This window comes from Lonchura striata, chromosome 13 (genome assembly GCF_050655825.1).
Source record: "Lonchura striata isolate lonStrDom1 chromosome 13, ASM5065582v1, whole genome shotgun sequence".
In the NCBI taxonomy this organism is placed as follows: Eukaryota; Metazoa; Chordata; class Aves; order Passeriformes; family Estrildidae; genus Lonchura; species Lonchura striata.
In genome coordinates, this window is record NC_140715.1 from 15,653,591 (window position 1) to 16,162,555 (window position 508,965).

At 43.4% G+C, this 508,965-nt stretch overlaps 7 protein-coding genes across 24 annotated transcripts; 3 read left to right on the top strand and 4 right to left on the bottom strand.

Annotated features, from left to right (window-relative positions):
• The first annotated feature begins 36,183 nt into the window (after nt 1-36,183).
• On the top strand, nt 36,184-352,554 carry SGCD (sarcoglycan delta). Of its 12 annotated transcripts, XM_077786661.2 has the most exons (11): nt 48,484-48,553; nt 49,542-49,677; nt 77,296-77,417; nt 154,046-154,231; nt 223,996-224,181; nt 275,060-275,161; nt 294,997-295,084; nt 297,311-297,430; nt 311,777-311,849; nt 342,003-342,126; nt 343,811-352,554. In XM_077786661.2, the coding sequence occupies exons 5-11, from the start codon at nt 223,996-223,998 to the stop codon at nt 343,982-343,984; spliced, it is 867 nt and encodes a 288-aa protein (XP_077642787.1). In that variant the 5' UTR covers nt 48,484-48,553; nt 49,542-49,677; nt 77,296-77,417; nt 154,046-154,231; the 3' UTR covers nt 343,985-352,554. The 12 variants fall into 12 exon arrangements, with proteins under 12 accessions (XP_021407923.1, XP_021407921.1, XP_077642793.1 ...); XM_021552248.3 differs by lacking the exons at nt 48,484-48,553; nt 49,542-49,677 and adding an exon at nt 36,184-36,332; XM_021552246.3 differs by lacking the exons at nt 48,484-48,553; nt 49,542-49,677 and adding an exon at nt 41,642-41,775.
• Nucleotides 352,555-390,643: 38,089 nt separating this feature from the next.
• LOC110482731 (uncharacterized) lies at nt 390,644-401,182 on the bottom strand. Of its 3 annotated transcripts, none has more exons than XM_085591437.1 (8): nt 401,006-401,182; nt 397,657-398,001; nt 396,139-396,426; nt 395,409-395,489; nt 393,214-393,269; nt 392,527-392,605; nt 392,037-392,067; nt 390,644-391,280 (listed from the first exon to the last, which is right to left on the bottom strand). In XM_085591437.1, exons 1-8 carry the CDS (start codon nt 401,142-401,144, stop codon nt 391,208-391,210), a joined length of 1,092 nt encoding a protein of 363 aa, XP_085447563.1. In that variant the 5' UTR covers nt 401,145-401,182; the 3' UTR covers nt 390,644-391,207. The 3 variants fall into 3 exon arrangements, with proteins under 3 accessions (XP_085447563.1, XP_077642862.2, XP_085447562.1); XM_077786736.2 differs by having other exon boundaries at nt 396,139-396,498; nt 401,006-401,177; XM_085591436.1 differs by having other exon boundaries at nt 391,109-391,302; nt 396,139-396,498; nt 401,006-401,179.
• Nucleotides 401,183-403,441: 2,259 nt separating this feature from the next.
• HAVCR2 (hepatitis A virus cellular receptor 2) lies at nt 403,442-412,986 on the bottom strand. Of its 2 annotated transcripts, XM_085591449.1 has the most exons (8): nt 411,571-412,986; nt 409,847-410,191; nt 409,260-409,310; nt 407,256-407,335; nt 406,940-406,996; nt 406,398-406,512; nt 406,073-406,112; nt 403,442-405,708 (listed from the first exon to the last, which is right to left on the bottom strand). In XM_085591449.1, the coding sequence occupies exons 1-8, from the start codon at nt 411,617-411,619 to the stop codon at nt 405,615-405,617; spliced, it is 831 nt and encodes a 276-aa protein (XP_085447575.1). In that variant the 5' UTR covers nt 411,620-412,986; the 3' UTR covers nt 403,442-405,614. The 2 variants fall into 2 exon arrangements, with proteins under 2 accessions (XP_085447575.1, XP_085447576.1); XM_085591450.1 differs by lacking the exon at nt 406,940-406,996.
• A 143-nt stretch (nt 412,987-413,129) lies between these two features.
• MED7 (mediator complex subunit 7) lies at nt 413,130-415,114 on the bottom strand. The gene is made up of 2 exons (XM_021552169.3): nt 415,066-415,114; nt 413,130-414,094 (listed from the first exon to the last, which is right to left on the bottom strand). The coding sequence occupies exon 2, from the start codon at nt 414,074-414,076 to the stop codon at nt 413,384-413,386; it is 693 nt and encodes a 230-aa protein (XP_021407844.1). The 5' UTR covers nt 414,077-414,094; nt 415,066-415,114; the 3' UTR covers nt 413,130-413,383.
• Nucleotides 415,115-424,553: 9,439 nt separating this feature from the next.
• On the top strand, nt 424,554-450,910 carry ITK (IL2 inducible T cell kinase). The gene is made up of 17 exons (XM_085591458.1): nt 424,554-424,881; nt 435,685-435,789; nt 436,799-436,880; nt 438,082-438,210; nt 438,877-438,917; nt 439,278-439,429; nt 439,871-439,936; nt 440,112-440,166; nt 442,278-442,357; nt 443,003-443,139; nt 443,827-443,901; nt 444,602-444,773; nt 445,415-445,631; nt 446,354-446,418; nt 446,504-446,622; nt 448,097-448,254; nt 448,771-450,910. The coding sequence occupies exons 1-17, from the start codon at nt 424,711-424,713 to the stop codon at nt 448,840-448,842; spliced, it is 1,896 nt and encodes a 631-aa protein (XP_085447584.1). The 5' UTR covers nt 424,554-424,710; the 3' UTR covers nt 448,843-450,910.
• Nucleotides 450,911-453,719: 2,809 nt separating this feature from the next.
• Nucleotides 453,720-504,100, top strand: CYFIP2 (cytoplasmic FMR1 interacting protein 2). Of its 4 annotated transcripts, none has more exons than XM_085591452.1 (31): nt 453,720-453,910; nt 460,056-460,196; nt 462,201-462,290; nt 462,370-462,447; nt 463,963-464,064; nt 464,757-464,938; nt 465,252-465,348; nt 465,991-466,119; nt 467,426-467,530; nt 470,247-470,338; nt 473,140-473,257; nt 474,689-474,808; nt 475,107-475,232; nt 476,106-476,272; nt 476,525-476,672; nt 477,007-477,160; nt 477,714-477,870; nt 478,609-478,705; nt 479,258-479,334; nt 480,195-480,303; nt 480,608-480,727; nt 481,370-481,569; nt 482,044-482,131; nt 488,983-489,126; nt 489,961-490,051; nt 490,715-490,845; nt 493,919-493,991; nt 494,521-494,615; nt 498,558-498,796; nt 499,267-499,414; nt 499,977-504,100. In XM_085591452.1, exons 2-31 carry the CDS (start codon nt 460,080-460,082, stop codon nt 500,142-500,144), a joined length of 3,762 nt encoding a protein of 1,253 aa, XP_085447578.1. In that variant the 5' UTR covers nt 453,720-453,910; nt 460,056-460,079; the 3' UTR covers nt 500,145-504,100. The 4 variants fall into 4 exon arrangements, with proteins under 4 accessions (XP_085447578.1, XP_085447580.1, XP_085447579.1 ...); XM_085591454.1 differs by having other exon boundaries at nt 470,250-470,338; XM_085591453.1 differs by having other exon boundaries at nt 460,059-460,196.
• Nucleotides 482,163-484,818, bottom strand: FNDC9 (fibronectin type III domain containing 9). Its single transcript, XM_021530746.4, has 2 exons — nt 484,674-484,818; nt 482,163-483,631 (listed from the first exon to the last, which is right to left on the bottom strand). Exon 2 carries the CDS (start codon nt 483,622-483,624, stop codon nt 482,962-482,964), a length of 663 nt encoding a protein of 220 aa, XP_021386421.1. The 5' UTR covers nt 483,625-483,631; nt 484,674-484,818; the 3' UTR covers nt 482,163-482,961.
• Nucleotides 504,101-508,965: the final 4,865 nt, after the last annotated feature.

Here is a 508,965-nt window from a genome sequence, read left to right on the forward strand (position 1 = left end):
GCTCTCCACCAGCCTGCCCTACCTTCCTTCCTTTCTTACCTCACAGGTAAGCTTAAAAATAAAGTGGAATTTTGTTACTCTGCATTGTGAGGGGTCTGTTCTCTCCCTCCTGGCGGGGAGGAGGGGAATATGAGATGCCCAATCCTGCCCCATGTCCTCTTCCAAATTTTACTTGCACTGTGATAATCTATGAAAGAGAGGGAAGGAGGAATTATATATTTTTATTTTTCTGCACAAGATCCTTTGCCAAACACTTAGATGGTGCTGCTAATATCTGGTTTAAGGCTGCTTTCCCATTTGGATGCTTCCAGACAGCAACTCTGGGAATGAACTGGGCAAACCTGCTCAAGGTCACTCACACGGTGGGACTGGGCTGGTCATGCAGACAGTGCCAACTTCTATCTTTTTTTTTTTATTATTATTTTATTTTGAGTAGGAGAGCAGCAAGTGTGTCTGTGGAATTACCCCATCTCCTCCAAAGAGAAGGGTCACATCTTGTCCCTGTGACTTCCAGGCAAGGGGAATGCTAAACAGGAATTATATCAGAAGGGATGTCTGTGCTCTGTGACTGGGGTGGAAAAGCCCTGCTCCTTCCTCTGCCTGAGGAGTCTCTCCCACCACCCAGACCAAGATGTTTCTTGTTCCTGGCTCTGGTGCAGTTCAAGCATGGCAGAGAGGACAGCAAGAACTCAGAATAAGGGCTTCCCTCCTTAATCTAAAGCACAGTGGGAATTCTTCTTTTTACATACGAGTCATTTGAATTCCGAATGCTTAACCTGTGGCAGAAATAATTCAGATTTGAACACATTAATTGTTTCAGGTCAAAGGAACAGTTGTTTTTTGCATGGATCATTTCAGAATGTTTTTTTTGCGGGTGTTTGTGGCAAGCAAATCACAGGATGCAGTTGTTGCTATAGCAATGAGCCTCCCTAAGTGAAGGAGGTAGGGCAGCCCCCCTCAGACAGACTCCCACCAGTTATCACTGCAATGGAGGTACCTGAAATGCTTTACTTGCCAGGGATGTGATAGGTATCAATAAATCCTGATTTCTATGAGTAAATGGATCCCATGGGATTTACATAGTTCTAAAAATACTCCTTTGTTTGAGGTTTGAGTCATCAGTGAATCTGAAATTTGCTGACTATAATTGCATTAATTATGCTAACAAGTGATTTTTTTCAGTTGTGTATGAGCTGAGTATGGGATGTGTAATTTAGGTGTGTGTGATGTGTTGTAATTTAATTTGGAAGCTCAGCAAAACACAGTAGCTTGGAGAGCCTCTGTGATAGCTCTGCAAACAGTCTGGACCAAGCAGGGCAGTTTAAAAAGCACAGCTATGCACAGCCTAATTCTCATGGAAAATATCCAGTAAAAATATCCTTGAACTATTTCATCTAGAAGTCAAAAATTAAAGCATAAGGAACACTTACATAATAAGGCTTATAATAATACCTGTTTCCTGGTGCCAGCTTTGTTTAGTGGTTCAAACAGTGATCATGGCAGAGTCTTCAGGGAATGGATGCTTTGTTTTTCAATAGTCTGTGGGCTGATCTCAGCAGATCAGGCAGGCAGGGCTGCCTGCATCCATACCATGGGAGGTGTCTAAGCCTTGTTCCTCCTGCTTAGTGAGAAAATTGCTCCAGTCCAAATCCTTTGGAATCCTTTCCAGTGATGGCCTGGAATTCTTTGAAGGGATCTCTTGGATTGTGTCCTGGAAATGGGATTTAAGGCTTGACCATTCAGCTCAGCATCCTGACTTGCTTTCTGAGTCATTGGAGTGATTCTGAATTTAGGCTGATGTAAAGAGAGGGAGAATCAACCCCTTCTTCCCAACATCAGCACATGAGGAACTCCCAGCTCAGTTCACTGTGCTTCTGTTTCCTCCCATCTCTTCTCTCCCTCATATTCTTCAAACACTTATGTTATACATGAAAAACAGATCCTTCCAGATGGCTCCTGTAGGTGCCATCTAATTTGTGGGGATGATGGGCCAGTGGCTGTTGGAGAAACAGAATGAAAGAGAAAAGCAGTTGCAAAATTGCTTCTGTTTGTGGGCTGCTTGCACTTGCCTGTAAGTGTTTATTATCCTAGATGGTAATCTCACTGATTCTTCTTGATGTACTCCGGCGCTAATAAAGGAATTTTGCAATATTATTACAGCAATTTTAAATCAATTCACTCTGTGAATGCTGTTGTGCTCCAGAAGTCAATTATAGATATCACGTAAAAAAACCAAATAATGCAAACCCAGCCCCGCGTTTTCATCATTATGCAGAAAGCAAAATAAAACCACAATGAGGCAAATGCACATTAGAAAACCAGAGGTGCTGTGAAGGGAGGGGAGCACAAAGGGTGATGTTTCTGCTGCAAGGTTTTCTTCAGGCTTCAGAGCATTACTGACACCACCACCACCTGCTTTGCCTTCCCCTGCAGCTCCCCAGGGCCCTTCAGGCACAAACAACACATCTTTTTATGGCTTTTCTTCTAGAACAGCTCCTGCTAAACATCATCATGGAAGAATCCAGGAGCCATGTCAGGAGCTCAGGTGAATTAAAAGACACTGCTTGAGGTTAATGGTGGGTTCATCCTTCGAGGCCAACAACAAGCCAGAAGTTGATAAATATAAAGCACATGCCACCATATTGAGGTAGATGCCTACTTTTTTAATATTATGTTTCGTTCCCTAGGCACTGAAGGTCCACATAATTTTCAGTTTCTTCTGTCACCATGTCCTTCAGAAAAGTGATTTTTTCCTTGCTGTTAAGCATCCCAGGAGCATCAAGAGGATATTTATTATTGTGGCTAGAAACAGTGGCTAGTTTTTACTTCTTAAATTGCCTTTTTCTCTCTCTACAGAGAAAAGCTTGGAAGGATTTTTGGGTTGTCAACTTGGGCTTACTGCAGAGGTAACTCTAGAAATAAGAAATAGAGTTAATTTGTAATTGTTCGTGACTTGAGAAATTGAGTCCTGATCATTCAATAAAAACATTGCCTAAATTAGGGTATATATCAAGCAACTACTGACAAAAGATCTCTGCAAAATAAGCATAATAATGGCCCTTTTCTATTTTTTCTGTGTTACAAAGACTCTTCAGCAAAATCTTACTTTATCTATAAAAACGTGATTCTGATTCCTATTATCACACCTCTGGGCAGGGGGAGTCTGAAGTTTCAGGGTAGATAATACCATGCCAACACTATGATAAACAGCCAAGCAACTGTGCTTTATCTCTGGTGAAAGATAAGCTGGAATAAGGAGTGTGATTAACAGTTGTGTTGAAGATTTATGTAATCAATTTGGAGAGCAGGCCCATGTGTTGTCTTGACAGGATAGTTAAGGTAAAGTTGCAAGTTCAAGCAGCTTTGACCTCTGTAAACTTGCAGTGCAGTCAGGGAGCCTCTCTTGATTATTCCCTGTTAAGGTTTATAGGATAATGAAAAGAAAGCAGAGGGGAAGATAGAACATAAAATGTAATTGCTTTTTCCTCCAGCCACCCCCCTGCAGAAGCTGTGCTGTCACACAGGGTATATCCTAGTCCCTGCCAGTCTCTGAACCAGGATAGATGAGCTCTAGCAGCAACAATTTTGTAGAAGGGGAGGATAAAAGGGTGTTCCTGGGCTTTTTGGTGCCCATCAAATATGATCTCCTGGCTTCTCCACCCAGAATATGTGCTCATGGCACCTCACTTGTAAACAACAGTTTGATTTTATTTTATATATTTTTTTTCATTTTAAAAATGTGTCTGTAGACATGGAAGGGAGAGGAAGTGAATCTGGAGCATTAAGTCCTCCCTGGCTTCCATTCAGGATGGATCCACCTGGCTTAGCCCACAACCCACAGTCACCTGCATGGCAGTGCCAGCTCTCAGGGAGGGGAGAGAGAAAGCCCCAGGAAAAGAAGGAACATAAGCATGACAAGCCTTAACATCACTCCTAATTGCAACAGTGCAACATTTTAGACCACTTCCAGGGAATTCTGTTCTGTTCTCCTTCCACTTATAAGCTCCTGTATGTCCTGGGCTGATAAGAACTCTCAGCAGCCTCCTGTTGCATAAGAAGAAGTAAAATTGTTCAGCCAGCCTTGGGGCAAAGCTGCTGCCACGTTGTGCTCCCAGCAAATTGGCTCCATTATTTGTCCCTGATGGAGACGTGTACAAGGGAGAGGAGGGGAGAATTATTGTATATGAATGTTGCAATATACACAATTCCCACTTAGAATTGATTTTTCCCTTGTGAGATGTGCTGTTTCATTGAAAGAGGGAGAAAACTATTGTTTTAAACCTTACTCCTGCAGGAGGAATTAAACAAGGGGGTGCGGGGGGAAGAGCTGAAAAAGAGGAGACATTATCTCAGGGGTGCCATTAATCATTTTCTTAGGAAAATGTAGCCCTGCTGTGCACCTTTCTAAACTGGTGAAGCAAACCTTCCTGTATCTGCCCACTGTAATATTTTCTACTGAGTCTCTCCAGCTCTTTTTCTCTGCATTCAACACCAGTTTGGCTTGTTTGTTGCAAGTGGCAGATTGGAAAGAAGTGGAGGTTACCTCTGACAGAATTGTCAAATTAAATTTATCCTGTTCCCTGTACCTTCTCCAGGAGTCCCCCTATTTATAGTAAAGTACACACAGCACATAAGCATTGTTTTTCAAAATCACTTTGACAGCAAATAATAAATATAAAATAATCTGCAATACAATATGCAATTGACTTGTGTGCCTCCCAGTCAATGCAAGTGTTATCCAGCATAAAAAATTACATTGCAGGCAGCACATCCTTTGCCTGGGAATGACATACTCTGATAAAAAATAAATAATAACAATAGACCCCCCCAAGTATGCACCACTGGGTGTCTTGTCTAAATGAGGCTGTGAAGAATGAATGTGAAATTAGCACTCGATTATAACTGAAGAAAATGCAGGATGTGAATGTAAAGCAAAGGACTATATCAGTCTAAATATGAATGTGACATTTTGGATGGCTGAATAAATAATCTCCTTGTGCAGCATCGCTCAGAGAGGAGATCTGCCACAGGAACAAGAGAGGGTAGGAGAAGTCTGGATTTAAGATGGTTTTCTCAAGTGGAAGACCTGTCCTTCACTCCTCTTCCCATTCTCTGCTTCCCCTGGGATCAGCAGGGACCTGGGAGTACTGCAGTTTTTTCTTCCTGTCCTATTTATCTACTGTCACTGTACAAGATTCATAGCAAGTGGTTTTCTCAGAATATTTCCCTCAGGTTTTTCCATAGAGTTCAGACTGTGGCTCACTAAATCTTCGGAATGAGTTGGTGATATTTGTATTTATATCTTGCTCTTCCTGCCCGGAACACAAAGTGATGAAGGGGGAGTGTTGGTCATCCCTTCATCCCTTTCCAAAGAGCCTTTGGCCAGGCCAAGCACTCCCCTCATGCCCTGGAGGAGCTGAAGGCAGTTTTCCACCCATCAGCATCAGATGTTCTGCAGCTCTGCCCCTGTCACCAGAGTTTCCCACCTCTCCAGGGGCTGCTGCTGTGCTCAGGGTCACCCTGCACCCATCCAGCCCCTTCCCCAAGCACCAGCCTGCGAGGGTCCTTGGTAACTTCTTTTATTTTCAAGCCTGAGCATTCCTCTGAAAACAACAGAATATTTTTGCTTTCCTATTAGTTTTGACTGTGAGAATTAAGATGGGAACAACATCTTTCTTTCTGTGACCTGTCTCCAGCCAGGACTCTGTGTATTATATTATTTTGAGGTGTTGTGTTTATTGCCAACTCCACTTAAACAAGGCAAGCTAAATTCACAGGGTTTGCTTCTGGTTTGTGTGGTGCCACCCTCAAATCAGAACAATTCAGGATCTAAGAAAAACATTCATTTTATACATTACTTTTTGACATCTTCCAAAGCTATCAGGAAAAACTTTTCCTTGCATTTGTTACAGCCAACTTCGCCATCTACTTGACCTTAAAGCCAAGAATTTATGTGCTGCTTCCCAAAATAGGTATCAGTAGGTCTGGGAGAATGCCTCAAGGGTGTGCAAGCCAAATTGTACCAGTCAGAAAGATGCTGTTTTTAAAATCAGCTCTACGGGTGAATCTTCCCATCACTGTTAATGTTTAACATATCCCCCTAAGCCTGGATGCTCTTTGAAGCAAGTTACCAGCTTAATTGGGACTCTTTAATAAAATTTAATGCTATTTTTTTAATGAAGAAAGATGAAAAGTTGCCTAGAGGGGAATCTCGAGCACAAGGTATTTAAAGAAATTATTCTTTGAGACTGTTGATCTCTTATCTCATTCTTCACAAATCATTTAATGAAATAACATTAACATTTCACTTCTAGTTAAATTAGCTTCTTCCCTTGCACACTTTTCCTTATTTTGAGGTTTCTTTTTCTCCTTTTCAAGGAAAAAGTAAAGTCCAACAGGGCTCTTGAACAACAACCTTGTGTGATTAAGACACAATTAATATTGTCTCATTCTTGCAAATGGAGGGGCATAGTTTTTTTCCAGGCAATTAGGTAGATAACTTTCTCCTGCATTTTTAAATGCTGATCTAAAGTTTAACAGGCTTGGCTTTGCAAGTTACATAATTACTGCAAACTTGGGCATCTGCAGCCTGACTCAGACACAAACAGCCCTATCACTGCTCATGTAGGCAAAAACCTAACACAGGAGATGGTTTTCTGCTCCAAATGGAGATATTGAGAGCTCTCCCTTTAGATTAAAGAATTATTTGAGTCCTGCTCTCAGTACCTGTCATTGAAATCAGGGCTTGATTCCATGAATGGGAAAAAGAGGCATTAGTTTTTCCCTGTAACTTCCTTAAAAGCCCCAGCTCTCCATGACCTCCTGTTAAAGAGTGACTGCTGTATTTTGAGCTAGAGAAGGGGAACATTTGTGGTGTCCTTTCCTTGATGAATCATTTTACCTCTTTGCCACTTCACAGAATCACAGAACGCTTTGGATCAGAAGGGATCTTAAAGATTTTCTTGTTCAAACCCCCTGCCATGGGCAGGGACACCTTCCACTGTCCCAGGGTGCTCCAAGCCCTGTCCAGCCTGGCCTTGGACACTTCCAGGGATGGAGCAGCCACAGCTGCTCTGAGCAACCTGTGCCAGGGCCTCCCCACCTGACAGGAAAGATAAACACTTGTTATTTTGGGTACAAGTGTCCCCTTCTTAAATGAATTAGTTGTCTAGTTTTGGTGCCACAGGTGTTGGATGGATCAGTACTGTCAGCAAATCCATGTGTGTTACTCAGGTCTGACCAGGAAGAAGAGGGATGGGTTATAGGAGCAATGAGAAAGATAAATCCAGCCCATTAGCTTTACCATCCAAGGCAAGAATTTATCTCTTCCAGGCCTGTCTATAAATAATTGTTTCATTATTTTGACCAATTCATAGTGGTTATTCAACTTTCAATACACTAGACATTTCTTCCCATATTTGTTAGGGCTTTATTTTCTTCTGTTTTCAGCATAAAAGAGACAACGGTAAATAATTTCCATAGAACCTGGCTCAGACACATTTCTCTCTATGACTTTTTCACCTAATTTCAAGGCTCTGTTATTTTCTGTAACACTGCAATATGATCTTCATGGTTCCTGCAAGCTTTAGGAGAGAGTGATTTATATGAGAATTTCCTGAGCAATCTCCAGTTTTGTCTCACATTCAAATCACCACACACATCCATAGGAAACAGAAAGAAACAGGTCATGGTGTTCCTTCCCCCAGCATACTAATTTAACTCCTCCAAAATGAGAGGGGATATCTCTCCTTCAGCACAGAGGGAAATTAATACACATCCTGGTATCTGACTGTGATGCTGAGTCTCCTCATCTGTCTACAGTCCCATTGACTTTGAGGTCAGGTTGAAGGAGTGGGATGTAGCTTTGCACTAATATAAAGCTTGTTGACCTTTCAAAAAAAAAAAAAAAAAAGAAAATAAACCTGTTTTTAAATGATGGAATGCTGGAGGTTTATATAGACACACATATAATGTAAAGATATTTTAAAAACTATTTCTATTTTTATGCCCAAGAGAAAACAGGCATCACTGCACCCCAGCTTGCAGAGCAACAGGGTCAAAAGAGGGAAACTTCTCTCTTCATTCATATCTAAAGTCATTCAAGATCCTTCTGTCTTTGTGAGCTCTCTGTCATGCATTCAACAGGTCACTCAACAAACACCAGGTCAAGCCCTTTTCCAGACTGCCAAATCTTTTCTCCCCAGGCTGATCCCCAAAGGCTCCCCTCACACCCAGCCCAGCCTTGCTGGATTCCTGCTTCAGGAAAGACTCTGCAGATAAGTCACAAGCCAGACAATTAACTAAATGGCAAAACATGAAAGCCACTCTTTTGCTTCCTAATGAGGACTATAATAGCTTTGCTGGATTTCTTCCTTTTATATTTATCAAGGTATGATTTAATTGTCATCAACATCTGAAAGACAAAAGAAGGCCCCTAAACTCAAACTGACAGACAATTCTGGGGGTTTTAGGTACTCTGTAGTAATGATTCATGCATTTACAGCTGGGATAATAATAGTCTAATACCTTGATCATATTGCATTTTACATAATTTTACATAATTGTTCATAAGGGCTACAATTATTGCAACTGTGAAGTGTAAAACTACAGGAAGAGAATGAAAAAGCCAACTCCAATTAATACGTTTAGCCTGATTTTCTTCTACTAATTACCACTGGGAAAACACATATTTTAACCTAGCAATGTTTGAGTGTTTTTGTACCGCAGTGCTGCCACAAATGAAACAGTATAAAAAAATACAGTTGTGGTTTAACCCCAGCTGGCAGCTCAGCCCCACACAGTGCTGGGGAGAGAATCAGAAGTGTGGATGGGAGGAAATGAGGCAAAGACAGTTTAACAGGCAAAGCAAAAGCTGTGCACACATGCAAAGTGAAACAGGGAATCCTTTCTCCACTTCCCCATGGGCAGGCAGGCTCAGACATCTCCAGGAAAGCTGGGCTGTATCAGACATAAAGGGGACTGGGAACACAACTGCTGTCACTCTGAGAGTCCCCCCATTCCTTTGTGTCCCCCTGTGCTAAGCATGACACCACATGTCCTGGGATATCCCTGGGGTCACTTGGGGTCAGCTGTCCTGGCTGTGTCCCCCCCAGCTTCCCGTGCACCCCCACTCCTGAACTGTGGGGTGAGGAGTAGAACAGGTCTGGGCTCTGTGTTAGCCCTGCCTGACAGTCATGGAAACATCCCTGAATTGTCAGCACTGTCCCAGTTATCCAGCACAAATCCAAAACAGAGCCCCACACCAGCTACTGTGAAGTAAATTCTTCTCCAGGCAAAACCAGCACAACAGTGATTGTCATCCCAAGGGACAAATTACCAAGGACTATTCAATGTGCTCACAGGGCCATGGAGGTGCTCTGTTAAATGTGCTCCATCCAGGGCCATGGAGGTGTTCTGGCTTTCTGAAATATTTCTAGCAAAGCAAGAGTGGTTATGAGTGATTTAAAGCACAGATAGTGCTCACCTGTGTGATTTTTAAACGTGTGGTGTTTCTGCTCTCTGCCATACCACACAGCACTCTGGCTGCCAGAGTGAGGAATGTGATGGGTTTGTGTTATTTTTACCATTTTCTCATTGCTCTAATTGTTCCCCAGTGTTTCTGAGGAAAAGCAATGTACACTTGCAGGAAAGGAGGCAAAACCCACTCATTTGGAGCACCAAGGCAGGTCTGAGGAAGGAGAAGCTGGGAAAGCTGCTTGCTTTGGTAGATGCAAATTTCTGTGCAAAAAATCATCCTCGTGGCCAGGCTTGCCTGTGTGGTGTTTTGCAGGCACACACACACAGACTGCCACTGAGCCTTCAGCCACAACTGCCTACTGTGTGCACCAGCACCAAATCTCTCTCCAAACAGCCTGGCCAAGAATTCCTGCAAGAAGCAGCAAACACCATGGATGGCAGGAGGCTGAGAGTGAAGAAACGGGCTCAGGGGATGGGGCTAGCAGAGATCTGTCCCTGGCTACTGCCAGGAGCCAGAGCCACACACTCTGCCCCTTCAGGGTGAGCTCAGGGCTTTATCTGAAGGTGGGCTCACATTGATATGCCAACCTCCACGCTGAAGGCATTGAAATGCAGGCACATGTTTGCCTCTAATTGTCTGGGGGAGAGTGGACTGCTGGGAGCACTGACTTTTTAAATTGCCTGTGTTAGATCCCTCAGAGCTCGGCTACCAGAGCTGTCATCCCTGTTTAGAGTTGTGGGAAGCCCACCAGAAAGGTGGGAAAAGGTCTTGGGCATGGTCTTCACCCTGTGCAAGGGATGGATTTTGCCCAGAAAGCTGCAATACTGTGCAAAGCATTAAGGGCACACAAACTCTGCTTCAGAATGGTTTCCATTTAAAAGGAACAATACAAGGCAGGAGCAGACACAGGCTTCTGGTTCACAGAAAACCACTTGTGTGGTTTGCTGTGGCTTGTTGGAGCAGCCTTTAGGTGTGATCAGTCTCTTCTGGTTCAAAAACACCCTCTGGCTTGTTGTTGGGTGGAACAGGACACAGATTTATGTACCCCACCTAAATTGTTCCCGAGGTGTGAGAAAACATTGCCTTCCCTGCATTTCCTCTGTGAGCTCAGGAGCAGGGTGAGATCACATATTGTGGGCACTGACTTATGTTCTTCATAGGGAAAGATTTTCACACAGATACACTCAGACCTGCTGGTACATTTCTATTCTCTGTTGGCTCCTGCAACAATGGGAGGGAGGAAGATAAATAAAGTGTGGCTGTGGAACAGAAAGGCCACCATGGCAATTGAGTCTGCACTGGGGTTTGAGCAAAAGGTTTGTTTTCTCACCAATATCTCGAGTTTAAAATCCTTCAGGATGGATTATAACAACATTTGCTCAGTCCAGTCTCTTCAGGAGCCCTAATGACCATCAAAGCAATGACTTAATGGTGACACTTCTCCAAATCAGCTGTGTCATCTTGGAGTTATCTGACCTCCTCTTTTCTGATTCCCCATCCCTCAAAGGCAAACCACGCTGCCAGCACAGCACTTGGACTTCTCAGGACCTGCTGTTCTGGCAGATCAGAAAGAGATTTTTGTGCCCCTCTTATGTCAGTCTTCAATCTCTGGAGACTGACCTGCACAACTTTAAATTAGCTCGTTCAGACAGTGTGCAAAAATTAAAGCAGTCAGCTCGTGTGTGATGGTCGCCGTGCTCGTGGTCCCTTGGCCAGGCTGGAGCTGAGGCTGCTCTGCCTGGGGAGGGCTCAGCTCTCTGGGTCTCCTTGTGGAAGGCTGGGATGGCTGTAAGATCCTGGGTGAGGCTCAGAGGAGATCTGGGGCATCCTGCAGGACACATCAGGGGTGGGATCTGCATTCAGGCTCCCCCTGTGTTTCCCTCCTCCCCTCCCCACTCCCAGGATGATTGCTGACACCGTGGGTGTTTCCATTTGCCTGGCAGTGACATTCCTGTGCACTGAAGCCCTTCATGCTCTGTCAGAGGGTGCTTAAGGCAGGAGAGAAGCTCCATCATCCCTGTCTAATGTGGGACACTCCGTGTGTGTCCCCTGTGCATATGCTGACTGTGAGAGGGTCACAAAGCACAGGAGACACTCCAGAGCACGCTGGCACTTCTCTGTGGCACAAGGGGCTGGCAAGCAGCAATACTAGGTCAGGTCTGGAAGACAACAGAACTGCATTCTCTGCATGTCACCAAAGCATTCAATCCATCCCTCTGCGGGATCAGCACTTGTTCTATTCAGTGAGACTGTTCCTCTGAGCTACTGGAATGACAGGAAGCAACCAGAGTGAGGAAAGCATCTGGTGCCCAATTTAAAAAGTGCTACACTTAATTTAATTTATTAATTTGGTCTTGTGGTCTGCAGTGTTTGTTGGCTGTCCCTGTGTCCTGAGATTTCCTCCTGCATGTGAGAAGACCCTGCCTAGGAGTGAGCACCCACCTTTCCCCACTTCAGGAGCTCAGCCTGCCCTGCAGGGCTCTGTATGGGGCAGATTAACACAAACTGCTTGATGGGGCTGCAAATTTCCCCTATTAGCAGCGTGTGTGGCTGGCAGTGCTGTGTTGTACTCCTTAGTTACACGTAAAGTTCTTCTGAAATTAAGAAGACAAAAGCAATATTCTCTGTCGTCATTCTCAGTTATTTCAAAATTGCTACCCACAGCAGAGCATCATCAGTCATTAGAGTCACATAGAGAAGCATTATATTCACTTTGTGGTCTCCCAGCTCCATCGCCAAGGACATCACAGCCACAATGAGACATAATCAGCGTGCTGTTGCCAATTTCAAGACATTGTAATTTAGCAACAAAATTTCCTGTGTTCAGAGCCCTCTGAAGCTGGAGGGAGCTGTTCTGAATTCCTCTGCTTCTTCTCACCAAGCTGGGGGTGAGTGGCGTGGAGGGAGCAGGGAGGTGTGAGGCTCCTCATTAAGGTGCCACAGTGATGTCCAGGAATTGCAGGGCCCATGTGCTGCCAGTACCAGGCACCACCATGGCACAGGGGACAGCAGGAGGGGGCTGAGGAAAAGCCTCAGCCTTGAATGACCTTGCTGTTGTGAATTTTTAACTTGTTCTTCTCCCTGTTGCTGCTATGAAGAAAAAAAATAAAAGTTGCTGCACACAAAAATACTCTTTTGCACGGAAGTTTTGGGGGGAAACTTCAAATGACACAAATGTGAGACAGTTGATCTGGTCCCCCAGGTTTCTCCAGATGGCATTTACTGTTCTGATCTTTGTTCCTTTGGTGATGGCTTGATGGGCGACATCAAGCAGATCCCACTCTGCTGTGCTTCACTTTTACCATGCAGAATTTTATTTACTCAGGGTTTGGTGAGCTAAGGAGGTTTTTAAAAGTCCTTATAAGAGCTGTGGAGCATTTGACCCCTAACTGCACACTGGAATTTCATTTGTAATGTATTTTACAGCAACATTTTGTAAGTTGCAACCATTTAAAAGCTGGTTTTTAGTGCTAAAAATCTGCTAACAGTGAGGCTCAAGAAATTCTCTATCCTGTCTAAAAGAAAATAAAAAGTGTGAATTTTCACAATCTGGAAGTGGGGCTGTTCCCAGAAACTTCCCTCTCTGCTCAGGAGAGAGATATTGCCCACTGCTACAAAAACATTGCTTCCCCTGGTCCCCTTCCAGCCTGGCCAGGTTGGGTCGTTATCATTTTTGATTACCAGTACTTCGACTTTATTTACCCTCCGTGAAATGCTTATGAGCATTTGGCCATGCACTTAATGTAGGGAACTTACTTTGGGGTCCTCTGCATGAAGAGACATAAACATAAATGCAGACAGATTTATAACAGTCTAATTTAATAAAAATGTCAGCAAATAAATGCACATTTGACAGGGGAATAAATATCAAATAGGAGCGGAGCAGACAGTGGAGTAGGTTGTAAGAAATTAACATGAAACGTTTTGGTTTGACAGCGACTATAAAACAAAATTGTACTTTGGAGACTCTGGGAGTCATTTAGCAGAGGTGGAATCACTTTGCAGCAGCCGGGCACAGGGAGATGGGTTCAGGATGAGACCACATGGCTGCAGAGGGGAATGGTTTGTGATGTGTCACTTCCATTTGTAAACTGACATTTAATGCGCGGGGAGCGCGGGGCCGCCTGGGTTGGTTTTCTGAGCCTGCACGTTGCTTAGCAGCAGCATGGTGGCCTGGGCCAGGGCCAGCAGGCTGCTCCTCCTGCCTGCCTCCCAGACCTGCTTGGCCCCTTGGCTCCATGCATTTCTGCTTCAAGGAGAGGCAAGGAAAAGATCTCATCTGTGGTTTGCACCTCGCTGCATGTCAGCTCGTGGAGTGATGCACCCAGGGTGAAACGGGAAGGAGAAGCTGCAGCCATCCTCCTGGTACCCCACATGCTCACATCTCTTGTGTTTTAAATATTTCATGGCCACAGCCTGTTACACTGTGCTCATGGGCATTCTGTCCCCCATTCCCAGGACCCTGTGACTCTGATCAGATAACCTGGACCCCTCCTTCCTGCCCTGACAGGGTTAGCAGAGAGCCAAGAAGCCCTCCCTGTCCAAAGCTTAGAAAACCCCTGACATTTCCTGTTCATCCTCTTTGCCCCGCTCTCCCCATGGACATCACGGAATAAAGAGAGCTGCACCAACATATATCGGGGTAAGAGCCTCTTTTGGAAATCTTTGCCATCTCCTGGTATTCCTCCCCTCAAAGCCTCAGATCTCTGGGCTAGCCTGATAATTAAGGGGGCTGAGATGGGGGGAAATATCAACAGCCTTTTCCCTGTGTCCAGTGCCACTTTTCTCCCAGGGCTTTCACCAACACAGCAGCAGAGTGAGAGTCTCGCTCTGCTCCTCCCAGCCCCTCAGCCAAGCGAGCTCAGCAGCTCCTGAGCTCCAGGTAAGCCTCACCTGGAGGGAGCCCGCAGTGTTCCAGCTGTGGGCCCCAATTTTCTGTCAGACACACTTAAGGAGGGGTGTACAAGGAGAATTTGAGGGCTCCTATGGATATGAGAGGGCAGATCCACAGAACAGCAGCTGGCTGTGATGCTAATGGACTCCTCTGGTGTTCTCCATTGATTTCATCAAAAAGAAGAGTGTTAGGATGCTGTTCCTAAAGCAAGCACATGGCAATTTCTTTTCTGTAGCAGTGAAATAGCTGTGCGGGTGTCTTGCAATATTTGTTTTCACCTTTTTCTTACTTTTTTTTTTTTTTATCATTCCCTCTTTCCTTTGTCTTTTGGGCTCCAGTTTCTCATGAGGTTCCCAGGCAATTACTGAGGTTGTGGTTGCCACAAGCATTGTTCATTTCATTTTATTGCAGAAATACACTGAAATCCTGGGAGTGGTTTTGTTTTAATGGCCCAGTCGATACGTGGTGCTTATTCCACCTCCAGCATTAAAAAGAGATTTTAAAAGCACACTTGTTCATCTTAACACTCCCGTTAAGTTTCTGAAATATATCCTATGTGTTTCTTAACATTTCAGCACAAATCCAATACCCTACTTTCACTGTAGGCATGGAACCATCACTCACTGTGCTGGGGATCACATCTCAATGTGTGTGTGCAGAAATTTAAGTTCAACCAGTTTGCACAGGGTAGAAGTGCAGTTACTAATGGGAAGGAGCACATGGGAACAGAGTTTGCCTCACCATAAGTGGAATAACAGCTAAAAGTCTTCCATAGCACATGCTGGGGGGAGTGGAGAGTTGTGGAGTGGAAACTTTTGCTCCTAAAGTTCTGGAAGAACTGATGTGTGAAATTGCAAATCTGGTAGTAAGAGTTTTTAATAAATCTATCAACTCAAGGGTGGCACTGTGTGACTGAAGAATAGCAAACACAGTGTCTGTATTTAAGAAAGGGAGAGTAACAGAGAGACAAGTGTGTACAGGCCTTTTAGTCTGGTATCAGCTCTACAGAATCAAAATTTCTGGACAGAATTATGTCCTCTTTGTGATGAGTTGTGAAAAGGACACAGCTTACATGAGCAAAAGTACCATCTGCATAGGTAAGAAGTTTTTAGCATCCTCGTTTTTTACAGCCATTTTTTAATATCTATGCTTAAAAAATGTGAATTTAAACAGAGACACACACAGATGTGGGTATTAAAGAGATCAGGAGAATGAAGAGCCTGATTTACAAGAGGAGCCTAAAGGAGCATGGCTTGTTGATCATAGGAAAAATAAAGGCTTAGGAGGGTTATGATTACTGCCTGTAAAAATCTTGGGGAGAAAAAAGGACTATTTGTACTGGAGACCAATAAAATCACACTGGAAATCAAAGTAAGTTTGCTGGCCATTAAGACAAGGAGGCTGGAACAGCCTCCTGGAAGGAATGACAATGAACAGGATCCCAACTACCATCAAGCCACAGCTCAGGAAGTTTCTGGAGAGTCAATACAATGGAGTTCACATGATAGAAGGGACTGCACTTGGTGACCCCAGAGATTATTTCCAATCTATATACACGTGCAGGAACTCCATTTCAAAGTCTTCATTAAACCTTCTGTGTATTTCTTTTTCCTTATCTTCTTTTAAAAAAGGATTATTCTGTAATAAACAGGGTGGTGCCATCTGCCACGGTCTCTGGCACAGAAGGGAGGAGTTGCTGTTTTCATGTTAGTTAGCTGTATTGAGAGGGCTGGGGGGAGGATTTGGGGCTGCTTCCATCTGGCACTGGGGCTGATTGAAGGTGAGAGATGATCTCTTGAAACTCAGTGAGAAATGATGGGTAAGGCAGATAAAAGTTGTGAAGTGCCCTAAAAATGCAGACCAAGCAGCTTTGGTTTGATGTGGCCACTAAAGAGTGCTGAGAGAAGGGCTTGTTGGAAGGGAAGCAAATAGTCTGAAGGGAAGGTAAGAAAATTCCCTTCACAATGTTGTTCTCAGAGGATACAAGCAGGGCAAAATGGCAGTTTTCTGTGTTAGAGAGAAGAAAATTACAGTTGATCTGTGGTCTCAGATGATGAGACACTCTGCTGTGCTGGGAGAGGGATGGCCCTATTTCTGCAGAGGGAACTGCTGTGATGATACATTGATCTAGTGAGAGCACACAAGGCAGATCAAAAATGATGCCCAGGTTCCAAAGCTGGGAGAAACGGAAGTATTTCTCCAAGGCATTGCTCTGCTTCCAGCACTGACTGTTCAAGTGGAGCAGATTAGCAGGAAAACCAGTCTTTTAAAGTATTTGAAGTATGGTTGCTGCAGGCTCAGCTCTCTCCTCCTGGGAGGGGAAGGTCCCCAGGAGGCTGGGCTCACTCCTGGGAATGTCCTGTTGGACCCCATCCTCTGGCACTGGGAAGGAAGAACTGGGTCCTGACCATGCTGAGGTTGGTCTGGAATTCATGAGGAATTGGGAAAACATCAAAAGGAAAGGGTGAAATCCGAGTTTCTCTCTCTTGAATTTGGTCCTTAGGGAGTTACATTTTCAAATGCTTCTCTCCAGGCATAAGAATCAGAGATGGCTGCATTGAATCACTCCATCCTTGGTTCTTTCTCAGAATTAAGGACTCAGAGGAGATTCTGAACTGCCAAACTCCTGGTTTCATTTTTCACAAGTCTCTGATGCAAACTCTTCTTGTCTTCCCTGGTCAGGACTGTAAGATATGGCTTTTGTAGCATAGTTATTAGAAAAATTCTTATTGATAGTCACCCACATCCTGTAGTCCTTTCTTATGTTTCTCCTTTATTTTGGGAGGGTTTGTCTGTAATGCTGTTGTCCCAGAATTAATGGTGTGATAAGGGGATGGTTAAAATGGCACCAAAAGCTTTGTGCAGAGAAGCTCAGTCAGGCCTTCATTAGCCTAGCTTAAATCACTGCAGGCTACTTTGATTCTGAGCAAGTTCACAGAGGATTTTTGGATTAGTTTTCCCACATAAATTCAGGCAAGCCCTAAAAAAGCCAGTAGTATACACAGCATGACTTTAGGAAATGAGCTTCTTCTAGGGCTCCTTCCAGGAGCTCTTCTAGAGAAAAGTACATCTAGAGGGATGAAATTCTGACAGCATGAACTAGCAAAGGGGAATGACATGACAGTGGCAATGGGCAACCACAGCCTGTCCTCCTGCTTCAGAGAATCTTTCCCCTGAGCTGGCAGAGGCTCAGACTTAGAGAGAAGGTGACAGTAAATTAAAATTAAAACTCCAAAGTATGGCCTGTGAGAAATATCCATTTCAGTTTCTGAGTGCAAGCATCTGCTTGTGTTTCTCTCTGACAGTCCAGATATTGCTCCTTTTCTCAGTTTCTCCAGATATAAAATGGGGTAAAAAATATTGGTCTCCTTGGGAAAATGTTTTGATACCGAGCACTAAAGAAGTTCCAAGAGTTCATTATCACCATCCTGTTAATGCTGCTGCTGTTATCATTCAGTGGTTTGCTTTACTGGAGTAATGACCCATTAGTATTATTTTGTTGACTGTACAGATGATCTTTCAAAGCAGCAGTGAAATGTGCTATTAAAAGCTCCAGACAACTTACTGGCCTAATTTATAAGCAGATGCAACCAGTAATAAATAAGAGATTAAAATGAAGCAATGGCTGAGAAAGTTTTTACATGAAGAGCTCTAATCTCCTCTCGCCCAGCTATCAGAACCTCTCATGCTCCAAGGCACAGCTCTGAGGACAAGGAAGTGGCTTCTGTGTCCATTACTCTGGACCCATTGCTTTTGTAAACATTAAATTTATGTATAAAAAAACAATCCCTCGAGCAAGGCTTCTGTTCATACATCCTGGAGACCTTGCTGGGGAAGTGGCCCAGGGAGATGTGCAGGTTTCCCTTGTGGTGCAGCTTTGTTGGAGCTGCTGCAGCTCCCCAGGGACCCCGAAGAACCTGCACAGCTCCCATCTTCTAGGCTGCTACAGGCAAGACCAAGAGTGTTCTAAAAGTGATGTCAAAATAGCTAATAGCTAATAGAAGCACTGAGGGAGAGTTTGATAGTAACCCTCCCTGCCCAGACGCTGATGAATGTTTCATTAGATGAGAAATGCAAAGTTGGCTTTTTCAGCAGACTGCAGAGGTGATGAGGGGTCTGTGAATGTGGGGCAACATCTATTCTGTCTTAGCACAATCAAAAAATTGTCTCAGCTCAGTCAAAAATGTTCACCCAAATAAGCCAAATTAAAAAAAAACCTAACCCAAAGGATGTGGCAGTTACTGAGATCTGAAAGAAAGAAGACAATACACTATTAGTTCATGGAATACATTCTTATATCCAGCAGACTAACTAGAAATTTATACCAATAAAAAAGTAGCATAGTTCAATCATAATTCCTTGGCTTTTATTTACTTTCTTAAGAGATTAGGTAGAGGCAGAGCAATTAAGTGTATCTCTTGCCACATCTGAAACAGAAACAGATACAAAACATAGATCATCCTGTTATGAGCTCCTCTGAAAAAGGTGGGATTTTGAAAGATAGACTCTCAATGGAAATTTCTCCTTGTTTTTCATTAAGCTAACTATAATGGCTGCCTAATTCCCAGTCCCAGGAACCTGAGGCCCCATTATCCTGCCTGGTGTATCTGGTGCTCCACACTAAGGATGGGTTAAGTTTCCAATTACATATCATTATTTTCTTTATCTCTCTCTCTCTCTCTCTTTTTTTTTTTTTATTTATTTTTTTTTATTTATTTTTTTTTATTTGTAAACTTCAGAAGTCCAGGAGAGAATGTGCTGCTTTGCCTTCCCTGTTCCCTGCTGACTTCATTCCCCTGATCAAAGTGGAAATAAGTAGGGCTGGTTTGTTTAATAGAGAGGGTCTTAGCCAGTCACGCCTCCTTGTTTGCCGACATAATTGAGGAGAAGACAGCTTGGGGAATAGTGCTGCTTAATTGCTCTCACAGTCGCTGCAAGGCACTCGGTGGAGGGTTGGGCTAAATTTGGCCTGCTGTGGATTTTTGAAAAGCCTTGGTAACAGAGAAGTCCAAAAAAATCCCCACCTCAAGCCCTTATGTAAGCAGCAAAGTAACCTTCACTGCAGCGTGGGATTTTCCCTGCATAAAGCTCCCTTGGATGATGCAGGGAAATGGTGCAGCTGCCCCATCCCCACACATCTCTGGTGGGCACAGAAAGAGAAGGGGTAGAATGGAGCATCTGGGTGGAACATCTCATCTATTAAAATGTTCAGCCTTTTAATAAAGTATCTGTATGGTGGTAGAAGCTTCCTCCCTAATGAGTCCCGGAGTGCAGAAATCACTGTTTCTCAAAGGAAGACCAGGCTGTAACTCTCTTGATTTTAAATCAAAGTTGGCTGTGACTCCTCAATCCTTTGCAGTCCAGAAAAAGTCAGCAGAGCTGCTAATTAGAGCCCTGGTTGTGGGTTTTTTTTTGGCTTGAAACCTTGAAATGAAGGGCAGGTCTGCTCTGTGTTTGACAATGATGAGACCTCAGATTCCTGGTGAATCTGAGGTTTTTTGGTGAAAGAAATGGAGAAGGGCTTCCCAGGGACAGATTTCCCTGGCCGTGGAGTGGACAAGCCTTCAACAACTCAGGGATGACACTGAGGGCAGTGTTGTCCCTCCCCTGGGGGATCACAGGCTGGAGACTGAGAACTGGACTCTAATTTTAATGATGCTCAGACCAAACCTCTCCGGCTTTTAGAAACTGGTCTTAGTTCTGCAAAATTATTCTATTTTCTGCTATTATTAGGTGGGTTTCAAACACAGTATTGATAGGTATACCTGCACTAAAGGGGAGAGGGAAATACTTTATGTGACAATGGGTACAAAAGCCTCATTCTCTCCCTGTTACATTCATTAGAGTTTCTTTCGTTTACAATACTGTCTTACTCCATCAGAGGTATGGCAAATTGTCTCCTAAAGGAAGCAATGAATTCACTAGACATACACCTAAACCTTGACAATTATTGTCTCTTCCTACATATTTTTAAAACCTTGGATACTATTAATGACAGAGCTCAGGAAAAAGCATATGACCTTCTCTGTATCAGTCTTAGAAAGATCTTGTGTACTAAGAAGCTGTCTGCCAGCAAGAGAACTGCAAATGGCTGAGCAACTCCCTCTGGTAAAGAGAGTTAGAGAAGCCACCAGGAACCCTGATTTATCTGGGTACAAGTGCACACCTAAAGTTAGATATGTGGTTTCCCTGAGACTCTTCACAGCTTGGTTCTCTGTGCCTTCTTTTGGGCCCTGCAAAGATCAAACACCAGCAAAGGTGTGAACACATCCTTCCCTCAGCCTTGTCTTCTGAAGCCGTTTCAAATCTTGTCTTTCCTGGAAGTACATCACAAATATCCCAGTGGCAGAAGGCATTCATAGTGCAAGGGGTGTTAAGAATTGCAGGTCACTTGATATTTTTGCCAATAACTTGGTGCCCTAAAGCCACTTTCAGGTTGCTGCTTTGTCACAGCTCTCTGGGCTGGGGACTATTCTGTACGGATCTATTTTGGAAAAAAAAAATGTGCTAACAATACTACAATAAATAATTCTAACATTTAACATTTGGCATATCCTTGAATGCCTTCCTGCAGTAGATTGAAAAGCCTGACCAGTATTCAAATTATAATAGGAAACTATTCTAGTTCAAACTTAAAGGAAATGGATTTTTGAAGCTTCATATTGCTAGAACTTATCAAGCATATAGCTTCAAACAGAGAAAAAGATGGAAGGTTGGGAGGAGATTTTTTTTTTGCCAGACTTTCTCCTTTATTTTGCTAGAAATGACAGCTGAGAGTAAACAGTGGCTATCCTCAAACTTGAAAGGATGAGAGGCATTTTAAAAAGGAAAATTTTCTCCCTGACATGCTGCATATATGGCAGCGTAGGAAAGAGTTAACAGGACAATAATGGGATGTCTTTCCTGTTACTTATCCTTCAAAACTTAAAAACCTGTCATAGTTTAAAAGTATTTTCTCATAAAAAAGAGGCTGTTAAGAGCAAAAAAAAAAATCAAAACCCAAAAAACAACAACACAAAAAAAACCACCCCAAAAAACCAACAAAAAATCCCAAAACAACAAATCACAACAGATTTAAGCTTTGTTTCTTTTGGCAGTGCTGTACAAGTCTATCTTTCTCTATTTTGGAGGATCTCCAAAAGTTTTTAAAATGTATTCTCAAGATGGCCTTCACTTTTACAGGTATTTTAATAACTGGGAGCAGGGAACCCAAATTCAGTGTGGCTGCTTCTCTTCAGTTGCCCAGCAATCTATTTTTGGTTCAGTGTCATAGAGCATCAATACTGATGATCTAGAAGAAAATATCAAAATTCTAAGACAGAAATCACAGATGACAGAAAAACCAGCAAATTAGTAAATAATAAATCAGTTCTTCAGAGTGATCTGGGTCCAGTGAACAACCAGAGTCCTTGGAACAAGACAAAAAATATGAGGTTCAGGAACCAGGAAAATAGGTCATGCTGACTGGCTGAGGTGACTGTGTTTTTGAAATGATAAACACCTCAATGTGAGATGCCTGCAGCAGCTGAAAAATTAAATAGGAACCTTGAATGTGTGAACTGGAGAAGAATGAGCTCATGCAGATATTGCCATGATACAGAGAAGAAAAGGCAGACTGCTTTTGTGGCACTAATGTCACAAATTTACAAGTGGTTCTGAAGAAGAAAAATTACCAGAATGGTGTGTCCTAGAAGTCCTGGCTTATAGGATAAGAGTTCAGTTCATTAGTTTCTTTGAGAGGAGTTGGGAGGTGTTTTACAAGCACTAACACTGGGAAGACTCTGGCAGCAGAGGACCCTTGGATGTCAGAGAACACCACTGCAAGGTCTGAGCCCAGCAAATGGAGAGAGAAACACTCAAAACAGAAAAAAAGGCAAATGATTTAAAAAATTAACAGCTTGCTGCAGGCCATGATGGATTTCCCAACATTAAATAAATTTTCAAATGGGTTTTGGGCATCTTTCTAAAACTCGTAGCAGCGTTCAGCCCAAAGTGGTCGGTTCCTTGGTGCAGTCACTGCCTGGAGGTTTTTCTGTCCCTCTAGACCTCACCTCATGCTCTAGGGACCCATCCACAGTCGCTGTAGGCTACTCCTACTCACGAGGCAAAAGAAGGAAGCACATTTGTGTGTTTGCTCACCCTGGAGAAGAGGAGGCAGGGCAGGGGAAGCAGCAGGAGCCTCCAGGGCCAGGCTGTGCCCGCAGCCTGCCCAGCCCTGCAGTGGGGGCACTGCCAGCCTTGCCCATCCTGCCTGCTGCCTCCCACCACCTGGAAGCACTCCACTGTGTTCTTTGAGGCTAATGCAAAGCACTTTACACCAGGCAATCAGTGATGGCAAGTAGGTAAGTCCTCCCCTTCTGCAGTGGAGAGAGACTATTAGAAATACTTCTCCTGAAAAAAAAAAAAAAGGTGCCCTTTCAGAAATGCTCTTTGGATTTAGGAACTCTGCACAGTCCTTCATCTGTCAGCTTCCTCACATTTGATGGTTCACTGCTTTTAGATTTGCTTCTGCCTGGCTACCTGCTCCTGTTCTCCTGTGACTAATCCGTGGTTGTACGGTACCGCTGAGAGCCTCTGCGGGGTGGTAGCACGGTGGATATGGGACCCAGAGGAATTCTGAAACAGCCTTTTAAAAAAACAACAGCATAAAATAAATTAGAAAAGGGAAGCAGCTTTGATGAAGGCTTGATGTTTAGAGCAGCAGCCTCAGTGAAATGAACTGTTCTAGAAGGAGCTCTTCCTCACCTGAGGTCGATGGGGAAACTCTTCTTGAGTCTCAATATTTGCTCAGGTACCAATCTCTCATCCCTCCTCCTGCTCTCCAGTCCTTGTTTCACCTTCAAAACCAGAGCATTATGGTTGCATATTTAAAAATACTTAATATTTTAGCATTACTGTTGCCCTGTTTCTGCTGCCCAATGTTTGTGGCTGCTCAGGAGCTGATGGAGTGAACAGCAGAAGAGCATCACGTGCAGGAGTGAGTGTCCAAACCCTACATCCTTCTGGGGCCAGCTAAGGGATGAGTGTCATGAATGATCCACCATTAAGCAGAGTTAAAGCTCCACTGCTGTAATTTTAATATAGGGCCACAAACTAAATGACAGACCAAGCCAAGGGTTGCCAGTCCTTCTTTCTCCTCTCTCTTCCCCTAATGTGCCCTCCAAAAGCACAGATCCTTCAGAGTACTGTGGTTACTACAAGTGCAGTCCCACGATGAATGTTGCTTTTAACAGAAAGCCTCATGTCTAATTGTAGCATGGATGAGGTGGATGAGGGGGACAGAAGGCTCTGACACTTAGCATAAATTATTTGGGACAGAAATTCAGTGCCTAATATGTTTGTAAATCATCTAGCAAGGGTCTGGGTAGTTCCTGGGCAGAGTAATAACTGATATTTTCTGTTTCGTATTTATAATCCAGAAGAGTTAGCCCTTCAGTAAGTGTAAGCTGCACTTCCATCATATTTCCATTTGGGTTATGAATATTTCACACACCTGCAGTCTCAAAAGCACATAATTACAAAACCACACTCAGACAGGGACTGAATAAACACTGTTGCTGATTCTTAATGAGCCATTAATCAGATGTTTAACTACAGGTAATTCCCTTGAGTCCTGATGTCCCAAGAAAAATCTGTATTCCCTGTAAGTCACAGAGAAGCAGATGACTTAAGAACAGGACATGGTGAGGTGCAGGCTGAATCAACAACATTGGCTTCCCATGGCAACTCTTAATGGTGAAAAGTAAAATTTTTAAAATTTAAAATTTAAAAATTTTTAAAATTTTAAAATTTTGTTTGGATATCTAAGTCTCACTGCCATGAGCCAAGGGCTCTAACACCAGACAAAGACTTTGTAGGAGCTGAAGACTTTCCAGTTGTTGAAGGGTAAATTTGGGCCAGAGCTGTGAAGATGCTCTCTTTGCCTCCTGTCAGTCAGTGCTACCAGCTTTTCATGAAGAGCTTTTGACTCTTACTTACACACAGTAATAGTGTGATTCTTCACACAGTGTGAAGTCCCCCTCTGGAATCCACTGTCAGAGGAGGATGTGTATTCCAGCTGCATTTTAACAAGGGATAGATAATTTTATGACCACTCTTATTTGTAGCTTTGCATGGTAAATTAAGGGTAATAAAAGTATAATAAAAGCAGGTATTTCAAAGTATAGAGAAAACTCTGCAGGAGTTAGGGAGGAAATTTCTTCCAGCAGCAGTATTGTATTGTTGTTTAGCTAGACTGAAATGGACATCTCTTTCATGGGGAAAATAATAATTTCAGAATTTTATTTAAGTCCAAATAAGCCCAGTGCTATATTTTGATCATGAGTCAATATGCTGAAAAATCATTGTTCAAAAGCACTGCAGTCTTCCATTAGCACAGCTCAACATGTTTGAGGGGTTTTTAGGGGAAAAAAAAAAAAAAAGGTTTTCCTAATTTCTAAACTTGTGTCAAAACATGTCTGGTTTCAGTCCCGGTTTTGCAGGCACTAAAATGTCATATTGTGCTACAATGGCTTGGTGAGTTACTGATGTTCATGACAGATCTGCTGTAAACAGCATTTTGTAAAGGACATGAGGGTTTTAGGAGCTTATCCATTTCTCTTCGTAAAACAGTCACACATTCCCGTGTCAGCCAACCGAGGAGTGCAGCTGGTTTTCCTCTGAGGAGCAGGCACAGGGAGGTGAAGCCAACCTACACATATCAGATATCAGAGGAGCTCCAGGTTATTAGCTATGGAGAACAAAAGGGTTTAGATGCTCTCTCCATCTGTTTCTCCCTCCTGTGCCAGACACACGGTGTAGCAGACCGTGTCTTCACAGACATATTCCAGGTGGAAAATGTGCACACAAGAAGCGTCTGCATCAACTCCCAGATCTCTTTCCCAAAGCACAAGCTCCTTCCATCACAGCTGAAGGAGCCATATCCCAACAGCAGACATCCATAAAGTCTCATTCATGCATTTAATCCCTGCCTTTTCTTGCTGTGGGGCTGTGTGCAAGACCCTGCTTGAGAGAACAGTGCATGTGTTTGTACCCACCTGCTTGCAGAGGGATCCCACCTGTGGCTGCACTCCTGCCTGGGTTGCCCTCTTCCCCAGAGACCAGCATGGAGACGGAACTGGAGGTGGCTCTGGGAAGATTTTGGGCAGCAAAGCACTGCTCTGTTGAACAGCTATGTCCCAAAATGCTCCCAGGCCCAGGAAGGAATAGATGGAGACCATGCACAGGTCTTCCTAAAGGGATCAGCCACCAGCAGAGCTGCCCAAACAAGCATGTCCCACCAATGTGGGTGCTAAAGAAAGTCCAGATGATGCAGGCATGCAGCATTCACTAATGGGAGGTGCTTTCTTCATTCCCTCCCGTGGGAAGAGTGCCTTGCTGTCAGCAGACTGATGAGCAGTCAGTGGCTGCAGCACATGGCAGTGCTGTCCCACCCTCACAGCTGCACTCACCATCTCTATTTTCCCTCTCACCTGCTGCTGGCACAGCTCCCAGCAGCTTCCAGACCAGGCAGCATCTCCTCCTCCTCCTCCTCCTCCTGCTGCTGCTGAGGTGTCCTGGTGTTTGGCAAGGGGAAGGGGAATGTAAAGGTGGGTTGAGGTAAAGGGTAACAGACAACACCAACAAATGAAAGAGGCACTTTTGCCTTCAGACTTGCTTTTGTAGACAGAAGCATGTGCAAAACTCCCTCTGTGATTCAGTAGCATCTGTGTGGCCATTTCACATCCAAACAGGGGCAAGGTGCTCTGAAAAACTAATAAGAGCAATGTAAAAGTCTTGCTAGGCTGCCCTCAATAAAACAACACTTGTCATACAGACAAGAGGGTATATCATTCATCACTGCTGGGTTCCCCTGCCAAAAGAGAGCTATAAGTTTGCTTTCTCCCATCCACAAATCTTGAAGTTCACTGTGATCTGTCTAGCCAGTTTCTCTTTGGGGGAAAAAAAAAAAATTGTTTGGAATTTAGTAAATAATCCTCAGGAATATTTACAGAAGATACATAAATGCCAACACCTCCTCTAAAGATATAGTTCAGTGTCTTAAAATCAACATGTGTACAGGGGTTGTCTGGTTGTGAATATTCTCCCTAAACAAAATCCCAGCCAGGCAGGCCAACAGGGAGCTATGCAAGTGGTGAAGAGCAATGATCTGCCTTCATTGCAAGCTTAATTCATTAACTAGATTTATTAGATCTTTTTTATTAAGTTACTGCATATCCTACTTCTTCCTGTGTCAATAGCTGTGTCCAGGGAGAAGGCAAAAAGAAAAAAAAAAAGAAGAAAGGCAAAGGACCCAAAGCTTGGCACCACTCTGCACATGCAAATTCAATATTTGCAAATACCAGTGTGAAACTGGTTTCACCTTCTGTGTTGTACCCAGAAGAAAAGAGGCCAAAGTGGGCACTGCAGTTGAGAGGGAAGCCCTCTCCCAGGGCATCCTCAGCACAGCTTGGCATTTTTCTCTCCCACATGGCAGCTCAGCCATGGAAGATGCTCAGCCTCCTGCCCAATACCCCTTGTTCTATACTGCCTCCCAGGAAGCTGGGATACAGCATCAGAAACTGGAATGGTGTGCTCAAAACTGGCCTGAAATGGTAGCAGAAATAAAAAATAGCAAGAAAAAAATTATATTGTGCACATCTGGAGCTTCAGATTATTGTCCCCTGCTGTATGCTGGGTGCTGCTGGTAGCCTTTTCAGAACATAACTGAGTGTCCTTTGCCTGTAGCTCTGCAGTCCCATAAAAAGATCCACTTCTTGGAGACTCTGATTGCACCTAATTACTCTTTTCCTTTCCAAATTGCAGTTTAGAGATTCCCCCAGCTTCTGCGCCTGACAGTTCAGGAGAATGATCTAAAGTCTAAAATCAAATTACAGACAGGTAATACAGCTAAAACCACCTTAATGTATAATAAGTATAATGTTTCACACACACCTAAGAAATATTCCTAGCACTGTTAGATCAAACATAATAAAATTAAGTTATGGACTACTAAAATCACAGCCATTCAGCATCTTGTCCTTAGAACACAAAGCAAGAGACACTGAGATATTAGCCCTGATCTTCAAATCATCTCCAAAGCTTTAGCTATTGTTGTTGAGGTTTTTGCCTGCATGCTGTGCTTTTTTTAATATCTATTTATTTTTTCTGCTAAAACACAGATGTTTGTGCTGTATTGTATTCATATGAACCAGCCAGATAAGCATTCAGCTGCTCTGTGCATGTAAGTACAATCATTTTGCATGTAAGGCAAGGAAAAAACAGCCCCTGTCAGCTGAAATAGCAAAAAGAAAAAAAAAAAAAGAAAAAGAAAAAATAGGAGTGTGTGTGAACAAGCATTCAGCGATAGACGCCTTATCTCTGAGATTGATCTCAGAGATTTTGGTCCTTTAGCATGAGATTGATGTGGAACAGTTTTCAGTTTTGACATTGTGTTGGACTCATCAGAGATGTTGCCATCTTTACAAGGAGGGAAAGCTGGTGTCTGCCTCAGCAGGCAGCAGAGCAAAGCAGCAGAGGCTTGGGGAGGTCTGATGTGTCTTCCTTATGGGATTTCTCTGCAATACTTTATATTGATCAAATGTTGTCTTTTCCCTCAAACGCCCCTGTGCCACACTTGCTGTTCTTGTTCATTTTTGGGTCCAGCTCCAAACCATATTTATTTGCCTTTAATTTCAAGGATGTTCTGAGAGGTGCAGGGATCCCCCAAACTTGAGGAATACTCAGGGGATTGGCTGGATGATAGTGTAGGCTCTGCACACACACAACAGGGGGAAGCAGAGCTAAAGTCTGGGCTAACCTAACATGGGTATCTAAGTAGTTTAATTTTGAACTAATTTTAAAATAATGGAATTAGATTTTCTATGCTCCTAATTCTGCCTGAGTGAACAATAGAATCAAATTCCTTCAGACCATGCACGCTGCAATCCCAAATATTTAAATAGAATTGAAGTGTCACTGAGGGCTGAGCCTGCCCATGTAAAGCTCTGGTGATCCTCAAGTGCCCAGGAAGGGGAACTCAAGGCATCACTTACATGGGCACAGAATAGAACAGAATCAAGGCCTTTATGTTCAGTAATTTTGACATACTAATGCATTCAGCTCTCAATCACCTAAGCATCAAAGCAATTAAGCTTTGGTTTTCAGCAGTGCATCCTAATTGTGCAGTCTTCTCTGCAGAGATAGATGATCAAGCTCACATGGCAGTGCAGAGCTCAGGACAGGGACATCCATCTCCCACTCAGCTCCTGCCTCTTGGTTCTCACTGCAGAGCCAGTGGTTGGTGCTCAGAGACATGTACCCCTGACCTGTTTCCCCTTCAGTGTCATTGATCCCATTATTGGTACTGTCTGACCTTGGAACACCCTTTAATTTTTATTTGTAAGCAGATTAGGAAGAAAGCTTCTTGGAGGGCTTAAAGGCCTGTATGCTAAAGATGATTTCTACAACCTGATATGGATTACCATAGTTACTCTGTCTGAGCATGGCAGCTTTCCAACTGCTCTGCCAGGAATGATCTAAAAGCTTTTCTTTTATTGTGTCTTGAGGTGAGAGTCTGGCCTTAAAAAGCTTTCAGAATTCTAATTCTTTCCTCCAGTTTGTTGGCAGAGGGAGTCCGGGGCTGCTCCATCTGATGTCTGATATCACTGATAAGCTACGAACGACGCGCTCGGGATCTCTGATTGTGCATGTCCAATCACTTAGTTAATTGAGAGAGATGCAGCTCATGGCATCCCCATTATCTCTGCAATTTCTTATTCCTCCAGCCTCTTTCCAGGCATTCTGTTTAGGGTTTGTGGCACTCCTTCATGGAACATGTGCATTTGCTAGGCCAGATCTGCAGTTAGCAAGAGCAGCAGAATGTAAAGGGCAGTCTCTTGAGTCTTGTTATCTTCTTATGCACAGTAATAGCACAGTCTGCATGCCATTCATGATTTTTATTTAATAGAGTTTCCTGGTGTGTATTTTAGGATTCATTTAAAAATACATCAGTGATGAGCAGGGTAGGAAGAAGAAACTGAGCCAAAAATTCTCTCTAAACCCAGACCAATAACTGTCTTCTCCTGCCTGCAGCTGACATTTAGGAGTATTCTTAAATCATTTTAAGTGATTTTTAAAAATCACTTCCAAAAAAAGGAGTCTGAGGGAGAGACTATGGATGGATTGCCTGATGCCAGCATGAGTAGGGTGAAGAAACTGGGTCCTAAGTTAATGTTGAATTAATGTTGATAAGTGATTAGAAGGAAACTGGAAATGGCAGACTGTGTGTGGAATATCTCAGCATTGCTTATGGCACTGTTTTAATGATGAAAAATCCAGGTTTCTATATATAGCACTGATTTATTCCTTGGGATTTTAACTGGGGCTGTTTCAGGATTCCATGGACTGTGGCATGGACCACCCTGCTGATCACATCTGGGCAGGGAACACTTTAGCACTTTTTCTATTTATATCTCTATTTGGCAGGTCCAACACTGGGACAGACCCGTTTCTCTTAGTCTCAAATTAATTCTTTATCCATGACACTATTCTTTATCTGGCTGTACTGTCTGGAAATTATAAATTATTGCTGTAGATAACAAATACTTTTTCTTCCTCCCCACTGCTTAGTCCTTTTTCGTAGTGCTGTCCTTCCTGACCTCAATAGTTGGGTTAAAGCCTGTGCAAAAACCCAAGTCATAGTGAAATGTCAGCATGCAAAACCAGTCCAAAATTCCTGGATTGCTGATGCAGACGTGCTGCACATTCACCCATCTCCCTCCTGAAATCAAGGAGGGTCTCAGCAGAGCCTTCACTGTGAGTTTCTGCTCTGATCCGTGCTTTTGGTGGAACATCCTGAGGTGCTGCCTGTGCTTTTGGTGGAACATCCTGAGGTGCTGCCTGTGCTGCAGCTGAGGCTGCTCAGGGCAGGGGCTGCCAGGGCTGGTTCAGCCCTTCAGGACCACCAAGCCCAGCTCAGAAGATATTTTAAATACCATGAATATTTAAAATGAGCAAAAATCAAGCCCTCGAGCACTCTGCTTTTCCAAATTGTGAGAGCTGTGACCAAATACAGACACAGGTAGTTTATACAATTAAAATTAAGCCTTCTTTTCTGTTTTCCTCCTCTTTCTTTTCCAGCAGCACCCCATTTAATGCCTATGGCAAGATTCATCACCTGGAGGCTGTTTTTTATGAGATTTGACAAAGATCATTCAGGAGTCAATATTTTGCCAAAAGCTAAGTGATAAGTCTAGTGACTTGCATATAATTACTTCTTTTCTTTTATGTCTTTCTTTTTTCCCCCCTCCTCTTTTCATTGGGGCTTTGAGTTACTGACAGCAGAGCAAATGAGCTATGCTCAGGAGGTATAAAGGCTTCAGGTTTGTACTTTGCTCACTGCCTCAGCTTCATTTTGCATGATTTCTGAATAACAGCAGGAGCAGGGAGACATTGTCATGTCTTTATGTACAAACTCACAGCTCTCCACTGAATTCCTTGAGGTTTCCTTGTCATTTGATGAGGTAGGCAACAGTGGTTCAAGCAGGACAAAATGAACTGGTTTAAAGGAGCAAGGGGAATTCAGCTCTCAGATATCTTTAGGCTCCTTCAAATAACCTGGGCTGGATTTTGGTGCAAAGGTGAATTTTGATACAAAGAAATTTTTGTCTTTGTGAATGGACCTTAGGTAGAAACCAGCATAAAAATCCTCTTGGCAGCTGGCTCCCTTCCTACATATGATCACCCTTCAGCCCATGAAATTACAGCTCTAGCTTTGTACCAATGTAGTTAAAAGAGCAGATTTATCTGGGGCCCTAAATCAGAAGCTGATGTGCAGCAGTGGCTGTGTGCTGCCAGAGCCTTGCAGAAATGCTCCAAGTCACAGTTGTTCCATTCTGGTAAAGATGGTTCTGAGATCTTGCAAAGAAATTTATATTGGAGATTTTTGGGTTGATTTGTCTGATTTCCTGACAAGTACTAGTGAAGCTTTTTAAGCAGGTCACATGTGAAGGAGTAGTAAAAGGGACTGGATACTGTGGCCCTGGGTCAGGCATCTGGTCCTGTCAAAGCCCAATTTACCTGTGAAACCTTCCAAAAGGAGAGAGAATTCAGTCCTGTCTCCCTGGAAGTAAAGAGTTTCCTTCTGACTGAGTTAATGCTCACAGGGTGGTATGAAATGTGTCTATATTGATTTCCAAGAGAATGTTTTTATGAGGAAGCATTTCCAAAGACTCAAGGCTGGTTAGCTCGCAATCATTTTGTGTTAAATAATTCAGAAGCTGATGCAAAAGTAAATTAGCAAGTAGTCTAAACAACACGGTTTTGTGGCAAACTTTATCAAAGACACCTAATTTTTACTCTTTGATTATATTATGAGTCTGGTAGACAAAAATGATCGTACAAATTTAGTGCATTTAGACTTTGTGAGGTGTTTGACTTGGCAGTGAATGGCGTGCTGATTAAACATTAGCACCATTCAGTAACATTAGAATATGCATTAAATGGATAACAAAGTGGCTGGCAGAGCTCAAGGAGTAGCTGTTGTTGGGGAATCAGGACTCAATGGACCTTTGGTTTCTGGGACACATTAGGGTTAAGTAACAAAACTCTCTGTTGTTTGTATCAATGGTCTATAGCAAAACACAAAGTGAAAAGTTTTGCAAAATGAAAAAATGAAAAAATGAAAAATGAAAGAATGAAAAGTTTTTGCAAAGTGCTAAGAACTAGCGAATGGTAGGCAGTGAAGAGGAAAGGAGGCTGGGGAAGGTGAAGTTTTTGGTAAAGGGGATGAGGAACCCCTCAGGCCCATGTTGGTCTGTGTAAGGCACAGCCCTGCAGGCTGGAGCACGGGGAGTGCTCATGGGATGAAGGGAGCAGTGATCCAAGAAGCCTCTGCACATCCCTTCTGCTGCAATGGCCTGACAAAGGGGATTTATGTGGCCTTTAAATATATAAACAAGGGAGTACTGAATAACAGGAAAAGAGGTGATTTTAACTTTTATTGCAGCGCCACTAAAACCAGGTCTCAAGTAGCAAAATATTGAGTCAAAACTTTGTAAGGATGTGAAAAAAGTTGGAAAGTGGGTAGGAAAGAAAGGTTAAAATTATTTGAGGGTATGATGAAATGCTTTACAGTAGGAGAACTGAAAGGTTCAGTGTGTTTCATAGACCAAAAAAATGGTCTAAGGTGATTTTTTTTTTGGGTGCATGAGTCTATTCTGGGAAGAAAATAACTCTGTCCTAAAAGGAGCGAAAAATAAAAGAAAAGCCCATCTCTGAAAGCTGAAACAGATATAGTTAAATGAGGTGTGGGGTTGGTGAGAGTTTTTTGGGGTTTGTTTTATTTTAACTGGGAGGTGATTTTAGTCATTAGAGTGTATAATCAAGAGAACAAAATAAGAAAATTCTTTGCTTTTTGATGGCTCTAGAGTAAGACCTGCTGCTATTCTCCGCTATTGACTTTTTTGGGACTTACAGCTCTGTTCGATTAGAAATAGTTGAGTACAATACACTGGTCTGTTATAAGGTCAAAGGAAGATCTAATGAGTTCCTGGTGTACAACTTGGTGACACTGTAGCTGGAGATGAACACAGTGATATTGAAAACAGCCTGTCCCAGTCTCAGAAGAAAAAGCCCTCCCACTGATATTAGCTTCCTGTGTGCGACAGTTGTTGTTCATACATTTTTAATGTTTTAATCTGGAAAGCTCATTGACATTTTGTTCCGAAACACACGGCGCTGTTCCACAAAGGAGGACATTTGTTCCTGCAGCTGCAGCATCTGGGCAGGAGAGCAGCAGGGCTGCCCCAGAGTGCAGAGCCTTGCCAGGGTTCTTCAGGTGCTGGAATTGCTCCACTGCCATCCACCCACATGGTTTGTGCTGGACTAATCTCAAGGTTCTAGCCTTAAAGATTTGGAGGCAAAAGAACAACTACAGTTATGAAATGTGTCAAGAAGTGTTTCCCATCAGGCAGTAGTGAATGAACTGACCCCAGCTTGGCCCAGCTGTATCTTACCCATGGTGCAAGCCGCTGTGTCAGATATTAAAGCTGACCTTGTGCTGTGCCTGTTCTCAGGAGTGCATGTCTCCCTGCTCCTCAGCTGTTATCCACCCTGAACATAACCCCTTTTTATCCCAAAAAAACCCAAAACCAAAACCAAAACAAAACCAAAAACCAAACCAAAAAACCCAAACAAACCAACAAACTTTTGGATACAAATTCTGTAGTGCTCTCACTCCCAAATCCCTGCCAGGTAGGAATTGCTGCCTTTTCTCTTCCCCAGGCAGAGATGAAGAAAAGTTTTGTCTTAGATTGACCCAGCTCCAGCCTCAACATAGGGGATTTGTTACAGATTTTTCCTTGTTCCATTCCTGCAGTGACTTACTCATTTCTAGCAACTAAACCCCAAATGCATCCACATGTCACGTCGCATGCAGTGTCACAAGGTGCTCCAAGGCCAGTGCCTCTAAGCAGGGAGGAGGGAGTGGTGCACAGAAGCCTCTAAATTCCAAAGCAGAACTATAAAGAGCTGTAATTGTACCCAGAGTAACTTCCCTGCTATAATTCTCAGCAGGAAAACAATTACATTGCAGCAGTATAACCAGGCAGACACGCTGTAAATACAAAACATCCTTTGGAAATATATGCTCCACATTCTAAATACATTTAGAATTAAGGCAAACAACTCTTTTCCAATTGGGATTCAAGGCAGACATGCCAAGGGGTTTGGGATTTTTTTTTTCCTTCCCCCTTATGCTTCTACTTTTCTGTTTAGCAGACAGATAAAGGTGCTGTGTTAGTTGATATGTGGATGGCACTCTCAGGCTGTTGTAGGAGAAATGGCAGGGGAGAGCTCAGCCCCTCACTCTCCCCACTACAGCTGGCTACTTCTGTCCTTCTGAGATGAAGGCAGGTGAGAAGGGGGGATTGGGTTGGTTTTTGGCACCAGAGAGGACAAAGCCAGAAGCACAAAGCCAGATCAGCTGCTGGCGCTGGGATGCAGCAGCTCAGCTGGTTCAGTACCCTCAGCGTGCTCTGGTCACTAGGGGAGGATAGAGGATCACAGAGCCCGTGGGTCATGGGCACAGCCCTGAGGAAAACAGGGATGCTGCAGGGTCTGTCTGCCTGAGATCTGCTGCTTCTGCTGCAGCAGAACCCAGAGAAGCAGCTGGTGCAGAAAGGAAAGGACCTGTGCTTTGCTTCCTTTATACGTTTATTTGGTGGCAGGACTCAGGGTTGGTATTTGGGGCACGTTGTCTTTCCCCAAACATTCAGGATTTGATTGATGGTCGTTTTTAAGTGTTGATCTGCCAGAGGTTATTTGAAATTACTGAGTTTGAAAGATATATCTGAACTCTATCTAGAGAGCCTAAAACGTATATAAATGCAATGTTTTAGTATCTTCATTAATCTCTTGAGGGATTTTATGCAGCATATGTTCCTACACTGCTCAAAGAAGTAAAATTTGACCATTTGTTGCTGCCTAGTCCAGCCTCTCTTGGAGAAGGGTAACTTGGCAGGCTGGGAGAGTATTTTTGTTTCTACCATCACTCACCCAGTTCAACAGGAGAAGGAGATGGGGCAGGGGAAGCAAGGTCCTAAAGAAATGTGTTTCAAAATCTATACAGTTCTCTGGGAACAGAAATATCTTCTCTATATGTATTTAAAAGCCATTCTCCTGCAGTATGCTGAATATGATGGTTTTATAAACCTACAGGAATTTTTCCATTTAATACTTTGGGAGAGAAGATAAAAGTTTAGGTGGTTGTGTCAGTCAGGGTGTAGCTTGCAATGCTTCATGCTGATTCTGGATGTGACTTTTTCAAGTTGTTATGAGGTATTGCAACACCCTATTTCTACTGATCAGTGAACATTTTAGCATTGTCTTTAATAAGACAATGATGTAAAATTTGAGGATAGGAATTGAGGTTAGGAATGGTGTGTATCCACCACAAATGGAATATTGCCCAAGGCAGGAGATTATGCCAGTGCTTTCTCCAAAGACAGGAGCAACAAAAAGTTCACATTTAGAAAATAATAATACAGGACAGAGAGAGGGGAGGAAGGAATAAAAGAGAGATCACAAAGCCAAACCTAGCAGCACTTTACTGCAGCTCTCAAAAGTTTAGAAGTGAAGCCCATAACAGTGAAATGCATGGCTTGAGGGCCAGAGCTAAATCAGGCTCCCAGCACAGAGCAGGGGCTGTCCTGCAGATCTGTTTGTCACTGCAAATAAAGGCTGTGAAGCCAACACAGGGGAACAGAGCTGATGTTTAACAGCCACTCTACAACCACAAAGCTACTTCTGCCTCCTATCTGAAAGCTTATATCAGGAATAAGTGGAAGGTTTCTCCATGCTGGCAGGTCAGAAACCTGAGTTTTTCCTACATATGCCCCTTTTCCATGCTCATTCTCTTTTGCTGTGAATAAGTAAGGGAAGACAGGTTGGAGATGGAGCTTTAGAATTTGAGCAATTGAATTTTTCCATTTCTGATTTCAGGGAAAACAGTGGTTTGCCTGTACCAGAGCAGGAGCTTCTAAAAGCACAATCACTTCGTGCACATGCAAAAGTGCACAGATGTGTACACACACGTATACACACCACAAATACAAACAAGCATCATTCTGCTGTGCACTTGTAGAGCTTCTGGTCTGAAACTGAACATGAATTTTCCTGTGTATTTGTCTTCTTTACAGTGTCTTCATTGCAATGATTTGATTTGCTTAGAGCAACAAACAACACATGGGGTAGGTAGGGAAATAAGCAATTGTCTTTATGTTTTGCCTATATATATACCATTAGCTCCACACAGAACATGACTCACCAGCAGCAGGTGTCCTGCTGTTATGTTCGGCAGATTAGTAATGATAGGAGGGGGCTGCTCTCCCTATATGGCATCCCAGAGGGAACCTAAAAATAGCTCAGACTTACAGCAAAGTAAAAGTATTTGTGGGCTTTGAACAAAGTCTGCTTCTGAAGGTAAGAATCAGAGCTGATCTGTTTAATCTGCCATTCCTTCTTTTATTTTTTTTTTTTCTCCTGTGAGAAGCTTGCCTTGGCAGGGAGTTTGGTTTAGTTATGAACAGTCGTCTTCTGTGTTTATAGAAACAGGGTGGGGATTGACCAGTTAGAAATCAGTGTACCAGCATTTGCAGTCGAGGCAGAGGCAACAGGGGAATGTGTCTCTGTTAGGAATAGTTGTGATTTTTCCCCTCCCTTTTTCTCTCTCTCTCTGTTAGGGAATCTGAATGGCATATGAGCAATCCCAGCATGTGACTCTGCTCCGAGGAGCAGGCGAGCTATTGCTGGTAGTTACTCCCACCATGAAACAAGTCCAGTAAGCAAAGTTGTCTGCAAAGTTATTGTAGCAGCAGAATTTGAGAAGAGAGGAACTGCTTGTATTTCCAAGGTGTGTGCAAATCAGGGTGCTGCGTGTGCTCCATGGAAGTGTGGCCGAGGAGGTTTTTCATTTTTTCAGCCTTGCTGATAAATGTCTGTCTCTGTCCTCAGGCATATTGTGGGTAGATAACTGGCCAAAAGGAAAATACTGCTTTTCAGAGGAAAACTATGGAGGAAAACTGTATGTGTATTATATCTACATGTGCATATCCACATTTGCACCTATGCATAGACATCCTGAGCTGCTGGGCTGCAGAAAACCCCCCCAGACTTTGCTTTGAGCCACTGCCTCTGTGCAGCACAGAAATGGAGTTGTAAGGGCTGAGTTGCACTGCTGAAAAATGAGGTACAAGGGCTGCTTGCTACAACAGAATAACCTCTCGGGCTGTGATGGATTTCCCCTGACTTTTTCAAGTGGCATTGCCAATACTGAAAACGAGCAACTTTGGCGTTGTGGAGAGGGGATGAAAATCCAACAGCCCCGCACAGGGAGGGTCTGAGGACAGCGCCGTGTGTCACACACGAGTGTCAGCGTGTGTGGGCATCCTCACCAGCAGCTGCCATCCCCTGACTGGGGAAAAGGAAAAGGGGAAAAGGATTTTCTCAGCGTGTCTCCTTCTCAGCCCTCACTTAGTGCTGGTTTTGGCAAATGCAGAGTATTGAGCACGGCAGCCCTGGCTGTGAGCCCACCCTGCTGTGGGGTGGAGGTGGCACTTGGACTGTGGTGGGTGTCCCTGCCTGAGCTCCTGCAGAAGGTGTTGGAGCCCAGCAGAGCCATTCCCAGGATATCTGGCTGTTCCTTGAGTTAGTGCTGATTCCTGGCCAGGCCAGTAGCTCCCCTTGGCTGTTATGGGGAGGATGGCAGAAACGGTCTAATTTTAGTTCCTGTTGTTGCACCAGCTTTTCCTAAAATCAGCATCAATGGCAAAACCTACAATAATTTGAGTGGGAAAAGGACTGAACCCAAATGAATATATGCTGGCCTTTGTAATTATCTTTATTAGCTGATAGGGAAGGAAGACCTTATTCACTCAGTGCATTTCTATGGTTGCCTGGCTGTGCTCCAGTGATGCACCAGCCTGTGAGCAGACGGGCTGGGAGAGCGGGATGGGAGTGCAGTGTTCCTGCACGAGGGGCTGGAATTCACTGTCATCCCCAAATGATTAAATCCTGCTCATTTCAAACTGCCCAGTAATGGGGCAACACCCACAAATATGGTGGGTAGGATTTATCTCCAGGTGCTTGTTCAAAAACTTTTCCTATTGAGTCCAAAGTTCAAAATCCTGATCCCTGTGAGGAAAGCATGTAGAGTTTAGTCAATGTTAAACACTGCATTTTTAGACTGGTAAGAAGTGTGAAAAATTGAAGAAAACAGCTGAGAAACACAAGAGAACAGGTCAGCTTGGCTAAGTGCTGGGGATGGACACAGACTGAAAACAAATCCTACTTGGCAGCACAGAGAATCTGCTGGGATTGGCAGTCTGAAATCTGTCCCACAATAACAGTTTTCTTTTCCAGTAAACCCATGTATTGATGAGGATAAGCAGAAAGGATTGGTCTTGATGGAGCTCTGCAGGGTGTTTTATGACATTTCTTGGTTCAAATGGCCACAGTTGATGTTCATGTGGTTTTATCTGATAAGCAAACTGGATATGACAAAAGACAATATAATTTATGGATTTTTCTTCTCTTTCTGAAAATGAAATGCTACATGAAGTTTTATATGCTCACACTTGCATACTTATGGGGCATCCCCCAAAAAATTTCCATTGTGCCAGGCCCTGCTTAGCACAGACACAATTTTGCAACTTCTTTTAAGGAAATTCTCTTGAAAAAATAATATTATGGTGTACTAAAATGGAGCAGAGATTTCAATAGGAGCATGCTGAAAGCACACAGCTGATATCTTAGTGATAGCTCAATAAACAATTCAACCAAGGTAGACCCAAAATGCCACAGAAATGTAGTGTTGGTTCTGACCCTTCCATGAGTTCTCCAATGCCCTTGGATGTCCCTATTTGCTATGAGAGTGTGCACAAATGTTTTGCACTTGAGAGGTCTTTTTAGCTTGTTCATTCCTCTTAATTCTTCACAAGGACATCAAGATGCCATCTATGCCAGGAGAGCTCATAGGAAGGAGGCCACCATGGTGGATGCTGTCAGTAATCCTCCTGCAAAGACTGGAGCAATTCCTTGGGCTGGTCTTTTGCTGGCCATCTGCTTAGCATTCCCTGGTGGTACTTGGGTTTGGATCTCTGGTTTGTTTGTCATTTCAGTCTCCCACTTTATTATTTCCAGAGCCAAGTGAATCGCTGCCAAAGCCAATGCAATGAGATTGCATTGTGAGCTTTGTGACATGGTATACTTTTCTTTTTATCTTGAAGCCTCAGCTCCTGGAATTAGTTGATTATGTTAGAATCCCAGCATTCATTTAAAAAAGGGGTAGGGGGAGAAAAAGAGTGGATCTCTGCTCCTCAAGGACCAAGGAAAAAGCTTGAAAAAAAGGATCTCTGCAGACTTAGCAATCACAGGCTAAATGAAAAGAGGCTTTTTTTTTTCCCCCTTCGACATCAGACTGTTCTACAGACAATCATCCTATTTCTGAGTCTCACAGTTTTTGAGTTCTGGGTGCTGGCAAACCTGAGTAGCAGCTGTTCCTTTCTAAAGGCAGGGAAAATAAGTAGAGTAATCTGTAAGAGGAGCAGTTATTTTATCTTTGCCTGTGCTGCATGTCCCTCTGGCCCTGCAGCCCACTCCTGCCAGTGGTCAGCTCATCACTGGGAACCCTTTGCAGCAGCTCCAAGAACCACCCATATCCCAGTAAGGCCCAGTGAGAAATGGAGGGACAAGAGTTTGTGTCAGCCCAGGACTGTGATTCCCTTGAGGTCAGGAGAAGCAGCTGCTGCTGTCACTGACCCCATAACTTTAAATAATCTTAGCTATGGCTGTATGTGGCACATCTGAAATGTGATTAGGGCTTGCCCACTTCTGGAGTACACACTGTCACTCTCTCCCCAGCTTGGGGATATATTTGGGATAAAACTACTGGAGCTGGGAAGGGTCCATCATTTATCTTTCAATTTGCCTAGTGGATGGTTTTCCTATTTTTATTTTTCTGTGGGAAAAGACAGGACACATAAAACTGATTTTAACAAAAATATGTTTGTTGGTCTGCATTTTTCATCACTATGGGCTGAGGCCTTAGGGAAACATATTTTTTTTATTGCTTTTTTCCGGTAACTAAATGGAATTAGCATTCCCTGCCATTGCTGGCCAACTGAATCTACTTGCAAATCAGTGCAAGCAGAAGACAACACCAGTTATGAAGTACTAAAAAGGGAAGTATTAAAATTAAAAGAATAACAGGAAAGAAAATGAAGATCCATAGGCCAAATTTGTTGCTTGATAAAATAACTTGATAAAATTTACAGTGGTTGATACTTGCCAGTTTTGTTGATATGTTTTTGTTTTCTTTTGGTCTTTTTGTCTTCTTTTGGTATTTTTTTTTAATGTGGAGATAAGATGAACTTTTTTTTGCATATAATGTACAACAGGTGGAAGGGGTGCATGCATAGAGGCTTTGGTGTAGGATTATAGGTGGAGCCCCTGTTCTTTAGTTTGGAAATGATTTTACAGACCTTTGATGAACCAAACCAGGCACTTCATTGGAATTTTAAGGGAAGGCCCAGGGCCATAAAGGGTAAGGAACAGCAGCAAGTGGACATTTGATGTAAAGCTCTCCTTGAACACAAGTTTAACCTGTCCTAGCAACTACTAATCAGTAGATACTGAACTTATTGCAAATTCTACCTTGATACTGAGCTCCAGAGTAAAACATGGAAGGAACGTGCTCATTGCCATCTGTTAGACCCAAAGCGTGCATATGGTTGTAAAACAACCAACTTTTTGGAGTACAAAAAAACCCATTTCCACTAATTCCTTGCTGCTAGAGCCTTTGTACCACTCTGGGTGGTTGAGCCCCTGCTGCCACTTGGCTGCTGGGCACAGTCTGCTTTGCTAAAAGGCTTTGGCAGGGAGAGGGATGGGGGAAAAAAAAAGGAGAAGGAGGAAAAAGTCAATTAAAAAAAGGAGGAATGGAGAAAGCAGTGTCTATAGTAGGACGGTGAAGGTGCTGAATGGTGTAGAGCACAAGTCTTATGAGGAGCTGGGGATGTTAAACCTGGAGAAAAGGAGGCTCACGAGAGATTATGGATTTCTACAACTACCTGAAAGGAGGCTGGAGCCAGGTGGGGCTTTGGCCTCATCTCCCAGGGAACAAGCAGTAAGAGGAGACAGCCTGAACCTCCGACAGGGCAGGTTTGATAGGATATAAAAAAGAAATTCTTCACAGAAAGGCCTGTCAAGCACTGGAACAGATTGCCCTGTGGAGTGGTGGGGCCAGCATCCCTGGAGGTATTTAAGTGATGTGCCGATGTGGTACTTCGGGACGCGGCTTCGCGGTGGGCTTGGCAGCGCTGGGGCAGCGGCGGGATTTGATGGTCTTGACCGCAAAGGTCTTTTCACACATGAACGACGCTGTGATTCTGCGGCGCGCAGGGGGAAGGTGGCTGAAAAAGGGAAAGGGGGCAGGAAAAAGGGAAAGGGGGCAGGAAAAAGGGAAAGGGGGCAGGAAAAAGAGCGATGGGAAAATGGGAGGGAATGGCGAGAAGGGGAGAAACGAGGAAAGAGAAGAGTAGGAGAAAAAAGGAGCGGGGTGAAAGAAAAGAAGGGATAAAAGGGGAGGCGGGAGGGAAAGGAGGCAGCGCAAGCGGAGCCACCCGAGGAGGCGCGGCGCGGCGGGCGGGGCGGCACTCGCCGGGCCGGGCCGGGCCGGGCCGGGCCGGGGCGGGCTCCCGGGGCCGGGCCCGCCCCCCGCGGGCCGGGGCGCCGCGGCCGCGTGTGGGGGGCGGCGCGGCTGCTGCGCCGCGGCTCGAGCAGCGCCGCGCCCCCGCTGCCGGAGCCGCCGCTCCGCCGCCGGCCCCGCCGGCATGATCTCCTGAGGGGCCCAGCCCGCCCCGGCCCGGTGAGTGCCGCTCCGCCGGCCGGCCCCGCGCTCCGACTTGGCGGAGTTTCGGGCTCCGGCCGGCGCTGCCCTTCGCGGGGGGACGCGGCCCCTTCGGGGGCTCCCCGCGCGCCGCGAGTCGCGGCTCCTCCCGCGCGTCCCTCCTTTGCATCGCTCCCTCCATCCCTCCTTCCATCCCTCCTTCCATCCCTCCTTCCATCGCTCCCTCGCATCGCTGCCTCGCATCCCTCTTCCGTATCCCTCGCAGCGCGGTGGCTCCGCGTTGGCATTCCCGCAGGGAAAAGTGTCTCCTGGCAGCGGCGGACGCTGCCCGGCCCTCCGGAAGGCTCGGCTGAGCTTTGCGGGGGATGCTCGGTGCCGGAGCGGGGCGAGGCTCCCGTGGGGATGGGACTCTGGAAGTGACCCTCGGGCTGGGGCTGCCGGGCTGGATGTTAACCGCGGGCATGGAGGAGGGGCTGCGGAGAGCGCCTTCGGCACCTGCGAGCAGCGGGTGAAAAGGGGCACAGGCCGGGCGGAGTCGGCGAAAAGCGCCGGGAGCCGCGGGGGATGCGGCGGGACCAACAGGTGCGGGCGGTGGTCGGGGCTGCCGTGGTGCCGGGAGGGTTTTCCCCAGCCCGGGCGGGTCCCGGAGCCGCGGGGCTGAGCGCGGTCGCGGAGCGGTGGGAGCCCTGCGGGATGCCCACTCGGGGATGCCGCTTACAGGTGAGACCGAAGCTCCAGTGCTTCCTGCGTGGATCGGTGATTTGCCCTCGTTGGGAAAAATGTATCCGGTAATGCAAACTTTCAAAGAAAAGTAAGGGATTTTCAGTGAGAGGCTCCTCTTCCCCGGGTTTTGCAGAATTTCTCAGGGTTGTTGATGTGCTTTGTTTTCTGGTGGTCTTAGGGAGTAGCTAATGTAGAAGATGCCTTTTGGTCTGCAGTATTAAGAATGTTTGTTGAAGTGTCTTTGCTTTATCATCTGTGAATTTCATGTATAATATGTAATAGGAAAAAAAACAGGTCTGGTATATTTCAAACTAGGAAAGGGTATAAAGCCAATGGAGCTAAGTGCTTCCTGTTAAGTCAACTTTTAAAACAGCTTCTCCCTGGGCAGTAATTCACATTTTTCAAGGGGAGAAAGGATGGGTGCAATTGAATTGTTAAAATTAAATCAAAATTAATTGCTTAATATTCAGAGGAGTTGATGAATGAACCATTAAATCAACACTTGCATGGCGTTTCATTGAAAAGAAAAATGAACAACTCTCCATTGTGTGCTGGGCAGAATAGGTCAGCCAGTGACGCTGCTCCATCAGCGTGCTGACCCGAGTCCTCCTCCTGCTAACAGATGTGCTTGCTGGGTGCCATTCCATAGGCATGGGAACGAGCTCGTGTGCCCTGTGTGATGAGGATTAGCTTCTGCTGTGAATGACTGTAATCATCCCAGCCTCGTCTCAAAGGAGAGAAATCCTGGTTAGGTTTCATTCGGCATAAATTAACATAATTTAATTGACTCCTCGTGTTGATGTATCTCTGTTGAGAATCCACTCCTATATTTCAAGCTGTTTTTTTGTGTTGTTCCTCCCTCAAGGAAGGGCTATATTTTTGAATGCCAGTTTGAGCAAGAAATTATACTGATAAATAGAGAAATAAGGGTCATTATTTTGAAACAAGATTTGTTGTAGTAAAAGCTGCTTTCAGAGCATCACCTCTCAGAAATACAGAGAGTGAGCCTTGCTTCCAAACCCTTTGATTAGCCTAGGCACAACTGTTGCAATAATCTTCCTGCCACATAAAAATTACCTTTGTCTTTGCTCCTTGAAGTCCTTGAAATCCTTCTAGTGTTGGAATGCACTGTGGATGTTGACTGTATCCTTATTGTGCCTTCTGGAAACTTCCAACACTTGGAAGAGTCATGGATAGTACTCCCCCGATGTTTTTCAGTTGCACCTCTTTGCTTTGCAGGCATCTTAGAATAGCTATTTTTGCTGAAAGCTTTTAAAAGTGAAGAAGTGACAGCTCTTCTGGTTTGTGCATGCCGAGTATTACAAAGGGGAAATTACGGAGGTGGGTTCTTTTGTTTGTGGTAGGGTGTTTTTTTTTTTTTTTCTCCTTTAATGCTCAGAGAAACAGATTATCCAAGCTCCAGCTGAAGGTGGGATTGTAAATTGATGTAGGACTTGAGAAAGCTCCCTGCCTACAGGTCATTTGACCAAGAGAGAGAGCTGATGTGCAGCCCTTGAGACAGGCAGGGCATTTATTCAAGTGTTTATAATTACATAGGAGTTTGCTGTGTAATGTGGTCTGCTGCTGTTTATTTTGGGTGATGTGTATGGACCAGCGCTCCTGCGCAGATCCTTGGGGTTGTTAGGAGGGTGCAATAGGAGTTGCTTGGGTGTACGGGGAGGTTTTGTGAGGAAGCAGATGGACAAGTAGATGTGTTTTCCTCACAGGAGAGGAGGTTCTGGATCTGGAAATGCCTTTAGATATTGCCTGATGGTGGTGTGTATTTTTCAGATGTTTTGCTGTTCTTAAAGGCCAGGGTAGCTGCAGGTATTTTTGTGCACCAGCAGTGTCTGGTTTAAAGTAGTTTTCTTTTGCTTCTAATTGTCCTTAGGAATAAAAGAAGTAAAAAAGTTTGTCTGAAAACCTATTGTGCTTTGTGAAGTTATCCTGCTGTTTCTGTTCTTTGCTTACTATTTTTCTCTGAAATCATAATGCATTTCTGTAGTTCTTTTGAGAAAGACTTTAACTCAAGCTTACTGGAAAATGGTTGCTCTATACTGTGAGAGTGCTGGCATCTTATTGACTTATTTTGGGAATACTGGAGAAAAATATACAAGATTCACTTTCATTGATTAAATCCTCCAGGGCAATCTTGTAACTCGGCGGTTCTCTGGGTGAAAAATTAACTTTCTTCATTGTCTGCTCCTACTTTTATTTTATTTGTGTGAATCCCAGGCTCTCCTATCAGTTTACATCAAGTCCCTTAGGTGTGCTTGGAGTGGAAAGTATCTCAGTGTGAAAGCTCACACACACACTGAGATACTTTACAGATGCCTCGATCCTGTTGGCCCTACAACAGTCACAGAGGATTTGCACCAGCCCATGGTTCTTCTCACCTGTGAAATGTTTCCTGGGTGACTGTAAAAAAAAAAAAAAAAAAAATCAACAGCTACTTCGATGCTTTTCCAGAGGTTTGGGCAAGATAGCACTTTAGGTGCAGCCTAATGACAAACTTTGATTTATGAGGTAACTGAAAATGTTTGTATTGTTGGATGTGGAGTTGAAAGCATTGGAGCTTTCTACGTTTCATCTGCAGCTTTTCCAGCAAAATGTACAGCTAACAGCTTGTCTTTTATTGATTTTAATAGCAGATGTCTGCTGAATATGCCTGGAGTAATTTGAAAACATACTGACTTTTTGGGGGGCAGTTGGTTACTAAAAACCATAAAGAAAATTATAATGTCTACTTAGATAACCTTGAAAAAGCTTAGGTTTTAGCTATTCTTTACATTCTCCCCTTGCCTGGGTTTAAGATGGATCCTATGGGAAGGCTGCTATGTTTCTCCTTTTGGGGGAAATGTTTAAAAGAAACAAAAGTATGTTTTCCCCCACCTACTGATCAAGGGCTGCTGTGACTCCTGTATCTGTTTTCCCTGGGAATTCTTTGCCTTCTTCCTCTCTACCTCCATCAGCTGCTCTCAGTATCAAGTCACGTCAGGTGAGCTGTATCTGACTTGTTTGGAAATGGTTCAAAAGGATCCCATTGACATTACCAGGCAATGGGTCACGCTTGAAATCTTGCCATTCTGGTGTTAAGACTTTTCTTTTTTTTTTTTCTTCACTTGCACCTTGATTTCTGACATATTTTTAGATGCTGTGAATTTGGATAGAGCTAGTGAAAAGGGATTTGGTACTGGGTTGTTTTTCTTCTTTTGTCTTTGAGAAATAGGGGATTTTATTTTTCACTAAAGATGGAGCCCTAGGGTGATTATCTGTTCTGCTTAGCAAGGAAGGATAGTGGTTCCTCACGGAGGTGAAAACTGTGTAAAATCTCAGGATTGCAACTCAGTTTAACCCTAGAATCTGATATGGATATTGGAGCTCTGATATTTTTATTTTTTGAATTAATGATGCTTTTAAGATTGTGCTGCTGCACAGAAAGCTCCATGAATCTAATGCATTGCAGAGTGGTAAGCATGGTAATATTGGGTTATGGTAATATATGGTAATATACCTAGTATTTCCCCTCTTGGTCCCACAGGGTTTGTCAGGTTGGGTGCTGGAGAATTACCATGAATGCAGAAGAGCAGTGCTGGGATCACATCCAGGGATGTGTTGCCCACTGTTGGGATGAAGCAAGATTTGCTGTGACCTCCCAGCAGGTGAAATGCTGCTGTAGTGGCCTCACCTCTTCCTTACATGGAAGCCATGTGAGCAGATAGACAATCTCATTTCTTCTTTGGCAGCGTGGTAGCAAGGGGAAGCTATTTAATTAAAAGCTTTTTCCCTTCTGCAGGGGTTTCCCTGGTCAGTCACCAGCTGAGGTTCTGGATTCTCCAGCCTGGAGTTGAGCCGTGCTGTCGGCAGCCCCAGCCCGGCTCAGTTCACATCTCCGTGGGCAAGGAGGGAGCAGGAGGCTGAGCACATCTTTCTGCCTGTTCCTTGCTTTTTTCTGCTGTTAGCCTGAGAAATAAAGTTTGTTCCTATGTAATCCTGACACGACTGAAGAACCTCTTGCTGCAGGCAGCTCTGTCACTCTCTGTAGTGCTTGGATTGCTCAGCAGAGGGAGAAGAGACCATAATGCTGAAGGCACTCAGAAACAGCCAGTGCCACGTTTCTCTGACAGGCAGCAGGGAGAAGAGTCCCAAAGCCTCCCTCCCTGCTGGATTTTTCTTGTTTTTCTTCTCTTCTTGTTGTGAGGCTTGGAGCTAAGCTGTGATTTTTCACCTCTTAATCAAAAGTAGCTGCCTCAATGTGTAGGTTACTGGACTATTTCAGATGGCAGAGTGGGTGAATGTGATAGAAAAGATAAGTCCATATCCAAGAAGCAGCATGCTTGAAAAAATCTCATACATCCAAACACTTCCTAAATATTCAGAAGCTTTCCTAAATACTTCTGAAGAAGTGTTGGAATTGACCTTTAGGGACTGAAGCTTTACAACACATCCAGAGATAAACAAAACAAAACCAAACGCTTTGAATTAGTTGCAATTCAAACAGCAGGTAAAGCCCATGACTCATCTCCAGGTCACATTTTTAACTGTTGTAAATCAGTGCAGCTCCATTATTTCTTAGGCACTGTGCCAGTGCTGCCACTGGCTGGAGGGCCGGCCTGCTATTTTTGGGGGAGATGAAGTTTGAACAGAAGATTTGTGAGATTGTGACAAAGTTGTGGAGTTTTGTTTGTTTGGGGTTTTTTGTTTGGGTTTTGTTTGTTTGGATTTTTGTTTGGGGTTTTTGTTTGTTTTGGGTTTTTGAGGTTTTTTGTTTGTTTGGGCTTTTTTGATGATGGGAAAGACACTTGTTTAAAGAACAAAACCTGTGCTCAGGCTAATAGATCGCATTGCTCAGTAGGGATTTGCTCCCCTGCAGCATATTGTGAGGAGATCCAGGAGAATTAGACATTTGTTTTTTTGTCAGAGATGTCAGTTTAATGTGATAAGAAAACAGTTGTTAGAACACTGCCAGATAAAAGCAGGATGCTAAGCATGAAAGGGAAAAATACCAATGAGACGTTCTTGCAATTTGATGGAACAAATGAGTTTTGTGGAGACCTGGCTCATTCCCTGTTGGGGGTGATGTGGTCAGCTTTGGGGCTGTGCTCTTCAGTGCTCCTTCAGTGCTGAAATGAATGAAGGGCCATTTCCTGAGGGGCTGAGGAGGTGGAGCAGATGAAGCTGTTGGCCCTGGTAGAGACAGCTGTGGTGGAGCAGGCTCCAAACTAAATCTGTTAGATATTTTTCTCTTTCCCCCCCTCCCTCTTTTCTTTGTTCCTTTTCTTTCTGTCTGTCTGACCTGACTGCACTGGGCACTTCCTAAATAAATGTGTTCTCTTAAAGCATGAGTCAAGAGCCCACAGACGGTGAGGGTCTTAACTCTCTTTTAGACAGGGAAATGTGCCTAACAGGCAAATGTGGAATGTGCTGTTTGGAAAGCAGAAGGGGCATTGTTGAGAGGTGCTGGTCACCCACAGAGGACCAGGTGATGAAGGCTTTCCCATCCTCTGTGCTGGAAATCCAACCAAGGCCAGTTCTGGGTTTACTTTGCATTTTCTTCCAAACCAGTAATGAAGAAGGGTCCATGTTCCATCCCTGCCAGAGACCAGCCTCCATCCCTGATTCCAGCCCTACCTGCATGGGCTTCTCGTGCTCTGCTCAGGGCAGGCAGAGGGTGACCAGATGGAGCTGGTGCTGTTTAACAGCCCAAAAAACACCTCTCTCCTCAGGAGAGTTTGTCTCTGCTGGATAATGAGCTCTGCTTCACTCAGGACTGAGTTGCTGCAGTAGGGATCAGAGAGAAGCACAAATGAGGATGCAGCACTGGGCACTTCTACAGCCTCTTTTCTCCATAGCAAACAGCTAATTAACTGGGAGCTGTTGGGCTGCTGCTGGCCTGGCTTCCTGTGGGAGACTCTTGAGCAGTTTGTCTTGCTCCAGTAAGTTTTTGAAGTCTTTCAAAACTGTGCATTGCAGCAACGCCCCAGCTTTTATTCTGACTTTTAGGCTTTTGCAAGTGTGACATCTGATAGTGGAGCTGGGCAGCGGAGCTTCAGCTGAAGGAAAAGTTGTTCAGGTACAAAATGCATAGCCATGGGTTGGGGTTTGAGAGCCTTTCCATGATTTACAAAATAACCTGCCAATGTCTCTGTTTATATTTGAAGTACTAAATCGTTTATGCAGAAACCATAAACGTTTTTCTTGGGTGGCAGCATGGGCAGCCTCGCTCTCCTTGCAACTTATTTTATGGCTATAAATGGGATGTAAGTGGATTTTCTGCCTTGTACTATCTGTCTGAAGGAGGATAAAATTCACTGTTACTGTCGTGCTCAGGTAAAACAGTAACCCTGAATTTTAGCAGTTTTACCTTATGAACTTCACAGATACTGCAACATCAACATTTTATTTTTTAGTATACATGACTTCTTGAAAAAGTGAGGCCAAAATAGGCCTCAAGAATCAAGAATTTACTTTACTTAACCTGACTACACTACAGAGAAATCATAATCCTCACAGGGTTCAGCTCAGTTTTCTGCTTACATGTTGCTCCTGAGAGCTGAATTATTTTGCATGTTTTTTTTTACAGAGTTTGCACTAGTGGTTTGCAGAAAATCATTAGCTGTATTACTGTTTCAATATGGGCACTGGAAAATCCACTTTTATCTGTTCCTGCTTACCAGTGTGCTGCAAAAGGCTTGCCTTGCATGTACTGAAACATGATTAATTTGGGGGAGTAATGATGAAACTGCAGTTCTTTGATAGGTTGATTATTTTATGCTCTGCCAGAAATGGATACTTAAAAGAAGATATTAGACCTAAACAAGATATTCAAAAGTCAGTTACTGGTTTGTGTTAGCTAATAGGGAATAGGCCAATCCTCCTGCCACTCATGTCAGTAAAAATACTGAGAGTGAAGTCAGGCATGCAAGAATTAATTACCTTCAGATGATGGTTTTTGAAGGTGTGACTAAAAGATTTGAAGTGTTGGTTGAATTGTCTGAAAACTAAATCAATTAGATATTTTTCTCTTTCTTCCCCTCTCTTTTCTTTCTGTCTGGCTTCAGCAGTGGATTTCTGCCTTCTGAGCAACAGGTACTTCTGAATTCCTCTGCCCAGGCTGGTAGCAGATGTGGCCCTTATACAGGCTGATGTTATACACCATTACACGCTTAATTTCTCTATTTGAAAGTAATCTTGAAGGTGGGTATTTTATTGGTTTAGGGAAAAAGCACCTACACACTGATTCCTGAGTGTTACAGTAATGAAGTTTTCTGGAAACAGGTATTTCCTGAAAGAGTCAGAGGTGAATGATTTTAAGTATCATGTTTAACAGTTGTCTTATTACTGACATGGAGGATATTATAGTTATTATCGTTGAGTCAGGTATTGAAAAATGGTGCACTTAAATGTCTCCATTGTTCTTATTTTCAACAGCACTATTATGAACTGCCTTCACTGAAAGGTTGAAGGCGGGTAGTGCCTGTGAGGCTGAACTGGTGTTGTGGGAATATAGTTAAATCTTTTGAAAAATACGAAGCGTGGAAATTTTGTAAACAGCAGAAATGTTTCTTACATGATTTTGTGAATTTGTAGTTTCTATGTAGGAATTTTCTTATCATCAGAATGTCCAGCAAGCCAGGATTTTTGTCATTCAATTGTATTTTTGGCTCACAGAGAGGAAGAGGCATTAACAGCTGTGGGGAGATTAAAGAACTAAGTCAAAAATGATTTCTGCAAATTTTACATCCTGGGCAGTTGGTAGTTATTCATGAACATGGTGTGAAAAGTTATGGTGGGGGTGGAAATTATGCTTTTAGGGATAGGGTCTAGATATCAATGTGTTGCTGGTGTAACAGAGCAGCTGCTTCATGTGACTGGCTCCATCCTTGCCTGTTGTTTGTCCAGGAAAATAAGATTTGATTTCCAGGTGGGAAAAGGCTGTTCTATCATTAATGACACAAACCCCTTGGTCTTCTTGTGCTAAGCAAGAATGTTCTTACAGGGATCAAAATACTTCTTTTTTGGCACTTCTATTTTCCTTCACTTATGGGAAGCTTCTGATCTTGAATTTGGCTTTTCATATAGTTAGGACCTGAATATTTGGGTTACAACAGCATATATTGGCTAATAGACCTGGGGTGCTCCAACCCCACCTGAGCCTATTATCTGGTATTTTAGGTGTTCAGTGCTGTGATTATGTATACTCTTTATACAAAAACGTTGGGTTTTTTTGTGAAGGCAAAAAACAGAATGTGCAGGTTTTCATAGAAAAGAAAATGTTCAGCTAGCTTGAATCTGTCCTTTTTGGGATAGGAGATTGCTCTGGAGGGTGTTTTTTCTTCTCTAACTTATGAAGCAATTTGAGTCTAATCTACTCCATAATTTCAAGCCTTGTATGATATTTCCCATTTGTTACCCTAATAAGACCAAAGGTAAAATTTTATAGCACATTGTGAGCTGAATGGTCAACATCTTATTAAATATCTTTGCTTCCAGGGCAGGTGGAAATGAGAGAAGTCTCTTGCAGATCACAGCCCAATTAATACAGTTTATTTAAACATGCTCTGGCTCACCCTGCCAACACTTCACAGGGAAGCAGAAATTGTCCTTTCTGTGTGTTCTATTTTGTAGGAAAATAAGAACAATGCAGGTGGTCAGACAGAAGGTCATGTAGCCCAGCGTCCTGTGTGTGGTATGGATCACACCTGATTGTGTGTTGGCTCTTCTTCAAGCTGTAGAGTCCCAATGTACTCCTACTTCTGATGCATTCTCAGCAAAGTGAAGCAGAAATAATTTTGGTCTTCTGATCCATCACATCGTATGATGTCTTCATATGTTTTCTTTTAAAGATGACATAAGCAGAAATAGATGCATTTCTAAAATGCAGATAAATCATGAGTTTATGACATAGTATTTTGTATTTCAGCCTTGATATATTTCCTTAGACGTTCCAAAATTATTTGCTTATTATTTTTGGGTTGCTGATGAGGTGATGTTTCCAGAAAGCTGTCTGTAGTGACTACATCTCTTTTCTCCATTAGAACAGCTAATTCAGAGCCTGTCAGTCTATGTGGACAGTAATACTCCTTTATTTCAATGCAATATTTTGCATTTATTAGCATTTAATTTATGCTGTCATTTTGCTGTCCAATCACAGTGTCTTGAGACTCTTCTGCAGCTTTCACATCAGTTGTAATTTTGCATACTCCTAATTGTTCTGTCTTTTCAGTTTGGCATTTCATTGCCTCTCTGCCCCCTTCTCAGACCAGTAACAGGTATTTGGACCAGTACAGGTCTTAGCAGAGATACTGAGATGATGTGTTAACAGCCTCTCATCGGTGTGACAAATGATTTATTATTTGCTTTATCTCCTTTTTTTTTTTTTCAGTTGATGATCCATAAGATACCTTTGTTTTCTCTCCCACCATAGCCTACCTTTTTAAAGGCTCTTTAAAGATTCCTTGAGTCTGTTTGCTGAAGGGTTTGGGAAAAGCCCCATGTACTGCATCAGCCACCTGCATGTCCCTGCTGACCATGTCCCCTCATTCACATGCTTGTTAACTCCTTCAGGGAATTCTGACAGATTGTTGTGCATGACTGCTCTCTGTAAAATATCTGACTCTTTCCAGGTCTATCATGCACCCACTTGTTCAATTCTTTATTATATCTTCTATCAACTCTTCTTGTATTGAAGTTAAACTCAGTGGTCTGTATCTTTGAACATTTGGCTTTTTAATGAAATGTTCAGCTGTGAGAAGACAAAAAAGTGAAGTATGTTTTTTGTGTCATATTTTGTGGGTATTATGTTTTCTGGGAGGTTTTGTCCCTCTCTGAACTGTAAGGTTACAGCTTTGTTCATAGTTGTGGGGTCAGAATCAGAAATTGTGGAAATGAGGCATGGGCATCACTGCCACATCACCACAGTGTTACCACATTACATTCCATAACTGCCAAATTTCACCATGGAAATTTTCAAAGCAGCACCCTGGGGTTTACAAGATCGACTTTATCAATGGTAATAAGCTTTAATCTGTTTATTGCAAGGAATAAATCAAGCACTAGAACTAATGTGGACTGAAACCAAATGTTGTATTACAGTCTTAAGCCTTTCTTGTATATACAATTATCAAGACATAGGGCTTCTGCATACTCACAGAAGGAACTTTAATTTCATATTTTAAGGGTTCCAGAAATAAATTTACAAGTTAGGAAGATACTTTTGTTTTACTCTGTGTTCATTGCTCTACAAAACCCTGACAGAATGCCATTACTGCAGGCTTCTGACGCCAGCATTTGTCACTAGCTTTGTATTGGGACTGTTTTATAGAAAATGTAATGTTAGAAGCTTATCTATATTCTCAACAGGAGAATCTGAAATATATAAATGAAGTATTGTAATGAAAAGCCATAAGAGAAAGCTGCAGGCCTTGTAAATACCCTCTCAAGAAGGGCTGGCTGGCATTCCAGATCTTTTTTGTTTTGCACTGTGGGTCTCTCCTGAAGCACCAGGTTGTGGTGGGTGCCTCTCATGTGCCAGGGCTAAGGGAGCTGCCAGTGCTTTCCACTGTGGCAGGAGAAAGCATTTACTCACTAAATTACCATCTTCCTCACCAAAGCTTAGGGAAATCTTATTCATGGGTTACAGGACTGTCAGGTGTAGATCAGCAAAGTCTCCAAAATTTGTCCCATCAAGAATTTTGTCTCTGGTCCACTATGGTGACCTTGCAATTAAAGGGGTCATTTGTTGTAGATGAATGTACCATCCTCTTAAAGATGAAACCTGGGCTGCCTGTCTTGTGAGTGAGCAGATTTTGGTGCTCTTGTAACAGCCTCAAAATCTTATGATAAAATTGAAACAGCCAGTCAGTGGAGGACCTGGACATGAAATTAAATGATATTTCCACTTAATTTTGTTTTTGTCCTTTCCATTCTATCTGGGATTTGCTGTGCTTCACTTGCAGTTAAAAGTAAAAAAGCTTTTGTCATTCGTGGAGCAGCTGGGCTCTCAGTCCTGAGCCATTTTAGGGTTGTGGCACACAAAAGGAATAAAATTTCCACAATTCCAGTCATTTGGTCCCAAGAAGGCAGAGCCCTGAGTGTGACAGTAGCTTGACGTGTTCTTTGCCATTGTTCTTGGTGGCAGGAGTCCTTTTCCAGTGCAAGCTGCATTCTGCCCTTGTGCTGTGTCCCCAAAATTGGGAGGGGTGGCTCTGGCCACTCCTTGCTGTGCCAGGTCACTGTTGGTGCAGCTCAGGCAGCCCAGTGACATTGCTCCTTGTCTTGCAGTACCTGAAATGAAAGCCTAGGTTTATTCCAAAGGGGTGGCTGCTCCATGGGGCATCTTTCCAATACAGAGGCTTTAATCTGGTGCCACCAAAATATCTTTTTTTTTCCTCCACACAGTGCTCCTATGACATTGCTTGAGCAAAATCCTGTTTTCTGTTCTGTTTTCTCTCACCTTAGAGGGAGTCATGGGTTTGTTTTAAGAGGACTCCTGAAGACAGAGAGACAGAAAGTCAACAGAGGCAATTGTGGATCACAAGAAGCTCAGCTGAGCTCAAGTTACAGATGAACCTGCAATTGTTACTGTCCTATTTATGCCTCCAGCCAGCCAGTGTTGGTCTGCTCCATCTAATTTCAGAGCTAACTTCTTGTCCCAGTGCTGTACTTCATAATAATCCCTCATACAGGTGACCACTGATTTAATTGTCCCTTTGTACAGAGAGTGCCAATAGGTAGAAATAAAGCCTGAAGTGTGACTCATTCTTGAGTGAGGCAAGTTATGAACGAGAGAAGGCAGCTCACCTGCTTCTGGGAAGGTCTAGAGCTGTGTGGGAGCTGAGAGGAAATCCCTGCTGCTCCTCTCATGGAGCTGGAGAGAGCCCAGTTTGGGTTAGCAGGGTTACATGTGCAGACAGCTCGTGGTGCTTGAGCCTTGCTGGTGCTGCAGTGGCATGGAAGGGTGGCAGGTCCCAGAAAAAACCCTCCAGCTTTCCTTCCTCAGACTTGTGATGTCTTACAGAAAAATTTAAATGCTTCACTGGGGAGAAACCACTGAACTAATTTTGATCATTTCAATTTGAATTCCCACCTTGAAGTGTGCAGGGCTGATGGCCACATGGGTGTGAGCAGTTCTTGTTCCAGGCTGCCCAGCTGTTGGCAGGGCTGTGCAGTGCCTTGCCATGAGGTGTGTGGGATGTAAGCTGCTTTTTAAAGGTGCTGCATGAATATTCACTCTGTGCCAGGTGCTGGAAGATGCCTTCGATCACATCTGATCTCGCTGGGTTTCGTTGCTCTTGTATAAATAAAAAATCGTTGCCTCGGGTTTTTTACACAGCAGGGCTGATATTGGCAGTGGTACCTTGTTAGAATGAAGGAGTGTCTGTCTCATTACAGATAATGTGAGCACAACCTGCATTTTCTGCTTTGTGACAATATATTGCACCAGATGAAAGTTCAGTGAGAGTTATGTGTGAGTTCAGAACTTTATTACTGTTTCTCAAGAACTGAGAGTGTTTGTTAGTTGGGGAGAGGTGAGAATTTGATATTTGCTTTCTTTTTAATTGTACAGTAATATAAGAGTTATTGCAAAGAATAGACATGCCAAGGAATTACAGAATCTGATCGATGACTGTTTCTTACAATGCAATTTGCATCGATGTTCTCCTTAAAACAAGTTCTCTGGTTTTGCTTGTATGCATCCTGTCAGCATGAAGTTTGCTTTGTTCATGTTTATAGCAAATATGTAACTTAGTCTGTATTATTTTTAGAGGCTGAAAGATGAAATATGTGAGTATAGTGTGCTACAAGTAGTAAATGTATAATTTATGTTTGTGGATGGTTCATGGTATTGTGTACTTTGGTAACAGCATTGCCCTTGCCAAAAATGAGACAAAACTCTTGAAATGTTGTCACTACAGTTAAGCAAGAATTAAAAACAGTATTAGGTGTTCAAATCCCACTAGCATTTACTGAAAGCAGCATGGCCAATAGCTGTAGACACATGCAAGTTCATGTCTAATTTGGGAGCCTCAAGGCCACATACAGTCACCAGAGCTGCCACAGGGTGATTCAAAGCTCTGAATTTAGAGCCTGATTCTCTCTTCTTGACTATGTGAGGAATTGAGTTTCTTGACTTAATGTTTAAATTAACTGCCTAGATTGAGTTGATTCACCCACCTCTCCTCTTCACTTGTCTTTTACTGCTTCCTGATTAGTTTATCTTGTTTTTATTTTTTTTTTTTTTTGGAAATTATCTAGTAAGTGGTGATGGGGATAGTGGAGTCAAGTAATGGAAAATATACCTAAGGAAACTGAGAATGGAAGCACTTTCCTCTTTCTTGAAAAATTGCATCTTGTCTCCATTTTGAGCCTTGGTAGGTCTGGATTTGATTTTTCAGACACTGGAACTCTGCTAGATGAGGGAGCCCTGTCACAGGAGATGTACTTTCCATGTGCAGGAATTACCTAGCTGTAATTAGGTTCCTTCACCTTTTCACTCATAAATTAAATATCCTTACTTCCTTTATTCTCAAGCATTTCATTCTGCTTAATAACCAAGTGTGGTGACACTGTTAAGCTGCTCCAGCCTCAGTGTATTTTTATAAGCATTGTGCCAGCCCTCTGTGGTGTATGTAGATAATGTGGGAGAGATGGGGAAACTTCTGCTGTGGGGACACTGCAGAACTCCCTGTAGTGTTATGGTTTGGGAGGGACTGGGAGTCAATGGACTGACTTGATTGTGCATTGAAGAGAAATCTCAGTGCAGTGGGGGTTTCAAGAAGCCCCAAAGGGTAAAACAGAGCACTTGCCACAGGGAAAGCAGCTGAAGGGAGGAAGGATGGGTATCTATTACAGGAGCTCCTTTTTACTTTTTGTCTTTTTTGTCTTGCTGGTGGCATTGAGACACTTCCCAGAGAGAAGAAAGAAATGGAGAAAAGATGTGGGTTGATTTTTTTTTTTTTGCAGGCTTTTTTTTGTCCTTCCACAGAAGCCAGAATAGTTTTTGCTGTTTATAACTGAGATGTAGTAATGCTGTTGTTTCTGGCTTGCCAGCTGGAGAGACCCAGAAGGGAGCAGCTCCTCTGCCCCAGCCTACCTCTGCAGCCTGGGCTCTTCTCCCAAGGCAGGAACACATTCCTGGTTATCCCATTCTCAGCAGGGGCTGAGCTCTTCTGTTTGCAAAGACGAGAGTTCCTTTTCTGTCACAATCATTTATTTTGAGTTGAGATAGTGAAATCCCAATCTTCTGTGTTTCCATCGGCCTGGGTGCCAGAGCAGTCATGTTCAGGGGAAGGAGGCTCAGATAAAGCAGCTCTGGGTTCCTGTGCCCGAATTTCCCTGCACAGGGCTCTGTCCTCTGCAGTGGAGACATAAGTGTAAGGAGGCAAAATCAAGATTCCTGAGCAGGCTGCAAACTGAGCGAGCCATTTCTGTTTCCTGCCTTTTTTTTTCCCCTTCCCAAGGGGTACAAAGGTATGAAACAAGCCATGTGAAAGCTTATGTGCATTTCAGTTGAAACCAGACAAAAACGGAAGTGAAAGTTAACACGCAGATTTGTAGCAAAGCTGAAAGAGTAACAGCAGTGTCATTAGTATCATAGAAAAGTCAGCACACCAAAAATATTAGAACATCAAATCAATGAAAGTTATGCAGAAGATGACCAGTCCATCCTCTGGTTCACTTTTGTTTGCATCCTGGCTCATGCAATTTTCAGGAGTTTATTTTAGCCATTTGCATGGATTTTAATTTTTTGGTTGCTTTAAAAACTGATTTAGGCTAGACATAACTGTGCATTCTCTTCAAGAAGTTTTTGCTAAGCATGCTTGGTGTTTAGTGAATAATTGTGATCAATAACAGAAAATTAAATCCAAGAGTTGTCAGTTCCTTTGTCTAATTAACCCTGAGAATTATCTCCCTGTGTTACAGCCCTCTCAAGCAGGATGAGTGAGGGGCACAAGTAGCTTTAATAATAACAATAACAAGCATCTTAGGACATGTTTTGGTGGCTCTTTAGTATTTTGCATCAGTAATATTTTTTTGGCAGCATGGAATGTGGGGAATGCATAATCTCTCGGAACATCCAATTAAAATGACTTGGATGGCAAGTTCCTCTCCTTTTTCCTCTTGTGTGTGGCTGTACCCTTCCCATCAAAGAAGTTGTGTCTTAATTGGCAATCCCCCTGCATCTGCTCACTCTGTCACCCCCCACAGAGAGGCACGGTGCTTAATTAAAAGGGAGTTTGTGTTTGTTTCTCTCTGGAATTTCACTTGTGCTTTTGTAGAGGTTTCAAAGGCAGATACATTTACAGAGACCTTGCTAAGTAATTAGTCCTGTAATGTTATTACTTCAAAAAAAGTAAAACAAGAAAAAAAGCTGAGTTCACAGGAGATGGGAAGAAGCCCCAAAGTTGCCAAACTTGGTATGAGTGTTGGAAAGGGACCCTCCAGAGGAGACAGTCCTGTGAGGGTGGTATAACCACCATGAAATCTGGTGGTTTTGCTGCACAATTTCTCCAATGTGCTTCTGCTTGGGAAGTTTCTGGAAGTAGCAAGGTGAATCTACCATCAGAGAAAGTTTAATTTATGGCTACTCAAATGAGCTTTCCATGGGGGAGTGTGTTGTAATAATGAAAAATACTGAAATCAGCAACTCACTTCTGCTAAACCTATGGTTTTATAACTCTGTCTCAGGCCCTTTGGAGTTATGTCTGATCTTTAACTCTCTGAATTACTTGCAGAGTGCTGCACACTTTTGTCATCAAGGTTTTTGTTGAAATCACTGCTGAAGTGCAGTGGGATCCCTGGAGAGAAATGTGAAGTTCTTCACTTGGCTTCAGATACCAGTGGTCTGGAAAATACTGCTTTTCATTTTAAGAGAAAATGACCTGGATGAGGTTCTTGGGAGCAGCATTTTCCCAATGCCACGGCTTTTTTGCTGTCTCATATCCTTCCTCTTGTTGTGCCCCAAGGAAGGCACATTGCCAGGGATCCACTGGCTGGCCTTTGGGAAGTGCTTGGGGAGCACAGTCATCCTGCCAGGCTCCTGCTGGGACTGGACTGACCTTGAGCTAGCAGAACTGCTCTGCACCCACCTCTTGCCCATCTCTTTTCATGGCTTCTGCCATGCCTGGCATTCTGTGGCTTTTCAGCCCTCTGTGAAGCTGAGGGGTCTTAGGATTTCACACCACTTGGGTTTAGAAAAGATGTTTAAAATCAGAGGATAAAATACAGAATCATTCTGAATTGGATTTCTTTCCTCCTGTAGATATTCTCAGTTCAGTCAGAGAGAAAAATAGAAAAATTTCTGCCAGGCTAAGCCTGGGGAAAAGTCCGAGAAGAACGTAAAGAATCTATTATATTGTTTTCTGTTCATATAATTTATAAATATCTTCTACCATGGTGACCTAAGTCCAGTGTACCAATCAGGTGAAATTTTTTTACTTTAAGACTAATAGAGAACATCGTGAACATTAATTCTATAAAAGAGAGAGGTACTTTTAAATAAACATTCATTTACCTTCTAAAATCGTACAAGCCATTTTGCCTATCCCTGGCTCAACAGCATCATCCTTCCCCTGCCAGTTGCTTGTTTGCCAAGGCTGAAATAAAGGCAGTGGTGGCACAGTTGTGACTGGTAGCAGTGGCACATACATATTTCATAGACTCATAAGGGACAGTGCTGGAGTTTATCTTGCATGAAACAATGTTGGCATCTCGTGATTGGAACCATGCTACATAGATGGGCAAGGAGTAGTCGTGCATAGCTGTGACTGCTCTGGCATGGTTGGAAATGTGTGCAGAGCTGGAAATGTCATTTGAATAGAAAGCTGCTGAGTATTTGGGATTGACTCAGATGTCCTTTCACAGTGACTTACAGGGTGCTTGGCACAAAGCTGTGGTTTAGTCCCTTCTAGACTTTGGCAGTGCTGGACCACGAGCACGGTACACTCAAGGGGACAGCAACAAAAATAAATAGTGAAATTGAATTTATGCCGATGGTATGGGCCAGAAATAAAGCTGCTGGGTAGATCAGTGAGAGTTGTACTACTTACTCTACCTCCACTGATTCATTAAATGCAATGAATCTAAGCAAAAAAAAGTCACTCTCCTGCTTTCCCTTAACTTCAGAGTGATCTTGCTGAAGTGGGCCTGTGCTGAGCTCCCTGGTGTGTGGTAGGAGCAGGGATTGGAGCATGAAGTAGAAAGTATTTAGATATGATGTACTGTAAGCTGTGTTTCTGCTCCCCTGAGCCAGAGAATTTAACTGCATGTCTAATGTAGTTAGTGCAGAGGCAAATCAGTCCCTTGCTGTGCTCACTTGGGTGGGGGAGGAGGAAGTCAAAAATCAAAACATGAGTGGCCTGAAATTTTGGTGATATTTTCAGGTTTGTTTGTTTGATTCCTAGGAACTGGTGGGAGAGGGTGGAAAGAGAAACTCTTCTGGAGTGGAAGTGCTATAAAAGGAATAGGAAACCATTGAACAAATGGATTTTCTGTTTGCTTTATGCACTCTGCTTTTCAGGTCCATTAGGACACATTAGCCTCATGAAGGTGACCAGCAAAATTGTCTTGACAAAGATTTCTGCAAGGAGATAAAAATAAATAAGTTAGCAAAGAGTGACTGGAGAGACCTTACCAATTACCAGTTCTTCAACCTCCTTACTTAATTTTCTTGTGAGCTAATGTGATAGGAGGAGGAGGAACACACCTTCATCAGAATGCTGCACAGGAGAACAGGGTTGCTATTAAAAGCCCAATAATGACTTGTATCGGTTTATGCAGATTTGCTCTGCTGGGTTACTCTGTGCCTGGCACTTGGCAAAGCACAGATAACATTTAAATCAGGCTGTAAGTGTAATTAAGTACTACCCTTCAGCGCATCTCTCCTTTTAAGACATTTTTATACACCGTGATTTAGAATATGACAATTGGGTGAGATTAAAGCAGCAAATTGTGCCTATAAAACAAGCCCTGAGAATAGCAAGGGGCCGTAAAATTTTATAAAGGGGAATACAGCACATGCCTCCAATCCGATAAAACTTTTGTGAGCTGGGAGATTAACTGTGAAATACAAATAAGATGATACAGTATGCATAGCATTCAGATAGTAAATTACTTGTTATTGTAACAACTTATTCCTTCTACCCAGAAGAATTTCTTACTTAACTTTTCCAGAAAATCTCACCGTGTGAATGATTCATTAAGTGCTGGAGGTGTGGAGGGAAGGTGGGAATTCAGGCAGCAGTGATGTCCCTGTAGGGAGAGCAGTGGTGCAGATGCAGTGTGGAAGATCGTCTGTGCTGGAACACATGCAGCCAGGCTTGTGATTGGTTTCTTCTTCAGCTTCAGTGGAGTTGTATTTGCAAAGTGAAAAAAAAATCCTTCCCTTATTTCAAGTTCTTAATAAGACCCATTGGAAGGTTTTCCTGGGGAACAAAACGCTGATTTATGTGAGAAGGCTGAAATGTTGTTTTCTGTGGGTCTGGGCGGTGTTTGGCTGATTTGGTTCTGCTGCACTTTGAGTGCATCTGAGCATCTTCATCAGCTTCACTTGGCACACCTGAAAAAAAAAAAAGGCTGTGAGCCTTTTAGAAACTTCTTATTTAATTTGTAACTCTCAAACCTAGTGTGCCACAAGTCACCTCGACACATGACACCGAGGTTGTCACTGATAGCAGTGAGAGGCAGTGGCTCCTGTGATATCATTAGTCCCAGAGGCTTCTGCTATTCATCAGCTGTTGTGTTATGGCATTGTCCTTCACAGTCTTATTGATCTCACACATTCTCCCTTTCTTTTCTGTTCACACTAATCCTCCCTCATTCAGTCTTGCAATGCTTTTTTTAGATTTTTAGAACTGATTTCTTAATTACTCTCAATTGATAACTTCATTGTCCTTTATTAAGAGCCACAGAGCCTGATGATACTCGGCTTAAATGTCTGGTGAAGGCATGCAGAACCCAAAAGCCTGCTCATTTCTTCCCAGCTGTATTAGCAGTACACAGAAATTGTTGCATTGAGCCCATTGCATGTCAGTCATGTTAAAAAGGAAGATTGTGCATGTGGAACAGGGAGGAAGATGCCTGGATTTCTTACTGTCTATTATTCTCTGACCACCTTTGTTCTGCATAAAAGAACCCAAACAACTTTATGACACTTAGTTTTAATGATGTATTATGTAAGGAAATAGTAAAACTGGAAGGAGAGGTTTGAATTATTCTGGAGGAGAGTATTACATTTCAGTAATAGGACAGTTGGGTTTTAAAGGCTAAGCATCACTGCATTATGAACAAAATATAAGGCCAAGACACGGACAAATAGCAGTGTGAGGAAGGAAATGGAGAAGAAATAAGTAGGAGCCTCTGGAAGTGCAGCTGCATGGGCAATCAAGCATTTTTGGGGGCACATGTCATGCTCAGCCCTTGTTTTGATTTGGGGGATGTTTATATGTGTGTTGCTTTTATGCTTGACTTCCTTTTGACTTTCTGATTTATTATTCAGTACCATATTTATGTTTCAGATTGTTTTGATATTGTTAGGGAGATGTCAATACTTCTGAATCAACGCTAAAAACATTCTGGTTTATAGAAATGTTGACCTTTTATTCTTGCTTGGTTTGAAAAGTCAGTTCAAAATGGCAAGGTTTTGTACAGAGTGGAAATTCCCTGATCTGGGTGAAGCAGGTGCAGCCAAAATAGGTGTTCTTGTCCCACCACTGGTCCCATCTTTCATCCTGTCCTGTTTTCCTGCAGAAGACAGGAGCTTCCTTCTCTGTATCCTGTTGCTGCTGGATGTCCAGAAAGGTCCTGGGTGCATTCCCTGCTGCAGCTCCTGCTGCAGTTCCCTCAAATCACACCATCAGTGTCTTGCTCAATCAAACCAGAACAGTTAAAACATTTCAAAACATCTGTAGGAAGTCATTAGCATAGAAAAGACTTTTGCAAATGGAAGTCCCAAATGTTCTCAGCAGTGTTCTGACAGGCTGTCAGGAGCAGCGCGTCTCTGCTGGTCCCGGTGGGAAGGAGCTGCCTCTGGCACCCTGCACCAGCTGCTGCAGGCAGAGCCCCAGGGAGCCCAGCCTGGCTCTCAGCTCACACTGAGCCACCTTGGCCTCCTAACTTGCCCAGCAGCCGAGTTCCAGCTAATTGAATTGCTGCTCAGGGGAGGTTTTTCCCCATGTGATGATGTTGATACCAATTTTTGCCCATGCCAGTGTCTGCGCTGCTTTGCTTTTTGTTTGAGTGATATGAACCTACAGTCTTTCATTATGTGCTCTAATGGAAACTGTGGGAACTCAAAATGTCCCTCAGACATTTTTGGAGGTTCCAGGTCCAGGTCAGAAGCATTTGAGACCCCGGCAGGCAGCTGGAAACAGCTGTGATTTTGGGTTTGAACCATGGAATGATTTACCAACCTCGCAGGAAGAACAAGAAGTCACAAAAGTTTAGATATTATAGTAGAAGTAGTTACAGAGTAGAGGGAAGAATTTTTAGTGCTGTACAGGGGGGTTTTAATGCTTGTACAGGGGGGTTTTAGTTTTGTACATGGGGGTCAGAGGTTTTAAGATGGAGGGATCTGGGCCTGTCCTGCCCTCCCTCTTTCTTCTTCCTCACCTCCATGTTCTTGGTGATGTTGGCACTCCCAGGTTGGTTCAGAGTAGAAAAACACCATTTAATATAGGTAATAGGCATTGGGGAAAAACTGTAAACATGTAACACGTAATATATCATATAAGAGATAGCAGCAGCCCTGGGCAGGGAGAGAAGAAGCAGTGGGGAGTCAGAGAGGATGTCAGGGTGTGTGTGTGCCTCTGCCTGAGCTGTGAGCAAACCACAGCAGCCCCAGAAGAAAATCTTTTAGATAACTTGCAATAAGCAACCATGAGACTGGACAACAAGAGACTGCTGAGTTTTCTTTGGCAGCACGGGTTGGAGAAGTTTTTCCACCACACAGAGCCACTCCACAACCTAGGGTGGTCTTCAACAGGAAGCTTTTGATGATAGTGAACTGGTCTCTGGGGTTTTGCCTCTACTGTTCATATGTTTGTTGGTGCCTGTAGTCTGTACCAGAGAATTACCTGGCCCAAAGTGAATTTGAGGGTGACCTGGAGCACAACTGAAACTGCAAGCTTCAAGTTGCCTGCCCTGACTTGTTTGACTGGGATCAGAATACTTTAGTATTCAATTTATATCTTTATTTTTACTCAGGTGTTGCTGATACCTCTTGTTGCTTTCAGAAGCATCAGCTTAATTTTTTATGTTGTAGCTGGTAGGGAATAAGCACAGGAACTAGTGGAACAGTTGTTCTATTTGGAATGTGAAGGGCTTCATCTCAAAATTTGATGTATAAGCTGTATTTGACTTATCTATATACTTTAGTATTAAAATTTGTTTTCTTATTTGAATAGGTTTATGATTGGTCTATTGGGAAGGCTGTGCTTGTTGATTAAAAACCAAAAAAAGCAAAATTATGTATTTTCTTCTCAAAGTAATGCTTATCATTTTTAAAGTTAACATTTAAAGCTCCTGAAAGTTAACAAAATGGGCAGAGGTTAAATAAAGTGAATTGCTCTGCTTTAACTTCAGGGAAAATGTGCTGCAGTGGGAATTCCAGTATTCCACCACAGGTAGGGATTTGTAGGTCCAACCCTGTTGACATTAATGGGAGCTAAGGAAGCAAATCCTCTGCTCATAGATGGAGAAAATGGAGCTCTTAATTGAAACTGCTGCTCAGCAATGCAAATGGTTATTTTCAGCTCTCCTGAGCAAGAATGTGAGCACTTCTGTGTTTGGGAATACTTTTTAATACTACTCAGCTGTGTTGGTGCTCTGATTGTGACTCCTGCTTGGGCTGAAGAGTTAAATTAAATGCATTTGGGATTCTCTGTGTCATCTGATCCATATGAGGAGATACCACATTAATTATCCTGTGCTGCATCAAAGGAACTTCTGACTTGTGAGTGATGGACTGACTGAAACTCCACAGTGCTGCTGTGTGGGACTGTATCCCAGATAACCTCCTGCTGCCCTGAAGCCATCCCCTCTGAAAGTATTTCATGGCTTCTTGAAGCAGTTGTGTTGCTGGAGTAAAGACTTGGGAAGTGATGGTTGTGAAAAATGTCAAATTGTCTCGCATGGACATTCCTTTACATGTAACAGTGATTTGTCAGGGATTCTTGCTTAATTAAAGCTTTAATTAACTTAGATCAAGCATAACTATTATATTATTTTAAAAATTTAAGAGGATTAAGACTAAAAATACTGATGGCTCAGGTGTTCTTTGGCTGAAAAGCCAACAGTTAATGTGATTTGTCGTTGTGAGCTGCACTTGTCTCATACGAATTATTTTTGGTCTTTCATTCTCTGTAACATTGTAGGTTTTGGCAGGATTTTGTCCTTTGAGATATTTCTGCATTAAATAATGTATTCCATTATAACCAATAGTTTTGTAGCTTGGTTAATAGTTGATTTGTGGATTAGGCAAGAGGTAAATTCAGGAAATATATATGAGGCATGGTATAAAGTCAGAACTTGTGGAAAATGTTACTCTGTTTTTGAGATCTATGCTTCAAAGCTTTTGCATTAAACCTTTATGCCTCTCCCCAGTCCAGAAAAAATACTTCATGTCTGGGGAGGTTTTTTTGTTCTGTTTTGTTTTTTTCTGAGTAATTCTCTTTACTGTCTGCATTTCAGTGATAAAAGCTATATTCAGTGCTAGGTTGTCAGTCCCTTGAAGTCACTAATAAATCATTTCTCTTAAATATCTGCTTGATTACTTCATGGTCATGCTAAGACTGAATTCTGTAATCATAAAAACATTATATGTTTCTGAGAAGAGCAGTGGCAACAAAATGTGCTGCTGGATCTTCTCTTCAGGGCTTGATGATGCTGTGAGGAGCTGGTTCAGAGGAAGGAAAGGGAAAACAAATGAATATGATATTTGCATCCTTAACAGTCTGTTTTTCTTTCTTATTAAACAAGAAAAGTCAAATGTTAGTTGAGGTATTATGATATTATCGTGTATTTTCTACCTAACTTGCAAATTAAAGTGATGCTGTTGTTCTCTTAACCTCTTTTGAAGAAGCTGTGTTTGGAAATGTGGGTTATTAAAAGCTCAGAAAGTAATCAAACAACCCAGACAAGTGTTTTGGCACACTTGGGTTCCCTGGATTTTATTAACAGTAGTTGTTACCTAGCATTTCAAGTCAAAATTATATTTATCTTGGAATTTCTGATTATGGACTAACTTGGCAGGTAATGGTTCGACTAGATCATCTTAAGGATCTTTTGCCACATAAAGGATTTTGTACCTGTTTCAAATGAGACCCTCTTAAAACATTTTTCCTGTGAGATGGAAGGCAAACAGCAGTAGGTCTGGAGAAGCATTTGGCCCACTATAGCCTGTGCTGTTTTTCTTAAAAAAAAAAAAAAAAAAAATCCTTGTAACATGCAAGGAAAGCATCAGCATAGTCATCTTGTACCTTTTTTCATTTGAACACATTTATGCAGCCATGTCTGGGCAATGAGGCTTGGGTGGATAGGAGAAATTATAAATGTATATCTCAGGGAAGCCTTGAAATGTGAGAGGATGGAAGAGGCACCAGGTGTGTTGGGAGAAAGAAAATGCAGTTGAAACTCATTTTGGAATTTACACCAGTGCCATCACACCTGAAAAAAGAAATTCCTTGTGCTGTGTGCTTGCTCCTCGGGCTGTGCCTCTCTGAAGAGGCATCTGGCAGAGTGGGCATGGTCTGTGTGTCTGTGCAGGTCCTGCTGAACCACTGGCATAGCAACAATATTGAGAGCCTCAGCAATGTGGATGGCTCAGATGGATTTCCTGCCTGGAGAAGTCTGAGAGAAGAGTGCAGCAGGTTATCTGTTTTATCTCCAAGCCATACTTATTTCCTGTATGGAAGTGTATTTCATAATCTTCAGCTGAAGTGTGAAGTAAAACTGCTCCTACAGTTGGTTAAAAATAAATGGTTGTTTATTATCATCATCACTGCACTAGGGCTGAGTGGTCAACATTTCTGGGAAATAATGTTTGGTTAAAAAAACCCTCTCCTTGAATGTGTTGAAGAGCAAAAGCCTTAGTATGTCTGTACTCAATACCAAATCAAGCAGATCAAACTATTCCTTCTTCTGTTTATCATTGAACTTGTATCTGTGTTTCTATAAATTAAACAAGTTGTTCTTGTCTAATCATTGGTGCACACAGGGACCAGCTGTTCTTCCTCATCTTAATCACTTTACACATTTGATGGTGGTTCTTTCATGCTTTCCTGGGTTTCTCTTTTTTATACTGCTCGTTTAGTTGTTTTATTTAACATGAGCATTCCATTTAGCATGTTGGTGTGTTTGGAATGCCTTCTACTGTGCTTTCTGTGGTTTGACTCTGTTTAATGAGCAGTACATAAAATTGAACACTCTGTGCTGCCCAAAGTTGCCTGAGTGCTTAGGAGATGAAACATGAAACATGGCTTAGATGACTCCTATGTAGTGTTTGTGGTAGTAGCACTTAAAAAAGGAGTGTGATCCTAAGCACTGCTAAGGATTTGAGACACTGCAAAGACACAATATTGCACATCTCCAGGCAGGAGAGGGTCTCCAGAAATTTAAATCTCAGGTGGGAGGTTGGATATGTCTTTTAAATCCAAGCACCCGTATATTTTATACAATACAGACCAGAAAAGTCACTGGGCAGTTCACTTGGTAGGTTTTTACAGAACACAGTATTCTAAAACACATCCACCCTCTGCTTAAACCAATCCCATGAAGAAACACTTCCAAAAGGAGCATTTGAAAAAAAGGGAAGGGGAAGACATCCCATCCTTGCAATTATTCAGTGCCTGTCTGTACCCTGTGGGGTGGCTCAGGACAGCTGGCAGTGTGTTAGCAACTACACTGATCATAAACGGAAGAGAAATGGACATTCTTGAGCCAAGAAGCATAACTGCAAGTATGTTTATTTTTGGAGGGATCATAATGCCAATTGGCAGAACAGACTTGGCTGGGTGAAGGGTCTGGTGCAGCTGTAATAAAGCACAAGGATACTGAATTTAGCAAAGGAGCAACAGGAGTTATCACTAGTGTTGTTGCTGGGGAGTACAGATGCAGTCTGGCATTTTATCAGTATAATCTTTGTTTCAACTTAATGAATAAAATTTAATATAGGGAGTCTCAAATAGCTGGTGCTGGATTTATACCCAGAGTGCAGGTACATTTAATTTCAGTAAGTACATTGTGCTCCTCCTCATTGTTTGTGTAATTTGAATGTTAACTGTTTATCCATCAGGTTTTGATCTTTCAGAGAATTTCTATGGCACAAATTATATGTTATGATATTTTCTTCCTGTGTAAGACTCTCCTTCAATAAAAACATGGGTTTTTGAGCTGCTGGTGAAATACCTGGATTTGTCAGATGGGCAGAATTTGTGCAGTAGCTCATATCAAAGACTGGAGTCATACTGTAAATTTTTATTCTTATGTTTTGTCAATAATTTGGACTTAACTGTGGCTAATGCAGCTCTGCACAGTGACAAGTGAAGACAGGATGGTGACATGCTGGCAGTGCTCTGTGCCATCCAGATGAACGGGCATGGCACGACTCACTGCCTGTGGGAGTTGCCATCTCTGGTGCTGGAAGGTGTTCCTGTGCAGGCTGGTTTAGGGGTGTATCTCTGGGATTAACTGGAAGGCAGCTCCAGTCGTGATGCACCTATCACAAGCTGAAAACTTGGCTCTGAACTGTTCCTTAAATCTATTTCCAAATTCGCAGTGGTTCTGCAAAGCTCTAAATCTCACTGATTTCCCTGGGTGCGCTTCTCTGCAAAATTTTGGGTGAGCTTGCTCCCTAAGTCAGTGGAGCTGAGCAGATTGCATGAGGATGAGACACCTGGCTGGATCCCTTCCAGAGCACGAGGGCTGAATCCTGGCAGAGTTTCCCTCGTCTTCACTGGGAAAGTGTTCAGGGAGTTTGCTGCAGTTCTGACCCATCCTTAAAAAGGACAGTCAGAAACAGAGGGAGTCTGCTCACACACTGGAATCCCAAGCAGAACAGCTGCTCTCTCCTAAAGAAAGGAGAATTGCAGACCCTGAAGGCAGAGTGGCAGTCTTTAGGAAGGATAACCAGCTTTTGTGTTCGCCATCATCAGCCCAGAGGGGAGCAGTTTTTGCAGTTCACCTCCACTTCAGCCACTAGGTATCAATGTATGGATTTAATTGTAGTTCAGTTGATGAGAACATTAACTGAAGAGCCTGTAGGTACAGCTCACACATTTCAGGTTGAAAGAGCACATTTTGTAAAATTTCCACCTAGCTGTTCCTACCTGGCAAGTTCTATAAAAATATTTTTAGACTCTTAAAGACTTCACAGTCCTCTTCATATGTGAGAACACTTCTTTAAACAGACCATTTTCCTAATGATGGCTACTTTATGGCACTCTGCTTTCAGTTCCAAATGGCTCAAAAAATGCATTTTAACTGCATTTCATATGTTTTAAATTCATTATTGATATATTTAAGCATTCTGGAAAAAGACAGAAGTACAGATAGGGAAGAGAAAAAAAGCACCTAGTAATGAAGCATCCCTGTGAACCCAGTGACAGTACGTGGTGTCTGGTTTTGACCTCTTTTAACCCACATCCCTTTGCTTTTATCTTTCTTTTAGATTCTCCTCTTTTCTTCAGTAAAGCTCATCACAGGAAAAGCTTTGGAAGAAATCTCTTTTGTAATGCATATCTTTGAGTGGAGGGCTGGGAGGGAAGTGGTGTGGGATGTGTGCCGTAGTGGACAATCAGCACTGGGTTTATACCAAGTTTACAATCCTTTTTAACCCTGTGACTGCTGGGTTTCAGAACTTGGTGTGTGTGGATGTCGTCTTTGTATTTAATAGCTCAGCGTGTGAGAGACTGGAAATCATGTGTATTGCTGATTATATTTATTTATGATTGTATGGTGGAGTACTTTTCCCAATGCAGTTACTGCTCTTTCTGTCATGCCTGTATCCATGACAAAGATTTTTGTTACCTTGTGCCCGTCCTTGTCCTGGTGCATGCTGAGAGATGCTCACTCCCTTTACAATGTCCATGGGAGAATTTTTGGAGAAGGGGCTTTGCCCAAAGCTGGCTACTGGTAAAGTCAAACCCCTTCCATTAGGGAATTCACTTGTGCTGGTGACTGTGGGGACAGAGGAAACCATGGCCAGAGAGCAAAGCTCCTCTAGTGAGCGAGTCCCTGCTTGCCCAGCAGATGTGCTGGATGCAGAGCTGTCCTTCAGCCTTTTGGCTCCACTGACAGTGTCCTGTGTTTGCAGCTTGGTCCAGGTGCAGCTGCTGCTTCTCCCAGAATCCAGTGACTGCTCAGGGATCAGTCCAGGAGGGAAGGAGGGAGGTCTGGTGCAGATTTAGGTCCCTGTGTAGATCCCAGCCCGAGGGGATCCCTCCTGCACCCCGTGTTCCACCAAGGTATTTTTGTTAGTGCTGTACTTTCATTCCCTCCCTTTTGGCGTGCTTAAATCAAATTAAAGGCAAGAGCAGAGTTCCAGCAGACTTCTGGTTTAGGTCTGGTCCTTTATCATTTGCAGTCTAAAATGCCCTGTAGGAAACTAATGCTTTATGGAGACCAACTGCAGTCCCATTTGCTACACAGATAATAATAAACCCTGAGATTAGTGAAGGCTCTTTTCTGAATTAAAATATCACTTTGGGGAAAAGCTGTCTTCACTTGCTATTGTGCACAGTCAGTGTCTTTTCCAGCTTGGATTGCTGCCAGAGCTCTGGCTTAGGACCTTCTCCTGACCCTTTACAGGTTCTTTTTAGTGTTGCTTGGTTGTGCATGAAGAAACTGCAGAGTGCTGTTTGGGGTGGGGGGTGGGATTAATAAATCCTTGAGCAAAAGTTTGGTTTAATGGGACAGTATTGAGAAATGGAATAATTCTTGAACTGTGGATTGCTTTCTTTTAAATGTGGCTGTGATAACTTGTTATGCTAAGAATTCCTTCCTCCCCCTCCTTTTTTGTTTAACATATTATAGATACTAAGCACAGTTTTCAAACCTAGACCCAGTTCAGTGTAACAATCCCATGGAGAAGTATTTGGCCTCTAAAAAAACCTTAAACCCCTCTTGTGCTGTTGTTAACTGGCTTCACCCCTCAGCTGCTTCCCTGGATCTTTACCCTGGGGCAATGCTGCAGTTCTGAAGCTAAGAGAACATTCAATATGTTTTTCCTTTCTAGAAGAGGTGTACCCATCCCTGACTGCACAGTCCCCGAATAATGCATGAAAGCTTATTTATTTGTGTTTAGGAAAGATCTCCCCTTCCCATTTGACATTGGTCTTATCCTTCCTCTTGCATGTGGCCCTTTTTCCTCTCCTCTGTCCTTTTTGTGCTCCTGGGCAGGACATACATTCACTTGCTTTTGGTAACTGAGGACTTTCCAAGCTTGGCTTGATACACATTTCAGTTTGGCTTGATACACATTTTTTCCATCTTAACCTGGTGTTGAGGGCACTGAACCACTGTGGTGGCACTGAGCAGCACAAGGGGGGCAGATATTCCCCTGCAGGGGAATGAGGGTGATTGAAGAGCATCCAACCAGTGAAAGTGGGAAAGGGTTGTGCCTGCAGGCACTGCCTCCACAGGAGATCTGTAATTTTCATTTTGGCCTCGAGACTAATGCACTGGTACATCCTGAGCATTAGATTGATAGGCTTCTTGGAGACCCACCTGCATTCCAGGATATGGAACCAGCACCTTTTCATTTAAGTGGCAGTCTTAGCTTCAGTGTGGATGAGGGGAGGCTGAGACTTTAGAGCCAAATAAGTTGGAGAAACTCTTTTTTAGTAGGCACAGAATTAGTTTGATTGATCATATTTGACACCAGTCAGGGAAGAGAGAGCTATTCAGGCTGAGAGAGCAAGACATTCCAAGTTGGTTTTCTCTTCTGTATTCTCTGAATATGATGAATATTTTTTCCCCTCAGCTGTCACAGTCTTCTAATAAATGCTTTCCCTCCATTAAATTTTTAAAAATGAGATTCTCTCTGTAACAAAATCCACAGTTTAAAAATAACTTCTGTGATGTACTTTTATGGTGGCAATTTCAAAGCCTGTGGAGATGGTGCTAGAAGATGCTTCTAATCTAATAATGAAATGTGTATAGCACACATGGAGAAGAGTAGCTGGAATCAGCTTATTTTTCTTTTCTTGTTTTCTTGCTTCTTCAGCTATTTCTGGTATCTTCCCCTTTTAATTGCAGGACAAGGCTGAGGAATGTAGAATTATAGCTGTCAGAAGAACTAGAAGAAAAGGTCTGTTTCTATAATCTTGCGGCTTCTTCTGTTTCAGAAGCCTGCTGGAATCACTGCACCCTCATTTCAGAAAAGAACAGCATAGTCTGCTTCATCTCTAACTGCTGTCAACTGTTTAAGCTTTCCTTTCCCAGCCCTCACTCAGAATATGCTTTCAGCTCAGCCAGGGGTGTTGCTACTAACTGATGAACAAACCTGAATACTGAACGTGGCGAACGATTGACGTTTTTAGAGGTAATCATAGAAACTCTTTATCCAGCAGCTGCTGAGGCTGCTCTGGATGCTGATACCCCATCTGATGCCAGCAGTGAAGAGCCTGTACTGTGTCAGTTTGAGACAAGTGGCTGTAAAATGGCAAAAAAGAAGTTTGATTTTCACGACACTGTCATCATTTGTGTCGAGCACGCTTTCTTGTCTGGGAGACTAACTGAAGACACATTCCTGCTAATACTTGCACATTCAAAGTGATGTAGTTTAAAAAATTCCTCTTGCACAAAGCTTAAAATACCACATTTGTAAAAAACTGTCCAACCAGTTGAACAAATTGCATCAACTATTTTTTTTTTATTTTTATTTTTTTTTATTTTCCCATTTTGATGTATTTCTGGAGAAAGAAATATGGCAGGTAACTGCTTTGGCACAGAGGGTAGGGCTTTGTGGGCAACTTCTAATATTTGGGATGAGCAAAAAGGCCATTGCTGCATTTAGAAAGGCAATTCATTTAAGGGGAATTAAGCTCCTAACCCAGTTTGTTTCTCTGGAAACACACTCTTATTTCAGAAGCTTTTCTCAATGCCTGCAGTGCAGGCTCTGCTGTGGCTGTCACCATTCTGTGCTCTGCTGACCACAGCACTGACACCTGGCCTCTGGTCCTGTTTTCTTGACCCAGATCTAGCCCTTTACTTTTTGAATAATTCAATGTATCTACTAGATGTAGATGTTGAATTTTCTCATGCTCCCATCTGCAGGAATGGCAGAATCGAGTGGAGGAGTCCAGACTCTTAAATCCCAGTACTTTCTAGGGTGGCTATTTCCCCCTTATTGTCATTCTGATGAAAACTACCCTGTTTTGAGAAACAGATTGATTAGCCACCCTCTTCCAGTATTGTGTAATCCCTTCATCTGTATTAACTTTCATCTGCTGAGAAGTTTGAAAAGTATTTTGCTGTAGTGACTGGAGTTGGTGGTAGGACACAGGAGTGTTTTAAGTGAAGTTCCAAGTGGTTTTTCACCTTTCTTAGAGCTTTGCTGGATGGGAGGGCTGAGGGTCTTTAAGGAAGCAGATGCATTTTAAAGTGCCCCATTTTTACTTTTGAAAGTGTTTCAGTAAAGCAGTGGGCTGTACATCTATTAATAACATTCTTACATGGAAACGAGTGCTCAGTTACACCTCAGACAGGACAGATCACCTTTTTTTGAGGTTTGCTGCCTCTTGTGAACTCTGACACAATCTGATTTAATTTGTATCAGCAAAGACTTTCAGTGTTAATTACATTAACTCTAGGGACCAGAAACTTTGAGGTTGTTACTATTTTCAGTAGTATTTATGAGCTTAAATGCCCAGAAGGAGCTCAAGTACAAATCCCATGAACCCCCCCAATGAAAAAAACCAATATCAAAACTGTAAAGCCTTGTTATTTGCATTCTAGAAAATGTTCCTTTTGCTGTACTTCTACACATGTCCTAAGCTATTTTTACATGTAAAATTGAGTGCTTTAGTAAAGTCTCCATGTGACAAAAAAATCCCCAAACCAAAACAAAAACCAAAGAGTTAATCCTAGACATCAGTGTAACAAATCTGAAGGATTAATACATATTTCTGAATTTCAAGCATTATAATTCAACATTTGTAGTTTATTTCATACTTTTTTTCCTGGCCAGACTGAGCATTTTTATTCAACAGCTACTCTCAGAGTAGGATTTGCTGAGCACTTTCAATAATAGTTGACACTATTTTATTTCTGCCCTGGTGTTCTGGGACCAATCTTGGTGTTGGAGGCCACATCTTCCCGGAATTTTATACAAGAAGCAACAGAAAAGACCATTTATCTAACAGAGCCACGGCTTCACTGCCAACTTAAAAAGAAGAGCCAACAGATTCTAACTTGGATTAAAAGTCAGCTGCGAACAGAGGCAAATATTCCCGTAGGCACAGGGCATCTCTCTGAAGAGAAATTGTTGAAAATGCAAATGGCTTCAGGAGTTCAGTGTGATTGCTTCGTGTTTCACAGGCACTGTGGTTTCGTGTGCCCCAGGTCAGCTCTCAGGAGAGGAACAGCCAAGACTTCTGATTTCTGGAAGACCCACGGCAGCTTTTCACATGCCATCTTCAAACTCCTCCTGCTTGCTTTGCAGGCAGAGTCACTCTTGTGAAGGATTCCTTCAGGGCCCTGGATAACAGATGCGAGCACGACCCCCTCGTGCAGCCTGACAGCACAGGGCAAATATTAGAGAAGAAGAAAGGCAACTTTTTTTTTTATTATTATTATTATTTTTTTCTCCAAGCTCAGAGCTGTCACATTAGCTCTTCCAGTTGTGAAGGCATCCTTGACAGGACATCACATCTTAATAATGCCAAACATCATCTTCACCATCGCTCTTAAAAGTAGGCAGGGGCTCATAATCAGTTCAGACTCCATTGGGAGGCCATCAGCTGGATTAGGAACAATTGACCTTTCAGGAAGAGCTGTACAATTAGAGGAAAGCTAGATAAAAGTACAGACAAGATAGAGTGGAATTGGAAAGCAGCATATTTGTATCAGATAAGAACAGGAGGGTGGCTGGGATATAGGTTCTCCTTCAGGTAGAGAAAATGCATCTGAAATCTATTTTTCAGGAGGTGGGTTCACCACAACTGTATGCCTAGAAGAGTGTGATAAAATTAATGACTGCACTCCTTCAGTTTGATGATAAATCCATGTGCCAGTGGAGAAACCAGTCACATACATGCCATACCATTAAACTCCTTCTCCCCCTTCTTCCCTCTGGCTTGACTTGGCAAAACAGTCTCCTGTGTCCCTGCTGCACATCCAAGGCAGTCCAGAAGTTCACAGAAGCTCACTTAAAATTGTTACTGCATTTTGTGCCTCCTGTTTGCCTCTCATTTCTTGCTCAGGGCATAGCAAATGAGGATAGATTTAAGGAGCATGAGGAGATCAGAGTGAAAGCACAGGAAGCTGAAATTTGTAGTCTCCAGCTGTGAGAGACTCTCGGGTTTGGCACAATGTAAAGGCCAAAAATGCTGTGACCTGAGCAGGGGCCATTGATTTCTTTCAGAGGCTGTTGTGGTCCTGGGCTAGAAAGGGGAAAGGCAGGAGAAGCAAACGGCAGCAGAGTCTTCCTGATAGGAAAGAGTGATTCCACCAGCAGTACTTAATGAGCAGAAAAATCATTGATTAGCTTAGTGTAGTGGGCAGACTAGAGAAGAAAAGCTCTTGAAGTGAGACCTAGAGCAAACTGTTTGCAAGATACCATTAAAGTCTGTCTGTTTTTTGATCCTAAACTTGAAGAAAGTAAAAGAAAGGGATAGTTTGAACCAGTGGTCTGATGCTTTGAACGATTTCAAGTTGAAGTGGAGGGGTGGAGGGGCACAGATGGAGAGAGGTACACAAATACTATTCATGACATTTTATCTCAAAATGTCAAATGCTAAAGCTCTGGAAATATGCTTACATGGTAGATGCAGCACTGCATAATTGAAGCCATGTGAGAGTTAAGGAAATCTGTACTTTCTGGCCTTTATTTGTTTAAAAATAAAAGCTTTGTCAACACTGTATGTACTGCTGAGTACATATGGCACTAAATCTCAATGCAAAGTGCTGAGGTTTCAGGGATTGAGCAGGGATGTTCCCTATGGCACCTTTCCTTTTGATCTCAGAGACTGACCTTTGGCAGCCTTTGCCCTTTCTGTCCTGTCCTTTCCTGAATTTCTGGGTACAAGCACTGATGCCATTTTACTCTGAAACAAGGGAATATATGTGTTGAGTTGGTATGTGTAAAAAATGGTGAAAACACTCGTGTTGAGTTGGCACATGTAAAAAATGGTGAAAACACTCATGTCTTGAGTTGGTATATGTAAAAAATGGTGAAAATGCTTGTGTTCTTAGTTGGTATATGTTAAAAATGGTGAAAATGCTCATCTTTATCACTGAGGAAACGTGCATCACTGAGTGTTGAAATGTTGAACCAAGAATTCTGGAAGGGTCCTAGCTCAACAATCTCTCCCAGAGACAAATGAGTCTTTTGCTTCTTCAGCTCTTTGGTACCCCACAAAAATGTGCCCACATTTCTACAGGAGTGCCCTTGAGAGGGTCTGGCCTGGAAACTGGTTCTGGATATTCCCCACCCACTCATGTTTCCCCAGGACTTACTGACCCCTGCTCCACTCTTGGTCAGAAACTCCCCTCCAGAAATGTTGCTGGGCTGTCGGCAGAAATCCCACACAGGAGGAGCAAACGTGGGACACGCTTCCCTGGTGTTGGAGGAGAGCCTGTGTGTGTCAGCTGCATTAGAAAGATTCTTCCAGAACAGTTCATCCATCCGTAAAGTTGCCCCTATAATTCTGCCAGGGCTGAGGAGCTCAGGGAGATCTGCTGGCAGCAGCACCAGCAGCTCTTTCCTCCACCCAATTTTTGCAAGGTGCTGGAGGTCAGAGAGGAGCAGATAGGTAATTTGCTTGTCTGAACCAGTTCTTCTGCCTTGTTTAGTGCAGCTGGAAAGTTTTTGTGCTGTGAACTGAACTTCCTGGGACAAAATATTGATACTGCAGAGTGTAAATGGGAGAACTCATCTCCGCATCATGCAATTTGCCTTATGTAGATAAAGGTGGGGAGAAAACTTGTTACAGGCGCTCCCCTTCGGAAGCTTTTCAGCATTATAAGTCACAGGTACACTTTGCAGTGGGCTTTTCTGGTTGTTTACCTTTAGATAATTGCACACCACGGGCTATTTTTTCCCTCTCTTTTGAGGAAAGTACAGTGGGAGTTAGTTTGGTTTCTTTGAATTCAACCTTTGTCAGCTTTGGAGGAAAAAAATACATTTTCTCTTAGTCAAAGTAAATTAGGTGTATTCATTATAGCAACTCAGAGGATTAAGCACAATTACTGTGGGTTTTTTTCCTCAAGATAATGATTTAATTGCTTTGATTTTGTTCATATCCTGAGGAAAAAAAAATGATAGTAGAAGAAAATGCCTTTAACTATTCTTTTCCACGCAGTTTGTATTTCTGTATGCCTGGCAGAACTTGCCTTATGCTGACCTTGTCTTTCTAGTACTCTACTTAGAAATTTCACTTCCTAAAGTTTTACGGCTTTGTGTGTGTTTGCAGGTGTAGGGGTGTATGTGTACATGCCAACATACAAAAATAAAACACATTATGCAAATGTACATAAATATATGTTTACATAAAAATATTTGTATGTATGTGTGTTTGTCTATATATGTACACGCACATATAAAAAAATAAATGCTAGCTTTCCCTTTAACTTTGAAAGTGTTTTGTTTTCTTTCAGCTCCAGCAAACTGGATTGAATTACAACTGAATTGAATGCACTTCTACAGCACCTTCCCTCAGGGATCTGAACCAATTTTCTCACCATTGCTAAATGCTGAACTTCCCCTGTACCCTCACAGAGTAAGTAGGATGCTGCTGTCTGTGCTCTAGGGTAGGAAAATTAGGAAAAGTGTTGAATGCAACGTACTGGAAAAGAAAGTGATAAGATATTTAGCTCTTGGTTTTGAATATTATGTGTGTTCACACAGTTGTACTTTCCTGGGGAAGTGAAGCCTTGCAACATCTAACTTTAATATGGGAAAAGGAAGGGCAGTGTTCACCCCTGTAGCAGTGTAGCTTTGTGTTTGGTCAGTGCTGGGCACAGCTTTGGGATGGAGTAGGAAGGAACAGTAAAAGATGTTTTTGAGAAGTGTGGAGTGGATTTCTGACTTGACCTCTGATCTGTTTTAGCTTGACCAGTCACACTGTGGGCTTCAGCTTCTGCAAGAAGCCATTTATAAATCAGTTTAGAGAGGAAAGGAGAAGAAAACAGCTGCAGTTCTCAGGTGCTTGTCCATTGTAATCCCTGGCCAAGGCCAAGGGCGCTGCTGCCCTGCTGAAAGTGAGGAAACTCTGCTCCTATGTCGGATCTGATGCAAAGGGTTCAATGTTTGGTGACAGGGACAGAAGATTTGCCTCCTAGAATTTTTTTTGCTCAGTTTCTTGTGCGGCCATTCTGTGTGTTTAACAAACAAAAGGAAGAGTATGACAATATTCACTATCCTTTGGTGATTCCTCAGTGGCTGTGTTCCTAATAAACTGTAAAAAGAAAGCTGACTGCAGGAAGGTTGGTGGCTAGGTTAATATACACTGTAGTGGAGTCATTTAAAATAATCCAAGCAAAGAAAGGAGATTTATATAAAAGTACATTTCCATTACTTGTGCCTCTGGCACAGTAATGTCTCATCTAGCATAGCAAAAAGCTAACAACATTATTCTTGTTTCTCTTTGTAGGCTCCATAGCCTTTAGTACTGCTATCCTTTGTTAATTTTCGAAAGACTAGTTGTTAATTAAGAGACACATTTGACTCAAAGGCAAGTCTTGACTGAAAAGAGCTCAGACAACGTGGCAGGAGTCTTGTGTTTTGGGGTTTTAAAATTATTTTTAAAACAACATCTAATTTTGAGCATGTCAAGATCCTGTTAAAATTTTGATGAGTGGGATCCAAGTTCCCATCAATGTCTTCATGGCAATGGCATTTGATCTCTTTTTCTTAGCTGGAACAGTGGGACAGGTCTAATATTTGGAGGGGTGAAAGAAGTCCACTTTAAAGCAAGGAAAGTAGACTACAAGTACAGTTAGGTTTTTGTTTCCTTCCTCCCCTTTTTGTCCCCAGAAGACTCAAGATCAGTCATTGAACACCACAGGTATGGCATCACATTTAAACCCACTTTCTTTCACATTTTTTGTCAGGGCTTAGCACCTGGTGAGCACAAAAGTAGAGTTACCACTTAGCAAAGTCTGGCTATTTGATTTGGTACTGAAATAGAAGCAGCTTTATTCTAAAGATCAATCCCAAAGAGCCAAGACTAAAGTGTTTTGTATTCCCATTACTTTGGATGGAAATTTTTCCTTACTAAGGAGTTTGGCATTGGGATTGCTTAGAGAGCCAGCCACTCCTTTTATGTAGGTCCATTAATTTCCATTCTGCTAAATGTGTATTCCTAATTGCAATAAGTCAATGTACCTAAAGAGATCAGAGAAAGGAACTGATCCAGAAGGGGGGAAAACATGTTACTGTGTGCTTTGAAGCTGTGAGATTGAGTGACCACATCATCTTGGCTGTGACTTTGAGGTGGGTAAAGTGAATGTATGGCTTTTAAGAGATACATGGTATAATTAGTGATTGATCAGGGCCCTTTGTTTTGCATAACTTTCAATTCTGCAGTCAAGGCTTGTGTGTATAATGAATGGTTTTTATTTTCTTTCTTCTGCAACTTACCTTTGCTGACTGCACCTCTTTGCTCCCTGATGTGTGTAAGCTCTAATAAATTGAGGAGTTTAGGCAGACAGTTCCTTAGGCAAGAGCTCTCCCTTGGCTGGTGATGCTGGTGAGACCTGCCTAGACTATAAAAGGCTCAGAAAAGGGGACAAGCTTTTGGCTGGAAGGCATAAGGGAAGTGGAACAACTTTTACATCCCTCCTTCATCTCTTTTCTTGGATATTTAATTGGCATTAGGAAACAGAGCAGGTCATTGGATTAATAAACAAAAAAAGTGCTGTTTGAGTCAGAGATACCCTCAGGAATTCTCCTGTTGGAGAACATCATACTGATGTTATGAATTCCAAGATATTTAGTGTTTTTTAGAAATACCTTAGCTGTCAGAGTGGTGTGATAAAGCAAAGATCTGAGCTGTCATCCTAGAAAAAATGCTTGCCCACATATTTGGGGAGAACAGCCTGAAGATGTGAAGCTTTGGATTTGAGTGCACAAAGAAAGCTTACCAAGTAAATATAAAGACCCCCACAGCTTTCATTCCTGTGGTTTTACTGCCTTGTATAAATATCCAGAAAGTACTGGCTTATAATTTTGTGTTTATTAAGAAAATATATCTTTTACCAGCTCCTGCTTTCTTGCTCTCAAAAGCCTGCTTGACTCATACTTAATGCCCTAATATTGCAGGTCAGATGAGAGATCCTGTGTAACACAGTCTACTGTCATTTCCCAGGCAGTATCTGCATCAAGCCCACAGCTTTCAGTTGACTGGAGAACTTGGCTTTTTTTTCCTGGAGTTACCTAGAGACTTGTGCCTTGAAAACATGGTCAACATGCTTCTCTCTTTTGTTTGTTTCTCCCCCTTCCCATTTTTTAGTGTTGTCTACTGGCAAGAGCCTGTGACTTGAAGAGGAAAGGGTCAGAGAGCTGAGAATTGCTGCACTCCATATCCTCACAGAATTACCAGCTCTGTGCTCATGGGAGGAAGAATTATGATGCTCCCTTCATCTTTACAGAGAAGAGAGTATCCACATAGAACCAGAAAATGGTTTGGGCTGAATTGGATCTTAAAGGTCATCTTATTCCAACTCCCATGCCATGGGCAGGGCACCTCCCACTATCCCAGGTTGCTCCAAGCCCTCTCCAACCTGGCCTTGGACCCTTCCAGAGCTGGGGCAGCCACAGCTTCCCTGGGCACGCTGTGCCAGTGCCTGTGAACCCTCACATGGAAGGATTACTTCCTTTTCAGCTAAAGCTGTCCTCCTTTACAAGCCATTACACCTTGTTCCATACTATTTGCCCTTTTCTAAGGTCTCCCTCCAGCTCTCTGAATCCCTTTAGGCACTGGAAGGGGCTTAAAGGTCTCCCCAGAGCTTTCTCTTCTCCAGGCTGAAAACCTCAACTCTCTCAGGCTGTTTTCACAGCAGAGGTGCTCCAGCCCTGTGAGCATCTTCGTGGCCTCCTCTGGACTGACCCCAGCAGGTCCATGTCCTCCTGTGTGCACGAGTGACTGTTTGGAACAGGACAGATGAGTTAAAGTTTCTATTCTGTTCCACATGTTATTTTTAATATGCCATCAAAAAAATCAGATTAACAACCAAATAGAGTAGAGGGAAGGCAGTAGCAAAAATTAGAACCTGGCGGTTGAGTCTGTCACAACATTCCTGCCTTTTTCTCCTGCTGTACAGGGAAGGGAAAACACTCTTTGTCCATAGGAGATGAGGTGAGAAAGGATGGGCTTCAATTGTAGCAAGTGAGATTTACTTTCGTGACAAAAACTTTCTAGGATTAAATATACCATTAGGTTGCTTATGGGGGTTGTAGCAACTCCATCCTTGCAGGTCTTTAAGATGTTAGAAAAACATCTGTCAGGAATGATATCTGTAGAGCTGCTCCTGCTGTGGGGCATGGAGATGGACCAGATAACCTCTGGAGATTCCTCTCAGCCCTGTTTTCTATGAGCTCTAATCCAGGACTTTTCATTACTCATCCCTTGAAGCCCCAAAGGTGACAGGACTATCACACTTCATTTTTACCCTTACACAATCTTTTTTGCTGGGTGATTTCTACTCATTCAGTGGTCTGGCTTTAGTTACATTTGTCATATGATTCCCTTACAGCCTCTATGTATTAATTTTTTTTTTTTCAGTCCATGCCCTTTAGGCCTTATGTCTCTGTTTTTTAAATGGATCTCACTAAATTGGAAACTTTCTGAAAGAAAAAGTTACTGAAAACTTATATTTTTTTTTTAACCTGAGATTTCAAATTAGACAAAATGAGTTAAAGCTGTTGTTAACTATAATGTCATGTTCAGTGTTGCAGCAGACACAGGAATAGGAACTGCTGGTTTTGCCTTGTTGAAGTGAGATAAATGAGAACAGGAGCAGATGAATGAGGTGCCCAGGACAGAGGCTATTCTGCTTGTTTGTCCAGGGCTTGGTGCAGTGTGGCCCTGAGCTGTGAGTGAAGAGCTGCTCTAATAACTTTATTTATGGTGGGAAGCGCTCAAGGGACCAGGTACATGTGTACAGTGTGCACGAGGTGCTGCTGTAGGGTGTTAAATAACTAAGGTTTGTGCTTTGAAGTGATAATGTTGTGACTTAGAGGTGATTTAAAAACACAGTGAATTAAAAGATAACCAAACCAGTGTGATCCTGTAAGTGCTGGGTTTTAATTCAGGAAATCATAGTGGCAGTAGATACCCTGCACAGTCCCCGCTCTCTAACACAGCTGGGCATTTCACAAGCTGGTGTGAAACAGGAGATTCCCATTCTATTTGCCCTTTTTCATCTCTTCCTGACATGGAATTCAACTCATTCTGTTATTGGTGTGTGATGATTTTTAAGTGGTTTCCTTGCAGGTTTGTTTTAGGGTTTTCTCAGCTCTCAAATTTGTATTGGTAAAGTGGAAGATCTCACAGTAAAAACGAAGGTGTTGGGCTCGAGGTAAACAAAGGTCCTGTTTTATTTTATTGTAGTTTTCCAATTGAGCTCCAGGGTGCCTTGATCTGTGAAAGAGCTGTGCTAATTCTGCCTGTGGCTGGGTGCAATTGCTCCATCCAAAGCTGGGCAGATGAAGGTGTTTGGAGCAGTCCCTGCTGCAGGGACTGTCCCACTCCCTGCTCTGTGTTTGGAGAGAAGGTCCAAGCAACTCCAAACCTGCTCAGGACACCGTGCTCCTTTCCACAACTGCCCACATCTTCCTTGGCCCTTTTGTTGGCCGCCTTCATCTTCCTCCGTGGCTTAAACTGTCAGTCAGAAGATGAGAAATCCCTGGGGGCGTTCTGCATAGGGTAGTGATTCACTTGGATGTTTTACATTCCCCTGAATATTTGATGTCCTTAAATGACTGTGAATTTGTAGCAGGGGAGCAGAGGGGCAGTGCCATGTGGGGTGTGACAGGCACAGAGCTGCCTTGGGACACCCGTGCTGGTCTCTGCTACATGCTGCAGGGTTTTCAAGTTTAACTTGCGTAATAATATTTAAATCATCACATCAACCCTTCCCCCTCTTGACTTTTAATAAAGTTTCCTAATCCAGTTATGTTATTTTTCTGAGGACCTGACTTTTTATAACTAATTATTTTGTGCTCAGCTGTATGTTCTGAATTCTGTTTGCTTCATGGCTGGATTTGATTCATTCTATTTAATTATGCACTTTTAATGTAAAAAAGGAGGAGAAAGCTCAGTTTGGTCTCTCTGAGCTGCAGGAGTTGATGGGTTTGCTTCAATCTGCCCGCTCCCTCTAAAGGCTCTGGAACCCATGGACCCCTTTAGCAAAGTTATGAATGCAGAATTGGAAAAGCTTGTCTTTATGGAAACTTTGAATTTTTTTCAAGGGGTGACCAGAGCTGCTGTGTTACAGAACTGTCGAATACCCTGTGTACAGAAGCCCTGTCATCTGAATTTCAAAGTCAGTCATATTTTGAGAGCCTTGCCCTTTTCATCCTATCTGGTCTGTGGGGGTGTTGCTGTGGCCAAGCCCTGTTTGGTCATGTAAAAGCAGCCTGCCAGGCCTCCTTTGCCAGGGACTTTGAGTTTAAATATATTTCAGGCCTTTAAAAAGGTCACTCAAGGCTGCCAGCCAGAACCTGTGTCTTAATTCGGCGCTGTTAGAATCAGAGAAAAATTAAATCCGCAATCTCAGGCTGGAGGGCAGGGAGCTGTGGAATTATCAGAGGCTTTATAAACTGCAGAATATGCTCGTGTTGCAGATTTCTGCTGTGGTCTGAGGCAGGCAGGAGGGTCCCTGGGCAGGGAAGGCTGCTCAGCACTGCTGTAAGCTTTGGGCTCCAGCAGTGAGGGTCTGATTGCTGCTCTGGGGCCCGAAGCAGCTGCTTGCTTTCGCTTGCTGGGAAGGCAGGATCACATTTTTACCCATTTTTACCCTAGCTGTTAGGTGGTGTATCTTTCCTGGTGATTTATACCTGGCTGTTCAGGCTACCCACTGCTGTATATTTGGGTTTTTGCTCTGCAGCAAGGCAAAGGGGAAGCAGGAGTTGTGTGGAGCTTTGGGGTCTGGATTAGGGATTATTGCACTGCTGGCTGTGCCTGGTGGGAGGGGGAAAAGCTGAATTTGAGGTCTCAGTGGCCCATTCCCACCCTCTGCTGATGATCCCAAAGAAGGGTCCCCAGTTTCTCTTACTCTGTATCGCCTGATATACTTAACTGCCCTACTGAAAAATTTGTGTGGACTCCTACTAGACTAATAGTTTTGTTTCTCTTTAATTCCTCCCTGTAATCCTTCCGTTTGTTCTCTTATTTGTAGTCTAACACGGGTTCTTTTAAGAGTGGAAGGAGCTGACATCAGCAGTTTGAAGAGCCAAATAAAAGATTTCTTATAACAGTAATCAGCCTGGCTGATTTCCCAGCAGCATCCTGGCCTGCCAGGGTGTGGAACAGCAGCACTAGGGACCTAGTCTCTTTTTCCACAGTTGGGCCTAATTTAATAATACTTTGTTGAATTGCATTGCAAGTTTGATTCTGAGTTTTGACTGGTATCTTGGAACATGGGTTTTTTTTTTTTTTTTTTTTGTGATCTGGGTAATTTTATATTTGTTTCATATTATTGTAACAGGAGGGAGTGAATTTTGTTAGCATCTTTACCAAATAATTGGATGAATGTGAAAGGCAGCTTTAATGTGATTTCTCATTGATTATTGTCATATAAAAGTTCTGTGATTTGAAGAGTAATAACTTTGTGCTCACTTGCCATCTTATAAGTAGGTCTTAGCTTTAATCTTGTAGGTTTTCAAAATTGAATCAGCAGAAATTGCAGAAAGTATGTTTACATTCACTTGCTATCTTACTAATGGATCTCAGCATTAATCTCTCTGATTTTCCAAATTGTTTCAGCAAAAATGATGTCACCAGGATTTGATTAAAGCATTCTGTTTCATCTTAGTTCTTTTCTAATGTGTTAAAATTTCATATGCCAATGCAAAAAAATTTAACAATCTTAACCTCTTACTAGATGCTTATTTCCTAAAGTACTTTGAAAGCTTTGTGTTAAGGTTACTGGGTTTTTTTAAAATTAAAATCTTGGCTGCTAGTAAGACACACTTGTCAATTTGTAGCTAATTGCTGCATTAGTTCTGAAGTTATAAATCAAGTTAGAAAGTAAATTTGGTGTCTTGTACTATGCAGCAAAGAATAGTTGTTAGAGTTGGAATGCTATCTACTAATTCACTTGCCTCCTTTTAGCTAATCACTACATTTATTCATGTCTTGCATTTTGACTGGATGATCTCCATCTTGATACAATAATGGCTGGAATGCCTTTTCCCCCTCCTGAAGGCTGTTTTCTGTGGAACAGGTATTTGTCCCATACAAGAGGCACGTGAGTAAATAAACGTTTAGGGCAAGCAGCTAGGACTATTAATTTATTTTTATTATTCTTTTTTTGTTTAGATTTCTGCAAGGGTTTCTTTTTGTTTGATTTTTGTAATCTCTTTTCTTCTTGAATAATGCAAGGAGCATTAGTAAGAGAAAAGCTAACTGGAATGTGATTTTTTTTTTTTTATAAAGTTATATACAGCCCTAAAATTACAGTCTCAGGTGAGGTAGTGCATCAGTATATTTTGACTGAAAAACAAGGAAAAAACCATATTTACATCTCAATTTAGAGTGAAGCACCACAAGTCCCTTCTACTGCTGTACATGTACAGGGCTCCCCAAATCACCTCTTTAAATCCTTCCTCCTGAAATCGCAGCTCTGTGGGTGCCTCCTGTGCTGTCAGTGGGCTGCAAGCACCAGTGCCAGGGTCCCCTCTCTTGGAGGGGATTACAGGATCCAAGTTGGATAGCACTGCAGTATAACATGGTACTATTTTAGGAACATCTCAGTTTTTCGCAGAGGGAAAATCGGTGGTAGGTGAGCTGCTTAGAAGGGCTTTTTGCACAGCAGAGGCTGAAAAATGTCTGAGAATTTTTGTAAGAAACACAAGCTGTGTTTTGCATGCAGGCAGCAGCACCACCCCTGATGCTGTAAATTTTTGAAGTCCAATGCTCCCCAGAGCCCAGGTGTGCCTTCAGCTGGCTCTGCTGTTGCCAGAGCAGAAACCAATGAAACTGCCAAATCGCAAGGGAGACTTGAGGAGATTTCCAGGAGCACCTGCCACATTTCATGTCTCCCAGGCAGTCACGCTGTGGGAATGGTGCAGGCTGAGTGCCTGTGCCTCGCTGCTGCTGGCTTTGCACAGAGCTGGAGCTGCCTGCCCTGCATCCCCTCCTGGGAGACATCCCCCTCCAGTTCCCTTCAGAGCCTCTCTGCTGCCCTGGAACTCTGCTTTGGCTTTCCTCATCACCCTGAGTTTTGCTCCTCCGTTAGCAAGCTGAACAAGGAGAACAACAATATAATTGGGTGAAATGTTCCTAAATTAGCATTTCAATTCTTGCAATAGGCGTGTAAGAGAGGGGTGGGCACTGACACCTCTTATAAATGAGAATTTATTCAGCCAGATTAAAAATAAAAAAAATAATTTTATTAGCGGTCAAATTCTATCTAGCCAGCTACGGAAAAAGACAGAGCCGAGCCCAGGAATCGGCCCTGGGTGTGCAACAAGGAGTCAGCCTCAGGAGAGGTTTTCCTCTATGCTCACACCTCCATCCTGGCCCAGGTGGTTTTTATAGGGAAAATTCCGCCTGAGGCCAAGATTTCAGCAATCAGTCTTTTCTTCTATTCAGAGTCTATAGGTTAATAAGATTTTCTTTTTTTGGTGATGAGGAGGAATAATTCAGTGTCCGGAGTAAGTCACATGGATCTGTCTGAGGATTTCCATGAGATCCATCTCGGGCCATTCATGCAATGATCAGCACCGATGGATCAACACCTGGATTCTTGATGGTCAGCACCTGGAGTCCAGCCATGGCCCATCTGGCAAGCCACATCCTTTTACTTGTAAATTAGTTTCCAATATACACCCAGTCTTGCCTGTAGAGGGGGGAGGAACTAATACAAACAGGTATAATCTAACAAGTATCCAATATTACATATTTCATATAAGGAATGGCACAAATTATATTTACTACACATAACACACCTGAGGGGGTGTGTGACAGAGAGGAGCACGGAATGGGAGCAAGGTCAGGTGAAGCTACAATGATTTAAGCGCATGCTTTCAAAAGCAAATGATCATTTTGGAGGTAAAATTTACCACTTAGGCTAAAAGTTAATGTGAGCTCTTGCAAGCTGTAACAATATCCTGCCCTTTATGAGGGCTGCCACCACTTAGAGAGGCGAGATGCTGAAAGCTTCCCTTAAGTGGCTGCTGGGGAAGCCAGTGCTGTAAACATCAGTGAGGTCAGGCTGCTGACCTTCAAAAAGAGTTTTCCTTTCTGGAGGAGTAACTCCTGAAAAGGCAGTCTGCTAACGAGATTTTGTGTGTTTTATAGTGTGCACTGTCCATAATGTTATAAATGGCCAGCACACCGTTTCTCATCCAGTGTGCATGGGAGTGGTTGATCAGCACCTTTTAAAATATTTGTTTGGAAATGACGCAGCACAGGTGTAAAAGTCTGTGAAAAGATTAAAGAGGAATTATTTGAGGGAAGGAAAAGATGACAACTTTGTGGCCAGAAAGAGAATGTGACTTGGTAACATTTTGAACAATGTGAAGCTCTGCAGGTAATCAGTTTTGTGAAGGTTTCATTATATGACACAACTCACTACACAGCTGAGCTTAATGTAGTAATAGATCAGTCAGGTAGCGTTGCTATTTAAGGAGAACATTCATTATATCATGATAACAGAGATCCTCAAAGAGCTAAATAATTGAAGCCAGGTGCTGGAAAAACAGTGAATACACATTGCACTTTTAAAGACTGCTATTGTGGAAAGCCACCTAATTGCATTCTGCTGCAATTAATAATCATCTTAATGGCTTTGAATATTTATGAATATATAAAAATAAATAAGAAAATATACAGGCTAGGATAAAGATTTGGTTAATAAAATTTTATTGCTGGAAAGTAATTAAGCATGCCTCTAATCACAACATCATTTTTCATTGTGGGTAGGTTTGAGTGGAATGAGAAAGTTTGGAAAAAGAAAATGTAACTGTTCCATAAATTAGCTTATATGAAAGGATTAATGTTTCATATCACAGATATTAAAAATCAGGCAGCTACTTGCTTCTCATTTCCCTGCCATTGCCTGTTTTGACCTGGGATGCCCTGAGTATGGAATGGGATCACTTTTCATCCCCATTCCACTCTGAGATGGGTGACAAAGGTTTTGACTTCCATCTTCTGGTCTGTATTGAACAGGAGGTCACAATGAAAGATGAGAGCATCCTTTCCTGGCCTTTAAACAAATACTAATAACATCTGAGGTTTTGAGATTAAAATTTGTCTCCTGAGTATGCAAATACAAACACAGGATAAGACCACAGAGTATTGCTTGAAGTTTTGGCCAAAGGAATTCCTCTCTGTTTATATCCATGTAACTAGACATAAATTTGTCTGGCTGAAGTTTCTCTTCAATCTGCACAGGAACCACTTACTCTCAGGAGTTTTTTCTTCTTTACAGGCCTGTGCATTGCAAAATGTTCCTGCTTTGTTTTGACTTGACCTTTCATAGTCACTGAAAATCGATAGACTTTAATGCATCAGAAATCAAATCAAATAAGGAGGATTCTTGGAATTAACATGCAAGGTTCAGTGCTGGAGCAAGAGGAGAAGGTAAAGAGTGGAATATTCCTGCAGAGCCAAGCCAGGCTGCTGTGGCTCCAGGAGTGCTCTGCTGCTTTCCTGGCAGGAGCTGGTGCCTGCCTGCTGACCAGGCAGCCCAGGACCCCATTGCTGCCTTCTCTTTACTTGTGACCTTCCTTCAAAGGAGGAAGCTTGCTCAGCTCTCTTTTGCTTTTTCTTCTTTCTTTTCTCCTCTGAAGAGAAATGACTTTTTCTCCTGCTCTGGTTGAGCTGTACTTGACTTTATAGGGATAGGGAGTAATGAGACTTCAAGCACAGCTGGATATCATTTGAGCTGCAAAAAATATTGAAGTATTTACTATGAATTGTGCCTTGTTTCTGAGAATACACTGGGTTCTCTGACCTGATTGTTTTAAGTAATAAGATTTGTGCAAATTTTGTGCTCGGTTTAGTGTTCCATAGCCTGTGTGTACTTACACATCCTTTCTGTTCTAGCTGCCCATTTTTGTGCAAATCTCTGGTTTGCATGTTACCACAGGATGGCTGTTCTTTAGCCTGCTGCCATACAAGTGCCTGCATATGATGTATAGTTTTGGGTCCTTTGAAGAGGGCATGAGAAGTTTGGCTTACTATTTTTAAGTCTTTATTTCCAAATATGAATGTATTAGTTCATCGCTGCTGAGTGGCAGGTGTAAATGATACTGATTTCAGCAGGTTGGCTGAGATGTACCTGATAACACCAATTTATGTACAAATACATTACTTTTAAATTCAACTAATGATTTTGAACAGAAATTTAAAGTAGGCTTTTTCTTCAGCATTTTATCAACCTATCTGTGATGAACTAAAACTAAAGAACATGGATGTCCTGGCACATCTTTTCTCTCAATGTCTGTCACTGGGCTTTTTATGCCTCTTATTTATGGGTGCTAATTAGGAAAGCATTATTCTTGTGTGTTTAAAGCCAGTAATTTTCTCAGAAATACTTTGTAATGCCTCTTTGAAAGGACTGCAGATTGATCCTGCACCTCAGATGAAATAAAAAGTAACACTCAAGCACAAAATCTGGGCATGACAAGCTGCTTATGGCATAATCTGCTACAGCATATTAAAACCAGAGTTACATATATGAAGAGTTTTCTTTCAATGCATGACAACTCTCACACAATTGTATCTTCATGTGTCAACATGCATTCAGATCTCAGCATATTAAGAATGATTTAGAAGGAAGCAGTGTCAAGACACATTGATCAAGTTGTGGTGTTGCAAGATTTAATTTTTTTTTGCCCCCTTAGCTGCTACACAGAGAACAATGCTTTGTGTAGGTTTAAAAAAAATAAAAATCTACCCCCCTAAGTAACAATGTAAATAAAATCTTATACTGAACAAATCAGAAGTGGAGTTTTATAGCATTTTTGCTTTCTTGGGACATAATAATGTCTAATTTGCAATAACAGAAGAGCAATGGATATGCACACAGAGGCAGTTAGATGATCAGTAATTGATTGTTTTCTTCTTAAAGAGCAAACTTCTTGTATACCAAAATGTGAGAGTGCTTTCCCTTTATGGGTCAGCATTGATTGTACATAAAACATGTGATAGAGGGTTTCTGAAAATGGTAATTAAAATTGTAGGGTTTCAAAAGTGAGCATTGATTATATTTCAGGGCTTCTCAGTTAAAAGTTAAAGAGTAAACAACAGAGTTTTCAGCTGGAGTGCTCTGAGGCATAAGGACAAGGAGGGCCTTGAATGAGTTCTACCTGTGCAGTTCAAGAGTGGAACATCACACCTTAATTACATTTAAGAGAGGAACTTATGTGCTTTTCCCCTTTGCTACTTCTAGCAGTTTTTAAGTGATTAAAGCCCTTAATGAAGCAGTTAGTGCTTCTTGTGAAATGGGGCTGAGGTGCCCAAAGGGACCTCTCTGGTGCTGGGCATGACTGGCAGCAGGGAGAGGGGACTGGGAGGGGATAGATTGCAATGGCAGTAGGTGTCTCTGATATTATTCAGGTGGGGCATATCGAATATATTTTTTTATGCCTCGTTTTGAAAGCTTGGAACTATGTGGACCAGCCACCCTTTGGTGTAAATCAACAGGACTCAGCAGAATTATGCCAATTTATACCATATCAGAAAACAGCAAGGGGGGAATGCAGTAATTTGTGTAACTCCAACTGCACACTGCTAGAAGCAACACAGAATGTTTTAAAGATGTCTTATATTCTGTTACCAGGAGATTATGTTTAATTAAATAAAAGTACATGTTGGAGTTACCTTATTAGGGATTTGTACAGAAGGTAAAAAATAAATTGTCCCCATGTGATAAACCAGAACCTTGATTGTGAGACTTACAGCTTTGTTGCTTCCCTTTAAGTAGGTGAAAATTGAGAGTGCAAGTGTTTCTAGGAAACTGTACTTATGTGATGTAACTCCTACTGTTGTTAGTTTCAGGGCACAGTGCTTTGGCTGCCTAAACCACACATGCTGTCAAAAAGTCCCAAAGTGTGTTTTGGCTTTTGGTAGCACACAGGCAAAAATAATGTCAGATTGTTGATATTGAATCACTGGATATCTGCCCTGAAAAAATTTGCATCAGTAATTTAGAGCTCAAATGGGGTCATATGTAGTTGCTAGCCTACTTCAGACAAGTTCTGTTTTTGCAGGAAAGTTTACCAAGCAACTGAAGTTTTGCCACAAATGAAAGTACTAACTGTCTTTGGAGATTAAGTTATTAATAGTCCTTAAATTAGTGTTTTGGCTGCTGGTAGTCTTTGCCTTGCCTAGGAAGAATTGTGACATCCCTAATAAATGATCAGATTAGCATTGTGAGCAGCATTAGAGGATCAGAGGAGAGTTACAGGCTCTGAAGTGCTCACTTCTCCATGCACTTCTGCTTGTCCAGCAGTAGTGCACCTGCATTGCTGGGAGTGACCTTGACTGGGAGGTGCTTTTAAGCAGTGAGAGTTTGCTGCAGAAAAGCTAAATCAGCCCAGTTAATACTCCTGTTTTCCATCAACAAAGATGAACACGGGGAACCTGTGACCCTTGAGGTATTTTGACCTGATTGTTCATAAACTGTGTGGTTGATCACTGGCCTAGAAGACAGTGACAGCCCTGGAAAGGGACTGGGATGGCTTTAATGCAGTTATATTCCCCTCCTTGCAGGTGAGGAAAAAGAGTTTATCACCCCCACATTTGCACTGAGAGGGTAAATTCCTGTCCTATAAAACTTGGCAACTGTGGGGAAGCTGCTCAAAACCTGTCTTGCTGCAGTCAGGGTTTTATTTATCACTAGAAGAGCTCTAGAAGCTGCAATGCAACTGCTGTGTTTCATTATTAAACAGCAGAGGTTTTAGCTTGGGTTTTAAACCTGGTGTTCTTAAGTCTTCTACCTCTCATGTGAAGGACATGCTCAGAAGGGCTTCCTGCTTTCTGAATTAGTGTTTAATGTGTGGGAAGTGTACATCCCAATTGAAGTTTGTCTTCAGAAGTTTCTAATTAGGACAGAATGATTTGCTTTTTCAGGAGGTGACTTTTGGGTTTCTAGAAATAACAAGACAGCCACAAGGGTGATGCAGAGAAGGTATCACAGGTTACTGTCATCTTTGCAGCTGTCAGAAGTGTTTTGGTGGAAAGAAAACCCATGTGTTTGAATAAATAAATATTTTTACCTAATTTATGGTTTTCAATCCAAAAGAAACTGTCAAGTTTGAGCTATAATGACTGACTTTTTTTTTTTTGTTTGCAGTGGCATGAAAATTTTCAGAAAGACTGAGTGATGTTTTAAGCTACTTCCCTGCAGGATGTGGAGCCACTTAGGTGTTATTTTCCATGTAACTTTATACAACAAAGTAGGAGAAAGGAGGCAGGAGGGCCAAGTGTAAAGTGGCCTCTCAGGGGGTAATGATATGGTATGCATTGCAGAGGAAAAAAGGCAAGTGTTTGAAGTCACTGCAGTGAGTCTATGATGTGTGAATAAAGACAAGAATTGCCCTGTGTCTGGTTTCCTGTCACAGCTGAAAGGCTGCTCATGCTTGCTCACAGCATTTCATTTGGTAACTAAGTTTTCCTGGTCCTGAAACCTGGGTGCAGAGGGGACACCTTACAGCTGCTGGCTCCATTTCACAGGGAGCTGCCAGGAACTGCTGGGCAGGCTTACACAGGAGATAGTTTTGTAGTTAGTCTCCTTTCCAGTAAAAAAACAGCATGTTTTCCCAACCCAGGTAGTGTTCAAGGCCAGGCTGGATGGGGCTTTGAGCAGCCTGGTCCAGCAGAAATTTTCCCTGCCATGCCAGGTGTGATGATGTTGATGGTACCTTCCAACCCAGACTGTTCTGTGGTTCATATGATTCTGTGTTTGTGGATTGTGGAGTGACCTGTCTTCCTATTTTCCTGATTAACATTTGGAGGCACCTTGACCCTTCTAATCCCAGCAGGTGTGCACCTACAAGAGACTTCTGGAGACTCAGGTCTTGCACTGGCAACATGTGTGGGAAGCAGTGCTTCAGAACCTGAAGCTGTTGAGCAGTGAAGGTCTCCAGGCTGGTCTTTGTGATCAGTGGGGTCCTCCAAGGGGCACTGGGCTCTGGCATCCTTTGCAATTTAAGTCTGTAAAATCAAGGAAGGATTTCAAAGCCAAGCAGCAGCTGTGAGCCTTTGGCCTGTGAATTCATTGTTGTTCCCTGGCACCGAGCTCCTCTGTGTCAGAGAGGGGGATTTAGTGAAGCTCTAGTAGGTAGAAACACAGAGCCTTTCTGTTTCTGTATGAAGTCACCTCGTCGAGCTTTTGGGCTGGTATGTTGGCAGCGGAGCAAAAGGCTGTTTATTCTACATGACTCTTAACAGTTTTGGAATAGCTTCCAAATACAAATCCATGGCTTGTTCACCAAAAAGCCAGTCAGAAATTTTTAGTTCATGTGTCAGTAACTTGCTCTGGCTTTTATGGGTCAGCTCTGAGGAGCCAGTGTGATTAGAGCACCGTGTATAGTCTCCAGGCAAGTTTTATAGCTTTGCCAGTGGAATGCAGATATTGCTTATAGTTTTAAAATATTATCAGTATACTTTCAAAGACCTTGTTTATTTAGCTAAGCCACTTGCCTGGTCTCAAAGCTGGCAGAAGAGAATCTTCCTCCCTCCCCTTCTTGCTTTCCCCGTGTCCTCCAAATAGACATAAATAATGCCCTTTTTCCTCAGCCTCCTAAAAATGTAGGTTGCATTTCAATGAGAACTATGAAATTGCAGGTAACTTGTGTTCCTCTCATATTTCCTTTTGCAGAGCAATTTCATGCAATTGCAGTCTGTCTGTGGGATTTGTTGATCCTTGTAGGATGAAACGCCTGCAATTCCTTCTGCTTTCCCTCCCTTGGAGATCCTTGCACGCTGCCTCTGTGTGCTGCATATCAGCTGCAGCAGATCCTCTCTCCCTGTCGGCACTGGTAGCTCTCTCCTCAGCAGTCTGTTACTGTTCAAAGCTTTGAAATGATCAAAGAGGAGGATGAGGAGTAACAAACTGCTTGAACATTTGTTCTGGCAGGGATGCAGTCGCTCACATGAGGTGTGTTGTGGGGTATGTGCTCTGGAAGGTGTATAAGTGTTGCTGCTGCTGCTTTGACAGAGCCACGGGGAGTCTGATACAGAAATAAAGAAATTCCTTCTTCCTATTGGCCCTTTTTGATATAGTGCTCCTCAAGATCTGCATTTCCCAAAGTATTGAGCTTTCACTGGCTTTAAATTATACCCCAGCTTTGAGGGGAGGAAGGACATGACCAGGATTGCAAGACAGAAGTGCCTGAATTTTGAAACTTACCCAAAACCTTTTTTCTGTTTGGCTTTTAAGACCCTTGTTTATGGAAATAGTTTTTCCTTGTAGGCTCCTTTTTCCTCTGGAAGATGAAACTGCACATTAAGTAATGTCACCCATGGGAGCTCTCATGATGGTTATTGGCTTCCTCTGAAATACTGAATTGTTCTCTGTTCCACAAACTGTGACGCTGGCAATAGGGATGTGGGGATATAGATTTTTGCAATAGTATCTATCCAACCACTGTTTCAGATATTATTTTCTTATTTTATTTTTTAATTCCTTAACACGTTGGCCTTAGGAAAAATGGTAATATCTTCTCAGTCTGAAAGGGACCCTGAACAAATAGATGGTTTTGAAGAGCAGCAAAATGTGATACCATAGTTCCTCCAAGCAGCTTTGAAGGTCAGGTCTGCTATTTCTTTTCAGCTCCATCTGGGAGCAAAAGCAACATGTAAGCTTCATATATGTAGCTTGAATTCAGAATTATAATTTTAAATTTAAAATCACTTTTTATGTTTAATTGATGAGTGTCTTTATTAGCTCAGTAAATAGAACCTAAAAGAGCAAAACAAATTGCTGCTGTGGCATTGTAAAAGAACTTGCTTCTACCTTGCTTAAAAGGAATTTCTGTGAAAATAATCTGCAGGAAAAAAAAAGCTACATGGATGCTTCAGTAATTCACAGTGAATATGAACTTGTCTACTAGCACAGGTTTCATCTTGTGGGAAAAGAAAATTGCAGCAGATTTATGATAGAAATATGAATGTCAAGAAGAAGGAATTAATAGAACAGAAAAGAAGGAATTATTCATTCCAGGAATGTACATTGCTCTTTTCAAAGAAAAGTTTTTGGTTCAGTTATGTTCTGCTGCTTGAGCCTTCTCAAAATTCATGTATATGAGCATTTGGGCTCCTGGAAAAGATTAACAACTCTTCTGAGAAAAAAAATGGCGTCTGACTTATGGGGGGGGTTCCTCATGTTCATTGTTCCATCAAACTAACAAGTTCTTCTCCAATAGGATAAATAATTAATAATTATTAAATATGACAGTTTGGACAGTTGGTGTTGGCCTAACTCAACATCTGAAAGTTGAAAATTCTTTTGCTTGTGTGGTCTATTTACTTTTGTCTCAGTCATGGACTTTCTCTTGTGCAGTTGTAAATGAGCACCATTGCATCATGTTTGCAGATAAAAGTTTAATAGAAATTCTTATGTCAGTGTGGTTGCCCAGCAGAAAAACATTGGGTTGCTCTGGGATACCTCAAGGGAGAAGAGAATACTTTATGGAATCTGATGTCACAAGTTACTTTTAAATGTCTTGACTCAAGTACTTTAAAAAAACAGTTAGGAGAAAAAACCCTGAATTATCTGTTTCATGGAAATCTGTCTTTTGAATTAGGTCACCTGTACTAAGCTTCCATAGTCTAAATCTGTATATCACACATGCAGTATTTTATCTCACCCAAACATTACGGGTGATGGGGAAAAAATCAAAGAAGTTCTGTTTTACTCAGCCCTGGCTAAGAGAATGTGTGTATAATCCCCAGCCTGCCTCTGGAAGGCTTTGTATTAATGGGGGGTGGAGGAAGAGAGAAATCAGTTACTTAACCTTGAAAAAAACCCACTTTCCCTGAAAGAAAACGCAGTAGTGGCTATCAGCTGTATTCCACTTTGTCTCTCCAGATGTTTGTGGAAATGGAAGTGGTTTCAAGTGTCCTTAGGAATTGTGTGATTGATGAAATCAGCCAGATTCAGGGATGTGCAGGCATCTTTCTGCAGCTTGTTTTAGAACTTGATTAATACACAGATTTCTTGCCTCCTGTTCTCTCTGTCATTAAAACTTCTGAAATTAGTGGGAAGAAAGTTGCAACTTTAGTTTGAACTCTGTTCCTTTGATGCTGTGTATGAAAAGTTCTAAATGTACTGTACTTCAACAATACCGTGTACAGGTTGGTCAGCAGGGACTCTGAACTTGTGAAACAAATGTGAATTTTTTTTTTCCTTGAATGTTGCAATTTTCTTTCAGCTGATGTGGGCTCTGTCATACCGATTGCTGTGGAGTAAATTATTACTAAATGTTAGGTGCTAGTGGTGATTATTTCAAAGATAGGGTAATCTAGAAGAGACAGCTTGCACAGGAAAAGCAGTCAGTCATATTAACTAAACTGGCAATAACTGCCAGAAAACATCATCATCATTTTATACCGCTTTTGGTCATGCTGTTGAACTAGATGAACTATGTCCTTGTTTGTGTTTCAGAGAAGAAATCTGGAATACAGTCACTTCAGGGAAAATGCAAGAGCCTTGATTTATTGATGTTATTTTATCAATTTTGCACAGGTTTTATGGGGAGGAGGGAAGGAAGGAAGATTAGGAATTTGAGATGAAGACAGAAAGAAATAGCCACAAATGCCTGTTACACCCAAGAGAAGTAATCAAATTACTGCCACGAAGGAAAATTATATCATTGATTATGAAATTTGAAATTGGTGCCTAGAGCACTGGGAATGCTGACAGTGTGAGCCAGTGTGTTTAAAAAGGAGACTGGGTGCAAACATATTAATACCCTTTTAAGGAGAAGGAATCTTCTGCAGGAGGACATGGTGTCAGTAATTTATGGGCATGAACAAAACTCTGCATCAGTGATTTATAGTGTCAGGTGGGGCTATTAATGTGATTAGGGTTCAGAGTTTAATTTACTTCCCTCCTTAAAAGAGAAGAATTATCTACTGTAAAGACACACATGAGTTGTTTTAAATGGGGTGCGAGGACCCTTCTGGGTTGAATTGGAAGAACTGTTTTAAAGCAGTCAAGAGATTCAATGGGCATTGCATGTTCATTTTTCTTAGATGTGTGGTATCCATGAGGAGTCCCTGTAGGTCCCACCTCTCAGAGCAAGCAGTGGCAGGTCTTGGTTCTGTCTAGGCTGATACCAGTGAAATTTGTTAGTTATTTACGTATTTTTTTCCTAACCTATGAGAACTGTTCTCTTGGCACAGATTTGAAGTTATGTGACTTTCTTAGTTTGAAGAAGAAAAAGAAAGAGATGTTTCATTCTTAGTGCCAAATGACTTAATTCCTGGTGAAGATGCTAAGACCAGAACCACCTCTTGTGACTGTCTTGGTATCCTTTGTGGTAACATGAGTGGTATTTCCATAGTTTTCACAATATTTGAAGTATTACTTGCAGGAAGACCCAAGGATCCAGACATGACATCATTACTGTGATTTATAAATGAGAAATGAAGCTCAGAGAACATTCTAGTTTTCAGGGTTGTGGAAGCCAGAGGCTCTGGGGAAGAGGACTCATCACCCCAGAAGCAAGGCTTGTGTGGATAAAAACCAAGTGTCTCATTGCTTCTGTCATTAGGAAATCTGTTTGCAGTCCCAAGCCCCAGTGACTCTAGACATTCACCACCCAGTTCTCTAAATCTGCTTTTTGAGCACAGTTTCTCTTCCCTGTTTGCCCTGCAGAGCTGATGCTTGCTATCTTGAGCATCCTCCTCTTTCTCAGTTTGCAGTTAATCTCTCCCCACTCATCCCAGCCTGTTCCTCTGGCTGGCACAGAGCTCTCATCTGTGGGAGGGCAGTGTGATTTAACAGGGAGGAGAGAGAAGCTGAGTGCTTATGCCTGTGAGTGATTTTTGAGCTGTGGGTTTATTGCCATATACACCTCACCTTGCTTAAAGTCTCCTCTGGAATTCTCTTCCATCCCTTGCAGCTTTCTTTAAACTTTTCTGGACAAACTTCATGGCTGCTTTTTCCTCTGCTGCTCTGAGTAAAACTTGAGGCAGATGCAGTGCTTTTGCTGTGACCTTCAGTATCACTCCCACAGCTGATATGAAATACCATACAAACCTTGATGCAATTTTCCATGGCTGCTGTAGGCAAAGTCTCATATTAATGGAGGAGCCACGGGGGATTCTGATTGTGCTGTTTCTTCTGATTGTCACACTGGCTTAAAGATAAGTTATGCTTGGGGTCATCTGGCTGTATCACCCTGTGCATTTCACTTAGGTATAAAATAATCCACACCTAGATGCTTTTCTATTATCAAAATGCTTTAGGTGAGTTTGGACTTAAAGGCTTTCTATGTAAGATTGGTCCAGGGGAGTAATTTGTGAGGCAGGAACCTTACTGGGAGCAGGAGGAGGGATTGAGTCTGTAGAGTGAGAGGATTTCAGAAGCTGGTGTGACCTGGACACTGGATGGTGGATGAGGAAATTCCTGCTGGGAGTCTGGGAAGGTATTTCAAGAAGGGGTTTGGATGGAAGTTGAGGTACTGGTTGGGTGTGTGAGAACTGAGGGTACTGGGTGGGGTGGACATCCTCCAGCAAATGGAGAGGTGGAACCATCATATTATAGCAAGGAAATAATTGGGCATTGTGTGAAGGGGAAAATAAAAAGAAGCTAAAATGATTCTTTTGGTCTAAAATGCTTGGTTTGAAGGCAGCCAGAGTGATTGCAACTTTCAAAGAGCCTTTTTCCCAAGACGAAGTTTCAGCTGGCATAAAAGCTAGCATTTGACATCTTTTTCATATAATGATTATATTAACAAAAGCAGAGCTCGCTGTTGGCTGCTTTTGTAAAACAACTCCAGCGTGGCTCTTCATTCTCTTAACTCCTGCGTGCGACTTGAAGTCAGCTCCAAACTCCTGCTGGAATGCAAGCAGGTCAGCTCCTCTGACGCAGGTAGAGTATTAGAAAGTGCTCCACATGGCTTGACAAAGGCTCTTTGCAATTGCTCATTTCTGTTGCAGCAGGCAGTTTTAATACACTGATGTTTGCAGCAGTCTCGTGTTTAATGTTCTCATCCCACAGTCAGCGAGAGGAGGATTGCTCAGGCATCTGCCCTGAGATGCTGCTGTACAGCCTAAAAAGCCTACATTTACTAGGAGTTCCTTTGTAATTGGTGATGTTTTAATTGTTACTGCACATACTGACTGCTGCTGTTTGCTGAGGGTTAAATATTCTTATAGCAGTGAAAATAAATCTCACTCAGCAGAATGGACTTGAGGAGAGCCTGTGTTGAATTTTCCTGATATTTCTGGTGTCCTGATATGAGGCTGCTTTCCTCAGACTGCTGTTTGATTTCCAGGTTGTGCTATGGTTGTAATTTTCTTTATAAAGTGCCCAAGCAGAGATTTATCTGTGCTTTCCCTTTTCCTTGTGGGATGCATCCACAGTTAAACCTCACACCTTTACGGGAAATCTGTAACACCTCTTAAAGGCTAAAATTCCTAGGTTTTTTCCAGTCTGTTGCATGCTGTGTGATTTAAGTAACAATCCTGATTTCTTTTGTCTCTTAAGAAGAGTGCAAGGGTTAGGGCAGGACTGTGTAAAGGAGGAGGCAATCTGTATTTTAAGCCCTTCCACTGACACAGCCTGGTGGGCTGTGTATGTGGGTGGAGATTTCTAAATAGGAAACTTGTGATGTGAGGAATCCTAGGAGCCATGAGAATTGTGTAAATGTTTGCTCTTTAAAGCAGAAATAGTCTGCTTTCTCTACTGAGAGAAATCACTTTGCTTATGAGAGAGCACAGTTTATTAGCTGTGGTGACTGGAGATGAAGCAAAGGGAAGGGACTCATTTTGTAGACTTAAAAAAACAAACCCAAAGGAACATTTCTGCACTGTTCTGATTTATTTTTATCATGTTGTCTTCATCTGGTTGCCATCATTCAGATACAGCTGAGTAGAGGTGTAGGGAAGCACAGAAATTCTGAGCAGAGCATAAATATGAGAATGAACATTCATTTCATTACTGTGAACATAGCCTGGATAGGTGAGAAAAAGGAATGTGAGGTAAGTGCTAGACATCAGCTTTGTTATAATTTGCATTTTATTAATAAGTACTCTTGGAAATCATTATCCTTTAGCCCCTTATTGAAAACTACTGCTGAGACTGTGTGGGTCCTGTTTCTTACTGGTATAAATTGGTGTAGCTGTATTATAAGTGAGATTTTCCACTGGTCTTGGAAGCTGCTCGAGGTGGACAGGGAAAAGTCATCTTTGTCAGACTGAACTGCAAAATTGGGCTTTACTCCATTTTGCATATTACTGGGACAGTTAGCAGGCCTTTAATTTGGTGGAAGAAGGCATGTGAATAACCAACGGCTCCAAATTAAAGACAGGAAAATTAAAAGTTGGACACTACTGGAGTAGAGAAACTGTGTGTTGATTGTACATTTTCTTACTCAGATCATGACAGAATGACTTTCTGGGAGACTTTAGGTTGGACTGAAGTATGAGCTTTAATACATGGGGACTGTGGGAGACTGCCTTGGGTGGCTGATCAAATTAAATGAGCTAAAGGTGTGTTGTGGTCTTCAAAATCTCTGATATCCAGTGCAAATTGCCTTGCTGCTTATGGTGCATGATTCCAAACCCTTTGACAAGCAGGGGAATGTCTTTCTGAGATGGTTTGTGAAGGCCTTTCAAAATGTAATTCCACACTGTAAGAGAAATCTTGGTTTTGTGAAAAAATCTTGGTTTGTATTAAACTTAAACAGAGGTTTATTAATTAAAGCTTTCTATTTTTTTTTTTTTGGTGTATGATGAATGGAAAATACAAAAAGTCTATACAAAAGCATCCCTGACTGCAAAAGTGGGATGTTTCTGAGTGATTACTGAGCAAATTTGAAGAGGTGAGGTTTTATAAACTCATCACAAGACAATTTATGGAGAAAGTATGACCGAGAAGCAAAGTTAAAAATCGAGAGAAGGGATGTGATGGCAGTCTGTGTCTCAGTGTCGAGTTCCACCTCTGAATGAAGACTGCTGAAGTCCTGAGGAACTCAGGTGGACATCTGCCATCCCTGGCATGGGTGATGTCCCTGCCCATAGCTGATGTTTGTTTAGGATGGCCAGAAGCTCCCATGGCTGGAGACTGGAGGCACTGCTGGGTGTCTGCTCCACACACTGTTGGCCTGGAGAGTTATTTTCAATAACTGGTCTGGGTTTGTTTCTGAAGAATTCTAAATTTTCCTCTGGAGCAACTCAGTAACTAAGTGTCCTGATGGGCTGCTGAGCACCTGGAGCCAGGAGGGTTAGAAAAGCTTAAAGGGGCAAAATTGTATTTATTGAAGATTAGTGCTGAGGACTGCTGTCACGTTCTTCCATTTCATTAGGAAACCAAATTTTGTAGGACTTTTTTGTTGTCTCTGAAATTATCAGCTTTATTTTTAAATGTTATTTTATTTTATTTATTTGAGGATTTGTGTGTTTTTAGCTGCGCTGAAGTGACCATTTTCACAAAAGGTATCTTGGTAGCGTTTTATATAAAACTGTGGTAGCCCCACTTGTGTAACCTGACTGAAAATGCACCTTTCCTGCAGTTCTAGGCAAAACTCAGGAAATTCACCAGAATTTCACACAAAATCTACTATTACCTTGTTCTTTCTACTCACGGAGGCTGACCCCTCACCAGGACAATATAATACTGGGAAGGGACCTCCTGGGTCATTGGGTCCATTTTCCTGCCATCGTGAGCAATCACATCACACGAGCCTTTCATTAACTGACCAAACTCCATTTTAGATGTAGGAACACTTTTTGCCCTTACTACTTCCCTTGGAAAACTGGAATAGAACCTCATTGTGTGGTGTCCAGCAGGTATTTATTCACAGCTGGTTTGCACTCCCTTGTTTCTATGCCAGCACTATCATTCAGTGTAAATGGGCTTTTTCCCCCTGAGTGTTTGCTTCTGTGGTGTACCAAGGAGTAGAAGTTCAACTCTTCCTAGATTTCCTTTGGTCAGGTCAACAATCATCCTCTAAGTCCTTTCCACCCACTCCAGGGATAAAAGTCAAATTACCCACATGATAAATTCCTCTCAGTTATTGCTAATACTCTAAAGAGAAAAAGGCAGATGAAACTTTAAAGGACAGCTGAACTGAGAATCTTTTAAACTTCTGTCTTGTGGTCTTTGTGAAGAATGTCATCAGTTTTTTTGTTTCATTGAAGCTGTGGCTGTTGAAAACTTCCAAGCTCAGCAGTATGAGGATCATACGGGTTTTCATCCTAGAGGTTCCTTAAGGAAAAGGTCAAAGAGGAGAGAATTGGGAAAGTATTTCTCATGTAGCACAAGTAATTCTGGGGTAGAATTGTGGAAAGTAATGCTGGATATGGTGGTGTGAGGTGTCATTGTAGACCTTGTGGCAGAGATACTCCTCATGAAAAGGGTTTTTGATATTTTGGTGTGATCCAAAAGAATCTGGGCTCTCCCTTTGCCACCTGTGCTCAAGATTTTATTTCTTTTTAGATATGCTGTAGCTGCATATTTCTTTCTTCTGGTCAATAAGAAGTCAAATTTCAAACCATTCTTTGCCAGGCAGGTGATGATAGCTTTAAATAAGAAAATGATGAAATGACTGAACAAATAGCTTTAAATTTAAAGAAAAGGATGGAATGACCGAACAATTTAGTACACAGGAAAAGAGCTGGAAAAGAGGTGACAGTGTGGGATGATGGTGAAGGTTTGCTAATCATGATATGGAAAAATTAATAGGGGTACTGTTCATTCTCTTTCATAATTGAAGAATCAGAAAGCATTGTATAAAAAATTTTGAATTACTTCAGAAATGCAGAGTTTATTCCTCACACAGAATCTGCTTCTGGAAATATCTGTGGAGAATAATCTGTTAGCAGAAGGTTTCTGCAGGTGAAAGATGTGGCTGTGAGAAATACACTGGTGGTTCTCATGTGAAGAGAGACAACCTCTGCTGGCTCAGGAAGCCCTGGGGCCACTAGTTGGGATTATTTTGGAAGAGCATGGTGTTTGTATTCTGTTGGTTTTCCCAGGTTAAACAGTAGATTTTTTTAGTTTGATGATTTAGGTCAGTTGGTTTAAATTCAATGAACTTCTGAACTTGTCAGCTCCAGCTGTTCATGAAGTGGTTTTGTGTGTTCTTGTGTGTCTTGTGAACTTTTCATCTTTACACCAACTGGTAAATACGAGGATGATTATGTTGGTTAATAGGTCCATTTAAATGCTGCTGTGTGATTTTTTTTTTTTTGTCTAACATACAAGTTGGCCCTTGTCTTTCCAACCGAAGTTACCCAAAAAAATCCAAACCTTTCTTGCTGAGACATCGTAATAGATTTCATAGGAAAAACTGCTGGAAGAATTAGATGAAGAGCCCTGAAAACATGGAGAGGGAAGAGGCATTACAGTTTGTATTCAGGCTCAAGCCTCTGTGTTCCATTGTGGGGAGATGTTTGAAAACAGCTGCACCAGAGCTCTGAAGGGTTCTTCATCCTGAGCTCTGGGAACTGGGCTGCAAACTCCTTGAAACCTGAACAGATGTTTCGGTACAGAGCTTCAAAGCTTTGAAAGGCTGTTTTCCCCACATGCCTTCTTATGTGAGGAGACTTTTAAGAGCTGCTGAATACATTTTATTATCTCTTTTACAAAAGCACTATCCACAAGGAAGAGGAAGGCTTGGAACAATCGTGAGCTCAGACATGAGACAATAACCACGTAATGCAGCTCCAGTTGGAGAAAAATGGAATGGAAACGAGGGAGAGACGTGTCAGCCTGTTCAGGACCCAGAGCGGGCAGAGTTTGGAGATGCTTCAGTAGCTCTTTCATGAAGATAAGTAAACACAAGGGAGCTGTATTGGCTTTGGCTCTGCCACATTAGATAGAAGAATTCCTAATGTTGGGGAAGAACACAGAATAACAACCCAGATGTTCCTCCTATTGCTTTATGTGCATTTAGAAATGAATCTGACAGTGATGAGTTCGACTTGAGAACCCACAGAGATTTGAATGGGTAAAAATGTCAGGAAACGGCAATAAATGGGCTTATCTTGCATCTTTACACCCCCTTCCCACACACTTAACTGGGTGTGTGCTGGAGGCTGTGCTGGGCTGTTGCTGCATGAATGCCCAGGAAAATAAAAGCCCTGTTGTAAGCATTTATCAAACTTTAAAAAGTTAAGACAAAGGAAAACATCTAGAAATAAGGGACTGAGACATGAGAAATGAGATCCAATTCAGCTGAATTACAATGTTTCCAACCTGGAAGATTGGGGTGCTTTTCAATACCTACCATCTGTTACTAGAACAAGAAAAAATAGTGTCGTATATTATCATAGAATCATTAACAGTTCTGATTTTTTTTATTTTTTTTTTGGGGAAAAATATAAAAATTCAGGTGCTTCTCTTATTAGGACTGTGTTTTTTTCTGTAGCCAGGAGCAGACCAAATCATTTTAGGAGGGCATCATGCAAGAATTCCCTTACTGTTCCTTGTTGCAATTTGCAGTATTTGTTCTCCTCTGTTTAGACTTTTGTTTTCCTTAAGGCATTATAGTGAGTTGGGAGGTTGAGAGTGGGGAAAAAAATGCAATATTTTTATCATGATGATTTTTCAGCTTGAAGATTTGAACCAATAATAATTTAATTTTTTTTCCCCCAAAAGAGAATGCAACCGTTAATCACACAACTGCCAGAAACTATGGCCCAATTTTTAAACTATCTAAGGCAGGATGGAGTTCATTTGTAAGGTCAAGATCTATTTAAAAGTAATGGCACTTCCCGTGGGGAAAAACACTAACCCAATTTGTGAAAGTTATTTTATTTGATGGTCAAACAAACTCAATAGCACATCAGGAATAGGGTTCCTGGCTGTGATCTGACACACACAGAGCAGCATTTAGGCAGAAGGCTTTGTTTTTCCTATGAATGTATTGATGGATTTTCATGTGGATGTTTGACTTTTGAAATCATAGCTTTGGTATTCTGAAAGACAAATGAAAACTGTAGGATGAAGGAATAAAGCTAAACCAGCTCCAAAAATATAGGAAACATGGCAGCAGGAGGGTCCACTCAGGGAAGAGTATAAAGCTTCACATTGCCAGAGCCTCTTTAGCAGCTCCTTCGTGTTGTGGGTTTGGCAGGAGGAGGATGACAAGGCTGCCAGGCTGCCTAATGATCTTCATCTAACATTTACCTTATTGAGAGGGGAATAATTCTGTTAAATTAACATCCTAGCATATTTGCTGTCCAGCTAGTTGATGAATTAAATAGCCTGAACAAAACGTTTCATGACTCGTTTATCCATAAAAAACGCTGCATTTTCCGCATGAAAGGGAGTGGCTCTTCAGCAGCTGTGTGCAGTGATATCCTGTACCCCTTATCTGCAAAAATATATGTGTTGATGTGTAAAAAGATGTTTAATGAGGCTTTGGGAGGTGGGATGGCAGACAGACCCTGCTCTTGGGCTCTGGTGCTTGGCCGCTGGCGCGGGCGCCCTGCTCGGAGGAAGCGCAGACTGTTAATGGCAGCCCACGAGCCTGTGACACTCGGATCCCTCCATCCATCAAGGCTGGCAGCCCGTGCCAGCCCAGCCAGCTGTCCTCCTCCATCAGCGTCCGAAAGCGCCGCGCTGAGGGCCGCAGGTGCCAGCTGCCAGCCTGGAGTCACCACTGGGCCTGCCCCAGGAGCCAGTGCTTTTAGGCAGCCTGTTCAGATTGAATTGTCTGTCCTGACAGTCCCTTTTGAGTTTGTTTGGAAGAAGGAGAATAAACAAATTGCAGGCTAATAAGCAAAGCCGTACATTTCTAACAAGAAATCCAAGCTTAGGGCTTTCCACTCCCCAGTTGTGTGACTCCATAAAGTTGTATGGCGACACTCCCACTTGTATGGCACCCTAAGTGCAGCAGGAGATGTTGCTGAGGGTGCAGTTGACTTTTTCTGCTTGGTTTCACCAAAATTTGTTACCTCACAGTGAAGTCTATGGTTCATGGATCCACCAACCCATTGAGAATTTATGTCACTTCTGTTGATGTCTGGTGGGTGTGCCAAAGAGGAAGACATGAAGACTCAGTTTTGTGAGAATATGTATTACGAAGAGGCTCATTAGAGTTGAATTAGAATTTGGATTAGTCGCTTAATTATTTATATGTTTTAATTATATTAATTCTAATAGCAATTATTGTTTCAATGTGCAGCTGTGGAGGGTGTGACTGTGAGGCCTTAGCCGAGGTTTGGTGGCTGCTGCACACCTGAAAATTCTCCATGTATGACAAGCCAACCAAAACAGGGTGAGCAAGTATTTCAAGTGATTTTGGATTAATGGGCAGGGATACTTCTGCATCCTTAAGCCTTGAGGACTCCAGATCTTGAGCATGTCAGGCTGGGGAGCCTGTAGCATAAGAGGCCCACATGGGCAGTCAGGCTTTTACAATGGAAATGGGTAATTCAAGGCAAAAAACCCAACTTCTATTGCTGCTGTAGCCCCCAGACTGATACACTGTCAGCAATTTAAACTGTTTTCACAAAGTCAGTCTGCTGCTGTTCTGGATTCCAGTGGTTCCAAGTGCAGCAGTTTGCCCTTGTACATCTGTATTAAGGTTTTTTCCCTCCTATTATCATCACCAGATCCTTGTCCTCGCTTGATGTTTTCTAGGCTCCTCATTCCTATTCTCCAGCATGTATGAATTTTCTATTATTTGCTTGCTGAATGCAATCACTTGTAATTTCCCAGGTTAAAAAAAAGAAGTTCCTTTAAAAAAAATGTAATGGAACATCCTCAGGTTGAAATGGGCCCTGAGCACAGCTGATGGCTTGGGGACTTTAATTTACTAAACGTCAGTGGTTTGATGGCAATTCAGCATGACTGGTGATTGCCTGCATCGTGTTACTGCTGTGGCTGAAAAGGCTGTTTACTTTTGGAAGACAGAAAGCTCAGCTGAGCAACACAAAGAGCAATCTCCTGTGACCTGCAAATAATTTTTTTTCCCCCTCAAAGATTCCCCAATTGCTGAGGAGCACAAACCCCTGGAGAAAAAACTTCTCTTTGCACATATGCTTGTTTATATATCTATTACAAGAGGTCAATCCAGAAAAATGGTGTTTGCAAAAGAATACTTTGTATCAGGAGATTTCTTTGCTGCAAAGTCATCCTTAATTTGGCCAGTGCAAGGCTTTTCCTTTTCAAGGGATTTCACTTACATTTATCATCCCAGCTTGACACAGCACTGAAATATTTCTCTGTATTTCTAATATTTGTTGTGGTACTACTCAGAGCCATGAGTGGCCCAGTACGTGTTGGAGAGCAATGGTTCAAAAAGAGAAAAAACCCATCTGGTTCTCATTAATTTGCTGAAATGATCAGAACATTTAATAAGAGAGACTGTGCTGCATGTAGGGAAGATAGTGGCAGGGGCTCTTCATTTGTGCAAGTGGATGCAAACTCACCTGCCTAAGAATGATCTCGTTTCTAAAAATGAATTTGGGGTCCAAGGTCCTTAGATAACATCAGACTTGATGGACTTTTATCCATAAACTCCATTTCAGGCAGTGGCATGTTCTCTTCCTCCCACTGCCAGGCTGGTGATTATGGAGGGAATTTTTTTTTTTTTTTTTTTTTTTTTTTAAAGACAGCTAGGATCTTGCTTATTATTTAAAGAAAAAAGTGAATAATTCAGCAAAAGATTATTAGACATGTATATGTGCAAGTAGAGCAGCTGAAACTGAGACACACATCCACTGTGTTTGGATCAGCAGCCCTTGAATGGCAGGTTTGGGAGCTTTGCACAAATTTCTGTATTTCTGGTGTGCTGCTTTCCTTTTAGCATTTGGCCTTTAGGCCTTTTCTTTTGGTCTTTTGTGTGTGCAGAGCAGAATTTGTTGAAATACTGGTGTGTGCACTCTGGGCTTCTCCAGCCTTCCATGGCCCATCAGTGCTGGACAGGACTCACCTCCTCTCCCTGCTGCTGGGGAATCTATCAATGACCAGCTTGCTAAGGATGGTTTTATAGCTTCTGCAGCTGGTTTGTTTAAAACCAGATTACTGTCACATTTAGAAACATTTAGCACCACTGGACTAATGAGGAATAATAATTTAAAGAGGCTGACGAGATTTAATCAGTTTGTGGGAGATGAGACTTAATCAAATACAGGAGGTTGGGGAGGCTGATAGAGCTGATGAATTTGAATAGATAATATAGATCTGCCTGAACATTTTCTGTCCATGGTTGGTTTTAATAGTAAAGTGTATGCAAAAGTTATCAAACAATCAATAGGTATAAAGTCCTTTGTGTGAGGAAGCTTGCAGTGGGGAGAGAAAATTACCTGAATTGAAACTCAAAAGTAGGCATTGAAGGAGATTACTTTCAATGGGGGAATTCTAAGAGTTAATCTTTGGTATTTTTTGTAATATGTAAGAAAAGGGAAATGGAAAATACCTTGAAGAAAAATGCCCCTGTGAGTCGTATCCTGCTCAGGTCCTGGTGGCTGCTCTTGCTGCAGCATGTACTTACTGGAGAGCCCTGGCACGTGCTTTAACTTCCCTGACCTTTGGTTCTTCATCTGTAAAATTCATGTGCTCAACCTTTCCTACTCTGTTTTGTCTATTTTATGTGTTGTAGCTAGAGAAGTGTTGACTTTATAAAGAAAGACTGGCTGAAGTAGATGCTGTGAAATGTGTGCTACAGCAATCTCTGCCTTTCTATTACCAATCTTCCACCTTTATCTTACACTCAAACTCAGAAAACATGGATGCCTCCTCCCCAGTCCCCCCTTTTAATCAAAGTTAAGGACAGGTGCAGCATTAAGATCAGAGTTTGTGTGACAAGTAATCTCTTTGGTACTTTATATATTTGGGTTGCTTTAAGTGAACAAAAAGTAACTGTATAAGCTCATAATTTGAAATCCATAAGTGTGTAGTAGGAGCCTGACCCATCCCTTCATATTTTCAGTGGAGACAAATTCTGCCTGTGCTTTCTTCAGCAAAGGCAGCAATTGTAAATATTTTTCAGCTTCTACTGAATTAGTTGTGAGAAGTCCTGCTCTCTGCCCACCTCCTTCTGGCAGTGCTGGCAGAGCTTTGCTGGGCTTTGGAGGAAGTTTTGTCTCATAACTCTCCTTAAAGAGAATCACATAATCATAGAATGGTTTGGGTTGGATTCCAACCTCCTGCTGTGAGCAGGGACACCTTCCACCGGGCCAGGTCACTCAGAGCTCCATCCTGGCCTTGAACACCTCCAGGGGTGGGGCAGCCACAGCTTCTCTGGGCAAAGAGAAGACATGGGACAACAGAAGGACCAAATCCTGAGAGGTACTTTTAAAATATTCAGAATTGATGGTGCCTGAGATTTTTTTTCCTCCCAGTAAAAACCCTCTTTCAGCTGAAGAGGCTGGTGGAGAAATAGAAGGTAACTCCATTCTCCTGCCTTAGTTCAAGTCATTCATGCTGCTGGAAGAAGGATAAACTCTGTTAACATCAAGGTCCCCTGTAAAAGACAAATATGCCATAGGAGTGTGGTGAGAGGAATTGGATTGGGATAGAGATTTTTAATCAGCATCAGGCCTGACAATGAACTAACACCACAACCAGCTGAATGATGGAGAGTCCTGAAATGGTGGAATATTCAGTAAATGCTGTATTTTGTGTAATGCTGTAGCAGTTGCTGAAGCTGTGGCTTTGCTCTTTTATTCTCAACCACGATCAGAAATGCCTTATTCTGATTTGGGTTTTTGATATGCTTTTGTCACAGTGCTCAGAAATGATGGGGCTGCCTGGTGACTTTCTTTAAATCATTGTGCCTATGTGAGACAGTTGGTTGCTAAAAACATCAGAAGTTAGAGGATATTTTTTTTTGTTGTTACTGCATCAGTAATATGAAGCTCTATTTGAAATTAAATCTTTATTGTGTCATACACTGATGAAGGCTGTCCTTTTTCCATATTTCAATCCAAGGTGACCATGGGCATTGTGAATCATGAGGGAAGATGTGGAATCCCTGCCTTCTACCTGCAAATTTGAGGTGCAGAGGGGTCTGTGGCCAGCTTATAGCATTTGCAGTAAAATCAGACTTAGCTTAGCTTTAGCCAGCAAAAGTCTTTATTTTTTTTTTTTTCTAATATTCCCATTTTTTTATAGTACCATAAACATTGAAAATAAAGGTACCTCTATGCAGTGGAATTCTTTATCTTTGACTTCTGTCTTAGGATATAATGAAATGTACACTAGACAGGGTGGTTTTTCTCCACCAACTCCTCAATAATCACTTTGGATGGAGCTCTGAGAAACCTGGTCTGGAGGAAGGTGTCCCTGTGCATGGCAGGGGGGGGTCAGACCTAAATATCTTTAAGGCCCCTTCCAACCAAGCCCATTCTATGGTTCTCCTGCAGGTGGGTAAATGTGTGATGAGCCCCATCTTAAGTAGAACAGAGAATGGACTCCAGTTTCCTCCTGAGTTCCCAGTCAACATCACACTCCATTTTTCCTCTCTGACACGCTTAAAAACATGTATTTTATTACCGAAATCATTTAAACATCAGGTGTGCTGTTGTAACTTGCAGTTTTACCTCATTTTCCTCCCCCCAAAACACCCAGTTTTAGTCCTGCTTTGTATTTTGCATCCATAGTGCAGAAAGGTGCCGCTTGTGTCAGTCTCATTTTGTTAGGAGCAGTGCACATGTTCATTTGGAGTTTTCTTCATGTTTCTAATGGCAGGCAGCATGCAGAGCTAATTAATGGTGTATGGGAAGAAGTCACTGATGAGTACAGATTGAATATTTTCAGACAATAAGAGCTACGGGTCTCCTGTTGAGTTTAAAGAACAGCCCTGCTGAACCTTTGATAGACAACCAGATGCAGCATGTAGAAGCAACCAAATCAAGGGTTAGAGGGGATGAAATTAGTTCAGTTGACTCTTATTTTCTATGCGTAGACTTCCAGAAATTATTACCTTGTGGGTAGCTAATCTAAATACAGAGGTGCTTAATTTTTTGCTTCCTAATTATAGAGGTCAGTACAACACCTTTCGTTATCTCATTCAATGTTTTCTTGGAGTGGATGGAGAGATTGGGATCTTGTATTTTCAGCCTATCAACCTATTTTGATGCCTTGCAATGTAGAAATTAAGCAGGGAGAACCAAAGAGCCATTCTTACATGAGATTCCTAATAGTAATACTCTTTGAGTTCAGGTGGTTTTAGCTGTTTTCCTTTTATGGTGGGAGTATCAGTGTAGGTAGAATGGTTGTTGATGAAGAATTGCAGAATTGAATGGTTCATGCTCGAAGCAGCAGCTTTTCTGTTTAAAATGAAAGAAAATAAAAGTAGGAACAGACAGGAAATGCAGCAGGAGCTACTAAACCATTTTGATTATGCTAGTTTTCTGCTTTGAGGGTAGAGAGGATAGCATAGAATGGGACTTGAGGTGGATTTCTTGTTCTGCTGATCTGAGGTTCAAGCAGAACTGATTGACAAGGAGTGGTTTATGACCAGATACACATTTCACCAGTAGGAATATTTCTTCTTATCTTGAACAGAGGAATTTTTTTTCCAACCTACAGTCACTGAGACGCAGCTGTGTCCTTGTTGCACATCCATTTCATGAAGGTTAGAGGTGGGTGCCCTTGATCTTTTCCACCAGAACTACTCCATGGCAAGTGTCTTGCCTTTTTTTGGTGGGGAATCCCATTGTGTTCTGCACTGACAGCTTTCAGTGCTGCAGGCATTTCAGCCTGGCACAGCATGTCCATCCACATCTCTGCCCAAATCCTTGTCCCTGTGCAGGGGGAGGAGGCTTATGAAGAACAGAAATATGGGGAGGAAGGATGGAAAGGTTTTAATCTTCAGGGCTGTTCTATGCCATTGCACAGACTTCCTAAAACAGTTGGTCTAGTATTTGTTCCAGCCATCAAGCCCAGAAGGAAATCCCTAATTTGGTGTATGATTTCTTTCTAATTTCAGTCTATAAAGTGAACATGGGGCATGATTCAATACTGAATGAAGGAGAACATCAATGTTACTCCTTGAAAACTTTGATTTTGATATCTGCATAAATTTGTACTCTGAAGAATTTTCTGCCAGGATAGCAAGTGGCCTCATCATTTGCTGTGACGGATGAGAAAGATTTGCTGTTGGATGCAGTTCAGCTGTAGGGTTTTGAGTTAATACAAGATTTCTCCTTTTGGGACAATGTGCTTGCTGTACTTCCTGCACTGACTAGTCATTATTGATATCCCCATCTTCCCCCTGCTCCCTCCTTGGCTCCTTGGGAAGGTCATATGCCTGGGATTTACAGCCCTTTTTGGTATATGGTGACTGTTACAGCAAAGATGGATGGGAAGGGAAGCTCTTGTATGTTCCTCTGCCTGAAAACTTTCTCAAGGTTAGAGATCATGGGTGACTTTTATTGTTACCTTTTCTGACAACAGCCTCTCAGTATGAAATAGAAACCAAAATAGAAGAGTGGCAACTAACTGAAGATAGACCTGAAAGGATTGGCATAGGATACAAATTGCTTATTGTTTATAGTATTTGTCTACTTAAAGCCCACTTCTCTCTTGAGAGCCTGGCTTACTTAAAAAGGAATTGCTGCACTGAGAGAAGTTTCCTATATCCTAACTGTGTTATAGAAACATGTTGTGAAAGCAGTTGCCATGAAATTGAATTACAGGTGTTGTATTCTTCATTGCTTAAATTGCTCTATTATATCACAGGCCTCATCGTTTTGTTTTGAGCAAATAACTGCAATTTAGTAGGAGCCTACGAGATGATGGTATTAGCAGTCAGGGGTTGTTTAAGGCTTCCTTAATGATGGAAAATTGTTCTTATCCATTTACCATGTGTTGTCTTTGTAAAAATGCATGTGCAGTGAATGGAAAACAAAAACGGTTCCCTCATGGCATCTTTTTCCTACGTTTGCTTTTATATTTTTCAGTGTGTGCAACAAACCCCAGTAGGTTTTTAGATTAGTCAGGGCAATATGGTCATCCATATGTAACTTTGACACAGCTCTGATACATCAAATGTGGCACTGGATGTAGTCAGATGTTTCACTTCATTCACTTTCAGTTTGCTGGAATTAAGTACATGGTTGCTCAACCTAGAACTTCCCAGGATTTCATGGATTAGGGTTTTTAAAGATCCTTCAGGAAATTTAAAAAAATAACTCTCAGTGGTGAAAGCAGTTATTGGTTTAGGCTAGAATTTAAAATAATTTTGTCTAGGTTTGTCTAGGTTTAGATTCCTAATTGCTGCTTTGTGTGCTGCTTTCTCCCCAGCCCACTCAGGCCCAGTTGCCTTTTCTTGGATGTGCTTTGCAGTTTACCCTTGAGCTTAATATGAATTGCTGCATTTGGCTTGGAAACAGGGTAACTCCAACAGAAAAGGGTGCTTGCAGAGATCTTGGGCTTGAAAATGCACCTTGCTTCCCCTACTTCCTATCCAGGTCTTTATTAATCTACAAAAGACACTCTGTACTGAAATTCAGAAGCAAAACCTGCTGTATCATGTGGCTCAGAACAAGCTTTATCAGTTTCCTGTGTTCCAGTCTAGAGATTTGGTAAAGTGTTACATATTCCAATTTCACAGAGAAAATGAGGTTAGGAAGGAGAGGTCAGTTTGTCCATCCCTTGCCCGAAGGCAGGACCTGTTTTCCCAGGTCCTGCTTTACCCGTGACAGATGGCTGGCTGACATGCCCTTAAATTCCTCAGCCATCGAGGTTTGCTTACTTGCTTCAAGGTGTCACTTGTGGAAAGCCAATTAAATCTGCTTCAATGGTCTTATTTTGCTCATGTTCGATTAGCAATTAGGATTTTTCCTGCTTGTTTCAGGTTTTTTATATACATTTTTTTTAGGTGTTTTTGTTTTATTTTCCCCTTTCCTGCACCTCTCCTGATTTGAAATGTGATTTTTCAACACCTGCTTTTAGCCAGTTTATGTGTTGGGCCTCTGATGCTCTGCCCACTTGGCTGAAGGTAGTATGCAAGTTCACTAATATTTCAAAAATTTCAATTTCATGGCAATCTTTAAGAATAAAAACGGGAGTTGGGCAATTTTTGGAGTGAGTTCTTTTGAATGCATATTTTTGCTGACAAACCTTTATAATGGTGCTTTTAGTAAATCTTTTTCTCTTGCCTCTTGAAATGTGATATGAGAAAATAAAACTGCTTGACAAAGTTCTGTAAAAAATTAATGTGTACTGTAATTTAGAAGATAGATCACTGGAGGGCATTTAAATGTTATGTTTTTGTTTCCTGCAAATTTTATTTTAAGGGAAACCAAATACTTAGTAAGGACTGTTTCAGAAATCCAACTAAGTGCTGCTGGTACTAAAAGAATTAAGAGAGGAGAAATGAGGGGCACAGACTGCACAGCCTAATGAGGGGCCATAAGCCTAATGATGCAAAATTGCAAATTGCCCAAATTACAAAGCGCTGTCCCCCGCATGCAGCTCTGCTTTTAGGGCTCTCCAGAGCTGCAGCGTGGGCTCAGGATTCAGCTGTGCTGGCAGTGTGGTGTGCCTGGTGCCAGTCCCAGCAGCCACAAAGCCTCTGTGTGGCTCCAGACAATGCTGCCATAGGTGAGGTGGTGCCCTGTGCTGACAGAAACCTTTCCAGGCTGTCTTGGTTTGAAAAGACAGGAGTCTGTAAAGGAAGGTAAAAGCCTCCTGTGAAACGGAAAAGGTAAATCCCCTCCCTCTGGATTATCACAATTTTAAAAAAGGCTCTCAGGCAAAGATATGGGAATGGGAATAACAGTTCTTTACTAGGATAAAAACTAAATAAAAATATTAATAATAAAAATATTTAATTAGTACAAACAAAACTAGTGATGGAGTCAGAAACCTGACACCCTGAGGAGTCAGGGTGTTGGTAGTAGTCCAGTTAAAATGGTGGCTGGTCCTTCCCGGAGTGGCAGATTAAATGCTGCTGAAGTGATGATCTCTAGAAGGGTGGAGTTTTCTCTGAAGGTCTGGTGGTAGTTTGGCCTGGTCTTCCTCTGGGAATTCAGCAGAGAAGAGATCTGCTTCTCTGGGAATCCAGCGAAGTGGCTGACCAGTGTCTCAAAAAGTGCTGATTTTATGCAGGTAGGAATGCTTGGCTCCTTCTGGGTGGAGCATCTCACCATGGGATGATGGAACTTTACCAGCCATGCAGTGAGACATTCAATGGCCCATTAACAGCACCTCCTCTCCTCCTTCTCCACTGACCTTGGTGTCTCCAGGTTGTTTCCCTCACATGTTCTCACCTCCTCCTCCTCTGCCTAGGAAAAAACTGCACCCCACTTGGTTTTGATTTCCTTCTTAAATAGGTTATCACAGAGTCATTACCATCATCTCTAATTGGCCCAGCTTTGGCCAGCAGCATGTCCATCCTCAGAGCCATTCGGGGTTGGCTCTGCCAGGCATGCTGCAAGCTTCCAGAAGCCACTTCTGCAGCTACCAAAAAAACCAGACTGTGCAGAACCAGCACATTGGTGATAAATGATGGTTCAGCTACAACTTCCCCAGCACATGGAAGCTCCTGCTTGCAGCCAGGGAAGCGTTTGGGCACCTGCTGCACTGCAGGGTGAGTGCCCTAAAAGGGCAGAGATGTTTTGATGGGACAGCAAAGCTAGAACCCAGGGCTGCAGATAAAAGAAAGGTGGAAATGCAGTTTTTTTACAGAGGAGTGTTTACCTTCTTGCTGCCTGCTCTTCCTGACCCATTAAAGCTGCCAGCTGTGGTGTCAAGCTGATAAAATGTTCACACAGCTCTAGCCAGAGCAATGAACCATAACCAAAAAACTGAGGGATTTTTGGGTTTTTTCCCTTGGCTTTTGCCAAGAATTCAAGCAAAAGTGTAAAAATGTATTTTTCTCACCGGTTTCACTTTCTACCCCTAAAATCCATCTGTATAAGCATGTCTGTTCTACCTTTGGGGTGCTGGTTATTCCTTTAGTTTGTACAGGTCAAGGATGAAACAGACTTAGCTTCAGCTCTATAATTTTGATAATAATGAGATATCTGATTGTCTTGTTCAGCCTGTGTGCCTTAGAGATGTCATAACCAGATATTTCTTCTGCTGATGGCTGATTGCTCATCTGAGTAAACTGGAATAATTCAGGGGAAGTCTTAGGTTTCCTTTAGAAATAGAACAAAGCATTTTGCATCGAATGCAAAATCATTTGAGGTAAGTGATGAGACTACTCAGTCAAAGCAGAAGAAAAACTGGGAGGGATGTAATTCATTGTTTTATTTTTTTGAAGCTGCTGACATGACTTGAGAGTTGCTAATGCAGTCTGAAGTACAAATGATCTGCAAAATTCCCTGATAACTACCTGAGAATTCTCATTCTATCAGCAACTTCTATGTTATCATAAATGAGACAGCTTGAAAGGCACTTGTTGCGTTTTGTATTGCATGCAGAAGTCATTTACACTTCAAATGATCTAACCTAGATTATTTTTGATGGTTTTTGTCTGCACAGCTTTCATAAGCAATGGAACTATGCTGAATTACTGCTCTATAACATTTAACATTTCAAGAATCATGAGCTGAGGAGATGTGGCAAATAAACACCCTGGTGAAGCTGCTTAGCAGCTGGGATTGTAAAAACGGGGCTTCAGCGAGTCAGATTGGGATGTCTGATCACCTCCTAAACCTGACAAATGTTTAGATTCTAATTGTAATCTGTTTTCCTGCTCTGATGGCAGAGCTCAGAGGCTGATGTGTGTTTGTCTCTTGGGACCCCCAGGCTCAGCCCCAGTGGCTGGTTTCCATCCCGGTGCACGGTCAGAGGCATCAATTCAGGAGTGAAGGAGGATGAGCATGGGTTAGGTCTTCATCCTGGAGGTGAATTAAACCTAAGGGAGTCTCCAAAGCTCCAGGGCTCAGTTCTCAGCTGCTGAAAACCAGCACAGTTCTGTGTGACTGAGGCTGAGGATCTGTCTGTGTGGCTTTATCTGTGCCTTGTACAGCAGATGATGAAATACAAATGCATGTTTAGGTGATATGGGTCGTGTGTAAGAATGAAGCAGGAATGTGCCTAAAAGCCTCCTAATCTGCAGTTTGTTCAATTCCTGCTATTTATGTCCCCATCACCATTCCAGTATCTCTGTATTAATCTGGAAGACTCTCCATGCTGAATATAATGAATGTACAGAGGTCCAAAAAGGCCTGGAATGCTCATGGTTGCAGTGTTAAAGATAATTATCTTGTGTTTCTAGTCCAGATGCAATCCTGGAAAGCATGAAAACAGCTTTGGGATGTACACTGATGGTGCTAGGAGAGGTCAGCAGGAGGTAGATGCTCACAAACTAATTGGACTTGTGGGATTCTGTTTTAAGGAGTGCCTTCATATAAAACAGTGTACATACGTGCCCAGGATGTGCTGCTCAGTTGTTTCCTAAACTGACAGTTGTTTTAAGATAAGAGATGTTTTTATTTCACTGAGGCCCTTTTTCTTCAAGTCCAAAAGACCTGGAAATGATTATCTCATGATAAAATACCTTGGGGTATGTGTGTGAAAAAGGTGATGTGTTCTGCAGTGCTGGCAGGGTCACCCTGCCTGCCTCAGTCTCCTTTCTGAATGCTGCTTGCAAAGGAGAAAAACTTGAAATGCAAAGGATGTGAGTGGCTGTGGGTTTTATCTAACATGGTACAAAGTGGCCCATGGTGAACTGAGGGAGGTGTTGCTGCCTGGGGGAGGCTCTTCATCCTCCCTGTGTGGCTGGAGAGATACAAATGCTGTGTGTTGATTTTTAATGAATATTCATCAGCTGTGTGTGTGTGTGTGGGGAGGGTTTTATAGCCTGTCACTCCAGCCTTATCTTAGGGATTAGGGAGAGGAGGCAGATCCTGGGTTTGGTGTCTGATGTTGGGCAGGGTAAAATGCAGCACCCTGTGAGCCTGGAGGGCCAAAGCTTGTGGGGATTGAAAGGGAGCCCTGCAGTGCTCCGAGAATACCAAACAGGGAGTGCCCAAGGACGAGCAAACATAGGAAAATAAAAAGGAATCCTGAGTAGGCAGTAAATATTGTGCTTAGGAGGCTTCTCTTCTCATCCCCTGAATTTATGGCCTCAGTACCTGCGTTTTCCATCTTGCGTCACTGTTCCGGGCCTGCCTAGGTGATTGTGTGCTGATCTTTTTCATTATTTATTGTTCTTGCATGCCAGGATAGTACTAATAGGGTTGTGGGACACATTTTAAAGCACCCCAAAGTTGCTTTTTCTCTTTTTATTTTTCCCCCTGTGATGGGGTTACCCATTCCCAGTACTCTGCTGGTCTCCCAGTGCCCTTCTAGAAATTCCTGCATCCTCTGTCCCTGAGATGCCTGGAGATATTTGGGTTCTGACATCTTGGGCAAAGCTCTGAGTTTTGGGAGCTAAGTGGGGATATAGTGTAGATCCTGCTTTTATTGGGATTCATGTTCTCTGGACTTAAGTGTATAACATTTAATAGTCCAGTCTAAACTGCTTGTCTGGGTGTCCCTTTCAGTGAGTGGGCAGGGGTGGCTGCAGCTGCTGTGTTTGTTGAACATCATCTCTGTGCTCACTGTTGGGCATAACCAGTGTGCTGGTTAGGGGAAAACAGCTCCAACACCAAAGGGTCCCTGCTCTTCCCTTCTGGGCTTCACCTTCCCTAGCACAAAATACAGGGAAAAGTAAATTAAAACCAGAAAGTTCATCTTGAAACAAGATTGCTCTGCTGAGTATTCCCAGAGCCTTGAAATGCAGACATAACACTGTCCTTGTTGTGGAAAGGGAGGTGCTGGGGTGAAGAAGGGGAGAATGAAAAGCAAATTGTTTTCATAAAGTTACTGAGGTGGATGAACCAGGTTTGACGTGCCATACTTGGCCTGTTCATGGAAATAGTTTTTGCTGTGATGTTGTTTGCAGGATAACTTTGCATCTCAGCTGATTATGCCCTTTCTTTTTGTTGTAACTTGTATTTGGATAAAAATTTGCTTTTGCTTTTTCTTTTTTTTTTTTTTATCCTTTGGATTAACAGCAAATTGTTGTTTCTTTGTTAGGTGATTGAGAAGGTTTTAATTTTCCATGCTGAAAATCATCCAGCAGTTATTTAAATGAAAAATGTTCTGTTTTGTGAGAAAAACAGAACAACCCAAAAATTACCAGTAGCTAAAAAGTAAACACAGCATCTGTTGTTTAACTGTATCTGTGTTGCAATTAACAACAAACTGTAATAACATATCAGCATTTAGCTCCATTAATTTCATTTTTTAATATTACTTTATTATTCTTTCAAGTAGGTTCTGCAAAAATACAAAAGATGCTAACAATACATAGTGAATGAATAGGCAAATATATAAGCTTATTATAACTTTGTGCAAAGTCTGTGGGAGATGTATTTTCCGTAAAATAAACAAATTGAAAGAAAATTATAACACTTCTAGGAAAAAAGTATATGAGCAATGATTAGACTCACACCTGTTCAGCCACTAAAGCTTAATTGGTTGTGATTTTGTGTTTGAGAGCTCCATGTCTCACTTCTGTCATACAGTTCAATTTGGGATCTCTGTATTACTATTTTCTTATTTCTGTCTTGTACATAGCTACAGAAGGGTGTTGTTTGAGTAATTACAATTCAATATCATATCAGCCCCTGAGTTTAGGTTTAAAGCTGTTTCAAATCAGTGTAAACTGGTCTAAGGTTGGCTTAAATATAAATGATGGAGGCAGCTCCTCGGGCACATTCCCAACCCCTTGCCCTGCCATGGAAGGTCATGGCTGCAGGCTCACAGGTCTGACTCATCTCTTGCCTCTGGCACTAATTTAGCTAATTAGTTCAAATATACCACCTGAACTTAGATGAACTCCTGTGTGCAGGTAAAATCTGGGGCTCCCAGTTTTATTATGCACTGCTGACATTCGTGTGTGCACGGTCTGATTGACTGTAATTTTTATAATTTGTGAAGCAGAACAGGAGACCCTTTCCATGTATTCTACTTGCAGACAGTTGATTGAATAGTTCAATCAGCTATTGCTTATATATATCTGCAGAAATATCCTCTCATATGGAGGACACTTGTATCAAATGGAGACACTTCAGCTGATACTCTGGCTTTTACTTATTCATTTTTTTTCCTTTTTTTGTGTGTGTGTGGTGGGAAGATGATACATCATGTCTACATGTCTCTGTGTTCCACAGTATTAAGTGTAAGATCTGTTTATAAATGCAGCTAATGAAATTGGGGACCGTGTTGCCTCCAACCATTTAAAATAATGGCATGAGCAATCTCAGTCCATTACATTTGAGTGGAGGCAGTTCATGCTAAAGTGCTGGTTCCCTCAGGAGCCAGGGAGCCCTGATTGAATCTTGCAGAATGGCCAGTGAAGACAAGTTTGTTGCAGGGCAGATGACAGCTCTGACTCAACAGAAACTGCAGTGCTCAGGGGAAGGGCTGCCTCGAGCCTGGTAATGCATTTTTCTTTCTCTTTCAGTGCTGTCTTTGCAGCTTTGCAGCAAAGGCAAGTGAACTGTGTTGGGGTTTGAGGTGCAGTGGTGCCAGCAGGGTTGTGCTGGGTGATGCTCTGCTCTTGGCTGCTGTGGCTTTGGGCTTTCTCCTGCCAGCTCTGTGGTCCAGAGCAAATAGTTCCTTTAAGAGAGTGGTTATCCAGCATTAAAAACTCTGTCCTGTCTTCTGGCATACTTTTAGCAGAAAACAAATTTAAATTGGTGGGAATCTTCTTGACTACCAGAGGTTCTTCTAACAAGGGGGATGATCAGGCCATTAAGCAGGCAACCCTCCTTTTTTATCCTGTGTTTCAAAACACAGAAGTTGTTGGGAGATGCTTAACAAATGAGTTTTGACACAGGTTGATGAGCTGATGTGGGCTCTGCTTCAGTCTGTCTGTCTGGAGCAGTGCCCATTGCTGGCGGGGTATTGCTTCTGTGAGGAGACAGCCACACCATCCCCTCATGGCCACTTGGAAGGAGGACTTATTTTCTCACCACTGGTAAATAATGTGGGGATGAGAAGCTTGAAAATATGTGATGCTGCTGCCTTTGGCTCAAGATATCCTGTGGATCCTGAGCCTGCTTTCTGTTCCTGCAGGAAGAGCTCTTGGGGACTGTTTTTGTACTCTAGAGGAGTTGCTGTGCACCAGCCACCAGCAGGAAACATCCCTGGTTTTGAAGAGGGAAAGTAAAATTGCTCCAGACAAAGGCTTGTAATATTTGAATATAAATACAGCTGACAGAAGTTGCAGCTGCATGCATATCAGGACAGGGCAGTACTTGACTGTAACCATGAAGAGTGAAGTGAACTCACAATTCCGTAGAACGCTGCAGAAATGGGCTTGCAGGGTACCAGCCTGTATCGAGAGGAAACAGGAATTCTGCAAGACAAATAGCAATTCCCAAATGCTTATCTAGCACGAGCACATTGAGCAAAATAAAGTTGACTCTTTCAAGTGAACATTTCATGCTGATGAGAAAACCTGGTGATGTCTTCAGTGGTGGAAAATAACCAGAAAAGGGGAAATTTGAGAGGGAGAGAGGAGTGGAGTTGGAGATGCAAATCTGTAAGAGAGAGAAATTAGCTGCAACTTCTTCCAGATTCTCTTCACCCCTCTTCCATCCCTGTGGGATTGTGGGCAAGGTCTCATGTGATGGGGGCAGCAGCTGAATGGAGAGCAAGGTGCATCTGCTGGGCCTCCATCCCCCTGGGCACAGCAAATCACTCTGCTCTGTCTTGTCACCGTGGTTGCTAACTTTATATTTTCTGTAGTGATATTGTGCAAGGCAACCTCAGCCTTTGGAGAAACTCTGGCTGTTATTTTGCATCTCCAGAAATAACCATCTGCACATCCAGGATCAATCTGAGACTGCCTTTATGTGTGTTTTTTCCCAGCCTTCCTACAGTTTTACAGGCATATAATAATTTTACCAAAAGCAACATTGCAAATCCAAGGAATTCAGAGTTAAGCTTAAGTACATCATAAACCTCAATGAGAGGGTTATTTTGCTATACTACTCTATCATATTGGGGAATTAATTTATCAGGACTGCAAGTGCTTCTCTCTCCCACGTAGCTTAGAAATGTATGGGTGAATGTAATGTTACTTCTCAATTTCCTGGAATTGGAGTGTGATGGGATTTTTTGAGAATACTAAAGGACTTCTGTGTGTTTTATTCAAAGTGGCACATGGACAATGTCCCACAAACGTGGTTTTCAGCCTTGTGTTTCACTGCCAAGCTTGAAGCTTTCAGCCTTGAGATTCCCTTTGCAAGTTTGTGAAGGGAGAAGGAACACCTGGAAAAACTTGTGATGTTCTGAATGCAGGGCATGTAGTTTATTGGTTCAGTTAGCCTGGCACACTCAGTGGGGTAAATCCAGAAAATCATGATGGCACATGTCACACGTGGTCAATATTACGTTTGAATGCCATTTGAAAAATGCGATGGTTCTAGTGCATAATTGCAAATCATCTCATGCTTTTATAATTAGCTTTGCCTGGATAAAATGTAATAAAATACAATATTTGTCCTCATGTGAGACAGTTGATTAATTTAATCACAGCTGTGATGAAGAGCTCATTTTGCTTCTCAGTTTCTTTCCAGTTTAGTTTCTTTTGCCTTTGAAGATGCTGTTGCTGCTGATTTGGGAGATCGCTTGGAATTCCTGTCTTGTGAGAGGCAGGGCAGAACACTGAGTAATACAAAGTCTCTTGAAGCTGATTCACCCTCTCAGATCATTTTAGAATTTGGATTTCAGTTGTGTTAATGACAAGACTTACGCATAAAATACATTTCTGAACTGGTTCTAAGTTTGGTGTGGCTTGAATCTGAGCTTTGGGTTCAAACCTGCTCAAACTATTAGGTTTTGAGTTATTAATAACTTTTTTACTAATAAATTTTAAAGAGATGGGAATAGAATCCAGTGTCCATATAATCTGCTACTGTCAGTTTGGATATTTGTAATATTTAGCACACCATGCAAATGAACTTGGGAGTTGGGACTGAAAAATTCAGTGTTTTTGTGTTTCTTCTCTCAGCTCAATAGCTAATCCCCCACTAACCCATGAATTTAAATATTAAGCCTAGACCAGATGCCAAGGCTTTAATTTTTTCTGTTGGTGTAAAGGCTGTTGGTGGAAAGGTCATAACTTGGGGCAGCAGTTTCCCATCAGTGTCTTTCAGGTGCAGTCACCTTTCACTCTGTCGTGTTTTGTGGTTTCCTCCCATTTCACACTGCTTGGTTTCCGATCTTCCCTCTGTCCTTCCTTTGCAACCATCTACTTTATTTTAATCTTCTTGACAGGACTCTCTTATCTGTTCTTGCCAAGCTCCATTTCACCAGGGCTGCCTTGAGCAGATTTGTCTTTCTGCCTTCCAAATCCTCCGCAGGGCGAAATCGGGGCTGTGAGCGGGCCCCGACCTCCCATCAAAATGTGTTTTTTTGATAATTTTAGTCTCTTGCATCCAGAGTTTGTGTTCTCCTGGGAATGTGAAACCTAGACATGGCCATAGGTGGAAGGATCTGTTATTTTTGTTCTCCACTCTTCCTCCAAACCCAGTCCTGGCCTCTGTCAGTCTGAGACCTCGTCTCTGTTGTAGGAAAAAACCCCAAAACCCACAAACTCACAAAAATCAAACACCCACAAAAAACCATGCCTTGTGCCTCCTGCTGAATTCGCCCCATTTGTTTCACAGACCAGGCTGGCCACTGGCTCTGTGTGAGTAGTGGAAAATGATTTTGTAGCAGTGACTTATTGCAGGGCTGGTGGCCAGCAGCCTCTGTCTGAAGCCTCTTTTCTGGAGCATGTGAAGATTTATGGGCAGCTCGGCGAGTGCTGAGTGTGCTCTTGTGTGTTGGGCCAGCTCGCTGCTCTGCACGTGGAAGCATCTGAGCTTAAGGTCTTTTTTAGTAACTGAAATACATTCCTTGGGGAGCCTGAAGTGCTTAAAGTGTTGAGTTGTTTTGTCTTTTGTTTGGTTTTTTTTTTTTTTAAGCACCTAAAAATACCATATACTGAAAAGGATATATGAAATTAAGGGCATTTATGTTTTCTTTTTCTCATTTTTTAAAATTCAAAATTAAAGACTGTTTTAGTTTCTTTTCTCCCATGTGGCTGAATCTTTCACAGCAAAGAATTGTACTTTCTCTCCTAATTCTCCTAATTTCACATATACCTTTGAGTGATAATTTCCATCCTTTCTTGGTAAACAAAGAATTTTCATTTCAGGACACATTTGAATGCTATTTTAAAGTAAAATTGATTTTCCATCTTTACATAATTAAATTGTGTGGTCAGAAGGAGATTGTATTGGATTAACAAACCTGGTGTTTTTTCCTCTTTTTATGTATGTACTTAAAAAACAAAACAAAGCAAAACCACTAGCAAAATATTGCTTGAAGGGAAGCTGTAGTGTCTGATGCAGCAAAGGAAAGATTATTTTTTATTCTATTGAAAGAGAGAGGTTACTCTGAGACTCTGGCACTGAAGTTGCCTTGGTGTGATACAGATTTTGAAATTGCAGTGTGATTCCTCACTTTTTAATAATCAGAGAAGTGCATGAGAACTTTCACAAATTAGCATCGCTATCCAGTGGTCTCTGTGGGGGTGAAAAGGGAAGAAAAACCTCATGAGAGTAGGTAATTAATTGGGTAAAGCATTGTATCCTTTAAAAAATCTCTGAGGTGGAGTTCTGTTCAAAGCATGTCTCAACTGGTGCCATCCACACTTGTTTTATTTATTATGTTTAATACAAATTTAAAGCATTAAAAGGTATATAATGCGCTGCTCCTCAGTTCTAGTTGTGTTCTAGTAGCTGTTTTCTTTGTTAGTATAAATATTAGCTATGAGAGAGCAAGTGTGCTTTAAATTTCTCTGTGTTCCAAAGTCTGTAATTAGCTGAAGTTTATCCTTTGCTAAGGGGAAAATATTGCATTTAGGCTTTTGTTTCCCTTCCTCATTGCCCAGCATTTGGCCAGAGTGACCTGTTGTGGTCCAGCAGCTGTGGGGTGTTTTGGATGTGTCATATTTTGCATATTCAGAGCTGTCTAGCAATAATGTAAAACTTTTGCCTCAGAGTGACCAGATAATGGGCGGATGCACTGCAGTAAAACCTCTACTTCCACCTATTATGAATGTGAGCGTTCTATTTCTCCAGTTTTTCCTCACCCCTCCCCCCCAGAAAAAACCCAAAACCACTAAGCAACCCAATGAACAACAAAAAGAAAAAAAGATATTTTTATGTATGTTTTAACACAGCAAACTTGCTGATGTGCGTTGGATCAGTCCACAGGTTTGTTTAGCTCCCATGCAGTGCAGTGAATGCCCTGATTTTGGGTGGCTAAAGATACCTGCCTGCTCTGAGTGTCATTGCATCTTCTTTTCCTGCACCCTGAAAAATGGAGACTTCAAAATCATTTTACCTGCACAACTTGTAAATTACATTAGGATTGGTCTCTGAGCTAACATTGGATCTTGTTAGGTGCTTGGTTTGAACACATTTTTTGTGTGAAAACATGCCAGAAATCTTGAATTTGAAGAAAAAGAGGTGCTTCCTTGCAATAGTCAGTTACTACTTGAACTTTGTGGGTCATACTGGTTCAGTGTAAGGCAGCAGCAGCCTGGCCCTGAGCCTGCAGACTGAGGTTGAATATTGGCTGTTCTGAACCTGTCACAGTCAGAAGCTCACTGCAATTAAAGTCCCAAATGCTTAATGAGATACGGGCAGATAATACTGTCTGGCATTTTAGATAATACTCAAGATGTTGAAAAGCTTCAAGAGGAATTAAGGGGGAAGGATGGGCTGCTCCTGTTGAGGACAGAGTGATTGGTGAGGGGATGCAGCTGCATCCCAGGGGGGTGGGTACCAACCCTTCCCTTGCCCTGTCTGGCATGGCTGGCTTGGACCAGATGCCTGGGGAAGTGGCACATCACAGCCATCTGCAAAAATGACATGATTGTGATTCTCTGCCCCCTGGGGATTTGTGAGAATAAATCTGATGATGATGAGGTACTTATGGGTACAGCAGTAACAGAGCCCTTCAGACAGGGAGGTGGGAAGGGGCTGGGAGCAGAGCCTGGAAAGTGACTTTTTTTTTTTTTAAAGCAGCCAAAATTTGCATTTGGGAAGTTTGTATCCACGTAACAAGATTAAACTTGGTGCCTATTTCATCTGACAAAATTGTTCCTGTTCCTTCAGCAGTGTCCTGTGTCTGTCTCAGGGGAAAGTCAAGCACTGAATTTTGCCTCGTGCTGCTTGTTCCTCCAGCCCCACCTTGGCCCTGCAGAGGAGCCAGGATTTCTCCGTGAGAAATCCGAGTGTTAATAATTTCTGGCAAGTGTTGTGCTGAAGCAGACAATTCCCTCACGCCAGCCAGGCATGTTGAGGAGTTACACTGGACAGGGCAAGGAAAACACTTAATTCGTGTTTGAATTCCTCACCTCTCCACAGCCTGCCAGGGCAGCCTGAGAGCCAGGGCAGATCCATTTCACACGGATGCTTTCCTTTGGAAATGCCTCTGGTGATGGTCTGCTATGCAGTGGTGGCTGCTATTTCCTGTGAGAATACCCCCTGGCTTGAGTTTCAATATTAAAAAAAAAAAAAAAAAAAATTCCTGCCTTTTTTAAGGTGAATGATGTGGTAGAGATACCCAGATTTAATCTTGCCTCACAATGGGGTATCTGCTCCCTAATGTCATTTGGTCAATGGGAATTGTGGGCAGGTATCATTTGGGGATATTCAACATGTTTATTTGGTAAATGCAAGCCTGGTTAGTTATTTTATTGTTAGCTTTATTTTAAATTAGACCTTCCCTTTCCCTCTGCCCTCAGTATTTCTTCCTATTTTTTTTTTCTCCAATGTTTTTAAGTTGTTTTACAAATCATGTTGGAAATTGGATTGACTGGGAAAAAAAAATGATTTATGATAAAGGAAAAGTTTTGGCTGTTTCCAGTACTGTTTTATTTAAAAATCATTGGGGAAAAGAAAAGCAAGGTGGGCTAAATATTCCAGCATTTCCTTGTGATATTTTTCAATTTAGGAAGAAAGGGTGGTTTATAACCAAGTCTCACTTGGAACTGCTGGTGCTTGCCTGAGCTCCATGGGGATTTCTGGAGTGTGACTGTCCATGCTGCATAAGGATCTCCCTTCGCTGACAGAGAGGAGATGTGTGAGAAATTAGTATTTGTGCCATGAGAATATCATTAACTACTCTGCTTGCACCTGGGAAGGCTTTTTTCTATTCTTTAGGGATGAAGTGCTGGAGCTCTGCCCTATTGATTCACCTCTCAAGCTGGAGCTGCTGTGGGGTCAGCAGGGCTGTGTGGGCTCAGGGATAACGAGCTGCTGGATCCCACTTAATCCACAGGAGCTGACCGTTGGTAAATATGAGGCAGCTCAAGGCTGCTTGACTTAGGTTTAGGAAAACATTTGTAATCACAAATATCTTTTTAATATCAAAATTTTCTAGGCCAAGGAGCTTCAAGGGTTTGTGGAACTGTTTCAGATCTCCATTTCATTGCATTAAGTAGGATATAAACACATAATCGAGTGTCTTTTAGTCTTTATGTTCTCTGTGCAAAGGATATTTTTGTGAAATATACACTTAAAGATTGTTGAAAGCACTAGAATAGTTCTATTTTTAAAAATAACATATTCCATGCAAGAAGAGATCAACACAATGCTGTTTAATGCTCTGTAAATATTTGTATATAAATAGAATAATCCTTTTTTAAACAAATAACTCCGAGGAGAGGAGATTTCCTTTGTGCAAAGATTGTGCATGTAATAGTTCTCACCTACCAGTTTAGCAGTGCATTCAGCCTGTAATTTTATTTGCCTGTATTGTACCAGGAACAATGGCAGAAGAAACTGCCAACGCTGCTCACTACATGAAAACAGCAGTTCAAACACTCACAGGTATTTTGCCAGTGACACTTTCCCTGTCTCCCCTTTCTCTTTCTATGGAAATGATTGTCCAATTTTCAGAAGGACAGTTTGTGGCAGTTCATGCTTCACTAAGAGGTTTCTAATGAAGTTAGAAAAGCTGTAAAGTGAGATCAAATTTGACTAAGCAAAAGAATATTATTTCACAGCTAAACTAATTTTTTAAATAATGAGATGTCTAGATGCACTGCATTCTAAAATGGATGCCCTTTAGATATCTATAATGAAATAGCATCCGTGTTTAGTGATACTTAATTTTTACTTCCCTCTTTTTATTTAGAATGAGTGAAAGTGACACCTTGCTGTAATATTTCCAGATTGCTGCATAATTCTTACAAGGTGGAAGGGAGCTTTGTGTTTCCTCTGTCAGTCCTGAAAAACCACTGTTAATGACTTAAATTAGAAATAATTTTCCTAAGCACCTGTAGGAGTAAATCTGTGTGACAGAGGCACTTTTAGAGATCAGGATCCAGCTTTCTGCACAAAGTTCCCCTATACCCAAGCAGGATAATAGAAGTGATTGATGTCTGAGTTGTTTGGGGTTTTTTTAATTCTTCTCCTCCCTATAATTTCCTCTTGCTCTCACCTTATGCCATTTGAGGGGGTAGTGAAGCAGCTGTCCTAGGATCTAATATGAGATATTTTCTCAGCATATGGTGGGAGTTTGAACTCGGGTGTGCCTTGAATATCAGCAGCTTTAGCTGCTGCTGTGGCATAGAGGTGTTGGGATGATTGGAGGGAGACACAGTGGGGCATACCCCAAAGGCAAAATCCACTTGCTGGGATGCTTCTCCTCTTCCAAACCAAGATGATTCCTTAAATCTGTTCATTTATTTTTACTTGTATTAAAGAATAATTATTAGCACTGAAAATCAGGTCTGTAACATGAGCTTTGAAACAATCCACATCCTGGAAATGAAGTGTGAGCTGGAGCTGATAGATCAAAGCCCAGCAGTGTGCTGGTGAGGGACAGAGCTGGCAGGACACACACAGGGACACAGCTCCAGCAGCTTTAAATGAGGTGAATTATTGTTCAGTTAGATTAGGTGAATTACTGTTCAGTTAGAAACACCCAGGGCACTGCCTGTGCTGTTTCTTCTCAAATCCTGGTGCCCAGCATAACAACATATCTGCTTGATGTATGGAAAGAGTTTACGTGAATATCCAAAGAAAGCAACGTTTTGGAGAGCACTAAAATGAGCAAAATAAAGAGCCTCAAGTGGAACATCACTCAAAATTCCAAAGGAAGGGACCAAAGATGGGTGAGGAGCTAAGACATGACTCCCAAATATTTCAGTAATATTCAAAGACCTCATTTTTTTGGCTCAATGTAGTTATTTGGAGCCCACACTCTGTGATCTCTGTCTCTGAGGGGCAGGAGCTTGTGCTTGGCTGATTCTCCTCACGCAGCTTGAAGGAAGCAAACAGCTCCAGTGCTGCTCTTCTGGGCTTTGGTGTGAAAGTTGCTTCTTTTCCTTACAAGATTTATGTGCTGCCTTCAGACACACACTGGTGGCTCCTGCTGAAGTTCCTGCTTCTACACACCCCAGGTGGTAGAAATCCACCTAGATTTGTTACCTTCAGTGAGGTGATGTAATTAACATGAGCTGAGATCTGGCCCTTAGGGAAATTCTCAACATTTTAAGCTAATTTGAGTACAACTTGAAAGGCAGTTGTAGATAAAATTTAAACAACTTCTTTAGGAGTGGTTATTTTTATTAATGCTATTCCCATTTTCTTGTAATCCACTTGGATATGAGTAAGCACAGCAGAATAAATCCTACAATGTTGATTGTTTCTGGAAAGGGATGCTCTATGTTGACTAAGAAAATACTGAATTATTAAGTAGTTTTCTAAATATGTTGCCTGTCAGAATAAAATTAATGGGAAGGTAGATACAATTATTACACTGAGGCTAAGACCTGAGGTCTGTGGATAGAATGGGAATTATTTTTATGTAGAACAACAGAAAGAGTGTATGAAATGCTTTTGATCAGTAAAACCCTTGCTGAAGTCACCAGATTTGGTGTTCATTTGTAGGGAAATGGTTTGTTATCTTGCACTGAGATTTTTCACCAGAAAGAACCTAAATTTTGTCTCAAGCTTTCTTATTTGTAAAGGCATGAAATACTTCTATTTATCCTCATCTTTAAAATAGTCCCATCTTTAAAATAATATACAAAAATAATCTATGAAAGGCAAGTTAGAGGCCACAGAGGATACTGGGATTGGAGGCTTATGTCATTAGATACCTGCCTCTAAATAGCAAAATCAAACTCATCAGTGGCCATTAAACTCTGGATGCCTTTCAGTGCCTCCTGGAATTGCCATTTTGTTGGCCAGATATTCTGTGGTGCCTTGGGACCATTGTTCATTTGCTCCCATTAGTGCCCAGTTTCCAGTGTTCCTGTCCTTTAACCTTACATCCAGTTGTTAACGAGGTTGCCTAGCAAGGGGCTGTGTTGCCCTGATTTTTAAAAGTGTTAAGTTTTCTTTTATGGTCCTTTTGAAAGTTTTAAAGTTCTCATAAAACTTCTTCAGCCTTCTGATCTGTTTTACATATTACTGGATTTCTCACACACTGTTCATGTAAATAATGATTGTTTTGCATTCTTCTTTGTGGGAGGAGAGAATTGATGAACTGTTGGTTTGACCAGTGTGGTTGGAGAGATGGTCATTCCATCCTCCAATCCACAGTCACCTGTGGAATTCTATAAATACCAGATGCTCGAATAAAACTTACTCATTTTTCACTTGGAACTTACCAAGCATCTGTGTACTCATTTCGTGTCCAATAACAACATCAGTAAAAATATATAAACAAATGAGAATACTGAAGAAGTTTTATGAGAACTTTAAAACTTTCAAAAGAACTGTAAAAGAAAACTTAACACTTGTAAAAATCAAAGCAACAGGGTGTTTGGAGCTGCTGCTGGTTCTCCTGGGATCCTCCTTGGCTGCCTGGCAGAGGTGCTGCTGTCACAACAGCCAGAGATTAACCAGAATTCATTTCCTTGCAAGGCTTAAGGTGAAAAGGGAATTTTTCTTTAGATCAGAGGCGAGAACTGCTTTCAGATTTGTTTTGTACATAGTGGCTATGTGATAAGTGTCATCGGAACATTAAAATCATATTATTAAATATGGATCTGTGCAAGCTGCTAACTGCTTTTGATCAGTTCATATAAACATGATGCATCCCTTAATTGTATTACATTTAAGTAAATTTAACAATTAATCTTCATGTAATTAACACTGCAATTTTGACAGCCTATCATTTAGTGATAGTTGTAGACTCTTTTAAGCAGTCAAACCAAATTTATTTATCTGTATATATTTATTCATTTATTTTCACTGCTTTTTGAGAGGACATGTTTCAGGGAAGGAGCTTATAAGGTAAATGCTGGATATATAATTTGAACTGTGTGTGTAGCTAAAATACTGCCCTGATCAGCTGGGCTGGCTTTGAAAGCATCGTGCTGCATTGCAAGTACACAAGAATCTTTCGATTTTTCTTTGAAACTTGTTGTTCACAGAGACTGGCTGGCAAACAAGCCCATTCCTACTGCTTAGGGAGTAAGTGCAGAGCTACAGAGTTGAAGAAAGCTTTATTAATCCAACCTCTGGTCCTTCAGTCTCATTGATTTTTGACATGGCTACTGGAAAACCACTGGGTTTTTCTTAATTCACTGTTCCTTCAGCTTCTTCTTTTTTCTTTTTCTTTCCATTTTTTTTTTTTTTCCTGATGAACTGAGGCTGAAACTCTCTGGGAAGAATTCAGTGAATATTAAAGAAACAGTAATTTAAATTACAGGGCAAAGGTAATAAATCACTGTGCTTGGTACTCATTCCAAACTTCATCTCATTTAGAGACTTTTTTCCATGGTGACAGAATTAAAATATTAATTTGGTTTTCAATGATTCTCTTTCAGCTGCACTTTATGTTTCTGCCTTAGGTTTGTATAGATTTTGTCACTTTAAAAAATGTACCACTAAGGGCAGGGGTTTAATTATCTGATTTGCTTTTCCATTTAAACTTCCAGAATGATTTTCATCTAAAGATCTTATCTTCTCTGTATTTGATTATTGGATGTAAATCAATCACATGGAGATATTTGTATCATCTGTCACATACGCTGGTAAATGACATTCAGAAATCAGAGTCGACTGCTCATTTGGAGTTATCCCATTTGGATAACTCAGGAAAGTAAATCCACTCTGGATGCACCACTGCTCTGTGGAACTGGGCTGGAAAAGGAGAGCAAAGTGAGGCAGAATTAGCTCCATTAAATTTAAAAACAGTTACATAGGAGAAAGTATTTTTATATCTTAACTCTCCAGAAATAAAAGCATATTCCAAAGTCATACTTCATTGTGATGAGACATGGATGATCTTAGGAAAGGAAGCAGGATTATCCTATTCAAAGATCCATGGAGTCCCTCAGGAAATACACTGTACATATTTCCTTGTAAACTCTTCAATCCCTTCATTTTCAATCATTCAAAAAAGCAAAATATGAACTCTTTAGTAGGGTTTTGCTGTGATCCCTTTGGGTTTGTGCAGTCACGAGTAACCTCTTGCTGCGTAGAAACTGGACATTTCTCCAGCTGGTGCCACATCTTCTATCTAGTCTTCCCCAAAATCAAATTATTGCTTGAATACTAAGTGTGATGTGAATCTCCAGAGAAGTCTGTTTCTTCTCTGTGGCAGACAAATGGGATGTCCCCACAAAGGAGATGCTCCTGCAGCATCTGCTGCAGCGATTGCAAAGTGATGGTCGATTAATTCTCTTCATATTTCCAGTTGGTTTATGCTGTGTCAATGTCCTGCAAGGCTTTTTGCCCCAGCATAGATGGAAAGTGGAGCATTGCCAGTTGCATGGGATGTCACGGTTGTTGTTGATCTGCATCTGATGTCAGAGGCCAGCAGAGTCTGTGGAGATGGGAAATGGGGAGGGAATAGGTGAGATACAGGACAGTGACATCATTTTTAGCTTAATAAAACTCACTGGCTGTAAAGATTGCACCTAAGGCTGCTCTGCCCTGGAGATTCTGTCTGCCCAGGGTGCATGCCCGGGGTCTGAAATACAGACTTGGCTCCTACTAATTCCACACATAATGAGAACTTCTTAATTAGGCTTGTTCCACAGGAGCACTTACTCTCCACTTATGCAATGAATTTTCTGTAAATAAAAGTGTAGTACAATAATTGTGATGCATGATGGGCGTGTTTAGATAACCCTCCTATTATTTTAGGAAGTGCAGTACTTCAAAGAAAACTTATCCCAAGGTGTCCCTTAAACTTTTCTTTTGTATTACCCTCTGGATTACTCTCCTATCTTCTTCCTTTGATATGTTAATTCAGTCATTTTTTTTCTATCAGGGCTCATTGCTTCTGCTTTTTTTCTTCTTTTTTAAACTGTAATTTAATTTTGTGGAGAGTTAATGCTTATCAGTCTTGTTTTACTAGTTGACAATTTCTGGGACCATTTTTCTTCTTTGAAATGAAAGTCTGTGTACTGTTCTGCCTGACTTTTGTGTTTACTAATCCGTGTTACTATTTTTTAACAGATTTTTCTTGTTACTGTTTGTTCTTTTTGAAACAGCAGCACTAATTTTTATCTTGGTTTTAGTTTGAGCTGTTTGGATCTCATAATGCTTTAGCATAATTAAGAAATGTATATCAAAGCTGCTGACTGAAAGGTTTTGTCAGTCTCTCTTCCACACACATAACTTGTCAACTTTGAAACTTCAACCAAGATTAGTCAAATTTACCCACAGTTCATGAAAACTTGACTCTGGTGGGAAACAAATGATTAGACTTGAAGCAAACTAAGCCTCAAGCATTGGGAGCTTCAGTTTCTCGGCCAAAAGCTTCACCTGTCAGTTTTCAGGAAGGCTTGTACAGCAGATGAGATCTGACTTCTTTTCCATCAGCAATACAACAAATGGTAATGAATTAATTTACAAGTCATTATTTAAACCCTTTGAGCAATAGCTTTAAAGATCTGTCTGCTGTTGTCTCAAAAATTAAGCACCCAGCTCTGCCAGCCGTGTACAGTCCAGATGATGCAGATTCTGCAGGGCTGCAGTTTGCTCACATTGAATTGTAAAAATCTAATTCTTTGTCCCTTTCTTACTAAGCATAAGGCTGATAAAACAGTTTTGTTGTTTGTGCTTCAAATTTAGCAGAAGTCATATGGTTTAGCAGGAGCTTAATTATATTTACTGATGAGTTCAGCCAGCTCTTCCAGTGGGTTTTTTCCCCTGATGGCACTGCAGAAACATGCTGGCAGTGCAGCTGAAAATATCCCTGCTCAGTTCCTTCCCAGCAGACAGCGGTGCCTTTGTATTTCTGATGCACTAAAATAGGAGGAGAGCTTCAGCCACCAAAAGAAGAGGGAGAAGGGAAAGGCCAGGATTAGAAGTTCCTTGCCATGTGGCCCTTCTTGTCACTGCAGTGAGGTGCTGCTGTCTGGGGGCTTGCAGGGTTTCTGTGGTCACAGTGGGGGCTGAAGTGTAGGATGTTAAATCAGCTTTAGTGGATGCCAGTCCCAATCCGTCCATCGGTGTGGAGTTACCTCCCTTGGCTGTCTGTGGGTTTGCTTCCATGGAATTGGTGGCATTTACCTCGTTCTTAATTATTTTACTCATTTTGGTCTTTGCTGTGAGGGTGGGGAGGCCCTGGCACAGGTTGCCACAGAAGCTGTGGCTGCCCCATGCCTGGAAGTGTTCAAGGCCAGGCTGGACAGAGCTTGGAGCACCCTGGGATAGGTGAAGGTGTCCCTGCTGGGGCAGGAAGGTTGGAATCATGGTTGGAAGATGATCTTAAGATCCTTTCCACCCCAAACCATTCTGGAGTTCTGATTCTGTGATGCTGATGTATTTAACAATACTTTTCAGCTCGTTAGAACTGTACTGTGTCTTTGCCTCCAGGCTCTTGAATAGCAATTAACAGGATCAGTACATAATGAGATACTCTCTGTATGTTGAAAGTCCTTCTTTTCTATTTATGTGTCTAGAGTACATCAAATGAAATTCAAACCTCTTGGGTGACTGTTTTTTCTCCCCACTCTTGTGCTTTTTCTTGGTGTTTGTGAATCTTGGTCTCCAGGGATTATCATTCATGCTGATGGAATCAGGTGTCTGTGGTCTGTCAGCCCCGAAATTTTCCACTGAGTATCTCTTTATAAGACTGGCTCACCATCAGAAGCAAAGTTGGACAAGCCCTGAGCTTTGGGAATATCTTCACCTATCCGAACTGCACCTTGTTTGGCTGGAGCTAGATCCAAGAGCCAGCTGTATTCAAAGGCAGGGAAAGTTTGCATCTGGAGATGGATTTCAAGTCTTGTCTATGCTCGATTTTCCCCTGCTCCTCTGTGAGCTCCCCTGTACCACTGTGCAGTCGCTCTGACAGGCAAGACAGAGATTTTGTAATTAGGAACCTTCCATCATATGGCGTCCCTGCTGCGTTTCCTCGCCAGCTGTCTTCCCGGGGCTGAGGAAGCTTTGCTTTTACCATGCTTCACACAGCATTAAACTGTGTAGAAAAGGCTAAATACTGTAGGCCAGATGCTGCTTTCCCTTTGCCTTTATCAGCCTAGGGAATAATCTCATTCCTGGGATGGCACTTTGCTCCTGCTAACCGGTGCCTGACTGCAGGAGGCTCCTGTTCCTCCTCCATCCTCCTTGTCCCCTGCCCTGTGGCACAGGATTATTTCCACTGTGGGCTGATAGTTCGGGACCACCTTTTCTTTTTCATTTTGGGATATTTTGGTGGGCTTCATTACAGTTGCATCATGAAGGCAAGCAGAATATGTAGTGGGTTTTTTTTATTTTTCTCTCATATATATATATTTAAGAAATCCTTAAAATGGGAATGGCAGTGACATCTTTTAATATGACTGGAGCTAACATCTCTAATTATTTGTCTAATGAAACTGAAGTTTTCTGCAGAAACCTGCAGTTTTATGTGTTCTCTCTCACAACACCAATAGGCATTCTTTGAGCTCCTCCCCATTTCCTTCTCCATTTCTATTTGGAAGTGCTCCTTATCTGCTTTTATCCTTCGAGGGAGGAATTTTTTGAGCCTGAAATGAAGAAGCAGGCCCTAAGGGGACTTTAATACAGAGAGGTTACAACTCAGACAATAATTTGGGTCAATTTAAATGGCATGTGGGTGTGGGTTTAAATAAATAGCTTTAACCTTTAGCTTACTGATGGAACTGAAAATAGATACAGGGTTGGGCACATAGGAAGAAATGTGCCATTGCTGCCAGCATTACTTTGAATAAGTAGATCTCTCTTCAGGGCTGTCAAACCAGCACCTTTGCCAGTAAGAAGCAATAAGATATTTTTTTCTTTTTCCTTTTCTATTTTTTAACCAGCAGCCAAGTCTAAAAGAAGCTCTTACTCTTTTTTTCCTTTGGTGGTTTTGTATTCCCAGGCTTTCACTTAGCAATTTTCTTATATCACCTAGACTTTTAATAACATTCATAGATCCTTGTGGCTATTAATTTGCCCAGTTAAACCTATGTGGAGACTTTCCCAAACCAGTTATGTCCTAAAGGGAGGAATTAGAGCATGTCTTGATCTTGCTCCATGTTTGCTGTGTTGCAGCCAGGAACTCTGTGAACTGCTTTTCCCCCACCTATTATTTGTGGCTTAAGAAATAGAGAACAGCTCATGGAATTATTTGCTTGGTTTAGAGGCCAAAAAGTGGTGGACCTGCTCTAGTTTAATAGTAGTCCTCTCTAGGCTGAGCTCTGTCCCTGCTCCCAGGCAGTAGTTGTGGAATAGGTATGAACTCCTGTACCTTGCCTTCAGGAGGACAGCAGAATTATGAGCAGAACTTATCTACAAACATGTATCTGGTGAAGAAATATGAACTTTATTTTTATTTTAAGCTCATACCAATATAAAAATCTGATCCAGAGTATTATAATGTGGCAGCTACTCAGTCATTCACAAAGAGTTGATTTAAAGTCAGAATTTGCAGGCAGTTGGTGGGAGGGAAGGAGCAAGTTGTTGCTTTATCTGAGAGGACTGAAAAACGTTTTTGAAACTCAAATGAAATAAAGAAACCCACAAAACAAATGTAACAGAATAACTTTCTTATCCAAGCTGATGGGTGGTATTTTGGCACTAAATAGCAGCATTGTAAATGTTTGCTGCTGAATCCTACAGCCCTAACCCAGTCAAGCAGCTGAGTGCCCTTGCTCTTCCAAGCTGCAGCTGCATTTTCTTTTCAAAGGTCAGTGGCATTAACAGCAGTGCAGGTCTCCCAGCCTCTGTTGAAGCTCAGCAGTGTGGGAATTGCCTCAGTAAATAAGGTGCTGATAAAGAACTACCAACTTTAGATCTTGTAAAGGCAGCGAGGTTTCTTGGAGGAGTGCAAAGCTATTTTCAGCTGCTGATTTGCTCGCGGAGCATAAATGTAGGCATGATGAAATACGCAGATAATGTTTCATAGTAACCATCTGATAGCTAATAATGGTGAAGAAAAATAGAGTCGTAAGTTTGGCGTGGGCTGCAGTTTTAGTACCATTTCCTTCTGCAGGTTGTTACTACTGCCTGTACCTGCTGAGCAGCAGATACGTAGCTGCAAAGCGTGCCAAGGGCAAATAAATTAATTTTCACTTTTTATGCTTGAGCAGGTTGCTACCCCACTACAAACAGGTTGCAGCCTTGTGTTCTGTAAAATGTACTGCAGTGTCACAGCACGGAGTTGCCACACTCTGTGGGGTGATGTGGGGTATACATTTCCATAATAAAACACCTTAAATTTGCCTGTGCAAAACAGATTTGGAGTGATTGGCTAATTTTGCAAGGAGCCTCTTTCAGAAGAGCACAACAGTTGGTCATGGGGTTGGAATTTCATGTTTTTTGGCTTTGGGATGAGTTGCCAAGGCTGGGGGAAAAACTGTGGCAAGGTGTCACCAAGGACAAAAGCTCAAGAGCTGAAGTGCAGAGAGTTGGGCTGGATTTCACAGCAGTGAAACCATTCAACATCAATGGTAAGGAGTGAAAGGGAGATTCTTGAGAGAGGTAGAGAAATTCTTCCTTTTCAGGTTATCTGCCTATTCTCTGGTGAATCAAGATGAGGATGAAACCAGCCCAGGTGGTTTAGTTGTTGTGTGTTTGCAAAGGTTTCACAAACCCTTCCCTGAAGCATTTGCATTTGCAGCTGTCTGATTCGGCTTTATGGTCTAAACAGAGCACTTGTCTGGTCTGCTATGGCAAATTTCAAATTCTGAATATCATACAGAATAATCCATAAGTAAACAGTGATATTCTCTGTAAGGCGTTCAGCTTCCAGGCCTGGACATTTTCATGGTTTTACGTGCATCCCTTTGAAACTTCTGTTCTGCTAATCAGTGGGGTATTCAAGGATCTGTGCAGCTGAGGAATGCTGGTCACTGTGAGCACTGAAAGCCAGTTGTTGTATTACCTTCATCTGCAGTTCTTGCATGAAGAATGGTCAGTGTTCTCTTCCCCCATGACAGCAGTATTGCCCATGCCCCTAGAGCTGTGTGCTGTGAGGAGCTGCAGGGAGTGTCCATGGCTGTGTGCACAGAGGGAGCAGGGCAGCCTGGCTGATGCCAAACATTTCGGGTTAGCTGCGCAGAATGTAAAGGCAGGTGTCCTGAGTGCAGCTGGAATGAGTTAGCACAAGCAGCAGAAAAAGTGAAAGCTGCAGAATGCCCTTGGGGGAGTGGAGCACCCTGCAGTGACAAAACCTGTCCTGGCTACAGCACCTGATGTGCAGGAATCAGCAGCAGCTTGCCCTCTGACACTGGGTTGGGATGGCAGGGGTGAGTCTGCTTATTCATGTAACAATTTCTGTCAAGTAGGCACTTCCTTGTTCGTTCCTTTTGATCCTTTTTTACATACCCTAATTATGGATACAGTCTTGACAAAGATGATAAAGGGCCTCAGGGGTTATAAAACAGGAGGCAAGGTTAAGAAAATTATGTTTATATTCATTAGAATAGAAGAGATTAAGAGGGGTCGTGACCAAGGTGTACAAAATCCAAAAAGTATTGAAGAAAAAATGATGCCACCAGAATATTTAAAAGGGAAGCTGTGAAGACAGGGGTAAGTGGAGAGCAGCTAGCATTTTGATTGGAATTGGTTGTGGGACATTTTTTCAAGGGTGTTGCTCTTGGTGAGGAAAATTAACTTGTGCTGATCAGTGGGCTGTAGGCAGACAACTTAGAACACAGATATGTTTTTGGCCAGAATTATAGGACACATCATGTAACTTCTTTTTGAAGTCTGAATGGATTGGGTTTGGGCAGAGAGAAATGGATTAACAAAGAGATTCACCTTTTGAGCTTGTTTGGAATAATGAGCTGGGGTGCCAGGTGTTGGAAGAGTGGAAGTCCCATGTTTTCACATTGAAAATGCTTGGTGCAAACTTGTTAACTAAAGCAGTGCTGTGGAATAGAGGCTTTTGTGGGCTCCATGCACAAAGATAATTTTGGGGGAGTAGCACAGCAAAGAAAGCTTTTTTCAGTATTGTGTACTGGTACAAATGGGACAAACCAAAGATGTGTGGCCAAGAACACCACCAGCCACATAGGCTAAAATGAGAAGGACATAGAGGCAAAATCAGTTATGCTATAAATGACTTTAAATTATTTAAATAATAATAAAATGACTTAAGACATACTGGAAGTAAGAGGAAGGCAGAAGTCCATCAGGAAGAAAGGGAAGCAAATAAATGGACTAGAGGAGAAGACAGAAATACAAAATGCCATTATTTTGCACTGCTCTTCACAGAAAGGTTAATAACTGTGTCAGATCTGTAACAGTGTTTCCTGTAAAAGGGCTTACGAGCAAAGGCAAGAACAAGATAAGGAGTATTTAGGTAACTGTGATATATTTGGGTCAATGTGGCCTTATGAAATGTACCCACTAAATTATTTACAACTCTCAGAAGCTTATGGAGAATAGGGGGATTGTCAGAATTCTGGAGGAAGGCAAACATAGTACCTGTCATTGCAGAGGACACTACAAGGGAAACAGAGATTTGTAAATACCAAAGAAGATACAGAGCAAATTACCTGTGAGCACATACCTGTGAGCAGCACATTGTAACTGATATGCTTCAAGCCCAAACTAATCTGATTTCTTTTTCTGATTCTGTGACTAATACCCAAGAGAGGAGGAAAGCAAAAGCACTTTGTAGCCAGGACTGTGATGCTCACCTCAGCATCACATTCTCATACCTGAGAGAAAGCTTAGACTTGTGACTGTCGAAGTTCTTGATCGGTGGATCACTAAATTTCTTTTAGCAGAGCTCCATATGCCCAGGTAGCAAGGATTTCACTGTGCAACAGCTACCACTGGCTTAACAAAGTCTTAAAAGAACTATATTAATGTTTAACTCAGATGTTATTGGACATTTTAGCCATGGGGTGTGAGCAGTGTCTGCCTTAATACTGATCAGTGTTTGAATGCTGGACCAAAAAGTACAATTCTCAAGTGGGGGCGAGCCCCAGTCATTAAAGATGAAGCCCAGTTGCACAAATGGAATTGTTGTATAGGGACCACTGCTTCAGGTGGCTCAGGGGATGTCACAGTGGACCCTGAGCTGAGGGGTGGCTGCTGTCACACGGTGTTCCCTACGGGTGTGACAGCTTTAGAGGGAAGCAGCAAAGCCAGATCTAGTACTTCTGTTATTAATCTGGGTTCTACTGTACTGAGAAAATGCTGCAACTTTACGTGGAGAAGTGCTGGCACATTCAGGACTATTGCAGAGCAGCTTCTTAAAACTTGAGTCATGGCCTCTTGTTACCAGACTCCAAACAGGTAGACAGTTGCCTTCATAACAGAAGCAAAATTTCACAGTCTGTGTGACATGGAGCAATTAATGCACTGGTAAATCCAGTTACAGTCCTGATTTAGAAAAACACTGAAGCATCTGCTTAAGTTTTTTTCTGACAGGTTTTAACAGGTGCTAAAAGCTCTGCCCTGAATGAATTACTTTGCTGAATTGAGACCCAATCAAGCATATGCTTGTGTTAGGAAAAGGATATATACAGTGCTTAAGTTCTCTGAAGAGGGGAGGAATATACATTAGGATATTTTTAAATGTCTATTTTTATATATGCTTTCTCTCTGTGGAAATTGCATAGACTGCAGTATCATCCTCTTTGCTCTCTCTCCAGCATCCCTTTCCCCAGTGCATTTACTATGAAAGAGCTTTGCCGTGGGCCATAGCCTGTATTGCAGGGGAGTATCACATACTGAAAACTTACCTAACATCCTGCAGAAATGTGATGAGTGGGTGGAGGATGGGGAGCTAGAGGTAAGCCTTGAAAAAGTTTTCCTAAAGATTATTCTTTTTAAACACTCTGGCTTTTGCATAAAGATGCAGAGTAGGCATTCCAGCAGCTTAGATGAGCCCTGGATTTATGCTCTGTAATAAATGTATCCATAGGGTGCTGTGTTGTTGTAATGATAGCAAATGACAGTAAAATTAGCAGAATTAATAATGACCCAGCTGGAATAATTTAGCACTGTGATAAGTAAACTCTAACCTAATACTCAGCATACTGGCAGAACTATTTACAAAGCACATTCAATGGAGGAGTCTGGGGGGAATCCTCTACAGAAAACAAAGTGAAACCCTAATCACAAACAAATGCCATAGCATGTCATTAAGAGGATTAAGTGACTTGAAATTGATGTCTAAGGCATTTTGGTTGATTGTTGCTAAAAATGCCACATGCTTGACAATTATCTTCTGTTTGCCATCCTCTCTGCTGCTAGTAGTCTGTCATGCAGTATTATCCTTGTTTACCACCCCTGCCTCGTACCAGGTCTTTATCTGTGAGGTTTGCAGCTTCGTGCCAGGACTGATCTGGAATTCACAGTCTGATGTGTTGGCACTGCTTGGTGCCAGGCCATTAATACCTTGATAGCAAGGGAAAGGCCAGGTTCAGCAAACACTGGGCTGAAACCAAAGTGGAACAGCACAAAACTTCTGGAGTTAGCTTTTTTAAATAAAAATGCTTGGGTTTTAGTTTGAAATGCTGTATTTTCCCTAAGAAATATTTGTTACATTAGAGTTAACAAAGTTCTTTAAAAAAATTTAAATTTCTGTGAAGGAAGCATTTTATAAATAAACCAGTTTTATATAGACTTGATCTCATAATAACTTTCTGAATAATTAGTATTTCTGAAACTTTGACCTTTGGTCTAACTAACAAATCTTTAAAGTTAGAAAAATTTCTTACTCTGCCTTCCTTAGTTATTCTGAGCTATTTTGCCTCACTGGTCTGTGCTTTGCTGAGAGGAAGAAGCTGCAGATGTATTCAGGCGAGTCAGATATTTCTGAGGGGAAGCCTGGAAAGTAGCATCGTTGTGTGTGAGTGAGTGTCACCATATGGATCATTTCCAGTCTGCTCAGGCTGTCAGGGAAGGAAGTGTTGCACCAAACTCCCAGATACAGACAGGAGCTGTGGTTGCTTCCATGGCTGTCGGGTGTGTGTGAGCTGATTGCAGCCCTGAGCAGAGCAGGGAAAGCTCCAGCTCGGATGGAAATCCCAGAATTAGTGGGGAGCCTTGCACCCTGTGCTGGTGGCCATGGGAATTGTGCACGTGGAGCCTTCACCTGCAGCCCCTGGGATGTCCTGGATGTGGGCATGGAGCAGCTCCAGCTCCAGCCTGATTTAACATTCTCACTTGAAATATCACCCCATGTCATTCTGGGGGCACTGAATTATCCTGTCAAAAAACGTGTATTTAGCATCACTGGTTGCATGTGGGTGTGAGCAAATTCTTCTGGCTTTTCCACTTTCATGTCTTGTAGCCATGCAGTGATGGGTTATACTGAGCTGTGCTGCTTTTGTAGGCAGGGAAAATTGGTACTGAGAGATGCTGGAATGTCTGCCCTGTTACCAAGAGGATCAATGTCCTGCATAATTTGAGAAAAAACAGAAGTCTCTTGTAGTGTGAGAGTGACACATGGACAAAGAATCCTCAGGTTTTCAATTAGAAGTTTTGGGGCTTGATTTTTCTTTCCCCTGTATCAGTTTTATAATAATAATAATACCAACAACAACTATATTAATAAAAATAATTGTCCTGAATCCAGCCATGTGAGATGCAGATATTTAAAGCCTCAATCCCCCAAGACTGAGGTTCAGACATTCCATGTTTCTGGGCTGCAGGCAGCTGCAGAGGAGTTGCAGGAAAAAGAAAAAAATAAGAACAGTAGAGTTTTAAATTGTGGTTCAACCCATTCCTTCTCACTTAAGAAGAGATGTCAAATCCACTGACCTACTGCCTCTCTTTCATGGATGCTTCTGCCCTTCCTTGGCAATATAATTACAGCATGGTTGGGAGTTCAGACTGTGATCTGGATGTAATCATCCTCTATTGAGGGCGCCTGAATAAATAAATATTGATTGAAATCCTAGTTACTGTCTCCATGAGAGCTGCCTCAGGGCTGGCTCTTCAGGTTAACCTGTGCCCTCTGCAGACCTCACTCAAAGAGGGTTTTTACCCACAGGGAAGATGAAAGTGGCAGAAGTCCATCCTGGCTCCTGCTGGTGGCCACGGTGCTGCAGCTCTTTACTGATCCTGCCCCTGCTGGGAAAGTCACATATTTAAGGAGCATAAGCAGGAAGGGAAGGTGTCTGCTTGGTGAAACATTGCCAAATGGAATTAGGATTTGTGTCGAGACAGCAATCAAAATTAGCCTTTCATCCTCCATCAAGGTAATATACAAATTGTTCTGTAAGCATTAGTAAGTTAATTGTATTACTTTGGGGATGCATACATAAATAAGCATTGAATATATTTGCTATCTTGCAAATGTAAATGAAGCTAAAATACCAGCAAAGGTGGAGATACCTCACTACTGGTTTTTCTTAACTCTCCTGTTCTGGCTGCGAGCTGGATTATTTTGGGTCACTGTTTCCTTTTTCTGTTGATTTAAGCCACTGTAATTCTACATTCAGTGAGAATTTAGATGACCAGGTGAGATGCAATCTTAATAAATTATTAAGACCAGTGGAAGTCCCTCACACTGCACAAAGGCTTTTGGCTGCAGAGCAGTAAAAGAGCTTGCTCCGAGTCACAGCTGGCATCTTTATAAAGGAAAAAAATATTTTGAAAAAACTAAATGTGACAGAGTATAAATGAAAGAAATGTAGCTGTATATCAGAGCAATCCATTAAACACACACAACCTGCTGAGAGATGCTACAGTATCACTCACTCCTCTGTAAGTCAGTACATAAACTTGTTTTTAATTTTTTTGGCAGACTTACGAAGCCAATTATCCTGGTCATAAATATTCAGCTTTAATGGGCAAGTAAATAATTAATGTTATTGCCTTTGCAAATTTAGCTTTTCACTTATAAATTAGCATAATTAAAATAGTAATGTTTCGGTGCGCATTTTTCCAGCCAAAATCTAAATCAAGCAATTAAACTGTAGGTTTTTCACATCAAATGAGTTGAGCTTATAATGATACAAACTGTGGGCATAAATCTGCTTTTCATGGTCCGATTCATTATAGAAACATGAAGAAAAATTATTCTGCAGTAGATGTAATCAAGTATATTATTTGAAAAACCATTAATATATACTTTAACTACTTTTTGTTGTCCTTGCACAGTGAAATAGGAAGGGGAAAGCACATTTCCCATGAGTCTCTGGCCCAGCAATAATTGCCTGTGTATAATTGTAATGGCCACTGTACAATGGCTGTCAGTGCATAGTGGCTGTCACATCTCTTTGGATTGACTGGAAAACCACAATGCACAGTATGGATCTGAAAGAAAAAAAAATTACTCTGTAGTCCCTAACTTTAAAAACTCCAGTCTGAGTTACACTGACTGAAATTTTGATCATACACTTTTCCTCCTATACTTTTTGTTTTATATTTTTGAGGAGTGTTTGCTGTCCTCCTGTGTCACTGTTCCAGCTTAGTGAGCAATCAGAGCAGAAAAGCTTTTCTTGATAAGAGGAGATGAGTTAGTAGGAATGTGCAGATATTTCTACTCAGAATGCAGCTCAGAGCTGGTGAAATTCAGCCCTTGGGGCAGTTGATCCCCAGGAGGAGAGTGTAAGGCTGTAACTTCAAGCTGGCTCAAGGGTTCAGGAGGTTGCATCAAAATTTCTGAATTTTCTTGTGAGACGCAGTGAAACTCTGTGGCTTCTGAAAATTAGAAGCTTCAGGGACATCAGACTGTAGAACTTGAGCCTTTCTCATTTTGTTTTTAAACTGGGAATGTCACAAGAGCATTTGTGTTTGTATGACTAGTGCCAGTTTTTGACTCTTAAAAACATTTTGATAGAAATGAGAAAAGCTCTGACATTCATCTATAGATAAGGACACACACAGATGAAAACTTGAAGTCTGAAAATTTGCTCAGAGAAGTCCTGAAAGCTTGTACTGAGAACCCAGAGCTGAAGACATTTCTTGTCTTGGAGTCTTCACAGATTATAATTTAACATGGGCTGCGCAGTCCATTTATAGCTCCTCAAAATGTTTCTAAGAGCAGCATTTTGCAAACTGCTAAAGGTTTGCAGATTTATAGTTAGAAGAATTCCTCAATGCACAGACTTGCCCACATCCAGACCTGCTCATTGACACTTCTACAAGCTCTGATTTCATAGTCCTTTCGTGTCCCAGAACCCTGTGGGCAAATTTATCCCTGCAAAGGCCCACTGAAATCACTGAAGTCACACCAAGGATAAATTCAAGTCAATGAATTTCATTTTAGTGGTGTTCAAACTGTTTGCAGTGCTTTGCAATAGGTAAGCTATAGACTTTTTTTCAATATCCAATTGTTTAGTGGACTCAAAAATAAAAAACACTTTGAATTTGTGCTGCTTGGTTTAAATACACGCAGAGCTGCAGGTGTGGTTTGGACAACAATATTATCTGGAGTTTTAGAAGCACTTTAAAAAGCAGAAAAGCATGCTAGCCTCTCAGGCATGATATCTGTGGGTCCATATTTCCAGTGCTATTTTAACTGGACACAATTATGTGCTGGTGTGATGAGCTGTGGGTGGGAGAGCAGCGATGCCTGCACCTGATGGCACAGGCAGTTCTCTTTTAGGCACTACTAACTCTGTGTGTCAGTGTGAACCTGTAGGAAATACAAATTTTTATGAGTGAAAAGGCCAATTTCTATCTCAAATGCTGCCCTGTTCGAAGTAGTTTTAATCTGTATTTAATTATTGTACTTGAGCCATGTCTAGATTTAGATGGGGTTGAGGTGTCCTGTATGGTTTCTTGGCCAGTGGTGGCTAAATGAGTCTTTTCATGTCAAGCCAAGCTCTGCCTGGGTTTAATAACATATTTCTGGCTGGGTCTGGCCCTGGAGTCAGCAGCCTTGAGCTGTGTCTGACAAGAATCCAGCCTATTCTGTAACAAGGGTATTCTAAACTCCCTGATGTTTGATGGTCCCCTTTTAGCTGTTTTGGTTTTCAGAACAAATCAAAGATTGCTCTGAGGCACCTGAGGTACTTCAGGCACTGCTGTTCAGGCTGGCGCTGCTGGGAACTGTATTTTTGCTCCTTTCTTTAGGATTTACAGCACTTTAAGGCAGCGTTTCCCCACGGAAGCACTATGACACTGCTTTATTTTATGGATGAATTAGAGTATTGCAGGTACTTGCTGACTTTGTCGAAATCCAGCGAACCTTCTCTCTCTGAGAGCAGGAGCAGGAGGAGTTTGCGTGGGTGAACTGGAGATCTCTCCCATGGGGAGGCTGAAGAGGGGTGTCTGTGTGTGTGTGTGTGTTTGGAGAGGAGGGAGAACATCGAGGCAGTTGTGGTTTGTAATTGCAGGTGCGTTGTGGCTGTGTAGTGGAAGGGCAGCTTCAGGGGCTTGCTTTCCTTTCTTTGTTGTCCTTTTTAACTTGTATCACCTTTTCCACACCTGGCACTTTTTGTAGAAAGCTTCAGCATCCTCCCACAGCCCCAGGTGTGCTCTGGCCTGTTCTGGCTCCCCAGTCACCTGCTCACCCTTTTCTCATCCCTGATGCTGTGCCAGGTCACATCCCCCCCTCTCCTGTGTCCTCCTGCTCTGTCCTTTCTGCTGAATTTAAGGCACCTAAAGGCTTTAGGGCTTTACCAGGCTTCTGTGCTAGTTACCAGTTCAAATTTACTTTCTTTCTCTTCAATTGTACGACCCACACAGGAAAAAGGACATTTTGGAAGTCAGGTGGTGTTTTTCAAGTGTTGTTGAATTTGATGCAGTCTCCAGTCTAACAGATACCTGCACTGAGTGAGGGGGCCTTTCTTGTCATTTGTGGACTTGGTTGACTCCTGCCTTCCCTGGGTTGTAAAAGCTGCAGCAGTGGGTGGGACTTTGGAAATAACAAATTTATCCAAACTTTTCAAGGTTTGCAGAATGACCAAAACACAATTGTTTTTCCTAATACAACTAAAGCTGGCTTAAAGCATCAAAGGAAAAGCACATTCTCAGGAAATGCAACAGACTGTGATGCTATTAAAATGTGTGGCTTTTAAAATCAAAAGTTTGAAAATAATAGCCTGAATTTATAATGGAAAACCCTGTTCAGATTCTGGCTTGACACTTGGCTGACAACTGTGTGTCTTCCAGGTTGCACAGAATCCAATATACTTGTATTTTCTCAAACATTTGGGGTACCAGCTTATCCCACTATGTTCCACAGAGATAATAACATTCCAGGGTTAAGTGACTTTGAAGCTAAGTATCGTAAGCAAAGGACAAAAGGTTTTCTTAGCAGTGTCATTGAATAGTAGATGGAGGTATATGCATTTCCTTATTAATTTTCCAACAGAATATGTGTTAGAAGTGGCAGTAAGATAAAACAAAAATCTCAGAGCAGTGACAGATCAGTACAGCAAAGTCAGTTGTTACTTCTGACCATTGTTAATGCAGGCCCATCATAAAGTTGACTGGTTCTAGTGAGAGTAGACTGCAGCCAGTGCCAAAAAAGGTTGGGAAGTTTTATCTGAAGAGAGTTGTTTAAATTAAAAAAAAAAAGAAAAATCAAATTAATTTTTTTAAAAAAAGAAAAGAGAGAAAAACAAGAAAAAAGCAAAAGCACATCTGAAGAAGATGTAGATAAATCAGTTTTGGGTTGCATAATAGAAATGCACTGAGTTCAAATGAGATTAAAGTCAATAATGGTCAAGTTAATACCTTAGATAGAGAAGTATAGCATATGTATGAAAAGCTTATGCTCTAATGTCCTGATCCTGCTTGGGCAGAAGTTCCTGTTGGGATGGATCAAAAAATGTTTTTTTCTCTGGTTAATGTAATCCTGTGTGGTTGCACAAGATGATAAATTTAGTTTCCCTTGGGTCAGCTGAGGTTCTCACAGCAGATCCCAGCTCTGCAGTGCTGTGGTTGCAGAGTGGAGCCCTTGCCCTGGGAACACCCTGGCAGAGGTGTGTGGGTACATGAGCCACAGGAGGAGAGGGGAAAGCTGGAAAAGTGATAATGTGTCCCACCTGTTGGAAATAATCGGTCCCTGGCTCAGTGTGAATGGAACAAAGAGGGTAAAGGATAAGAAATGCACTGACTTTGCTTTACCAATGAGTTAAAGACTCTGCCATCCTGAATTTGGAAATGAAGCTTCTTAGCGAGCTGCAAAACAAGGTGATGTCGATGCCGTGCACTTGGGGCTGGAGAAGCTTGTTTCAAGTTTGTGATGAAGGGACCTGCATGAACCAGTAGCTGTGAAAGCGAGACCTGTAGCTTAACTTGACATTGAGATGAGTGACGGGGTTGTTTCCTTGTCAGATTCCCATTTGAGGTTCGAGTAAGAGGAAATCCACTTAGATCTTGTTCCATCAGAGAAGGCTGTATCACACAGCTGCTTCTGGTACAAACCTGTCAGCTCTTGTTGGGAGAACTGGCTTCATTTCATTACTCAATTATTTTGATGATCTGTCTGGTTAAATGGAAGCTGGTTGCTACTCACCACTGAAGAGAGTTCAGAATTGCTTTTTCCACCCCACAAATGTGCTTTCAACCCTTTGAAAACATTATTTGACAAGGACATATGCATTTCAGTAACTTCATCATTGCTTTCAATTGAACTGGCAGAAGAAACAATCTGCTGAAAGAGCTTCAGTACAAGGGCAGATGTAAACATCTAAGAAGCCCAAGAGATCTTATTTTATAGTCTAAGCAGACTGTAGGAGTAATAATAATAAAAACACTTAATAGTGTAATGCAGCGTTGGCAGCTGGAGAGTTAGACAGTAACCTGCAACTTAATGCTTTTGAACTTGGGGAGCAGCTTTGGTGAAAACCAAATGCCTGCTGAAGAAAGGAGTTTATATTTCAAACTGAAAGTATTTCCATGGCATTTCTTGGTTCATTTTCAGAAAATATTTACTTATGTGCAACAGCAGCAAAACCTGTTCAGTGTCATAGCATTTCCTAACACAGCAAGGTATTAATTACACTCTTGAACCTGGTAATGTAACATTGATGCTACATTGTAATGGGATAGTTCCTTCAACAAGGGTGATTAACCACTTATTTCCTTTTACCTGGATACCATTAGTTTGTACTTGGATAACAAAAATCAATGCTGATGTTCAGCAGCATCACAGTATTCTGTTGTATTAATCTCAGACAACATATTCTTCATTTTATTATTGCCTGCATTCTTTAATTGAATTCATATCCTATCACACCACCAGCCCCCACCAAATTTCTAATGGTGGGTGTTATCACTTGAATTGCAGCTCTCCTATTTCACTGTTTTTTGTGTTGGCAGAGAAGGGAGAAAAAAAAAAAATAAGGCCTCCAAACAGCTGAGTGCCAGTAGTGCTGATGACTTCTGTTTTATTTATGTTTTGCACTGAGCCATGGTGAATGATAAAGTGTGGCTGGGACACTGCTGTGGGCAACACTCTGAGTGTTATAGTTGGAAATCTGCCAGAGTTACATTGCTCCCAATTTTTTACCATTAGCCTTCTGGAAGGAAGGATTCAGTTTCATTTTATCCCCTTCTTCACCCGTGTCACCTTTGCAGTAAATTAATGTGAAGTCTTTAGCAGAGGTGGAGCTGACGTGGAGAGCTGCTGCTCCCACAGCTTCCCCTGGGACTGGGGCTGGGAGGAGTCAGGAGCATCCTTTGGGATAACAGAGCTCGGCTTGGCTGGAGCCTGTGCTGGCTGTGCTGGGGCTCAGCAGCAAACTCCGAGTTTGATCCCAAGGAAAAAGCAGAAAGCAGCAGTTGTTCCCTGCTCAGCTGTGTGGGGACTGGTGTCCAGGCTGTAATTAGGAGATAGACCTGCTAATGAATTGGTGTAATCCCCTGCTATGCTCAGAGTCTGCTGGGGGATCTCTTTTCCTGCCTTTTGCAGAGGCAGGTGACCTTGCTAAATACTTAGCAGTAAAAATGTGTTTTCCCTTGCTTGTTTCACAGCCTTTCTTCTGGTTCTGCCAATGGAGCTCTTCTTTATTAATTGAAAATACTTACTCAATTTTAGTTTCAGGGAAGGAGGGAAGTTAGAAGAATACACATGAACATGTTCCATATTTGTCATATACATCTACATGAATGCACACACCTATGAAATTCTGATTTCTTAATGACCACACTAGCAATAAAAGCAAAAGAAATTTAATATTTAAGCAAGGAGTTATATTTTCAATTATTTTTCAATTATTTTTATTCGTCACCAGCCACTTAAAATATTTAATATTTTCACCGCCCAACTAATTTATTTAATTGCAGTTAGGTAGATTGTAATTAATATTTGATAAGACAAACTAACACTAATTAGAATATCTACTACACTGTAATATTTGCTCGCAGATGTGTTGTTTAGCTTCTCGATACCTCTTTTTTGCCCTTGGTGAATTTGCAAATGCTCATCAATGTTGCCACAAGGCCCAGGCTGCACCTTAAGCTGTTTGACATACAAATATAAGGGTGAGTGTGCTGGGTCAGAGGAGGGTCCAGCCAGCTCCTGTCCTCACCCCAGCAGGGATCAACAGTTGATGCCTAAAGACAAGAATTAAGAAGAGGGCAAAGGTACTGCAAGGCTTCCTGAGAGACAGAAAGTCTCCCAGACTTCATTGATTTGTGGCCTGGAAACATCCCAAGATAGAAATGGTGTCCTCAGATTTAATATTTAAGCTTATTTGTTACGTCTAAAGTATACAGTTATTTTGCATAATTCATGCTTTCCATCAGCAAAGGACTGAGATTCCTCCAAGGGAAATAGTCTCTTTTTACTGGAAAAATGTCTTGTCTGCCCTTTCTGATTAATGAGAACATCCATATGCTGGCTTTTGTGAGTGGAAGATGGATCTGATACTACTTAACTATGTTAACTGAATGTAAAAATCTGAAGTGGTGGGATAATGAAAGTAATTTGCAGTTTGTCGACGTGTTCCCTCTGATCAAAGAGAGTGGGGGAGCACAGCAACTTGGAAACAACACAACCAGACTGTGGCATTCCTAGGACGTGGGGCATTTTTTGCAAGTTCAGACTTGGTTTTGTTTCAGGTAGGAACAGTGCCAGCTCCTACAGCAGGTACAGGCTTAAATGGATGATTTCTGTGTCAGGGATCATATGGATTTGGGTTGGAAAGAACCTTAAAGACCATCCAGTCCCACCTCCTGCTATGGGCAGGGACACTTTCCACTATCCCAGGCTGCTCCAAGCCCTGTCCAGCCTGGCTTTGGACACTTCCAGGGATGGTAATCCACAGCTTTTTTTGGGCAGCCTGATCTCACTCTGCAGCTGTGGGGTGCTCCCGAGGCTCTGGGCTTGGCAAGAGCTGCCCAAAGCCAAGGAGGTGCAAGAAACATCTTGGCAGCTCTGTGATGGGCTCTGCTGTGAGAGGGAAACCAGGTGGACACTGACCATCAGGTCAGGAGTGACCTCCTGAATGTGAAGGGGTTTTTCTGCAAAGCTTTGGGCAACACAAATGGCATTTTTTAAAAAATTTTATTTTTCTTTTTTTTTTTTTTTCCTTGCGTGGTTCTGAGCCAACACAAATTATAGCTCATGAGGGTTTCCATGCATTTATCTTTTACTTTATTGCTGACTAGGATGGTCCCTGGCCTGGCTCCCTGCATTATTGTGTGGTACACATCAGCAGAGCATGGAGGAAGCACACTGCCTTCACACTGGAGCATCTACACTTTGCTGCTCCCTGGAAACCTGGCCATTGATTTAATTTCATTAAGTTGCCCCATCTCAGTTATATCATGAGAGATGGGAATTGTGCACACTCACTGCATTTTGTCATGAATAAAGTTGTTTTCACCTCCACATCCACACCTCCCATTACTTCTTCTTCACAATGCTACTTACTCTCTGGCAAACTGTACTGAACAGGAACATTCACACCCCCCCTTCCCCAGCCTGAGCCCAGACCCTGTGCTCAGGTTGCTGTGATGATCTGGTCCTATTGCTGTTACTTCCTCTACCCAGCTGATGCTCTGGTTAATGCACAAAAATGTAGCACTGATATTCTTTAGTGACTATTCTATGTTACAATTTACAAGTAGAAATGAAAAAGTAATTGTAGCTGTGGTCTCCAGAGATAAAATCCCTTAAAAGCAGTAGAATTAGGTCTTACTGCTGCATCAGCCATTCCTGTGGGCACTCAGCAGCCATTTCAGTTGGCAGTCTGATTTTTCATGGTTGGCCTGGAAGAGGACAGGAACTGCAGGTCCACTTTTGTCCTTCTTGTCGGAGTTCAAGAGAGGCAGGAAGTCTGCAAGCGTGTACAACAATCACAGGGCTGAGCTCTGCCACCCTGGCTCCTGTTGTGGGTGTCCCCCAAGGTGTTGTGGAGCCTTCAGGGGTGTGTGGAACATAAGAGGTCCAGTAAAGTAATTAGTGCTAAACAAAGCAAATTTATTTGATTGTTCTGATCTGTGTGTCTATGCATGCCGTGTGGACTTAACAAAACAGGAAAAAAACCCATTATGTACATTTGTGTGTGTGTATATATATATCTGTATAAAAGGCACTGTGATGCTAACTTCCAATATGTACAGTTTCATGTGCTGGTTGCTGAAATCTTCCTTCTTGCAAGCCCAAAATGTGTTTTCCAGATAGGTGTAACCTGTTTGTGGGTTCAGGGTTTCTTATGAAGGTCTAATGGGATTTTGTGGTACTTTGAACTGCTACGGGCTTTCTCCTTTGAGGGAAACCTGTTGTATATCTGGTGTTTTTTCCCTTTGCTTTTTATAAAATTCCTAGGCAAAGTCAGAGTATCTTCATGGCTTCGGAGTTAATCTTAGAAGAGCATCTCTGGGTGTGGTTTAAGGATGGATATATCTGACATAGGGAGCTCAGATCCTACTCTCTCCTCAGTCCTCACCTGTTTTGTGCTGCTGTGCCTATTTTCCTTCACAGGCTGTATTATGTGGATGGGGACAGGATGATCCTTTGAGTGTTTCCCATCTGCCAGGGCTTGGGGATGAGCATTTGCACTTCCCAGTGCTGCTGTGAGGTTTCTGCTGGTGGGCGCCTCCATCGCTGTCTCTCACCTGGTGTCTGCAGCGAGGCCCCACATCCCTGCTCAGTGCCAGGGTCTGACCTCCTGGAAACTCTGAGCATCTCTAGCAGTGGCAGCGGGCTAGAAAATGTGGTGATGCTGAGCCCCCTGCACCCAGAAAACCCCAGGACATTTCCTAGTCTCTGACAATTGCGTTGGAGGCAGAACTTTGGGAACTGCAGCGTGTTGGGCTGGCAGTCACGACTTCCCATCTGCTGTGAGCTCCAAAGCTTTGAATTTCTTGAGTAAGAGCCATTTTATCGTGCAGAGTATTAAGACTGAGGTGATGTCTCTGCTTTTAATATGAAAGTCCTGTTATTCTTCAGAAATGCCATAATGAATTAAAATATTCCCTATGGAGAAGTGCATTACTTACTTTTGTGTTACAGTATTGGACTGGAATAAAAAGCAGCCGGGCTGTCATTCATTTCCTGGTCTAGGGACACTATGAAAGTACTGTAAAGCAAGAATAGCTGTGCACCACATTTCTTGAATTCAGTGATTGCCCTCTGAAAGTGCCACACATGATGGATTGTCACAGACTCTCTGTCCTGCCTTGACATTTCATTCCTATCCAATGTTGTCTTGTGTTCTGCTCTGAATCTGCCAGACAACTGACCCTAGAATTTAATGCCACACCTTCTTCTCTTTTCTTTTTCTGAGCAGCATCCTCTGCAGCTGAGGCTCTGAAATACTGGAGGACACTGCATCTTCCTCAGGGACACGGGCAAGGGAGAGCTGGAGCCTCTGCGGGGCTCGGAAGGGAATTGTGGTTGGTGGTCGCCTGAGGAACTTGCCTTCACCCCAATGTTGCTCTGAAACGAGTCGTGTCCAACAGTCAGGTTTGGTAAGGTATGTATTTTTTCCCCTGCTCTTGTATTTTTGCTCTTTTCTGAGTATCTACATGTGGGGAAAACAGAGCGTTAGCAGCCTTTGAGTTTATTGCTGTATTCATGCCATGCTCATACTGTGTCTGTAAATAAGCTTTGCTCTCCCTGAATTTAGAAAGCGTTCACCAGGAGTGAAGTGTTTTTATTGTCTTGGGCTTGAGGGGGTGTCTGTTCATGTGAAGTTCTTTATTAAACGAAATGCTTGCTGATGGTTGTGTGTTGCTGCTGGTGATGGATCCTTGGTGATAGGAATCCATGTTTTGAAAATCCCACTTGTTGTGTTTCACTAATGACTATAATTCTGAGGGTCAGAGTTGGGGAATATAAAAGGAAATTAAGTAGCCCATTTATAATTAGCCCTGTGCTTTTCTTTGTGCTCTGTATATTCTCACTGTGTGCAAAGGATGGAAATACCACTACCAATTTCCTGTATAATTGTATTCCCCCTTTGTTGTGTAGCACTTAAAATTTTTGCCTGTGTGAGTGTTCCCATACCCACACAGATGTTGCCCTGGCTATGCTGGAACTATAGCAAAGCAATATGCAACCATTTTCTAACAAGAAACTGAAGGCCAGGACATATTGTTGATGAAGATCATGCTAGATGAGATTTTAAGGTAATAGAGTCTCTGATTCTATGGCTTCTTTTGCCTAGATCAAGTTATTTCTGTGAAGGCAAAGTTTTCTGAGTAAAAAAAAAAAAAAAAAAAAAAGGGCAAGGAAACAGATTTAAAGCAATAGTTCCCAGATCTCAGTACAGTGGTATCAGATGATATTATCCTTTTTCATTTAGCACATGGGTATTGACTTCCTTCATATGACTGAACCAGCACTATAATCTTGTTGAGAAAAGTACAGTAGCAATATAACACCTGTGCTTGGTGTTAGTGGAGGAGCAGGGAAAAGAAGTCAAGACTTCTTAAAAGCCTCTAAAATAAATAGCAATGCAGGTGAGTGTGCATACTTCTCCTGCTTTTGATCTGGTTGCACTTGTCATGTTAGCACTGGAAATTGTGGGCTCTAACTCTGGTGCTCCAGCAGAGCTCTGCCAGTGTCTGGCAATTGCAAGGAAAAGTTGGTTGGAATAGCTTAAATTGGGTGCTTAACTTTTAAATGTTGAGGGTCAAGAAAGGTCTGTTCCAACCACAGCATATGCTGTTAATTTGTGCAGGAATTTCAAGCAAACAACACGGTTGCCAGGGCAAGGTTCCCATCATTACAGCACAGCACAGCTCTGCTTGTCTGCCTGCTCTGGATTCTGGAAGAAGAGCTTGTTAGACATTGCTCCTGCCTTTATTATCCTCTTCACTCCTGTTTATTTCCAAGCTACTGCTCTTGTGATTATAACACTTAAAGGGAAGGTTGTAGGAGAGGTATTTCGTAATCAAGAGAGCTTCTGCACTCTTGCAGAGAAAAATTTGGCACTGTTAGAATATAGAAATCACAGCAGTTTTGTTTATTCCTTGTTTGGGTTTGAGATTTTTGAGTTGAAATATGTAAATCTTCCTTGCAGTGAGTTTTGCTGGGTACCCAGGGTGTCCCAGGGCATGTGAGGATCTGCTCCAGAGATGTTGGTTGGTGGTGGTGCTGCTCCTTCCTTGGGTGGGGGCAGTAAATGAGCTCTCCTGTCATTCCTGAGCCAATCCAAGTCTCACTGTAAGGTCCATGATTTGTGTGAAACTATTATTAAGGCATAAATAATAGTCTAGATTGGACTTCATACTTCTGCATTTTACTTTGTGACCATCAGATTTAAAACTTGGTTCTTGTTTAAATCTCACACTTCTGGAAACTTCTTTAAGAAGAACATTGCACTTTGAGAAGGTTGTGCTAAACTATAAAGATTTGGCCAAACTCTCGTTGCTCAGTTGAGTAGATGAGGTCTTTCCTTATTGATTCTCTTCATCTCAGGTGACTACCAGACTACTTGAATTCCATCAACTTATCTGTTCCCACAACACTCTTGTAAGGCAGAAGTGCTGCTTATCCCCACTTTGTAAATGGTGAATAAGGAACAGAATCACTTCTAGGTCACTTTTAAGTGGCAAACATCTGTCCCTGATTTTCAGGCACTCTTAGTGCACAAACTGCATCCCACCCCCACAGCTGGGGGCACACAGCCCTGGCTGAGCACAAGGTTTAGTTATGGATCTTTCTGAGGTCACTGCTCGCACCTAATCCAGTTTCTTCCATGTGTCCCGCTCTCCCAAGTAGAGAGGGTTTTAAATTAAGTGATTACAGTAACACTTAATGACATCAGGACTCAACGTTTCCCTCCCTATCTCTACTGAAAACTGAAACATCTGTTCAAATTATGTGAGCTGAATTAATTCATCTTCGCAGCAGAGTGTTTGCTCACGTGAGACGAGCAGATTTCCCTTTTAGCAACATTTATGAAATTGTGCTGATGGTAATTTTATTGCATGAGGAATTAGTTTAAATGGATCTGCAGATAATGTGTGGAGAAGTAGTTTTTTTCTGAAATTGCTCATTTTTGGATTAGTAGAATCTGGTTAGTAAAATAGTCTGTTTGGCTGAAAAGGCACTTTTAATAAATATGTAAGAGAAATTTTTAAGTAGCCATTCAACACAGTTAATAAATTTTATCTTGCAAGTAGAATTGAAAAAAAGCCTGTTCATTTAATGTGTTTTATGGCTCTCATAGCAATTAATTGTCTTCATTACATGAACATAAATCCTTTATATAATTCACCTTTTTCAGATTAATTGCTATGGAAGTTTTCCCTTTGCTTTGTTTAGACTAGTAATATTATTTTTCATTTCTGAAAGTTGAATTTCAACATCACATTTTTTTACCTTTTCCAGATGTTCTGTAAATCAGTTCCAGTTAAAAAAAAAATCTCTTTGTGCCCCAGGCCAGTGCAGGGGTGGTGTTGCAGCTGTGATGCTCTGATCAGGTGAAGCAGAGACTGCAAGCCCTGCTTGACCTGCAGCAGAGCAGTGGGCAGGTCTCCCTCTCTCATTCAATGCATTATGTGGTCTGATGAAAACTTACTCTTTCTTTCTTCAAATTTTTCTTGTTTCTTATACTATTTTATTTCTTAAATCAGGAAAAAAACCTCTGATATTATATGCTTGTGGGTTTGGCTCTCACAGTAAGACCCTAAAGCAACTTTCCAGTGTCTTTGCTGAGGGGTACAGGTGGCTGTGTCTGAAAATTTGTCAGTAAAATTGTCCTCCAACATTATATTGGGAAAATTTTAGTTGGAGCATCACGGGATTGCTGCTTGAATTCCCAAAATTAAATTAAGAGCTGTATTTTGATTAAAGCCTTTATTCCCCTAGACAGAATTTTGCACACCAAACAGGACAAGAGGACAGCATGCAGGATCGTGTTTTACATTATGTTTTTTATCAGGGAGCAGGCTGAGCTTGTTTGCATGAGTAACATTTATGCAAATGTTTTCTAATGTTGCTCTGGGCTGTTTTGCCAGGGTGAGGAAATAAAACAGCTATTGTATTTGCAAGTTTTTGTTGCAAGATCAGCAGGCTGGCTGTTAAGGTATCAATTCCCTTGATGACGCCACTTCTGCAGCCCCATTCACTCAGCTTCTCCTCACAGGGCTTTTATTGAATCCATCAACCTGACACATATCAAAGCACAATTTCTGATAACAAATATCTTGTTGTAAAATGAATTAAAGAGGTGATAGCAGCGGCAGAACCAAGTTGAATTTCTGAAAGAAAATAAGAAACTCCAATACTAACATGAGATTCTTAAGATACCGATCACAGAACAGAAATATAATAGTGCTTTACCTGTTCTCCTGAAGTACTGAAAAGTCAGTGGGTCTGTCTGAAGCCATTCAAATGGCCTTGCTCCAGCTTGTGGCTCTGCCTTCTGCCCTCTGGTGTTTGTAGTGGTGCTTCAGAGAGCGTGATGAAGCTGGGCTTTGTTTTCTTCTGGAGACCTTTCCCCTGCGAGGAGCAGCAGCCTCCTTGTAATTACTCTGTACTCCAGTCGTGCAGAGACCTGGAGGCTGAGGAGTGGAATTGCTGGCTCTGAGTGCTGCACACATTCTTTCTCTCAGAAGTCAAAGCAGTTTGGAGCCTCTTGTCCTCTGCAGAGCTGCTGCTTGGCAGCCCCTGTCTTAGGCAGAGTCCAGCCAGGGTAGAAAAGGGCCTATATTTCTTTGGGCTGCAGATGTTTTGAAATTAGCTGGCTCAAAACCTTTGTCTGAGAACAGATTTTCTCTGTCTTCTTGCAACTTTCTCCTATCTGTTTTGATCTCTTCATCCTGCTTTTCTGTTCCCTTTGGTTTTGCATCTCTCAGAGGACAAGCAGCTTCTGGCAGGGCTGCCTTTGCACTGGTACTGCTTTCACTCTGCCCAGGCTCCCTTACCTCTGATTTTTGGCTAGCATGCCCTGCAAGATACTAATAATAATCGTGCTTTTTGCTCTGTGGCAGGCCTGCTTTCTGGCTAAGTATCCACTGACAGTTTGCAGCCTAGCAGAGAGGAAGAGGAGGGCAGCCAACAGTTGATGTGGAAAATTAATTACGAGCTGCCATCCTCCTGCCATATAGTTAAGGCAGTTCTGCATTGCAAGCTTTGCATCCAGCTGTGCATTTCCTCCCTCCAATAGTGGGAATGCTGCCAGAACAAAGCTTAGTGGAGAATGTCTCTTATGGGACTGATCACTCAGGATGCTCTGGAGCCTTTACTGCTCTGCTTTCAGCTGTGACACCACCCAAGGAGTAGTTTTTTACCTTTTGTTGGAGGCATGTTTAGCTTAATTGTGCATCCAAGTTGATAAAAGATTTGTGTATTTGGTGGGGAAGTCACCCATGTCCCTCTGCAGTCTGGGAGCAGCATTTTTGTATTCCAGTGTAGAGGTGTCCTGGTAACATTCAGGTTTAGAGGAGCTGCAGCTTTTTATATTTTCATCCCTCAGGATGACATATTTACTTCATAATGATCCTCAAAATCTGGCCTGGTCCATGGAAGGGGGGAGTGTGACAGGCACCAGGCAGCCCTGGGAACATAATTACCCAAAGGAGCAGCTCTGTCCCTGGACAGTTTATGTTTTAATGATCACAGGGGCATCTGCTGGAAGCCCCAGCACCGTGGGCAGCTCAGGAGCTGTTCTGGTCTCATAATTGAGGACTGGCTCCCACTGCCTTGAGCTGAGCACTGCAGAGCCCAGTCTAAGTGCCAGAGATGCCCTTCCTTAGGGAGCCCTATAAGATATATGAAAGAGTCTGGAAAAGGGAGGGTTTTGGATAGCCCTGACAAATTTTAAGTGGCTATTTGGGGCTGAGCTAAAGAAATGAGCACTTAGTGTAACTTTCCTCGAGGAAGCCTTTGTTTAGTTCAGAGGGTATTTAAGGGTGTGATGGAAACAGCCTTGCAAAGCCACAGCATTAACAAGTGTGAGGGGTTATGGAGATACTTTTCTCTACAACTGTCTCTTCAGACCAAAAAAAAAAAACCCTTTTGGCTGCTCAGGTTTTTAGTTAAGGTACCAGTAGTCTCCACTTTGTACATTTTTATTACAAAATTCATTGTTACAGTTGCTGACTGATTTAATGGTTAACTGAGGGGTGATCTCTAAGAAATACCAAGGATTTTGTGAAGGGTCAAATTGCTGCCTGGTGGAAGTCACTGACTCAAATCATGATGGTGTGAGCCTCATCTTCTTCTTGAGCTCTGCCTCCTGATTGACATAAATTCTACTTTCTTTCTAGTGCTGTCATGCTGATTTTTTGCAGCCAGGGGACTGTATTTGGAAGCACATTGCACAGGTTTAGATGTGCTGCAAATAATTGTGAATGCCTAATGAAGGGAAGCTAAAACATACTGAAAATATTTGGAAATACGAGGGAATGTGTGCAGCCAAGCGTTAGTTGTGAATGGAGAGTTCTTGCTGGCATCGTTTAATGAGAACTTTCCAGCTCCTCATTTCTGTGGTGAATATGTAGATAACAGCAAAACCAAAAAAGCAGAGTTGCTGTAGGCGAATGGAAGGAGCCTTTCACCTCTGGGGTAGAAGGAACAATGAAGTGAGCAGCATTTGGCTGACACCCCCTCAGTCTTTGCCTTCCAGTTACTGGGAAGGGGCCAGCAGAGACCCCACAGCACTGGCTTCCTCTAAACAAAGTTGTGTCTTATTCCTTCACAACACCAGATACCATCTGTTTTTTACTCCTGGCTGTCCAGGAAAAAAAAAAAAACAGGGAGAATTTATTTTAATTTTTTTTTTTTTTTTTAATTTTCATCTCTCTCTCTCTGTTAGTTGGGGTAGGGTAGTTCCATTTATATCTGTCCAGACAAGCTTGGTGCCTTTGACCGAGTGGCCAGATATCTTTTTGTCCACCTCAGGCAGTGGTCCCTGATCTTTGTGGAGATTTCTCTCTTCCTTCCCTCCCAGTGCTGCTGTGCTTTCCAGTCCCAATGCCATGTGAGAAGGAACACTTCAGTTTTATGTTAGATGTTGTATAAAGGCTTGGGCTTGAGCAACCATCAAATTGATGTGCACTCAAGCTGTGTTGTGATGCCATCACCCACATGTGTGGAGAAGCTGAAAATCAAAGCATTCTGAATAAAAAAGCACCATGAAGGTTAGGACTGTGCCATTTCCTTGGCAGTCCTTGTGCCTCTGTCAGGTACTGCAGGTTCTCAGCTTCTCTCCTTCTGCTCTGGTGGGTCTGCACCAGCATGCTGGAAATGTAAATATAATAAAAGGAAGAGGAAATACAAATATAATAAAGATAATTCGTAAGTTTTCTACAAACCCTTTTGCATTTTATGTTAGATTGGGTGGGAGAGGTGGCACCATTAGGTAACACCTCCCAAAGTGTCCTTGAGTTTATGTCTAAAGTCAGGAGGTTGTGAGTCCTTCTCTGCACTACTGTGCTGCCCCCAGGGATGACACCAAAGCACAGAGGATCACTGCAAGTTTCCCCTTGGAATGCTCTTTAAAGGGGGCAAAACAACAACAATAAAAAGTCTTTCTCCTGGGGAAGGCTTGTTGGCACCTGTCCTTGGCTCAGGAGCACGGGCACAAGGGGGTGGGCAGCCCTGCTCTCTGCTTGCTTTCTGTCTGGGAGGAATTTCTAGTTGTTAATGATTAATTCAAACATTTCTTGTCATGAGTACAGTCTGCAGAGAGTGATAAATCTGTGGTGGGTTAGAGGTGGAGGTTGCTCAGTGCTGACAATTAGTTTGAGCCACAGGCTTTGCTTTCATTGGCATTTTCACAGAATTAACCTGGACCTTGTCAATTAAAATCCAGACACATTTTGATGAGGGACATCTTCTTCTAATGATAATTGTAATAATACCACTTTTCTTCATTTAAAACCTGTCAGGCAGGCCATGTTTCCTGGAAAATAACTGCCCAGTTTTCACATTGCCTAAATAACTAGGAAGTATCTTTCAGGTTTTTTTGAGCTGACACTTCATCACCAATAACTAAAAGCATATGAGGCCAGAGCTGTTAATCTTGGAACACTTACCAACTTCAGTCAAGGTAATTTGACTTTATCTGCTAAAATAAGCAGGTTTATTAGCCTTCACTTTGGAGGCTAATAAACATTTGATAATTGCCTCAAGTCGTTGATGGGGATTTATCCTATTTAGGTCTTCTATTTGACAGTGTAGCTCCAGAGCATGTCCTAGGCAGTGATCCATTTCTGCAGCTCATGTGTTCATTAGGTGAAGGAGGAAAGGTTGATTAGGGAACTTGTCTGAGTTGCACAAGAAGTCTGCAGTAGAAGTAACCCTGGAAATCCTCTGCCCTTGTATAGTAACTGCAGTGGTTTTTTATGTGTCTGTAAATACATTTAGAATCTCTTTCACACCACAAAAATGACTATTTAATAGTTGCAATAGGATGATATATCAGGTTTCAATTAGAAACCCATTGTGGTTTTATTTTAGCATAGCATGAAAAATAAAAAAAGTGAAAATCATGTTTAGTTTTGCATGGAGAAATACTTTTCATTTATCTGAATAGGGGTTCATAAAATTCTTCACAAATAGCCAGAGTAGGGAAACAGAAATCAAGTAGAACTATCTAGTCCTTGCAGTGTGTCTGATCTGAGCTTGTCCATGTGGGTGGAAAATGCTGCACTTCTTTATTAAAACTTGCTTCTCCTTCTTTAAGAGGTGTAGAAAAGGGAACTCTGATTAATTATGAGCACCTCTAGGTGATGCCATATTATAAATAACAATAACCCTCCTTATTTCTGTAGCAGCTGGAAAAATGCCATCAGTTGTTTGTAACAAAACTCCTGTGTTTGTTTTGTTGTTTATTCAAAATTCTGGGCATAGCATGGACTCTGAGTAGGAGATCCAGGCACAAAACACTGCACTGAAGAAAGACTGAGGAATGATAACTGAGGACTAAATGGACATGGCCTGCTGTGCCTGTATTCTAGAAGTTTATAGTTGTGCTTTCAGTCAATGCAAAGTGTAATTCACCTCCTCTGTGGCAGAGCTTTTCTTTTCCCTTTGCAGTAGGAACTGGCAAGCCTGTAATCTGCATTCTGGTGCATATGGAAATCACATTTGCAGCAGCATAGCTTGAAGGCTGTAAATATTATCAGATATTTTTCCGGTGAGCCTTCATCAACTGAGCTGTGTATCTCATTGCTCTCATTTTTTTAAGAGTGCATTAGGGGTGATCAATAAAACCTGACCTACCTTTGCAAGTTAAATAGGCCTGATTTTAAATGGCCAGACTTAAAGAGATTAAGATTTGCTAAGTGTGATTTAAAGTGCAAGCAAGGTCCATTTACATGCCATTTCTTTTCCACTTTTGAGGTTTGAATATAAGTGGAAAATGGGTCATGTTGGACATTAAAACATGGAAGTGGAAGCTGATGCCTTGCTGAGCATGTCTTTATGTAGGGACTACCTTCCTACCCTGCACTTCACTGTCTCACTGTGTCTTACTGAAAACATGAAGTAATTCCTAGCTGTGGGACACACCTGACTGCAGAGCGAAGGCTCCGTGAGCTCGGACTATAAACAGTATTTCTTGTTTGGTACTTTTGATTTCTGGGAGATGACCAAGGAGGAAAAAAATTTGTGCAAGAAACAAACAAACATATACAACATAATAAAAATATATATCTGCTGTTTAACCCTTGGAGTACAGTGTGGAAGTGGAGGCTGGAAGAGCAGCACTTCCCAGCAATGCAGGTCTGGCTGGGCATGAGGAAGGGGTGGATTGGTGCTGTAGAGCTTGTACTTCCCCACCTCATTAGTTTTAAGCATTTAAGAACATGAAAGCCATGTGGAATGGTCTTGTGTCATGAAAGACAGGTTTGGTTATACAAATGAAATATTTCATTGCCTTAAAGTTAGTCAGAAAGGTGTTGTAATTAGCAGGTCACTGAGTCAAACATGCTAAAATAAAACCCCTGGCAGAAATGCTGTGTCCTGCAGACATTACCTTTGTTACAAAGAACTGCTTGAGAACATTTTAAATATTTTTGTGGCACTTGTTTGTCATGACCAGCCAGCTATCGGTCTGTTGGGCTAGTTCTGATTACTGTGGTATGTCGTGTGGTGCCTCTGGAGATTCCAGCTGAGATTGGCTGTAGTACATGCATTTCCTGATGGGGTGTCTCAGTTTCACAAGATCACAGTGTGCCAGCTGCTCTTCCTCTCCTCTGCACGGTTCCTGCTGAGAGCAAGAGGAGCGGGGGCTCAGTGAGAGCCATCAGAAGGTGCTCAGATGTCTCCATTGTTTTACATGGAGCTTGTGTGTGTGAGGTTTGGCTTTAGGCTTGTGTGCATGCATGCTGATACTCTGTTGGACTAGTTATTAATGAGTATTATCATTAATTTTGTCCCTACATGGTTTTATGTGTCTCTATGTGCTGGGGAGAGAGGTTGTACATGACAGTCCTTGGCCCAGGGAGCTTCTGTGTGAAAAATCTGAGTACAGTGCGAGAAGGAGCCAGGATGTGGAGAAGGAGCAAATCTGAGTGCAGTGGGAGAAGGAGCCAGGATGTGGAGAAGGAGCAAATCTGAGTGCAGTGGGAGAAGGAGCCAGGATGTGGAGAAGGAGCAAATCTGAGTGCATGGGAGGAGGCAGGATTGCCAGCCCGTGTGGAGGCGACAGATGGAGCACAGCGGTGGAGTTGAAGGATGTGCTGAGCTTCGTGTTGCGGGGCATCAATGATCAAAACTCCTCTTTGTTGTGGTGCCTGTACAAGGCTCACAGGAATCAGGGATTTGGTTTGCTGGGACTAACTCCTGCCTTGTTAACTACTACCTCTTGATTATTTCTGTCTATATCCATCTGCTGCCTCTTTGCTGTTAGATCTGCAAATTCCTTAGGGTTCAGACAGCTTTTTCTTTTAGTGTTTGTGCACTACTGAATTCCGTGGGGTTCTGGCCCAGGGTTAATGCTGGGAGCTGCTATCAGTGGCATTTGCACATGAAAAGTAAGGTATTAGGAAAACAATTATTTTCACGTCCTGATTATCTTTATTTGCATTTCAACATCCTCTGAATATTTGAAACTGAAAACATTATTTAAATGAAAGATATATGATTATAATTATTGTCATAATGTTCTGTAACCACAAATAGGTCAGCGCAGGAAATGCAATTTTTTTAGTGTGTGGTTGTTTATATACATATATATATATATATATATATACACACACATCTGTATTTGTCTGGCAGGTAGATTTTATCTTACAGCCTCTGGCAATTGCTTTCCTAGGTGCTTATTCATATTTAATTGAGCTCCCCCATGCATTTGCATACATACATACACACTTGTTTTTTAGCACCTGTTTGCATATTTTAGTTCTAGATTGACCCTGAGGCTGCTGGCTTTGGGGTTTGTGCAGCCCCAGGTAGCTGAATTTGGATATTACTCCTCTTTCCCAAGCCCTGAGCCCGTGTCACACTGACCTGCCAGCTGAAGTTTCCCCTGCTGGCACCACGCCACAGCCAAGTGCTTTCAGCGAGTTCTCAGCTATAATCCTGAGCTGATTTCTGGGATGCAATTCACTGCCACGGTTATCATATCAAAAGGGGAGTGATTTACATTTCCTGCACTTCTCCGTGTTGCCAGCCCCGGAGGATGCTGCAGAGAGAAAGTTAAGGCAATTTGATAAAATAAGGAAAATGAGTCTATTTACAGCATTGCATCTTACTCTGTGGAGGAATTTGATACAAAGTTGGCGTTAAGTATGAATTTAGGCTGTGCACAGAGATTATTTTGGGGACTTTTTTTGGCTCCCAGGGAAAAAAATAGGAAGATTGTTCCTGAAGACTGAATGCGTGGAGAGCTGTGTACTTGGCTTTGTGTGCTGCAAAATAAATCTTTATCTTGATTTCTTATTGTGTTGCCCCTTAAAGTCTCTCTCTTCTCCTGATATTCATCCAGAGCAGTGTCTGCATAACACGTTATCTTTGGGTTTTATCTGACTCCCTCAGCCCTCTGCAGTTCCCTCACTGAAAAGACATTGAGCAATCATGCCAGCATCATTTGTACAAAGTGAAACACTTTATGCTGAGGTATTTTAAGCACGTTCCTCCTGGAAATGCCATAGGAATGGCAGGACTGCAGCGTTTGCTGCTGCTGCACATTCAGCTGCCTGTATTTGTATGCAGAAGCACACACAGTGGTGGCTTCACATTCATTTCCTCTGTATCAATTACTTATTAGTAATCCACAAGCCCAATTAAGGAACTGGAGGTGGGATATAAGCTGAGTGTGGCCATGCCTCTCCTGTTGGAGTCTGGAGAGGGAAGGATCTATCTGGTGCAGGTGACAACTGGTGCTGTTACCTCTGGGACAGTTTCCTGTGGTCTTGTCTAACTTTGCCTTAATTTCCTATTTTTTTATGAGCATCTTTCTTGGCTGTATTGACTGTGCTGTGATGAGGGGTTGTGTAAAAGGGGTACTTAAGGAGAACAGGGCAAAGCACTCTTGGATTTACTGCACCTTATTTTGATCATTTGAGGTTTTGATATTGTGTACTTGCAGCTGCAAATGCAAAAATATGTGCCATAAGTTTCATAAGCTTTCCAGAAATGGCAGGAATTCCTCTGCAGGGTTTGTAGTCCCAGGTCAGGAAGTTTTTAGGAATTGGTGAGTAGAGGTCAAAAAGTTCAGCTTCATACTGTTCAGGACAGGGTATGCTTTGCCTCTCATTTTACTTCTTTTCTTCCTCACATTTCAGCAAAGAAATATCTTTGTTCATGCCTGTGTTTTACCTGCCTTTAAAAGCTTTGAAGCTTTGTGTAGTTCCCACTTAACTTTAGCAAATCCTTTAAAATTGACTACACCAGGAAAATATCACCATGTCACCTTGATTAGTTTGGGTGCCTGACCTCCTCTTCCTCCTAACTTTGGCTACTGTTTCTTGTCATCTTTGATTTCATCTTTCTGTTTTCTGTTTTTCCCCCCTTTCCCTGTATCATCTCTGAAGATTTGCACTGCCTGATGCTATCAGCTCTCCACACTGCTTGAATCTCAATGCAGGTGCCCTGGGACGAGATTAGTCTCACCCTTCAAACTGATACGTCTCTTTTAATGTGTGATGTCCAAAGAGAAGATCATTCCTGGATCCTGGAAATTAAAACTGACATGTTCACATGTTGCTTTATCTGGACAAAATGTAAACTGAAGTGGAAGTCAGATGACAGTGTGGGTGCTTGGCTGGCATGCAGCAGGTCAGGGCACTTCCCTGTGCAAGTCATCACTGATGAAAAGGGAAGCTCTGTATTTTTCTTCTGTCCCTCTCATTCTTTCTTTCTCTCTATTCTACTTTTTTGTTAAGAACTGATTTCCTTAGGGAGTTGTTTAATGCTCAGGGCTTTTTACCCTGACATTTCGGACAATGATGTGACAACACAAGTGCATCTATTACTCTTCCTCTGGAAGCTGACTGAAGCTAAGGACTTGATGGATAATGGCCACATTTTCCAGGAGCACCTGATGTACATGTGAGGAGAATGACTGAGTGACCTGCATATAAAACCAGACTATATCAGGCACAAAGTCTGAGCACAGAACCAGGAAGAAAGACTGAGAACATGAACCTTTCATCATGAGGTCCTTAATTTGCTCCCCTTCTCTCTGTTGCAGAAATCTGGTGCTGTGTTGAGGCAGTGCAGGTTGTGATGTGGGAATGTGTAATCTCCTTCAAGGGAAGGGAGGGAAAGGGGATCAGGCTTGTGCAGCATGGGCAGCTTTAAGAGAAAGAGGCTGCACACCTGGAAATGGAGCATCACTTCACCTTTGGTTGCTAAAGAAAGCTGATTCTCCTCTGCCTTGAGTAGTCAATTTACAAATTGAATGTAAAACAGCACTGGCTGGATCTTGCATTCTGTGCTGCTGTGGGGGCCCTTCAGGGAGAAAGGAAGAGAGCTGGAAGCCCTTGGGGCTGGTTGGAGCTCTGGATCTGGAAGTCACAGGCCACAGGAGCAGGTGAGGTGTGCTGGTAGGATTCTGTGCCCTTGGTGCTTTGCTGTGTGCTGTAGACCTCTTGCTGAAGCTGCAACTGCTCTGCTTTATATTCTACCATGCTGCCTTGCTAAGGCTGATTTTGAACTCGTGCAGCTGGGAGGGGATGGGGAGGAAGGGGGGTTACAGAGCTGGGCTGGGTGTTCCCCCTCCCTGTTCCCCAGCACGTCGCTCAAGCACAATCCTGCTGACCACTGACTCGTGTTCTCCCAGTTTCTCTCCCTGCAAGACCACTATGAGAAATGGTCAAGGGTTCAAGTAGTTCTCATGGAACTGGAGAAGGAAAAGTGCAAGAAGGAGTGCAGGGCCACGTGCATTTGGCAGCAGGAGCCCAAGTGTGCAGGGAGTGGATGGATGGCAGCTCTGCCCTCAGCTGTACCGTGCTCATGAGCAGCCTCAGGAGCTGCCAGAGTGCCCAAATCGTTCCTTTGCTGATCTGCCCTGGGGTGTCATGAAAGTGCATTTCATTATGTACTTTCTTCTTTTAATAACTTTCATAATTATTAGGTGAGCTTTTAGGCTCAGGGAGTAGCTCACAGGTGAGGTGTGCCATTGCATTCTTGATGTTGGAGCAGCCCAAGCTGCAGTCGTTCCTCAGGACAAGAATGTGCTCCAAGCAGACCTTGAATGTTCAAGTTTCATGGAGGACACACTCATAAATATTGTGAACCAGCAGGAAGTTGCAGTATGCTAACAAAAAAAAAGAACATAGTGGGAAAACCAATCTAAGGTTGAGTATCTGTTTCTGGAACATATTTTCTGTGAATAAATTCCTGGCTTCTCTGTGCTTCAGATTTTCCATCTTGCCTAGGGCACTCCCTCACCCTTACCTGGGATTTGGGGAAAACTAGTAATTTACCAGATGTGAGGTTGTCAGGGGCCACTCTGAAGACACCAAAGAAAATCAGGCAGAGAAATCAGAGTTCTCTCTCTAGCAGTGCTTGTTCTTCAGTTTGTATAAGGCAGAAGTGTCTGCAAAGATTCCTTTTCTCTACCTAATGTAGCTTATAATTGCAATAACAGTTGCTTCACATGGAATAGGGTACTGTTGTTTCAAATAACAGAGAAAAAGCCCATAAAATATTATCCAAAGAAATTTTGATATCCCATGTTCCTTATTAGAGAAGATTTTGCCAAGAAATATCTGCCTGTAACAAGGAGGCTGATAAATGTCCCCACTGTCACAGCATTAAAACATAATTGCCCCAGGATTTCTTGATTATCTCCAGCACAGCTGTCAGGTTGCCCCTTTGAAAAAAATGAACTGGCATCGCATACACTAACTTCAAAAGGTTTTTTGTTTGTTTGTTTGTTTGTTTGTTTTCTTCTAGAAACAGGCAAAATTATTTTCAATTATTTTCTCTGGTGTTTTTACCAAACTTGTTGGAATATTGCACTGAAGTCGGGACTGTTGCTTTTACATCCCAAGCTAAATGATTGCTCAGGTTTCCTGTCACACTTGGGCATTGCCCCAGCAGGACTCCTGCCAGGATTCTGTACCTGCTGCCTACATATATAAGAGTATTATATATTAGCTGTGGCTGGAACAGGGGCTCTGTGTTCCCAGGGTGTAATCCTCTCTCCCACTGCAGGAAAGGTGCCCTCAGAGCCCTTGCTGCCTCCTGTTGTGGTCCCTGTGAAATGGGAGCAGTGATGTTCTTTCATATTGCTCCATCCTGGAACAATGACTTGCTGCTGTTCAAAATGGGCCCATTTTCCAAGAAAAAAAGAAAGTAATACAAGAACAGTAAAAAATAGATAATTTTCTGAGCTTTCAGCAAGTACAAACCTGCTTCCCCAATAACTGAATATAAATTTCCCTCTAATTGCGGGTGTTTTGAACCTATCTTTAGAATAGCCCCTGATTGGCAAGGAGGATTTTCAAAGCATTAATCACCCAGTTCCCTGTGGCTTTTGGCAGGAGTTCAGTGGCTGATTTCCCTTTGTGGCTTTTCTGTTAATCTCTCCTTGACCTCCTCTCCCAAGCAGACACAAGGGTGGCACATCCAGCCTCTCCCAGTTCCAGGGTGGTGGATCTCCATGGACAGCCCCCTCCATGGCACCAACGGGGTTCTGAGGCTCAAGGAGATTCAGTTGTTATTCTGGGCTCCTGCGAGAGTTAAAATGAGATTTTTACACTGGCCAAAATGACTGTGAAGGTGAACACTTCAGAACTTGGGGAAAGCTTCAAAAGGCTGAGTATTTGGTCAAATAGAGGGGGTGTTGCTGGCAGGGGTGAGCTCAGGGCAGGTTTTCTCACAGTCTGGTCCAGGGCTGGTGGAGATGAGGGGATGGGCAGAGAGCCCAATGTCTGACTTGGATCTGTACCCACCCAAATTTTGGAGCCTGCTGGGCACAGCCTCAGCATTGCTCTCTTACCTTGGTGCAGTGGGAGATTGCAGATGGCAGAGATTTGGAGAAACTGGTTTCGTTTGAAAACAAATCTCTGTCTCTCCTCCAGATATTTTCTGTTTATTTTTGAAGGGGGGAAAAGCAGTCAGGCAGCTAAAAACAGCATAGCCATGACAAGTTGGTGATGCCTGGCCTATTCCAGAAGGCTTCCTTGTGTGTAGTACAAAGTGTTTCTGTTTGTGCAAATGAATTACTAAAAAAGAAAAAAGCCCATAGCCTTTTGGAAGCCATGCTGTGACTGAAACTGCCAAAGAGGGAAGGAGGAAGATATCCCCAAATGGCTGAAATGGTGCTGATGCCTCAGGATTTAGTTTTTATATTTTTCAGATTCTGTGTTGCTTTAGTGTTTGGGTCTGGGCTTCATATTAAAAGAAAGTAAGCTCCCTTCACAGAGCACGGAGACAAAACAATTCCTTCTCCAGCTGGGGACCAAGGACAAATGATCCAAATCTCAGCCCCAAGAGCACAAACAACGTGGGCTGGAGAGAGAAAAACAAGAAGGATGGGACTTCATGGGCTAAAGCTATAATTGGACAATGAACTCCAATATACAAATGTACCAGAACTTATAAATTTTGTGACCATTTTGTGACCATTTTGGATTTATATGGGGTGCAGCCCTGCCTGGGCTCTTGTGCTGCCCAAGGTGGATCTCTTGAGGCCTTCTAATAAATCCCTGCTTTATTCTTTAACTCTCTCTAGTCTCTGTTCTATTCTTTAACTCTCTCTAATCTCTGTTGACAAGGCATCAGTGCATGGTATCACCTGGGGAGGAGCAGTGTTTGCAGGGGATCACAAGAAGTGTTTCTTTGGGCATCAGAGTTGGGCTTCAGCCAACCAGCCCACCCTCACTGAAGCTGGAAGGAGGTTTATTCCTATTTTTTCTGAAGGTGGAGAGGGAACTGGCACTGCTGGAATGAGCAGCCCCCTGCATGGGCTGGCAGGTGCCTGTGCAGGGCGAGAGGGAGTGTGAAATGCAGCAGGGCACCAGCTGGCAGACGTGGTGATAACCCTGGAAAGGGAAATGTTTGCAAGTGAGAAGAGATGAACGTGTGCATGTGCTTGTAGGATCCTTGTTACCATGTTATCGAGGATCTCCAGGGACAAAACAGCCACTCATGTGTGCAGCACAAACAGACACACACTATGTATAAATAATGTGTGCAAGAGCAGCTTCTGAATGCAATTCCCATCGTTATTTAAAAACCTGCTACTTAGGCAAATTATTATAATTCTAGTGACACTAACTAATCCATCAGTAATTAGGATGGGAAATGGGAACAAATTCCATGGAAATGATCTTGATATTTCACCCATCCAGTTGTGCGGTAGTCTTCTTGAAAAATAAGCTGTCATTTGCCCAGAGTTTTTTGGAGGGCTGTAATTTAGCTGATTTAAAAAAAAAAAATCAGGAAAATCCCACTGGAGATCTCCATGTTGGGTTGAGAACACTTAAGTTTAGAATAATACAATTAGCAGTGCTTTTGCTGCTTTTGCAGTATCTTCTCTTAGCATAGCTGATTATGTAAATACTGATAATAATTCCATCTTCTCTTGGCATTAGTGGCATCCTGTGAGCTCGGTCCTTCCCAGGCTCAGTGAAGCCTCATGGCTGCTGTTTCACCAGAGATGCTTTCAAAACTTCTTCCATGAGTAAGAGGAGCTGCAAATGTATTAACTAGGGCTGGGGGTGTTTATCCTGGAGAAAAGGAGGCTGGGGGAGACTGGGGGGGATCAGTCTGTCCTAAATATCAAGTGATGGGATGAGAGGAAATTGCCTCAATTTGTATCAAGGCAGATTCAGGTCAGGATTTAGGAAAAATTCCTTCACCAGAAGAGTTGTCAAGCACTGGAATGGGCTGCCCAGGGATGTGGTTGAGTCACCATCCTTGGAGGTATCTAAAAGCTGTGTAGATGTGGCACCTGGGGACATGGTTTAGTGATGGATTTGACATCCAGCGCTGGGGTTGTTCAACATACCTCAGTATACCTGCCTTGAAGCAAACACAATTTGTTAAAATAACAGTGGAGTGTTGGGAAAAACAGCTTGTGAAACCCCTTGAGTGATGTTCCAAGTGCTGGGAGCTTTAAAATTCACCCTTTTTGATCTGCTAGCCCTGTGGCCAAGAATCCTAAATTTTTACGTGCTCCTAAATATGCCAGAGGAGTCAGCTCCCCTGTACAGGAAAATGTGCTTTGTAATTCAGTATCTTGCACAGAACCTGGTAATCAAGTGAGTTTGTTCCTTGGCTTTGCTCTCTCTGGGGAGTAGATTAAGATCATCAGACGTCTTTCACTGGCAGCCCAAAACAAGTTTAAATATCTGTGTTGGAGGAGTGAGGCAAATGCAATTCCTGCCTTACATTGCGTGCCCCTGTTGAAGCAGGTCACTGTCAATGAAAAACTCTCTCACTAACCTTTAAAAATGGGTTTCTCTGTAATTCTGGTTCTGCTGAAGGGTAAAGCTGTGTACAGTAATTGAATTGGTGGGGCATGCTGACTGAAATTTTATGGGATGAAATTACAGTCTGTAATAGATTGTCTCTGTTTTCCCTGCTCTTCCCTCTATTGTATCTTTTTTTTCTCTGCTTTACCTTCTCTTATTTCTTGGTGTTGGAATTGGTATCTGAAAAGTTTTAAGTGGTTTAGTGAGGAAAGATGAAGTTGTGATTCAGGAAATTTTAAATTTTCAATTTGTTTTGAACTCTTTACATCTTGGAGCCCTGGTCATCTCTGCTGGCTAAATTATGTTGAAGCAAACCTCTTGTTTAAAAAACCAAACCAAAATCCTCAGTAGAGTAGCACACCTCTTACAATCACTGCCAGAGAGCCCCTGAAATGTAGGGGAGGAATTCTGAGATTCTGTCACAGGAGGAGAGTTTTGGTTGCATTCAAATCCTTGGGACCTCCATGCTGGGTCTGCAGAAAGAACAAATTCCCATTTGAAATCTGTGAGTAAGAATGTGCACAGCTGCTTCTTTCGCCTCAGATTTTAAAACCATATAGGGTTTGGGGATTTTTTTGCTTTCTGTAACATAGAGGTTGTTGAGCTTCTTGGTTTAGGATGTGTTCCTTTCCTGATAAGATGCCTGATTTCAGTGCCTCTCTCAGCAGGCAAAATTGCTTGGAAGTTTCTTGGAGCATCCAAGTTGGGCCAGTAGCAGAAACTGTCTCAGTTCTCTTTCTCCCCAAACTATTGTAATGCCTCCTACATTTTTTTCCAGCTATAACATACTTCAAATGAGCTATGATTCTTGCTAAAATATCTAGGAATGTTGAACAAATATATGACATACTGTATAATTGAACAAAACTGTGCTTTCCTTTTCATTTTGCTTTTTTCCCCCTTTTTGTTTCAGCTATTTGTTCATATCTTTCCAAAGTCAAAAGTCAAAAGCTCACCTCAGCAGTGCCCCACCAGACCTATGCTGACCTAATTTCCAGGAAGCCCAAAATTAAATCCCCATTTATTCAGTAAGTGCTAAACCAACAGAATCTGCTTTCCAAACACCAGATCAATTGTGGATGTTGGAACAAGAGATTGAGTTTCATCAGGGTTTGTCTGGGTGAAATGAGAACCAGGTCTCAGACAAAGTGGTGCCTCAAATAGAGGTGAGAAAAGCCCCCAGGGACAATTCTTCAGAGCATGTGGCTTAGGATTGCAAACAAAGCAACTGATTTCTGATTTTTCTTTTCTTTTTAGGACAAAAGTATGATATGCTTTAGAGGAGAGGTGGTTACACACAGAGAAAAAAAAAAAAAAAGGAAAAAATGAAAATAAACAGTGCTGTGATCAAATTTCCTAACTACAGCAAGCAGTGTGTAAAAGCCCCTAACACTGAACAGTTAAGTGAAGGAGGCAGAAGACAATCAGAATTTGTTCCCTGGCAATACTTGCTGGACCACATTCCTCTCAAAGCCTTCACCTGCTCCTCTCTTCCACCTCCAGGCTCTGAGGCTGTCCTGCATCAGTCCCTTTGGCCACTGGGCCACTGGCCATTGATCCAGCCTTTCCAGAGCTGTCCCTTGCTGCCACTGGCAATAAATCCCAGTGCACAAACCACAAAGGTTTACAAGGTTTACACACGGCCTGCTTGCAATTCCTTTTTAAAAAGCAAGTTCAACTGTGAGATCTCTTTCCCCTCCCCCCCCGCCCCAACCCAGTATTTCCTGGGAGTCTGCATTAGAATTTAGAAGTAAGGCTGAAAGTTTTAGATCCAGACAGGCAACTCTCCTTTCATTAGCTAATGCCTTTTATTTAGCAATAAATAAATAAATAAATTACAAATCCATCCTTTTTGGTCTTTCTGCCTCATATGCCTGTGTCACAGCCTTTTTTCCATATAATTAATCAGCCCATATCTCTCATGCAGCTCTGCTTGTCAGCAGGGATTAAAGCCTGACAGTATTTAATCATCTTGTATTTCATAGAAAACTAACACTCTCCCTTTGCTTCCTCTTCCCTCCTTTCCCTTTCATTTCCTTCTCTTTTCTGGCTGTGTAGCACAGTGTCTGCTCCGTCTAAAGTTTTTATACAGGGAGTGACAGGTATAAAATTCCTTTCTTGGCTTTCTTCTTCTGTGACCCATGTAATTCCCTCATGGGATCATTTGCTGTGACATTTTGGGTGTACTGTGACCTACCCTGTTAGCACAGAGGCCCAGCACATGCTGAGGCTGTAGGAGTATGTATTGAATCATGTTTTACTGTTATTTTTTTCCTCCAGGAAATAGAGTAAAGCTGTGAGCCAAGTGGGCTGAATAACTAAACCAATTATTATTTCATGTTTCTGGGGCAATTTAGCTGTTTGTTTTGAATATATGTGAGCAGCTTGGACATTGACTTAGATTCATTTTAATAATTTAGGTATCTCATTAAATTATGGATCTCAGTGACTGACCTACTCACAGAGATGCCCTTCAAGGGTAATCAAGGGGTGGAAATGGTTCCTTCCTTTAGGCACAATACTTCTATTTCAAGGTATAAATCCCCATGGATAGATGACTCATCTCCTAGAAGGGCTTCTTTGTCTCCATTGATGTTTAAATAACTTGGCCAAATCGAGATATTTTCATCATAGATGTGGAGGGAGATAAGTTGCATGGTGAGGTTTAAATTTAGCCACTGCCACAGGAATCCTGTCCCAGTCTGAGGAGGCTGAGGGAGCTGTCCATGGTCCCATTCCCTGGATTTGAGGAGTTCCAAGGAACTCTGATCTGGGTGCTGTGACACACAGGGGGATGAACCTGAAGGGTTGGCTCTCTGCAGAGAAAATGCTCTGTCTCCTTTTCCCCAGACTATGGATGGCTAATTCCTCAGATTTAAACAATCTCTGTTAATTTAATTAGAATCTCCCCTTTTGGCATGGATGATGTCAGATGTTACAAGGTCTGTAGATCGAACGGATTGAATGTATTCTGTTTAATTTGAATTTGCAGGTTAAGTAGTGGTGACCCCAACCAGCTTTTATATGGGAGACTCCCAAGAAATCCCAAGCACCATCAATGCAAATGGCATTTTGCTTCCCCCACACCAAATATAATGCCCCTGGAATATGTTTGCTTTCTGCTCCTTTTCTGACATTGCTGTATTGATGGCTGAAAATAGGAAGAGGAAGGAAAAGGGAGAGGGAAAGACTTAAAACAGTTGAAAAAGCCAATTATTTTCATGTCCTAGGTAAATGTTTTCTTGCTGCAGAAGAAAGTTCTATTTATAAGAGGGTTCAAGTGCTGAGAGAGATCATAGGAGGTAGCAGGGTAAAACCTTTGGCAGATGCTGTTGAATCCTAGAATATTCTTTTTCCTAATTCAGTTAAGAAGACTTCACTGATTCTTGCTGTAGGAGGCAGCTTATTGTCTTTGGCCTCTTTTAAAATCAATTGGTGGATGAAATGTTTGGTTTCAGTTTTGACAACAAAAGTAGAAGAATAAATCACGGTCATTGATGAGGATTGGGTGTTTTTCTTCATTGACTGAAGTGGTACAGTGGTGCAGTGAAAACAAACAAACAAAAAAAAAAACAGATCAAAAGATAGTGAAGAATGTAGAATTTGCTGGTTATTTTCAGTTCTAACATGGGGAGCTTCAGATCAGCAGATTGAAAATCCATACCTAAAAGCAGCCAAGTGGCTCTTAATGGAATTTGCTTGTGCCAGAAATCTCAGGGACAAATGTTTGTTTTGTGTTGAATGGGCTGTCAAACTAATGATCAGAATAGATCTTTTTGGCCTCAGACCTTTTTATTAATACAGATTCTTCATTTTTCTTCCAAGACTGGCTGAATGGATGTTTATATTTTATGGGAAACAGCAAAACCAGCAGCCTAAAGTAAGAGCCAACAACAGTACAAGAAGTTGGGGCTTTTTAAAGGGAGGATTTATGATGTTTAAGCCTTGATTTATTAAAAAAAAAAGAGCACAAGCAGTCGTTTTTAAGCACATTTGCCAAGGAAAAAGAGGTAGAAAACTGCAAAATAAAAGTTAGGAAGTGATAAATGCAGACATCATTTAATGAAGAAAATTAATTATACTAGCAGAGTGATACAGAAAGGAAACATCCGTTATTGAGGAAGGGGCATTGAGGCAGAGGATATTTGTCATCTCAAGTGACAATTAGATGAGCTCCAAAAAGAGCAGGGTAAAGGAGGTAAAAATATGCAAGGGAAGAAAATGAGGCGAGGAGAATTGAAGGAATACAGAGCAGACTTTTTCAGGTCTGTTGGCCTGATTTATGCTTTTACACCCTCCTTAGCATACAAACATCCCTGAAACGAAGAGCCTGTTTTGCTCTCACTGCTGTACAGTCCTGTGAGCACCACATTGGGTAAATCAGCACCTGAGAGCAGCTGGGGGGCTGAGCAGAAGGGGGTTCAGCAAGTGAGAGGTGAACCATGGGGTTGCCTTGTTCCCTCCTTGCTTTCCAGAGGCTTGGGTGTTGATTTACTCTTTACTGTCCAACAGCTCTAAATAAAAGAGAATAATCTTTTTGAGCTGTTAGACTGGAGTTGGTCTCCTCTTTGTGATACACACCAGAGGCAAAGGTTGTGTGGTCTGTGGCACTGCTGTTTCAATCCTATTTATACATCATTTATTTCAGATTAGTGAGACTTAGCAGGAATCCAGAAATTTGCATCTGCTCCAGTGTCTGGGCCAAATAGGCAAAAATGGAGCAAAGCTACAAGGACTACTAAGAATCTGGGTAGTATTGCTTAAATACCCTTGTTGCTCTCAGGGAATACCTTTATTCCACTTTGTTAGCTGCACCAACCCTGTGGCCAGGCACACAGGAGGATGGGAGCTGCCTCTGGGCAGTAGGGAGAATATTTTCAGCCCTGGGGGTTGTTCCAGAGCTGTGCTGGGTTACAGACACCTCCTGAGGATCTGCCCACTGGCTCTGTGTCATGCCAGGAGCTGCCTGAACAAGGCATTAATTATCCATTCCTTTGCATTCTTGGTTCCAATTAATTTACAAGCTTAATCTTTCAGTTTGGTTATGCAATTTGCTCCATGAAATATCGCTTGTGCTCTTTCTAGTAATGAAAACCCACAAATAATCCCCGTGCCCTAAGTACCTGTCCCCATTATCTACCGCGTTCATAAGCGCTGCTTGCAGAATTGTTTTGCCTGGTTAATGTTTGATTTTGTATTTATTCTAATTGCCAGTGTTGCTATTTTAGAAGTTGCCAACCCATTGGTGGATATTCTGGTTTAATCCTTTTTTTGCCATCCCCTACAAGCTCCACTTTGCATTCTGAGTTCCTGTGCAGACACGACTGTTCACTGGGGCTGGCCCCTGCTTCCCCTGCTTCCATATGGTGCACATTAATCACAATTCAGCTATGTAAACACAAACTTGCATTTCATGCTGCATACGGTTGCCCAGCTGAGGCTGAATGAAAGATTTCATTTTTGTAAGTCATATGAACACACCTGAGGCTCTGAACATAGTATAGCATGACTGTCTCTTCTATAGAACACATCAGTTTGCTAATTAAAAATCTGCTCTTATAGTTGATGCTCGTTTCTTTTTATGAAGCCCTGGAATGCTATTAAGCAGGTCTGGAATGGTGATGTGTGGTTTATTGTTTCTTCTTAAAGTTGTTTCCTGCCCATTTTGTCTGTGATTCCATTGTCTTGAAGAGTCACTCTTTGCTTTTCATTTATGGTTTTCATAGAGTAAATCTGCAAGTATTGTTTATAGTTGAAATGTTCTCAATTGTATATTTTCTGAACAGCTTGGATTTAATAGCTGGTTTATGTTCGGAATAAGCAAGTAAAAAAAAAAGGGAAAGGGCCATGAATCAACCAAAGGAAAATAAAAACAAAGTCTTTAGATAAGTAAGTAACAAGGCTGTCTGCCTTTTAACCCAGAAAATTCATCAATCCTTTTGTCCATGTGTACACTCATCATTTTGCTTTGATTCATGTGCACTTCAGGGACTCTGAAGCTTACTCTAGATGGGAACTATCAATAGAGCTGTTACAACAAGACAGAGGAAACACAGCATGTCTCAAGTATTCAGCTCTTCAGGATTTTTTCTAAAATATTGCCAGTAGATAAGCTACGGCATGTTACTCAGGCATAAAGTTACACAGATTTTATAAGAGCAGGGTTTAGTATAAAATAACATCTTAGGCTGCAAAAGCAATATTTAATACTCATATAGCAGGGAATGTGTGGTTGCAGGGAAGGGAGACCTAGAGGTCATTCTGTCTCTTATGGATAATTATTAATGAAGAACATCTTGAAAATTTGACATATACAAATAAAAAACTTCTGATGTGTCTTTCTATACTGGTACAATTTATAAGATTTGCTGTGACCAAGAGAAACTCTCTCTTTTAGCAATTCTTAAATGTGAGCATGTGAAAAACCTAGTTTTGATCAAGAGTTTTTGTGGCAAAATTCATAATACAAAACAGACCCTTTATACAATTCAGAACAAATAATTTAGACTGCAAGCCCTGAGACAATTTCTGGTGAAGCTTGGCTGGAGGATGATGCTGTAACATGCAGAGTGGGCTTGTATAGCATTGGCATTTAAATATAATCATAGGAGTAGATGGCTGAGAGTCCAATGAGAGCCACAAGCCACTGAGTAAGCTGCTGGCAAGAGGAGCTGATGGGAAGGACTGCAGTGATTGCAAATGAGGCCTGACCAGGAGGTAATGTGATTAGTGTTCTCTGAGAGCAAAGTACGTTGCAGAAATTAATTGAAGCCTGGAGTGAGGTGGAGGTGGGGGAGAAATCCCATAATTCCTCCAGTTTCATCTCATAAGAGCTTTATCATTTTCAGCTGTGGGTTGTTGGTGTTTTTTGGGTTCTTTCCCGAGCCTTGTGCTGAGGGTGTGTGAGAGTTATTGTGAGATTTGACACCAGCACACATCTGACATCAGCAGTCACCAAAAACATGATGTGCCTAAATAGGCAGGAGATGTGATAAGTTTTACTGGATTACTTTTTTTTTTTGACGTTTCATAAACATGAAGCTCTTTTAAGGCTCACTAAGGAGTTTGCTTTTTCAGGAGCAATGATTAAAAATTTCCACAGTGTTTTTGAGAGGAGCAGGAGGGTTGTTACAGGAGATCCCACCAGCTGCCACTCATATGCCTGAATAACTGATTTGCACTGGAGTCTGGCAAAATTGTTTTTTTGAAGATACTGAACAAGAATAGTAACTTTTTTTCTGGTGTACCAGGAAATTATATGTATAGGCATGTATTGATGACATGTTTCTTCACTCCAAACTACAGCTGTGAAAGGGCCAAGCAGTTTTCTGGTTCAGCAGGACACAAAAACCCAAGTCTTGGCACACAGATAATTTCCTCGAGTTCAAGAAAAGTTCACATGGGCTTTAATTTATCTGCTTAAAAGGTTTTGGGCTGAGTTGTGGTCAGTGATGACACCAATGTCCTGCAGACTTGTTGCTCCCCAAACCTCTGCCACCATCTGTCTCTACTGATCCTGAGAAGCTCAGAAGAAAAATCCTGTGTTTGAAGGGAGCATAAAGGGTCCTTGACAGAAATTCAGATGTACAGATTAGGAAACCACTTTTCTAAAGCCCTAGAATGCCACTCTTCACTGCCTAGAAATTGGGTGCTTATGTTCTTCACAGAGTTTGGAAATGGCAGGTGTCAAGCAGAAACTGTGCTGGTGCTATAGTAGAAAACTCTGTCACTAAAATGTATTTTCCCCAAGGGAAAACTGGGTTTTTCCGAGTGTTTGCTGTGCAGGGCAGAGGTGTGGTTTAGACAGGAAGTTCACTCTAGGAAACAGCAGCACAAATGGGTTTGTGTCTCACAAGTATCACCTCATGAATGTAACAGGGGCCATGTATCTCTTGGTAAATCTATTAAAACATCTGGAGACATAACTGTAAGACAAGACCGTGTAAATACCAGTGAGTTGTGTATAAAACAGCAAGAATATATTTAGTAACTAAATAATAAGACAGCTATTTGCCCCAGCCTGCTTGATCTGTCCTCTCTTGCTTCAGGTAAATGAGCTTGAGTTTGAAGTACACAAGCAGGACTTTCTAGATTCTGTCCTGCTTTGTAAAATGAAGTCTCTGGCTGTTTGTTTAATTAAGTGGTGGTGCATGGCTTTGTTTTGGAGTTTCATGACAGTTGATTGGGAGGACTTTAACATCCATTTTGAGGTGTCATTTATTGTAGCATCTCTGAACATTCACCTGGGATCTGTCTGCTGGCCTGTGCTGGGCAGGTTTGTTCAGTTTTGGTTTTGGGGACTGGAAAATAAAGCCATGGTGGTTAGACAACAGCAGTCCTGTTAAACCATCGAGATCTGACCTTGTGGCTCTGGAATCCCCAGAGGATCAGGAATCTGGGGTGAAGACTGGGATTCAATCATTCTGGCACGAGTCTTGTGTCTCTCATGGGAAAGGAACACACAAACAATGATTTGGAATTTGTTTCCACTACAAAATGGATCCTTGATCCCAATGCAATAAACAGTAAAAAGGCAAACAGCAATGAATCAAATACAGAAGCTCATGCTAAAACAAAACCTGAGATTTCTATTGGGAATTTTGTATGGCTTTTCAGCAGCAGAATCTGGATGCATCAAACACTTGTAGTGTGATATTTTTAACAATTAGAAGTCCAAATATGTGCAATTACCAACAGTAGGACTTCTGTCAGGAATGACTGCACCAAGTTTAATTTAATGTACTCAGCCTTGTAATTGTTTTTTAATCTTGCTGTGCCAATGACAGCATTTTTTGCTTTGTAGTTTTTATGTTTTGTATCATCCACAAATCACACATTTAAGACAGTTTTGTTTTGCAACATCTCTGAAATGCTGGCTTATTAGCAAGCCAGTCCATGCCAGATTATTTTAATATTGATAGACCGTATCAGCAGATGAGTTTAAGATTCGTTCCTCGTGCTGTTTTGTTAAGGTTTAGTGGGATTAAATCACAAAACATTGCTTTGCTTGGAAATTGAATTGAAAAGATCCATCTACAGTAGGATTACTTGTTTAGAGAAAGCTGCTCTTGCATTCTGAAGATTTTGGTAGTTTTTACTTGGTAGTTTGGGTGCCTGAACAATACCAGGCAAATTTGAAGTGCCTCAGTGCTCTAGCACTGTGCTGAACTGGGATCTTGCTCACAAAGGATATTTTCATCTCCACTTCCCAAAGCTGTCTTTGTCATAAATAAATAGGAGATAGGAAAGCAAACTTGAATTTAGAGTTGTATGTAACATTAATTTTTTATGCAATATAACCATGAGCTACTAGACCTGCTGGTGACAAATGATGCTGGTGCCTGTGTGTTCTTACTCAGTCTTTTGAGGCTGCACATGATTTTAAGGATTAGTCTTGCAAACAGGAGCATTTTCTTTTTCATTTTTATACTTGCTTTGCACTGAAATACTTGCATGTGCATTCAGGATATTGCTTATTTCATTCTGGCACTTTTAATATGAAACTTGCCAGATTTTTATCCTGTGTTTGATGGATGATTACCTGTGGGGTGTGTACAGCTGGCGTGCCAGGCTTTTGTGCTGGGGTGGTGGAAGTGCCTTTCAGCCTTGTGCTCCTCATGAACCTGCAGCAGCTTCTGCTCCCTTGTAGGGAATTACAGAAGGTAAATAGGGAAAACAAGGCTTCTGTTTTCTGTAGGGAAAACAAGTCAGGATTGCTGAATACAATCCCTTGGTCTGCACTTTCTTTAGAAATTTTGTAGGGTTCTGTCAGGCAAATCAGGTTGATCACTCCTGACTGTGAATTCTTTTGTAGAGCAGATTACAGGGTATTTCAGTGTGTAGCATGTTACAGTGCTTGAAGTTAGCTGGGTAATGATCTGCATAATCTCATATATATGCCTTCAGCAGACACAGCTGTACACCTTTAGCTTGAGTTGTTCAATGCATAACTCTCTGTATCCTCAGTTATTAAAAAATAAAAATTCACTGTGATAAAAAATTCAGTAACTCCTGGAATTTGGAATAAGAAGAATTACTGTTGGACATACCTTGCAGGCTGTGTTTCAGATTTTGGGAGAAGTCTGGCTCATTGTCTTTCGTGCTGTATGTCAGACCTCCGACATTATTCCTGTATGTCTTTTGGCAAGTATTTCACATTCCAAAAGGCTTATATGCCTGGGGAAAAAAAAAAAAAAAGAAAGATCCAGGAAAAAAGGACAATTGCAGTGACACAGGTTAAACTAACAGAGAGTAGGGCTTAGATTAAGTGTGGAAATGTTTACACTTCTCTGTGGCAGTGATTCCTGCCTGGGCTGTGGCCCATTGGATCAATATTGCTGTTCTTCAGCAGATTTCCCCTCTCAGCCCTCTGCACACCCAAGTGCTGAATTCCTCTGTGACTGGGACAGCTCAGACTTCCATCTTTCGGGATGGAAATCAAACCCCCAACATTCCCACTTCTGCTGTGTTTCATCCCCACTGGCTTTCATGCCCTTAAAAATTGTGGAAAATCCCTGGCTGAGAATTGGTTACGCAGGGGCACCAAACCTGGCTGAGGGACTGCTCCCTCCTGCAGCTTTGGCTAGAGATGCAGCTGAGATGCCAAAATCCTGCCTGACTTTGTCTGCAAAGAACTCAAACCTTGCTCCCCTGGTCTTGAAGGTTTTGTGTTAAATTCTTGGGGTTTTTATACTCTTTTCTCCTGGAGTAATTTTCTCTGCTCCTTAATTTTCCCTTGAAGCAGCCAGGGAAATGTTCTCTGGAGCAGTGACTTTATCCTCTTCCCCTGCTCTGGTGACTGCCACCGTGGGTCTTCTTTGTGGATGGAGGAATTCTCATCTGCACTGAGAAATCCAAATTACTATGTTTGGCCCATGGCTGGAGGTGTATTTGGAAGGCTCATCTTGAACATCAGAAACTGTTCTGTTTAGGTGTGCTGCATGCCAGTGGGAGAAGCTTTGTTAAATCTTTAGGAGGTGATTTTCCCAGCTGGGCTTTTAAATGCAAGGTTTTCTTGCATTTTTGGCAAAAGAAAAATGTTTTTTGTCAAAGAAAAATGAGTCTTGTGGTCTCATTTTGAGTCCTAAACCAGAGGTGTGCTCATGCACATTCCATGACATAGACAGTGGCCGATTTCTTCAATGTATGTTGACTTTATTCTTCAGTTGTTAATGAACAGAATTTTTTTAAGGCAAAGCGAGCGTGTGTGTTTTGACTGATTGTACCCAGCAGTGGTATTGGCTCTCAGGAGGCAGGAAGAAATTCCCAAACCATCTGATATTCTGGTACCTGCTGCTATGTAGCTGTTACCTGTTAGTTACTGAGTGTCATTGCAGCAGGGTGCAAGACCCTCAGTCTTTAACACCTGGACATAAAAGTCTCCAAGAAACACAGACTGCACTTTTTCTAAGCTGTAGGTCCATCCCCCCAGTGTGTATTTCTGTGTGAATTATAATCAAAGTCTAAGAGCTGGCTAGTTTTGCTACCTTCTGCTGACAGCTTTTGGCTTTTTTGGAAATATTTTTGCTTGGCACATACTGTAGCTGTCGCTGTGATTCAGAGCCTTTGGAAGCAGAGCTTCCTCTTGTATTTGTTATTTGCTTAGCAGAGCTTTGACTTTATGGCTATGTATTTCAGAATCTTTTATGCCAGGGAATCATTTATATTTCAGAGATATGGGAAGGCACCTTGGGGCTTGCTGCATGTCTTGTTTTTTAACCTTAGCCCAGTGTGATATTCTCTCTAAAGAATATTCTCACGTAATCCTGCAGGGAAGGATAAAGGTAACACAGTTGCCTGGCATTAAAACTGTAAATCAGAAGTATATAATGACAAGTCTGAGAAATGTACTAAAAATAATAACAATACAGGCTTGTTTCTGAAAGTAACAGCCATTAAACTTTGCTTTGAATTTTGACTTCCATCCAAAATCTGCACCCACAGCCTTCAGCTGTGTGTCAAGGGGCTGTTTGCTTGTTCTGTACTTCAGAGGAGCCGACTTAACTTTATGGGCTGGTCCAGATGTGACTCCCCCTGGGGCTATCCCTTGGCCAGACTGTAAAAAGATGTTTCTGAGAACCCAGAGAAGAAATACAAAACTGAAAACCTGGCCAACACTGACTCAGGGGCATTCCTTTCCCTGAGAGAAAAGCTGGGACTGGGGAGGGACCATTGCCCATTTTGTATGACCGGGAGCAGGAGGGTGACATTTTTACAAGCAGAAAAGTTTGATGCACCTGAGCTGCTTCTTAAACCCAGCTTCCATGGACAAATGTGGTTGTGAAGTGATTACAGGGAGGATTTCTGGGGGAAAGCTCAGCAATGAGGCTTTCCCAAGGATTTTGGGAGCTCTATATAGTTCTGATTTCCTTCTGTATCACCTTGACAGACATTTTTGAGATACAGGGGGCCCATCTCCATCCAGGACAGGCTCACCTGGGTCTCAGCAGGGCAATTATGGTGGAAGCTGGGTGTAGCTTTCTTCCCTGGGTGCAGGAGAGTGGAGTGGGGGACTTTTCCTGGGGAAGAGGTGTGGACTGAACATTCCATTATACTTCAAGGTCGTGGCATTTGTCTAGCAGGAAGAGACATAAATGCCTAATTTATGATGTCATTAGAGGTGCTTGATTCACATTGGCATTCATGGGCTCTGAGAAGAAAATGTTTGCATTTAAATCTTCAGCGAGATTTGAAATTAAAGATATGTGAAATGGCCTGAGAATCCCTTAAAGACATAAGGGTGAATCATGCATTAAAATAAAGGTCCTGCAACTGCTGACATGGGGAGTAGATGATCTATTCAAGGCACTGTGGCTTCTCCTGACCCTGCTGTGCAATGCAAAAGCAGCCCAAAGCAATGCATTCCGTGGCAGCTCTGATAGACAGGTGGTTTTGACTTGGTACCAAGGTCTCTGAGCCTCCTGCCAGGGTCTGGAGACAGCCAGGGCAGCCAGAGGGATGTGCTGGGTTCCAGCATCTCTCCACATGTGAATTTGGGAGGATCTACCCCACCTGCATTCCCCTCCCCTTTCCACATCTCCACACCATGAACTGGTGCTGGGTGTGGGGACAAACAGGCAGTAAGGGAAAATGAAACTGATTTTAATTTCAGAAAACCACAATACTCTTGTTGTTATTCCCATAGGAGCACAGGCTTTTGTATTAATCCAAACATGAGATTTCCTGGGTTCTTCATGCTTTTGTTTCACTTCAGTGACAGGCACTGCTAAATTGGTGGAGGTTGTTAGCAGAATATGGGAGAAAGGGAAATGTAGGATTCTCTAAGTTTGTCCTGAAGTTCACAAATGGATATTCCTACCTTCTGGGGGGGCTTGAAGGGTTTGTGTGATTGAATCAATTAATCTTTGAGATACTTAAGTAAAAAAAAAAAAAACATAAAAAATGAACTGGGAATATTTCTGCCCTCAATTACATACATAAACCATATTCAAATAGCCGTAGCATCTTCAGTTCAAATCCTGCCTTATTCCCACAGCCTTAGGCCACCATATTTATGTCAAGGATTTCCCACAGAGGCATATGCAGTGCTCAGTGTAATGTCTGCAGAGAAAGTGCAGAGTTTCTGGGTGCATTTATTTGCTACTCTTGGTCGACCATAATTTGCATAATGACATCCATATTAATCTCTTGCATGAGTTTGCATTAGTCAGCAGGTGTGTTTTATTTAGAAGTATCTAAATACATTTTTTTATATAAATGAGAGGCAGAGAAATCAGCTTTTTATGTTTCCTAGGGTTGCCAGGGTAGCAGTAGTAAAATATAGCAAATCAACAGTGAGATCTGCAAGAATGAATACAGACTATGCCCAGAGGCTATGGAAGGCACCAAGACATATTTCAGGCTTTATCAGGAATGAGGCAAACATTTGCATGGCCCTGAAAGAGCTTCTGGCTTCTCAGTGAACTGCCACAGAATGGTGTAATTAAAAGTTACATTCTGTTTGAGCCTTGTCTCACATGCAGTAATCAAACACCATAATCAGAACAAATTATTGCATTTGTATTCTGCCACCCTCTGAAAAAGATGCATTGCTTGGCTTATAGCCTGGTTTTGATTTATTAGGTCTAAGTTCAGAGAGTGGCACAAGAAGTGAGTCAGATTCCTGCAGGACCCGTTGCTCACAGGCCCTGGTGCATGTTGGGGTTTTTCTTTGGTGAGATTCTCCTTGCTCAGAACAAAATTCCAGGTTGTTTTTTAAAAACAGACAGAGTGTGCAGACAAGGTGAAGGTTAAGCTGAGGAAGGGTTGATCAGGACATGGACATGCACAGGTCACTGAGGTTGGCAGCTGCAGCTCTGATGTGACCTCCAGGTGCTGTGGATAAAACCACAGGATTAGTAACAAGGCACGCACTGAGCTGAGTCTCCTCCAAGGGGAAACAGAATTTCTATTCAGGGTATCAAAATCAACCCTTGAAGCATAGCATTGCTTGTTGATGGCAAATAATGGAGCTGGAAAAATGATTTCTGCACAGGAATGCAGTGTTTGGCTTTGCTGCAAACTATTTTCTCTACCCATTTCAGTACAAAGCTGGGATGTGATGACCATGAATTATTTTGTTTGGTATAGGTAGGAGTTTCCTGAAAAAATGGGAAAGTGGAAATAGAAATGCAAAGCTAATGTTTTTATGTCAAAATTATCCTTATAAGAGAAAGTAAATTGTGCATAATCCAGTAAACTTTTAGGATATGTGGTAAAGCAGCAGTCCAACTCTGTCCTTTCTGAAGGACACGCTGTGGCATGCACTGGCATTCATCAGTATCCAGAAATGGGTAGGAAGATGTAGGCAGTAGTGTGTTTCCAAGTGTTTTTTCAATAGATGTGAGACATTCAAATTAAAATAAACCATTCAAAAAAGTGGCAAATGTGCTGCAACTGTTGGAAATGTGTGAGAGTCTGCAGTAGGCACAACAAACAGTTGGCAAAATAAACAGTGTCAGGCTGTGGCTGATGATTTTGTGATTAACAGCTGCCAGTTGTTTGAACAAAGATCATTTTTCCACCAAAGTCTTGCCACTCCTTTGGGGAGGGCTTTCTTACTTGGTTCTGAGTTTACTTTTCAGCCTGGTTTCTGCTCAGAACAGTCTGGAGCTGAATTTAGATACCAAAGGCTAAAACTGTAGGTTAGGTGCAAAGAGCTGGGACTGCAGTGGGGAAGAGGGAGTTTCTGAGGAGGATTGAGAACCTTCTCGGGTTGTCTCTCCATGATCCCCCCTCACACCCAAGCACAACCTGTGTCCCAGCTCCAGGAGCAGAGATGTGCACCTGTAGCCCCCTCTCTGATCAGATCAGCCCAGGTTAATGATCTCCATCCAGCCTCTCAAAACAGCAGCCTCCTCACCTCTGGTGACTCCAGTGCTTCACTGGTGCCTCTTTTCCTCTATTCTTTGTCACTTTACCCCGCCTGGCTTGTCAGGTCGAAGCTACATGAGCCCCTCTGAGGAGGCACAAAATAAATTTACTGGATGCTCTGCCCAGGGGCTGTGATTTATCTGTCCCCATGTGGTTATTAAATGGAAAATTGCCTCGCTTTTCTCACCATGTACAATGCCCACGTACTTCATTTCCTGCCAACATTTCAAATGCTGGCACTTGGCAAGCACACCCAGCTTCTTAAAATGTAGGCCTTGGAGGCAAAAGTTTTTTGAAACTAACAGGTGCCTCTGAACTTTGATTTAAACTTGTAACTGTCACCAGGGTTTTGACAGATGGGTAATGAAAGATCAAGACAAATGCTGGTAGGAGTCTTTTGAGATCTGCTGCTATTAGCATTTGCTCTGAGCACATTTTAAAGGGAACATAAGACTAACAATTTAATGTCTGTTAGTCATCTCACACTGGAGAGCTCCTGCCAGAGAAGGTGAAATGTCTAACTTAGAATTGATGGCAGGGGATTGGTAATAAAGGAGAGGCAAAGGGAGGCACCAAAACACCAGCTGTAACCCTGTACCAGGAAAAGAATTGAAACAAAGAGACAGATCGAGTCTGAATTCTCAGATTTGGGGCTATGTCAGTCAAAACTGAGCTTCACGGGGTGTGGGCTGGGAAAAAAACACCTGTAGTGAGGTCTCTGCTGGATGTGGTATTAGCCAGAGATGCTTGGAACACAGTAGAAGAAATAAGATGTTTCTTAGAGTGACTGTTAAAGTTGTCAGTGGAGAGTGGTACAGAACAATGCAGATAAGCTTCTTAAGCCACCCCTGGATTGCAGCTTAGTGGTACCTCTGCTTACCCTGGATCTGGCTTTTTACATATTCTTTAACATAATACATCTACAAGGGCTCAGAGTGTGATATTTTATCATGTTCTGGTAGCATGATAAAATATCCATAAGTAATGAAGTGCCAGTGGAGTCAGAGGGATTGCCTTTTGTGGAGGGAGTCGCTCCACACAAGCCACCCTTCTCTGCTGCTGGATTTCACTGCTTTTCCCTTCCACAGCACTGAGATGTCTCATAAGCTGCTAAACTGCAGCCCTGAACGAGCCAAGTGATTCCTTTTTGTGCCACCTGTGTGTCACCAATAAATCCCCACGTGCCAGGTGTGGGAGGGAGCGAGCCAAGGGATTGATGCTGTGCACTGCTCTGCTTTTTCCCTTCCAAAACCTGCCCTGCCTGTCCTACCCAGAGAATGGAAAGAAAGGGACTGGGGACTGTGTGAATTGTGTCCTCTCCTGCCACAGGGACATGCTGGAAAACCCTGAGGAAGAGAAGGCTCAGAGCAGCACCAGCTCCTGCTGGGGGATGTCTGGGGGCCCTCAGGAGAACTCCACATGAGCCCCTCCACTGAATCCCCTTTTTCCCTTCAATGTCTCTCTAGGAGGATCCAAAACAATGACAAATTCCACCACAACAATTTTGCAAAAGACACAGGCTATTTTTTTCCAGTTCCCTCCTCCTTCAGTGTTTCCTGACATATATCAGTGTATTTTTAACTCTGTATCTGTCATAAAGTAACAGAGCAGGGTGTGAAAACCTTCAGACCCTGGGAGAAGTGTTGGAGGTCACAGGGTCCCCTCTTTGGGGCTATCACCATAATTCAGAGCCAGTGACACCCACAAATTAATTGGCCTTTTATTGATTCTGAATTGACTTCCTTAATTAAGGAGAGTGCCACTTGCTTGCATGATTGCTCTTTTTTCATTTTCAAATTATTAAACCAAAAGCTTGGAAGTGAAGTCCTTTGCTGTGTATAAGCTCTTCCCTGGAAAAATATTCTGCTGTGTTTAACAGGCTTCCCTGCCTAAAGTTTTTTATTTCCTTACTCAGTTTAGATTAATTGGTGTGATTATTTTGATGTAAAATGCACTGAGACGACTGCAGCATCTGGGGCTGTTGAAGCAGCACGGGGCCCTGTCTGTGTGGGATATTGTAATAGAGATGCTTTCCTCAGAGGGACCAAAATAACTGGAAACTTGGAAAAAAGCGTTCCCTTTTCACACAGCTTGTCAATATGTTAAGTGCTCTGGAGAGAGTGCTTCTGTAGACATTAAATCCTGTACATTTCTGGGCTGTGACAGTCCTGGTTTCAAATGTTTTAGGCATTGAATGTGCTCAGGGTGATGGACCCAGTGGTGGAAACTCAGGTGAAAGGTGGTTCTAGAAGGGGGGGGGGGGGTGAAGTATTTTTCTGGAATACCAACCTTTGGTCCTTCCCTCAGGCTGTTCTTTGCACAGAGGCTTAAAACATAAAGCAAACACAGAGATTTTGGAAAGGGAAGATAAAAACCATAGTTAAAAATTTGAAAATTCATATTTTTCCTGGTTTTTCCTACCAAATGTGAGCTGATTGGAGTTTAGGTCGATTCTCATATGGGATTTTCCTCTCTTTTTTCCACTCAACTAAGCCCACAAGGAAGGATGTTATGCTGAAAGGAATGATGATCTTTCTCAAGCTGCAAAGCTGATGGAGATTTTGTTCTTTTGGAAGGTTTTGAACAAATTGGAGGGGGAAAAGCCACCGGAATATTCTCCAGACTGCTCTCACTGACATCCTCCATGCAACAACAGCAAAGTCAAAAAGCTGTAGCTTTGGCAGGATGAAGGGGGAGTTCTCTGGGGAAAAGTTGAGGTCTGGGGTAAACATGGAGCTCTGTGAAGCTGCTCTTCAGGGAAGCAAGAAAAAAAAAAAAAAAAAGGAAAACGAAGAAAAAAGTCTGTCATTGCCATCTGCTCCTGGCATTTCTGAGCACACAGTACCCCCAGAACCTCCAGCTCACATGGAAAAAGACTTTCTTTTGCTTCCCTTCTCTCTTCACTGTGCTGCTGCTGGCATCCCACTGCCTCTTGTTGCTGGATTGTTGCTGGATCTTCCATGTGCTCCAGCTGCTCAGTACAAATAATTGCTATGGGAGGAACACAGTGCAGAATAAAGTTGTCCAGGGTCACCTTCCAGTGTATTGTGGCAGCCTTAGAGACTGTAACCAAGGAGAGGAGCTCGTGGTGCTGTAGGATGACATGGAGCAGGTTGCATGTCCTGGTTAACTGGGAAGTTTTAGGAAAGCCATCACTGCAGGTGATGTGGAATTGGGTGTTTTTTTTGCTCTTCCCATCTGCAGGATTTAACATCAGAGCAGCCATTTACTCTCTGGGGACAGATCAGGTGCAATCCCTGCTGCTTACTCTTTGTCAGAAGCAAAGCATAATATTCCTGCTTTGAAAATAAAAAGTATCTCTCAAATGTATTATTAATTTTTAAGAGATAAATACTGGTGCTGAAGAAATAATCGTAGTGCAAATATTTTCAAATATATTTCCATACATAATAGCTTTCTGAGTGTGTATATACACATGTTCTCCACAGTAAATATATATTCCAGTTAAATTAATTTGTATAGTCATAATGGAGCTATTGTGGCTATAGGTGATTTGCTTCTTTAATGGTTTGAGTTCCAACAGGGTAAGAAAACCATGGGTTTGATCTTCAGTGAGTGCAAGTTGGTGTAGCCCTACCGTGTTATTATTCTGGACTTGATATTCCAGAGTGAAGGTGGAGGCAAAAGAGCATCAAGAGCATGAATTGAGCCATGGGAACAGGTCAGGTCACCCTCCCTGGGTTTTGTCATGGGGTATTTTCAGGAAATCTGGGCTGGATGCCCAGAGTTAACTGGAATTTAAGACAGTTTGAGGAGGAAGAGAGTTGTTGAAATATGCCCTGTGGCTGCCATCACCTTTAACAGCATCTCAGAATTCCAGCCATGACTCAAAAAAGCCCAGTTCTAATTCTGGGGTCTTTTTGAGGCTTCTCTCCTCCCAGCTCAGAATTCTGTCATCAACTTGCCAAAAATCCTTGCTGAATTTTTTTTTCCTCTGAAGATATCCTGTAGAGAACAGAGAGTACAATCCACATGGGCTGCAAAAATTCTTTGAGGTTGTACTGCATTGATGGCAGGATCCATCCCAATGCAGCACCTTGCAGAGGAAACCAGCAAGACCAGCCTGTGTTTGAGAGATTTCTGCAGAGAAAACTGGGGGAGAATGCAACTGGACCAAGAATCCTCAAGAGGGAAACAAATCCCAGCTAATGACAGCATAGCTGGCTCTTAAAAAAAAAAAAGGCAATCTTCTCCACATTTATATCTTTTCCCAAACTTACCAGTAGCAAACACAGGTGGAGGTCATTACTTGTTTGAAACAGTAAGGAAATAAATTGTATGCACCTATTGGGTATAATGCAATGAGAATGTGCCTTTTTCCTTTCCTGGTGGCTGAGCTGTAACAGAGGATCAGCCTTCCACAGCTGCTAGCCAAAAATTGCACCTTTGGGTTAAACAAGAAAAGCTCTCACTTTTAGGCTTTACTTTCATAAATTATTGAGTTGCTTTGATAAATCCATGTGAATTCAGTAAGGTGCTTAAGTAGGCACATCAGTGAGCTTTAAGCAAACACCTCAAAGCAGATGTGGCTTTATGGGCCCAGGTTAATGGGTCTTGTCTCTCTTCTTCCATTAGGATGGTGCCAAACATCTCACAGGCAGCTCTCTTCTCAGACACTGGTGTGGATGTGGTGGGCTGGCTTTGTGGCACTGTCCCCCATCCTGGCTGCTGTTTGGCTCTGTGGAACACCCACTGACCTTCTCTGTTCATGGAGGGATTATTCCTAGAGACATCAGAACCATGGTGCCAGTCTGGATAAAGCACAGAACATTTCTGCTTTTATCTGTCACTGGAAGAGGATGCTGACACACCAGCAGCAAGCAGGATGGATGGAGTGATCCATCCCAGGCCATATGCTCCTCATTTCTGACAGTCTGTACTTTGCAAAGACTTTCTGAGCCAGCAATCCTGTTTAGAGCACCACAGACCTGCCCTCTAAAATTGTGTTAACTCCCTTTGAAAACCATTTAAACTTCTCAATAGTTCATGAGCTTGAAAATCATCCACTGGGATGATGGCTTAGCTAATTACAGTGGTCGCTGCGTTTTAAAGGAGCACAGTTGCTTTTGTAGCCAGGCAGAGACTGGAGGCTGAAAGCAGGTAGGAGAAGGGCAGGGCTTTGCCATCTGCTCCTGCTGAATTCTGTTGTTTTGGGTAAGTGGCCATCCAGTGCATTAATGGCCCCTGGTAGCAGCGCAGTACCTGGCGGCCGTTTCTGGCTAATAGAAAATGTCACAGTGTAAGCACCGTGTTCTAATTGCATTGGCACATCTCCATCACAAGCATTAATTTAGTGTAATGCTGTTTGGGAATCTCAGTGAATTGCTGACTTGTGGGGCTTGCCAGCTGCTGGAGGTTCTGCACTTCTCCTCATGCTGGTGTGGCTGTGCTGCTCGAGCAGGAGCAGTGCAAGGGCTGAACTGAAGCAACTGAAAGCATTTTCAAATAGCAGACAGATAATTTTTGCAAATGACAGCCAGGGCAGGAAGAAGCAGTGCCAGTTTGCATTGGGAAAGAGAGCAAAAACCAGAGGGTTTTGAGCACTTTCCAAAGCTGCAACACTTTTAATGCAAGCTGACACTAATTCTGGTGTAAGCCATGTGAACGCCAGCAGATCCTGTGTGTTTCACCAACATCAAAAGTGGCAGAGCTGCGTGGAAGGAGGGATGATTTACAATCAAACAACAGCAATTATACCAGGGATACAGATTACTTTATAATGAGACTGAGCCAAGGCCACATGTCAGTGCATTAGGCTTCCAGTTCACATCTAATCATAAATCTTCGGTATGAAGGTTATAAAACTCTTTTCACCAATATTTGTCTGCCTGGAAAATCTATGAAGCATTAGCAGCAGCTTGAAACTATGAAGAGGAACCACTCAGCTTAATTTACATGTAAAATATATACAGTACAAGCTGCAAAAAAGATCTCTCGATGTGCTCCCATGATATAAATATTTGATGTTGTTTAGATTCCTTTCCTGTTCTTTTATGGAGGGTTTTCTGCTCAATTAGAGTTGGGTGGAAACACATTTTCTGCCCAGCTTTGTACCAGAATCATGGAGAATGATCAAAATGAACAGATTTTAAAATTAAATTTGTTATTGCAAATGAGATTTATAGATATTTTCTCTTTGGGGAATATGGTGCTATATTGATTTCTTCAAAATAACAAATAATGATATAGACTATTAGAAGCTGTAAGGTGGTGAATCCAATTCCTAACAATTTTATTATTCCATCACTCTGAAATGAATTTGTTCAGCTAATTCTTGTTCTTGCTGATACAAAGTAAGGATTGAAGCCTCTGTAACTTTATGGTTGAATTGACATCTTCATTCCTTAAGCTATAACAGAATGGGCAGTACAAATTTCTCTTTAAAGGGTTTTTTTTTGTTGGTTTGTTGGGGGTTTTTTGAGTTTTTTGTTTGTTTTGTTTGTGGGTTTTTTTGGGTTTTTTTAATGGATAAGCAGTCTTGGGTTTGCCCGATTTTTAGGTACTGAAGAGCAGCTGTGCTGGGTCCAATGGTTGGTTGTCCTGAAACTTCTGAAGAAATAAATCTGATGAAATATTTTAGGGCCCAGCCCTGACCTGTGCAGGCATATCTGCAATAAGACTGTATCTGATTTTACTTGGTATAGGAATCACTCAGGAGAAATTTGTTGAGGGTAAATGTATGATAGTCATGTGAACCTGGCCACAGTATAGTTTACTGTGATATTTGGTTGAAAAAGAACCAAAGAAATAGGGTTGTAGGGTGAAATCCTCCTGACATGGGTCTTAATGAAAATTTTACGGACTACAGAAGTATTTATATGACATAAGAGAGTAAATTTGGTCTGCTTATTCCCATCCTTAGTACTACAATTGAGGTGGAGTACTTGTAATTTGTGTATTTTTTATGTACTTGTATATATGTATATTTAAATAGAATAGCATAGTTACTGCCTGGTGGAAGTCCCCACTTTCATGGTCATAATTCAGTGATTTTAAATATATATACCATATTTATGCAGTGCACAGGAGAGAGAAATTCCTGAGTGTGTGGTCAAAATCAGCTGTGCAACAGTGCAAGTCTGGTTTCTGTTTTTGCACTTTTGCACATTCTTGTAATGATTCAGCAGCCTCCAGAAAAAAAAAAATCCCATTGCAAAGAAACACAGATAAAAACAAAAAGGAGTTGAAATCACCGATACCTAGCAATTATATCCAAATAATGATGATGATTCAAGTAACAAGCATATAACTACATTTCCTGGCACCAGCATTTCCACTATGGCAAAACAACACTTTAACAGTGTTCCTAATCAGCATGTGCAACAAAACAGAACCTCAGCTCAGTGCTGCTTAACTGGGTGCTTTTTTTTTTTCCCACAGTGTTTCATAAATATCTTTAGGAAGTGGATCTGATGATAATAATTATACTACTGCTGTATGCAGCTAAAGACTTCTCCCAGAATAACAAATAACCTGTTAGAAAATCTCTAAGAGCTCCCCATGCCTGCCTACACTAATAATACAGTAGAGCTTTGTGTATACATAGGCTTTTTAAAGGCACTTTCATGTTAATTATCTAATTAAGCCTTACAATTCTCTTTGAAAGTAAGTAAGTATGATTATACCTATTTTATGGAGGTGGAAGCTGGAAAATAAAGGCTTGATGTCATTTCATCTAATGTTCTTTGACCTTCCCTGGCTTTCTTTGACATTGATGAGATTGACTGGAGGGTTTAGGTGGGAGCACAGGCAGCCAAGGTTCCCCTCTAGGTAGCAGAGGGAGCAGAGAAGATGATTTAAACCACGTGAGCTCTGTCAAGAGCTGCCCTGGGATCACTCAAGGCACCAGTGGGATGTTAGGTCTGATCTCACTGTCCAAACTGCCTAACATTAGTGGGATGGGGGGAGAAAAACCCCAAAGTCCAACCAGCAAAGCTCCCAAACTTGTTTTTAGCAATGCTCCAGCACCCAGGCTGTCTGCAGCATCCTCCTCAGCTGGGAAAGGTCCCAGCACGTGCAGAGTGCACTAGCATTGCAGGTGGGCTGCTATTGTAAATGCAGGTGAACCCAATGGGAAGAAATGACGATGTCTGACTCAATTCAGAAGGCTGAATTATTTATTTATTATAACTATGTTAAAATGCATTAATAAATTCTTTATTAATACTATGTTAAAATACATCAGTATGCTGTATAAAAGGAGGATACGAAAACTACATACTACTTTCTCTGACTCTAACACAACTTGTGACCCTCTCTGAGAGCCCAGCCCCTGGTGGGTTGGATTGGATTGGATTGGATTGGATTGGATTGGATTGGATTGGATTGGATTGGATTGGATTGGATTGGATTGGATTGGGTTGGATTGGGTTGGATTGGATTGGCCACCAGGCTCAAACAATCCTCACCAGAATCCAACCAAGCACTCACCCCAGGTAAACAATTCTCCAAACACATTCCACATAGGAAAAACAAAGGGCAGAAATAGAAATTGTTTTCTCTTTCATTTCTCTCTGTGCATCTCTATGAAAAATCCTGAGAGGGAGAAAAGTGTGCTTGCCACAGTCTGCAGTGAAGCCACCACTCCAGGGGTTTGTCACCGGGCTGTGACACGGCTCCTCACCCACTGCAGCATTGTGGGGCTGTAGCTCGAGGTCCTCAGGGCAGTGGGAATGAGGAGATGGGAAGAGAGAATTCTCTCCCTGCTTGTTCTCTGGAGTGGCACATTTCCATGCCTGTGAGCTGGGATGTGGCTGTGAGCAGCAAGGGATCCCTGTGGGTGCCCCAGCTCTTGCTGCAGTTCATGCTGCAGTCCCTGGGCTGACTTCAGCACGTGTGGAGAAGCTGTTTTTCAGCCAGGAATCTCAGGCTGTGCTGTGGTGGGTCTTTGGTGGCACTGAGCTTGGCAGGGAGGAGCATCTCCAGCCCTCCTCTCCTGCCTGGCAAGCCTACCCAGCTTGTTTCTGTTTGCAGTGCTGTGAAACAACTTGTGCAGGCGTCTGTGGAAGTGTTATGTGTATAGCAGCTGATGTGGTTTCCAAATGAGTATAAAAAGCCCTAAGAACAGAAATGTTTATCATAAGACAAGAAATGTGTTTGGTAGATGATAGTTTATAGTGATAGCTCCTTGATGGAGTGGTCTGCAACCTTTCCTGGGGCATGGGCATGTGATACTGAAGGAACAAACACCATATTTAGGATCAGGCTTTGCTTTCCTTTACTATTTTGGTGGAAACTTCTTGATTTCCCCTGACTGCTAGTAGCACTGAAAGCTCTTACAGGCAAAGTACTGGCTGTGGGCTGCTGCCTTAATACCTGCATTTCCTAAAACTTTCCTGTACAAATTCAATAAATAATTCATGAAGTGATTGAGGCTGATAAAACTTTCTCCTGTGCTTGCAGTGGTTCAGACATCACTTTTATCTTTTCGAAGTCCTAATGTATAGTTGGGAAGTGACTTTACTACTTCACAGGGAGCCAAACTGCTGGAAATTTAGGGCTTGGATGCTTAAGCAAAAATTATAACCAAGATAATGAGGCTGTGATTGAGGCAGGGAAGTGCAGTGATGAGAAGGAGAACCAGAATCACATCTGTGTGTGACCAGGGAGAACCACAGTGGCTGGGAGTCAGGCTGTGAGCAGTGGTGCCCCCATCCACTGAGATGTCCCTGCTGGGGTGTTTGTCCCTCTGGCAGGTGGGTTTGAGGCAGCAGTGATCCTCAGCTGCTCAATCCACCTGTGGAGATGAATCAGTGCCCTTCACTCCTGCATTCACAGGAGTGAGGCCAGGATGTGCAGAGAAGTTGGATGGAGGGAAAGTTGTCCACTCTGCATTCCATAAGGAAACGGGGCATTTAACAGCACTGCTTGAACCTGCCAGGTGTATTTATTTACTTCTGTCCACACTGAACTGTTTCCAATAAGGAAAAAAGTGAATATTGTACTGAAGTTATGTTTCAGAAAAGCAGATAAGTCTTAGAGGAGGGGCTTCTCACAGGGCTTGTTAGTGTTTGCTGTTCCCCTGAAAACCTCAAAGAAGGCATCTGTGAAGCTGAAAAGAGAGCAGAGCTTTTCAGTTTCTTTTCAAGTCTGGCTGGAGGAGAAACCACAAGGACTTTCCTCTTATGTTGACTGCTGTAATGATGTGCTGTACTATTGAATTTCCAGGTCTAACTGATGTGGATCAATTATTTGAGTTTGATGGGCCACCTGCTTGGGAAACTTCTGTAGTATTTATAAAAGACCTGCCAGTGCTCTCCTGGCAGGAGATACTTTTATATTTGCTCCTGTAGAAGTGCTGTCCAGGTTGAATTATAAAATGTACCAATGCCATGCTGGCAATGGGATGTTACTTGGGTTTTCAAGTTCCACAGTAGGACTTCCTCAGTGTGTAGTGCAGGACAGATAATTAGCTAAAAGCGTGTGCCAAAACTTGAGATCAATTATATGTTGCACATAAAAGCTGCTGTGTGTGAGGAGCACTCGAGTCTGTGTCAGAGCAGGGTCAGGGGCATTGCAGGGTGGCACCCAGAGATTGTGGGTGGTGCTGGCAGCTGTGAGAGTTAAAACAGGCAGTTTTTATCAACACATTTCCCGTGGGCATTACCATTCCTCTGCTCACAGCCAGCCACTCCTGCTGCTCCTTTCCAGGCGTGTCCCTGCCAGTCCCCTGTCACAGAGGGACCTGCAGCACGCTCCTTGGCTGAACAAAGGAGCTGACTCTGGGTCTCCTTAGTTGTACCTGTGTAATCAGTGAAATGAGCACTGTGGAATTTTCTTACACACGTTTTTTTTTTTTTATTCTGTATTTAATAGTTGGGGCAGAATTTCTTACAGCTGCCCAACATGTGAGACATCTGCAGTTTCTCCCAGCACTTAAATTCTTCAGCACTTTTCTTGTGCTCTGATAGCCATTCTTTCCCCACAGAGTATTTCTGACCGCAGCATAGGAATATTTTAAATATTTTATTTAGAAACATCTGGCTGCTTTAACCAAAAGAGAGATTTTTTTGGGATTAGGTTAATGAATTTAAATAAAAGCTATTAGTTGTTGTGGTTTGATTTTAGTTTTCTTGTTGGCTAAGAAAATAGTCTTAAAGTATACAGTTATTTTTTCTGAGTATGCCTGCTTTGTTCTTCCTGTCTTTTGAACATTCTATTATGTAAAATATTTGTTAATGATTCTCAGTATTTTGATTCACCTTATGACTTGATGACCCTTCGCAGAGTATCTTCCTGCACAAGGTGCAGTTACAGGTGTGTGAAAATCCTTTAGTTTTTTAGTTTTCTCATTAAATGGGATTTGTACTCTTGAAGTTCCAGCATGTGGAGATCAGACTCCTTTAAAACGCAGAAGTGGAAATATTTACAGGTTTAGATGGGTTTTTTTAGTTTATTCAATTTCAAGGAAATTGAGGAAGGGTATATAATGTATATATTGCTGGTTATTTGTAATTTTCCTGGAGGAGTATAAGAATGTGACCAGATTCCATTTTGGCTGTTAAATCAGGGAAGCCCTGAAACCACGTTAGTGTTCCTGACATTTCATCAGAGCACTGATTTGGCAGCTCCTGACATTTGGATCAGTGACTAAACTTGTTTCCTTGTTGATAGCAAGTCATCTGCAGTTAGAGCAAAACATGGCTCCTAGACCTGACAGATCTTCCTTTGCCTTGAAAATAAATCCTAACATTGCAAGGTCATTTGAGAGCTCTCACTGGAAAAAAGATTCTGCTCTTAACCCTTATCTGGGTCAGTACTTCTTTACATTTCCATGGTCTTTACTGGAGGATCAGAAAGTGCTTTATAAATATTAGATAGTATTAGATAATCTTTCTGCTGAGTTTGATAAAGCAGTATTTCCTTCATGCCATGCTTTAGGCTTGGAGTTTAAGTGACTTGCCCAAAGGTAGAGCTGTGGATAAAATTTATGCTGATACCGAGTTGGCCTTTCTGTACCGTGGTATTTTGTTCAAAGGGTACCTTAAGTGGCTCTACTGATTCAAGTGAAAATAGGATATAATATGCTGCATAAACAAGTTCAGGAGCTGTCAGGAGGGAAAGAGAATTATTATTTAAACAGAGGACAGTACATTTTTTTTTTTTCCAGAATAAAGCAGAAGGGATAAGAACACCTGGCTGCTCCCCTTGCCTCCCTAACACTGGACTGAGTGCAGGTCCTGGTTAGTTATGGACATCAAGTGATGCTATAAATCCTTTTTGCAGCACCAAGGTGTGTAGTCCTAATCCAGGCACACATCTCAGGAATTTCGGCAGAACCTGAGGAGTGACATTACACTACTAAATTCTTTTTTTTTTTTTTTTTGGTTGTTGTTTTGTTGGGTTGTTTTTTTTTTTCCTACAGAGGCAAAAAGATCCTGCAAAAGCTGACTTCATTAATCATGTGATTCTGATTTCACATATCTACATAACAATCATATTCTATGTACTCTGTTCTACTGGCTTCACCTTAATCAGCCTCCTTATTGATGCCTGATTGGCAGTTTAGTGATGTGGGATGGAATTCAGCTCAGCATGGGATCATCGACCTGGAGTGAATGGCTCCTCTCAGCATGGATGTATTTTTTCTGTAATATATCACTTTTGCATCAGTGATTCTCCACATGACCTCCTTGCTTTTGATTTCCTATTTGCAATATCAGCTTTTTCAGACAAAATCAATGATGAGCGGCATAATTAATTTTTACATGTTTTAATTAAGTTTTCAGCTGCTCCAATGCTTTTCATTATCTTAGCATGATCTCTTGCTGCTACCAAACATTACAATGAAAAAAACCTGTTGATTAAATAAATTATTATTTAGAAAGTCCCCTGCAAGTTGTCAAAGTAATTAAAGCTCAGTGATGCAAAGTGAATATAATTCCTACTGCACAAAGAAATGTCAGGTAGAGCAAGGTATTTAGAAGGTCTCAGGAAACTACAGCAGCTTGGGGTGGGTTTGTGTGGCACCTCATCATCCTTCTGACATGCTGTGCCATTTATGTTTCCCCAGTCATGAGGCTGAGGGAGCCATTGATGCCTCCAGGAGCTGAATTTGCAAGTTGAACAGAGATCACCATTATTAATATGGGATGGTACAGAAAGGTTTGAGTTCTTAACAACTTTTGAAACTCCACTTTGTAGAAAAAAATACGATATTTAACCTGCTACTAGATAGGAAAGAAATTGATGGTGCCTTGTCTCTAAGGGGTTTATTTTTAGAGGAATTCATCTTACTCTATTTCACTGGTAAATTAATCTGTTCATTGGGTTCTTGGGTAGAAGACAGACATTGCTTGGCTGTTGCCTGCTTAATTATACCCTGTAATTTTGATTGACAGTGGAATATGCATTGAAAAGCAGCTGGAAGTGTCTGTCAGCTAGTTTAGAAAGTGGTGAGGAATTTCTGCTTCCTGCAGCAGCTGCTTGCTGTGCTAACCTAGGCCAGGTGAGAGGTTGGTGGATGGCTGGGGGGCAAAAGCAAGCAGCCATCACTCTGTTCTGCACAGTCACAAATTAGATGTTTAAAGTGTGCCACAGCTCCTTTCAGCAAACCCTGGGCTCCCACTCAGAATCGGAGGGTTGAGCATGGAGAGCTTGTGTTTCTGTGCAAGGCATTAATTGGGATTTCTCTCTGCTGGAGTGCCTGTGAGGATGCTTTTGCTGGGTTAAATTGAGATTCTTAGAGTGTGTTTGGCTTTTATGTATGGCTTCTATAACTGATTCTCGGTATTTTAGTAAATTGTGTGAGACTCCAAATCATGAAGGTAAAGGTACTTCCAGGGACTTTGGGGGGGTACAATGTGGGAATGGGGGGAAATAGAATGAACCAATTTAGTTGAAATCTGCGAGGTATAAAAGGAAAAATACTGAACATTAATGATGGTGTGTGACATATGAAGACACTAAAATGGCTGGGAGACAGTTTGTGCAAGGCTGAGCTGGTGCTTTCAGGGCAGATATTTGGGGTGTGCCTTGTCTTCATCCCCCATTTCTCTGTCCACGATGTTCTGCTGCTGCTGCATCACTGCTCTGCCCCCTCTTAATCACACCAGTGTTGTGGGGGAGAAGGAGAATGAAGAGACTGTCAAAACTGCAGTATTTTTGCCAGCATACCCTTATTCTGGGAGTTTCATCCCAGGACAGCCTTCCCAGTGGTGAAAAGTGGGCATTTTTGCATTTTTCCCTGTTTGCCGAGGAGCTGTGAGCAGATGGAAGTGAAAGCTGGGGAGAGCCCTAGAGAATGTCCCCAGGTGAGCAGACGTGCCCAGGCCAAGCTCCTGCAAGCAGTGATCCCCTCTTTGCTCAGCTTTACCCCGAGGATTGTTGCCAGAAGGGAACTGGAGAGGGAGTGTGTCCATTTGTTGGGGTGCTGTCATCAGGTCTGGTGCAGCAAGGAAAGGAGAATGTGGGCCCTGGGACAGTTCCATGAGGTGCTCTTTGCAGCCAAATCACAGCTCTGGCTCTGACTGCAGCTCTCCTTTTCACAGCTTCTAAATGGGCATAAAGTGCCATACAAAATAAGCAGGATTCTCCATTCAAAACAAGGAGTGTGGCTTACCAAGTGATTTAAAAAACTGTTCTTTCAGAAATGTCTGTGCAACATGACTTGACTGATTTACCTTATAATGGCTCAAAGCCAAGAACATAATGAAATTGTGAGCAGAAGAAATTACTCTAGTGCTTTTTCCCTTTTGCTATCTGCTGATTTATTGGAAGTGCCTTTCATTCAAATAACTGTCCCGTTAACCCTCATGCTGCCAGGACCCTGGGAAAGAGAAGAAAAGCCAAACAGAAACAGTGACTGCTCTGAAGAGAAGAGAGCCAGCAAGCTTAAGCATTGTTGCACTGTGTGTTTGCAGTTTTGGAGGCAGAGGGGAAAAAAGTTTATGATTTCAAGCACAGCTGTTACTCTGGGAAGCTGGAAGCTTAAAAGTCCAATGGATAGCTAATAAAAATTTTGTGATGGCATGTCTCAGCTCTTCTGACACAGGCTGTTTAAATCCTAGACTTGTATTGCAATAATACCGAGATATTCCTCCCCAGTATTGATTCTCTGCCCAGTTTGGGGCTGCCTGTGCATCCTCTCGCTGCAGTTCAGGAATGTTGGGTCTGGATCTTTGTTGTGAAATTTCCTGAGTGTCAGGCAGGCTCTTAGAGCTGTAGAGATGGGGCTGAGGACCAGCACCACATTGGTGAGGCCTTGTGGCTGTGATCTCACAGAAAAAGGGCAGAAGGAGGAGAGGAACTCAGAGCTGGCAGGGAGGGTTGGCTGTAAAAAACTTGCTTCCAGCTCCTTGCCTCCAGTCCTTCCTGTGAGAGACAGAAAATAAATTGCTGCTGTTGAACATTGTATTTGCACTCACAGAATATTCATCCAAGGAGCAAAGAAAGCACCAGAGGAGTGTGATGAGGGCTCGTTTTTTTTTTTTCTTAGCAAGCCAGTAGGAAATAATGCCAGAATCAGACACGGTGGAAGATTTTTGACAACATGGAAATTCTTTTTTGTGCACTGCCAGCTAACTCCAGCTCGGTGCAATTCCTCTCACCTTGAATCAACAGCAGCTCCTAGAGCTGCTGCAATTTCTTAATCAGTGGCTATTCAGCATGGCTTCATCACTGAACTTTTCCAGTTTAGATACAGACCAAGTGTAGCAACTAAAAAGCTTTTGTTTCTGCCCTTCTGGAAGAACAGAAAGAGACAAATACTGGCAGAATTTCTGGGTAGTGCCTCTGTTATTGGTATCTGTAAATACTGCTGAAAACGGTGGAGTTCTTTGGAGGGAGTAAAAAAAAAAAAAAGGGTAAATTTAATGCAAAGAGATGTTGTTGATCTGAATGCATTTAAACAGAAAATTAGATTCTTTCTAATTGTCAGAATTTCTGGAATATTTTCTTGAAGAGATGTTAAGGACTGAAAATCTTAGTTTGGGGTAAGTTTAGGTAGAAGTTTGGGGTAGGTTGTAGGTAAGTTTAGGAAGAAATGAGGTTTTGTCTGAAAGAACAAAGACATATGTAGATGATGTTCCTTTTGAAATGGAAGTGTTCTTGAGCCTCTCAAAATGCTCCAGGTCCACATTGTGCTCTGCTGGGTTTAGATATGGCTTTATCTATCTCCCACTTTCTGCATTAGCAGATGGACACTGTGTCCATGGCATGGCAGTGGCAGATTTTGCACCTGCATCTGTTTTTCAGTTCTAAGACTGAACAGGCTGATTATTTCTGGTGGATGTCCAAAAGGAACATTGATGGATAGAACCCAAGCTTTGGGTTGGACAAGTACATCCTCAGTGGAGGTGGAAAACTTTCTCCTAGGAAAGCAGCTGTGCTGCTAAAGCTTGGCACAACTCCTTGGGGTGTTGTTTGGAGCTGGCTGTAAGTCAGGGGCCTTTGAGACCAGAAGAGAAGTAGAAACCCCTTTAGAGTGATCAGGCAGCCCTTGGAAACTCCACATACAGGTAAAGATTGAGATTAAATTGTCAGTGCAACCACTTGTAAAGCTCTTTGAGTTTGGTCTCACTGATCAAGACAGTCAAGGCAGGCTGAAGAAGCCCCGAGACAATGCAGAATTTGGCAAAATAAGCGTTTTTTTTCCCTTGCATAAGAGAATATCAGCTTGTAAGAAAAAAATAATGACAGTTCAAAGTTGTGTAGCTAAATATTGTGCCTCAATGTTGTTTTGGAAGGGGAATTTCAAAGATTATCCTGCAGCTTTGCCAATTAAAATAAATGATAAATATTTGCATTCATGGATGCCCCAGAGTCCTTTCTCTAAGAAAGAAAGAAAAGGTAGAACAAGGTTTGGGATTCAGTACTTGCTAAGAAAATAAAGACCTGGGGCTGTGCACATGTACTCACTTAATCCCTGTTGTATTTGTTGTTTCTTTGACACTTCTCTCTGTTACTTCCACTGATGTCTGGTAGATGGCATTAGCGTATAACAAATTTCTGAAGTTCTTTTCTTATTGGAGGGGGTTTATTTTTCATCCATTTTACAGATAATGCTGTCTTTTTCTGGCTAAGCAGTTTTAAAGCATTTTTTCCCTTCCGTGTTTCAGTTATGATTTGACTAAATGCTTATATTATTCAACATGCTTTTTTCCCTCCTCCTTGTACCATATAATTATTATTTCTTCTAGAGGGCATCAATCACTGAGAAAGAAAAACTTGATATTTTTGTCTGACTCTGAATTTAGAAGCTCTGTTATATTGTGCACTGTTTATATGCTGTACCATATTTATTTCATATTCTCCTGGCTTAGAAAGGGGGATGGTGCTCTGAAGGGAGAAGAAAAATTTCTCACACAGAGAGAAAAAAATGCAGATACTCAGAGTAGTAAACAGAGGTGCTTCTGTATAGGTTTGAAAACATATTTGACTGCTGTGCAGAGAAAGAAACTCCGTAAATATCTTTTGTCTTTTCTTAGACAACATAAGTCCACATAAGCATTTAGTGCTTATAAGTCCACATAAGCATTTTTAGGTAATTCTGTGTGCTCCAAGAAAATTTATAGGACTTCCATGACAAGGGGCCATTTTGCATAAGAAAACAATCAGTCCTAGGGATTTTCTTAATCTGGACCAGGAGAAAGAAGTTTCATCCACAAGTAACCTTTGGCAATAGGGTTTACGGGTCAGCTCTGTCTTCATCAGTGCTCCCTGGGGAAGACATCTTTTGTGCTCAGATGTACATATTTGTCCTTGCTTTTAGATTCAAGAAGCAGGTAACATTTTGAGCAGTAGTTTTGGCTAAATGCTGGTTGAAGGACATTGGAGTGGTGGGACAATGCCTTTCTTTTTCTTTATTCCAACATTCTCCCCACCATAGAAATAAGACTTATTTGCTTCATAATTAACCAGAAGAGTTATTCATAAATAGCAGAAGGGAGAACTGTGCAGGGAGAACAGTTTTGTGGACACAGTAATGATTTTAAGCAATCCTCAAGAGGTGTCTGTTTATGCAGATGATCCTTTGCAGATCAGATGTGCTTGATAGCAAAAGACTAAAAAATGATAGAGATATCTTTGAGGTTAATTTTGTATAAAGACTATATAAATGCAAAACATGCTAAGCACCAGGTTTTATTCAATCTATCTAATTATGAGCAACTAATCAGCATAATTTTCCTGCATTTTCAACCACATTTCCTTGAGATTGAAGTATTTAAAGCAATTATGAAGAAATGCCAACACCTAATTGTGACAGATTTTATCTTTAAGGAGTCCTTGGGGTTGTTTTTATATAGAAATGCAAACAATTGGGGGCAGACAGGGCTAAGCACTCTCTGGATCCTGGTGTAAGAGGCATTATTGTGGTACAGACTCACTGCAGTGAGTAAAGAGCTGAACACAGGTAGCCAGCTTTCTTTTCTTCTCTTTTTAATACCTCCTAAAGCATGTTGGTTTAGAGGTGTTTCAGGACCTGCAAGCATTTCTTGCTTCAAAACACAAGGATGAGGTGGATGAGGAAGGTGTGTGGGTGCATTTCTGTCCCTTTGCTGGCAACAACCTGGAACTTCCAGCATTAAGTGTCATTTCTCTTAAATGGACATCACCAGGGTTTCCTCTCAAAGAAAGATGGAATAATTTCCCATGGGCATCACTATCTGAAACGTGCTTTTGCAGGTGGAGGTGTCCTTGCTGGGGCTTCTCTGCTGTGTTATTCCCTTCTCTGCCATCCTATCTTAATGGTGGTCTTCTCCTATTATTTGCAGGCAGGTTTTCTTACAACTGCTATTGCACCTTTCCTTGGCCTCTGTCATCTCTCACAATTACTGAAATAGTGCTGATTGTGGGCTGCTCTCCAGTACAGAAATATCATGTTGTTGTCATGTAGAGCATTAAAATTCATGGACTGTAGCCTGTCTGTTTCTTGCACTTTCTGGACAGGCCTGTTAACCTTTGAGAGATTTGCTGTTCAGGTCTTGCTGTACAATAATAAAAACAGGGAAGTGAGAAGAAGCCCTGCTGGGAGAAAGTTTATGTGTTGGGATGATGAACCCATAAAAATCGGTGACTGTTCCAGACTGTGCTCCCAACACGTGTTCCCCCACCTGCTCCCATTCAAGCCTAGGAACTACCTGAGTGATTCAGGTTAAAAGAAAGGCTCAGGCTCTGCTCTTGTGCTGCAGGCAGATCAGTTTAACCTCCATGGGGCAGCCAGGATGGAGACTTCTGTGCCACCGTGCTAACTGCTCCCAGATTTGTGTGATGATGATGATGATGATGATAAATAGCTGCAGGGGTGGGAGGAGGAGGCTTTGCTCAGCAGCACTGATGGGAATACAGCCCAGTGCTGCTCCTGCCAGGTGCTCTGGAACTGAGAAACAGTTCCTGCAGAATTCACATCTTACCCCACTGCTACAACGCAATTTTTGTGGCTTAAATATCCCACTTCTTAAATACATGTGTTTATTTTCACAGACAGCTGAGGGTAAATGCTCTGCATTGATTTCTCCTGAGCTGGTCTCCAGTAAGGTGAGGGGTTACAAAAACACCCAGCCATTGATTAGAACCGTAGAATCACAGAATCTCCTGAGCTGTATGGGACCCACAAGGATCACCGAGGTCCAGCTCCTGGCTCTGCATGGGACAATCCCAAAAAATCCCACCCTGTGCTGGAGAGTGCTGTCCAAATCCCCCTGGAGCTCTGGCAGCCTCGGGGCTGTGCCCAATCCCTGGGGAGCCTGGGCAGTGCCCAGCACCCTCTGGAGGAAGAACCTCTCCCTGATCTCCATCCTGAATCTCCCCTGCACAGCTCCAGCCCTTCCCTGGGTGCTGTCACTGTCACACAGAGCAGAGATGCAAACTGTCCCTCAGGAAGAGCTGCAGTCCCTGGTGAGCTCTGACCTCAGTCTTCTCCAAGCTGACCAAACCTGGTGACCTCAGCTGCATCTCATAGGGTTTCCCCTCTTAGACCCTTGTCTTTGCATTTGGAAATGGGTTTTTAGGAAAGGGATTTAATTTTTCACTTTGCATATTTCCTGCTCTTACGGAGGGGGAGTTTACCAGCTTGAGCATGTCCCTAAGACACAGAAATGGAGAAGGCAGGACAGATCCGAGAATAAGACACAAGGGCTCTTATTTAAAAAAAAAGGCAGAAGCAAACTTTTTAAAATTAACAGTTAGTGACTCTATAAACTACAATTGTAAATATATCTCTGAGTGATGCATAACATGAAAACTCTTCTACTCTTTGAGAAGCGTCCACATAAACTTTTGTCATAACCTGGGGAGAAAGGTGGGCAGGTAAAATCCCTCACTTTTTTGGAACATCTCTCTTACCTCTCTGACAACTACTTTGCCCAAAAACATAGTCTGGATGAAAGACAAAAAGTATCTCTCTCTCCTTTCCTCTCCTTGTCCTCTCTCCATTTGTGATTCTTACTGGATAATACCAGGAAATCCAGGAAGGTATTTTTAGCCTGAGGGAAGGAAGAATTTAGGGCAGAAATGATGTTGACATTAATCACAGCAGTGGTGAAATTCCACTTCAAAATGTACGAATGTGGCAAGGTTTTCCCTGTGTCCTACTAATGAAAAGAAGATCCTGTTGCTGCCAAACCACAGGATGTTTTGCTCATGCAGAGGAGTCACAGAATGAGCCTCTTATTTTTCTGCCATATAGAAATGACTATTGCAAGAGGAACTTAATTCAGTTCCTTTACTTCTGCAGTGAAGATTTCTGCAGTGTGGTGCTGGGAGGGGCTGCTGGGGTCACTGTGCTCACAAGGAATCCAAGACCATAACTATTAGGTTGTAGGATAAAGAGAGTGCCAGGAACCAAATTGTATGGTGGCTCTGTGGAGGAAGGGACAGGACATTTGATTCTCTCTTTTGTACTCTGAAGGGAACAATCATTTACAGCCACCTTTAGCATGACTCTTGGGGTCACAGAGAGATTTGGGAGCCCTCTGACATTGCAGTGAGGGTCAAACCTCACCAACTGCTGAACCAGATAAATGTTTGGAAGGGGAGAGCAGAACAAGTGCAAATGGTCTCAGCAGCTGTCTTGGAAGTTGCAGCCTTTATGGATGCTGTTGAACACACAGGAAATCCTCCTAGCCCGGGCTGTAAAACCTGCTGAGGTATAGGAGAGCACAAGGAATCCTCTGCAAAACTGAGAGGTAATAGCTACAGAAATAAAGGGATTTCCCAATTAAATGGCTTTTTACCCTTTGCGACATCCTGCCAATAACTGAAGCAGAGATATTGAGGTTGAGAGATCTTGAGTGTATCTCTGTAGAGAAATCTAGGTCCAGAATTTTTGCACAAGGGCCTTTTCATGATCCTTGGAGTACACATCCTCACCAATATGCCTTTGCCATGCTGAGTTCTCTGGAAAAGGCCAGGTGTAATTACTGACATACAAACATGCATTTATTTCTCAAGCCATTGCATCTTTTTTCCTTCCTTCTGACACAATCTCGGTGTAGCTTAATTTTCTAAGCAATTCCCTTTTTAAACCTTCCCCAGTATTCTCTGTTGAAACTCAAAATATGCGAGCATGTGTGCATTTGTTTATATATCAGCACAATCATTCTTTAATGTGCTACAGCTCCAAGTATCTGCATTCTGTCAGGAGCTGCTTTATGAACAGCACGTGCCTTAGCACCTCTTGCAGAATATAAGCAGAGAGAAAGAATTTGCAAAATTTGGCCAAATATTACTCACTATTTTGGTTACCAGATCTCTTGTCTCCTTGCTGCTTGTTCCAGAGCGGATGTTGTACATCAGGTTTTAGAATCACAGAATGGTTTGGGTTGGGAGGGACCTTTAAAGGTCATCTGGGCCAAGCCCCCTGCAATGAGCAGGGACATTTTCATCTACATCAGATTGGTCAAAACCCTGTCCAATATGGCCTTGAAAGTGTGCAGGGACCTTTCTGGGCAGCATGTTCTGGTGCCTCACCACCCTCATTGTAAAAAATGCCTTCAGCTGTATCCAGTGTGCTCTGGATAGTTTTAGCCTGATGGTGAGAGCCTGATGCTGCCACAGGAGGAGGAAGGCAAGAGTTCTCCTTTGGTCAGATCTGTGGATGAAGGTCACTGCTGCCCATCTCGGGAGTCTCACAGGATAATGCAGAAGTGTTGCTGTCCAGAATGACACCCCAGAGCTGGTTAAAACAGATGGCTCTGTCCTGGGCTGCTGACGGGCTGACAGGCTCCTCGTTAGTGTTCTGCAAGAGTCCTGCTAATTGCTTTGAGAAAATACAGATCTGCTGCCTACGGAAATTGTTCTGTGGAGCCAAATTTGGGAGCATCGGGTGGTGCTAAACTTTGTGATATAATAGGATACCTAAGTGTAAGTACAAGCAGAGCTTCTTTCTTGACAGAATAAAAATAGTCTGGGTTGGAAAGGGAAAGGCTGTGATGAGCACAGGCTGCTGAGCAGCTCTGCCTGACCAGAAACTGCTCTGCATCAAATGTAAGAGTGACACGTCCATTCTCAAAAACTCTCCACTACAACAGACCTAGGAGAGAAACTGAAATGTTCCCCCAGAAGATGATTATTGCAGGCTGAGGTGATGATGTGTCGTGGTCAGGGCACATATCTAAGCAAAGCTCCGAGAGCAGCTCTGTGCTTTGAACCGAATTTCTGAAAGAACGAAGCCTGAGGCTGCTCAGATAAGAGTAATGAATTTGGATACTGTTAAGACTTTAATAGTAGAACAATTATTGGCCTTGCCAACTGAATATTTGCTCTTATATCTGTATGGAATTAATCTTTGCAGTGGTTTGTTTTTTTTTTTCCCCCTTGCATTTCTTATGCCAGAGGAGTAGAAGCCAGGGACATGGCACATCTTTTTGCCTGGTGACACCCATCCTGCTCCTTTGTCATGCTGCAAATGAATAGACTCTATTGTTTGTAAATTAAGGCCTTTCTGATTATTGATAAATAACCTCTGGATGGGAAGTATGACACATGCTGGCTGGAAGAACAGGGCTCTGTAATGGTAATATTGCCTTGAAATTGCAGCCCACGTACTTTGAGAATTATTCAGGATAATTACATTAATGTTACCAGAGAAATGAAAAGGAACACTTTCCATTCTACCTATTAACAAGCTCTGCTGGCCTTAAATTATTTCTGAGAAGAGCCTGAAAATGGCTGAAATCATCAAAATAATTACAAAGAAGCAGCTGGGGTAGAGGGGTGGGCTGGGTGAGGTCCTGGCTGTGGCTTTTTTGGCTGATAGGTAAACACTGCTGCAGCTTTTGTGGGGAAAGGAGCACAGCACAGAGCTTTCATGTTGGGAACACTGCAGGCTGCAAATGGGCTCAGGGAGTCTGCAGGTTTGGACCCTAAGGAGAAAGGAGCTTTAGGAGCAGGCTGCTCTCAGTGCAGGTGTTGCACATCACTGTGTGCCCAGGGCAGCACGAGCCTGCTGTTGTTCAGGGGTGCTGGGCACTTCCATCCTCCACCCTCCCTTGCTGACAGCTCTCCTCAGCCTGTGCAGTGGAAGGCACCTTTGGTGATGACTTTTTGCCACTTTGATCTTTGTCTCATAGCAGCAGCAGAGATGTGAATGTTTCTGTACACCACACCCTGAGCAGCACCTGTCTGAGTCTGGCCTCTCATGAAAGCTCAGTCCTTCTCCTGAAGTCATGTTGTATTTTTTTGCCTTGTGCAAGCAACACTGACTCCTGCCCTGACCTGCTGCTGCCCAGCTTACCTGTAACATTACTATGAAACCAGGACTTTTTGTTGTGTTTCCTTTGATTTGCTTATGTTATTGCACTATTTGCTAAGTCTGGGATGAATAGAAGGGGAAAATTTAGTACTCAGATCTAAATAACTCAGTGTCACAGGTATCAAGGTCTCCAGGGTCACCTCTGCTGTTCCTGGAGTTTCTCATCTGCATGAAATTTAGAGCATCCTTGGAACACCCATCTACAAGAGCAGCTTTGTCCCTCTTTCTCTTTAGTTTCCAAGAACTAGAAGATCTTGCATCTCATGACCAGTCCTGTATTTACATGTCTTTCTGAAAAGTAGCCATATTTATCTCCTGTGAAGAAACTGGAGCAGTGGGTGAGGATGTGGGGGGATGCAGGCACTGCAGGTCTGCCTGCTTCCAGCACACAGTCATGTTCAAACACACACACACACATTTCATTTCCTCCCATTTCCTTTTCACTTGTCCGACAAGTCCATCTCAGCCCTGTGTGATTACTTGATGACCTGTGTGCCTTCAGCACTCCCAGCACTAGAACAGGGTTTTGCTCCCTGCCATCAGGTCAGACTCACTCCCTGCACACACACACACACACACACACACGCACACACACACACGGAAGGGTTTTTTCCCTTCACTGCAGCATTCCACCCCTACACAAGTTTGGGGAACCCCTCTTTGTCTCATTGCATTGCCCTCCATCCTCTCTGCATGCTCAGGGCTGGGTGAATCCATCAGGAATGCCAATAGCTGCCTTCCCTCAGCTTGCTGCTCCTGACCCAAAATAGTTAACTTCCTAATCCATCAGCTCCCTTCATTCTGCATTTAAGGAGATGGAGCTGAAATGAGTCTTGGCTTCTCCCTTTGCACACGGGTACTCGAGAGATATCTTAAAAGGCTCCAAGGCTGAGGGCGATTTCAAATAATAATAATTTGGCAGATGATTTCCTTCAGTTGAGACATTAAAAATACTTAAACATTTATATTTATTCTATTGTGATTCTTTGAGAGATTTAATGGATTTTAAAAGAAGTCATTTGGAAGGAAATCTCAAACCAAGGGATTGCTTAATTATTTGAGATAATAAAATTTTCATTTTGACTTCTTCCTCCACTCCAGGTGCACCCACACCTGTGTTTACATGCTGATTCTTTCTGCATATTTGGTTTTCCCTGAATTTTGTAGGTAGGTTTGGGGAATGCTAGTGAGAGTTCCTGGAAATCTGCACAGCATGAAAATCTCAAGTTTCATTTTGTATGCAAATAGATATTATTTGTTAAATGAAATTAATCATGAATATTGGTAATTCAGCTGTAAATATTAAATAAATTCCAGCTGCTTCTAGAAAATGCTGTCAAAATCATGGCAGGTATAAATGGTGGAGGAGGAACTTTCCTTCTTGTCTTTTCTAGGTCTCTTCATAGTGTAGAAATTCATGGATCCAGGTGGATTGGATCTCCTGCACAAAATGGAAGTCCCTATGTGTTGCAGTCTCCAGCTGCAAAGATACTGAAGCTTTGAGGGGGGTTAATTTGTTTTCATTTTCCCAAAGAGCTCTAGTAGGTTTTTTTAATCCTCATAACCCTGCCAGTTCTGAGGAATAATAGCAGTTACACAGATAGTTATGTCGACATCAACTTAAGGTTTATGCTTGCAAGGTTCATATATTTTTGGTCGTGCTGGCACTAATACAAATGATAGCTCAATAACAGAAAAATAGAACAGTCCCTGAGCCACAGTTCTGATGCTTGAAGCATCTTTAAACCCTGCACCCAAATGAGAAAGAGATAAAAACAACCTACTCAAAGTGGCTTAGCTTGAAGGAGCATTTTATGTGTTACTTGATGACAAAATAGTGAGGCATTAATGCAGTTTACAGTAAGACACCCCTGAAGTTATCAGTGAGGTTGGTGTGATGCCTGACAGATTTAATGTAAATATTTATAGACTTGGCCCACTAATTATGCCAGTGGAAAAAATGCAGAATTAATGCTGTCACCTCCCCATGTCTCTACCTGCCAGCAGGCTGCTAGCTCGCATAAATATTCTGAAGATAGAAAGTACATCACATAAACAGAAGAGATCATTTAGATTTTTAATAAGGGATTAAGTTACCTCCAGCAGTGGTTTTAAGCCTGTGGTCCACAGACATGTGGGAGGCCTGGGGACTATCTCCAAGGGGAAAATGATAAGTTAAGAGGGGTTTTGTAAGGTATGTAGGAATCTCTCTCTGTGAAATGATTACAGGGGTATGCACCACCTTTGTCAAATATTTAGGGGTCCACACAGCGAGAAAAATTTGAAACCCACTGATTTACTGTATTTATGTAAAGAACTGACTAATCTCAAAGTGCTGTACTGCCATGTTTTAGATGATTGGACTAATGATCCTGCCAGAGCCAGGCTGCCATAAAAAGTCCTGGACCACAAAGCACTAAAGCATGTGCTTAACTCAAAACACACGGCGATCCACTGAAGTTACTGCCTGCCCCATCATAACTGGTCTGCTGAATAAAGACCACAGGGAAATTTAAGACAGAAGGCACAGACTGCTATCATCTTGCAAACAGCTCTGCAGATGCCTGATCGTCTTGTACAACTGAAAATCTGATTATGTGAATCTGCAGTTCATATTTTTCTGTTTCAGCTTATTTATACCAAGAGACTTTTTGGTACAGGCACCTTTGGTTTCAGCTATTACTGGTTGCCAACCCAAAGAGTATTACCATGGCTGTGGTGGTTTGTTGAGGAGACTCTGAGCTGCACGGACAGTTCTTCTGATCTGTGATCCAGATTTCTGCTCTGGCACAAGCTGACTCCTCACAAGCTGTGCAAATACATTTGAAATGCTATCAGCAGTGGTTGTGTGTGTGCTCACCTTTTGTTTGAAAGTCTTGCAAACTGAGGCAGGATGTCTGTCTGGTTTCCTCCTGTCCTGTCTTCTGCAAAATAGCATCCTAGTCTGGATCCATCCCCACTGATTTCAGCTTGGGGGCTGGTCCAGGCTGCCCACATCTGGCTTGTGCATGAGGGCAGGACTGCTGACGCCTGTGTGGATCTATGCAGGAAGAAGGAAACAGCATTTTGGTAGCAGGGCAAAGTGCAGGCAAGAGCCACGCATGGTGTGGCCACAGCAGCTCTCAGTGCTGCTGGATGGATGAACTGCAGGCTTTCCATAGGGGCATCCCACGTGGGTGTTGTAGGATCTCTCTGCTGAAGGGTGAAAGGCAGATCTTGCATTCCTGTGGGTGAATTAATCCTTGCCATGGTCTGAAGTCATAAACCATGGAAGGCAGCAGGCTTCCTCTGCCTTCAGAGAGTGCTGGGTCAGAGCTCTCTTTGCTTCTAATCACCACTGCCTTTATCCCATGTAAACACTTCACCTGCCCACCACACCTCTGCAAACCACAGAACGGAATAACCCCAAAGAAGTGGAGTGCAGGGTTGGAAAAGGAGCATTAGGAGGGGAAAAATCTCTCTCTCTCTCTTTAAACTGTCTCTTTTCTATATTGTTACCTTGACAACTCTGCTGCTGTGTTTCATCTTTGGTGGGACTTAGCTGTGGTGGAATAAGGGGGACATCCATGTGTGCTTCCACATCTACTCCAGCTCTGCTCCACAGGCACATGCCAGGCACGGGGCATCCCGAGCTGCAGAGCCCACGGCTGCTGCCCTGACCCATGGTGCTGCCTGGAAATGATTACAGATATTAAGAACTGGGACCCGTTCTGATTAAAGGTATAACATTATATCTTCTATTTCTCTTCCTTAAGCCAATGCCAGAGCGGTGTTAATGCTCTTTAAAGAGAGGTGCAAGGTGCTTAAAATATTTTGGGTTATAAAGGTTAGGACAGCTGGAAAGCAGAGAGGGATAAAAGTACTCAGAAATAGTTGTATTATTTTTAGTTATAAGCAGATACAGGAGTATGTGTCAAGATTAGGATACAGTTCTGATGTGCTGAACTGAGTCTAGAGATGCTAAAAATACACTTTCTTTTCTGATAGTTTTAGAAGAGATAGAGGCAGAGGTAAGGGGAGAGTAGTGCTGAACTGAAATTTTATCTCCTGTGCTTCCTTGCTAGTTGGGGTTTGGCAAAGCTGGCTGTTCACCTGGGTGCCCATAGCACCAGCAAAGCTCAGGAGGCAGGGTGAGGTGTTATCAGTGGGAATGGCATCCCTCCCATCCCATTTTTCCTTCTCCCAAAGAAAATCTCCACCAACATACTCCCTTTATTCCTTTTAGCCGAAATGGCAGCGAAGGCAGGGCAGGCAGGCTCCGGGGCTGGGTGCTGACAGGGGTGTCTGTGTCTGAATGTGTGCAGGGAGAAGGGGGCTTTTAATGCAAAACACATGTGTTTTCAATTGCTCGCTGGAGCCAGCCCAGTAGCTGTAACTTGGCCTGACAAAGCCTTATTGAAGTACAGACAGTGTGGTTTCAAAGCAGTTAGAAAAAGAACGGGAATGCTGTTCAGGAAATTCTTCAGGCATGGGCAGGGACTTGGCTGCAGTTCTGCTGTTGGAAAATCTGACAGGGGCAGCTCATGAGCACAGGCCAGGCCTCGTGCTGCTCTGAACTCTGAGCTGCATCTTCCCCAGGCTCCTGCACCCTCCGGGCGTCCATCCATCCCAAGGGAGAGGTAAGAGCTGCCCTGCTCCGTCCCGCCAGCGCCGCGCGGATTTGCCTCGTTCTGTGCCTCTGCAAAGGGGCTTCTTGCTTTCAGGCTGCTGCTTACAGCAAAGAAAAGAGTCAAGAATGGGAAGTTGTAGCACATTTGCAAAGGGTTGGGAGCAGTCTGAGGCTGGGTGGTGGTTTCTGGCTAAATTTGTGTCGATAGTAAAGCTGCAGGCAAAGCGACGCCCGCGCCGCGTCTCTGGCTGAGGGAATGCTGCACCCAAATAATCCCCAACTTCTTCATTTTGGGGAGTAAGTGTGTGCATAACTTAAATCTACTGAAACATTGGCTCTGGACCATGTGTCACTCGGATATTTGGAGGAAAAATGCGACTCAGTTACAGTAAATGCGTTTATAAGTGCATTGTATTGTAGTTGTTTAATGAGTTGAAAGCATGCTTGTCTGGGGGTTGTTTGCCAATTCCTGGTACAGCGAGCTTGTGAAGAGACGCAGCAACTCAGTAATAATCATTGCCTTGTGATTTGTCTGTGTATTTTTTTTCCTGTCTCTTACAAAGCATGAGCAAACTGCAACAGACAGCACGGTCAGAAGCCACGTAGAGAAGATTAGGAGGGAAAACATTAATTTAGGGGCTGTTCTATCTGCAACTTCTCTTCCGATTTGCGTTTCTTTCCCCAAATAACTGAAGAAACATTTATGATGAAAAGCTCGCTCCCTCTTTAGGGACCTGCCAGATTTAGGCAGTGTTCTCTCATCCTTTTAGTTGCAGCATTAAAGCTTGCCTTGCCTTTGCAGAGATATCAGCACCTTATATGGCAGGCTTGGGCTCGGGATTCGGGAACGCGCGTTCGTCAGGGGATGGAGGTGTCAGGAGGAGTCTGCCTCACATCACCTCACCAGCTTCCTTGCCTCTGCCACTGCCTCTGCCTTGGATTTTCAGAGCAGTGCTATTTGATGTGTTGAGAATGCTTTTTTAGCTGTATTTTGTGGCGGTGGTGTTGTTTTTTTTATTTCCTTTCAACAAGGAATGAATTAAGGGTATCAAGTCATGCAGTGGGACGGTGTTAGGAATCTCTGGCTGGTTCATGGGAGCAGACACAGTTTACTTTGCCTGCAACCAGCAGGGTTCAAATAGTCACTCATCTTGGCAACCCAAAAATTCAGGGGCAAGGGGAGCTTCCCCACCAAAGGGCAACAGATCCAGGATGTGGCAGGACCAGAGCTTTCTCCCAGTAATGCTGCTGAAGGGTGTTAAGTTTGTTGGAGACAAGTGAAGACTCTGTGGCTTTGGAGTGCAGGAAGGGCATCCTACAGGAGACATGGATGTAGTGTGGCTTCCTGGAGGCTGATGAGGAGCAAAGGGAATGAGAGGAAGGACAGAGATGAGCTGTGAAAGGGGGAGAGGCATATGAGGGAAATAAAGAGGCTTGATAAGCTCAAAATTTGCTTTGCATGAAATACACTTGCAGTGAAAATGCTCTGTTAAATTAAAGTCTTTCGTGATCTGGAACTTCTTGAGCCTTCACTGGCTGCCATCTTACCCTTCAGACTTGGATCTCTATTGCTTGTCTCAGCAGGTGTTTGTTTAGGCAACCAGTCAGCCTGTTTTCTTCTTCACTGCTAGCTATAAGCTTATTGTTAAAAAAACAAAATAAAATTCAAGTTCCTGCCTCTGATCATGCAGCATCCCACCTCCCAAATCTGATTGCCAGCATTGAAGAGGCAGAGATATGAAGAGGCTGGAACATGTCCATCTTAGCCACAGCAGCCAGGGCCGTGGGAGCTGCTGTTTCCTCCCCACCTTTGGCAGCTCCTCCTGAGCCTCCTCAGTGACCTTTGTGCAGCTCCACCTGGGCCAAGCATTCAAGCTTTGAATCCAGGAGGACTGAAGAATGTGTGCATGTGTGGGCAGGGTGGAGAGAGCCTCTTGATTTTGGAAGCAGATAGGTAGGAGAGCCATTAGCACACCCTAATATCTGTATCCCTTCTCCTGGCCCTTCCCAGCAGCAAACCAGAAAGAGAGTGAGTCTGTGCAAAAGAACAAATGGATTAGCACAGAAGGCACATCATGGGGAGGGAAGATGGAAGATGCAGCAGAACAAGTTTTAACTTGTGTGAGCAGGAACACTGCAGAGACTGCACTCTGGATCCTGGCACATGCTCAAGCCCACAGTTCTCCATTTGTGTCGTGCTGGTTGGGTTCCAGCCGTATAAATCCATATTATGTTCCTGCTTTGCACATTCCTACAAGCCATATCTCTTTACTTGGTGCTGTGGGGTGAGAGTGTGTTGGGGCAGGAGTCTGCAAAGTGTCACCTCCTGTGGTTTGCTTTCTGATTCGAGCTCAGTTGATTATATCCCTCTTGCTGTTCCCACAGCCTCCTGCAGTCACACCTGCTGCTGGCTGTTTTGGTGTAGTTCTCATATTTGTGCGTCCTGCTTTGAGACACTCTGGTGGGAAAGAGCTTTTCTAAACTTGGCACTGATGGACAGAGGCTGTGAGTGCTTCACATCATCTGAGTGGTGCAAAGGAAGCAGCGTGTGAATGCAGCAAAGCTGGTGTGGTGTTTGCACATGCAGTGTGAATTTTTTACCACAAATTGTGGGGCATTTTGTGAAAGACATTCTCTGTTGACTAGCTTGATACATAAAAGAACTCACTGCAGAGACTCTTGCTTCCATGCTAGCCTTCCATTTTCTTAATTCTGAAAAGAAAGTATTGACACAAGCTGACTATCAAATAAAAAGTGTAAAATTTCAAAGAGACTGTCATAAGAAAAAAGCAGATGAGTTTCTGTCCTTCTCAGAGAAGAGAAGCAATAGTGACATCCCATTGCTCACACATTCTTGCAGCATAATAAAATATCACTTTTGGCTTAGGAAATGCAATTCAGAGATGGAGCTGCCTGTTACTTTGGTTTGTTCTGGCAAATTCTAATAGGTTTAGAGTTTTACTTGTGAGTGTTCTTTGAATGCAGAGAAGGGAGGACAGTCCCAGCGTTCAGCTTTTGGTTGAGTCCATCTGCTCCAAGCTACTGGTTTATAAACTGAGGTTCTTGCCGTGCACTTATCCTCAAGCACATTTGTTGTCAAAGTGCTGCCAGCCCAAACAGCTGGGGAAATTACGAGAGCTTTCAAGATGTTAGAGGTGGGGAGTAGCCTGGAGCATTGAGGGATCTGAATGAGATGCTTTACCAGGATATGAATCCCCAAAGTCTCCCCAGCTGCCTGTGCTGAGTCCATTTTTCCACAAGATGCAGGAGGAAAGAGAAGTGTTTTCCAGTGGACTGGGCAGAGTGTGCCCTGATGGAGTACACAGACCAAAAAAAGCTTGATGTGCTTATGTTTGCCAGAATCAGGCCAGATGTTTGACCAACACTACATGTGGTGTACCCACTGAAAGAGACTACTCATAAAAGAACATTCCTTAGGATGTTTCCTTTTACTTTTTGTCACTCTGGCCATGTATCACACAGCAGTGATACCCGGGAAATGGGCATTGAGTGGTGATGGTGTTCCCAGCTCAGGGAACAGCTGCTCCTCATATGGAGGGATAGGCACTGTTAACGGAAATAGAGGGACAAGCAGAGAGCAAAGATTTAGGCTTTGGGGACACCAATAACAGTCACAGAGGCCAAGTTCATGGCTTACATGGTTCTGCAGAAAAGTTCCATGAGATCTAACTATCCCAGCAAGTATTTCATCCTGTTGGCTGTTCCCCAATACTCAGCCCTTGCTGGCCATGCTGCAAGTGAGAAGTCATTTTCCAGAGCCTGATCCTTTTTATGGAGACCCAGTTTGTGGTCTGACCCATGTGAATGGCCATAAATCAATTCTGGGACATGCTGCTGGTGGATTAATGGACCTGGGGGTGTCAAACTTGAGAGAGTTTTATGGGGAACGGAGACGGAAAATGTCTTGTTGATAGATGGCTCAAAATACTCTTCTTCACACCAGATTTTGTTCTCAGCCACACTCCAGCAATGCCTGTTCTTTTGAACCTGGTGGATACTGTGCACTTAAAAGACAGAGAAATTAAAGAGGATGAATCTGCAGAGCATTTACAGCTAGTGAATACAAGTACAATGCCTTCCAGTGATATGGCAGAGAGCACCTCTGAAGGTTTTTAGGGCTTTTTTTCCCCTTCATTTCAGCCCAAAAGAAAAGGTTTTTGTTTCTGAAAACAAAGAGAAAGAGAAGAGGATGTTGGTGATAGGGACACAAAGAGAGGGCAGATGTGGGAGATGTAGGTCCAAGACCTGAGGGAATTTGAGCCCCTCTCTCATCTCTGCAAACATGTTCCCATCACCGTGCTCCAGGTCAGCCTGGGGTCAGATGCTGCTGCTTTTTCTGATGAGGCTGATCCACCTCAGTTCTAGGCAGGCAGGCTGCCAGGGGAGATGCTGTGCTGGCTCTGCAAGGCTCAGGTCTGTTCCTGCTGCAATGAGCTGATTCCTTGAGCTCCAGGACATTTCCAGCAGCAAATTTCAGGAGGGCCCATAAGACAGAAGCTGCTTTTCCAGACTTCATCCTCTTGCAGCTTGAAATTGTTCTGTTACTAAACATACATCCTTCAAGTGCTGATCAAAGCAGCCCCCACAGCAGAGAAACATTATTGATTCCTCCTGTAATACCTCACCCTACCCATGGCCCTCACTGAGCCTACAAAGGCAGCGTGGCCAGGAGTGTTTCAGTGCCAGTGTTGATGTGGGAAAGGTTTTAATTCATCCCTGTGCATGTAAAACACTTTTCTGCCTGAGGAATTGTTAATGTGGGTTGCACGCCCTAAGTGAGGAGCTTGCTGCCAAGAAGGACTTGGTGGAAAGAGAGAGGAAGGCATGGAGCAAAGATTTGCCCTAACTGGTGAGGTCTGGTGTGAATTTTGGAAGCTCAAAGCCAACTCTGCTTTCTGGTGCCTTTCATCTGAGCCTGGTTTAACTCTGCTGAAGGAAAGTGCTGAAGCTTCTTTGCAGAAGCACTCTGTGACCAGCCTGTGCAGATCTGCAGGCAGGGTGACAGGCCTCTTCCAGTGTCTTAAAAACACTAATAAATCTTTCTTGTCATGGGCCATATCTCTAAGGTATGCTAAAGCAAAAGGATGAATAGCTTTCCTAAGTGAGCTGGATTTTGTCTCAGGCCCCCAGCACTGCCTGTTTGCAGTGTTGGTGTACATAAGGACTCAGTGTACAGCTTTTGAGCAAAAACTTACTGCTTTTTTTTTGGGCAGAACCAAGAGCCCCTTAGTGAAATTCCCACATTCCAGGCTATATTTTTATAGTCATACTCATGCTGTTTGTAGCTAAATTGCAAAGATTTGGTTGCTGCATTTTTTTCCGTTGTAGGTGGGACTGTTCATTCAGTGGTGATGATCCAGTGCTGTGCACAGCTTTAAGCCCTCTCACTTTAAAATTTGACTTTTGGAAGGCATGTTTCTTTTCCAGTTTCTGTATTTGTTTCAATAGTATCTTTTCTCCACTGTTACAGAATTTAGTGATGGTTCATAATATTTTCCTGAAGAAGAAATGAAAAATCTTATTAAGCAGCAGCAGACTTTCCTCTTAGTTTAGTAACAGAAAGGAGGGAGGAGTCACCAGCAAGTGCAGCCACTGGATATTCTCTCAAAGCAGTACTTTTTTGTCTGGTGTCTTAATTCTTCTTAATGTTTGAGTAAGGAAAAGTTGCCAAAGTTTAAATTATGACTAGCATAGTTCTCCCTCCCACACAGTACAGATTATTGATGGTGGATCTAGCTGGTTCCATAGGTAGTAGCCTTGCAGACTTTCTTACTCTGCTCATTTGTTTAACACACCTCAGCACTCTCTGTCCATCATCCTGTCTTCTCTCCCTGAAGAACTACAGGCATGAGCAATTTTTTGGTAGTATTTACATTTTGAGGGGAAACACTAGCTAGAAACCAAATAGTGCTTAAGTGTGGCTGTGTGAGAGTTTGTATAGAAAGAACATGATATCTACAATTGCCATGTTATTTTTTTCTTATGAATTTATACTGTATTGCTAGGTCTTGCTCATGGCACATGTTGTAGTACTTTACTTGCTCTATCTCTGTTAGGGCAGCTGTGAGTTAAATATTTTATCAGAACTAGAGAAATTCTCAAAACCAGGCTACTGTATGGATGCAAGTTGCTCTTTGCGGTTGTGTTCTGTTGCTATAAATTCTTTTGATGTTTGTAAAGTTTTGCCCCAGCTGGATATGCTATTTTCTCCATCCTAGAAACTGCAAATAAAGAAAAAAAGTAGTGACAGCAGTAAAGAGATATAGTGAATAAATAAGTTTTGCAATAAAGGGGTATTTTTAGCTGGGTATTTCATATTGTTTCTCCTTGGTCAAACCTTTTATATGATTTGAGAGGGCTAGCACTGTAATTTATTAATTTTTTTCTCCAAGGGAGAGGCTGCATTTAAAATGTGCTCTCCAGGATAACCTGTTAAAATATTAGGCAATAAAATCCTTGACTGTACAGTTGCAGTTATAATTTCCCCCAGGTAGTGGAAACTCTGTGATTTATTGTTGTTCAAGTTTGTATGGGTTGGCGTGGTTGTGGCAGTGTAGAAAGATCTGCTTTGCTCCAAGTCTGTCTGTTTGTTGGTGTCCCAGCTCCCATCCCTGAGCAGCATCTCATTCCTAAAACTGCCTCATTCCAGACATTCACATCACACTCCCACAGGGGAGCTCACACTGCTCCCTCCTGGGATGTAAATTTTGTAATTCACTGCATACAAACATCAGTGCCAGCAACCCTGAGGAAGACACTTGAGGTGTTGAATCCGTACTGCAAGAACTTGTTTGGTGGCTTCTTATCTGTCTAGAGTCTAAAATGCAAAACATTCAGCAAACTCTGTGTTACTAGAGATGATCTCCTCAGTCTGTGCATTAAAATAAGCTGAAAACATAAGAAATGATCCCTGGGGAAGCCTGAGAAAGTGGCTTTCCTCAACCTGAAAATGGAGAGTGAGAACATGAATTCTTCCCTTCCCTTCCCTTCCCTTCCCTTCCCTTCCCTTCCCTTCCCTTCCCTTCCCTTCCCTTCCCTTCCCTTCCCTTCCCTTCCCTTCCCTTCCCTTCCCTTCCCTTCCCTTCCCTTCCCTTCCCTTCCGGATAATTGTTGGGGATGTGGCAGCTGGAGACTTTTGCTTCAGCGTTACTTTTGTAGGTAAGATTGGTGTGTAGGAAGAAGAAAGGCAAACATTTCCCCTTTGCCTTTTTGTCTTTGGTTGGAAGGAAAGATTTTACTTGAGATGATATTTTATTTTTTTTTTACACTAAACCTCTGAGAAGTCATATTGCATCTTCCAAACAAACTGCTGAACTTAACTGCTTTTACCAAACGCATGCAAAATTTTCCCCTCAGGATCCTTCGAGGCCCTGGAGTGCCTGCCTTGCAAAACCTGGGGCGGTGAGCAGAGTCACTCCAGAGTGATTTCCATAGGATACCTTTAGACAGAGTGCTTACGTGTATTTATAAGCGCATTCATACACATTTAACACATCAGATTCTCTCCTGGTCTGTTACTGTGCACACCAGGCAGAAGGAAAAACAACCAAGGTATCCAAAGAGCTGCTGCCCAGCTGATGAACTCTGACAAAAACCCCAAACCCTCCAAGAGGCAGAGGCAGAAGCAGTTTTTATCCCTGGCTTTCTCCTGGCCCTGGATACACGTGCTTGTCTCTTTGTGGTCATTTCAGATGCCTCAGGAACAGTACCCGCACCGGAGCACCATGCAGACCTCGGAAGGACCCCAGGTATACAAAGTGGGGATTTATGGCTGGAGGAAGAGGTGCCTCTATTTCTTTGTGCTGCTCCTAATGATTTTAATCCTGGTGAACCTTGCTATGACCATCTGGATTCTGAAGGTTATGAACTTCACAATTGTAAGTAGGGGTTACCCTGGAAGGTCTGGGGAAGATGAGGGTGGGTGCTGGTCTTTCTTCTGAGCATGACTTCAGATACAGCTTCAATAATTGGTGTTTCATTGCCATGGACAGTCCTTTTAGAGAGAGGAACACATTTACACAATGATCTTCTCTTTCTCCTGGATATTGCCAAGTTGAGGAGTCAGCTCAGCACTGCAAATCATGTTCCTCTTATCTGCTGCATATGTATATATAATATGTATTTATGTAAACAATACACATCCACTCATCCTAACTTTTCAATTATAAAGTGTTTTAAAATCAGTGAAATTGGTTATTTTGAACTTGGATGTGGAATGGGTTTGAGCTTTTCTCTTAGACTTTTTCTGCTTTTCTCTGTGACCAGGAAGACAAGAATCTTGATTTTTTTTTTTTTTTCCCTTTGGTAAATTTCATGGTGGTGTTGTTCTGGAAGCTTCATGAAATAAAATAAAATTTACAGGGTATCTCCCTGGCTGTGGTACTTAGGTAGAGCATGTCCTTATCCTTGTATTGCTGTGCTTGGTGCACATCAGTCCTGGAGCAGCTCCCCCTCACTGCACAGATTCCCTGGCCAGGGTTAGCTTTCCACTTCCAGAGCTTGTGAGTCTTTATATATGGCAGATCCTTGTTCTTCACTAGATAATTTGACTAAGCAGAGTGAAAATGAAGTTTGGAGCCACCTCTTCTTCAAAGTAGTCATTGCCATCTTTTTCAGATGAGATTATTCATTTTAAGATTGTTTGAGTCTTCAGGAAAAGTCAAGTCTGATGCTTTAATCCTGGTTTTACTTCCTTAGGGATTTGTAAAGCTACGCTTCCCTAGACAACTTTCAAGGACCTTCCCAGCCAGGCTATGATGTGAGCAGCATGTTTGAAGTCTTTTGGCATTTCCTTCTCTGCTTTGGTCTCGTGCAGTCCCAAACAGCTGTGGCCAGCATTATGGCATTAATTGGCCATGAGAAGTTGAATAAACAACCTCTGGCTTGCTGTACCCAGCAGATAAAATGCTGTTTCAGGGGAATGTGCAGCGTTCATTTTCTCTAACCAGGTTGCTGTCAAGGTGTGCAGAAGATTGCAGTGCCTGTGTGCATAGGGAGTGAGCAATTATAAAGCAGTAATCCACAAAAAGCTCCTGTGAGCAGGCAAAGAGTGGCCAAAGTGGAGCAATTAATGCTTAACCAGACCAGTTGTTTAATCTTATGAAATGGATGCTGTTTTTATACCCATTTCATGCTGAACTATGTTCTTTAGATTAATGGAGTTGAGAAATAGGTGTTTCTGAAATGGTGGAGGAGTTGATCATTCAACATACAGGCAGTGCTGTGGGTATCAGCCCAAGAACAAAATAAAAGGATTTCAAATTATCACTTTCCAGGAATACAGTTTATTTCTTTCTAATTACATAACTTCAGTCCCATGCATTTTGCTAATTGGTGGTGGTCAGTCAGTTCTCTACAGATTGCTTGGGGAGTCAGGTGAACATCTCTGCTCCTTCTCCATCACTGCCCTCTCACGATGCACTGCACTTTGCAGGCCAGGTGCTGAGGTGCCCTCTCCTAGGGATGTGTGCAGAAACCTCCCATTTCCAGCAGCTCTGTCCCCCCACTAGGATACAGACTGGCTTTTGGAGGCATGCACTGATCTTCAATTCCTTCTCTGATTCTGTTTCCTTACTTGCCCTTGGATTACTGGGGATTATTCCAGGATAAAGTATATTTGTGTATGGCTTAGTTAATTCATATCTACTAATGCTAGTGGATGATGAACAGCATTTGGTGATAAAAACACAGGTGGTGCTGTTGAGTCCTGCAGTGGGAGCAGCTTTATGGTTGTAGGCATGGCCACACTAGTTAGGGTGAGTGTTTCTGGCACAGCCAGTTGGAAATAAATACAAGAACTGGGCATGTAAATGTGAGTCTTGCCCCAGTATGCCCCCATTCATCTCCTGATCTCCTGCTGCTCCTGCAGCCTCGCCAGCTGCTTTGGATCCTGCTCTGCAATCCCTCCTGCACCATTCCCTGAGGCTGAGAAATCCACTTGGCTAAGTGAGTTCTTAGAGGCAGACTTTTCTCTCTAAATAACAAACATAGGAAAATCATCAAATGAGCAGATGCGAAAATGGAAAAATCTTTCATTTGTTCCTGTTCTGATAAGAGGAGCTGAGAGACCTTCTGGGACAGAGGAGTGATCTGAGCAGTCAGTAAGCAATAGCTGCTGCTTCACAGGTCCGAGTTAGCCCAGTGCTTGCAGAACAGAAAGGAGAGGAAGGTCTGTGTTTCTGTTCTTGTGGAAAATGTAGTATTTCTAGCATCTTCCCAGCCCTGAGCTCTCCTTCCAGAACCTGAGTCTGTTCAACTCCACAGAACAGTCCTGGCGCTTACCAGAATTTAATGATGCTCATTATAGCCAATAAGTGCTCACAGTATTTTAATGAGCACAGCAAACCTGCTCAGGAAAAACTCAGGGGTGTTTTAAATGCTGATAGTGGGGAGTGGAGAGTGGAGAAGGGGGAAGGAGATGAAGCAAGACAATCTCAGGATAAAAAAACACCTCATGCTTGCTGTAGCAGTATCCATCCTCTCCAATTCCTTGCCCAGCCCTGATCTCCCTTTCTCTGTTCTCTGCCTGCCCTCCTGCTTGTGCTCCTGTATACAACTCGTATGAAATCAAGCCATAAACTTTCAATCAGTGGCTTTTAACAAGCAAGCATCACTAATTTATTCTAGGTTTTGGTTTTATTTTAACATCTGTGTGGCTATTGCCTCTTGCACAGGGCTGTCAAAGCAGTGTCACACCTGTGTGGGGACAGCTGGTCCCTGTCTGCCCTGTCCTCTGGCACATTCATTTCTCATGTATTGATACTTGATTTGCTTTAAATGCCTTCATCCAGCACAAGCTGTATAAAATACAGGCCTAGAGGGGACCTCAAATGTCACCTGCCTGGCCCACAGCTGGTTCCCATAGCCAGGTCCATTTGCTGTGTTCATTTACATCAGGGCTGAGCTGCTCTGGGGCTGCAGGAAGCTCTGGGCAGGCTGTTGCCTTTAAACCTTGCTTGGATTTTTAAGGCAAACCACAGAATGAATCTGGAGCAAAGCCACCAATTTGGTTGAAACCCAAATGTACCCTGAAGGTGGCCTAACCTAATTGAGGTAGAAACTACCACTCAGCACATCCAGCACTCAACTTGCTGCTGGTACTTAGAGAGTGCCCTGCTTCATTCAGATCTTGGACAAGGCTGGTATTAAGTCTGTGGTTTGCACATACTGGGCTTGGGGAAGGGATGTGAATGCCTGTGGGTTGTGTGTGTGACTGAGCCACTCTGTCTGCAGGTCCCACTGCAGTCACAGCAGTGTGGCAGAGGGCTCACCTGCAGCTGTGGTGGGCTCAGCCTCCAGCTGTGGTGATCATCATCTCCAGCTGTGGCAGTCTAAACCTCCAGCTGTGCTGCTCTAAACCTCCAGCTGGGGCAGGCTCAACCTTGAGCTGCACAGAGCTTGGCTGAGGTGGGCACAGCCCCTGCATGGGTTTGTAGGTCCCAACTTAATTATAAAGCTGGAATGAGAGCTCTGAACAGCCTTCCTCTTTCTGGTCCACCTGCATTAGCAGCCAGTGATGCAGCTCTTCAGCAGCAGCATTGCCTGTGACTCTGCATATTGGCACGTGGATATTTTGTGCTGCACACCAATTATGTGCTGGGGATCTCTTATTTCACTTCTTACTAGTGAGCTTAAAGCATTTTTTAAAAAGCTTCCTGTTGTATTAGTTTCCGAATATTACAAGAAAAGATGTGCTTCCATAAACACAGTAAATATCCTTATTTTAAGCAGTCCAAAGCTAGAAAGCTGTGATAATGGGCAATGACAGTGCACTGACCTCTTTCCACAATGGTAGCACACAATGCCTGGTATTTTAAATGCTGTTAGGAGTCTGAAGAACTCTCCGTTAGTGCCCCTTTATAGCCTGTTAGCCAGCAGGCTGAGATTCAGACAGGAGAGATGAGGACTGTGTCCTGTTGTGGCTGCATTGAAATACCAAACACTCACCTACTTGTCTGCCCATCAAACCACACAGGACCCTTTGCTCTTCCCTGTGTTTCTATCCACAGCTCCTGTTGCTTGTTTTGAATTGTATTTTTTTGGGGAAGGAGCTGTTTGCATATGTAGTCTTACATACTGGCAGGCTCTACTAGACTTTAAGCTGTAATAAATAGAAAATAATATTTTCCCCCACTCAGTCTCCAAGGCATGAAATTCTTGGAGAGCTGTCTTCTAAGAATCGTCCAAAGGAAAGGCTTCAGATTAGTTTTGTAAATAAAATATTCTGCAATGTAGTGCCTCCATGAGCCAAACTTAACATGTTCCTCCAGACTGGGAGAGCACCATCCCTGGAGATGTTTACAGATGTGCAGCTGTGCTAGTCAGGGACAGGGCTTAGGCTGCACTTGGCAGTACTGGGTTAGTGGCTGGACTCAATGATCTTAGAGGTCTTTTCTGACCTAAATGATCTGTGACTGCATGTGCTGCTTGCAGGCTGCCTGTGCCATCGGTGTGTGCAGCTGCACAGGGTGCAGGGGGGAAGGGGCAGGCACTGACCCCTTCCTTCCACCTTCCCTGGGGCACAGACAGGGGGGCTCATCCCCTCCTGGCCTGTCAGACTCAGCCTGGGGGTCCCTGACCACAGCCCTGCCACCTCTGTGTTCTCCATCCATAACCACACAAGGTTTGCACCCTTTAGCATGAAGTTCAGCCACGTTTTATTATTTTAATTGAACAGGAACAAATTACTTCAATTGTTCAGTTTTTCCTCCTTTTTTTTTTTTTTTTTTTTTGCCTCAGTCTGCATTCATAGCTGAAGGGGTCTGGTTTAGCAACGTTGAATGAAATATTGGCAATTTAGAGAGACAAAATGCTGCTGTGGATGGCACAAATGCTAAATATCATTATTATCTTGCTTTCTTTATTAAAAGTTGCTAGGAAAACTGAGCTTTTAAAATTTGGTTATGAACAGTTATTTCCAATACAATTACTCCCTCTTGTGTGTAAACTACCTGCCACATTTCAATTACAGGAAAACAGTGGGGTAATAACACAGCAGTAAAGATGGATTAGAGTTAGGAAAGCTCATTGCCCTAGCTGGCAGGATTCTTCTATTAATGATTTAGAGGAATAGACTTTGTTCTATTTTTTTTTTTTTTTAAATCAGAGATTGGCTCAGAAGAAAATGACTGTTCCTTTTATGGTCCCTTTTCATGATTTCTCTGGGGTTTCTTAGGTGCAATAGTAAGGCCAACAAGGGAAGGAACTCTGATCAGATTTTCAGCTTCTGCTGGTGCAGCTGTAATCAGTCAGCTAAATCTGGCTGGAGTTAGAATTAATATTACTGTATCCTTATTGAGGAAAGAGTGAAATTCTTTTTTTTCCCTCTCCCCCTTGCACACACACATATTACAGAATTGTGCACTTTCCCACCCTAATTCATGTTGCTCTTTCTGTAGAACAAGTAATTGTTCTGAGACTGCATGCACGACCCAAGAGCTTTGTGTGTTTCCCTCCTTTCCTCATTCATATGGACTGCATCTTCTGCTATAAAGATGTTAATCTTGCAGTGGCCTGACAACACCAGCAGTGCTGTGAGTGATTGTACTATTAAGTGAAGAAGTTCCTATGGGTGAAAACCTTCCTGGCTGGAATTTAGCAGGAATCTTGGCACTGATATCAGTGGATCAAGTTCTTCACTATAATGCTTTTTATTTGCAGGGTTTTTTTTTACAACAACTTCTAATTTCTTTCCTCTATGTTGAGGATAAAATGTGCTATGCTTTTCTTTTACTCTTTCTTAGACACCTGAACTTCTGTTTCTGCATGAAAAGCAACTGGGATTACTTATCTTTTTTAAAGATACATATAGTACTTTTTGCCTTCACTCATTTGGAGTTCAGAATAATATAGTCAGTTTAAATAGGATGTTGTGTGAAGCTATTGAAAGTTTGACCCCTTCATTGCTGCATTCCCCAGGGCATCAAGGATTTGGTAGTGCTGACTTGTTGAGTTAAAGTGCCTCAGTTTCTTCTAATGTTACACCTTTGAAACATTGGTCTCTTGTAATATTTCATTTTTATTATCCTAATAACCACATTTTCTCAGGCAGTACAAGCACATAAGGCTTTCTTCATCCTTGTTACCAAAAAGTGATGAAAGGTCCCCATATTTTTACCTCTCTGTCTCTACTCCCTGCTGAACCATTGAGTTTTTAGAGGCCTGCCATGGCATTGGATATGCTGACAGATTATGCTGTGGGAGCAAAAAGAATAGTGAAATAATAAGTCTTCTACTCATGCCACTAACCCAAGCTGCATGTGCTGCACTGCAATCATTTCAGTAACTCTGTGGGTTTTTTCTTTGACAATTGCTCAAGGCAGTCTGTGGGATACAGAGCATTAGAATGGCAGATTGCCCTTTTGCCTTGAATATTTTGTGTTGGGTTTCACAAGGAACTGAGGTTTATGTGAGTGTGCTTCCACCTTGATGGACAGGATTCCAGCTCTCAGTTCTCAGATGTTTCTGAGCCACTGTTCATACTCAAGTCATCTGAACAGAACTATGCATCCAGGAGAAACAAATATCTCAGACATGTTTAGTCACTGCATTTTTCAGAGGCAGAACAAAGAAGTTTTATTTATTGGTATCTCTGCTGTGAAAGAAGCTGCTGCATAAATTCTGTACTTACTACTCTCCAGGAGGGAAAGATGTTATAAATGTCCTCAGAGCAGAGAAATGTTCTATTGGCGCTGTTTTCCTACTGGACACCGGAGGATTTAGCCCTGATGTGCAGATACTCAGGACACATCCCTTGGTTATTAGCACTTCTGATTTGGAGGGAACTCAGCAATTCCCATCTCCTCACACCTGCAGTTCAGTGCACGTGTGCAGGAAGCCACCATCTGCCAGACTTGCTGTGTGGGCCATGCTGAGACTCAATAACTGGTCTTGTGTTTACCCAGAGCAGGAAAATACCTGATGGCATTAAAAATACATGATGGTTTTGTTTGATGTCTCCAAGAACAGAGGGATACAAATAGATGGGGAAGGGAGGAGAGTGGCAGGAATCTGGGCGGTTTGCAATGGGAGGTTGATAATTTGGTTTTTGGAATAACCCTTCATTTCCAGGCAGTTTCCCCTGTCTGCTGGTGCCCCAGGACCCTGCTGTGGTGGGGGCAGCACGATGGAAAGGGTTAACAGCCCCAGAGGAGCTGCTCAGTGTGAGGTGGAATAGCCAGGAGGGCATGGGTGGGCTGTGCAGGGAGTGAGTCATAAACTTTTGATCCCAGATCCTCCCTCCTGCCACCTCCCTCCAGAGGAGATTGTTCCCAGCTTCTTTCATCTGAAGAAATAAGATATTTCATATTAGCATTCATCTCAGTGCCAACAAAAGATCTTCAGACTAGCAGTTCTGAAGCGGAGAGAGATTTGTCTCTTAGAGAACATGTAAAAGGTATTATTATAGATGTGCAAAAGAACAAAAACAAGCTCGCTGCTAAAATGTCGATAATCAGTTAGTTCTCTGAATAGCTTACAACCTGATCCTTCCCCATATTCTCACCGTGCAGGTGGAGAAATGATTTAATTTGGGAATCCACACAGAAGTGACGTGCCATGCTGAGCCATAGAGTCAGTTTTCTGCTGCTGCTTCCCTTGTTCCTTGAGCTCTTTTTTTTTCTTTCTAAGCTTCCCAACATCCCTGCTGAACTCTCTGCACAGCAGAGAGCAATGGCCTTCCAGGCTTTCAAAACCTAGCAGCCACTGCTGGAACAAAAATACACTTCCTCTGAAGCTCCTGTTCTGCATGGTTGCCTTCAGGCTGAGGTGCTGCTTGGAGTAGCCTCCATGCCTCCTTCCTCTTGTCCTGGAACTGCAAAGCCATCAGCTTTTCAGAAAACCTTTCCTGGCATTCTGAGCCCCTGCTGATGGAGCATAACCATGGAAAGGGAAGGGAGGTGGCTTTCTCTTAGAACTGTAAATGGCTGAGGAAAGTCTGAAATACTGAGGAGCAGAAATCTTCCTGTGCTTTGTGTGGAGCTGGGTCCTGCCTGCTCAGTGGGATGAGCTTGTGTTTGGCTAAAAAAAGGTAAAAGAGAAGTGCCCTATTCTTCCCACAGTTGTGCATTTACTTTTTTTACCTTCTACAAGTGTCTTCTGCTGTGATGACTGAGGGGTTTGAGGCCAGAACTGCAGAGTCTGTGCAGACTCTGTCTCTCCCCTCCTCAGGGGGGGAAATATTATCCCTGTATTAGCTCTTCTCCACTCCCATGCCTCATTTGATAGATGCATTTAAAATATGTGCTGCCATTTCCTGTGCCTGTTCTTCCAGAGCTCTGCAGTGGAGATGAGCTTGAATATATCACTCAAATTCATCATAGCTTGAGTTTTAGTTCTGGCCATTTCCACTTCAATTGCATCTTCCCCTGAACCCATCCTGCCTCCGCTGCCATGGCCAGCAGCAAGATGGACTGAGGTAATTATTTGTATTTTGGCCCGTTTCTGAGGGACTGCACTCCAGTGCACTTGCATGAAGGACAGCCTATTAGCACTGAAATGATGTGGTTGCAGCCAGACTTAGAGAAGAGGAATAGATTCACGCAGGTAATTCAGCCTTAACCTCTTGAGTTCTCATTACTTTGCGTCCACTCAGTGCTACTGCCCACCTCTTTCCTTTCTAAATGAGATCCAGGAACTAAAAGAGAAATTATGGCAATTTTCTATATGAAATTTGTGATTATTTGCATTTAATTAAAGGCTTCTCTTGGGAAAATGAAGGGCAGCTTAACCTCAGAGAAGCCTCTACATCTCTAGTAATTGCTTCTAATTGAAGTGCTTTGAGTTTCCATCCCACCACAAGAAAAGGGAAAAAAAAACAAACCTCAAACCTGCAAAGTTCACTCCCACACACAGGGTCCCTGAAAATTATTTTATCCTTGTGCAATTAAGGTGACTGAGGGTCCTCACAAATGATTCTTCAGTGTGGGCTAACCAGCTAAAATTAAAGTTTCATTACTGCAAAGGCTGGTTTGTGGTGTGCTGATGAGAAATCCAAGGCACAGCCCATATTCCTGAGCTGCTGTGCTGACAGACACAGATGCAGGGGTGCAGGTGCACATCTTCTGCCTAAATGCTTCTGGAGGTCTCTGCTTTTCTACATTTTTTTACTTCCAGTAGTATTTTGCTGATTTTTGGCTAAACCTTTTTGGCTCAGTGTGTCCTGTGAAACCCAGGAGAGGGATTTTCTCAGCTGGAGGTGTGCAGAGCTAATCAGCAAGAGAGCTTTTAGGGTTGGGAACATCTTGGATATTTTCCTGCATCTCCACCTGTGTGAGCCTCAGTTTTTGATGCTGCAAAAAGTGTATCCTTCTCATGGCAGCTTCATTCCCTGGTCATCCTGGCACATGGAGTGTGTCCCTAGAGCAGGGGTGGCATTTTATAAACCACCCATCCCTGGCACAGGCATTTGGAACCAGCCCTGCTCTGCCCAGGGTTGTGGTGCCCAGCTCAGTGGCACTGGGGGCTGTGGGGTGCCTGAGGGTCTCCTGTGTGGGGAGGGGAGCCTGTCACCTCATGATAAAGCCACACCTCCACTCATGCAGCATTTCCATGACACAAATTCTGCCTAATTACAGCTATCAGCATTTCCATGCAGCTCCTGGCAGTGATGTCTCTGCTTGCACCCTTTGGTGCTGTTAAATCCCTCCTTGTGTTGTGGGTCTGAAAACAAGCCTGACATAAATAAAAGTTTATATGTTGTAGCAGCAGACGTGGCCATCTTCTGCTATTTATTCTTTCCACTGAAACACCAAAGTTGGGAAACATGAGAGTGTTCTGCTTTCCTGTGTTCTCACCTTGTTCATTAATGCCTGGTATCACACAAGTGAGCAGCAATGTGCATCTGATTTCTGCTCTTTATTTTCCTAAGGTTCTCTTTAATTTACACAGAAATACAGAAAATCTCTAGATGGACTGAAATCTGTTAGAGTGATTTCTGAGATGGCTGTGGGTGAATTGTCAGAAATGGGAGCATTGTTGTTTGTACACATGAAAACATTTGTGACCTGCCTCTCTTAACTTCTTAGCGAGCAAACATGCTTAGAAAAGTACACCTCTTCATTTCAATAATAAGGAAAAAAATGTTTTAATTCTTTATGCAGAGTCCTGAGGTACTTGTATTTCGTGTAGGTGCAAGTCATATAGACGTGTGTAGGTGCTGATTTTGATTCAGATTATTTAATAGGGTGGTATTGTTTCTGACAACAAATATTAATCTTTCAAAACAAGACATTAGAGAATTTTGTTCTAGGAAATGGGGAAATCAAATGCCTTTTATAGTCTTTATTTTCCCTAGTATAGTAGAAAGGGAATTCCTTCTAGTTACATATTTGTGCTAGTTACACAGACCACTCCTGAATCAAGCACTTATTTACAGGGAGATGTCATCAGCAGAGACTGATGGAAGGCTTGCAGCAATGCCTTGAGCCTTGTGAAGGGGAGGAAATTCAGCCTGAGCAGCTGGTGGCTGAGTTGTGGAAATACCAGGTGGATTTAGAAAACTGCTTTGTCTAGAAGGGAGAACAATTCACTTCACCAGCAGGTATAGATTGAAAGGCAAATTTCATCTTTATTTGAAGTTTCCTATTGACCAAAGATATTTGTCTTTGTTGGTATGATAAAGGATTCAGCCTTGTGCTTTGCCCAAGAAGCAGACTGAATGTTAGAAAGCTGATGTGTTTAATTCTTTTCTTCTTCCCAGTGGAGCTACATTTACTGCCATTACACCTTTTTTCTAATAGGAAGCTTTTGTGCAGAACAGTTTGCCTTGTCAGTCCTTTTTATATTGAGCAGAGAAATGAGGAGCTTTTACATATTCAAGGTTGAAATAACAATTCTCTTCATAGAAAGGCTGAGGCCAGTAAAGACCCTGTTGTTCTTGCCACATCAGGAGCTGGGACATCCTCAGCTCTCATCCCACCACCACTGTGGTCACTTTCCATCCTCCCAGCTGCCAGCCAGGGCAGCTCATAACAAATCTCCACTCACCAAAATGGCATGGAGAGATTTCCCTACAGGAGCAATCTGCACAAGGGAACAGCTTCCAACTTGAGGGCAGAACTCTGTGCTGTAGGTGGTGTCAGAATTTAATTCTAGTTTTGCTTGTAAATTCTGCTAAACAGACATGGAGTGGCCAGTCAGTTGTTGCATGACTCAGTTCTCCTCTTGCAGGGATGTAAATGGGTGGCATCAAGTTGGGGTTGCACAGTTACAGGTGAGGGAAGAACAGGCTGGCAGCATTGAGCTCCAGAAGGCAGCTGCAAAGGACAGGGATTAAACTTTGAAGTATGGACAGTGTCTGGGCAATTGCAAAGAAGAGTCTGTCCTGGTTTGGAGGTTTTTTCCTGCCTCATAGGCAATAGAAGAGACTGTTGCTCTGGGTTGGCAATAATCTGCAGGGTGACATGTTAAATGGGTTTCACTCACCTACAAAGTTTGTCAGTTTAAAACAAATACATAGATACTGTGAGGATTTATGCAGTACAGAACATATACAAAGCCCAAGAGAGCTCTGCAGACAGAAATATCTGGAAAAAAATAAAACAGATCCATGCTCTGAAGTCTTGCAGAAACAGGCTTCCAGTTTTGGAAACATGGCATAGGAACCTGGAAATGGTGGACAGTTACACCCCTGTAAATGAGAGTAAAACTAATCAGTTGAGCACATTTCTCTTTCTTTTTCCTCACTGCATGTTTTCCTGTTCTTGAAATGAATCCATGCAGTAAGAAATGTGAAGTTAAAAGGCTGGACTCTCTGCTCAGTCACAGTTCTCCGTGATGCTCATGTTGGCTGAACTGCTCACTGAGAGCCGGCGTGGAGAGATGATGAGATCCATGGTGGGGAAATGACCACCATCCATCCAAAATGTTTTCAGCAGGAGCACTGGGAAGGGAATACACTGGTGCAATCTGTAGCTCTTGTTTCTGTTTTAAAGGTCTCTAATGAGCCATGTGTGCACTGCATTTCACCCTGGGAAATCCCACTGAAATCTGGCACTCGCGTTTCATTTCTTATGCTGCTATATTTAGGGCAGAAAGCAGATCTCCCAGCGTGGCTCCTTCTGGCTTCTAGAAACCCTGCAAAGTGTCTTAGTAATATACACTAATTGCTTACCAAAGCTGCCAGCTCCCTGTGAAAATCCTTGCAAAAGATGGGAAGTGGAAGCAGAGCTGTTGCCTGCATTTTGTGCATGCACATGGCAGTAGCCAGTTGTCTGTGCCATGAGGATGAGGATGACCTCGATGGATGTGATGTTGTCTTCATTACTCACAATGAGTGTGAGGGGTCACACTCAGTTTTTCTGCCCCTCCATTCTCATTCTGTGGTTGAGGAGTCCAATCAGAGGTGTCTCCTTTGAGTTTTAGTGAGTGAATTAGATATTTCTTAAACCTGCAGTCAGTGGCAGTCTCAGAGCATACATATTCCCATCCTCTGGTGTACTCATTTTTAATAAGTTCCCATCTTTCTTGACCTTAGTTCCACTAAAAGTCATTCACAGCCATGCCAAGTCAGGCATTCAGCATCATCTTGTTATAATCAAAGGAATGGACCTCTCTGTTCAATACAATCTCTTTCCTGTGCTGAGGCCTGCCAGCCCAGCTCTACCCAGACACCTGCAGTTGAAGTGAAGTGGTAAAGAAATCTGGTGCCATGCTGTTCTTCTGTTGTGGGTAGGAGGGAGAAGCAATACATGTCAGTATTAGTAAGGTGAGAATGTGGTATTTTTATATTCTGGTACTTGGAGAAATATTTCAGGTATTTCACAGCCTTTCCATACTTGTCTATATAGGAAAAAAATCTTTAAAACTGAAGAATAATGGACTGACTACAGTTTGGTGGAAATGACATTCAAAATCTACTAAATTAAGCAGAGAACATGTCCATCCCAGCAGCTTTCTGTTATCTTTCACAGTTCTTTGATAGGGATATTATTTTTCTGTAATCACTCAAAAAGATGGCTGGATATTTTTTTCTATTAAATTCTGAAGGACTTGAACCTTTTCTGGCTTACCTTTGCTATTTTTCATGTTTATATACAACAGTGCAATGCATCAGCATTTTTATACATTTCCCATATAAAAATGAGCCATGTTTATAGAGGCTGTCAGACTTTCTATTCCACAGAATAACTGGAGCATCGCTGTAAGTTGACACCAGCCTAAAAATCACATATAGTTGCTGAAAAGTCTTATTTTATGGCCCTGTTGCTGTTTAATAGCTAAGCTGTGCCCATTTCTTAATTTACCATCTCTGTCCAGGACTGCATTGGTGTCAGGGGATGCTCTGCAGAGGTTCCAGGGTGGCTCTGCTGTTTTTGTGGGTGCCCTGATCAGCAAAGCTGCCTGTTGGGTGAGGAGCTGCCCAGGCTGTGATAATTAACTGGTGAGGTAAACCACTCTACACTGCTTTAACCTTCTTTCAGCAGGTTTCTCCTACCAGGCCCTGGAATATAAAATGATTACTTTTTTTTCTCTCTCTCCACAGTATTTAGCCTCAGGAGATTTTGGATAGGTTTTGGCTATTACAGACACAGTAAAGACCTAGCTGGAAGCTATCTGGTTTTCATAACCTTAAGGTATTTAGGAAATCATAAAAGCTTAATGGATTTTTTTCTTTTTTTTTTTTTCTCTTTTTTTTTTTTTTTTTTTTTTGTTTTTTTTTTTTGCTCCAAGTGCTGAAGGCACTGCTTGCCTTTCAGGTAAATTCCATTCAGGATGATAAATTATGGCTGAACTGAACCAAAATGTTCCTAATGGCCCTGGTCAAAAGGCCTATTACAGGATGTCTAACTCACTTAAATTCCTTTTGGCTTTAAATTGTTAATGATTAGGTGTTTTAGGGCTAAAGTGATATACACTTAAAGGGCACTTTGCTTTAAGGTTAGCCAAGTTGAGCAGCTCAAGTGAGGGACGCAGATTCACTTGAGTGACCTTGAGGCAGAGAAATCAGGATTTTGTCTCTACAGGTGGGTAATTTTGAGGGAATATTTGCAGGACACCAGGCAGGCAGGTCTGTGGAAAAGGAAGCAGAGGAACATTCTGGAGCAGAGAGCAACAGCATCTTTGGCCAGCCCTTGTGTTTTTTAAGCTGCACTTTTGACATTGCAGAGAGAAAGTTTATTTGTCTTTGGTTGTGACATTTGAAGAACAAAACATTCAGTGATGTCAAAGGTGTTTTCCCAAAGGAGCAGCTGGTCAGCTGTAAGGCACCAGTCCTGTGCTGACTGCAGTTCCTTGGGTTTCAGTCTGGTTTGGCAGCAGTGGAGGTGCCAAACCTGTCTGGTAATCACAAACAAAGGTTTGGACTCCTGTCCAGTCCTGTGCTGCTGACGAGTGAGCAGTGCCATGTGTTTATCTGAAAGGATGTGCAGTTATGTTGTAGAAATCCCTTCAGCATTGTCAGCTTCAGGAACTTCTCAATTTCGTAGATTTTTCATGTCTCCTGACAGTGAAGCACAGAAAATTCCAAGTCACTTCACACAGGCACTTATGGGACCTGGGTACTCACAGCAGCCTTGCTCACATGGATATTAATGTTCAGTTTGGCTTTTCTTAAATCATGGATGAGTTTATTGGAATTGAGTTTTGCTTTCTAATCCTTTTCCCTGAGAATTATCTGCACACTCTGCCTTCTGCTCAGGCAAAATCAGAGGTGACCTGAAGATCCAGTCCCTGGATCAGACTCAACACTCACCTTCCTTTATCCAGGGCTTTGGTTCAGGGCCAGCAAGCAGAACATGCAGGAAAAAATGCCAAGCAGAAATACCAGGAGTGGCCCCCTAATAAAACATATGCCCATGCACAGTTGGCTTGCAGGAAAAGCTGAAAGGATATTTTCCAAAATACCCACATTGCTCCTCAGGCTGCACAGTCAGCTTGCAGGCATCCAGGACCATAACACTGCCATCTTCTGACATTTTTATTGCAGAATAAAGGATGAATTCTTTATAAATTTCAAAATACCCGTTTTCCTTTGGTTTTTCCCCTCTTGGTGATGCAGCTCCCCGCTGGGGAGTTTAAGCAAACATTGTTCCCAGCTTGTTTGGGATGCTGTTAATGGGAATTCCTGGCTCAATGCATTGCAGACGTCTGGCTCCTCCAGAATGTTTCTATTCCCTGCTGTGTTGCTTCCCCTTTGATATCTGATGAGTCAGCAGGTCTTTAATTGCTCTTCCTCCTAGCAGGGAGTTCTCTCGCTCAATACATTAAATATTTGATTGTCCCAGGTCTCCAGACAGAGCAGGGCACACAGGGGGATGTCCAGCTGCTGAAGCAGAGCCTGTTGCCCTTGCAGACATGAGTTTGGCAGCTCAGCCCGAGGCCATGCCTGGGAAACCTCGCCTGGAGCCCGGGGGGACCACGGGGATCTGGGCAGGCCAGGTGGTTTGGGGTGCTGCGAGGCATTTTGGGGTGGCAGCAGCTGTGCTCAGTAAGGCTTGCTGCATGAGAGTCTGCACATCACCAGGGAGACCCCTGCATGGCCAGGAGGCAATGTGGCCACATGTCCTGCAGCTGCCAAAACTCCTTTTTTTTTTTTTTTTTTTTTTTTTTTTTTTTTAAAGCAGCAATGCAGAGATACCCACTGGAATACTCCTGTGCTTGCTGGATTGTGGAGTGTGTCTTCAGGGACATAGTAAGATGGGCTATTATAGCAGTAAAATTATCTTCTGGTCACTTTCTTGAATATTATGCATGTATTTCATACTCAGTGAGCTGAAATAAGGAGTTTTAATCATGTTTTCCAAATGTTTTAAATGAATGTACCATGTAGGGGCAATCTCTGTGCCTTGCAGAAGGAAGCCTGGCTTCCAGGTGGGGCTGATCCCTGGGCAGAGCTGGGTTTTCAGAGGGGAAATCCAGTGAAGCATTCAGAAGCATGCTCAGAAATCTGGTTTTTGCTGAGGGCTGCTGCCTCTCCACTCTGGGAGAGCTGCACACGCTGTGTGGGAGTGTGCAGAATCACACGGGGGGAAAGCAGCAGCAGTCCTGAGGATTGTCAGCAGTGTAGGCTTGAAGCAGGAGCTGCAGTGCAGTCTGTGGAGGAGAATTTCCCAAATGTACCTCTCTGCACCTGCCTTTGGGCTTCCTCTTGCTCTGAAGTCCCAGAGCCTCCGTGGTGCTGGTGGAGTGTGGGGTTGTGCTGGGAGCAGAGCAGGAAGAAAGGCTGGGAAATGCAGCCAGCAGCGTGCACTTCACACACACAGTCCATCACTTCATCCCTGGTGGGTGCCACTGGAGAGAAGAAAGACCTCGGTGGGGATAATGGGGGAAGGAAGAGCCCTACAGCCTCACTTTGTTAATCCTATTAGCCTGGTCCTAATGTAAGAAGCTGCTGCAGTGCACATGCTCAGGCAATAACTTGAAAAAATGACACAAGTTTCCCTCCCACCGAGTCAAAGAGAAGCAATCTCACTCCCACTGAAATGAAGTAAATGTAGCTTCTATTAGAGCAGAGCAGTCGGCACCAGAACTATCATTTTGTAGAGCAGACCTTTTAAACAGACCTTCAGATTAAGAAAAATAGGTGCAGAATAAAATTCTGTCCTGAAGGAAAGTTGGCAGTACTGCAGCAATGAGACAGAGGAGCCCTGTGAATGCATAAGTGGTGTTTTCCCACATTATTCAAAGTGCCCACTTGCTGAGCAAGTGGAGCAGCAAGTTCTGGGCAGATGAGGAATGGGGAGAGAACAGTCCATCCACACAGAGCCTTGACTTCTGCCAGGCTGTTAATATCAGGGATGTCTGTGACCTTCCAGTCAAGCAGGGGAGAATAACTCTTCAGCAGTCAGCTTCAATCCAGCTGATGTTTCCAAGATGAAATGCATACTTGCAGACTAGATTCAACTGCCAGTTTTGAACCCTTCCTGTCCATACAATTTTCAGCGTTCAGGCTGCTGCAGGTTTCGAGCTGTGGTGCTGTATACAAGGAGAGAGCTGACAAGAAGTGTGGGAGAGCTTGAGAGGCTTCCTTTGCTCTGAGCAGTGCAGAAAATCCCCACTGTGATGCCTGGAGAGAACCACCCTGTGCCTCAGTGCCTGCATTCTGCAGGTGCCCTCCAGGTGGGACATGCCCTAGGGTCCCTTCAGCCTCATCCAGCTCTCCAGGAGCTCAATCCCAGGGGTTCTCCAGGGCTGTGGAATGTGGCTGAACAGCCTTCAGGGATGAGATTGACCATTGTGGCACTGCAAGGCTTTATTTTGGAAGGATACCACTTAGAGATTTGACCAATATCTTCATTCAAGGAAACCAGTTGATGGTCCAGCCTTGTCTAAAGGTAATAGAGCACACAAGGAAAGCTTGGTGACTGCCAACTTGCAGCTTAGGCTACAGCTAAAGGCTTTTACAGCACTAATACACACTGTGTTCTAGATTGGAAAATCAGGGAGTTTGCCACTGTACACAAACATCTCCCACGAGTGGATTTGTAATGGAGGTGGGCTGAGTCACCTACTCAGTGCCCATGTCAGGGAAGATTTTCCATAGAGCCAGTTTACCTGTCTCCTGTTGATAAAAATAATTGGAATTATTGGAGCTTCAAAGCCGTAGAGAAAGTAATGGATGACCAGCTGCACTTCAAATGAAAAAGTAATCTGTGGAATAATTGCTGCCAGTCAGCCCGAGCCCAGCTGTGAAATATTAATGGGTTGCTTGATCAGTCTATACAGAGCTCTCAATCATCCTCCTAGAGAGCAGCAAACCCAGCATACAGCTCAGGATTTGTACTCAGCCAGATTATTGACAGGGACAGAATAAGATGTTCTAATGTGGTATTTGCTGGAAGCAAGTAACAGTTATTGGGTGCTAATGGAAAACTTTTTCATAATATTTATGTGTGGAGAGATGATCTGTCTTACTCCTCTGCCAGCACCTACCGTGTCTGTCACTGGGGACGAGCAGTGGCAGCCTGTGGACAGCATTGCTGTGAAACCTGGCAGCCACTGATAGTCTAGGAAGAAAAAAATACATTGAACAGAGGGTTTGCTATATTTAACAGTGAGTGACCTGTGTGCCTCAGAGCCTGGTGAGAAGGAAGCTGCCACCCTGATCCAGCCAAGCTCTGCACTTCAGGTGTGTGAATGCTCCTGTTTGCTTCAGAGAAACTGCATAAGCTGGAGGACTTTGTGAGATTGAAGTCTACTGAGTAGGAGTTCATAAGTAAAAAGTGAAAGATCTGCACAGGATTTCTCTTTTGGAGCCCTTGAACTTAAGGCAAGTTCAGCTTCAAAAAAGGGAGGCAGCCAGAGAGTGAACAGAGGCTGCTTTGATTAGGAAAGCTGCAAAGTTCTGGGTGTCCCATGAGATGTGGGCCTCATATTGCATTTTTTAGTGGGAATTACCTTTTCTTTGGTGTCTCTTTGTGTACCCCCTCCTGGTCACAGCAGATCTGAGCATTTCAGTGTCCATCCTCCCACACTGCCTCAGTGTGGGCACAGGGCAGTGCCAAACCTCACAGAAAAATCTGGTTTATCTCTGAATGGGGGTTCAGCTTTGGGATTGGGGACTGCCTTCACTCTGTATTGCAGAAGAGCAATGCATAACTTCAGAACTTCTGTTTAAAACTAGGAAATGAGGGATTTGGATCTCTGTAGCCTTCCTACTGTACAGCTGTGAGAGTGGATGGTTTTTGACTCCCTGAGAAGCAAGGGGCCCAGCCATCACCCTGGAGAGTGCAGGACTTCCCCTTCTCCCTGCAGCTCCAGAGCTGAGCTTTTGTGTCACCTCATGTCATTCTCTGGCCCTTCCCAGATCCCTTACATATCACCATGATATTTTTTTGGAAGGGACAGCTTTTATATAATAGAATACATTATTGTTACTATTAGGTCTGTAATTAAAATATTTATTTATCACAACAAACCTAGGCTCATATTTCAGAATTAACCAGTGGACTCCATCCTCAGCAGTCCATTTGTTTGATTGTGGAGCAAGTAGTGCAACACAGAAAATTTTGCTCTTCTGGGCAATATAGCCTAGAGGAGCAGAGTCTTCCAGAGCCTGCAGGACAATGCCAGAGAGCCTGTTGAGCCACATGTTTAAGATGATTGCTTTAGGTAATATTGCATTATAAATAGCAGCTAATAATAGTAGCATAACAGCAAGGTTCTCAGCTGATGTAAATTGGAAGCTGTAATTCTGTAGAAGTTAATGGAGCTCAACTGATTTACACTAGTTGGCTGTCTGGACTCTAGCAAATGATTCTAAATCTGATAAAATTAAATGAGATTCAAAGCTCCCTCACATAAGAGAATATTAAACCCTATCTCTGCTGTCAGACTTCTGCGTGGCTGTCAGGCTTTGTAGCTGGGACTTTAAGATCCTGTTTTAAGTTCTTGATTTTATTATTTGATCTTTTTTTCACTTCTCTCTCTTTTATTTTGTTTAGTTGGTTAAATCTTATTTCCCAAAAAGGAGAGTTAGAAAAATCACCCATTTTGAGGCATCATTAGATGCTATTTGTTGGTATTAATGAGCTACTGGCAGAGATCTTAAAGCCATAGATATTTGTGTCCTTTAATTTCAGTTCAGAATGCAGACATTGAAAACATCTGTTCAGCATGCATCCTGGAGAGGTCTGTAACCTCGGTGTTTTTCACTTGTCCTCAGGAAAGTACTGTGAATGTTATTTAATATGACTGCCTCTAGTCCATAAATTAAAAAAAAAAAAATAACAAACAAAAAATCAAACCAAACCACAGGTTTTCACAGGTTTTCAAATGTGGTGGTGATGCTGTTGAGCCAGGGCGAGATGATTCACATGATTTCAGGAGGCAAAATGAGCATTTATCCAAAAGCACTTCTCTCCTTTATAGGGAACATTGTGAACATTAATTCCATTGATCTTAAAGTAAAAACATTTCACCTGATTGGTACACTGGACTTAGGTCAGTGTGGTAGAACATATCTATAAACAATATGAATGGAAAGCAAGATAATAGATTGTTTACATTCCTCTTGGACTTCTCCCCAGCTTAGCCTCTTTCTCTTTTTCTCTCTGACTGAGCTGAGAATATCCACGTGGTGGAATTAAAACTGAGTTGTTGTAGTTCATGACAAGCTGTGGGTTGATTTGAAGCATGGATCAACAAGGTGACAGCTCCTAGGGAAGGGGACACCGTGGTCAGAAGGGACAAGCTGGGAGAAATTCACCCTTTGAAGATTTCTTGCATCTCCTGGCAGAAGTGTACAAACCATGGCTCCTTCTCCTGGTTCTGCTGCAGGGATCCCAAGTGGCTTGAGCACTTTGAGGAGCAGGCTTTAGAAATCCTGACTAGTTTGCCAAACCGTGGCAGGGGTGGCTGGGTTGGAGGTGACAGCTCAGCATTGCCTTTGTGCAGAGCAGCATCTCTGAGCACGGCTCTGCTGCAGGGGTGGAATTGGCTTTGTTGGGTGTGAAACACAAACCTGATGTAGTGATGGCCCTGTGAGTCCCCGTGGAATGAGACCTGTGAGTCTGAGTCAGAGACACTGGGAGTGTGAGGCTTCAGTGCAAAGCTTCCCTGAGGATTGGAATGACTGCAGACAGCCACAGGCAGGATCTCTAAACAAGTCCCAGCACTGAGATTACTCAGAAGGATGGAAAAAACCTCTCATTTGTGCCCATGCTGCTGTGAGCAGTTTTGGGCAGCTTTCACAGATGTTGATGTGAGGTAAAACACCAGAAATTTGTTTGAAAACAAGCGTAAAGCTCAAACCATAGATTTGTTTTCTTTGGTACATTACTGCATGCTGAGGTCGCCACTAAAGCAGAAGGTAAATGAAATCATCAGCACCATCTTTGCTGAATTTGATTAAAAAAGGTAATATGTGTTTAAAAATTCATGGCACAGACCCACAGTTGCTCATGCAGCCATGCAGGGTGCAGTCAGACAGCCGATGTTTCTTGTAGGAAACTGGCACTAAAAGTTGCACCCATCCTTATTTGAGTTAGAGCATCTTGGTGGAGCTTCTTTTATCTGTTAATTTTCTCCCTGAATTCATCTTCCCAGTCAGGATTGTATGAGCAACTTCCCATTGTATCATTTCTTTTGGATCCATTCATAAAGCTGAAATCTCAGGGCAGACTTGAAAGAGTAATACTTAGAAAAATACAGTCCCATATATTTTTCCTAATTCTGGTAGCGAGCTGAGAAAATCTATATTCTTTGAATATTGGAGCGTTGGATTTCCCAAGGCATGAAAACATCCCTGGTGTGTTTCTTGCTGTAAATCAGAAGTAGTATCTCCCTGCTGGCGTGGCTCCTTCAGCAGTGGAGGAACTCCACACTCTTGGGGCCAAACAGCTGCTGCTTGAACCACGTTTCTTTAAAATCCACCCAATCTTGTAGTTTGTTGGTGAGCAAAGCTCGTAATTGCTGCCAGTGAATTTACAGCAAACAGCAATAAAATGTGTGTGCGTAAAAGAAAACCTCATCTGCAAGCCTAATGGAAAAGGAACCCTGCATGGGTCTCTGGAAATTAGATGTTACTGGGTTTGGTGAGACTAAGCAGAAATGCAGCAGCCCTGCGTGCTCAGATCGTTGAATTGCTGCGTGTGAATAAGGGTAACAGGATTTGGACAACATTGGGAGGGAGAGAGGGAAATTAATTTTCTTGGTGTGCTGCCTGTAACTTTCAAACAATTCTGGGAGACTCCTGATAAGGGCCGGTGAGACTTGTTCTGGGAACAAAATGATGTTAACCAATCTGTGAGTAAACTCTGCTCGGCACTCCACTTGTCATTATTCAATCTGTCCTGACGAATAACACAGATAAAAGGATGCTCTCACTCCCTTGATGCAGAGGACTGACACACACAGTGAATCATAATCAAGCCAGGGACTCGGCTTTTTCCCTTTTTTTATTATTTTTTTTTTCAGATAAGAGAAGCAGTTACCAGCTTTTAAATAGCATCATAAATTATTTGTTCTCTTCTGGCAAAAATGCTTATTTGCATCTCACAGCGAAAATCATCTGGGCTTTGGCGAAATTATTTAAGACTTGTTTTAGTGTGTGTTGTTATGTTTTGCTTATCCAAGCTCTGGGCCAGCTGTAATTTACTTGATATTAATTAGTCGAGAGTTGTGAAATGGGCATATTGAGCCAAACTGCTTTTGTGCTGTGTTACCCAGGTTTAAAAAATAAATCTACAAATGCCCAAATCTCTGTCTTTTCCTGTATTTTAAATCAATCCAAGTCCAAAGTTTTGCTTTGTTTGATATAATTTCCATAGAGCTAAAGATATTAAGTAAGCTACTGCTTCTACTTATTGCATGTATTTTAAGAAATTATTTTTTTAGAGCTCTGTATAATAAAGATATTCCAAAGAATGCTTTTAGGACTTCTAATGGAACTCCAAAGGCACATTTCCTCTTATTTCAAGTGCAGTACAAGGGCTCCTCTACCATCTTCCTGAAGGAAAGAGGTGAGAAAAGTCAAACACAACTCCTAGAAATCTGAGTGAATGTTCTTAAATGTGTTGCTGACCAAGTTTTCCTGGAGCAGCAATTGTCTGTGCAGTCTCCATGAAGGGCTAACGTTGGCATCCTCGTGTGCTGTGGTGTTCCCAGGCTGGCTCCAGGCATCAGCTCCTGCTTTCCTCTCCCGTTTGCCATTGTCCTGAACCCCTGTGCAGCCCTGAGCTCTTCTGAGCTGAGCCTAGAGAAATGAGATACTCCATTAAGCCACCCATTAAGGAAGACTTTGGCTTTTTTTTTTCCCTGTGGTAGAGAAATTGTATATTAATTCATCTAGACCAAAGACATAAATATTTGATTTTCATGGAGTCACTATATTAACAAAAAGTATGCAGAGTTCACTTTTGTTTCATTAGTTGCAATAAGCTAAGGCAATTTCAGTTCATCAACACAGTTTTTGATTGTACTGGCACGGTTTTAAAATACATTTAAAATCCTGTTACTTGAAATCTGTAAACAAAATATAGTTCTTTCATCTAATTTATGTTGTCAAGAGCAAAGTAATTTACATAAGAGGGTTGATAGACTATCAGGAGCAGCTATACTTTGAGAGAGAAAAGCCTATTAGATCTTAATCCATCTGATAAGCATATTACTTCCACCAGAGCCGAACTACTTTTGTATTCTGTATAAATAATTCCATTTAGTGTAATTGATTATTTTACAGCAGGAACCAAGATAGATATTGTTGGAGGAGAATCAGCCTATTAGTCACGTTTTGGAGGTTGTTCTGGAGAAGTCAGATTTCGATAAGCTGGAGGTCTGAGAGATTTGAGGAGAGGAACACCAGCCAAGTTGTCATTGTGCAGATTCTGTTTGCTCCCAAATATTGGCTGGGCTGTTGTGCTTTGCTTCAAGAGAGCAGGAGGGAGAAACCAGCTTCAGGGAGATGCAGGGAGGCACCATCAGTGTTGGTCTGGAGCTGGGCTTTACCTTGGAGGGTGTCAGACAATCCGTGCAGAAAAGCTGTGGGTTGGACTTGATGCTCTTTAAGGTCTCTTCCAGCCTGTGAATTCTGTGAAATGCTGCTGATTGCAGTGATGCCTCAAGTTTTAGCTTTTTAATTGTTCTGATTCTGTGCTGCTTTAGTGTGTGGGTCTGAGCTTCATATTAGGGGATGGTGAGCTCTCTTCACTGACAAAACAATTCCTGCTCTAGCTGGGGACCAAAGATCCAGATCTCATACAAAACAAAAACCTGAGGCATCAGCAGTGTGTCAGGAATTGTCAGTGCCTGCTCTGGGGGTCCTGGGTGGGTACCCAGCAGTGCTGCTCAGGATGGATGCTGCAGCAGTGTTGGGTGTCTGGGGCAGGTGTGAGTTACAGCAGCCTCACTGCAGTGCAGCAGAACTTATTTTATTTTTTTGTTTGTTTTTTGGTTTTGGTTTTTTTTGGGGTTTTTTTTTTTTTTTGTGTAGTGAAAAGGTTGGCATGGAACAGTTTTTGCCCATCTGTTTTGTCTTCCTCCTTCCTTCTTGTCTCTGCCTTTTGGGTTTTGAGGGTTTTTCAGCTTTTTTTCCTGCCTTTGTGTTACTTTTTTCTCCTAGCTGCATGATTACACATTCACCTTTTGTTTGTTGCATTCGTGCAGCAATTGGAATCCCACACTTCTCAGTGAAATGTGGTTCTGCCAAAGAGCATGAAGCCCTGTTTTGTGTGTGAGGACTTCTAAAGCTTCTGTTTAAAAGAGCAGGCTGTGGCTGAGCATACACAGAATCCATGAGTGCTGACATTTCAAGGTTACGGAAATCCAGAATTGGTTTCCACACTCAATATTCAAACTTCAGCAATGGCAACAACTCTTTGTCTTCATGGTGGTGGGGTGTCACAGCTGGTTAGTGCACCTTGAGCAGAATAATTGGAAAAGGTGGTTTTCCTTGAGGGATTGCTAAACATATTTTTAATTGTAGCATTAATAGGCCGTTGCCTTTCTAATTCAAGCTGTAATGCGCAGGAGGTTTTGTTGTGCCAAAGGACCCTCCATCATGATATACTTGCCCCTCAGAGCAGCTCTGGAATAAGGTTTAGCCCTGCCAAAGTTCTGAAAGCTCTTTACTAACTCTCTTTAAGCAGATGAAGAATTAGAATTTGATGCATAGTATCCCTGTAGAAAAATAAGAGGTTTTTTTTTTTATTTGCATAAACTCTGAAGGGCTTCCAGAGCAGAATGAAAGTGAATGTAATACTTCATTATAAACCAGGGAGAGGAAAATAATATGATGTGGTTGAAGGGTTTGAAATAGGATTTTTTTTTTCTTTTCCATGGTAATAATGGTGTTGTGCTGCCCACGGGCTCAGCAGTGCTGGAGACTGAAGCTCATATTCCAAGTAGGTCCAGTTATTGGAAAGACACTGAATGAGCTTCCTCTGCAACTGTGGCAGCAGCTCAGATCCCTCTAGTGAGCAAAAAGTGGTTTTAGAGCAATAGTCCCAAGTGAAAATACTCATCTGAATGCTAACCAGGAGCTGGCTCCTGAGCAGCCCATGGGCTCTTTGCAGATCTTGTCAAATCATTATCTATGCCAGATTAAAAAAAAAAAAAATAAAATAAAGGAAATTGTTCTTTTATTTCTGGGAGTGAGTCTGTCCCACCTACCCCTGTACACAGCACCCTGCACAACATGTTCTGGATGGCATACCCTGAACTGTGACAGGCTGGATTTTGGTTAAGGCTGAGCTTTATTCTCCACCAGAGCACATCCAAATTGTGGGGCTGACTGCCCAGAGCCCCTGGTTCATGCTCAAACCTGAACTGCAAAGTGAATCTCATTGCTGAATTCATTCTTCTTGTTCTACTGCTGTCTCTGAAGTGCATTTCTTTCTTTATTTGTGTATTTTTCAAATGGAGAGAGTAAAACATCACATGTGAAAAAGATGTAGAAGTTCAGTTTTCCAGGTAGTAGAATAAATATGAAGCTTGATGAATTTGTACCAGAAAAATTCTCAAATGAAAGCACAATATAGACTTCTTTTGAGAGTTCTGAGGTTGTTTGTTTTTTTTTTTTACTATTGTAGCTAAAACATCAAATTTGCCTTACAAAGATTGCTAAGAAGAAAGTAAATCTAATTTATGTGCAGAGTCTTGTGTACATTAGGCCAACACTAGGTTTCCTTCTTCATTAGATCTTTAGATTTTTGAACTGTGGCTTTCAAGGAGAGGGGAAAGTTTCTCTCATCTACAGCCAAGCATGCAAATCTTCAATTACAGACAGAACTGTGAACAGATATGCACATTTTTTCATGAAATCCTTAAATCAAGCCAAAGGAAACCCCCATGGTGTCAGTTTGTAGCACCTGCTTGGTGGCATCCCACAGAATTGTGGTTTTTCCTTGACAGGCTTTTGTGCAAGGAAGGACAAACATGATAGAGTGACTGTGATCATCAGTCATGGATTTATGAGAGCACTTCGATGGATTTGATTGGGATGAATAGGGAATCAAAAATCAATTAATGGTTGATCATTGTTTCTTCCACAAATTGATTTCAGATTTTGGCAGCCTTTAGGAAAATGTTCTGCCAGGTGTGATGAGCTTAGCATTGTTAAAAAACAGGCAAGAATAGTCTTCATCTTATGGCTCGGTCTTAAATACCTAAAAATACCTGAAGTGAAACATGAGAATAAATCACACCTTTTCCATCTTGTGCCCACTTTCCTTTTTTTTTTTTTTCCCCTTTCAATTTTAGACATCTTTTCTTTCTAATTATTTGTTAAAACGCATGAAATGGGTTTGGATGTGGATCCTTCTTTTATACATGGGGTCGCTGTGTTTAAGTGCTGTCTCTCTCAGTGTGAATTACAAAAGGGTTCATTATCAGCTTCCAGAAACATGTGTCACTGTTATTCAACCCATCACTGTGTTGAGGGGTTGTTGGTCCCACAGATTGTCTGATCTCTGGGATTATTGTTGGAAGCACAAAAGGGAGAAGCTTGAATTGCAGCACAGGACTCGCTCAGGTGCTCAATGCCTCCCGCAAACTTGGAGCCTTTCCTGCAACCCAGGGTAAATTGAAAATATTCTGTGCGGGTGAAGAAGACATCTTTTATACCCAAAGAAATGAATGCTCTGGATTCTAAAGGGATTAATGACTCCAATATGATTATAAAGAAAGAAAGTAAAAATATTTACTTTTGAAAGTATGGGAAGTGAGGAGTACTGTTAGTAGGGAAAGAGAGGTCACCAGTGGGAGTGAGAACATGTAAATATTATCCAGCAGCTCTATAAATGAGAGTAGTTAAACATGTCTTTGGAGATGGGTAATTGTTAAATACTCTCAACTCCTTTATGAAAACTATGAAAGGTTTTTCTTTCAAAAAGGGATGAGGACAGGCTTCTTTATAGAACTGCATAAAAGCAGGAATGGGAGTCCAGAGTGCAACACTGTCTCTGTGTGGCGTAGGAGATCTTCTTTTGTATGACTTGAGTCAAAATCTGAGAAAAACCCTATGCTGAATAAATAAGTTTTGGCTGAACTGATTAAGGACTCAAAGTTTTGAACTGTAAAGTGGAGTAAGCACAGAAGGAGAAATGGGGATTCATTTTTGTAGTGTGTGCAAAGTTCTCAGTACTTGAAAAGCCCAAAGTATTTTCTTGTGCTTACATATTTGGTGAGTTTGAAAATAAGACTGTGGGCAATATGGGGCCCTCAGCAAGGCAGCAGTGTCCAATGGGGCAATTGTCCACAGTGGGGAAATGTGTCCCCTGCCCCAGCCTGCCTACCCCAGGCTCTGCTTGCAGGTCACACATCCCTCCCCCGAGCTGCAGATACAGAAATACTTATTCACAAATTGTACTTCTTTCTGAAACTTCAGCCAGGAGCAAAAGTAATTCCTCGGTCTAAATGACTTTGAAATTTTGATATTGCTGTCCTTCTGGTGGGTTTTGTGATGCCATGTGTGTTATCTCTGCTGCTGAGGTGCAAGTACTGAAGCAAAACATGAAATCATGACTATTACTGCTGCTCACCCAGATCAGCTATAAATATGGGAATTTTTCTGTATGGAACAGCATAAAAGTACATGATTTCTAAAGGGAAATGGTTTTGGTTAGTTGTGAAAACAGAAGAAATGTATGCATTTACAAAGAGCACATAACATCCCTCTTGTCAGAGGCAGGATGGAGGTGAATGAGTCTGTTCCCAGCCTCAGGGAATTGTGGTGAGCTGGTGAAGGTGAGGCGTTCTTTAGGTGCCCCACTGCTGGTAAAACCCACCTGATGCAGTCTGGATGTTCCACTGCAAAGCTCTCAGTCATATCTTCAGGAATTTCCATGTGTGAGCAAAGCCCAAGGAATATTCTGTGCCACTGAGTAGATCCTGTCCACCACAAATGCAAGAGAATTCATGTTAGGTTAACCTTGTTTAACTCCAGAATACTCATTATAGTTACCAAACTCTTACCAGACACTAAAAATATGACCAGGCAGGATAAAATGTCTCAGTAGACCCTCACCAATGCATTTGGCTGTGAGGAGTTACCTTGCACAGACATAAATGTGGGTCTTTCTGGCTTCAAACACCCAACACTCAGGCTTCCAGTCTAATTTTTCTCTCAAAAAGTTTAGACTGCAACCTTTGAAAAGGGACAGGCAGAACTATCAATTATTTAATAAAGATAATAGCCTTTTGGGGACAGGGGTAATAATGTAAGTAATTACCAATGAGTTTTGGCAGATTAAATGGACTCTCCAGATGATGTGAGATTTAGCTCTTCCCTGTGTCAATATGAGTAGTGAAATATTTGGATGTGTTTTTCAGTGATATCTGTCTATCTGTCAGCCTCTCCTTTTTACTTTCCATGAAGCCATTTACCTCAAGCAGTCCATGAATGAAAAAAAAAAAAAAAAAAAAAAAAAAAAAAAAAAAAAAGAATTAGTATGTAATGTAAAAGCCTGGACTCTTACATTCCTGCAGTGTCCTCAGGGTTTTAGTAACACATTTGAGGCCCAACTCCTCTTACTTAATAAAATTTTGGATGTGAAACTTCACTTTTACACATCCCATTAAAAAAAAACTTCGGAACATTAACTTTAAGTGGAATCCCTTTAATGATCCCATTTTTCACTATCTTTCTTTGCTGTGGAAACATACACTACATAAGTGTAGAATGAAAGTTTTTGCCCTGTGGCAACGGGATATTACTTTTACTGCTTGAACTTTAGAAGTGAGGCTATAATGCAAGGCACAAAAAAATGAATATCAATGTCACAGAACAGCCAGAATGATCCTGAAGAGTTTTTTCAGCTGATGGCATGCCTTGATAGGAGAAGCCAGCACCTGAGCTGTGCAGGTGGGGCAGTGTCCTGCTGCCTTTCAATGTGGTTGCTTATCAGCTCTGAGCTTGCAGCATAAAGTTTTGTGTTAGGTGGGGTGACACCACCAGCAATGGATGTGCTGGAGTGCCAGAGCAGGTCCAAGAGTTTATAGCACCCAGTGAGCCCTGACCCAAGTTTTTAATGATGCTTCCCTTCATTATAAATTGCTTTTCTTCTTGACTTATGCCCCATGGTATATATATTATTGATCACTTCTCTTGACTTCTCTGACCATAGGGTGATTTTTCTTCTCTTGCTTTCCTAACCACTCTCAGAATGTGTCATTATCAGCTCCTTGTCTCCTTTTCCCTTTCTTTTCATGTTTCTGTCCTTCCTTTTTTCTCCTGCTGTTGTCTCATTCAATAACTCCCAGTGGCCTGACTTGCCAAAATCAACAGGATGGAACAAGCCTTTCTTAATATGTAGTGATGTAATTAAATTCTGTTTCACAACTAACTTGAATAAGCTACTTTTTATACAGAATTGATTTTCCTCTTTCTGGTGAGTGATGGTAGAGTCTTAGCTTTTCCCAGGTTTAACATTTACATGACCTTGTGAAGGTTCAGGTTCCTCAGAGGGCTCACACCCCTCGGGGCTCCCCTTTGGGTCAGTGGGCACTCACTGGTACTCTTGCCCAGCCCACACCACTTCAGTGGTCAGGGAGTATTCAATAAACAAAATTTGTACTTAGTGATTATTTTAAGGGACAAAACATCCATATTTCCTTGAGAGATGTGCATAAAATTTCAGTGATGCTGTTGTGTACTTTCATCAAGCTTTGGAGAATATCTTGTTGCCCAGCAAAATAAAAGTGGTGTATTGTACAGGAGTTCTGGGGTATTGCAGCCCATAACAAAAGCTTTGTGTCCTGTCAACCTCACCTGGCAAACTCCATGTCTGTCAGCTCACACATCTCAAAGATGTTCAGCCACATTTCCACTGAGTTCTGCAGAAATGTTCTAGACTATCTCAGATCACTTTGAGTTAATGGAGTAATGAATTTAATTAAAATATATTAATGTCACATTGGGCTTTTAGCCATGATTTTAAGAAATCACGGGGGAATCAAACTGCCAACATTTCTCAAAATATGTCTCAGACAAGTTGGAAGATATAATGAAAAGTAATTAGAAGCACAAAAAGAAAATGAAGTGGGGTTACCAGCACTGGGATAGGCCATTGGCTTAAGAAATCAAGAATATTACACATCTGATGTGAAATTCTCTTTGCCAAGTTTCAGGTATCCAAATATAGAGTTCAGTGAGCACATCCCATAGCAGGCATCTGACTTGGGCAGGATGAATTGCTCCTTGGTTTTATTTGCTCTTTGCTTTTATTTTCCTTGGCTCTGAAGTTGATCTGAGCACCTCACTGGAATGGTGCACCTCATGCTTTGGTGACTCATGTTTTGTGAAGGTGTAATGTGAGTTTGAAAGGACAAGAGCACAGGGAACAAAATGTTCCTCCCAAACTTAAGAGCAAAATGCCATCCAAGTGATTTGGGCTGTGAGTGCCTTATTCCTTATTCAGGTAAAAAGTATGAAAAAGCCTGACCTGATGCTGAAATTTTACAGTTGTCATTAAAATCCCAGTTTTGTCTCTGTGCATTTAGATTGACTTATGGTGCCAAGGGTTTTGTTTCAAATGGCCTTAAATTTTTCAGATTTTCGGTAGACTTTTACAGACTTCAGTGCTATTTTAGTGTTTAGTCTCCCCTCATTATAGACCCACAGAAAAGCCAAACCCCAATCCAGGCTGCTTGGACATTTCACAGTGGTTTTGCTGGTGACTTTATTTTGATCTTGTAGCTTCTGTGATTTCAAAGATTAAGAGATTTAGAGTTGTCAGCTTGCATTCAGTGGGTTCTTCTGAAAATCCCAAAGGTGCCTACAGCTGGCCATTTATACAGCCCTGGGAATGCCCCTGCTGAGCTTCCTTGAATATTAATCCCAGGCTAAGTAGTTCACACCTGATCCTGGATGAAATCTGCCAGCTGGTAGTGAACAGGTCCCTTCACCATGAACCATCTGCACGGCGCTGACAAATGAAGGTTGGAATTGCCAATTGTAATTCCAGAGCTCGGAAGCAGCAAACTGAGCAGTTATATGAATATTATGATCCCAGAACTCTGTTATCTGCTAGGTGCATCCATATCGATAAGTGGTTATTATTCTGTTCTAGCTGGCTGACATTTATGGTTTTCAGGATTTAGACTGGGCCTTTCAGTTCACTTAAATCAGATGTCTGCAAATAAGCATCTGTTATGTTTTAAGTTTCCCAAAGCCTTCCTTTCAAACCTGTTATTTTCTCTGAATCAAATGCTTAGCTCAGCAGAGCCTGAAAATGAAAACAAACTCCAAATGGTCTCCACAGGATATTTTGTGGGAAAAAAAATCTCTTTTAAAGATAAGAAAAAGCCATGACTGGGATAAAATGCATGTATCAATATTTATTATTTATCCAGAGCTTTCTAAAAAATCATTGCTAGAAAAAAGTTGTAGGCTGCTAAAATTTACTGCAGAAGTCTTGAATTTTCGTTTAGGTTTTTTATTAGGCAGGAGGATAAATGATGTGAGGAAAGACCATGGTATCCTGCTTTTACATCTCCAAAGTTTTTGTAAGTTTTTGGGTGGGAGTTTTTCTTGTCTGCTGCAGGTGGGTGATACCTGGTAGTCTTGACAAAAGATGCTCTGAACTTTCTGCCTCTTTCTTTTTTTTCATATTCACTCACTACTGGGAGCTGAGGAGAAAAAATAGTCTGAGGTGATGCTGAGAAAACCAAATGAATCTTTCAAAAAATTCCTCAGAGGCACTTTCTCACCCCATACAGATGTTGGATTTCATATAATGCCACACATGAAACAACATGGAAGTTTTCTAATGTTTTGAAGGGTTTCTAGAAGAGGATGAAGGAAGAGATATTTTCATTGAAGCATGACATTTAGTGATGCAAGTTCTGATAGTGAAAGAGAAAAGCAAAAAGGTGAAACAGCTGTAGAATTTGTGATAAATATTGTTCTACAATGGATTCACTGGCACAGGCTTTCTGAGGCCTTATAGTAGATTTTCAGTGCAGAGTGTAATAATTATTACCAAAGATTTAATTTATTCAGTAAAAAAATTATTTTATACAGATTTTTACCTCTACATTGGATAGAATTGGAACTGATGACTGGTGAGTGCAATCCCAGCAGATTGAATTGTGTCAGTCACTGTTTTAGAAGAGTTTTAATACAGTGTATCTAAAATTTATTTATCTTGAAAATTATTTATATTTAATTTTTTATTTATTTAGCATTTTTGAGGCAGATGGGGGTTGTCTGTATGAGAAAGCAGTCAGGAAAAAACCAACATGATCTCATCATGCAAATAATCAATATAGTCACAGTATTAGCGTGGTCTATCGAATTGTCTTCAAGGGCCTTCTCTAATTGTCTCTGCAAAGTGAATTAGCAAGATGGTTTCACTAACATTTTTCTTTTTTTTAGTGGCAGCTGCCTACCCAATTATATATATTCATTAGGTCTGGTATGATTTCATTAACCAATGTACAGGAAGTGCCTGTTAAGCAACTTGTGCTTATGTTCCTAGACAAGCAGTGATGCATCTTCTGGGGAGCATCCTTACCAGCCCATTGGTCTGAATAAACTGGGTTTTATTTATATTTTCAATTTGTCATTACTCGTGAGCAGTACGAGCCAAAGGATAAAATGTAAGAATGTAATTAAGCTGGTTACTTTAATTATTTTCTATTTCAACTGTCCTTCAGAACAACAAACCTGGCTGGCCAGGCAAATGAGCATTAATGAATGAAGCCACATAATTAAAACATCTGTCACTGTCCTAGCGGGTCGATTGAAGGCTTGGATTGGCTGTGGAAAACCAAATAAGCCAGAGTTAATGTTCTCCTAATCCTTCACCTGTTGAGGTGACAGTGATGGGTAGCAAACATGCACCAATGAGCAGTAATGAAGTCGCTCTTAGATTGGTTCAGCACAGGTTTTTCAGGCTAATTAGGTAGACAAAAATGTTAATTTAATCAAAGGAACGTGTATTCATTAAAGAAGTGCATAAGATAACTGAAGTGGAGAATTAACTCAGTCAAGAAGTAGGCAGTAGCTCCTGACTAAATTGTCTAGATTATAAAGAGAATGATGTATTTATTTTTAAATGTTTAAAATATTTTTTAAAGTATTTTTTAAAGATAGAAATCTGTGGTTTTGTGTCTGTGTGTCAGGGGATTTACACCAGGGATCAAAACTGTTTCCCTGTATTCCTGCGGGTTGTTGGTGGGGGAGCAGGGAGCTCAGGACTCAGAAAAGGAAAGCAGGGAGGGAATGAGATGTTCTTTCTGCACTCCAGATGGCACAAGCCACACTATCACATTATTGCTCAAATGAGCTCATTACCTTCCTTCGTGGGACTTGGTGTAGCAGTGATGTAGCGTGGCTGGGTTTGTCTCATTTTCCTTGGTCTTCTTTGGGCCCTGACCAATGTGCAAGGCACAAATTGAACCATTTTGTTCATGCTGTAGATGCACTGAGTGTCCTTTTGGGGCACATTAAGAAAAAAAAAAAAGCAAGAAATACAGATTTTCAGCTGTTAAGATGTAAAATACAGTGAATTACCTTATCAGATTTTATCTCAGCTAAACCCAATAAAAAGGAAGGATGATTCTCTAAGATGATGCGGCTGCGATAGCACAGAAAATAATTAAAACATTGTATTAGAGGCTTGTTACAATTTTAACCTTTCCCAACGCCACATTCTATTTAGATTTTGGATTTAGATAAGCAGTGCAAATGACAGTTTATAGTTGGAGAATGAGACCATTTGGGTGCATTTTAAACACGGTCCTTGATCCCAAAACTGGCTGCCTTTAGCTCTCTCCCTGCCACCACACAGGGAAGTTGATGCTGATTGATGCAGCATTTCCCAGAACATGATGGTGTCTGTAATTGTACAATGACACATGGTGACCCACGAGAAAAACATCTGGGAACAACAGATGTGGGAGCAATCTCAGTGGGAGCAATTCCCAGTTCTGAGGGATTGGACAGCACAAATATTATTTGAAACATAAATATCTTAAATAATTATATATCATTAACTGTGTAGTGCTTTAGATGAAAGAATAATTATCACCTATTGCTGTGGTAGGTTGTATCTGTTATATTTATTTAAAATTGCTGGAAGTCTTTTATCTTATTCCTTCCAAGAGGATGGAGAGTGTTCAGTGGGAATTATGGATCAGTTATTTATTTCTAAATAGAAGGTGTGGTTGGTTGCTTGGTTGGGAAAATGTCTGGAGAGGAGGAACATTAGAATATGCTGGCATTCATGGATTACTGTGCTTTATAATATAATTTTCAGTCTAATGGTTAATGGGACTGTTTTAATTCTTTTAATGTCTGTTGTGCTGTGAAGACAAGTTAACAATTACCTTTTTGATTGTTTGTTTGTTTGTTTAGTCCGTAGTTTCTGGAATTGGTCTTCTAGGAGAGCAGATGGTAGAAAGGAGATTGAGGTAGAAATTAAGGTTTCTTGTTACAACTAACAGTTTTTATGGATTACAATAGAGGTTTCATTTCTGTGGTTAACCAGCATAAACAGTTTTCATTAGCATCTAAATTTAACATAATTTTCAGGAACATACAAGTTCTGGTAACTGAAGATGATGATTGATACTGATCTAACAATGAAGGAAGAAACAATTAAAATGCTGAAAGTTAAATTTGGGAAAGAGAGATGAAGATGAAGCTTTTAATTTGGGATAAATGAATCAACAGCATGCGTGACTTTGAAAATGCAAATTTTTTTTTTTTTTTAATGTTTATGAATAAATGATGCAGCTGTACTGTGAGGTGTTGACAGAGCCCATGTAATTGGCACATGCAGGCAAAGCAGTCCTGGAGAGATGTCAGGAGAAATCCAAACTGGATTCTTGGTCCATGTAGTGAAATATAGTTAAATATAGTTAAATGTGATGTTTTGATCATGGCATATGAATCTGTTCAGATTCATACAAATTATCTTAAGAGGATATTAACTAATTGCTTGAGTTTCAGCTGAAGGCACCTGAAAAAATGTGTAGGTTAGGTTTGGCTGTAGCTCCTGATGGTTGCAGATTCATCTCCATGCACGGTGCCTGTGGGAGCTGGCTCTGTGGTGTTGGAACAATTCCCACTCTCACTGGAGGGACCTGAATGGGAATTTGTTCCTGGGGGAACTGCATTGAGACGTCTTCCTCACTGTGAGGGAGGATGTGCTGCACGGCTCTGGGGCTCTGGCAGAAGGAATTGGGGTTTCCTTTGTGTTTCAGGGGATCAGAGACACTGAAAGGATTTTCAGGAGACGGGTATCGCTTAGCACCAGCTTCCCAAGGGGCTCTCCTGGAGCGCAGAGGGTGCTCGTTGGCTTTGTACAGCTGGAAACTTCCCTCTTCTTCCATGCTGATATTAGGGATTGGCAAGAACTGGTGGTGATGGAGTGTTGTGTTAGGTTCACTGTGAGCTGCTGTTGGATTTTGTCCTGCAGCTCAGCACAGCCCTGCTGCGGCCACTCCTCGGCTGAGCCTCTTGGCACAGAGCTGCCACAATTCATCACTGCACCAGCCAGGAGGAGAGGGGCAAGGAGGTGTGCTGTCCTGAGCTCAGTGACCTTGGGAAGAAGAGGATGCAAGGGATTAAACATGGCCTTCATGACTGGGGCTCATCCCAGCCCTCAGAGTCAGGACTTGTCCAGCTCCAGGAGCTCGGTGAGATGTCTCTGCCCCCTCACTGCAGCAGGGAGGCAGGGTAGCAGGGGCTGGAGCCCATTCTGCAGCATCCAGAAGCATCTCCTGCCCCAGTTCTTTACATCTTTTTGCAACGTGGCCATGGGGAGGGAAGAGCTGTGTTTTCCTTCTGATTTCTGTCACTCCAGTGAGCAGAAGCAGAGTTCATTTTATCATGGGTCAATGGCTGTTATCAGAGCAACTGATCTTATGGTTCTGTGATTCAGAAACAAAGAAATCTGCTGCTACTTTTATATGTGTTTTGTTTTGTTTTGTTTTAAATATACTCCTAGAAAAACTGCCTATTTTAGTGCTTCATTTATCCTTCTCTTGTTTTTCTTCTGTCTCTTCCATTCACGTTGCCCAGCAGAGAAGCATTGGTCTGCTGAGAGGAGTTCAGAGCCAGTGGTGCCACCTCTGCCCATTTCCCAGTTTACAGGGGATACCCAAACCAAAATTTTAATATTTTTCCTCAGATTGACAAGGACCATACCTCGGACAGCTGCAAGCTGCTCTGGCAGCAGTTGGGTGGGCATCCACACATCCACACACACATATCCAAAACCAGTTTCACTTGTTTAGAAGTTGAGAACTTAAGCAAGTTTTCAAAATCTGCAAAACTTCTCTCTTGGCCTGGGAGAAAGAATATTAGGAGGGAATGGGTGCTTAGGACATCTTTGCTTTGTTGATGGTGTGATAAAATTCTCCTCTGGGGCAGAGAATTTTTCATGGGGTGAATTGGATGAGGAGCTGCTGGGATGGGATCCCTCCTTCCATCCCCAGCTCACAGTAGAAGCTTTAGGAGGCTCGTTGGATATAACAACTTTAAAAGTTCTAAGTGATTCATTTTTCATCTGATAGAGATGCCCAGGAAGGGCTCAATTAGCTTAAGGAAGAAATGCTGAGTAGGAATATATTCAAATGGAATTCGCCACTTTTAAAAACATTTATTGCTACAACTTTGTCTTTGCTCTTAGCTCTAATTCTTTTTTCTTACTTTTAATGTGGAGTTTATGTTAAATTTAAAAACAAAAATTTACATTAGTTCTTTTTTTTATGAAGTTGCACCCTAAGGCCCTAATTTCTATCTCCTTTTCAAATATTCTGAAGGTATTGATTACTTTATTTCTCTTAAATACATTTCACTGATGGAGAGGGATGGCAGCATATTACTCATTTGCTGCTGTGCTTTATTAAAAAGGTTTTGTTTCTTCCTGTGATGGCTGTCCAAGGTCTTTGTCAGTTGTTCCTTGCTATTGTTGATCAGAATTGCTGTAGTTTGTGAAAAGAAAGGCTTTGGCTGTGCTGCCTTTCAGTTAGCAGAAGCTATAAATATCAAAACATGAAATGGTAAGGAACTGGTTTGAAATTTCTACTAAGAGGCTGTCGGAAAAAGTCTTAAAAACACTTGAAAAGAAATAAAACCCCCTAAAAATTTACAAAATATCTTTCATCATGAGAGTATCATCCTGAGATAATCAGGTCAAATATAAACTGTTCTTTCCAGCTTAATAAATGGGTTGTTTAAAAAAAATGATGACATGAAACATCTTTGGCCAAGTTCAGTAGTAGTAGTAATAATAATAATAATAATAATAATAATAATAATAATAATAATAATAACCAAGTGTGCTTTATTGCAAGGAAGAAATGTTATCACTCCAATTACCCCATATAGGAGATTTGAAAAATCCTAATAAGAAACAGTTTAAGTGTAGCTGTGTAGTTATTATTTCAAAACTTGATATAATCAGTTACCAACAATACACAGTATGGCTTAATTAATGGCTGAAGTATGTGAAATCTCCAGGGGGCCTCTCTGCACTGGTGTTTAGGGACATATTATAACTCAAGGTAATTGAAAAGCAATTAAGTAGAGTTAATGAACGTGCATTCTTGGGAAGACACACAACAGTTAATGGATCAGCCCAGAATGAGCCACAATTAGACACACACCCGTTTGTTTTGCTGAACAAGCATCTACTGAATTTCCACACCAGGATACATAAGGCCATTAATTAATTTGAATTAATAGCCATTGGTCTCTTCTTCCATTCCAAGTGAAAGACACTGTGTAGGTGATGCAAGGACAGCTGTTGATGTTTCATGGCTGCACCAATTACTGCCCCTGTTAACCACAGCTCATAACTGTGGCTCTTTAAAACAATGTGGGCAATAAACAGGAGTTTGGAGTCTATGAGGTGGAATTCATGTCGCATTAGAAAGCTAATTGTACTAAACTGGAGCCTGAATTTCATGCAATGAGGAGGAGAAAGGTCATTTCAGCAGTGCCATGCCTGTGCTCCCCTTTTCCATGTCAGCTTCTTCCAGATTTGGGTACAGGCAGCAGCTGACCACTGAACCAGGGTCTGCATCTATCAGCTGAAAGAGAAACTGATTGCCAAATGTTGTCTCTTTGTTCTGAAAATAAAAGGCAGTTTCATGCAAAACTCCTTGGGTGATTATAGGGACAGATAAGATTTTTCTTGGAACTTGAAGAACACAAATATTTGAACACAAACCCAAATGCTGCTAGGAGCCAAAACATGGAGAACTCACAGACTGAAGTGACTCTTTCTGAAAGATTTATAGAGAGCTTAAAGAAACACTAATAATATACAAATTCAATAGCCAGAGGAAAATTTGAAAAGTAGATGCATACGTAAGTTGTTTGCATTATCCAAAAGTTCAGTAAACAAGACTGTATTTTTCAGTGATTTAGGAATCTCTGCCTTACTCCAGCAAACAGGAAATTCTTTAGAAAGCCAGCATAAAATCCAGCAGAAAAAAGAGACATTAAAAATTAGATACTATGCAGGCAAAGAAATTATTTTTGATGATACAGCAAAGAGGAGGTCAGTTCATTCAGTGTAAATGAGAAACTGCTGCAAGATTCCTCTGAAAGTCTGGTGCACCCACGGGCTGGGCTTGCTTCTTCAGTGATGGCTGCATTTGCTCTTCATAACCTCTTTTAAGTAAAATGTGGATTCACTGGAAAAGGCCAGCAGGTGATAAAAGGATGACAAGGGACCTGAAGGAAATGAAACAGCTCATGTGGGTAGATTGGTGGTGTTGGGCAGTGCAGTTTTATGTGGGGAGCCACAAGGTCACTTACCCAGATCTCAGTGCAGGGTGGCACTGATGGAGTTTGGGGTGGCACTGATGGAGTTTGGGGTGGCACTGATGGAGTTTGCCATGGCACTGATGGAGTTTGGGGTGGCACTGATGGAGTTTGCCATGGCACTGATGGAGTTTGCCATGGCACTGATGGAGTTTGGGGTGGCGCTGATGGAGTTTGGGGTGGCACTGATGGAGTTTGCCATGGCAGTGATGGAGTTTGGGGTGGCGCTGATGGAGTTTGCCATGGCAGTGATGGAGTTTGCCATGGCACTGATGGAGTTTGTGGTGCCTCCACCAGCTCCTGCACCCTGGGGGTGTCTGGGGGCACTGGGCAGGACCACGTGTGTGCCACCTTGGACTGGCAGGAGTCTGGGCTGCAGCATCCAGTGCCAGCTGCCCAAGCCCTTGGGATGTGTCCAAATTCATCCTGGAGAGCCTGAGAGTCCTGTTGGCCATGGGGAGGGGGTGCCTGTGGTCCCTGGGAGGAAATCTCTCCATTCCACACCTCTGCAGAGCTTCTCTGGCAAGTTCCAGCTGGAAGGGCCCATCCAAAAGTCCAGAAGTTTGGACTCCATTCCTCTCAATCCATGAACTATATTGTGGGGAAAAAAAATCTCTTAGCAGAGTTCTCTTTCATGTCACAGTAAACAAAGTAGTTTGGAGGTGGCAAAGTTTTGTTTAGGGGGCCTTGTGTTCTCTTTGGGACTTTAACCTGTTCAGAAATTGAAAAGGCAAAGGCTCCGAATTAAATCCTGCTATAAATTAACACAATTAATGTGTTTCATTTCAGCTACCTGCACATCATTCAGGGAGCTGTCTTGAAAGAGACAAATTAATTACTAATAAGAATTCCATACCCTGCTATTTTCTCTATTTACTGATGTTACTTTCCAACTCTTTTCCAGAAATACTCAGTCTGGTGTTTAACAAGTGAAGCTATTATTATCTTAAATTACATAAGATTTTCTTCCCTCGTGGTTGTGATAGAGCAGGATGAAAGTAAAAAAAAAAATCCCTTTAGCAGGACTTTACCAAACTCACTGCAGAATTTCGTAGTGGATATAGAAGAGCTGAACAAGCTGAGACAGAAAAAATACTGAGATCAGAGAAATGCTGAATGAGGGAGGGTTTGAGTCAGAGATTATATTTTTGGCTTTGCATAGCCTCACTGTAAATTCAATATTTCCATGAAATATTTGCCCTAGACACATCAATAAGCTTTGAAAGCACAGGTTGTTAATGAGTTGCAGCTGAATCCCAATTTTCTTTCTGTTTATTTTTTTTGAGTAGTAGAAATACTCCCTGTGTCTACATAATTAGTGTTTTTTCATGTTTGTTTTCCTTCAGTAGAGTCTGCCTTTTGAGATACTCTTTTGGTTCTTTCATCATTTCACAAAAATTAAAATTATGCCCAAAATAACTCAAACTATCCTTAAGTTATATACAGAAGATTTTCAGCTCCAAAACAAGTCTTTTCAAGCTTATTCTTAAAAAAAAGTCTTTCAAGTTACAAAGACTTCCACTGCCACTTTATAAGAACAGTGGGTTTTTTTCTTTATTTTTATATTTTATTTTGAAAAGGATGCTATTGAGCGTGAGGAAATACCTAAATAAGCCTTTCATTTAATAGAAATACCCTGTATTTAGGCAATGTCTTTCATTCTTAAGAAATCCTAGGACTTCTAAGACATTTTGACCCGCAGCATTTGCAGCTTGGATTTGGTAACAAATGTTGGGAATAAACACTATGACATAATCTCTAAGCATTAGATGAATAAACATGGTTTTCTCAGGAATGCCTCCTACACTCCTACAGCCTACAGCACCTTAGAACACTAATTAAAGTAAGAAATGCTTGTCAGTAATTCCATAATTTAGAAATTGTTTGATAAAGCAGAAAGCATCCCATAGGAATCCATTCTGCTGAGCTGGTCCCATTACCCATGTTAGATATTTATTCCCCATTTTAGATATTTTTTAGTATTTTCTAAAGATGCAGAGTATTTCACTGCTTGCCAAGATAGCTTATAACTGAAAGGAAGAAATCAGATTTTTTTAAATAAACCTTGAGTGAGAAAAGAGCAGTGATATGTAGCCATAGCTATGAACTATACTTTTTTTTAGTGTCAACAAAGACAGACTGGAAAGAACCAGTTAGAATAATTAACATTTGCACTAGTACTTCTGCCTTGCTAACAAGTCACTGACCACATTTAGCACAGTTACTCTAATTAATATCCCATTCAGGAAAGATATTTATCGCTGCAGTATTTTACCCAAGCATGTAAGGGCTTCACAAGGTATCTGACAGCTGGCATTGAGTAATACATTCAAAAGCATATCCCCAGTAATCCATCTCAATTCCTTGTTTATTACCTTTGCAGCATTCTAGCACTTTTGTCAATAAGATATTGCTTCCAGCAGTTCAACTTTATTCTTACATTAATATCCCAAATTTATCATAGGGTTCTAAATTTCCTCTGGTCACCAAAATGTCCCATTGAGCCATTTAAGCTCCTGGAAACTCCGTTCTTTATTGGTAGCCTGGGAAAAATATTTTTTGCCCTCTATCCCTGAGTGTTTTGAGATTAAATTCACTAACGTTGTCAAGTTAGGTCAGCAAGGAAAGCAGAAACAAGAGAGAAAAATGTTGTTGAGGATTTGATGTTTGGCTCTGTGCTTTCTGTCCTTTTAATGGATAAAGGTTCCTTCTCCAGCAGTTTTGGTCCCAAACCAAGTGCAGGGGTTGCTGATGATGTCTCGCCATCCCCCAGAGGTCCTTTTTCTTGGAGAGACATGTCTTACTCAGGCAGTAGCAAGCACAGGCTGCCACAAGAGCCAGAAAGCTGCAGGAGAAGTCTGGGTTCCCCCAGAGCCCTGCCTGGGAGATGAGGCAGAGCTCAGCTGCCTCTTCTGCCTCTGAGCCACTCTGCCTGCAGAGAGCTGTGTGCAGGAGCATGGCAGTGACCTCCCACAGCAGCACTGCCTGACCACAAACATTTCACCAAGTCCATTCTTTTAATGTTAATTTAACGTTCTTTAACTTAGCCTGATGCTGTCTCCCACCTCTCTGCCTGCAAGCATCCCAAGCACAGGGGCTGCCTGTGGGACTGGGCTGCAAGGGCTGCATCCTCCTCCTGTGCTGGTTTGTTTATTTTCTTTGCAGAGGTCCCAGGGAGCATCACCAGGGGCTGCCAAAGCTTGCAGACACCCACTGGAGAATACAACATGTTTAAATTGCTGGCACTGCATGCTCACCCTTGCTCGTTCTGCCAGGCTGGAGGGGAGGGAGCATCACTTCTGACTCATGATGGTGTTGCTGCTAGGATGTGCCCAGGAGCAGCATTTGGGCTGCAGGAATGCTCAAAGGCTGCTCATGATAAAGGAAATCCAGATCTGAGATGCTTAATATTTATTTAGAAAGATTTTGTGTTTTAAATAATCTTGGTGCTGCTGGAAAAGATTTTTGAAGCTGAGGTGAGGTTGGTTGCACACAGTGGGTAAATTAAAAATTATGCAGTGAGTTGTGAGTCACTGCATTTGTTTCTGCTGGTGTCATGTTTCAAAAAGGAGCAGAATAAGGAGGAAATGCTAATATCCCCAAAGAAGACATATTTCTGCAATGAAGGGGCACACAGAGCTGTGCTCTGCAAAGGCCAAAGCACAGTAAGGCAATCACTTCCCTGTGGCTTTAAGACCCTCTGTTTAAAAAAGTATTTTAAAAAGCTGCTGTCTCTTGCTCTGTTGTCACTTTCTGATGCCAGCTGTATATTTTTGCATGTGATTTTTGGCTATTTCGGGTAACCACCTGACTTTCACACACATAATATTGTACTCCTGAATTCCACAAGAATCTCTTGGCATCTGTCAAGTCCCCTATGACTCAGTAAGCACCCACTCAATAAATAATTTGAAATTAAAAGCATCCCACGCATAAGATCTGGATTAAAAAGAAAAAAAAAAAAAGCTTTAGTGCTTGTATTTTTCTCAGAAAGTAAACAGTGGGAAAATTATCTCACTGTTGCTTTGTAAATGTATCCTTTACCATGATGATAATTTTGGGTATTACAATAGGAAATGCTGTCTTGCAGGAGGCTTCTGGATTTGGGTTGATGGCCAGCAAGTTCCTAGTTCCCTTGCTGTTTAATCATCATTGATTTCAGTCTAGTAAACACTTCTGAATGTGCATTAGAAAGCTGAGAAGAAGACAAGGGGCATTAAGCATAATGCACCTTCTGGCAAGGAGGCAGAGGGATGCAAACTGCAGGGAGATGAGAGAGTAGCTGGAGTCTGAGCTCCTGGCATTTGGAAGTTGCTAAAATTAACCTGTTGTTTCTCATGAGCAGGATATTTATGGATCCTCTGCTGCAGCACTGTCACACAGCAGGGTGTGAGAGACAAACCATGGTAGAGCTTCCCTTGGCGCTTTTCTCATGTCACTGTTGGTGGACACCTGGCTTCGTGCCTCAGTTTCCCCTTTGAGGGGAACCTGGTCTAGGGGGGATTGAAATGAGATGATCTCTAGGATCCCTTCCAACCCAAACCATTATTTCCAGCAGTGATTTCCTCCTGCTGCTCCAGGGCCAGGTACCAGCTGGGTGTAAATTGATGGAGCAATTTGAAATCAGTATCTGCACTCCGTGGATCAGATCTCAGTCTCTGCCCACCATTCGTGGTGGTGAGGGGCCCTAAACATACTCATATATTTTCCTCTATGAATAATTATTTACTGGCAATTGTTCAAAAAACAATGGAAGCAATATCCTTATTTCAGCCTCTCTCAGGACACTTTCAGTTCTCTCAATTCTTTGCCATCCCCAGAGCCTCTCTTGCTAAAAAAAAATGTCATAGACACACTGTAGATAAGTCTGGAAGACAGTTTAAATTATTTTTCTGTATATTCTGATAGGGAAAGAGGAAAATAATGTATTTTTTGTGACAAATAACAGCTATAAAAATTCATTGGCGGTTCTTTGGCCATGAGGGCAGTTTCTGATTAATGCCCCTGAGTTGTTTTGGCATGTTCACCTCAGACAAAAACGACCCAATAATTGGCCCCATTTCTGAGAGCTCACCTTCAGACACGCCAGGGGAGAGCTGCTGCTTTCCTCCTCACACTGTCAGCCCTCAATCTGCAGCTTCATTGCTGGTATCTTACTTCAGACTGTAAGGACAGAACACAAAAGGAATCCACTAAGATAAAGGAAAAAAAAAATCCTTTTTCTCTTTTGGAATCTTCTTCCAGCACTATAAAGATGATTAGTCCAATCAGCCTTGGTGTAACTTGGAGCAGCAATGCCACAGAGGACTTCGTGTCCAAGATCTTTATAGTCTGAAAAAAGAAGTGTTTGTTCTATTCTTCATTTGGTGATTGACAGATTATCATAGTTAAGGAGCATTAGGCCATAATTTGTAAGAACTCTTTCTGCACCCTCTGCATCAGTGAGTTTCTGTGCTGATTTTATTATTAAATCACTGCATTAGAAGACTTCTTGTTCCTACGAGTATAAAAATCCTTTTTTTCCCACTTCTGAGCGAGCACAAATTTCTGCAGGATGGGACTTTTCCCTTTTAGTTAGCATAATTATGGTAATGAGCAGGACTAAAAAAGATGGAGAATTCCAGGGACACGTTTGGAATGTATGTTGGTGGTAAGATGTGAAATCTTACTGTTTGTGTTGGAGGAAAAAAGCAGAAAAGTGCTCAAGAGAGTGTGGCTCATTTTATAATGCTGCAGTGCCAAAGTGCTCTGCAACAAGGAGTTGGAGGGGTGAAAGCCAAGTTTCCATCTTTTCCCTGCTGTACCAGTGGAAAGGGAAATTATTACCCTAGAGGGGAATTATGTATATGATGGCTGAGTTGTGGTAACAATGCTGGGATTCATTATCACTTCCCCAGAAGGTCTGCTGATCTTTTTCCCTGCAAAATGTACTTTCAGGTGGGGTGGCTTAATTCATCAAAATCCTGGTTTTGTGATGCCACACCTGACCATACTTTGAATAAACTCACTTTGCTTTGGAAAGAAATACCTCCTGCCTAGAGTGATTCCAGCACTGTGCAGTAAATCCAGAGCTGAGCTTTCTCCAAGCTCTTGCTGAAGGATTTGTTTAGAAATTGCTCCAACACTAGTTTGGAATTGTTTCAAGGGGTGAGATTTAGTTGCTTTGGTTGGTTGTAATTTACTGGAAACAGTAATTGGAAAACCACATTTGAGCCTGTTCTTCCTGCTCATTAAGACTTTCCTTCTCAACTTCCACTGAAGCAAATTTATCAGTGACTTTCCCCTTCCATGTGAGCTTTGTGGGGCTCTTAGAGTATCTTTTGTCATTAATTGTGTTGGCTCTGGGGAGCAGCTGGAAGGAACAGACAGAGGAGAAGGGTGCTGTGGGAATGTGCACATGGAAATCATCCCTAATGCCCTCCCTAATCAGGTGAGCCTGACGGGAATGAAGCAAAGATGTTCTGATCAAATCTCATCGCCGTGGCTGGGATGTCCTCTCAGTTCTTGTGCTCTTCTTGTTGGATCCTCTCTCCTTTTCTGCCTCTGTTTCTGCAGTCATGCAGAGGAGCTCACAAAAACAGGAGTTACCATTGGAAAAGAAGGGCTCTGAGCTTTTGCAAGGGCTTTGTTTGGGCTGAGTTTTATATTAACCATCATGGTGTGCAGGCAATTCCCTCTGCTTGCACAAAACTTCTTCCCAAGCTGGAAACCACCTGACTTGCCTGTAGCTGTCCCAAATAACTTCATACCTGTGGAAGGAGCTAAAAGTGCCTGCAGAGCTCACACTACTTCAACATCAGCTTGCTGAGGTCTTTTTCCAGTGGGTGACTCCCACAGCTGGTCTGTGCTCATTCAAATCCGTGTCTCCTGTGACTGATGGCTGCAGCACCAGGGATTATTTAGGGCTGTCACAGGGTTCTGGATGGAGCCTTCTGAGGGAGCAGTGAGTTAGCTGACTGCTGCTCTGGCTACGTCTGTGATGTTGTTTTGGTGCACTGCATAGCTGCAGGATTTTAGCTGGGCTTCACCAGTGTCTCCCTCCTTCCCTGGAGAAGGAAAAGCTCTGTCCCACAGTGATCCAAGGCACTTGGGGTCACCTTCCTTCACCCCCTGAAGTCTCAGCAGTTCTGCCTGCCCTGTGCCTATCACCTTTAGAGGCAAATGCTACCAGGAAGGCATCAGACATCTGAGGTGAAGAAGCAGAGGAAGAGGAAGGTGCTGGCAGTCATGGACATGGGACCTCACAATGCAGTGCACAGCATAATCCTGGATCTGTGCACAGAGGGATATGGGCATACATGCTGTGTAATGCTACATTGCCCTGGTTTTCTCTGCTGTCCACACAAACTTGAGTCTGTACATGAGGTCTCAAAGCAATGTCTTATGCCAGAGGAAGAAGCTTTCACACATTATCTCCTTACCTATGTTGCTGTGGACCAATCTGTGTGACCAGATTTAATTTTATAGGACTTATGCTGCTGGTAGGTGGCTTCCATAGGAAAATATTGCTGCTGATCCACAGCTGGATACTGGGATCCTTATTAAGATGATGAGTTAGCTGAAAAAAATGAGAAGGAGGGAGGGCAGATGCAATTAGAACAAGTTTGAGGCTGTGAAGAACTGGCAATGATGTGTTCTGTACCTGAAATCTGGAAATATTTAATATCAAGTCTGAGAGAAAAGGACAGTACCGGTATCTTCCCAGGAGGGGAAAAAAAAAAAAAAAAAAACAAAAAAACAAAAAAAACCCCAAACAAAAACAAGGTCACTTGCCTTTGCTGAGGGTTTTTTTCCTAACTTTGGATGTATTGAGCTGTGTAATAACTTGCACATATCTGGAAGCAATGCAGAGCACAGCAATCAATAATACAAGCCACGATAATCAGGTGTTTCAGCCATCTGACACAAGCAGTCTCCAAAGATAATTCTCTCCCACAGGACATTGCCGAACATAACTTCAGTTTATTCCTAGCAAAAAAATGAATGCTTACCTGCTGTGCAGAGACAAACCTTGCCAACCATTCTCTTTCTGAAAACTGGAAAGGGCTAGAGGTGCAGGGAAAACCAGTGGGGAACAACCACTGGAGCTGGTGGTGGCCACCAGAAAGCTGGAGCAATCTGTCACCCGTCACCAGTGTCCTTAAAATCCTTAGAAAAACCTCAGTAAACAGGGAATTTGTTCAGCAATGCCAGGACAGAGGAAAGCACAGAAGAGTTTGAGCTGCATTTCACCAAGGGACACAGTGAGTGTGTGTCACTGTCACCTTGGCTCTTGAGTAGGTTGAGCTGCAGCGTGAGCCCAGCCTGGTCTCATGAAGCTGCTCATGAATGAGACAGCCCTGGAACTTCCCCTGCCTCTGTGTGGCATCACTCCAGATCACTGCAGCCAGCACCAATCCCAGGTATTTACTGTAGAATTACAGAAAAGTTTTAGTTGGGAGGGACCTAAAAGTCCATTGTGTTCCACCCCTGCCATGGGCAGGAACGGCTTCCACCACCCCAGGTGGCTCCAAGCCCCATCCAACCTGGCCTGGAACTCTTCCAGGGATGGGGCAGCCACAGCTTTTCTGAGCACCCTGAGCCAGGGCCTCACCATTTCCTCAGGAAAGAATTTGTTCCTTATACCCAATCTAAGCCTGCTCTCAGTTTTAAGCCTTTAGCACAGCAGTTACATGGCTCTGGTTAGGGTGGCTGGTTTTTTCTTATCCCAACAGCTGGATTTTACTGCTACCAGCCTTGCAATTAAAAAAAAAAAAAAAAAAAAAAGTAAAATTAAAGGAACCCAACTTGTTAAAAAGTAAAACAAACACGAGCTGGGCTTTAATTGCATTTGTGTACAATTTAATTGCTCTAATTGCACTTTTGTGGCCGCATTGCCAACCAAAAGGCAGAGAGAGGAGCTTTGGTGATCAGACACCATCAATGCTGAGCTCTTCCCCTTACAGTAATACCATCATTCATAATTGTCTGTAAAAATGAGATGCTTCTCAAGCTACTAAAATCCAAAATTCCTTCCTCATTCAGCATCAACAAAAAGACATTTATGTTATTCAGGATTGCTATCCCCTTTCAACTCAGAGCAGTCAGCAATAGCACATAAAGTTTTATGTCTGTCCAGTACAAGGCACTGCATAAAAAGAGAGAGGGCATAAGTGACATAATTGATGTGAAAGTTTTTGCCATGCCCTCCCAAAAAGCAGAAAACTTCACTGCAGGTGGTGGAGGAGGAACTCTGTGCCTCCTGGGAACTCCCACAAACCAGGCTTGTGCCTGCACTATAAAGCCATTCACTCTGCCGAGGAGTCTATTAGTAAAAAGGAGAGAAACAATGATTTTCAGATGGCAGAGTATGAAATAATCAATACTACTCCTTATTCACAAGCAGAAGAGTGGCAGATAAGGATATATACCAGTCACAGACACAGTGTTTAATAAAACATCTTGGTCTTTGTCACTCTAGGCAGTTTTCTGCTACATTTTATAGGTCACAGTCCATGAAATTTCATAGGAACTTTCATATCTATTCTCTGTAGCAGAATATGACATTTATTTGTTATTAAACTATATAATTTAGGGAGGATGATGATACATTATCCAAAACAACATGTGAAGTAGTCTTTCCAACAATGATTTTTCTCTAATGTATCTGTATTTTGGGACCTCTACATAATCCTGTGAGCTTCTTTTTTTTTTTTTTTTTTTTTTTCCTAATGGGAAATAATAGAGGAATATCATTTTATAGTGATTGTATGATGACTGGCCAAGATATTTGTTAAACTCATGGTACAACCTTTGCTTGTTTTTTCACCTGTTGAGCCAGACTGTCACCACAAAATACTGTCAGCTTTAATCATGAGAAACATGAGCAGTGGAGAGTTAATGGTGGTAAGTCAGTACTAAGCACTGATCCACTCCCAAACACTGGGAAGTCAAGAGAGGATTTGTGCTGGGCACAGCTTTTATTGCTTCTGGCAGATGCAGGAGGAGGGAAAGATGAGTGGAGTGGAGGTTGAGAAGGATCAAAGATTGAGAAGAAAGCATGGGGAAATGCCTCTTTCTCTCCGATCCAGTGGGTCCTGAGAGGGTACACCAGCTTTGATTAAGCAAATGTGTCCTTGATGCTTTAGTTGTAGTACATTGTCCCATAGGCCTGATACCTCTCTTGGGGTGTATAGGACCGGCTGGCTGTCAGCTAAACTTCCCTTATGTACATTTTTTTATATGTAAAAATCCTTTGGACCACACTTGGGAGACAAACGGTGAAGGAGAGAAAGAGAAGAGCAGAGTGGGATTCTGGATCTGTGTCATTACAACAGAACAGGGTTGTGAGTCATGGAAATTGCTGATTTGCCACAGCTTCAGTGGTGGCTTGAAAAGTCCCTTTTTATCCCTAGGTCCATGTTACTGGAAAAGTATTTCCCCATTTCAATTGGGAGGGAACAGCACTGCATGTCCATGGAGCTGGTCATTCTTGCAGCTGGCTGGGGCACAGAGCAGCTTGCCTGACCTGCAACTTTTCTTAATAAAACCAGAGAAGACACTGCTATGTGAAAGCCCTCAGGGCTTGTAACCTTACTGAGATAATCTGTTTTGGGGGGAAAAAAAACTGTAGAGATTTTTTTTTTTAGCAGCCCAAACCATGTGAGGGTCTGTAGATAGCTGTAATAATTCCTGCTCGCTCAAATCGCACAGCACACTGCTATCAAAATTTAATCTGGGCTTTTTGGTGCATAATCATATTTCACTCATTTCCCTCCATACTTCTGCTTGAGATAAATGAACCCCTTCTGTGCCACCACCAACCCAGAATTCATAGGCCAATATTTTAAACCTAGGGCCAACAAATGTGGGGAGTGGCATTTTATGACCCATCTCAGTAGCATTTCCAGCATCTGTCTCTGAAATTCGCTTACAGCCTTGAGTTCAGAATGAGATGACAGTGGCCACTTTATCAACCAGCATCACCTTTGTTCACGAGACACCAGGATCTGGCAAGAACAATCTTAACTTGGCAGGGAACTACCTGGGAATGGCACTTCTTGGAACGGGAGAACCTCTGGCAGGTGACCAGTGCTGCTGCTGAGCCGTGGGATGTCTCTGATTTCATCCCTCCACATTCAGGCAGCACTTCATGGAAATCTGTCTGGGCTAGATCTCCACTCCCTTGGAGAGACACTGATTCCTCATCTGGGGCTGGAGGTGCTCTCGCAGTGGGAGGAAGAGGATGTAGACAGATGGAGTTTCAATTTTGCATCTGGATTGGAAAGCATGCTAGATGTATATCCAAATACATGTAGTTTTCCTGGATTTTCCTGGTCTTCTCTTGATCTTTAATGCCTCTACCCAAGTGCATTCCCCTTTCCTATAAAATCCCCAAAACAGCTGTTAGTTAGTCATGGAGGTGCTTGTTTTACTTCCAATCATGGTGATTTCAGTCAATTTTTTGCTTCAAACCATCTTTTTTCTCAGAACAAAACAGTTTACCTCAATCCTTGCAAACTTTGACAATCACCCTTACATTTGATGTGGTTTTGATTATAGATGCACCCGTGCAATTCCCTACCCACACCATTTCTTACACACCCTTTCTAAGCAATTATAGCCTAAGTGCAGCTAAATCACTCATCTTAATAAAAGTTAGAACTTTCATGTGTCAGAGGTGGAATATATTTTGGTACAGTTCTCCTCTGTGTGACTGTATCTGTACAGATACTAATCACACATTCTTTACAGGGATTTGCTATGAATGAGCAGGTATATTATTATATTATAAAGGCAGGCAGTGAATATTACAGTGAATAGTTTCCTGTTAACACAGAGCATCACTGCCTCTGTGTGAGTGGAGAATGACTTAGCTTAAAGGAACATCTTTCATCTGTGTAAATGGTTTACTGGGGGCCATTGCAGGTAGTTCTAAATAGAATTTTTTTTTTTTCTTCCACATAAACTGAGCTACAAGGATAACACAAGTAATTGCATTCTCTAGTGCCTCCCAGTGCTGTCCATGTTATCTTCAATGGGAAAAAATCAGCTATTGGCAGCCTGGTGAACTTAGTAATTGTAACTAATAGGGTTGTTTGTTTTTGCCTGTCTTTCAGGATGGAATGGGGAACCTGAGGATCACAGAAAAGGGTCTGAAGCTTGAAGGAGATTCAGAATTCTTGAAACCTCTCTACGCCAAAGAAATCCGATCAAGACCAGTAAGTTTTTGGGAAAGGAATAAGCTTGTTTCTGTAGCCCTTACAGAAAGGAACCATGAAGTGGCAGGGTGATGTGGCTACTGGATAAATTACTTTGGCCATTGGCCTCTCTTCACAAGTGCAGTTTGAGGAGTGAGGCTTTGAGGGCTTTGTCCAAACACTGCATCCTCTGGCCAAAGTGGATAGCCATGGCTCTGGTTTGTGTAAGCCACAGTTTAAACTCTTGCAGGACCTCTGAAGTTTCTGTCTTTGCTTTTGAGGTAAATCGTAAACCACCCTCAGCTGGAGGAGCTGTTATTTCTGAGGCAGAGGGATGGCTGGCAGTTCTCATTTTTAACCAGTTACAGCTTATCTGGATAGCAGAGAGGTGGTGCCTTGGCACAAGGGCCTGATCTGTTGTTCATTAGCACAAGGAATATTATGTCCTCAATACTATTTCATGTTGGTTTAAAAATATGTATAGTTAAAATTCAATGCTGCTAAGGGTGACTGCATGACAAAAGGGGCAAGCATGTTAACTACTGGAAATAAAGAAGAACCCCAGTGTGATTGAAATAGCATTTTCATTGCAGCACTTTGTTGGCTGTTGGTGACTTTTGGTCTTTCTAATGCAATTCTGTATGTCCTGAGCAGCTTTAAAATAACTGAAACAATTACAGAGTTTCCACGATCTGTGTCAGAAGATATCATCTGTCTTGTTTCCTGATCTAAAGTGTTAATTTGAGTAAGATACCAACCTTCCCTTTTGATAACAATGGCAGATAGCTACTTAAATAAACTTAACATCCTTTTATCTCAGCATTTCAGTGTTCTTGTAGAAATTGGAACTTGGAGCATAATGAACAAAACAGCCAGTACCATAACCCATTTAATTATTGAAGGTTGTAACCTCTGTAAGATGGCTAGGAATTCATTTGAACAAGCATAATCATTCAGGAGGAAAACTTAATAAGAAAACCTTCATATCTATAAATGCTTTCAGCCCTGAATTAAAACAGAACCTGTAAAACCTTACATGTCATTCACCTTTTAATATAAAATATGTGAGAACCAGGTGCAGCAGTTGGTTTGATAAATAGACTGACAAATCACTACCTACATTTCTTTTTCTCTAGTTACATTGATGGAAATAATATTGGATTGCTAAGAGAAGTGAGAACTACTTCTTGCTACTGGGGAGTTTACTGTTTTCATGTTATCATATTGATCTACATTTTAATACATCAGGGGGTGCAAAAGGTGTCCCTTTCCTGGGGCTGTGGAAGTAATTTCCACACACCATTGACAGATTACTGAGTGCAAGGAACAAGAAGTGTAAGGTAAGGCTTCTGTGTGTTCCTGGCTTTATCTTCCATCCAGGATTATTTTTGCTGTAGCTTCCAGCCAGAAGCTCTGATCTGCAGTCTGGGGAGCTGGAGCACCCCTGCTGCCATCAGTAGATGAGTCCTGGAAATTGTGTTAACCACACAGTTACACAGACCATGCACACTGTTCCTCTAACTTTGGGAATCAACTGGAATAACCCGTGCTGGCTTTTGGGTTGCTTATAGTAACCCTGGAATCATTTTTGTGCAGGGGGCAACAGCAGAGATCTTAGTGCATTCAGACAACTTCTGCTCTCCTGTGCTGTGTGTGAATTTGGCCTCTTGAAAGCAAATGAAAGGATTCAGTCAACCAAAGGTTGATAGTTACAGAATATTTGAAAATATTGTTAAATAATCAACACTCAGTCTTTTTAAATAACAGTGGTATGATCCAAGTTGTCTTGGAGGGAAGCGTGATAGCAGTTCCTGAACCTGATGAATATTGTTAAAATGAAGTGCCAAACTCAGAGCTCAGTAACAGATGAACATCCTTACTAATTCTGGAGTGAACTTCCCTGGGTTTTCAGAAGTGCATAATGAAGCTTTAAATATGAGAAGAGTAACAGAAACAAATATGACAAATAACATAGTACAGAGCATCTGGGAAATAATCTAGGATATACAATTTTTCGTATGTTTAATTAAACAACCTAAGAGTTGTGTACAGTAATAAATATTGGTTTCATATAAACTCCAAAGATTTTAAGATGCTGGTTATTTATACAATAATTTAATCTTTTTTATAAACTCAACAAATTTAACTTTAGTGTTGTTCTGCGTAGTGGGTGAAGGAACATTGCTGCTGCCTGGAAAGGACAGGGAAAATCACTTTTCCTGTAAGTGGCTGCAGTCCCATGAGCTCTGTGCCCTGGGTTTGCCCACTCTGTGTCTCTGTGGTGCTGCTCCCCCATGTGCTGCAGGGCTGCACACAGAGCTGGGAAACCCCTGCCAAAATATCTTCAAAATGGGAATTGTGATCATTCTTGAAAGCCTGAATTTCTCACTGGTGCCTCTTCTTCTCTGCTGCAGCTCTTGAATCCCAGGAAGTTGGTAATTAAAATTACACACAGGCTTGCTTTCCTAGGAGCTCTGCCTTCTGTTTTAATGATAATTTTGGATTTCCACTTAAAAGTGGATTTATTTTTCAAACTGATTTGGCTGGAAGGGAAGATCAAGGGTTAGAGAGGAGGAAAAGCCCTCCAATGTCATCCCTAAAGAATGCTGGGTGGGCACCTCTGAACTTCTGTAGAGCTTAAAGAGCCCTGCTAGGTCCTGTGCCCTTCATCACCTTAACAGACAGAGGAGCTGCACTGAGATGTGCTTCTCACTCCAACTGAAATTCCAAATTTTAGCAGGATTCGATGGATATGGTTTGGCACCAGGCAGAGAAATCACTGACATGAACTGACTTCTTAAACTTGCTTCCAGCGAGTTTCTTTCTTTGTCCTACACCCCCAAGATTTACTTTCTTTTTCCCTCACTCACTCAAGAATGACCCCCCAAATCTTTTCTGCTTTTATACAGAGAAGAGGGTCTCTGTCACTGCTGTTTTTCATCCTAGTCCTGATTCAGTAGTACTGGATTTGTAGTATGGATTTAAAACCTGCTTTCAAGCACCAGAGCTTGCAAAAAAAAAAAAAAAAAAAAAAAAAAAAAAAAAAAAAAACCACCACCTTGCCATTTTACAAGCCTAAAGTTTATCTGGAGGTTAACAAGTGGGTGGTAGCAGTGTTTGCATCCTTGTAGCCTTCTTTTAAAGAAAGGAGATAGATGTGTTCCCTTTTCCCTGAGTGTTCAGAGCATCCTGAACTCCCAGCTGAACATATTGCACACTGAGCAGTGTTTTTTCCTTGCATGGAACATGAGCATCTTGCTGCCTTTAATTAAGAAGATAGCTGGACCATGAAGTATTGCCTGTGTAAATAAAAGTGATTTGTACTTAGTCAAGGAGCTACATTAGGAATTCTCACATTTCTTTACTTGCAGATAAATTATGAAGATTATTAAAAATTGGAAGGGTCATCCATAAACCCATCTGTAGCTCAGCTGTACTGTCACTCTCAAAGTGTAGCTGTCTTTCTAACTGTTGTAATTTATTGTGGACTATCGTGTGAACCATCTGCTTGCTTATAAATCAGACCAACTTTGACTGAAAGTTGTACACAGCAGTAGAAATCGTTAATTTTATGTCCTGGAAAGTAGTGGCAACAGTTTAGGGGACTTCAGTCTTCATTGCCTTAATTGGAATAGAAATTTAAAACTGGAAATTTTCCTGCCTGTGTTGAGATGAGCTGCTAAGAACCAAGTTGCTTGCAATTTAGAGTTAGCCCAGATTTAGCTTTCTTAGTGCAGTTGGGGTGTTTTGAAGCCTGGTACATCCAGGTCTGTGAGGAACTTGAAAGGGGCAAGACACAGAAGAAGCTGTGTGCATTTTCCATCCAGATAACAACAGAAATAAAATCCTGTGCTGTGATTGCACAGGAAAATCCAGTGAATTACTTCTCTTGGGAGCTGTCTGACAACCAATGAGATGATAATCTCAGTTTCAGGAAGCAGAGAAAAACATTGCCATGATAGGATTAGGATGGGTTTGCCCTTTCAATGTTCCTTCCAAGTGCATAGATAGGGAAAAAAAAATAAACTCAGTTTGCAAATGTTTACACCTGGACTTTATTTTTCTTACAGTGAAGACTTTTAAAGACAAGAATATGGATTTGCCTGTGAACTTTGACTTTGCTTCAGCAAAAAGCACTTGACCTCCCTTAAGCTATATTTCAGACTCCTATTGATAGGTATCAGAACACAGAATTAAATGTGGGCACCAAACTTTTTACCTGGGGGTAGAAAGCTCTGCTGTTACACAGATACAAGGGATGGCAAAATTCTCTGAACAGATTTTGAGGAGATTACCAAGTGTCTTTATCAAGAGATCTTCATGCAGGTAGCTGGTTTCATGCTGAAGGTCTGCTTCTGGTTATTTTTAATCAGCTAAAAAAAAAGAGTTTAAAAGAAAAACCCGATACACCAAAGGAAAAAAGAGGCAAATGACTGTGTCTTTTTGTTACATTCCTTTTCTGGGGGATGTTTGAGGTCCCTGTCCTACTCAATGTGTCAGGGAGTGTCTCTCTGAGAGCACTGTGCTTGCTCAGGTTGTTGGAGCAAACCTGCCCTCATCTGAAGATATGCAAAAAAAACTGGTGACTCCAGTGGAAGGAGGGCTGGGGCTCTCACTAACACTTGGCTGGGATTCTGTTTGGCCTGAAAAATTCAGAGTTGTGAATTTGGGCTGATAACTGCAATTCCTTTTACTGGTGTTTAGTGAGTTCTTAACAGAATAAAAGCTAGACCAGCGAGTACCTAAAATATGTTTCTCTGTTCTTTGCATTCTCCCCAGCCAGTATTTGAATGATAGAAATTTTAAAGGAAGCTTTTAAGAATGATAAATAATTATTTTGCCAATGTACTCGTCTCACTATGTTCAGTTCTGGAATAAGAGTGCTATAATTTAAAAGCACAGAAGCACTTCTGTAATGGCTGTGTTCTTTGGTGTTATTTGCTCTGCAGGTCTGCCTGCCTCCAAGCTAAAAATACTGACTGCAAAACAATAAACCATGTATTTGGATTAAACAGTGACATGTGCCCACAGTGGGGCATACCTGCCTCGTAGCCATAAATACATATTTATAAGCAATATAACATACTAATTTGGATGAAAAGAGAATGCAGATGGCAAGATAATTGCAACTTTGTATGAGGCTCAAACTGTGTGGTAGAAATGGAGCTTTTAGATAGATAGCATGAAAGAAAGTTGCTATTTTTTGGGGGAGAAGACAAAATAGTTCCTTTTCTTCCTTTGTCAAAGTTCACAGAGAAATAAAAGGACATTGATTTAGTTCCTGGTGATTTGGTCCAGCAAAGTGCTTAAGGGTTTCAGCATTTCACTGAAACCTCCACGGGGTGGGAATGAGGAAATGCAGTTTGTCTCACCGTGCTGCCATCACTCCTGTCCCTGCCTGCTCCCTCCACCTCTGCAGCCCCTGCTCCTCCAGCATCTCCCTGTTCCTCAGGGACTGCTCCTTGGAGGAAGAGAGGAGCCCTCTTTGCAGGCTGTGCTTCATCCCAGCCTCTGGGAGCTCCTGCCAGCTCTGGGGGCGTTGATCTCCTGGCATTGGCCTCAGCTGCCAGCGGAGCTTCAGGAAGAAAAGTCTCCCACTGCCCAAGGCTGACTTGTGCAGCACCTCCTCTGACTGCACCTTCATAGCTTGGTGCCCTTTGGCTCAGTTTTGCTTCAGAAGGTGACAAATCGAGCAAGGTTGCTGTGGATGGCACAGCCAAGACAAACAAGCTTCTTGCAGCCGTGCCTGGCCATCCCTGCAGGGTTTGCTCATCATTCCCTGTGGCACAGTCTGGCACTGGGTTACATCCCCATGTGCTTTGGCTGGAGCTGCCTCTCAGCTGGGCCAGTCTGAGCCTTGCTTGCCCCACAGAGATCAGCAGAGAGCAGAGCTGGCAGCCTGCAGGGGATGCAGTGAAAGAAGAAGCTGTAAAAGGGATCATTTTGGCTGAAATACCCTCACCTGATGTACAGATATTTCTGCCATCACCATCCAAAGCAGATTTGTGTGTGTGGACAGCAGTAGGCTGTGAGTGCCCAGTGGGATTTATAAAACTGATATGCTGTCCAATAATAAATTTTATTCTGTAGCAATGAAATCCAGAGAGCCTACTTCAGTCTGAACCTTGGCTGCCCCAGCGCTCTGAGGGCAGTTAGTGGCTCTGTGATATTTCCAGTGTGCTGAAGAGGTGAAAGTTAAGTAAATTTTACAGCAACTATGAAAATATTTCCCTTTACCTTCATAGTAAAATTGGTCAGAAGTCTCTCAGCTTTGAATTTTGCAGGGAATTGAATTTTGTAGCTGGCTGAAGGACTATGACAAATAGCATCAGAATTAAATCCTGCTATGCTTGTTCCTGGTTGTTTCTGTAAGAAGCTGGTGCTGTGTGCGCCACATTGAGAACACAACAGGGAACTGAAGTATCCCACCAGCTTCCAAATCAGAGCATCCCAAAGATGTGCCAGGAAGGGAGCTCTGATGTAAACAAACTTTCAGAAATAACTCCACAAGTTGCATTTCAAAGCAAAATCTCGTGGAGACCGCCTATGGCATTTTAAAAAGGATTTTATTAGATCTTGCTAACTTGTCATAAGATCTCTTAAATGGAAGGGTAATGGCTCATAACATTTGTAAGCTTTTTAATTTCATGCAATATGAGCAGTGTAATCAACACCTACTAGAGCCAATCAGCTGTGCCCAGTGGGCTACCTACCTCAGCTTTTGTCTGTATTTACATTTTGGGTACACCTCTGAGCTAACCCTGGGAACCAGGGTTTGTGGGTCCTTGCCCTGACATCAGTGGAGGGTTTGTGTCCAGAAAATGTGATATGATCATTGCAGAAGTGTCTGACCCCATAAGGTGCATAAGCACTTTATACTCAGTGTTTTTCACCTTCTTGTGAGGGAGTTTGGAGTTGATGTGGACAAGTTAACAGATGTGGGGCTGAACACGAAGGAGACAGAGAATTTCCCAAATAATCTCTCAATGCATTTTGCTTTTTCCCTTTGACAAGTAAAATTTCTCGCTTGAGCTGCTTGTGTGAGGGGAGAGAAACTGCTCAGATCATGAGTTTGTTTTGCTGCTCCAATCCAATTCCCACCTCCTCTTCATTCTAAACATTTGCAGCTAGCTGGACCCTGTGGCAGCAAAAATGAGTGATGGGCATCCCAGCTCAAAGTGAGCTCTGTGGGCTCTCAGCTTTTGTATTGAATTTTTGCCACAATCCCAGAAATGGCTTCTGTTTCAGCTGTGAAAAGGAGGACAGTGGGGCACAGAGAACAGGAGCGACTCTGGGGACTGCATTTCTCTCTCTGAAGTGCAAAGGCTTTGAGTTTAAGGATTTGCCATGTCTAGACATTGCTGCTGACAATCAGGATCCTGGCTGCTTTGTAGAGGCTGAAGTACAAAAACAACTTCTTAGTACTAAAAATGAAAAAGAAATAAAACTTGATGCAGTATGGTAGAGGGAAGATAGAGAAAAATAGAAAATAGAAACACTGGAAGACAAATAGGAAGATCCAATTATAAAGAAAAATGATGTTTTCCTAATTTTCCAAGAAGACTGAAGAGCAGAGCTTTGTATCTTCTTACCACAGGACAGCAAACACTTCTGCAACTCTTCTGCTGATCAAAACTATTTGGGCAGCAAAGTTATGTATTTTGTAAGGCAGGAGTTGACAAGACAAGCTGTGCTGTCATTAGGAAGTGCAGGAACACAGAACTGCTTTTACAGACAGCTCAGTTCTTTGATCCATGGCAGGAAAGCAAAGTCAGATTTTCCAAGTTGCTATACCTGGTATACTCCTGTACCAGTTTCTATGCCTCTTTGATTGTTTTATTTCTAAATACAATGTATTTGGAGAAGGAAGAACACAGGTGAAAACAAGAATTACTTTAAATTTGCTCCTTTTCTTTTAGGACAAATTTGTTGAGGGTCTGGAGAAAACTAACTTGCTGCTCTTGAAAGGAAAAAGTACCATTTCTTTGTCTTTTAAGATCTTCATGGTTGGAACATGTTTCCTATAAAAGCACATGCAGTAAAAAGTTGTTCTTTTTGGGGGGTGGTGAAAGAAAGCAGTTTCCATGGTGCCCATGATTTTGTTGTTTCTTTTTTTCTTGATTTACTCTAGGTTTTCAGTGTAAAATGTTACATCTCCATTGATTTCCTTCTGATGTGCTGTGATTCGGAGTCCTGTGGGATTTTAGGCCTGCTTCCAGCCTGCCTTAACATTTTCTGAGGCAGGTTGTATGAAATACTGGCAGGAATCTGCTCTGCGTTTTCCCTCTGAAACAGAATAACCTATGGAACAAAAAGAAAACTTAAACTGCTTCAGCTCCCAGTATTTCTTCCTTGTTCATCTATCAAGCACAACCCTTGTTTTACCATCCTTACATAAAAGTGCAGGAGATCCCTCACTTTGAAGCCCTAATTTTTTCTGTCTGAGCACGAGTAGAGCTAAAGCCTCCTTGGGTTTTGCCTTTGCACCTCTGAGGTTCCCCAGGGAGTATCCAGTGCTGCTGCATCCCACTTCCCCCAGGAATATCCCTTCTAAGGGAAGAGGCACATCTTCCTTTGGAGAGCTCTTCTTTATGGTCTACAAGGGAAGGATTTTTTTAAAGTTTATTTCAAATGCAGCAGGGATCTGTACATCACAGTTCATTTTGAGGAAATGGCAAGATTTTCACTGTGTTAGTCGGTGCAGGTTACTTAGTTGGATTCTTGATTAGTAGTCTAAAACTAGGCTCTTAAAATTGCTTTTATGATCCAGGCTTTTTATTTTCTCTTTCTTTCCAGCTGCAGCTTGATATTCTCCTTCTAGTTCCTTCTTCTCCTTGAGCAAAGCAATATGTGATTCCGGTGCTTCTCTCTTGATTTAGACAAGGGGCTGGTTTCTGATGGGGCATCCAGTGAAGAAAACTGGTGAACATCTGAGTCCTGATTCTCTGCTAAGAAACCAGCAGCAGCTGCAAAAGCTGTGGCACCAGGAATGGGTGGTTACTGATTTGGGGAGAAGCTTTGCTGTTCACTGAATCATCCGTGCTGCTCTTCACAGAGCCTGGGAATTCTTTTTGATGTGCCAGTGCAAACTGAGCCTTCTTGGATGTGATCTGACAGCACTGCAGCCCAGGGCTGCACAGCTGAAGAGTCAGATGTGTTTTTTCCACAGAAAAGCTTCGTAAGACATCAATATTTAAAAACAGAAAAACAAATAAACTAAAGACAGTGGGTTGATTGAGGGGAAAAGAGAAGTCACTTGTCAGACAGATCAGGCATTACTCTCCAGAAAGAATTTCAGGATTTCAGTTTTTCAGGCAAAAGCCTTTGTCTTTCTTTTGATTAGGTTGATGGGTAAAAGTGTGAACAATTCATTATTTTTCTTAAAATCCTGGTTTTTCTAGGCGTATTTTGCAGGTTAGGAGTGGGGACATCTTTTCATGACCTTAGAGCAGCTGGTATGTGCCTTTGGGCAGAATCACTGTTGTGTCCTACAAGCAGGTGAAGCCCCCCAGTGAATGGCCAAATAATCCTTAATCCAGACAGACACTAATTGCTGTAAGAGGTCAGGATACCTGCTCTGCTGAGGCTGGTTTAGGGTCTTGGTGTCCATGGTTAGAAGGCAGTGAGATGTTTCCTCTCCTGCTTTCCATGGCTGGGTGTTCAGAGCCCGTATCCTGCAGTTTTTTGCAGAGCCCTCACTTTTTAAATGAAGTAAAGGCCACAGGGCAGTGGCATGCACGTTGTCACAGCTGCTGGCTTGAGAAGCACCTTTGATTACATGTCTGCTGGTGCTTCAAGCCATCATATTTTATCTGTATTCTGCTACCTTCTGGACCCCAGCTCCTCCTGCAAACTGACTTTTGCTCTTTGTTTTCTGAAGATGCCAACTGTTATTTATAAATTATGAACCTTGATGTTGGTACAAAGTTGGGGGAGCAGGAGGCTTTTTGTTTCTCTCTAGAACATTATCTATTATGCAACACTCCGGGAGGTGTAGCTTAGGTGAAGCAGAAGAAACAGGAACACACAGGCAGGACCCTTCCTGTGCCCTTTGCAGGTAGGAGCCACTGGTTGAGTGCCTTCACTGATCAGTTCTGTTCCTCCAAAGTTTGGGAAGGACTTCAGGAATCAAAACAGAAAAATACCTTTTCAAAACAGGAGACAACAGCCAGGCTGAGCCACCCTGCTGATTGCCCAAAGATTAATTGGGGCCCTTGGCTCTGATATTCCTCCCTGGGCTCTGTTTTCCCTTCACACATCCCGTTCTCTTTGGCTGCTTTTGCCATTCCTCACCATTTCCCCAAACAACTTTCGTGTCTTCTTCCAGGCATGGAAAAAGCATCTGCTGCTTTTTCTGCCAGCCTGACATCTCTTGAAATACCACTCCCCAGCTCCCCAGTGGAGCTGGTTAGGGATGTGTTTTTGCTCACAGGCCCTGTACCACAGCAATACCCTCTGCTCTCTCCTCCCTTCATCTCCAAGCAGATACTCAGGAGTGTTTCTTGATTGGCAGCCACAAGATCCATCCAAATCCCAACACAAACATCCTCCTCCTGCAGCTGTGTTGCTGATCACACCTGTGCTGCTGTGCTCTCTCTGTGGCTACGTGTGTGCAGTGTGGCAATGTCCAGCATGATTTAGGGTCTTCCCTCCAGATCAGCCCAATTCCACATCCCACGCTTTACTGCACCTGTCATTTTACCTGTTCAAGTGCCCTCTCACCTCAGCTCTTGGACTGTCAGCCTCTCCAAAGCAGTGGAGGTTTGCAGTTCTTCCTCTCCGAGACAGTTCCTGTCTGGCATTAACTCACACTTGAACTGTTCCAGCTCTGCAGCTCAGAGCTTGGCCCCTCTGTTTATCCTTGGAGGAAGACTCTGGTTGTGCAGACCTACAGAGCATCCTTCTTACAGGCAGCTATTGATCATTTCAGCAGAGGAAACAAAGTGGCTGGACTTGAGCAATTCAAAACCAGTTTGTGCTGATGTTTCTGTGACCCCATGACCCTGTATCATAACTGCAGCAGATAAATCACTTTGGTATCAGAAGAACAGTCATAGGTCCAGCCTTCCTTTCCTGCCCTTCCCCTACAGCGTTAACTGAGCATATTTCTACAATAAATATTCCCACAACAAGGCCTAAATATGGTTTTCATCAATCACTTTATAGCTGCTTCCAACCTGTCACACCAGAGTAGGCGTTTACAGCAGCTCAGGAAAAAAAAATACAGAAAAACCGCAAATAAAAGAATTTAAATAGAAAAGCTGAATTTTCTACCAGGAATGGTCAGATAATCTTTCTTTGTGTCTTGTGCAGTGGCAAGTGGACAGTCTCCAATGAATAAATAATTTGAGATCCAGGAAATTATTATTACTCCCATGAAGCAGTTGAAAAGGAGAGTTCGCTGTGCCCTTCAAACATATTTCCTGAAGCACAATCCAGCATTTACCTATGGAGCACAGCAAACATGAAAAATGGGGCTCATAAAGAAGAGCATTTTAATTGTGACAGGAGCCCAAAAACTGAAACAGTTTTATTGCAGGAACACGACTGGACTGCACCTTTGTCATTTCACAGGCCAGATGCATGGGAGAGAACTCCAGTGGGTAATCACAGACGTGAGGATGGCTGCCTGCATCTTACCTCCCAGCCCTCACCATGCTGTAATACAGTTGCTTTTGCAGTGTAATTGCTTTCTCTGCAGGGCTTCTTCCTATTGATTCTGCTTGTGTGGATTTAAATGACTTGCAGGTTGTAACTAGGCTCAGGTTGGTCTGCACCTCCACTGCTCTGTGCTAGGCAGCTCACGTGGCAGTTCTGAGAGACTTCAAAGCTGTCTAGATAGCATCACTCCCTGGCCTGCACGTATATATTTGATTGGAAGAGAGGGGCTGGATCAGATAAGTTCAGAACATCAATAAATACATGTATTTTGTTTGGTGACACTTGTTCAATTTGAGTCTTTCTCCCAGGAAGCAGCTTGTGTTGTGTCATTTTTTTCGGCACGCTGTGTAAACGCTCTGCATCTGCAACTGTCGAGGCTGGTGCCATCCCCTAGCAGCACCATCTGCTCGCTCACAGAGTGCTTTTTGCACAGAGAAAAAATGTGAGGTGTTACTCATAATTAGGCAAATCACATGCTGTGATCTGTGATTGATTTGGTTCCTGTTGCTGGTTACCTCGCATATGTCTGTGTGTCCATAAGTATTGTCTACACACCAGCATATGGATGCAGATGAATCACAAATCCTTTTTCCCCAATCCAGACAGATGGAAATGTTTTCCCTTCTTCTTATTAGCAGCAGCTGAATTTCAGTCACACCAGGGGCCTCTGCTAGGAGCTTTCCTGTGTTTCGTGCTGCACACGCACCCGTAAGTTGGCATGGCCATTTATAATCTCATACAAGAACTAAGCCATCCATGACATGCAGCAAAGGAAAGCTGTAATTTCAAAGCAGTCTTCAGAGGTATCCACGTTATTAGCCTTCCTGGAGAAAAATATCTGGATATATAACTTGGCATTATGCAGTGCAGTAACAGAATGCCTGAAAGGACGTGTGAGCATTGCAGAGCCCCAGTGTCTCTGCTGAATCTGACTTCTGGGAAATGCTGCTGTGCTTTTCTTAGTAGTAACAGTCTGTGCTCTTAAACATGTCTTCACATCACTGACTAAGATCTTAATTTTTTCTGGTTGTGGTATGGTCCAAGTAATGCTGGTGATAAGGGAAAGTAACTCAGAAATTAGTAGTTCTGTATAATTTTGATATTGTCTTCTAATGTCTTTTATAGATAGTGAAGTATGATTTACTGGCAGTTTTAAAAGATGTTTAAGGCAGGCAGTAGGGACACCAGAAAGGCCATAAAAATGAAAACACATGAACAGAGGTCTGCACGCTTGACTGGAGTAAAAGTTACAAGCAGTGGAGTAGCTGTAGAGTTGGATGATTTAGAATATTTTTAAGCTCAGCAGAGCTCCCTTCTTTTCTCTCCCTCTCTCCTGTGCCTACCTGCAGTGTGTTTCCTTCAGCAGGAGATCTGTCACCACTGGGCTCTGATCATAACCAGGACAGCCCAAGGCAGAAAGTTGGATATAACTTAGCACAAATCCACAGTCCTGCTGCTCCACCACCTCCTCGCAGACCAGGACCAGAGTGGAGCGAGCTGCCACTGAGCAGCAGCTGCAGCCTGGCCTTCCTACAGAGGAATTCAAGTAAATTGAAATGTTTAGAGAATACTTGGTTGATTTTACACTGGAAGGGCTGAGCAATGTGCTGAGAGCCCAGGTCTGCTGTGGACCTGTTTTAGAGCATTGGTGTGGCTTGAGCCTGGCTTTGTTTGTGCAAGGGAGAGCTGTTCCCCAGGGATGCCAAGTTAATCATCAGCACAGGTTTGATTGACTCTGATGTCTCTCCTTTGGCTGAACTCTCAATGCAGTGAAGAGCTTGAAGCATTTTCAGAGTTACTTGGTTGTTTCACAAGTTGTGCTGCTCTCTTCATTCCAGTCCTCTGCCTTACCAGAGGACTCCTGGAGCTGAGCTTGCTTCAATGCTTTTTTCCAAAGCCAGTAATGATCCCTTCAGTCCTACCTACAGAGAAAGTTTTGTGAATGTGCAGCAGCCTTCAGATGTTTGTGAAGCAGATCAGATGCTACAGATTTCCCACCCCTGTGGATACTGAATAAAACTCAAACATGCACAGTGGCATTTTATTTTCATATGTATGTCTGTTGGTTTCATCATGTCACCTGTGGTTTTCCTTATATTATAACTCAATGAAGTAAAAAAGAAAGAAGAACAGCAATGAAGTCAAGGCAGATGTAATGCCTTGGAAATTTTTCAGTGTTGATTTTTAATATCAGCAGACATGCTGTAATTTAATTTTCAGAAGAGTCTCAGCTGCAAAGTAGCTGATTAGGCATCTTGAAGAAGCAGCCAATCTCTCAAAACACTCTGTTCATGAGATTATTACAGGTATTCTTCTAAAGAGAGAAACCCCTAGATTGCCAGAAATAAATCACTTTGAAGGATACAAACCCCTTCGGGTAGCCTTCCAGAAGCAGAACCCAGTCATTTAAATCTCACATCACAGACCTGCCTTCCTTGCACTTCAAAAAGAAGAGTCGAAAATAATTGCTTTAATGGAGCAGAAAGAAATTTATCTTTTGTTTCTATTGTTATTAAAATGAACTTCAAGAAGTGCCATGAAAGAGAGGGGTTTGTGGCATTGGACATAAAACTTAGACCTGCACTATCTGTTCTATTAAAATATGTCACATTGGGTGGGACCACAGTATTTTCTGAGCTTCATGGTACTGTAAAACATATCATGCTGTGAAGGTGACTGAACTTTGTTTGCATAGAAAACATAACTTGATTTTTTTGTTTGTTTGTTTAAGCATTTGAGCACTTGATAAAAAGTCAGAAGTTGTAACACAGCACACTAAGCTCATGATGCTTCACTTTTGTTTTTTGAGTGCCCAGGGCAGGTCAGGGCCATGTCAGCTCTGTCACTGAGCCAGCTTACACCACCTGGGCACATTCCACTTGTGATAAAGTTTGCTTCCAGAAGAAGAAGATGCAAACTACATTTTGTTACATCTCCACTGAACCTACTGCCTGCTTCCTAAAAAACACCATCTTCAGACACACATCTAGCACATACTGGGGTATTTTAAAGCGTTTGTTTTAATCTGTTTGTTACCAAATCTGTTCACAGTTTGCTTTCATTCTGCAGTGAAAAGCTTACACTGTCAAATCAGAAGTTTTACTAAGAAAGGGATTTAGTAACATGAACATTATGTTCAGCTGTTTGAAGGACAAAATCAAGATGAAAAGAGACTCAGTGATTAAACAAGAAAAAGTATGTTTAAATCATATTAAGGGCTATTTTCAATCTATCACCTAAGGATTTAGCTACATGCCTTAAATTTTTGTGCCAGGAAGCTTCTGGGGAAAATCCTATTGTTGCAGTGGGGATCTAGACCAGAAAAAGGAGGAAGAGCTTTTGACATAGAAACAGTAATGGTTAGCTTGCAAGTTAACCATGAAGTGTGGATTTTCTGCCAGTGTAGCTGAAGGCCAGGCTGCTGTTCCAAGCAGGATCTTAGGGATGGGGTTCATTAGATACTCCCCAGCTTTTTTTCTTCACAGCCAAAGGTAGATGCTGTCCAGTGCTTCCAGTTGGCTCTTCAGGAGGTGCAGGGTGTCTGTACAATGCTCTGTGAGCTTTGCTGGGGCTCGTGGTGCTGCCAGTTGCCTGATCCCTGCAGCCCCTCTCATCAGTGCTGAAGGGTTTTACTAATCTCCTCCTAAATCTCTGTTTTAGGGGAGCAGCTCTGAACTTTACCAGACACTCTCCAGAGGAGTTTCTGTTCCTAAGGCAGGAGTGGGGGAAAGAAGTGCAAGCTTGGGGACAGGTCCTGGGTTTTTTTTGCCTGTACTCACAGCGTGTTCTGGAGACATTTGTGGTTCAGAAACTCCAAACCTCAGTGAGGTGTTCCTTTGAAAGAGGAGCAAGTGGTATGGGAATGTGCAGAACTGTGTCATGAAGACTCATGTAAGCATGTCTGTGTCAACTGACCAAAAGTGACAGAGTAAGGGTCACAGCTTTCCTGGCAGGTCAGGGGATGTGTCTGACACCTGCACCAGTGAGCTGCACACTCTTGGTGTCCTCAACACTGCCCTGGGCCTGGCCACACAAATTGAAACTACAGAGGTGGGATGCCTTTGTGGCTTTCCATTAGAGCTTTGCCATTCCTAATGAAGACCATTTCAGGTGCCCTAAATTTGTTGCTCTGTCTCTCAGTTATTGGGTGATGAATTCTTGCTGCATCAAACCAGAAAAAAACAAGGTGCAGCTCTGAATTGTCCTTACCAGTGGAAAATGCAGTGCAGGAAAGTGTCACTGCTGTTATTGCTGTTACCACATTTAGCTGATGATTGGATTTGAAGAAAGGAATATATTTATTACCCACACAAAACTTCCCCTTGGAACAGCACCCAGGGGTGCAGGCAGGTGAGTGCTGCTTGTGGCTGCAGGACAGCTTTTGCTGGCTGCTTGCCTTACAGAAAAACAAGTTTTGTCCTCTGACAGTCCAGCTGAGCATAGAGCAGTCAGTGTTTGCTTCCTGTAATGTCAGTGAGAGGTGGGGTTGAGCAGGAAAATGCTACTCTGAGTGACTTCTCCATAGATTGCTCCTTGCCAGCTGATATTAATGCTTTAAGATTTTATTTTTACCATTAGTTTTTCAAGCCTGCAGGAAATTCACAGTTTCCATTATTTTCACAGGCTTCACTTGGCACTTACTGTGTGAAGTCTGGATCCATAGGATCAGATCAAAGCTATTCCTTTTGACCATCCAAACTACAAACACACTGACTGTGAGGCATTATTTTTAAATTGCCTGTGAAAATTTAAAAGGATTTCCAAATACTTTTAATAATTCCCTGGAACAGTCTAAGGACATCTGTTAAAGTACTGAATTTCCCTGAAGTTGGGAGCACTAGTTGGGATTGCTTCAGCTGCAAATTAAGCTTGTCAGTCAAAGGGCTTTTTCTGTTTCAGTCTCTGATCTGGGAGTTTTTAGCATCTCTTCCAAAGGAAGCCAAAGAAAGACAGTTAGTGATCTGTTCTGGCTTGTTTTGCCATGTGTTTAACCTAGCAAACAGTAAGTTGATACCTTTTGTGAAGTTTTCTATATTTTACTGGATACCTCTGCTTGGTGAGGAACCAAGCTATGCAGTTTTGACATATTTTTGCACTTTTCATATCCTTTCTTCTGCAGCATGTGTCCAATGTTTTAATCTATTGAGTGGCAAATGCTATCGTGTGTCTGCAAACATTTGAATTATTTTAAAGTGCTGGCTCTGCTAATGAGGAGCTGGAGTAAGAGGCAGAATGATGTATTTACTCTCCAGCATTTCCTGCAGAGATGAATAGTGGGTTCATGGTGAGCTGAAAGGACATGACCAGCCCAAAGAGTCTTTAAAAGTTGTGCTTCCTTATTGCATGCTGGTATTCCAACTCCAGCTCCATGAAGTGCTCTGACAGTTTATGAAAATATTGCTTCTCTACATAACTTATTTTATTGTGGTGCTGATGCCATGCTGATCTAGATTTCCACCTGCTCATATGCATCAGAATACTTCATTTTGTGTCATGGTAACATGAAAGTGTAAGAGAAGGGGAAGGCTTTGTCTTTTCAGTTGTAAATCCTAACTGGCTTTTAAAGCTTTCATTATTTTGTTCTGTGTGATTGAGAGAAGCTGGCATCATCACCAAGCTTGCAACGGAGGAAACATTTTTTTTTTAATGTTCAGTGTTTAAAAGATGTCAGTGTTATTTCCTTTGTAAACAGAAGATGATAGATGGAAAATCTGCCGAATTTTCAGCAAAAGGGAGTAATTTCTTCAGTTCTTTCTCATTTCTTAATGGAAAAAGAATTATGGAAATGAGAGCAGGCATTGCATTAAGTGCTTCCAATGTTCTTTCCCTGCAGACCAATAAAAACATAACTCCTCCATTAGGAAAATTTAGTTTTTTGAAGGCTGTGTGAATTTGAGTTCTGAATGAGTGAATGAGATTACTATGCTGGGGTAAACTTTTCCAGGACTGATTATGTATTTTAAGCCTTTTCTAGATGGATACCAGCTCTTTCCTTGTCTTGTAGGTCTTCAGAGCAACTCTTTGTGTGACTTTTTACATTGGCTTATCTTGTAGTTCCTCTGTAGTGCAATCTCATATTACAAAGAGCAGCAACAGAGTTTTCAAAGTCATGGGAATTGAACTATTTTTCTTGCCTGAATGTGAACTGGCTTTTTCAAAACATTCCAGCTGCTTGAAAACTCCATAAGAAAAATTCAAACAGTAAAAGTAAAAAAAAAACCACTTTCCTGTGCTTCCTATGGTGTGTTTATAGTAGTTACAGCTCACCCATAACTATACATTATGCAGATTGTAGCTGTCTACCTTTAAAAATACCCTTTATGTGCAAGTGGGAAATGGCTATGCAGCAGTAAACTGCTGTTCCTGGGTGTGTTCAAATCAGGTCCCCAAGCAGGGGGGGGATCAAAGTGAAGCCATCTTTTCTTTCTCAGCTGTTAACCATAAAATAGTAATAAATAATCAGCATTAATTTCTAGAAGTTCTAGAAGATAACAAAAATTAGAGGAGAATCATTACAAGTCGTTACCACTGATCCTTACTTATAAATTATTAATCATAATTCAGTTTTATATACAATAATACTTAAGGTGTCAGACACATTGCAGAAGTATAGAAGGATAGTTTGTCCTCATTTAGTGTAGGAGGGGACAGAGGAACCAAGAGCTTCTGAAACGTGTCCAAAATCTGGAAATGATTAAGTGGAATTTTTTTTAATTATTATTTAGTTGTAAATAGTCTGGATGTAGCCAAAATGTTCTAGTTATAATTGATCAAATAAACCCCATTTTCCTCTTTATTGCTGAAGAGCTGATCCCATGGGAACATGTTGCAAAAACAGTGAAGGCAACAAATATAATTATGTGACTATTTGGTTACATGTGAGGCTGCTTTTATTTTAGTTTTTTGAGGTTTGTTTTCTGAAAACACTGCTGGGAATTGTTTGTCCATCACTAAAGTGTTCCCTGAAGGCCCAGTCCACCACAGGACACCCAGGAATAATTTTTGTGTTCCTATTATATTTTATATGCAGACAACTTAGTTCTTCTGCCATGATCCAGAAAAAAATGGCATCTGTGAAAATATCGTGTTCATTACAAATTCAGGAGGCAAGGAGAACATGCCTGACCCACACAATTCTCTGTCACCATCCTGATTATACATTCCTGATGGAAAAATTTTTGAATGCTGGAAAAAGCCATTGGACATAAAACTTTGCACCTTCTTGCTAGTTTTTTGCTGCTTTATCTCCTCTGCCTATCATGTGTCTCTGCCAGTGGATGAATTTGATCAGCTGTGTGCTTTAGGCATTAGGAAGAGATGCTGGCAGTGAATCTCCACCCCTCACATTGGATTTTTGGCTGATTTAATTTGGGGTCACCCCGTGCTGGTGCTGTGGGTGGCTAATAGCCCCTGAGAAACCAGCTGTGCAGGCTGGGGCTGCCTGTGGAAAACACGAGTTCCCTGGTGCTGGGCTGTGTTTGCACACAGGACAGGCAGATGGTTGGAGCTGTGGGTTTCCTTTGGCTTCACTCTGCAGGAGAAATACCTGAGATGGATGTTGCCAGGTCGCTGTGTGGCTCCCGTGTGCTACCAGCTGCTCTGGCTCTTCTCTCAGAGGTGTGTTTAAAGCATAAAAATGAGAAATTGGTAGAACTCTCTGTGGTCAGGTGGGATGTGGGGAAGAGTTCGTGTCTTGTGTTCTGCAGACCCGGTGGGATGGGTCACAGGCTGGCATCCCAGCCCATGGTGTGGTGAGGAAATGTGCCAGATGGTTCACATGTGCTTTGAGATTTAAGGCACTCTCCACATGTTAATCACGTTTTCTTCTCCCCAGCCCTTGGGCATGGCTTGCTCATGTGTTAGGCACACACAGCGATCAGAAGCTGTAATTTTGCAGATTTGCCTCTGAAATACACTGCTGCAGTCAACCACCCTCCCAAAACACTTTTGGGAAGCTTAGGTCAGGTGCTGTATCACCTGCACATTTTAAAACAACGGGTTGGTTGTTAGAGGCAATCATCCCTAAGCAAGGCGCTGCCTGGGCCTGCCAGAGCCGTGGTGTCCATGGTGGGCAGGAGGAGCTGCTGCAGGGCAGGTGCAGCCCAGCCATGCCCCCAGCCTGGGCTCAGTGCTGGGCACAGCTCAGGGTCCCAGCTAGGCTCCATCCCCAGCTCACACCCGTGGTCTCGTTCCAGGGCAACCCTCTGTACTTCCAGTCCGCCAGGAACGTCACCGTGAACATCCTCAACGAGAAGACAAAAGTCCTCACTCGCCTTGTTACAGGTAAGGAGGGGGAAAAGCTGCTTGGAGGGGTTAAGGAGGGATGAAAGTGGGTGTTTGGGGATGCTGGGCTGGATTCAGACAGCACACGGCAGGGAGCCTGGGTGTCCTGTGGAGTAGGAATGAAAACTTCACTCTGCTTTGCAGAAAGAAAGCCATTGACAGGAAAGCCATGCTGGAGAGGCTGGGGCTGTCTGATAATGAAGCACACCATCATTTTCATCTGAAAGCCAGTCCAGAGCTAGAAATGTTGGCTGTATGACATCAGGGTCAGGGAGAACATATGCCAGGCTGACATTTCTGTTGTAACAAGCACAGGTTTTTCCCAAGACTTTTATAACTTGCCTGAAATCTTGAGAACTCTGGAGTCCAGCTGTAGCAACTGTTTGCAATTTAAAGTCCTTCTGCTGATGAAGAACTCTCTTTGCACCCAAACAAGAGTGTGTTGGGTGGGGAAATGGGTGTTTTGTAAATCTCCAGTGCACAGTAACCTTTGAATGAATACATGAGTAATTTGGGTTGAAAGAGCCTAATGCATTATATAAGGAATATAGCACTGTATATATGGCATATCATTTATATTTGATATGGAACAGATATATTTACTGAGATTTATACATGGACCGTGAGAAGTATTGGTGTGTGGCAAGGGCTGTAATCCATAAACATGTTTTTAAGGTGAGACTGGGCTGCTTGGTTTGCTTATATAACATCTTGGCCTTTAGTCACAGTATTAAATTATTAAATATGCAGCTTCAGTGAGCAATTATTTAGGCAGCTTGTGTGAAACTTGCCTGGAGGAAGGAAATAAATTCAACCCCAGGCTCCCTGATTCTCACATTCAGAATGAAGGTCTTCAGTTTGTTGGTTCTGTGTGTATTTTCAAGAGGGTGTTTGGTTCACTTAAGCACCTCTGTGTCACGAGAGTTTGGGACTGAGTGATACCTCCCAGTGGGATGCTTTGGTTATTGAGCTTTTTATGCATTCAGCACCAGCTTTGGTTTCACAGTGGAGCAAAGATGTGGTCCCATGTAGTGCATGCTGCAAGGATGAGTGGGGAGGTGGTTGATAAGCAAGGCACAAACCAGATTTAAAATACTGCATTTTCTCAGGGGGGCTGCACGAGATTTTAAATATTTCCAGGGATCTCAGCATGGCCTCACTTGTCTGAAGTGCAAACCATATGCATGATTCTGTGTGTCCAGGTGCCAGCACAGGTGACCCATGCAGGGAAATGCTGGGTAGGGATGGAGTTTTTAAGAAAATACTGGCTTTCAGATGTTCTCTTGTCTTTTGATAAATGAGACTGGTCTTGAAGATGGCCAGAATTAATCAAAGTCCAAGCACCTACCTCATGCAGGTTGATATTCCAGGAGGGCTGTGGCTCAGATGGAGTTGGCTGGGTTGTTCAGTGGTGATTTGTCCAAAGTCTGGCCCAGGTCAGTAACCCAGGGCAGCCTCTTTGTAACCCTTGGCAGCCTTTGAGCCACAAACCTGCACAGAATTGCTGTTCAGGTGGCTGATGTTTATCAGACCCCACAAGAAAACGCATTGCCAGAGGCTTTCCAGCACTGTAGGGCACAGCAGCCTGCAGGAAAAGCAGCAGAATTGAAATAAGATCTTCAAAGGAAAGTTTTACTTGTCTAAAAACTTTCTCCATGTGAAAGAATGCCATTTTTCTTGGCCTGCACATGATTGAAGGGGTCTAAACCAAAATATTTGCTCCTGTGCTGGTGGTTGTCTTTTTTTTTTTTTTTTTTTTTTTTTTAATTGGGCTGCACATGACACTGATAGAATTTTAATCTAGATATGTTTAAAAGCTAGAAAAACAGGAATCCTTAACACAGTAGCATCAGTCCAAGCAAAATGGGCCCAGGAACTCTTGATGCCTCTTACACCTACACCAATATTCTCAAAGCATGGCTGGGTATGTTCATTGCTGTTTCACATGTGGGTCTGTCATTTTGTTAAAATATCCCAGCTGTCCCAAAATCAGTGGTGATTTTATGGCACACATAAACATTAAAAAAAGCATAAGCAGAAATAGTTGAACAGTTGTTACTTGGGTAGAAAACTGCCCTTTCCTAATAAGTTCTAAAAAGCCTCTCTGTTTGGTATCTCTGACACAATTTGTTGAGCTATTATTACCCAGCAAATGAGTTTATTTAATGTATGAAGCTACTGTGATTTTCTTACACTTTTCTCTAAAGTAAAGCTGCTTCTCCTTAGGTCCCCAAGCAGTGGAAGCACACAGCCAAAAATTTGAGGTGAAAACCCTCTCTGGAAAATTGCTGTTTTCTGCAGATGACAATGAAGTGGTGGTTGGAGCAGAGAGATTGAGAGTTCTAGGTAAGAGATTGTTTATTAAGTCACAGCTTTAATATGTATCTTTTCAAATATGAGTATAGTTTTGCCTGACTTTCCTTCCTACTTGCTGAAAGCTTCTTTTGGAGAGAAAACCTTTATGACTGAATCTTTTCCAAGCAGATAAAGGCCAGGAGTTTCTATGTGAAGGCTTTCTTAACTTGCACAATTTGTTCTTTCCCCTCAGAAGAAAACTCCCCTGGAAATGATTTGTCTGGCTGAGTGAAGTAGCTTTAAAGCCAGTTTTGGAACTGAACAGCTTTTATTTCCTGGATCTGGGGTGGAGGACAGTGAGGGGTTGGTGCCCATGTCTGCAGTCACTGTGCAAAGGGAAACCTCAGGGTTCCTGTTTTTGGTGCCAACACTGTCACAGCCCCTCCTTCATTCTGAAACAAACACCAGGAGGATTTGCCTCCCCAGCTGTGCTGCCAGCCAGGCTTTACATTGCTATTTCCTAATGAGAACTGGGGATACGCTCTGGGTTTGGGATGTAGGGGTTCTTTCTTATTTCTTTGGATTTTTTTTTTTTTTTTGTCATTAATTGGAGAAACAAAACAGTTGTGGCAGTTGGGAATTTTGAAACTTACTTGATAGTTATATAAAATAAACTGTCTGGAACTTGAATTTCTGTGTGCCCCAGTTCAATCCAAGCTCTTTGGTTAGTCTGGGATTTGGTCAGGAATGTTTTCACCCAGGACCAGAGTGGGTAGCTCAGGTTGTTCACAGTCACACAGCAGTGCTGCTCGTCTTTGAGGAGGCACCAATATCTGTTTTTTTTCCATTCCAAACTATCTCTCTTCCTTATCTCTCTTGTGAAAACAGATCAATAAGGAGCTTGGAATTATATATAGATCTAGATAGTATTTTTATTATAATTCCTAGCTATTTAATAGTATATTATGTATAATATAAATGGGACTTGGTATCCAGCCTTTAACATCTTTTGCTGCCCGATGTCCTGCTGCTCTGGATGGTTCTTGTTTGTGGACAGGGTGGGTGTAGCTCTCTGCAAATCACTGTTGTTACACACTGGACTAGTTCAGCTATAAAAAGTTAGGTGGGCTTCACAGGATAAGTGTTGAACTTCACAAAATTAAGAATCTCTTTGTTAATTTAGAACTTTAAAGAGGCCCATTCAAAATTCTTGTGGTGTTCCAGAGCTGGAGACATTTCTAACAGTCCATGTTCTCCAACAAAGCTCCCATCACACTGCACCTTTCAGAGCTAATTCATGCAGGGTAGATGAAGTCTGGAAGCAACAGTTTTTAAGTGCTTTCTTGGAGACCTTAAAATAAGAGAGATTTACTTTGTTGATTTAAAAAAAGATACAGAACCTTCTCCTTACAAGCTGCAAGTACTCCTTTTCAGATTACATACTTAGAAAAAATTGCTTTTCAATTCCTTTGTGCTTTCAAGAAACCAGGAATTAATTTTGATAGCTATTTTGAGTTTTTGCCTTGTTTTAGTCTCCAGAATAAACATCAAAAATCTGCTGATCACTGTAGTGCACTTTGATTTATACCTGTAACTGTGTTTCTCGAGGTTTGACTTTTGCAGATCTATCAGAAAAGAAAAAACAGAATTATACTGCTGGTGATGTTACATAGGAAGTATTCCAATGACCTTGAGCTGAAATGCATTCTGAGTTCATTCTTGGCTTTGTTTTTCTCCAGCTTTGCTTCCCCAATCTAATTTTATCTCCAAAAGTGTTTGCCGTGGCTGTTTGCCATGCTGGGAAGTGTTACACCATATGTTCGTGTTTCTTGGAGTGTTTTTGTCTGCTCTGAAGGCCAGTCCGAGTTGCAGCACACAGACAAATTCCTTTGATCATTCTTCTGGTGTTTGGGCTCTCAGGTGCTGCTGGAATGTGTCTGCTGACACCCATCTAGGCCATGTAAATAATTTCTACTTGTTCTTGTTATTACTGAACACACACTTCTTGTAAAGGCAAGAGTGTGTCAACAGCCTGGCATGAAAGTCATCCCACAGAGGTCAGAGCAGCAACTTTGAATATTGCCAGAGACAAGAACTCTTTTCTTTGTAGGGACTCCAAAGTGTTTTTTTGGAAGTTTGTGCTACAAACCAATGCTGAATCCTTGTCCTGAGAAAAAAGGTGCTGTCCTGTTTTGAAATGAACCCTGGTCTGGGTATCTAGAGGGTTTTTCAACATTAGCAAGGGATAAAAAAGGGGAAGAATACACAGAATTATAGATTAAAAACAAATGCAAGTAGGACATATGATGCATTTGATGGTGCTTCAAAAAGCTGTGCAGTATGGGCAGTGCAGATTACCATATGAAAGTATGGTAAAAACCTTCTTTTTATTTGATTAGTATTTTGGGGAGTTACTTCTGATTTATGAGCATTAAAGGACACAGAAAGACAGAGCTGGCCACCTCTGCTTTTCATGTATGACGTAATTTAGAGTACTTCAGTGATTTTATTTGATAGAGTGAATCCAGTCAAACCTGTCATCATAGGAGAGATGGGAGGATGACAGGAACTTCTGTCTGAGGGGAAGGGCAGCTCTGAGCCCTCTGGCCATGGTGAGCCCTGGTAACACTGACACAACCTTGTGCAGACACAGAAAATCCCCTCTGCCTTGCTCAGGCTGGGAGCTCAGCACTGCCTGGGTCCAGATTACCCTGAGGGAGCTTTTGTGTGCCTGCAAGAAGCCCTGCAAAAACTGAGCCTTCCAACAATTCCACTCTTCCAAGCTCTTCTGCCAGTGCTCGTGTGCGGATGGGATGGGTTGGGATGGGATGGGATGGGATGGGATGGGATGGGATGGGATGGGATGGGAGCACATTCTCACCCTTAGCATCCCTTTCCTCCCCACATGGAATTGGAGCACCCCATGGTCTTTTGAAAGATCCCATAGCAAACCTCAGAGCTGCTCTCCTTCCTCAGAACCTCAGCTCTGTATTTGCAAGGCCCTTCCCTGCCCATGGTGCCCTGGAGGGGTGTGGGGTGATGTGCAGCCCTTCCCTGCCAGCCCTTGCCCTGGCCAGCAGAGCTCTGCCCAAACCCCTTGGACACAGAGCTCACGCCTGGCTGGACAACCCCGTGGGCTCCTGAGCACAGACCCTTGTAGGGGAGATAAATGAGCTGCTCCTAATTGAATTTCTATTTGCTGCCTCATCCTTACTCCCTCCCTCCAGAAATGAAACGTGTCCAGACCATCTGAAAAATGGGGTGTAAGAAACACTCTTTAGTTAAAAGAGTATTAAAAATAACTTTGATATATATTAATTACAATTTCATTTAATAGCTTATTGAACATTATAGCATTTATAAATAAAAGACAACCATAAAGCATTATTCTGACTGTTAATTAGCTCTATTTATTCTCCAGATTAGTTTTTAAATATGCCCTCTAGATGCCACTTGATACTAATTAACAGAGTTACATTATTATCTCTATAGAAAGGCATTTTTAATTAAATCTAAAGCAATTTAAATTAGCATGAGTTTTTACAGAAATTAAACTCTGGTCAGATGCTTAATTTAGCCTTATAAGACAACATCTGATGACATGCCAGAGTCAGTTCTCCCAAGGGCCTTGACATCTTTTTTATTTTAGATTATTTTTTGAAGTTTGTTTTCAGGGAAACTTGCCACTATACTATGGTGTTTAATATTTATGATGGATTTAACCAATTTTTTTTGAAGGCTAAATGTTTATGGGAATCCACATGCATTGCAGTGAGCTGAGATCATACCACAAAAGCCACACTTCTGCAGCTGACAGGAGTCTGGCAGTGGCTGGGTTTGAGTGTGGAGGGAGGTTTGTGTGGGAGGTGGGATTGCATGGGCTGGATGTTGTCCCCTTCCAAACCTACCAAGCTTTTTAACCACTGTTAAAATTACTGTTTTGCTTTCCAACAAGGATGGGATTAATCAAAACCCCACAGGGCCCCTTCTCTACAACAGAACAATAAAGGGATTGCTCCCACTCCCCAGAAAATCTCTCAGGCATTTGGGTTAGCTTGGCAGAAGCTTTTCTTCTAATGGAGCCTAATGATAAAAGATTTGGCTAAAGCCTTCTCCTATGGCAAACCCTAACTAAAAGAGCTGTATTTAGAGTGGGGTAGGGTGCCTTTCATCTCCCAGAATAAAGACTGCAGGAGCAGTGTGGCCCAGCCCTGCACCACGGCTGATGTAGAAGTACCTTTGATCTCACCAATCTTTCCCTGCTCTCCTGTCAAGTAATTAGCCAGTAGCTCCAATTCTACCTTGTAGATTCTTTTCCACTGTAGCCAACACCCTTTGGGCAGTGAACCATGTGGAGCATGTCAGTGCTGACCACAGGTTAGATTTTTAGGACTGTTAGTTTGGGAACATTTATTTTTTTGTTCAAGTTTCTCTCCAGCTGCCTGGGACTGCACCTGGAAAGAGGAATCAGCTGTTGAAAAGTTATTGCAAATTTATGAATATTTGCAGTAATTAAATCCAAGGCACATTTCCAGCATTTTATTTACGAGCTGTTTATTAAAGAGTTTAGAGGATTTAGTGGAGAAACACCAACAGTAAAAGCAGTGTAGTCCAGGAGTGCAGGTCTGTTTACAAGAGCGTGCAGTGACAGGAGGAAGAGGAATGGCTTTCAAGTGGAAGAGGTTAGATTTAGATTAGATATCATAAAATAACTAGATAGTGTGAGGGTGGTGAGGCACAGGAATGGGTTGGCCAGAGAAGCTGTGGATGCCCCATTCAGGAATGGAGCTCAGAGCAGCCTGGTCTAGTGGAAGATGTCCCTGCCTGTGGCAAGGGAGTTGGAGCAAAATGACCTTTAATGTCCATTCCAAGGGAAATCATTCTGTCATTCTGTGACTGTAGAGAGCTCTTTTAAATGACAGTGTTGGGGCTGTTGTTGGGGACCTGCTCTGCATTTATAGAACTCAAGGTGCTGTGGCTTGTTACATGTGGAAGGGATAAAAAAGCCTTTGCAATAATATCCTTCACTTTGGACAAGAGGAGAACAGGATTTAATGTGGATGTTACTGAAGTAGCACATCTGTGTAAGCTGCCCCAGCTGCCTCAAGCTTCACATCTACAAACATTTTCAGAGTTCCATGTATTAGCTTGATCTGGGAGGAGCCCTGCAGAGCTGTGGCTGCAGTGCCAGCCTGGTTAGAGGACTCTGCTCACATTTCCTCCATATTAAACTTTTAGGGACTTCTTGGCATGTCCTTTTCAGCTTTTGCTTGCTGCAGTAGTTACAGAAGAATAACTTTAATGACTGCAAGAGTAGTTTTTATTTCATTAAATGATCCACAGAGGTATTTGTCTGGTATCAGTCATTTCAGAGGGTGGGGTAAGCTGGAAATTTAAGTTTCCAGGAATTACCACTCATTTTTACAGCATGTACCCTTCTTCAGCAGCAATTATTTATGGATCAGAACATGCATGGTTGCCCTTTACAGCAGCTATTATGATTTCCAAATGGCATTTTGCTGATGTGTTTGTGGCAGAGGGAACAACTCTGGTAGCCAAGTGTTGAAATCAGGCCTGACCCAGAGAAGAAATGGAGCTTCTTGGTCTCACCACTGAGTCTGCTGCAGCTTTATGCCTGAGGGTAAATGCCAAGCTTCAATATTTGTAGTGTGGATTTTGGGCATTGCTCTGAAAAACATGTCCTTGCTACAGGTCTATAAGTAGCCCTCTAAAAGGAGCCATGGTGCTGCAATACTCATGAAACTGAGCCATTTTCCTACTCTCATCCTTTTCCTTCACAAAGGCAGCAGAGGGGAAGGTGCCTTTAACCCAAAGGAAAGGGAACTTCTCTGGGGTACCTCACTGGGGTGCCTTGCTGTGCCACCAGAGACAAACTGCACCATCAGCCTGGGGCCACAGCCCTTTCCCAGTTCACCCAGTTACAAATGAGCTCCAGCTTGCTTTGGCTGCTTCTGAGCTCCTCCTGTGCTCTCAGCCAGAGAAACGAGCCACAGCCAGCTGGGACGGGCATTTGACTTTTTGCTGGAGATGTATGGACTTCTCCAGGAAGCAGCTGCAATACTCAGAACTCCCTGCCCACAGGTAATTAGGCAGCAGCACTAATGCAGTCCTGGAGCAATTGCCAAGCTGTCGTGTAGTGGTTGGTCCTGCAGGAGAGGGATGGGGAATAAAACGAGGGGAGCAGGGAAATGTGCTGACAAATGAAGATAACAGGGTTTAGCACTGGCACTCACCAGGCTGGAAACTGCCTCCACTGTCTTTAGCTCTCCGTTGTGGCAGTGCAGTTCTGTCAGATTTCCTTGAGCTTGTTGCAGAGCTGTGATTATGGGAAAAAAATATGTTTAGCAAAATTAAGGAGTAGTGGAGGGCAAAAACATATGTTTACTCTCAGTGGTTAAAGCCACAAGAAAATTCTTTTTTCTTTTCTCTCAGCTAGGAATCATGCTGTTGCTGTATCCATGTAGAAGCAGGGGTCACAAAGTGATTTAACTTGTAATCAGCAGTGACAGAGAATTTAAAAGCTGTATAGAAAAGAAATCTGATTTAGTTGAATTGGGTAGGTTTAGGTTTTTTTTGGTTTTTCTTCCCCAGAGGTTGAGATGCAATTGTTGGATATTTTCTTTCAAATAAAGTATTTCTCCCATTCTGCGAGGGAATAAATTAAAATTACCAATTCTTGAATGAATACTTCTGATAGCTCCCATGGTTTAAGGGCAATAGGTGTGATGCTGTTTTCCATTCTTTTTAATGGCAAATCGAACTTCTCTTGCTCTCCTTTTTCAAAATCCACTCACCCAGATTGCAAACTTGTCTTTTTATTAGCAAGAACAGGCTGTGTTGGGAGAGAGAGAAACTGAGGAGTTTTCTTTGTGTTTGCTTTTACTTAAAGTACATTCCAGGCTGAAAGGATAGCATTTATGTAAAGTGTATAGGCTTCGAGTCCAGGCTGAAATGTGTGTTCAGATTGTGTTCCCTTAATCCTGTTTAAGGAAAGAGAGGAATCATCCACCATCAGATTAATATTGATTAAATGTCACAAGGATTATGAAAGAAACATACTGTACACTTACCAAACACTGAAATCAAGTTTAAAAGTGTGGCAGATTTATACTTTATTTCCTAAGTGTCCTCCCTAGCTGATCTGTTTGAATCTCACATAATATTTTCCATGATAAATTTCCACTGTGTATTCCCACTTCAGGTGCTCCCCTGAGTTCCTTTGCAACTTTGCACAAGAATGCTGAGAAGAGCTTCAAAGGAATTCAGTGATGACATTGCTATTGTTGAGCTGCAGGAAAAGTGTTGAAGGACCCCAAAACTAGTCAAGAAGAAAATATCTAGAGGTCAGCATAAGTTGTAGCAACCTTTCTTCCTATGTCTGTTCTGAGTTTGGGTGTGAGCCCGTCTGCTCTGTTCTGTTCTTCCCTTTATATCCTCAGATCAATGAGCTGTGGCAGGGAGGCTGTTGGAGATGCTGTGACTACATCACTAATGACCCACTTGCTCATCTCTGGGCTTGCAGCTCATCTCATTGTCTGCAAGTTTTCCAGTTTAAAATCCAGGCTCCATTGATTCCTTGGGACTCCGAATCAGAGAATTTTTTCTCCTCCACCCAGCAGGGCTGGAGTCACAAGGAGCTCCTGTCTGGCCTAACTCAGCCACAGCCCAGTGCCTAAGGCTTGGCTCACTCCCTGTGTGCATACAGTGCCAAGACCAAGAGCTAAAAATAATCTGTAATAAGAAATAGAATCTTTTTTTTTTTTTAACTATATTACATTTTTTATTATGAACACTTTGTTGATGCTGCACATGATCTCATTATTGCCCTTATTATTCAGGAATTTTTGATTGCCCTTAAAAGAGCAGCTCCCCAACACTTAGACAAAAAAGGAAGACAGACAGACCTTTGCAATGAGCTGTTTTTATAGGATCCTGGAAAGAAACGTGAATGAAGCTTCATGGCTTTTGTTCAGTGCACTGGCTTAACCTAACCAGGCTATTATTGGACCCTGAAATAGAGCTCTTATTGATTTCAGATTTAATGGGATTCAAGGGGAGCAACAGCAATTACTATGCTCACCCATTTAAAAACATAAATTAAGGATGAATAAGGCTTTTAAAGCTTGGTATTAGAAGAAGCAGTCACAAATAATTTTTACCTGCATTGTATTGGATTTACTTCCTGGGCATCTGTTTGCACACACTTTCTGAGACTGTCACATATTATCCTGATGAGACCTGCAGAGGAGAGAACCTCCTCAGATGGGTGTTTTCATGAACAAATTGCTGAATGTGTCCTGATCAATAATAGTGGGAATAAAAGTAGTTTATGGAGACCAACAGCACACTATCCTCTTGACTTCAGCTAGAAAAAATCACAGCAAATCCTTCTCCTTCCCCCCCACATTTGCACAGTCCTGCAGAGCACTAAAGAGAAGATACACTTAAGCAAACTTAATCACCAGGTTCATCACAGGCCTCTGAGACCCCACTTTCATTTGAAAACAGTAATATACAACACTAAAGGTGTGCTGCAGGTCTGTAATTATCACTAAAAAAATACAGAGTGGGAAAGAAATGAGTTGTCTGAAAAGAAAAAGGAAAGTGGGGAGTAGCTGACCAGTTGTATCTGCACCAGAGTGGAAACCTGATGTCTCCCTGCATTCTGCTCAGCCCCAAGAGCTGCTCAGCTGATTGCCACCTACCCCTGAGAGCAGGAGCATCAATTATTAGTCTAAAATAAATCTCTCATTGCATTGTATTTGGGCTCCTCTCTCTTCCAGCAGAGAGCAGGGGAAGCCCAGAGGAGGTTTTGTGCAGGGGGAGTGGGATGTGGTCAGTGCCTGGGCACAGTGGCTGGTCCCAGCTGGCCAGAGGGAGCAGGGATTGCCTTGGCACCAGGGAAGGTGCCAGGACAGTGTCATGCAGCTCAGGCACTTCTGCAGCACGCAGGGAAAGCAGGAGGCAGCTGAAAAGCTGAGCACAGATTCCTGAGTTCCTCTGGTTGGAGCTGTTGTTGGTTAAGATGCACCTTCCAGCTGAGATTTGCTGCTTTCCTGGGGCATTTCCATTTCCAAAGCCTAAAACTGGACTGCAAATGTTCTCTTGCCATGAGACTCTTGGTTTTTGTTCTTGAATGAAGTGAACACATAGAGAGATCTTTGACACCCCACACCTTATGCACTGCAAAGGAGGAAAAAAGCCAAAAAACCTAAAATACTCTCTGAGTGAATCTTTATGGTGATTCAAAATACTTCAGGTAGATCCTGTCATATGCTGTATAAGTTCCTGACTGATTGTATGGAATTAAGTTATTGGGCAGAGAACCAGCTAATGGAAACACATTGATGAAATCATTTTTGAGGGACATTAAATGGGACTTAAAATAAAGCTGAAATGGCTTTATGGATTTTTCAGTCAAACTGTTTATGAACATTTATCGGTGGTAAATTACACAGTGTCAGAAGAGGGAATCAGTATAATAGAAGCCTCTCTGATATAATACTGTGAGAAAGAATAATTTATTGCCTAGGGATGTACAGTACAGTGTGTTTAAATCCTAATGATATTACTGTTTTCTTCTGTCTTTGGCTAATTTCACCTAAGTTACCCTTAGCAGCAGCAGAGAGTCTCATATGATGAAGAAAAAAATTAGTACTTTGCAATGAAATAGAAATTTTCTGTATGCGTTTTTCATGGCAGATAGAAAATGGTTTAATAACAGATAATTCAGGAAGCAGAAACTTTGTTGTACAATAATAAATGTAGGTTACATTAGCTTTATACTCAGTAAAAGAGGAAGAGGGATGGAGCAGCTTTGATTGAAAAGGGAGATTGTAACAGCTGATTCTTGAACTGTTGGAGCTGTTAATACCATTTACCAAAACCCATCATTTCTCAGGTAGAGGACAGCGAAAGTAAGACTAAAGGAATGCTAGACTAGAAGGAAATTGCTGGTCCTGAGAATACTGCCCCTTGGTTCTGAGACACCACATCTTCCAGTCAGAAATTAGTCAGATATTTCATACTGTCTGTCCCATCTATCTGAAAAGCTGCTCCCATTGTAGCTCCTCTTTTGGCTAGAAAACCCTCACTTTCCTTCCCAGATACACTCAGGACCAGTTCACTGCCACTCATCTTGTTGTCACAGGCCCCAGCTGGGTGATAATTAGCATAGACTTAATGATTGCAGAAGGCTGATCAATTGCTTTATTATCTCATCCTAATACTATATTATCCTATATTTAACTAAAAAACTCAGTAACCCTTGCAGCCAGTCCAGTACAGCTTTGGCCTAATTGGCCAATCCATGCAAACGCCATCCAGTGTCCAATTAACAAATCACCCTTTGGTAAATAAACCTCCATAACACATTCCACATGTGCACAACAGCAGGTGCAACAAGGGGAGATAAGAATTGTTTCTAATCCCTTTCTCTGATCTTCTCACAGCCTTTCATGAGAAAGTCTGTGCCTGCTCTCTGTGGCCAGAGAGCTGCTGCCACACTCATCTGAGCACTGGCTCCCATATAAACATGGGCTTGGAGCCAATGGTTCTCTTCCCTTGCTGTTATTTACCCTCTGATGTGTTTATGCACAGCATGAGTATCCTTCCTCAGCACATCATGCTGCTCAGCCACACAGCCAAGTCCTTCCAGGCTTCTTTTGTAGGACAGATTTCTGTTTGTGCAGTCATGAGAGTTTTTCCTCTCTGGGGATGAGCAGGGGGGGCACACAATAGTTTGGGGATTCACTGATGATTCTTAAAATAATGCGGTTTCCTTTTTATTTTGTGTTCCTTTTAGACTTTCTTCTTGCCTTTCAGTTTAATGTTGACTTTGACTCTCTCACTGCCATGAATCATGAGCAGCATTCAGCTTTTATCCAGGGATATTATATCTTGGAAGCCTCCAACATGTAGAAGAAATTTTTACTGCTTTCTAAGCACATGACCTTGGACTTCATATTTTCAACCATTTGCTACCCTGTAACATCCCAGTTTCCTTCAGCAGAGCTGGAATAACCCAATTCAGTGACAACAGCACATTTCCCTCAAACTTTCCTTCGTTTTTTTGCCAAAGCCTTGAGTCACAGTGGGATTCCATGATCTGCAGAGTTTTTTCCAACATAAGTGATTCGTGATACTAAAACCACTAAATGAGGTCACTTCCTCCAGCCTTCACTTTCAATACCATCCTACACTGGTGCTGTCAGAGCCTGGCTGGGACTTCCACAGGGGCCAGAAGCCAAACTTTGACACAAATGTCCAGTGGAACTGAATTAATCCAAGGCAGTTTTTCCCTTTGGGAACTGCTGATCCTACAGGCAGAGATTGAGAAGCTCCAGCATGGAATAGAGGGGGCTGGAGGGAGGGGGCATGTTTGAAGTCCAGAAAATTCCCAATAGCACAGAAAGAAGAGGATGGTTCTTTACTGAAATAATCAGGTAGTGGGGTGAAACCAAAGGGAGAACTTCCCCAGAGTGTTTAATTCATCCATCAGAGCCCCCTGCTAGAAAGGGGGACAATTAGGATGAGGATTAGGTGAGGTGAGGGAAGTTAATCAGTGTTTCTGATAAACTTTCTCTGCCAACTCAAGGGGCCCTCAGCTGCTGACAGCCAGAGCCAAGGGAGGGATGTCTCAGTCCTGGTCCCTCAGCATCCCCTCGTGGCTGATGTCCTGCTCAGTGACAGACAGGTGGCCCTTTGGGGGATTCTGTGTTATTAAAGAAGAATATGAATTATACAGTCAAAGCAGAAAACCTTATCAAGGCAGGTAGCATTCACTTCAAATTCGGATCAAAGGAGAGAAACAGAAGGTTTTGGAAATCTCATTCCTGTTCCCAGTGCATGAGGGACTTTTTAATGGATCTGGCAAGAAGAGAGACAGGAAAAGAGGGTTTGAGAACTGTGTAGGGAAGGGAAAACAAGAAAAGGGAGGAAACGAATACCCAACTCTTTCATTTTCAACCTTCTTGAAATTACTGCATTGAGGTTTTCATTGACCTTGTTTCCAAAATTGCTTCTTGCATTTAAACTAAAAAAATGAAAGCCTGTAAAACCCCAAGTTTAGAAATAAGTTAAAGTTTCTCCTAATTCTGCACACACTTCTGGTTACAGGCAGGTAGTTATTTTGAGCTTGTATGACTTGAGTATCCAATTTAAGGTGTCTAAAAATTAATTTAAATGCCCAGCATAAAGTCACCATTTAAGCCATGTGTGTGGAAGGGGTACAAGAATATCTCTGTGCATCTCTCCAGCTGAACCTTCTCATCCTCCTTCCCTCAAAAATCACTGTTTTATTATGCAGATAAGTGCAGGCTGGATGTTTTGCTACATTTCATTGCAAAGCCAAGAGCCAAGGCAATCGTGTTGGATAAAGCAGAGATTTAAATCATTTGGAAACTGTTGAGAGAGGACAGATCTGATAGTAACAACCTTCATGGTTGGCAAGTTTCAGCTGCTTATGACAACTTGTAACAATGAAAGCTTATAGTAAGGTTAAAAGCTCAATATCTGTATTGTGCCATAGGATCAGCCTCAATCCCCAAGTATAAACCTTCAAACTTTAGGCTGCTTTTATCATCTTTGAGTTTACTTTGTTTTTTTCTGGGTTAAAAAGAGTTGGTTAGTTTTTTTATAAATGTTAGACTGCCTGTTTTCATTCTGATTTTTTTTTCTTTAACACATTGGGACAGCTTAGTTAATTTATTTCAGTGCAAAGAAAGTGTAGTCATACTGCAGTCATAGGTGTTTCTCACTTATGGCAGCAGTTACAGCAGGATATTGTCTTGACATGTTTTGGACCATCTCAGAACATCTGTTATTCTGTAATGATGACTTTCAAACTAACACAGGGAACAGTTACGATCGCAGTGTTAGTTAGGAATGCTTTCAAACTGTACATGTAAAAGTTTTCATCAGGATCTGTAGTTTGCACCAATAACTTTATCAGTCTAAAATCTAAAGAAATAAAAAAACACCACCAGCGCTGTCTGCATGCTGACACTGAAATTGCTGTGATGACTGCAGATAAAGAGTGACTAATTGTTCACAGTGTGTCTGAAGGCAAGACTACAGGTTTGAATTTTAGAATATAGGTCATACTTGCTCATTGGCTTGGCAGCTATATATTGGAGAACAGGAACATTAATTTATAGTGCACACACTCTGTGTGTGAGGCAGTTAGTGCCACTCTCAGCTGTGTTTTAATTGGAAGTTTCAGTGGGAGCAGGAACGTGATGTTCTGCAGCAGAGAGTCGGTGACAGCACCTGGGGACTCCTGTGCTCCAACAGAGTCTTTTGAAAGTAGAACAGGTTCAGGGAAAAAAAAAAAAAAAAACAAAAACAAAACAGGAGTCCCAAAAATTTGCTTCATAGTGATTGATTCAGAAAGCCCAGAACTTCTCAGAGAATCAGAGCAGGTTGGGGGGGTTGGGTCACCATCAGTGCCTGACTAAAGTCTCCTCATGCGAGTCTGGGTGGCACACAAGGACTCGAGAATATTCAGTGGCTGAAGATGAATTGAGACCATTTTGGATTAAATGCACATTTTAAATGAGAACAGTCAGTGGAGAGGGTTGCCAGAGGGTGGCAGGGCTTTGGCTTACAGCAAAGAGAGAGCAGGGGTTGATCACAAAATATGGACCCAGTTCAGGGATGGCTGGGTGAAGTGGCCCAGCTGGGCTGTGCAGGTGGCCCTGAAGAGGATTGCAGTGGTCTGGAACTTAGACAAGCTGTTTGTGGTACCCAGCAGTTCACAGGTCTAAAGCCAGTCAGCAAATGGGGCAGTGCAGCTTCCCCATTGTCTCTGAGAGAAGAGGGAATGAGCAGAAGTTAAATAATTTCTGGGTCACACACTGGACTGGTGGCCAGGCTGGGACTGGGGCAGAGTCTGCTTGTGCTGCTCTGCATGAGGGTGCAGCTCCCTCCTTTTCCCCAGGCAGGAGCACAGCCTGGGGAAAAGTCAAAATCTGCTTTTCTCCCTTGAGTATCTCTGAGAGCCCAGCAAAATAAATGATGTGGTGACATGCATCCAGGTTCTTCCATGGGGGATGTAGCTGGATTAGATGCCTGGTTAGCAAAGGGTGTCTTTTCCAAGCTCCCTGCATCAGCTGGGCCAGCAGACTCTCCCCAAGTTGGGGTGCAAGCACCAACTTTTCCAGCCAGAGTGCAGTTTACAGGCAAACCCCACGTGTGATCATGGCAACCCATTGAAAATGATAAGGTCTGGCTTTTCTGGGGACAGAAGGGATGTGCTAGAAAGACATGGGGTCAGGCAATGAGTTAAATTGCACCTAGGTATGATTTGACAATCACTCCCCTGATAACAGCTCATAATGTTTACAATTTGTCTTCTGTTTTGTTTTGTGATTTCAGGAGCAGAAGGCACAGTGTTCCCTAAATCTATAGAAACTCCCAATGTCAGGGCAGACCCCTTCAAGGAACTAAGGTAAACATTGGAATATGGTTTAATGTTAACTCAGTGAAGCCTTGTTGGAGTTGTGCTTACTGCTGGGCATCATTCCTGCTTTTGCATAAGAGCTTGGGGGTTCTCGTTGGAAGGCATCACATGAGAGGATGCCATGGAAGAGATATTATTTACATGTGATATGACTAAACTAAAGGCAATCACAGGTCATGAGAGCAGCATTTCTGCTCTGCGATATGCTCTGCATACCCTGGGCTCAGCATTTGGAAAAGAAAAATAGAGTAACCTCTTCCTGGTTGTGCAGGGAGGTGCTGAAGGCTGTGCAGGATCAGAGAGAGTAGCAGCAAGCAAAAGGATAATGCTCTCCAGTATTATCTGACTTGCAGAATTGCAAACCCTCACAGCTGTGCACATGTGTAACTGCTGGCACTTGCAGAGGTGCCACTTGCTGTGTGCCATGGAGGGATAAACAGCACAGCTCCTGGGAGCCAGCTCTGCCCTCAAGCTAAGGTTGGGTGTTGTATTTACTTTATTTTTTAAAATAATTTTTAAAAAATGTGTGGCACTACAGGTTAACTTGAATGACTAGTCACTGGAAAGATACTGATCATATGGCCTAAAAAATTATTGGCTGAATCTCTTGATGTCTTCTGACCAAGAGTGCTGTAGGGGTTTGCCTCAATAACTCAAATCACCCCTCCTTAGAAAAAGAGAGAGAAAAATACTATAAATAAATAAATGGAGAAGGACATTTTGTCTTTAAATCTTGGGCTGCCAACTCTCCTTTGCTGGAAAGTGCTGGGGAAGGAGCAATCCTGAGCCAGCTGAAGTTGAGCACGAGCGTTGCTGATTTCCTGCAGATTCAGGGGGCTGAGAGAGAGAACCTCTCATGGATTCCCTGCTCTGATACCAGGGATACTTATGGCCCAGCTAGGTCACCAGGGAAGATGAAGAATCTGCCTTCCCTTGGGTCTGTCTCTACCTTTCGGTTTCCCCCAGGAAACCCTTTAATTGTTCCAGTTTCCCACTCTGGATCATCTGTCAGACAGCAGGAGCAGTGGAGGCGTGATTGGGTTTGTTATGAAAGTTTGTTCTCTTCCTCCAGGCAGTGACTTTAACCCTGCCTCGTGCTTTCCCCAGTTTGGGTCTGCTTCCTTTAAAAAAAGAGGAAATGTGGTCTTGGCTCACTCTGACATGCAGCTGGCAGGGCAGCTCCAAGGGCTGGTGTGGGGAAAAAGAGATGTGAGGAAAGGTGTGGTGGGGCAAGGCTGTCATTTCCCTGGAAAAGCCAAGGAAAGGCGCCAGCAAATGGATTTCTAGGTGACTTCCAGGTGACAAAGGCTTTCTGGCACATCCTATGTTGACTGACATTTTCATCTTAAAACAAAAACCAAAAAAACCTGCAAGATCATGGTTAAAATACCCAATAACATCTCTAAAATTTACAAGAACCAAAATTTACAAAACCACATTTTGAGTAGTACAAAAGGGATGTAAGATTTAGATCCAAGTTTGTGATTATTTAAGACTTTTCTAAAATGGGAACGAGGGGAAAAGCCAAGTAAGTGCAGTCATACTGGAGGAGAAAAATATTAATTGAAAGACCCTTAATCTGATTGACTGTGCTTCTGTTCCAAAGCAAATTAAACTAAATGAAATTGAAATGAATTAATGACAGTATCCATGCAAGGGATTGATTCAGTAGATTTGATCTGCTTTAAATTCATGTTGTTATTTCACTTGTTTTATGTGGAGATTTGTTAGGTATCTGATTTCCTTTCAAATTAGTGGACTGGGTGAAAAAAATCCTTTAAAATCTGTTGTGGCTTTTGTATTTTTTTTTTTTTAAGGAAAATTATTGAATAGAATTTCCCTGGGAGGGAAAAAAGTCCCAGAAAGTCCTAAAATACTTTGTGTGCTTCTGACAAGTTTATCTTGGCAAAACCAAATGTTTTTACAGCATCCTGAGGAGAAAAGAGCCAGTGGTGGCAGTGTGTAGGGAAAGCAAGGTTTTCCAAGAACAAATGCTCTACTGCTCCCCAGACCAAGATCCATCCATCTCTCTCTACATGTTGGATCACTGGCTGATTCTTAGGTAAAACGGTGCCTTTTGGGGGCAGTACCGAGTTAATAGTGAAAATAATCTTACTCTGAGGGGAGATTTTTTCCTTCCTTCCTATTTTGATAGCAGAGTGTGTGCATAAGGTGTCCTTTTTGCCTATTTACAAAGATGCTGCAGTGAAATGGGGCTGGGCGAGATGGGCCCCGAGCTGGCACACATTGCAGGGAAAGCAGCAGTGAAATCACACACTCAGTAGCTGGCTTGCCTCTAAAAGACCTTTTTCTGCAATAAATAGTGCCTTCCTTTCTGCTTAGGCTGAACTTCTCCGCTGGAAAGTGCACATTCAGCTGCTGCAGGTGCCCCCAGGCACCACAGCCCCCGTTTTTCTCCTAAACCAAGGATTATGATCAGTTTGGTGACTTCTCCCTTTGCTCTTGTCAGTGCCCACTCTGGTTCTTTTGTTGGATTTCAAAATGAGGTGGCAGGGATTGTTGGTGTCACAAAGAGAGGAGAGCAGAGAGGAGAGCAGCTGCTCGGTCCCTGTCTCACAAATGGGATGCTTGCAGAATTAGGATTTATTATCTGTCTGTATCAGACAAGCAAAAAGCAAGAGACACAGAGAAACAAACATCCATGCAAATCCAGATCAGAGACAAGATGCAAAGCCTTCTTCTGCATATTCTTTGAACCAACAGCATAAAAGAAAAGGTGCAAAGTCATTGTACTCTAACCAATAAGAAAAGGACCCACGTGGGTTTTACATTAACAAAAGGACTTGTATGAACCTCAAATAATACACAATAATTCATTATATAAGATTGAAACTTTTTCTGTCTTTGCAAAGCATATATCTAGGACTTTTCACATCTCTAACTATCAATAAGTTCTTGTTTATTCTTGTTCCTTATTATAAATATAAATGTATTCACTTGGTTCTTATTTTCCTAGCTTTCCATGAGAAGGTTTTGAAATTTCCCATCCTTTCTCAGCTTTATGTCTACTTTCTGGGGGCTTTTTGCACTTTCTAAAATCTTTTACCTTTTTATATTCCTACACTGTCACACCTGGAAGTCATGTCCTCCTTGCCTTCCTCCTCTCCTGGACAGACAGACAGAGAGACTGATTCCCTGGCAGGATAGACAGACTGATTTCCTGGCAGGACGTGCCACTCATCTCCCCAAGGCCTTCAGTCACACCTGGGTGTCACCACAGCTGACAGGACACTTGTTCTCACCAGACTTTCTGTCCCTTTGGCTGGTGAATGGTTTCCATAATTCAGCTATATTGCTAAATCAGCTGCTCTTTCAGGTGCTCATCATCCTGGTCATCCTCTTCACTCACTTTTTAAAACACTTCTGCAGTGGTTTCAGAGAGAATCCCAGTGGGAATATGTGCACAGCCTTTTCCTGACATGCTACACCCCTCTCAAGGCTCCAGAAATTGCTTTTGTGCTTGTTTGAGCCAGCACTGGACTTTGCAGCAGACAGACTCACAAGCTCTAAAACATTCCTGCTCAGTGTCCACTGTGGCAGGAATGCCAGAGCTCATTAATATCTTGTTTAATGCACAGTGTAATTAACAGCTCATGTTTCCCACCTAGGCTCTGGAATATTCTTTAATAGGGACCTAAAAACTAGTGATGGCTGATAAATTTTTGATTTACTTTTGTCAACTTCTTCATGTTTTTACATATTTAAGGTAATTGTGTTTGTTGGGTTCTAAACTGGTCAAAAGCTGTAAAAAGGAAAGCAAACAAATCCAAATTAATTTTAAATACTTAGGATGTTTAGTATTACCATCTGGTATCGTCCCAAAATAGTTTAGGGGGAGGGCTTGGGAGATTTGTTTGGACATTGAAATATTTGTACTCATCTGCATTGACGCTTTTTAAAGCAGGTTGGTGCCTTTGACATATGGTAATGTGATTGCTTATGTATAAAAGTTAAATTCAATATGACCTTTTCTCACTGGATTATTTGAGTAGCACCCGAGTAACTTGTCAAGAGGCTGCCTTGAGAACCTCTCCTTGACATTGGCAGGAATCACCTGCCTTTTTCTATTTACATTCCTCCAAAAAACAAACACATGCCAGAGATGCAAACAGAAGTTGTCCATCAAACACCAGATCAGCACTCTGCAGAGGTGAGGGATAAAGGCTGGACTAGCCAGAAGAAGGAAGAAGGAAATAGTTTGAGGGGAAGGGATTAAAAGGTGAAATGTAAGATAAAAGTATCAGGAGGATGCTGTTAAAGTGCCAAGTGCTGGAGGCTGGGGACAGGGTGGGGTTGGAGCAGAACTGTCTTAAGTACCAATGTCCAGGTCGTGCTGCAGCTTGGAAACCTGCTCTAGGGAATTTCTGTTCCCAGAGTTAAATAAAAAGAAGTCAGACAGCATGAAATTCACTCCATGAGAGGCAAGAACACACCTGGAATTCCTCCACAGATATTGCAGGTTGAAAATGCAGTAAATTGCTAATCCAAGGCCAGGAAACAGGGGATGGCTGTTTTTTCTATAATGCACAAATATAGTTAAAGGAGAATTAATCCCTTGGGCTTAAAGGGGTAATTTTAGGCTAAAATTAATTATGAAGCACTGAGAGCACAAAATGGCAGATGAAATGTGCTTGCTGCTTGATTTTATTAGTGCAATTCCACCTTACCACATGGAGTACTGAACTATCCAAATAGTCCAAGTGAGACCTATTGTAACAAAAAACAATTTAAATGCAGTGCTGAGCTAAGGTAACAATACTCATTTTGAAAAAAAAAAAAAATTCTTACCAAGTTAAGGTTTCTGTCAGCTGTGTTTCACGAGGCACCATAGATAAGTAGGAACAAAAATAATGTTTCTGTCTAAAACCAATTACATTAATAATGATTAAGAGGAGAAAAATTAGAGGAAATGCAAAAAATGAATGGTATGAAAGAGGAAATAATTGGTGAGAAATGAAAGTCATTTATAGAGAGCAATATATGATACTGAAACACTGTTTAGTTCACAGTGAACACTTTTGGATTCCTGTGAGGTGTCAGCAAGGGGGATATGACCACTGTACCCTTCTACAGTGCTGGTGCTATTTTCTGATTGTTTTACCAGCAGGGATGCAATTTATTTCTCTGTTATACCAGTGCAGTCCCAATAATTTTGATACTCCTACCAGCTTAAAAGACAACAGATTTTCCTTGGGATGAGCTTTACCTTCCCACTGTAACAAATATAAATATTTTCAGTTACTTTCAGACAGGTTGAATGTATACAATCCTCTCCACTAAAGCAAACACAATCCTGTTGATATTCAGCTAAAAGGAGGCACCAGGTTCTTGGTTTCTAAACTTCAGGCTAATTTCAGTGGTCTTTGGTGAGTTGCTTTTGAATCCTCATCGCCTCATTTTCTCATTGAGGACACCACATCTGATCTAAAAACTTTCCCATGGCAGCTGAGGCTTCCTGAAATTCTTGCTGCTGGAGAGATTTTCCCAGAGCAGAATTCACACTGATCTTGCAGCCACTTTGCTTTAGTATTTTGTCCTGTTGACATCCCTTCAAATCTGCTGCCTGTCTCTTACAAAAGAGCCAAAAAAGCCACAGCCCTCCCAAGCCCAAGGCAGCCTTTCCACAGCTTCTTGTGTGCATTAAGGTATATTTTTACCATTGGATATAAGGACTGGAGTTAAGGAAGCAGTTGATTGCTGGGGCTTTCCATCTGTTAAAGTATTTCTCTTGCAAAAAGAAGGAGAGAGGGGTTGTTGTTCCTTTTCCTTACCCCAGCAAACTTTTTAATGTTCTTCCTCTCTTTCACACCCAGCACCAGGAAGGGTGGATTTAGGTCTTGCTGTCCTTTCCTTCCCTGTTTTCAGTGGGTGAAGGCTCAATCTGGATGAGCTGCTCAGGAGGGAAAGGCAGAGGTGTTAGTGGGGCTGTGCTGATTTATCCCAGCTGGATAAATCATGGCTCTGCCCTGTTCCCAGTGCTGCTGATGGCATCTGTCCACAGGCAGATCCTCTTCACAGAGGACTAATGGATGGTGAAGGCAGGTTTGGCAGGAAGGTGCTTTGGACTCAGTGTATTGCTGAAGTAAAAAGAAACTCAGGAAAAAAGGCAAAGCAGCTGGGATTGGTGGTGAAGCAGTGTGCTGGGGTCTTCCCAGAGCCCCCCCTGTCCCCTGTGCTGCTGGCACGTGTGGCTGCAGGAGCCAGCACATTCCAGCAGAGCTTCGTGGCTCTTCAAGTGAAAGCATGAGTGGCAGTAGGGGAAGAAAGGGCAGATTTCTAAAAGAAATTGTTGCCAAACAGCATTGCCTATGGGATAGAGAGCAGTGGGAATATCCCTCTTATTTGCTGGTTGATGCACCAAAAGATGTGGGAAGATATTCAAGATTCATCTTCTTCTGCACATAATTAAGCAGCACAATTGCAGCTCTAGCAATGGCTCCAGACAGAGTCCAGTTTAAATTTTCCTGGGCCCCGAGTAAACCCCGACAGTTGGGTTCATTATTCTCTCTCTGCATTTATTCTGTAGGGGTTTCCTAATGCAAACCAAGTCTTTTCCTGGGAGATATTAATCGTCAGTCCTGGCTGTTATCTCAGATTGAATACCTTTGCTGTGTACAAGATCTGTATCCTGCCTAGCTGCCTTGTGCCCAGGTTTGTCATTAGCTTTCAACAGCAGAATGTCACTTGCTCCATAATCAGAGCATCCATCTGACCTTCGAGTGCTGCTCACAGAGGTGTGTGAGCCAGAAATCCTCTGGGACTTGAGAGAAACCCCATCCCTGTGACAGTCTGAACAGTAAGACATGCAGATGTATCCATTTGAATAACAAAAAAGTGAGCTTGTTTTGCTTTTTTTAACTCTCTGTGCAGTACACTGCTAACCTTGAGTAGAAAATAGATGCTAATAAATGCAAGGTCTTAAAAATGTGAATTATAGCCATTTCACACTCCCCAGCAGACTCACACTGGTGAAATGGCTTAATGCTTAATTACAATGCTTGTCCTTCTCTCAAGTGCAGATGCCATTCCTCAGATAGATTTTTGCAATGACATCTGTGGAAATAAGTTGTGAAACTAATTAGTTATTCATATAATACAGAATATTGACTCCACACTGATTAAAAGGATGTGGTGACACATCTAACATGATGTATCTGTCAGGTAGGTTAGTCTGAGGTGGTATTTTTGGAAGGTCTTACAGAAAATGATGAAAGTACCACTTAGCCTCTGGAATGCAGATGTTTATAGGAAATGTTGCCTTTCATTTACATTTTGAGAATGGTTTAGGAGGACTGCCATGCTCTGAAGTGACATTGTGCCCTGGCATCAGTACCTGGGCTCCAGGCTCTAAGGGCCATTTTTGGGGTACCAACTATAAAAAAGTCTGCAGGTTATTGACTACCTGCAGCCATAAGTGCTCAAAAAGCAATCATTAGACAAGTACCCAGAGAGATGGGCAAGGAAACTGTTGGGTTGTTTTGGTTTTTTTTCAGTGCAAATTGGGCAATGTTTGCCTCGCAGCAGGGCCTGGCTGGAGCTGCTGTTCCTTAGGGCAGTCAGGAGGTGCTGCAGCAGGAATCAGTTGGTGCTGCTGCTTGAGGATCCAGCATTTGTCACGCTCTGTGAAAGCCCCAAAAACCATTCTTTTATCATAACATTTGTACTTGAGATAGAGCTATTTGTACTGAGGGTATTGAGCATGAAATACAGAAGTAAATAGAAAGTTGGCAAGGAAAGCACCTTACCCATCTATCACTGTGATCCCAATCCTTTGCAAATACTGTGATATTTAGGATGTAATCATATTCAAAATGACTGAATAGCTCAGAAGAGAAGATTTTCCTTTGAACACTGTTCTTATCTTAAAGAAATGAGAGGAATGTAATCCACTGAGCACCATGTTTGCTTTTGGGTAGAAAAATACATGGTTTTCTTTAATATTTCTCTCTATCCCTTCATACGTCTCTCCAGCTGTGCATTACATATTTCTAAAACCCCAATGAAGAGCAAAACAGACAAAATAAAAATTTTTGCCTTTTTCAACAGTCAGTACCTTCTTTTAAGAAGGAATATCTCCCTGCTAAGGCTTCACCTGTGAGCCTGGGAGCTGTCTGGCAGGCAGAGCTCCCTGCTCCCACTGTGCTGAGCCCAGCACAGGAACCAGCTGGGATTTCACCTGCTGAACTGCAGCAGTCCACAACCAGCTTCCTGAAAATGAGGCACTGAACACAGACTTCTCATTAACCTAGTACAAAATAGGGAAGGACAGTTCAGACACTTCACTGCCCAGGTGAGGAGTTCCTCAGGGTTTTGTGTCCTACTGCCCTTTGCTGGTGCCAGAGGGTTTGGCTGGGCCAAAGCAATAATGTTTATTAGTGTGAGTGAGGCACTTGGAGCTACAGAAGTCCCCCATGAATAAAAATGATGTTTTTACAAATACACTAATTGTACTTTAGGCAGTAGTTAGGAATCAATAGCTGCTGCATAACCTTATTAAAGAGAGGGGAAATATGTGTCCACAACTACAGTGGGATCCTTCCTTTTGAAAGCAGTATTTTGTATATACTTATTAAGAGAAATGACAAATGTTCACTGTGCCTACAGAATCTTTATTCTGAATTTGTTTCATGTGGAATAGAGTTGCTTTCTTTAGGCCAAACAGGAGTAGCTATGTCCTTTCATCATGAATTGATTTTGTCTTTTTCATGTGTGGTGACTGCCACTGCTCTGCTTCTTTTGTGTATTGTGCAGTATGGATTTATCCCCTGGGTTATTGGGGCACCTCTGCCTCTTTTGTATTGCAATAATTTCTGGCCAAATAGCATTTCTGAGTTCACACTGAAGGACTGTCACTGCCAGCTCTGGAGTGCTGTTTGGAGCCAGCAGGTGGCTTATGAGAATCCCTTCCTAAAAATGACCAGCAGCACAACCTGGCCATTCTTTGCAGAGCCCTGCACAGTCCATAGTTGCTCCCCTGGTCTCTCCTTCATCAAGAATGATAAGAATGCATTATCAGTGTGTGAGCATCAGCTGTGGGCTGCCCTGCCCTTCCTGGGCTCGTTGGCTGGAGGAGGTCGGTGACCCATCTTGCACCTTGTGTCCTGTGAAGGGAGGAAATGGAAATGCAGAAGCTCCTTTGTGCTGTCAGGTGGATTCTCTTTCTCATCTCCAGTTGAGGAAAGCTGAGAGCCCACGGATTTCACAGCCTCACGTCCAGGTTCTGCTGACAGCTCTGAAGCTGGCAGTCCCTGCTCTGCTTCCCAGCTGAATGGTGTTGGAGTGACTCACTGTAAAACAAAGGAGCATTTTTGGGTCCATACTTGTGAAAGCACCGTGTTAAAGGTGGAGCACTGATTTGAAAGGCAAAGTGGTAGCCACAATTTCATCTGTCCCAGAGCTATAAATGCACACCCCAATGCACACACACAGCCTTGCTGGCAAGGAAAATAATGTCCTGCTTCATTTCAGGTGCACAAGAACATCCTTGGATAGAAGAAGCCTTAAAAAAAAAAAAAGAAAAAAAACTTAAAAGCTTTTCCTTGACATGATGCTGTGTGGCTTCAGGGCCATGTGGGAGATGAGGAAGCAGAAATGGGATTGCACCCCAGTAATACTCCAAGAGAAGATGAGTGGCCTCAGGAAAGCCTGAAAAACAGAGAAATACTGTGCAGTTCTCCAGAGAGGAGGAGCAAAAACCCCAGGGTGGGAACAGTAGGTGCAGAAGGAGAGGAGCTCTGCCCTGGCTTAGGGATGAATGTTGGGATCTTGGGACCCTCCTGGCAATTCTTGCTCCAGCTGAAACTCAGCTGCAATTCTCTGTTCTCTGCTGAGTTGACCTCAGTTCATGAGTTATCCCCTGCCTTTTGCAAAACAAAAAGAAAAACACATTCTCTGCCTTCTTGCCTGGTTTCGTGTCATTAAGGAAGGCTGGCTGAGGACATGTTATAAAGTGGCACAAGGGAATCAAGCAGGAAAGTAAACTGAAAAACCCCAAACTTAGGCCATCAAGGATCATAAAAGAGGTTGTAAAGCAGAGAGGAAATGGTCTCCTGGTGAGCTGGAGAACAGCTGATAGGGCTGGATAATGAGGGGATGTGCTGCTCTAAGGAGATGTTCCCTGCCAGTGAACTCAGAGAAAATCTGCTTATATTTGATATAATAAGGACAAAAAACAAGACACAGAGTTTACACTGCTAGTGCTGAAGTGTGTGGCAGTGATAAAAATATGTCATGTCCTGTCCACTTTCTTAAGTATTAGCATTTTAAAAGACAGAGAAAGAAGTAACGTAAAATGTCAATTTAGGGTTTTTTTATTAAGGATTTGCTGTCTTAACTTTAATGAAGGAGTAATAAATATAAATGGATATTAATGGAAGGTTATTAAAGCTGTCTATTTTGATAGAAAATATGCAGTATCTTCTCCTGCAATGCCAGAGGTTAAAGATTATTATTGCTTCCTAAGGCTTCTGAAATTAAATTCTCTCTTATATGACCTAAAAGGTACAATTGAAAATGTGTGCATGTAAAATGGTTTGTAATAAATTCATATTGCAATAAAAGTCTCTTTAGAAAAACAGGATATCTTACAAGAATCAACTGAGGAGCTCTGTCTAAAGAGGGAAGCTTTTTCATAAGCCATTTTGGAAATTCAAATGCTGCCATAAGGATCACCCAGGCAGCACACAGGAACTTGTGAAAAGGTTCTGAGCTTTCAGCCAAAGGTTGAAACCCAGAGTGCTCCAGGTTAAAAACTGACTTTTAACAGGATCTTTTCTGGTTTATGCACTTCTAATTAATTACAAATGACATTTCTGACAGAGCCTCTTAGGGTACAAAAATGAAGTTCTTCATAACTGCTGTTTGCCTCTTTCTAAAGCCTCCATACCTCTAAATACCAGATAATCAATTCTTGTTCCCCTGGAGCAGAAGGATCTGTGCTCAAAGCACAGTGGAAAAAGCCATTCCCAGCTGTACAGTGCCAGGAGATTTGGGCAATTCATCTCTGCTCCTCTCCAAATCCAAACCTGTGGGTGCAAATCCTACTGCAGGCTCTGGATTAATTCATTAAAGCTTTTTAAGCTACAACACTTTGGCAGTGTGGGGTAACCATTATGGTGTTGGTGTTCCTAATAATAGGCTGAATTCTGCAGGCAGAGCCTTGCCTTTATTCAAAGAACAGTTCCCATGAAGCCACAAGGTAATGTTGGCCCTACACAGCACGTTGTGTCCCTTGGTCAATTCTGTATAATTTGCTTCAGTATAAATAGATATTAATGGAAGGTTATTAAAGCTGTTCATTTTGATAGGAAATATGCAGTACCTTCTCCTGCAATGCCAGAGGTTAAAGATTATTATTGCTTCCTAAGGTTTCTGAAATTAAATTCTCTCTCTAACGACTCAAAAGGTGCGATTGAAAATGTGTGCTTGCAGTCACACTGTGTGTAACCACATGGATGTGTTCCTGCAGGAGCTGCACATCTGGAAACAGCCCAGATCCTGAATTCAGCCCTGGGACCTGGAAACTGCCCTAGCCTGGGCCTTGGCCCATCTGTGCCCTCCATAAATGCTCAGTTTTATCTGTATGGGATCAAATTGGTTCTTTCAAGAAGAGAATATTTGGTTGTTTACTTAGGCTCAGTTCCTTATCTCCACCACTGCTTGATCCTTTGCAAAAAACCCAACAGAGTCTTACTGAAAACATCAAGGGCAATACTGCTAAAGAGATGGAAAATGGAACACTAAATCTCTCCCAGTTCCTTTTCTGTTCTTCTCTGCTTAGCATGTGACAAATTTTCTATAACACCCACTAAATATGTTGATTTTATGGGTTCTCAGTTTAGCAGTAGGGCACCATTTAATCTCTCCATCCCTTGGCATTGTGCTGAACACTGAGAGAGGAGCAAGCCATGAATTTGTCAGAAGGTTTTTGCGGAGCTCTGAGGTGCATGGTATTCAAACAACATCACCCCAGGAGTCTAAATCTATGAGTCTAGAGGTTAGTTACAGATAGAAAGAATAAATCAAGCTATAAAAAAGGATACTGCCTTTTAAATGAAGACACTTCAGAGTTCATCATAAACCTCTGACATATATTCAGTCACTCTGCTTGCTGTCACAGACTGAAATATATTTGAAGGTGCCTGCATATTTTATGCTGTAACCTCCGATAAACACATGCACATTTTCAATGATGTTGCATCATCCCTTGTGAGCTGATACGACTTGAAAGGGGAATCACTGCCAGGGAAATGGGAGCTCTGCAGGCAGAGGTGCTCAGAGAGACATGAAAAGTGTTTCTGTGACTCAGTCTGTCAAAATGTCCATGCAATACCAAAGAGAGTGTTGGTTTCATAACCATCACTTGGAGGAAGCTCTCCTCCAGCTGGATGCCAGTTCCCAGTTTCCCAGTGCAGCAAAGCACTGGGAATTCCCTCAGTGGCTGGCCAGGCTGTGGGAGGTTCCAGCACTGGCCAACCTGCCAGTGGGACTGTCCTACAATAAACAATTCTACAGCAAAATAATTGCTGGCTTTGGTTTGAATTTCCAGGGGGAAACAAACAAAGCTCAATATAAACAAAAGCAACATCTGGCTGCTCTTTCAAAGCAATGAAAAGCAAAATCAGCCTTCAAAAGCCAGACTGAAATTCCAGCAGGGCCACTCTAATGGTTCTCTTGCTTCTCAGATGGAGATTATGGCTCTCCTGCAAGACTTATGCAGGGCCAATACTTAAGATTGACCATCCCTTAATTTTTTAGTGTCTGTCAGGAATTAATGGTGTGGCATTGATTTATGGAGCTATCCAGGCCACTTCTGCAGATCTCTCTTGTTTTCAGAGATAAGTATTCTGGGAAGCTGCTGGTGTGTTTGCTATCCATCAGGACCCGTCAGCCACTCTCCATATGGTTTGCTGCAGTCAGAAAAATGCAAAATTCTTCTTAAATGTGTCATTTTCTACAGTTCAAGAAGAGCAGTTTCTGAGAGATGGATTAAGAGTAAAGCAGAGGAGGCAATAATTATTATTAGTCTGTATTTCAAAAAGTAACTGAAGAGGTTTGAGCACCTGAGAGATTAATATTTTTAATCCTTGATTTTTCCAAGTAGGATTGTCCATACTGTATAAATTATCAAGGGGTTACAAGCTGGTAATTTTTTTAAAGAATTGGACATTTCTGGCATTTTATGTAAACTAGAAAAAGAAAAATAGAGGAACCAAATGCAGGAAAAATAAAACAGCTGATGCTTTAAGTGTTTGTGGTCAGTATAAGAGTGTGCAGAGTTTGCATATCTGACTCAGCTACTTGAAAAATGACGGGGTCTACTTTCAGTGAAAGGATGAGGCATGGAGAAGAGACTGGGATGATCAATTATCCCATGAGAATAGTGCAGTGTCCCCCTGTAGCATACCACCAAACGTCTCGTAAAAATCCATGTAATCTTGGCTTCAAAACATGTCAGCATTACCCTGCTTTTTTAACAGATCCATGCCAATGTGTGTAAGTGCTGTATGTAGTAAGGGGGAAGTGATATCTTGGACTTGTTGCTTTATGGGCTTATCTGTCTTCTGTTGGCATTAAAGTTGACACGGTGCCAAACTCAGAAGAGTTTAAATATGTAAATTGGAGAGTTTGGAGAGTGTACAAAGTGTATGGATGGGTAGAGTTGGTGTTGCTTCCCTTCTGAGTAATTACTGATTTATCTTGGTTGACAGAAGAGGTATTTTCCATTCCAAACCTGAATATACTCACAGAGAGGGTGAAGCTGTTGCATTTGTGAGGGTTATAACTTTGAGGGAGGGATCTGTTGGTGCTGCTGGATTTGCCCCTGTGTGCTTTCCCTTCTGCTGTGCCCTGGGGAGTTCAGGGAGCTGTGAGGATGGACAGGTATGAACTGTGCTGCTGAGCAAGTCCCTCAGAAACTGCCATTAGCACAGCTCAGCTTTTCCTGCTCTGCCCTCAGCCAACATAAACATTCCTCAGCTGCTTTTATACATTTTCAGGCCACCAGCACATGCCTGTGCTTTTCCTGAAACTCTACCATTCTGTATCTTGCAATAGGAGAGTTTAGAGCCATTTGAGTTCTGTTTGTGTATTCACAGCCCAGTGGAAGTAAGAGCTGGGTGCATCCCTGTCCCTGAATCCGTGTGGATTGGGATGCCAGGGGTGCCCCATTTCCACACCAAGCTCCCTGACTGCAGCAGCATGTAGCAGCAGTGAGGAGATTGTGATCCAGGGAGGCCACCACCAGCAGCAGGGAATACAGACAATTCTCTGTTGTTTAGCAGGAAAGTCCATTTTATTTCTGCCCCTCCTCCCCACCCCATGTTGGGGGGAGCAGGGGGGCAGAGGCCAGGGGTCTGAGCCGAGAGCAGAGGGAGAGCAGACCCAGGGCTCTGGGTTTTATCAGGTGTCCCATGGGAGGAGTCTTAAAATCAGATTACAGCCTCCTCAGAATGGGAAGGCTCCACAATTTCCCCGTTTATAAATTGGTTAAAACAAGGGGATTCTCAGGAATATGACTTAATGGTTTACAAAACTGAAATGAACATAATTAAGCTGAATTAACAGTAACAGAAAAGCATTTGAGATTTAATTACAGAGAATAAAGTAACAGAAATGATGATACTGAATTAAATGAATACATTTTTGCTAAGTGGGTTAATAGTTCATTCTCCTTTGGCTTTTGATCTTCTCCCCAGAAGGGGTGCTGCTCTTGGTCTCCTCTTTCCCGAGGGGCACAGTCCTCAGTGTTTGAGCTTGGCTTTAGTACTGGTGTTTCTCTTTTGGATCTGGTGATGACTCTGAAGCAAGGAAGGCTGACAGCAGCAGTGGGACAGCGTGCAGCACATGGCAGGGCTGTGGCAGGAACCCACAGCCCTGGGATTGAGAGTCCCACACTTTTCTGACCGAGCCTCCTCAGGACGGGGAGGCTCCACGCCTGACAGCCCTGGGTGCACGGTGCAGGAAGAGCCACGCTGGCTTTGGCACCAGGCAGGCACAATCCTGCAGCTTTGCATGGTTTAGCCTCTCTCGTGTCTTGTTCCAGGTGGAAACATTGCCCATGGATCAGCTGTGCCTGCTGCTCTGCTCCTCAGCAGGCAGTGCTCTCATCACAAGCCTGACGGGCTCCACTGGTAGCTCTGACATCTCCAGCAGCAGAAGGCACTGCTGAAATTGCCTCAGAAGAGCTCACGGTCTCATTTGCCAAGCCTAGTGCCTAAAGTGTAGCCTAGTTCACTCTCTCAGTGGAAAGCAAATAGAAAAATCATTTTCACAGTGCCCAGCAATGTTTATCTTCCAGGTTGGCTGGCCTGCAGTGACATTAGTGTCCCTAGAGCCTCTGAACTTAATGATTTCTAGCTGCTGCCTGCCTGCTTGAAGCGATCCTAGTCCAGCCTCCACTGTGTTCCTCCTGCCAGTCACTATGGGAACAGCAATCAAAGCTCATATTTATGGCTCTGTAGATGTCCAAGGTCATGGAGCACAGGTCTGGTGGGAGCAATTAAAACAGACCTGTCCAGTTATATCTCTTTAAGCTCTCCCCACATTACACCTCTAACTAGAGCAGTAAAGTTAAAGCAGCATGACTGTCAGTATGTGGCTGCTTTTTAGAAGATATCCTTTACAGAGGTAAAGACACTTGGGATGATGTGGAAGCATGCTAAGAGTGAAGTCAGTATTTCTGGATAAAACCTTTCCAGGTTTCATTTCACACCCAGCAGCCCTGGCAGGTGTTCACAAAATTCACAGAATTCACAGAATTCACACAGAATCCCCAGGTTGGAAGAGACCTTAAAGATTGAGTCCAACCCAGCCCCAACACCTCAACTAAACCCTGGCACCCAGTGCCACATCCAGGCTTTCTTTTAAACATATCCAGGCCATTTCAGAACTTTATCAGTCTTTCTGTACAAATCATTTTCCTAATATCCAAACTATATTTCCCTTGATGCATCTTGAGTTCCCACTGGAGTAGCTCAGCCCTCTGAAGCTGGGCTGAAGTGGTTTGGATAAAGCCTTTTGGAGTGGCAGAGGATGTTTGCTCTGGTTTGGGGAGTTTTGTGGTTTCAGTGGTTTCGCTCTGGGTACTCTGTTACTGTCATCGCCTATAAACTAAAAATGGCAAATGTGCATTTTTAAGGTAACAGTAAATGTTGTTTACTCCTGGTGACTTGCCCTATGGCAGAACACAAGGGGGAAGAAAAGGAATAACTGCAGGAATAACTGCAATAAGATGGAGGGAAGAGCTGTAGTGAACTTAATGTCTGAGGGAGAGAGAAGTAATTATTTGGGAATTTCCAGGTTTTGTAAGAGGCAGCTCTTTCTCTGTTCCTGTTTCAGCCAGGGTCACTTTCTGTTGAGGGACCTGTGTGATGGGAGTCATGAACCATTTTCTGGGTTTTATTTGGTTTATTAGAACAAATGTTCTTGTTTCCATGGATCAGCAGGTGAGGACTGGATTCCCTGTTCTGGAGCTGGAGATAACCACTCCTGGCTGCTGGGCCATGGGGGTGGAATGCTGTCACCAGGGGGGTGACAGGCCAGCCCTGGCGTGGAGCCATTGCAAACCTGGAGCTCCAAAAGGTAGAAATGAAAACATTTTTCCCAGTCTTTGCCTCAAAGAACAGGAACATCCCAGCATTTTAAGGAGCTGGAAGGCTTCAAATTCTGCCCTGCCTGGCTGGGTGGCTTTGGTTACTGACACAGAGGAAGACCACAGCAGTAATTTTCATTGGGAAGGTTTTAGAAGTGATGATCATCCATAAAAAATTATTCACATTCCAGTTGTACTGGAGGAATCTAAACAGAGTTAAGTTCTTGCCTGTTTTATTTTTCCTCCTGTTACCTACCAAGCAGACAATCAATAGTGTTAATGTGACTGCTGAGAGGTGCCATGAGGGTGCAGGCAATTCAGAAAAAGCAAGGCATTCCAGGAAAAAAAAAATTATACCTTGCAGCTTTGATCCTTCTTGGTTTCTAAAACCATAAAAACCACCCACAGTTCATATTTTTCTCTTGCAGTGTTTCTTTATTATTATTATTATTATTATTATTATTATTATTATTATTACGTTTGGCTGTGCAAAGGGAGAATTAAGGTTGATTTTAAGGTCCAATTTCCTTTCTCTTGTGTTCCCAAGGTAACTCTGTTGAGTTCTTTTAAGGGCAGTGCTTGGGAAGTCAGTGGGGTGAGATCTGTGCACCTGGGAGCATTCCCACTTCACAAGAGCATCTGGTGAAGTTCCTTGTGGAGGTGATGGCTCAGGACTGTGCTTTGCAGCAGAGGGGCCATTCTGTGAGGGAGTTTGCAATGAGTTGGCTTGGATACTAGGAAAAATCAGCAGCAAAGACTTGTCTGTTTCAATTTGCTGTGTTGGGGAGAATTTTTCCTCCTGGGCTGTGCTGGGCCATCCCCACCAGGCTGCAGGGAACCCAGGGACCACTGGATGTGGTGACAAAGGCACTTAATCTCAGGGCTGGAAATCGAATCCCAGTGCTTCAGCCACAAAGCCAGTTCTCCTACCTGGCTGCCTTTTTTAAATCAAAATAAAATAGTGCAAAGTGAATTGAAAATCACAGCCAAAAACCTGTTCTAGGAAGGGGTTATGCCACTGAGTGGTACAGCAGCTTTTCTGACATCAGTTCTTTTTTGGTTTTTAATCTATTTCACTTCACCTCCATTTGACCTCTTCTATTAGCAACTGGAATTGTCTTTGTTACCTGCTAAAGAGACATCCAGGGGAGGTTATTACAGTCAAAAGGCAGACTTGGCCAAGGAAAGATGGAAGGAACATTGCAAGAGTCAAGAAATGTTGAACATAATCTCATTTTGCTGTGGTTGCCCCAAGGAGCAGGAGAAGAGCTTTCAATGCCCTAAAATGATCAAGGTCAACAACTTGCACTGTGGATGCCAGCAGCAGCACATGGAACATACCAAAGAGCAAAAGGAGAGGCAAAGGAAGGCAGCAGAGCTCCTGGAGACACACACCTGTGAGCAGCAGGGTTTCATAGCTCCCAGTTCCCACCAGGTGAAGCAGGACAGGGCTGTCCCTCCCCCAGGAAGAGGTGGGTTCATGCCAATAGGGCCAAAGGGTGAATTGCCACCGCCAGGCTCAATAGTCTCTTTTGCAGTTCAGAAAAATATCATCTGGTATATCTGCCTCGAAGGACTGCCAAGCCTTACTTCTGAATGCATGTTTTACTCAGGAGTGATTCTGTGCAAAAGATAAACAGAAAACAGTTTTGGTTTTAGCTGAAGATAAATTGATGCTAAGAATATGCAAAACATTCTCTTCCCTACGTTAAAGTGTCCCTTTGGAAGACATCTCTATACTCTCATTTTCAGCAAGTGGGGCTTTTTTTTTCCCTGATCTCTTTATCTCTCTGCTTCTTTCCTCCCTCTACCCTCCCACACAATTCCTTTATTTTCTTCTCTACACCATTTCCCAACCTATTTTGTTTTGCATATTTGAAAGCAAGAAATTAGTTGGAAATCTCAAAGAGCTGTAAGATTTCCGGTTCTACACTATCAAATAGCTTTGAGCCTGATTTGTTCAAATACTCCTCATCCCTCCCATTGCCCTTCCAAACTCCTCTGTGCCAAAAAGGTCACATGAAGGAGCCCTGAGCCTCTCTTAAAGTCTCTGTGCATGGTGGTCTTGCCCATAACTTGGCTGTATTTTAGGGTTCCTCCCAAAGCAAGGCTGTGAATAAGTGATCTGGAGGGGGAAAAATCTTCCCAACTCTCAGCAGGAGCCCAGCACTTTGGAAAAGAGGATGGTGCAGTATTGTTGCATGATAATGGGCTGGATTTGAAGACTCTGGATCTTTTCTGTGCCCTTCCACATGCAGACATGGAGTTACGTTGCTGGTGTGACTTTTGACTGTGAAAGAGGCCCCAGCCTTGTCATATGCATCCCTTTACATTTACAATTTATGCACTTTTACAATTTTTTAAAGTATACTGGGAAAAGGAAATGGTACATCTTCTGCATAAAAATGAAAAGTAACTGAAAACCTGTTATATGCTCTATATAGCTCTGATCAGAGGGGAAAAGATGACTGCAGATTTGTGGTTGACAGCCTTCAGAAAAGGTTCAACAGAGTGTGAAAATTGACATTTAGCAAATAGCAATTCAGTCTTCATTTTTAGTGGAGCTGCTTTAAATAAATGGCAAGGTTTTAAACAAAATGTTTGTTATACTGGATGTTGCTTGTCTCATTACTGCAGTTAATTAAAAGGGGGGACAGTAAGTCAAAGCCAGAGTCAATAAGTTTGTTAATAAAGATTTAATTTGGTGGAATCATTATAAATTGACTGTACAATGAATGGCTATGCCATGGGAATGTGAGTGTCTGAAGATCCATGAATGGGTTTTCAGAAATACCCATCAGGTTGTAGCCAATTTGTCATGCTAAATAAGCTCTTCAAATCCACTTAGGCAAGTGTGTACGTTTCCAAAGGGTGTCACCACTGAGTAGATGGTGCACAAAGACACACCTTTGTTTTTTCAGCAGTTTGGATTTTTTTATTCTGCCATTCCAAATCCTTTTTAGCTTTGTTATTTCTGTATTTCTCATTGTAAGTGATTTACTATTAACACCAGTGCTTTTTAGAAGGAATAGAATAAATCAGCAGAGAGGAGAAAGAGTAAATTATCCCTTCAGTGAGTGCTGGAGGCTGAACCTGAGCACTATCCATGTGAAATTTTAATCCACCTGAGCTTTTTCCTTCATTGCTGACCAAACAGCAGGCAAAACCCCCTGGGCAGACAAACTTCAAAAGTAATTTTAAAAGGAAAATCCAGATTGACATCTCTTCCTCAAGCAGTTCTGATGCAGGAGACTGCATGCAAAGTCTGATGCTCATGACTGCAATATTTGCACAGTGCTGCACCCCTGCCAGTAATTCTCTCAATGGAGTGTGGGTTATCACAGGAAAGCAATTTCTCTGTCAGGGATGATGTGCTGGTCTGCCCTGCAGGATTTTTCAACACTGAAAACCATGAGAATAAGATAAAGAAATTGCATCATGCTGCCTTCTTTAAGAATAAAGCAGAAGAGCAAATCATGCAAGTAGCAGAGATTTGGCCCAGTTTCATCCATGACAGTCACCCCAAAACAGAGCACCATGTACTGTGTGTGTTAACAAATACAAATTGTTCATCCAGCAAGTTTCACCTGACTCGAGTATCCATCTTTTTGTCAGGTTTTAACATTTTAGCCTAACTCAGGTGGCTTTTGTCCTCCTGCCGCCATCCAGCAGCCTGTATGAAATTCAGGAAAAAGCTGATTGAAGCCTGAACTGTTCCCCCAGGACAGCATCGCTGTCCCTGTGCCCGTGGCTCGGGGTTGGCCTGAGATGTGGCCCTGCAGCCTCCTCTGTGATGTGTTCATCCCCTCTGTGTCTTGAGGGCAGCACCTTGTGAGACATTGGGTCGCAAACGGTGGCAGTGGCCCTGAGGAAGAGCCACAACTTTTGGTTTCTGTTTCTTTTTCTCCTCCCCTGGCACTGTGGCAGTGCATCAAGCTAATACCCAATCTTAGCAGCTTCTTCTGCAATTCTGCTTGAAAGGATTTCTTCCAATTTATGCCTTTTAATTAGAAGCTTTCAACCTGTAATTAGAAACTTACACCAGCCCAACCTTTGTTTCTTAAAAAATGCATTTGTGGTTTAGGCAATTATGGTAACATGAAAAGTAATTATTTCTCTCTGTGTGTGAAATGAGCCTGGTCGTTAGTGCAGCCAACAGGAGGAGGAATTTATTTTCTTTCAATTTGTTTTAATTTGTTGCAAGAAGTTATATAATGAACAAAATAAATGGGTGGTTTAGGTAGATGAGGCATGTGTAACTCTGGTTTGGGGAGGCTGTGGGCAGTGGGATCAGAGGCACAGCCACACTGCAAGGCCAAGCCCCCTGGTTACCACACACAGGTTAGCCATGAAGAAATTTCCAGTGTTACTTGAGCAGTTTTGGCCTGGTCCATGTAAACATTCAAGGAGCTGTGGTCAGGTGTTTATAATAAAAATAATTACGGGGTTTTAGGTGCCAGCCAGTGGCATCAGCAGCACTGTGCCTTGGTTTGGGCTCAGCCTGCCTTGTGATAATGTCATTTTCTCTCTCAGTTCTGACTGTGCCCAGCACACAGATGGCTCTGGGTGTCCCAGCTTGTCAGTTCAGGCTGGAAGCTGGGCCACCCCAGGTGAGGAGAGGGACTTTGCAGTCATCTCTACATTTAAAATAGAATCATTATTTTTGCACTTCCGAATCCCTTCTCTGTCTGCTTAATTTGATCATCTTTTTAAACCACATATGTATTTACCACGCATCGTGTTCAACTATCTCCCAATTTCTATGATAATTTCCCTCCTTGATTTATAAGCAACGAATTTTTTTAATTATCCAAATGATTTTAATTTTCTCAGCCATACCTCCACTTTGTTGAACATTAATCTTGCACTTTTTTCTTAGACAATCTCCACTTCTCCAGTTCATAATGGAACTAGATCTCAATAGTATTACACAGTCATTTTTCTCCCTAGATTAATTTGATATGATCTGTTTGATCTCAGGTTTTGTCTTCTAAATACTATATTTGGCTTCTGGTAAACTGTTCCAGAAATTACTTTAAATGTAAAACCACAAACAAAACTACCCTAAGACATTTAAGACAACTTTACATAATTACCTTGCCTTCAGCAATTCCTGTGCTGTAGCATGGTAGGCAATCACAAAGAATTTACAGTTGTATTTTGACTGCTCTGTGTTTTCCTCGTTTTGCTGCTTTTTAGTGTTCTGAATTAGCCTCAGCTAGTGCAAAGTGTACTGGAAGACTGCAGCAGGGGATTTGCAGTGTGGTGGGGGGAACCATATGTTCAAACCTCTCTTCTTGCTGAGGAATGGCATTTTTTTGGAGGGAGAATGAAAGCTGGTTCTCACTACAAACTCCTCTGATTACTCATTTGTCTAGATCCTCTCAAATCTAATTCTTTTAATATTAGCTGAGCATCTTCCTGATGCTGGCTTTGTCCTCCTTTGTGATGGTTTCACTGCTTTAGTTAGCCCTCCTCACAGGGCTGTGGCCTCTGCAGAGATAATGAGATATGTCCATTACATGGTCAGAAGAGTATTGCTTTAGCACCAACTCTCTTCAGGAAAAGTTCACCAAACACAGGGCCCATAACTCAAACTGGGTGAAAAATACAGGAACTGGTCCATTGGGCTCTGAGATGAAGTAACCAAAACCAGCAGCAGATTTATTACACTGCTGGTGATGAAGCATTCCTTGAAGCTGTAAGAGCTCTATTTTAAAAAGAAGAAAGAAAAATTGTAAACACTAGGTTCCCTATCCAAGGAAACAGTAAAGCTTACAAAGTTAGCACAAGGGCAATTCCCTTCTCAATTCCTTTTTTAGCTTTCTTTTGACTCGGCTTTGTACAAAATCTCTTCAAAGGGAGAAATCTCTTCTTCATCTTGCCCAAACACAGATGACAAAATTTGTTGCAGCCCCTGCCATTTGAACCAGACTTACCTCTAACTCAATTAGAAAACTGTAATTTCCCATAAAGCATCATTAGACCTCTGCACCTGTCAGGTCTCTGACAGATTTAGGTGGGGTTTGCTTAGGAATTACCTGTGGTTTGTGGAGATAGCTAAAATAATTTTCATTTACTGTTCAGTGTATTACATTATAAATTGCATAAGGTTTTGGACCTGAAGCCATAACAATCTCTTTCAGATTATGGCTGCACTGGAATTGTCACTCATTAGATTTGCAGCATAAATATTGGAAACTGTGGTGATGCACACTGTCAGACTAACCAGTATTTACAGTGATAGGCAGGATTTACAATTGGATGACATGATAATAATATATCCTTGTTTACTTCTCTAATTAATGTTTCTAAAGAAAATACCCTGGAAACGTTCCATAAGCAAGATTTATTTCTGTTGATTGAGACTGTAATCAGATGTCCCTATTCAAACAGTAATTGGTGTGCTTCATTAACATGTAATTGAAAACAAGATTTATGTCAATGCTAGGCAATAAATAACAGGGATACATATTTTCTTATTAGTGATGATCTCTTCTGTAAGCTCTCAGGGTGCTTGCTGCTTTTGTATTCTGCCACTTAGGTCATATTTTGTCAACATCATGGTGTCTCAGAAAAAGACATTGTGCATTTAAAATCCTTTAGATTTTAACCTCTCGCTCTGATGTACCATGGCCAGCTCCCTTTTTTTCTTTTTCCTGCTTTATATTACACCCGGTGTTCTTGCCATATTTTAGCCTATACTTCTCCTGTGAAATGGCAAATACCAGTAGGAAGGAGTCCTAGTGATGAAGGAGAGAGCTCAGGGCAGAGACAAAACTTTGCCTGAACTTATGTTTCAGTTGAGGTTTTCACCAGGTTAGTCAAGGCTGAATCTGTTGTTCCTCCTTCCAAACATTTTTCTGTTCCAATACAAGTAAAGACAGAAAAAAAACCAACCAAAAAAAAACCAAAAAGCATTTCTAGGCATTCTAAAAATAGAAACCAAGCATGGCTTCTTTACAGTTCAGTAAAACCTAACTAACTTCCTCTTAACAGGGAGAAAAGCATTGTGTTTTGCTCTAGGAATAGACATATATGAGATAACACAGAAATAATGAAGTCAGAAGTGTAAGTCACTTGTGATCCCATTGATTTCATTGAAACAAGGGAGTTAATCCCAATGGGTGACCCCATTGATTTTATTGAAACAAGGGAGTTAAAACTGAAAACAAATTTCAACTGAAGAAGTTGGTTCATTACCAGCAAATTGATGGAGCTCCATGTTTACTTGCTGACATAATTTACCAGTTGTATGAGGTATAACAGGCATGGTGCTAACATTGGCTGATTTTATGCTCAACGTGAATCTTATGGCTGGTCAGATGGATACCATAAAAAATAATTAGAGTCATTAGAGGTAATGGGCTACAGCTGCAGTAATACATGCTCTATTCTCAGTCCAGAGGTTTCTAAGCAAAATTAAATTAGCTCCTGTTACCACACTGCTGCATCGTATGCTCCTCAGCTCCTGTGCATGAACTTCTCTTCCCATTTCCATACTGCAAGCAGCATTTGTGCCCCACACAGAAAAATCCCCTTGTGGGGACAAGCTTGAGGCCATTCCTAGTTAAAAAACAAAAAAAAATGAGGAAGTAATAAAATGAGAACAATTACAAAGTGGCAGCAGAAGGTCCTCAGCTCACATGGACTCCTTTCACATGTTGAGGATCATCCCTTTCCTCTGCTGTAGCCTTTGGTGCAAGGCACGGATTGCAAGTCACATTTGCATCAGTGCTGGACCTGGGCAAATCTTCCCCCTGCTGAACTACATCAGCAGCCTCCAGCTTCAGGTGATACTGCCTGCACATCTTTAATACCTTCCTTGCTTGCCAAAATTCAAAAGGCTGTTCATAAGAGTAAGGAAAATGCTGTATTGTCCTGGAGAGGGTGAGGGGAGGGACAAGAAGGAAATAGATTCCATGGTACTGAGGTGATTAATGTAACTATTTATGATGAAGGACATTAAAACTAGAAATCTGGGTAAGTAATGATCTTTCCAAGTGAATGGTTTTCTTTGGAACCACAATACAAATTCATGTGCTGATTTCCTTTAAATTATTGCTAAAGTTCCCAAAGCAAAACAGGGATGACACTGAAAACTTTTTCTTCCTTGTTGATTTTCAGGAGCACAGAATTCCTACTGATTTCCAGGGGTTCACTGCAAGATGCCCACATGCCATCACCTCTCTTTAAAACAGGAGGTGCTTTGGTGATGGGATGGAGTAGAAGGGCTTAAGAGGCACATTTAGCACTGTCCATGAAGGGTGGTGAGCTGGAGCTGAGTGTGCTCAGAGGGAGGAACAGGACTAACAGTATTTTTGATGAAGGTACAAGCCCAGAAGTGCAGCTTGGGAAGGATCAGTTATCCACGTGCCAGCCATTCATCCCTGGCAGTGGTGACTTCCCTGGCCTCAGTTACTGCAGTATATAAATGCTTCACAACTGCTAATATATTTATCTTCCCATCCTCCCTATGGAGTTGGGAAGTGTTATTACCTCTGTGGCAGAACTAAGAACTAAGATTAAGGGTCAGATTTGTTATGGCATTTAGGTGCTCAATGGGATTTTCAAAAGTAGCTAACACTCATTGTAATAAGTGGAACTTGGGAACTTGGATGGTTCTGAAAATCCTGTTACTTGTGTCTTTTTTTTTTTAATTTTGGACTTATATGAAACCTTGGGATCCAGAGGAGTAGTTCCCAAGTTGTGGGGAGTCACCCAGACAGGAGAATGTCTCTTCATCCACCTCCCAGGAGACTGCAGGTGGGACAGGAGCAATTTCATGGCAGTAGCTTATCTCAGTGCTGAATTCAGCAGGCTGTAACTGTGCACAGCATTGCATTTACCCTTCTTGCCCAGCTCTGTGAGAGGTCAAAATCCAGTCCTGCAAATACTGGAGCAAAAATAAGCAGCACCCATGGTCAATAAAAAGGGCTTATGTGCCAATTGCTGGGATGGAAAATTCAAGAGCAGGAGCAAATAATGAAACAATCTATATTCATGCAGCCACCTTTCCAGCCTACTGCTCTAAGTACAGGCTTACACCTCACCAGGAGATGGGAATCCCACTAAAAGCTTTGGAGTATCACACTGGAAAACAAATGTTGATTTTGAACAAATTATCTGTTCATCTCTAAATCATTTTCTTTCATTATTAGTCTCCAAATTGGTTCTGCTCTGGAAGGCAGAATTAGGTTTAAAAGCAGAGCGTCTCTTAAATGCCTGCTCCAAATGAAAGTGTTCAGTAAACATTGCTCAAACCCCCAGAGCATAAACTCCTCAACTGCTTTCTCCAGCTTTGCATAGATTTTGCAGCTCCTGGTTTATGGTCAGGTGGCTCAGGGATTCATTCAGGATATCAGAAAATAATCAAATGAAATCCCTTACAAACATATGCCCCTTAAATACCAAGGAAACAATTTTTAAGACCTTCCTGTCCTCCTTTACAGTAGCATAAATTGGGACAAGAATCCCAAAAAGATGGATTTACAGTAATATGGAACATAGAGAAGAGAGAAGAGTCAGGCTCCAAACCACAGCACCAGTGCAAAGTCATGTGGACTGCAGACCAAGGTTTTCATTACTGAAAGAGCTGCACTTTGCTGTTGTTGTATTTTCAAATATTTCTGTAGTTTTAAGCTTCTAAAAAGATCCCTGGGCTTTAAAGTTTTATTTTCAGCATTAAAGGACTGGGTTTGGGTTGAATCAAGCATGTCAGCGGGATTGCAGCTGTCTGAGACTGTGATTTGGGGTGGTGGGGTGGGGGTCAGCTCGGTGAGGAGGGTGATGGAGCAGCAGCAGAGCCCTGGCTGCTGTTGTGTCCTGGTCCCACATCACACCGTGGGCTGTTGGGAGGGTCCTTCATGCCTCCATGAGGAAAGAAGCCCTGCATGGATTAGAATGCATCCAAAAATCACATGGTTTTCAACAGTGTTTACAAGATGCTGTTATTCCACTTCTTTGGGTGGAGGAGGGAGAATAACTCTGTCCCTTTGTTACACATGAAAGAATAAAACCTTGGGGCAGTGTTGTCTAGGATACTCCACGTCATTGGTAGCTTATTCAAACCTTGAATTTCAGCTCAGTTTGCTGTTCAGGGCACCAGTGTGCATAGGATAAGATGTTCAAGAAACTCCTCTATTGATCCTTCCCCAGGACTTCCACAGATTTCCCAGCTCTCCTCACTCTGCAGTAGAGGTCTGGGACTGGGAGGCTGCTCCTGCACAGGGCAGGAGTTGAGGGCTGCTGCAAAGGATGTGTTTGCACTGGGGTGTTTGAACACTGCTTTCTACCTAGGAGATTTATTTCTCAGTGGATAGAAGAGCTAAAAGATTAACAGATGAACAAATATATTGAGACAGCCAGGACATCAAAGAAATTGGAGAGTCACTGAGATGCTGGAGAGCTGGAGAGTCACCAGGCCGTGTTCTTAGGAATTATTTTATCCTCAGATTACCTCAGCTGTCCTGGGGTTTGGACACATCCTCTGGTGAATTTAGCTACATTATTTAAGATATAAGTGGCCCAAGCTCTCTGCTGCTCCTCCTGAGGATGCTGCCTGTGGAGCAGAAGGAATGTGTGCCTGCATGCCACATCCTGCAGCACAGATCCTGGGGCCTTAGGGCAAGCAGAGGGTCCTTTGTTTCTCAGAGAAAACACCAGCCTGTGAGGTACAGCAAGGGTGAGAGTGTACTGAGTCCCTGGGCAGAAATCTCCAGGGAAAATACAGGTCAGACAGTTTTTGTCCTCCATGCAGTCTGCAATTCAGGCAGGGAAAAAAAAAAGTGAGTTACAGCAGTCTGAACCTTAGGCTTCTCACACAGGAGCCAGCTGAGGGGTGATACTAGTGGAAGCAATCAGAAGAAATTCACATAAAATGTGGCTTCCCTGCAGAAAACAAAAAGCAGCTCAGAAGGGTTGTGCAGAGGGTGCTATCCATGAGATCATGCTCATTCCTTAGGCTGCATATGCCTTGATTGCTCCCTGAAATTTAGATTTAGCTAAGTCAGCCAGGAAACTATGCATAAGTTTGGGGTCTTGAGGGAAAGGTGTTCAAAAAGCAGCAACATGAAGACACTGAAAAGAGAGAAAGTCATAACTTGAAAAGTGCCACAGAGAGGGAGCTGTGCCTATGCTTTATTGAACTGTTGGCTGCAATAAATACAGCTGAATTCCCTCAGTCTCCCATAATGTTGTCTCAGTACCAGCAGGAGTCCATTTAAGAGCACACTTACTTGCAGAAATGATTATATATGGAGAACAGAGAAAGAGCTGATGCAGGCAAACCCTGAGAGCTGCCCAGGAGAGCTGGGGGTGGTGCTGGGCTGCCCCGTGCCCAGCTTCAGTCAGTGCTGCCAGCCCAAAACTGGCCAAGCAGAGGAGCTTCTGCTCCAGCCCTCCCATCTGCTTCATCTGAGGAGACCACAGCCTACATCTTGTGATCCTACAGTAAATAAATGATGATTAAATCAACTCAGAGGCTATTCCCAAGGAGGGGGAGTTGGTTTTTTATAACCATTTGCAATACAGAGAGTAATAAGAAAGAGACAAGTGCAATAGAAGACCCAAAAATGGATGATGAACAAGGAAGACTGAACTTTGTGCTTTTGCACTTTACAGCATTAACCCCAGTAGCTGAAGTTAAAGGTCTGGCTGTGTTACAGTGCTGTGACAGAGGCCTGTGAAGTGCATCAATGGTTAGGAGGGGCTGAAGCTCTGCAGAACACATGGTCATACCTGGTGTGATGTGAGCCTAGGACTGGAGACCACAAATTCTGGGGTCTTCAGCCTGGTTGTTTTCATTGATTTCCTTGTATCCTTAAACCCTTCCAAACCTCACGTTGTAGGAAGTCAGGAGAACTAATTTATTCCTGTTTGAACAGTGGTTTGAGGAAGAGAAACACTTGCACCCTCTGTCTAGGTGCTCAGCTTTGCTGATATCCTGTTAGCACTGATTAGTGAGAAAGCTGAACCAGAAATAAGAGCAAGCTGACCTTGGGGGTGGCTTCACTGCCCCTTTTCTCTTGGGCCAGTGTAGTAAAGCTGGTGTGGAATGTCAGCAGATCAGATCTACGATGGGGAATGGGTTTTTGTAGCAGAATTTCTGAGAGAGAGAGGACACGATTTATATTTGGAGTGAAGGTTGAGCTACCCCAGCCTATACCTCAGATATGGCCTCAGTGAGGCCTTTGAAGCCTATGGCACAGTTAGAAATTAGTCTGTGGTGCAGTTAGAAATTATGTTAAGGTGTAAGCACAGAGCAATGGGCTTTTTGGGTGTGAATTAGTATAGGTCTGCAGTGTGAAAGTTTAGCCACCTTAAGACAAAGACAATGTTTGCTTGCCAATGAGAGTGTGCTCACAATTGTAAACTATTTTGAAGTGTATATAAACTGCCATCTTATAAACAATAAAGGGAGAACGTATGATTAACCACATTGGTTCAGATCTACATTTGTCCTGTCCAGCTCCTGATTATTACAAGTCTCCTTGCTTTAGGTTTTACCACACATGAACCTTTTCCTGTGAAAGCAGGCGAGGACCTGCCCATCAGCAGGGTGTGAGGGGCAGCAGGGCAGCCCCAAAAGCTGAACCCCAGGTTTGAGGTGCAGCAGGGCAGCCCCAAAAGCTGAACCCCAGGTTTGAGGTGCAGCAGGGCAGCCCCAAAAGCTGAACCCCAGGTGTGATGAGCAGCAGGGCAACCCCAAAAGCTGAACCCCAGGTTTAGGTGCAGCAGGGCAACCCCAAAAGCTGAACCCCAGGTGTGAGGGGCAGCAGGGCAGCCCCAAAAGCTGAACCCCAGGTTTGAGGTGCAGCAGGGCAGCCCCAAAAGCTGAGCCCCAGGTGTGATGAGCAGCAGGGCAACCCCAAAAGCTGAGCCAGGGTGTGAGGGGCAGCAGGGCAGCCCCAAAAGCTGAACCCCAGGTGTGAGGGGCAGCAGGGCAGCCCCAAAAGCTGAACCCCAGGTTTGAGGTGCAGCAGGGCAGCCCCAAAAGCTGAACCCCAGGTTTGAGGTGCAGCAGGGCAGCCCCAAAAGCTGAACCCCAGGTGTGATGAGCAGCAGGGCAACCCCAAAAGCTGAACCCCAGGTTTAGGTGCAGCAGGGCAACCCCAAAAGCTGAACCCCAGGTGTGAGGGGCAGCAGGGCAGCCCCAAAAGCTGAACCCCAGGTTTGAGGTGCAGCAGGGCAGCCCCAAAAGCTGAGCCCCAGGTGTGATGAGCAGCAGGGCAACCCCAAAAGCTGAGCCAGGGTGTGAGGGGCAGCAGGGCAGCCCCAAAAGCTGAACCCCAGGTGTGAGGGGCAGCAGGGCAGCCCCAAAAGCTGAACCCCAGGTTTGAGGGGCAGCAGGGCAGCCCCAAAAGCTGAACCCCAGGTGTGAGGGGCAGCAGGGCAGCCCCAAAAGCTGAACCCCAGGTTTGAGGGGCAGCAGGGCCACCCCAAAAGCTGAACCCCAGGTTTAGGTGCAGCAGGGCAGCCCCGCAGGCTGAGCAGGAGCCCACGGGCCGTGTGTCCCCTCTGTGTTGCAGGCTGGAGTCGCCCACGCGCGCGCTGGTGATGGAGGCTCCCAAGGGCATCGAGATCAACGCCGAGGCCGGCAGCCTGAAGGCCACGTGCAGGACAGAGCTCAGGCTGGAATCCAAAGATGGAGAGGTGAGTGAAAAGCCCTGCAGCAAGCATGGGTGCCCTGCAGAGCTGTGGCCCTGTGGGTCTCCAGGCTGCTCTGTTTGAAAGCCTGGGGACAGTGGGCTCTCCTGACTTCATTGCTGCCCTCTCTGATTGAACACATCCCATGCAAATCAGGCTCACTCCATGGCAAAGGCTGATTCATTATTTTTCAAGTACATGGATAATAGCATCTGTTGTTCCAGCAGATTTATGCAGCTGTAAAATGCACACTGCTCCTAAATTCTTTGTTTCCTTGTCACTTTAAAACAAGATTTACTTGGCCAGCATAATTAAATCTTTTATCATATATTATTCTATAAGAAGAGCTTAATTCACTGGTATTGATCTGAAAAGCTTTTGTGGCTGATGTTTCATTCTGGAAAGAAAGGGGACATTAGGAGACAGGTTGTTGCACTGGAGAAACTTCCAAAGGGGAAGAGAGAACAATTAAAGCTGATAACCTAGAGCAAAAGTTAAGTAGGTGTTGGGTTAAGCCTCTTCTGGTGTCACAAAATCATGTGGGCACATGGTTTTGATGGTTTTCTCATCCCCTCCTGCCACAGTGATGGAAGACACCAAAGGATGAGGCTGAGGAGCTCCTGGTGGGGAAACCATTGAGAGCCTCATCAGGAGGAGCTGCCCATGGAACACAAACCTCCAGGCAAGAGGGCTCCCACATAAGTTTTTATTTATCTTAGTGTCAGGGATAAAAAACAGACATTTTAATTTCAATTTTTGTTATTTCTAAACATTTGCATTTTAAGACAGTTCAAACCTAGACCGTGGATGTTAACAAAAAAAACCTCTGAAAAATACCAATTAAAAAAAAAAAAACCTACCTAATACACTGAGATTTAGTTCCAAGGCATTTCACAACTTCAAGCAGTTGCTTTCAATACTATGTTGCTTTTAAAATCCATAAATTGACTTGTATCTTTCAGGACATGAGATGGGTGGATACTAAACTGGGAGATTCTTACTGTCATTGATGATATTCTCAGTCATCCAGTATTATTCTGGGGTTCAGGTTATTTTACTGAATTTTGGCTGATACCAGAGCACTCCCCTGCAACTGCCACATGTCTGAGAGCTGCCACATGTTGTTTGCCTTATGTTGTTTTGTAAGGAGGAATTTAGGACTGTTAGAGCATTTGAGTTATTTTTAATAGACACAAAAGTGTTACACATATACATAAAATATGCATAAATTATACATAAAATATACATAAAAGTCAGTGCTGAGAGCCTGCAAATGTAACTGGCAGTGGGATCACAGTGACAGAGATCCTGATGGAGGAGCAGGGTTGGGTGGGTGTGAATCATCCATGCTCTCCATCTGACAGTGGGGTACCTCTGGTTGGATCAATCCAAACCTGGGATTGGATTCCTGGAGGTGTCCCAGGAAGCCAAAAGCCAAGAAAACACGGAGGGTACATCAGCAGAAACAAACTGGAGATCATGGTACAGGCAGATAATGTACCCACCCAAATTTGTATCAGACTTTCCCATCCTAAAACACTTCCCTACCTGGTTTTTGCATCAGCTGAGCTGTCTAGAGGAAGCTTCTTTAAACACAGAAATCAGAAATAACTCTTTCTTTAAATCAGAAATAACAGCTCCCTGCTAATTCTCTCTTTTTTTCTCTTTCTCTCGCCACCTCCAACTCCAGATAACGTTGAATTCTGCAAAAATCAAACTACCTAACTTGCCTCAAGGATCTTCCTCTTCTGCAGGGTCCAGGCAAAAAATCTACGAGCTCTGTGTGTGTCCCAATGGGAGGCTGTTCCTGTCCCAGGCAGGCAGCAGCTCCACCTGCCAGATAAACACGAGCGTCTGCCTTTGAGAGACAATTTGCAGAGGGGGCATCACAGGCAGCACAAAAGCCAGTTCTGGTCTCACAGATCCAGCTGCCAACTATTTTTACTAGAACACAGAAAGCCTATCAAAGACTTTTTTTTTGTGTGTGCGCGCGCGTGTGTGTGAATATATATATAAAAAATATATATAAGATATATATATATATATATCCTCTGTGTAAAATGATGTTTCAGTACAAGGAATCCCAGGGTGACCCTGTTACATTTGTGTAGCATTTCTCTTTCCCACACCAAAATTTACTGGTACAATCTGCTGAATTGGATCTGATGCTCCCCTGGACCCTTCTGTATTAGGGTGCAATGATCACCCCTCGTTTTTGATCATGTTCAATGGGATTGCTGGCTGGGCAAGACCCTGGAACCAATGCAGACCCACCACCATCTAAAGGGAAGAGAAGCATCTCTGATTATTTTTGTACCATTAAATCAGTGGCATGAAAAAGAAATCATTTCAAAAACAACAAAACAGCCAGATGTGCTGTGGTGATCCCCTCCAGTGATCCAAGATACCTGAGGTTAAATTACTCTTTAATTATCACTTGAAGCATGGCTCCCTGTTGGGAGAGATGGATTCACTTGGGTGGTAGGAAAGTCCAGACCTTCATGCTGAAATAAGAAATGTGATTTTCTGAAGGCGTTCAACACTGGCCTGTCCATGGCTAAAGATGGCTTGTGTTATTCAGGTGTGACACATCAGGTCCAACATTAACCTAAAATCATCTATGTGCTGGCAAAACTGGTGTTGTACTTAGTTATTGGAAGGAACAAAATTGTGAAAGTTGGACTAAGTAGAAAAATTCTGAACCTCTTTTGTTAACAGGTGTCCTGGATCGCCTTACAAACTCCCCATTAACACCTTCAGTTTTGAACATAGTTGGTGTGAAGGTGTGAAGATTTAAGATTTGGACATGGCCTAAATACCTGTAGAAACAGAGAAAATCAACTAGAAACTGAGAAAATCATAAAATTAAGTGTATAATGTAGCTACTGTACCAGAATTTTTGTCATCTTTCTTTTCAAGATACACAGCCCAAGGTCACTTAGATTTGGTGGAAACAGCAAATATCAGAGATGCTGACAATGAAGAACTTTTTTTAAGGATTTATAAAGATTGTGACAAAGCCAGATTACTGAAAGGAAGAGCTTTGGATGCTGGTTCCTCTAGAATTTGAGTCCCCCAAACTCTGTGGTTGGATCTTATCACGGTTGCATTTTTTCCTTATTTTAAAGTCTAGGAGTCACGGGCAGGATAAAACACAAAAATCTGATCTGGTAACATTACTTCCACTTCTGACATTTTGGAAAATAATGATAAGAACCCAGATCATTGAAATTGACCCATAATTTCATCCACATGCATGTAAAAATCCTAAAAAAACCCCAAATATACCAATTACAGCAAACGTTTCCAAGTCACAGTAAATCTCACAAGGACAGCAAGGTTTCTAAGCCACTGAGATGCTTTTGAAATATTACCTCATGTGCAAATAAGACAGATCTGTGCCCATCCCTAATGATATCTAACCAAAGCTGGTATTCTTCAAGTGATCTTCAAGGCAAAACACAGCTGACAGAAATCTTGAAAAATAATTTAGCCCATTCCCTTTTTTTTTACATCTTTTCATGTATTTTCTTGTGGTCTCAAGAGTACCAGGATTTGACTTTTTTTTTTAATTTTTTATTTTTTAATTAACAATTCTGGCTTAATCCAAAACTGATTGGACTCAGAGAAGATTTCTATGGAGTTTAGATTAGATGTGTTGCTGCCTAACAAAGCAGCACTCCCAAAAACATTCCTGAAAGAGGACTGAATTATTTCCTTTTATTTCAATAATGCTTTTCTGATAAATTAACGAATTCAAACTATTTGTTAATGAATGATTCCTGTAATTATTATGTCTTGAGTCAACGTTTGAATGCAAAGGGTCACCCAGGGTAACAATTGTATTGGGACACAGGACTGTACCATCTCTGTTCAAAGAGGGGAATTGTGCCTATGCCTTAAGTCAATGCACTCAGCAAGGAGAAGCACATCATATTTATCTTGTTATTAAATCTAGTTTATTTGGGGGGCGGGGCAGGAGGGTGTCTTGGGAACTGGTTGTGCAACTTAAAACAGATATTGATGAAATACATTAAGACTGTAGGGGCACCTAGAATGATACAGACTTTTTTTTTTTTCTTACCATGTTAATTATAGCAAAGTACTGTGTATGTTACCTCTGGGACCATGGCTGAAGTCCCATTCATAGTCCTACATTTACTGTAGATTTTTTTTTCCCTGTTTCATTGAATACTGATCACAAACCTCATAGCAAGTGTGACCCAATCCATAACCAAATCCTGTGTGAGCAGTTTGAAGACATGTGCTGCAGGAAGAGTTCCCTGTCAAGGGATCAGATTAACTTTCCAGCCCTGGGAGTATCCAGGTGGGTGAGGAAGGCAGGGCTGAGCACAGGGACTGGCCCATCAGGGCTGCTGCATCCTGATTTCTGTGCTCTGCTCCAGACACAGCACAGCTCAGTCCTCATCCCTGTGCCACCCTCTGGCTGCTCCCAATTTCCATCACAACAAATTAATTTTGAGTAGCTGCTTTTCCCAGCTGGGCTCTTGGATGAGGTTATCACCACCTCCTATCACAACAGCCATAAAACTGCTAAGGTCATTCACATCTTGGTGTGAATTTCTGCTGGGGAGCTGATAGGAAATAACCTTAACACTGCAGATGCTTCTCTGAGGTGAACAAAGGGTACCTTAATTTTGTCTACAGAAAGAAATTCTTGCTTCAATATATTTTACAACTATGTTTCCATCTTTAAAAAATATAAAATTATGTATTGTGTTGAAATGTGAGGAATTGTTTCTAGAAAGAATGAACCCCTGTAGGGACTTGTAGATCATTTGAGCACCACTTGAGTTTTAAGACAATGGTTTAGGTTATGCTGCCTGTGCTGGTCAGCAAGTGGCAAACATAAACACAGGCTGGGCAGAGAATGGGTCAGGAATATTCCTGAGGAGAAGGACTTGGGTTGTTGGTTGAGGAGAAGTTCAACATGACCTGAAGTGCATTCACAGCCCAGAAAGCCAATCCTATCCCGGGCTGCATCAAAAGCAGTCAAGGGAAGGGATTCTGAGCTCTTGTGACACCCCACCTGCCGTGCTGTGTCCAGCTCTGGGGGTCCCAACATCAAAGGTGGGGACACATTTGGGTGAGTCCAGAGGAGACCAAAAAGATGCACTGAGGGCTGGAGCTCCTGTGGGAGTGCTGGGGCTCTTCACCTGGAGAAGAAAAGCCTCCAGGGAGACTCAGAGCCCCATCCAGTGCCTAAAGGGGCTCCAAGAGAGCTGGAGAGGGACTTTTAACTGGCTGGGAGTAACAGGGCATGGAAGAATGGCTTCAAACTGACAGCAAGCAGGGTTAGGTTAAATATTAGGAAGAAACTGTTTGCTGTGAGGGTGGTAAAGCCCTAGCACAGGTTACCCAGAGAAACTGGATGCCCCATCCTTGGTAGTGTTGGACGGGGCTTGTAGTAGACTGATCTAGTGGCAGGTGTCCCTGCCCATGGCAGGGGGCTGGAACTGGATGATCTTTAAGGTTCCTTCCAACCCAAACCATTCCAGGATTCTATGAAAGCAGAGCAAACAGGACTGTGTCTCAGATCCCATGGGAAAAAACAGGCATTTTGTGTAAAAAGCTGCCTGCTAACACATCCGGCCATCTCGCACTCCACAGTTTGTTGTGGCTGACTCCTGTTGGACAAGGCAAGTGCATGAGAGTCCCTTCTCCTCCTGCCTTGCCCAGAGTTCCCTCACAGTAGCTGTATCTCTGTGGGCTGCTTTTCCCTGAATCCATTTAAACCCTCGCCAGAATTTAATCCATGTGCTCTACCTACCACTGATAAAATGCCAGAGGCAAACAAGGGTCTGTGTATTTTGTTGTTAATTGGGCCTGAAGTTTAGTTCAGTGGAGCATTTGCTGATCTCAAAATGGAGTTTAGTTTGTGTCTGCTGAGAGATGGTGATGACTTCATGGCCTGAGCTGGGAGCTGGGCAGGTGACATCTGGGGGCAGTGGGAGCACTGCCAGCCCTTGGGGTGGCTGTGGGGCTGAACCAGACCCTGCACTGCAGCTGTGGGCACTAAAACCCCACCCAAATGCTAATCATGGCACTGTGCCACCAGTGCCAGGCAGCCATGCAGGATTCATAAATGCATTTAGGTTTCTTTATAGGACTGCAGGACTTTGTCCAGTTTGCTGTAAATGTGACACTTCAGGAAAGGGTCAGGAGAATGACAGTGAGTGCTCACCTATGACTGGAACCTTCTCCATATGTAGTGTGTGACCCTTCTGTCACAGCTGAGGTAGGATGGGTCTTCTAAAGCAAGAAGACTTTGCCATGAGCAAAAGCAGAGATCCTGATAATGGCTGTACATCTGTACCCATTCTCCAGGTTTCTTTGTGGGTTTTTTTTGGCTGTTGGTTTGTTTGAGTTTTTTTTCATTTTGATGTGTATTACCCCATAGTGAAATAGGCAGTTAAAGAGTACAAAGAAATGTTAACAGTAAAGGACACCATCAGAAGGGGAAGCCAGTAACTATTACAATATGTATAAAGCCTCTCCAGGTATTCCTTTTTAGAGGTATGAGTGTGTGCAAGATTTGTATTTGGTTACCTCAGTCATGTGCTGTCTAACAGCTGTGTTCTGGAAGGGTTGTGGGGTTTTTTCTCCTCGTATGATTTACCACATTGCACAAGCAGAAAGTTTGAAGGCATAAGCCTAAAAATACAAACTGCAGTATATGGTATAGAAAAATAAAGGCTAAGTAAAAAACCCTCTCTAGAAACTGCTCCACGGTTAAAGGGAGATTCCTGTGGAGATTGAGAAGGCTAGCTCACATCACAACCTAGTGAAAATTCATCTTGTTGTCATAAGATGCTCATACGTGCACACAAATACACACACACTCGCATATACACTTGTTTACAACAAAAGCCAATTTTCTTTGTGTTTTTTTTATGGCTTTAAGTTTCACATTGCAAAAGAGAGTGAGACAAAGACCAAAGACTTCAAGAAGTTCATCCCTCTCTGGTTGCTGTCACACCTGAAATGCATTAACTTTAATGGTGCTTTTTCTGAACTGGGCAGGAAAAATGCAGGTGTATCATAAAGCTTCATTTGATAGAATAAAGTGGCAGGAAGGCTCTAACATGGTTAACGGGGAGAGGAGGAAATAATGTGAAAAATCTTGAAATGTGTGCAGAGGGCAAGGTTACCTGAAATCTGAAATGTGGAGAAATAGCCCAGAAAGCTTAAAGACATCATCCTGGGCTAGAAGTATAAATAAACTGAGTAAATGGTGCCAGCTGTTCACTGGAGCATTAGCAGGGCAGGAGCTCCAGTGGCTGCTTTGTGGAGAAGAGTAACTGCTGCAATGATTTCATTTCAGAAGTACCTACACTAAAAAAAAAAAAAAAAAAAAAAAGAAAGAAAAGTTAGAGGCTGTGCTCTTTTTTATGGCTGACATTTTAAATTTTGAAATGTCATCATCCAGAATTCACCCCAGCAAGCACGGGGCGTGTTCCTGCCAAGCTTTGCCAAGCGCTGCTTTGGTGCTTTTTGAATGTGAAAATACCAGCCTTTTTATTGCCCTGGCTGTTCAGGAACGTGATCCTGGCAACTGTTCTCTTTTCCCCATTTTAACCTCTTTTTCCTCTGTACTGAAATTGCTGTATAATGTTTTGGTAGGTGGCATCCTGCCCTCAAATCCAGCAGCCCCCAAATCCAGCAGCCCCCAAACCCCAAAACCTGCATGTAGCAGTGGCATGACCATAAAACTGGGGACTTCAGGTAAATTCTGCCTGGCACTTGCTGTCCATTCACAGCTTATGTAACCAAGCTTATGGCTGTGAGTGGAGCAGGGTTAAACACTGACGTGGTGCTGAGGTTATTCAAGCAAGAGTGGAGTGAATTAAACAAGGCAGGTAGGAGGGAAGGGGAAGAAATGGGGAGAGACATCACCCTAATCACAGTAATGCAGTCAACGTCTCTGTCCCTTTGCACTATTATACTTTAAATTAATAACGTCCATTTTACTAAATATGGTGGCAATTATGCTTGATCTTTTCATGGAGCTCAGTGGAATTACTGTCACTGAAACCACTTAGAGCTCGGGCTGTTCAAGATTGCTGGGGTGTTGTTTCCATCCACAATAACCACAGTGGCTTGGGGCTTGGATGGAAATTATAGTGAATAGCTTGTATTTAGAAAGCTTTTAAGTCTGCTGTGGTTGAGAGGCCCCTGGTTATGAACATCCAGCCCTGAGGCTTTATCATTTCAGCCTCTCTTGTCCTGCCACTTGAATTGTATTGTGCCCTTGTGAAAAGCGACACACGGTGTAAAGAACACAGGAAAAGATGGATATTTAAAGCTGCAGGATTTTTATCTGAAATGAAGAAGGAAATACAATCAGCGTGCCCCACTGAGATTTCCTATCCAAATCACTTTAAACTAGAGGTGCAAGTCCCTTAAAAATTAATTTGCTACAAGTGTCATTCCTGCAGCAAAGTTAGCACTGGTGTCTCTCCCAGGACATGTCTCACCTTCTTGCAGCTGGAGCCCTGTGGTGGCACAGATTTTGTAATCACCAGTCAGGAGAGATGGGCTGCCTGTTCAGAGGAAGTCAGGTTTCCTTTGAGGCAGCTGATCTCCATGGATTGAGCTTTTGTTAGCTTTTAACAAGGATTGAAGAATAGGAGGGATAGGTCCACTGTGAAATGATATGTAATTGTATGTTTGCCTCATTTAGTTGGTTGAAGCTTTCCATCAGGAAGATAAAATATCAGGGGCAATTTCTGTGAAAATTTTACATTTACACTGTGCCACCAAACGCTTCAGATAAAAACTTGCAGCTTTAGCTAAGCAGTCTTCTCTTCTGAGATTAAAAAGGCCTCTTTGGAGCCTCTCATCGGGTCCTACCCAAATGAAAAGTTTTACCACTTCTAGCATATTTGTCATTATAGGAACAGGCCCATTGCAAGGCACAAGTCATGTGCATCTTTGCATGTAACAGGAATTTTAAATTGCATTGTACTCTTACATTTTTTTCCCCATTCAAAGGCTTAACCACTGATAGGAGATAGAGCCCTCCAAAACCTTTACTGCTAAATGCATTATCTCTTCCTAAAGCAATGTATATCCTTTGGTCTTTTAAAAATTTCCTCATAATGGAGTCCTTGAAACATCTTAAGGCAGGCTCACGCTGGAGAGCAAGAGAGCAATTATTTGTGGGTGGTGCTATTTTTGCTGAGGCTTGGATTGTAGCTGAAAAAATATTGCTGCTGCCAGAGCTTTTCTCACACTCCCTTAGCTGCAAAGCCCACCAGCTGGATCTCCCCAGGGTGGCTGCCTTAGAGCAGGGAGTGACCTCCCACACCAAACCACAGCCTGATGATTTTTGTCTTTGGCTGGGTCCTCCTCTGGCCCTGTGCAGTCTGTCACAGATAATGAGACACTTTGGCAGTTTTAGTGGTTCTGCAGATGGTACCAGATGATGTGTACCTGTGCCTGAGTGGGATAAATGATGCTGCTCGTTGTTGGGTGCTGTTCTCACAAGCCTTTGGCCACCTTGAGAGCAGGAACTCCTGAGGGCAGGCACTGCTGGAGGAATTCACTTTCTTGTCACTTTTTGTGGGTTATCGGAGTGAGCACAGAAGTGAAGATGAACAAATCCTGCAGAGTAAGAGTGTGCCAGAAACCTCAGAAAGGGCAGATCTGAGCAAGCAGTGTCCAGTGTGTTTGTCAGAGAAGGGCTTAGTGGGCAGCATTCACACCTGCATTCCTGCCTAGGCCAGAGCTTTCCCTGAGCTGTGACCCAGACCTTGGTCTGGATCTGCCCTGTTGATAGTTTGGGAGCAGGGAAGGGACTGAGCTGCTGGATTTGGATTTTGTTTGTGGCTTTGTTTATTTTTTCCCACCTCGTATTTGAATTAGTTTCCCTGCGAGCAAATGCCAATAGAGTTGTCAATATTCACCAAAAAAATCTCCATATATGTAGAGCCAACAGCAAAACATTCAGTGAGAGTCAAAGGAAACCTTGTTCATCTACAGCAGCAGCAGAAAAGGCATGACCCCTATGCTACAGCAGTTTTCATCTGTGATGGGAAAACACTTTGTCTGACCTCTACTCTGAAAACCACCAATGACCTTGATCATGTAAACAGGACAAAATGAATTTAAAGTCTGATCACAGTTCTCATGACAAAATTCAGATTTGTTTGGCTTTTTTTTTTTTTCCTTTTTAATTTATGTATGTGTGTGGTTGTGTGGGAAAATATAAAGCTTTTTTGTATCAAATAACATCAATCCTTGCACACTCTATGCAAAATTTTGTAAGCATTGCAATAATGCTATGAATTACACAAGGAACTATTTTAACTTTATTACACTTTCTGTATAAAAAAAAAAGTTTGTATTTAAATGATTTCAACTGCAATCTTGTAAAATATATTAATAAAATAATGATTGTTAAGAAGGAAAGAGATGTTGGGGATTTTTTTTGTTGATCACTGAGTGATCTGTTTCACAGGAGCAAGAACCTGGATGTATTTATGCCAAAAATGCTGTAGAAGATGGAATGAGAATTTCTGCGAATTGCTGTTGGAAGAAAACCTGTAATCAACAAAGCAAAGGAATTTTTTCTATGGGGAAAGTTGAATCTTTCTTATATTTGTAGATTTTCTCACCTTTGCCCTGATATTAGAGACTCACAGCCAAGACCTGCTGCAGGCACTGAGTATCACAAACCTCTCAGAGAGCATCACTTGCTGGTGAAGAGAATCTGGTGCTGCTTGTGCTCAAACCAGCAGGAGCTCAGGCTTTTCCAAGAGTGCCCAGAGCTGGGTGCACACATCCAGGAACAGATCCCCACCTGCACACACTGGAGGAAGCAGAAGCTCAAGCCTGCCTGTGAAAACATATTAATTAAAAAAAAAAAAATTAAACCCCAAAATCAACAGCCTCTGGACCAAGTCACAAAAAGCCTGTTGGAAACCTCTGGCTGCTTTAATGATCCATCAGTTTTATTTTAATTGGCCAACTAATCAGCTGCTCATTGGTGACTCTGCACATGCCAGGCAATCACTTCTGAGGGCATTTTGCAGGAGCTGGGTTTTAAATATGAATTTGTTCATCCTGGATTTTGTTAGTAAATGAGAGCATTGATTGAGGCTCATTATCTGAACAAATTGCAAGGTTTCAATCTGGGTGGAAAGTTGTTTGTGCCTTCAAAACCCCTCAGAGAGAAAAAGCCCAGTCCCCACTGGGACGCAGCCAGAATCCAGGCTGGAGGAACACTTGTTTATCAGTTTGCAGAGGCTGCTGTTTTCCAGGCTCCACATAAGTTCCTTCAGTTCTGCTGGGTGGGCACACAGAGTTTTCTGGTCCCTCACTGGGTCTTGGATGTTTGTCCTTTAAAAAATATTTTTAAAATATAAAAGATATCTTTCAGCTAAACTTCAGCTGCAGTTATTGTCCTGAATTTGGAATTTCCAACCAACCGACAATGGAATAATTCATGAATTGACCCCCATCAAGCAGCACGTTGGCAGGAGGTGCCCAGCCCCCAGGAGAGGCAGCTCTGTGTGGCTGAGCAGCACCAGCAGTGCCATGGCAGCAGTGCCAGCACCTTCCCCAGCCCTGGGAATCCTCAGCACCTGCCTCAGTGGGCTGGGATTTCAGCACTGGCGAGTTCAGCAGCTCAGCCTGAGCAGCAGCATCTTTGCAGTGCCCCCATGCTAGAAATGATGGGTGGTGCTCAACAGCAGCAGCATCTGCACCATTTCTTTTTTAAGTCTGGAAAGCCAAAACCAGGATTTGGCTTCCAAAATCAGCTCCTGTGAAAATCATCAAAATGTAATTTTCTCCCAAGTGTCTTGCTCTTCACTTTTTAAGAAGCATCTCCCAATTTTTTCTTGTTCTTTCTTACCCCTACAGGTGATTAATTGTTTCCTTTTTTTTTATCCTAAATAGCCAAGATAAACAACAAATTGCCAAATGAAGAATCATTAAGATAAAATTAGTCCATTTCATACTCTGTAAAATGATAACAACTTCCACTGCAGCTGGGTTTTCATATTTTTCATATGAGCTCAGTACAGAAGTTGCTGCTGAAGTTCAGTTGTTAAATCTGAGTGATTTTTTTTTATTTTTATGAACAGTGGCCAGAAAATCAGCAAGGAGAACTATCTGTTTTTAACAGTTTTTCTCCAGTGCTATGACCTTGATTCTTCTCTCCTTAAACAGAACTGAAAAATCTTCCTCAATTTAGTGATGAAGGTTCAGACCTAAATAGCTCCAGTGCCAAATGTATCCCAGAGGAAAATTACATGGCTTCATTTAATAGAGAAAAAGCATGAAGTCAAGCCAGCAGCAAGAACTTGGCTCTTTTCTGCAGTCATTTCAGGATAAAAAGCAGAGTGTAAGTAGTCTTTAAATATTTGATTCACACTATTGGACTATTGTAATCTACATTACTGATATGATCTGCACTTATTAAAATTGGGGTTTGTGAATAGCTCTGCACATAACAGCTCTGCTTTAGGCCATCACACAACCAGGCCTGTGTATGACCAGCTCTGGTATTTCCCCTTTCACACCTACGTGGGCATTTTTTTTACCCTGTTTCTGGGCTTGGCTTTCAGTCTCCTGAGCAGCAGAGCAGTGCAGGCAGAATACCAGCCCCCTGCCTCCTCGCTGAGGAATGCACATCCCCATCTGCTTGGCTCCATTCAGTGCCTGTGTGGAGGGAGGGGAGAGGCACAGAACTGCATTGCTGTGTCTGGAATAACCTCCCTGACCTGGTTTTCTGTTCTCCTCACAGTAGCAGAGCTGTCACCAGCCCAGGCTCCCCCATTCCCACCTCTCCTGCACACTGCCTGCACCTGGCAGTGCTGGGTTCATGGTTGGACTTGGTGATTTTAGAGGTCTTTTCCAACCTGAATGATCCTCTGAGACCCCTATTCCCATGCCACCCCCAGACTCAGGCTGGGAAACAGGAATATTTTAAATGCCAGCATAACCCACAAGTACACAGAGGACAGTAGGATTGCAGTGCTGCTTGGCATTTCAGCATGTCTTAAAACAACAAGAAAAAAAAATACATTACTTGGCCTAAACTCTACCTGCAACTTGAGTTCAGCAGCTGAGAGCTCCAAGCCAGTTGAAGGATGCTACACATGACTGAGATGGGATTTTAATCATTGGATGTGGGTCTTGCATCTGCTTTGCCAGATTGGGAAGACAAGAAAACAAACAAAAGATAAGACAAAATAAAAAAAATTAAAAAATAAAAAGCCCTTTTTTCATATTTTACCTATTTATACAGGGTTTAATGCTTTTCTGGGAACAAACTAGGGAGGTCCCAGAACTGAAATTAGCAGTGTTAGAGGTGACACTGGTCCCAGAGAGAGCCATGTTTGCTGTAAGGCCCACCCAAAAAACCATAGCCTGCCTTGGGAAACCAGGGAGATGAAAAACTTCTCATTGCTGTCCAGCATCATCAGGTTTAGGACTAATAAATGACTGATTGGGAAGTGTGAGTGCATATGTGTGCATGCATGGGACAGGGGAAGGTGCATTGCTGAGTAATTTATTATTTTTCTGTCAATTGTAACTACTCCCAAAAATCATTTGGGTATTACAACAAACCGCAATCTCTAAAGAGAGTTTTTGCAACACAGTAATCATGAACCATAGTAACTAAATTTGAGAATAACTATCACCTGCTAGAAAGGCATTAAAACACCTATAGCAGAACCAACAGGCTGCAGTGGGAGCTCTGCACACACACAGGATTAACACAGAAAAACGAAAGGAGAAAAGCACTGCCACTTCTGAGAAAACCCACAACCCACCTCCTACACTATGAACTTTAAAGCACGGAGTGCAACATCCAATGAATTATTTATGATTTAATTTCCAATGAGCAGTTTAGCAGTCAAAGGAAACACAAACAGGCAGCGCAGCCCTGCCTGGGGTGACAGCAGGGGACACAGGAGTGCTGTTCCTGTGGCAAGAAGACATTTAGCAGTGTGCATGATGAGCTGCACACTAATAAAGTTTAGAACAAAAATCCAATTCCTAGCAAACACCAGGCTGTCCAGTATCCCAACACAGCCTGTGGGATATGCATGTGGCACACGCCCAGGCAGTGCCAGGTGACAGCACTTCACCCCTACCACACTCATTGTCTGCTACCTAAAATACAAGTACAACAAGCTGCTGCTTAAGGGTAATGATGGGACTAAGAAATCAGGAGATAGAAAGGCCACATCCTGCTTTTGAATTAATTCTTTATGGCCAGGCTGTAGAATGAGCTGTCCCTGCCTGGTGCTGGAATGGGCTCTGCACTGAGGGCTCCACACCAGCAGTGGCCTTTAGCATGACATTAAATTATATTTTGTGGGCCTTTTTCCTCCCCCTAGGCTGAGCTGCCTCCTTTGACTGTGGCTGCAGCTGAGCCCCGTCCTGCTGCTCTCCCAGCACTGCATGCCAGGCTCTGGGGCTCACACACTGCTGGGCACCTGCTTTTCCCAGCACCAGCAGGGAGCTTGGGCACAAATAAACCTGGGTGGCTTCCTGGACTGCATTCAGCAGCTCCTGGGGCAGGGGCAGGGGCAGGGGAGATGTTGCAGCTGGCAGGAGAACAGAGGCAGGAGAGGCTTGGGAGGTTGCAAATCCAGAAACACTCCAGCAAATCTAGAAGTGATTGCTCGTTGGTCAGATCCAGAAAAGAATACACTCCCTGGAGGATTTGGCAGGGGAGTGACACTGGAACTGTCCTGGCTTATTTGGGTTTGCTCTGTGCAGAGATTAAGTCATATGTAATGATCCTGTGAAAAGCTCAGTTGGCTGCAGTTAGATAAATGGCCCATTCTAAATGATCCTCGCTGAACTGCAAAATCTAGCAGGCTGTGATTTCTCACCTTGGGTTTTTCTACACCCCTCAAGATTTCTAGCTGTTGGAATTTATCATGTCCATGAGAAATTAAACACAGTGCGTGGCTCTAGTGGCAATTTCTCGGTCTTCCCTCAGCCCCAGGAGCCAAGTGGAGTCTCCTGGAGTCTCACTCCTTGTAGTGGAAAAGGCAGGAGAGGAATGAAAAAAAATTAAAAAGAAAGACTCCCAGAGGAATTTAAGCTTTTCCTCTTCTGGCATTTAGGACTTCACACAGAATTCAGATAGAAGATTGTTCTGCCTAGAATGAGGGTTTAAAAGTGTCAGAAGATAAAGAAGGTCCCTTCAGCCATGCCAGGTGTTTCAAGCCCAAAGACAAGGTGTGCTGGAGGAGTCAGAGGTGAGGCTGGAAAAGACCTTTCATCCACTTAGGTTCCTGAGGCACTTCAGTTCTGGGCTGGGAAAAGGCTGCACAAATCACACAGGAGGTGCTGGCAGTTCACTCATTGGAGCACAAGCCCTGCCAATGGCATCATTTGGATGTTTAAAGCCCTTGGCTCTAATTGTAGCACTTCCATGCTTGAATAAACAGTACTGGGATTACAGTCATTGTGGAAAATGGGATGGATTACATCCCAGTTCGCCTGAGAGGGAAAGCCAGTCCTGGCTCTGCTGGGTGGGGAGCTGGCAGCCAGAGCCTCTGACATCCTGACAGCTCCCAGCTATGATTCCTCAGGGTGAGAGGGCTCACTGGGGGCACAGGGAGCAGCTAAAGCAGACTGAAGCATCCCTTCAGCAAATGCTCCATTTAAAGCCAACTTTTCCCAGCCTAAACTGAGGGACTTGCAGTCAGGTCTGCAGGGATGGGCAGCCAAGGACTCCTCTGTTACCTGAGAAGGAAGCAGGATCCTGGGGACCAGGAATATTTCCCACTCATGCAGATAAATACCAGGCTGTGAGTCTGGCAAGAGCAAGATTGGGCTACCAAGACACTCAGCTCTCTCTTAGATTATCTCCTGCCTTGTGCTACTCAATGTCTATGATGTGTTCAGTGAATCCCAAGCAGATGGATGAATGCTGTCACACAAAAAGCCAGAGGCAATGCTTGGAGGCCTGGACCTCCAGGTCTTCATCTTTAAAGAGAAGCAAGTTTTGAGTCTTTGGAAGAAACACTCTGACTGCTGCTGATTACTGAAGCCCTGACATCTGCTGCTGCATGGCAAATGTGAAGGCAGTGTCAACATGGGAGAACAGGGTTAGAGGACAGGCAAATATCACCATTGTGGTGAGAATTGGTATTTTCCTTGGCTAGTCTGTCTTTCATGCACAGAAAGATAAAATTTTACTGAATGTCTCCCTGGAAAGACAGTTCCTCTTCTTCCTTGTTAATACCGAGAGTCAAAAGTTAAACACAGCAGACAAAATACATATAGAATTAATGCAATGTTGGAGCAATAGCCAACATCCATCTTGAGCTCATGTTTCCTTCCCTCTCCTGGCCAGATGGAAGATTCCCTGTTCTCTTGTGCTGGGGAGAAATGAGGGAGCAAGGAGTCAACTACAACACACACACACACACACATACATATATATATATTTATATATATATATATCTCCCTGAAATAGCCATGACTTCTCAAATAGTGGGAGAGCTGGAGGCCTCCAGCATTCAGGCTTAGCTCATTCCAAAGGAAAGAAAATGAATTTGCAGCAGAGCAGTAGTAGGACAAACCAGCTCTTTTCAGTACAGTTTTTGGGGAGAATTGAACACTAGCTTGGGTTCAGCTCCTCTCTCAAACAAAGTTGGGGCTTTCTCCAGAAGAAATACAATTTGAGGAGATGAGTCCAAAATCACAGGTGCAGGAGAGCTCCATGCAAGACTGCTTTGTTCTGCCTTTCTTCATCAAATGTTACTGCACTGCTTCTGGTTTCTGCCTGGAGCCCTTCCCAAGGTGAAAGCTGACACCAAGGAGTGTTTTTTTGCACACTGGGTAATAAGATGCCAGGCTCAGGGAGCACCTGACAGGCAATGTTCTCCAGGTCCCTGTTAATTACCAATGTTTGCTTAGCAAATAGTTGTTAAAATGCCTCAGTGCACCAACTTTTCTGGGATCACTTTGTATTTCCTAGATGTCCAGCTGGCAAGAGACTGACAGATGTATTTCTCTGATTATTTTCCCTCTAACTGGCAGAAGTTTGGAGAGGTTGGTTTGACATTCTCTGCAGTATATTCTACAGCCATCAGGTCAGACACCTCTGAGATGCAAGCAGTTGCTTTCCAAAATGATAAAGGCAAGCAAGTAACATGAATTTAATGTGGAACCAGCATTTTTTCCACCCCCTGGCTAGACATGAAGCCCCTGTGAAGAGCAGCACATGGGGATGACTCTGGTTATACAGATCCAAATCCTGAGGCTCACCCAAGCGAGTTCACCTTGCTCTAGCCCAAGAATTAAGAGAGATCTGAGTCACCTCCAAGGCAGAATTAACATCTGACATCTAGTTAGGTAGGACAAAAGAGCTGAACTTCTCCATTCAGGGCCCTGAAACTGCTTGTCTCTGCCAATACCTCACACTCATCTATCAGGGCAGCCACTGCTGGGCACAGACCTGGAGGAGCTCCCTTGGAGGGGGAAATATTTAATATTCAGCAAAGAACCATCACTTCTGGCTCCTCACTGCAAAGTGGAATTCCATCCAAACTTGCAAATTTTCAGTCTTATGATAAAATTAGGCAGAGCAAACTGTTTGAGGAAATTGACTTTGGGACAAATGCATGAAGCCACAGTCCAGGAAAACATGTGCTTAGAACAGTTCCGTATAAGTCATTTAGTATCTCTGTTCTGGGATTAATGCATTTCATAGGACATTCTTCACTAATATGTACTAAAGTAATTGTCTCAAAGAAGCTTCAGATAACCTGAATACTGAACCCTTTTCTAGTTCTAGTCCAGTATCTGATTTTAGGAGAAATGCACTTTTGCAGCCCTCTTGCAGAGGTCATCACAGAACTCTTCTATTTGCATCCTCCATCATGCAGAAGTTGTTTATCTAAAAGGCTTAGACAAAATGTGGGAAAAGCAGAAGCTCAGGGAAAGAAGAAATTAAGCAGAACCCACATGTCATCACTAGAAGATACCTACAGCAGTTATCTTTTGCTCAAGTCTTGCAGCTTGTATTGAGTTTTGAGACACCTAGGAGGAGACAATCTGCTTTCCCATGTCTGTCTACAGGCTTTTATACTGGAGTCAGGCTGAAACTTATAAAAGAAACCTCTATTAATCCAGAACCAGTATAAAATGAATGATTCCTGATACCATGGAAGCTGACCTTCTACCTTAAGCAGGAAGCCTGTCAGACCATATAATTTTAGCTGTCATCTAAAACCCATCAAGCAGCGACTTTAACTTCTGTTCGCTGCTAAAAAGAGAAGGATAATCCCTCTTATAAAGCTGAACCTTGGTTTCTGAAAACTCATGCAGGTTGCTTTAATGTACAGGTCAACACTTCTATTTTCTGGATGAGCATCAGCACCTCAGCACCGAGCAGAGCTTTTGATCTGCTGCTCAGCTCTGTGAGACCAGAACACTTCATTACTCCCCCCAGAGCTTCCCAAACAGAACCAGTTGAAGACGATCCCGACTCAGCACAGTGCTGCATTTCAGTGCAGGTGGCATTTTAATGGCTGAACAGCTCCATTAGCACTTAAGAGCAGTTGTAAGCAAGTGTTCCCACAAGCAATCTTAGGAGCATTTGTAGGCTCTGCTCTGCAGAGGAACCTGTTGGTGAAGGTGCAGGGCTTGGTCCCAGTGAGAGGCGCTGGGTGAGCAGTGGAGGGAGGATCCCAGTTCTGAGAGCAGGAGTGAAGGAGGAGGTGGAGAAGCTCTTCTCCCACATGGCTGAGCTGCCTTTTTTCAGAGGACACCAGTGAAGAAATGTTGCAGACCGAGGGGCAAATCAGCTCCCTTTGAACTGCCAAGAGATTCACGCAGACTTTGGGAACGCCAAGGCCCACACTGAGGGGATTACCTCCATTTTGGAAGGCATACAGTGACTGCCTTTACTGCACTTTGATTTCTTCTTTGGGCACATCAACTCAGCTCCCTCATGGACCCATTAATTTACCTGAGATACAGTTCAGAGAATAAAGTTCCCATCAACTTTGGCCTGTTGTAGAAAGATCAGAGGTTTAATATTTTAATCTCCCTAATCACTGTCTCCAGATGTTTTTAAAAGAGAAAAGAAAGAAAAATTGTAGTCAATAACAGTTTTGTTAATCTTACCTAATTGTTATCTGGATAAAAATATAAAAGAGAATTTTAAAAATCATTTTCTATCCCCTGTAATTAGTGCCTGGGGAACAGATCTTCAGCAAATATTCATAGCAATGAAACATTTATAGACATGCTACCTAGGTTTACCTACAGATTTTCCACCCATGTCTCAGAAACAGCATCCAGGTCTCATTAGGCTACTCTGAAAACTCATGACCTGCACATCTTTAAAAGTATCACATAAAAAATTCTTTCAAATCATATAGCAGATGTGGTAGAGAAGTGGATATTGTCTGAATTTCCAGCAGTAAGTAAGATTTCATAACCAGGCCACAATTTATAGCTGCAAAATTTCTGTTGACTTCAAACAAAAGAGAATTTGGATCTCTGATCATCAGTACAGCAAATGTAAAATTCCTGCAAACGAGCACCTGTCTAGGAAGAAGACTGCTAAAGATATCTGGTTTAGTGTTTGGTTCAAAAGAAAGCCACAGGTGAAAATCCTTCTGGCTTGTAAAATACATTTCACTGAACCAATCTGTCATCTGTGCATCCTGCTTTATCTAACCAGTCTCTCTATTAGCACTCATCACCATGGTATCTGAACCTCTGCTGCTGGAGATGTTATTCCAATTATTTTAGTGTAGCTGCTGACATGTAACTGAAAGCAAAATGTGAGGTTCTGTTCGAAAAATAATGCCCCAATTAGCTGCTCCTTCATCTAACAGCTCAGAAAGTCCCACTGGGAAGGATTGTTGCTAGAGCTTGCTCCCTGTGGTAGTCTCTCCTTATTGTTGCCTCTGCAGTGCTGGCACAGGAGTTTGGCAGTCCCCAGCCTGAGACACATCCCAGAGCTGGAGCTATTTGTGACACTCAATACTGATCAGATACTGATCAAACACCTCCCAGGTACAGTAGCCACTGCTTAGCTGAATCTCCTGCCTCTCCTGTGCTGGCCCCATCAATGTAGGAGACAGAGAAAGTATTTTTCTTATGCATCTTGACTCCTTTTGAAAGCAAAAGCTCCTGAGAAGGAGAGCTGTAAATATACAGCAAAGTCTGAGGGAACTGCTGGTCTGTGATCACGTACAAACTGCTTCTCTCTCAGCAGTTCTCTGGGATTGGGAATACATTTCATGACTGACAAAATATTTCATCCAGACACAGCATAAGAAAGAATTATAAACTATTTCAGAGACTGTTCCCAAGCTAAATCTCTGTGTATCTTCTAGCTTAAAAGTCAGATATCTTGCTTAAAATTGGGATAATCATCAATTCGAGTTTTCACTGAGGACCCTCCTATCCCACCAGCAGCTGCAGTTGCTTGTCAAGCTTGAAAGCAGCAGTTGGAAACCACTTCCTTCCACTTCAGCTCTTGTTTCCCAAAAAATGAACCAATAAGGAGAGAATAGATGTGAAGAACAATGTCTCACCAGCTGCAAACAGGTCTTCTTCTTGACTTGCATCCCATCTGATGGTGAACCCACACTGCTGCCTTCCCCAAGCTCAACCAGCATCCAGTGCTCCAAGGGAGGAGTGGATCTGATCTGGGGAACATTAAAAAAAAAAAAAAAAAAAAAAAAAAAAAAAAAAACAAGAAGAGTTGTTAGATCACTTGTAAAAACATGTTACAGCAGAGCTCCTTAAACTTCAGCCCCAGTCACTGTTACCTGTGGTGGATCTCAGCTTTCCTGGGGATGGCTGAACTCCTGCCTGCCTGTGGGAACTGATTCAAGGATTCCTTGTCTTGCCCTGCTTGCCTGCTCAGCTCTTGTTTTGCCTATTGAATGTTTTTTGTGTATGATATAGCAGTTTTTTGCCTTTACCCCTTCTGATTCTCTGCTCTATCCTGCTGGAGGGGGGATGAGTGGGGCTAAGCTGCCAGCTGGGGTAAAACCATGACACAGGAGCTGGGATGGTTTTTAGGTTGTTTGGGTTTTTTTAAGGAAAGGTTTTTTCCTTCTCTCAACAGGATAAAATGCCTTTGCATGACAAACCAGCACTTTGTACATGCATGTGCACACACACATTGGTACTGCAGCTCTAGGGCTGAGATCCACCTATGAGCAACCCCTTGCAGAGATTTCCAGTCAGACTCTCAGCAGGACAGTGAATAAAATCTGTTTATCCACAAGAGATGGGACTGAGCCTGATCACTGTGAGTTGTCTGGACAGTTCCAGGGAAGAGTACAATCCCAATTCCTGCTGTGACAGAGCTGATCTGAAATCTGTCCCTGACCATCCCTCTCTGTCACTAGCCCCATGTCATAAACCCTCATATAACACAGAAGGTGATAAAAAGGATCTTGGGAAAATAACTAATTCTTCCAGCAGCATGAGCCATGCTTGCAGAGCCTTGAGCATCAACCATGGCCATGGGGACCCCTGCTCTGACCCTGTCCCTCGTGGTGGGGACAGCAAACAGCTCTGGTGGTCCATGGCTGGTCCTGCCTCATCCTGGCTGCAGTTTCTCCCTGAACCAGCTGCTTGTGCTGCACAGTAAAGCACCTACAGCAGAACCAATGCTGCTTAATGTACCATCTGAAAAAGGAACTGCTTTGAAGCTTTGCAGATCATCACAAGCAGCAGAAAGGATTAGCTGGTGGTTTTGTGAATGAGGTGGATTAGGAGATGTGCTGGATACAGCTTTACTGGCTTACAACAAGCTGGCGCTTCAGAATCACTGATTTCTTGCTTTCTCTTTTTGAAAACAAACCAACAACAAACCTGGAACGTGTAAGGGCTAAATCCTGATTCTGTCTCAGGCAGCAGCAGACACTCCATTCCCCCAGCTCTGTGACCCTGTTCTTGTACTCACTTTGTTGATGATAACACCCTTAAAACTCAGAGTGTATTAAAGGAAACATCAACCCCAATCTACAGCAAGATCCAGCCCAGAATCTCGCAGCATAAAAAGCTCTTGAGATATTTTGAGATAAACTAAGACATTTTGACTCACTAAAATGAGTGACTCTCAGGAAAATAGAAAGGTGAACAAACTACCCAAGTTTTTACACCACTGGAGGAATTTCATGGGGATATACTTCTGTCTCAAACCTGGACAATAAGCACAGGTATTGATATTGACTGAAGAGCCATGTTAATATTGATGAAAAGTCATTTATTTCTCACACCTGATGGACAAGCAGCATCCCCCACAGGGCTGTGGGATTTTGATGCCCAGGAAGTGATGGTTTTTACACAACATCAGCCAAGGTTCAACCTGCTGCAGGAAAGTGCCTGGTCTATTAAAGAATTTGCTACCTGAACAACTTATAACATATAGAAGTCAAATATCTCTCATAGGCATTAAGCTTTCTCAATAAATAATGAGCAGGAAAAAGTGACAACGTCATTTAAAAAGAATTTATGAAACCAAAGTGAAGGATGAAGGATTTTGCTGATCTGAATCTTTTTCAACAGCTGCCTTTTTGGTTTAAAATAAGTACAACTGACCTTGAAACCTTTCTTAAGAAAGTTATTCCTTTGAGAAGTCACCTTCAAGTTGGCAAGAGCTGAAGCTCTAATATTCTATAGTAACACCACCACCACCTCCACTCCCCCAGCTGCAATTAAATTCTGATTAAAACTTTACACAGCTGAAAGGGAAATCACATATTTTGGTTATTTCTGAAGTTCCTTTGGCAGGTATGAACACTGTGGGATGGTTTAGTTTTTAAACTACCAGGATTTAACTTTTTTCCCAAATAGAAAAAAGCATGGATCCAATGGCATTACAGGGCTGCAAAGATTTCAGTGTCATCACCACAGGTATGTGAATACAAGTGAAACAAGACCCCAAACCCTGAATTCTGCTTTGTTTTATGCACTGTGGAAAGCAGATTTACTTTCCAGAGTATGAAACCTGCCACCACACCTTCGCTGAGAACCAAGGGGATAAGAAACTTTCCTTTTGGGTAAGTTGTGGGCGTTTTCTCTGCCAGCCTCTGTGACTTGTACACTTGTACCATACTTCATGTGGATAAAAGTACAAATATTTTGCATAATTACATGGATGTTAACATTCGCAGTGCCCGTGGCATCAGTTCTAATTTAGCAGAGTGAATCAGTTCCTTTCTCTAACAATTCATCACTGCTGTGCCAAGCAGAAAGGCTGCAGCCTGCCTGGCTGTTACCACACTCCAACATTAGCAATTCTAATTGCAAAACTCTTTAAAGTGTTACTCTACTGGAAAAAAAAAAAAAAATCATCTTTTTAGAAACATAGAAGTTTCTGCTCAGATCTCAGCTTTGATATAACACAGGCAGAAATTGCAACAGCAGAATCAAGTCGTAATCATGGTGAAAGTGCAAGACTTGCCATATTTTCCTTTCCACACCATTGCCCTGCCTCGCTGGTCTGTTTTACATGGTCACAGATGGTGTGTGCTGTTAATTTGGACCCCATTAGCACCAGGACGTGCTACCAGAGCAGAAAGCTGACAGTTTTCACCTCAAATATTAACTGAGGAGGCACAGCAAATTCCTAGAAAGAAGTGGAAAAATGCCTGTAAAGCAATAGAGGAAATACTTGAAAGTCACTGAAAAAATCGCTAGAAAGCAGAGGGAAATTCCCCCAAAGCACCACTCAAACTTCTGGAGAGCAGCTGGGGGAAACTCTTTGTGATTTCAAGGAGAATTCCTAGAAAACTAAGGGCAAATGATGGCAGGCACGATATAAATTCCTAGAAAGTGGTGGGAAAATCTCGAGGAAGCATCAATAAAATCCCTAGAAAACCACAAATAATTATTAATTAAATTAATTTGTTTGTTTATTTTTCTGGAAAACAACCAAGATGAAGAGCACCAATAGACAGGACCAGAAGAAACAGCCTCAAGTCTCACCAGAGGAGGCTTAGATCAGATATTAGGAAATTTTTATTTCACAGAAAAGGTTGTAAAATGTTTGAACAGACTATCCAGGGAAGTGGATAGTCCACAATCCCTGGAAGTAGTCAAAAAACATGTGATGGGACACTTGAGGGCATGGTTTAATGGTGAACATGGTGCTGAGTTTATAAAATAAAATCCGGATTTGATGACCTTAGAGCCTGAAAGCTTCTATGATTCTATGAATTTAATTCCTAGAGAGTATGACAGTTCTTTAAAAGGGTCAAGAAAGTTCCTAGAATGCATGGGGAGAATTCACAAAAATCAACAGGAATTTTCCTGGAAAGCACATGTTAAAAGGCTGTGAGAAAATTTCCTGCTAAGTCACAGAAAACAAATCTGAAAAGCAGCTGGATTAAATTCATTAATAGTAGCAGAAATTTGCCTAAATGCACCAGGAACATTTCTAGAGAGATTTTAGCCAAAGGAATTTTTGGAACGCAGTATGTGAATTTCTAGGAAGACTCTAGATTGAGGAATTTCTGGAAAATCAGGGATATTGCTCTAAACCTTCTAGTGCAAGGTTTTTTTAGAAAGCTTTTGTGTGCAGGGATTCCTGTAAAGCTGTTGGAAAAGCCTGGGAAACATCTAGATTGAGGCACTGCTGGAAATCCAGGGGAGGATTTAGAGAGAAGGGGTAGGCTGGGACAATTCTCAAAAGCCATGAGGAATCCCTGGTCCATTTTTCTGGGACATATTTGTCCTCAGGCATAGCAGACCCCTGTCCTCCCCGTAGGTTACAGCCACCCAAACACTCCAGGGGGAAGCAGCAAAAGGACAGTCACCCTGGAGGAGGATCTGATAAATATTTACCAATTTTGAGCTGAAAAACACGGGGTAAGGCAGTGGAATCCTCACACACATCCATTTGGGGAAGGACAGCACAGAGCTGAGAGGCTTTTGTGGCTGCTTACATGACATTAATTCGAGAAGCCCTTTGCAGCAGCTGAAGCAGAAGAGAAAAGACCCACTCATCAGAACTTATCCTTTGTGGAGAGCCTGTCTAATTCCTAATGAGGTTTCTCTGTGTCGTGCAGCTAAACAAATCCCAAAAAACTGCCCTGGCAGAGGACAGCCTCTGTGTGAGCATGAGCTCCTGCACCAGGGTGCTGATTAACTGCTGATTATTGTACTAATAATTAAAAAGGCAGTGTTGGGCAAAGCCAGGCAGGTTTCTGCTGTGGGTGCCTAAAAGTTTTATCTTTTCCCTCTCTTATTTTGCTTCTCTGTGTTTGTATCTCTAGTCTTTTTCTTTCCCTTTTTAAAATTCTATTTTCCTTTTACTCTTTTTGTTTGTTTGTTTTGCTTTCTTTTTATATAAGCAGGTCAAAAATTTGGGGTGAATGCAAGCAGGATGGGCTGGTAAAAGGTGGTTTTATGGCACTCTGGTGCCTCTGAAGTCACAGGTGATCTGCCTTGAGCCTGGTATAATTTAACACAATCTTGAAGTGTCCTCTGCGGATCATCTGGGAGCTGTAAGGAAAGAGCTCCTTCCTGGGCACACCAGCTCTGCCTCCAAATTGCTTTCTGACACTTCTGGCCACTACAATCAACTCCTTCACCTTGATGATTTCTCTGATTCTAGCAGAACTCCAAGCTGCTGATGAAGAGAGTGACAGAGATTGCACAAAAAGCCCAAAGGGTTGGGGCTGTCGGGTCCTGATGTCTGTGCTGTGCCAGGGATGAGCATGGACAGAGGGAGGGATGATCCCACCCAGGAGCAGCTGCCCCTGCCACCACCCCACACCTTGTCTGCAGCTCAAGGGCTGATTTTATGCTGATTTTTATTTTATTTTATTTTTCACTCTGATTTTATGCTTCCCGTGTCACACCCTGTGGGTGGGGGGTTGGTTTATGCAGGAGGGGAATTGTGTCTATATTCACATATAAATTGAAAATGTATTAAGCCTGTCAGTTATCCTGGTCTATGTACATATTTTATTTCTGCTTCTTATTCAGCTCTTTCACAGCCACAATATTTTGTGTTCCTTGTATGAAAATTAATAAAAAAAATTGGATCATCATGAAAGGCTTCATTTCCTTAAGCTAGCAGTGGTGAGAAAAAAATTCCATCTGCTTTATGTCACCTCAGTTTCAATCAGTCAAAAGTAAATTTCCATCAACTCAATCCATATACTTTTCCTCTCTGTTTACTCTCCCTGTAGTGCATGGAATCAAGCTAAAGTGCAAGAAGACTTTTATGGGCCTTTTAGATTAGTGCATATGGTGTTGCACAAAGACAAGAAATGCATCTCACTTGCACCCTCCTGTTGCTGCCCAGGGAAGCCACTGAGCACATTCCACATGCCTCATTTCCCACCTGGATTGATGTTGCTTCTCTTTACAGCCTTTGAAATGTACTTATATTCTTTCCCTCAGATTGAGAAACTATTCTGCCTGCTGTTGTTACTTGCAGGGTCACCTCTCAACATTCCCTTGGATAAAACCTGGAAATAACTCAGCTTCTTCAGCCCAGTTCTCAAGTTTTATTGTTATTTTTTAACCCACTATGATTTGATGGACAGTTTTGGCCAGGTGGAAGCGACTCAAACTCTGTTCTCCCCCTCTGGCCTATTTGGGATCGTGGGAAGAGACCCCACCATATTTACCTAATAATTCCATTGCTCTGCTAATTGCTACTGGCTGCCTTTCTCCCACTCCCCCAACACAGCTCACAAGGGACAACAAAGCTCCACCTGGATTTTAAGAAATGGAAGAAGCCTGGCTGCCCAGATTTTGACTGGGAAAACCAACCTTGACCACCCTATAGACATCACCCCCGTGCTGGGTCTCCTGGGGATCTTCTGCATTGCACATCATCCTGGGGGAGAGAAAGCCATGGTGCTCAGAGGGAAAATCCTTTGTCCTAACTTAGGGAAGTTTGGCCAGAGCTGCTGGCAGATATTCTGGGGGACTGGTGCCATGGAGAGCTGCCCCTCCAAGCAGGGAGCAAGGGATGGGCACCAAATGTGAGAGAGCCCCAGCACAGAGCCTGCGATGCCAGGCTGCTGCTGCTGCATGCAGGGCCAGCCTGGAGCCCGAGGCAGCCAAGCACACCCCGTGCTTGTGCAAACCCTCTGCAATTCATTTGCTTTTTTTCGCCCAAAGCTCGCTGTTTTTTGCCAAAAAGACTTTTCTGATTTCTCTCCACACCTCTCCCCCACAGCCATTACATGAAAGTTATTTGCTCTCAGTAATTGAGAAGGGATGGGCAGGGCAAGCAAGCCACTCACATTTTGTTCAAAATCCTTTTTGTGCCCTTCTGGTTTAGTTAAATTTGGTCAGGCTTTTCTGCTGCCCTTTGGACCATAGCAAATAACTCATCACTTCAGATTCGGGACGGTGGAAAGAGAAGGAGCAGGAGTGCCACCTGCAGCAGAAAGGCTGAAATGTAGATTCTCCTCCAGCCTCAGGGATCCGGCTCTGCAGGGATTTTCATTTGGTCCATATATAGCTCTGACTTTCAAGGAAATCATCCTGTGCAGAGACAGAAAACTCCATTTTATTTAAACGTGGGAATATCTATGTTGCCATTTTCCTGAACTGCTGGCTGAAGGGAGGCAGATGATGGCTTGGCTTGGAAGGGACCCTAAATATCACCCTGAAAAGCATTATTTTCTGCAGGTATCACTGTGATGCTTGCAGGAAACACCAAATGAGCTCCAGGCAGCCAAGTGCTTGTGGATTTTGGATGGTGCCTGCCCAGGCCAGCAGCACTGTGCCAGTGCCCTGTGTGTGAGCAGAGTCCCAGGGGCTCCATCCCTGCAGCTGGATCCTCCCTTCCTCCAGCAGCTGTGGGGAAATGATGGGCTCTCAGTAGCACTGCAAAGACCACCACTTCTGAATAATCACACAGTGGAGTGGAAATGAGCTGTAACAATGAGCAAACCTTCCCATGACACCTCCTGTGCCAGTCCCCCCTCACTGGGGACCTCCACTCATCACACCTGGTTTCCACATTGTCCCCTCAGGTCTCAGGTGGCTTTTTTCCATCAGCTCTTCTCAGCCTCCACCTAAGAAGGGCTGAGATTAAGACCAACATTGCTCCTCACATGCTGGGCTGTAGGACTGTAACTTCTGCCCAGGGCTTTCAGAAGGACAAGCAGGGATTGCACTTGGAGCTGCTGCTGCCTTAAATCTTCTTTAATATCAATTTGCTAATGCCAGTCTTCTGATTTAGTGAAAACAGACTTACACAGTAACACCTTAGTTAAGTTTTCAATCAATCAGCAGGAAATTAATGGACACCCACTGTTACACTCTGCACTCATGGGTAGCACAGAAGAAGCACAAGTGAGAAAAGACACCAGCCTGACCAGATTTTCCACGCACACCATTATAGTCTTTTTTATCCTTTTTTATGAAGTATAACAGTGCAGAACACTTGAGTTGCCCAATGTCCCAGACAGCCCATCTCTGACCACAGGCTTTGCAAGAAGACATGGGCACAGACAGAATCCCATGTGCTATTGCACAAGATTTCCACCAGCAGCCACAATCAAACAGCCCCTTGGGGTTCCCCCTGCTCCAGCCTCTGCTCACAGACCCCCTGCACTGCCCCTCTTCCTCTGGCACTGAGGCTACAGCCAGCTGGGCTGGTAGGACACAACTCATTTTTATTCACAGGCCAGCACAAATTCTGCTGCAGCATTTGGGAAAGAAGGGGCAGCTCTCACAGAGCATCTCATAGAGCAAAAATCCCAGGAATGTGGCAGAGAGCAGCCCACAGGGAAGTCTTGTTGGAAGATTCTCTGATCTGATCACACAGGCAGGATCAAAAGCATGTGCACAGAAGGAATATGTCAATTAACTACCAAAAAAAACACCCAAAACAAAATACAAAAACAACTGCAAGTTTCTATAAAACATCTTCTATAAGAAAAATCCCATTTCAGTTAAGTTCAGACGTTCTGTAGACGCCTGCTAATGGTTTTTCATTAAAGAAAAACACAGGCCATCCCATAAGCATCTTGGTAACATCTGTCTTCTAGTCTGAAAATGTCAAGATGAAGCACTTCAACAGCTTCAGCAGCAGCATGGTGTGGCTTCTGCACATAAATACATTCCTGTATTTGCTTTGCATTATGGAAAATATCAACTGTTTCAACAGACCAACCAAAAAAAAAGCTAATCAAAAAATACAGCTTTGTGCAGCATCAACCTCACTCTTTAAAGCTCATTTTGAGCAGAAGAGATATTCCAAAATCAAGTAATTTTCCAAGTTTGACAATCTCATCTTAGCCCATGCTCCTAACATGGGGAGCAAACAGGAATTCATGAGGGAGGACACAAATTTTGTCTAAGCACCAGCCCAGTCTGAGTTCACAGAAGAAAAGCCAAACAGAGAGAAGTTTTTGCAAACTCACTGAGGTGGATAGTGCAGTGCTTGCTGCCTTTGTCTGGGAGAGCAGGTCAGAAGCAGGGAATCCAAGAGGACATCAAGACCTTTTTTCTTGTATTGAAAGATCTAACACACCAGCATTTGATGGGTGATGGCATAACCTCCTGCCAAAAGCCTCCTTCAGCTCATTCCAATGAGCTTTCCATGACAGCCAGTCAAATATTACTGCACATGAAACTTTTTCTTGCCTCTCCTAAAAGCATCAGAAGATCACATCCAGATTATGGCCCTTTTTTACATCCTGGAGGACTCAGGGTGTACAGCTGGGTCCCTAAGATGATGCTTTAAGTCTTTAATATGCTTTTCCAGCATCTGTATGTCTTTAAATGTGCCTTCTCCAGAAGCAATTTAAACAGAAAATTGCCTTGCCTACTTCACACAGATGCAGAAAAGAAGACTGGAAAAAAAAAAATCACAAAAAATGAAACTACTGCAAAAGAGAAAATACAAGTATGTCAATGAAATGAAAAACCAACACCAAAGTCATTGCAGATTAGTGGAGCACATCTACCAAGCTGATTTTTCTATGAAAACTCATAAGCAAGCTGATGAATCCCAGCCAGGCTGGAGCAGATCTGTGGATCCTCCCATGGAGGAGGTGCTTGGCAGGAGCAGGGTGAGGGCTGGGGCTTCTGCAGGGGCAGAATTCATGAGTCTTCTGGAATTTCTTGGGTTGCAGTGTACAGATGCTGTGATGGGAGCCACAATAGGCTGAGACTTTGCATGAGAGGAAAATGCTGTGCTGTTTCTGAAGAGAGCCATGGGTGGGAAGGTCTCAGCTGATGGGCAAGCAGACACAGCCCCCGTGCTGTAAAGACAGAGCTGCACTGGCTCCTCCAAGCCATTTGATCACCCTGACTGCACAGCCCTGTGGAGTGGCTCAGTTAATCCTGCACAACAGCCAGGATGTGGCCCTAGGCAGGGAAAACAAGTCAAAAAGGAGCAGAAGTGTCAGAGTGCCCACCCAGGAGAAACTAACTCTGAATCCCCCACGTCTCATCAAGATTCCTTCTCTTGCAGGGATGCTGAAGAGGAAGGAACACTGGGATGGGGCTGGCACGCTCCTGCTGGTGCCTGGTCCCTCTCCTGCCCTCTCTGAGTGGGGGTGCTTGCTGTCAGCCCAGTTTGGTTCAGGTTTTGGTTCAGTGCTGGCACAGGGCAGCCCAAGCCCTGCCCTTCAGGCTCTGGAGCCACCTGCAGCCCCCATGCTGAGCCCTGGCTGCCCCCTGAGCTCCCTCCTGAGCCTTCCTGGGCCTCAGGGTGCTCCTGAATTATCCAAGAGGAGAGGTGGAGCAAACAGATAGAGGCAGCAAGAAGTGACCTTGGGCAGAGGCACTCTGTCACCCATGGAGAGATCACTGCAGGGTTCTTGTCCCTAACACAGGGATATTAAAAAGATTAAAATAGAATAAATAATGCCTTCGCCACCAGTCTCCTTCACTTCATATGTTGACAATTTTCCTCTCAGCAAGGTACACTGCAGAAAGCTGGAGCTTTTCATTTGCTGACTGCAGAAACAGCAAACAAAATCTTGGTCATGAGCAAAACCCAGGGAGTTTTACATCAGCAAGCCATAAGTGACTGGGTTTTTTAATTTAAAATACAGTCTTTAATTAGTAGTAATCCAGTTAGTTCCCTAGAACTAAGATGTAAGTTTGCTATAAATCTTTCAAATGCTCCCGAAAAAAAAATATTAAAGCTACTGCTTTCCCCGTGTAAGCCATCATTCTCAACTGAGTCATTACAATGTGGATGCAATCTGAGGAGGTAATGCTGCTGGTGTGAGGGCTGGCCAAGCACACATTCATCTTTTGTTGCAGAAGACAGTGGAGAAGTGAGTGGAACAGATGCAGTTATACAGACTTTGCTGCCAGGAAATGGCAGACTAGCCTCTCTGACTTTGGGATTATTCTGTGCTGTTTTCACAGTCCTTGTTTTGACCAAAGTTATAAGGCAACTGAGTGTCACAGTCAGAAATATCAGCAAAATGACTCCCTGCTGGACCCTGTATTTCTCCTTGTTATTAATGTATTTTTCTTGGATTCTTTTACCTTCTGCAGTGCTAAAATGCCACCCTCTGCACAAATTCAATCGTTACACCCTGGAGCTGATGATCGAATTATCTCACAATTGCTACCTAAAGAGATTTAAATCAAACAGAATATATTGGCTGTTTTTATTCTGAGCTCAAGGGAGCCACTTCCTGAATTTTCAATCACGTTAAAGTGGGGAATCAAATTAATCAGAAATTGGATGAAGTGGAAGGTTCTTGATCAAAAAATTTATTGTAAAGTTCTCACATGAATTAAACCTGTAGACTGAGGAAGCAGCTGCACTTGGCTTGCCCGAACTGAAGGAATTTGTGTCAGTTGGAAATGCAGCAGAAGAGTGGCACCTAATGGCCAGAGATTTTCAGGGACCTGTTCTGTCCCTCCTTTTCTGCCCTGCCACCATTCCTGGCATTCCCGTGATAGCCTCCCTGTTCTGCACCATATAAACCAAAAGTCTTTCCTATCACAGGTTCACAGGTTTGTGGTCTTTTGGGTTTTTTTTTTTTTTTTACTTTGCTGTCACATATTGTGCCTGTACATCTGAAAACAGAACAAATTTATTTAACAAATCAAAATTTAACTTATCTTCTCCTCCTCTGATGTGGTTGCTGTTGCATAGAAGTCTGAATTGTGTGAGCCAGCAGAGTCTTTTTTCCTCACAGTTACCCAAAGATACCCCAAAGAATGGCACAAAATTCCTCAGGTGCTTTCCTCCTAAACTCCCAGGATTAAAACTGATTCATGCCCAGAAAGGCAAGGTTTCATCCCTTCAGTGTGAAAGGAAGGCAAAGGCAGAGCCAAACCTCCCTTTGTTGTCCAGGGACATGCCCAGATTTGCCAACTTTGCAATTGCAAAGTGAGATTTGAGGGGTTCTGGTGCCTAATGATCCTTAACCTGGATGGAAAGGGCAATGCAGGTTGTGCTGTGACAGAACTCTCCTGTGTTCCCATTTCCTTGGGGCAGATTTTGCTGCAGGTTGTTTTGGGAGCAATCTAAATATTAAAACTCCAGCAGCCTGTTCCCAGGAGAAGGTCAGTTCCAGAGGCAAATGGAAACACTGAATTAATCTGATCAATGTTTTATAACGAATGAAAAATTTGCAAACGTATGCCCCATACGTAGTTTCTGTAGCAATGCTTGCATTGTGTCCAGAAACTGTGTCTTATTTTTGCAGAAAATGGCTTTAGATGGAAAGCAGTACTTTTTGTCCTTGCTTGGAGGTCACTAAACCCATGAAATTCACCCAGCTGTACCAGCAGAATACAAGAATCTCCCAAATCTCCTATGATCTAAGGAGGGAATTATGCTTTTTTTATTCAACAGGATTCTGCTCCTGTGACCAGCTTCTCATTAACTCAGCCTCTGGCACTCTTGTTTTGGATAAGCAAATGCACACAGGTTAGTAAAATCACGGGACAGAGATTTTCTTTTCATTTATATTCATTTGCAGACCTGGAGAGCGACTGAACTATCAGGACTCGTTAGCAACACAGCCAGCATCATCAGGAGAGTGGGAAGGAAGAGAGAAAGGAGGTCAGGAAGCCAAAGAGGCCAAGAAAAGGACTATGAAACACCTCTCTGGGTGCCCACCTGCCAGTCTGGCAGCTCCCAGGACAGCTCTCCCCATCCCATACTCCCAGTAACCCACTTTCCTCCCATTCCCACCCTTGCCAAGAACTACATCTCATGAATTTCCTATTTTAATCACTTAGTCCTATTTTCCAGCACATTCATCATCTCATTAACAGTAAATGCCTTTATTAAGTTAAATATGAAATCCAGCACTAAGCTGTTCAAATGGGTTTTGAGGGGCATGGACAGGTTTCCTTCTTCCCTTCTCCAATCTTGTAGCATCCATATTCAAATAATTCTTTTATATATTCATGTAATTGTCTGGTCTCAATCTTTAATTAACTGTATTTTTATGGAATCTTGATTTTCCCAAGAGAAAGCAATATTTAATATGGTTCAATGTTCACCTGCCTTTTCATGGAGACAGACAAAACACTGCCTGATTAATTTTATCCATTAGTTCCCTGTTAATTTGAATCATGAGGAAGGGAAGAGAGGAAATATATTTAAATGCCCAATCCCTTCTCACAGTTTATCTATTCTGGGGGTCCAGAAAGTGGGCCAAGAACATAGAAATTTTCTGGTTTGTGATCTCTGACCTGGACCCTGCTGGGCTGTCCGGACCCTCGTCAGGAAAACTTCCTTTGCAGGAGACACCAAAGAGCTTCCATTTATTTGATTTCACCAAGGGAAGGTGAAGAGGTCTCTGAAGTCTCCACATGATTTTCTATTAAGGAAAAGCTCTTTAATCTCTCAGACGGGGGCAGGACAAGACCCAGTGGCTGGAAGCTGCAACTGGATCAATCCAAGCTAAGTATGGGGAGTCATTTTCTAATTATTATTTTTCTACAAACCAAAGGGAGTAATTAACTACAGGAACATCTTCCATTAGTGCCTGATAGATTTTCTATCACGGGAAGTACTTGAACTACAGAGCCAGGACACATCCAGCTCAATCACACAGGGCCAAGCAGGAGGAGGAAGGTGAGTTTTAGTTCCACTTGTGCCACTGAGGTGAAGTACAAGGGATATTCAGGGAGCTTTACAGGAGAATATGTACCCAGACTGGCACACAGACCCAATGTAGTAGGCTCAGACTTCTGCCTGTTCTCTCTTTTCATCTATTTTTGCCCAAAAATTTCATTCCAGGGCTTTCCCTCCCTTTAAGAAAGTGAGGATGGGAACTAATTTTTTTATTAGGCGTTTTTGGTGTTACTTTAATACAAGCAGAAATCCTATTTGCTTCCCAAAGCCCACCACATCCCACAAACTTGTCTCTAAGAATACGAGAGCAAACCAACAGGTCATTCTTGCTGTCTAGAGAGGAACAACAGCAAAGAGCAGAGCCAGTGCTGGGCACTGGGATCAGCTGGAATTGCTGTCAGGCACGGATGCAGATGTGTGACAGGTTCCTCAGCTGCCCCTGGCACAGCTTTTGTCTTTCCCAGGGCCTGCTCATCTCCCTGGGCATGACCCACTTGCCATGATGGGATTTTAATGTTTTAAAACGTTAGAAAAAGTGCATCAGCCCCACTGGTGGAGGAACCTTTTTTGGACGTTTCTGGGCTTGTCCAAGTGATGCTGCAGGGGACTGCAGAGCACTTCTGTTTGGTTTCAAATCTGCTTCCAAGAGCTGGGCTGGACCATCCCCAGCTCAGAGCAGAGCAGCACAGCTCAGCAGCCCTCTGAGCAGGCTGCCTGCTCCCTCCCAGTGCTTCCCTCCAGGGTGTCTCTCACCCTGGCCCTTCCTGAAACACAGCAGATGTGAGCCACAGCCCCTTCTTGGGATTTCTCATTGCTTTGCTGAGCTGCCTGAGCATCACTCTCCATCAGTTAGAAAATCCCTTGTTTTCCCTAAATTGCAGCCATTCCTCTCCCTTCCTCTGGATTCAGAGTAAGAATAACACCAAAAGGCAGCTGGGCTGTGCTGTGTAACTCCTTCCTTGCTTAGCCAGCACACCCTGTTTCATGAGACTTGAGGACATGGCAATAGCTTAATTCCAGGACTTCAGTAAAACAGCATCACTTGGAAACTCAGAGAAGACAAAAAATTCCTGATAACATTTTGCAGGTAATAAAATGCAAAGGAAAGAGGAGGCACAAAAGAGTTTACTTAGGATTCAGTCAGGGTATGACCAGCTAGTTGATAGTGTTGGTATTATTAATAGAAAAAATTAAAGTACTATCACTAAATGAATAGATGGGGAAGAGTCAACCATGCTAAGAGATGCCACCAAATACCAGAGTCAGGAGACAGCTAAATAATGTATTGTGATAACAGAAACACACTGGTGACCCAGTGCTGCAACATGAAATGAAAATGAATCAATAGAAAGTAATGATAGAGAATAATACGTGGATTAGTGAGGACAGAGATGGATTTCTGATCCAGGATTTTCCCCAAAAGACAGCTATGTGCTCTAAGAACTATAAATCTTTAATCAGTTCATCAAGTTATTCCTCTGTGCATACATTCAGGGCTAGATAAAAGCACCTTCTGCATCTGAAATTCAGGCACAGCAGTTTCTGGGGCTGAGCAGAGGTGCTTGGCTACTGGAGTGCATCCAGATCCTGGAGTGAAGGGCCTGCAAGAGGGGCACTGCACAGGGATTAGTGATTTTCTTGGAAATGATCCAGCCAAAGCTGACCAGCCACAGAAATGTTCCCCCTGCAGGACTCTTCAGAGGCAAAAGGGGCAGGGGATTTATGGGGGCACAAGCTACTTGCTGAAACAGCCACAGGAAAGGAATAGGGCTTTGCTCCTGCTCCAAAACCTTGTGAATTTGGCTGAAAGGAAAATGCAGAGCAATGGGGGACAAGCCCAGAGCCCAGGTCTCTCTTTCACTGGAGCACACCCATTTTGGCAGTAATGTCTCTCTCTGCCACCAGCAGAACCCAGGAAAGCATTCCTACTCCAGAAAAGCCACCAGCTCAGCCCTTCTGTTGGGAAAAGTGGCTTTAGACTCTCTCAGAAGGTTAGAAATGAATTCCTGGTTTCCAGTGCATAAGCACACACTGTAACTCATTATTAAGAAGAGATTTTGCCCTCAGCACTTCTCTTTCTAGCAACGTCATAAAAGAAAGCTGCAGCAATTACATTTTGTGGGAAACTCAGTCTTGAGGCATGACATCACCCTGGGAGCCCTGGCTGAGCCCCTTGCAGGTGAGGACCAGCTGCATCCTCATTTCTGGGTCTCTGGGGTTCAGAGGTGGTGCAGCTGAGGATGGCAGCTGGCACTCTGTTCAGAGCATGGATTTTATTAGCCCACAACCACAAGTGGCAAGAAGTAAAACTTTCTGGGGGCTGGGTGGATTTGATGTGGTAGATTTTGGTATGAGGAGCAAGCACAGTAAACTTTAGATCTCAATTTTTCCCTTGCCTTGACCCCACTTGTGCCTCAAATGAGACTTCTTTAGAAAAACTTCTCTGAAGTCAGGAGATTTATATCTTGTTTCCAAATGGAACAGACTTTGCTGAAAACTTCATGGATTTTACCAGGTCAATACAATTTATGATGAAATAGGAGACGTTTAAATCTAGTTCTACATAAATAGCCCCAGCAGGAAAGTAGTGGAGCCTGATAAAAAAAAAAAAAAAGAAAAATAAAATGAATACATTTTTAATGCATCTGCATCAGAAAATGTAACATCAGCCAAGGAGATCTCAAATCCTTCTTGAAGAGGGTAGGAAAGGGAACACACTGCTCATGCCAGCGAGTGTGTGGGCAGACTCACTGGCTACACACTTTCTAAAAGGACTCACCACCTTTCCTCAGTGACATTCAGACCATATCCAGTGCCAATATTACACACAGTTAACAGAGCACAGCTTGGAAAGTTATTTTCCAAATTATGAAGTGGATGGGTAAATCTGGCAAGAGTGAGTGCAGCAGCCGCCGTGGGTGAGGTGGCCAGAACCAGGGGGTGAGGACACCAACCTGCTCTGCTGAGACCATACCTCAGTGTGCTGGGCACAAAATCCAGGCTGCTAGGGAAGAGAGGAGCAGTAGCAATGTAGGAATACATGCATTGGTAGAAATGGAGGAATTCAGCTCCTCCAAGAGGCATTTGGTCAAAGCCCCACCAGGCTTCCCCTTGCACTCGCTCTGCTCTGCAGCAGCAGAGGCTCCATCATTACCAAGCAGCTTTTTGGCCTCCAAACTCTCTGAAATCTCTGCTCCTTGAACTTGCACGTCTTTCAAGAAGAAAAACAGGGATGAAAACTAACTTGAAAGCTGGGCTTTACTGCCTTGAGCCAAGATTCACATGATACCTTTTAACAGCCTTTCCTTCCCTGGTTTTCAATTAACTGCTCTGCACCCAAGATTGCAGACTGTCAACTCATGCAAAGAGTAAATCCTTTCCTAGAGCTTTTTAAACTATTTTCTCAAGCTCCTGACTGCAGAGGGCTTTGAACAAACTGCTTCCAAGGAGGGAAAGGAAAATGAAGTGAATGGTTTGTTGCAGTCAGCAGCATTTCTCCCAAGGTGCTCACGCTGCTGCTCTGCTCTGGGGAAGAGGAGCTGTCACATTTCTGTGGACTTTTTCCAGGCAGAGTCATCAGTTTTGACTTCATATTTCCTTGGGGTGAGATGGAAATTTCTCAAGAATAAAAGTAGGAGGCAGAAAGGCACCAACCTACCTACCTATCATACACAATCTGCGAGAGGTGAGCCAAGAAGAGACTACAGAATGTTTCCAATTTGCTTCAGAGCAAAAAGAAAGAGCAAAAGAGAACTGAAATGCTTTAGTAAACCCTGAAACTCCTCATTTTTCAGGTCAGGACCAAAATGGAGGTGATATTTTAAAAGGATGCCTGCTTTTCCAGGAATTTGTTTGAAAAATAGGTGTTGTTACACTGCAATAACTGATGCTGTGAACAGGTTGGTGAGAAATACAGGATTTAAAGAGAATCCTCTGCTCTGGGGACACAAAGTGACAAAATTGGGAACCTTTTAAAAATCAGAAAATTTGATAAACTGTTAAAAGTGACCACAAGTCAACTGAACTATGTTAGCAATTTGCAGGAGGGACTTGAAAGATAGTGGCTGGATATGGGGAAGAGGTTTTTTGTTTGTGTTTGGTTGGTTGTGTTTTTGAAATTCTAAATTTATATCAGTTTCTTTAGAGAGAGAGAGAGAGAGAGAACATGACCTTCCAGACCTGACATTCCAGATTAATTTTTAATTCTCTCATAAAGGGGGAAATTGGAATAAAGAAATAATGGCTGAGAAAGCAGAATAAAGCAGTCCCAGAATCACTGTCCCCGCTGAAAAAAAAAACCAAACAAACAAACCCAAAACAGCAACAAAACCAACTCTATATAAACTTTTAAACCCCAACCAAAAAAGGGTTCACCATGGATTCAGCCCAACATTATTCCCTGCACTCAGGCTTGCAGAGACACAGCCCTGAAGATGACTGTTCAAAGAAAAATTCCACTGTTAGAATCTGGTCATTTTTGCATTTCCATCATTGCTTGCTTCCCGATAAGGAAATGTACTACAGAGTCACTTGGGAAGTAGCTTTTAATGTGCCTCCAAGAGTTCCAGGAGTTTAACTGGTCATTTCCTCACTCAAAGGTGCTGCTTCAGAGCACTGGACTGGGGCAAGGCAACCTCAGCACTGCTCCCATTGCATATCAACATTTATTATTCATTGTCTTGTTAAAGGAGGCTCCAGAAATTTCTCAGAAAAAGATGAAAAAGACTAAGAAAGAGGAACCCATTGTCCCATCCGCACAAGCAGCAGGGACAGATAGAAGTAGGAGTATATCTACACCTAAATATGTATATATGCCCCCTCCTAAAAGAGTGACAAACTGCAGTAAACTGTGTCTCTCGCTGCTTTACTCTGTTTTGTCCCTTTCTCAGGACATTTCCCATCTCCCATCTCCCTCCCTCCTCCATCATCTTGTCTCTAACCTGGCACATACCCTTTGCTGCATTTTATATAACTTCATTGGTCTGGCTTTCCAACTGCTTAACAGCCCTTATCAGCAAATAAAAGCCTCCAGCAGCAGATGAGCAAAGTGATTGAGAAAGCTATAAAAACTGAAAAGAGAGAGCTGTCTGTAGTTAAAACAAGCCTCAGCTCCTGCTCCCCAGCCAACTCCCCCACTAAGCAGGGAGGAATAGCAGGTTTATTACCCTCCCTTTGATTGTATGTCATCATTACAGCATTGTTTTCCCACATAGCAATTCCTTCCTAGCTCCCACTTGCAATAAAAACCAGAGATTTGGGTTCTTTTAAAAGATTAATGGACATAGCTGCCCTCATACTCTAAACTTGTGGAGTGGCTGGATATCACTTTTGAAATTCCAAATTCTGGCAGTTTTCTGCCAAGGCTGGAAGTCAACGATGTCGTGAATTACAGAAGACTTGTGTGGAGGGAAGGAGGTGGCACTGTGGAGAAATGAGGCCTGTGGAGGGACAACTCCTCATAAAGAAACTCCAGAATTAACAACCCTTCTTCATGAAAACAACAAACAGCAAAAGTAAAAATGGTTTACATAGAGGTTTACAAGAGGAAAAAACAAAACAATTTTGCACAGAATGACTTGAGACTTGTCTGTGCTCTGCTTTGAGGGTGCGTAGGAAGTGATGCTCAAAACCAAGCATGGAATCATTGCTCGAAGCACAGCAGTGGGTTCATGTGGGAGAAAAACTCATCTCAGGGTCCAAAGCACATGGTTTGGAGGTGCTGGGGGCTGGGATGTGCAGGATGGGGGTGGGAGCCACGTGCCCAGGGCCATGGGCAGGTAACCCAGGTCAGCACAGGAGGTGCAGGGAGGGAGCAGAAGAGCAAAAGAGAGGAGAGTCTTTTGGCTGGAATAAACCTGAAATTTGGTTACTTTCTTTTGCTGGTGGGAGACAGTTTGTGAGCAAGGGCTGATTTCTGTCTCTCCCAACCCCAAGAGGATTGGTGATTGCCCTTGGACCTCAGTGAACCCCTGATCCCTACAAAATGTCCATGCTGTGGATCTGCAAGGTCCCCAGAGCCATCCCATGGTGCTCCTCAGCTGTCAGGCCAGGCACAGGCTGACAATTCACTGTGGGAATCCAGAGCTTCCCTCTGACTTCCCTGGGACCCTGGCAGGGGTCAGGAACCTCCTGGACAGAGCCCCCAGAGACACTGGCTGTGATCTCTGGCCATGGAAAAGTTTTCAATCTTACAGGGTGAATTACCAGCTCTGAATGTTTGATTTAAGTAATAATTAAGTGTGGCACGGGTGCAAAAGTAAAATTTTAGGATTCTAGATGAGGGGTCCAAAGGGGACAAGATGGAGGAAATTGGGTGTGCCTTGTCCTTTTTCTCCTTCTTCATGCCCTCCATGTTTCATTGTGGTGTTGGCATTTTTCTGTTGGTTCAGGCTGGGGACACACTGTCCAACGTAGGTGTCAGATATTGGCACGTTATTGTAAATCCAGCCCAGGGAGTTTCTGGTATTGAATGTTTGTCACATCCCACTGAGGGCAGAGCCCCACACGCTGCCCTGCAGGACAGAGCTGGGCAGGGCAGCAGAACATGTTAGAGATAAACAGAATAAACAACCTGGAAACCAGCACAGACCAATTATGGCTTCTGCTTTGGCAGTGGGGCTGACAGACAGAGACTTTCTACAATCTGGGAATCATCAATAGCACAGATTCCAACAATTCACAAGAAAATACACGGGGCTGGGCAAAGCCAGGCTGCTGCCAGGGTTAGGAGGGACAGGAGGGTGACACAAAGGACTGGTAGGGCATCCTCATGTCCCCAGGGCTGGGGCTCATTCCAGTCCTACTCACATGCCTGGCCAGTTCCCAAGAACTAGCTGGGACTCCTTGCTGGCACCATTTAGGAGGGAAAAGCAAAAGTAAATCCAACCTGACCTTCACTACAAGTCAGTGTGGGCTGTCAGGACCCAAAAGAAGAACCCAGACCCATGGAGCAGGAGTGAGTCTCTTGCCAAGCCATAAATGCTGCGTTTTCACTCTAGCTATGATGTCTGCATTTAGTATTCATTGCCACGTCACTGATCCTCATGAATTCCTCCCATGTGCAGGTGCCTCTCTCATCCATTTCTGTCAGCATCTCACTGTAATCTATTATTAGTTAAGAATTAATAGACACTTGGAAGTATAATGTTACATTTTTGTCTTCTGGTGCTCTGAAGCATTTCATGCAGCAGATCAAGCATTAAATCTGTCATGTAAACACATTATTTTGTCATGTGATGCATTATGATAGCCCAATACCAGGAAAATGAAAAGCACTTAACAGTTCATGTTTGATGTGTACTGTCAACAGAACTCAAGAAGAATTTATAGGGTGTTGTGGTTTAATGAGTACCTGTTTAATAGGGTTTGAGTATCATTCAAAAATGTGGCTTTACAGGAGACATGCGATACATTGAATTTCAATGTGAATTATAAAGCCCAATCTAGATCTCCAGGCTTCTACACAGCAAAGATAATAAAATCCAGGGAGCTGTTTATTAGCAATAAATCATGACCTTTTCTCGTTTTCTCTTGGAATATTTCTCTCTCCTTAATCAGGTTTTATGAAGCTGCAGGGTTCATGTATGGAGGTGCCATCCAGGATCTTTGACTAGGGCAGAATAACTCAGCTATAGACAGGGGATGAATGAAGTAAACAGAAAGGAAGAGCTGATAAATAGGAACTCTACCAAACACCCAGGCACTGGCAAGCCTGGCAAAGTTTAAGGAAGTCTGTTAATGACTTGGGAAAGCTTCAGTGAGTGTGTTTCCAGGTGGAATCTTCACCCAGCAGACTCCTAACTCACACCTGGTCATATTTATCACAACAGCAGCAGAAAAAATGCCAAAAATCTCAACAAAGATGGAATTTCTTCTCCCTTTCTTCCCCAGGATTCTGCTAGGAGTAATGTGCTAGGGTTTTAGCTTGCATATTACTCATATATTTTTAATCCTGTAATTCTTTAATGTATAGCTCTGGACTCCATATACACTGTTAGCTGCTGTTTTCCCATTTTGGTCAGATACAACAATTCCTCTCTAGGCCTGGAAATCAAGGACACCTCACTGTCTCAGGCCCCAAGAAATGTAAACAAAAGTGAGCTGGGGGGAGAAAACTTAGGGTAAATTACTTCATTACCTAAAACTGTAATTGGAATATTAACCCCCAATATGCAAATGGACCAAACTTATAAAAGTGTGTGAAAACCAGTCACCCATTATCCATTTTTGGGTGTAACCCCTGGGGGGCTTCATCTGCCTTAATGTACCTGAAGACCCTTCAATAAATATAACTGCTTTTTACTCCCTTAAAGTTGTCTGGCCTCTGTTTTTAGGTAGCCTGAAAAGGCATCAGGAGCACCTCCCACAAACCAAGACAAGATACAGTGTGATACGACAAAAAAAACAGAGAACAGCTTGAAGATAAATCCCAATCCCTTTGTTAGCCCACTAAAGAACCAGCCAACAGTGCTGACAGAGGGAGCCCAAGGTGGATTCACCAAGAGGAGCCAAGGCACAGCTCCCCTGCACCTCATGGTGCACAGTTCACAGGGTGAGAGTCCTAAACCCATCTCTTCAGACAGCTTTGGTTAGAATTCATCAAGACCTGATGAAATTAAATGCTCCAAGTTATTAATACTAACAAGATTTACTGCTCCCCATTTACAAATGATTTGCATTTTTATGCATTCTTTTAGCATGGATCATCACGACTTTCTTTGGTATTCATGAGGTTGCAATTTGTGTATTTCCATAATTACCTCATCATATTCCCCATTAGATAATGGACCAAGGGCATAAAAACACCAAGCAGAATTCAAAAGCAGCATTGGCTCTCTGCTCCACTGAGGGACTGAATGTCCCTTGTCCTTGAAGCAGAGCTCACAGGAAAGCCCTGGGAAAGGGCTCTGCCCCAGCATTGGCTGAGGCATGTAGGTAGAAATAAAATTTTAAATCATTAAAAAAAAAAAAAAAAAAAAAAATCAGTGCTTGATCATTACAGCCTCCAGGAGTTTCCCTCCCCACCCTGAGTGCATTGACACATTCTCTGCACAGCCCCTCTGGATTAAAGAAGATTGTACACATGTGTGACAAGCTAAGGAATCACAACCATTTCCCTCCCACAGCTGTTACAGGAGGACACAAGTGAGATCTGAAGAGCCAGAGCCAGCTTGGACAAAGTCCCCCATGCCAGGACACTGTCACCACACCCCTAAGGGACAGTTTGCATCCCAAACCACACAAGTAATTCATTGGTGCATTGGAAGGAGGGGGAGGAAGGGAGGGAGATGGATTACATGTACATGGAAACCTTTTTGTGCACTTAGGAATGGAGATGAACAGATTTAAAATTAACTGGCTTAGTTCACTGCTGGGCAAGTGATCTAAAATGGCCAATAAATAATTCATCCCAGCACCATCCATCACTGTGCAGCCCAGCCCGTGGCACAGCCCACACTGGGGGCTCGCTTGGAGAAAAGAGACAACTTAATTCAGCACAAAGTGAATAACCCAAAATCCCATCAATGATTCATCCCTGGATTAAAAGCTAGAGATTTCTCCATAAATTTCTCTGCCCTGCATTAAATATGCAGATGATTGTGTGATGTTTATTAACTACTGAATGGCTTAGTTAAGGATGACACCAGCTCTGGTGTTTGAGAACACCTTTGAAGCCATGAATCTTCATTAGATGTGCATTTAAGCATGAAAAAGGGTTACCTTCCAGGATTCAGTGTTCACTTACATCAGTAGAACTACAGAATACGTATATGATATAAGAGAGTCAGGCCTTAGTATACTCTGTTTTAGAAAATAAAATTATAGAAAGGATTTATTCCCTATTTTGGATTACCTACCATATACCTCTTCTCCTAGGTATTAAAAAATACCAACCCCCCAAAAAAAACCACCCAAAACACACCCTCACTTAATTTGCCTTTTTTTTCTAGATACTTAAAAAAAGAAGTTGCATTTTGTCAGATAATATTGAGCTTTTTTTTTTCTAATTTAAAAACAAAGATATTTTGGGAAGTGGTAGATTTCCCTTCCTCTTGGAGACGGGTCAGTGCTTGAAAGACTAAAAAAGGCAACGAACTTTTACCAGAAATAATTTCCTAACACCTCCTGTCCCAATCCTTTCGTTGGTATTTGCACAGTTCAATTTGCCTCTCTCTTCCCAGTGTCCTCATGATCCTTCCTTGTCTCAGTTTTAAACTACTTGGAGCTCCTTAGCTGAGGTTAGAAAAGAAGTCCTGTGAGGAGAGGCTGAGGGAGCTGAAGCTTTTATCCTGGAGAAAAGCAGACTCAGGAGGGACCTTTTTGCTCTCAGCAGCTCCCTGGAAGGAGGTTGTGGCCAGGTGGGGATCAGGCTCTGCTCCCAGAACACCAGCCACAGGACAAGAAATGATATCCAGCTGCATCAGGGAAAGTTCAGGTTAGAAATCAGGAAGAATTTCTCCACTGAAAGCACTATTGGGCATTGGAAGGGCTGCTCAGGGAGGTGGTGGAGTCCTCATCCCTGGAGGTGTTAAAGGAGCTGTCCCTCAGTGCTCTGGTCTGGGTGACAAGGTGGGGACCAGTCATGGGTTGGACTCAATGATCTCGGAGGTCTTTTCCAACCTCATTTGATTCTGTGACTCTGCACTACAATGTTGGAACTCAGAATGTCCCTCAGACATTTTTGGGTTTTCCAGGTCCAGGTCAGAAGCATTTGAGACCCTGGCAGGCAGCTGGAAACAGCTGTGATTTTGAGTTTGAGCCATGGAATGAGTTACCAACTTTGCAGGTAGAACAAGCAGTAACAAAAGTTTAGATCTTATAGTAGAAGTAGTCACAAAGTAGAGGGAAGAATCTTTTAGTATTGTACAAGGGGGTTTTAACACCTGTACGGGGGGGGTTTTACGTTGTACATGGGGGTCAGAGGTTTTAAGATGGAGGAATGTAGGCCGGTCCTGTTCCTCCTTTTTCTTCTTCCTTGCCTCCATGTTCTTGATTATGTTGGCACTCATGGATTGGTTTAGAATAGAAGAACACCATTTAATATAGGCAATAGGCATTGGGGAAAAACTGTAAACATTTATCATGTAATGTACCATATAAAAGATAGCAGCAGCCCTGGGCGGGGAGAGAAGAAGTCAGAGAGGATGTCAGGGTGTGTGAGAGCCTCTGCCTGAGCTCTGAGCAAACCACAGCAGCCTGAGAAGACAATCTTTTAGATAGCTTGCAATAAACTGCCTTGAGACCAAACTACAAGAGACTGGTGGGCCTTTCTTTGGAAGCATGGGCTGGAGGAGAGACTTTTCCACCACACGGAGCCCCTGAGCCAGGCTGGGGTCTGACACTACAGGGTGAGGAATGAGGCTTCTCTGTGGGCAGCCCCACTCCAATCTCTACCCCTCTCACTCTCCAAAGTGATTCCTTGGGGGGCTCCTTGCCAAGACCCCATCCTGCTGGATGGCAGGAGGGAGTGGAGGCTGAGGCGAGCTGTGGGATTGTTTAGGTCTGACATTTCCTTTCCCAAGCCACTGCTTCTACAGTGTGATTGCAGGAGCTGCTGAGTCTTGGGGTTTGTGCTTTAAATTAGCAAGGGAAACCAAAACCACACTGCTCCCAGCTGGGTTACGGCAGCGGGAAGGGGAAACCAAGAATTGCGTGGTCACCATGGGCTCAGGAGCACAACAAAACCAGAGGGTTACTGGGACTGGCAGGAAATTGTGCTGCTGGAGGCCACAGGAGCCAGAGCCCAGGCCAAGTGTGCTGAAAGCATTCCCTGGAGCCATGAGCTCCTGGCTGGGACCTCCATCACCACTGGAGGAGGCTGCACTGATTCTGCTGGCCATCAGCAAATCTGCATCACCTTTACAGCCTCTTCTCATCTCTCCTCAGAGAAACATCCTTCAGATGTTTCTCTCCTCAGCCTTTACAGCTCAATTTTGCCATCTGCTGTCATGTCTGTGGCAGCACGTCCCATTTCCAGGCTAAAATTTTCCACTTTTTCATGCATTCATCTCACACTGTGTGGTTATCTCCGTTCTTTCCCCAAGTCCCATGATGCTATTTATTCTTATTTCTAATTTCCTATGTACTCAGGCACATTCTTCCCTTCTGCTTGCTCTTTCTTAAGCCCCAATTATATTTCACCTTTGAAACCAAGAGATTTATTTATATTAACCTTAAAAAATGCCTGGAAAAGCACATTAAGGCTAAGAAACAAACCTGGAAACATAATGAAATGTGCTGCTGAGATGGAAAGGGACCATGAGAACAGTCAGCTTCAATAAAGTCTATTAAGAGAGGTCTCTTATTAATCTCAAAATGATATTTAATTCATTCCTCTGGTTTCTCTCTAAAGGATTTGTATTCATAACTCAGCACTTGCCTTTTTTTTTTTTCGGTATTTCCTCCTGTTTCCTCATTAGTCAATCCCATATCCCAAAATATTCAAATCTCTCTTTTTAATTGCTTTTCTGTACCTCCTTCATACTAATCTGGCAGTTCAGTCATTATCTCCTCACCTCAGACCTCCTTTACCCTTTTAATCGGTCATTTTGATACAGACAATTGTCCACAAAGTACTGGGGACCAGTAAAAATTATTGCTTGAACCAGAAATGAAATCCTTCATTAATTAACAGCCTTGCTCCACAGAGCTCAGCCAGACTCTCCAGATATAACAACATTTAGGCTTGACATGGGCTCTAAACAAATTAAAACGTGCTTTGCTCTGCCACAGGCTCCCTGTGCAAGTCCATAAATGCTGAGATAACTCCAGCAGCTCCAAATGCTGGGGGGAGCTCAGACTGGGGTAATTTCAGCTCGTGGTGCTTGGCAGTTTGAGGGGTGGTGGGAGGCAGGAAGGAGGGAATGGAGTTTTGGGGAAATGCAGGGTGGTTTTAAAGCAAATGGCTTTGCTCCTCTGCCCTCTGTATTTCTTTAATCTGTTACCAGAGGAGTTTTTTGCTACAGTGCTTTATCTTAAGTGTATTCTTTTTATCTTCCAAGATAAAAGTCCTAAAAATAAAGGCCAACATTTCCAGATGCCAATGACATCCTCTCCCACAGCCTTTTCTTTCTAAAGACTTGCTACTTTCATCCAGCTTTTCTCCACTAGATCCAGAGACTGCATTCTGGGGCTTCTGATGCTTTTGGAAAGCAGCATTTCCTCCAGCTACATTTAAAAGGCTCATTTTAACCTCCCCCTGAACACACTGACAGCCCCAGTCCTCACAAATAACTTCAATGAATTTTCATTTAAATGTAACCCTCCCCAAATCCTTGCCTCCAATAGCCATTCTAAACCCAAGGCTCTGCCTCAATAATTGGGCTGAATACAAAGATAAATAAGAATGCTCAGTGGCATAAGTTACACTTACAGCTTCCCTGCAGCTTCTCAGGGCTGCATTTCCACACGGCTGATCAGATCAAAGTCACTTTTTTGGCTCCCATCTCTTCTCCCCTTTTGCAACTCCCCAAAATCAGGGCTTTTAAGTCCAGCCAGCACCACAACAAATGTGCTAGAACCTTCCCAAGTGAGAGCTAGCTCTGCTATAATGAAGTCATTAGTGAAGAGCTAATTAGGAAGAGCAAAAGGATTGGCCCAACTCTGCCAATTGGAAGCTGCAATGGAGATATTGTTGACTTAGCAGGTTTAATTGGGTGGGGGGAAAAAAGGCAAAAAGAAAAGTTTGTGTTTTTCAAAGGAGTACATCAAAACTGTTTGGGATTTTCTTTTTTGCTTGTTTCCCTCACAGGTTTGTGTGGGACTCATGTCTAGAAGTGAGAGATGCCAGGCGCCTGTGCTCTGTGGTGGGGTGGTGACAGCCACAGTCACTGGTGTGGGACAGACAGGCTCTGGGCTGAGCACAGCCAGCCTGGGAGCCCACAGGCCACTTCTGTCTGGGGACTCTCCTGTGTCACCACAAGAGTGGGGTGAGGACAGGGCTCTGAACTCTCGAGACCCAGAGGGACCCCAAAGAGGAACCTCCCCTGCCTGCCCAGCTCACTGGGAGAGCCTCAAGAGTCTCAGCACAGCCAGAGGGGAAACCCAGAGCTGCCAGACCCTGCTGGCTTCTGATCCAGGGCTGCTCCCACAATGTGATCTCACTTCAGGCTGTCGCTGCCCAGAGATGCCATGGCTGGCATTGGTGAGCTCCAGGCACTGTCATGGATTGGGATCTTCTCCCAAGGTCACTCCCAAAGCAGCAGAATGGGTGAGGACCCCAGGGAATTACACAAAAGCTCTGCAGTGTATCCCATCGATGATCCCCCAGCCTCCATGGACAATCCCTCTTCCTTAACAGATTTAGAAATGAGTGGTATGGGGATTTGTGGGGACAAGGTAGAGAAATTTCCCTCTGGGTTGGTCTTCTGGACATTCTCCCACCCCTGCAAATACTGCAGTATTTCTTTGGAGAGCTGAGACAGCACACCAGTCATTTCCACACCTGGGAAATACCTAACTCTTGTTGAAATGCCTTAGGATGTGGCATAAAAAGTCCAATTGCCAGCAACAAATTACAGAGTTTATTAACATATTCTCCAAGGGTTATTCAAACATGCTGAATCACAGGCAGTAGTGATACCCCTTAAGTAATCTGCATTTTTGATTTAAACTCACAGCATTCTTGTTGCTTAATTTTCCTATTGATTACATAAAAGCATTAAAATTGTACTTTATGATTCCTTTTCTTTCTTTATGGCAATTTGAAGATAGGCAGCCTTCCATGTGATCTCTTCTGTTCCTCAGAGTACAAGTTGTATTCAAGGAAGAGCATTAGTAAAAATGGAGAAAAGCAAATTCAATTGTGCAACATGATGCTAGTAAGAAGGCAGATGCCAGAAGCATCCATGAATAATGTATAAAGCCCCTTCTCAAATAAGCTTCTTTATGCAGTGAGTTTTAAGGGTCATATGGGAAAATTTGCACAAAGATTTTAAATTTTCATAGTTGAAGCTTTGGCCTTTGTTTTATACCCACTGATATTTTGAGGGCTCACAAGTATCTCTCAGTGCAGCATGGAACAGGCCCTGTTTATTTCCCATGTGCAGATGATGTAGGAGCTCTTCACAGGGAAAAAATGTTGTTTTCTCCTTCAGCGCCACTGAAAACTTTGTCAGTCTCTTCTGGTGGTCCAACACTGCAGTGAGAAGCACAGATCACTAAGGAGGGGACAAAAGGACATTGCTGTTTCAGAGCATTCTTTTTGGTTTGTAACATCAGCAAATTCCCATGGAAATGGAAACTTGAAACTGCTGAGCCCAATGACTGCAATGAAGAACTCCTAATTTTTACAGCAGGGAGGTATTTACCTGCTTGCATTCTTCTCATGGATAGGGCAGGGCTGTTTGAACCCTGTAATGGCAGCTGTAGGGTAACCAGCATGGGATTCAGAAAAGAGTCTCTCCCCAAGCCCTGTCTCCCACATAGAGCAAGCAGTGAGGGACCAGCTACCTTTGAAAAATTATTGGTCTTTGGAAAAGGGGTGATGCTTCACTGCACACCCCTGTGGTTTGCCCACAGAAATTTTTTTCTTCAAGAGAAGCCAGAAGATATGAATTTATCAATTACATTTGCACAAGGTATCATGTCCTGGTATCAATCAAAATTAAAAGCAGATTAAGCACTTCCTTAAGCTATAGTCACTACACTGCAGTAACAGTAGCTTAATTTCTCCATTGCTCTGGGTTTCTGTTCATTTCTACACAAAAGCAGCATCCAGGAACCACTATTGAATTTCTGGAGTGAAGTTACCTGAAGTTTCCTCCTAATACAACTTTGGTAATCAACACCACAAGCCAATACTGTACCCATTACAATCAGTGGCCAATATACCTTCCTGTCTCTAAGAAAAATTACACTGGAACTTTTAACAGGAAATTACAAAATGGATTACCTTTTTACTATAAACTTCTTTGTATGTTTACCTGGAAGCAAAATAATATTAATGTTACAATGGCAAAATGAAATCTATAATTCCAATGTATCTGTCAAACAAGCTCAGAAGCAATGACAGCAAGTTGCAATATTTCTGTGGGCTAAGCAAGAAAGGATCCCATCCTGATTTCAGTTTCACCCGTGTCTTTTGGTAGCATTTCCAAGAAATTATGGAGCCACTTAAGTATAAAGAGAGAGCCAACAGGATGAGCCAGCCCTGCAAGAAGTGAGGGAACAGGTTCTTTGCACAGGCTGCCTCCTGCTCCATCCCCACCAGCTCATCCTCCCTGGCCCCCTGATGCTGCCACAGTCCTGGAGTAAGGACAGCAACCCCCATGAAATGAACACAGCACTGCCCCCAGGACCATGGCAGAGCTCCCAGAACAGCCAGGGACTCAGGAGGGTGTGCACAGCCCAGCATCAGAATCATTTCACTCCAGGATACTCACGTTTCCAAACCAAGAGCATCAGTATGAAAAGGATGGACCCCGCTATGACACAGGCAATGAGAATGGCAGAGCTGGGAAACTGGAAGGGAGAAGAGAGAGACTGAAAAGGCTTTGGGAGCACATTTCCTTCAGAGCTATTTACACAGGAGGGGCTGCACTGGTGCCAGAGCACTGGGCTGCAGTTTGCAATGCTGTTCTGAGCTTGCCTGCACAAAGGGCTGAGAAGACACATCGAGTTGATCATGATAAACAAAATTAATTACCCTTTCAGTATTTAATAAACCTTACTCTAGAATACTGAAACCAGATTAATCCCATTTAACATGAACTTCACAATAAGGTACCCAAAGTAGGAGGAGGAGCTCAGTCACCCCCATCCTCCTCTCAGAGACAGAAGGAGGTGTAACACCCTCCTAACTTGCCTTTTACCCCGAGGGTGTTACCTCCCCTCTCTCACAGGGATGCCAGGGGATCAGATTTTTCTGAGGTGTCCAAGTCAGATGGAATGCTCAGGCTTTGGCTCTATCCACTGAAAAGAGGAACAGGTGGTTCCTGAGCTTCTAAATAAAAGTTCAAACCACTGTTTGCAAAAGCTGTCCCTGTAGTATGAATACACTGGAAATCACTAGTGTGTCCTGCTGTCCTGATTTCTACTCAAACACTCTTGGAACTTAGAGGAAGTTTTACCTTATCTCCTCTCTCTTCATATTTCCCAGCATTGCCGTCTCTGTTTGCTGAAACCTCTGAAAATGAAAGAGATTGAAATTATTACTGGCACAATCACCTGAAGGAGCGAGGGCTGCAGTGGCTGTCACAGCTTCAGTCAAGGAGTAATGAACTCTCAGGGAATGAGAAGGGCAAAAGCCCCTTGCAACCAAAAGAGAAGGATCAGTTTCCTTCCTGGTGGCTGAGGAAGCCGTGGGAAACCTCAGCCTTCACCATGAAAGAGGAAAACCCAGGGACACCTTCACTATCTCAGGTTGCTCCAAGTCCCATGCAGCCTGGCCTTGGACACCTCCAGGCATGGGGCAGCCACAGCTTCTCTGGGCACCCTGTGCCAGGGCCTCCCCACCCTCACAGGGAAGAATTTTTTTTCCTAATATTCAATCTAAACCTACTCTTGGTCAGTTTGAAGCCATTCCCCCTTCTCCTGTCACTACATATTCTTGTAAATAGTGTCTCTCCAATATATAATCCCATGGCTATTTTTAAAATTATTTTTAAAACTTTTCAGAGTATGTTATCCCATTAATGACCTAATTTGCCCCAAATATCTCTGTTCTGACCAGCTCCTGTGAGAGCTGTGTTGATGTGTCTCCACATCCCATGTGTTTGTATTTTATCAAAGACATGGACAGGGCATAGCCAGCTCATGCCAGTGTAAGTAGACTTTTGCACAGGAGTAGAAAAGAGATTATGACTAATAAGAACTACAGCTAAACAAATACAGGTAATAAAACACTAAAAAGAACTAAAAATCCTGGGGAAGTGTGAACATTGCATTTTCTCATATGCCTGTTTTATGACACTCCACTCTCTCAGAGCTCCGTACTTCAGAACCACCCCAAATCCACAAGAAATGCAGATGTAACAGTAACAATGCAGGTCCAACAAGTCAAAGTTAAATTTTATGGCAACATCTGCAGCCTGGCTGGTGGGACCAACTATTGCTGCTCAGTTTGATACTTGAAAGAACAAGGATATTTTTGGGGTCTGAAGTATGGCTGGTGCTGGCAGGGTTGTAGCTGGGGGAAAGCAAGTGAAGAGAGAAGAGACATTAAATCAGAGCCATTAGATCACAGGTTGCTTGAGGAGCCATCCACCCCAGGCAACCCAACCTATCTGCCAAAAATTGCTCTTGGAGATGGAGGGCTCTTAACCCTGGCTTTCTCTCCTGCTGTTCTAACATCAATACAATGTTCAGGAACAAATCAGCTTTCCCTTCCCTTACAGCAAGCCTGAGCTGGGTGTATTTAGTGCATTATTTCACAGAGTGAATGAAACAGAACCAAGAACTGGACTTGGCTTATCACTCTCACCAGACACCAGCAAATTGTGCTGCAGCATTTTCACACCTTGTGACAGTTCAACACAAGGTTTTGCACTGGTGGGAGTGACTCACACCTGCAGGGTACATCTGCTGTTGCTGCTGTTGTGGTGGCTCTTTACAGATCACTGTCACATCTCAAGCTGCCCCAAGAATCCTGGAGCTAAGACCCTTTTTAAAACTTGATATTTACAATGATAAAATACGGGCATTATCCATCACCCCAGAAGGGTGACAAGTGAGACTGGAGTGAGAAATCCTCACTAATGTTCAAGAGACCATTTTAGTCTCTTCTGTGAGCCCTTTCCAGGGGCATCAAGTAACACTCTGCTGTAAGTCTTTAGGTCTATTCAAAGAAGACCTGCAAAAATCAAAATACTGAGGGTTTAAAAAATGAGAGATTCATGGCTCTTACTAGAACTAAGAGTCCAAATGCAACATGTCATCCTTGAGTTTTAGCACTGAGTTCTCTGTTGAGGGCACAACACTTGGGAAAGATTTAAAATGGAAATCTCAATGAACTCGTAGTGATGACAAATCAGATATCTGATAATTCAGCCATGTTGAAAAGTCTGGGTTTTAACTTCTCTCAGACCCAAAATATCTGACAGTCATGAGTTATTCAGAACCAACTTCCTTTGGAAGTATAAAACATGTTTTTCTCAGCTGTGATTTCAAACTATTTCTGTGTGGACCCTGGATACTGCCAGCTGCAATGAATAATCATCAGTACGTGGTTGGTGCACTTTTAAGAATACTCAACAGTTTTGTTGATGCCAACTTTTTAATTTCTCTGAACAAGCAACTTCTGACCTTGTAATGTTCTCCTACTCACCCATGACTGTCCTCTCTTCCATCAGGACAGAGCTGCTGGTTTCCTCTGCACTTGGAAGTGTACCTGGGAATTCAGTAGTCACTGAAACAAAGTAAAAAGTAATGCTTATAAAGATCATTAATGAGAAGAGTCTCCAGATGGCATTCAAATCTGTGCAGACAACAATCTGTAGAAATTAAGTCAGTAATGTGGATGAAGTAGCAACCTATAAATGGTTTGATAACAGGTCACTTTGATCACTAATAACAGCAGCAGCCTTTATATGAAATGAGAATGTAAATACTGAGTTTTAAACATTTTTTGAATTGTCACTATTTCTCAAGCAGAACATACTCTAAACTAAACTTTTCATGAGGCAATTTCAATTGTCTTTCCCCCCCCAAAAAAAACAAATAGAGTAGTTAAGTGAATCTCTCTTACTCTACTTCAGGTGCTGGGCTTCACATTTATTTCTGCTGTACTTCATGATCTTTCTGCCACATTATTTCTCCATGTTAAAGCTCCTCTGTAGGAAGCCTGACCCTCTACTGCCTTGGCTGTTGACTCCAGTTTAGCATCATCTACAACATCTGACTTGTGTTTGCCTAAACCCCCTGAAACACACCCATAGGCATCTCAGAGAGAACTTCCCAGATATAAATATAAGTATTGGAGAGTCTCTATGATGCCAGCCAGGCTAACACAGATCATCTCTGCTACACAGAAAAATGAAAGGATTGGTGCTGGTTACCCTCTGTTATTCCAGAGAGTGTGGAGCAGAACATGTCATCTTCAGTTGTCACATCAGCTGCTTGGGAAGCAGTTGGAAAATCTGGGAGAGGAGTTGTTTCCACCATAGTCACAGGAAAAATATCATATTCTGTCCCAGCAATTGTTGAGGGAGCAGAGGTCTCCCCTGTAGCTACCACTGGAGACTCGGGGGCCGTGGTTGCTGCTGGAAGGCTGCTGGTTGTCAGCAGGACTGTAGTCTCTGGTGCTGGCTGGAAATCAGAGGTTGCTTGAGGAACAGAAGTTGTTTCTATAAAATGTTTGGAGAAAACAGGAGCTTCAGTGGTGGTGGTGGTGGTGGCAGTGGTGCTCACTAGAGGGGCTGCATGGAAAAACAGCCAAGGGAAAAGCCAGGTCAGAGCATTCACAACCAACCCTGAGGGAAGCCAACGCAGAACTGAATAAAAATTATCTGGCTGCTAAAGTACTGAAAATGAAGGTGGGAGAGTTACTATTTTAATTAACTGAAAGCACAACCAGTCTGAGAAATTCACAGATTTCTAGATTTGCTTTTCTTTTACCAGTCTCAAACACCCTTCCTTGACCGTCTTCTAGTAATGGGAGGGCCAGAACCTTATGTGGTAGAACCCCAAAGTTTGAAAACTTAGTTATTTTGCTTTTCAATGTCCTCATAAAAATACAATAAATAAAACACCTCTGTTTTTCAGCTATAATCTTCGTGTTAATCCTTGCAACTGGTTCTTTTTTCATGGCCTGTTGCCCTCAGCCTCAGAGGCAGACAAGAATTGCAGCGTTTTTCACCCTCTCACCTGTTGTATTGTTTAAAAAAGACAAACAAATGTGCTGTGAACACCAATTGCGCTCTGTAAAAACCAGAAAAAAATTGTTTTTCTGCTTTGGGGAGGGTGGGTATCATCTCTTTTATTTCTGAGCAAGACTTTGCTTTATCCTGCAGCTCAGAAAGATAATAGGAAGGGGAAGAAGCCCTTCAAGACTCGGAGACAAAATTTCCAAATATGTGGATGTTGAGGATCCACCCTTAAGGGGAAGGAAGCACTCTAAAGGGTGGGTCATCCTAATGTGTCTCCTTTTAACATAAATGAAACAAAAGTCTTTAGCGTTGGGGTGAACCTCAAAGAAACACTGAATTTCACTCCAAGTGTTCTTTAAATTATAAATCCCTTTTTAATTCCATCATCTTTTAAAAAGTCAAGCCGAGCTACACAATGAGAAATGCAATATTCATTTGAAAGGCAAAAAATGCGTAAAACTTAGGCGTTTTTTTTAATCTAAACTGCATATTGGCTGTGACTCAAATTGGAAACTGGTTGCAGATCTCCCTTGAAAAACGAGGAATTTGGGAAAAACTAGTAATTTGGGGAAAACGAGTAATTTGGGAAAAACAAGTAATTTGGGAAAAACGAGTAATTTGGGGAAAACACCTTTGGCCAAAAAAAGTGTACATAGACTCCAGTTTTCACCCCCCTGCTGGCTGTGTCCCCAAGGTGCCCATCCCCACCTGTGGCCACCTCCAGCCGTATGTTCCTCTTGATGTCGTTGAAGAGGCCGGGGATCTCCACGCGGCAGCAGTACACGCCCGCGTCCTCCGCCTCGGCCACGCTGATGGTCAGGGACACGTCTCCAGCGGCAACGCTCCCGCGCAGGCTGTACCTCCACGATGCTCTGGACATCACCCGGCTGCCACTGGTGTGCAGGATTTTGCCCCTGCACTTTGAATTCGGGCAGGGGCCTCGGCCCCAGCACATGTCAGAGATGTCCTTGGGCCGTGTCACCCGGTAGGAGCAGGGCAGGGTCACAGGCTGTCCGATTGTCCCTCTGACAACGGCTTCAGACGCCGTGTGTGCTGTCAGGGAGGAGAGGAGAGGAATTCTGTCACTCTCTGGTGGTGGCTCTGCCTACACAGCACAAGGTGTGAGCGAACACTCCTGCCTGCAGGCAGGCCACAGCTGCTGAGCCCCAAGACTTCTCCTGCAGCTGGTGCCCCGAGGCACTACAGGCAACAGCCAGCAGCTCTCAGGCTTTGCTTTGCTCCTTGCTCTGGTCCTGGCCAGCTGCTGGAGGGGAGCTCATAAAATACATCAGATATGTGGTGAGCAAAGCTGGGGTCTGTCACTGGCAGCCCAAGAGCAAACTGGACCTCTGCAAATGGAATTTGAGAACTCTGCTCCCATCTCCTCTCCTAGGAGGCTGTTTGAAAGTTGTTCAGAACCCTGTTGTGAAAGACATCTGGTTTGCTCAGCCCACCACCACCTCCTTTGAAAAGGAAATGCTGTCACAGTTGCCTTTCACTGACAGTCTCAAAAGCAGGGTCCAAAATACCTATTCATGTGTGAAATTAGGGCCTAATTAAACTGGCAGAGCAGTGGGATCTGTCTGTAGGAACCTGTTCTCAGAAAGTGCACTGAGCAAGCCCTGCCAACTAATCCCACTCACCTTGTGGAACTCTGTCTACAGAGAAAACTTAGTTGTTGGTGTTATACTGATTTTTAAAAAAGCACATACACACTTTCCTTGGCCTCTTACTCTTAGTGACCAGCTTATGTTGATGTTTACAGTCAATGCCCACCTTGGCATCTGGTCTAAATCTTTGCAATATATTATTCCCTATTATTTATGATGTTCCTAGATTGCCCTAAAACACATTTCTTCACAAAAGGCATTACACAAGAAAGTTCTGACAGGAACAAATCTTTCCTGGTTTACATTCACCTGATCTGTGTCAGTCCTCCTACCTTTCCTTTGTCCCCATGTTATCATTTCCATACTGTGCAGCAGGAACTGAGGGACCTGGGGGAACAACCAGACCTGTCCTCCAGCCCTGCAGATCTGATGTCTCATGGCCAGCTTGCTCACCCCAAAGAGGACTTGCTGCTCTGCTATATCACCAGCTTCAGCCCTGGTTTGCCAAACATTTCTATTTTGCCAGCTGTTTGAATGCCTTTCCTTTTTGGCACAACTCCCAGGCAGCAAACAGATGCTTCCAACTGTGTCCATGTCTCTTTTGTTTTCTCTTTAATGGACTATTCCCTAGGTGAGGCTTTAATCTGTGGCAGGCTGCCTCGTGATTTGTTATTGGGATGACATTTCAGATCCGTCATTGCTTATCCCACTGGCAAGAGGAGCCAACCCATTCAGGTTTCCACAGCTCCAAATGCTGAAAGAATAGAGGCAGACAAAACAACAGGCAATATGGACTGAAGGGCAGGAGCTTCTGCAGAGAAATGAAGGCAGGATATGCCAGAAACTGAATTCCTGAATGCAGGATAAGGCTTTGCAAGATGGTGGCTTTGGCCCCTGGAAAGGGAAGATTCATTTGCCTTGAAACAGCAAAACAGAGAAAACAGCTTCTCCCTATGGAGACAGAACCAGACATGCAGTTGACCTTGCAAGTATTTCTGTGAGAGCAAGGAGTTAGTCGTGAGCAGGTTAACACATATTTTCAAGATGGCCCACCAAAGATGTGTGGAAAGCCAGCTAAAACTGTTGCTAGAATTCAGGTCACTGCTTCTTGAGGAGACATGGGCTCATCTTCTGCTATTTCAGCCCATTTCTGCACAGCAAAAAAAGCAGCCTCATTAAACAATCCTTTAACAAATGAAAATTTGCCTGCTCTTCTCTTTGAAATAAGCAGAGTCCTTAACTTAGTAAATAAATAACTAAGTAAATAATTTGAAAGAAGAGGAAAGACACAAGGCATCAGAGTATCTTCAGTGCAGTTTCCCTCTAGTATTCCTCTTAGAAAGTTACAGGTTTGCAGTTTCAAATCCTCTTTCAATTTCTGTGAAGCTGATGTTGCCAGCATCTCCCTGCACTGCAGCAGCCTGGATTCAACAGTATGAATCCTTATTCAATAAGGATTAAATAACTTAAATAACTTCTCAGGTACAGCCTCTTCTAGAGACTGATTTTTCCAAAGGAAATAGTAAATAGGAGGGAATTAACATGTCTTTGAAATTTAGAGACCTTAATTTAATTAAGAGCAGGTCCTGAGACCCTGCTCTTACTGTGAGGAGAATCCTGCCCCTCTCCATGGCCCCGGCCTTGCTGGCATCCAGATTTGACCCAAGGCTCTGCCTGGGTGTTCCCACTCAAATCTGTGAGGTTTGTCACTCTTGGGCCCTTCATTAATGAGAGAGAAATGGACTCCACATGTTTAATATCCCATCCAAAATAGAAGGGGGTATTAATAATTAGTCAGATCATACAGTTATACTCATATTTATGTACAGTCTCTCTAAAACTGACCCTTGGGGCAGCTGGCACTAAGCAGTAGTTCCCACAGTTGCTCTTGTAGTTGTCTTCTCTCCCACAAACTGGTCACTGGATGGACAAAAACATTCATCCTCCAGTCAGGACAGATATTTGATAAGACTTTTTTTTCCCCCTTGATCTATTCCTGGAATAATTTTCCGACTTTGCAGAAGATATTTGGAATCTTTGCCCTATCGATCCTTTTTTATTTTTTTCCTTACTGAAGCTTCTTTACAGATGAGATTGCAGAGGATATGACAGATAAACAGAAAAGAAGCATTTAACTGGCTATTGAACCTCAAAATAACACATTCTCAGCACGGAGCTGAGTTAAAGAGCAGGTAACAAAAAGCCATTCTCATCCTTCAGGAGCTCTGCAAGGGAAGAAAGAGAATAAGGGAACTAACACAGAGGAAACAGCACACATTTTTAAAAATGAAAAAACCACAAAGTTCAAGCAGTATTAGGTCATAAATAAGAACATTTTTGAAGTTCTATATACAGTTATGATCTTTTTCACTGTTTTGTTTTCACAAAACAAGTGCTTCTGGTTTTCATTTGTTTCCTGAGCAAACAAAAAGCAGGTGAAGACTCACCTATAAAGATCTGTATCACCATCCAGTGAAACAGCACAAAATGGGACATTCTGGCTGACGGAGACACCAGCACAGCAAGTGGAAGAAGAGGAAACCAGACCTTATCCTTTCCAGAGTCTGACTCCCACTGAAGTCTCATTTCTCCATTTCCAGATTTTACATGCTGCAAGTGTTTTTCTCCTACGCTTCCGGATAGGAACTGCCCCAGGAGGGATCTGCTGCCGTGCTCAGCGCTGTGCAGCCCCACCTGGGCCACTCTGGGCTGTTCTGGGCCACACAATTTAAAAAGGACATTCAGGTGCTGGAATGACAGAACCAGAGGACACAGCCTCAAGGGAAATATAGGATGGATATTAGGAAAACATTTTCTATGCAACGAGTGATAAAGTTCTGGAATGGTCTGCCCAGGTAGGTGGTGGAGTCACCATCCCTGGATGTGTTTAAAACGAGACTGGACATGTCACTGGGTGCCAGGGTTTAGTTGAGGTGTTAGGGTTGGGCTGGACTCGATGATCTTTAATGTCTCTTCCAACCCAATAATTCTGTGAACGTGCTCAGATGAGGCCAACTGAGCAGGTGGCAGGGGCTGGAATGAACATCCTGTGAGGGGCAGCTGAGGACTCCAGGACTGGAGAAAAGGGGGCTGAGAGGAGCTCAGAGCTCTCTGCAGCTTCCTGAAGAGGGGACATGGACAGGGATCTCTTCTCCCTGGTAGCGACTGACAGGACACAGGGAGATGACTCCAAGCTCATGGGGATGATTCCAAGCTGACCAGGGAGATTTACACAGGACATTGGGAAGTATTTAGTGAGAGGGCAGTAAACCCTATAAAGCCTTTCCTTTTCACCTTTCCTCTTCCAAGATAGTCAGCATGGTCCTAGCACCAGAAATTTCAATATTCTATTTGCTTTGCCATTCCCTGGAACTCTTAAGGCTCAGCTCAGTTCCAGGGTCCTGAGTGGCAAGAACAAAGTCTGTGCTTTTACACCCCTAAACATTTGGCGTAGTCTCCCCTCAGACTTTGTCCTCAGTTACATTTGCTTAATCCCTCATTTGCCATGCTTCTGCCTTCTGCCTGAAGACCCCTCTCTTTCCTCAGCTTTGTATTTTCTGTTTGCAAAGACAGCCTTAGAGGAAGTTGTTGCAAATGTTTTGTTGCCAAAACCACATCCTTCCCAAAGAAATGCAACATCAGCTTCAAGAAATATATTTTACTCCTTCTGACTGTTTTATTTTTTTCTGACCAATTGACAAATAAGTTCTCTGGAAGTTTTCTCTGGAACAGCTGAGTAATAAAGCAAAAGTAATTCAGGGCAGTAAGGTCAGGAATGAAGAACTGCAGATAGACAAAATTCTGTGCAAATAAATGTAGCACAGTGCAAACTGGAGTGCAACTCCAAGTTCAAATGATAAAATGATGGGCTTTTAACCAGGCATTACACTTTTAGTAATGAGATTTTGGGCTTATCATGATAGTCAAGTCCATGAAAATATCGCCCTTCTGCTTGCTAGCACTAGAAAAAGCAAATAAAATGTTAGCAGTAAAGGCAATGAGTAAAATACTTAATTTGCTCTATTCTACCAGCTACAGTTCATAAAATAGCCCAGCCCCAGCTGCTCTGTGAACAGAACTAATGAAAGCTGAGGTATCCAATATCCTGGAGACTTTCTCCCTGCAATGATCATAGTTTCTCCCATTACTGACCACCCAGCAGTGGCTGTGAGCTGATGCTCAGCTGATGCCAGTGCAGGGATGACTTGGGTCATTATTCAGCTATAAATTCCCATAAAGCTTGTCCAGACAGAGCTGGACAGTATGTCACAGGCAACCAGGAAAGGCACAGGATGAACACAGCATCCTATCAGCTTTGTTTTCATAGCAAGGCTGAGCCAACAGCAGAGTGCATTGGAAAAGGCCATTCAAAATCCCAGTGTGCTGGGAAGAACCACAAACACTCAGGTCACTTTCTGCTCTTGTACTGCTATCTAGTGGCTTCTTGCAGGCAGAAAAGGCAGAGGTGTCTCAAAAAAGAGAGTTTTCAGCTCATCAGCTCAGTGTGCTGCCAGACAATCTCCTGATGGCTGAATGGCTTCCAAGTGCACTTGCTTGTGTCTAAGGCTCATTTTGAAATGGCTCTTCTGAGATCCACTGACACAAGTGCAGGTAGCAAAAGCCCAGGGAGCTTCTGCCTTTGTGGATGTGTATCACACTGCACGCCCAGGGCAAAGTTCTTGCTCCACACTACCTTTGAAATTCTATTTACCAAGTAGTTACAGAACAGAAAGATTTTGCTTAATTCAAGATTTTGGTTATCAGATACTCTAGAACTTTACGTGAAAACCTTGCTGATGCAAGAATTAGTCTGAATTAGTCTGTAATATTAATTTTAAAAATCCCTACAGACAAACATCTTTTATGATTAGGAGTCTTAAGGATGGCCCACAAACTCCTTAAGAGCATGAACAGTTGAAATCAGATGATTTTGGAGATCCCACATGTCTAACTCTGACCCCAGTAGAGACTGATTACATAAAACTGCAGAAAGCAGAAATTGCTGGAGATGTTTCCTGAGCCAGTTCAGAGACCAAATCAGACTTCCTCCAGCTCCTGTCATGGGCTGGAGCCTGCAGCAGCAACATGCTCAGCCAGGCAGAAGGAAAGCATTGTCTGCAGCAGGGGCAGAGATTCGGGGTCAGTAATTGTTATTAGTAATCAAATGCAAAAATACAGTCTGACACCAGCAGGTCATTTCTGGATTCTGTACCTTCTCACACAAAGCTATACATGATGTGAAGACAGAAAATGGCACAGCTGTTTTTGTCCATCATTTTTCCTGGCCCTGGGATCAATGATCACCCAAAATCTGTGCTCCCACTCTTCAGTCAGCCATGAATTCACCTTTACCTTTTCAGCCTTCTACAACAGGGACCCCAGGAGAACAGAGATCACAAGTGAAAATCCAAAGCACCTGGCCCAATTTGCTTTCCATTTCTTCCCTCCTCAGCAGGACAAGCCTTTTCCTCCTTTGGAGTTTGTGCAAAACCACTCACCTGCAAGACCCCACCTGAGCCAGACCCCCTGTGAGCCCTGGGGAAACCACTGCCCTCCCAGCCAGCCCCAGCCCTCCCATCTCCACCAGCTGGGACAAGGAGGGGTCACTTCTGCACTGACCCCAGCTCCCCCTAAAGCACAACCAGATCGTAGCCTCAAGCTGTGTCTCAGCTGTTAACATAAATACTTATGATGTTATGCCTCATTGCAGTGTTGAAATAATTTTAGAGTTTAAGATTAACTCACTGGTAGAAATTTTGTGGTGAGCTTTTGCTGTGGCAGCAGTGTCTGTGTTGGGTAATTCCACACTGCTGCTGAGGATGAGCCTCAGGACAAAATGATTTGACCAATATTTGGTAAGAATTGGTGTCTCTCCTGCCTGTGCTGCTTTTCTGCTCTTCTCCCAACCTCTGCTTAAAATGTGTTCTAAAAACAACAGAGGACAATCACTCTTCTTCTTAAAGATGATTTGGGTGTGTTGTCTCTTGCTCAGCAATTTATACTCACAGGACTGACTCTATTTATTTATTTAAAGTAAACCAAAGTTTAGTTTTGCAGAGAATAAAAGCTGAGGCACATCACTGAGGAGCAATAGAGGAAAGGCACTAGGCCACAGATATCTCCCATTTATGAGGTAAAATCCATCAAATACATTCAACATTCTTAGGAATTAAGAGTTGTTTGATATCTAGAGATGAGTGAAGGCAAGGCCAACTTCCAGCCAATATTTTGTGCAATGTCCACAATTTCTCTACAAGCTAAGAAAATAATCTCATTAACTTTACAAAGGTGGGGGAAGGTTGTTCAGAATTTTTAGAGACTTTGAAGTGAGACTTTCCACACCAAGGACTTCTCAGGGTAGAGGAGAAAGCCACAGGAAAACAGTGATGTACTTTGTCAAAAAAAACTCACACTTAGTCAATTCTCTGCACACAAGCTGTGACTGTTCTGTCCACTGAGTTACTGATGCTGCCTGGCTTCAAGGATATCCCCTTGGGGGTGAGCAGCCATAGCTCCTTCAGATGTAATTCCAGGTGGACAGACATTAGTATTTTGCATTACTGAGCTGTTACCAGAACAGGCCATACCTGATTTCAATGAAAATACAAAAATAAGTGTGTATTAAATTACTAATACTACCAAGATTGGCCATGTAACCTCTATGTCACACAGCTGTGAGATTGCTTCTGCCCTCTGACGACACAGACTCTGTGGAAGGTGGCAGATAGAATCCACAGTGAACACAATTGTGCCCTTCTGGCACTTCCTCTTTTTTTTTTCCCAACAAGGAAGCGAGAATTTGAAGCAGATAATAAATATAATCATAACTTTCTTTAGGAAATGGAAAGTTCCACCAATACCAGTTTTGGTTTCTGTCTCTGGAACAGGCTGATAAAGATTTTAATTTAAAGTGTAGCTTTTATTTATTTTATTATTAGGATGTGAATAATGCTTCAGTAGTGCAGTCATGTTCAGCTGCTGAGCAGAGGGAGCAGTCAGCATTTTGCAAACTATTTAATGTCCCAGCAATGACAAAGACAGCCATGCATCCAGTCCTTAGTGTATGATATAAATATTTTCCTCTGCATGAGTCTCTTCTTCCAGGGCACTATGGCTCCCCACACCTTGTGGCCTCCAAAATGCAACAAAGCTGCACAAAAGAGTAAAAAAACATGGTGTTAAACCAAAAACAGACAATAAAACCACAGAGGAACAGATCAACCAGCTCACTAGAAAATGTAAAATACATTTAAACATGTGATCATGACTGATAGTGAATCATCTTTCCACTTCTGAGACAATTGACAACTGACGTTAGCAAGCTGCCTAATGTTGTGAACAGACCGTGACACTTATTTTTGCTTAATAAGTAACAAAAAGCAGTTATTAGTTTATTTTTATAATATTTTCTATTAACTTGAGGTTAAAAAATAAAGCCATAGTGGTCAGGACACTGACTTTTTTTTCTGCAACTTCATTTATCCTATTAGCAAAAGCAGGAACAGAAAACTTACCCTGCAGAATTACCCATCTTCTTTGTGTTGTAAAAATATTCTAAGGAGCATTCAGAATGAAAAGAAAGAAAGAAAAATTTAATTTTGTTTAAACCATTAGAAGCATGTAAAATAGTAGGTTCAAAGAAAAATTCAGGTGTAAGAAACTAAATAAGGAACCTTCAAAAATGTTTTCAGGATAGGAATTTCCCATTGTGAGCAGCCACAGCACTGGGGCCCTCCAGGGACCTCAGCTCCCTGCCCTGAAGTGGGAGATGTGGCATCAGCCACAGCTGTGGCTGGACAGACCTGAACAATCCTTGAGTAAGTGCTTATGAGTACTCACGTTTAGTGAGGAGCAGGGCCAAAATCAGGATGAGCAGAAGAGCTGCACACGAGCCAATCCCAATGTACAGCCCACGTTCGGGGTCCTGCTGACTGGCAAGTGATACAGATGAGTTCTGTCAAACACAAGCCAAGGAGCATTAGAGGAACTGACAGCAACAAGCCCATGCAATACCCAAAGGCCTTCTGTGTGTTTTGCAATTCTGCAGGAAAAGCACACCTTAGACCAAAAGCCTAATTTGAGCAACAGAACCAGTTTCAAACAGAATCTCTGCAACATTTGTGTGAACCGTGCTGTTAGACAGTCTTCGAGATTTTCAGAAGACCTGAAGTTATGAGAAATCCCATTTATTCAGGTTTAATAACATTTGGTGAATTTTTTTAATGAGTAAGGTGTCTCCTGATGTCACACCCTCCCACCTGTGCTGCAGGACTCAGCAGGACACACAGAGCTGCCTGTCTGAGCCCCACTGCACAGGAGTACAGGGCACCCCTGTGCTCTCAGGTGGCCCCAGCTGCACTTTTGCCCATGTCCTGTCATACCTGCAGGTTGGCAGCCACATCCAAGCAGCCTGAGGGGCCTGAGCAGGGAGCAGAGGCCTGAAAGGACATACAGATGTTGCTAAAGCTCTTCCTCCTCATTGAAGGAAGTATTTTATGCATGCTAAGCAGGGGTTTTTTTCCTCCTCTCTAATAATGAGCACATAAGCACTCTTTATAACCACTAAACATGCAGACTACAAAACAATATTCTGCTGCAATCAAACAAAAGCAGTGGAAGCGACATGTAGGGATGACCCAGTAACCTCTCAAGTCCATCCACTCTGTCTAGGTGTGCTACAGCAAGGCTGATGCTTACAGTCTGAGGAGCTTCTGAGGCAGAAACCAATGGCCAGGTCCTTGTGACAGTGACAGAGGATTCACTGGTGCTGCCAGGAGCTGAGCAAAGGCAAGACAAACACATCACTTGCACAGAGAACTGTTCTGTCTCAACAGAGAAGAATTTGTACTGCTGACTTGGGACCCTGAACTTCTCTGTGTGTCAGCAGTCTGGGCTCTGCATATCATAAGAGGTTGGTGCCTTCAGAGGGCAGCACAAAACTCTGAATATTGAAGTTTCTGCTGTCCTTTTCAGAGCTTTGAACTCCTTCTTAGGAGTACTTGGCTCTCACTGATATCTCAGCACTGGGAAGGAGTTACCAGTCAGAGCTGGAGCCAAGAAACAGTGGCCATATGATCATAAAACAGATTGGGTTAAAAGGGATTTAAAGCCCTTATCATCCCCTGCTATGGACAGGTTTCTCAATGCCCCATCCAACCTGGCCTTGAAGCAAAAAATGATGCATAAAGCAAACTTAGGTTATCAGCTGAAAACTGATGAAGATTATCTCAGGGCCTTGAAGCAGCACATGATGCAGAGTCACAGAAAGCAGGTGATACTTTTAAAGCCTCAGGCAGCTATACAGTAAACAGACTGAACAAAATGCAATATATTTGCATAAGGACCTGCAGCACATTTTGAGGTAATTTCCCAGAGCACAGCTGTTAGCAACATTTAAAATTAAGAGCTACAAATTTCTGTCTTATCTATCATCAGTCTCAGTTTCTCCATGTGTTGTCAGATGACATAAAAATCTCCTGAACTAAAATGTCCTGTTCCCTCTGTGCCAACCCCAGCTGGTTGCTTTTATGTTTTAAATTGTTACCCTTATCCCAGAAGCTTTATTTTGAAGAGGACAGGATAATCAGCTTCCACTGGAGATTCTAGAGTATTTCTAAATCAGAGGCACATGGACACCTGCCTTTTCCCATCTCTCTCAGTGTGAACATGCACACACTACTTTGTATTCTGAAAACTTCAAACACTGTTACACCATCAGCTAAGGAAGAGGTCACAGGGATAAGAAAATCCCTGACTTCTAAGATTGGAATAAATGTTATTTGCAACTAGAATAGAAACTGTTTGAGAAAGTTTTCACTTCTTCTTCCAAAAAGGAAATGCAACTGTTGTAACACTAATTTGGAGTTGCTTAGCTGAAAACATCCAAGATAGAGGGAGAAATACAAATGGCATCTCTGATTTATCTATTTTTTTTTTTTTCAGACTCCAGAGAATAAACCATTGCTACATCACAAGGTTTCTCTTGTGTAGTGGAAATTAAAGTTGTCCTTTTCAGACTGGAAAGATGCAGCTGAGCAGGTTCATGATAGAAGTTTATCCTTTTGTGAAGGGAATGTAGAAAACAAGTAAGGAATAGCTGACCACTGTCTCTTCCCCTGCAATGAGGAGCCTCACATTATTAAATGTGCACAGAGGGTGTGGGCAGCCTCGGGGACACACCTTACACCAGGGTGGAACAATAATTTGGCACTGTGTCACAAAAATAATGTCATTTTTCTATCATCCTCCTTAATCATCTGCTGCTGACTGCTACAGGAAGCAGGACTCTCAGTCTGATGTTCTTTTGAGCTAGTCCAATAAAACAGTTCTGATTAAATAGTAGGTACACCCAACTCCGAAAAGTTGTGTTTTACCATTCATGGGATGCATTTCTAGAAGATGAGGTGAGATTTTATACCACAAAAACCCCCTACAAACCAAAACAATAGTCAAATAAAAGCAAACCTTGCAGCACCACTAAAACATCTATTTAAGCATCACACCTGGAAGCAGCTTCCTCCCAAATATACATGTTCCCTCAGTATAATATCAATCAGAATTTAAATCCAAGTTCTGATCTTTGGTAATGTTTAATAAATTTAAGCCAAATATTTCTACCATCTGTCATAATTTTTTTTCTTCCTAAGATTCCCCATTTGCAATATGGCTTGTACATGCTATTAATACTTGGATAAAAATTACCTGAGGTCTGTTCAGAGGTGTAAGTGTGAGGACTTGCAGTAGAGATCCTTGCTGATGTTAACATATAAAACAAAATCAACACATAATTAACCTTATTGGGCATTTGTGTTTTGAGAAAAAGACAGTGTTTCCATAATAAAAATTTGCTAGCAAAGCACATTTGTCAGCCAAGTATCACAAATATCACAAGCAAGGGAAAAACTAAAAATCAAAGGAAGAATTGATAAAAAGCTTCTCTATACCAATTAAATCCCTGGGATTTAATCTAGAATCAAGCAGGGAAAATCAAACACAGCTTTCAATGACAAAGGTGCAGCAATAAAGCTTTGGATGAATACTTTATGCTGCCCTTCTTTTTAAATTCTTTGGTGTCTCTAAGAATGCTCCATGAAAGCATCATGTCCTTTTTTAACTGCAGTGACTGCAGTGGGATAACAACATTGCCAAAGGCAGCCTAACTGAGGTAGCACTAACAGCAGATGTGCAAGGTCCTCAAGATCAGTCAAGATTGCAGAAATCATTTCAACCACAAGCTTTGAAGCCCAGACCTAGGAGCAGATCCATCACAAGAGCTCCTCTGCACTCACCTTTCTTCACCGTAACCTTGTGATTAATCAGTTGATCATTGAACAGCCCCGGGATCTCCACACGGCAGCAGTAGGTGCCAGAGTCTGCTTCCCTGGCGTCCACGATGGTCAGGGACACGTCCCCCTTCTGCAGGTCCCCTCTCAGCTGGTACCTGCTGCTGTGCTGCTCTGTCACCCTCCAGCCATCTGTCCAGATAATGGGCTGGGAACACTTTGAATTGGGGCACCTGTCCCGACCCCAGCACATGGATGTGATGCTATTTGTGTTCCAGACAGTGTAGTGGCAGGGCACAGTGATGTTCTGACCAACCTCTCCTATCACAATTAATTCGGATACTGTGGAGCCTGGGGACAAAAAGACAAACAGTTATGGAGCACAGGGCAAGGAACGGGGAAGCTTCTTGTGAATCTTGCATGTCTGAAACCTCCCGTCTCTCAAAGAACACCAGGCTTTGCTGGATTTTGCACAAATAGATGTGTCCTGGCAAGACTGGTGCAGTGGGGGATAATGATCAGGCCAGGGACATGTTCACAGAAATAACATTTTCTGCAGCCTCTGCACATAGGCAATGAGGTGAAGAGACTCTGTGGCTTCTCTTGAGCCAGATGCAGTCTCTTGGCTCTTAATTTTTTCCTTTGTATGCATTTAACCCAAGCTACACACACAAGGGAGCTGTAAGACATTGACTTTTCTCAAAACCATTGTGGGAAACCCTTCCCCCCTTTCAATGAACTAAACTTCAGGTTTCATCTGAATGATCACTGCTGTATGAATTTCATTTTCTCTTGCCTTAAGGCAGGTTTTGCCCATTCTTATCAGAAGAAATTTTTCAGGGCTTTTCTGAGAAATATTATATATACTCTCTCTCTTTTTTTTTTTTTTCCACTACCTTATTCTCTCTTCTAAGTCTTACGCAGTTTCTACTTAGTTTGCTTCCCCATAAATTTGTCACGTTTCCAGGAGGTTGTGTCACACTACTCAGGTCAAGACAGTGAGCCCTAACACCCAGCAGACCATTCATGACAGAGAAAAAATACACTGGGAATAAGTCTCTGAAACAACTTACTTTCTTTAATATGGAAAGGAAGCTCAAAATGAAACTCATAATAAAAGGCTTTATAAAGAACGACAAAAAATATCTGTAATATTTTCTTTCTACTGAATTCATCTCACCACCAAGTTTTCAATGTCTGTCTGTCTTTATTATTACCACTTTACAACCTGTTGTTTTCATTGCTGTTGCCCTTAACAACCTAGGACTGCTCCCTCAGGAATTAAAAAAAAAAAAAAGAAAGAAAAAATTACCAATTTGTCCCAATAATATTTAATAGGCTAAAAACCACCAGAAGCCACAGTTGATCTTTTCCCTGTCTACCTAAGCATTCATCATCATGAGGCTCGCCAACTTGTTTTTCAGCTTCTCTAAAACAATTTTAAGTTCTCTGCTCAAATCATCATTGTCTAAAAAATCCCACTAAGATGCGCAGTCAGCCCAAGAAGCAGCATCTTTAAAGCCACCATACCCTCAGCATGTTTCTGTTTCCCAGAGGAGGTCAGGCCATTAGAACTCTGTGAAGTTCTATTTTAACACAGAGAACTGCAGCCTCTGTGATGTGGCCACTCTTCCTGCTGCAAGATAAAATTTCTCTTTGCCACCCTCAGAATCCCTGATGCATGTCACCTCAACCCACCTCCATCCAGTTGCTTCCGCCCCCGTGGTTACCTGTGAGCAGCACCAGGAGAACCCAGTTCAGGCAGATGGAAGACAACATTGTGGCTGAAGGTGACAAACACTCCTGTTCGCCCTTCTCATTCAAGAAAAATGATCTTCTTTGTGAGCTTCCGTGTTTCCTCCTCAGCACATCATCTCCAGCCAGAGCTGCGGGTGCCTCTCAGTGCAGCCTGGGCTGTTTTGCCCGAGGTTGGGCTGCTGTGCAGTGTGCTGCAGCACAGCTGCTGGGGCAGGGTACAAGTGCACTGAGCTCCTGCTGGCGGGGCTTTGACTGAGAGGTGACAACACTTCACAGCACCACACAACTCTGCTTCTCGTTTTTTTCCAGATCTGTTTGATGACTGTAAGTGAAACTTGACAGCAGCACTGAGCTGACACGACTGTCAGCAATCCGCTGCCCCAGACTGCTTCCCACACCTGCTTTGGCCACAGCAGACAGCGTTTGGATAAAAGGTTACATAATACATACTTGCTGTGGTAAGTGGAAAGGGCTTGGCCAAGTAACAGATTTGTAGGATGAACTACTCAAGCTTTTCATCACAAGTTTCTGGTTCTAATACTTAGAAGCAACTCAGAGCATCTTCTGGCAAATTTTCTTTGGCAGCAATAATTTGTTGGTTTTGGAAAACGGTTACACAGTTGAACCCAACAGTGCCAGTCTTTAATATTTAAAAATGCCACATGCATCTGCATAAACATCCAGAATAGAGAGGAGACTTGAAAAAGTAGTGTGGAAGCCGACTCAAGGCTCACTTTGACAAAATACTGAAATACAGCTTTTGAGAAATGCTGTTTCCTGGCCATTCTCCCTGTGACACTATCCTCAAGGATGTCTTTTTATACTGTTTGGGCTAGAACTGCACCTGTGATCAAGGGCCAAGAAATGCTCTTTGCTGAAGCAGCTAAACTACTTCACAGTGAAATGAAGTACTAAGGAGCTATTTATGAGTAAGTGGAAGATGTTAGAATTGGAACCTTGCCTTGCATGACTGCCTTATAGGAGAAGAGAGGCACCAAACTGACAGCAGTTTTAAGGGAAAATCAGGAAAACCAAGGGATTAATGTCTGAGAGACAAACTAGCAATACACTTGTAGGAAAGAAGTGATAGACGGATGAAGGTGATTTTTGCATGCAGCAGCTGGAAGTAGAACTCCTTAAGAAAAGGATTCCTCTCAGCTCCTCTGGTTTCTGAGGAAACTGCAGACAGCTGCTAGAGGAACAATTCTGATAATTACCAGGAGGATCCTGAAACTGCTCTGCAAAAATGGGAAAGGCAGGGCAGGCTGTCTCTGCCAGGATCCCAGGAAAGCCATTTGGGTCACACAATAAAAGGATGTGAGTGATACAGGACACCAGTTAACCCACTTGCTTTAGATTTCACCTCAAACACAGACCATAAGGATTGCCTTCATGTAATCAGAGTTTCTGTCCTGCCTGTTTTCCAAGTTCCTGTGTGTTGTTTGTGCAAAAAACAAACACCATTTCTGTAGGAATTTCTTCTTGACTCAGCATAAAGAATTATAGAATGGCATACCCAAAACAATGAAAGTACAACAGGAAAAGCCAACTTTAATCTGTGCCTACGACCTCACATGCTACATTTAACAAAAATTAGACTTTTTATTTTTTACCAAAAAAACACAAAACTTTAAACATTTTCATCTGCCCAGTCACCCACAACCTCCAACAGGTGCACAACAATTGCTCTTTCTGCTTGTACAACAGCAAAACAAAATACAACATGCATCCTCAGAACCCCTTCTGTCTCTCACTGCGGTGCATTAACAAAACCAGCTGTTTGCTTCATGTCATCTCATCAATAATGCTGCACATTGCTGCATCTTTGTCCAAAACCTGATCTCTCTTGCCACCAGAACGCTCCCTCTGCTTTTCGCTCTGTCCAGCGCAGCTGCTGCCATCGTCAGTGTCCATGGGCTCCACGCTGACTCTCAGTCCCCCCTCTGTGTGAGGCAGATCATCGGGCAGGGAAGCCAGGCAGTTCTGGATCATCTCCACCACTCGCTCCAGGTGCTTCTGGAAGCGCTCGGCCGTCTCCAGGCGCTGCCGTTTCTGCACCTCCATCATGACCCTCAGCGTCTCCCTGGCCTGGTGAGGCCGGTACTCATTTATAAGGTGATGCACGTGGACAAAAAGCAGTTTCAAGTCTTCCAGTTTCTCCTCTCGCTTTATACTCCCTGGACTCCTTATCAAGATGTCCAAGAGGTCCAGGAAGTTGACCAGGATAGACATGTTAAGTTTCCTTAACTCCTTCTTGTGATCAAACTGCATAGGATGCAGCCGTTCGATCCCCTGGCTCTCCAGGGGCCGGATGATCAGATCATCACACTGGAACTGGTTGCCAAACATCATGTAGCTGTCCTTCACAGGAGGAGGTGGCTTTGGAGCCAGGCCTTTACGGATGTTTTCATCAGTGTATTCTTTGATATATTGCATTGGAGGCGGAGGAAGGGCACTCACTTGCTGAGGTTCACCCATTTTTGCCAGATGAAATTTCTAGGGAATGACCCAAGAAACAAATGTTAACAATTTGTGTCACAAGTTTATAATATAAATGTAAGAAAAGACAAAATATGGGAGATGGCAGTAAGAAAATGAGCAAGAAGAGACAAATCCATCTGCAGAATACAGGAAACTCCTGGCAAATCCACGTTATCTTTTCACTAAGATTTACTTATACCAAGTACTAGAAGCACACAAAACACTCATTTCTCTAAATATGAAAGAGCAGCCTGTAAACTAGGCAGCCAAAGGGAGAAGGGTGACCCCCTTCCCTAGATGGGTCCTGGTGGGCAAATCCCCCAGAATCACGGAATATCCCAAGCTGGAAGGGATACACAAGGATCTGCAAAAGCCCTGCACAGGACACCCCAAAAATCTCCCCCATGGCTGACAGCATATCCCAAAGGCTTCTTGAAGTATTTTAGGCCTGGGGCTGTGACCAAGGAGAGCCTGGGCAACCTGTTCGGTGCCCAACTACCTTCTGGAGGAAAAACCTTTTCCTAATATCCACGTAACCCTCTCCCGGCACATCTCCAGCCGCTCCCTCGGGCCCTGTCACTGGCCTCAGAGGGCAAAGATAGGCGCTGCCCCTCGGGGGGAAGCTGCAGCCCGCGGTGAGATCCCCCCTCAGTCTGCCCTTCTCCAGGCTGGCCAGACCAAGTGACCTCAGCCGCTCCTCGTGCGGCCTCCCCTCTTCACCCGCGCCCACGAGAGAAACCAGGCAGAGCCCACACCCGCCGCCCTGCCCTGCGGAGGAGGGAGTTTGGGGAGGCCCAAACCCCGCGGCGGGGCTCGCCAAGTCAGTGCTGAAGAAACAAGAGCCGGAGCCACGGCCCGGCGGAGGACACGGGCCCCTCGGAGGCCGCACGGACCCCTCGGAGGCCTCACGGGCCCCTCGGAGGCCGCACGGGCCCCTCGGAGGCCGCTCGGACCCCGCGGAGGCCGCACCGGCCCTCCCGCCTCACCTGCCCGCTCCGCCCGCCGCGCTCCCTCAGCGCCGCCGCAGCCGCTTCCGCCCGGCCGCCCTCTCCTCTCTCTCCCTATTGGTTGGCGGCCTCGCGGTGCCGCGCTCTGATTGGCTGTGACGCAGAGCAGTCAGGCGCTCCTCCACTCAGCTCGCTCGGGGGCGGGGCCAGGCGCGGGGCGTAGTTCCCGGCATGGCGGGGTGGGGCCGGGGCGGGTCGGGGGTTGCCCCATCCTGGGGCCGCGGGTACCTTTCAGAGGTCTGTGACCCCCTCAGCAGTCCGTGACCCTCCCCAGCGCTCTGTGACCCTTCAGCAGTCTGTGGTCTCTTAGCGGTCTGTGACCACTCAGCGATCTGTGACCTCTCAGCGTTCTGTGACCCCTCAGTGTCCTGTGCCCCTCAGGGTGCTGTGGCCCTCAGCGTCCTGTGACCCCTCAGCGTTCTGTGTCGCTCAGCGTTCTATTCCCCTCAGTGTCCTGTGCCCCTCAGAGGTTCTGTTCCCCTCAGTGTCCTGTGCCCCTCAGTGTCCTGTTCCCCTCAGTGTCCTGTGTCCCTCAGTGTCCTGTTCCCCTCAGTGTCCTGCGCCCCTCAGCGTTCTGTGTCCCTCAGTGTCCTGTTCCCCTCGGTGTCCTGTGCCCCTCAGTGTCCTGTATCCCTCAGCGTTCTGTTCCCCTCAGCGTTCTGTTCCCCTCGGTGTCCTGTATCCCTCAGTGTCCTGTTCCCCTCAGCGTTCTGTGCCCCTCAGTGTCCTGTGTCCCTCAGCGTTCTGTTCCCCTCAGTGTCCTGTGCCCCTCAGTGTCCTGTATCCCTCAGCGTTCTGTTCCCCTCAGTGTCCTGTTCCCCTCAGCGTTCTGTGCCCCTCAGTGTCCTGTGTCCCTCAGCGTTCTGTTCCCCTCAGTGTCCTGTGCCCCTCAGTGTCCTGTGTCCCTCAGTGTCCTGTTCCCCTCAGTGTCCTGTATCCCTCAGTGTCCTGTATCCCTCAGCGTTCTGTGCCCCTCAGTGTCCTGTGCCCCTCAGTGTCCTGTGTCCCTCAGTGTCCTGTTCCCCTCAGTGTCCTGTGTCCCTCAGTGTCCTGTGCCCCTCGGTGTCCTGTGTCCCTCAGTGTCCTGTGCTCCTCAGCGTTCTGTGCCCCTCAGTGTCCTGTGTCCCTCGGTGTCCTGTGTCCCTCGGCGTTGTTCCCCTCGGTGTCCCGTGCCCCAGGAGCGGGCTCCCTCGCCACCAGCCGCTGTGAGGCAGCGGGAGCGCCGGGGCAGGAGGGACCAGCCCGGCGGCCCCGGGAGCTGGGACAGCGGGGACAGCGCTCGTCAGGGCGGCCCCGCTGCTGGGAGACAACAGCATTACGGAACAATCACAGGAATCACAGAACCAATCCGGTTGGAAAATACCTCCGAGGTCCCCCTGGGAAGTGTTTGCAGCCTTCCGGCAGCAGAAAACGCTAAATCTGACCATAACTGACAAACAGTTGGGCTCCGTTGCTTTTCTTTCCGTTTTCTTCCAGGAGGAGTTGAAGTTAACATGGTGGATGTAAGTTTTTCACCGGGTCAGGTGGAGCTGGGCTTGCTGGCATCGCTTCTGCGGGATTTTCTCCCTGAAATGGCCAGCAAGGAAGGTTTTTTCGATACTTGGCCGTTTCTGTGCCGTTCTCTCTCCCTCAGCAGATGGCAGCAATGGCCTGGGTGTTAGGGACCCATCACCGCACACGCAGTGTCACTTACAGATTCACTCTTCCAGATCGATTCTTTACTAAAAAAAATTCAGTTGAATGATAATTACTTTGGATCCTGCTAATTATTCCTAAAAACATGCAAAGAAGATCCAGAATCGTTATACTTATTTGATGAGAAAGCCTGAAACGATGTACTGAATATCTGAATATTTATATATTGCAAATTAGGCTACACTTTACAATTTACAATGAGTTGAATATTTAAATATTCCAAACTGAACTGCACTTTACAGTGAGTAAAAGCCTGGCTGAAAAATACGCTGATTTGTTTTCATTTGTAAGCAATTTGCTGAATTCAGACAAGGATGCAGTTCCATGCTGCAACTAAAACGTTTTTCCTTTGGAAAAGGTGATCTCATTCCTTCACTTCTATTCCTGCTTCCTCATTCCTCTCTTCTTTCTTCCCTCCCTGCTCCTCCAGCCCCTCACTGGCTGTGCACCCTTTTCTTGTCATTGCTTGTGCCACCACCATCAGGCACTGGATTGCAAAGTAAACTGATGCAGCTCCGAACCCATAAAAACATTACTGCAGGGTTTTTTTTTGTAAAGTTTTCAGCTTTTCTAATGAATTAACATGCTGTGCTGTGTACCCTGTGAACATCAGGGAGAGGTTTTGAGAGGGGACTGTGCATAGGCAGAAGGAAAGGAGGAGGCTGGGAACATGGGGTGGGGAATTGTCCTCTCCATTTCTGTGACAGAAATCTCTTATCTTGTCTCAAATCATCTTGTTACATCATACTCTGAAAGAAAGATAAGGAATAAAAATCATTGCCTCCAGAGATGCATGAGATAACACATGTAGTAGGAGGTACCAACACATCCTTGGTTTCATTGGACTTTCCAGACTTTGATTTCACATTCTTTTTACAGGAGCTGAGCTTGATTCTCTAGTGCCTTGCACTCAGTGAACCATGCAGCAAGGATGTAAAATGCTGTGACTTCAAACAGGAGCAGGCAGAGAGAGCCATGCTCTTGTTTTTTCCTCGATCTCTGTGATCTTGACGCATTTTCTGTATGATGGTGGCCAAGACAGAGGGAATATAACATCGATGAGTCTTGCTCTTGGTGGCAGGGCTGCTTCTCAGAAGACCCATGGATGACCCTTTCCAGCCCACGGGGAGCAGCTGACACTTCTCCTTACAGTGCTTCTAAATGAGAAATTAAGAATGACGGGGAATCTCAAGTGTAGCACTCTGCAATTTGCTTCCTGCTCCAGTCCAGCTCTTTTCTGAAATAAGGGCACTATCCAGTACAAGCCTAGCACTGGTAATGAAGCACAATTCCTACATCATCTCCAGCTTGTGGGAATGAACTTGGACACCCCTTCAACAGATGGTGAAAAAGTACCATGATATTCTCTGCCTCAAAGACTCAATATCTTAATTTATAGCTTTGGTTAAGTTTATTTTCATTTTCTTCATAACTAATTTTATGCAAATTGGCATGTTTCAGTAGCAAGCACTCCATTTCTGTTAATTCAGCAGCAGTGTGTACAGTGTGTGCCATTGCAGTATGCTGTTATTTTAGCAGAACTGGAATCCAAACATTGTACAAGCACAGTAAATATAAACCCCACTTTCAGGCATGCTCTTAGAACAGTGCTTCTCTCTTCTGTGCTACAACAGATTTCTTTCATTTCTTGCTGCTATTGGACTCTAAATAATAAATAAATAGATAAATAGATGTGTGTGTGTTTTTCTCATGTTGTCTGAAAAACAACGCCAAAGTCAAACTCAGTTCCAGTCTCTTCTTGGGCGTAGGTTAGGGTTAGATCTTGTAGCCTGGTTAAGCAATGAGCTCAGGAATTTCCTTTTTTGGTGATTGTTACAGGCTTTGTTGCAGGATAAACCAGGGAGGAGGGCGAGAGAAAAGGAGCCTGTTGGGGGTGAAGGAGACTTAACCAAGCTTTATGTCTCCATCTGCTGTGGTTAATTCCCATCTCCCTGCCTCCTGCTGTGGCTTTGGGAGTGAATGAATTTGCAGTGCAGTACTGTGCAACCTTTTCTTCCTGACTCCTCAGACTAAAATATCAGCTGCAGCCTATTGGCACGCCTGCTGAAGTAGGAGTTTAATGTTCCCATCATGTGAAAACTGGGGCACAACACAGAGCAGTGCATGACAGCTAAACTGTTTCTTGCTCTATGGCCTGTTATCAAACAGATTCAAAGCTCAAAACAGAGCTTTCATGGTTATTTAGCAATAAACCAGGTATCTCACTACTATTAGGAAACTGATAGGGCTCAAAATCCAGGCATGTTTTGATGGAATCACCCAGCACTCCTTCCTATGTTCATAGTCATAGTATTGTCTCAGGAAGCAGCCCCCCAACCTGATTTTTGAGCCAGACATTAATGCTGGGTGTTTTCTTGCTCACATGCCTGTTGTAACTGTTTATTCAAACATGTAAATGAACATGTCTTTAAAACAAACATGTAAACAAGTAAATTAACATGTCTTTAAAAAATGCATCTGCATGGCACAAAGAAGTAATTCCTGTCCAGCAAACAGTGACCTGGGTACAGCAAATGTGTTGTATTGCCAGGGCAAACCCTGGGATCTGCAGCAAGTTTTGCCAGCAATGCAAGTCCCACCTTTGTCTTCAGAGGGAGACAGAAACAGACAGGGACCATGATAGCCAGGCACTAATAAAAGGAGCTGGAACAAAATCCCAGTTTGGCTATGGCTCCCATGAAACGAGTTTTTCCTTTCTGCATTTTTGCCTAAGAGAGAACAGCTGAGGAAAGGATTAATTGTCCCTTTATCACAGAAGAAGGGACCTAACCCTGTGCAGCTTCTCCAGTATAAAACACGTGCTCTATATTACTGCCAATACTGGGAATAATTCACTTCACGAATGATGGATAATTCACTACATCCTCCCAGCAGATGCTCAGAACAAGGCATCCCATTTCTCAGGGCTCCCAAACAGTTCACAGGAGGATCTTGCTCTGCTTCTACAACTCCCTGGGTCACTGGGAGCAGTGTGAGGGGATTCAAAGGTGCAGTTGTAACCTCAAGGAAAGCTGGATGCATCTGGCTCATAAAGACCAGCTAATTCTTCCCTTTTTCTGCAGCTTTCTGTCTTGTTCTTTGAGTCTACTGGAGCCATGTTTATTGGGGTGACAATGAACTGCTAAAGAAGCAGGACAGCTGAGTAACCTAAATGAGAGTTTCTCGCACTCTAAGCTAAGTAGCAAAATGGAAGTTTAGAAGTTGAGCAACAATCATCATATTGAGCAGCTGGCACCCAGGCAGCAAACCTGACCTAAATATTGCACATGATAGAAGGATATAGGTCAGTTTATGTGAGTGAAGAGAGAGCTGCAGCCTTCCAGACTGGTTTTTTGGTTGGTTTTTTTTTCAGAAACAAAAACTACCTATATTTAACTTTATAAATTTCTCTGCCGCCTTCAGGATATAAACCTTGGTATCAGAGCAGGATGTGCGGGTGGGGAGATTTTCACAGTCTGCAGTAATCAAAGTGAGAACTGCATAATCTGGGTAAAACCCCTATGAAAAAATCCAATCCATAAAATAACATTTTTTTTAAAAATCAGAAATAAAGCAGTTTGTATGAGGTAGAAAGGAAAGAACAAAGGTGATTGAAAGAAATAAAGACGTCCACTGAGGCTACAGTTGATAAGAAGAACTTTACAACTTCAACTTGCCCAGCACAGAGGAGTATTTAGAGCATACAGCAGCTCAAACTTCAATCTCAATAATTTAAAATATTTCAGATTTTCCTGCATATGGACAGAAAAGTGTCTAGGGATACATGGTAGCAAACCTTTATAAAAGCACTGAAGCAGAGGAGATGTAGGATACCTAAAAAATTAATCATCCCTCATCATGAAGTTTAGTCTTCCAGTGGTTTTAAAATGTTCAGGACAGTTATATTTAATTCTGTTCCACAAAGGATACAGAATTTCTGTAACTTGAAATATCAAGTGCTGCCAAAATTCTTGAAAGGAGTGTCCAGTGTAAAAGTGTACCATCCTACAAGGTCAGGTTCCAATGAGGTACTTGTGTTAGTGGGGTATTCCAGCCCTCCTGAGGAGCCCTTTCAGTAGTTTGTGTCTAGAGCTCTGCAGAGACCCTCACATATTCCAGCTCTGCAGCCAACTCAGTCCTAGGCAAGGGGTGCATTTCTATCTATCTATATCTATATCTATATCTATATCTATATCTATATCTATATCTATATCTATATCTATATCATCTATATCTATCTATATCTATATATTTATATATCCAACTTGACTGTAGAAGGGTCCTGAAGCACTTCAATGCCTGAGGCTTCTTTATAAGGGTTATAACCCTTATTCACCCTGATGGATAATGACAAATGATTTATGTCTAAAAAGGAACAAAGAATGTTAGTTAAAATCAGTTGGGAAATAATGATCTTTGAAATTCAAATACACTTAAACAGGTTACTCTCTCCTAAATTTACAATTAAATATAAATACACTTCTTAAACCATATGTTTTTTGTTTATACATGTCAACCTGGCTATACATTCTTTAGACTTAGGATTCTATTTTGCTTTTGTCTTGCTACTCTCAAGCATTTATGAGTTTACTATGAATGGATTTTGGAATTACAGTGAAAAAAGAAAAATGAAGGGGTACATGTCAGGCAAGAGTGATAGAAAAATACATCAGCCACTGCTTTCCTCCCCGTTCAGCAGGGCTGTCAGCTGATAAAGCTATTGCAAAACAGAACTAGTTAGCAGCTCTCACTGAGCTCTCATTGAAACCAACACCCATGTTTATATGAAGTCTACGTTTATATCAAATCCTATGTTTAACCAAATCTGGCTGTGTTGACTTTTTTCCTTCCTCAGAGTCATTCATATTTTCTCTGTTTACTCTCTTAGCTGGCCGACCTTCACTTAAAACCATGGAATACTCAGAGTGGCTGATCTTGCCGGCTCAATCCTGCTAGTTCTTATACTCCAGGCCAAAATCTGTGTTTATTTTCTTGCAGATATTTTCGTATTTTCTTGTTCATCTTTCTGCATGTGTTGTATCAATCTGTAGTCTCAATTTCTCCTTGTTCCTCTGTTTCCCATTTTTCCTGGCCCCTTGCAGCCCCTTCCTGCCAGCCATGGTGTCACATCATGCCATGTTTGCACCAAATGCGGTGCAGTTGACAAGCCCCTTATCTGTGTATTTGATCAAATTGCTCCTTCTCCGTGCCCCTCTGAGGACTCATCTCTTATCTCATGAACAAATCAAGCTGCCAGTCACTATATTCAAAGAATTTCTTAGCTCTCCCCCGCTACTCACCACCTTGGTTAATCTTCTCTTTCCCCACATCCTCCATCTCCAACAGCATCTCTCCTCTCAGGGGTTTCCGTGCTGGCTTCTCAATTCTCTGTTGTCCTGCACTCCTTCTTTTTCTGTAGAGCTGCAAGGTCACACCCTTGTATTTATATTTATATTCAATTTTTTGATAAGACGACATGTACATCTCTGCCAGCAGACTGCAGACTGCTTGGGCCCAAGCTACAAAGATTTTTCACCAAGTCTTTAACACCCTACAGTTAGTGTGAAGGGGAAACTAGAAAGAATCATGGTCCTAAACAAGTGTTACTAGCTAAAAATGCAATGCCGTTAAAAATTATCATTATAAACTCAACTGTACTGACTCAAGTGAAATATTTGTTGATCAAGATCCAAGCCTTTTTGGAGGTAATTCACTGTTGCAGGCACAGTGAAATCCAAAGGTTTATCAGGGCATTCTACTGCACGGTTTTTGGTTCATTAATTACAGGAAAGGATCTCAGAGCATAATTTAAACCAACAAATTCTCAAGCATAAGGAAATTTATGAGCACACAAACATGGTCCTATATTTTGGAGATGCAAGGTCTGGAATTTATCCAAATAGCTGTTGCTTACACAGGGCTCAATTCCAGAAAACTCACATCAAAGCCTGAATATTTTGTACACGTATGCTGCATGAGGCAGACTGGCTTGTAGAAGAATTGGGAAATTTGGCCTGAGCATTTATCTTAATCTACAAATAGGTATGAAATCCCCCTTGACAGCAGGATGCTTTTTTAGGAGATCACACACTTGTGTCATCTGACCACAAGAGTTTCTTGGTACTCAGTCACTCTGCTGAGAAATGAAGTACAGATTTATTGGACTTCAGTAGGACAAATGTTACAATATCTGCTGCATCTTGTCCTCAGTAAGGCCACCATATTTATTTTTTAAATTTATTTTTATTTTTTATTTTTATATAGATATATAGGCATCAGCTGCACAACAGATTCAGTTTGCCCTTGTTTCTGTCCTATGGCACTGCATTGTCTTAAGCAAAGGTTCTACAAATCTGTACACTGAGTGCTATATTTAAATTGTATTTTTATGGCAAATGCGCATTCTTAATAAGCATTGAACAAAATTGTTAAAGAACATTTGATGATCCCTGAAACCTAATGACTAAAAAATGTAAAGCAAGGAGGGGATATGCTACTTCTTATTTTGGGAGGGATAAAAAGTACATTCTGTGATTCCCAAGTCAGTCCATGTACTATCCTAAAACAAATCCAAATCTCCAGGTTTTTTTGCAATTCTGATTTTTTTTCCTCATTAATTGTATTTAAAATAAATCCAGTATCTTCCTTTGAGCTTGCAAACACTCTAGAAATACATCAGGAATATGGAGCTGCCTCCTTATACCCTAATGCTGCACTAAACTTAGCACTAATAAATGATTTACACTGGAATGATTTTCAGAAATATCAAATAAATTAAAATACTTTTTTATCCTACTGTTTACCCATATTCCACCAGTCTCCCTCTCTCCAAGTTTCAGTACCATCAGCAATACAATAATACATCAACAATACAAAAAATATTCAAAATATTAAAAATTAAGGAGCAGAAAAAATGATTTACATTTGTTCTAAAATAGAACAGTGCTGTACTGACTGTATTAGACACATCATAATTTTTTTATAATTCTACATTAAGCCTTGTGCTGACTGCCCTGAACAGTCTCTGGAGGCCTGAGGAAAGCAGATGTGTTTGGTTGGGTGTTTGTGCCCATTTTGGTGCTGATGACAGTGGTGTTGATTGCACTCACAGAGGGCATTTGTGCCTGTGCCCCCTGCAGCATCCAGCCACAGCCTCACCAGATACACCTGAGGCAGCCAGTGATCCCTAAGTAAAAGCACCCATTGATAATTAATTAATTATTGGTTATTGTAACCACATTGTAACCAGTTTAAATATCTACTGACTGCAAATATTTATCATTCTTTATAAAAATATATCCTGGGTGTCATTTGTCTTTGCTTACACAGTAGGAATTTTCATATCATCACAGAATCATTAAGGCTGGAAAAGACCTCCAAGACCATTGAGTCCAACCTTTGACCGAACACCACCTTGTCAACTGAATCATTACATGGGGGACTCCCTCAAAATGCATTGTATGAAATCTCTGTGCTAAATACTCTATATGGAAAGGCATCATTCCTTCACAAAAGAAATATGGATGTGTGATCCTCATCCAGGAGGACAGCAGGGACACTCATCCTGAACATCCATGTTGGGTGCGTGCATTTATAACAGTATTTACCAGATGAGCCAGAAGGAGACAGATGCTTAATCATGCCACACCCCTTTAATTTATCCTTAATCATTGATTCACATCTCCTGCATGTCCCTCAAGTGTTATTTTTTTTCCACAACATTTACCTTAGCGTATATTTCAACATGTGCTGTTCACCTTATGGCTTCAGAGAGGATGTGGTTACAGTCTGACAGAAAGGAAGCTTTGCTGTCGATGGGAAGATAAAGCTCAAAAGCACCTACGCTGCCTCTTGAACACTTTTTTTTTTAATTAACTGCCTTCTTTCTCTTGTTTCTTTCTTTGACGAGGTGCACAGCACAGAGTTCCCATGTCCTGGGAGACAAACATTCTTGGCTCAGCCATGAATAACTGTGTGCTCCTGGAGGAACTGCTGATCAAGAAATCCCAGCAGAAGAGAAGGACCTCACCCTCCAACTTTAAAGTGCGTTTCTTTGTCCTGACCAAATCCAAGCTGGCTTACTACGAGCATCGCCACGGGGTACGTCAGCCGTTTTCTCTCTCAGAGCAATGGAAGGAATGATGAAATTTGTTTAAAGGAAGGAAGGATGATAATGGAGGAAGGATGATATTTGGTACATTTTGTTAACTTTTCTGGTCCTTGCTACAGCACCATGCACTGAAAATTGGTCAAATGGGTAATTTAGAACTTCTGATCAGCAGGCGTTTGGTGTGAATGGAGGAAGAAGACTGAATTTGTAGGGAGAATCTAGTTTTATTGCAGGAATTTGGCATGGGATGTGTGTAAGAGCTGTGCAAGCCTGTGCCTGGCACCTCACATGGGGACAGGGGTGACCTGGGGAGGCATTTTGTGAAGGTCACAAGTGTACCCATCATTGTATCTGTGAGAAAATAATCCACAGATCTTCACGCTCATTCTTTTCTTCGAGGCATCAGGCTGATGGCTGGTAGGAGATCTGTCTAGCATTTTAAAATAAATTCAGCCACCACATGTAATGTGTGGTCTTTGGAGCTGGCTTCAGATGGGCTGTGATGATGAGATCCAGGCTCAGGCCAAGCTGTGATTCCCCAACTTTGCATTTTGTTGATTTTCTAAACATGAAGAAAATTAGAAGTCAATCTGTGCACCCCATTGTGTTCAGTGCTCTAGTGAAGTGAGAATTATTTCCTTCTATTTAGCTGGATGTTTGCAGAGCCTCGTTAGGGTTGTAAATAATCTTGCTTGTTTCCCAACAGTCCCCAAATGTGCTGTTAATCCATTATGTTTAGGCACTGTTCCTGTAGGCAGAGAAGAACTGTGCTGCTTTGGATCCAGCACTGGCAACTTGATACCACCTGATCTTGCTCAGTTGCAGAAAATTAAGTAGAAACAGCAACCAACAATAAAAGTACAATGTGCCCTCATATTTTATCACAACCTATTTAGGGTTATAAACCAGCTTTAAAAGTTTAAAGGTTAACCGTCATTTTCACCTGCATATTATTTCTCTCAAATATGCCAAATGAAATGTTTTTTTGCTTTTACTTTATAGTCTGTTTTTCTCATCTCCATTTTAAACAGGACACAATTTATTGCTGCATACTGTTACTGTCTACGGTTTGAGACTGTCTTTGTTCTCCAAACTATTTTTCAAATGTTATTTTTGTTAGATTTTTAATTCTATTATAACTATTCCACTTAATTAGTTGGGGCTAAATTTTGAAGAGCATCTACATGATTTTGCTGTAGGTGTTTAGAGAAATCTTCACAACTAGTTTTCTTTGGTGCTTTCTGAGTCTTAGTGGGCTTGACATCAATTGAGTGTAACTCTGACTAGATACTTTTTCAGTATGTGTCTTGTCAGCATCTTGAGGGACTGAAATAGTTTGGAAAATCTGACTTGGTGACTTTCAGTGGGGCATAGACTTCACACACTCTGTGTTTGTGGAAATTTTCCCTCTGAGTCTTCCAAAAGGTCATTTAGGTAAGATGACAGTTTGGTGTATTATCCACTTTATCTTATATATTATATATTTTAAAATGCACATTTTATATATGTGTAGATATGTAAAGGTAATTGCACGTGCAACTTTAGAACTTCATGCACATTTGAGGCGTGGTGGGTATATTTGTAATCACAGGGCTCATGTTCCATGAAATGCTGATTTTTCTTCCCACACAAACTATCAAAATCAGGTTGTTACATGAAATGAATTTGTCGCAAAGTAGAGAGAGAATAATTTGTCCTGTGAAACACTCCCAGAACTGATCATCAGCTTCTTCAGTAATCAAAATAAGAGCATGCTGGTGAGCCCTCTGCATGGTCAGGCTATTGCTGCTCTGGAGAGGAACGCCCATGCAAGAACTATCTTGTTTTGTGCTCAGAATGGAGGGAACCCACAGCATTTGAGTTCACAGCCAGTGGAGGGAGGATTCCTCTGATCCCTGCCCAGCACATGGGCTGTGCCACTCCCAGGATTGCACCAGGACCAGGCACCATGTGCAGGTGTTGAAATCAATGATCTGGTGCTCATTGTCTGCTGCAGTCCCTGGCACTGCTTTGCTCTGCTCCACTGGGACTGTCTCAGATAATTTCTGGGGCTGGCAGAGGTCGGAGCAGGCTGTTGCTCCACGGCACGAAATAACTCACACACTCACTCTAAGATGCAAAAGAACAAAAGGAGCAAATTTTATTTCTGACCTCACAATATATAGAATTCCAAAAGTGACAGTGGATTGGAGGATGAAATTGCCACTTCTCCAACCACACTGGTCAAGCTAACAGTCCATCAGTTCTCTCCTCCCACAAAGAAGAATGCAAAACAATCATTATTTACATGAACAGTGCATGACAACTCCAGTAGAAATATGTAAACATCAGAAGGCACAGAAAACATTTAAAATAACTTTAAACTTTTAAAAGAACTTTAAACTTTTAAAAGAACAGGGCGACACAGGCTGTCACCATTGCCAGGGCCAGTTTGCAGGTGGGACATTGCTGGCAGATGGCTGAAGTGATGGGGAGCACCCTCAGGTGTTATATGGACTGACATGGATGGGCCCAGTACATATCTGAGCTTTTAAAGCATGGATTTTTCAAGGGACATCTCTGGGGATGTTTGCCAAGGGTTTTCAATGAGTTTCACGTCTGGTGGATTCCTGTACTCAGAGTTTTGGACTGTATAGTTCCCATCTCTCCAGTCCCTGGTCAGTCAGTAACAACAGCCAGTGCACAAAGTCAGGTAAAACAACTACTGAACTGCTTAAAAGATTGAGAACTCCCACTGATTTCAGCTGGATGACTTAAAGTACACACTTATGCATTAAGCCCTGCTTTATACATTCAGCCTGTATTTAACAGGGTTTAACACCCAGTCCCTTTCTTTCCATTTAAAATAAAAGTTATAAAATGACATTAAAGATTTTTTTTTAATCAGTTCAAAACAAGCAAATAAGCAGGCCAAAAGGCTATGGGGATATTTCTTCAAATGATACCCAAAGCTGTCAAGACAACTGACATCATAAAGGCAGGTTTTTTTTGCAGTAACTGTAATGGCATTTTCATTGTAATTTTCATCTTTCTGCCACAGCTGACAGAGAGCACTGTTCTCCTCAGGGCCAAGCACACAGTGGCCCTTAATGTTAATGAAAGATATTTACATGTCTCATTTGGAGAATGAGCCCCCAATAACTGACAACAATAAAAGCTGTGTTTTCTGGAATTCATTATGCAGTGCACAATTCAGGGCTGTCTTAACATAAAGCAAAGCCCTGATAACAGGCACATGTATTCAGCCCCCATCTCTGCTGAAAGACATCAGAAGTGCCTTTATTATAACATGCAAATCAATTCCAAAGGCAAAAATTATTTGTTTCAGGGTCTGATTTTGTAGCTACTGTACATGTGAGTAAACAAGCTCATGGGAGTAATAATTTTAAGTGTTTCAATGAGTTTGAGCCTCACTACAATAATGGATAATTCAGACACTGTGATGCTCTCAGGGTCCTGGTACACTTGCTGCTCTGCAGAAGCAGCAGAGAAATTAATACCTTTGGGGAGGTGTCTGGGACAGAGCTTCAAGTGTCCTTACTTAGACACAGCAAAATCACTTGAACTGGTGAATTATCTATATCCCCTCCACCCAACAGCTTACGATCCTTGGTAAATCATTCAGGCACATAAATATCTTGAAATTTTATATCTTCATGCACTTGGGGGCTATTATTGGTCCAGCTGATAAAGGCAGCAATGAAAGACTCACCCAGAAAAAGCCAAGTTTTCATTTACATCAGCACAATTCTTCCTACACTGGTCAGATGCTCAGGAGGTCACACAGAGTGAGTCAGCCTTGTCCTGGGCTCTTTCATTCAGATCTTTGATACTCACATATACAGATGGCAAAGATGGCACTTCAGTGGGCCTTGAAATCTGCTTTCAATTCATGTTACACGAGGACAAATGAATAAACTTGGCTGAAAAGACCTTTATCAGCATCTCAGAAATGCTCCAGCTGGTCTGTAGCATTATCTACACGTGGGGTTGCTTGCAGCACTCCAGCTACCCATGGACAAAAAGCAGTGCTTTGCTCCTCAGTCCAGTCCCTTTCACCTTGATGATTCTACACAGAATCCAGCTTGGCTTTTTCCCCAAGCTCTAATGTAAACAAACTAAAACTTTTCTTCTAAAGATCTCCCTTCTGGTCTTTTTGTTAGTTAGAGTGGCCATTCAAACCATTTCTTATTGCTTTGTGTATTCTGAACACCTTAACAGTCATGGAGCTGCAGTCCTCACCTAAAGAGAATTTAATTATGGTTTTAAAGACAACCTTCCAAACAAATACACCTGACTAGATATGTCATTCTTCATAGCCTGCCTTGTATTTATTAACTAGTACTGTTTGCTTGCCAGAATTTGCAATACCACTTGCTTTCTGATGCATATCTCCAACTAATTTATTAATAATACACATATCACCCACAAAGATGTCAGGCTTGGCATCTCCCTGAGTCACCCATTTCAATCAATTTTTATGCAATAAAATCAATACAACCCTAAATAAGATGGAGACAAAGTACAAATCTGTGCCTTAATGTCTAGTAATCTCTGAAAACTTAACAGGAATTTTGAATAATCCAAATTATATTATTGGAGTTGTTGGAGGACAAAGTTGATATTTTTGTCACAATGAGCCTCGTTTCTATTGTGAAATGACAAAATCATGGTAATGCTTGCTGGAGAGCACTTCTTAAATTCATTTAGTCAGACTTTTTGCCAGGATAAGATCAACACTCCGAGCACGACTGTCACCAACACCAGGACAGGTTGGCTGTAACATTGACTGGCCACTGCTTCAAAGCCAAGGACAGAGATTCCACATCTTTCATCAACCTGTTCCAGTCCAACCTACCCAATATTTTTCTAGATATTCACAAAGTTCCTGTTTGTTGCTGTTCTCACTCACGACTCCTGCAGCAGCATCCTGATTCAGGGTGGTGATATTGTCTAGACAGGACTGCCTTGAGCAAAATGCAGGTTCTCTGTGTCTGGTGTCTGTGGCCTTTCTAACTACACAAACATGTGGTAAAGCCTGGTAATAAAAATAGCTCCTTTTTTTTTTTTTCTGGAATAACTAATTTTATCTCCCAGAATATGATTATAATAATTTTCTACTTGCCCTTTCTGCTCCTGCCCAGTTCTGTGCCTATTAGGTCCTTTTCGGTGTATTTATTAGTCTTTAGTTTTTGAAGAAAAAAATTTTAATTACTTCTGAGCAATGTTTTTGCAGCAAATGTCAGATACTTCCATTTTGTTTAAATTACAAAGCCCAAATCTTCCTTCTGTCAGAGAACATTGAGAACGTAGCAAAATCTTCAACCCGTGTTTTCTTTTATATCTTTAAAAAGGAAGGAATACCTCCTAATTAGAATATGTAACAATAAATATGAGGTTTCCTAATAGTGACCTTTTATTAGACTTCTCTATTGTGGCCATTTTTTGCTCCCAGTGCCTTTGACTTTGCTTTATATTCTAATCAACGTTGTAACTTATTTTATTGCAATGCTTGCCTGTTGCTCTATACTCTTTCATCCCTTCTGGCTGAATTTTAATTTTGGCCTTAAAGCTTAGATTCTTTTTTTCATGAAAAAGTGATGTCATATAGTTGATTTAATTTAGCTTCTTTTCTTCCAGTGAATCCTCCATTCACTGCAATCCACTGCTCCCAGTCTTTGTTGGAGTCAAGAACAGCTTTGAAGGAACTAATATAGTATTCAGGACTTGTTCCATGTGCTTTTATGTCATATAAAAGGCTTATTTCCATCATATTAGAAAGCTCATTTGAAAGCCAAAAATCTTCCTTCTTTTTTTTTTTTTTCCCTTCTGTTTCTTGATGATGGCATTGATTTTCTTGTCCAACCACTTGTGCTGTTGTAGAGATGGGTGCCCTGATAACCATCTCGGACAAGACTTGAGCCAAAGTGAATTTTGGAATCGGATTTGGTGGAAATACAGGGCTGGATCGGGTCTATAGGATTGTGTAAATATATAGTAAATAGTTGAATGGAGGCATCTCAAGCACCATTTGAAGATGGTTTTGTTAGTTAATACAATTCTGTGCACTCTCCATCCAGGATTTGCCCACCCCTAAAGCACCTTCCTGGTTTTTAGATGTGAAAACAGCAGTAAAAAAAAATTATTATTCTTTTAGTTCGAGCTGAAGGACAAAATAGTTATGATGGACAGGTAGGACAAGCAGACACATTAAGGGATTTAAATATCAAATATAGCAAAATACATTGGAGATAATCAAATATAACACAACAGCCAGGGTTCTACAGAAAATTCCAGTGTTTTCAATTATCACACCTCTCCAATTTTCCTTCAGAACATCTAGCATGACAGAAAATGCAAAATCCCTTACAAGTTTCTTTTAAAAATCAATTATCTTCAATTTAGTTTTCAGATTCAAAATAAAAATTAGTTACATTGTTTTATTTCCTATAAGCCCCGAAACTATCAGTGTTTCTAATGTGAGAAAACTCACAAAATACCAAACGAAGATAGTGGCCAGGCAAAATTGCTATGAATCCAGTTTTCAACAGTTCTTAATATCCTAATTATTAATGAGAAAAACAGCACATTCCACAGATAAGGAGTATGATAAGAGATAGAAAGTAATTGTATCAACACAGCGTTCAAGGAGGTTCAAGTTCAAGCTCAGGTCTTTGAGTTGGTGAAAAATACTTTAGCAGGAGGGCTACCATTAAAAATAATTCCATCTTGTTCCAGTGATAGCACATAAGCTTCTGGTTGCTATTTCTACATCAAGAAATTCCTTTCCAAATTCTTTCAGAAGCTCAGGAAGGCCTGAAGAAAGCTCCTTGAAAGGCAGGTTCATGTCACTCATTTAAAAGGCTGAAGCTGACCGAGGCAGCTGAGCTCTCTGCCATGGGGAGTTCCACCTTGCACAACCCTCAAAATCAGCTGCTGCCTCTGTTCAGGCTGAACACTGAGCCTGGCTAGAGCAGAGACAGGGAACAGGTGGCTCAGGGTCAAAGCAAAGATCCTTCATCTACTTAATCACAGATTAGTGAAATCAGGGAATGAAGTTTGGCTCAGATTCTTATAAGAAAACCAAAAAACCCCAAACCTGATGGTACAGAGAAGGTCATTAAATGCTTTCATTGATGGAAATGTTTTTGTGGTCAAGCTCGCTGAGGACTGGAATTTCCTACCTTGCTGCTCCCCAGCTGTAAATCAGCTTTCCCCTACCCTCCTGCCAAGGAGGCACTGCCAGCCTTGCACAGGAAGGGATGCTCAGGAGATGTGGAGGCAAGAGGTGAACACAAACACCACTGGGCAAGGAAAGCCAAGCTGCAGCAGGGACAGCCCTCAGCAGGGACTGCTGCTGAGGAGACTGGGGCCACATGAATCTTTGATGGCTTGGTTTTCCCCTCACCAGAACAAAAGAAAGAAGACACAAGTTGTTATGCAACTTTAGAACCAAGCCAGCTTTATGAAGCACAGGATGCTGCCTTTCTGCCAAGAAATGCTGCCTTTGGTTTCCTCCTCTGCTCCTTGAGATGAGGCTCTGCCCTCCCCTGCCTCTCCTCTCCCTTCCCCCTGCTCCCAGCCCTGGTGGCTGCACCTTTTGCCAGGGTCCTTTGATAAACACTGTCCACCAGGAACCTTCAGCCCAACTCGCTGCAGAGCCTTCCAGCCCCCTGTCTTACAAGATCTCAGAGTTCTGTGAAGCCTGAGGGTGCAGGGCCATGGTCAGGAAGTGTGATCACAAGCAGACCTGTGTCACCTACAGCAGCCACTGAAGGCTTCCTGCCCTCTCACCATGAGCTCCACATCCCTGCCCCTGAGCTGGAGAGAAGGGATTCATGTTTTTGGGTGAGCAGCAGTGCTGGTGTCTGTTTTTGGGTGAGCACATGTGCTGGTTTTAGCACATGAGAGATGCCAGGCAGCTCATTCCTCAGGCAGGCACAAAGAGATGCCTCCATTGTGTGTCCATTGTCCCATGGTCAATTATCCCATCATCTAAAGCAGTCAGGGACCACCAGAGTCATCTGATTCATGCAGCAGAGACAAACCAAAGGATTAATCAATGAAAGAGCTGCTGGAGACGTGTGGCAAGAGAAAGGGGAGTACCAAAGATGAAGATGTCAATGCACTGGGCTTGTGATGCACCTGGCTCCTTTCAGAGCTCTTCCCAGAACTGATATATTGCAAATCATGGACCAAACATAAGAAATCAGGATGGGCTGATCTGCAGCATGTGTGCTTCTCCTCATGGCACAGCAGCCTGCCCTGGTTCTTTCCACCACATGGACCACAGCAAGACCACTGGTGCTTTTATTGACCAGCTAAAACATCTACCCAATTATACTCTGGACAGACTGGAAACAACAAATGGAGATCTGTCAGCATGTTTTGTCTCGCCCTTTTAGGAACAAATCTCTGAGGTTTTTCAGAGGCCGTTTTTAAGAGGCTTTTCCTCTCCCCTTCTTTCAAAGTGGCCCTGTTGCTTTTGTTGGATTAAAGTGTGGTCAAACATCACAAAAGCAGGGATATGTTTAACTCCAACCCAGTTTCTGGGTAATGCCTGGTTTGTGAGTGGTAATTCCAGTTGTTTGTCCTGCTAGAGGACTGTAATTACTTTCTATCAGCAGGGTCCCATCAGCTGAGGATCTGCTGGGCAATGTTGTGCTGTAACATGAGATTATGAGGAGCTTCCATCACTGAATTGTGTGATTAAAAGGAACACAGTGGGTCATGAGAGCTGCAGGGCAACTGCACAAAGCTCCTTGAGAAGACTGGACCCTGCCTTTCAGCAGAGTCCAGAAAAGCATCAACAAAAACCAGTGTGCAGGGAAAAAGCAGAGCCTGGGCCTGGCACAGCATCGCTTGCTAAAGCCTCAGGGGAGAAATGCATGTGGGTAAACCCCAGGACTTCAAAGGAATGAGATGAAGGAGGGTTCAGCACTAGCAAAATTGAAGGTTTTTATAGGATATAAATGGCTTTGTGCCTCATCAAAAGGGTAGAAGTCCCAGGGGTAGAACAAATGATAGAGGAGGTTTTGAAGAAGAGACAGAGGAAGCCAAGACTAAAAGAAGTGACTAGATAAGAATTAAAGGAAATGGTGAAAATGGGGTGCAGTAAGACCTTCTAAGTCTTGCCAGCACTCTTGAGAGTTAGTTGGCATTTACATTTAGGGGTGCTTTAAAGCCTTGGGTTTATTGATGTAGGAGAATCCTACACCCCAGAGAGCTACACAGGCAGAGGTCAACAGGACACAGTCCTGGCAGTAAATCCAGAGACACTGGTTAAACTGCAAGCAAATACAAGTACAAACCACAAACCCACCAGCCAAGGCCAGCAAGAGCAATGTGAGACCACACTGTAATAATTTTCCCTTTTTGCCTCAAGTCCAGGAATACAGAGGCAGAATACCCAGCCAGTCGTGCAAGAATGAGGCATGGGGACCCTCAGGGCCTCTCTGTTTTGAGGCTGTTTGACAGTGCTCTGTGGCAAACCTCCCCTCATCTCCAGAGGCATGAGCTGCTGCCCTGGTTTAGGCTGAATTTAATTCTGAAAGTGGCAGCAGTGGGGCTGGCACAGTGGTGGGGATGGCTGCTGCCATGGGACAGAGCTGCAGGGTGGTGGTGACAGAGGGAAAAAGGGACAAGAGGGAGCTGGAGGGTGTAAAACACAAAGAGTTGAGGCCCAAAGGAGGGTCAGAAGGTTGCCAAAGTCTTGCTGAGTCTCTGACTGATAACCTGTGGCAGCTACAAGGCAGCAGCCGAAGTTCAGGCTCTGTCCTGCTGGCAGGGTTTGGAAAACAAGAGCTTTGCAGTGTTTTGGTGCTCTTGAGCCTCACTGATTTCCATCACGCTGTCCCAAAGCTGAGTGGGGGGACAGCTTAGTGCTTAATCCCTACTGAAAATGAATCAAAACAGGAAACCAGCTCGCTCTGAAGAGCAACCTCGTGTAGTGGATCCTGCAGAAGCACCAGAGGCTGAGCCTCAGCTCCACTTCCACCAGCTGCCCTCACCCCTCTCTTGCAAAAGCTGAGTGCCACTGGCCATGGAGCCATGGGGTGAGGATTCCACAGGGAATAGGGTACACCAAGGCAGCTGGGATACATGAATGTCTGCTCTTTTCACTCTTCCCACACTGCCCATACTGTTATTTGGGTAGCTGGTATACCCAAACACCTGGTGAATGGAAGTGAAGCAGAGGATGCCAGAGAAACAGCTTGGTTGGCAAGTTTTTAAGAATAATATTTATTTCAAAATTCCCTGTTGTTTCTTTCTTAGCTGAAAAGACAGATGAAACAAAAATAGTGAAATGTAGTTTTTTGGAAGACAGATACAGTAAAAATGTACATTTTGGATAAAATTCATGGTTTTGAAATTCTCAGTACCCAAACTTTTTAAAATAAAATATTTATTAGTTGATATATTTCAGTATGAAACAGGGGCGTTAGTAAACTGAACATTGAATGAAAATAGTTCTTTTTTGGTTAAAAAGGGATTTCATTTTACTGGAATAAAAGAAGTAAAAGCTGAATTTCAAATAGAGGTTTTGACTGGTTCTCTAAAATCCATGTGCTGAGTTGAAATACATGTATGTGCATATATGTATGTGTATGGTCATACATATAGAGATGCCAAATATAAGAATTATTCTTTACATTTTTTAATGTCTTACATAATCAGTTAATTTGCGTCTGCTCCATTAAAACTAAATCTCCCATGGACACAACAGACTGATCTAATTATTCACTTAATCCACAATCATTAGCATCAACCAAGTGCTTTCCTCTGTCTTTTAGAAAAAAAGGACTTTGAAGGGTTCTGTGGAACTTTCCAGGATTAAATGTGTGGAAATTGTGAGAAGTGACATCATCATTCCCTGTCAGTACAAATACCCTTTCCAGGTGAGTCTGTCTGTTGACCATACAGAGAGAGAGATCACTTCATTTTGTATTTCAATAGCATTTCCTTCACAGTGCAGTCATTAATGAACCCAGCACTGGGTTCTTGATCAGAACCTCTACTCCAATTGAAATAATCAAAAGTCAGTGAGGTTGTCTTGGTTTGAAAAGACAGATGTCTGCTAAGGAAGACAGGAGCCTCCCCCAAAATGGAAAATGGAAAATGTAAAACCCTCCCTCCTAATTGTTATAATTTTGAATTTAAGGGGCTTTTAGGCAAAGATATGGGAGCAAGAATAACAGTTTTTTATTAGGGAAGAGAAGAAAAAAAATCCAAAAAGACCCAATGCAGTAGTACAGAACAACACTGTCAGAGTCAGAATATGACCTGCCACCCTGTGGGTCAGGGTGTTGGTAGCAGTGCCATTAAATGGTGGCTACAGCCCTCCTGGAGTAACAGGTGAGCAGTGATCTTGTAGAAGGGTGTAGTCCTTCTCTGAAGATCCAGTGGTGGTGTAGATGGGCCTGGTCTGCCTTGGAATCCAGTGGGAAAGGGCTGCTCCTCTAGGAATCCACTGGGAGAAGGATGCTGTGGTGTTCCAAATCTCAGGTTATATCCAGGTAGGAATGCTTGGCTCCTCCCCCTGGGCAGAGCTTCTCCCAGTGGGATGATGGAATTTTATCAGCCATGCAGTGACACTCAATGGCCCATGAATAGAAGAGATCTCCCCTGAGGGAGGGTGGGTTGTGGAAGATATAAAGAAAACTGCTCAATTAGCAGAAGATGACTGCCCCGTCAGATAGGAAGAGAATGCACACACCCATTTCCAGCCTAAAACAGAGATTAAGAGCTGCTTCTGAGCAGTCTCTGCTACCCCACTTCCCCACATCATCATTTGGCACGCAGCTTGCTAGTAAGAGGGCTGCTGCCTTTTCCTTTGGTGACTGCCTTGTGACCAGTGCATCTGGGATGGCTTCTCATGGCTGTCTCCTTTCTCTTCCCCCTTTCCAGATTGTCCATGACAGCTACATCCTCTACGTGTTTGCCCCCAACCGCGAGAGCCGGCAGAGATGGGTCCTCACGCTGAAGGAAGGTAAAAACCCCCTGCCCACCCAGCTGTGGAAGGTCCTTATGTCTGACCACCTTTGTCACAAACAATGCTGAGAAAATGAGCAGGGGGAGTCAATGTCTCCAATCTCAGCAGTTGAAGTGTTTATAACCCAGGTAATGGATTATAAAATCAGAATGCTTGTAAATCTGGTGAGTGTGTTTTCAGCAGACATGGGAAGTTTGGATATGGGATGGTTTATTTGGGGACCTTAATGTCTGTCAATATCTGCAGGGAGGTGTTGGAGGATGGACCATCTCTGTTTGGTGGTGCCAAGCAGTGGGACAAGAGGCAGTAGGCAAAAATGACGCCCAGAATTCCCACATGAACATGAGGAAGAACTTCCCTGTGCAGTGACTGGACATTTGTTGCCCAGAGAGGGTGTGAGGTCTCCTTGCCTGGGGATATTCCAGAACCATCTGTGCCACAAGCTCTGGGATGACTCTGCTTGAGCAGGGAGGCTGGACCAGATGACCCATGATGGTCCCTTCCAGCCTGACCCATTCTGGGATTCTGTGATTTGTGTCTTTCTAGAATAAACTCTTAATAAATGACTGTAATTTGAGGTTTCTTCTTCAGGAAGAGATGAGGATTTTCCTATAGCTAATTTTTTAAAATAACCTTTTCTACACAGAAAATTTTTCAGCTCTTATTAATAGATTTTTTTTTTGTTAGATTACAACCTTGTTAGAGAATCATGATTATTAAGGAACATTTCTGTGGGTAGCTTTCATTTCCTATTCACCTCCTGAATTGTGCTGTGGTTCACTCACATGGTGCTGCAGTAACCAACACTGGGGGCAGAGACAAGCAGAGTGCTTGATGTGAGGAAGGTGTCAATTAGTTACATAAAAACTGCACCAGGCTTCTGTCACAGCTTTTTCTGTTTTACAGCACTGCTGCTGTATTGTTCCCCCTGAAAACATTGTGCCTGATGTTCATGCACTGACTCTTGCAATCAAAAGTTATTCCCCTACTCCAAGGTTCTACTTTATCAGCTCTGCTCATTGAACATTTGGAGAGTATCCCCTCCTTTGGACAATTTGAACAGTCTCTTGAAAACAAGCCTGCAGAAGCTTCTTAAAGAGCAGATTATTTCCATTTAGTTTTAGATGACTTCTAGAACAAATGTGGATGCAAATAAATTAATTTCCCCCATTCTTTTTCTTCCCCTAATGTTTTTCAGAAATCAGATACAACAACAGTTTGGCTTCAAAGTGTCATCCAGACTTTTGGTTGGATGGCAAGTGGAGATGCTGTGCTCAGACAGAGAAGATGGCAGCTGGCTGTGTTATATATGACCCCACCAAAAATGGTAAGGGAGTTGTTAAGATCATCCTGACATGGGAAATATTTATTCCTAGCAATAGTAGAGGATTGAATATCTTTTGTACAGAACATCAAAAAATATTATGTTAGATTTCCATAAAGAGACATGTTCCTGGCTTCTTGGGATGTTCTGGCTTATCTTTTACCATATATGGAATTCTATTTTTTTGAATTCACATTTTCCTCTGTGTGATGCTTGGAGCTGGTTTTGAAGTGAGATGGAGAACTAAGAACTTGATCAGCTTGTGGTCAGTCAGCAAGCCATAACAACTTTCTTGAGATAAACTCATTCAACAATGACTGTCCTATTTTAACCAAGCCAAACCATATTTCCTCTGTGGTTTCAATGACCAAATATAATCTTTACTTTGTCTCCTGAAAATGAGCACAAGTGACCGCTTGTCACTTCAAGTGAAGAATGTCACTTGTCATTCTTCACCAAAGAAACATTTACCTTGTATTTTTTACTTTGATGCCTTAATTAATCTGTACCCCAGTTTCCAAGCCCTGCTGAGATTCACTGTGTAGTTGGCAGGTCTTGCTCTCAAAGTCCAAAGCTCACTGTTCATCTGTATCAATTCATTGCATTGGTAGTTTCTCCCTTGGTTTTGTCCTCACCTACTTCAAATCACCTTTCTTGATTTTTTTTCAGCTTCAAAGAAGCCTCTTCCTCCCACTCCTGAAGATAACTGGGTGAGTGCAGTGCTGCTGTCCTTAGTGTCCTGCCCTGAGTGATTGACTACCAGTGGGGAATATGTCCTTATTAATGTTCACCACAGTGCAGTGACCTAGAATTTTACCTCTGATAACATTCCCTGGGCATTTTCTGTGCAACTGAATTTTTTATATGAAATTCATTGTTTTAAAGTACCAAAGATTCTCTTGCTGCCACCACACTCCACTAAATGGTCTGGGGTGCCTTGAGGCTTTTAATCCCAGGGGACACCAGTGCTGCCAGGAAAATACCACTTTAGAGAGTATGCCACTGCTTTTTATGAATATGAATATTAATATAAATGTGAATGTGATGAGCCTTTTACCTAATTTGTGCAGAAATTGTTGCTGGACCCAAGGGAAGCAGTGGTCATAGCCATATATGACTATGAAGCCCAGAACCCACAGGAGCTGACATTACAATATAATGAGGAATATTATGTGATTGACAGCTCTGAGGAACATTGGTGGCTGATTCAAGATAAGAATGGGTAAGTCCCTTTTCAACAGCCAATGTGCAAATCCTTTCTAATTCAAGTTTGCTTTTCCATTAACATACATGTTTATTCCCTCTTGTTCAGCTTTTGCAAAGCATCCTCTAATTTACAGGGAAAAAGTGATGGAAGGTTATTTATGTTAACCGTCTTCCATTTGCTGTTGCTTCAGGCAGCTGAAGAAAAGGTTCTGAAAGTTAATTTTACAGCAATAAACAATTCAGAGTGATATTTGCAGTGATACACAGGGGGGAAATCTGTGAAGCTTTCAAGTTTAGAGGCACAATCAGTTGTTTTCTTCTCCAGTAACTCCACTCAATACATCCCCCCAACACTTTCATCATGCAATGAGCAGGAAAAGCTTTCAAGGCTGACTCCTACAGATGCAGAGAAAATCCTGTCTGTCAGCACACTCACACTTGTCTTGCCTCTCAACAGGCATGAAGGCTACGTGCCAAGCAGCTACCTGGCGGAAAAATCACCTGAGAATCTGCAAGTTTATGAGTAAGTTGTGCCTGTGTGTTTCTTGCACCTATGAGTGCTCTGGATTTGAAGTTGCAAGCCTCAGATGCCCCCACCCCAGCTCACATTCCACCCTGGGGATGGTCCATTCAGAAGCTTTTCAGGAGAAACTTTCCTGGCCTAGAAATGCTGACTCGGAGTCTTTTGATGTTTTCAGGTGGTACAATAAGAACATCAGCAGAAGCAAAGCAGAAACACTGCTCAGGGAAGAGGTAAACCAGTCTTACGTACGGGGTGGATGGGAAATAATAATTAATTAACAATCAATGAAGCCTGCAAGGGTTGCTATGTGTAAGAGAGATGAACCCTGGGTTCCTGCTCTGTGTCCTGAGTGTGTGATGTGAGATCAAGGACCACCAGCACACCCACCTTATCTCCACGTTAGCTGAGCATGGATGGAGCTGTGCCATCCAAACACACCCAGTAACTGGAACTGGAGGAACACTGCTTCAGAGCACTGTGCCAGCTGAAAACTGTGATTTTAGCTCATCTTTTCTATCTCTGCAGGAGGCCTGTGGATGCCAGTAGTTCTCTGAAAATATAACCAATCTTGTGCTGAAGTGTTTTGGGTGAAAGCCAAAAGTATGCCTGTGGGTTTGTTTTTTTTTAATTGTGTGTGTGCATGTAAGCACACGTCTTTAATTTTTCAGTTGAGCCAGAGTTTTCCAGTGAAGACTGTACTGAAAATACAAAGAATAAGCTTCTTGTTCAAATTTTCCACACAAACACAACCTTAATTTTTAAATCAGCACTTACATTAACAGGTGGCCCTGTTAATAAACACAAATAAAGTGTTTTTTTCCTGGAACAGTAGTATTTTATGGAAATAGCAGCATTTTTGTACTGTTTTAAAAAATCTTGTACAAAGTACTAGAGGAAAAGTCCACACATGGTTTAGTAGTCTTATTTTTTCTTTCAGCCCTACCAGTGCAACTTTTCTGTGGTAACTACCCCCATGTGAGACTTCTGGTTCAAGACCTTCCAAACTTCACAGCTCCCCGCAAAAATGTGGCCAAGTTTGTGCGTGATCGTTGGCTAGGCTCGGTGTCAGCTGAGAACGGAAGGGCAAGAATAGAGCTCAGAGTAACTTGAGCAGGATGCTGCCACCAAAACCTGCCCACCCCCAGTCCTGAAGCCCTCACTGTGCATGATTAAATGCTTCTACAGGAGCAGAGACCTTTTCTAGAGCTTTCCTGTGCCAGATACTGTGTGGTGCAGATGCAGCAGATGTTGTGCAGACACTGAAGGGCTGACCCTGGATGTTCACAGCTCAGCAGGCTGATCCCACCTGGGCAGAGCTGCACAGCCAGCAGCTCATACCCAGGGATGCAGGAGCAGCTCAGCCCCTGTGCTCAGCTGGAGCTGATCAAAGATCCAAGGAAGGAGGCCCAGGCAGGGTGCACTTGGTGGATTAGCTCTGCATCAAGGGTTGTGGGTGGGTAGAAGATATTAAATGGTGGAAACCATGTAAAGCAAAGGAGGAGGGAGTGAAAAAAATCAGGCACTTGGGATGCCAGATGAAAATCACCTTTATCTGCAAACAGAAGAAAAATGTGGGGTTTATTACCAATATATAGGCCAGTACAGCACATTCCAGCCAAACTGTGATGTTCAATCTCCTGGGCTAGTGGGATCATGGCCTATGAGGCATTTTAGCATTCAGATGAGTGGAAAACAATTACAGTGAAAAGTTAAAAAGAAAAATTGTTCTGTGAGTGCCAGACTGCAGGAGGATTGTTTTCTTACCCATTTCTGTTAGATACTGGATGACTGGTATACCTAGGAAAGGGCAGGGTCATGTGCAAAGTTTTCAAGTTTGTGGTACATTGGTAAAATATCATTCCTACACTCCCATATCACACTTTATCTCTGGTGATTTGTTCTGTGGCTGCTCACTCCATGGGGAGCACTCAGAGGGGTTTGCCTTTCCACTCAGCCACACATTTTATTGAACATGTGTTCTGTCAGATAGGGCTGAGGGCAGTCAATAGATTCAGAATTTCCAGGGGAGAGATTTGGAGGGACAGAGAGGCACACCCACATGCACTCAGCACAAGTGCCTGAGTCTCATTTCCTCTGAGAGCTCTGAGAGGAAGCTGAGGTAAAAGCACCTAACACCCTGCAGGCCCTGGGCAGCCACCAGAGCTGTGCATGGAACACACCAAGCTCTGTCAGTGGGGTGATGGCTCTTTTTTTTCCCTGTATGTTTAGCACATCTTCATGACAGGGCTGAAATAAGCACAGCTTTGCTCCCAGCCTACTTCTTTTTTTTTTTTTTCCATTATGCCTCTAACCAGTTTTCTTTCCTTTGCTCCTGTTCCAGGGTAGAGAAGGGGCCTTCATGGTGAGAGATTCAAGGCAGCCTGGCATGTACACAGTCTCTGTTTTCACCAAAGCATTAAGGTACAGCTGAGCTCAGCAGCTTTACACATCAATTACATCAATGAAATGGCTTCCATGAGTGTGTAATCTCTGTATAGTTGTTTTGGCATTATAACCAAAGGGCAGAAGGCTCATGAAAGTGATAGAGGGAAAACACTTCCAAAAAAGGCAGAAGAGTCAGCTGCCAGTCCCAAAGTGCATTAAAGGCTCCACTTCTCCCTGAATCTAAATATGTGCCCATAAATAGTCCTTTGGACATCACTGGGGTTGTCATTCTGATGGCATTGTCCCCTGAACTGAAGTGTCAGTGGGATCAACATGGGCTGTGTGCTGGACTCACCAGAGGTGGGAAGTGCAAGAAAAGTAAAGGGGTTTCAGGGATGGAGCAAAAAGTTGTATTTCACGAAGAGGCAAAGAAACTTAGTATACAGCCTTCTCTTATCAGGAAACCTCAGCCTTTCTCTAGAGATGAGACCTTCTGCAAGTGAGAGGGAGAACATACAAGTACACAGAGTTCATTAGCAACTGCAGCTCACTCCTTGCTCCTCCCCCATTCTTTCTGGGGGGAAAGTTCTCCACTTTGCTCACTCATTTCTTTTTATACCCCAGATCCCTGTCTTTTTGCTGCAAGCTATTTTCTCTCAAAGAAAACCTCCTCTTTTTCAGCACGGACAACAATCCTGTTATAAAGCATTATCACATCAATGAGACAACTGACTTTCCCAAGCGCTACTACCTGGCAGAAAAGCACGTGTTTGACTCCATCCCTGACCTCATCAACTACCACCAGCACAATGCAGCAGGTGAGAGAAGCTGAACAGAGATGTTGCTGGTTTGCCAGGTGACTGTTCTGAATGAAGGAGGGCTCCCAAGCACTCTGTCCTTACAATGAAATGTTAAATGGCATCACCTTTTCTCCCACTTATTCTGAAATGGCCATTTCAGGCCAGCTTCCAGCATTACATCCTCACTCTGGTTGTCCTTCTAAGGCTGACCATGACCAACACAGATGTCATAATGACATATTATAGGGAGCCCTGGGGGTGTATCACTGCTGCCAGGGCAAGCTATCTGCAGGAATTACACTGCAGGGCCTTCTTGAGGTGATCTATCCCTGGGCCTTGACTTGAAACAACATCAAGGACATGGCCAGTATCCATAACCAAACATGGTGACTCCCATCTCCACAGTCCAGGAGTACCAAGGGAAACACTGGGCTTCAAAAATACCAAGTATCATTTGGAAATTCATCAGAGTTTACAGAGACAAAGCTCTGGATGTGCAAATGGGAAATAAGCTGAAAGTGCTCAGAATTGGCTTCATTCTGTCAGGCAGGAAACCGGAGCCTGCACAGAGGTTCAGCTGCCCTCAAGTGGAGCTGAGAACTCAGTGCAATAAATCTGCTTCCAGAATCCAAGCTGCCCTCTGGGGTGGTGGCAGCCAGGCTGCCATGGCTGTGCAGTGACAGGAACCTGTCCCCGTGTCCCCAGGTCTCGTGACGCGGCTGCGGTACGCGGTCTCCTCCTGGAGGAAACAGGCCCCCATCACCGCCGGCCTCAGCTACGGTAAGGTTCTCTCGTGACTGCATGGCAATCACACTCCTGGCTGGTTGGCTGGGTGATCCTGCACATCCCCACGGATATTGAGGAATATTTGTGTGGTTACAGCCACAATAAATAGCTTTCTTCAGGTCTTTGCGCTGTGCTGTTCACCAGCTTGTCATCTTTGTCATGGCCATTGATAAAGAACTGAACTGATCGTGTAGTGCCTTGAAGGAGGTGATGAGAACCTCAGGGTCTCAGTGAAGTCAACATTAAATACCAAAATGAATGCTGAACAAAGGGGATGGAAATGGGAGCATACAATAATTTGATGAAAGCTGAGTGTCTCCTGGAAGATGCCTTCATTTGAATATTGTTGTCAATAGAATTTTGCCGGTATCATCTTTATTGTAATTCTTGGAGACTTCAAAGCAATTCAAGCCCCATGTTGTGCTGGGTACTGCACATAAGCATGGTAAAAACAATCCTCCCTGAAGAACTGGATAGGCAAGACAAAGAGGGAGAAAGGGGATGTTGTTGTTCCTACCCTCGAACATGACCTGCAGCATGGACTAGTCAAATGAACTATCAGAGATCAGACAGGCAATTTGAGGGAGAGCCAAAAAGTCTCACTTGGAGTCCTGCCTCAGTGTTTAACCCACAAAAGCTTTTTGTTTGACATTCTACTGCTCAGTCCTTATCCTTTCCCCCTTGCAACCAACAGGAAAATTGGTGATTAGTGCCTCTGAGCTCACCCGTGTGCAGGAGATTGGCAGTGGTCAGTTCGGGGTGGTCTACCTTGGCTACTTGCTGGACAAGACCAAAGTAGCCATAAAGACCATCCGTGAAGGAGCCATGTCTGAGGAGGATTTCATCGAGGAAGCCAAAGTCTTGATGTAAGTGTAGATTCACCATGACAATCACATCCTGTGGGATTCATAACACATTCAGGAATCTGAGTAGGGAATTCAAACTTGGATTATCTGCTATGTATCTTAATAGTAAATAGACTGGTGAGCTCTGGTGGCTACGAAGGAAGGCAATTCAAAGTGTAGGTGAATTACTGTGCTTCTAAGTCTATCAATATCCAGAATGGTCTTCCAGATCTCTGCTATTCAGGAAGGCAAGGATAATTGATAGTGCATTTTGGAGAGCAAAGTGGTTTTTCTCAGAAAATATATCTTAAAACTTAAGGGCAATTTCATTGAAAAGCCTTACCTGTAAAATGTTTTGCTTTGCACAACTGAATATATTTGTTTAATTTTTTTTCAATTTCCCTTCCCACAAGACAGACAGAAATTGATTTTATTTTTGTTTGATTGGATGGTTTTCCACACAGAAAAAATCTTTCGGTGACCACTACCATTAAAATGGGATGATATTTAGTCTTTGGTCTACACATCTGCAAAGCTGGCCTTTGCAGTGAGCTGGGAGCAGCACTGTGACATAAATTGCTGTATATAACACACTTGCTGTGAGGATAGCAGGCACTGAGCCTATTTCAGCCTCTTTCCCACCTTCCCTCCCTACCCCACAGGAAGCTGTCTCACCCCAAGCTAGTCCAGCTTTATGGTGTGTGCTTTGAGGAGGCTCCCATCTGCCTGGTGTTCGAGTTCATGGAGAACGGCTGCTTGTCCGACTACCTCAGGAGCCAGCGGGGCAGCTTCTCCAAGGAAACCCTGCTGGGGATGTGCCTGGATGTGTGTGAAGGAATGGCTTATCTGGAACAAAACTCTGTCATCCACAGAGACCTGGTATGTTGGGGCCATATGGATTTTTTCTTTGCTCCAGAGGGGCTTTTCCCTCTGCTTTCTTCCTTAATTTCAGCTTCCACACTCCTCCTGCCTGTTTATAGGAGATCATGTATCTGCCCTCACTGCAAAAGCAGCACAAATACTTTAGGGAAAAAAAAAAAAAAAACCACCAAACAAGTCCAGGAGCACTGATCAATCTATTCCCCTTAACTGGTTTTGGGAGAGAAGAAACAAGCCATAACATTTGGTTTTTTTTTTTCCTGAGTGGACTCTTTTGCTCCCCAAGAGCCACAGTACTGACCACTCTTCAGTGAAGATGACAAAAAGACCTGTTCTAGCATAAGTCATGTATAAACATGCATTGATGATAAAATAGTTTTAATTAAGGGGTCTTCAGTCAAGCTCCATCAGTCACTGCTGCAGTTCCATTAGGTGTGCAATGACTGTGAGCAGCTGTGGCTATTTTAGGGTCTTGTTCCAGCCTTTCTGGGCAACAGGGGCCTGTCAGAGTGATGGCTGAACAGCTTTTCTGGCAACAGGATCATGCTGCAAAATGTACAGAAAACATAAGAAGCTCAGGGTTTTGTCCTCTTTGTGTGGCACAATGTCACTTTGATGCTCCTTTTTTAAGCATGATCTGCTCTTCCATGACAAAAGCCCCTGAGTGGCTGTGACAGTGTTTTAGCTCTGACCTGATGTCTTTGCACCTTGTTTCCTTGCAGGCTGCCAGGAACTGCCTGGTGGGGGAATCCCATGTGGTCAAAGTGTCCGACTTTGGGATGTCGAGGTAAAGGCACCGGGGCTGTGCAGGGTCCCTTGGGGCTGGCACGGGATGGGGTAACTCAGCATTCCCCCTTCTTTTCCTCCTCCAGGATTGTCCTGGATGACCAGTACACCAGCTCCACAGGTACCAAGTTTCCAGTCAAGTGGTCTGCCCCAGAGGTTTTCTCCTACAGCAACTATAGCACCAAATCTGACATTTGGTCATTCGGTAAGGAATCCTTGTCAAAATGGAGAAAATTCAACAGCTCCAGCTGAGAAAAACAGGGGGCTCAGTCCTCAAATAAACTCTCCCCAACACTGCATCCTCTGGACTCCAAGGGGTTTTTAACTGAATAATGGCTTAGAATGGCTAAATCAGAGAAAGAAAGGAAAGAATATCAAACTACCGAGATACTTCAGAACACTTCAAATATTACCAATTGAATGTCTTACACATGTGCAACTCTATAAAATGCCAAATAATGAACTCTGTTTCATGCTGACGAGGAGAGGAGAGGAGAGGAGAGGAGAGGAGAGGAGAGGAGAGGAGAGGAGAGGAGAGGAGAGGAGAGGAGAGGAGAGGAGAGGAGAGGAGAGGAGAGGAGAGGAGAGGAGAGGAGAGGAGAGGAGAGGAGAGGAGAGGAGAGGAGAGGAGGAGAGGAGAGGAGAGGAGAGGAGAGGAGAGGAGAGGAGAGGAGAGGAGAGGAGAGGAGAGGAGAGGAGAGGAGAGGAGAGGAGAGGAGAGGAGAGGAGAGGAGAGGAGAGGAGAGGAGAGGAGAGGAGAGGAGAGGAGAGGAGAGGAGAGGAGAGGAGAGGAGAGGAGAGGAGAGGAGAGGAGAGGAGAGGAGAGGAGAGGAGAGGAGAGGAGAGGAGAGGAGAGGAGAGGAGAGGAGAGGAGAGGAGAGGAGAGGAGAGGAGAGGAGAGGAGAGGAGAGGAGAGGAGAGGAGATTCAGGCATTCCATCTCTCTGCATGTCAGTCCCAGGGCACTGATGCTTCACTCAAACCCTGCCCTTCCAAATTTGCTCTGCTGACTCCATATCCTTTATGCTGATCGGAAAACGTTATTTCACTGCTCACACTTCTCACCTCATTTCCTGCTCCACAAGGCATTGTTTGACAGTTTGTGTCCATTCTTTGGTCTCCCTTCTGGACCCTCACAGATAAGGGCACCGCTGTGTGTTTTTCCCCAAAGCCATAACAAAGGCTGTCCCCTGGGCTGTGGATCTGGCACACTCATGGGCCTGGCCCCTCTCCAGCCCACACAGTGAATGGGACAGTGTGCTGTGCACAGCTCACAGTCAATGGGGTGCCACTCAGCCCTGGGGCCAGCAGTAAATAATGCAGGATTATAACTTTTGCTAGTCTGTGCCTGTGGATTCTGTGCTTCCCGTGCCCTTTGCTGGCTGAAGCTGTGGCTGGATCTGTGCACTCCTGGGGTGGGCTACGAGCAGCACAGCAGGAGCTGGGTGCTCAGACCCTTCACAGACTCAGCAGGGAGATGCTTCAGAGAGCACCAGAGATCCTGGCTGGCATCCTCTAACTGTACAGCTGTGTTAGGGCTTTTCTACTGAGAATACAAGTGAAAATGCTTTCCCAAGTGATTGCTACCAATGTTGAGCTGCAGAGAAGAGCAGGTAGAAAGTGGCCTTGCTGAGGATTTTGTTTGCCTCCTTGTGATTTTTTCCTGTTTGGTTGCTTTAGGAGTGCTGATGTGGGAGGTTTTCAGTGAAGGCAAAATCCCCTATGAGAACCGCACCAATGCAGAAGTGGTGGAGGAAATCAATGCAGGATTTCGGCTCTACAAACCCAAGCTGGCCTCCAAGGCAATTTATGAGGTGATGAGCCACTGCTGGAGGATGGTGAGTATTGTACTGGAGAGCCCTATTTCCCAAAGAAAATAACTCCCTTCTCCTTGGCTTTAAAGGAGGAGAGAGACTTATGCACTCCACATGCTAACAGAAGATAAAATCCTGGAGGTGAAGCACTGTAGCTTTCATCTGCACTACCAAGCAAACTCTGGACTCTCTGCCTTTTATTTGACTTCACTGAGAAGCCTATGTAGTGCACCTAACTCAAGTTAATTCCACTATTTCCTTGCTAAGAAACCTGTGGATGTGTGGGGCTGAGTTCTAACAGTGGTAAAAATGACAGCCAAGTCATTACAAGGTTCTTAGTGTCCACCAAGCCAAATTCACTGGTAATACAAAAGAAATATTACACAGAAGGAAGTTGGTTGTTACAGTGGCATTTTCTCTATATGGGTAGATTTTATTCTTGTTAATACTCAGTTTCTTTCCAAGGTTTTCCTTGCTAACTTTGCCATTCCTCTTCAGCTGACATTAATGTTCTTCTTCTCTCTTCTCTCCCTTGCTCAGGGGAAAGACGAGCGGCCATCGTTTTCTCTTCTGCTGTTTCAGCTGAGTGAAATCTCTGAGTTTGATGTGTAATCATGGCACTGCATGCTCAGCATAGCCAAGAGAGTCCTGAGAAGAGAGAAGGCTGGATTTTCCCCAACAAAGCATTAACAGGAATCCTCTCACCATAAACACTTGCCCTGTGCCTGGGGAGGAGAGGACAGAGGCTGGTACTTCCAGACAGACAAGATAACCCCAGGTCTTCCAGAGCCTAGACAGACAGAGGCTTTGGCTTGGCCAAGAGTGTGGTTTGCATCTTAAAACCAGAAGTGACTATTGAGCATGGAGTCCTGAACCACACAGTCCAAGTGTTTCTCCTGAAGAGACAGCCTCAAAATTAAGAGATCTGACATTGCTGTTCTATTTCTATGAATCCCTAAATGAAGGTCTTCCCTGGAGGGGGGTAAAAAAAAAAAAGCTTTATTTAACTGAGGAGGAATGTTTAGACATTTTCCTGGCTCTCTAATTCAGAGTGGGCTGGACCTGAAAGCTCTGAACAGGAATAAGCCTGGGAGACACAGAAGCAGGCTGGATTCAGTGACTGCATTTCTGATGCTGGTATTTCAAGGTGGTTTTGTTTTCCCTTTGCATGATTTTTCCTGCAACTGTGGTATAACAGGAACAGGATTTGGATACCTGGTAAGCTGCAGTGGTGTCTGTGTGTGCATGCAAGTTTGTGAGGGAGGAATACAAAAAGAAATGCATGTGCTGAAGAGTCTTGAAATTCTCTCAAATTGCATTGTACAGTGAGTGGGAAAATAGGACTCTGATGCAAATGGAGACATTCTTGGAGGAGGAAGTCAAAGCTGAATGTTTATATTGATTTTTTTCTTCAGTCTTCCTACATCAGAAGATTAATATGTGACCTCCACCCAAATTCTTTGAACAAAATTTGGAGGACTGAGCAGTGCAGAGTGTTATGTGTTCACAGTCCAGGACAAGCAAGAGTATCCCAGGATCTGATTAACTGTGAAAGGCACAGGAATCTACTCCTGAACTGGTGCATTGGGCAGGAAGGAGCCAGAGGGCTCAGGAGGGAGACAGGAGGAGAAAACATGCAGAATATGTGCTGAGTACACCAGTGATCATGAGAAGAATTCTCTCATACTTTAAAAAGTAACAGAATCACCACGAGTAAAGACTTCTCCATCTCTTCTGAGAACAAAGGCACCGACCAAAGAAAAAGTCCAGTGTGAATGGCGTGCCTGGGTTCTTCCTCCTCAAGGAGTTCCACATTATGTGATGACAGCAGAAGGTATAAACAAAATCCATCTCCTGGTATTTCAATTAAAACTGTAGTTTCACTGCAAGACAGAGACACTGTTTTGACATAACTGACTTCAAACCCCATTGAGTGGGTGTTGGTGTCATGCAGAATTTGTAAATAAGATCAGGACTTTTTGCTAAGCATTAACAATCACTAGGGAAGTCAAGAGGACTCACAGATGATATGTGCAGACATGCAATATGTATTTTTGATGCTTCTCTGTTTGGGCAGGTGAGAACACAAGGAAACCTTATACAGCAGGAGCTTCCAAAAACCCTGACGTGCAAACTTCTAGCAGCAACCTCCTGTCATTACACAAGTCAGGTTCAAATATGTTTGCCAACAAAAATGGAACAAGGAAATCATGTAATCCCATGACCTCACATATCCTGTGTCAAATTATTTCTTCATAGAAGAAGGCTTAATTTTTGGTATTTTTCAAGCTCCTTGTTCCAGGGTGGCTTTTAGGAGCCAGAATATCTTTTCAGGCATGTGGAAATGGGCAAAGCATCAGTTCCTGCCTTACACATCTCCCCACACTGTGACAGAGGTGTCTACAGGCTCACAGAGTTCAGCTTCTGCCTCACTGCCCCCACCATCCTTGAAGGAACCAGGGATCTGCTGAGCATGAGGACATTGCTATTAAGGAGCAGCAATATTGCTCTACGAGGTGACATTTCTGAGGTTATATTTATATTTAGATAAGTGTAATATTTATTAGCTAGAGTGGGTTGCACAAAACATTATTGTGATTGTTTATGTTCAGTTTTATTTTGCAGTCTTTCTATGCACACAATGTAGACTTTAACAAACAATAAAATTGCTGAGTCCCAACTGTGACTTTCACTATATGTGAGCAAAATTGCAAAAATCATGCACCTATAATCAAATCTCCTCCACTAAGATGCAGTCAGGCATCTTCTGGCTTTCTGAAATATCTCTGTTCCCCAGAACTATGGTTGTATTCTGGGGTTACACAATGTGCTGGGTTTATGGGGGTAGGAAGCATGCAGAATCTCTGCAAATATGGTAATTTATTACACAGGCACAAGATTTTTAGGTCTAAATGTCCATTATGGTGGCTTTAAATTCTCTGAATCTTCATAAAATTGGGGGTGGTAATATCTGAGTGCTCCCAGAGGGTGTTTCCCTATAATTTTCAGGGCACTTCAGGAATCTCAAAGGGCAGTGCCAGAGTGGGAAAGCTGCATGATATCAATGCACTCTAGCACAGTCTTCCCTCACCACAGCAGTGTCTAAGGCAAGTTTAGCTGGGCGCCCTTCACGTGGCTTGACCAGATCCGTTCCCCACAAAGCAGAGGTGAGAATATCAGTCTCCCACTGCAAAGTGAGTTGCCTTTCTCTGAACACCCCTTCCCTGCCTGCCTAGAAAGCATTTCACACGTGCTGAACGTTTAAGCTGCTGCCTCTTGTCCTGGCTGTGTCTCTCCAGGGTGGGAGGTTGTGCTTGTCCCTCCTTTTCCCCTCTGGTTGTCCCGGCTGGGTGCAGGGCTCTGCACACTTGGCTGGAGCCAGGCCTGGAGCTGTGTCCCAGCGTGTCCCCAAGCTGCTGCTGAGATGGCCAAGCACAGGCACGGCCAGGCTGGAGCCCCTGCTAGCAAAGGCAGTCAAGCAGTAACCTCATCTAGAAAGAGCAGCTGATGCTTCTCAGCGGAGACCAGGGACTGCAGTGTTGCAGCATTAGCTGTGAAAAGCTCTTTTCTGGGCATGGGTCAGTACCCCTGGAGATGTGGGTGTTGTTCCAATGCACAATTACCTTAAAATCAGGCTTGAAAAAAAAAAAAAAAAACAAAAAAACCTAGAATTACCTGAAGTGTAATGAACAGGTTTTTATGTGATGTTTGGCATTGTCCCTCTCTGAACGCTTGTCAGCACAGCACACAGCAAGATTCAGGTGAATGGCTCTGCTAAAGCTCACTTGGCAGCCACCACAAATTCATGTGTGTTCTTGTGTTCAGCTCACCCCACCATCATGTTCTCTCTCCTCTCCACACACTGATGCACACACTGCTGCTGTAGCTGCATGGGGCTGGCCCTCGCTGTCATTGTCCCCAGCCTGCAGGGAGATCTGCAGGACAAATGCAGGGCAGTTCATTCTATCCTTCTACCAGCTAAGACAACATGAAGCAGAAAATTAAAATAGTATCATAACATTCATGGAATTACTATCACACTGAGCCTGGCTGCTAATGGGACCAGATTAAACTGTGCAAAAAAAAAAAAAAAAAAAAAAAAAAAATCCACAGAAATCTTTTCTGCCAGATTTCTTGAACTTTGTTTCACCCTCAGAATGATATTTGCTGTTAAATCTTTTGTGTCTGCAGTAACAATGTTCACTTACTGAATTTTTCTGACAAGTATTAAATAGTAAAAAGAGGAATGATGGCTACAATGTGTTCTAGTCAAGGGTGAGATAGAGTTGTAGATATCACAGAATCATAGAATAGTTTGGGCTGGAAATGACCTTTAAAGGTCACCTAGTTCAAACCCCAAGGAAGAAATGCTATGCAGAGAAAAGTTCCGTACCCAGAGATTTATTGATACATTTTTTCAGGTGTGATCCTGTCCTTTAAAACAAAGCTACTTCTTAGGACTGTTCTGCTGCTTTTCTAGTTTGCAGACCCCAGTGCCTTCAGCCCCTGGCATCAATTTAAATGACAGCAGCAGATCTGCAGTGTAAACCTGGTGTCCAAGCTTCCCCACAGAGCCAACAGACGCCCACAGAAGAAAGCTCAGCCCCACACTTCCATGGACAGCAGCAGCAGCCTCTGAGGAATTGGAAGGGGTCTCTCAAATCCAGGAAAGGCCAGGCAGCAATCTGATTCTGGCATAGGCTTATGCTCAGGATGGGACACTGCCAGGGCCACCACAGAAATACATCTAGACCTGTAGCTAGGCTTCTGTCAATCCTTGGGTATCCACAAGTGTCTTTCAACAATCAAGACAGCTCCATAGAGGGTTTACATCAGTCACCATGAGGCAGTGTCCCTCTGAAAGCTGGGAGTTTGGATTTCACACTACATCCATAGAGCTGTATTAGAGCTTTAAACGGATGTACAAGCAGGACTGGAAACTTGTCCCTGAAAAAAAGCCAGATGCCAAAAATGCCGAAAGGAAGACCTTTCAGATGCAGTGCTGACTCAGAAGAGGATCGGAGCTCTGAGCAAAGGCGCTGCCTTCAGGTTTTGATCCCCAACATGCTCAGTCACTAGAGGCTCTGTGTGTTTTCTAGATGTGTACGTACTCTGCCACCAGGGCGTTTGTTAAGATGGTAGGTGACGCCTATCAGTGGTCCTCCGAGGGGCAGAGAGGCTGAACACCCTCGCCCCAGCCAGCGCAGCAGCAGCGAGATGGAGAATCCCAGTCTGGTCCTGCTTTCTCAGGGACCCAAACCCGCAGCGCCAGCATCGAGCTTCCGAGGGGCTGCTGCAGCCGCCCCCCGCTCTCTCCCCTCCGTGCCCCGGGGGTGTCGGCGGCCTTCCCCTCCCCGCCGGGAGCCGCCGGCGCCGCGCTGCCGCCAGCCCGGAGCTGCCGGCCCCGAGCGGGGGCAGAGCCGCGGCCCCGGGCGGGGGCAGAGCCGCGGCCCCGCCGCGCATCCCCCGCGCCGCTGGGGGAGGAGCCGCCCGCGCCGCTCAGCCCCTTCCCGCGGCGGGGCCGGGGCTCCCCCCGCCGCCGCGCCGCGCGGAGGGGCCGGCGGAGCGAGAGCCGCGGAAGTGCACTTGCTGCAGCCATTTCCTGCTCTTTGTGCGGCCGGCGCGGAGCATCCCCCGCGGAGCATCCCGCGGCGCCGGGCATCGCACCCGCGGGGCGCAGGTGAGCGGGCGGGGGTGGGCGCGGGGCGGCGCGGGGGCTGCGCGGCTCCATCCCCTCCTTCCCTCCCTCCCCGGGGCTGTGCCGAGCCCCATCTCCGCGATCCCCGGGGCAGGTGCGGGCGCGGCGGGCGGGCCGGGATGTGCGGGATGTGCGGGCCGGGATGTGCGGGATATATGGGATATATCCCACAATGCCGCGAGCTACCTGCGGCGCTCAGCCTGCCCGCAGCCGCCGCACGGCGCCGGGGAAAAAATAGCGCAAATCCCCCTTGCGCTCCCCCCGCCCCGCATCCCCAGCACGGGGAGGGGGCCGGGCCCCGGCCCGCGGGCGCTGCAGGCCCCGCCGCGGCAGCGCAGCCCCGAGCCGGGGTGGCGGCGGTGCCGGAGAACGGGGCGCGGAGAGGATGCTGATGATAGATAGAAGGGCGGCCCCGGCCGGCTCCCGGAGCACCCGTGGCGTGGAAATATGGTGTTCCAGGGGGATGAGGGGGATGGAGGCAGCGCCGGCAGTGCGCTCCGTTCCCAGGGACAGCGCTGGAAGGAAGGGCTGGAGCGGCGGCCGCAGGTCCGGGCTGTGGCGTGGGTCCAGCGGCGGCGCCGGTGCCCGTGCGCGGGGCCGGGCAGCGCTCCTTTGTGCTCAACTTTGCCCCCGGTGCCGCTGGAAATGCCGCTGGAAATGCCGCTGGAAATGCCGCTGGAAATGCCGCCTGCCAGCCGCATCCCACCGGGCGGAGGGGGAGGGAGCGAGTGGATGGATTCCGCAGGAAATTTCCGTGGGTTGGAAGGACCGGGAAAGAACGAGGAGAAGAAGAAGAAGAAGAAGCACACAGTCAACGCTCCCTGCTGTTGGAGAAGGGGGCAGGGTGCGGGGTTTATGTGCTGTCAGGGGACACTGCCAGCAGCACAGCGTGGCCCCCTTTGCCATCTGCCGTTTCCCAGGGGGGGTTCCTGCCTGGGGGCTTTGGATCACAAAGGTCTCAAAGAATTAGGCTGAGTCGCTGAAGCCTCTGCACCCTCCTGCCCTGAGATACCGAAAGAAAAATCACCCTCGTTTTGCATGATGATGGTGGTCTGGGGTTAGGCACAGAGGTGGGTGACTAGCCCAGTGTTCTGGTGTCACAGCCATATAATTCCCTGCAAAGCAAAATTCTTTTTTCCTTTTCTTTGTACAGTTCATTGTTATTAATGGAGCCTAAGGAATAGGAAAAAATCTTTAATTTTCTGACCATGGTCTCTGGAGTAAAGCAAACTATGCTGAATTCATTTTCACTGAATTCAATTTTTGTTAACAAACAGTTATCATCCTTGCATGAGAAATGGGAAGATTGGTTTTGGAAGATCAATAATTGGTCAACTATTAACAATGCTGGACTGTGTGATTTGGTTTCTCAGGAAGTGCTTTAACTGTCAGCAGTGGCTTGCTTATAAACTTGCGCTAAATTTCTCAACTCTATTGGAAATGTAGTATCATATACCTGTCTCCTTCCTTGACCCACTTTCTTTGGCACCAGAAAAAAAAAAATACTATTTAGTTATTCTAAAAGAAATAAATTCCAGGGTAATTGTGTTGCTGAGAGACGAGGATGCTGCAAACGCTTGGAACTCAGCCCTAATGGGATGGCAGAAAACATAGAGTGGATATAGAAAAAAACAGCTTCAGGAGTCATGCAGTTTGGCTTCCTTTTTTTAATGGGAAGGGTAATTTTATGGATATTAACATCTGTGTTAGAGCATAGGCCCAGCTCTGCCAGCCTCACTCCCTCTGCAAAGAACCTCCTGACTGTGGTGGTGGTTGCAATTACAAGTCCTGTGCATTTTAGGCAGGAGTCAAACTAAAGTTTTGCACTGTGAAGTTATTTTTTACTAAATACATATTTGTGGCCAGGATACTTTATCCTCCTGTTGCTGTCAGGCAGTGGGTACCAGAAACTTGGCTTTTACGCAACTGGTACTTCGTTCTGCTGGGTATTTGTTGGGCCAGGAGAGGGCCTGCCCACTGGTTTGGTGCTATGTTTGGAGAAAGAGAGGGAAGCATTTTCACAGGGGTAAAACTAAATTCAGTGACTTTCCCAGGTTACCCAGGGGAATCAGAGCTGGAAAAGATTCTCAGATCCTCAGAGAGTGACTAGGTTTGTCCTTCTCTACATTGCCACCTCCCCAGAAAGCCTTTTTTGCTGCTCACCTCACCCCAGGCTCACAGGGTTTGGATTCTGTCTGGGTAATTCCCATTTTTTCTTGCCTCCTTTCCTGTTCTTGGTGTCTACTACAGAACCAGTGTGAGTGTCTGCTGTAGGATCAGGCAAGTTGAAAATCCTAAACAGCCCTTGCCACTTCCCCAGAGCTCTGAGCTGTGCAGCTTGGGAGCTGAGCACACGTGCATGCAACATATTCATGATGGCCCTGCTTTTAAAAGTCTTTATTTCCCCAATCTGTTTGAGCAGTAAAGTCACCTTTGTGCTTCTCCCTGCCAAGAGGATGATACTGCACCAATACTTCTGGGCAAGCATTTTGGTGGGGAAGGCAGGACATGCCCTGCAAGTTCAGAGATCTGGGATGTCCATCCTCTCTGCTCAGACTTTCCTGTGCTGACTGTGAAATCTGTCCCCCAGGCTGCTGCCACAGCTGCCCCTGTGTCAGGAACTGCTCCCTTCCATCTCAGGCTAGTGGAGCCATGCTCCCTGCCTGGCTGGCTCCCTGCAGCTCCCCCAGGTCCTCTGTGAGAGATCATTTGGCTTTAGAAGGTGTGTGAGATGGCCAGAGGGTTTGCAGCTGAGGTGTGGGAAGGGGACAGGAAGTTTCTGCAGCAAACGAGCAGAAAGTGTGTGCAGCACTACACCCATTAGCACTGGGGCTCATGAGCAGAAGGGATAAACAGCCCAGTGCAGCATCCCTGCCTCGGGTTTCACTGGGGTGGGGTTGGTTTCTGCCAGGCTCACCTTCAGTTTTGCCAAAACACGTAGGACCAGAGGAACTTTGGTTTCTCTGATCAGGGGTGGGATATGGAGGTGGCTCCTGGCAGCCTGTGAGGCCAGAGGCAGGACTTGCTGCAGGTGTGCCTGGGCTAGGACAGAGAAAAGCCCTGTCCCTGGGCACGCTGCTGTGCTGCTCCCTGCTTGGGTGGAGCCCAGCACTGTCACCAGACCACCACCACGAGCTGGGTGTCCTCTTCCAGCACAGCCACCCCACCCCAAAGCCCAGGTGGTGGATGGCAGTTAGGGCTTTTTGATGAGCTCCACAGGGATCCCTGAATTCCCTGAGCTGGAGCTGCTTGGCCACTGCCAGATGAACTCCCAGGAACTCCCAGCTGCCCCCCTTGTCTCTGGACAGAGGAGATGGAGCTGGATTTACAGCACAGCCCCAGCCTGTCTGGGTTAGAACCTTCTTTGCAGGAGGGTGAGGGAGGGCAGCACAGGTCTAGGGGACCAGGGCTTCACCTGCCATCCTCTCTGGATGATCTGGGGTGATGATCCAGCTCTGCTGGCCCTGGACCAGTGGCCCCTCTGTCACACACTCTGTCTGTGAGGCTGCTGTCTGTGGCAATGTGCTAGAGACACCAGGTCCAGGGGAAATCCTGGCTGACCACGCTGTTCCCTGGAGCTGCCCTTGGGTTCTGGTTGATGTTAAGAAAGAGGGGAGTGGAAACTGGAAGTCCCCATAAAACCTCATGTGTTAAACCCTCAAAGTCAGTTTCTCCAGCTGAATCTGGATCCTTGCACTGCTCAGCCATGGCAAAGCATGGGGTGGGCTGGTGGCTGATTGCTCCTCTCACTTGCAATGACTTGATGCATTCTTTTCTGTTCATGTATTTCTGCACCCTTCCTCTCTGCCTGAGTGCCAGATTTTTAGGGTAGGGACTGGCTTAACCTCCCAGTTGTGTGCACTGCCTGGCACAGCAGGACCCTGATGCTAGGTTTTGTACTCGTTCTCCTGGGGTGGCTCCAAGAGCAGCAATAATTTTGTCCCTTGAGTTGCTGAGCTCTTTGGGTGTCACAGGGTTGTTGTGGGAGTGCATTTGATTACAGCAAACAGACAACACCTTGCACAAATGGCTTTAGAATTGGACTTAGAGAAAAATGGGGAATGAGCCCAAATAAACAGGCACAAATCCCTCCAAGCTATGAAATGGAAAGTTTTGCCTTCTCAATCCTGAAGTATGTAATGAAGCATGAGTGAATAGCCAGGAGTGTTCTGGCATCCCAGTGATGGTGGAGGAGTGTGGTGGGCAGTTCTGTGTCCATCTGTGTCCATCTGGGGCTGGGCAAGCTGAGCCTCCCCCTGTGCAGAGCAGCCCAGGGACCCACAGGCAGGCAGGGAGGAAACTGCAGAAATGTAATGTCTGGGTTTGACAGTTGCTACAGTTTGTAACAGGAAACCATTTTACCAGACAGAGGTATAGAAGGAAACAGAAATTTGAGTGTGGAGGGGAAAAGCTGCTTGAGATTTTGGGTATTTTCCAGGCACTCATTTAATGATTCTTCAGCTGCAGGTACAACCAAACCTGTTTCTCAGCTGCCTGGTGCCTTGGGGAGGCATTTGTGGAGCAGGAATGAGTTCTGCCAGGCTCGTAGGTATTCCTGCAGCCCACGATGATGAGGCACAGCTACAGACTCCTTCCCTCTGTTGAAGCCACTCCAGGAGTGCACCCTGTGTCACCCCTTAGCTGTGGCCCTTGCTGGATGTGTGTGTGCCTATCCATGGATGTCCCAAAGCCATTATCCTTTGTGCTTCCAGTGCTGGAAATAAAAAGCAAACTTATTTTCTTGGAAGCAGTGGGAGCTGCTGTTGTGAGCAGAGGAGCTGCTGTGGTTATACTCAAGGCATGTTCTGCTGCTGCTGTATTTGGTGCTTGTGCAGACACTGCTGGAGCCTTCTGCCCTGCCTGCTACCATGTCTGGCAAAAAAAGTTGCAAAAGCTAAGAGAAAAGCCAAAGAGATGATTAAAGGATTTGAAAACATGCACTGTAATGAGGCAGGCAAAGAGCTTAGCTGGCTTGCAGGGTGTTATATTGAAATGTGTGAGTATCTCAATGGGAACTTTGATTTAGGAACTCTACCATCCTGCAGATCAGAGCAACGAAACTCAAAGGCTCACATTTCAAACTAGACAGGCTCTGAGTGAGGCAAGAAGCACTGTGTGTGTGTGTGTGTGTGTGTGTGTGTGTGTGTGTGTGTGTGTGATTTTTTTAATGGAATCAGGTGTCAATATTTAAAGAATTCTCTCTCTCCAAATGTCTAAGTGCAGCAGGGTGTTTTTCTGGGAGACACAGGCTCTAGGTTGGCCACAGCTATTGCAGAGGATTAGGCATTAACTGGGGAAGCCCTGTGGCTGTGATTACACAAGGGCTCAGCCTGGGTGACAGCACCATCCCCGTGCCTGAGCACTCACAGCCAAGGTGAGTGGCAGGGGAGATGGGGACACACAAGTTTGTTCTGTGGTTCCCACTGGGCTCCTGCCTGGGGTAAGCACCAGGAACTTGCAGAAATGTTTCCCTTTGATTTTATTTTGTGTATTTATTTTCATTTTTGCAACTGGAGCTCTTGGAAGCTCCAGGGCAGGCTGGGACTGGGCAGGGGTTGCCACGTCAATGGTAAAAGTAGGGAAATTTAACAGCAGCTTCTTTTTTGCTGTTTGCAGTGCCACAGCTTTGCCTGCACAACACTCGAACCTTTCCAGTTCACCTCTGGGATTTAATGCTGTTGGTTGTTTACAGTTTCCAGGGCTGTTCATGTGTGTGAGGAGAGCATGTGAGTGTCAGCATCCATCATACTTCTCTAATCAAGCTGCTTCAGGAGATATTCTTGATAGCACCGCTTTGCATTTTGGAGCACACACTTTCACCTGGGGCTGCTAAAGCTGCACTGCAGCACCCAGCTGTTCTGTCTGAGAGTTTTGCATAAAGAGAGAAGTGCTTGGGTGGGTAGTTCTGTTTCTCTTATTCTGCATTCCTGCTCTGCTGTTGAATCGCAGGAGAGAGATGACATAGACACATGGTATAATGCACAAGAAAAGGGAAAACATACACTGTGATTTTGTCCCCTGCCATGCCAGTCAGTCGTGCTCCGATTTTGTCCTTTCCCACTCAGTGTCCTGCTGGCTGACTGGATTTCTTGTCTGCCTATCACGCTCTCTTTTGCTTTGGCTTTAGCAGGGGAACTGAACATCTGCAGCCATGACGACTCACGTCACCCTCGAGGATGCCTTGTCCAACGTGGACTTGCTGGAGGAGCTGCCCCTGCCAGACCAGCAGCCATGCATCGAGCCTCCTCCTTCCTCCATCATGTACCAGGTACTCCAGCTCCCGAGGCACGGGGTAGGGAGGGTTGTTCCAGTGGCTCATGCACAACACAGGGCCACACAGTGCTGTGAGAACCAGCTGAAAACATCCGGGGTTCAGCATGTTGGAGGAAGTGTTCAGAACACTGAACACTAGCCACAAATGCGTTCCCAAGGACTTTAAAAGGAAGGCACCAGAGTTTGGTGAAAAGGACTTTTAAGGCCGAGCGAAAATGAGGACCAGAGTGCATGAATGGGTGGGAAGCAGGAGATAAGATTTGTGATAACAGCAGAAAGTTCTCAGCGATGTTTATTTGTGCACATATTTCTGTGCTTCCTTTCCACGGTCGTGCGTGCATCGAACTGAGCAGGGCGGGCTCAACATCCTGCCTGACTTTGGCTGGCCTGTGCCTCTAGCACAGCTGGAGCTGCTGGCATGCAAGGGAGGGCAGCTGCTAGAACCACTTCTCTGCCCTGAACAACTCAGATTTAGCTGCAGCTGCACTCACCAAGCAAAGCTTGGCAGGGGCCCAGGGCACGGCTTGGCTCCTGCTTTTGCTCCCGCAGTGGGATGCCTCTGCTGCTTGGCCACCATACCCTGCCCTATAGCACACACCCAGGGTTAAATATAATAGGGGGTTCCTTTCTCCATCCTGCCACTGCTGAGCTGCTGGCTCACCCGTGGCAGTGTATAAATACACCAACACTGTGATTGTTGTGCCTTGAATGCAGGGCTTTGCAATTACAGCATCTCCTTCAGCAGGTCGGACCCAGGGCTCATTCCACAGCTTTGGTATCTCTGTGAGTTATCAGACCCAAAGGTCATTCTGGGCTGTTCAAATTTCAACTCTCCCTGAAAAATCTTGATGTAATTATTTGCTTATCTCTTCTTTCAATAAATTTTTAGCCTTTGCTGGTTTGTGTGTCATGAGGGGCTCAGAGTCCAGCTGTATGGCACAGCCTCCTTTCAGGACCATGAGTTTGTGCACACAGCTGGGCCTAAAAGCCTCCTCTAAGCTGGATCTGGAGATGTTGGCCAAGCCTGTTTCCTCATAATACTCACTTTGTGTGTAGCCCTTCCCCCTGCTAGCCAGAAATGCTCAGAACGCAATCTCAGCTTTTGTTGTCACATTGGTCACATGTGATGTTCTGGAGGCACTAAGAAGAGTAGCCCTGTGGCCACAGGTCTGTGCTCCCAGCTTTGCTACTCAGGAAATCAGTTATTGAGGTGAGTGTGGTTGCTGCAGTGCTGCTGTCATCACAAAGAGCAGCTCTGGGTGCTTAGGACCTCTGTCTGCCCTGCCCTGCAGCAGGTACCATCAGCCAACCTTGGCAGAGGAAATCACCAAGCACAGGGCATGTGAAGGGCACTCCAGAGAGCCAGGGGAGCTGATTTTCTATCCCAAACCTGCCTCTGCAGTTTCTTGTTCCCCTGTACCAACCCAAAACTGTATCACAACTTCCAGAACAAATGTTTGTCCCAAATGTTTGTGCTTGCACTGGTAATAGCACCTGGATGAGGGCTGACTTTCATATTTATGTTTTCCAGACAGCTCATTCCCTGCCCTTTCTCTGTGTTTATCCCTTTACTTCCTGCTGACAGGATGTGGTCTTCCCCTAGCAGCCAGGGCACAAACAGAAATTAATAAAGCTGCATCTGTCTTTGAGTTACCAAGCTAAAATCTGTAGAATAATTGCTCTAACTTTTCTCTCTGGTATGGCTGCAGTAAAATTTGGCTTAATTTTACAAGGATTGTAAATGTCAGTCTTGACTGCCATATTTCCACACATATTCCCTGCAGAACAACCATGTATGATTCCAGAGTATCTCAGGGTGTGTGTGTGTACGGAACTACTTCAGACCTAGAGGTGCAGCACCTCAAAGAGTTCACAAGCTCCTCCTGTGCCCCAGGAACCCTACTAATTCTGCTTTTTGCCAACACATCCTATGTTAGGCTGTACCAGGTGAGCAAACAGCCAGCTGTGTTTAATTCCCATCTCTCCATTTTGCCCACAGGCTAATTTTGACACAAACTTTGAAGACAGGAACGCCTTTGTGACAGGCATTGCCAGGTACATCGAGCAGGCCACAGTGCACTCCAGCATGGTGAGTCCCCCAGCACTGTCCCCAGGCTGCTGAGCCCCCAGGGACTGCCCTGCCCCACCAACACCCCTCTGTCTTTCAGAATGAGATGCTGGAAGAAGGCCACGAGTATGCTGTGATGCTCTACACATGGAGGAGCTGCTCACGAGCCATCCCTCAGGTAGCCAAGCCCTTCCCAGGCAGGGCTGCTCCCAGAGCACCTCTTTGGTTTTGTGTTGTGTGGGTTAGTTTAGAGTGGAGACAGAAGAACAGGAAAAGCAAAGCAGACTAAAGCAGATGATGCTGAGACCCAGCCATGAGGAGATGTCTGCTGTTGATTGGGTATTTTATATTTGGTGCTGTGCTGCTGTTGCTTCCCCTGGCTACTCCAGCAGAAGGCTGTGTCTAAGCTGATGGCAAGACAGCACTACAAATAATTTGGTGTAGTGTCCTCCCTGTGACATCTGTGCCTCTCTGAGCAGCTTGTGGGGTCCCTGCCCCTTCCCCCTGTGCTCCTCTCAGGCTGCTGTCAGTGCTGTGTGTGATGGAGGAGTAGAGAGTGCCACAGCAGAAGGTTCAGTTACACCATGACCAGGTTTGATCTTGCAGTGACCACTGTGCTTTGCCATGGGGCACATGGATGTGGCCAGGGGGGTCCTGTGTTGGCCCCCCAATCTCCCTGCTTGGTCAGGTGCAGCTCCCTGCTGTATCATAGACTGTGGCTTCACAGGGGCTGCTCCTGAGTGTGCACCACTCCTCCCTACCCCAGCTGCATCCTCCTGGCCACTGGTGCATGGTGGGGTTCTCGGGGCTGTCCTGGGCAAGGCCAGGAGCTGAGCTTTGTATTGACCTGTGTGAGTCCCTTCCAGCTCAGAATATTCTGTGACTCTGTGGTGCTGCCTCACTGCAGTGTGGAGCAGCAGGGCAGGGATATTAGATTGCCTGCTGCAGGGAGGGCAAGGCTCCTTTGTGATCAGGCTGGCTGAGGTGTCCCCCCATGCCCTGAGAGTCAGCTGCTGGGCTCCTGAACGTGCAGCAGAGCTGTCAGCCCCATCACAGCCTTCTGGGAGCAACAGCTGCAGACAAAACCAGAGGAGGGCAGCAGGATGCCCTGGGCAGCTGGTGTTTTCCCTGTAAGGTTGATAATGACTCCAAGTAACTGTTTTGCAAGTGAGATGGATGACAACTGAGTAAGTCCTTAAATTTAGCTTCCCAGGAGCCCAGTGACAGTGACTCAGTTCATTGCTGTGAGCCACAGACAAGCCCAGTGATTTTTAATGGATCCTCAACAGAACCAGAATAATCCCAGTGAGGCTCAGGCAGAGCTGTAAGCTGGTGCCTTGTGTGTCTTGCAACACAAATCTCAGATAACTTCATGCTACAACATTCCCACATTGTACAGCAAGTCCAGACTCCATACCGCTTGTGTTCCATGCCAGACAAATGCATTAGGAGATTTTTATCCCCTAGAATCAGGATTGTGCCTTTTCAGAATGAACGCAGAGAATTTCAGATCTGAAATATCCCCTTTTGCTTTTGCCTGTTGTATTGAGATCCAGCTACTTCTCAGGTCCCCCCTGTGTTGTCTTTGGGTGGGGATAGGACTCCAGGTGAAGCAAGGAGAAGGTGGTGCCACAGTGATGCACAGCTGGCTTAGAAGCTGATGCTGACACAGATTATTTTCTTTGCAATGCAGGTGAAATGTAATGAACAGCCAAACCGAGTGGAGATTTATGAGAAAACAGTGGAAGTCCTGGAGCCAGAAGTCACCAAGCTTATGAAGTTCATGTATTTTCAGGTAAGTGACCAAGGAGAGAGGCAAAAATAATCTATTTACTTTGGTGTTAAGATCCCAAGCAGGGCTGTGCTATCCTTGCTTGCCAGGACAGCCCCCAGTAGGTCTCTCCCTTGCAGCCACCTGAGCAGAAACCTGAGACCTGTGTGAAGGAAAATCTGCGTGTCCCTTGCTCAGCCCCAAAATCTTCTATACAGATTGGGAAAGAGCACACCCCTTCAAGTTCATGGAGACCCTGAGACCCCAATGTTGGAAGCTAAGGATGTCACAGGCTCCTGTTTTTCAGGGATGTTGGCTGATGTGAAGAGCTGATTGTCCATTGCCATGTGGCAATCATGGCTGCTGAGGGCTCCCCATCACCACCTGTGTTATAACTTGCTGCAGCTCAGATTCACAATCATTTTTAGGTTTTATAGCCTGTAAGGTCCTTTATGTCCCACCCTAAAAATGCAGCCTGATTTTGCAGAGCACCCCACACTTGGGACAGGTGCAGTTGGAGAGCTCAAGCCCCTTTCTGCCCTCAAGCACTGAGCGTGTTTCTCAGCAGTGATTTGTAAAAGTGCTTCATTGCATGGGAACAGCAGAGAGGAGCCTCAGACCCTCCATCCCCAGCCAAAAAATGCTTTTTTTCAAGGAGCTGGTGGGGTGGAGGGGGTTCCCCTGGTGGTGCACAACCCTGTGTCCCCACCCTGCAGCGCAAGGCCATCGAGCGGTTCTGCAGCGAGGTGAAGCGCCTGTGCCACGCTGAGAGGAGGAAGGACTTTGTGTCCGAGGCCTATCTCCTCACTCTGGGCAAGTTCATCAACATGTTTGCTGTCCTGGATGAGCTGAAGAACATGAAGTGTAGTGTGAAAAATGATCATTCTGCTTACAAAAGGTGAGAGGGGGCGAAGTGGTGGGAATGGGGACAGGACTGTGCCTGTTCTGCAAGGGAGCGCCTGGTCTGAGCAGCAGTGAGGGCAGGAGGACATCAGGGCTGGAGATGGGGTTTCTGTGCTGTCCTAGGCTCTCTTCGTGAATTTAGGCAAATCTCTGAGCCCTGTGTGTTTCAATTCCCTCTTGGTGAGTAGAGCTGTGATGCTGGGGAGTCTGAAGCTGCAACATTGCTGCAGGTCAGGCAGGGAGGGTGGGTGGTGACAGTTTCACATTGGCTGAGTGACCCTTGGTGATGTTGGATTTGTCCCTTCCAGAGCTGCCCAGTTCCTGAGGAAGATGGCAGACCCCCAGTCCATCCAGGAGTCCCAGAACCTCTCCATGTTCCTGGCAAACCACAACCGCATCACTCAGGCAGGTCCCTTTTCTCTGAGCCCCTGAACCTTTCATGAGTAGAGAGGAGCAGTGATCTGCTGAGGCTGACAGCACCTCAGACCAGGCCGTGGCAGCAGCTGTTGGGTCTTTGTCACCGACTCTGTGCTCTTTTGGTCAGGCTTTGTAATTCTAGCAATGTCTCCTCGTGGGTGGCTTTGAAGGTCTCTATGTTAAGACAAAGATGAAGATCTAAAAGGTGTAAGAAGAGCTCTGGGAGATGAAGGTTCTGCCAGAACTCCATCCCCTGCAGCTGCATGGGAGCTGCTGCTCAGCCCCCATGGCTCTCCACACTTCACAGGCTCCACTGGTTCTGCTAACTAGTTAAAATGCTGCGCAGGGACAGGAGTCAGACAGTTTGCTCAGAGGCACCCCCCCCTTTACACCTCATTGTCTGATGTTTGGTGTTGTGATCAGTCTGAAGAAAAGTTGTCCTGCAGAGGAAGGTTGTTTTTTCCAGGTGGTAGCATAAGCTCAGTCTTCTACTGGTAAACTTAAGAAAAGCACAAAAATAAGGTTTGAAGGAGCATCTTATTGTTCTACTCTTAATCCTTAAAATGTTTCCTGCCTTGTTTCTTCTGTTCCTCTGCCCATGTTCGTGATGTGGCTTCTGTTGTGTTTCAGTGTCTGCACCAACAACTAGAGGTTATCCCTGGCTATGAGGAGTTGCTGGCTGATATTGTCAACATCTGTGTGGATTACTATGAAAACAAGATGTATCTCACCCCCAGTGAGAAGCACATGCTCTTAAAGGTGAGGTTGGGCCATGCTTGTGGGGCTGGGTGCTTTCATAGTTTCACTGTTGTGAATTCCTAGGACAACATCTCTCTTCAATTTCTAGATTTTTTGCTCCTCTTGGCTGACATGCATCCCTTTTCTGCAGAGACGGTGCCCTGTGCTCACACAAGTTGCTGTGAGTGCTCTGCAGGCACTGCAGCAGCAAAGCTGCTTTGCTTCCTCCTCTTCCTGTTCCCTTTCTGATCCCTGTTGCTTTGTGTCCTCTGCTGTGGTACCTCAGTCCTCCTCTCACTCACCTCTTTTTGTAGCTGGACATGAGTTGGGGATGTCCTACCCCTGTGCTCTGAAGTGACAGCTCTGCTGGGCAGTGCCATGAGCTGCCTCTGTTCCTGCCCTCACTTGGACCTTCTCCCATCAAGCCTCTGCTGTCCTTTATGGCCTTCTCCCTTATTCCCATATAAAAATCTTCCTTCCTCTCTGTCCCTTTCCTCTTCCCCATCTCCATCTCTCTGCTTTCCCCACAGTCCTTCCCAATGCTGCCAGCAGCTCTGCTTACCTGGTACTGAGCACGTGGTGGCTGAGAGCACTGGTGGGTGCCCTACATCTTCCAAGGCTGGAAGGGGTTTTTCTGTTGTGCATGGAGGTGCAGGATCGTGGGCTTGACCTGTGTAACTGCAGAGGACATTGTAAAATCACCACCAACTTTGTAACCCAGGATTTTCTTCTCAATGCCAATTCCCAGCAATAATTCCCTGCAGAAGGCAGATGCTCCCAGGTTTGTTTTCCTGGCTGTAAAGAGTCTTCAAGATAAATATGCCAAAATCTCAGTTTATTTGGTGTATTTTTCCTTGCTGTCAGTCAGTTACTGGCAGTGATTGCAGTTACTATTACCATAAAAACTTCATTACAATGGTGTGAGTCAGCTCAGGTTCTCTGAAGTGTGGGGAGTTTGACTCTGTAATGATTTGTACTGAATTAATGGGGGAGGGGGAAAAATCAATCCAGGAAAATATTTTAAATTCTTCTCCAGAAGTAAACTTTTGACTTCAGGTGGAGAAAACTTTTGGGTTGTTGTGTGGGGAGAGAAGGAACAAATAACTAAAGGAAGCATCCTGTGTTTTTGCACAGACAACAGAAGCAATCCACTGTGTGTCCTCTGCCTACCATGTGCATCCTGGCAGATACAGGCACATTTTAAACATTTCCTCATGACGATCAGGTGGTAACAGGAGCCTGAAATGGTCTTTCCTCATGCTGAGTGATGGAGAACTGTCTTTTCTGACTTCATGCTGATGAAACCTTGCCTTTCCATCTTCTGCAGGTGATGGGGTTTGGCCTGTATCTCATGGATGGGAATGTCAGCAACATTTACAAGTTGGATGCCAAGAAGAGAATCAACCTTAGCAAAATAGACAAATTCTTCAAGGTCAGTGAGCTGTCTGTGTGAGGCTGGTGTTTATTGCAGACCAGTGGATTAATGGCCTGCACCACTGCACATGCTGCTAGCAAAAAACAAACCACAGGAATCATTTGCAGGTCCAAAAAACCCAAGGGTTGAGAAGCTTTCTAGGCCAAAGGCTGAGGAATGGAACTGCTGTGAGCAGGCTGGGCACAGAGCTGCAGCAGGGGTGAGGTGAGCCGTGCTGGCCCTCAGTGCCTGCAGAGCTGGGGATGCAGAGCAGTGCTGGGGCTGCCTCTGCTCCCATGGGCAGCCATGGGAGCTGCAGCTCTGGCTGCTTCTGCCAAGGGCCAGAGGATGGAGAAGTTGTTTCATGGGTGAGGATGTGCCTGACTGTCTGACTGACGTGGCTTCTGTCTCTTTGCACATTCCTGAGGCAGGTTTGCAATCTGTGCTTTCAGGCCACCAGCAAATCTCGTTGATTTGTGGGTGATGATTCTGCTTCTCTTTCCCTCTGCAAGCTGCTCAGCCGAGGGACAGAGGACACAGTTTTATTTCATGTATAAACTGTGCTCCCTGTAGCACGGGAAAAGCTTTTGGGGGAGTTTGTGTCAACTGGGACTTGGAGGTGTTCACTGAGATCTTCAGAGGGTCACTCTGTGGTTTGATGAACTGTTTGTCTGGTTTGATGTGGATTTTGGGGAACCTACCCATGAAACCTGGATGTTCCCAGTGGCAGGATGGGAAGCAGCCACACAGCACATCTGGCCATGGTCTGATCCACAGCTGGAGGCCAGGGACCACTCAGCACAGGAAAGGTTTGGCGACGAGGGCTGAGAGCCCACACAGCACCTCAGGGAAGGTGCTGCCTCCTTTCCACTACTTCTGGGCACAGACTGGGACTGGGAGGCATTTTGGGTTTGGAACAGGTCAGCTGTAGGAGGCATGGTGGGATCTAGCAAAGGACAAATGAGTTGGTGGCAAAGAGCAGGAGGACAGTGGAAGAATTTCCCAGATGGAGCAGATGGAGTTCTTCCTTAGTCCTTCATTAATCTTCCCCCTGAGATGGAAAGATTAGTTGCTGTTACCAACACTTGCTCCAGATCAGGGAAAATGAGAAGGTGATGATTTGTGGAAGGGCACAGAGGGCTCCTTCTCCCCAGTCTTCCAGCACAGTGGGTTCTCCCTGGTGCTTCACCCAGAGGTGGGGTGAGGAGCCTGGGTGAAGAGATTGGTGGTGGTGTTGGATAGAGGATGTCTCCCTGCTTATTGCCCCAAGGTTTGTGGGTGATGTGCTGGGTGTGTGCAGGGGAGGGAAGAGGTGAGGCAGGTTTGATGGAAGGTTGGTGTGCATCCTCCCCTGAGCGAGTGGGGACCTGTTGGCCCCAGTTTGCACCATTTTCTAGAGACAGCCCCAAGAGCAGTGGACAACAGACACCATAACCTTATGGACAGGGCAATGATGAAGTGTTTAGAAAACTTCCCATCACTGGGGAGACTGATCTGCAAAGGTGATTTATCACATCATTCTTTAGAGTCTTCTGGGTTTTCCCTGATTCAGTGGGAATTCAACTAAATCTCTAAATCAAGCCTTCAGTGTAGAGTTTGGTCATCTTGGTGCATTCAGACAGGTTTGCTGTTCATTGAAAATGCTGTGGGCCTCAGAGAATGAGGTGAAATACCTTCCATTGCATGGAGTAACTTTCTCTTTTCCAGCCTGGTTTCCTTTTGCACTTGTCCAGCATCTACCATGGTCTCACCTAATCAGTAAAGTACCACTCCAAACTAGGAAAGACCAACTACTCCTTCACTACATCTGCTTTTTGCCTTCTGATTAAATTTCTAGTGGATTGCCCAGGAATTTGAGTAGTGAAAATGAACTACCCCTTCATTTAAACCTTTTATGGAAGTGCCAGTGGGAATCCCTGATGACAGCATTACACATCCTGTGCACAACTCAGCCTGAGAAGGGTGTGATAACAAGACAGGGAATTTGCCCCCATCTTCCCTGAATTTTGGGGCAAGATGTTTGTAACTGGGTGGAGTTGAAGCTTTGTATTTTATTGATGAGCTGTCAGTAGCCCTTGGTTGGATTTTGTTTGAAAGTGGAAGTTTAGTGAAGGAGAGACCTGTCTGAGCTTGAGGTATCTTCAAAGCACTTGGAATTTATTTCCCATCCAAAACCTTCTGAGATGTAAAGGGCAAGCAGAGCCATGTTACATTGCCTGTGTCTTTCTCTTCATGGAGAAGTTTTAAGACACGTCACAAGCAACCACAGTGCTGAGTCTCTGGGGAGAGCTGACACCTTCCTGGGTGTCCAAAATAGCAACATACTGGCTTTTCATCCCTCCTTTGTCTTGGTAGATTAGGCTGGGAGACAGTAAGGCCTGCTCAGGACCACACTTCTCTCTTTTTGTTGTAAAAAGAGCCTTTCCTCTGGCTGGTAACAGCACTGAGCCATTCTGGCTATAACCAGCCTGGTAGCAGTGAGCCCAGGGCTCCAGAGCACGCACAGGGAGCGATTCCCTCCCACAGAAAGCCCTGTGATCATTCTCAGTCATCTCCTAGTGTGAAATGACCCTGGGTCCAGGTTTGCACTTTGCTTCAAACATCCTGACACTTTGCAAAGCTTCAGAGGTGCAGCGTGCCTTTTTGGAGTTGTGCTGGGGCCAGGCCTTCTCTCTCTCTCTCTCTCTCTCTCAATCTCTGCCATGTTTCAACCATCTTTTGTTTTCTTTTCCAGCAGCTGCAGGTGGTTCCTTTATTCGGCGATATGCAGATAGAACTGGCCAGATACATTAAGACCAGTGCTCACTATGAGGAGAACAAATCCAAGTGAGTGCCTGCCATAATGTCTCTTGGCTTCTGTGTGTGTCCTGAGGGCCGCGGGGGCTGCGGCCCCGCGCGTGTGCCAGGCCTGTGCCCGTGTGCGTGTCCCCGTCAGGCTGGGTCCGGCGTGCCAGCTCTGTGTGCCCGCGTCTCCCTCCCTGTCCCTGCGTGGGGAGGTGGCCTCGGCGGCCCTGGGGGTGCAGCCAGCTCCCAAGCTCCGTGTCAGCATCCCCTGGGAGCAGGCAGGGCTGGGAGGGGGCTGGCGGCGAGGCAGGAGGGAGGAAGGGTGGCTGGGGCAGCGCCGAGTGCGTGCGAGCTGTGTGAGTGTGAGCAGCGTGTCCCTGCTCTGGGGAGATTTTAATCCACAGCTTGCACCCCGAGGACAAAATCCTCCAGAGCATGAACACAGCAGTGGATCTGTGCAGTAGCCAGGGTGTCTGCTCTAGCTCAGGCAGGGTTCATGAAGAAGGACAGCAGCCATGAGGATTGAAGCAGAGGATCAGATGCTCTGGAAATTAATGAACTGGAAAAGACTGAATGTGGCACTAACGACTGGATGTGGCACTCAGTGCTCTGGTTTAGTTGACAGGGTGGTGATCAGTCAAGTTTGGACTTGATGATCTTAGGGGTCTTTTCCAACCTTAATGTTTCTGAATATTGTGGGAGAACAGCAGGAGTGGAGAGTTCAGGGGTGGCCTGGGCTCACGGGCAATTTGCTGCTGCCATCAGATGAATCCACAGATGTTGTTTCAGTCACAGCAGGCACGTGAGAGGCCCCACTTGTGTTTGGAGCTTTGCATCATGCTCAGTGATTGCCAGGAGAATCGTTGTTAGGTTTGGATACCCTTGGAATAAGGTTTGCAACCCCTCGTGAGCACAGCCTTTCTGAGCTGTGTCTGGCTGTAGGGTTGGGTGGCACCAGGCTTTCAGCAGGCAGTGGCATCCCACCTGTGGGACTGTGTTGGGTGGAAATCGGGTTTCTCTGGTGTCTGCGAGGAGCAGCCAGGCTGGGCTGTCTCTTCAGCAGGACAGGAACTAACCTGCAGTGTCATCGCTTCTGTTTGCTCGTCCCCTTCAACCCTGGAGGGTCTGGCTTCTCTGCCTGCCCGGAGCAGCCCTCCTCCCCTGCCCTCCCAAAAACTGGTTGAAAAGTGCCCATTAATTGTTCAGGAGACATTTGAAAACAGTGTGTCAAAACTCCTGAGCAAAAGGTTCTCAATTAAAATTGGGAGAGAAAAAAAAAAGAAAAAAAAAAAAAAGATTCTGTGTAATGTGAATTTAAAGAATATTTTTGAAAACTCTTCTTAAAGAAGAGAAAAATTGTCTGAAGATTTGTTCCTTTTTATCCCAAATCATTCAGAAAGCACATTTCAACGAAACATGAAATGTTTCTCATTTTCTCATCTCAAAACCAAGGTAGCTCATGGGCTGTTTTACCTGTGCACAATTTTAATGTCTGTCTTTGAAATCTGTCTCACCAGGTCTGTGTGCCGTACCGTACTAACCAATGTTTCTTCCTCACTTGCCTTCCCAGCAAATTGCATGGGACTCCCAACTCTAACTCTGCCAAGGTGCTTCCATGTAATCCCCATTTCTTACTAATATTGTTTTTGTCACTTTCTCTCCCTCCTTGTCTCCGTGCAAGTGGAATTAATTGGTGTTTTTCCCGCATGGCGCTTTGTTTCTGCACTGTGGAGTAGGTTGTGTGTGGCAGGGAGGGCTGGGGCAGCCCTGGCCAGTCCTGCTAACCTGCCCATTGTCCAGTGGGCAGCACGTGGAAACGGGTAAGAGCCAAATGGGATGGGGGGAGGATGGATTTCACAAGGTATGACATGGCCCAGCATTTCCAGGACCTTCTACCACCACCACAAATACTGGCAACAAGTGCAGTCAAGTGTATGTCCATATCAGGGGCAGGTTTCTCACCTACCTTTTGTATGAGCAGTCTAAATTGGAGAACAGGATTATCATAAAGTGGACAATCATTTAGGGGGAGAAAAAAGTATAATCTGAACTCCTACATTGTGGTGACAGAGTAAGACATGAGAATCTCACTGATAGACAATTGGTTGCACAAAACATTTTGGTGGAGCCATTCTGGTTCTCTATCTGGGGCTAATACATTACAGGGAGAAAGGTGATATTAAATTAAATAGACCTGGTTTGTCCCATTCCTTCATAAAACTGTGCCTTTGGAAGGGGAGTGCTGCCCTTTTTTAGGATGACATTACGCTGTTGCATGGTACACATGGCTCAATGCAGATGAAAATCTAGTTCAGATAATCATATTCTGCTCATCATTTGTACTCAGGGCTGTTCACTGAGCTGGTAGCATGAGCCAGAACCAAAAACAATGGGAGGGCTAGCTCTTCTCAGTGTTTTTCTTTGCAGAAGAAGACAGCACAACCCAGATCTGGTGGGAGGACCTCAGAGGGGATGGTTATTCTTAGGTTTAGCAGAAAGGATGCAAGTGATGCAGGTCTTGAAGTTCATCCTTCCCTGAAAGCTTGTCCCATGATGGCCTGGGGGATTGCCATCTCAGCCCTTGGGGTAGGTGAGCCCACATGGAGAGCAGCCTTCAGGGTGGATGGAGCAGACACATTCAGGCAGAGAGGTGAGGGAAGTGTCCCCATCCTGCTGAGTGAGACCACCTCTGGAAGCCCCCACACACCAGAGAGATGACACAGGCTGACATTTGCCGTGAGAGTGGCATGTCTGGAGCATCTTGAAGCAGAGAGATCAGCTGTCTCTGGGGTGTCTGAGTGGAAGCTGTGTCCTGTCCTTGACACCGTTGCTCTTTTGCCCAGGTGGACGTGCACTCAGAGCAGCATCAGCCCCCAGTACAACATCTGTGAGCAGATGGTGCAGATCCGGGACGACCACATCCGCTTCATCTCGGAGCTCGCGCGCTACAGCAACAGCGAGGTGGGCACAGCTGCACCCTGCAGCCCCGCTCTGAGGTGGCCTGCTGGAACCCTGACTCTGGAGAATTTTAGACTTTCTGTGCTGACAGCCACTGACCCCCAGGAGAATGCTGCATTTGACCTGAGGCCATGGAGAAGGCTTCCAAAATAGAATGATAGAACTGGGATTGTGGGTGTGGAGTTTGAATAGAAGTGTGTAATATCACATGGTGGAAAACTTAGAGTTTAAGGTTTTAGAATATAGTAATATATATAAAGCAAGATGGAGGTTTAGGGCAGAGGCTGGTCCTTCTTCTTTACCTTCTTCTTCACCTTCTTCTCCATGGGTTTGGGTGGTTTTGTGTAATTGGATATAAAAGTCCACATTGCGGGGCACGGGTTGTTGGCTGTTGGGTAAAAAGTGAAAATAATTTAGGTGTAATTTCTTAATTGGACAGTTTATCCTTAAAAGGCCTTGTAGAAAGAGAGCTATATCTCCTTTTTTAGCTTGTTAGAGTTAAATGCTGCAGAACTCACAAGCAGCACTGTAGAGACTGTAATATATTTAAGAACTAGTAAATATCTGAGTCCTAACAATAAATGCCATCTCACACATTTAGTCTTGACCTTGGCAAAAAGAAGCAAAGAATCCATTAGTGGACAAGCCTGGGACAGAGCAATGTGGCAGGACCATGGTCTGTCACAGATGTACAGTGAGGAGGGTGGAGGACATGGGTGGAACAAACCACTCTTGATGCAGCAATAAAGAAGTAAGTTATGAAAGGTACAAAATCACATGCACCAAGAGATCAACAGCAACAACTTCTGCTCCTTGACCACAGCTTCATTAAAATAAGCAGAAAAAACCTGCCAACTAAATGTTTATAATCATGTAAAAGTCAGAACACCAATGACTTGCAAATAGGGCTTTTCAATTACACAGGCCTGTCAGTCAGGGCTTTGAAAAAAGTTCACGAAGGCACGGCTGTTCATTTCATTACTGAATGCCAGTGCCCTCTCTGATGCCATTGGGACTGTTTTATGCATGTGATCCTCATTCATCAGTGTCAGTTTAACAAATTGTAGCATTCTGAAGCACTTTTTTTTTTGGCATTTGTAAGAGCTTATTTGAACTTTAATCAGTAAAGGATTCTCAAGGATTTCAGTAGTATTAGACCATCAAAAAAGAATGGGAAAGTGGAATAAAAACAGTTAGTTATTTGCTCTGAGATGACAGGTCAGACTCCTTTTTTGCAGGGAGTAATTTGACTGCTTGTTTAAAAAGAGCCTTGCCAAGGTCCTTTTTCCTGAGGGACAGTTCATGCTTTACTCAATTCTAGCTTGGTCATAAGGTCAGGAATTCATTTCAGGTGGGATCTGGGAGAGAGATCTGCTCACTGACTGAAGCCCCTGCAGCAAGTTGCTGATTGTAGCATGATGTGATTTCTTCCAGGTGGTCACTGGCTCAGGCCTGGACAGCCAGAAGTCGGATGAGGAGTACAGGGAGCTCTTTGACCTGGCTTTACGGGGGCTGCAGCTGCTGTCCAAGTGGAGTGCCCACGTCATGGAAGTGGTGAGTGCATCCCTGCATCACTGAAAGCAGTTTGGGATGAGTGTGGGAGCAACTAAAACTGTAATTCAAACGATGATGGAAATTCTTAATTTGGAAAGCTTTAACCACATCTTAACACAAGTCCATAGATGTCAAATGCCTGGTATGACTGGCAGCCTCCCAGATAAAGAAAACCAATTAACTAAGTGATAATAAAGTGAAGAATCAAACTGTAGTGATGTCTAGAGAATGTTTTTTTGGCATATGGCCTATCTTCTTCCTCATTGCAATGTTGACATGGTCTCTTTCCATCTTCTAGTACTCTTGGAAGCTGGTTCATCCCACAGATAAGTTCTGTAACAAGGATTGCCCAGGAACAGCTGAAGAGTATGAGAGAGCCACCCGGTACAACTACACCAGTGAGGAGAAGTTTGCCTTTGTGGAAGTAGGTGCCATTTGCACAAGGGTCAGAGCCAGTCCAGACTGGTTTTCTGTCCATGTTCCTCAGGCCAGGGAAAGAGAATGGAAGGGTGTTTTCACCATACTCTGCCATGTGACCCATGTTAAGGGATTAAGGGTTCCCACATCCCTTAATCTGTCCTTTAATTGCCCCTGGCCAGCACTAGCTCTGTCATGGAGCCAGCTGACACTGTTTTTTATCAGACATGGGGGGGAAACATGAGCTGCTGCTTCCAGCAGCTTCTCACAGAAGTCACCCCTGTAGATTCCTACTCCCAAGATGTTGCCACACAAACCCAGAACAGGGGGCTTGCAGAGCAGTGTGATCTGGAGCAAGAGCAGCAGCTGCATTCAGGAGCTGTGCAAACACAAGAGATGCTCAGCCAGTCCCCAGGACACATCAGTTCTCAGCCTGGCTGTCTGTAAACAGTGGGAATAGTCCTCTGAGCCAGGCTCTGGGAGGCCCTCACCTTCCTCCTGTCTTACAGTCCAGGGGGGTTTGGATGTTGTCTTATGGCTTCCTCTATGGTGCTGTTGGGCAGGGATAGCTGTGCCTTGTGCAGATGCAGCTCTGTGCAAGCTGTACCCACATGTGGAGCATGTGCAGTTTCCTGGGACTGTGTGGTATTAAAGATACCAAGAGATCAGGAGTAGAAACAAGGGACAGGGGCCATTTGCAAGAAACAGATAGTAGAAATGTTTTCCTCAGTTTTTTGTGACTTGCAAAGCAGCTAATGCCTAAAACTTAGCTGCCTGATCACCGGGCCTATGTTAGTTGAGTAGAATTAATTCAGTCCTGAATTCTCTCAGTGCTGGATTTATACAATGGAAACACTCCTGGTTTTAACTTTTCCTTTAGGTGATTGCCATGATCAAAGGCCTGCAAGTGCTGATGGGGCGGATGGAGAGTGTCTTCAACCAGGCCATCCGCAACACCATCTACGCCGCCCTGCAGGACTTCGCCCAGGTGACCCTGAGGGAGCCTCTCCGACAGGCTGTCAGGAAGAAGAAGAATGTTCTGATCAGGTCAGTCTGTCCCTGAATGCAGTGTAAACCCCATTTATTTATTAGTGTTACACTTTGTGATACACAAGCACGTGGCCCTGTGTATGCTCCAGTACACAAGCAGTCCTTGGCCAGCAGCTCCTCCAGAGGTTACTTTTGGGCATGGTCCCACCTCAGGTACCTTTCCTCTCATATGGGCACAGCCATAGGTATTTTCACCTTACACTAAAATCAATCTTAAGCACTGCTTTCCCTCTCCCCCCCCCACTCCAGTGTCCTTCAGGCAATTCGGAAGACAATCTGTGACTGGGAGGGAGGTCGAGAGCCTCCAAATGATCCTTGCCTGAGAGGAGAGAAGGATCCCAAAGGTGGATTTGATATTAAAGTCCCACGACGAGCCGTAGGACCATCAAGCACGCAGGTATGTGAATGTCTGTCTCCTGTGTGGGGAATTCATGGTTTTAGAGCCATGTAGGAGTCTCCCACCCTGTGGATTAGCAGCTGTTTCTGTGCTCTGTTCCACAAAGTCTTCATGTTGTTGTGTGTTAAGTGCTGCTTCGGTGCCTAATTTGTTGCATAATTCCCAAAGCCTCTTATTTTAGGGGATTAATTGTCTCTAACTCTGAAGGAGAGTGGCTTATGTGTGCAGAGGGTGGTCACCACCTTGGAGAAGTTACTTTTTTGTTCCCAGAACAACAAGGCCATGTGTGATGGTGTCTGGAGAGCAGTAACTGAATGTCATCTTTTTTCCAAAGCTTTACATGGTGCGGACCATGCTGGAGTCCCTCATAGCAGACAAGAGTGGCTCGAAGAAGACTCTGAGGAGCAGCTTGGATGGGCCAATAGTCTTGGCCATTGAGGAGTTCCACAAGCAGTCCTTCTTCTTCACCCACCTTCTCAACATCAGTGGTGAGATTTTGGCACGGGGAGGTTTGGACCCAGCCCTCTCATGCTCAGAAAGGCAAAAGCAGATCAGCTTTGCTCCTCATTGACATGTGCAGAAGATTTTCCTTGATTTTTCCCAAATGTCTTACTTCTGCCTTCTTTGGGCATGCTTCTGTGTAGTAGTCATTATGTGAACAGGGCACAGAAAGAGCAAATAGCTGCTGTTTGCTCAGAAAGAGCAAATAGCTGCAGGTAGTAGTTTATTTTCTAGCACTGGACTTTCCTCTGTCCCAGACAAATTGAGCCACTGGCCACAGAAGTCTTCCAGAAAAACTCTGAGGCATTCCAGTGTTCTCCAGTGCTGGCCCTCTAGAGCAAAAAGGGTGATCCCTTCCTTCCTCCTGCATTGCCAAGTGCTCAGGCAGCGTGGACATGATCTGGGGTTAACACCAGAGACATCCTAGAAGAGTGTTCCATACCCAAAAGCAAGGCTGCAGCAGCTGCCTCCTGTGTCCTGCCCTCACTGCCATCCCCAGGGTGTAACGTGGTGGTAACATGGATCCTCTGTGCATTCCAGAAGCTCTGCAGCAGTGCTGTGACCTGTCCCAGCTCTGGTTCCGGGAGTTCTTCTTGGAGCTGACCATGGGCCGCCGCATCCAGTTCCCCATCGAGATGTCCATGCCCTGGATCCTCACAGACCATATTTTGGAAACCAAAGAACCCTCCATGATGGAGTAAGAGCTGTTGGGACCGTGCACGTGCTGGGGTTTGGGATTTTGTTCAGGAAGAAGGGTAGGCCGGTGATGAGCAGTCTTTTTGACGTGGGAGGTAAATAAATGTTCCTTGATCTGCTGTCACATGGATGGTGCTGTGTGAACACCTCGTTAGCAGACACAGGGGCGACTTCCTGGCACTGGCACTTCATGTGTCATAAACAGCAGCTGGCAACTGTTGGGGTGTGGGCAGGACACGGTGGCACTGTCACCTGCACGCAGCACTGAGACAGATGTGTCACCAAAGGGGGTGGGCCCAAGCTAAGCCACCTCAACTTTTTTTTATATGTGGGATAAATTGTATGAGGAATTGCCGTTCTGCAAGTGTAATCATCTTCATAATGTCTTCCTCCTTAGGAAAGCTTGGTTTTCTGTTGTATGGGCATTGTCAGAGCACTCTCTGGAGTGAAGGCAGGGTGAAGGCTTTTTTAAGGGCAGAGAGGAAGCCAGTGTTGATTGAACAACTCATAATGAGCTCACTTCCAGGTCGGTTGTAGCTGCTTCCTGAAGAACCCAGGGATAAAGAGGGATTATTTGAGGGGCTGCAGGGGGTGGCAGTGATAGGCATGAAGTCAGAGAAAATTCTTTTTTTTTTTTTTTTTTTTTTTGCATCAGGCAGGATACAACATGCACTGGCTGTAGTTTATGCTGATAAGCTCCAAAGTTAATTTTAGATGTGGTCTCTGTTCTTGCCCTCAGGTATGTGCTGTACCCCCTGGACCTCTACAATGACAGTGCATACTATGCTTTGACCAAGTTCAAAAAGCAGTTCCTGTATGATGAAATTGAAGCTGAGGTAAATTCTCTTCATCTTTATTGTATGGAAAAAGCTCACTAGGATCACACTGCCCTATTTGACCCAGCAGTTCATTACAGGCACCTTTCTCCTGAAAGAAATATCCTATCAGACTGAGATGTTTTCAAAAAGATCAGCATTTCCAGAGACCCTACAGACTCTCCTGATTAACGGCTTCAGCTCAGCTGTACCTGTAGGGAGCCATGGAAGCCAAAAGCTGTCAAACACTGGGGACATGGCAGAGCCTGATGAGCAGAGGGTTTGAGACATCAGAGGAAAACGAGAAATTCCCTGAGAGGGAAGAGTGGTTGAGGGTGGGAGACCAGGACCTGTAAGAACATACAGAAACTATAAAGAGAGAAATGTAACTGCAATTTTCTGCTTACCTTCAGCATTTTGAGAAGTGCAGTGTGGTTTTAAGTTCGTGTGACCTTTAATACATGTTTGTATTTAATGAAGGATCTCTGTTGGGTTGTATTGATCTTGCATGTGTAGGAAGGAGCTGTTCTGTGCTGGTGACACCCTTACCAAGTCTTGTTTTTTCTCCCCCAGGTGAATTTGTGCTTTGATCAATTTGTGTACAAGCTGGCAGATCAGATCTTTGCCTATTACAAAGCAATGGCTGGCAGGTAGGACAACCTGACTGCTGATGGTGACTAATGATATCACTGCATCCAAATTGCTGTTAACTAAAAGATTTCCCTCAGGGAGCAGCCACTGCAAGAAGACAAAACATAGATCATCCCTGTCCCCCAGAGCTGGCTGTCCACGTCAGACTGGTGTAGATGGGGAAAATTAATTAAGGAGACACAGTTAAAAGTGAAAAAATAATAATTGGCATCTGGAGTAGCAGTCAGAGTACAGTTTGTGAGAGCAGCAGAAAAGCAAACTGAGCTTGTTACAGGCATGTCCTTGCTTGACTTCTGTTTCTGTACCAGGCAGAGGGTTGGAAGCCTCCCATCTCTACAAAACAGGAATATGCACTTGTCCTCACCTTAGTAAAGCAGCAGGACTTGTTCTCCCTATGGGGAGTTAGAACCTTTGTGGCATATCCTCCTTACCAGTTTAAAGGGCATGGATGAAACCTAGTGAGAGTCTTCTTCTCATGGCCTCAGAGCTGAACCAAGTCTTCCACGTGACTGCATGTTCTGTCTCCAGGTCACATTTGTCCTTAGAGAAGGAGGACAATCACTATCACCAACCCAATGTTCCCACAGCAGATCTTCAAGGAGGGAACACACCAGGGGAACCACCCAGTACCTGGCACTGATATCATTCAGCACATTTTTTTATCTTTTTTAATATTTTAGCCCCAAAAGACAAGAAGGGCAGTCCCCAGAAAACAGCTACTGCTCTGTGACTTTGTGTGCAGAGATTTCTTGGAATTCAGAGCCAAGATTAAAAGAAAGGCTAAAACAACTCTGTAAAGACTCATAGAGAAGCTGATAGTGTATGTTTTTATTTTCCTGACACTGCTTCCCTTTTTCAGTGTTTTACTGGACAAACGTTTCCGGGCTGAGTGCAAGAATTACGGGGTGATCATTCCATACCCACCATCCAACCGCTACGAAACGCTGCTCAAGCAGAGGCACGTCCAGGTACAGTGCAAGCAGCAGACTCCAGTACTCATCACTCCTAGTCTGTTTTCCTTTTGGTGGTGGAGGGCATCCTAGCTGAGATCAGCTTTGGGCTGAGACAGGTTGGATCTGTTAGTGACACAAAAATGAGTTATGCTTCACATTTCCCTCATTCCTTAAGTAATCTACACTCAACCAAGGCACTTGCGCCACCACTTTCATGTTTAAGCAGATTTAGAGGTTTGGTTTTAATTTGTGTGTTGAGTAAAAAATAAAATACCTTTTCCCCATCAGTATATAACATGCAAATCTTTTCTTTTGCCAGTTGCTGGGCAGATCAATTGACCTGAACAGGCTCATTACCCAGCGCATCTCTGCAGCCATGTACAAATCATTAGACCAGGCCATCAGCCGCTTCGAGAGCGAGGACCTGACATCCATCGTGGTAAGAACTTCTGTTGACTCTGAGTATGAGCAGGGAGTCTAATACACTGCTGTGGATGCACAGTCATCTATCTTCTGAGTTCTCCTGCAGTAGGTTTCAACCAGTCATGTATTTTCCTTTATGCTGCTGAGTCTTTAGTTTAAAGCTGTTTATGCAGCTTTAATTGCGTTATAATCAGACCATTAAGTATCTATGTAAATCATAAGGTGACAATCAGCAGTTAGACTTTGCAGAGCTCAGAGAAGACAGACCTGTAAACTGGGAGAAGGAAATCTTGGCTTTAATTCCCAGTTGGATGAAGGTGGCTGTGACATTGTTCACTTGTGTACAGGATTTTCTGTCTTTGATATGTTACAGGAGCATCAGAGTCAAGCAGTGTAAAATTACCAGTTTCCATCTTTGGAGGATTCTGAGGTGAAAGCCAGCCAGTGCTCAGTGGGGGACAAATTAATTTTGCTTCCTACAGGTTCACAAAATACTGGACCAGGACCCCCTTGAGTGGAAGTGCAATTGGCCTTGGCCGCTGAGTTGAATTGATGTCTTTAGTTCTGCGTACATGTAAATAAAAAACAATTCCCCTGGCAATTAGATCAGCTATTTTGTGGTAATGAGTTGCATTTTCTGCTGCTTTATGTGCTGCAGGAGCTGGAGTGGCTCTTGGAAATCAATCGCCTGACCCACAGGCTGCTGTGCAAGCACATGACTCTGGACAGCTTCGATGCCATGTTCCGCGAGGCCAACCACAACGTGTCCGCGCCCTATGGGCGCATCACCCTGCACGTCTTCTGGGAGCTCAACTTCGACTTCCTGCCCAACTACTGCTACAACGGATCCACCAACAGGTGAGGAGGGAAAGCAAGCCCACCTGGAGACCCTGCTTTTCTTTCCAGAATGTCAAAACTGCCACATAAAATTGAGATGCATTGTGGCAAGGTTTGTGCTCCCTGTGGGATGCAATAGTTACTCTTAAAACAAATTTGAATCTCACCATCTTGCTTTGGTCTTGAAAATGTTAGTAACAAATTCAAGCAACAGTTAGACAGTAATTGAAGTGGCTGAGGGTTGGTTTGCTCAGCAGGAGAGCTCTGGTAGTTGCTCAGATATTGTTTTCTTGCATGCCAAAAATGAGAAGAAATCTCTCTTGGTAGATTTTACACCACCAACAGATTGTGGCAGGATTTTGCATTTCTGTTGGTGTAGCTCGAGTGATGAATTCTAACTAGCCTGCAACTGCAGGTCATCACAGACCATGCCCTGTGTGTGATAGTTAACCAGGCTCTGACCACTTCCCTCCCCATCTCTCATGCCTGCCACAGGTTTGTGAGGACAGCGATCCCCTTCACACAGGAGCCCCAGCGGGACAAGCCAGCCAACGTCCAGCCCTATTACCTCTACGGGTCCAAGGTCAGTAAAGGAGCCACAACAGCCAGAGGGGTGGATGTTGGAAATATTTATTTAGGAAGACAAATAAATGCAAGGACTGGTTCATTTACAGAGTGGTGGGTGAGAACGAGCAGGGTCACATTGCTGTGTGCAACCTAAGAGACATGCAAGAAGCAGATTGAGTGTGATGTTGCTGTTGCTTTTCCATATTCTTCTTCATAAAATGCCCATGTTAAGGGGTGTCAGCACGGCTCTTGCTTGGTGTTGGCACTTAAACTGAGTCAAATCCATCTAAATGCACAGGCAGGTGAGCAAGTTGATGCTCTGATGCACTGATGCTTCCCAAGGAAGGTACCACTTCAGGAATCCCATTTTCTGTTCAAAATGGGAATTACTAAAATACTTGTGTGTGCGCTACTTAATACTGACAAAAAGCTTTTTTCTCAGGCTGCAATGACTGTTTATGCAGGCGTTACAAGGGCTTGGGCTGTGATGCTAGTGGAGGGACACTCAAGTGTGGAACTACTTGAGTGGAGTTTATTTCTTCTGCACATTGACTGATGACACTGAAGTGAACCTACAGCACTGATGCACATGAACTAATGACACTACAGTCTGCCAAGCCTGGCTGTTCCCAGAGAGCTGACTTGGTTTCTTTTTTAAAAATCTTCAGCAAATGAGAGTATTTTTATCACTTGACAAAAATCTTTCTCCCTGTGACCAATGTCTACACATCATGTTCTACCCTGGGACAGACAGCTGCTGTGGACACACGGACAGTCCTCTTGGCAAGAGCTGGGAAAGAGCAGGACAAACCAAACCTCTGAGCAAGATTTTGTTTTCTTTTGCTTTCATTGAAGGCCGTGCTGTGGCAAGATGGCCCTTTTATCATCGCTGTTTTTGTAGGAAAAAAAGCAGTGAGGAGAGTTATACGGGCTCTCCTTCACGAAACTGGAGCTCCTCATTAGCACAGTGGTCATGGGCACTTCCAGGAGCTCCTCTCTCAGTCCATCACTCAGGGGCTCCTCTGGTGAGCCACTTCCTTCCCCCACTTCTTCGGGGCTGCTGTCGGGCTGCTTCAGCCTGGCAGCCCAGTGGCAGCGCGCAGACCAGAACTGCAGGCAGCCGTAGGCCAGGAGGGCGAGGAAGCAGAGGAGCAGGAGGCTGCTCACCATCCACATGGACGTGGTGGGCTCGTGCTTGGAGCCGCCGAAAACCAGGGGGATTTTGTCCAGCGTGTGGAAGGTGGTGCAGTGGTTGCTGGAGGGGTAGGAGTTCTTGCAGGTGATGCAGAGGACGTAGATGGTGGAGGGCGTGAGGCGGTGCAGCACCAGGGAGCTGAGGGGGTGCGGCACGCGCTCCTCGCGGTGGAAGTTCTGCCGCAGGTAGCCGGCAAAGACGCTGTTCCAGTTGGGGCGGTACATGACGTGGTAGTAGTTCTCTGGGCAGGGGCTGCTCATGGCCCAGGACACGGTGGCACTGGTGTAGGTGATGTTGTGCACCTCGATGTTCATCGTGCCCCTGAAACCAGATGCAGGGAGAGGCTCAGGCTGCCGATTCGTGTCACTGACATTGATGAAATCTTTCCACTGCCTTTTACTCTCCCTTAGACTGGACTCGAGACTATCCTGGCTCACTTAGGTTACATGCTAAAATTACAAAAGACAAATCCTGCTGTTGCCCAGACTACTGTATCACTCTGCTTCATAACAAAAACATCCAGTTGGAGCACAGGGTATACTTTTTGCTCCAGTTATATGTTTTTTAAAATCTCTGTGACTTCTTGTCTGTATCAGAAGCTATCTTAGATTTTTGTTTCCCACCAAAAAAAAGGATACTGCAAGTGTGATTAGCATAAAGTGATGATTAAACTAGCTTCAGCTTGCCTCGTGAAGGTGCCAATCAACAGATATTTTGATTTTACACCTAAATGGCATTTAGAAAGCTCCATAATGGTTAATTCACTGTTTTAAGTTGTCACTGCATTTTCTTTGCCTTCCTTGCTTAATAAAGTATAAACTCTTTCTGTTCCTGCAGCATCTCACACTGCAATATCAGGGTCTTAAATGTGAAATCTGTAGGTTGGGGAAATATAAAAGCAGTACCTTTAGGGAAACACAAATATATGAATAATAAGAACAAAGACAGAAAAAAGACACTGTCCGCCTAACAAATTTAAACATTTAAACTGATTAGAGCCAGAGCTAGTGAGTAGTAGATGATGATCCCTGATGGTGCAATGTCCTGTAGTTTTTTAATACTCTTTGAGCTGTGTGGCTGTTTAGCAACAGCCACAAATTACTCAAACACATCACTCCTTTAGATCCCCAAAGTGCTCTCTGAGCCTCACTGCAGGGTTCTCTGTCCTGGCCAGAGAGTGCCCAGAGCCGCACCTCCGCTCAGTTGAGCTGGTTTACACTTTCCTTTTTCCTCTCTCTCTAACAATAACTAACTTTCTTTTCCCTTTGTTCTCTCAAAAATAAGCTCATACTAATGACTGCTAACCTGTCCTTACATGAGGCTGCACGTGCCCATGCTGAGCCCTCCCAGAGCCAGCACTTACCTCCAGCCAGGTCCTCGCTGGTGACAGAGGTGACAGGTCTGGTGACAGAGTGGCCTCAGGCAGTGCCTTGCCAGCACTCACCTCCCTCCTGCCTCTGCTAAATCCCTTCCCTGAACTCCCTCGTTTATACCCAGCTCGGGCTCCGTCATCTCTCACCATGGCAACCAATAGGAAAGGATGGGCAGGCATCTTTGAGTGATTTGGGAATGTTATCCCTAAAAGCTTCTGCCTGGGAGAAGTGTGTGTCTCTAAGGCAGGAAAAAACAAGCCAGGTAGATTTTTTTGCTGGCTTATTTGGATTTGATTTTTCTCCTGTATCCACAGTCCCCCAGCAATACCATCACTGACCCCAGCAGGCTCTGGGGTTACACGCTGGCACATGGTGTGAACTCTGGGATCCTGACCTGTGGTACCTGTTAACTCAGAGACTCTGTCTTTAATTCTGTGATTTCTTGCACACTTAAACTACTGATTTTAGTGAGAGCCATAAGCAGTACATTTTGATCTCTGATAGTGCTGCAATTTCCAGTAGCCTTTGAATATTTTATAAACTGTGTGACGGGAGTAGGAATTGGGTTTTCAAAGACTTTGACCTCCTGCTGAACTGCATGGGATTAAGACCTGCTGTTCTTTGAATGCCTCTGACTTACAGCTTGGGGATGTCCCCTGTCAGTCTGGTGAAAGGGCAGGAGGGAGAGGCAAAGCCAGTGCCTGTAGTGTTCAGGGGAGCAGGTCGAGCCTGTGGCCAGGAGGGGACAGATGGGCCTGGTAGGGAGAGGCTCTGAACAAGTGACTTGTTCCTCTCTAAAGCCAAAAATTCTTGAGAGGAACTTTCCCAGAAATGTTGATGCTGAGCCTGGAGTTACTCATTCCACTTTCTAAGACACTTTCAGCTGTTGCACTGAAATTAGGTTGGCTGCAATCCCTGATTTGTCTTGGGCTGTGTGCAAGATCTTTTTTTTGTCTCTGAGTATATTGCTCTTCATTTTTCCAAGGGAATTCTGTAGCAGTCAGTACTATTTGTTATCCTTCTCTGTTAAATTTTATCAGATAAAACTCTCCCTGCCCTTCCTCAGGTGAGCTCAGACAGGTCTGAGTGATGGCCAACAACAAGGTCAAGGACATGGAAATAGAACTGGGGTTTGATTTGCTCCATTTGTTGCTAAAGCTGCTCCTGAGCATTACTGGTAACCTCCTGAGCTCCTGAAGTAATGCTGGAGCCTTGCCCACATGGTCACAATTACAGATGGCTGTCCCTGAGACCTGGGTACAGGGTGGACTCTGTGGGACACTGGGAGCTGTGCCCCATGCTGCAAATCCCAGCTTCCCATCCCCAAAACCTGCCCATTGGGCCCCAAACCAAGGATGGGGCAAACCTCCCCAGTGTCTCCAGCAGCTGCTGCTCACAGGAAGCATCAGGGTCAGGCTTTTGCTTTGGTCCTTTGAGGGTTCAGAAGCGGCCACTGACACGGAGGAGTGAGCTGTGCTGTGCTGTGCAGCCAGCTTGTGCCTTCAGCTGCTTTGTCTTAAAATACCCACTGGTGTCATTTTTTACATCCTACAGTCTCTACCCCAAGCTGTGTATCTCACCCTTAAATGGAGTTATATTTTTAATTGCTGGCAGAGCATTATTATTAGACACAAGCCTGCTGTTAGTGCACTGTATGGCTCTGCAGAGAGCTCCATGAACCCACCTCATCCTGCAGACAGGCAGGCATGAATCATCCTGCTCATCTGCAGCCAGTGCACATCCTAAAATGTGTCTTCTCTCAGTCAGGCTAATTGCTGAGACCCTCACTCTAGGGAGAAGCTGGTTGGGAGCTGCTCTCCAGCCCCTTTATCCCACTGAGGAGTGATAAAGGGGCTGGAGAAGGAGTGCTGCCAGGTTGAAGCTGTGCAGCAGCACCAGCTGCTGGCTGCCTTACAGCCAAATGTCAGCCCTGTTGTGGGAAAAACTTGACCAGTTGCACCACAGCTGGTACCAGTGGTGGTAGCCCATCTCAGGGGAGCAAGGCACATGCACAGACAGAAATCCCATGGCCTTGGAATAGCAAAGAGGCCTCCAGAAATGAATGTGAATTCATGAGCCCAATGAAATAAGGATTTCTTTATCCCCCCAAGCTAGGATGAGCTAGTGTGCTAAGTCTGGGGAAATAGGGTAAAAGGGAGGTGTGGAAGGAAGGGGCAAGGAGCCATCTCTGGGCCACTTGGCTCTGCCCTGCAGCACTTCCTTTCTGGGGACACCTGGGGCTGGGACAGTGCCTTGCAAAAGTTAAAGCAAGAAAAGCTGTGGGAGTGTGGCTGGGCCTGGACTTCCCTCTGGGATGGTCATGTTGGCCATTTGGTAGATGTTCCAGGTTGGGCATTACTTAGTGTTTAAGCAGAAATTATTTTCAAAAAGAAAAAAAAATGCTGTTTTTCAAATGTATCAGGATGCATAACCAGTGGCTTTGGGTCTGTCTCGACCAGATTTTTAAGGACTTGGTTATCTGAGGATGCAGACAGAAGCCTAATTGAGGTGCTCAGTTCTCTTAAGAGCTGGTATCCAAGGAGCTTTGAAACTAGGCTTCTGTCTGCTTAAATAATTCTTAACTCTGACACATACTCACATACTTAGGGCCCTTTTTATTTTTTTAAAAAGTTTTGAAGTTTTGATGGGAGAGAAAGGTCTTGCTTTTTGTGAATGAGCCTCTAAGGCGGTCTTTCTGCACTTAATATTGTGTTTCAGGGTTATTTGCACCTACCAGTAGCAAGAGCTGAAATTACATTTTGCAGAAAATAGGGGACTTTCTAGCTGTGCCTTATTTCTGCTGGTTCAAAGAGCACTTAGGAATTATAGCAGGTAACAACCTGCTGGACCAGATCTATAGGGCTGTGACAAAATGAGGGAGAATTAATTTATTAAAGTAACTGACAAGTCTGTGAAAGCATGGTCAGTACACTGGTGAAATTCTATAGCTGAGAGCAAAAGAAAACACTTTTCCAATTTTTAGTCAATGACTTTGTAAGCCATTAGCAGCTCAGATGAAGTGTTAAAAGTACCTTGTGGAGGGAGTCAGGAGTGGAGGATGACAGGAGCCTCCAGCTGGGGGTATTGCAGCAGTGGTGGAGCAAAGAGAACATTTTGCCCCATTCTGCTACTCCAGCCCTTTCTCCCTTTCACCCAAACCTCCTCAGTGCCTTCATCCCATCACTCCCTTGGCTCCATTACTTGCAGGAAAGGGGAATCCCATATTGCAGAATATGTCTGCAATACCCCCAGGGAGGCATTTGGGATTCAGTCTGATTAGTTTCCTTATCTTTGTTTCACCTTTAGGTAAGCATGAGCCCGGGGTTAATCTGTGTTTTGCTGGAAGGGGCACTACGTGCCAGGATCTTTTCCAGGATGGCTTTTTTGCTGTTCCCTGAGGCTGAAGTGGAGATGCCATGTGGGGAGAGTGCAGCCCCTCTGCTGGGCTGAGTTGTGATGCCAGCACTTCCATTGCAGAGCCCTCTCTGAGCATGTGGTGTCTCAGCTAAATCTGACTCTCAGTACTTCTCTGCAGAAGACACAAGTGAATTAATTCCCCCTACTTCTCTCTGCCTCACACCAAATGGATCCTGTAAATGTTCTAGTGATGAAATGTTGCAGCAATTTCCATGTTTCCAAGATGACACTGATAGAGTACATTCCTGGAAATCACTTTTTGTTCTCTGCTAAGAATTTTTGGGGGCAATGTCTTGGGTACCGTTCTCCCTAGATCAGTGTCAGATTCTTACCCTTGTCACAGACCCGTGGGATGTCTGCTAAGCAGAGGCTGATGCTGATGAGGCTTTGCAGGGTGCAGAAAGGATCTTTTCTGTGTCTTTTCCATCTGCCCTTAAACTCAGTTGCTTCAGTTCCTGCTTTTCTTAATATGCTTCATTTAAAGCAAGTGCTCATAGAGTAAAAAAATATCTGTCTGCTTAAATGTGTGTAAAACTTTTCATGTTAGTAGAGAACAATTTGATTTTGAAAAGGCAAAGGGCCACTGAAGTGAAATATTTGATTGAGAGCATATTGGAGAGTAAATTATCTTGGAAATGAAAGTCATGTTGCTATATAGAAGGATAATAAAACCTTGTGACATGACAGTGTTGAGGTTAGAGTGTATCTGAGCACATAAGAAGAAAAGCAATCTTTTCTCCTATAAGAAGTATTGGTGTTATTATTTCTCCTCCTCCTCCTTAAAACATGTAGTGATGGAACATAATACTGTGATAAGAGAATTACAGGTCTGGTCAGGAATTACAGGTCCTGTCTAAGTGAAACTGTGCTTCCAATTTCCAGCCTCTCAACATCGCCTACAGCCACATCTACAGCTCCTACCGCAACTTCGTGGGGCCGCCTCATTTCAAGACCATCTGTCGGCTCCTGGGCTACCAAGGCATTGCTGTGGTCATGGAGGAGCTGCTGAAGATCGTCAAGAGCCTGGTAATGCTGAGCCTGGTCCTGTGATGGAGAAACCCCAAAGCCTGGATGGGTGCAGGCAGGCAGTGTGGGCGTTGGGATCGGGGTGTTGGCATCGGGGCGCCGTCGTGTCTCCTGATCCACGCTGGAACACTTGGAGCCATGGGCTGGTTTTCACTGATGAGCAACCCAAGCTATTCCTGTGGGATGGTGGAGTGTTTCAGCAGGATCAGACAGCATTCAGCACAAAGATTTTATGGTTGACTAAATGGAATTCAGTGTATTATCTCATAATGTATCCACAGGGTGCAGGTGTGTAACTCCAAATGACAGCAAGAGCTTTAAACTAAGCCGTGTGCTCTGCTCTAATCCATGTATGTCCAAAACATCTGATCTGCAGAAACTTGCTGTACATAAATGTAAATTCTTTACTAAACTCCTGAGTACCCAGTAATCATTCCTAAGGTGGAAGGAGCATTTCTTGTGCTAGGGAGTGAATCCTTTGGCAGCTCTGATGAAATGCTTTTTGGGTTAGAAGCACAAGTCCAGCTGCATCTAAGACTGAGCCTTGTTTTGGATTTCAGCTGCAAATAATGCAAACACAGCAAGCTGTATTTTGAAGTTGAAAATCCATGCAGCTGGGATTTGTTCTTTGGGAGGAAGCTGTAAAAGCACTCTGACTCCATACACTTGGGCTGAATTTCATCTTTGAGTGAAATCCAAATTAAGCAACTTCTCAGACTCCAGCTGAAGTTTCATCCTGTGTTGTCAGATGTGGACCCATCCACAACAAGCCTCTTTCAAAAACAGTGCCAGGAGACCTGGCATTCCAGTTTAACCTCCCTTTGTCTCCAACAGCTCCAAGGCACCATCCTGCAGTATGTGAAGACTCTGATTGAAGTAATGCCCAAGATCTGCCGCTTGCCAAGACATGAATATGGCTCTCCAGGTGGGTGGTGCTGGCAGGATCCTTGAGCAGGAGCTCAGCCACGTGTTGCTCAGGCCCACACTCATGGTTAATCCAGGCTGGGTACCTGTCCTGCCAATGCCACTTGCAGCCAGGTTTGCTGGGACACTTTCAGCTGCTCTGCTGTTGACACTGGAACGTGTATAGGAAATCTTTCCAGGAAATCTCCTGCTGGAAATTTCCTTTTGAACACATAGATGGCTGATAAGGGAATGTCATCTGGTAGCAACTCTTATGTTTTCAGGATTCTGTAAGCTTTTGTGAATTCACTGGTATTTTTTAAATGCACCGTTTAGCTGGTGAAGAGATTTTTTGCAGCATGCCTGCAGTCAGAAACTATGACTGGTGTACATGAGCCAGCACCAAGTCATCCATCACAGTCTGGAACCTCTTTCCTCCTCTGATGAAGAAATCCAGCAAGTTTATATGACTTATTCCCTATTTCCCAAGGCTTAATGAAAACAGGATAAGACACTACATATTAGTTCTTCCCAATGCCAGTCTCTGTGTATCCATTTAGCAGCTGCAATTTGTGATTAAGGAAATATCAGACACTATTTCCTTAATCACAGTGATCATCTCTTCATCCAAATTACCAGGAAGTGATTCTAATCTCTTTCTTACTGTCCTTCCTTCTCTGTTAAGGAATTCTGGAGTTCTTCCACCATCAGCTGAAGGACATCATTGAGTATGCAGAGCTGAAGACTGACGTGTTCCAGAGCCTCAGAGAAGTGGGCAATGCCATTCTCTTCTGCCTCCTTATCGAGCAGGCTTTGGTAAGGCAAAACCCCCACACCAACATCGTACCCGAAATTTCCAGCTCAAGAGTAGAAGTGCAAGTGGGTTCTCCAGCAGAAGAGTTTGGGAAGTGTTACTTTCCAGCTTCTCACGTTCTCAGGGTCTCTCTGGGGCTGCGTTATTGGAGTCTTTGGGTTTGTCCATGGGGATGGTGTGTGTTGGTGCTTGGTCAGGCCTCTGGGATGGCTGAATCTGAATACTGGAAGATCCAGATTTCATTCTTGGACCCAAAGCTTCCCCTTGTTTGTCCTACTTAGAAATAAAACCAACTGGAGTTAATTTCTAGATTGTAAGCTCTCTGGGGCAGGGATCAATACTTTTTTATATACATATTTGTACAGTGAGAAGTAGATTTGATCCCTCTGCTCTTTTAGGGTGCCAGTGCAGTGGAAACAACCTGGTTGATTGTAATGGTGAAATGGATAAATCAATCCAACAGGAAGGAAATCTGCTGGTGATATATGTCCTAGGACATCTTCACTGAAAATTTGGCTGGAGTAACAACTTGCAGGGTATTGCCCCCTGCACAGGAGTTTTACATGTGCATAAGTCTCAGCTCATGTGATGTCCTTACTATTGTGGGGCAAAGGCTATGGCTGAGTGCCACTCATCTTTTTACCTCCTAGTTTTTCACATAACAAATTTACCAAGCAATGAATTTTTCTCATAATTTAGCCCAGAGCCAACTGAGGAGTGCTCAACAACACAACTCTACATTAAATGTGCATACTGTGTCATAATGGTATGGGCAGCATTTCAGTTTTTCCAGAAATAGTTCAAAATTACTTCCCTGGCATAAGTCAGAGTTTCCAAGCAAAACAAGGAGTTTGTTCAGAGCAAAGCCATAAGAAAGTTCAAAGAGTCCAAGTTTTATCTGGCCATAGAGCACAGAGAAAACTAAAAGTCCCTGCATGTCCTCAAAATGGAGACTTCTGCCCTTGCCTTTGCATTTTAACTCCAAATCTAGAGACTTTTAATTCTTGGCATAGTGTATCAAACACATTTAGTGAGCAGTGTTTGCATATGATAAAGATAAGAGGTGTGTATCACCCAGCAGCTTGGCTGTTATAGAATTTTATAGAATGACCAGAGTTGCCAACTTTATTCTGGCAATTTCTGTTCTTTTTGTGGCTTTGTCAGTGCTTTCTGCTGTTCTCAGTGTTGGTTTTTCTGCTGGATGTACTGCATTTGCCTTTCCTATCACATCTTTAATGGGACACTCAAGGGACATGGTGGTTTCTTTAGAAATCCTTCATTTCAATGCAGAAACGTTCCTTCAGTCCCAGGAACTATACATCAGCAGTGCACTGGCATTTTAGAATAGCAGAAGATAAAGATGGTGGGAGTTTTGGGGATCCTTTAAGGAAGGCTGCCCGTCAAAGTCCACATCTGCCTACTTTCTATGCCAGACAGAGTCTCTCCCTCTTGGATTCTCTTGTTTTTTTCTGGCAGTAATAGGCTTGAAATACAAAGCCATTTTGCATGCAGTGGGTACTGCTTCCCACTTGCTGGAGGATGTCAGATGCACGGAGCCATCACAGAATAAGATTTTCCCTCTAATGGAGCTCTTATGCAGCAGGAGGAATTGCTTTTATACTGCAATTACCTTCAGAGCTGTCTGAGTGATCTAAGGCTGGTAGTATTTGCTGCCAAAAATGGCTCTGATGCAGATGTCCAGTCTGCTGCATTTTACCCCTTTTTATTGTTTAAGTTTGAGGAATGAGGGATTGCTTGGGATGAAATTTCTAAGCAGAGTTTGTGCTCTCAGTTAATGGGCCTTGGGGAAGAGGTCTGTTAATAACATGACTAATTTTGGGACAGATATGAGGTGAATGCAGGCTGCAAATGGCTGAAAATGTTCATTAGAGGAAAACAGCAATGGAAGAACATTCACCTAGGAATTAACAATGTTTTGCAAACAAAATGACCAAGGTGGCAGGCCCACCCCCTTAGCATCAGCACCTCTGTGCCCATGGAGGGGCCCCAGACTGTTCCTGTCCCTCCAGCACTGTGTCACAAACTGCACTCCCACAAACTTGCTCTCATCCCAGCATCCATGCGCCGGTGCAGCCTCCTGCAGCTCCATGCTCCACTGTCCTGCTGGCTGGAAGGGTGGTGTCCACCCCTGCATCCCAAACAGGCCCAGCCGAGTCATTCCATCCAGGCCCCGGGTTCCTCCTGCTGCGCTGTCATGATCTGCTTCCGAGTGTGTCTACATCTCTCCAGTGAGCTCAGAACTGAAAGCATGTCCTAGGAGTAGGCTGCTGCAGGAGCAGGCTGATGCCTTGTCGTGACACGATGCCTCTGTGTTGAACAGCTTTGGTTTCCTCGCTGCTGTTTCCCATTGCAGACTCGTGTACAATGTACTGTCGGCCATCGCTCCTCAGTCACCACCTGCCTATTTCTAGGTTTCTCCTCCTTGTGCATCTGTGTTTGGGATTATTTTTTTCTCAAGTGCATTGGCATGCATCCCCTAAGGTGGCATCTCATGGTGTTATTCCTCTCTGGACTTCTGTTTTATTCTTCCTGGTGCCTGCACCACTGGGATTCTGATAGCCCTGGCTGAGTACACCACAACAACAACCAAATAATTTCAGACCAGTTACGGTCTGCCTGTTTGCAGAAGAGACACATGTCAGTATATTTTTTATGTACACTTCTTAAAATAAGTAAGCCACAGGGTAATTTCCACCTGGGCGCTACAGGCTGCAGGAATTCATTCAGGGTAAGATGAAATAGAAACCTCCATATTCTCTATCCCCCTCTTACTTTCAGGACTAGTAAGGAGGACAGAAAATTAGTATAAAGGTCTGGCCTTATACAGGCAGGAAGTATATATTTGAGTTAGGGAAACTCCCTGACTGAAGCTGAAGTGTTACTTCCAGTTTTAGATCATTTCAGTTCAAACCACTGGAGTTACTACTGAGCTGGGTTGGATCTGAATAGGTTCTGTAGGTGTGAACTGTTTAGTGTTGCCCAGGCCCCTGAGCCATTCAGTCTCCCCCATAGGTATTTTTTAACTTACTTTATCTTTCTTTCTTCCTGCCTCAGTCCCAGGAAGAAGTTTGTGATTTGCTGCATGCTGCTCCCTTCCAAAATATTTTGCCCAGGGTCTACATCAAAGGTAAGAAGCTGAGAGGGAAGCAGTGGGCAGACTCAGAGGTCTCTGCCCAGAGGCTGTTTTCTCTCCCATCTCTGCTGAGGATTAGCTCTGACCCTGCTTCCCCCTCCAAACAGATCAGTGGATACAGCCAAACATCAGGTGCAAACAAAAGAACAAAAGCCAGGGGTGCATTTCCTGTAGCACAGTTACAACCTGAAACCTCAGTCAGTTCGGGGGTTCCCTTAAGGTTTGGAAGCCATTTCACAGCCTCTTTGGAGAATGGCAGCATGAAATGTCCATCTCAACAGGAGTGCTCGGTACCAGGGACGTGCTTTGGACATGTGTGATACAGCTGCTGCTGAGACTGCACTCCTGCACTCGCCCATCCCTCCCTCCTCTGCATCACTGGCCCCTCATGGCTGTCGGTTTGGCTCCCTGGTCCCACAGGCTCCTCGGATGGTTGCTGGGGGGCAGCTCTGAGCAAACTCTGCGGAAAGTCGCGGGTCTCCACTTCCTCCTCTCATTTCACTGTTTGCTGCTCGCTTGACAGAAGGAGAACGCTTGGAGGTGCGCATGAAGCGTCTCGAAGCCAAGTATGCCCCACTTCACCTGGTTCCCCTAATAGAGAGGCTGGGCACTCCGCAGGTAAGGATTGCATTGGAAGGGATGGCTGTTGGAAACTCGTAGCAGTCCCCACATGGCCTGCATGGCCTTGGGAAAAGTGATCCTTTCTTTTTTTTTTTTTTTAATTGATTGATTGATTTTTTTTTTCCCCCAAAACATCAATTGGACGAGCAAATCTGAATCCTTGCCCGAGCAAACACTCTGAAAGGAAATTTGTAAGTAGGTCCAGGCACCACACACTATTTGTGTTGCTGCCTCCAGTCAGAACTGGCAGGTAGATGGAGAGCAAGTGTGATAGAAGCCAGGTCTGAATCAGAACAACTTCAAAAGCTTCTTCATCTCCACTTTAAAGATGGAGAATTGCTGGAGTGGTTTGAGGAGAATCTTTGCAGGGCTGTCCTAAAAATCAATTGCCATCACTTTTGGGGATCCCGTTTTAGGACTGCAGTGGGGTCCATTTAAGCTCATCCCTGTCAAGGACAACATCTGTGAATGGTTTCCCTCCTAGCACATGCTTAGAGCTTCAGCACATGCTTAAAATTACAGCTCCATTTAAGTGTCTTCTTGACGTGGGTCTCAGATTGGGAAAGATCTCTTGTGCAGAAACTCAGTACTGTTTAAAATATCTCCTAGACTGATCAGTGTAATGGGCAAAATTTGAGGTCCATTGATAGTAATAATCAAACTTCAAGTGCCCATTTACTTGGGATTGATGGGATAAAAATCTTTCACGTATCAAATGAATCAACACCCTTTTCCTGTAATGTACTGATGTGGGAATGGAACGAACACTCAGCTGGTGTAGGAGGTGACAGATCTATGGCAGGCAGAAAGTGGTTGATATTTGTTCCTGTATTTTTTTTTCCTCATGGATCAAGGACATTTTGAACTTTGCATCATTGAAAATCATCTGAAACAGAGAAATTTGCTGAAAAACTGAGGGCTTTATCTTACTCTGTAGACACTTCCTTTTAAAGGAGACACTCGAGAAAAAGAATTCACCTCTGTGTTTTCGTGTCTTTGTGTTGGTCTTTCTATCTCTCCTTCTTTCCATGCAAAATCATCATTGAATTCTGCTATTAGAGTCCACTCGTTGCTTATCTCTGCTCTAGTTACAATGGTGATGAAAACAAAAGATATTTCATGTCCCACTAAAAAGTTATTTTTCTGTAAACTGTTCCCATATTTATCACACAGGTACGGTTGGGTACCAGATTTTTTTGAGCTCAAATGTAAATGAACACAAGAGTTGCTTTCTATAGATGCCTCCATAGCTTCTAAGCTTGCTCCTTTTATGCAGTTTTGGACATGCATTTTGGAAATGCAGTTTTGGACACAGGCTATACAGGATTTTTTCCTACAGAATGCATAAATGCCTTGTAACAATTGTCCAGAATCTAAGCTGAAGTTGCCTGCCCGAAGCCTCTCCCAAAAGGTGGCCCCATGCATGTTATAGTGGGGATCTATGGGTTTTTGCAGGTTTTGGGTAGGGTTCTGTCAAGTTCGCCAGTATACAGGCTGTAAAAGAGGTTCAAAAACTGGAAAATCAAAACTGGATTTGTGCAATGGCAGGAAAACTGCCAATGATTGCTGTAAATAATTACTTTGCATTGGAAATCCAGAAGCAGCTATTTGAGGGACCATTTATAAAGAAGCAGGGGGGTCAAAGTGGTTCATTAAAGGAATCCTCTCCCCTTTAATGCTGACCATAAAGGTATTTAATAAGAGGTTTTCAGAAGTTCTTGGCCAGTCTGGTTTCTTCCCTGGAAATAATCAGAGCATTTGCTTCTGAAGACAGAAGGAATAACTGAGTCAGCACAGTGGCATCCTGTAGCAATTTACCTTGAGAACATCCTTCCTCTCCTGATCTTAGAAATCAGTGGGACCCCGGACTGTGAGACAGCTCTGAACATGGGACCAGCAGCTTTCCAGCTGCTTTGCCCATGTTCAGATATCTACCCTAGGATGGTGGTCCTGTATCAAAGACTGGTCTTACTGTGATGAATCTTAGAACCAAATTCTGTCTGTGAGTGTGCATAACTGAATGGCACTACCTACACTGAAAGCCAGATGCATCCTTTTCTAATTTAAGATTTCTTCAGAAATTGTATACTAAGATCACTGGAGAAGTTTGTTCTCAAACGTGTCCCTTTGATCACTATGTAAAATTTTAGCAAACAGTAATGCTGACACATAATTTATATTTGAAATGGCTCTGTATCTACTGTGCCCTCCTTTTGCCATGATAGACCAGTGTGTGCAGATCTGTGCCCATAAGAGCTTGGAGCAGGTGAGGAGAGGGACAGTGTACAGCCTTTAGCTAAAAAAGATGGATGAAATAAACCTGTACTTGCCAAGCAAACACATGCAGGTGTGTGCCATGGAACCAGTGATGCTGTTCTGCTTTTAACAGATCAAGGGATCCCACACCAGATATGGCCTCTGCACATGATGACAGCTTTCTCTTGATACTTGCTCTTAGTTGAATACTAATTAAGCTGAGATCCCCAGAACATCCTTGAAATTGTGGCACAAGCAGGAACTGCAAAGCTTCTGATTTCAAGAGCAACCAAACTAAAAATGCTTGAGGTTACTGCCAGCATAAATTGATAATCAGGAATGGGGATGTGCAAGCACATTCATGTATTTTTCAGAGTGGAATGAAGATGACCCAAGTAAACCAAGCATAATTCATGTTCTTAATGAGTATGTCTGGCCAGGACATGTGCCTGCCCTTTGTCCCAGCTGCTGCAAGTCCCCGTGGTGACTGATTGAGGATAACATTTTTATAGGCATTGCAGGGACAGCTGGGAATGGAGCAAATGCTTAAATACTGCTTAAAGCTCCAGGAGGTCCTCTGGAATAGGCAGGGTCTCAGTAAATGTCACACGTGTTCTGTGGCCTGTTCCAGAGTGGTGGGAGGGGTGAAAGGCTCTGCCTGTGCAGCCACTCCTCTGCCAAGGTGAGCACGGCAGAGCCAGAGCCTCCCACAGCCACAGGCACAGCTCTGACAGCACCCAGCTCCCATTTCATGAGTTATTTTTGGCAGCACTGCAGAGAGAAGTCAGTCCTGCCACTGGAACAGCAGGAAATGGGGCAGCTGGGAGGATACCAGGGCAGAGAGAGACCCTCATGCTTGCACCACTCAGTGAGCTTGGGGGAAGGCACTGCTTGCTTCTTTTAAATCCCTCTTTTTCTTTTTTTTTTTTTTTTTTTTTGTCCTCATGGGGAGCAGTAGGGCTGAAATGAAGTTAATTCTCTTTTAATTTGCCTCTAGTGTAAAAGCCAAACTAACTTCATCCAGTGGAGCTATTCCAGATTTGTATATCTAAATCTGAGCGGGGATGTCACAGAAATTATCCACGTGTAAAGCTTCCACATCTGGGGTAAAATTATTTGGCTTTCTTATAAACCACAAGTTTTTTAGTATCAAGTTTGCAGTGGCTTCTCATCTTCCTCAGAGCTTTTTAACCCTAACTACAAAGGAGATCAAGAAAGCCATAGGCTATCTGCATTTTGAAGAGATGATGGCAATGTCCTGGGAAGCAAAATGTTCCTGTTCTCTCCTGTTTTATCTTCATAATCTGCAGAAATCATGAGACGAAACCCATTAAATGAATGATGAAATGAAAATCTTGAAACGAAACGCTGAGTAGCACTATGAGGGCAGAGCAGCATGCTAGCAGAATTAAGGATCAGTATTTCTGGTCAGAGCTTTGCCTTCAGCTCTGCTGTTCTGACGTCCATAGTTACTCCAAAAGATCCTGAGGTCGGTGAAATAGAGCAGAGCACCACATTAAGCCTCCTGTTTGAGGGATGAGCATTGTCTGGTGGGAGCAGCCATCAGAGGTAAGGTTGGACCTCCCACGAGGCAACAGAGCCGGGGAGAGAGCAGGCAGCGTTAAATCCGGCGGGTGTGGGTCACGTCCTCACTCGTGTCCCTCTGGCTGTCCCTGTCCTCAGCAAATAGCCATCGCCCGGGAGGGGGACCTGCTGACCAAGGAGCGGCTGTGCTGCGGGCTCTCCATGTTCGAGGTGATCCTGACGCGCATCCGGAGCTACCTGCAGGACCCCATCTGGCGCGGGCCGCCCCCCACCAACGGGGTGATGCACGTGGACGAGTGCGTGGAGTTCCACCGGCTCTGGAGCGCCATGCAGTTCGTGTACTGCATCCCCGTGGGCACCAACGAGTTCACGGCAGAGTGAGTGTCCCCAGGCAGCTCCTGCCACGGCTGCTCGCGGGCTGACAGGCCCGGCTGGCCCCCGCCGTGCCCTCAGCTGCAGTGAGAGCCTCTGTGCAGGTAGAGGGGGAGTGTGGGTCCTTGGTGAAAGGGCTTGCTTGTGCTCAGCTTCGTACTGGAACAGCTGGAGGAAAGAGCAAGGTAAAGTGCCTGAGTGACAGGCAGGAGATGGGTGGATAGGCCAACAACCCAATACTAGGTCCTCACCCATCTTAACCCTGTGGTTCATCCTATGCACCTATCCTGGATGTAATTCTGTATTTTCTCCTTCTGGGTTAATTTTCTTTAGGTGTATACTCACTTTCTAGGAGCAGGACTGAACCCAGTTTCCCTAGGAATTCATCAAAGAAAGTTCCTGGTGCCATGGTGCTTCTCTTGCCTAACTCTATCCTGTCATCTCTCCCCACCCATCACCCTGTTCCTCCCCCCAGGCAGTGCTTTGGAGATGGTCTGAACTGGGCAGGTTGCTCGATCATTGTTCTCCTTGGACAGCAACGGCGCTTTGACCTCTTTGACTTCTGCTACCACTTGCTGAAGGTGCAGAGGCAGGATGGGAAAGATGAAATCATAAAAAACGTGGTAAGTTGAACGGTGACGTCCCAAAGGACCAAAACCAACACACTGCTTTCTATTTTCTATCCTGCTTTGTCCAAATTCATCAATTACAGCAAAGCCTGGTGTTAATCTTATTCCTACTGGCTGCCCTTGCTGTAAGGTTTCCATCTGCAGTCTCAGCAGAGAGGCCAAGGTTTTAATTGGCTCAAAAATCAAATCTTTTTTTCTCCCAAAGCTTTTCCCTTCTTCCTGGGGTTGGGAAGCTGGACCTGAGGAGCTGGTATTTCCAGCAACCATCCTGTGATCTCACTGACTTTATCAATAATCAGCTGGGAGCCTAGACTTTGGAGTGGTTAACTGAGGACCACTCAGTGATCCTGTTAATGCTCTTCCTTGAGTCATCAAACCCAGTAATGAAGCGAGTCACTGGTCCCTGCGAGGTGCTAAGTGGAGCAGGAGCATGTGTTAGAGCTGCTTTGTCTTAGCAGAGCTTTCCAGCAGCAGGGCTCAGCTGCTGCTACTTCCTGGCTGGTCAGATGACATAAAATCTTTCATGTTCTCTTTCTCTCCCTCACCATCCCTCCAGCCCTTGAAGAAGATGGCCGACAGGATCAGGAAGTATCAGATCCTGAACAACGAGATCTTTGCCATCCTGAACAAGTACATGAAGTCGGTGGAAACAGACAGTTCCACGGTGGAGCACGTGCGCTGCTTCCAGCCGCCCATCCACCAGTCACTGGCCACCACCTGCTAGTGTGGACATGGACCCTGCACGGGTTGGGAAGGGAGCAGGGACTGAACCCAGAGCAGCTAAAGGGAGGGGTAAACTTGATGGTGTGTGGCCTGACAAGGGAGTGAGGCTGGGTCTGCCTCCCCACACGAGGACACACCTTCCCCTCACCCCGTGTGAGTGCATGTTCCTCTGTACCATCCCTGTGATCGGTTTTACTCGTAGCTTTTGGACTTGAGGGGGGTGGGGGTGGGTGGGCAAAATGTGCTTTTCTTCCATGAAGTGGTTTTCCCTGTGGTTCACCCAGTCCACACATCTCTCTGAAGCCATACCGCAGCCTCAGGTGGGAGATCTCCATGCTCCCATGGCGCCGGGAACTCGCTCCCACCACAGAAGCAGCAGGACAAATCAACACCCCCATGACCTGTGCCACCAGCCAAGGAGCAGCAGGGGCTGAGGACAAGTCCCTGATCCACTCTTTGAGGGGAAGAAGGGATGAATGCAGGATGTCACGCATGGATCGAGTGCTGGGTGCAGAGGAGCCCTGCCAGGCCAGTTGTGGATGGATGCCTGACCCAGGCAGGGGTGAGCTTTGTGCTCTCTGCTGTGTCCTTGGCCTTTCCAGCAGTTGTTTCCATGAGCTTTGGCATGTGGGCTTGAGGATAGCAATGATGCAGTCACCAGATAACTCCTGAGCACTTCAGAGAGCTGGGGAAAGAGAAGCCTGGCTTTTTCCATGCTATGGGATGTCCACTTAATTTAATGCAGAGGTTCTTCCCTGAAGACACATCTATGGACTAAACCAGATTTCCTGTGGGTTGCAGAGGAGGCTGCATTCATGTGAATGTGCTCTGAAACATATTACTTTGGGTGGAAAAATCACTGGTGCTGACAGGATGCAAGTGTAGTTACCTTGAACATACAGGGTCTTTGTTCTTCAACTAAGGGTGAGAACCAGGATGTGTCACCTGTTTGTGTTCTGAGGTGCTGTTTTCCCTTGGTTTAGACAAATTCCTAGTGGCACAGCAAACAAATACCTTTCTCCAGAGAATAGTGACTACCAGCAGGGCTTAGGGAACTTCCCATCACTCAGAAATTATATGATTGTTTAGAAAAGATAAAATATAGGATAAGCTTAAAAACATACCCAGATTTTCCCAGTTCAGAGATGTTCAGAGAGAACACTGGAGTCTGTTGCCTTTTCCCACTCAGCTAATCTAAGATCCCTGGATATTGAGAAGAAATTCAGGTGGAACTTCAAGGAGGATTTCATAACTCCTGGTCTAACTTGCTTCTAACCCTCAGCAGTGTCATTGGAGTGATACAAAAGCTTATGTTTGATGTGAAAGGAGATTAAACCATGTGCTCCAAGAGAAAATTATGCCAGCCTCACCACTGGCGGTGTTTCCTCAGCTCTAGCCTGGCCACAGCAAAAATTGCTGTGTCCAGATGTGATAATACATATTTGTTCCATGCATTTCATCATGCCTTGTAAACTGCATGTTGTTACAGATGTTAAAAAGGCAGAGCCTGGGCATTTATTCTCTCAGAGGGAGCATATAATTAATTAGTAGAAATTACCTGAGCTGGAGTTTTTTGTCTTCAGAAAGAACAGCCAGCACACCACTGCTGGCAAGAGGAGATCTTGGTGTGTGGCATGAGTTTGTGCTCCCAGACTCTCATCACCTACTCCCTTGATAAACACAATACTCCACATGTGACAAGTACTGGACATTTTCACACCTTGAGTTTCCTTTTATTACTGAGACAGACCTTTTCAGCTGCAGGGAGGAAATTGTGCAGCATAGTAATCTGAAAGTAAAATGAAATCTCAGGAAGTCTGGCTGAAATCTTGGAGTGTCAGGGAAGGACCCAGCCCAGCAAGGCGAGTTCTTTCCTCTGTGCAGTGAGGAAGAGCAGCAGAAGAGCATCTGGGGCTTGCTCTCTACTTACTCTTCCACTAAGGATGTCAATTCTGGCATTCCATCATGATCCAACATTTCCACACTACTGGAGTGAGGGTATCTAGAGATATATATTTTTAAAAGGAAGATAAGAATCAAGCACTTTATTTTTTGTGGAAAACAAGATGCAAGGAAGATAGATCCGACCAAGATCCTATTTTTCCTGACCTAAATAGCAAGTGCTTGTTATTTTGGTATGAAAGTCTTGCTGAAAAGTTGGCACAAGTCCCTGTCTGGCTTTCAGAGCCACCTCTAGGCACAGCACAAATTAAGTGTCCTATTACATCTGACAAGCTGTAGAATGCTGGAATCTTCTTGGAAACCAGCATGAACGAGAAGTTGCTACAAAAGGATGAACTGTACCAAACAGCCCAGTCACAGCTACCTAGACAAAATGGGATATAGTTAGGTGAATTTAAATCCCTCTTTTCATCAGTTTAGGTCTGGAGTGAGTCATGAGATATTTCACCTACTAATCTGTAAATCTGTTTGCATTCTTTTCCTGTAGTTTTGGCATAATTCCCTACAACCCTGCAAAACACAGTTGCACTGGAAAGTTGTTGTACAGTCTGTACTTGAAAGAAAGGTAGTTGAAACTATTTGTTGCCCTCAGATTTGCCAGCAAAAATGTAAAATCCCTCCAGATTCCAAGGGATTAAATGTTTTGAGCAAAATGTCAAAGTGCATGAACAAAATGTGAAGTGTTTTGATGGTAGAGTGTATGCAGATCTTTTGCTTTTTGCTCAAGTAGTATGAGATATCAGCTCGTAATAATCACAGTCTTAATTTCTGAGATTTGATGTTACTGTCCTTTGATCATCTCAAGGATTAAGAGTCTCCTTAGCTTCAGTTTTCTCACCCTCTTTGTCTGTATATGAGAAAGGTTCAGGCTTAGATCTTTAAACAACTCAATTGAAAATGTTCTTTTTTTCCTCCCGTACTTTTTTAAATGTCATAATTGTTAATGGAAATAGGGAGCACATTTGTAAGAGTAGGGGCTAAATAATAATGGATTGCCAGGGGGTCAGGGATACTTGCAGATTTTCTGCCAAGTTTAGGAGTCTTCCTTGCAGTTGTGCTTCAGTCCTATATTTTTAAGTCTTTTATAAAAATCTGCAGACTTCTAATATTGTTTTCTTAGGGAAATGTTGATCCCTGTATGAATCCTCCCAAGTCCACTGACAACGGATTTGTTTTTTATTACCTGTATTTTCCTGCTTATGCTAAAGTAGTCTGCAAACTGCCCAGCACTCACCAGCCACCACTTGGAATGTCTACTCCAAAGACAAGTTGTTGGCTCCATACAGAAATTACAGGGAGAAGGGATGGCCTGTGCCATGAATGAAGTCAGACTGGGTTATTTTAATGTTCCCTCTGACTTTGCCATTACAAAATGTGACTGTTGGCAGTACACATGCTTTTCTGGGATGATGCTACACTTGACTTGCAATGCTACAATAGAAAGGGGAAGCAAACTAGATGAAATGCAGCGCTTCAGTGGTTTTCCTTTTAAATTCTGACAGCACTTAGTAGCACTGAACAACATTAGTCCTTTTCCTCCTGCGTTACTCCAGTCCAGTAGGCTCATGTGTATTGGAGAACAAAAGAGAAAAGAATCAAAGGTGTAAAAAACCAAGAAAATATTCTCAAAAACTGTTGTCAAATGTATGATATTTGTATGAAAAGCTGCTTGAGTTATTTTGTACAATGAATTTTATTTATGGTGAGGTATATTTACGCTTGTGATCTGATACAGTGTTAAATTTTTGATCCATATTTGCTATGCAGCTGAAGATGATATTTTTGTTTTGTATTATTATTTTTTGCTGTTGTTCTAAAATTCAGCCAACAGAAGCTTCCATCTCCATTAGAAGTGCTTCTGCAAGAGTAAAGCATCTGATACCTGGTGATATGTCCCGTAACACAGCAACCAACAATGTGTACAACAAATGTGGGATGACTTTTGTGATGAAGAGAAATAAAAATTGGGCTCATTCATGAAATGGGCAGAATTTACCTTGTGGTTTCATCATCATTGTGATAACTGTTATCTGGGGAGAGGTTTCAATTGTACCTTGCACAGAAGAAAAGCTAATTGGATCAAAATGTCAAGCTTTTGTAAAAACCAAAGGAAAAAATATGAGGCTTTGTGGCCAACACCAAAACAGACATATTTTCCTATCAAAAAGTCAATGATTTTTGAGAAGAACTTCCTTGTACAACACATTTTCCATTTTAAAACTTGTATAAGAGAGTCAGGGAAGGGAAATTCATATAATCATTTTTAACAGATTTTGACAGGCTCTACCCAAAGCTAAACTGAGGTGCTAATTTCCTCTCATTACTGCAGCCTTGTCAACTCCACAGGGGCCTTTTTTTTGTTCCAGGAGATCCTCCTTGCTATTATTTTCCCAAATTTCCATTTGAAACCATTCTTAGTTTTGTGTGGAAAGCCAAAAGCACCCAAGAAGCAACAGTGGTTGTTGACTGAAGAGAAAAGGGGAAAAGATCTGGAAGTTGAGGAATTGGGGAGAAACAGCTGCCATGGGTCTGTGGGAGCTGGACTCCTGTGCTCACCAGCTCCAGCCCAAACACTAAGTGGTGTTCCCTTCACTTCTTCCCAAGGTTTGCTCATGGGACCAGCTTCCTAGCTTGAGGGGAACAGAAATGCAATGATTCTTCACATAGAATTGGAAGTGAACTTTACACCATGACCAGGCAGCTCTGTTGATCTTTCCAATGTGCTCTGAGGCTGTGCTGCAGCTCTGGGTGATACCCTGCTGTGCAGGACTGTTTGATTGTTCAAAGTTGCCCAATATTTACTGATTTCAACATGGTTCTGCTAGGGGAATGGCAGAGAGGAGAGCAGGACTTTCTTCCTGCATCAGCCACTGATACTGGGAAGGTTTTTGGCTTTTATCCATTCTCCCATCAAAATTTCTCTTTTTTTTCTTCTTTCCTTTTTTTTTTTTTTTTTTTTAACTAATTTTAGCTGCTGTGTCATGGACACCCCAGTTCTCACACCAGCCCTATGAAGTGCTGAGAGCTCACATGGTTTCACCTGAAGCCAGAATCAGTCCTTGCTTTGAATCTTGGGGTCCAAGGCTCTGAATTTTGAACAACCAGCCCTAAGGGAGTAATATCAAAGATACAGGCCCCCATCTTTCTTATTCCTAATGCTCCTAAATATGTTTACATCTCCGGATAAAAGTCGCTTCACTAATGGAGAGAACAGCTCATTAATGATTGTTTTATTCTTTCAATAGCTTAACAAAATTACCCTTTCTGTGACCTCCCCTGCAAGTCAGGAGTGCCTTTCACATGCAGCTTTGCTTGATTTAGAGTTCTGATGCAAACGCCTCCAGATAAGAAGTCTGCAAACAAAACGATCTGCTGATTACGTGTCACTTCACCCACTGCTGTCCATCACCAGCCCACCGCTCCTGCTCTGCCAACATGTGGCTTTGTGGGGCCACAGTGACCTGCATAAAGTATTTAGTAACCCTGGGAGAAAGGGGCAGGATGTATTTTATGACCCTGGATCGCTCAGCAGCTCAGCACGGACCCACAGGTGCCTGCACTGGCATGGGGAGGGCAGAGCTGCAAGGTTTGGAACCCACCACGGCTGTGGCAGGCTTGGGGACTGCCTCTGTTGGTGCTGTCTAAACTCTGGTGGCACCAAATGACAGCCTCAGCCACTGCAGACGTGGTTACCTTGAGATAGGCTGAATTAAAAGCTGTCTGTTCATCAAAGTTCAATCTTTCAAGCTTTGGGCATCTTTTCATGTAGTGCTGCAATCATCCAACATCAAGCAATTCTCTTAACCCCTACCTTATCAAATCGTTGCCAGAAAAAGGGTTCACCCTCCCTTTGAAGCAGCAGAGAGCTCCTTGGAGCTCTGAAACAATACAAAACCAGAGCAGAATATTACAAAGCTCCTCAGAAACTCTCCACAGAAACCATGCCTAGCAGACATCCAAGGGCAAAAGTTTCCATCACCTGTTAGCAGGATACTTCCACCATTATTTTTAACAGAGGACAGTTGGTACTCAGTAGTTTTCCACCACTTTTTCCAGAAGAGAAGAGATGAGCAGACAAGAGCAGAGGAAAGAACAACCTTTTGATGTTGCTGGAGAGGTTATTTGCATGCAAAGCTGCCTCGTTCTGCCCCCTGGATTCCAGTCCAGGTTTTGGCCTGGAAACCAGTATTTCAGGAGGAACTGCATTGGTAAAAGATGAGCTGCTAGGGAAGACTCCCTGATTTCTGATGAGTTATTTTTAAGGCAGCATCTGATGTATCAACCCTGTGAGGTCATAGCTTGGAGCTAAATTCCCTTAATTACAGCTTTCCCATTAAAATTAGGATATGAAGCAATAAAAGAGGCATTGGCTGCATCCCTGCTTTATTGTTATCAGTCTCAACTTGCCCTTGACTAAGCACAGAAAGCTCCATGCCAACCCTACCTGGCTCTTTACTCCCATATTGCTGTACACAGCCTTGCTAAATCCAACCAATGCAACTCCTGTGACTTCGTGATTTTATAGACTGCACCCCCCACTCTCCCTGTGCCAGAAAGAAGGAAATACGTGACACACTTGTATCCATGGCTGATTTCAAAATCTGACTGAAGCTTCTTCCTCAGTGCTGTCACCCAGACACACTCCCTCCACAGTGTCTGATAGAGCCAGCTCACATGGCAGTGTCCCCTCCTTTTGGGGACCTTTTTTTGCTCATCATGTCTCTCTTCCCAGGACTTGGAATGGCTTATCTTGGAGGTCTCACTCCTTGTCAAATCTGGCAGAAGAAGCCCACAGACCCAAATTTATTTTTGGGGATGAAAAGGAGTACATGTGCATGTGGTCACATCAGCCTTTTCCTTTAGGAAATCAAGCTGACAGGAGAAGGTAAAGATGTGGCCCAAAGTGCCTTTTTCTTTTGCCTGCACCATGCTGTGGCAGTAATGCATGAAGCTGCACCATGACCAAAAAGATGATTTTAACACCAGATCCCTTCCATAAAAATTTGCTGCCTCCTTCACACCTCTGTGCACAGTGATCACAGATGTCAACAACACTCATCTGAAAAAGCTTGGAAATTATTTTGGACACCAGTAACCACACCACAATTAGGCCTCCCTGGCTACGAGCAAGACTTCAGGGTGTTGAGAATGGTCCAGCAAAGGGGAGAGCCCCAAGCACCAGAGTGAACAGGCAGAGCAAGAGCAGCCTGTGAAGGGACAGGGGACACGAATTCCCCCAGACAGCACTGCAAACACAGCAAATACTTGATTTTCTACAACCAGCCCTGTATTCACACATTGCACGAATAGCTCCTAACCAGCATCAGCCAGTAAATTTGCACTACAGAGGCCAAATCCCACCATCATTGTCTTGCCCGGGGTCTTGTCCCTTTTGGTTGTATAATAAATAACAGCAACAGAAGTTGCTCCCAGAACACTGATAAATTAGCACAAGTTTCATTTCCTACTTCAAAACCTGCTGCCATATGATTTGGATTGATTATCAAGTGCCCCGTCATAAAGGGGAGGATGTGGGATTTGGCTGCCACCATCTCTCCCAGCCAGTGGCCTGCAGGACTGTGATGGATAAACAGACTTGATTAAAATCAAATTATTCACAAAGCACTTGAGCATTGCATTTGCTGGAGAAAACAGTTGCTCAGAGATAGGATCAGATGAATGAAGGTGTCATGAGGTGTTAGCAATGCTCCAGCCTGATGGTCTAAGGGCAACTCCTGTAGCAACAGGCAATTTATTTTATGGGGAAAAAAAAGCAATTTTTCAGACATGTTCAGATGCTGCAAATCTTATATCTTTACATTGCCTTATGAGAGGGACCCTTTCTACGTGTAAATGTGGGCTTGCTGAAGCAAAGTTCTTGTTTCACTATTGGTTTTACTTGCCTCTGTTGACCTACAGCAGAACCTGGCAATGAAAGGACTTTTCTATCAGCAATAGGTTTCTGTGTACACACAGCCAGTGAGCACAAATGCAGGAAGGGAGGTCAGCGGAGGAGGATGGGGATGAAGGCAAAACAAGGGAGGTCGGCAGAGAGGCTGGGGATGATGGCAAAATTGGTGTTCCACACACTCTGAAACATTCACTCACCAGAATCAGCAAGGGAGGCTTTGGCTGCCCTGGGATGGGGAGTGGATGGAGATTCCTCTTCTCCAGTCTGAACAAACCAAGTGACCTCAGTTGCTCTTCGCGTGGCTTCTCCTCCAGACCCTTCACAATCTTCGTGGCCCTCTTTTGAATGTTCCCTAACCACTTTATATCCTTCATATATTGTTCAGCCCAAAAGGTTGAAAAACACCTCTAAGCTTGAGTCCACATTGCCACTAGCATTTCTCTCGTTTACCTTTAATTTCTATTTCCACTACAACCCCTTTGTACAACCCACACAGTGCACACTAACCCCACACCTGGGCTCACAGACCTCCGAGCCACCCTCCTGCTGCCCCAGTGCCTTCTCCAGTCTCTGCAACGAGGAAAACACCCTCCAGAGGAGAAACCCAGCGGCAGGAGCCTCGAAACCCAGTGGCAGGAGCCTCATCCCAGCTCTGTGTGACAGGGCAGAACCCCATGGAGATGCCACCACACCGACCGGGCAGGCGGGTACCGGGATGGGGACAAGGGCTAGGGATGGGGGCAAGGAGTGGGAGGATGGGGCAAAGGCTGAGAGGATGGGGACAAGGGCTAGGGATGGGAACAAGGATTGGGAGGATGGGGACAAGGAATGGGAGGATGGGGACAAGGAGTGGGAGGATGGGGACAAGGGCTAGGGATGGGGACAAGGGCTGGGTGGATGGGGACAAGGGCTAGGGATGGGGACAAGGGCTGGGAGGATGGGGACAAGG

Coding starts and splice junctions, on each gene's coding strand:
- SGCD (XM_021552248.3), top strand. CDS start 223,996: ATGCCTCAGGAACAGTACCCGCACCGGAGCACCATGCAGACCTCGGAA. Junction 295,085..297,310: donor CCTCACTCGCCTTGTTACAG/GTAAGGAGGGGG, acceptor GCTTCTCCTTAG/GTCCCCAAGCAGTGGAAGCA. Junction 297,431..311,776: donor AGAGAGATTGAGAGTTCTAG/GTAAGAGATTGT, acceptor TTGTGATTTCAG/GAGCAGAAGGCACAGTGTTC.
- LOC110482731 (XM_077786736.2), bottom strand. CDS start 401,144: ATGAGACTTCAGTGGGAGTCAGACTCTGGAAAGGATAAGGTCTGGTTT. Junction 393,270..395,408: donor GGAAGAGAGGACAGTCATGG/GTGAGTAGGAGA, acceptor TTTCATTTTCAG/AGGTTTCAGCAAACAGAGAC. Junction 391,281..392,036: donor AAGAAGTTTATAGTAAAAAG/GTAATCCATTTT, acceptor TTCTCACTGCAG/TGTTGGACCACCAGAAGAGA.
- HAVCR2 (XM_085591449.1), bottom strand. CDS start 411,619: ATGTTGTCTTCCATCTGCCTGAACTGGGTTCTCCTGGTGCTGCTCACA. Junction 409,311..409,846: donor CAAGGTTACGGTGAAGAAAG/GTGAGTGCAGAG, acceptor TGTTAACATCAG/CAAGGATCTCTACTGCAAGT. Junction 406,113..406,397: donor GGCCCTGCTCCTCACTAAAC/GTGAGTACTCAT, acceptor AATGCTCCTTAG/AATATTTTTACAACACAAAG.
- MED7 (XM_021552169.3), bottom strand. CDS start 414,076: ATGGGTGAACCTCAGCAAGTGAGTGCCCTTCCTCCGCCTCCAATGCAA.
- ITK (XM_085591458.1), top strand. CDS start 424,711: ATGTCCTGGGAGACAAACATTCTTGGCTCAGCCATGAATAACTGTGTG. Junction 435,790..436,798: donor AGTACAAATACCCTTTCCAG/GTGAGTCTGTCT, acceptor CCCCCTTTCCAG/ATTGTCCATGACAGCTACAT. Junction 436,881..438,081: donor GGTCCTCACGCTGAAGGAAG/GTAAAAACCCCC, acceptor AATGTTTTTCAG/AAATCAGATACAACAACAGT.
- CYFIP2 (XM_085591452.1), top strand. CDS start 460,080: ATGACGACTCACGTCACCCTCGAGGATGCCTTGTCCAACGTGGACTTG. Junction 462,291..462,369: donor CCACAGTGCACTCCAGCATG/GTGAGTCCCCCA, acceptor TCTGTCTTTCAG/AATGAGATGCTGGAAGAAGG. Junction 464,065..464,756: donor TGAAGTTCATGTATTTTCAG/GTAAGTGACCAA, acceptor CCCACCCTGCAG/CGCAAGGCCATCGAGCGGTT.
- FNDC9 (XM_021530746.4), bottom strand. CDS start 483,624: ATGAACATCGAGGTGCACAACATCACCTACACCAGTGCCACCGTGTCC.